Here is a 495,112-nt window from a genome sequence, read left to right as displayed (position 1 = left end):
GACTTTTGTTTATATTTTTCTGGCCCAGAGATGATCCCTATACCTGTAAGAATTGACATGCTCAACTCTGCCTCTTTTCCGAGCAAACCCACGAGGCATGTGCCTTGTTGGAGGCTGGAGTGAAAATGAGAATTATCAATGTTGTCATTGCAATTGCAATACAGACAGCAAACGACTCCAAAAACCTACAAACTGCACTTTTAACATTCTCATCCACACACACTGACAGGAATATCAATTATATAGTCATCTTGTTCTATATCTTGTGACAGTAGGAGAGACTATTTATATTCCATTACAAGACAATTGCTCTGAACAATACATATATAGACTTCCAACCCTAACTGAACACTTCTGACATACTGAAATACTGATTTTATATGATTGATTTGGAATGATGCATGTTGTATTTGGTTTGGAAGGAAGGGTCTATTATCAATAGATATCTCAGAATATGTAAGGAATAGATATTTATGGATTTTATGGACATACAAGAGCTGATCTTGTTAATAATATTAATTATTACTATAAATAATGGGCAAAATACTGTAGTATTAAAGTTAAAATCTTTAATGTTTAAAGATGTTCCTAAACTTGTAAGAATTATAAAATGTCAATGATATTTTCGGGGGAAGATGATATACAGTAATGTCAAGGATCTGGATTGAGTTTCTTAAAGCAATGCAGCACAAAGAGCAATGTTAAATGTTTGAGCGAGCATCACATTGGACACTCTCTCTCCCATTCTCCTTAACCGAATGCTTTTGGCAAACTCAGCTCTGACTGATTTTATTTACTACAAGCTTCTGTTGACATTTTTCTTGTCAGGGTAATGAAACAGTCACCATCATGTGCCATAATGCCCTGAATATTGTAATGATGTCATTAGAACATGTTTGAGTGACTTGCTGTGTAAGTGTATATATGCCTTGTGATATCTTTTATCTTTGATTTAATAATAGTTGATAAATGTTGGCGAAGTGGCTAAAAGATCAACTATGTTGTTGACAGTCAAAACCAATCAGGCTCTATTTCTAGTTATCCCTTAACACTTGGATTTATTAAATCTTTGAAGCAAGTTGCATATATAATTTTGTTCCAACGTCTCACAATTCTTCTCGAGTATTACCAAATACCTTCCTTTCATAGTTCTGTCTTTCCCCATTAAAGCCAAATGGCAATATATAAAATCCAATCTTCTGGCTCTTTTTGAAATGTGGACTAGAATAAAGAATCAGTGTTGAAAATAAAAAAAAAATACAGCAAAGAAAAGAATATGGGAGGGGTGCACAGATGTCTCAAAGGAAGAAAGCCGAATAAAGAGAGCAAGAACTAGTGAGGGAGAGGACGAGAGGGAAAGCTGAGATTGGTAGTGTGGTCTGATTTGATTTCTTGCGTTGATATAATGGCTCTTCGTTTTCTATTAATCTTCCCTCTCACCAAGCAGCGGAGGCAAATCGGGGTATTAGAATCTTGCCACTGGGCACTGTGCAGGCCATTAAAACATCATTACCATCATCTCCCATTATTCAAGGAATGTGCTGAAGGAATTACCGCTGTAATAAGACCAACCTGAATTTCAACACAGTATAGCCTTGTAGGCCATCCTCATGCACATGCCCTCACATTGACTCATACACACTTACATGCACATGCAGATGTCTTCGACTTTTACAAAGCTATTCATATTAGACTGACGTGACTCTGCTTGGGGGTTCCTTGCTTATTCATGAAAATATTCACATCTGAAAATATTGCTATGAATGCTCTCAAGAATACTATTATAGAAAAACTTATTATAGTCAAAATTACAACTCGGGGCAGCATGGAGTTGCAGTAGGTAGTATTGCACCCTCACATATTCAGGGTTCTGGGTTCAGTGCTGTCTTTATGGTGTATCCCTCTGTATGCCGTATCCCTCTGTACGGGTTATCCCTCTGTATGGCGTATGCCTCTGTATGTCGTATCTTCTCTGTATGGAGTATTCTTCTAAACAGAGTATCTCTATGTATGGAGTATCTCTCTATATTGAGCATCTCTCTGCATGGAGTATATATATTTATGGAATATCTCTCTCTATGGAGTAACCCTCTCAGCAAGCAGCAGAGGTAAATCTTGCCACTGGCCACAATACAGAGTCTCTCCAAGTCTGTGTGTGTCCTCCAGGTTTCATCCACAATGTCATTATTATTTACATTAATGATTTATCATGTTTATTACATTAAACATTCCAGTATTTTAGGTGTGAAGGACTATGTGAAGGTGTGTAGATGGTGCTCTGTGATGACCTGGTGTTCCATCTAGGGATGGAATGATGTGATGGGCTGGCATCTCCTACTTTACACATACTCTTCCCTGGACTCGCTCTGGATACACGATGAAGAAATGAAAAAAAAAAAAAAAAATCCTAACTCAATTACACAGAATAGAAGTGATATTCCTTTTAAAATATATAAAATCAGTTGCGAAAAAAAAATTAATATACTTTTTCACACTTTGCTTAATCCATGAAAGCAATCACATTCATCTCAATATATTCCAGATAAAATGAAAAAGGATTACAATAATAAATGCTAATATAGCCTCTATTTTAATTCTCATTAGAAATTTAGAGGGCTTATGTTTAAAGAACAAAGTCTGGGCTGAATTTGAGCTACCTCTGTGATTTTCTTGCATGGTGAAATGATCCAGTCTGACCCTCGCCTTCATGTGTAATGTGGAGAGGAGAATGTTAAAGCCTCTGCTAAGACAATAATGAAGAAACAGAGTTCACATGTGGTATTAGTCTCTTCTTGGCTAAGTATTAGTGTTTCACTAATCTCAGGGGATTTAATTCTGTAGACACAAGTAGCAGCCAAACTAAAGAGACCAATTAGTCTGAATTCACTTCTCATTGAAGAGGCCCAGAGAGAGACCCGATACAGCTGAACAAACTGTTCTTCAAGATCAAGGTTAACAGGTGATCCGGTTTGAGTATTTTATGTCTCTGTGATTATTAGAGTCTCTCAGATTCATTTTTCATGTATTAGTCTTCATGTGATTAGCACAACTCTTTAATCTTCTGATTTAAGAGATGCTTTTATCACATCAAATCAAATCAAAGGTTATGATACTTCTAATTAGCACTGTGCTAAGAATTAAGTCTTCACAAAGCAAGGTATGAACTATAGTTTTAGGAACACCAAGACATCCATTAAAAAGGACCAGTAAGAAAAAAACTATTATTACTATAAGACTATAATGTTAGGGGAAATAGGTTAAAGCCACTCTTTTATAATATAGTGATTTTGCTAAATGTATAAAAACACTATTTGCTCAACTCATCATTGCCTGCTGTTTTAGCCATCCATGGTTTTGCTCTCTGAACAGGGGAATGCCAGCAGATTGAGGGAAGTGAAAAACAGAATGGGAGGATGCTACAGTGCACAGGAAGACATGTGGGCCGGATGACGTGCAGTAACACAGTAAGCGGTAGCATTTTTCATTTGCCCGATTAAACACACCACTGAGTTTCTAATTATCCTGCATCATCTGATAAGAGCAATGCTCCATCCACTATCATGTCCAGGGTCTGGATCATGGAAATAATGGATAGCATTTACTTTACGAGGCGATGCATAATAGGATTTACCCATCCCTTGCTTATAAGTGTACAAGACAACATCATGCAAATGGAGCATTTATACCATTATGTGTCCCAGAATGAGGACTGAGTTATGAGAGTCTTAGAGTGAGTTTGCAACGGAATTAAACTCATACCGAGTAGACACATGCAAGCATGCACACATTTATTTTCATGGAACAAATGAATTTTGTATTACTCTCTTTGAAATGATTAATGATAGGATGTAAGAAATTTATAAAACAGTCACATTGCTGTACTAAAAAGGCTAGTAAGAGCTACAGGAGAAATAAACCATTTATGTATACTTCTATATAACGCATATATATTGTTGGAGAAAATAAGAAATAAAATAGATATGGTATCTAGAACATCTCCAGGTTCCCTGGTTTATGACTGAGATTAGTTTGCTGTCTATATAGAGTTTTGCGCGTTTTCCTCATTCCCCAATTCTCTGCATGCTGAAGGTCAAGGGAAAGGCTCTATCCAAATTCATGTGTCTCACATATTGAAAAAGTTTCAGGTCACTTAAAGAAATAATTATCACGCAAACCGATTTTTTTTTTCTAGTGAATTATATTCCTAACATATCCTTTCTTCTGTGTCTTTGAAAGTGATGAAATTTCTGATGAAAAACCCATTAATAATAAAGAAGAAAATAAGGGGGGATACAAGGGAAGGAAAATTGATTTGATACCACATTAAAGGAAAATGGTTAGGTAAAAAATGGGCAGAGTTACACCTAATTACACAGCAATGTCCCATGACTATTAAGCAGAGCCAAGTGATTTCATGCCAATGCTTAGCCAAGTGTCTCTGCTAGGTACGATAATGCTTTTCCAAGCAGCTGAATTAATCCTTTGTTCAGAAAACAGCCTGTCCTTCATCACCTCCTTTTGCACCGCTTGCCGATTCCAAGCGTCGAAGTGCTTTACCCTTCTGAGTTGGACAAGCCAGTCTTTTTTGATCTATTGTAAGTCTGACCTCTGAAGACATGTTGCTGCTTGGTGTCTAGAACAAACAAATCACAGAGTAGCTCAATCCTACTCAGGGTGTTTCCACAATCAGTGGAATGGCACATTTAACCCTTTGAGTTAATATTTTTTTTTACTTTAGCAACAGAGAACACATGCATATTATACGGCCAAATTAGATTCATTTTGTACTTTAATATACTGGGTTTTGCTTACAAATGCAAGTACATTGATATTTATTTATAATGACAAAAATTAATGACAAAAACTGACAAATAGTTGAAACTATACCATTACTATCAAGTTGAATAAAGCGTTATGCCCATGTGTTGTCTTATGTAATATTAGCTTGCTGATGTTCAACCAGCAAAACATAAGGGGTTTGATCTCGTACTGCTTTGAATGCCAGCAATGGTATCCAAGCAGCAACACATTAAAGCCCTGCATAATCCAGAGCTGGAAATCTAAGGGTTTCTTTATGTCATTCTGGCTAATTAAAGAATTCTACAGAAAAGGAATTGGTTCAAAGCTCATTGACATTAAAAACACTCAACCGCAGGCAAACAGCATTGCAAATGTGGCTTGGAGAAGAACTGCTCAGTTACAATTCGGTTTTGATTAAGCAAAGCATGACTTTTCCCACTCGGTTCAAATCCCCTGGAAGCACTGTATACAAAGGACTGATGTTTCAGTACAAGTTAATCAGGAATGAAAATTGGCATAGTTTTGGATTGAGGCTAACACATTTGAGTCATGGATTACATTCATGCAGATATATCTCATGCAAAATCAATGTGTTAATGAAGCAAATCTGAGATTGCAAGTTCCCATATGGTGTTCCCATATCACAGATCATCCTTCTAATTCATGATCTGAGCCTATCCTGGAAACACTGGGCATGAGGACGGAATACATCCTGGATGTACTGGGTCACCAGTACCATGTAGCGCTCCATGCCCACACACACCTTCTTTCAAACTTCGGGGCAATTTATTGCAGGCAGCGCATCTGCTGGCATGCTTTGGGAGGTGGAAGGCTATGGAAAAAAAGCAAAGGGAAGATGCCACACACAGTAACTTAAGCTCAGGATCAAACCAGGGACCCACTACAAGGATTTTAGCATTGCTGTAAAATGTTGCGTAATATCACTGAGATGAAACCGATGCAAAGTCATGATCTACTCTATCCAACGTGCACTGTAATGGCAAGGCAAATCTCCTCTGATGTGTCTTTAATCAGTAGAAGTGTGAACACTGCCATCTAGTGAGACTCAATTGAACACAGTGTAAAGTGCATTCCAGTAAACGACTCTACAGCTCCATCTCCCTTTCTCCCAAATCATCCATCAACCTACTGAAACCATTTCCGCCTCCAGCTCATTAGTGCAACGCTGTATCCAGGCAAGAGAGATACATCCTATCAGCCCAAATCTAATAGTGACTTCTCGGAACCTGCACTCTGCCTCTAGCAATAGATCAGCACCAATGATAGCTTTTCTACCAGGCATCTGAAAATAAGAGAGTGAGACAGTAATAAAGCCACTCTTATCACTCCTGTCAGTGTCAGATTCATGCTGCTGGCTTTTCTGCACACATTTCTTCCTACCTTCTTAATCCTTTTACAGTAAGGTGTAACAACAAGTGTGAGCTGTTACGAAAAGTTTGTACAGCCCCCACTATGAGGCTGTAATGAATGGAAATGGACTGCACTGTTAAAATTCGTTAATGAGCCTTTCATTTGACATGGTACATTCAGTTAAGCTACAGCTATTCCAAAGTGTCCCCTAAAGAATCTAAATGAATGTGGAAATTATAGACGGGTGCTGAGGGTGAAAGTGTGGAGAAAGATTAATGGCTCAGAACTCTCATCATATAACTATGTAAATTTTTTAGGCTGTGCTTTGGTTGTGCTTTGCCTCCATTGTATTCCAATCTGAATAGACACAATTTCCCTGCCAATGAAGTGTGTAATGTTTTCCCTTTTTTTTATACCATGTGAATATTGCTGCTGTTTGGTGCATTGTGTTGTAAAGAGTTAAATTATAATAACACATTATTAAAAAAGCTTCTTACAAACAATCATATGAGCTTAATAGGTGAGAAGTCACATGATTCACGTTTTCTAGATGCATGCTTTTAGACGCTCGTTTCATTGTTTCACACATTTTCTTCACATGACTTATTCATTTGCATGAGATTTCTTTTTACATGGTCCATTTATTTTCACTTGAATTTTTCACATGATTTCTTCACATGAATTATTTATTTTCATGTGATTTTCACTTGATTCATTGAGTCATTATGCATGATACATTTTTTTCACTTGTGACCTGTCACATGAATCGATTAGCTTAACATGTTGCATGATTCTTTGAGATTTGTACATGTGATTGTTTTGCACAACATTAATTAATTTCCACGTGATTATTTTTCCTTTCAAACCTGAATCATTTGTCATTTCATGTGTATTTATTCCACATGATACATTTCATTTCACATGTGTTTTTTTTTTCCATTCATGTGTTTTTATTCATCACATATAATTTAGATATTGCATGAGCATACCCTTTTTGGAAGGCACTCTATATATACACTACCAGTCAAAGACACACCTTTTAATTCAATGTTTTTTGTTTAGGGATTTATTTTCTACATTCTAGAACAATACTGGAGATTTCAAAACTATGAAATAACACACATGGACTTAAGTAATTCATATGTAATGACAACAAAAAACAGTCAGTTGTTATTTTAAGACACGAAGGTCAGATGTTCTGGAATAGTTCTTGCAAGAACAGTATTGTCAAGTGCATTTGCAAAACCCATCAAGCACCATGATGAAACTGGCTCACATGAAGACCATCCCAGTAAAGCAAGACCAAAACGTACCTCTGCTGCAGAGGAGAAGTTCATTTAGAGTTACCAGCCTCAGAAATCACCAATTAACAACACCTCAGATTAGAGCCGTTATGAAGGCTTTACAGAGCATCAGTAGCAGACATATCTCAATATCAACCGTTCAAAGGACATTATTGTGTATTTCGGCCGCCTTCAGCATTGTTTTACAATGTAGAAAGAAATAAACATCAGGAAAGACCATGGAATTAGGTGTGTCCAAACTTTTGCCTGGTAGTGTATATATGTCACATACCTCAAATAATCACATGAAAAAACGTGTTACAGGCTAATTCAGATTTGATTTGGCTAGCAGCACATTTGCCGATCGAGTGTTTAGTTTCAGAAGTGAATTTTGTATCTGTTAACATGCAAATGATAAGTTTGACATTTCTGCAGAAAGCTAGCATTAAGGGACGCTAAATAGTTAAAGAGAATGGAAAAGCAAATGTGAATGTAAATTACCTTATACCAGTAAAACCAATAAAGAAAGAGAGGGGTGGTGGCAGGGGAAGGACTTCGTCCAATGCCCAAGAAAGATTGGCAGCAATGATTTGAGCAATAACCATTACAGAGGAGAATTAGGACAATGGCTTTTGTCCGAAATGGACACTTGTCAGCACAAAAGGATTAAGTGCCTAGTGCATTTTAAAAACTGAGCAACTTTGAGGGCTTATTTCCAGAAGTGATTGTAATGTACTTGAGTTGATAGGCTTCTGCTGACTTCTGCTCAGATTTCAATACACATGACCATTTAAATACACATGGCCACATAAATAAAGATGACCATATCTACAGTATAAAACATAAGTTATGATGTGAATATGATACATTAAATATTAGAAAGTCTAGCTGCAGAATAGAGCAAGACAAAGCAACAGACTAATGGAATGTGTGTCTCTTTTGTTCAATGAGATCATGTGCCTCACCATTGTAATGAGCCCTGCTTCAATTACCTTTGCAGCACAAAGGAGCAAATGGACATGCCGACAATGTGATTACCTGATTGTAATCACTTGTAATTTGATTGTCATCCTTATTTTTAATTCAGAGCAGAGTTGCTGGCATCAGAGTTTGAAATCAACAGCTCATGGGTATAGATACTTCTTAATTATTAAGACAATCGAATAAAAAGTTAAAGGAGAAATTATTATCTGGCCAGGTTAATTTCTGGTTCATTAAATTATTTTGCGAATTAGCAGGGTATCATAAATAAGAGGGCAGAGGAATAAAGGAATCGGAGGGGGAAATGACAGTAAATGAGCAGATTTTTCTTCCACTGGAATGAAATAAAATTAGCTCTACAAATTAGTAAGCCTTTTGTTTTTGTGCATAGAATGGGTTTCACAATATGCAGAGGTCTGAAGTTAATCAGAGAGGAGAATGCAAATTTTTCCCCATTTTATAAAGTCAGAAGGAGATAAAAGGATAAAGTAAGGAGGTAAAGATCCATCATTTTATCATGTTACCATCTTACCATGTCCTTTCCCACAGACTCATCAGTAACACCTGGTAGCATTTTAATTTGCATAGTAAAATCACTCTGCAGCTCTGGATATGATACTACAGATTAACATAAATTGGCAAAATGCATCAGCTTGAGGGGCTGTGCATGTAAAGTGCATATACTCTCATTCATATTCTCATTTATTTATTAATTTATGAAGGGCATTACAAAGTAGAATATATGATCTTTATGAGGATTCTGGTGAGACTTTCCTGGCATTTCGTGGCTGTTCTCAGGGAATGGGTTGTGTGGAGTATTTAAACAGGGCATGGTCTTTATTTCATGTTTTCCCAGTGACATGGAATTTAATTAAGATAATTATCTTGTCCAGTTCTTTCATCTATATAAAAGAATCATATGCAAATAGGAGTTGTAGGAAGTCTGTACCAGCATAAACGATGAATCACCCATCACCTGGGTGAATTTGGTGATTACTGTGCTAAATAAAAGTCATAAAAAAGTGACAACGGCAAACCAAAGTGGCTCGGAAGGAGAAAGAATGAAATACAACACAGCAAGTCAGCATGCAGCATTTGCGGCTTATAATTCTGGGCGTGAACATAATAGTAGATGAATGCCAAGAAAACAAATGTAAAAATTCCAAGTACAATCTTTAATGTTTGTTTGTTTTGTGCATTTTTCCTGACCGTTCTCAGTACTTTCACTGACTTACAGGGTATAAAAACGCCGAGCACTAGACTCCGACTCAGCAGGAACCACTCTTTGGGCAATTTCAAAAGACCAGTAAGTCCCGCAGACAAACACAATCTGTCATTTGTCCAGACAAAAGCATTCTCCTGGGTTGCGCCTCTGTCTTATAAAGCAAGCTAATGCATCCACTCTGTCCCAGCACAATGTGACTGGCTGGATGGTACACAGGCTAAACCAGTCCACTGGCCTTGGCCCCAGAACACAGAGCTCCTCTGTATTCTCCTGCTCAGCTTCTGGATCATTGTCCAGTGTGCTGTTTGACAGTCTGCCAGTTCTAATGCTGCTAGTGTAATGTCCCTTGTCAACTCCTATAAACTCATATATCTATCACTGAGATTGGCCTTAAAAACTTTAATTATCCGAGTGAATAAAAATTACCCTTGATTTTGGGGACAGTCAGTGAAATGAGAAGTGTAGGATGTACAGAGTTAGATATTACACAACAGGAGATGATCAGGATGAGGGAGGGGATATGGTAAGTCTGCTATGAAGATAATATACATATATACAAAAAAACCTAGATGAATTCTGGCATTTTTCCAGTATATATTCATTTCCTTTATGAAATATGATAATCAACAACAAATGAAACCTGAACAGGAAGATGATATTTGAATACAGAATGTATTGAGCTGGATGGCATATGGCCTTTATTTCTTAATTGGGTTTTTAGAGAATCAAACATGATTTAGTAACTCACGAGCAGCCATAATAGAAAAAAAAAACACTTTCCATAATGTGAGTCCTGCTTTCTTTGACAATATAAACAAAGCATTTTCAAATTTTGACTAGAACGACAAGCACTACTAATGAAAGCTGGAATAGCTGTGTTTGAATTGAATTATGCTGTCATTTCCAGCAGGAAAGTTTTCACTTACTGGACATATGATCGATGAGCTTCACTGCCAGATCTATATGTAACAGGACATGAAGTTGTGTGTGTTCCAGACCAAACTGAGGTTCTCAGATATCTAGTTACAGATTCTAAATTTCAGTTTATAAAAATGTGCAAGACCCCAAGAGTTTTATAAAAAGCTATTGTGGAATTTTTTCTTATCTTTCCATAATTGTGTGATTTAATCATTTATCTCCTTTTTAGTACAGAATACGTACAGAAAGTTTAAGCTTGCTTTAATGGATGACTTTAAGGTCATCCAAAGAGGAAGAATTGTGGTATTGTTTTTTATGATTATTCACTGATGTATTATTTAAACCAATTCAATGTGACTGTTGCCATTGCTCTTGTTTTTATGTTCTTTTCCCCCTATCTTAGCCTTAAGGATTATCTGTTATTGTTTGTGCACTAGAGTGCATATCTCTTTGATTATACCCTATGCCCTGGTTCTTACTCTCCTGAATATTCAGTCATGAGAAACTGCAGTATTTTTGATCATTCTGAACGAATCACAAACCTATAGAAAGTCTGTATCTGTAAGCGGTTGAAAGCTATTCAGAAATGAAAAGGCTTCCCTCTATAAATATTCAAACCCTAACCTTCAAACAATGCCGTACAAAATAGTGTACATTCTTCCAAAAGAAATGGAATATGTATCACATTCCAAATAAAAACAATAAGAATAAAGTAATTTAAAATTCATTCTCATAAAATTCATAAAAATCATTCTCTTGGAATCGTTTGCTTTTACTTTATTATTTAACAATAAATAATAAATTTGTTGAAGGTCTTTCAGTAATTATTCTTCCTAATGAAGGCCACCATCGTGTCCCTTCACTCTTTTTCCCCAAAGTGCCTGATATTGAAGAGTGAAACAGGCTACAGTGAAAAGGTGTGGCCTCAATTAAATTTCCAAGGTGAGAGTAGAGGACTTTAGGATTCTGGAAGTAAGTAAAATGCAAAGCAGCACAGTTACAGCAGGACAAGCTTAATTAGAGGTATTACAGCAGGAGCATCTAGGAGTCTAGTGGGGAGACATGGTCATGCAGCAGCTCTGCATATAAACTCACCTGATTAATGAGTGTTAAAAAAGAAAGAAAGATGAATGTCCCTGTTTATAATAGTTCCAAAAAAGGAAAAATCAGGATGAAAACAAAATCCCAACATGAAAAAGATGACACCTGGAAATTGATTAATGTGGCTAAGTGTTTCAAGTTTTAAAGAAAATATATTAGACTAGCTTAATCAGAAAGGGAGGGTAGATGTCAGTGGCATCTCATCTTTAGGGGCAGATGGGCAGACTGCCACCATATTCAGTACATCAACTATCTTTGAGTTTACTAACTTTTGGTTTTGTTTAAGGCTATGTTTTTATTAATGTCATCCTGCCTTGCCAGAATGTATGGCCATGAGCTGCTGATAGATATTGTACTTGCTGTACTTACAAGGAAAAAAAGAGATGGAGGAAAGCTGTTTAATTGCTTAATAATCAGAGATAGAGTCTTCAAGAGTGTTATGCGGTGTAAAATTTGCTGACTTAACACACCTAATCTTTCATGTAAATAGATCTGTCACCATATTTTCACCCATAACGTACAAGAAACAAGGCCAAAAAGAGTCCCTATTTTTCTATTTTTTTTTTCTCCTGGGATAAAGTGTGTTCAATGCTTCCAAAGACATTAACTCTTATTTAAGTCAACTTGTTATTTATAAACCTGCATGGGTGGTGTGTGTGGTTAATGAGTGCATTTAGCCACAGCAAAAAACAGTTTAGAAAATAGTAACCATCATACCTGCACAAACTACAAAAATTTAATATAAATCTATGAAATGGCCATACTGTAAGAGGATGTCTATTTAATTACATCTGGTTATAGGCTAGTTTAAAATACAAAAGAAACAGCAGGAGGAAATGAAAATGTGCTCTTTAACGTGAAAATTAGCATGGCTAAGAGGAAATCTATATCAGCTATAAACCTCACATTCAATCAATAACCACTTTTATCCAGGACAGGGTTGCTCTGGGAACACTGGGTGTTAGGTGGGAACATTACATTCAGTCACATATTTACACATAGGGAGCAATTTAGCATAGCTATCCCTGCTAATGGGATGCTTTTGGGAGGTGGAAGGAAACCAGAGAAACTTGCAGCACTAAAAAATAAGCACATTTTTTCAGAGTTCAGTACAAAGAGAGCTCAGTATAGTACAAAAAGAGATAAGCTAAGAACCGGCAGTATGACTATACAAAGCTACCACTCCTCTATCCACTGCCACAATAGTAGAAGATTGAGTGGGACAGAGTTCTGAGTGATAGTTCAGGTAAGACAGACAAAGCTATCAGGCAGCGCTGTAGTGTTAGCTGAGTGGAAAACCAATGTTCTTTACAGAAGGAGGCTGTCTACAGCTAAAGGAAGACATCCATATCCTCCTTAGATCTGATGGGTTATTTCAGGTCTAGTCAGCTATGGAGTAAATGGGAAAATATTTATGGTACAACAGTAAAATAAGAAGTTTTACATCCTCAGTCAAACCAAAGACTACTGTTTGGACAACAAACAGCAGAACGGTTTCGGAAAGTTACAGTCATTTGAATTTGGTTGATAAAACGTTCCTGTAACATTGCTGTAGCATTTGTTGTATCATTAACTCAAATATTTGAATATTTTTAGTTATAGTTAGTAAAATCACGTTTTATGAATATAAAACGACTATTTTTCAAAACGTTTTTGTAATATTTATATTATTATTATATTATTTTGAACCTATTCAAAATAGAACATTTTAAAATCAGTTTACAACATCAAATATAAGAAAAACATACATCTCGGGCAACAATCTCATTTTATTATACAAGGTATCCTTGCTGACAGTGGCTATATTTTCTTCTTAACTGTGTAACAGGGTTGAGATTTCTTTCAGCATAACTTGAAAATAATGAAAGAATAAAAAAAATAAGATTGACATAATGTATTTTTTTTCCTCACATAACATTCAGAAAAAGCAACTTCCTGTCACCATTTCACTTGTGGGCTATTCAAAATTTCCTGGTTAACAGGGTTGAGTGAATATTGTTCATAACCTATAATGGATGACTTGTGGAAAAGGAGGTTATAGGCCTGAGATTTTAAATGGATTCACACATAAACGCAAAAAGAAAAAAGATGATTGAAGATTACACTTTAGTGTGAAGGGTAGAGTGACAGGAAAAATGCAGTTTTTGAAGTGCTCTAAAGATTGTATTTTGTATTATACATGCATATTTGTAAATCACCCTTGAGCTGAGGTGTTAGGCAATAACATAAAACTGTCACATTGATAAGTATACAAGATTCTACACTCTACATGCATCCCAGCCCAGATAGATGAGAAACACAGATAAAATGCTTTTAGGTCAGAAAACAGAATTTCTAAAGTGCTGCATATATCTGGGGATAGCTAACTGGCTATAGAGCACTTCTTTGTACTCCAAGTATCTATCTATCTATCTATCTATCTATCTATCTATCTATCTATCTATCTATCTATCTATCTATCTATCTATCTATCTATCTATCTATCTATCTGCGAATTTTAATATGGATATTAATTACACAGACAAGAGAATGAACATAAAAACTTGCTGAAGAGTGTGATATATTGTAGACTTTTTTTTATGTAGGCTAAGGTAATGTACCATACTAATCGCATAAAGGAATAATTTATTAATTGCCTTGCGCTGTTCCGTACTATGGCAAGTTCATCAAGCAGAAGTGCTCAGTGGTTAATAATATAAAGAATGATATTTTGCTAAATCAGTGTTCAGAACTGGCTGAAATTAACTGAGGAGTCTGTACATGTATGTACCATTAATTATTTGACCGTGAATCTGATATCAGGAAAATATCACATACGAGTGAATGAAGGAGGTTCGAGATTGAGTTTGAGGCCATACAACTGAAGTCATAAGAAAATGAACGTGTTAATTAACACTTAACCAAATCATCTTACAAGTGAGACATATGGTAAGTTGTAAGAAGGAGATAAAGTTGAGTCGTGTGATATTCTGAGGTCTGAGTTATTCTAATATGCAAAGGTCTAGTAAAAAAAATAAGTTCCATGCAAATGCAGAGAATTCTTCATCAAAATGCTGCATATTTTATGCTTTTCCATGTTACAAAGCAGAAGGCAGATGACGGATGATGAATTTAGTCATCTGCATTAATTTATCTTTAACCACTACAAATTTCACTTTTTCAATCTTCATGCATTTCTCTGTGCATAAAGCTTGACTAAAATGGACTATTAAAATGATTTGAAACTAAACCTATCAAAACAAAATACCACTTCTTGAGTGTTTTATTAAATCACCAGCATTGTCAAATATATTGTCAAACAGAGCACAACTGGCATAATCATAGTAGGAAACCTATATGATGTCTTTAGTTTGTCTTGTTGGGCTGATTGTATAGATTTATGGTGTGATATATGATTTAGTTCGATATGCTATTTGTTATTTGACATCCAAGCTCCTATCCATTTGGTTTTGAATGTTAAATCTGTTTTTGTCTCTGTTTTGGTCTTGAGTTCAAAACCTAGATTTGACAATTAACCTGGGTATTGATAATCTGATGTTTCACACTGTATATTCCTAATCCCTGGGTTAATGATCTTATTTGTCTATTTGTTGTGTCAACAATCATAATTGGATAAATGCAGTGTGCAACTGGTTTAAGTAACAGCTTGCCTCATGCTTTTGCACCAATGAGTAAAAATATCACCACTTTTTTGGGTGTTTTATGCCAAGAAAATGAAAACAAAAGAAAAGACAGAGAAAACAAACTAACTTTTTTTTACCTACTGTTTACAAAAAAACATGGGATTTCTGTAACTGTACAAAACAAGTGAAATGAAGCATTTCTGATTGCGTGTCTGTTGCTAAGCATCTAGCCTAAACATTATAACACAGCATAATTTCACACTGTACACATTTAGCACCACAATGCAGGATTAACACTGCAAAATCTTCATAGTAAGGTTTCAAAACCTGGGGAAGAAAACGGTGCTTACCTCGCTTCTAAATTACAAGTGTGAAACATTTATCTACCTGGGGTTAAAAATGAATGAAGTTTAACCAGGGGTTAAATGCAGTATGAAAAGCCCTAAATGTAGACATTTTGCTGGAGGAGGCAGAAATAAGGATTTGGAACACATCTTAAAAAGACAATATATCTTGAAGACATATTGGAAATTTTGCTCAATTATGCCACACTGATTTCCCAACTTCCTGCTGACTATTTGGATAATATAAACATTAGGCTCAATCTGGCCCTCAATTTGTTCAACCAGTGGCTCACAGAATTCATCAGGAGGAACAGACAGCAGCAGCAGGAATGAAGACTCATTATAATGACAGCTCTACAAACAGTTTTAGTGGCCTGGGTGTGGAAGATGTATGTGTAAATTAGACATGAGCATGCTCTGTGTACACTGTACACATGCATTATGATTTAATGTAGTATTACAGTGTACTGAAGGATGTGACAACCATGTTGTGTCCTTCACATGTATCACATTAGTCTAGGGAGCCAATTGTTAATAATTATTATTTGAAGCTATAAATCATCAATGCAGTCTACTCTAAAAACACACAGTGTAACAGTGTTTGGGTAAAGTGTGTATCACTCGGATGGCATCAGTAAAAGATACATGAAAATGTTTAATTAACAAGTACTTATTATCTGCACTTTACTGCATTATTGGTACGTTTCCTAGCATATTATAGTGAGGCTTTTATGACTGTTCAGACTGACTTTATTATACTTTACTTACAGGATCGATTTAAGCATAATTATCTACTCAATTTTAGTGTCTAATTTGATTTTGTCATATTCACAGGCTAAGAGGGTAGAAGTTTTATTATTTTTTTCTTTACTTCTTTTTTTTTTAAGCTACTTAGGTCAGAGGTCCTAAGTGCATTTGTACATTCGATATATGAACTGTTCCTTCCACAATTAAGGATAATACAACAATATAGATTAAACCAGTGAATGACTATAACTATATTTATATATATATATTCACACCATGTGGGCACATGCATGAAGGACCACTTTAAAGCACTTTAATTAACATGAACATGTGGCAGTACTTATTTACTTCCTACAGTTTTAAATTAGGCTTCTTGGCAGTTTATATTTTGGAAATATCACCATCAAAATTTGTTAGACAATACTGGGCAGAAGACATAGATATTAATACTTTAGCCCACACCCACTATAAATTGGAGCTGCCACAGATAGTGGTACTGTGTGATGCCTCTACTTGTAAGAAATGATCTTATATTTTTGCTGGTCACTCCTAAAAAAGTCTTTATTTTAGTCCCAATTGTTGGAATTCTCTGAGAGAGAGAGAGAGAGAGAGAGAGAGAGTATAGCATACAAGTTGTTATTTGGAGATATGAGCTCTAACTCAGCCTTTGTGTTTGTATTACACTGGAATACCTATATGCACTTCTATACCTTCTACAAGTTCAACTGCAGTGATTAATGAGTTAAGCTTCAGAAGCAACAAACTTTGGCAAGCTGGTACATATTGCAGTTGTGATATACAGGTACAAAACTTAATGCCTATGTGGTGAAGTATGAGTGCTACTAATCCATTCAGATAAAATATACACTGCATAACTGCCTCATTAATGTAATGGATTATAAACTTAATGCATATGCAATGAAGTAAGAGAGGTACTAATGCATTCAGATATGATATATACTGCATAGCTGTTTCAATAATATTTTGAGTTATATCCCAACACTTCGATTTTAACATTTGATCGGTCAGAAAGTGTGTTAATTTTCTCCAAGAGCACGGCTCAGACAGTTGTGTCAATTAATACTAATAATCTTGTTCCAGTACATTATCATTTTTATAGCAACAGCTCAAGGAATTGATGAAGGCATGATGAACACCCCACATAATCTAAGATTAATAATAAATGCACTAAAGACATGCATTTTATATGCGAAGCAAGCCATTTATCCTTTGATTTGGTGAAGTTACCTGTACGAAGATATTTATTCAACATTTATGGAAGAAGTCTCAGTTGTCAGTGTTTTGAAAAGGTCAATAGGTTTTTCCACTGGAAAGTCTTCAGGAGAGAGGAGTTTGCACTTTCCAGTTACTGAGCAACATGACAAGGTGTGTTTTTTGTCATATTTAGACAAGAGAGTGGAAAAAATAAGGCTTGTGGGGGAACAACTGTCTGTGGTTGTCATTCACTGATGAATTGAAAATATTAATCATTGGCAAATTGCTATGGTATACTGTTAGAGTAGTAAAACATTTTAGGATGTGCTGTTATAGGAAAATAATTGGGGTGCAGTGAGGCACAACACACCACCTTGTTGTTAATTATTTTCTTTTTACAGCATGCCCCCGAGTGTTTTATTCCATAAAACATTATGAAACGTGTTCATTTATCCAAGCAATTATACTTACAGTTTTGTTCTGAATGCAATAAGTGACTTCTCCTCATGTCTTGCAGAGAAGCAGTTTTGTCATATATCCTGATGACTCGTGTTTCTGCGAAGTGGTAATAAACATCTTATTGGCAATGTTATGACTTAATTACAGTGGCAGCAGGCCAGGGTTAGGAAGCAGGGCAATGTCATCTGCTATCAGAAGCCCGGATTTAATCTTTGCCTGGCCGATCTGGAAATCCAATCAACCTTGCCTTTTTGCCTAATAAATGAGAAGCGCATGTCCAGAAATGCTGGAGAGAATTTCTTCTTTTTTTTTTCTCCTTTCATTTTTTTATTGTAAATAAATTATTAATTGTAAATCAGAATTCCCATCTGGGAATTACAGCACTATTGTGGCATAAAATGTCACTTCTGTTCATGTGCCATTCCATGGATTGTTTCAAACAAATCAGCAGACAAATCAACACGTTATGTTTATGGTTATACAGATCTCTGCTTTATGGAGTATGAAAAATAAAAAGACACTGTTTGCATCCTTCCCAGTGTTGAGAGAGCATCTTATTCATTTCTCATGCATTTATCAGATGATGAGAATTGGTTAAATTAATGTTCGTACATTTTAATTAGCTAGTAATTATTAAAAAAAAAAAAAAAAAAACCTATAGTTAAATTTATGTTATTACATTGTACACACTACACTGTGTTACCTAAGGCTATTGTCATCCAGGTTGCTCAAACACAGTTTTGAGATTTCCTGCTAAAGCAGGAAAGATATTCTGCTGTCTGAATGAAAACAATTCCTTCTGGAAAAACCCTCTGGAAATTCTTACAACAAGCTGAATGCAAAAGTATATGCTATCCTCCTTTACTCTCTCTCCTAGATCTTATTTTGTGCTGTCTTTGCTTAATGTTGTACTAAATTTTAGTATTTTAATAATAAATAATATTGTTTAAGATGTTTAAGATCCCATGTTCTAGATCTTCCTTCTAACTTAGACCGTACTTGTAAATACTTTCCTAAAAAGTAAATTGCTTTACTTGTAATTTGCCATATAAAACCCGTTAAAATCTAATGAAATAAAAATCTGATTTGCTCTCCTCTCTGAACATGGCCTAAGAGCCACACACCGTCAGTGAGAAGACAGGGAGTACTATAAGCTCCCTATAGTCTGTATGCCATGTTGCCCTCCATAAAGGAGAATGAATATGAATATGTTCATCTATGTCAGCTTAACGGGGAGGGAGGGGATAAAAAGCTACAATACCCATTTTAGCCCTCGAGAGGCAATTCTGGTTTGAATCACATTAATGATATCCTTATATATGTGATATTATCTACTTGAGATGAATGTTGTATACTGTATAGTGCCGATTTGTTTGACTCCACTTGTTTTATTTCTGTTTTTGTTGTTGTTTGGTTACTTTTTCATTCAAGCTGTTGTACTTGCTTAGTCTAATAGCATAACTTTTCACCTTAAGATATTGTATACATTATTTTCAGAAGTGAATTGACTGCACAATGTAAGTATTCTATCAAACACCCAGATTTTCTGCTTTGTAAGGACATTAAACCTGTCAGGATTATATTTATAATGACATTTTTACTGTAGTTAATTAAAAATTCATAGTAATTACTAAATCATATCCCTCGAGGTGAATAAATGAATTACAAACTTATACTTAAAGTTGAGTTCAGCAGCAGAACAGGTTATATAATGACAGGTCCTAGTATTTGAGATTTAATCATGTTTATTTTATAATTTGATATCACAATGGACTTCTGTTCAACAGTGCAGTTGAAGCAGATGTTAATGTGACTTTAATTTCCTTTTAATATTGGATAAATTGTTTTTGGACCTTATTTAAACATGTTTATGCATATATAATTGTTGTGGGAATGTCACTTTAATGCGACTTTATTTCCCCCTTGCTCACGAAATACATGGCAAAGCTTAGCCAAATATTTGTCCTGCTGTTTGGCTGGTAAATAAAGAAGCTGAAAGCAAACTGTTGTATATTTATCTGCCTCCCTAAAGACTGGGGATCATCAACACTGGCTCACCAAAATAATAGGGTTACAGCTGTATGGATAGTTGACTCGAAGATAGTTAAGTGTGTCATTTTGTGAATAAAATATATTATCTTTCCATTCTATTCTGCCTATGAAGGTCATAGCATATTGTTTACTATTTTTAAATATGTGACTATAGAAATAAATAATAAAATATAAAATGCTATGACATTCACTGTCACCAGATTTTTACACAATAGAACAACTTTGAAAAATTCTGAGCCAAAAAGTCTGTTCACCGGTAGAGAATAATTCATTATAAATAATAAATAGTATTGTTTAATAGGAATAACTGAATAAGAAGTTCATGTTAAAGTTGTGAAGTATAGTGTGATACCACACATGCTTGTGTATGCAGTTTCTTCTTATTTTTAGCCTCAGTGCTACTTAGTGATTCTCACCAAAATTGCAAGGAACATAAAGGCAAAGTCAAAACTTTTTTCCTTTTATCCTTCACAAGTCTCTTCTTTTGCATAGTTTGATTTAGGAAACTTCCAAAGCATATTTCCTGGCATGATGATGAAGACTTTATGACTCTAAGGACCTGCTTGAGATTTATATAAGCTGTAGGAAAGGCTGGGCTTCTGTGGAGATGGAAGATGTGGGTGGAGGGAGAGATGTATAGGAGAGACATATAGTAATGTCAAACTTTCTGTTAATTACTACAGTGTGGCTGACACTCAGATGCTCACAGCACTGTATTTATCTGTTTCTGAATTGTGATACTTTTCTGTTCATTATCTATCTATCTATCTATCTATCTATCTATCTATCTATCTATCTATCTATCTATCTATCTATCTATCTATCTATCTATCTATCTATCGTGCCAAAAAACCATGCTGTCACCTGACCATCAGGAATTTTTTTACTAGTTCCATTGTAAGGGAGTGTTAATGCTACAGCATACACATACATTCTATACAAGTTTGTGCCTCCAGCTTTGACATACTTTTGGTCATGTCATTTATGATATCTATTGCACCATATCTCTTCAATGTTATCTATCTATCTATCTATCTATCTATCTATCTATCTATCTATCTATCTATCTATCTATCTATCTATCTATCTATCTATCTATCTATCTATCTTATTCACATTTTAATTATTAGACAAATCTATTGTCACTGAGAGGAAAGCAAACACTGATGCATTAAAGCCACAAAACAAGCCTGGTTTAATTGCTGTTTCATTTTACCCTGTCTGCATTTCTGTCAAATAGAATTAAATAAATTTATGCTCAGAATAGAGCTTATCCCACAACTTCTGACACACTTGACTGATTAAGACAAAGTTATTATTAAGGAATTTAGTTGAAAATAATAAAAAGCAGGAGTAAAAAATGTCCAATGTCCAGGAGTCTTGCTGGTTCACAGTAAGAAAATATAAAATGATAATAATAATAATAATAATAATACCTATCATCATCATCATCATCATCATAATACTTAACCTTTCACATTTAATTTTTCCTACATTTTCTCCTCTATAGTGTGTAGCTCTGACAGCTACAGGTTTTCCTGAATTGAAATATTCTTTGCATATTTTACTTTTGCATATCTCAAAAAGAGCTTATAGCAGTTTTAAGATTTAGATTCCAGGATTCCTTTCTGACGCCTATTTCACATATTATAACTTCCTTACCTTCACTGCATTTAAACGCAAACCTCATCGTCTTCATTCACTCGGCTCTCACTACTCACGCAAATATTGGTGGGGAAATATTTGCTGATTAATTCAGGCGGTTATGTTCTGTTAACTAAATTGAATGTGTATTAGGTAATTTATAAATGTACAGAGTGTGCAGTGATGATGCGTTTTAATTACGATGTGCGCATGCATGAGCACTGCAGACATTTTGACATCTGGTGTCTGATTACAGATTTATTAGACTTCTGTTTATTCAGGATTTAGACAAGTTTAGGCAGACTGACTACAGCCAAGGCAAGGTTATAAAGTAAATAAAATCCTTAAACATTTTAGAGATGTCAAAGTGTATATTATTTGCAGAAAAATTACATCTTGGACAAAACCCAGGTCTCTTTAAAAAGAAACCTACGTTGATGTGGCCTTAAAATATTACATTACGGCAATGAAATCTATCTAAATATTATTGAATAGTATTTTACACTTTATGGCACAGTGTTACTCATACCTGCCTATAATTTTGCTATGAGCTATGTAGTGTGCAGTGCAAGACAGTACAACTGTAGAGACTACTTTAGTAATAAATGAGTGATTATTGCAGCATGGCACACAAGGTTATTGCACTGATGTGAAATCTGTTATTAAAAACAAGCTTGCCTAATAACAAGCCCTACCCATTCACTCTAAGTTTTTAATTGGTTTTAAATAAATTTGAGTACTTAGTTTTATTAAAAAACTATAGGAATAATCATATCATGAGAGGATTCGAGATACTGTTGCTAGGAACAGAGCAGCTATGAGTGTTTCAAGACTAGTAATGGGATGCTGCATCATTTTCACACCCACTGCACCTCCCATTAGGCAATGCCCAGGGGTGCCATGTAGGTCCCTGTCATACTATTATACCCATTGCATTGGTCCAGTGGGCAGAGATGTAACCATGGAAAACACGAGTTACAAAGCACACAGAGTTTGGCAGTCCTGTTGAAGCATGGCATCCAGCAGTTTGAATAAAGTGGGAGACCAGGTTCAGTCGGAAGATAGTGGCAACTGTCAGAATATGCTGACATGATATATGACTCTCATTGACAGATACTCTCTTGAATTTGATAACAGGGTGGAATAATAATCCTGTATATAGAATTCTGATGGCAGGCTGTTCCTAGAATGCTTTTACCTTCAGTAGGAAGATGAAGACTAGACAATGCTGCGTCAAATGTGCTGACAACACATCTGAAATTAAATTGATTTGCGTTGATCTGTTGATCTTGCTGTAGATCTTGCGTTGGCCTTACATGATCATACTATAGCCTTGGCATAATTAAGGTCAGTACCAAGCAAACAATATCAGATTGACGTCTTATTGGAGTCATATTCACTATTGTCATATTTTATGATCATTCCTTATTGTCATAATTTATGATTATCAGAACAGCTAACTGAACCCCAAAGCTAGATCTCTGTCAAAAATGAAGGCTCATATATTCAATTTGACCTGAGGGATAGAGGGATCCAATGACTGATGTCTTGGATGGGAATAAGATGCTTAGTGTGTCCTTCATATATCAAAGTGGGTGAAAGTAAACTTATTGAAATCATCAGTCACTGAACTGGTATCCAAATAGGACTCTGATTAATTTCTTGTTGCTTACTTGCATTGGGTCATTGGGTGTATTTTTGTTTCAACTGGAAAATGCATACAGTAGCTGTTGGCTACTATAGAGATTTTGGTTATTATAGAGCTAGCTACTGTATAAATCACTGTGGTATTACATAACATCATGTATAAAATAAGTCGCTCTGGATAAAAGTATCTGCCAAATGCCAGAAATGTAAATTAGTTCAAGGCTTTATACTTCTTAATGATTACCACTTTTGAGAAGTGTATACGTTTCTCTTTCCATTTAATATTTTCCTTTATACATTTTTTTATATATTTTTTTTCACAAGCTCTTCCAATTACAAATTATTCAGCTAGCTACAGTGCTAAAGACATTAGTTCAGAAAGGAAAGTGTTTTCATAGATTTTTATTGATTTTCCATTTCATTAATCCTCTCTGGCGGGTAAGTGAAGTGAACGCATGGCTTGTGAAAAAAAAATTAATAAAAAAAATAAACTTATAAAGGAAAATATTAAATGGACAGAGAAACATGTATACACTTCTCAAAAGTGGTAATCATTAAGAAATATAAAGCCTTTGAATTTATAGCCATGGAATAATTAACATTTCTGGCAGATGCTTTTATCCAGAGCGACTTATCTTATTTTATACAACTGAGGGTTAAGGGCTTTGCTCAGAGGTCCAGCAGTGGCAGCTTGGTGTACCTGGGTAGTGCAACACCTTAACCATTAATCTACCACATCACCACTAATAGGTGTGCATAAAAGGGTAACTGGTGCTGCCATTCAGTATTGTTAGTTACTTATCCAGATCTTTGTAAGCAAGGAATACCATTAATGTACAAATGTAATAATCAATAAAATTATATTGAATAATGAATAAAAAATGAATAAAATTGAAAAAATATTATGAATAAAAAAAATAATAAAAATAAAAAATAAAAACTTTATTGAAAGTCAAACGATGAAATGTCATTTGAGATTGAGTTGTATGATGTTGTGATCTCTCATGCATTACACTCATTTCCAGTAAATGGGACACTCCATATCATTGTTTCCTTTTGAGCTTGACACTGATATCATTATATCGTTATGGCTGCAGGGTCTCTTTCAGCAATATCCCTTTACTTACTCCACAACAACAGCCATGAATTCTGTGGGATTTTTTCTTTCTAACCTTCCACTTGACATTTCCTCCTATATTAGTTGAAGACAAGGATCTTGGTGAAGTGCAGTGACTGTCTGTCTAAAAACATCAGAACACACACACACACACACACACACACAGACTTACTTTTGTACTGCTATGGTTAACCGAATAGTTAGCATTTCTCCTTCTGGTAATTCCATGCTTTAGAGAGAGAGAGGACAAATCAGTTTTCTATCCATCATATATCCAAATATTATTGCTTCATTTCAATAATCAGCTTATGAATTTGGCATCCATCTTGTATGCAGTCAGATGAGATTCCAAAGCTTATGGCATTCACTGGTATCCCAGCTACAGTATTGCACGCACTGATTTCCGGAGGCCGATCTCACTGCCTAGTGGTCCCAGTAGGACCTTCAAAGATTGTTTGCACTGTTTAGCAGACAGCTCTTGTTTTCCACTGGGGAAGAGGGAATGATGTTGCGGTGCAGTGGGGATATTCTGTCAGCATGTTGTACTCTGTGTGAGATTTGCTCTTGGTGTTGGCATGCACTGGATGTCATCTCTTTGGGAATTACACTGCACATGAACCCTGCTGTGATTCACACACAACCCTGGTGCATGTCATGGAACATTTGCAGCACCAGGAAATGGAGGACATTGCATTGTATTATGATGGGAAATATATAGAAAATGTAAACTTTTAAACTTGAACTAGAATTAAAAAAAAAAAAAAGTCAGCTGAACCGGTCTGTGTCCAGAAGATAGAATAAAGTAGGACAGTGGTAGCTCAAGTGGTTAAAGCTCTGGGTTGTTAACCAGAAGATCAAGCTTCCAGCACCGCCGAGCTGTCACCGTGGGGCCCTTGAGCACCAGGGGTGCTACATCATGTCTGACCCTGCACTCTGACCCCAATGTCCAAGGATGGAATATGCAATGAAAGAATTTCACTGTGCAGTAATGTATATGTGATAAATAAAGACTACTTAACTTAATATGTAGAATCAAGACGTTCTAAGACAACAGTAAGTGTCTGTTCATCCGAAACCTCCGATATTTTTACAGACAGACAAAGTTTAGATTTAAAGAAAGTAATTGATTTCGCTGTTGTGGTAGAAGGACCTGTGAAGGCAGCTTTTATCCAATCAGATATTTTACTTCTGGAAAAGAAAAAGAAAGAAATTTAAAAAAAAAAAAAAAAAAAAAGATTAGGGGATCCAATCCAATTTCTATCTGATGGAAAGTGGTGGATAATCCATTTTGGATTATAATTATCCAGTATGCATTATTCTTCTGTTAAATAGAAGAGTTTCTTCTGTCAGATTAAAACATTATTTATCCAATGTAATTAATTTCCCAACAGAACATTTGAATAGATTCTGTTCTTTTGCATTTTTAAATAATTGAGTGGAGGAAAAAGACAACGAAAATGTTAAAACAATCATACAGGATAGAATGAGTTCAGTGTGTGTATCAATAATTTGAATTAACATTATTAGAATTAATCCTTAATACCCAATCACTTCTTAGGGCAATTACATACTAGTATTTTCTTTGTTAAAATCAGAGCAAAACAGACACTTTTCATTCATTAGTTTGGTTTCACATTGAACACAATTAATCAACCCCAAAAAACAAACCAAGAAAAAAGGTTCAAAGTCTGAGCAGTAGCGGATGAAGGGGAAAATGGATTCATAAAACTTAGCACAGAATGAATGCAGCTAGCACAAAATAAATGATTAAATATTTTTAAAATACATATTTTGTGTATCACATCCATTTTTCCCCTTTTTGTGAACCCGAAAACAGAATAACGTTTAGCAGTCACAAGAAAAGCTGCACCTAATCCATGCTTGGTTCTCTTCCAGTCAACTTGCTTCAATCCAACTGCATTTGAGTACACATAGAAGACCAGATCAAGATGATCTCCAAATGGTTGCTTTGGTCCACACTCAGGTATGAATGATGTGTTCACACCTGTATGATTTTAGACTACTTTTTTTCTTCACTTCTTTGAAATGCCACCTCAACCAATAGTCACCCAGATCCTAATTCTGAGACTTTCAGTATTCAGTATATAAGATCTATTACAAACAGGCCATACCTTTTTTCTTAGCCTGGCACTGCCTTAAAACACTCAAAAAAATAAATAAATAAAATAATAATAATAATAATACATGGAAGTGTTAATTGGCAATAAGATTTAGAAGAAAATAATACAGAACCAACATTTTATATCAACAAATGTGTAGCTCACTTTTTTCATAAAGAAACTACAAAGGAAGCTACAGCTTTAAACACAACTTGCAACTAGTAGGTAATTTGCTGTATCAACAGTGGTCCAATTAGCTGTTGTGAATAATGGCACTTATTTTTTTTTTTTTTTTTAATTCTTTTATTTTCAAGCCAGAAAACAGATATTTCTCTGAGAATGATCATTAGTGGCACCATCTGCTGAACTTCCATGACCTAAGAGGGTATGTGAAGTTGTTAATGGGGTGTTGCCATTAACAACACACTGCAAAATAGCAGTTGCTTTAATGAGTGGAAAGGAATTGAGAAATCAGCTATGGAATTGAAAGGATATTTTGAAATCCCATGTGATCTATTAATCTAGAATGCTGTTTTCATTCCTCCTCCAGCTGCTCGACCGAGAGAACTGTTTCAGCCCAAGAAACCCCATCATGGCAGTGACACACTCAGAATGAAACATATTGACCACCTGCACAGAATTGTTGGTTGTAATTGCTAGAACGTGAAGCATGTGATGAACAAGTGCTAACACCCTTCTTTATGATTACCAGTTGCAGACTGATGTAAGAAAAAAAACAGAATCAATAGACAGAGACCATTTTGTCGGCAGCAAAATTTCTCCCACCTCTGTGTAAGCAGACATCCTCTTAGTCTCTTGTGGATATTAGGAGAGTAGTGAAATTCATTACTTTACTCAACAGGTGTTTCCACAGCAACCATCAAGTTGTTTCCCTTCCCGAGATTGATTAGCACGCGCATCACATCTCCTCTATGCTACACTGACAGCACAAGGTGAAAATATAAATACAGGAGAAAAAGAACAAAGGCAAAAAAGGGAGAAAAATACTGACAGATCTGGAGCTAGTGAAGGCCAGCAGAGCTGACCAGCATATCAACACCAAAGTGCCTGAGAGGGTCTCATCTACTCTCTCTCTCTCTCTCTCTCTCGCTCTCGCTCTAGCTCTCACTCTCTCTCTGAGGCAGAGTAGCATATCAATGCTTCACCTAAACGTCAGCCTCACTAAATGCTCTCTCATGAAGACATGAGAAGACAGGGGTGCTTTGAGGAGGAAAACAAGTGCTTGACTAAACTAGAGCAAGAGCTCATGACGAAGCTCTTTTCACAGTTCAACAGCTGTAGGTATTGGTGGGGGTCACTACTCAACACTCGAACATAAATCAGACCCTTTAGGAGACAATACGGCATTTTAATGACATATTACTACAAGGGTCAGCTGTAAAAAAAGATGTTTTTGTTTCTTTTTTTTTTGCACTGTTTTTTTTAAAAAAGAGGTGCTTCGATAGTGTTTCATTTTTTTTCCAATATTCTACCAAATGTTAACGAATATCAGGATTTCTGTGTAAAATAGTCTTTTACGTTCTAATTTATGTCACACCATTAAGGTTTGCATTTGACTCACCCTTATATTACAGCCATTTTGAAATATAATGCTAATAAATATAGGCTCCTGTAAAAGTATTTGATGAGTATGTGCAGTACCAAAGAACTGACCACAATTTGCATGCATACTGCACAGGACAAACCATTTAAAACACACCCCCAGTGAAAGAAATACTGCCAATAACTTATAATTCATGGTCGCTCTATAAATCTATGCAATATTCAGTATATTTTTAAAACCTTTACTGTACATTCCCTTGTACAGTTAGTTATAGCTATTATTAGTAGTTAGCCAGTTATTTCTTTTTCTTTTGTAAACTTAACTTTTTTTTATATTGTACACTTGACTACATGATAGCCAGAGACTTGCTACATTATTGATTAGTGTCACAAAACACAGCAGACCAAACCATTTTACAACATAGAGGAAATATGACATTATCTGTTTATTTGAAAATCTTGCACAGAACTAGACCATCACAGTTTTATCAAATAGACAGTTTGAATCCCAGGTCCACCAAGCTGCCACTGCTGGGCCCCTGAGCAAGGCCCTTAACCCTCAAATGCTCAATTGTATAAAATGAGAAAAATAAAGAGATAGAGATAAAGAGCCTTTATTATCATTGTAGTGATACAACAAAATTTGTTTGGTAGCTCTCCGAGACCAGCAGCAAAAGTATAAAGTCAACAATATAAAAAAATCTACAATATAAAAATATACAGAGAAAATAGAGAAGATAAAATAAGTAGGATATAAAATATCACAGTATATACAGGGTGATGTGTGCAGTGGGACATGAATCTGAGTGAAAAAAACAGTGGCAGTACAAACCGATATTAATAAGATAAAATGTAAGTCACTCTGAAATGTTAATGTAATGTAAAATGTATTTCAGACCCATTTCAATCCTATTCTCAGTGTCAGTGGACGTCTAAACCATCCTCACCCACATGTTTCTCATCCAACAAAAGCTCTTCAGCCACCAATAGTGTTTATAGTAAGATTAACTACACAGTAAAAAAAAAATTGTAAAAAAATGGAAATATTCCGGCAGCTGGGGTGCCAATAACATTTTGTAAAATTACAGTAATCTTCCATTAGTAAAATACAGGGGGTTTTTTTTGCTTTAATTTTACATGAGATATTGTGTATTTTTGTTTGGCTTTTAATGTTTAAAGAACAAAATTTCTTAGCTATAAACATGGTCAAACACTGCTATAATACAAATAATGAGCCTTAAAAGTGCAAAACAGTGCTGTAATTAGTTGGGTTTGAGTTTTTACCTGTAATTCTATAAAAAAACAAAACCTATAGATCTTTTAAATAAAATAAATAAAGATCTAAAACTGTGCAATACTGTATGTAATGTCCAACATTTTTCATTTCATTTCCTGTACCTCTTATCTGATCTATCATCGGGTCACAGGGGTATCTCAGGCATCAAGGCAGGATACACCCTGGACAGAGTGCCAACTCATCACAGGGCACACACACACTCAAACACTACAGGCAATTTACTCCAATCAGCCAAGAAGCATTTCTTTGGACTGCAACATGCAGAACATCCAAATTCCACACACAGAGAGCAGGATGCTGGAGGTGTGAGGCAAATGTGCTAACCACTAAGCCACCATAGTTGTTTGCTTTTCCACCTGTGAAGTTAGCCGCTGCTATTTTTCAAACAATAATTTCAGAATGTTCCGCATCTAAACAACTTCCAAAATTTGCCTGCACTACTGGTTATTCAATCCCCATGTTTTCTTCCAAAATATCTAAACTTTTAGAATGGCACCTCTGTAAGTAATGTCCCGTTACCTCTTTCCTGCATACCATGTAGCTATTCCCATTGCCCACGCTTTCTATCGAAAACGAAAACAACAAAAACAAAATGACATACACCCAATAAAATGACAGGTTAATCTATAAAGTAAGATTAATGTACACTTTATTGCCAAAAGTATTCGCTCACCCATCCAAATAATCAGAATCAGGTGTTCCAATCACTTCCATGGCCACAGGTGTATAAAATCAAGCACCTAGGCATGCAGACTGTTTTTACAAACATTTGTGAAAGAATGGGTCGCTCTCAGGAGCTCAGTGAATTCCAGCGTGGAACTATGATAGGATGCCACCTGTGCAACAAATCCAGTCGTGAAATTTCCTCGCTCCTAAATATTCCACAGTCAACTGTCAGCTGTATTATAAGAACATGGAAGTGTTTGGGAACGACAGCAACTCAGCCACGAAGTGGTAGGCCACGTAAACTGATGGAGCGGGGTCAGCGGATGCTGAGGCGCATAGTGCGAAGAGGTCACCAACTTTCTGCAGAGTCAATCGCTACAGACCTCCAAACTTCATGTGGCCTTCAGATTAGCTCAAGAACAGTGTGCAGAGAGCTTCATGGAATGGGTTTCCATGGCCGAGCAGCTGCATCCAAGCCATACATCACCAAGTGCAATGCAAAGCGTCAGATGCAGTGGTGTAAAGCACGCCGCCACTGGACTCTAGAGCAGTGGAGACGCGTTCTCTGGAGTGATGAATCGCGCTTCTCCCTCTGGCAATCTGATGGACGAGTCTGGGTTTGGCGGTTGCCAGGAGAACGGTACTTGTCTGACTGCATTGTGCCAAGTGTAAAGTTTGGTGGAGGGGGGATTATGGTGTGGGGTTGTTTTTCAGGAGCTGGGCGTGGCCCCTTAGTTCCAGTGAAAGGAACTCTGAATGCTTCAGCATACCAAGACATTTTGGACAATTCCATGCTCCCAACTTTGTGGGAACAGTTTGGAGCTGGCCCCTTCCTCTTCCAACATGACTGTGCACCAGTGCACAAAGCAAGGTCCATAAAGACATGGATGACAGAGTCTGGTGTGGAGGAACTTGACTGGCCTGCACAGAGTCCTGACCTCAACCCGATAGAACACCTTTAGGATGAATTAGAGCGGAGACTGAGAGCCAGGCCTTCTCGTCCAACATCAGTGTGTGACCTCACAAATGCGCTTCTGGAAGAATGGTCAAAAATTCCCATAAACATACTCCTAAACCTTGTGGACAGCCTTCCCAGAAGAGTTGAAGCTGTTATAGCTGCAAAGGGTGGACCGACGTCATATTGAACCCTATGGATTAGGAATGGGATGTCACTTAAGTTCATATGCGAGTCAAGGCAGGTGAGCGAATACTTTTGGCAATATAGTGTATGTATATACTTCTGTAGATGCAATTGCACCGGATTAACCCTTTGCCTTGATGTCAGAAGATTCCTTTTGAATTATACAGCCAACTAAACTTACATTCAGAAATCCAGATCCAATTAAGATAAAATATGCTTTTATACAAAATTTGTTGAACATTAATAATTACTGACATGAATCCTGTCAGGATTGTGTCTCAGTCAATAAGTATCTTGGTATTCCTAGCTATAGGTCATGGTTACGCTGAAATTGGGACTTGACTGCATTGCCCATCAGTCCCCAGCATATCACCTTACCCTGCATGTCACATCTCAGTCATCTCAGTGAGCACTCACTGCTGTTCTGTATTTCCTAATAAGCACACCTATTTAAATTTTAGTGCCTACATTGTACAATTGTCATGTTTCTTTTAAAGTCATGCTTTGCTGTTGCTTTACCCTCCATTGCCTTGCTCCTTGTCTGTATGTTTTGTGATGTATGTTTTGGGAAGTGGAAGCTTAATAGTGTAGGTGTTGGACTAACGCTTGGAAGGTTGTGAGTTTGAATCCCAGGTTGTCTTATCCCTCGGTTGTATAAAATGTAAGTTTTATAAGATAAGGGCATCTGCCAAAATGTAAATGTATTTTTATTTGTATTTACTGTTTGTCTTTTTACACCTTGCAAAATAAAAGGCTGCACTTGTATCTGTCACCTTGGAGAATCTGTGACACAATGAATCCCAATTAATTTAGATATCACCTTTGCCATTAAGCTACCATTTACAGTAAATCTGTAACAAATTTGCCTTCTGGTCATTGGTGCATAATTACAGGATGAATGATTTATGTTTTAAAAATCATAAAAGCATTGTGTGAAACCAAATGTTATACCAATGTCACTTATATGAAGCAAAATAAATAACATCACAATAGCAGGAACTTTATAGATATACTTTATAGATATTAGAAACTACACATAGCATAAGGGCTGCTGAATGAAATCATCACCATATTGCAAAAGAAAAAATAACATATTAATCAGATTGAATGATATTACCTGTAATCCTACCTGCAGTAGTAGGAGGAAAGAAAGGATTTGTTGTATCGTCTTGCATTCATTTGAAGTTGCTTGACCTTGTGTCTGAATAAAAGTTCTCTTTCACTAAGCATCAGTTTATACAAGCCTAGCTGATTTTTTCCTTTTTTTTCTCTGTGAAGTATGAAGAAACCTTTAGTATAACCTTAAATGCAATTTGCCTTCATTTTATGATAAAATAGACCAAATGTATAAGTGATAGAGTGAATAATGTTTTGATGTATGTATATATATATATATATATATATATATATATATATATGTAGAGAGAGAGAGAGAGAGAGAGAGAGAATATTTTAAGGAAATAACCCAAGAACATGCAGTACTTGCATTACATTGCAGTACATTTAAAAAAAAATGCAAATAATTTGTAAACAAACTGCGTGTAATGCTTTGGCTAAATAACATTAAGAAATCAGTATTTGGTGGAATAACCCCGATTTGCATGCGTTTTGGCTCCATGATCCCCACCAGTTTTTCACATTGCTGGTGGGGAACTTTATACCACTCTTGTTACAAAAAAGGAAACAGCTCAGCTTTGCTTGATGGTTTGTGACCATCCATCTTCCTCTTGATGACATTCCAGAGGTGTGTGTGTGTGTATGTGTACATATGCAAGCTATTATAAGAAAAGAAAATAATCTATGATTATTACTATTACAATGTTTTTAAGGGACAAATCTTTATAGTTTCATGCAGTGGATAGTTGGTCAATATCCAAGGTTTGTCGATCGACACACTCACTGAATTCCTCTGAAGATGCGGGTGATGTGAGTTCCATTCACTGGAGAATCCATTGCATCTTGCAGCAAGTGTGTAAATAAAATTGGACATCTGGCTGATAAATTAGGAGTTTGTCCTTCTAGCTTTTAATCATGGACTGAGAGCATTGTCAACAGTGTTTCAAGAGGGGAAAAGGACTATTGACCTGCTTGTTTTTTAAGCTCTGAATGGTTTTAATTAGAGTAATCAATGTATTTCAAGTGTCAGATTAAACTTGATTAAAAATTGTTTATTTCGGAGTCAGTGGACAGCCACTTCCTAAATTACACCAGACCAGACTCAACAAGCAAAATAATGTTAGAAATATTATCTGTAAAAGTAACTGTCATAAATACTATAGTAACAGCAGACCCCAGAGTCTTGTAAGATATATAATAAATTATGGAATATTTAATCAATATTTGCAGCTAATGTTATTGAAATCATAAAAATATCAAAGGGCAGATAGAAATGGAGATTGCATGATTAAATAAAACAACTACATCAATAAAAATAAAAGCTACACAAAAAGATTTGTTCTGTTAAGTACATATTCCTTTCCTGAAGATTTCAATTTAAATAATTAATTGTAATTTGATTCGAAGGGGAAATTCAAATGAGATTCAAAAATCCTATTATTTATGTTTTGGTGTTCCAGCTTTATTTCAGCCCAAATATGACAGTGAATAGACCAATAAATGGTGTCTTGTGTTTCTCTGAACCATGTTTATTCATCAGATTTTGAGCTTAAAACAGATTAAATGATTTTCTCCTTTCATTGATCCAGAAGGCCTTGGAAAAAAAAGACACATGGCATACTGACAAAGTCCATCTGTCTGGCAAATAAGTGAATTGGCCGCCTTGAAAGCATCTTAAAAGCATGAACGAAATTCAATGACACATTTAATAGGAAGTCATGGATCTGATTTTACATAAAAAAACTAAGATACTGAACATTACAAATAAATAGATAGATAGATAGATAGATAGATAGATAGATAGATAGATAGATAGATAGATAGATAGATAGATAAATAAATAAATAAATAAATAAATAAATAAATAAATAAATCACGATGTGGTTTAGATTAAACCCTAGAGGACATAAAAACAACAAGGTTACAAGGATGTTCTTCAGGAACCCTAGTTTCTTTTCCATTTCTGTAGGATCGTTTAAATGAATATCTATCTGATGTTCATCCATCTAGGCACTATCTAAGTTTGGCATAGCAAAGGCCCAAAAGAGCAAGAACAGTAATGCAAGACATGTCTTATTCCCCTTTTATGTTGAAGAGCCTGTCAGGTGGCCTGGTCTGATGAGTCATGTTTTCTTTTATATCATGTGGATGTCCGGGTGTGTGTGCATCATTTACCTGGGGATGAGATGCACTATGGAAAGAAGGCAAGCCAGCAGAGGCAGTATGATGCTCTGGGCAATGTTCTGCTGGGAAATCCTGGGTCTTGACATCCATGTGGATGTTACTTTGACATAAACCACCTACATAAGCATTGCATTGAGTTCTGTAAGTTGTGAGTTGGGGCCTCCGTGGATCGGACTTGTTTTTTTCCAGCACATCACACAGATGCTTGATCAGATGGAGATCTGGGGAATTTGGAGGCAACACCTTGAACTTTTTCTTCCTGAACAATTTTTATAGTGTGGCAGAGAGCATTATCCTGCTAAAACAGGCCACTGCTATTCTGGAATAATGTTGCCATGAAGAGATTCAAGATTCAAGATTCAAGATTCAAGAAGCTTTTATTGTCATTTCAACCACATATAGCTGACGCAGTACATAGTGAAATGAAACAACGTTTCAAGAGGTAGGTGTACTTGGTCTGCAACAATGTTTAAGTAGGTGTATGTGTACTAGATGTGTCTAAACCCATGAGATTTTTAAATTCCAGCTTTAAGGCCAAAGAAGGGACACTCAGCCTTGGTGATGTGGGATGTGGTAGATTAGTGGTTAAGGCATCGGTCTACTGATTGAAAAGTTGAGTTTGAATTCCAGGTCCACCAAGCTGCCACTGCTGGGCCCTTGAGCAAGGCCTTTAATCCTCAGTTGAATAAAATGAGATAAATTGTAAGGTGCTCTGGATAAGGGTGTCTGCCAAGTGCCAGAAATGAGAAGTAGGAGGCCAGTACAGATGAATAAATTTAAATGAATGAAAAGGCTCAGTTCTAATATTCCACTACTTCTTATAAACATCTCATGAGTAGCACCTGCACATGCATGGTCTCTTCCAGTTACAGACAGCAGTTTTAGTTTGATTGAAAATATTAGGTTAACCCTGTCTTAACTAAGAGATCAATACATAGCTAAAGCTTACTAACATGGCTGTGTTATGGGGACCAGGCTTACAAGATAAAATGCTACTTTATAATATTATAAATTACTTTCCAGTGCAGTGTGACAAGTGCCAATAAAACTTCTTGCAAGCAGAAAATATGCTTTCTTTGTAATTTATTTTAGCAACACAGGCTTTTATTGCCACTGCCACTTGGGGCAGTGTGAGGTGTATTGTGTTAACTCCGCTCATGCTTACTGTGCAAAAACAGTATAGAGGTTTCACATCTATGGCTATAGCCTGACCCTGATCTCAGAGAGATTGCTGTGCCTGATCTGTCCCCAACCAGCAGCTGTCAGTTTGGAAAAGTCTCCTAATTACAGTGGCAAGTGGAGCAACACGTTCAGCCAGGTCAGCTGATTAGAGTTCCACAGTCTGCACTGGTCTCTTTACATCTGTCTGACAGAAGACAGAGAACAGAGTGTGTGTCTTGGTTACTCAGGTTAATGTCTGGGTTAGATATACAAAATGGGTGTAGCATAGCATTAATAAGCTATGTTAATAAGTATGTCAGTAAAAGGTCCTTACTTTTGACAGTAAGCACATTTTTATAACTTTTCACACCTTACCATACCCTATACACACTATTATACCCTTTCATACACTACCATAACCTGTATACACTACTATACCATGTACACACTATTATACCCTTTCATACACTACCATAACCTGTATACACTACTATACCATGTACACACTATTATACCCTTTCATACACTACCATAACCTGTATACACTACTATACCATGTACACACTATTATACCCTTTCATACACTACCATAACCTGTATACACTACTATACCATGTACACACTATTATACCCTTTCATACACTACCATAACCTGTATACACTACTATACCATGTACACACTATTATACCCTTTCATACACTACCATAACCTGTATACACTACTATACCATGTACACACTATTATACCCTTTCATACACTACCATAACCTGTATACACTACTATACCATGTACACACTATTATACCCTTTCATACACTACCATAACCTGTATACACTACTATACCATGTACACACTATTATACCCTTTCATACACTACCATAACCTGTATACACTACTATACCATGTACACACTATTATACCCTTTCATACACTACCATAACCTGTATACACTACTATACCATGTACACACTATTATACCCTTTCATACACTACCATAACCTGTATACACTACTATACCATGTACACACTATTATACCCTTTCATACACTACCATAACCTGTATACACTACTATACCATGTACACACTATTATACCCTTTCATACACTACCATAACCTGTATACACTACCATACCATGTACACACTATTAAACCCTTTCATACACTACCATAACCTGTATACACTACTATACCATGTACACACTATTATACCCTTTCATACACTACCATAACCTGTATACACTACTATACCATGTACACACTATTATACCCTTTCATACACTACCATAACCTGTATACACTACTATACCATGTACACACTATTAAACCCTTTCATACACTACCATAACCTGTACACACTACTATACCATGTACACACTATTATACCCTTTCATACACTACCATAACCTGTATACACTACCATACCATGTACACACTATTAAACCCTTTCATACACTACCATAACCTGTATACACTACTATACCATGTACACACTATTATACCCTTTCATACACTACCATAACCTGTATACACTACTATACCATGTACACACTATTATACCCTTTCATACACTACCATAACCTGTATACACTACCATACCATGTACACACTATTATACCCTTTCATACACTACCATAACCTGTATACACTACTATACCATGTACACACTATTATACCCTTTCATACACTACCATAACCTGTATACACTACTATACCATGTACACACTATTAAACCCTTTCATACACTACCATAACCTGTATACACTACTATACCATGTACACACTATTATACCCTTTCATACACTACCATAACCTGTACACACTACTATATCCTTTCACACTCTACCACGTCCTGTACACACTATCATACCCTTACACCCACTACCGTACCCTGTACACCAGGGGTGTCTAATCTTATCCACAAAGGGCTGGTGTGGGTGCAGGTTTTCCACCCAATCAATGGTTAGAATTGATACTTGCATCAACAACAGCCCTCTGTGGATAAGATTGAACACCCCTGCTGTACACACTACCATATCTGTTCACACCATACCCTGTCCTACACCCTACCATACCATGTACACACTACCATATCTGTTCACAACCTACCCTGTCCTACACCCTACCATACCATGTACACACTACCATATCTGTTCACAACCTACCCTGTCCTACACCCTACCATACCATGTACACACTACCATATCTGTTCACAACCTACCCTGTCCTACACCCTACCATACCATGTACACACTACCATATCTGTTCACAACCTACCCTGTCCTACACCCTACCATACCATGTACACACTACCATATCTGTTCACACCATACCCTGTCCTACACCCTACCATACCATGTACACACTACCATATCTGTTCACACCATACCCTGTCCTACACCCTACCATACCATGTACACACTACCATATCTGTTCACAACCTACCCTGTCCTACACCCTACCATACCATGTACACACTACCATATCTGTTCACAACCTACCCTGTCCTACACCCTACCATACCATGTACACACTACCATATCTGTTCACACCATACCCTGTCCTACACCCTACCATACCATGTACACACTACCATATCTGTTCACACCATACCCTGTCCTACACCCTACCATATCATGTACACACTACCATGCCCTATCATACTCAAACCTGTTACACACACATCAAGTTTTTCACACACAAACAGTTATATTCTCCTCCCACATTCTCATATGCTATGTATTGATACTCGAATCAAATCTCTCTAAGGCTCTATATCTAACCCTAGCTGTTATTGTTTTGTTTATGACATATTCATAACACATTAGCACCAGCAATTAAAGAAGGCATATAAATAAACTCACTGATGTAATGAGTGTGAATGAAGTGAATTATGTACTCTATCATCCTTTCCCCTCCTTTCGAGGAAGAGCTTAGATGGACTAAACACACATTATCCAGTCTAAGTACAAAATACACCAAACAATGACAGAATGTTTTAAATACAAATTAAATAGGGTTTTTATTAAAGGGATTGTTATTCACCTATAACATGACATGAAGTAGACCATAACAGACTTGAAACTATTGAAAAATAAATAAATACAGCTGCATATCTACCTTTAAGCATGTCTGTGTTGCTGAGGGCAAGGCTGCCAAGTTTACGCCCCTGCCAGTGGCAACAACAGCTCCTTGTCTAGCCTTAGGCCTTAAAGCCAACACAAAACAAATATTGAAAACAACCCATCCATTATAATCAAAATGAAACAAGTTCTGCAAAGGCATGGGCAGATTATAAATATGTTATGAACATATCATCACTTTTTTATTTTAGTTTCGTGAACACTTACAAAATACTATTATTTAACACAATCCAGTTAATAAAATAAACATTTTGCCTTTTAGTCACATAGAAATAATTCAGTATTGAAATTAAAGCAAGTATAATTCTAATATTTTTGTGTGTGTAAAAATCACAAAAACTGAATTACTCTCAGTGTTATTGCTCAACCCTGTCATTGTCACGCTATTGACGGAGATGAGTTGTTGTACTATAAATATTAGAGTTCAGCTCTGTCATTTATTATCACAGCCATCACTAATCTACAATCTGTTGGGGTCCCAAAGGTTTCTATACGTGGAGAAAATGAACTCTTTTTAGTATGTTTTTCAGCTTTATTTACAAAACATCGTTTACATGATTGGCATTTTTTTGTGAATGCACACAGAGTCATCTCTCCCACTCATGATGAACTTGTGTTCACATGTGTTTGGTGTTATGTTTATCACATCACCTTGTTATAGCTTCCTGATCCAGCCATGAGAATATATTCTTCTTTTGTCAAAGGCGTTTTTCAAGGCTATCTAAAACATGTTAAAGTACAAAAACAGGTTAAAAACTGTTAATTTCAGGCATAATTTAAAAAGAAAGAAAGAAAGAAAGAAAGAAAGAAAGAAAGAAAGAAAGAAAGAAAGAAAGAAAGAAAGAAAATATTGTATTTTGTACAGGGCAATATTGAACAAATATTGTATAATGTACATTTGATATATTTGAATCATATTCAAATAATTGAATTACAAGGAGATATTATTTTTTGAGGCAGGTGTCAGTCTGACTTGCAGGCAGGTTTATTGCAGCAAGTGGAAAATATCCAAAATGATGATCTTAAAGCAGGGTCAAATAAAAACAGGCATGGGTCAAGGAATCAAAAAAAAAAAAAAAAAAAACGTAAGTAAAAGACAACTGACTTGATGGCATGAACACATTCTTTCTTACCTCAACACCGGAAAAGTGCCCTGACAGCCACATTCATATTCTTTCTTATTTGCTTTGTAGGTCTGAATCAAAACATGGGGGGGAAAAAATTATCCAAGAGATCGTTTTTTGGTTCTGGCAAGGAAGAATTTATGGAGGCTAACATCAGAAAAACTCCAAGATGAAAGACAGCACTTCTGCTGGCAATTACAATTACTTTTATTATTTTGCATAGTGGAGATTCAATAGCAGGAAACGTTACAATAAATTACAGAGTAAATTATGGTCTCAAGCAATTCTGCCAATTTTAAGAGTGATAACCAAATAATAAGCAAGTATTGACAATTCGTGTGTATAACTGCTTGTTAGTTCTCTGCATACAAAGTGTATAAAGTTTCATAACTTTGTGAGTGTTGTCTTAATGATTTGCATTTTCTCCACATCTGTTCCTGCAATTAAGCAAAACTCAACCACCCAATTCATGTTTTGTTGCTTTAAATTTCTTGCTGCAGTTTTGTTTCCATGCTCTGTACTTTCTGTAGTTCCTGTTAGCGTAGAGTTGAATTTGTGTGTGCAGCTCACCTAGTACTTGAGCATGTAAATATGCTCATTCGTCTGTATGTGCAGACTTTCACCGGTAAAGGTATAGCAAATACACTTCAGTCCTTCTCCAGGCTGTTATTTAGTGCACGTACGGCCTTGATTCTTAACTAAAGCCATGTACATCATATACATATACCATTAGGAATCAAAGCCTTACATGCACTTAATAACTTCTAGCCTAGAGAAGGCGTGAAGTGAATAAAGGAGAAAGGATAGAAGGACATCTGCACATACGGATGAATGAGCAAAATTATATGCTCTGGTATGTGTTAACAAAGGCACGTGGAAGATCCTTTGCAAAGATCCGGCTACATCTATCCAAACACTTAGAATAAATTGGATTCTTGAACAATGAAGGAAAAAAAAAAGAAAAAGCATCAATGTTGATCAATAGCAGTGGCAAAAGTCAGTACTAATTTATGTGGCTGTTGATCATTAGTCAGTGCAAGAATTTTGCTTTCTTTCTGTCTAGTAGTTTATTTTTATATATAAGCCTGTCAAAATTTCTATGAGAAATATCAAAATCTATATCAGAAATCACAAATGAATATATCTATTAGCAGAATGTAGAGATATTAAAGTAAGTAGTAAATGTTATAAATGGTATGTTATATACTGCTTAAATATTCAGTATATATGCTGAATATACTGGTTTCATTTAAGAGTACATTAGGCCTTTATAACACATAAGCATGCATGAGCCTCAATATTTCTTACTGAAGTAATAAGCATACTGAAGGCTATATACAGTACAGTATTATGCTTCTGGCAAACCTGCTTCATCATTGAATGAAAAGGAGAAGAGGTCGAATGCTAAAGTCTGTTGTATCTGTAAGTATGTTTTAAACCTTATCTTGGAAATTAGTGTTTTGTCTTTACTGTTAGGACCCTCATGAAGTATTAATTAATTAACTGATGTTCTATTGAACTGAATGCTTTTAAAATCAGTCCATTTTGACAAAATTTTTGTGAATTTCCCTTTGGGAAGAATAAAGTATCTATCTATCTATCTATCTATCTATCTATCTATCTATCTATCTATCTATCTATCTATCTATCTATCTATCTATCTATCTCAAAAGGGTAAGTCATGCTTCTATAGAATATTATAGAAACATAAAAAATGGTCAAAACCTTGCAGGATGCAGTAATGTATCATATGTTAACGTGTTTTGTTTTATAAATGAACAGCTTAGAAAAGGTGTAGATTCAAAAGACCAATATCCAAATATATCTAAAATTTAACTAATATTCAAGTGACTTTGCCAGTGAAGAGGTGTGTGTTCGATATACATTATTGGCTAAGAAAAAAATCCATGTTAGTTTTCTTGGTCTTAAAGCCTCTGTCATGTGCTTATTAAGGCATGAGTAAGTGTTTTGTCTTTGCATCAACTTAAAGATACGGCTTAATCAATGACAGGGTTAGCAAAAACTGAGTTGCAATCATTATATCTTTTACAGAGCGGCTTTGATTTGGTCTTCGTCTAAAGCAGTCTTTGGCAGAGCAGGGTTGGGGGCAATTGAATTAATCTCACTCTGTGAAAGTGAGTAGCACCTTGGAGCTTTTCTATTCAATAAAAGCCCTTTCATTTACTCATCATGCTCTTTTTATCATTCATTCTTCAGTTAACCTTTTTTTCCTCACTTAATGTGAAGGAGGAGGAATGACTGAAGGAATGGCACAGTTTGAAAACATGGTGAATTTTCTAAATTATCCCTGTATAGCTGTATTATTGAAATTCAAGGAAATAATGTTGTGTTTTATAAGCATATATGCGCATATATTGCTGCTCTGCTCTGCCTTAAACATTTATTGCAACATCTTGTGTAAAAGATAAGCACAACATCCTGGGTTCCTGCTGAATGAAGATCTGAGGGTTTGTTTTCCGTGGACAAAAAATTGTGCAGTTTTGTAATGAGTGGTCCCTAATTCCAGATAAGATCAGAAGCTGAGGTCTGAACAGAGTCTTGCCAGATCAGGCTAAGAGACAGGCAGCTCCAGTCCTATGGAGGTAATGAAGATCAATAGTACAGAGGATGAGAGCAGGCTGTGATCCAGGAACTGTCTCACAGTCACGGGCCAAGGCACTATTGATTTTACCTGCACTACCACCATCTGATAAAGAGGCTTTCAAGATTCTTGCGTTAAAAATGCACAGAACAGGACCAAAGCTGAATCTTTTTTTCTAATGCTGCCCTCTGTTTATAAGAGATACAGCAATTTATTATTTCTCTTAAAACATTATAACGCATATAGAACTTATTGTCTTAGTATATCTTCTAGTATGTCATTTTAAAATGTCATGTTAGCATGAAATATCACTAGCCATCAGCTCACATGCTTCACTAATCACCTCACCTGAGTCTTATTATGCTTTTGTTAAGCAACCTGTAAAGTTGTGTTGGCTTTGGGTGTTCCTTTGGGTGCGTCTCAGTCAGCTTCCTAGTTCAGTAGTCAGGGTACAGATCAGGGAGTTGGCCATTTTAAGGGCTGTCGCAATCACAAAATCCCTCCAGCGCACTGGAATGTTTGCTCAGTAAAAAAAATTCAACGCCGCAAAAAACAAAAGGGGGATCAATTCTCATGTACTTAAAGCCTCTCAACTAAAAAAAATGATTTATAAGTAGCTTGTTTTCATTTCTGTAGCTCTGTACTGATTATGTACATTAGTGATTTTTAATTTTGTTTGATGTTCTATATACGGTTTGTTTGATCTCACACACACACACACACACACACACCATACAGATGACTTGAAACATAAAGAGGGTAAACCAAGGCCAAGAAGCCTTAAAGCCAATACAAAACGAAATATTTAACAAACAAGTCATTAACAAACAACTCATCAAAATTAAATAATATAATAAGAAAATAAATAAACTTATTTGGGGGTTTTCAATTATTTAAATGAATTAATTTAGTGCAGAACTTAAAGAAGAAGTTAAGTTAAATGTTTTAAAAACATTCTTTTTTTCATATTTATTGAACCACTGAGTCATTTGTTCCAGTGTGTACAGATTGGCCCAGACAGCGGCCTGTGGTTTGCCTGCTGAGGCGTCTTCTTCACGGTTGTAGGAACAGAGAAATAGAAGACTGAAAGTGGCACATTTGCTGCACTGCTGGGATCAGAGTGTGAAATTTTTTGGTAAAGATTTGCCTTTAAGCATGGGCTAGCAGCCATGAAACTCTTCATGCATTGTGCAAGGTGAACAGGCTGGTGATGCAGTTTCTATAAATGGAAAGTGAAACTTTCTCTCTGTCTCAATCCTTTGAAGTCATTATGAAGTCAAAGTGGGGGATGCAGAGCAATATAAGTGTACAGAAATGTAACATGACACTACATGTGGGCTGGGACTGTGGTGCAGTAAGTAGCATTGTGATCTTTCTATGGTGCAGTAAGTAGCATTGTGATCTCCAGGGCCTGGGGTTTCATCCTGAACTTGGGTTACAGGGGTTTCCTCTGGGTAATTCATACAAGCTTAAAAAAAAATTGGTAGGTAGGTTTGTTTTCCCTTATGTCGAGGTCAAAGTGGTCGGCTCACCATTGCTTCCACACTGCACGACTATCTGGGGTAGCATTCAGTCGCTGCTGTGTTCACACTGCACGATGGATCGGGGACAGGAGCTTTCACACTGCATGACTTCACACTAGGAAGAATCTCCAACAGCTCTGTCTGGTCCACAAACTGCATTTCACAATCAAACGTAAGCGAGAAGTGATAAAGAAACAACACAAGATCACACGTAAGATCAGAGTTCTCACATGAGACTGGAAATGGAACCCCGCAAAAAGTTTTCGATCCAAATGGTCAGTTCAGGGAACAAGGATTGTTCACTCTGCAGAATTTAACAAATGAATAATTTTGCAATGTGCTGCTGGCTATTTAAAACAATTACTCTGATAAAAACCTATAAACTCCACTGACGATGCCATCATCACAACCCTCCATCTGGCCCTCACCCACCTGGATCATAAGGACTCGTACGTACGAATGCTGTTCATAGACTTCAGTTCAGCATTCTACACAATCATCCCTCAGCACCTGATTGAGAAGCTGAGCCTGCTGGGCCTGAACACCTCCCTCTGTAACTGGATCGTGGACTTCTTGACTGGGAGACCTCAGTCAGTCCGGATAGGGAACTGCACCTCCAGCACCACCACACTGAGCACTGGAGCCCCTCAGGGCTGTGAGCTCAGTCTACTGCTGTTCATTCTGCTGACTCACGACTGTGCAGCAATGCACACGTTGCACTTTATGTAGCTAAGACAAACTTCTGTCTTAGCTCTGTGTTGTTGTTTTATGTTGTATGTTCGTTATGTAGCACCAGGGTACTGGAGAAACTGTTTCATTTCACTGTGTATTGCACCAGCTATACTGTATGTGGTTGAAATGACAATAAAAGCTCCTTGACTTGACTTGACTTGAAACACTATTAAACTATAATATTGTGCTCAAACTGAAGCCATGCTTGCTGATATTGTGGTCTATAACTCCTCCCCGAACTGACCGCTGCCCTGTATCTCTCTCTGTCATTGGCTGTAGGTCATCGCCAACATATGTTTCAGTCAGAACTCCTTCCACACTGCACGATTTTAGGTAGCTAACAGGTCCAGAAATTAAGCATGTCAAATATTTCACAAGCATCAGCAACACATTGGCGATTCTCTCTCTCTTTGGTAGAGAGAATGCATTCACACTGCATGACTGTCACTCGCATGCACGAGTTCCGATTTGCCTGGATTTCAGGCATTCTTCGATTTCACAAAATCTTTCAGCGGCTGAAAATCAGGGCTAAAATCACACAGTGTGAACTCGGTATTAGGTGTGATTAAGAGTGTAGATATGTGTGTCTGAGAGAGATAACATGCTACTGACTGAAGTTCCATTTAAAGACATTTCATGGATATTTTCAAATAAATAAATAAATAAATAAATAAATAAATAAATAAATAATAATAATAATAATAATAATACAGTCATTACTCTTGTATGTTACAACAGATCTAGTAGAATAAAATAACTGAAATTACAATTCATGGAAAAATGATATTTGTTGTTTTGGCATTAGCCATACAGTAGACTATTATGATCTCCACCTAACATTTAGTTAAGTAGCCTGGATTTGTCACATATACATTTATATGTACATTTAAATTTCCATTGGGATGAATAAAGTGTCTATCTATCTAGTTAGTTAGTTAGCCATCCATCCATCCATCCATCCATCACTGCACAGTGAAATTCTTTCTTTGCATATCCCATCATTGGGGGTTCGAGTTCAGAGCACAGGGTCAGCCATGATGCAGTTGGGGCCTTGCTCAAAGGCCCTATAGTGGCAGCTTGGCAGTGTTGGGGCTTGAACCCCAATCTTCCAATCAATGACCCAGAGCCTTAACCACTTGAGCTGTCACCACCCCTTAATACTTAATGTCTGTAAGAATTTTAAATCTGTTTTATTAATCACACTAATTGATGTTCTCAGCACTGCTTTCAAGCTCCACACTTTTTGGCTTCCTTGTAAACAAAAAGAATGGAGGTAAAATATTACTGCTGGGCAGAACAAGGGATATTATCCACTGTGCCAGATCATCAGAGCCACATGGCACATTCCTCCCACTAATCCTCTTTAGAGGAGACGCAGAACAAGAGCTTATGGCAACAGTCACATTCTCTATTTCTCCTTTATCTCAGTTTCTGAATGTCACTCTTGAGGGAAGTGATGTTGCTCCAATGAGGAATGATAAAACATTTGACAGGACATGATGTCTGGCAGCTCGACTCTGTCTGACTCCCACCATGACTACATGATTCATCTGCTCTAAAGTGCACTCTCTACATCCTGGGGCAAGAGTCTGGAGTCAGAGAATTAATTGCCAAATTGACTGTATCAAAAAAATACAGCACTTTTTTTAAAATAGAGAAATACCAGAAGTTTTCACGTGTGTAAAAGAAAATAATGAGATTTTATGTGTGTGTGTATGTGAGAGTGTATGTGTTTTTGTGTGTGTGTGTGTGTGTGTGAGAGAGAGAGAGAGAGAGAGAGAGAGAGAGTGTCTGTTAGATTGTGTGTGTGTGTGAGCTTGTGTGAAAGTGTGTGTGTGTGTAAGATTGTGTCTGAAAGTGTGTGTGTGTGTGAGAGAGAGAGAGAGAGAGAGAGAGAGTGTGTATGTTAGATTGTGTGTGTGTGTCTGAAAGTGAGTGTGTGTGTGTTGTGTGTGCTTGTGTATGTGTGTGTGTGTAAGACTGTGTCTGAAAGTGTGTGTGTGTGTTGTATGTGCGAGCGTGTGTCTGTGTGTGTTTGTGAGTATGTGTGTGTGTGTGTGTGTCTGAAAGTGAGTGAGTGTGTGTGTGTGTGTGTGTAAAAGTGAGTGAGAGTGAATGTGTATAGATATTTTTTTCTTTGTAGCAGAGCTGTGTTTGAGAGTAAAAGAGTGTAAAGTGTTGCATCTTTCCATTGGAACTCTCTCACCTGGGTCTGATTGTAAACATTAAACCTCAGATTGTCCGCTGGGCATAAATAAAGTTTTTTTTTTAAATTTGAATTTGCTCTCCATCATCTCTGCTCTGATGTCCTGATGCAGAACATCCAGAACTCTCCTTCTGGTTACCACATTCAAAAATCAACACAAACTGCGTTACCATCGCACACACACACATGCAAACATACACACTTGCTTGGATTCATGGGAATTTCACCTAGGAAATGCCGAGATATCTTCAGAGCATGTCGAGGACACGTGACAGGAAACCCAGCAGCCCTCTGCCTCAGGTACGAACTCTCCTCTCTCTCTTTCCTCTGCTCACTAACTCACTATTGCAATCAGACTAAACCTTATTCTTGTTTTGTTGTTTCTTTTTTTAATTATTTTTAGTTTAGGTTGTGAGGAAGAGGAAAGAGGAAAAGCACGAAGTTGGACAGGAAGTGACCAAACCTGAGAAAAAGCGTTTGGTTGAAAGTGCTGCTCTGGTGTCTGTCCACTTCTGACAAAAGAGTGAGTTATTGTTATTATTATTATTATTAGTAGTAGTAGTATTTAATAAATGTAACAACACCTGAATAAAAACATAAAGCTTGCTGATAAAAGCGTGACGTGATTAAACAGGAAATTTCTCAGAGGTAGAAGCGAAAAAAACTGACCAGTATAATGGCTAAGCATGGATGAGTGTGAATTTAGTGAGAAAAAAAGAAACTTAGATTAGTTTAGATTAGATTAGATTCAACTTTATTGTCATTGCACATGTGTAGAGAAAAAAAGAAAGCTATGCACAGTAACCAGGTGATGATGGAACCCAAGCACAACTGCTGTTTTTTAAAAGAAAACACAGTAATCTCTGTCTATCCATTTGTCTATCTATTTGTCTATCTATTTGTCTATCTATTTGTCTATCTATCTATCTATCTATCTATCTATCTATCTATCTATCTATCTATCTATCTATCTATCTATCTATCTATCTATCTATCTATCTATCTATCTATCTATTTAATCTGTGTGTAAACGTTTGTACTTGACGAACTGCACTAAACATTTTGGTCAGATTTATAAAAGTATTGGTGGAGTATTTCTTTATACAGTATACTGATAAACACCAATCACCAAGTCTCTTTTGCCTTTCATAAAAATAAAATAAATAAAAAATCGATATTTAACTCTATCCCTCTAGTAGCTGAAGAACTTTAATAAATATAAATAAATAAATAAATAAATAAATAAATAAATAAATAAATAAATAAATAGGGTTACGTTTGGGCCCCACATTGATACCTGCTGGCATAAAAGACCTGGAAAAAGGTCTCCCATTTAAAGTTAGAATGCAAAATCTGCCCACTGCTTGGGCCTTTGTTCAGTTGTATAAAAATGAATAAATAAATGTAAGTAAATGAAAGACCTGAAGCTGCTTGTAAAAGGGGGTTCAGTCTGCATAGGAACAAACTGAATTCCAGACTCTTGTTATGTTTCTTATTTCAGATTCCAAGCAGGCAGAGGATCACAGCAGCTCAGACGGCCGAATTGCAGAAGCTGAAGCCATATCTGGAAAGGCGTTACTTTGTGAATGCCACAGTGCTTTCTAAATGCCATCCCTGTCCTCCTGGGTTTGCTGCTGCCCGGGAGAAGAGCTCGGCCGGTGAGTCCCTGCCGGATCAGCCCATTACGATCCACACTCTTAGTGTTCCAGAGTACCAAAGTCTCTATCACTCAGTGGTGAATCTGAATCTTGTGAAGTCCACCGGAAAGCCACGCCCCTACTACATGGCGCTGGGACTCCATATCAAGCAGCGTCTGTGGGACAAACTCAGATGTCCCTCCGTGAAGGAGGTGGAGCAGGTACAGGACAGTAAGCAGGTGTATTATGCTGAGAAATTCAGTGCACCATCACTAACAAATTTCGCTCCTCATGTAAATGTGGACATCAATGGTGAGTCCTGGCCTAAGAAGCTGAGGTGAACTCGCCAAATCGACCCTGTTCATACAGAACACCATTCCAGTTCACTTTATAGTTTGTTTATAGGTTTTCTTAAATACTTGATTATGTAAATAGAACTGTCTCTATTATTAAAAATTATTATTTGATTAGAATTATTTGAATTTTATTATCAATAAATTTGTTGTAATTTGTAAATTTCTTCCTGTTTGCGTCTTCATTAACACTTCCTGCTCAAAAAACTATACAACCCACATATACAGTCTCCATAAAGTCTTGCCACTATCTCTAACACTCACAGCCCTTCTTGTCTAAAGGTTTTTGATCATGTTAAATAAAATTAGTTAAATTTTTAATTTAGTATAGTATGGTTATAGTTTCAGAAAAAAATACAATAAATAAATAAATTAATATGAACTCTTCCTGTAGCTGAAATTCAAATTCTGTCAATTTAGCTGCTAATTCATCCTTAAACAATTCATACTAACGTTGATAATGTCCCACTTTCTTAAAAACACTTTGCAGGATAAATGAAAATAAGATCTGGATTATACAGGATCAGTATTTTTCTTGTCCAGAACACTTGAGCTACACTGGAAATGCAAAAAGAGGCACCTAAGCTCCTGAGAATTGTGTTTTTTTCCACACCGCAGTCCACATGAGCAGAGAAAATCCTCAACACAGCTGGGAAAAAATCTCCAGTGACGTCGTCATACTCCAAGGACACAATGTGTCCCTAAGGACATCATGCAGCGGACTGTAACACGCAGCCAGGCAGGCAAGCGTTAATACTCCACGCATTATTATGTTATTATATTATTAATGTTAATAACATTAATATGGTGCATTCACATACACAGCTCTGTGTTTATTCCGTATGATAAACAGCTTTAGTATAGCATTGAGTCACAACATAAAATTAAAATCCTGAAACAAACACAGTTAAAAAAATTAATAAAAAGCTTTGCCGGAATTTGGATTGATTTCACAACAGGAAGATGAGATGTTATTAGATTTTATAGCTCACATGTCCAGTTTTACACACAAACACCAAATCTGCCTCCAGAACGTTCTGCTTTAGCTGCCAGAAATGATTTGGAATGCTGTAAATGCTGCTAAACATTATCGCTATTGCAACCAGTAGTACTGTAAGGATGTCTAGTGACCACATGACAGCACTGAGAGTGGAAACGTGGAGTAAAATCACAGTGTGTGTGAACACAGGATTAGGGTTAGACCGCTCTAGCAATCCTAATCCTGAGATGAGAATATGTACCAAAATATTTTTTTATTTATATTTTTAAGCTATAAGTGAATCTGAAGACATTAAAACCGTCTGATCTGGCAGCTTGGGTCACGTGAGCATTAGGTTGTGCTTCACATCCACAAGCAGACAATGAGACATTCTGTGAGACAAACATGTGGTCCTGCTTTCCGTCAGTCACTGCGACTTGTTCATCTCCTGAGTGTCGCACGTGTCATTAAATCTGTCATCCAGAGAGAAAAGACAAACACACGCTGCTCTATGATGTCACTCAGGACAAGACACACTGGCATGATCAACTACTGATCCGGTTTTTACACACTTAAACATGATTACCAGTGGTAGGCAGTAACGAAGTAAATGTAATTCATTATTGCACTTTAAGTATCTTTTTCCAGTATCTATACTTTACTAAAGTATAAACATTTTTGGAGACTTTTTACTTTCTACTCCACTACATTAACAACAATCACAGCGCAGCAAACCCAGCTACAGCACTCACATTATTTTTGAACCAACATAACGTATCTTCTAGGTTTCATTAAAAAGGTGGAGCATTAAAACTGCAGTGTCACAGCCTGAAATCCTGTAGCCTATGAATGGAGAAAAACCCTGACCACATCTCTCTACACTGTATTCCCTAACAGTATAACGAACTCTTTAAAAATAAGTTAATTGTACTTAAAATTGTTTAACAGTTCATTCATCTCAAAACTTTTAAGTGTTTTGACCTCCAATAACTCAAATAAAATAGCTGAAGTCATTCAACTCAAAAATTTTAATTATAACTTCGAAATGATGTAATCTCATTACCAGACTTGTTGTTGTTATTATTATTATTATTATTATTATTATTATTATTATTATTATTATTATTAAAAACAGGGAATAATTGTCTTTAATCCACGGGTTGCATTATGGCATTCTATTTAATAAAATAATGCGAAGAAGAAGAGTCTTGAATTGCAAATGCAATTTATTTAAATTTTAAAACATATAGGTAAAAAATCTCTATAGTACTATAGAAAGAGAGAAACATTTAGACTATCGTGCCGTGTCAGATTATTTATTGTTTTACATAAAGTACTATAATTAACAGCGTATTTGAATTTGGAAACCCGCCATTTTTTAACGGTCGGTCATGCAGGAGTCATTGCCTCAACACGTTTCTCTGGAAATAATATTGGCCATCGTTGCCGTGGTTGCTGCGGGTGGTTTAGCAGTTATAATCTGGTAATTACTTTACAAAACATTCTTACTAATAGACCTAGATTATTTGTATTATCAGGAGCAGTTTACATGTTGTAATGTTATTTTTGTTAGCTGTGTATTATGGGTGAACTAAATGTAACCATGATTTAGGGGTAGACTTGTTATATTTGCTGACATTGTGGCCCTGTTGATTATCGCGGTTACTTGTCTTGAAGCTTTTCAGTTCCAGGAAAAAAAGGTCAATGATTTTGTTCACTCCTACTTTTACCGATGTTCGGAATTAAATTAGTTGTAATCATGCCAAATGTACCTCGTTTTTGTATATCTTTGACATTATATTAATTTATGTTCGGGTTGTAAGGCCAGAGCATACTGAGTAAAATTAAAATTCGTCGGTGAATATATATTGCTAACGACCAAAAGCAAATTATAAAACTCCAGTTGATTTCTGAGGTTGGCATAACTTATTGTGTTCTTGTCTCTGGTCATTTTCATGATTTAGATTTGAATGATGGATTGGAAATGCAAGTTATGTGATTACTCGTCACTTACCCGAGCACAGTTACTTAGGCATTGTGGCTTGCAACATAGCCATTTTTCAAAGCTTAGCCCTTTACCTTGTCTCTATGACTCATGCATTTGCACATTTGTTTCATTCAGTGCACTGAAAATTCATGTATCACGATTTCATAATGAGAAGGATAAGATGCATGCATGTCCAGGAGTCCAGCTGGTGTACAAATGTCCTTTATGTGGGTGCAAGCAACCTTTTTCAGAGAAAACTCTCTTCGGCCATTTAAGAGGGCATTTGAAAACTCATGAAATGGTGATATGCCCATATAAGAATTGTTTTGTCTCTATGCTTGCTTGCAGATTTCTGCAGAATTTCATAGAATAACGAATATCAACTTGAAGAACAGGTTCTATGCAGAGCTGGACAAACATACTCCTCGACTCATGGCTGTCTACAGGCAGAAGGCTGCCCGCACTGGCAAGATAGCAGAAGCATTGAGAAGCATATTTAATGCCTATGATCTTCTGGTAAATTTAAATGTTAATTACAATCATAGTATGTTAATTGGTTAATGGTCACAAGTTTCACTTCATACGGAAACACTGCAAGCTTTGAATTGTGTCACTTTAAATGTATTTCCCATTGTCACCTGTCCTTTATCACTATTTTTTCTCTGTTCTTTTGCACCTCTAATACTTATTTTACAGGAGCACTTCGATATCAATAACAGACGCACAGCTGCACTTCGAGCTCTCCCTGTTTACTTGCGTGAAGATGACTCTGTCTTTTTCAAGACGTGGAATGTAGGTTTTATATATCTCATATGACTTATAAAATTATTTATCTGCTTATGTTCATGAAGTTCCCTCATGTTTTTTTAGACTGAAGAGATGGAAGAGCCAGACATTGCAGATTCAGCTGTAGCTCTTCTAAGCATGGTGAATGGAGACTCAAGGTCCACTGTTCAGTTTGACCCTGCTGGGATCGCTATTGTGCTGGAAGGTGACATTATTCTGAGGGACATTTCCAGGATGTCTGATGCTTTTCTTTTGATATTTGGTATGATATATGCATTACATCTGGATTATCCAAAAGAGCTGACTCACACCTTCAACTTCATTCAAAAAGTGTTACTGGGCTTAGATGACTCAAAGCCACTAGCACCCCGATTGCTAAGCCTTAAAAATGATCTACTGATAAAGGAGTAAGAGATGTGAATGTACGATCCCTGTACACTTCATTTTCTTTCTTTCTTTTTCTTTTTTCCAGTTGTGACTAATATGGTAATGTTCTGTTTAAATATTTGAAGATTTGAAATATAGAAGTTTTGAAATATTCCATGACACAGGAAAAAAAAACTGAGTAAGAGATTTTTACTCATCGATTATTATTTCACTTGTTTTGACTAATACAGTTACGGTATATTGTAACTGAGCTCAGGTTTTCAAAGTTTTCAGAAAACAGATTTTTTTGTGTTCATGTGTATTTATTTTTGTTTAAGGGCAGAAAACTATTCTGTTGTATATTTCCAGAATTTCTACATATTGTGTCACTTTATTTATTTATTTTTTTTCAAAAGCTAATGACAAGATGTTAATTCATGAAGATTGAATGCTCCTTTTGATTGAAATATTGAATTCCTATTGCAAAGTAAAACATTTGCTTCTGCATATGGAGTTGAAAAGTCTCAAGTTTAAGAATGAGATTTTGTTATTGAATGTAAATTTTGAGGTAATATTTCTTAAGTTTTTTTTACTTTTAATTAATGAAAATTTTACTTTTAGGGAATTAAAAACTGTAAGTATTGAATACTTAAAAATATATAACAAACATGTAATATCTTTAATTTTCGATAAATTTAATTAATTGAGCTTATTTATTATGAACAAAAAAAGTTTATTCAAATAAATAATTTTGAGTTAATCTGTTCTTATGTATTAAGTGTACTTAATTTAAAACAATTAAGTTTATCTACTTATAAAAAATTGAGGATACTTATTACCTCAAAACTTTTGAGTTATCTTAACTTGCCGGGGTTTGCAGTGTACCTGAACCCCCATGACCCGTGACCTGACCTGCAGGATTTGTTTAAAAGAGAAGTTCACTTTTAGAACAAAAATTTACCAATAATTTACTCACCCCCTTGTCGTTGGACATAACAAGACTGGTCAAAAAAAAAATTTCTTTAAAAAATCCTGAGTGATTGAAGCTGTGGTTGCTCTCTCTGCATCTGGATATCAACACACCTATACATTCTCTTTTTACCTTTGTGATAGGAAAGAGCATTTGATTTATTTGCGCTTCCTTGGTCTTTGCACATTCCCTTTGTTAACACTGGGTCTGTAGTTCTGCCTACATCACACGTGACATTCTGACGTGATTATATAGTATGTAGTTTCATGGACATGTATCCCATAGCTAGTGCTAGACAAGCTTTTGTGGTTAAATATTATACAATTTTTTATTTTTATAAGAAAGTGACAGAATGTTTCACTAGATAAGACCCTTCTTTTGTTGGCAGGGATCATTTAGAGCTCTCTGAAGCTGCATTTAAACTGCATTTTGGAAGTTCAAACTCGTGGGCACCGTTGAAGTCCACTATATGGAGAAAAATCCTGAAATGTTTTCCTCAAAGAACATAATTTCTTTACGAATGAAGAAAGAAAGACATGAACAACTTGGATGACAAGGGAGTGGGTAAATTATTTGTCAATTTTTGTTCTGGAAGTGAACTTCTCCTTTAAGTGTCTACGAAATGAGGAAAATGTGGGACTACAGGACAGTCATTGCAGAGATAAGGGAAGCGTTCAAGGACAGACTTCCTGAGGATGTCAGGTATTATTTTATTGTACATATGGGCTATATAAGTTAGAGTTCATAAATTTATTGCTTTGATTTTATTTAACTGAATTTTATTTTTACTTGTGTTTTTCAGCACTGAACTTTTGATGCCATGTGGAAACTAATTGGTTTCTCCAAAGTTGCGTGAGGGACAGGAACTGAATGGCTTTATGATTTACAGTTTTCAGATCAAAGGTAGTATATATTTGGCCATCAAGCATTCTTACAGTTCTGGTAAGCCATTACAAATGTAATGTGAAACAGTACTTGCTGTTTGGTTGTAGCATACACGTTTGGCTTAAGCCCAACCTCTTTTTTTCTCTGTATGTTCTTGCTTTTGCTATGTAGTATTTTCCTAACAAGGTAAAGACTCTTTTGGGAGGTGAGGTTCTTACAACTTTAAGGGTTTTTTTGAAGGTTAAGGCTTGGTTTTAGGGTTAGGATCAGAATTAGGCTAAGGTAAGGGTAAGCATTAGGCTAAGTCATTGAGTGCCCTCACAAAGATGGAAAGTATGTGTGTGTGTGTGTGTGTTTATTGAATTATTTACATTTTTGTTTTGTTTTAGTTTGATAGCACTGATTCAAAAAACAGCTATGTTGAGGTTGACACTACAACATCCAGTCACAGAGCTACCACTGACAATCACACCAGCAGCTATATGACTACAAGGGCCAGGGGAAAACTGAGAGCAAGCACTGCATCAGAGGAAGAATCCAGTGACACCATGACTAGAGGGAACCAGTCCAGTAACACTGTGAACCAGAAGTGTACCAGCCAACTGCATCACAGCAAGCATCCACTGTCTCTGATTCAGATGGCACAGTGAACCAGATTCAATCAACCAGCAATCAGTTGTAGACAAAGTACATATCTCCTGTACTTAAGTGAAAGTACAGATACTCTAGTTACTCCAGTATAAGTAGAAGTCCTCATTTTGGACTTCAATTTGGACCTAATTTCTACTCGAGTTACAAAACTACTTGTATCCAAATGTACTTAACAGAGAAGTTCACTTTCAGAACAAAAATATACAAATAATTTACTCACCCTCGTCATCCAAGATAACCCACGTAATCACGTCGGAAGGTCACGTGCGATGTAGGGGGACCAAAGACCTAGTGTTTACTAGTGTGGAGAGGGAGGACCGCTCCGAAGTTATTGCATGAGGAATGACACAAAGTTATATGTACCTTTTTGTTAGTAAAGAGCGTTTGACTTATTTGCACTTCCTTGGTCTTTGCACGTTCGCTTTGTAAACACAGGGTCTGTATTTCGTGATTACGTAGTTCGTAGCATCGCGGACGCACATCCCAGAGCTAGTGCTAGACGAGCTTTTGTGGTTAAAAAGTATACAATTTTTTATTTTTCTTCTTCCTTGGCTGAGATCGTATAGAGCACTTTGAAGCTGCATTTAAACTGCATTTTGGAAGTTCAAACTCTCGGGTACCATTGAAGTCCACTATATGGAGAAAAATCCTGAAATATTTCCTCAAAAAACATCATTTCTTTTCGACTGAAGAAAGAAAGACATGAACATCTTGGATGACAAGGGGCTGAGTAAATTATTTGTAGATTTTTGTTCTGGAAGTGAACTTCTCCTTGAAGTAAAAAAGTACTACATTTATCCGAGCTCTAATGTTGCCATTTTTTGTAATTAACTTTTCATTTTATGTGAGAAGAATCTGTCACTCTACTCACACATGCCTGTTAATACAAGGTCTTAGAAATAATCATGATAATGTCACTTATCCTTATTCTGAATCAAGGCGCACAAGGGGAACATGGGTCTGTAAAATAGCAGGACTTGAGATCAGTTTAGTTTTCCTAAGATTTAAGTTATACTTAAAATAGTAACAAATTAAAACCTGATAAAACACTTTAGTGTGTGTGTGTGTGTGTGTGTGTGTGTGTGTGAGTCCCAGTGTTTACAGGGCTCAGGTATTTGTGCATGGACACTACACAAGAACAAGGACTCTTATATAAAGACAGGGTCTGTGGCTCGTAAACTGATTCCTAAAATATATCAATCACAGCAGAAGAAAATATGAAGTACTACCGCAGGATAGTCCATCGTAGGCTACAGGATTTCAGGCTGTGACACTGCAGTTTTAATGCTCTACCCAACTGTTTGTCCACGCACTGCATTTAAAACCCAAAAGATACGTTACTTTGGTTCAGAAATACAGCACGGGCTGCAGCTCAGTTTCCTGCACTGTGATTGGCCAACTGCTTTTTTTTTTTTTTTTTTAAATACAAGTAAGGTGAGGTGTGGGATAATGTAGTGGAGTAGAAAGTACAATATGTTACTTCAAAATGTAGTGGAGTGAAAGTAAAAAGTCTCCAAAAAATGTATATACTTCAGCAGTGGTGTAGTGGTCCCTGGAGAAGTGGGAATACGCCATATACCTGCATATACCCTGCACTATACCACTGTCTCTGTCACTGTCAGCACCCTCTCTCAGGGTGGGGGAGGAACCGGGAACGGGCACTTGGCTGACGTTAGCTGTGCTGCTGTCTAGGTCGATATCGTTAGCTGAGCTGCTGGCTAACAGCACCAATGTAGCATTGCGAGGTCGTTGTAATTTGCAAAGTAGTTTGCTTTATCCTTCTTATTAATTTCATTAATTGAAATAGCGAACAAAATGACAGGCCGCGAATCAGGTAATGATTGACAATGCTCTGATCCAATGGCGTTGGGCATTGTCAGATTGCCGGGGGTGGAGCGGTTGCTATCATATTTCAAGAGAAGCCGGCACCTCAGTCCTGAATGCATCATTGTCTTTACTGGGTGTTTTTAGGGAATATTTGCATTTATTCACAATTTAATTGGGTTAGCTACTCATGTGATGATCTTTCATGATTTTCACTAATGCAGGAAACAACTGAATGATGCGCATCAGAGGGGATTTAGAAGTGGGTATACACAAAACCGACTGATAAAGTAGTGGGTATATGCCGTATACCTGCGTATACCCTGCACTACACCACTGTACTTCAGTAAAGTACAGATACTGGAAAAAGATAAGTACAGTAACGAATGACATTTAATTCGTTACTGCCTACCACTGCCAGCAATGAATCCCATTTCCTGCGTTTGCATAAATATAGGGACATTTATGGTGATACAAAATCCAGAAAATTGTTAAGTTGGTTATAATGATAAATTATGTCGAAAAGAATAGTATAGGCTACTAAACTATGTATATAAAGAAGATGTCTTACTTTCTTTATTGTTTAATAGGGACCGATCGGCAAGCCTTGAGAGAATCATTTTATAAAGTCAAAAAAGTTCACCATTAATGTTTTGTGTGTGAATAGAATGTAAATAATGTGAGAATCAATTTCTACTGTTTACCTCAAACTAACCACTGTACCTGAAAATGTAAAATAAATCACCTGTTGCACCGGACGTTTGTCAGAGACACATCCACCAAACCGCAGGGGTTTAGAATAGGAAAAGCAGAAAGCTTTTAAGAACTGTGTGTGTGATGAATCACTGTTTTATAGTGATTATCAATTGCAGGTAGACAGCAGAAAAATGTATATGTAATTATATGAAAATGTTGATCATTACTTTAATAATTGTCTTTCATGCATAAACAACCACCTTTAGTTGTTATTATATATTGAACAAATTATTTACGTTCCTGGTGCTAATTTTCTGTGCAGAAAATTATACCTAAAGTGATCACATAAAGCACAAATACCTTAAAGTAGCATTTTTATGCATCCAGCTCTGTATTACACAAGGGTAGGAAGTAACAATCTTTAATTGCTTTCATCGCTGACTGTGCTGCAACTGCAATACCTGTTCATTAGAACTTTCAGAGAGCTATTTTTCGAGTGTGCACACGACATTCCTGGATATATATATATATATATATATATATATATATATATATATATATATATATATATATATATACATATATATATATATATATATATATATATATATATATATATATATATATATATACACTATATTGCCAAAAGTATTCGCTCACCCATCCAAATAATCAGAATCAGGTGTTCCAATCACTTCCATGGCCACAGGTGTATAAAATCAAGCACCTAGGCATGCAGACTGTTTTTACAAACATTTGTGAAAGAATGGGTCACTCTCAGGAGCTCAGTGAATTCCAGTGTGGAACTGTGATAGGATGCCACCTGTGCAACAAATCCAGTCGTGAAATTTCCTCGCTCCTAAATATTCCACAGTCAACTGTCAGCTGTATTATAAGAACGTGGAAGTGTTTGGGAACGACAGCAACTCAGCCACGAAGTGGTAGGCCACGTAAACTGACGGAGCGGGGTCAGCGGATGCTGAGGCACATAGTGCGAAGAGGTCGCCAACTTTCTGCAGAGTCAATCGCTACAGACCTCCAAACTTCATGTGGCCTTCAGATTAGCTCAAGAACAGTGTGCAGAGAGCTTCATGGAATGGGTTTCCATGGCCGAGCAGCTGCATCCAAGCCATACATCACAAAGTGCAATGCAAAGCGTTGGATGCAGTGGTGTAAAGCACGCCGCCACTGGACTCTAGAGCAGTGGAGACGCGTTCTCTGGAGTGACGAATCGCGCTTCTCCATCTGGCAATCTGATGGACGAGTCTCAGTTTGCCGGTTGCCAGGAGAACGGTACTTGTCTGACTGCATTGTGCCAAGTGTAAAGTTTGGTGGAGGGGGGATTATGGTGTGGGGTTGTTTTTCAGGAGCTGGGCTTGGCCCCTTAGTTCCAGTGAAAGGAACTCTGAATGCTTCAGCATACCAAGACATTTTGGACAATTCCATGCTCCCAACTTTGTGGGAACAGTTTGGAGCTGGCCCCTTCCTCTTCCAACATGACTGTGCACCAGTGCACAAAGCAAGGTCCATAAAGACATGGATGACAGAGTCTGGTGTGGATGAACTTGACTGGCCTGCACAGAGTCCTGACCTCAATCCGAGAGAACGCCTTTGGGATGAATTAGAGCAGAGACTGAGAGCCAGACCTTCTCGTCCAACATCAGTGTGTGACCTCACAAATGTGCTTCTGGAAGAATGGTCAAAAATTCCCATAAACACACTCCTAAACCTTGTGGACAGCCTTCCCAGAAGAGTTGAAGCTGTTATAGCTGCAAAGGGTGGACAGATGTCATATTGAACCCTATGGATTAGGAATGGGATGTCACTTAATTTCATATGAGAGTCAAGGCAGGTGAGCGAATACTTTTGGCAATATAGTGTATATATATATATCCAGGAATGTCGTGTATATATATAAACAGCTAAAAATACAATGTGTCATTTATTAATATAGTCAAATGTAAGATTTGTCAATTGACTGTAACTGAAAGCTCACGCACTAGTTGCTGATGTGAATACAATGTTTTTTGTCTTCACTGCTGGAATATATATCTTCATTAGCTCAATAAATGATCTGTTAAACATGAGCACATTTATTAAAAAACAGTTTGTTCCATCGTGATCTAAGTTCTGAATCTTATTAAAGAATCCACAAGAGATTTATGGCTGTTTTGGGCTTTGAATTCAATCCAGTTTTACCTATATAGCACTTATAACAATGGATGTTGTCACAAAGCAGCCTTACAGAAATAAATAAATTCAGGATATACATTTTTAATTTATATTTTTATTATTTAATGAACAAGCCAGAGGTGACAGTGGCAACAAAAAAGTCCCTGGGATGATATGAGGAAGAAACCTTCAGAAAATCCAGACTGGAAAGGGAACCTGACCTCATGTGGGTGACACCGGAGAGTGTAATTATAAATAGTTCTCTTATATAACTGTGTACTATATGCACAAAAAAGTGCAATTGTGCATTATTAGCTCCTATGACTTTTATTGTCTTATACTTCAGTTGTCACCTGACAAGATGCATGATCTGTTTTAAAAATTGATTCACTTATTACAAAGGAAGTGGGATTTCCTTTTGCTTGCTTGTGTTCTGTTATCAGACTATATGACTAGTGAAATGTCTCCAAAGTATAGTTGTGTTAGGTTATTATGACCTGTTATATGCTTCCTTTCTTGCTCCATCCCCCCCAACCCCCACTCCCACCACAATGAAATATACACTGAATCTCAGAAAGGCAACGTGTTGTACATTTCTTAACACTCCACCTTAGCTTCACTCTAAATGGGGGTGTCACGGATGTTGGGCTCTGTAACCTCTCACTATATTGTTCCAGTGCCTGAAAATGGCTTTTATTCTGGGCTGAAGATGAGATAAGCCAGTGTCAAGAATGCAGCAGTTCAGCTCTGACATTCACTCGGGGGTTGTTATAAAGGAATAGATTCACATTCCCTAGCTCTCCTATGTTCATTTCCTTGGTGCAAAATCTTACCCTTTCTTTTTCATCTGCTCTGCCTTGGTCTCCGTCTCGATTTTATTATGTTTAGCCCATATCTCTCTACCCTTTACAATTTTCATGTTTCACAAAATCTCATCACATCTTTTGCCGTTCATTCTGTCCCCATTGCTCTCTTACTATCTCATCCCAAACGTTCCCATTCACTTTTCTTTTTTATCCCTTGATGCCAGTCCTTCTGCTTCTGTGCCAACTTTGTGAATGCTGCTGTCATTAGGATAAAGTATGACAACCTTTGGGAATCTGTGCTTCTTCTTCTTCTTCTTCTTCTTCTTCGGCTGAAAATCAGCAGTGCTCAAAGATGGAGGTCTCAGAGCAGATCAGGTTATATAAAAAACATTCTGCAGTTTAATTCTTTACCTCACACACTCTAACCCAGCCAGTATGTGTATGTGTATCTGTTGTGTAGGAGCATAACCAACAAAAATCCCAGTCAGTGACTCATCCTACCTATGAACTATGAGTCCTCTTGGTGTTTGCCCATTGTGCAGTGTGTGGGATAACACTATGACACCTCAGTGCTATCAGGCTCATTTCATCCCACAGCCTGTCACTTTCCCTCTGCATCTTACTTCTCTGGGGTCAGAAACCCATAAATATAAGTTGGATATATATGGTCACAGCTGTTAAGCAGGTCTGACACTTTACCTTCAAATGTCCCCAACACTGTCGTGGATGTTTAAAAACGCTGGACCTGTTCAATACCAGTTAGGGAGCAATAGGCATGTCTTACTGGGATTGTGTTTATGCAGTTGTCCTTTTGCTTCTACTTTTCAATTATTTTTGTGTCCCCTCCCCCCCAAAAAAACTATATACTCTCCAATTTTTCCAAACTTTAAGCATGTCAGAAATCCTATGTATTACACATATGCAGTGTATATTATTGTAAGAAATCTCTAAACGCATAGAAGATATTGGGGGTAAACATTCGACAGGAAGGAATTCATTGTTAGTTTCAGGTGTGAATTGTTATTAAGTTAAGAAAGCTTGTGAAAGATTGTTGGACCACTTCTCAATGCAGAACATTTCTTTTATATTCATAGAATTGTGAATGTGAACATCTTCAATTCAGACAAAAGGTTTTCGATAGGGTTCAAAGGCAACCAGGTTTTAGGATGAAATATCCGTATACTTATAAAAATTCATGGTTTTATGGTCCTTCCAAGAGCTTCTGGACCACCAGCCACAGTTAAGCCCAAAATCATAAATATTTTAAATATTTTTCATACATATTTTATTCATACAGACTCTCAAGATATTTCATGGGGACTCTAAGCAGCAAACCACAAAAAGCCAATTATTGTTGAGGCACTCTTCAAGAAAATGGAAAGCATTTTCTTAACATCAATTCTAATTCACAGTGAAATAGAAAAAAATACAGAGAATTTCAGACGAAATTTAGCAAATGAAGAATATAAATGACCTTTGGCTTTTCTTTTTTCAAGTTAGAGCTGCTCATTTTAATATTCTGCTCCATAAATATTCTGCAGCTAAATGAAACATATGTTAGATCATAATGGAGGCACAGAACAGTACTGCCTAGCTACACCTTCACCATTCCTAGGCAATGTCTGTCATCTTTTATCCAATGTTCAGGAAAAAAATTCTACAAGTGCACTGGGGCAAAAGCGTCATTGTCTTAATTAGCTTCAGCGCATTTCCCAAAATGAATTAATCTACCCTTTTAAAGAACGGCCCTGTTAATTATGTGGCAGGAAAATGGTTTCCATTATGATATAAATTATGTCCCATTTTCTAATTTATTCTGTGAAGCATGATCAAACTTTGAGAGAGGGATGAGGGCTACAAAAGGTTAGGCAAGGCTTAGACTGATCAAATAAAGCCATCTATTGTATAAATCAACTTTCTTTTGAAAGCCGGAAAAGGATTTTTCTCTGTTGGAAGAACTCAGAAAATGAACTCTTCATTTGTAATTGCTCATAGTAAACACTCAGCAGGCTGCCAGTGTAGTTTAGATATTTACTCATCCTGATCCACACATGGTCTTGCATTCAAATTCACAGCAATTCACAAAGTGGTCAAGTTAAAGGGTTAGAAGATGGGGTCACTGTTTGACAATTTTATATGCATAAAATGTAACAAAATCCAACTGTATCAACTTTCTATGAATTTGTAAAAATTAGATTAGATTTCTTACACATTTTCATAGAAAAAATAAAAACACAGCATAAGTCCTCATAAAAGTATAATGTCTGGCTTTCCCTCACACATCCGAGGTTGGAGGTTTGGTTCCTGTCTCTTTCCTGAATTTGCATTTTCTCCTGATGCTTCAGGGGTTTCCTACAGGAACTCTGGTTTCCTCCCCAATCCAAAGCCATGCATGGCTAATTGGTGTCTCTAAGTTGATTGCAGGGTGTGCATTTTGTGCCCTGTGATGGTTTGGCACCATGTCCAGGGTGTCCTGTGCCCTGAAACTCCTGGAATAGACTCCACATTTCATGTGACTCTCTGTAGAATAAATGGTACAGAAAATGGACAGATGTTTTTTTAGTAAAAGCTGTGATTGAAATTTTGTGCATATGAAAGATCAGTAAGCTAAATTTCTTTACAAAATAAGCAAATTAAAGAGTGTGATTGCTTGATCAACTGGAATTAGATTGTTTGACTCTTCATCTCTACTGCTGAGGCTTTCAGACCAGACTACTTCCTGTTTTTTTTTTACTGAAAATTGGTGTACATGGTAATTTGTTCAAGTTTTTCAAGTCTTACTAACTCTCAGTTTATTTGTTGAGGCTATTCTTTTTCTTCTTCTTCTGATTATTATTATTATTATTATTATTATTATTATTATTACTGTTGATGTTCTTTATATGGTTATTAATGTGTTTATTTATTGTCATACTGCCCCCACCAGACCAGTAAAATTCATGTTATGAAGCATTTGGGATTAAAGCGTCTAACTAACTAAAGATTATATCAGTAGAAGTGGAAAGGAGGTTTCTTCAGAAATAGGACAATTGCACATATTGCGAATGGTGGCACATCCACAGGACCATAAACAGACAAACAATTTCATTTAAAGAGAATCTACAAGAGAACAGTATAAATTTCAGTGCACTAAGCACCACCTCAGCTTCAAAACAGGATTTTCTTGCCTGTGGAAATATATCTGCTTCTTTCAGTGTTCGGTCTCCAGTACTGTGTCTTTTTTTCTGTGTAGGACCATGTCTGAAGAACAGAAAGCTGTCAAGAGTGCACTCTTGGGAAAATGCTTGGGTGTTTGCACAGAGCTGTTAGAAGGAGACGCCAGAGTGTCTTTTTAAATCTTGGATTGCTTGTGCATCCTCTCATCAGAATGACTGGGGCAAATATGCTGCTAATGAACTGAGATCTCTGAAGCAAATGTGCAGCTGAGAGCATGCCTGAAAAGAAACGAACTTTACTTTCTATACAGGGTCATTTCATTTTAAAATGGACTCGCTATACGTATTATTTCAGTATGTTAACAATCTTAGATTGTTAAAATACCTATATCACATGTTTATGGGTCTGATTTGTGTATGCTTGTCTAAAGCTTGGCCTTTCTTTGACACCAAGCATCTTTTCTTTTTCTTTTCCAACTGCCTCTGTTGCCATGATACAACGTCTTATGTCTCGAGCTAACTCTCCCTCCTGCACCATTCAGCCCCTCCACTTCCTTTATCATTCCCATCTCAGAAATAAATCCCTCCTATACTTTTTAGAAACTGTATACCTTATATAGTCATTATATATCAGATGGCCTCTGTTACCAAAAACAAAAATGAAAAAAAAACATACAGGAAAACATATGAAAAACAAATGCAACAGAGAATAATCAACAGCTTAAGGACCAAGCACAGAACAGGTGAACACATCAGGATAATTAGCTTATGGATAATTGGCTTATTTATTCATGATAATATTGTACATTTTATGTGGCCACAACCCTCTGAATCATCTTACTAACGAACCACACCTCCGTGTGTGTAGGTGTGTGTCTTGTACAAGACTGACACTGAAATAACCTTTAAAGAGATAATTGATTATACCTGTTGATATCTCTATAAAAGTCAACCACTGTCAGTAACACTGAATATTGACATTGAATATTTTTGAAGAAAAAGGTCACAAGATGAAAGAACAGGAAGAATTTCAATGTTTGCTTTCTCTAAAATGCACAGATACATTTGTGATTGTATTATATACATTTACAAGTGAGAGAGAGAGAGTAAGAGAGAGTGAGAGAGAGAGACATTGACACTTTTTTCTTCAAAAAATATTACTGGCACTGGTTGAATATTACTGGGATGTTAACAGGTATTACAGTTATCTCATATTTATTTCCCTGTCCTTCAACTCATGCACAGACATATAAATATGGAGGTGTGGATAGTCACTTAGATGATTCAAAGGGCTGTGCCTGAATAAATGTAAAGTACTGTCATAAAGACATATAGTACATGTATACAACACCTAAAAAATAAGTAAAAAAGATATTAAATTAGAGGAATGTTTGAGTGGTTTCTGTGCTCATATCTCTACACTCTCAGTTCTTGTTTCAGCTCTTGTTTGTGAATGTTACTTCTGTTTGCAAGATTGTGAGAAAGCCTGGTTGTCACCTACTCTACAACTGTAAATATTTGTACGGCATCTTCCTTCTGCCACACAACTATAGTAAGTATGGTTGTTGTTATTATTATGACGAATATGTTTCATCATTTTACCTCAGTTACTGAAATCTAATGGGAAACAGAAATGGAAATACAGGTTGTGCATCATTAATCAATTATAATATATCTTTGTGAGCATGAAATTGGTAGTGAATCTAATGTCCACTTGAAATGATTTGATATTTTACATTCTTACATAATATTTTACATAACTATTCTTATAGGTATATCACACAGAGTGATGAATTTTTGCATGTATGTTTACAGGGTTTACAGTGTTGTCTGAGCACAGTTTTGCCTCTACAGTTGTAAGACAGGACTCCTTTAAGTTTTAGTGAAAATCCACAGTACTCGCTGATGATCTGTACAAACTTGCATTGACACCGAAGCAAACTTTTACATGAAATGTATGGGAAATGTTTGCTGTAATTTAAAGTCATTACTAAGTAACTTAAACCAATAAAACTGTTCCCACTCCCCACCTACATCACAAATCCTAAGTACATTTACTTTAGTTAAGTAGCCTAAAAGCTGTTTCAAAATCATTCTACAGAAACCCAAACAAGATTGTAATACTGACTCTGTGAGTACATCTACATCGGGAGCACCTCATTACCCACATAAATTAACCTAAAAGGAAACTACACAAGTGCGCAAGCCCAATAAAATCCGCAAATGTGTGAGTATGGGGCATCTAAGGCGTCCATCGCTACTACAGTTAATAAATATTGCTGTGACTTTGAAGTCATTCAACTGGAACAAAAACAACACAGCAATATTCCTATTAAAAGTGATTTAAGCCAGGAATCAGACTGTTAATGTGCTGATGTGCAACCTCAACCATTAAATGACTGAAAAGCTATGGCTATCAGTGGAAGAGGAGGTCATTTCCCTCCGTAAGTCACAGGAGCCCTGAAATAACGAGTGGATGTTGCTCAACATGGCGTGAAATGACTTTATTGCATTTTCACATTAAAAGCATTGATAGAGTACATTTCTAATAAAGGTTTGTAGTGCCGGAGGGAGAATCATTCAGAGGCTGCTAGTCATGCGCAAGGGCAGGAGGAAGGCGTTGCGGAAAGGCAGAGAGAGTAATGCGTGGAAAAATATCAGCCACACTTGCCTAATTCAGAAATAACACATGGCTGCAGTAAGTAGGAGAAAATCATATAATCAAATGTGTTAACTGGACATATGTGGCAGCGTAACAAAAGATGAATGGCTTATAGGTGCAGACTTTAAAGATGTGGAAATAAATCTCGCAAATTGAACAGCTGTAAAGACGGCCAGATTGGTAGTCAGGGGTTTGTTTTGTTCCTATCTTTGTTCTTTTCCACCAAGAAACTGCCAACATCACTAGTGCATTTTGCTTTTTTTGGACATTTTTGTGGTACCAGAGAGTTTTGTGTTCACAGTTGACTAAATAATTTAACTGCACTGTTCTCTAAAAATCTATAATATTACTGGTATCTAGTTTTTCCTCATCCAGGGTCTTAATGGAGCAGAAAAATCAGCTGACAAAAAAAGCACACCCATAGATGACAGTTAATGACAGATAACAGCATGGGTATTTTAACCAGTTAAACTGCTGAAAAACTGAGATGGAGGTGAACATAAGCACCAATGTCATCTTTCGCCAGGAGATTTACTTGAATACACAGTGACAGCACAAATTCATTGGCCATTAATCATCTACAGTGGTCCAGCCAACATGCATAATTACCAGTGTTCAGTTGTACTAATTTTCTTCTTTCCAGCCATGTTGTCACTCTCAGGTCAGGCCAACAGCAGGGAAGTAGAAGTTTCTCTCATCTTAACTAGGGTCATTTGAGCAGAAGTGAGTGCTGTTCTCAGCACGGTATGATGAGCTTTCTTAGGACACAATGGTTTCTGTTTGTCTTTCCTTTACCCCTACTGGCCCTAATTAGTAGTGAAGTTTTTTTTTTATGAAGTTTTCTCATATCACTGTCAGTTTTCAAAAGCTAACATCCCTAGGGCTATTGGTATTTTTCTGCATAAGAATAATCACAAAAAAAAGTCTCATTGGCACTTTACAAACAAACTAGAACCAATGCTAATTGCCAAAGTACAGCTTTCATGGCTTGAAATATCCCATTAATAAGCAGATTTAAGGATTATATTTCATGTAACAGTCACTTTTATAAATCTTTGCCATCGTTTGAACTGGTCGACTCTGATATGATAAAAGAAGTCATGTCACAAATTTGTTGCACACTGACCCAGTGTGATAATGACTCGATAATGAGCTGCATCACAGCTGTGCATTTGTCAGTAGGACCAGCATTTCATAATATAAATGCAAGGACAGGTCAGATATCTCCCTTTGTCTCTCCTTCAAAAAGTTGCCTGTATTCTTCCTGCAGACTAACACAAACTTTCCATTAATTGGGACAAGAACCAGTTGAAACCACTGATGTACACAAAGTAACTCCTTTAAAGATTTTCACTAGTTTCTTGCCCATTACACCATAGAGTGTGACTGCCCCCTGGTGTACCACATTACACATTTTACTATTTAATTAGACATTATAAATGTGTAATTATTTTTATTTGCTTGTGCAGCTTTTCATGATCATGAAAGCTCCCATAAAAATCTTGTACATGTTTCTTGACCAGCAAACTTCCTAACACAGGATTATCGACTAAAGCAACATAGACATGGTTGCCTGGCAACATGCAGTGTCATTGTATTCCTTAAATACTGATAATCTAGTGGCTAGTGAGCATCAGGACTGGAGTAAGCACTGAAGAGAAGAAAAAAAAAACATCCTCTCATCAGATCTGTGATGATGGAACTTGCTGTGTTTGAGACGTATCTGTAAGCACCCAGGAGAATAAAACAAAATTCACAAAGGAGTGTTTAAAAGCTGTATTTATTCATCATATTAAACAGATAAAACAATAGCAGGGGTGTAATGCAGTGCCACTATCTCCGTCTGTACGTTTATCTGCTTATTGCTTTAAATATCAGTATCTGCATTTAGATTTAAATGTATGTGGGCATGGCCTAAACCTGAAGGATTTATTTGGTTAAAATCAACAGAAATGACATCACTCTCTGACAATCTCAGTCTCCTCAATCTCAGCTAATGATGGACGCACAGTTATTATTTTTGTACACCTTGTAATATATTTCAATCAAAAATGTAGCTTAATTTAAACCAACACAATCCTTACCGGCGGTTACTAAATAATACACTAAAAATACTATTTTGTTTCCTATATTCTAAAATCAATTTTTAGTCATTAAAAGCAATAATAAATTATGAAGCGTTGGTGAATTAAGTCTAGGTCATAGTGAATACACCATTTAAAAGATCTAATAAAGGACAAGACTTTAATTTACCCCCAAGTGTGTGTTCCTAAGAAATAAATATATACTGTAAAAATATAGTTTCTTTTATTTTACTTGTGTTTCCAAGAATTATTCAGGGATTAGTTCATTTATTCATTCATTCATTCATTCATCTTTAGTAACACTTTTGTAACACTGTCAGGTTTTTGTGAATCTGGAGTCTATTCAGGGAAAGAGGGTGTGAAGTGTGAATACACCCTGGATAAGTGTCGGTATATTGCGGCACACATTCTCATTGGTACTTACAGACAGTTTAGCATAGCTGGGCATTTTGGGAGGTGGGAAGAAACCAGAGAACCTGGACAACACCCACATGGACATGAGGAGAACACTTCAGAGAATTAGGCTCTATCAAAATATGCATTACATGTACATTTGTGAATATCATTTGGCATAGAATGAGTTACAGCTGAAGCTCGCTTTCTGTTGGAAAGGAAATCTCAGTCCTAAAGTGGCAGTATGTTTATATATTGTAGTGTGAGTGGTGGCTCATGCAGAATGTTTAAGGATGTAGCAAGTTGGATGTCGTATGCACAGGGTTGCCAGTCAGGCATGCTCATTAAAATATTAGGCCATTCTTGGATAGCTCTCTGCTTGTTCTGATGAGTGAGTTCAAATGGGTTTTGAGAATTTGATCATATCTCTGTCTTGTTTTATATCAATTCAAACTCTGCTGTGTCAGAGGAAACAACATCTGATAGCTGTTGCCTCATAGCACAGGATTCCTAAAAAAATAAAACATTGGCTTATTTGAATAGCAATAAGTATTTAAAGCAAGGGAAATAAGCTGTTCATGATGCATATTCAATCTGCCTGGCTCTGAATATCTTTTGGCTGTCCTGGGAGATCTCACAATGTCTGGTGAAAAATTCTGTATAATGGCTGCCAAGTGTAATTTAACACAAGCTGACTTTTAAATACTAACATCAGCCATACAAGACATGGTGTATTGTTAGTGTACACATGACGTGAACATCTGACAGGTTTTGAGGTGTCAAACATTGCAAACAAAACAGGTCATAATGTTAGTAATCCTAATAATATGATCTGTAATACAGTATATAGTCTATATTACTTCCACCATGCCAATTAACATAACAATATTAATATGTATGTTTACAATACATTTAGTCATTCTATACTAATATAATATAATTAACAAGAGAAAATAAGAATATTGAGAATGAGTCAAACCTTCTTCCAGTATGTGTTGCCAGGTGAAGATACAACACAAAACAAATTGATATGTTGTTCCTTAGGATATGATTTTAATTTTAACATCTGAAAAGTGATGATCATGAATGAAACACAAGAAAGGAGCAAGAGAAATATCGTGTCTGTGTTTCATTTATGACTTTTGCTAGCTTGGGTGCTGTTTTCTTGTCTCCTCCTTCCTCCTACAAAGATGCTGTTGTGTGTATTGTCCCTAGGTGTGAATATGTGCCATCTCATCCAGAGTGTATTATCACCTCACAGGCTTATTTTCCTTACTGAATTATTCAGGTAGTTGTTCATCCATTCATCTTCAGTAACACTTTATCCCAGTCAGTTTTTTTTTTTTGGTGAATCTGACATCTATTCAGAAACAAACGGGGAATATCTCATGGATGGGTGCCAGTACATTGCAAAGAAGCATGTACACACACCTTTACACTCTCACTATGGACAAGTTAGTGTAGTCAGGCATTTTGGAAGATAGGAGGCGCTAAGAGAGCCTGGAGGATGCCCACATGGACATGCGGAAAACATTTCCAGGAATTAGGCTCAATCAAATTATCCACACTCCAAGTATATTTGTGAAAATCAGTTGGCATATAATTTGTTACAGCTGATTTTACTGGGAAACTCAATTTCCATTAACAGAAACCTCACGAAAGAAGGAATTCTTTTTCTAATGAAATGCTGAAGGTGTTCAAGGGTTATTCAGGAAGGGTGAAATAAAACCACAGTTCTATTTTGATTGATTAGTGTCAAATTTTTAACATAAATGTGATAATAATAGCTCCACCATGATTCAACATTAATTAAATATTGAGTTTCTGTCAACAACCGATAACCAACACAGGTGACCATAAATCAGTTGAAGCTTTCACGGGGTGTCTGACAATTATAAAAAAAAAAAAATAAAAAAAAACATAAGATTTCACCTTGAAACACAGTTTGAACAATGTATATATACACAGTATGAGTTAAATGCCAGTTGAAGGCATCATTAAATATGTAGATATGACATTATGGATGAATAATCTTTTCAAAGGCTTTCCTTTAGTCTGCTATCCTTTATGTCCAAACTATGTGGTGTGCATGGAAAAGATCAGAGAAGACAGCATCTCAATTAGAATGGAAATACATATGGCATTATTCTTACAATAATTCTAATATTAGGAATTCCACCTACTGAAAGTGAACTGTAACCACAGCAGATGACCGCTTGCTCAGCTTAACCTGGTTATAGGTTTGTTAGCGTGGTTGTTTGTCTTTCAGGGGAGTACATAACCACTTACATTACTATTTCATCATCTCTGCTTTGCTTCAGAATCTAAAAGGGAAAGACATTTATTGCCTAAGAAAGATTTAACTTCCCAGAGTCTAATCTGTCTATGCGATGTGTAATACAGCTGCTATTTCTTTCAATAACTAGAACTTATTTTTTATGTCTGTGGACAAAGATTTAATATTTAAACGTATCTGGATCAGGACCCTGAACAATTTGTTTCAGACATCTGTAAAGGTTTAAACAGATGATACATGGTATGGTTTAGTCGTGTATAAATATCTATAAAAGATAATTATAGTATCTGAATGCCTGTCTGGATCAAGACAAACCCAAAATTCTTTGGCTAAACAAGTGAAAAATTGAAAGGGTCATTTTAAATAAAAGAAATGTTTTGTGCTTGATTGAAAATAAAACCATTTGAATTTAATCTGTGAGGTAAATCTGTATATCTAGTGTTTTAGCTTGATGAAGTTGACTGAACTAACTAGTCATCATTTGACACAGCTCAGCTAGTTACATATCTAGCTAAATTAACTCTTCACTATAAAGATACCTTTAAAATAATGCCTAGAGAACTTTCAAAGACCAATGTTGTGTAAATCATATTATTTATTCCTGATTAGTTTTGTTTGAGTATAAAATGAATGGCCATAGTATGACCTAGCTAGCTAGTCATATTCCTTTCGTTGTTTTTATTTAGCATGGTGGGTATAGCAATGTAAAAATTCTATATTATTAGTCATCATACTTACAAGAGAGAGTACTACAAATACTACAAATCTCACATTTATTTATTCACAGAATACAGCCAGCTGGTGTAAGTGTTCCCCTGTTGAGAAAGAGAACTATAATTATATAATATTTGTTTTTGTTTACTCTTGCTGAGGCAGTAATTAAATGATTGAGATGGAGATCGAGATTGTTGCTGTAGTACAATGCAACCATGCACTAGAGAGAAAGTAGAAATGGAGCTGAATGGCTTATGTTCATGAATGAAGATAGAGTGGGTGCTTCTTTTGTTGTAAATAAAATCTTAATAAACTTCATTCATAATGTAAAATTCATTAACTCTGTTCAAAAATTCAAAACTGCTTTTCTGAAAACTCTACAATCAACAGAAATAATCATGTCTTTGCATCGCATCTCAGTGTGTCTCAATACAATGTTCTTAACATAGCTTTTCAAATTAAGCAGAAGATTTAATAAGACACTATTATATTGAAGTTCTACACATCTACACACAAAACATCCCAATTGCAGCCACTAGAATAAAGTTCTTCCTATTGTTTTTTTTATAATTTACTCGATTCCATAGTACACAAAACACACCAAAGGTTGTTTTGATGAAGAAAGCACATACACAGCATGGCATGCTATAGAAAGTTAGAGATTTTGTCAAAAGAATTTAGCAGTGACCCTTCCAGCAGCTGCCATTTAGGTTGCCAGGTATGACAACTGGAACTCTTCCCCTGCTTCTGTGTCATCCACCAAGCAGCACACATCTGCACTGCCAAGCAGCCAGGCATATCCGCTAGCTGACATCTCTCCTTTTATCTCTCCCTTGCTACAATCCAAACCTCCCACTGACATTGAGAAGTGCAAGTCTCGACTCCTAAATCTTCTCTCCTTTTGACTAAACCTCCCATGCCAGAGTAAAGTTTCTAGGGATTCTTCATCCCCATCACTCACTCACACTTACCATTGGGGTCCCAAGCTTTTCCTAGCATGGACTCTGTTTCATGCATTTTGCATGAGGTGTTTTTTTTCTTCTCCCCACTTGGCACAGGCGGGTAATAGTGACCTTAGGGAATGACGTTTTTCAAGGGAAAATCGATTGTGCCTCCTAAAAAGAGGCATTAAACAATGGACTACCTCCCCATAGCTTGCTTACAAAGGTGGTAAATGTAGACTTATTCAGCAGCAAGGGAGTTTTAGCTCCTGAACAGCCGTTCTCCATCACACCTGCGTCAATAACCACTTCTTTGCCCTGACACCACCAAGGGAATGGTTGTGACGTTAACCGATGAACCGAAATTTTCTTACTTTCTCTCGGCAGATCATATCAAAAACAAAACAGTTGAAGGTAAGATAAATTTAATACTAATTTGTCCTTTAAAATCTAAATTATAATGCTATGTTTTTGGAGCCATCAGACTCATAGAGAGACTAAAAGGTTAATGTGGAAAAAATGCATCTGCCAAATTAGGGATAACCACATTCATACAATCAATCAGTCAATCTATCAATCAATCAGTCAGTCAGTCAGTCATCTTCATAACCTCTTTGTAATCCTTGCAACAGTCATTGTAGATCCAGAGCTTATCCCACCAACACCTGGCATGAGGGCATGAGGTCAAATGATACACTCTATTGCAGATGCACATACACACAAGATTTGGTCTCATACATGCCCCTCCAAGTGTCTCACATTTTTACAGCCAGGGATTTCTTCCTGTGAAAAAAAAAAAAAAAATCAACAGACCCTGCCCTGTTCATACAACAGATTTATTTCATTAACATAATTTGATTATTCCAATACCTCAAATACAGTACATATAATCCAGCGACAGAACCCAAATACAGCAGAAGTGTGTTATTGTCAGTGCAAATGAGGTGAAATTGAAGCTACAGAAATGCAGAACATGCTGGAAAGGTTTTATGTTTACTTCCGGTCTCGCATGTGTGAATGTGCCATGGGGCATTATAAAAAGAGCAATAAAAGTTCAAAGTCTGCTGTGTTTTCTGAGCAGCATCATGGGTTTTTTGCCCACAAGGAGTGTTTGAGCATCATTTAGCTAATTATTGCACAAAGGTCTCAGAGAGCAGTTTGTAGATAATCCCCAGGTGTTAATTCATGATGTATCATGCTGAAACCATGGCACCATCAGTCTAAGGTAAAGAATTGATGGAGCATAGAGCAGGCATACATAGCCATCTTCAGTGCTAGGTCCTTCTTCTCACGGTCCTCACATCCATTGTGCTAAATACTTTGAAGGCTGAATCATATTTAAGGCTGAGTCTCTCTCTCTCTCTTTCTCTCTCTCTCTGGGTGTGGGAATGTTTACACATAATAAAGAGGATGTTCTTGTTTCACATTTGGCATGGATCTCTGAACTTATTAGTCCTTTTTATGTCTATGTTCATCCAGATTCACCAAAAGGAAATGATAAAGGATGGATTATTCACACACACACACACACACACACACACTTCCAAATCTAATACTAATCAACTGCCTTGATTCCTAACATCCTCACTGATTACATCATACATATAATTGATTGATTTTATAACCAAAATTGAAGTTTATCTACTTGTGCTAGCTAAAACAATGTCAAAGCACCAAGGTAAGCTTATAAAAGCTATAAAAAAGCATAGACAAAATCAATAATTTACTGAACAACTGAAATTGAAACCTAAATCTTTTGCCCTACCATGCTGCTGTGGTTTGATGACAGAGATGGTTTGGTAAGTCACGTGAGATACTGGCAATAACAAACCGGTAAGGCTGCTCGCACTTGGACATGTTGGTATCTGTCACCACTTGCTGTTGATTTTATTAAGGAGGAGAAAACTGTCCCTGCTGTTGTCACATCCAGAGCTACACAAGCCAACACTCAATATCTAAATGCAATTTAACATCGGGAGGAAAATAATGAGCATAGCCTTTTTAACCTAGCTTTATATCGAGCTGTGCTAAAAATAATCATGCTAAAATTAAGCCAGTTAGTATCTTGTGGGTTAGCAAACATGATGAACATTGCTCCAGACGTGTCTTTTTCTTAAAGGAACACAATGTTCTACCCACACGAACAGTGTGTTTTGTTCATGTTTTGCAATAAACAAACAACTAAAAAGATTTCTCCTCAAAAATGCATACAACAAACTAGCAACAGATGTGCTTTTCCTGACAGATACCAAGATTTTAAAAGTTTTCAAAAGACTCCCTAAAGTTCTGTAAATGGAAGTGTTTCAATGCTTTAAATGTCAACAATGAAGTATAATATTACAGTTTATTATTACAAATATAAAATATATATTGTATTTTAATGATTATGATCTCACTTACAATGGGTATCACTTTTTACACCCACACTACAGGTTTTCCTTTGCTGAGCCTTTCCCAGGAATCAAAAATAAAATTATGTTTCCATGACTTCCAGTGAAGAGGATGTGTCTTTTTGAAACCACCATAGTGACTGAACCCATTTCTGCAATGAAGAAAATACATTACACTGCAAGTCAGCAGGCAACTGACTCAATGAACCTGACCTAAATTGACGCTTTATAATATTTAGGAAGGCATAGTGACTTAGTGGTTAGCACATTTCACTCACATCTCTCAGGATTTGGGATCCAGTTCTTACCTTTATCCTGGGCATGTCTAGAGTTTACACATTCTCTCTGTGCTTCAAGGGTTTACTACAAGTATTCCCATTTCCTCCTCCAGTCCAAAGACAGATTTGGTAGATTGATTGGCATCTCTGAATTAATGCTGTAGTGTGTGAATGGATGTATGAGTGTGTGTGATTATGCCCTGAAATGGCTTGGCATCCTGTCTATAGTGTCACCTGTCTTTTGCTCTGGGTACCCTGGTATAAGCGCCATGTTCCTTACAATGAATATCCTGAAGAAGATATTCAGTTCATCCATCCATAAAATGGACCTTTATACACAGTTTTCATGTGGCTTGAAGCTTTTCCATACAAAATTGACCAGTGAACTAATCAATAATATTTGAGGATAAGCTGACAATACTTTAACCTCAGTTAATAGCTGAGTTTTGAATAAATAATAAGTTTCAATTAATAATTTATTACAGCTCAATATTTTTAGGAGCATAAATAGTGATTATTTAAAATGAGTTACAGTATAGCATTAAAATTACATTGGCTTATCTGGCATCTGGCAAGCTTCAACATCTCAATAACCTGTTTGACTAGGCCAAGCGTTGCGGCTGATGTAATATCGCTTATGAGCCAGTGATAGCAAGACAGAAACTAAAATCTTTTTTACCTTCAAGCAAATGTTTTAAATGAATCAGATATCAAATAATAAAATGAATAAATAAAATAAATACTGCAAATATTTAACAGAGGACAGTAAAGAAAGACTTAACCTTTTTTTAAACACTAAACATGTTTCTTTCACTTTTGAACAAAAGAGAGCTCATTGTTTCAGAAGAAACAGATGGCTATTCCTGTAAAGGACTCCACTCACTCATTCATCATTTGTCAGATGATATTTCAGTATCATTACTCAACTGACATTCTAAATTACATTAATCATCATAACGTTCAATTAGTCAGGCGAGAAGGCATAGTGAATCGAAGTTACCTGTGCCCTGTGATAACCTGCTAATGTGGTATGACACCAACACTGTCTACATTTAATGCATTTAGGCTGGTAAATGAAATAATTCAGTTTTGGATTCATGTCGGAGTTCCATGTAAATGCGCATGCTAATTAATCTGCCTAGAAAAAAACCTTATCTACTGTCAGCCAGGTCGTGCCGTGGCCAATGTGTGTAGTGCAGCAACACAACAAAAATGGCTTTTAGTGCTAGTTACAGATTTGAGGTGACTCAATCGCTGTGCAGCACATTATGTTTAAACATCACCATCAAGCACCATTCCTTTTTTGGGAAAATTGAGTAGGATTTTTTTGTTTCAAAATATCATTATGCTAAATATGATATCCCGGTGCCCCAAGCTACTGATTTGTGCATCAGTCCTGTCTGTTAACTAGGACTTACAGCAATTTGTTGTGTATCCAGAATGCCCCTGTTAAATCATCAGTGGTGACAGATTCTCTCCTGGGTCAGTGTTTTAGTACTTTGATTTGATTTATGTATTTACTTTTTGGACTTCCATGTGGCCAATGTGACTTCAAATTTGACCCATGCTTAAGCCTAATGGTTTGAAGACTCGAGTCTTGATGATACAGTAAGGAGTTTGACCATTCAACCCTGGCCTGTAGTCAGCAAATCATTTTTATTCAAGAGAAATACAGAAGAAATTCGATTTAAACATCCAGTAAGAGGATCTGTAATAAATAATAAATAAATGCTTCTTGTCTGAGGGCGATCAGCATAGCAAACCTATGCTAGAATTCTTGTCAGAATCGGCATAACTCTAGATTCTCTACAAAATCTCTTCCATTTACTGTGTGGCAGTTTGACTTCTAGATCATATCGTATCAAGTAAACAATTCTATTACTATTTTCAGGTTGTCTAACAGGCTGCTCAAACATCCACCCACCTGTACTATAGCTACAGGGTGTTATTACTTTCAGGAAGCTTTTACATGTATCATGTTAGTCTTCGAAACAAACAAGGGAGAGACTCAGGCACCTGTCATTTTTCAGATTTCTGTCGTATGAAATCTTAACCAGATCAAACAGGTAGGAATTGATTACCATATTTCAAGATTAGTACCTTAGTATCTTTTAAAACTATAGGTGCTTTGCTTTTAGATGGGACAATGTTTGGTAGATTATTTGGTGGTTGCTATTGTGCTGATGTTTATCCAGGCATTAAGACAGTGCTGTATCGAAGCAAACAACTGAGGTAGTGTGAGAGGAGAAAATGGATTATTTACAGCCCCTGGCTTGGTGAAGGAATCTTTGTGCTGTGGCAGGGTGAAAGAGGGAAATAGAGCGCTGTGAAAGAAAATGGGTATAGTAACCAGTTCAGCAATGCAGCAATGCCCTGATTTCTCAGTGTTCATTTTGTGGCCTTTATTACAGTTTTTATATAGAAATATATACGTTTACTATGCTAGAGTATGGAAATAATCTATTTTCTCCTCTCCTATTGATATTGTGTCTGTATGTGCAACAAATATGTGTCTGCGTGTGCGTATAAGCGTATAATATGGCAGTTTTCTGGGTGTGTATCTGTTACTCTGACGTCAAACGACATCTGACATTCTATTGACAGTTAAATGCCTTTTATTATTTTAGTTTCAAGTATCTAAGTACCACGAAGTAAACTATACTTGTGTCAAGTTCCTTGACGATCTTTTACCCCAAAAGCCACAGTGTTCAATATATAAATGTACCAGAATAAATCTTCAAATAATAATCCATGGTTTGTTGGTATTTTGTCACTGAAAATTGCTGTATAACTATAATGTCTCGCAATACACTAATAAGCACAAATCTAGACACAGACTCACTGTTGTGAATAACAGACCCAGACCTGTTGTCGAACACAAACAAGGCATGAACAAGGAGAAACAGATCCAGCTTGCATCCATCCTTCCTGGTAAAGATTGTGCGCCCTGCCCCAGCCTCTGGGAAATCATCAGGCGATACGAAGCAGAGACAGCAAAACAGAAACTGAGAACTTTCCGAACCTGACATGCATTTGGGTTTTAGAGGAAATTTTAATTGAATCGGGCAGCAGTGATTTATGTCAAAAATAAATAAATAAATAAAATGCTGCAGTATTTAGCAGAAGACAGAGAGGGAAAACTTGTAACCATCTTCAGGCACAGCATGTACTTCTGTCCAGTTTGGTTGGTGATTATTTGAGAAATTTATGACACAAAATGATAGGACTACAAATGAAACCAGCACAAGTCAATAGAATCAAAATGTGGCTAAGTGTCTCTCCATCCATCTATTCATTTTAAGAATTGCTTATCCTACACAGGGTCACAGGGGACACCCTGGATGAGAGTGTTAATCTATCACAGGACACAGCTTAGTGCTATCTTACATTAAATCAGAAAGTAAAGGTTTCGTGTTTCACTCATCCTTGCTGTAAGTGTTTGTAAAGTTCTACAAATGTTTAATGAATAAAAAAGATGAATATTCCTTTAAGGATTCCACTGCAAGTAACTCATTACAAAAGTGAGTCAATCAAGACAAAAGTGCAGAAATCATTTCAGTATCTTTACTCACTTGATTTTCTAAACATTTATTTAATTACAGTCATTTTCCTAATGTTCTAATAAGTAGGCTAAGGAGAAATCCAGGTGACCTAAATGTGGCATGACACCAGCTGTGTCTTTGGGTTTTCACTTTGGATACTAAATAATACTCACAGCATGTTCTCTGAATGTCTAAACAGCATGGTGTTACATAGTAAATGATTTAAATGATTTATCTTTTGTCATGCTTTCTGTTCAGGAGCTGTTTCATGACCTCAGTGGTGAGTAAGCTGCCAACCTTCAACTGAAAACATGAACTGGTTATCCCTGGAGGCCCTGCTCATCGGTGTGAACAAATACTCCACTGTTATTGGACGTGTCTGGCTCTCCGTGGTCTTTATCTTCCGTATGTTGGTGTTTGTGGTGGCCGTGCAGCCAGTCTGGGGAGACGATTTGAAAGACTTTGTGTGCAACACAGCTCAGCCTGGTTGCACCCAAGTGTGCTATGACCAAACCTTCCCCATCTCCCATGTCCGCTTGTGGGCCCTTCAGCTCATTTTAATAACCTGCCCATCTCTCTTGGTAGTGGGCCATGTCAAGCTCCGTGAGATGAAAAATCAAAATAAGGCCAATACTGAGCAAGGCAAAAAAAAGTATGCCAACCCCGGAAGGAAGCGCGGTGGCCTCTGGTGGACCTACTTATTTAGTCTAATATTTAAAACATTTATTGATGCGGGCTTCCTCTACATCCTGCACTACATCTATACAGGATTCGACTTGCCCACTCTGATTAAATGTAATCTCTATCCTTGCCCTAATGTGGTGGACTGCTACCTGTCCCGCCCTACAGAAAAGAAGATCTTCACTATTTTCATGGTTACCTCCTCTGTTCTGTGTATCCTCATGTGTCTCATTGAGATGTGCTACCTGGTGTTTAAGCGCTGCAAAAAGATGTTTTTTGAACACATTGAGAAAAAGCGAATGCGATATGCTGAACAGCATGAACTGGGGGCTCTTTCTCAGTCAAGGTGTAAATGTAGAGTGGATCCTACTGCATCCACACACAGCCTCAGCAAACTGAAAAAAGATGTGGCTGCTAACGAAGTCAGTTAGTGTCACTACTGCGTCTGGGATCCTTTACACATAAGAGACAATGATTTCAGGAGCTGTAGTTATACCCTTGACTTCATGTGAAAAACATGCTTTGAACTGCAAAATAATCCTGAACAATAATCAAAGAGGGTGTTTTATTGAAAAATACCAGCTTCTTGTTTTAGTTTTGCTTCTTAGTTTTTTAAACCGTGATTAAAAGGCCACCATTTTAGCACGTTTGTGTTGAGAAATCTTCTGTTACCGTATATGTAAATGTAAAAAAAAAAAAAAAGTTTTATCATTTTTAGGTTTTTGTATTTATAAGCTTCAGTGTTGGCGTCAGAAGAATAGCATCGTTTTATATTAAAGCCAAATACTGCCCCCTGGTGGACAAACATAAATATTATCGAAAACCTGCACAAGCATTTCAGAAGTGTGTTTTGATTCACCACTATGGCGTTATAATAACTGAAATACAATACATTTTCCAGATAACTGATGTCATGTGACATAAAACAATATAATAAACACAACCCCTCCTCACTCCCCAGCTGTTTTATCTATTTGTTCAATTCATGAATCCGTACACCAGATTCTTTTTAAGGAAGCCACCGAAGTGTCCTGGTAAAATTAAATAGAGATGCAGCTAACCTAATTTTAAGGAAATTCAGTGGAAAAGCCAAAAAACTGTCTGCATCTGATGAACAATAAAGGTAATTATTGTAACAGACAAAAAGAAATCCAATCAAAAGCTTGCTCAGCACCTGGCACTGGTGGTCATCTGGCACTATGGCCAACACTTTGAGAAGAGAATGGTCTAAAGGTCTTTGTTGCAGCCAAGAAACCCTTTGTTTATCTACATTTTCAGGAAGGCAGATTAAAAGATATTTCAGTGTTATGCAAAGTGGCATAAATCTAACTTGTACCAGGAGGAAAGAAAAGAAAAAGAAATTTGTAAATGAACCTGATGCCTGACTGAAGATTTCTCTGAAGCATTTGTAAATGCAGACATTTTTCATATTTCCATGGCTTATTACAGACTGATATGACCCATTAAATTTCCTTTTAGCAAGAAAACAACACCAGAGGTCTTGCTGTCTTTTTTTTTTTTTTTTTAAATCAGATACTCTTGTACATAAGGTATTTAATGAGCCTGTAATAAAGAGTCATATTGTGTTTTATGCTTTCTCTGTATTTTTTATTTATTTTAATTTTTTCTGGTACACAATATTAAATTGAATTAAGTGAATTTATGCCTTCGGATATGACTTTTCGGTTTCATCTTTCACTGTTCACATCATTAAGAGCTGTCCATGACATTTACTCTGTTGATTTGTGAATTTCTTTAGGAATTGAAACTGATTTGTATTGTATTGTGAATAATTTATTGTACAAAAAAAAATAAATGCAGTGAAAATAAATGTCAAACTTTGGAATAAAATATACATAAAAACTCCAACAGTGTAAAATCCCAGTACCTGTACTGTATTTAAACTAAATTATACCTAAATGTTGGACCATGACAAGGATAAAGCAAATGGGTGCTAACTTTCCATTGAGGTGTGTCTACTGTATGAGTCATAGTTCCGGGCTTTAGACTTCTCTGCGGTTTTAACCAATGAGAGCAAAGAAAATGAGACACGTTTAATGATAAACATTAAAATCGACCAATCAGCTTTCAGAGGCGGGACTAAAACAATCAAATGTTCGTACTCGCCTCGAAGTTCCATCATACAGAGAAATGAGTTTTTACGGACAGGTAATGCAACTTCCGGGTTTTTGAATGTTTACGTGATTATTGTTTAGATTATTCTCTTGTTCGTGTAAATTTTACTAGTGTTTGTTGACTTAGAGAGACACAGAGAGAGAGAGAGCTATATATCTATTTGAAACAATCCCGGAAATAAACTTAGCTAACTGAAGCTAATAGTGCATTCAGAGCTTCCTGTGCTCGTGCTAACGTAGCAGGCAGATACTTAATAAATAAAAGGCTATCCAGTGGTGATGTGTGTACACAAGTACCTAGAGATTTCTTCGTATCTAACATAGATTAGTCCTGCTTTATTATGTATTTTTTAATGATTCATAAACAACGACTTGCTAAGTCACTGATTCGTTTCAGCACCTCTCTATTGAATAAACTACTGAATACTGAATAAACTGCATGCATAAGTGAGTATATTTGATGTTATTTCCCCTTTACTCACCCAGGGCTACCCAGGAGCAGGGAGTAACATACCCCGACAGCATCCTCCTCCAGGGAACCCCTATGGAGGTGGTGCACCCCCAGGTGGTCCTGTAGGTGGGCCATATGGGGGTTCGGCTCCACCTGGGGGTCCACAGTATGGTGGTGTACCTGGAGGACAGTACGGAGGACATTATGGTGGTTATGGTGGAGGTCCCGGGGCCCCTGGTGCTCCTTATGGAGGACAGCAAGCTCCAGGAGCCCCTTACGGAGGATATGGGCAGACTCAGGGTGGACCATATGGCCAGCATATTCCTGGAGGTGAGAAAACATCAGGAGGCCTAATCTAATCAATCTGTTTAAAGGATGGATCAAAAAATTGTATTGGTCCAGGTATTACAGGACTGTGTCTTGGTGTGAGATTTTTTCCTAATTGTCAGATTTATCTATATTTACTCTTTCAAATTCAGAACGATGTATACTCTGGTTGTGTCAGTTGTGTTGTGTATTGCATAACCACACCCATGACGTTAGGAAGAGTCCTCTGGTTACTATCTGTCCTGATTTGACTGACTCTGACAAAGTTAAAAGTGCAAATTCATACACACACTGCTGCAGCCTCTCCACCAGGTGTGTGTTGCCCCAGGACTGTGAATAAAACACTAGAACATGAGCTTCTGCCGGCAAGTTGGTTTATTTTGCTTAGTGCAGCTGCGTCTTATATCCCTTACTCGTAACTGACTGCAGTCACAATACACAGAATGTGCGGCTTATAAAGATCAAGTACAGGTTGTACGTGTAGTGGGAATTACAGCACTTTATGTTATAAAGTCAAGTGATTGTGTGTGTGCGCATCATAGTGATTTTATTTGGTGTTAAGTGCGTGATAACGTTTCCCACGGGGCCTAAATCACTGTCTGTCAACAATGGAGTAATTATTCCCAAGGGCTACAACAAATCTGGTTTCATCCCAGACTGAACTATTACATTATGGCAGTGATACAGGCTATTCATTTCCTGACAGTATCCGCATTTATCACAGACATAATTATCTTCTTCTACTTCATCCAAATGGCAAATCTGTTGTAGAGTTGTTATTTGTCCTTATTCTGTAATGTTTCTTCAGCTATGGAGCTGTTTCAGTTATGTCTGGGACTTTAATATACCACTTGAGAGCCTATTGATTTTTAGGGCTATGTGACAATGTTTCAAATAGCTTTTATGTCCTAGGTAACATCCCACCAGGGGTTAACCCCGAGGCATATCAGTGGTTTCAGACTGTTGACTCCGATCGCAGTGGCTACATCAACCTGAAGGAGCTAAAGCAGGCCCTGCTCAACTCCAACAACTCAGCATTCAAGGATGAAACCTGCATGATGATGATCAGTCAGTACCTTTAACACAGTTTCAGTCTTGTTTTCTACTGATCAGACATTTCTCTTGTTGAATGAATGACATTTGTTAAGCATATTAATGGTGATTGTGGTGCGATAATGATAAATTCCAGATATTGAAATCCAGATATAGAAAAACCATTAAAAGACTGTATGTTTTGCAGATATGTTCGACAAGACCAAAACCGGACGCATTGACGTGTTCGGCTTCTCGGCTCTCTTGTTGTTTTTGCAGCAGTGGAGGGCAATATTTCACCAGTTTGACCGTGACCGCTCAGGTTCCATCAACAGCAATGAGTTGCATCAAGGTTAGTCAGACAGGGTAAAAAAACCTGCCACTTCTGCCATCCAGTTCATGTTCTGCAGACTCAATAAAACTTTCTTATTAAAACATATTAATGTAGGCTTTAGACCTGCCAACCTTATACACTCTTCTAACATCGGAGTATGCTGATGTCACTTAAAAATACAAACGGAAGTGTCTCCTTCGAAAGTCTTCCCAGAAAAGTGGAGGTTAATCTAGCAGTAAAGGGGGCAAAATCTAGAATGACATGTTCAAAAACCACATATGGCTGTAATGGTGAGGTGTCCACAAACTTGTATTATGTATATAAAGCTCAGAACATTTCCTTTAAGCTTCAGACTGCAGCAATGGGAATCCACAGGATCAGTGTAGAGCCTTGGCATGTGAAGGTGTGGAGGAAGACTCAGGAGACTTTAACTGAGCTCTGGGATCACATTTATTTAGACAGTGCTTTCGGCATTCTTTAAAAACCCTTAATATAAATCCCTCAACAGAAACGGACTCGCAGCTTTCATGCCTTCAAGTTTAAATTCACACCTTTGTTCATCTCTCTCTCTCTCTCACTGGTTACTGCAAACTCTGATAATATAAAGAGACACATCTAAGTAAACTTACAATAATAAGACGCAGGTTAGAACACCACAAAAAATTTTGCATCCAAAACCCATTAATGAAATTCAGAGATAGCTGAAGGATGCTTTTAGGTTAACATATTTAACTTAATTAGATACACAATGTAAATTATCATGTTTTCTGACCTGTCAATGAAGTATACAGCTAGCATTATTACTGTGTAAATGTCAAACGTCATTATCTATCTGCTAGAATTTCCTAACACTAACTAACCTACATTACAGCAATAATAGTCACTTCACTAATGGCAGATAGCATTACATTTCAGACTGTAGTATCAAACAATGCGTAATGGATGCCGCTGAACTCTCTCATTTTTCTTTTTATTCTTCTGGATGATTTCTGATTTTCTGTCATGGTAACTGTCTAATTGTATATCAAAATATCCATGAGTCTTACCTGGAAACTGTCTGGTCTGGAGCCTGTATGGTCCTGCTGCTTACAAAATACAGAATCTGGTGTCTCAGAGTGCTCTTTTGCATATTGCAGGTTATCACAGTATCAATATTGTAATGGCTATAACTGCTATAAAATTGAACAAACAATATACATTAAGGCTGCATAATAATGACAAAATGGCAGTAAAGATAATCTCTTTTTCTCTGTCCAAATGTGCTTTCTGTACAATAATGATCATTTGACATTTGCAGAACTGAGTCTTTATGAACCTTCCTGTGCTCTGTATTTTCAACTTCATTTATTATTCATTTTTATATGATGATCATCCTATGAATCTCATTTCTTCCCTCAGCACTCTCTCAGCTGGGTTATAACCTGAGCCCGCAGTTCATTCAGAGCCTGGTGAGCCGTTACTGCGTCCGTGGCATGAGTAATGCCCTCCAACTCGATTCCTTTATCCAGGTGTGCACTCAACTGCAAAGCATGACCCAGGCCTTCCGTGAGAAGGACACCGGAATGACCGGCAGCGTACGCATGAGCTATGAGGACTTTCTCTCCTGCACCATCACACGACTCATGTGAAGATTTACATTTCATCAGAAGCCAGTTTGATCCTTTCACTGGTAAAGGATGACTGCTTTTCCATGCCAAAGACCATGGGGCACTCCGGATGTTCCCTCCTAACTGTGCCTTTCATTGCAATGTACCTCTTCCTTTGCCCTAAATGCTCTGTACACATGCACTTTTACTGCTTGCTTTACTTATTTGTTTCCAGTTTAAAGTGCAAGTTGAAGAAACAGCTGACAAGTAGTGTTTAGTTACAGGTGCCATAACTGTGTATGTAATGCCTAAAAAAAAAGTAGTTTGGAGGAGAACTAGCTCACTCAGGGAGTGAAATTGCATTATTAAATCTGCTCCAAATCATGTATCTTGTGGGGCTTTATTTTATTAACTGTACCATTTTATATTGGAACTCCATTCAGCTAAAACTGTTTAGTTGCTATAGTACCGATGAATATTAAATTATATCATTCAACCAAATAATTTATATTGTAATAGATTAAAGACTTAAATCCAGAAGGGGTTGTAAGCGACATTTGACAAACGTTTGCATTTAATTAACCAAAAACTGGGCTAATCAAAAATATTTGTTTTAGTAGTAGAACCCAGTACGATCTTTTCAAATCCATTAAAAAATGTAAAATCAAAACATTGACATGTAAGAGCCAATATCTTTTTGAGCATTCTGCCAGGAGTTATGTAGATTAAAGCTTTTTTTTTTTGTCCCATATTAAAGCAAATGCTGTTTGGTTATGTGAGTTTGTAATTTGTGTATTTCTGATAGAAGATTAAAAATGAATTGTGATCATCTTTCAAGTACAAAAGGTACACGGTATTTAGAACAGTGGATCCCAGGAAAGTAGGGCCCAGGGACCATCATGGGTCAGTGAAGCAAATAAGATGTCTTGGAAATGGAACATAGATGGAATAGAAATCTCTGTGGCTCCTAAAATTATCAAATCATTAATAGTAATTAAGGAGATTTGACTATTTTTATACTAATCATTAAATAACAGCAGACAGGCAATAAAGCTTGCTTGTCGAATCCGGACGCTAGATGTCGTCCGTAGACCGTGTGCTGTCTCCATAGCAACGCGGTGAAACTGACAGCAATCTAAACCAATACGTTCACAGTAGAGGCGGTACCTAGAAAGCAGGAAGTGGACTTTTGATGTAACTACCTGAAAGAATGGAAGAATCGCTCTAAAGCACCACCAGAAGGTAAAGTAATTCATACCGTCTTTCGTTTTTCGAAGTACATCCTCGGTAATCGTATCGCGTGTGCTTGTGCCTTAACGGAACATAATTAAACACGGTATATTTGCACTGTCATGCTGTTCCCACAAAACGTTATTATGTAATGGAGACACTGTGGGTAGCACCATTTTAACTGACTCTAACCTTTGAACCATTTCAAGTGAAAACATGAGTGAGGATAAGAGCTAAATAGATGAATTTGTTGTACATCGATTTAAGAAAAATCAGTCTAATGTAAAGCTTTGGTCAAGTCGTTTAATTATTAAGCTCATAAATAAGCTTTGGTCGAGTCGGATAATTATTAAGCTCATAAATAAGCTTGTGTCTGTTAGAACTTTTACAGATATCACACAGTTAGTAAATATCTTGATCTGTATCTTTAGTTCTCACACACCTTTTCACACGCGTGTTTGTGTATTGATTTATTTAGATCGTTTTGAAGTCGTTTTTGTGCCACCATGTGGCCGGTGGTGTGGACCGCGATGCGCACTTACGCGCCCTACGTGACCTTCCCTGTGGCCTTCGTAGTGGGAGCTGTGGGCTATCACCTGGAGTGGTTCATCCGGGGACCTCCGAAAACCCCGGGAGAAGAGAAAGGTATCGCGGAGCTTCGCGAGGACCGGAAACTCGAGGAGCTGGTGGGCCGAGACAGCACGCAGGTCCTGAGTCTGAAGGACAAACTGGAGTTCACCCCCAGGGCAGTACTGGAAAAGAACCGGCCTGAGAAAAGCTAGCTAGAGTCCTGTCAGCTTTCCCCAAAGAGATCATTCTAGCTAGCATGCCGGGTGTAAGGACATTTCACATTACATTGCAGGTTTCCAACCCTGGTCTTGCACATGAGAGTTTTCCCTGATGCAGTGATCACCTATTTAACAAACCTTCCTGAATTAAATTAGGTGTATCGGAGCAGGGAAAACACTCCAGGACAAGGGCTGAGAACCTGCGCAAGACATGATTATTCCTCATTCACTCACAAGACTCAGGAATGTGTTTTTGACTTTTGCTCATTTGTGGCTTAATGTTCAACTTCCCCAGGCACATGGACACATGATTGTTTATCCCACATTGGAGAAAAACCTTCAGAAGCTTCTGTATACATCCCCTTTCACTGAATATCGTACGACTGAGCAGGAAAGAAAAGCTTCTTGTTTTGTGTGACTGGATGAACGTGTGGAAGAGATAAAGAACTAAAATGTTACAGGGATTACAAACTTAGCTTGTTAGTTGTGCCCTTATTGCAGTCCTGTATTAGTGAGAGCAAACAATAAAACACAACTTTGCCACATTCATCACTTCGTCCCATGCAAGGATGTGATCAGCTGTCACATTATTCTAGTGTTCACATATTGGTCTAAAGGAAAATTCCACCCTGTTTATACTGCAATATGTTTGATGTGTTTAGTGGTTTTGGTGCTGACTAACGTTGATTGAAAGAAAGAAAAAACCTCAGAATTTCATTACAGGCTAAATCTTTCCTAACATTATTCAAACATCTCTGTAGACGGAAGATGTCTGTGGTGATTACAGATTATATTTGCACTATGTTTGAAAAGATTCTTGGTTTGTTGCGTAGTGAAATTGTCTATTTTTTTATTAGTTTTGTTTGTTTTGGACAACTTAGCATAAACATATATTAGGCACATTTCAGATATTGCTCCTGAATATTATAAAGATAAATAAACTTAAAAATATATCCACAGGTCATAGTGTTTCTAAGAAATATGGCACGGCTCAAGATTATGGGGAAGGATGCAGGTTATAGGGGGGAAATACGTCATGGTCATGTAGATGTTAAAGGTATGTTAAACTACATTCAAAGTCTCACTAGCCTTGTTTGCACACATAATGAGGGGATGCTTTACCTTTCACCAGTGTATGTTTTACTGTTACAAAGAAGCCAGAATATGTTTATAAGTTTTGGCAATGATGCACCATTGTCCAAGTATTTATGCATTGCTCTATAACAATGAAATCAGCCACAAAAACAAGCAACGCTTGCTTTCTGGAAGTTCCTAAGCTTTCCTGAACGTGATGCATTTACATGAAATGAATTACTGAGCTTTTGAACAGCCTTGAAAATCCTCAGAGTAAGTCTGTACACAAAATGGCCTCTAACGGTCAACAGTGATTTATATTTACTGTTTTAATTAATTAAAGTTCTTTTTTGCCACATTAGTGATCCAGCCCTAATCAAGCAGCATTACATTACAGCAGCAGCTTCTGGTTCTGTTATCACTGATGTAAATATTACTGCGAACAGGACTTCAGTTAAAAACAAAGGCAGAAAATCAATGTTGGGATCAAAAGCAACGCAAAATTCAGAATAAACACATCAAAGATACCGTGATTATTTCTTTATTTTATTTTATTGTGATGAGAGTTCATTGAGAAGTAAAAAAAAAAAAGCCACAGTAAAAGCCCAAAATAGTGTCGAAACTAAAACATCCTGATTTTTAAAAACAGCCTTCAGTTATTTCCACACCCTCCACTGAGGCCAGTTTAGAGTCTGCGGTACAAAACTGTCATCAAACTTTGAGCTCACTTTGAACGTTGAATTCTCTGTTTTGATTTGGTTTATTAAACTGCTAGATCTTATCCTATGTCATAACTGGTTAACAGGATGCTGTGCATAACATACATGATAGTGTAATAATAAACATCATTTAAAAGACATGCTGTAATTTAAAAAGAAATTTGCTGAGAGAGCACACTTACTGAACTAACTGTAAAAATGAACGATTTCGGGGGAGTATATTTGAGCATCGCATCACATCATGTAGTTTTGTTTTGTTTTCCTATTATGGCATGCCCTGCTGTGTTTTACTTCATACATAACTGTATATAATATAAGGTTTGAAGGTAACATGGTATCTATGTTCCAAGCACACACGTGTGTGTGTGTGTGAGAAAAAAAATACAGGTAATAGGACACAGGGACTTTGGCACTGAAGCACGATCGTCCCAGCAGGCACATGGCTCCATTGTTTCTTGAGACATGGGAAGAGGGAGCGCCGCCACCAGCCTTCTCTGGCCTGTTTAACCAGGATGTGTACAGACCCACTGCACAATGCCGGCACTATTATTTAATTCTTCAGCCACCAGAAAAAAACAATTGAGCAACGCTCCAAATCCTTCCTTTTCCCATGGGTCACACGGTTCAGTTCCCACAACTTTCTGTTCTGTCCTGCTCTGAACTGGATGCTGGGAGAAATGACTTCCACTTCTCTTGAATTCTTAAATCCCTGGGGTTCCATCACTGTCCCTTTGACCTATAATGTTGTGGATTGGGATTTCTATGGAGAATATGACTAGAGAGGTCTGGACGTCCAATATGTATAACATTCGTTAGTGCATATAATGATATGTTTTAATTTACTCATGAAATGAAGTTTACATTGATTCCTAATCTAAGATTCAGAATAGTATTTTGTTTGTAAACTAAAAAAAAATATCATTTTACACATTAGTGTGTGGTGTATCTGGAGAGTGGGAAAAAAAATGTCACCTGTGCTTCTTCCATTTTTCGACTGAAAAAGAAGAAGACTTTAATTTTGTCACATACATTACAGCACAGTGGAATTATTTTCTTTACATATACCAGCTTTGGAAGTTGGGGTCAGAGGCCAGGGGCAGCTATGATACAGTTTCCCTTAAGCAGTGAGAGTCAAGAGCCAAACAGTGGCAGCTCGGTGGTGCTGGGGCCGGAAGACCCTGATCAACAACTTTAACCACTTAAGCCACCATAGTCCAGTTTTAGTGAGCCTGTGCCACTGTCAGAGTCACTGAACTAATAATTTTCTCCAGTTCTGATGTCTGATGTGAAAATTCACTAAAGCTCTTGACCAATATCTACCTGCTGCCGCCTGATTGGCTGGCTGGATAACTGCATAAATGAAGGTATACAGGTTTTCCTATTAAAGTGGCTGAACTATCACGATTGTAAATGCATCGTAAAACATTGAGCAATATCTCAGGTAGTGTCAGACTACTACTATTACTGGAAACCACACATTTGCTGGGGAAAAATGGTCATTTGCATTTTAATGGTTTTCACATGCAATGTGTTATTTATCCACTTTCCTACAGTCTCATCCATTCGAGGCTTTTGATGAGGTGGCTGTGACATCTGTATAGTCCTGGTGGGGCTTCATTATAAACAATGTAACAATGCCCACTGCTGCGCCATTGTCAGGGTAAACAATCCTCTGTACCAATCCCTAGAGAGAGCCACGATGGAATCAGGAAGCAGACACAAACTCATTTCCTCCTTGCTGTCTAAATTACGGGCGCCGCTAAATAGTTATGTTAATCTCAGGCAAATGCACTGGAAACCCATATATTTGATTATTGTCTGTAGTTTAGGTGCCATGTGAGAGAAAAATAATTTTAGTGTGGCTTCTGATTCAGGAAGTTTATTTTAGGGGGTTGGTGATGTTTACCTAAAATCTAAATAAGCAAAGCTCATATGATGTGAAAATGTCTCCCTGATTAACTTTGCTAGCGTTTTTTTGCCAGGCAAAATCCTGTTATTCTTAGGCTTCTGCTTGTCCTCACGGTGGTATTGTGTTTTTGTTCTTTATTATGGCTACAGCTGTGGAAAAAAAGGTGCTTTCATCACTTGAGCTGGCAGGAAGTTTAAGCGTTCTGCCCTCGCTTGCCGGTGGTCCCGAATCATCCCGAGTTTCAGCATTATTTTGTATATGTACTTAAATTTATGGAAGAACACAATCTGTAGTATTAAGCTAGTTGGATAAAAGCAGTTTGATCAATGGAGAAAATGTATAAATTTACATTATGTGACATGAATTATTGTCACAACCGTGTAGAACCGTGTAGCGGTTGATTTAAAATGATGTGGAAAAGGACGCTTATTTGAATTATTAATACTTGCACGGGTAGTTCATAGTGTAAAAACAGAGAAATAAGGAAACTAAAATATGGTCAGTAAAAAAAATAATACCAATTACAGAAATACAGTAATAATTTATTAGCAATATAAGATAACTGTATAGCGAGATGTATAAGAATAGAGTAAAATACATTTATAACACAAAAGTAATGTAGCAAAAATATAAAATCTAGTTAAATTGCTATGCTAGAAAAAAATGTTTCAGTTATAGATGGAAAATGAAAAATGTTATGGATCTTTGTGATCACTCGTGCTCTTTCTCGAGTCCTATGTAGGCACAGATCCATTAAGAAATTTAAAAACTAGGCCTACAATTTGCAGTCCATGAAGGAAACTCCAAGCAGTGGTGTGATACAAAGCCTAGTCTAATAAAAGGCTCCATCCACAAAAAAACAGTAATAGTCAAAGAAATCTCTGTTCTCTATAGCACATTTTAGCCAGAACATTTAAAACCCCTTACTCCTGATGCCTGACTGTTAGCAGGTATATTTCCTCTACTGGTAGCTGTGTTAACATCTGCAATTCTCTGAGCCCTGACCACAACATGAAAGTCTTTAAGGAAAGCAGGATGTCTGACACTCTGACTAAGACCGAAACTCAACAAGGGTTTGAATGTTTCACTTTGTATGGCAGGCTTGGTCATTGCTTGTGTCTTCTTGCTGCGTGTACGTGTGCATTAGTGGCAGGAGGAAATGAATCAGTAATCAGCACAATATGACACGGGTGACTCACTCGCACTGATATGAGTGTGCAAGTGATGAAATAACCAAGAACTATGCTGGATTCTGGCTAAAGGATGACCTCAAAATGACCAATTGTTAGAGTACCACCCACTACACAGTCAAGTTCAAATGTTTGGATACACTTAGGACAAACTAGATAAGACAAAGAAATGTACGGCAATGATATGTTAGGTTTTAGATCTTTGTTTAAATTATCTTTTAGATGAGAAATGGAGACAGGTTTACATTATCATTGGTTTGAAGAAAGATAATAGTTTTGTGTAAAGAAAGGGAAAAACATGAGTCCCATATGCCTTTTAAAAACTGGAGACAGATACAGAGAGAGAGAGAGAGAGAATCACACATCAGGCTGCTCTATACCTTTGTTTGCCAGCCAAAGGTTCACCTTTTACTCACTGTTTACAGACCTGCACTTCTTGAGAAGCTATGTTTTAGCCAGAGATAACAAACTGAATTCCTGCTGCAGCGTGCACTGGGTTAACGAAGTGAAGAAAGTCTACATTATGCTTGGCAGTATCACAGCACATAGTTCATTCATTTCACAAAGGCTGGAGCAGCAATGCAGGCTACTCCCCTTAATAAAACACATTTTTTGTGCCATCAAAACATTTCTTGGCAGTGGTGCAGTGTTCAGAGGTGTTACCTCACAGCTTCAAGGTCCATGGTTCAAGCCATGTCTTCTCTGTGTCCATGTGGGTTACTTCTTCTCAGTTTCATCCCAGCTCCTAAAAGATGTTGCTGGTTCAACTGTTGAACTAAATTGTGCCTGTGTGTGTGTGTATATATATATGTCGTGAAATCAGGATAAAGTAAAGACTGAAAATTTGTGTGTGCTCTCTGTACTATTCCCATAATATCTAAGACTTAACTTAAATCATTGTTTTAGGTGAGAACATATGGTGCTTGCCTCTGTTTGCATTTTATTGCTCAGATCCCACTAAAAAGATCTCATGCATTAAATGGACTTATTAAAATGGCAGCTGGTGATTTGCCTACATTTTCATAGGGAGGTGTAAACAAACACAGTTTCCTTTTGGGGGAATTTGGCGATCAACAATGCAGATTTACATTAGTGCAATCCTCAATATGAAGTGGATGGAGAGATACCTGCACTGTACTTCAGTAGGAATGTAGAAATAGTAAGAAATGTGGCATGGTATACAGTTTAGAGAGAAACAGGACATATAGAAGTCCTACCATTTATCTGTTTAAGGAAAGTGCTTCTGTGAATCTGTTGACATTTCAAACAATTTTTAATAACTCTTGACTTCTTACAAGACATCTTACAAAATTCAGACATGATATTATGCATTGATTATTTACAAATAAATAAACAAACAAACAAACAAATAAATAAATAAATAAATAAAAAAAAAAAAAAAAAAAAAAAACGTTCTTATGATGTCTAGCAGACATGGCACAGTGGTGTGTAGGGTGGCATTGCTTCCTCACAGCTCTATAGTTTGACCCGGAGCTTGAGTTCCTGTGGAGATTTGTTCTCTAAGGGCATATTTCCTATGGGTTTTCCAGTTTCCTCTCATCTCCTTAAAGTATGCTGATGCATGAGTGTGTGCATTGCAAACTGTAAAATACTGATATCCCATCCAGAACATATTCCCACTTTGTGACCAGTGGGATTCTGGGATGAGCTCTTGATCCATGTTAGGTTACTGGAGATGAATTAATGAATACACATAAAACTGAGCAACTCTGAGTCAGGGCCCATCCTATACCTGAAGCTTTAAGACTTCTACAAGCCCATTTAGTGCACCATACTGGAGTTCCAGCTAAGAAAAAATAGTGGTTGATGGTGTTTTGACTAGAGTACAAAGTAAATTGAAAACAGTTCTGCAGAAATGACAGAAATGATATGTTTAAGCCATAATTCCAGTTTTCTAAACCATCACAAGATTCTAAATCTACATATCACTCAACCGTAAACCCTACCATGCACTATCATGCCTATGCCTAGTTAATGCATTGATGAGATTAAGATCAAGATTGACAGTTTCTGGTTTTAGCATATTGATCTCCAATAATACTGTTTTGACTCAAGTTGGCTTGATTTTGCAGAGCAAGCTAAACCTGTCTTTAGAAAGTTTGGCTTAGAGAAGGTCAGACAGTTGTTTGTTTCTCCTTTTGGTCTTCTATGCTTTCTTAGAGTCTAATTTCTGCCTTGGAATACAATTATAAAGTATGTGGTCAAAGAAGTGGAGAATCCACAGATTTATTAACCTCTTATTCTTTTCATGTGGACTGCTAGAGATGTTATGATGCACAAACCTGAATATTTGGAGAAGCTGGTAGCCTAATTTGGGTTTTGGCCCCTGTCTAAAGACGCCATAAACCAACCATGTGAGATAACTTAATATTCACCCAGGACTTCACACAGGTGCTTCGTGCCTACAGTTATTAAAAAAGAGAAATAAATGTGATTATGCAGACTAGGTGTTCTGTGCATGATCCTATTCTGTTCAACAAAAGTGTACACTGAGGATTCTGAATGTACTGTTCAACAAGAGGCAATATCAGGGAAGGAAGCGACGATATCAGAAGGAAGAAGTGATATCAGAGAGAGCTCCTCCCTTGTACCCTGAACAGCATTTATCATGTTGCATTATAAAATATTCTTAGGTCAAAATGAGAAAAGATGAGAGGGCTGGGGACAGTGTTTCGGGGTGGGAACGCTGGTTTTGTCCCATAACCCGAGCTGGCAAGGACTCCACAAGTTTGTGCAAGATCAACCCCATCTTCAGTAGAAGACTTTAATCATGAGGAAAATCTGACCATTTGTACAAAGCTGTTAACATGATCAGTATTACAAATTTGCTTACATTTAACAAAATTTTGCAGAAATAGTTTAATACTGAATTGTGTACTGTTATTCTGTTACACTTACCTTATCTCACTTAAGAAGTATAATCAACACACAACACATGGAAAACATTATTAATGGTCTTTATTAGAAGCAATTAGAATAAATACAAAATAAAAATACAGAATTAAAATGTTAAATAAAGTAAATCTTAAATATATGCTTTTTAAAAAAAATTCACATAGTTCACATAGTTGAATGTTTTTGTCCAATGTGAGTAGAAACACATTTCTTTGTTAACAGTGTGGATGACTCTACATAGTTGAGGTTACCTGAGAGACTTGAAGAGACTTTTTAAAGTCTAAATAATTAAAATTATCAGAAAAAAAACAAAAACAGGAGAGATAAATTGCACTTGAACAAAAGCATGCTAGCTGCTAAAGTAAGCTAGCTTCCTATTAATCATTTGGCACATAGTTCCAAGTTGTGTGTCTATGTATATATGTGCGAAATATATGTAATTTCACATTATGAAATTATTTTTACAGACAGTTCTCACTGTTGTTCACTAAAGTGACAATAACTAGCATGAAGAGTTCTATAGATAGCTATTCTGATTGATTCTGTTTGGACTCAAAGTGCAAAGTGAGTTGAAAATAGCTTTGCAGAATCAACCATATCTCGGTTTTCTAGTTACTAGCTAGAAATTGAAATAGAATTGAATATAGAAATAATAGAAAATAGCTCTGCAAAACAACCTTATCTTAGATTTCTTGCTAGTCTAGGTAACAGGATCTCCATTGCATTTTTAATATTTGGCATGCACCTTTATCCAGAGTAACTTATATTTCCTACAACTTGCTCAGTAGAACTGAGGTTCAAACTCACAACCTTCCAATCAGTAGGCCAACACCTTAACCACTGAGCTACTACATCCCCCTTGATTATGTGTTGGAATTTTGTCATTACCTACAGCACTGTGCTTCTGCAAAATAAAAACCTCAGGCATTTTTGAAATATACACAAATACACTCAGAGGGTAAGTAGGCTTGCCAGGCTATTCAGTGAAGAAATACTAGTGTCACATCACCACCATCCACAGGTCTCTATGGATTACACTCCCCATACACTCCTCTGCTCTCAGTTACTTCTGTTCAATCAAACACACACCCACAAATTGTTCAGAATGACTTTCTTTCAATTGAATCTTTTCATTAATTTCATTTCATTTTGTTGTAAAACATTACCAAGGCTTTTGTTGTTGTTGTTTTGAATTCGTCCCTAGTTTCTGTTCTCACATTGCTGACTTTGCCTTGCCTTGCCTTGCCTGTGTTGTTTGTCAAACACCTGACCATAGCCCGTCTCACGTTTTTGATCCTGCATGCTGATTTTGAGTTTTTCATTAAAGTGAATTTTACCTACAACTGCATCCGAGTCCACGAGTGTTACTAGATAACTAGGAGATTCTTGGGCACAGCTATTTAGCTAATCCTAATTAGAAAATAAATTCACTGGTAAGCAAATACACAATGCTGTTATCCAACGTTACCCACAGGAACCAGGTGTGGATTTATAGAAACAGAGACAGAAGGAAAGGAACACAAAAGCAGCCCAGAAGCAGATGGACTTTTAGTCTCAAGTGACATTTTACAGTGGCTTAGTAATTAGGCCTAGACTGTAGCTAACTTACATTTTGCATGTTAAGTGTTAAATACTGTAATTAAAGAAGCTATGTTGTGGTCATTCAGTCTCCATTAATGTTAAAAACCTGAATCCTACACCTTTACAGGATTGTTCATTAATATTTTATATATGTAGTTCATGTGAACACGTAACTTCATACAGAACACACATACAGATGAACATACACATGAACATATAGAACACAGACTTTGGCTCATTAGCAGGCATTAGGTTGAGTGAAAATCTTAACACTCTACAGTGGACGTTTCTGTAAATTATGATATTTCACAGTTTGTTATTTCCTGATTGAGCAGATCAATCAATTTTTGCAAACTTCTTCTCGTTCACAGAAACCCTGCTTTCTATCTTTCTGTCTAATGCTTGACAGTCAGTGTTCTTTTTATCTCTGTTTTCCATCCTTAAATCCTGTTGGAAAATCGCTTTGGGAGCATGAAGTGGAATTTCATCCCGCCCTCTGATTTTCCAAAACACTGACTGCACTGATTGTCCAAGCTCAAACGTAATGTTGATCATTAGAGTGTTTCTCTTTAGAAGCACTCTTATGCGGTTTGGTGCGAACGTCCTTTTTGGGATGATCTTTGTGTGGTGTCAGTGACAGTTTAAGTATGTTGGAAGCATATCCCCTGATGAGTGTGGCATTCTTTTACTCGAATCCACGACAGACTCAGTGTAGCTGCTGTTTTATAATTTATCATTTTATATTTTATCATTTTTTATATGTTCATAATTTTATATAATCTTACATTCTTTTACTATTTGTATTGTTATTTAGTTTATTATTATTTGTATTGTGCAATCTTTTTTATTTATGTATTTTCTTTTATAATTTTTACATAATTTCTTTTCTTTTACTATCTGTCTTTTTAATTCTCTTTCTTTCTATCTTTAGGTTAAAAACCTGCACGTTAACTGTCTGTTGAACTGCTGTAACAATTGAATTTCCCCACTGTGGGATCAATAAAGTTTTATCTTATCTCTTATCTTATCTCTTCTGCCGGAAGTTAGAGCTTGCCTTTTTCCTGGCAAGTTCGTGCCCGAACCTTGGCTGACTGCGGCTTTTCTGGAGTGTTCTCTGTACTTCGAGGGATCCCTTGCTGCTGACTTTGGTTCTTCTCCTCCAGGTTACATGTAATGTGCATCTTAAGAAGGTGTAAAAGCTCTATAACATTGAGCAACACAGAGACTGCAGCGATGACCTGAATATATATAGTGAAAATGGTCTTTTCAGTGGGCCGAGAGACAAAACAGTCCACCGTGTGGGGGCAGGGACTTCGCTGGCATTCATACTTGGGTTGAATAACAAATCCATAGAGGAACCACAACCCGACAATAAAGCCAATCTCAATTAGGACCTTGAGGATGATGCTGACAGTATATGCAACCAGTACCTTCCCCGTGAGCTTATTTGTCTTGGGTCGCGGTTTCCCATCTTTATTCTCTTCTGGCATCATCTCTATCTTACATTCTTTGCCGTTTCTTTCCTTCTGTCTTCCATGCTGGTCCTCTTTCTCCTCTTCTTTCTCCTTGTGTTTCTTCAGGGCCACGTAGCCAAAATATAAAACAGTGGGCATGGAAACAAAGACGACCTGCAGAATAAAGTAGCGGAAATGAGAGACAGGAAAAGCCTTGTCATAGCACATAGCCTCACAGCCGGGCTGTTGGGTGTTGCAGACAAAATCTTTCTGTTCATCATTCCACGCAGACTCAGCTGCAGTACATAAGATGAGGACACGGAAGAGAAAAAGAACACTGAGCCACACGCGTCCCACACTAGTTGAGTACTCGAGGCTGTCATCTACCAGCTTTTCTAGAAATGTCCACTCACCTATGGACATCCTTTGCACCTGCAGACACACAGACATACACAATTTATTATCATTATTATTATTATTATCATTATTATTATTATTATTATTATTATTATTATTAAATCAAATGTTCAATCTTCATAACAGGTACATTATAAAACCACAGTAAACTGATTCTATTTGGTTTAATATCATTGCCATTTTAGGACTTCTAACAGCCCAGTTGTTACAGCCTGCATATACACTATATTGCCAAAAGTATTCGCTCACCTGCCTTGACTCGCATATGAACTTAAGTGACATCCCATTCCTAATCCATAGGGTTCAATATGACGTTGGTCCACCCTTTGCAGCTATAACATCTTCAACTCTTCTGGGAAGGCTGTCCACAAGGTTTAGGAGTGTGTTTATGGGAATTTTTTTTTACCATTCTTCTAGAAGCGCATTTGTGAGGTCACACACTGATGTTGGACGAGAAGGCCTGGCTCTCAGTCTCCGCTCTAATTCATCCCAAAGGTGTTCTATCGGGTTGAGGTCAGGACTGAGGCCAGTCAAGTTCATCCACACCAGACTCTGTCATCCATGTCTTTATGGACCTTGCTTTGTGCACTGGTTCACAGTCATGTTGGAAGAGGAAGGGGCCAGCTCCAAACTGTTCCCACAAAGTTGGGAGCATGGAATTGTCCAAAATGTCTTGGTATGCTGAAGTATTCAGAGTTCCTTTCACTGGAACTAAGGGGCCAAGCCCAGCTCCTGAAAATAATCCCCCCTCCACCAAACTTTACACTTGGCACAATGCAGTCAGACAAGTACCGTTCTCCTGGCAACCGCCAAACCCAGACTCGTCCATCAGATTGCCAGATGGAGAAGCGCGATTCTTCACTCCAGAGAACGCGTCTCCACTGCTCTAGAGTCCAGTGGCGGCGTGCTTTACACCACTGCATCTGACGCTTTGTATTGCACTTGGTGATGTATGGCTTGGATGCAGCTGCTCGGCCATGGAAACCCATTCCATGAAGCTCTCTGCGCACTGTTCTTGAGCTAATCTGAAGGCCACATGAAGTTTGGAGGTCTGTAGCGATTTACTCTTCGAGTCAAGTTGGCGACCTCTTCGCACTATGCGCCTCAGCATCCGCTGACCCCGCTCCGTCAGTTTACGTGGCCTACCACTTCGTGGCTGAGTTGCTGTCGTTCCCAAACACTTCCACGTTCTTATAATACAGCTGACAGTTGACTGTGGAATATTTAGGAGCGAGGAAATTTCACGACTGGATTTGTTGCACAGGTGGCATCCTATCACAGTTCCACGCTGGAATTCACTGAGCTCCTGAGAGCGACCCATTCTTTCACAAATGTTTGTAAAAACAGTCTGCATGCCTAGGTGCTTGATTTTATACACCTGTGGCCATGGAAGTGATTGGAACACCTGATTCTGATTATTTGGATGGGTGAGCGAATACTTTTGGCAATATTGTGTATGACCAATATATAATTTAATTTGACCAATGAAGCAAATATATAAATCAGTGACTCTTATTTATTATTTTAGTCTACACAAGAAATCTTGTTTGTTCCATATCTCAACTTTACTGACTTCACTCTCCTTTCTAACATTATAGCACTCTGGGTTTCTCGCGTACTTTTGCTAGGCCCAGGGGACAAACATTGTTACTTTGGCATTTGCTGTGATTTGCATCTGTGTAAACATCCTTTAAATCAAAACTTATCTGTCTTATCTGTGCTGTTCTTTTTGCCCCAAAGGACTGCTTTTTTCATGTAAATACTGCCGCAAGCTGGAAGCGGTTACATACTGTTACAGATCAGTGCTTCATCCTCACTAAAATATTATTTATTTATTTATTTATTTATTCATTCATTCATTCATTCATTCATTCATTCATTTTTTTATTTTTTTAATTTAAATTAAATTAAATGTTCAATCTTCATAACAGGTATATTATAAAACCACAGTAAACTGATTCTATTTGGTTTAATATCATTACCATTTTAGGACTTCTAACAGCCCAGTTGTTACAGCCTGCATATATGACCAATATATAATTTAATTTGACCAATTTGTCAGAACTGTGACCCATGATCCCTACCTGTCTCTCTGTTTTTCCTGTTCTTCTGATGATCCTGTAGCTCTGTATGTCTGTTTAGCTGAAACCAAGCTTCTAATGATGCTGTGATGTTCCTGTTGTCCACAGTAAGAGAGCAAAGGGAGAGCAACTTTCCCAGGCCCTCCCACAGGAACCTGGTCCAGGAAAAGGGATGGATATGTTCAAAAATAGCCCACTTTCTCTTCTGCCTTTACACTGGCCAAATGTCACCACGGAGATATTCAACCCTTAGGTCATGAAACTATATGTTTATACTAAGATGTCTTCAGACTCCTCAGTTATCTCCTTATGATCCTGATGAAGTGCTCAACATCTACCTTAATTTCTCATGTTTTTGTTTTGACAGCCTGCTGCATAAAGCTGACCATAAAAGTTTTTTGGCCTTTAAAACATTTAAGTCTTTTAAGAAACCAGTCAAAATTACAGTTGAGTGCATTTGCATCCTATTGTTTTTGGGTGAAGAAAAATACTTTACAATATTTTAATTTTAATTTTAAGATTCTAAATCTACATATCACTCAACTGTAAACCCTACCATGCACTATCATGCCTATGCCTAGTTAATGCATTGATGAGATTAAGATCAAGATTGACAGTTTCTGGTTTTAGCATATTGATCTCCAATAATACTGTTTTGACTCAAGTTGGCTTGTTTTTGCAGAGTAAGCTAAACCTTTCACACAAATATAACATATACATGTAAACTACTGTCTTGTACATTAGAAAGTTGGGCTTAGAGAAGGTCAGACAGTTGTTTGTTTCTCCTTTTGGTCTTCTATGCTTTCTTAGAGTCTAATTTCTGCCTTGGAATACAATTATACAGTATGTGGTCAAAGAAGTGGAGAATCCACAGATTTATTAACCTCTTATTCTTTTCATGTGGACTACTAGAGATGTTATGATGCACAAACTTGAGTATTAGGAGAAGCTGGTAGCCTAATTTGGGTTTTGGCCCCTGTCTAAAGACGCCATAAACCAACCATGTGAGATAACTTAATATTCACCCAGGACTTCACACAGGTGCTTCGTGCCTACAGTTATTAAAAAAGAGAAATAAATGTGATTATGCAGACTAGGTGTTCTGTGCATGATCCTATTCTGTTCAACAAAAGTGTACACTGAGGATTCTGAATGTACTGTTCAACAAGAGGCAATATCAGGGAAGGAAGCGACGATATCAGAAGGAAGAAGTGATATCAGAGAGAGCTCCTCCCTTGTACCCTGAACAGCATTTATCATGTTGCATTATAAAATATTCTTAGGTCAAAATGAGAAAAGATGAAAGGGCTGGGGACAGTGTTTCGGGGTGGGAACGTTGGTTTTGTCCCATAACCCGAGCTGGCAAGGACTCCACAAGTTTGTGCAAGATCAACCCCATCTTCAGTAGAAGACTTTAATCATGAGGAAAATCTGACCATTTGTACAAAGCTGTTAACATGATCAGTATTACAAATTTGCTTACATTTAACAAAATTTTGCAGAAATAGTTTAATACTGAATTGTGTACTGTTATTCTGTTACACTTACCTTATCTCACTTAAGAAGTATAATCAACACACAACACATGGAAAACATTATTAATGGTCTTTATTAGAAGCAATTAGAATAAATACAAAATAAAAATACAGAATTAAAATGTTAAATAAAGTAAATCTTAAATATATGCTTTTTAAAAAAAATTCACATAGTTCACATAGTTGAATGTTTTTGTCCAATGTGAGTAGAAACACATTTCTTTGTTAACAGTGTGGATGACTCTACATAGTTGAGGTTACCTGAGAGACTTGAAGAGACTTTTTAAAGTCTAAATAATTAAAATTATCAGAAAAAAAACAAAAACAGGAGAGATAAATTGCACTTGAACAAAAGCATGCTAGCTGCTAAAGTAAGCTAGCTTCCTATTAATCATTTGGCACATAGTTCCAAGTTGTGTGTCTATGTATATATGTGCGAAATATATGTAATTTCACATTATGAAATTATTTTTACAGACAGTTCTCACTGTTGTTCACTAAAGTGACAATAACTAGCATGAAGAGTTCTATAGATAGCTATTCTGATTGATTCTGTTTGGACTCAAAGTGCAAAGTGAGTTGAAAATAGCTTTGCAGAATCAACCATATCTCGGTTTTCTAGTTACTAGCTAGAAATTGAAATAGAATTGAATATAGAAATAATAGAAAATAGCTCTGCAAAACAACCTTATCTTAGATTTCTTGCTAGTCTAGGTAACAGGATCTCCATTGCATTTTTAATATTTGGCATGCACCTTTATCCAGAGTAACTTATATTTCCTACAACTTGCTCAGTAGAACTGAGGTTCAAACTCACAACCTTACAATCAGTAGGCCAACACCTTAACCACTGAGCTACTACATCCCCCTTGATTATGTGTTGGAATTTTGTCATTACCTACAGCACTGTGCTTCTGCAAAATAAAAACCTCAGGCATTTTTGAAATATACACAAATACACTCAGAGGGTAAGTAGGCTTGCCAGGCTATTCAGTGAAGAAATACTAGTGTCACATCACCACCATCCACAGGTCTCTATGGATTACACTCCCCATACACTCCTCTGCTCTCAGTTACTTCTGTTCAATCAAACACACACCCACAAATTGTTCAGAATGACTTTCTTTCAATTGAATCTTTTCATTAATTTCATTTCATTTTGTTGTAAAACATTACCAAGGCTTTTGTTGTTGTTGTTTTGAATTCGTCCCTAGTTTCTGTTCTCACATTGCTGACTTTGCCTTGCCTTGCCTTGCCTGTGTTGTTTGTCAAACACCTGACCATAGCCCGTCTCACATTTTTGATCCTGCATGCTGATTTTGAGTTTTTCATTAAAGTGAATTTTACCTACAACTGCATCCGAGTCCACGAGTGTTACTAGATAACTAGGAGATTCTTGGGCACTGCTATTTAGCTAATCCTAATTAGAAAATAAATTCACTGGTAAGCAAATACACAATGCTGTTATCCAACATTACCCACAGGAACCAGGTGTGGATTTATAGAAACAGAGACAGAAGGAAAGGAACACAAAAGCAGCCCAGAAGCAGATGGACTTTTAGTCTCAAGTGACATTTTACAGTGGCTTAGTAATTAGGCCTAGACTGTAGCTAACTTACATTTTGCATGTTAAGTGTTAAATACTGTAATTAAAGAAGCTATGTTGTGGTCATTCAGTCTCCATTAATGTTAAAAACCTGAATCCTACACCTTTACAGGATTGTTCATTAATATTTTATATATGTAGTTCATGTGAACACGTAACTTCATACAGAACACACATACAGATGAACATACACATGAACATATAGAACACAGACTTTGGCTCATTAGCAGGCATTAGGTTGAGTGAAAATCTTAACACTCTACAGTGGACTTTTCTGTAAATTATGATATTTCACAGTTTGTTATTTCCTGATTGAGCAGATCAATCAATTTTTGCAAACTTCTTCTCGTTCACAGAAACCCTGCTTTCTATCTTTCTGTCTAATGCTTGACAGTCAGTGTTCTTTTTATCTCTCTTTTCCATCCTTAAATTCTGTTGGAAAATCGCTTTGGGAGCATGAAGTGGAATTTCATCCCGCCCTCTGATTTTCCAAAACACTGACTGCACTGATTGTCCAAGCTCATACGTAATGTTGATCATTAGAGTGTTTCTCTTTAGAAGCACTCTTATGCGGTTTGGTGCGAACGTCCTTTTTGGGATGATCTTTGTGTGGTGTCAGTGACAGTTTAAGTATGTTGGAAGCATATCCCCTGATGAGTGTGGCATTCTTTTACTCGAATCCACGACAGACTCAGTGTAGCTGCTGTTTTATAATTTATCATTTTATATTTTATAATTTTTTATATGTTCATAATTTTATATAATCTTACATTCTTTTACTATTTGTATTGTTATTTAGTTTATTATTATTTGTATTGTGCAATCTTTTTTATTTATGTATTTTCTTTTATAATTTTTACATAATTTCTTTTCTTTTACTATCTGTCTTTTTAATTCTCTTTCTTTCTATCTTTAGGTTAAAAACCTGCACGTTAACTGTCTGTTGAACTGCTGTAACAATTGAATTTCCCCACTGTGGGATCAATAAAGTTTTATCTTATCTCTTATCTTATCTCTTCTGCCGGAAGTTAGAGCTTGCCTTTTTCCTGGCAAGTTCGTGCCCGAACCTTGGCTGACTGCGGCTTTTCTGGAGTGTTCTCTGTACTTCGAGGGATCCCTTGCTGCTGACTTTGGTTCTTCTCCTCCAGGTTACATGTAATGTGCATCTTAAGAAGGTGTAAAAGCTCTATAACATTGAGCAACACAGAGACTGCAGCGATGACCTGAGTATATATAGTGAAAATGGTCTTTTCAGTGGGCCGAGAGACAAAACAGTCCACCGTGTGGGGGCAGGGACTTCGCTGGCATTCATACTTGGGTTGAATAACAAATCCATAGAGGAACCACAACCCGACAATAAAGCCAATCTCAATTAGGACCTTGAGGATGATGCTGACAGTATATGCAACCAGTACCTTCCCCGTGAGCTTATTTGTCTTGGGTCGCGGTTTCCCATCTTTATTCTCTTCTGGCATCATCTCTATCTTACATTCTTTGCCGTTTCTTTCCTTCTGTCTTCCATGCTGGTCCTCTTTCTCCTCTTCTTTCTCCTTGTGTTTCTTCAGGGCCACGTAGCCAAAATATAAAACAGTGGGCATGGAAACAAAGACGACCTGCAGAATAAAGTAGCGGAAATGAGAGACAGGAAAAGCCTTGTCATAGCACATAGCCTCACAGCCGGGCTGTTGGGTGTTGCAGACAAAATCTTTCTGTTCATCATTCCACGCAGACTCAGCTGCAGTACATAAGATGAGGACACGGAAGAGAAAAAGAACACTGAGCCACACGCGTCCCACACTAGTTGAGTACTCGAGGCTGTCATCTACCAGCTTTTCTAGAAATGTCCACTCACCTATGGACATCCTTTGCACCTGCAGACACACAGACATACACAATTTATTATCATTATTATTATTATTATTATTATTATTATTATTATTAAATCAAATGTTCAATCTTCATAACAGGTACATTATAAAACCACAGTAAACTGATTCTATTTGGTTTAATATCATTGCCATTTTAGGACTTCTAACAGCCCAGTTGTTACAGCCTGCATATACACTATATTGCCAAAAGTATTCGCTCACCTGCCTTGACTCGCATATGAACTTAAGTGACATCCCATTCCTAATCCATAGGGTTCAATATGACGTTGGTCCACCCTTTGCAGCTATAACATCTTCAACTCTTCTGGGAAGGCTGTCCACAAGGTTTAGGAGTGTGTTTATGGGAATTTTTTTTTACCATTCTTCTAGAAGCGCATTTGTGAGGTCACACACTGATGTTGGACGAGAAGGCCTGGCTCTCAGTCTCCGCTCTAATTCATCCCAAAGGTGTTCTATCGGGTTGAGGTCAGGACTGAGGCCAGTCAAGTTCATCCACACCAGACTCTGTCATCCATGTCTTTATGGACCTTGCTTTGTGCACTGGTTCACAGTCATGTTGGAAGAGGAAGGGGCCAGCTCCAAACTGTTCCCACAAAGTTGGGAGCATGGAATTGTCCAAAATGTCTTGGTATGCTGAAGTATTCAGAGTTCCTTTCACTGGAACTAAGGGGCCAAGCCCAGCTCCTGAAAATAATCCCCCCTCCACCAAACTTTACACTTGGCACAATGCAGTCAGACAAGTACCGTTCTCCTGGCAACCGCCAAACCCAGACTCGTCCATCAGATTGCCAGATGGAGAAGCGCGATTCTTCACTCCAGAGAACGCGTCTCCACTGCTCTAGAGTCCAGTGGCGGCGTGCTTTACACCACTGCATCTGACGCTTTGTATTGCACTTGGTGATGTATGGCTTGGATGCAGCTGCTCGGCCATGGAAACCCATTCCATGAAGCTCTCTGCGCACTGTTCTTGAGCTAATCTGAAGGCCACATGAAGTTTGGAGGTCTTTAGCGATTTACTCCTCGAGTCAAGTTGGCGACCTCTTCGCACTATGTGCCTCAGCATCCGCTGACCCCGCTCCGTCAGTTTACGTGGCCTACCACTTCGTGGCTGAGTTGCTGTCGTTCCCAAACACTTCCACGTTCTTATAATACAGCTGACAGTTGACTGTGGAATATTTAGGAGCGAGGAAATTTCACGACTGGATTTGTTGCACAGGTGGCATCCTATCACAGTTCCACGCTGGAATTCACTGAGCTCCTGAGAGCGACCCATTCTTTCACAAATGTTTGTAAAAACAGTCTGCATGCCTAGGTGCTTGATTTTATACACCTGTGGCCATGGAAGTGATTGGAACACCTGATTCTGATTATTTGGATGGGTGAGCGAATACTTTTGGCAATATTGTGTATGACCAATATATAATTTAATTTGACCAATGAAGCAAATATATAAATCAGTGACTCTTATTTATTATTTTAGTCTACACAAGAAATCTTGTTTGTTCCATATCTCAACTTTACTGACTTCACTCTCCTTTCTAACATTATAGCACTCTGGGTTTCTCGCGTACTTTTGCTAGGCCCAGGGGACAAACATTGTTACTTTGGCATTTGCTGTGATTTGCATCTGTGTAAACATCCTTTAAATCAAAACTTATCTGTCTTATCTGTGCTGTTCTTTTTGCCCCAAAGGACTGCTTTTTTCATGTAAATACTGCCGCAAGCTGGAAGCGGTTACATACTGTTACAGATCAGTGCTTCATCCTCACTAAAATATTATTTATTTATTTATTTATTTATTTATTCATTCATTCATTCATTCATTCATTCATTTTTTTATTTTTTTAATTTAAATTAAATTAAATGTTCAATCTTCATAACAGGTATATTATAAAACCACAGTAAACTGATTCTATTTGGTTTAATATCATTACCATTTTAGGACTTCTAACAGCCCAGTTGTTACAGCCTGCATATATGACCAATATATAATTTAATTTGACCAATTTGTCAGAACTGTGACCCATGATCCCTACCTGTCTCTCTGTTTTTCCTGTTCTTCTGATGATCCTGTAGCTCTGTATGTCTGTTTAGCTGAAACCAAGCTTCTAATGATGCTGTGATGTTCCTGTTGTCCACAGTAAGAGAGCAAAGGGAGAGCAACTTTCCCAGGCCCTCCCACAGGAACCTGGTCCAGGAAAAGGGATGGATATGTTCAAAAATAGCCCACTTTCTCTTCTGCCTTTACACTGGCCAAATGTCACCACGGAGATATTCAACCCTTAGGTCATGAAACTATATGTTTATACTAAGATGTCTTCAGACTCCTCAGTTATCTCCTTATGATCCTGATGAAGTGCTCAACATCTACCTTAATTTCTCATGTTTTTGTTTTGACAGCCTGCTGCATAAAGCTGACCATAAAAGTTTTTTGGCCTTTAAAACATTTAAGTCTTTTAAGAAACCAGTCAAAATTACAGTTGAGTGCATTTGCATCCTATTGTTTTTGGGTGAAGAAAAATACTTTACAACATTTTAATTTTAATTTTAAGATTCTAAATCTACATATCACTCAACTGTAAACCCTACCATGCACTATCATGCCTATGCCTAGTTAATGCATTGATGAGATTAAGATCAAGATTGACAGTTTCTGGTTTTAGCATATTGATCTCCAATAATACTGTTTTGACTCAAGTTGGCTTGTTTTTGCAGAGTAAGCTAAACCTTTCACACAAATATAACATATACATGTAAACTACTGTCTTGTACATTAGAAAGTTGGGCTTAGAGAAGGTCAGACAGTTGTTTGTTTCTCCTTTTGGTCTTCTATGCTTTCTTAGAGTCTAATTTCTGCCTTGGAATACAATTATACAGTATGTGGTCAAAGAAGTGGAGAATCCACAGATTTATTAACCTCTTATTCTTTTCATGTGGACTACTAGAGATGTTATGATGCACAAACTTGAGTATTAGGAGAAGCTGGTAGCCTAATTTGGGTTTTGGCCCCTGTCTAAAGACGCCATAAACCAACCATGTGAGATAACTTAATATTCACACAGGACTTCACACAGGTGCTTCGTGCCTACAGTTATTAAAAAAGAGAAATAAATGTGATTATGCAGACTAGGTGTTCTGTGCATGATCCTATTCTGTTCAACAAAAGTGTACACTGAGGATTCTGAATGTACTGTTCAACAAGAGGCAATATCAGGGAAGGAAGCGACGATATCAGAAGGAAGAAGTGATATCAGAGAGAGCTCCTCCCTTGTACCCTGAACAGCATTTATCATGTTGCATTATAAAATATTCTTAGGTCAAAATGAGAAAAGATGAAAGGGCTGGGGACAGTGTTTCGGGGTGGGAACGTTGGTTTTGTCCCATAACCCGAGCTGGCAAGGACTCCACAAGTTTGTGCAAGATCAACCCCATCTTCAGTAGAAGACTTTAATCATGAGGAAAATCTGACCATTTGTACAAAGCTGTTAACATGATCAGTATTACAAATTTGCTTACATTTAACAAAATTTTGCAGAAATAGTTTAATACTGAATTGTGTACTGTTATTCTGTTACACTTACCTTATCTCACTTAAGAAGTATAATCAACACACAACACATGGAAAACATTATTAATGGTCTTTATTAGAAGCAATTAGAATAAATACAAAATAAAAATACAGAATTAAAATGTTAAATAAAGTAAATCTTAAATATATGCTTTTTAAAAAAAATTCACATAGTTCACATAGTTGAATGTTTTTGTCCAATGTGAGTAGAAACACATTTCTTTGTTAACAGTGTGGATGACTCTACATAGTTGAGGTTACCTGAGAGACTTGAAGAGACTTTTTAAAGTCTAAATAATTAAAATTATCAGAAAAAAAACAAAAACAGGAGAGATAAATTGCACTTGAACAAAAGCATGCTAGCTGCTAAAGTAAGCTAGCTTCCTATTAATCATTTGGCACATAGTTCCAAGTTGTGTGTCTATGTATATATGTGCGAAATATATGTAATTTCACATTATGAAATTATTTTTACAGACAGTTCTCACTGTTGTTCACTAAAGTGACAATAACTAGCATGAAGAGTTCTATAGATAGCTATTCTGATTGATTCTGTTTGGACTCAAAGTGCAAAGTGAGTTGAAAATAGCTTTGCAGAATCAACCATATCTCGGTTTTCTAGTTACTAGCTAGAAATTGAAATAGAATTGAATATAGAAATAATAGAAAATAGCTCTGCAAAACAACCTTATCTTAGATTTCTTGCTAGTCTAGGTAACAGGATCTCCATTGCATTTTTAATATTTGGCATGCACCTTTATCCAGAGTAACTTATATTTCCTACAACTTGCTCAGTAGAACTGAGGTTCAAACTCACAACCTTACAATCAGTAGGCCAACACCTTAACCACTGAGCTACTACATCCCCCTTGATTATGTGTTGGAATTTTGTCATTACCTACAGCACTGTGCTTCTGCAAAATAAAAACCTCAGGCATTTTTGAAATATACACAAATACACTCAGAGGGTAAGTAGGCTTGCCAGGCTATTCAGTGAAGAAATACTAGTGTCACATCACCACCATCCACAGGTCTCTATGGATTACACTCCCCATACACTCCTCTGCTCTCAGTTACTTCTGTTCAATCAAACACACACCCACAAATTGTTCAGAATGACTTTCTTTCAATTGAATCTTTTCATTAATTTCATTTCATTTTGTTGTAAAACATTACCAAGGCTTTTGTTGTTGTTGTTTTGAATTCGTCCCTAGTTTCTGTTCTCACATTGCTGACTTTGCCTTGCCTTGCCTTGCCTGTGTTGTTTGTCAAACACCTGACCATAGCCCGTCTCACATTTTTGATCCTGCATGCTGATTTTGAGTTTTTCATTAAAGTGAATTTTACCTACAACTGCATCCGAGTCCACGAGTGTTACTAGATAACTAGGAGATTCTTGGGCACTGCTATTTAGCTAATCCTAATTAGAAAATAAATTCACTGGTAAGCAAATACACAATGCTGTTATCCAACATTACCCACAGGAACCAGGTGTGGATTTATAGAAACAGAGACAGAAGGAAAGGAACACAAAAGCAGCCCAGAAGCAGATGGACTTTTAGTCTCAAGTGACATTTTACAGTGGCTTAGTAATTAGGCCTAGACTGTAGCTAACTTACATTTTGCATGTTAAGTGTTAAATACTGTAATTAAAGAAGCTATGTTGTGGTCATTCAGTCTCCATTAATGTTAAAAACCTGAATCCTACACCTTTACAGGATTGTTCATTAATATTTTATATATGTAGTTCATGTGAACACGTAACTTCATACAGAACACACATACAGATGAACATACACATGAACATATAGAACACAGACTTTGGCTCATTAGCAGGCATTAGGTTGAGTGAAAATCTTAACACTCTACAGTGGACTTTTCTGTAAATTATGATATTTCACAGTTTGTTATTTCCTGATTGAGCAGATCAATCAATTTTTGCAAACTTCTTCTCGTTCACAGAAACCCTGCTTTCTATCTTTCTGTCTAATGCTTGACAGTCAGTGTTCTTTTTATCTCTCTTTTCCATCCTTAAATCCTGTTGGAAAATCGCTTTGGGAGCATAAAGTGGAATTTCATCCCGCCCTCTGATTTTCCAAAACACTGACTGCACTGATTGTCCAAGCTCATACGTAATGTTGATCATTAGAGTGTTTCTCTTTAGAAGCACTCTTATGCGGTTTGGTGCGAACGTCCTTTTTGGGATGATCTTTGTGTGGTGTCAGTGACACAGTTTAAGTATGTTGGAAGCATATCCCCTGATGAGTGTGGCATTCTTTTACTCGAATCCACGACAGACTCAGTGTAGCTGCTGTTTTATAATTTATCATTTTATATTTTATAATTTTTTATATGTTCATAATTTTATATAATCTTACATTCTTTTACTATTTGTATTGTTATTTAGTTTATTATTATTTGTATTGTGCAATCTTTTTTATTTATGTATTTTCTTTTATAATTTTTACATAATTTCTTTTCTTTTACTATCTGTCTTTTTAATTCTCTTTCTTTCTATCTTTAGGTTAAAAACCTGCACGTTAACTGTCTGTTGAACTGCTGTAACAATTGAATTTCCCCACTGTAGGATCAATAAAGTTTTATCTTATCTCTTCTGCCGGAAGTTAGAGCTTGCCTTTTTCCTGGCAAGTTCGTGCCCGAACCTTGGCTGACTGCGGCTTTTCTGGAGTGTTCTCTGTACTTCGAGGGATCCCTTGCTGCTGACTTTGGTTCTTCTCCTCCAGGTTACATGTAATGTGCATCTTAAGAAGGTGTAAAAGCTCTATAACATTGAGCAACACAGAGACTGCAGCGATGACCTGAGTATATATAGTGAAAATGGTCTTTTCAGTGGGCCGAGAGACAAAACAGTCCACCGTGTGGGGGCAGGGACTTCGCTGGCATTCATACTTGGGTTGAATAACAAATCCATAGAGGAACCACAACCCGACAATAAAGCCAATCTCAATTAGGACCTTGAGGATGATGCTGACAGTATATGCAACCAGTACCTTCCCCGTGAGCTTATTTGTCTTGGGTCGTGGTTTCCCATCTTTATTCTCTTCTGGCATCATCTCTATCTTACATTCTTTGCCGTTTCTTTCCTTCTCTCTTCCATGCTGGTCCTCTTTCTCCTCTTCTTTCTCCTTGTGTTTCTTCAGGGCCACGTAGCCAAAATATAAAACAGTGGGCATGGAAACAAAGACGACCTGCAGAATAAAGTAGCGGAAATGAGAGACAGGAAAAGCCTTGTCATAGCACATAGCCTCACAGCCGGGCTGTTGGGTGTTGCAGACAAAATCTTCCTGTTCATCATCCCACGCAGACTCAGCTGCAGTACATAAGATGAGGACACGGAAGAGAAAAAGAACACTGAGCCACACGCGTCCCACACTAGTTGAGTACTCGAGGCTGTCATCTACCCGCTTTTCTAGAAATGTCCACTCACCTTTGGACATCCTTTGCACCTGCAGACACACAGACATACACAATTTATTATCATTATTATTATTATTATTATTATTATTATTATTATTATTATTATTATTATTATTATTATTATTAAATCAAATGTTCAATCTTCAGAACAGGTACATTATAAAACCACGGTAAACTCATTCTATTTGGTTTAATATCATTGCCATTTTAGGACTTCTAACAGCCCAGTTGTTACAGCCTGCATATACACTATATTGCCAAAAGTATTCGCTCACCTGCCTTGACTCGCATATGAACTTAAGTGACATCCCATTCCTAATCCATAGGGTTCAATATGACGTCGGTCCACCCTTTGCAGCTATAACAGCTTCAACTCTTCTGGGAAGGCTGTCCACAAGGTTTAGGAGTGTGTTCATGGGAATTTTTGACCATTCTTCCAGAAGCGCATTTGTGAGGTCACACACTGATGTTGGACGAGAAGGCCTGGCTCTCAGTCTCCGCTCTAATTCATCCCAAAGGTGTTCTATCGGGTTGAGGTCAGGACTCTGTGCAGGCCAGTCAAGTTCATCCACACCAGACTCTGTCATCCATGTCTTTATGGACCTTGCTTTGTGCACTGGTGTACAGTCATGTTGGAAGAGGAAGGGGCCAGCTCCAAACTGTTCCCACAAAGTTGGGAGCATGGAATTGTCCAAAATGTCTTGGTATGCTGAAGCATTCAGAGTTCCTTTCACTGGAACTAAGGGGCCAAGCCCAGCTCCTGAAAAACAACCCCACACCATAATCCCCCCTCCACCAAACTTTACACTTGGCACAATGCAGTCAGACAAGTACCGTTCTCCTGGCAACCGCCAAACCCAGACTCGTCCATCAGATTGCCAGATGGAGAAGCGCGATTCTTCACTCCAGAGAACGCGTCTCCACTGCTCTAGAGTCCAGTGGCGGCGTGCTTTACACCACTGCATCTGACGCTTTGCATTGCACTTGGTGATGTATGGCTTGGATGCAGCTGCTCGGCCATGGAAACCCATTCCATGAAGCTCTCTGCGCACTGTTCTTGAGCTAATCTGAAGGCCACATGAAGTTTGGAGGTCTGTAGCGATTTACTCTTCGAGTCAAGTTGGCGACCTCTTCGCACTATGTGCCTCAGCATCCGCTGACCCCGCTCCGTCAGTTTACGTGGCCTACCACTTCGTGGCTGAGTTGCTGTCGTTCCCAAACACTTCCACGTTCTTATAATACAGCTGACAGTTGACTGTGGAATATTTAGGAGCGAGCAAATTTCACGACTGGATTTGTTGCACAGGTGGCATCCTATCACAGTTCCACGCTGGAATTCACTGAGCTCCTGAGAGCGACCCATTCTTTCACAAATGTTTATAAAAACAGTCTGCATGCCTAGGTGCTTGATTTTATACACCTGTGGCCATGGAAGTGATTGGAACACCTGATTCTGATTATTTGGATGGGTGAGCGAATACTTTTGGCAATATTGTGTATGACCAATATATAATTTAATTTGACCAATGAAGCAAATATATAAATCAGTGACTCTTATTTATTATTTTAGTCTACACAAGAAATCTTGTTTGTTCCATATCTCAACTTTACTGACTTCACTCTCCTTTCTAACATTATAGCACTCTGGGTTTCTCGCGTACTTTTGCTAGGCCCAGGGGACAAAACATTGTTACTTTGGCATTTGCTGTGATTTGCATCTGTGTAAACATCCTTTAAATCAAAACTTATCTGTCTTATCTGTGCTGTTCTTTTTGCCCCAAAGGACTGCTTTTTTCATGTAAATACTGCCGCAAGCTGGAAGCGGTTACATACTGTTACAGATCAGTGCTTCATCCTCACTAAAATATTATTATTATTATTGTTGTTGTTATTATTTATTTATTTATTTATTCATTTTTTTATTTTTTTAATTTAAATTAAATTAAATGTTCAATCTTCATAACAGGTATATTATAAAACCACAGTAAACTGATTCTATTTGGTTTAATATCATTACCATTTTCGGACTTCTAACAGCCCAGTTGTTACAGCCTGCATATATGACCAATATATAATTTAATTTGACCAATTTGTCAGAACTGTGACCCATGATCCCTACCTGTCTCTCTGTTTTTCCTGTTCTTCTGATGATCCTGTAGCTCTGTATGTCTGTTTAGCTGAAACCAAGCTTCTAATGATGCCGTGATGTTCCTGTTGTCGACAGTAAGAGAGCAAAGGGAGAGCAACTTTCCCAGGCCCTCCCACAGGAACCTGGTCCAGGAAAAGGGATGGATATGTTCAAAAATAGCCCACTTTCTCTTCTGCCTTTACACTGGCCAAATGTCACCACGGAGATATTCAACCCTTAGGTCATGAAACTATATGTTTATACTAAGATGTCTTCAGACTCCTCAGTTATCTCCTTATGATCCTGATGAAGTGCTCAACATCTACCTTAATTTCTCATGTTTTTGTTTTGACAGCCTGCTGCATAAAGCTGACCATAAAAGTTTTTTGGCCTTTAAAACATTTAAGTCTTTTAAGAAACCAGTCAAAATTACAGTTGAGTGCATTTGCATCCTATTGTTTTTGGGTGAAGAAAAATACTTTACAACATTTTAATTTTAATTTTAAGATTCTAAATCTACATATCACTCAACTGTAAACCCTACCATGCACTATCATGCCTATGCCTAGTTAATGCATTGATGAGATTAAGATCAAGATTGACAGTTTCTGGTTTTAGCATATTGATCTCCAATAATACTGTTTTGACTCAAGTTGGCTTGATTTTGCAGAGCAAGCTAAACCTGTCTTTAGAAAGTTTGGCTTAGAGAAGGTCAGACAGTTGTTTGTTTCTCCTTTTGGTCTTCTATGCTTTCTTAGAGTCTAATTTCTGCCTTGGAATACAATTATAAAGTATGTGGTCAAAGAAGTGGAGAATCCACAGATTTATTAACCTCTTATTCTTTTCATGTGGACTGCTAGAGATGTTATGATGCACAAACCTGAATATTTGGAGAAGCTGGTAGCCTAATTTGGGTTTTGGCCCCTGTCTAAAGACGCCATAAACCAACCATGTGAGATAACTTAATATTCACCCAGGACTTCACACAGGTGCTTCGTGCCTACAGTTATTAAAAAAGAGAAATAAATGTGATTATGCAGACTAGGTGTTCTGTGCATGATCCTATTCTGTTCAACAAAAGTGTACACTGAGGATTCTGAATGTACTGTTCAACAAGAGGCAATATCAGGGAAGGAAGCGATGATATCAGAGAGAGCTCCTCCCTTGTCCCTTGAACAGCATTTATCATGTTGCATTATAAAATATTCTCAGGTCAAAATGAGAAAAGATGAAAAGGCTGGGGACAGTGTTTCAGGGTGGGAACGTTGGTTTTGTCCCATAACCCGAGCTGGCAAGGACTCCACAAGTTTGTGCAAGATCAACCCCTAACAAAATGTAGCAGAAATAGTTTAATACTAAATTGTGTACTGTTATTCTGTTACTGTTACACTTACCTTATCTCACTTAAGAAGTATAACCAACACATAACACATGGAAAACATTATTAATGGTCTTTATTAGAAGCAATTAGAATAAATACAAAATAAAAATACAGAATTAAAATGTTAAATAAAGTAAATCTTAAATATATGCTTTTTTTAAAAAAAAATTCACATAGTTCTCATAGTTGAATGTTTTTGTCCAATGTGAGTAGAAATACATTTCTTTGTTAACAGTGTGGATGACTCTACATAGTTGAGGTTACCTGAGAGACTTGAAGAGACTTTTTAAAGCCTGTTGAACTCCATAAAGAGGTACATTAATTTGATGTGCTAATTTGACTTGAGGAGAGACTCGCCTCCTCCCTTTTCTAGAAAATTATCGGGAAAAAAAACAAAAAAACAGGAGAGATAAATTGCAGGTGAACAAAAGCATGCTAGCTGCTTAAGTAAGCTAGCTTCCTATTAATCATTTGGCACATAGTTCCAAGTTGTGTGTCTATGTATATATGTGCAAAATATATGTAATTTCACATTATGAAATTATTTTTACAGACAGTTCTCACTGTTGTTCACTAAAGTGACAATAACTAGCATGAAGAGTTCTATAGATAGCTATTCTGATTGATTCTGTTTGGACTCAAAGTGCAAAGTGAGTTGAAAATAGCTTTGCAGAATCAACCATATCTCGGTTTTCTAGTTACTAGCTAGAAATTGAAATAGAATTGAATATAGAAATAATAGAAAATAGCTCTGCAAAAACAACCTTATCTTAGATTTCTTGCTAGTCTAGGTAACAGGATCTCCATTGCATTTTTAATATTTGGCATGCACCTTTATCCAGAGTAACTTATATTTCCTACAACTTGCTCAGTAGAACTGAGGTTCAAACTCACAACCTTCCAATCAGTAGGCCAACACCTTAACCACTGAGCTACTACATCCCCCTTGATTATGTGTTGGAATTTTGTCATTACCTACAGCACTGTGCTTCTGCAAACTAAAAACCTCAGGCATTTTTGAGATATACACAAATACACTCAGAGGGTAAGTAGGCTTGCCAGGCTATTCAGTGAAGAAATACTAGTGTCACACCACCACCATCCACAGGTCTCTATGGATTACACTCCCCATACACTCCTCTGCTCTCAGTTACCCAGCTGCTTCTGTTCAATCAAACACACACCCACAAACTGTTCAGAATGACTTTCTTTCAATTGAATCTTTTCATTAATTTCATTTCATTTTGTTGTAAAACATTACCAAGGCTTTTGTTGTTGTTGTTTTGAATTCGTCCCTAGTTTCTGTTCTCACATTGCTGACTTTGCCTTGCCTTGCCTTGCCTGTGTTGTTTGTCAAACACCTGACCATAGCCCGTCTCACATTTTTGATCCTGCATGCTGATTTTGAGTTTTTCATTAAAGTGAATTTTACCTGCAACTGCATCCGAGTCCACGAGTGTTACTAGATAACTAGGAGATTCTTGGGCACAGCTATTTAGCTAATCCTAATTAGAAAATAAATTCACTGGTAAGCAAATACGCAATGCTGTTATCCAACGTTACCCACAGGAACCAGGTGTGGATTTATAGAAACAGAAGGAAGGGAACACAAAAGCAGCCCAGAAGCAGATGGACTTTTAGTCTCAAGTGACATTTTACAGTGGCTTAGTAATTAGGCCTAGACTGTAGCTAACTTACATTTTGCATGTTAAGTGTTAAATACTGTAATTAAAGAAGCTATGTTGTGGTCATTCAGTCTCCATTAATGTTAAAAACCTGAATCCTACACCTTTACAGGATTGTTCATTAATATTTTATATATGTAGTTCATGTGAACACGTAGCTACATACAGTTAGGGAAAAAATTATTTGAACCCCTGCTGAAGTTTGCCCATTAACAAAGAAATGATCAGTCTATAATTTCAAGGGTAGGTGTATTTGAACAGTGAGAGACAGAACAATAACAAGAAAATCCAGAAAAATGCTTTTCAAAAAAGTTATAAATTAATTTGCATTTTCATGAATGAAATAAGTATTTGATCCCCTATCAATCAGCAAGATTTCTGGCTCTGAGGTGTATTTTATACAGGTAACGAGCTGACATTGGGAGCCCTCTCAGCTTGTTACCTGTATAAAAGACACCTGTCCACAGAAGCAATCAATCAATCCAGATTCCAAACTCTCCATCATGGCCAAGACCAAAGAGCTTTCCAAGGATGTCAGGGACAAGATTGTAGACCTACACAAGGCTGGAATGAGCTCCAAGACCATCACCAAGCAGCTTGGTGAGAAGGTGACAACAGTTGGTGCGATTATTCCCAAATGGAAGAAACATAAAATAACTGCCAATCTCCCTCGGTCTGGAGCTCCATGCAAGATCTCACCTTGTGGAGTTTCAATGATAATGAGAACAGTGAGGAATCAGCCCAGAATTACTCGGGAGGAACTTGTCAATGATCTCAAGGCAGCTGGGACCGTAGTCACCAAAAAAACAATTGGTAACACACTACGCCGTGAAAGACTGAAATCCAGTAGTGCCTGCAAGGTCCCCAGTGTTGTGGTCAGATGAGACCAAAATCCAGCTCTTTGGCATCAACTCAACTCGCCGTGTTTGGAGGAGGAGAAATGCTGCCTATGACTCCAAGAAGACCATCCCCACCGTCAAACATGGAGGTGGAAATATTATGCTTTGGGGGTGTTTTTCTGCCAAGGGGACAGGACAACTGCACCGCATCAAAGGGACGATGGACGGAGCCATGTACCATCAAATCTTGGGTGAGAACCTCCTTCCCTCAGCCAGGGCATTGAAAATGGGTCGTGGATGGATATTCCAGTCTGACAATGACCCAAAACACACGGCCAAGGCAACAAAGGATTGGCTCAAGAAGAAGCACATTAAGGTCCTGTAGTGGCCTAGCCAGTCTCCAGACCTTAATCCCATAGAAAATCTGTGGAGGGAGCTGAAGGTTCGAGTTGCCATGAAACATTAATGACTTGGATAGGATCTGCAAAGAGGAGTGGGACAAAATCCCCCCTGAGATGTGTACAAACCTTGTGGCCAACTACAAGAAACGTCTGACCTCTGTGATTGCCAACAAAGGTTTTGCCACCAAGTACTAAAGCATGTTTTGCGAAGGGGTCAAATACTTATTTCATTCATGAAAATGCAAATTAATTTATAACTTTTTTGAAATGCATTTTTCTGGATTTTTTTGTTATTGTTCTGTCTCTCACTGTTCAAATAAACCTATCATTGACATTATAGACTCATCATTTCTTTGTTAGTGGGCAAACTTACAAAATCAGCAGGGGTTCAAATAATTTTTTCCCTAACTGTACAGAACACACATACAGATGAACATACACATGAACATATAGAACACAGACTTTGGCTCATTAGCAGACATTAGATTGAGTGAAAATCTTAACACTCTACAGTGGACTTTTCTTTAAATTATGATGTAAAAAATTCACTGTTTGTTACTTCCTGATTGAGCAGATCAATCAATTTAAACTTCTTCTTGTTCACAGAAACCCTACTTTATGTCTAATGCTTGACAATCAGTGTTTTCTCTCATTTCCATCCTTAAATCCTGTTTGAAAAGTGAGTTTAGTCTACAGAAAAGTTCATTCCATTGCTCATCCAAACAGGAAATGGAGGAAATGGCATCTGTCTAACAGTATTGCTTTGGGAGCATAAAGTGGAATTTCATCCCGCCCTCTGATTTTCCAAAACACTGACTGCACTGATTGTCCAAGCTCATACATAATGTTGATCATTAGAGTGTTTCTCTCTTATGCGGTTTGGTGCGAACATCCTTTTTGTAGTGATCTTTATGTGTGGGGTCAGTGACAAACTTTAAAGTCGGAAGCATATCCCCTGGTGAGTGTGGCATTCTTTTACTCCAGTCCATGACTGACTCAGTGTAGCAGCTGTTTTCTGCTGGAAGATAGAGCTTGTCTTTTTCCTGGTAAGTTTGTGCCCGAACCTCGGTTGACTGCAGCTTTTCTGGAGTGTTCTCTGTACTTCGAGGGATCCCTTGCTGCTGACTTTGGTACTTCTTCTCCAGGTGACGTGTAATTTGCATCTTAAGAAGGTGTAAAAGCTCTATAACATTGAGCAACACAGAGACTGCAGCGATGACCTGAATATATATAGTGAAAATGGTCTTTTCAGTGGGCCGAGAGACAAAACAGTCCACCGTGTGGGGGCAGGGACTTCGCTGGCATTCATACTTGGGTTGAATAACAAATCCATAGAGGAACCACAACCCGACAATAAAGCCAATCTCAATTAGGACCTTGAGGATGATGCTGACAGTATATGCACCCAGTGTCTTTCCCTTGAGCTTAGGAAGCTTATTTATCTTTATTCTCGGTTTCCCATCTTCATTCTCTTCCGGTATCACCTCTAGCTTAAATTCTTTGCCGTTTCCTTCCTTCTGTCTTCCATGCTGGTCCTCTTTCTCCTGTTCTTGGAGCTTGCGTTCCTTCAGGGCCACGTAGCCAAAATATAAAACGGTGGGTGTGGAGACAAACACAACCTGCAGAATAAAGTAGCGGAAATGAGAGACAGGAAAAGCCTTGTCGTAGCACACAGCCTCACAGCCGGGCTGTTGGGTGTTGCAGACAAAATCTTCCTGTTCATCATCCCACGCAGACTCAGCTGCAGTACATAAGACGAGGACGCGGAAGAGAAAAAGGACAGTGAGCCACACGCGTCCGACACTAGTTGAGTACTCCTGGCTGTCCTCTAACAGGGATTCTAGAAAACTCCATTCACCTTTGGACATATTCTGCACCTGCAGACACAGAGACATACACAATTTAAACCAAGTAGGAAAGTCAAGAATATGCAGATAATATTAAAAGAAATATGGAAAGTCTGATTTAATACATTGTAGTGACAAGTGATAGCATGTAACATTGGCACTGGGTTACATGCAGAGCCAAAAGGTACACAAAGAATAATGTTTCTTTGAAACGTGTTTCCCAATTTAATTCTGCACAAGAATTTCCAGAAATATTATTTTATTAATATTTGACAATAGTGCAACAATTTTACTATGTTTACTAAGGTCAGCTAAGATTCTGGTACTCATTTGCACCTTTTATAAGGAATTTATCTTATCCCAGATCATGGTCTAAATTACTGAAAAAAATGGAAAGTCAAAAAGAATGACTATTAAACATTCTCATTTAAGTATTTTAAGATTACCTGACTCTAGACACAAATTCAGTGTGATTTCTACTGGAATTTCATTTGAATCCTTTCTCATTTCTCCCTCAAACATTCATTTAGAAAGGATTAACACACTATAGACTGTGTTGTTATATGAAAATAATCCACACCGGGTTTGTGTGATACAGCTTGGTGAAAGTATGATTATTCTATAACATTCTATATTCTAGTCTACTTATACCACAGCAATTTGGCAACAGTTTTAAGGTTTAATATTGTCATTTGTTATTGTTGTTGACAAATCTTAAACTTTAACAGTTTAGAGTTAACTTTAATGTTGTGGATTGTCCCTGTTATCTCTTACATTATAGCAATGATAAACAGTTGTTCATCAACTCACTTACTCACACACTCAAAAGATGCAGTTATTAATTTTTTACCAAGAAACCAGAAAGCGTAACCTCCTCTATCCTCCTGTGGGGATGTGGTAGCTCAGTGGTTAAGTTATTGGACTACTGATTGGAAAGTTGTGTTAAGGGGATTCTATGCCCAAGGATAACAGGTGGATTATGTGTACTGTAATAAATAATATTATAATGCACTTAATTAGGATTTAAGGTACAGGTAATTTACTGGAGGGGAGCTATAGCTAACTATAGTTACATAGGTCTAAAATCTATTAATTAACAGATTAATAGATTACATTCATAAATTTATATCATATTTTTTACACATTCTATGGTTCATACAGAAACTATTATTATTATTATTATTATTATTATTATTATTTTAGGACTTCTAACAGCCCAGTTACAGCCTGCATATATGACCAATATATTGACCAATGAAGCAAATATATAAATCAGTGACTGTTATAAATAAACCCAAATTGGTTTTATTATTTTAGTCTACACAAGAAATCTTTTTTGTTCCATATCTCAACTTTACTGACTTCACTCTCCTTCCTAACATTATAGCACTCAGTGGGTTTCTCGTGTACTTTTGCTAGGCCCAGGGGACAAAACAGTCCTATTACTTCAGCATTTGCTGTGATTTGCATCTGTGTAAACATACTTTAAATCAAAACAGTCTTATCTGTGCTGTTCTTTTTGCCCCAAAGGACTGCTTTTTTCATGTAAATACTGCCGGAAGCTGGAAGCGGTTACAGACTGTTACAGATCAGTGCTTCATCCTCACTAAAATATTATTATTATTATTATTATTATTATTATTATTATTATTATTATTATTATTATTATTATTGTTGTTGTTGTTGTTGTTGTTGTTTATTTATTCTAATCAAATGTTCAATCTTCAGAAAAGGTACATTATAAAACCACCGTAAACTGATTCTATTTGGTTTAATATCATTGCCATTTAAGGGCTTCCAACAGCTCAGTTGTTACAGCCTGCATATATGGCAATAAAATGTATTATTATTATTATTATTATTATTATTATTATTATTATTATTATTATTATTATTATTATTATCTATTGATTTATTGATTGATTAATCAGTTCCTTCTTAAGATATCCATCCTCTATGTAAAATATTTGAATTGCAGGGGTGATTGGTATAAAAATATAGTGACCACCACAGAAACTCTACAGTCTCTCTCTCTCTCTCTCTCTCTCTCTCTCTCTCTCTCTCTGTCTGTCTCACACACACACACACACATGCACACACACAAACTTTGTGACTAGACCAGAACTGTGACCCATGATCCCTACCTGTCTCTCTGTTTTTCCTGTTCTTCTGATGATCCTGTAGCTCTGTATGTCTGTTTAGCTGAAACCAAGCTTAAAATGATGCCGTGATGTTCCTGTTGTCGACAGTAAGAGAGCAAAGGGAGAGGAACTTTCCCAGGCCCTCCCACAGGAACCTGGTCCAGGAAAAGGGATGGATTTGTTCAAAAATAGCCCGTTTTCTCTTCTGCCTTTACACTGGCCAAATGTCATCACGGAGATATTCAACCCTTAGGTCATGAAACTACATGTTTACACTAAGATGTCTTCAGACTCCTCAGTTATCTCCTTATTATCCTGATGAAGAGCTCAACATCCACCTTAATTTCTCATGTTTTTGTTTTAACAGCCTGCTGCATAAAGCTGACCATAAAAGTTCATTGGCCTTTAAAACATTTAAGTCTTTTAAGAAACCAGTCAAAATTACAGTTGAGTGCATTTGCATCCTATTGTTTTTGGGTGAAGAAAAATACTTTACAACATTTTAATTTTTATTTACAATAAATTTGGAAGGGTTGAATTGATATTATTTTCCCCTTATCCATTATTTGACAATTATTTGACTGGTTAATTGCGATAATGATGATGTTTACTTGCTTAACTTTCTTAAAATTAATTTCTGTCATTTTGTCTTGTGAAAACTTGTATCCATCTGTACTCAAATGCTTGGATTTGGTAATAAACCAGTGTATAATAATAATAATAATAATAATAATAATAATAATAATAATAATAATAATAATAATAATAATAATAGAATAAGATCGATCGATTGAGCTGCATTTCCCTGTACCACCACAAGGTGTCACTTCAGCTTATTTAACAGGACCTCTTGCAGTTCGTGAAGATGTCAAACTGAGCACACTGAAACAGTGAGATGTAGATTTAATGCTGGAATTAAATTTAATATTTACATAAATGTTCACTGGTTGATTAAGGGGGTGTATGAGAGTATAGGACATGCAGTTAGAAGAGTGCTTTCACACTAAATGTAATTGGTCTTCCCTGAGGGCATTTCAAACAGTGAAATCAAATAGCTGTATAGCCAGCAGTTTAATTATAAACATAAGGAAATGTATGCATAAATAGTATATTATGCATGACCTGTTTTAGGTAATGCAATGTTTGTATTGTTAAAATAATTGATAAGCTAAACAGTCATGATTATTTATTATAATGTTCTTCTAGCAAACCAGCATTAACTTTTTATTTTTAATTGAAGCATTGTTTATTTTACCATTTACTATTTATTGTATTTTTTCAAGGCTGTGCTGTAAACATTACTTATATAATTCATCTCAGTAACCTCTAACTACACCATTTGTCAAAATATGCATTATTTACTGTCCACCATTCATGTTCTGATCAGAGTTTTTTTCAGTGAATTCATATACAGAGCTGATTTATGGTCGTGGTTTGCCTATAAGCCATGCCTAACAGTGATGGGTCACACAAAGTGTCAATATTTTAATTGGTTGGAAGAATAAAGGGCCTATTTGAGGCAACTGAAGAAAGCAAGCATTTTCTAAAGTCTGTTCAATTGGCAATGAATCATTCTGACAAATGCTTCCCTCTCTGGCGTGTCATTATGAAACCATTTTGATTGCAGGGAACTAGAGGTTGTGCTTCTGTGGAAAAGGCAATTTCTAAATAATGATGTGATGTAACAGCAAGTCCATGTCCATAAATCAAAACCATATTTGAGCGTAAGCTGTAAATGTGCTATCTCTGATACAAAACCAAAGATTAAAAGAATAGAGGAGGTTAATACTGAGAGGTTGTTCCGTCACTGCTCTGTAGTCCACAAGGCTACATCTGGAAGGGACAGGCCATGACTGTGCACTAAATTCAGAACTGACCTTTAACTGTGATTGGCCACAGGCCCCTGAGGGTGTTGGCTTTTTTTTTCTTTTTCAATTATGAAGCTGACAAAGTAGGCTCTGGTGTCGTGATTTTTCTGACCTGCACAAGCTTGAGAGGTGGACATGACGGTGTGGCAACACAACTGCAGGAAATAAACTTGTGTGACGAAAGCTGTAGTTAATCCTAATATAAACAGTTATTTCTCCCCTATGTGTTCATTATCCTGGCTTCTCCTGCAGTAATAATCTTTTCCTTGTGCATAATGGCATGAACACATTCATAATGTACACCATCAACCATGGCAACAGTGTTGACAACAGTATGATGAGTATTCTTCAAAGCTATAATAGTGACTCTGTAGTAAAACTGTTCCTCTGTCACCAGACATTTTGAGGTTGCTGGCCAAGGTGCTGAATTCACAATCACCACCAAGCCTATTCACTAAGCACCCTTACTGTTTACTCAGATAACCATTGTTCACAGCAAAGCCAACTTCACTGTATTTAAAATAGCTTTATAGCATCTCCTTTCTGAATAATGGATGAACAAAGATGAAACACTATAGACTTGAATCATGAATAAAGAACTCTGTGTGCGTGTGTGTTGTGCGTGTGCGTGTGCATGTGCATGACATTGCTTGCATTCATTCACACAACATCTGAGATTTTTTGTTGCTGGAGGCGGTAAATGTCGCTTGTGAAAATTGCATGCCAATCCTGTCAGAAGGCCTACAGCCTGGTGGAAAAAATATCGACACTTAATGAATCATTGAGCTTTTCAGTTTTCCTCAGTTTGTTCTTCAGAAAGCCAGGTCTCTTCACTTAATGGCAGAGAACATTAGGCTGTAATGGTTTTGTTGCTTTGTGTGATGCCTTTCTTTTCTGTCAGAAATTTACAATGCCTTCTTAATTGTTCCTAGTCTTTTTTAAAGATCATCTATGTATCTGAATATTGCTCGGTCTCTGTGAGTCATATTAGCGGTGATTTCTGTGCCGTGGCTTAAAAATATTGCAAAGTTATTTAGCAGCTGCTCTGAGCTTTTAGCACTATATCTGTAACTGCTTTCTTCTATGGTTTGAAGTGCTAGATACTATTTCAAAGGGACTAGTTCAATATGCCTGGATTCAACCTTGCACTTGTAATCTTACTGCTCTACTTCTTAGAGACATTTGAGTGAAATTTGCAGCATCGAGCTGATCATTCATTCAATTTTCCTGGTTAATTTGATGTTTGAGAATAGGCTGTGCCTGGGGATGAGAGAGCCAGCTGTGTTCAGATATACTGGACGTGTGTCTCAGGAGGCAACTGGCACTGAGCCTGAATTAGGTTACAGCCTTGAGGCTGAAAATGTACAGATCATAAAAAAACATTGTCTGACAAATCGTATTTTCCTCTGGCATCCATACATAGTAAATATGAATGACATGGCTATGAAAGAGACCTGGGAAAATGTCACAACTACACTAACAATGTCAGTGTAACAACTACTCTCAGTCTACTAAGATCTGTGCATTGTATATTAATAGACTGATATATAGTGCATCAGCAAGGACTTGCTGGTTAGTGATTATATGATAAAGACGCATACGTTTGCCTTGATGTCATCGACCTGCTATTATTATACACTCATAACAACCCCGACATCAAATTAAAAAGCTAGCTCCAGTCATGGCCTTGTACTGATGATGTTCTTAACATCTGCTCTGTGGTACCCAATCCCTTACAGCAATTATTTACCACAAATCTCTCCTGAAGGTGGGGAGGTCATGTCCATGAGGTGGGGAAAGTAATTATTATAAACTAGGATCTAATTATGAACAATGCAAGGTCGCATTTGCAAAATTGAATGACAGAATTGTTCCTCACATAATTGCATCATCTGACTTGACTTGTACTCTGTACTCAAGCACTCTCAGAATAATCCTTTCCTAGCTGTAATGGTTCCCTCAGATATACACCTTTGTTTTACCTTGACTGTTCAATTTTACCTGGAAAAGTGTAGTGCATAGTGTCAAGCTTTAAAGCTTAAAGGTATGTACAGTCCAATTATGTACATTAAATGTTTTTTAAGGGTACTCTATATATAAAAAGTACAAATGATAAGAGTACCAGCTTATTTCCTTTTTTTTTTCTCTAAGAATGAGGGATTTGTTCAAAACACAACCAGGATTATTTAGATCATCATGAGGTAGATTTAGGAATTAGGTCTATTATTCCTGCGTGAATTGTAATTATAATAATAGACCTCACAAAGATGTGATTTGAGGTGTGACTGAGTTGGGGTGATAATTGGGATGGCATGGCCTACCTTCAGAGAGAGAGACAGAGAGAGAGAGAGAGAGAGAGAGAGAGAGACAGAATGAATATGACTCAGCCCTTTGTACTTTTTTTCTAAGAAGCCATGTTGATTTATTCTTTTACTATCCTTTGGCAAGCTCATTTTATTTCTCTGAGCCTGTAGAGTGTAGCATCATCTAGTGTGCACACTTCACTGTATAAAGCCTCTCCTCTTAGCCACGCCCCTCCTCTGGGTACCGGGCCGCTTTGGACCAATAGGACTTGAACAGCGCCGGGACGGAAGGGAATCCTGAGCGCGCGGAACATCACAACCAGCGGCACATAACAGACCTGCAGCGAGCTTTGCTCCTCTCACCGGATTTCTGTACTGCTGAAACGGCGAGCCTGCTGCATACAGGAATATTGACTGAACCGTTCTCCAGTACGAGGAAAATTCAAGCCTAACCTGTGAACTCCAAAGTAAGGTGAGTCTCCTTCACCGGGATGCGCTCCAGATATGAGTTTCGTTATATCTCAGTGTCGGTGCTCACTAGACTATTGAGTGTTATAATGAGAAACCGGATCTCAGGTAGCTTTTCTATATATTGAGTATTTTTCCTATGCACCCAGTGCGCAACCGCCGTGCGCAATCCCTTGGAAGTTCTGCCATGACCCGTACAAGAGATCTGCACTTTACACATTCCAGCTATCCGCTGAAAAATCTGGTGCGCATGTGTAGTAGAGCCCTGATCGCTCGGAAACACTCCCAAAGCAGGACACAATTGTAAAAGCCTAATTGTTCTCATTATTCACTTTTACTTTGCGCAAAAAAAGGTGACAGAAAAATCGGACAGGATGCCCTTCTGTTATTCTGCTATTCGACACAGAAAATCAGTCCCAGCTATTTCAAGTGTCCGCCTTTAAAAATAAAATTTATCATCATATTTATTGGTTAACTAACTACACACTTCAATCCAGATATTGTTTCCAGATCTAGCTCCACAACCATGTTGAAGACTTGTTTTTGGTTATCAGCAGGGTCATTTTTTCGTATGATCGTTTTTTTTAAACCCAAAATACAGAAACCTTGCTGGGTTTAAATAGGTGAATACAGTGTGTTAAGGATGTATTAAGTATAGCACAAACTTTGATCAGGAATTCATCAGTTTACACCATTCACCATTTTGTAAAACCCTTACAGTTTAATTTTCTGTTAAATTCTAAACTGAATCTGTTTGCTTTTAATGGTTATGACCTATTCACTTAAAATGTAAACAAAAAGTGGTTTGTAGTGTGGAAAACAAAGTGTTTCTTCTTCTTCTTCTTCTTCTTCTTCCTACAATATTGCAAAATATGATGATGTAAGGGCCTTGTATTTGGATGTATCCTGTTAGAAACTGAGGAAAATCACTTTTCTGATAATGCAAAGTATGAAACAGAATTTCACTGAAAATGCATAGACGAACTGCAAATTTGAATGTTCAGTCATAAAGTATAAAAACCGTCCGTGCCGCTCTGTCACTTTCCTTTTCTCCACTGATCAAAAGATCCGGATGTTAATCCACACCAAGTCGCTAACCAATCTAAATGTCTATTTAAACAGTGTATACCAAATTCTACAAGAGATAATGCTTTGGCAAGTATTCTTCAAACATATGTTCAGTCAAAGCTGATTAATCTGAGTAGTATTCACACATTACCTCCCTGTTTCCTCTGCACATTTCTCTGGTTTAATGGGGTCCAATTTGCCCGATCTGCAATAGTTTTGGAATATCACAAATGAAATGTAACATGAATGTAAGCATAAATGTAATCTTACTACACCAGCACATCCATAGTCACCTATGTTTAGTCTTTTCCTTGAACTCAGATACACTGATGATATGCATAATTCTGAACTGTGCATTGGTAAGTATAATCATTCATTTCTGTTACACACACATAAACAATGATACACATTTAGATGCAAAATTGCTGCTGCACAGAGATACACATGGCTGAACTTTGGACATGGTATGAGTCACTCATACTGTAGTGCAGGACCCATACATAATATACCACACTTAAGCACACTCATTCACTCTCTTTCTCTCCATCCCCATTCCTTTTCTCTTTTTATCCAGTTCCCAAATCTCTCTTTCTCTCTAAGGCTTTTCTTTTCTCCCCATTTCTCCTCCTTTATCTCTTTTCTTTCTCTATACTGTACTCCGTCCTTTTCTCCTACCTCTTACCAATCTTTCTTTTTGTGCTATAGTCTGTCATTCTCTGTCCTCTACTCTTCATCCCGCTCTACTTTATCCGTAGTGTTTAAAGGTGTGACTAGACATTCAATGATTATACATATCATAAAAACAATTTTGATTAACAAGATTCAGTGGTTCTGTTCTAAAAATGAGCTTTGCCCCAGCTGAAGCAGAGCTGCTCTGATCACAGTCTTTTAGTAAAAAGCACATTTTAAGGTATGCAGAATGTTAAAAGAGATTTTAAGGTTGGTTAAAGGGGAGGAGGGATTTTTGTTAATGTTTTCATTTCAATTTCGATTTATATGTTTGGCTGTAGAACAATTGCTCCTTTAAATACATGACACATTAACTTTGATATACATACGCTTTAACTTTGATTTACACACGCATTAACTTGTGCTATAAAAGATTTTCTTCAACAGATAGAATGAATGAGCAGTCACACAGCGATAATGAGCTAGTTATTTATTTGTATGATTTGCAAATAAATAGATGGTCTAAATAACAGTATGTTGATAATGAAACACACTCCAACCTAGAGAAAATCTCCTGCGGATACTAAAGACTGAAACAGTAATAAGCATCCAATACAGCAGCCTCTCCGTTGAGAGCATTGTTACACTGGTCCATCACTACTCAGCCCTCAAAGTAGAGCATCACTGTGATTGCTCTAATTAGCTTTTCTAAAATGTACACACCATCAGAGTGAAAACAAAAAGAGACAAAAAGTTTCTGACTAAAGATTTACACACAACTTTTTTAACAGCCTGAGATCCAAATGACATCACAGGAAGCATTAAGTGTAACTTACCTCGAACAATTAGCTGTGGGATGCTGAGCAGGCTGTCATTCCTTATCACGTTAACAGCTGTGGCAGATGGCTGCAGTGAAACTGAAATCTAAAAGTACGAAATAGACAACTGTGCTTAAAAATAGTATTCAGTAGCTATGACAATTTATAAGAGGGCATGTGTGCATGTATTCATATGGGCGTAAATGGACTTCCTGGAGAACTGCATGCAATTGAGGTTACACATCGTAAAAAACACATACTGAGTGGAAATGAACTGAAACAATTCTTGGAATATCAAGTACTGAACCTACAAGAAATTGTAGCTGTATATTGTTTGAATAAACAAAAAAACTATAGGAATATCTAATTTCATGTATTTTTATTATCGTGATTTTATCAAGTGTTGCTAGATTTAAAAGTATCGATAGACTGTAACCACACATGCATAGCTTATAAAATGTCACCAGTACGTCATGCTATTCCACTGGCCATTATCGTTAACCCAGGACACCCAGGTGCCTTGTAAGTTCAAATCAATCGTAGGACCACTGTTATGTCTATAACCTTCTTTTTATTGGGGACCACTAAGGTGGAACTAATGGAGTATATCAATGTCATCACAAGGGTTCGGAGCATGTCCCAGTAGCCATGCTATTGAACAGTCTGTGAAGGGGTCAAGTGATGTTTTCATGACTGTCTTAAGTTTTAGTGCATTTGCATGCATTTCTTTGAAAGGAGTACAAACAGAGCCTGACAATGAAGAAGATCTAATGGACACATTCTTTGAACACACTAAGTGCAAAGGTAACCCAAAGTGAAGGATGTGTCATTTGAAAGCAATTGAAATGTCTTTTTTTCTTAGATCTATGATCACAACAAATCATGTTTGTTTGTGGATTATATTTGATATGAGATGAAATGGCAGTGAATGAAGACATAAATGTAAAGGCTTCTTAGAGCAGGGGATTTGGGATCCATTTTTGTGGATCCCTGTTAATGGACTAGACTCCATATAGTACAGCCAGTTGGCATGAGCCTGGTACCTTTGTGGTATGGAGGCCTGCTTTAGTGGTTGACAATGAACTGTAAGCAACTAGTATGTGTAGTAGTATGTATAAGGTACGTATACACCTGCTTGTTGAACATCGTATTTCAAAACCATGACCACTGATGTGGAGAACCTTGATTTTGAAGATTTTGAAGTGTATCTTTGCTGGTCAGGGCTCTATGTAGTGTAATCAAGTTCTTCCAAATCAACCTTGGCAAACCATGTCTTTATAGACCTCACTTTGTCCACAGGTGCATTGTCATGCTGAAACAAGTCTGGACCTCTTAGATCTAGTTCAGGGAAATCTTAATGTTACAGCACAAAAGGATTCTAGACAATTGTGTGCCACCAACTTTGGGGCAACAGTTTGGGGAAGGCCTGCATGATGATGTGATGGTCAGCTGTCCGGATTCTTTTTGGCCATTCTGATATGATGCTGAGAAATTGTCTTTATTGTTCTGGGTTTGTGGAGTAAAACCTTCTGCTCTGCTGAAACCCAACTTCATGTGAAAGGTGTGTTGGCTAGACATGATGATTATATTCCAAATGACTTTTTAGGCAAGTTACTAAGGTGAACAAATCAGTATTGGCCACTGCCATGATCAATGATTCTCATTCAGACTGAAATACTTGTGCAGGAACAGGCTGCTCATTTGACTGTATACTAAAGGAATCAATAAATGAACTCAAATGACTCGAGTCACTGAAAAGACTCAACAATTATTTTAACTAGCAAACAGCAATGTCTAGTGGTAGCCTATTTTTTTGTTAAAATCAGATGACCATCAAATGCTTCTAGTGTCTGTGTGCCAATGACCAGTTTAACATCTAGCAGCAGGCTGTATAGTGTGTATAGAGTATCAGGTTTCTAGCAATTGCATTTGTCAACATCCCTTATCAGCGTTAACAATCCCAGAGATCTGCCGCATCCCACTGCTATGTTTTAAATTGCTTGTATATCCATTGTTCAAGCATTATAGGATTTGTAAAAACAACAAGTCAGCTACTTTATATTGTGAGGAATGACACCCAGATGTACCTGCAGAGCTTCATCAACCTATACGAGTAGCGAAACCATCATTGCTTCTGCATTTGCACTTAAAGCCCCTTTTCAGGTCAATTATAATGCACTTCAGAGTGGGTATGAGTGTGGGATAGCCTGATCACTTGCTTGGTGACTGTATCTCAAAGTGGTGGATCTACTATGTCGAATGAATGATCCAGTTTTACTAAGAAAGCCTTAATATCAGCCTTTAGAGCTCTCAGCACACTCCACCAGGGTGGGATCATTATTCAAGAGAATGTGAAGTAGTCACATAGAGTACTATATAGTCTCTGTACTGTATGTGAGGCAGCGGTAAAAAGTTGCACTGAGCAGCTGAGTTTGTTCCCATTTCAGTTCCTGCCACGACAATGTGGCGAAGGAGCTTGCCTTTTTCTTCCTGGTGGCTCAGCAGCTATGTCCTTTTGTTCATTTCGTGCAGCATCAGAGGACAATAAGGTATCATCAGCGGTATTTTCCTAGCCTGACAGTTTTATACATTATTGGTGGCATTATGCTCCAGTTAAGTCAAGGCTTATTGAAGATGCTATCGACAACATTTTGGGTATTGATCATTGTCCACCATTCAACTTGGGCTCACAGCTCACCATCCTGCAATGAAATATAAAGGGCAGGGAAAGTTCAATGATTCACAACAAATTAGTAATTTCTAAAATTATGAAATTAGTTTCTCTGTATCTGCAGTGCCCATACTGCTACACATCAGTGCAAACAATAGGCCATGTGTCTACTCTAAGAGCCGTCAATTGTGTCAAGAATAGTAATGAGTCAAACGCTGAAATTACCATCACCCAAGGTGTGTGGGTAATCATCTGCTTTAACAGTAACAAAATTAGCAAGAAACAAAGAATTAGAGCACTATTTTACATGCTTTGAATCCAATTTTTGAAAAGGTGAGAATATGTAAAAGGATGAACTTACCCTTGTGGGTATTTTTTACAGACTACACATGCTGGGTCATGGTCATAGTCATGAGTTTGATATTGGTGTTTGGCAAGGAAACATGCAAATGTAAATACTCCAGGCATAATTAAAGGATACCAGAGAAAAAAATTTTTGTTTGCATTTTATCCCCAATTTGGTCTTGAATTCTGACCCACTCACTAACTACTGTAATTCTCCTCTAACATGTGACAGGTATCAATCAGGAAGGGTGGGATTGAACGTGTGCTCTCTGTAAGCCACGTGAAGCCAACCTCTGGATCTTTTTGAACTGCAGCTGACCAATTTGGCATGCATGCACTCACAAAGCCCAACAACTGCCTAGTGTCAATCTGATGGATAGCTGTGGCATTGTCAGGATTCAAACCTGCAATCTTCAGACAATAGGGCAAACCCTGTGCACAGTTTACCAAATATCTGGTGAATATCAAGTGCTGAATCAACTCGAGGTGAATTTGTGTCCTGCATCTAGCCTTAGTTTAATCTCAGTTTAACTGCTCGGACAACCTCACATTTATTTTTAAATGCTTTAAGATGTTTATTGAGCTTTTTTATCCCCGCAGGTCAATTTTATTCCATCTGTGTTGAACAGTGACTTTCTGACTTTCTGGAGTTAAAGATTAAGTTTCCAATTGTGAAAGTAATCAGATAAGAATATGTGTATGTCACTATTATTAAGTGAAATTCATTCCATTTAAATACATTTATTAAATACATACCCACTTCATTTAATCAGGTGCAGATTTTATTCAGATTGGCTCAATCAGTTTATTTTATTGTAGAAGTGTATACTGAAACATTTTTTTCTTAGTTCAAGCTGTCAGTCGGACTAACAGGCCACATCAAAACACAATTATTAATGCTTCATATACAGGTATGTGCAATGTAACCATGACAACAAGTATAAATGGTTAACCGCAACCTGCATATTTGCGATTTATTATATAGATATATTAGATTGACTCTAACAAAGCACTCACCTCTCACATGACCCTGTGTTTTTCCACCATTATATAGTCCAGTTTACATAGTTTTACATTATAACATGATTATTAGTGTATAAAAAACATTCATCTTTATTCAGGTTAAGATCAAAACAGAAGAAATTATATTTGGTCTGCATTTTTTTTTAAATGGCAGATATATGACCCAAGGCAGAAAATACAGCTGTTAAAACACACACTGATTTATTCTGAGAAACATTTAATTTCTTCCCGCAGTACCATTAATTCCTCAGCAGTATCCATTCTGACTGCAATATTAGACATTTTGATAATAACTAGTAAAAGTCTTCATTGCATAAATGCAGAAATGGCAAATTAAGCATGAACTATCTAATCAAATCTCAAAACTAATCAAAACACAGATCTCTCCCTCTCAGATCTGATGGATGAAAATGACAGTTTAATATTTCATTTTGAGGAACGTTCAATTATTTATGGTCACATTTTAAAATGATTTTTTTAATTTATTGCCACATTACATAATATATTCGATCATTTATATATTTAATTATATGTTCCCCTGATTCTCCTTCCTTGGACTAATGAAGTTTTACTGCGGTGGTGTAGACTTGGAGAGAGATCAGCCACGTTCATTTGCATATTAAGGTCATCAAACACTGACAAAAGACTAAACAACAAAAATAAAAATAAATAAAAAATTAAATAAACTGTACATAGTGTATGTGTTCAAAAAGTGACAGGGAAATATTGTACATACAGTCCTTTAAATGATTATTGTATTCTAAGCAAGTAAAAATATATATTATATGATAATATAATAATATAGATACTAGACATTATAAACATTGTGGCAAGTAGTGAGAGATACTGTACGTACAGTACAATGATAGCCAGAGTCATGTACATTTGCATATTATGGTCACATCCACCAGTCCAGACAAGGAAACTCTAAATAAATAAACAAACAAACAAATAAATAAATAAATAAATATCTGTGGAATCATAGTTTTTACAGAATGTAAATTTATTTGCTAAATATATTAACTAAATTCTGTAAATGGTTTTGGTCAAGCTTTTAAGTTCTCCACAAAAGCCTCTCCACTCAACGAAAATCCGCACCCACAGAATATTAATATTTTCCTCAAAAGCTTTCAAAGTTGTAGAAAGCCTAACTTGCTGCCTGTAATAGTACATAGAGTACCTCCTATCTAATCCTGACACAGCTCTCAGGTTACTGAACAGGGGTTCATATATTATGCTGATAAGTCCTACAAATCAGATCAAGCTGCATGTCATGTAATTAACATCAGACATTTTCTATGCATAACAAAATTTCTGCCAGTTGTGAGACGGCTACTTCGGTTTTTTGTTTTCGAAGCAGATCCTAAAGGATTTATAACTTCAAAGTGTACCGAAAAGAGCAGCCAATGTGTCTAAGCAAAACATTATTCCCATTATCACCAGTAGCTAGTAATGCAAGTCTCTTTCGAACTGAAGCACAACATATTCCTAGAACAGGAAATATCAAAGCTGTTTACTGTTATTTGTAATATTAAAGCTGTTTTTATGCAGTGATAATGCATTAAATGTCACAATGGCCATGGGGCCACTGCCTTCCTTTCATCAATAATAAACATCTGTGTGCTCTTATGTGTATGTAAATTGTTCCAAATGTCTATAAATTCACACAAACCAAAATTTGAGTCCTAGTGAAGCTGCAAAAAATGTGATCACAAAACCGTGACATGTGCTACTTGTTACTAAATTGGTTGAATAGATTAACTAGACAAATGAATAGGATAAGCCATGGGATCAATAGTTAGAAGATTAATAAAGAACAAGAGAAATGAGTTAACTGACTTGAGAGATTTGCATGCTTAATACGGGGCTAACTAAGTAAATGAACTCTTGTTATGATAGTTACCTGGCTTGAGAAAAAAAAGGCAAACGGACAATATCAGTAGACCAAAAAAGGATTAGCATGGAGACTGACAAGTGGGTTGACTGGACACTCACTATGTGTAGAGATGTGTAGGAGAAATAACTTGATAATGAGGTGAAAGCTAAAAAATTTGAATGAGCAAACTAGCGGTTTTAGTATGCTAGTGGAATGTTTAGCAAGGAGAAATAGTAAGCTAGTATGCAAACAAGCGATGTTTGATAAATAGTATGATGTATGGTTTACCTAGCTGGATACTTAGGCTAAATATCAGGATAAATAGACTAACTATTGCTGTGATTTAGCACTAATTCTCTCTCACTGAAGAAAACCTTTTTAGCTGTGCTAGACTGTGCCAAATAAAAAAGAAGATAGGCCTAACTGTAGCAAAAAGGATTAGAGGTAATTGCCTGTGGCTTTTCGTCTATGGTGCTTTATTCTCTGCCAAATGTGTATAATTCTTTTCAGTGATATGTAAAAAAATGAATAAATAAAGTGATAATCAAAATACACTGATGTGAGCACGATTAAGTGTCTGAATTCATGGTGAAGTTTTGAGAAGATGGCAGATGTGGGTGCATTCTGTTGTAAATAAAGCATCGCTGACGTAATCCGATTTTGTGTGTAACAGCTAAGCTCCTGCTTCTACTTGGAGTTTCAAGCGTAATAAAACTGCTTCGAGACTTTTTTAGGCACGGGGATTAAAAAATAAATAAAAAAATGGAATTCAAATGATCACAGAATGTTGAAGTTTGGAGGCTGTGCAATATCTGTGGTCTTCAAGTGTACTGTAGTACTCATAAGGTTCTCTCATCTCCCATTCATTCTTAACCTAGATAGAAGACAGAAGCCCCCGAATTCACTTTATGTTAACATGTAATATAAATACATAATTAATAGGCATGTTTTCTTGATTTTAGCAAAAAAAAAAAACAGTTCCCAAGACAGGTGTGCTGCTGAGCAGATGTTAGGAATGTTTAAGCACCTACATTCAAAGTTCTTGTGCTACAGTTGTACACTCCTTCCCAGACATAGTGCAAAAATAATAACTGAACTGATGTAGTACAAAAAAGAGCAACACTGGCAAAAGACTATGCAAGATGTATACTAAGCAAAGAAAGAAAGAAAGAAACTGTAAATAGTGTATTTGGTCAAAAAGTGACATTGGGAAATATTGCACATACAGTACTCTGAATTATTAATGTATTGTAAGTAAGTAAAAAAAAGATTTTTTTAACCTTGTGTGCAGTCAGAAAGTGACGTAGTGGGAGAATTCAGAGTCTGATATCAGTTCTATCCATCAGTCAGTGTATTGAATATTAATATATTGTTCAAAAAGAACAGTATACTTTAATAGTATACTTACTATATTTAAACAGAAATACAGATGTGAATAGGAGTCTCACAATTTGTACATTGTTCGCTGATGATTTTGTCAAATCAGAACATCTTGGAACAGAATGGAAAAACGGGTTAAAAAGCCCCGGACTGTTCACATACATTAAAAAAAGACACAGAAGAGGATAATGTAATACACTGAAAGTCTAGAGAAACTCCTAGTAAATGAAAGTTCGTCAACATTGCACATAAAAGCTAAATGACTAAAAGTCTAATCAACAGGCTTTTGGCCTGAATTCAGCGACCCTCTCAGAAATACTATTCAGAACCATGCTAAAAGCATTGAATCAATGCGAAAGGTGTAAATGTAAATGTTATACAAACTGGTTTACTTTTACAAGACCAGGAACATGAATATAATTAATATAAATAATTTTAAAACAGTATCATGCAGAAACTGAGAAGTCATGCTCCCATTCTCTAGTTAGCTCTGCCTAATATAATATATAATATGTCATTGTTCATATTATTAATAGGGATACAAATCGAATTATTCCTATAATATATTCCACTTACCTTTCATAGAGAATAAAGGTCTGCAATTACAGCTTTAACATTAAATGTTAAATAATTAATTAAACAGGTTTTATTGGATCGTTTTGGTGTGAAGGAGTGAGAGTTCTTCTGGTAACTGTACTTTTTATTCACATACACTTATTTATGCATAAGCACAAGATAAATTCATTCACTGATAATAACCGTAGAAAATATCACAGGTAGGTAAAAACAAAACTAATAACCACAAGAGCAGGATTAAACAAACACAAAAATATGTTTCAGACAACACCCACTTTTGATTTAAATCTGAATACAGAATATTTGAAGCATTAAGCAGACACATATATGCGTTATACACCTAGAAGTGCAGAGATGCTTAATATCATCTATGGTTAAATGCTTTCTGCTCTGGTGCTCATAGTCGTAGCCCGTTTATGACTAAGATTGCTTCCCCACATGGGCTTAACACACTCCAGTCTCAGCCCTAATTCCATCCTTACAGCCAGAATGTGTTTGTTTCATGCTGACAGGGAGATCATACAAGCTCTTTTTGACGAAACCATGGATTTACACACTGTGCTTGAAAGGAATGAGCCATCCCCAAAATGCCACATAAAACCGCTCTCCTGCTGATGCTTGATAACTCACACTTAATATACTGCAATAAAGGCCCATTTTGCATATTGCATGTCAATAAATGCACGTTATTGAGTGCTGTCTTTTACAAGGTCGAAGCAGGGAACGGTAAGCTTCCATTTAGCATTGACTCAAAAAGATCCAGTTGTCGAACGACAAATAAACACTTATCAGAATAAATTGATAAATGGAGAGATACTTGAATATAAGCTGGAATTGTGCCACTACAGGCTGGGTGCTACACTTTCAGTTTGTATATGATGTAGCTCTGGCTCTGTCAGCAACCAAGTGCTGCTTTGAAACATCAGCATTTGGCAGCCTTGGTTTGAGTGACAAGCAGTAAATGATAATCATTTTTGATAGTCTGTTGTGAGGTCTGTAAATGCTGACAGGGAAATTAATTTACTTCTTCCAAAAAGCCTCTGAGCTAGGCTCTCAAGAGTATTAAAACAGTAAGCACCATGTATACAATACAGGGCAAAAGTCTTGGCCATTGAGAGGAAATTCTGTCTGAAACAATTTATCTTGATAAATGTTTATTCTTCTGTAAAACGAAGGTGTTCATATTCCTCAACATCATTCCACAGGCTTCATTCAGATCTCCAGGCCATGACTGTTTCACCTCTGTGATTTACACAAATCTTCCAACAAACATCCAGCTGTTTTACACAAGTCCTATTTTGATATACTGGAACCTCATTACATTAAAATCACATTATGGAAAGTTTTTTTCAGTTTCACCCAACAATATAAGATAATTTCTCGTTTTCTGCATTCGTTTTTTTTTTTTTACCACATTTGTCTCTTAACCTGACCTCACATTACCATGTGCCAGTTTTAATATTACATGATTGATATGAAACTCCAGTATTAGCATAAATCAGTACATGTTGACAAGCTGAGTAAAAATTGGGCTGTTTGTGGTTACTTCTTGCTCATGTTGATTGATCAGTGAATGGATGTGTTGAATAACTTTGATTATTTGAATGTTTTGATTTGCCTTTAAGTGTGTTTTATCATAGAGACGTGGCAACCCTGTTAATGTGGTTACTCAATTGAAGTGAGAAAGTGTATTAGCAATGAGTTGGTGTGTTAAGCCCATGCATTTGCTAAATTTGATTAAATTAGATGCTAGTGTTAAAAATGTGGTGTAAGATTTAAAGCAGATTGGCATGGTGTAATTACAACTGCTTCTTGCACCTAGTGATCAGTCCAAAACTGTTTAGAATATTATGCCAAGATTTGAAAGGATGTCACAACAGACTTAACATTTTGTCACACAAATCTTGGAACAGAATGGAAAAACGGGTTAAAAGGCCCAGGACTGTTCACATACGTTCAAAATACAGACAGAAGAAGATAATGTAATACACTGAAAGTCTAGAGAAACCCCTAGTAAATTAACTTTAGTCAACATTGCACATAAAAGCTAAACGACTAAAAGTCTCAACAGGCTTTTGGCCTGAATTCAGCGACCCTCTCAGAAATACTATTCAGAACCATGCTAAAAGCGTTGAATCAATGCTAAAGGTGTAAATGTAAATGTTACTCTGACAAACAAACTGGTTTACTTTTATAAGACCAGGAACATGAATATAATTAATATAAATAATTTTAAAACAGTATCATGCAGAAACTGAGAAGTCATGCTCCCATTCTCTAGTTAGCTCTGCCTAATATAATATATAATATGTTATTGTTCATATTATTAATAGGGATACAAATCGAATTATTCCTATAATATATTCCTCTTACCTTTCATAGAGAATAAAGGTCTGCAATTACAGCTTTAACATTAAATGTTAAATAATTAATTAAACAGGTTTTATTGGATCGTTTTGGTGTGAAGGAGTGAGAGTTCTTCTGGTAACTGTACTTTTTATTCACATACGCTTATTTATTCATCAAACACAAACAGCTTTGGCTAGCTTTGCAAAATAAAAGTCATCGAGCCATTCTCCCACTCTTTTTTTTGCTGAGCTTAGCTCACTGCTCTGGCTCAATAAAAAGACCCTGAATTCACTTCACTATAAGTCACCAGGACAATAGGAGTTAAGGGCATTTTCATGTATTAGGAATCTTGAATTGCTTTTACTCCTATATGCTGAGCCACTAAGGTAAGATGGTGGCATTTTTTAATAAACAGGAGTCCATATTGAGCCGAAGAGATCATATTTCAAGTCTCTCATGGCCAAAAATTATTATGTTGGGCTATGACATACAGAAGTATGGCCATGACTTAATGTGTGAACATTATGTGGAACTTATATTCAATATTGACTATTCTGATGGCTATTCTTTTTTTGCTTGTGAATTTGCATAAGTTTACTGATATATCCATGTCACAGTGCCAATGACTCGATTACGCCTTTATGTGTCTTTCCAAGATTGAAGTTATGTGTGTCAGTAATTTTAAAGTACAATGCAAAAGAGCTCATGAAATGTAAATCATAAGAAGCATATCACCTCCAGCACCTTCATATTTAGGGGCAAGACTATGACCCAGAAGTGTGTCACTGTCAGTATTTTCATTTGTTATGATCAGTTCTGTATTCTATGAGACCTGATGAATCCTGATCTAACATTGCAATTTGTGTGGTGTAGTAGGTGGTGGACTGAATTATGTATCTATGGAAATAAGGTTTATATTTGCATTTTCTCCACCGGCTGCTAGGGCATGAAGTAAATTCCTTCTCACGTAACCCAATCAAACTTTACCTTCTCCAGCTATATGCTGCAAAGCAGCTGGTTGAGAAACTAGAGTACTGCCTGAGCTCCACGTCACAGTGCAGATCAGCAATATTTCACTAGCACACACATCAGAGATGAGAGAGTAGAGGGATGACAGCAAAGTGACTAGAGAATGAGTGCACTGTAAAGGGAAGCCGTAGAGGGAAGCTAACAAGCTTGTCGACAGGCTTGTTCAGAGATGAATTAGAAGAAAATATGGCATGATGGAAGAAAAAGAAGTGGGTAACTGTTGAGCTGTGTACTAACCTCATTAGCATATATTATTTTACTTATTAATGAAGTGCTGCAGTGTATGTGTGTGTGTGTGTGTGTGTTTTCAACCAACTCTTATCTTCTTTCTTTGTAAATGGTCTGACACATCTCATGCATTTAATCACTCACAGCTGAGCTTTTTCACTGCTTAATTTCATTAAGATAATACACGCACTTATTAAGATCCATATCAAAACCAACTGATAAATGTTTATCTGATCCCCAAGACACCACCACCCTTGCTATTAAAGTGTTCTCTGTGAACAAACCCACACAGATCAGGGAGCATTGTTTCTAATCCTTCTGATATGTTGAGGTACAGTACCCTCTGTGGATGTCTTCATCTGTGTGGCTTCTCCACAGCTGTTTCCAAGGAGAATTATTGGCAAAAAGAAGACGTCGAGAACAAAGGGGCGAGAGAGAGAGAGAGAGAGAGAGAGAGAAATCGTGATGGAGGCAGGGCATGGATGTACAGGAAGACCGATTGCATCAGAGTCTCAGAATGAAGGGATGATATTCGGGGGTTGATGAATGGAAGATTGGAGTGAACACGAGAGAGAGCTTGGTGAAGAGGTGGAAAAATGATAAAAACGAACCTGCACTGATACCATTGTACATTTAATTTCCTGTCTTTTCCCCTGATCTGCATGTCTCCTAACCAGGCCACGGCAGAACCACATGAAAGCCTTAAGATGAGTTTCTGTGCATTTAGATGGATAATTCCAGGTCTGTGCTTGTTGGATGCTGAATTATTGAACACCTCAAAGAAGTGTTGCGAGGCATCAATGGTGGCATTCAGCTTTGAGACACATTATATTCCTTTGATATATAAGGCACAGGTACAGCATTAAATAAAATGTACTCACAGTAAATGTACCCTCATGAAAGAAATGCATTATTTTTTGTTACAGACATGAATTCCTGAGTTTAGACTATTGTTCATTTTGCTTTCTTGATGATTGCATTAATATAAAAAAGCTTTCTTCCCAATACGTCCCATAAACAAAAAAATACATATAGTCTATTAAATTGGCAGTTTTGATTGTTAATGGATGTTTGATCAGTAAAAATAAACTCATTGTTTATTTATCTAAGATCTTTATAACCCTTTTTACCAGTACTTTGTCGTTCCATTTCATTGGTGGAATGGATATTGATTTATCAGACATTTTCAATGAGTACAAAAACAAATGAATTATTTTATCACTGCAAGTCTGAGGACACTGTTGGCTTTCAGTGTGAGACGTTTTTACCTCTGTTTGGATAACCTTATCCTTTTGGATAAACCTATGAACAAGCACTTGGGACACCTCAGAGAGCAGAAATGGGTTTGATATCATAATTTAATTTGAAGATATAAACATTTCTGTGAGAAACCCAAAAAGAACTAACCATTTTTGTATTTGGAACTTTTCTATGAATATATTTCCCCTACTTTCATATAAGCCATTGAGCACTGCTATGGTGTGTGACATGTGAAAGAAATTTGGAACATGGACACAACAAAACAGGCACAAATTAAATTTTTTTGGCCCTCTGTTGAAAGTATGAAGTGTAATGGACATTTTTAAAATGTTGGATATGAGATATCTCAATTACTGTCTTTAAAATTCACACTATAAATACTGTATGTCAGTGCTTAAATATGACCAAATTAGTCTGCATTCTCCAATCTTTTGCTACAAAATTGGAGGCACATAAATGTATAGGTTGTTTTTGTTTGCTGTAGCTTCACAATTTCCCTCCGCTTAGAGGATATAGGAAGCCTAAACCTGTTCTAGCATGACAATGCCTGTGCAAAAAGTGAGATCCATAAAGACAGTGTTTGCCAAGGTTGGTTTGGAAGCTCTCAAGTGGCCTGCACAGAGCTCTGACCTCAACTGCACTGACCACCTTTTGGATTAATTGAAATGCCAACTGCATGGCAGGCCTCCTTAACCGACATTAGCACCCAACCTCGCTAATGCTCTTGTGGCTGAATGTTCCCATAGCCATGCTCTAAAATCTAGCAGAAAGATGTCTCAGAAGAGTTGAGGCTCTTATAGTATCAGAAGGGGGTGGCAACTCCATATAAATGCCATGCCTTTTTAATACAATGCTCAACAGGAATACCATGTTCGACAAGGTGTCCACATAATTTGGACTATATAGCATACCTTGTAATAACCTCCACTGGTGAATTCATGCACCTTCCATATTTGCTCCAATGATCTAATCCATATTGATAATTACTTAGGGAAATCTCACAGGCTCAAGACACATCACAGGTTTCTATAGTAACAGCTAATTCATAGGAACATGCAAGTATGTAAGTATAAATTTTTTGTATTAGTACTTTCAAGAAAAAGCAAAACGTGAGTGTAGTGGGGGATGAGCTGTGTATAGCTATTATGACATAAAAAATAAGAATGTACTTGTACTCACAACATATAGCTATAAATGTGTTGTTCTTTATTCATTAAAAATTGCAATTAGTGTATCAATTGCCGTGGTATAAGAGAAATAATATACATTCTGTTATAAGAAAATCATTATCTTAAGGGTGTTAACAGTAACGGTTATTCTGCTTTGTCATGTTTTATTCCTCATACAGGACACTAGGGTTTCAGTTGCCTTTGTTATGCTGCGTTTTGGACATTTTGCTGGCATGCTTCCTCTTTGGATAATGTGGCTTAACAAGGATTGTTTTCAAAATGTATAAAATGTAAAAAAGCAATAGTGGGTTAAGGTCCTTGCTCAGGGGCCCAGTAGTGGAAGCTTGTGGACCTGGGATTCGAACACAGTCCAACACCTTAACCACTTCCCCTACCACTTTCCACCAATATTGTTATAACTGCATCTAACATTAGCATTAAAATATACATCTATAATATACTGCTGATATTTTTGTATGTATTGTGCAGCCCTTCTACTCCACCATGGCTTATTACCTTTTTGGCTTCCGTTGCTGAAAACAGTAAAACTCAAAAAACGACATGACCTCACTGTCCCTGGGCGAAGAACCTGTCAGTCCTAATATGTGTGACCCCAGCACAGTGTGTCAGCCTGCTGAGTACAGCCGGCTCTGTACATGATTAGTCAGTAATGAACTTAATGGAGACTCGGTTTCAGGAAATTTGTGTTAGAAACCTAGCCCATCCTGTAAGAAGAGAGCACAGAGAAAGAGCAAGAGAGAGAGAGAGAGAGAGAATGTGACAGAGTACCTCAGGGATGCTGAGGTAAAAACTTGTCATCAAACTAAATTTATAATAAAAAGAAAAGGAAAAGAAATCCAGTCAGCCACTGTGTTTTGTTTCTGTCGGCAGGTGTTTTGGTTTTCTGATTCTGTTGTGCTTGTCTTTTACTCTGCTGTCTCTTATATTTTTCACTGGACTTCTTACGAAAAAGCCTTGGGGGCCACTTTTGTTTGTTTGTGTGCTGCCAGGCATTGCTGTTAGATTGCTTGTGGTGAATGATGAGACAGGAGTTCAGGACGGTGCTGAAGAAAAAAAAAGTCTATGATTTTAGAGATCCTACCAGAAAAGCTATGATGAATCCCCAGACCTCTATCTCTGTATAATGGTAGCTGCCTAAACATCTATGCTTTCTTCACAATCACACATATTTATGAGTCACGCACGCGTATCTCTCAGCCTAGTAGATATTAGGAACACATTTTCTCCAAAGACTGTTATTTTCTTGAATAATGCAGTGTATTTTGCAATGCCAAACTATTTTTCCCCCTTTGCACAGCTCTGAATATGGAATTTTATTTTTATGAATAATTTCTTGAGGGTTTTCAAATCACAGTTGATCACAGGGTAGTCTGTGTTCTGAGGAATTTGTTCTCTTTGCGTTTTCGTAGCACAAGGTTTCTAAAGTTAGTGTGTTTCAAGCTGCAGCTCTCAATTTTACATTGCTTTGAGAGCATGCCTACCAACCTTCTGTAAGACTAATCTTATTAAACTTAAGCTCTAAACATTTGTGTGCTAACATCTGTTGCTTTGGTTAGCCATTAATTAAGACGGCATCTTAATTGATGGTACCTTACAGGGTTATATCATCGCATAGTGTTGCATAATGAGAAAAAAAAAACGCATAAGAACATGGAGAACAAAATAAACACAGGGCTTTTACATGACAGCAAGTTAGTCAAAGACATTTGAGACGAGCTGATGACTTCATTCTGTCACCATACAAGCTTCCATCTCTCTATGGACATCATGTAACACCACAAAAATGGCATGTTTTATTGAAATAATACCACATCTAATTATTGTAGTGTGATGTTTTTTGTGCAAGCAAGTGTTTAATTTGATTTTTAGGAGTATTCACTGTTTACTTGTGGGTGTATTGTCTAGCAGGTTTTTAGCTAAGTTAGATAGCTAGCAATTTTTTCTTCAAAATATTAGCTAGCCACGCTAATTCCTTAATCTTTGGGAGCTGCCACTCCAAGAATCATCAGTCTATAAACACACCCATGTGCCTGCTCTCCTCCAACTACAACCACTCGCTCCAATTTTGCCTGATCTCACTTGTTATTCATTCGCTCTGAGTATATATACACTCCAGTTCCCTCAGTTCATTGCTAAATCTTGTTAGTGCTTCTGCTACTTCCCATTACAGCTACTGCTTACCTCTCATTACTATTCCTTTGTATTTTCACAGTGCAGGCTGTTTACATGTCATTCTCACCTGCTGGTTTTTGCTCCCTTTTTTGCCTCTGTTTAGTTATTCCCTCACTGGATTTATACGATTTTTTGACCTTTTTACCTGTTTTTGACTCTCACCTGCACTTTTTGTTCTGTTTATCTCATGTCGTTTGCTAATAAACCATGGTGTTTATATTAACCTGCAGTTTAAAGCCTGACATTAAGCAGGTTGCATTGACAAGAAGATATTTTGGTGACCAGATTGAAGTTGGAGTGTGACTCAGATATCACTACATTATGTTTGTTTAACATTTTTAAACAAAAATACAATTTGCTAAGTAAAATCAGGTGTGATTGAGTGGTGGGTTTCATAGCATACCCTCTATTGACGACCTCAATGACTGTGTATATTGGTGGCCTTCATAATAGGGATGAAAAAGTAAAGCCTAAATGTCACTAAGGCCCTCTAGTAGCTCTCTACACTACAATATTTAACCGCACCCATTCACAATGAGCTGAACTTTTAAATGCATAATTTTTTACAACCACTAAAGCCAACTTAATGCTGTTTTACATAGCAAAAGTAAGAGGGTTTTACAAAACTACACCAGGTTACGTGTGTAACCCGGTTTCCTGAGAAGGGAACAAGACGGTGCATCATGGCTTAGCTTCCTTGTCTCATTCCCTCAAAAGGGAACCCTCTTATTTGCTCAATGCTAAATACAGTCTGTATACTGATCGGCATTATTTTATGTATTTGTCCTGTATTGTATTGTATTGTTTTTTTGTCTGCACTAGGTTATACACTATGCACTTTATGTGGCTAATCAACATACTTAATCCTTAGCTCTGTGTTGTTTTTTGTTTTAGGTAGCTTTGTGTTGTCTTATGCAGCCATGTATTGTTTTCATGTAGCACCAAGGTCCTGGAGAAACGTTGTTTCATTTCACTGTGTACTGCATCAGCTATATATGGTTGAAATGACAATAAAAGCTTCTTGTCCTGAATTCAATTGAAATCAAATCTACATAGAAATAGTTTTCTTTCACCTGGAACTGCTATATTTCCTAATGTTATTCTATAAGAGAATTTATTCTATGTTTCTAGCAGTTATTTGATGGTAATTATAAGAGCATGGTTGATGATATGATTGACATGACATGGTTTGGACCTGACAGCCAAGCCTTATGAATGCACATACATTTCCATCACACACCTGAAGCTCTTGACAGATCTGAAGTAAAACCATGTATTATTCTGATATAAACTGTTCAAACTGTTTTGGCTTTTTTCTGCCATGTTTCTATTATCTTTCTCATTATGATGTCTAAGCTAGCTTGTTGGACTGACATTATAACTAGCAAACTGACATGAATGAACACAAACCAAAGCAGCTAACACAAGCTACATTTTTACAACAATTTTACTGATGACTGAAAGATAAAAGTTAGACGAAAGCGCTAGATGAAAATATTGGAGCATTTTTTTTGTTTCAAAAATAGGTTGTGTGGAGTTTAAATGTTGCTGTTTACCAGCATACCAGTGTATACATTAGCATGTTAGCTTGCTAGCAAGTGGTATCTCAGTCGTGATTCATAATTCATGCCGATCAGCAGAGACAGATGCAGTTGTATTGAAGGTGAACACTTTATTTATTTTGGTGAAACCAAAATGTAGTATAAAACAGGCACAGAGGCGGGCGATCAGCAAACAGGCAAAACTGGACAAAAACCAGAATCACAAAACCAGTAAACAAGAACAGAACAAATACCAGGAAAGCATGCACAGTAAACAAAGGTTCAGAATATCTGACAAATAAACACAGGATGATACGGGTGTGAGTGAGTGCAGTCAAAGTGCTTAAATAGCAGGGCGTGTGAATGAACTCAGACGTGCATGATCAGTAATCAGGTGTCTGTGAACATGACAGTGGGTGTGAGTTGGTGTTCTGTGGAACAGTGAGTCAGAAGCCTGATAGAACGACTCAAAACTTTTTCCTAATGATGTTAAAATCGATATATTTCTGCAAAATCTACAATTTAGCTTTTTATATATGAATTAATAACACTGTACTTACCACTTTCAGCTAGTTTTTAATGCACTATTTAAGTTGAGGTTATCACTCAGCATGCACACTCCCTGCGTGAAGAATGAGCAATATGGGTGATCAAGTATCTACTGTGCATCCTTTGGCTCCAATTTTGACCTACTGCACAAACTCAGTCAAGATTCTGACATTCAACTGACCATACTTCAGCTTCAGAACACGTTTCTTTTCCTGTTGTATTTTTCTTGTTACTGCACCACAGGACTGTGAGAAATGCAGTTTCAATCCTCTGTATGTCCTGTACATATAGTGGAATTAACATTAAAGCTGAATCTGATTTTGACTCTGATAATGGCACCATGTTGTCTATCCATATATACAGGCATTGTCTATCTAGGTGTATAATTGTGATATATTAGACAAAACATATGATTTCCAAAAGCTGTGCAATATAGAGATGATCTAAACCACTGAGTCAATTCTTTAAACCACTGAGGCCAGATTGCAGGCAGTAACACAATTGCACACAATGGACTGGTGTGTGGTGGAGAGGAGACATGATCAATGTCACAGAGAGGACAGAGTTCACATAGAGTTGGCTTTAGTGGTTGTGGAAATTGTGTTATGCCATTCAGTTTCAAGTTGAGACATATTTGCTCATCTGGAGACGTCAAGATGTATTTTCATGAAGCTAATTCTTCAGTATATGCTGATTTTGTAGACGTCAGTTTATCAGATTATAGACAGGGGGATTCGATCCTCTGTGAACAGCAACTTCTACTGTGCAGAAGTTAACCGCTAAACAAGCGTCCTCATTTTTATTTTGCTCTCTGGATAGGCTGTTGGCTGGAGTTGAGTTCGTTTGATCCATTTGTTTGTGTACCTTTAGCATTCTGCAGTGTTTGAGGGGACTGGCAAAACTCTGTGCACATTATTTACTCAGAGAACAGCATCTGGGCTGCAGGGCAATGAGACCTGATCTCATATGTTCCACTGCTTTTATCCACAGTAAAGCAGGAATGTGATATATAGACATTAAAGTTAATGCAGACACTTCGGTTCATTCTTGTAGTAGTTTGAAATGTTGTGTAATTCACAGCGATTTCGCATTTAATCCACATTTCTTAGATTCCGTGCAGAAACTGTAGGTTCTGTAATAGTTTAACACGCACTCTCTTCAGGCCGGCTTGCTGATAATTTATCATTCTCAATTCCTTCAGTGCTGTTCAGCAGTGCTTCTTGCTGAGATGTGTATAGATAGGCCGTCTCCTGATGAGCGCCTAAGGCATGTTTATGTTTAGGAACGTTCATGAACATGTGACAGTAACCTGCGTTCTGCCTGTTAGAGCTTTACAGCTTGTACATCACACCATTGTGATTTCCTTCTGCAACTAGAAAACAAATAAAGGCACATTTACTGATACTCACCATTACTACTGAATTAAGAATAAGTCTCACACTGTGTGGAACCCTGAAACCCAACTGTTTAGTTTGAATATTAATATATTAATGTTACTACTGTGTTACCAGAGTTTCCATGTCAATTTAAGAATTGTGATTTAGGAGGTTAGGAAAGAAGCACTAGTTTCTGAGAATAGTATAATTTAAGTTACTTAATTTTACCAATACACTGGCATTCCATTTAACCAAGGGAAAGGAAAACAATTTATCAGATATTTTCAATCGGTATAAACAAATATAGCCACAAGTCTTATAGAACATTAGTCAAAACAGTGTTGAGTTTTAGTGTGAGACGTTTGCACCTCTGTTCAGATAAATGTACACAGAATTTTATGCTTTCAAATTGATGTATATGAACAAGCACTTGTGGCATCTCAGAGAGCGGATATGGGTTTCATATCACCATTTACTTTGAAGATAAAAACATTTGTGTGAAAAATACAATTTTTTGCCACTAACAAAACAAATATTACAAGAAAAACTACATGAAATTCCCTCGTCTTAAAGCCCTGAGACATTACAAAGAAATTCAGTGCTGAAAACAGGCTCAGATTCCATACTCTGGCTATTGAAATCTTGAAAATATATATAATTTTTTTGTCTACTTTAACTATAGTTTATTGATTGGGACCTTGTTGAGAAGTTACAGCATTATAAATTATACAACATTTCTTCTTATTTCTTTCTGGACTTTACACTATGTTAAAATCTTCTTTGTGAAGGCCATCCTGAAAAGCTGCAGAAACAGTAACACATTCAGTGCTAAGGTTATCAATAAACTAAATAAGCACAAATTATAGCGCCCACAGTTAGCAAGCATAAATGTTGATTATGAAGATGATCTGTTTTTCGTTTCAACTCAATAAACCGACTACTTAGCTGTTTTTTTTTTCCAAGTCTGCTGCTTCAATTTCACTTTTTTTGTGATTACTGCTAAATTGCTATGGAGTTTAGAAACCTATTTCATTACCTGCACAATATTTTCCTGGATGCAGTTTATTCCAGTCCCTTGCTGATTTAATTGTATCCGTAGTGAATGCTAATAGTAGTTTGATGCAGCTATAGTTTTGCATTTTGTCAATCATTTTCTGATATTTTCTGCTTTGGGAGTAAATGTTCAGATTACATACAGAGTGTTGCAGAACCTATTTTAATCCAGATAAAGATTGACCAGTTTAACAAATAATTTAAGATGACATTTTCCTCTACGTTTTTATTGTTTCATTTCACTCTTCTGGCTGGAAAAGATGCAGCTTGGTTTCAATTAGTGATACTTCAATATCCGCACTGGTATCAGTATTGTTCTAACTGTGCTATTTTTATTTGTTAATGCTTATTAAAAAAAAATACTCTGATACCAACATCTGATACCATGTGACGCTATATATGGAAATTAATGATGGCAATCAAAGCAGTCTTGCAAACTGTGCTCTCTGAAATATCAAGAGGGGGAACTGCAGCATCTTCCTATAATGCACAGAACCTTATAAAGCATCTTAAACATGAACTTCAACATAAGGAGTTCATTACTGGGAGCAAGCAACACTGCAGCAAACACTAGCTAATGAGAAAAAAACCTACAGTGAAAAAATAATAGCACTTCCCCAGTATGCTGTTCTTGAAAATCAGCTTCTATTGCATTGAGTTTGAGTTTGCATGTTCTCTCTCTGGGGGTTTCCTCCTAGTACTCTGGTTTCCTCCTCCGGTCAAAAAACATGCATTGTAGGCTGATTGGCATCTCTAAACTGTCCATAGTGTGTGAATGGGTATGTGCCCTGTGATGAGTTGGCCATGGTGGTCCTGGGTGGAAAGGCTTGGGTCCAGGGTTCTCATGACCCTGCATAGGATAAATGGTACAGAAAATGGATAGATGGATGGATGGATGGATGGATCTATGGATGGATGGATGATTATTGACAAAACTGTCATATTGCTGAAATATCTGCTCTTAATTGGTTAGATTAAGTGCATCCCTAGTATTCAAGTTGTATACAGGGAGCCCTTTATAGGGTAAATACAATACCACTTTAGAATATAAGCTATTCTCTTTTGTAATGGTTTTGTATGCTTCAGTCTGTGAAGCCTAACTAAACAAATGTTTTAGCGCTCCAACCAAGTTCCCTCTTTGTCAGCTACATTCTTACTGGTTTTCTTACAGCGTTTTCTTTATCCAGCTCATCCTGCACCTGTATATTAAGCCTGCATTAACAGTTTAATACATAATGTTCATTTTGAATTGTGAAGGGTCAGCTAAGGTTAAGTGAAGTGATTTAGTGCTCACTAGTCATTTCCCACCTGTACATTTGATTCAGCACTTCTTTCCACACCTGTGTATTGAAGTCAGCGTTTTTTCCACACCTGTGTATTTAAGTCAGCAGAACACCAATATACATTTCTCAGAGCAAACGCTCCATGTTGCATACAGATAGGCTTGCGGTTGCCTGGTGGTTTTGCACTGAGTTGATGTCATTTGGACTATAATGCTGACTGTTTCAGGAAGAATTCTCCTTTTTACTGCTTTGGATCTTTTTAGCTCTGCTCCTGCAGGGGTTTGTGGCTCTATACAACATGGTTAAGGGTTGGAATTAGCTGGTCTGGAAGAAAGTAAGGAAAGGATTCAAACAAGCAGTCATGTTGAGAGGTATAAGGCAGCAAGCAGACTCCTTTCACAATACTCTAAACTTATGATGAAAATATTCAGTCTGGCTGAGGAACCACAGGCTGCAGACATCAGTGCATTAGTAACAGTGTTCTGGTGATCTTGAACCAGGTGTAATAGAATGGTTTCTGAGACATGCATTCATAGAATTGTGCACCCTTTGACTGGGTATGTGAGTGTGTTGAACACTGTACCTCCATCAACAGACCATCCATCCATTTGCTGTACACAGGGTCACAAGGAACCTGGAGCCTCTCCCAGGAGAGTCTGAGGATGAGGTGGAGGACAGCCTGGACAAGGTGCCAACTCATCGCAGGACACAATCTCTCTCTCTCTGTCTCTCTCTCTCTCTGTCTCTCTCACACACACACACACACACAAACCCATTCACACACTACGGACAATTTAGAGATGCCAGTCATCCTACAATGCATGTTTTCGGAATGGGGAGGAAACTGAAGTACCTGGTGTAAAACCCCTGAAGCACAGGGGAGTATATAAACTCTACACACCCAGGGTTGAGGTGGAAATCGAACCCCTAACCCCATAGGTGTTTGTTAGCAACAAACTGACACAGCAAAAGGTTGTTGAGCACCAAGGGTCAAAAAAAGGTTTACATTTGAAGCATACACCCTTATCAAGAGCAACTTACAATTTCCTCATTTATACAATTGAGCAATTAAGGGCTTTGCTCAGGGGCCCAGGAGGGGCAACTTGGTGGAACTGCATTCAAACTCACAACCTTCCTAACAGTAGTCCAACACCCTAACCACTGAGCTACCACTTACTTAATACTAGGTATTTAATAGGTATTTCTAATAGGTGTAAGAGGTATTTCTAGCTACATTAGATCATGTATGGTGGCAGTGGAAAAGAGCAGGTCTTCTTTCACTTCTGAAAAGTTTTGGTACAGCTGTATGTAAAGTATGTTTTGTCGTTTTTGCTGCATTGAAATCCCTCATTATCGATGTCTAATAGTGGCATGAACGATATGCTGTATACAGTCTGATATTTTCCTTTGTTTTGTGTGTAAACATGTAGCCAGTCTTTGCTTCTGTGTTTCCCATTTTATGTTGAGTTTTATGCTTACAGTGTTTGATCAGGTAGCTCGGATTGTAGCAACATGCTGTAGTACTCTGACAATTTAACAGAGCACAGTTTGCAGTCTGCCTTGCTGTATTTTGATCATTAATCCAGAAAGCCATTCTGTTCCGTCTATTCATTAGAATGAATGTCAGTGTACAGTACGACTATGCCATATGAAGTCCCTAACTGATGCTGGCATCATAGCATTGTTTAAAAGCATGATTAAATAGGCATACCCAATACCAGTATCTGTGTCCATGCATCCCTAGATTCTTTGATAAATGCTTTGAAGAAGAACTATAGAAGTATTTACATCTGATTTATTTTTCTTTCAATTGACCTGCCACTATGGATCAACCAAATTAGACATTAGCAAAGCAGTGACAGCGCATTATGCCCCTCATGCACATACAGAGTCATCTAAAATACCATCAGACAATGAAGACCTAAAATGTTATTTAAGAATGTCAAATGAAGTTTCTGTGAATCCTGTCTCCTTTGTGACATTAAATACTTTAGAGAGAATGCACATTATGATATATCATTACATTACTGAGGCACAAAAATGTAACTGAAGTAGCCTTCAAGCTAAGTCCAAGCTCACAAATTAACTCTGCTTCTGCCTACACACACTAACCTCTTGACACATACATATTTATACTCCTCTGACCTGCTCTGTAAAAAGCATATGGGGAGTAAAACATAAATCAATAAAGACACTAATTAATTTGCAGGAACCCCTTAATTCTGCTAATTAATTCTGCCCTTTTTGCCTCCCACAGCTTCTTAGTAATGTTGATACCTCCTACTCAGCTCTTAGCTCTATGCTTCCTCATAGGCCTGCTGAATACAGTCATGTGAAACCACCAAGCTGTTTCGAAGCTCTTATTGGGACTGCAGCGTGGTAGTCTGGGTGGTACTGGCTGTGACACAGCTGAATGGCAGGAGAGGCATCTGAGTCATGAACGTGTCGGCAGTGAGCCCATCTGTGCCTCTTGTCCTCTGTTCCAGGCCACTCCTTTTCTCGTTCACGCATCAATATTATCTTCGTTCCTTTGACACCGCCACGGGTGACACTTGACCGCAGTATCTGTGTGCTTGTGTTCCCATGTCTTTGATTGTGCAGGCCCTACAGTACATGAGTAGAGAGGATGGGGAGTGCTGATTTTCAGGAACACTCATCTACTCTTACAGCTGTAATCCATCAATCAAGATCACAGGTAAAAAATGCCATGGGTTTCTTTTATAAAATGTGTCTGGGATTTTTTGTGGAAGATTTCGTGAAACGTCTTCTAATTCACAAGGCTATTTAATTCAATTCAGTTGTATTTGTACAGCTCTTTTAACAATAGTCACTGTCACAAAAAGCTTTACGGAAATCTAGATGTAGATTTAGATCTGTAATGAGCAAGCCAGAGGCAAGAGTGGCAGTGAAAGTCTCTCTGAACTAAGAAACCTTGAAAGGAACTAGGATCAAAAGGAAACCCATCCTCTTCTGGGTGGAACAGTGCAGTGTGATTGTTAGTCATTACACTACACAGTTGTAGAGTAAGGGTAAACTGTATTGTTGTGTGTTGATGGTCTGTGGAGTTACAGAGTAAGCACATGATTACAGCAGTAGTTCTTACTTACAAATCTACAGCACTCCTGGGGAGACTGGAGACTTAACTGTTAATAGGAAATGCAAATTTTTAGGGTATCCATGTAGGAAAATTCACATCAGCAGAAAATGAGCCAGAAGTGCAGAAGTTCCAAGGAGATGTACAGCATCAGTCAACTCCAGAAGGCATGGGAGAACAATAGAACCTCAAAAAACTCGAAAACTCCCATATTTGTTTTTTATTTGTATTTTATTTATGATTATTATTATTTTTTTTTTTAATATATATTTTTTACCTGTTTTTGCCTCATGGTTGGCATGTTTACAAAGAATGTGTCAGTAATCCAATTCAAAGATTGTATTATTTTACTTAACACATTAGTTAATGCATTATCCAGCTACTTGGCATATATCAAATTATAAAAATTTCAAATCAAATTAGCCTAAATCTCTCTCTCTCTCTCTCTCTCTCTCTCTCTCTTTTCAAAAATTCCTTACCGAGAACAAAAGAGATTTCTAGGTACCAAAATGCCACTAGTAGGTGCCACCACTTCCTGTATCACAGAGGAAAAGGGGGGTGACTCCACCTGAGACCTCTGTGGGATAAAACCCCTGGAGGGACACCGTTTTGCTCTGACTCTCATGTCCGGTGCTCATGACATGAGCTGACAAAAAGGAAAAAGCTCTGCTTTTCTTAGTGGAAATGCCATTAGTCTTTGTGTGCACAAGAGCTCTATGTAACAAGATTAAGTCCACTAAAATGGAAACATGTTCATTTTTCATCTTTGTTTAAAATCCATTGGTAAAAGGTTAAAGCACAAAGCAGCCAGAACCTTTCATGCACCTCCAAACAATATCTCTGCTTCTTTAACACACAACCACTGCCATTATTGTCTATTACCTACTTACAGTTTGTATGCATTACAGTTTCTTGATTACAATATTTCTACATATACTTAAAATGATTTCATTTCTTCTCTGTTTTTATATGATGGTCAGAAAAATATTATGAGTGCTGGCATAGTATTACATCATTGGTGGCATTGAAACATGGCATGGATCTCTTTACCCCACTGACTTTTCTCTTGAATTGCCACGTCAATGCTGGAGGCTCATCTATCAAAATCCCAGTCCAGAGGTATAGGCCAAGTCTTCGGCTCTTTATAAATATATGGAGCATAATATTCCTTGCCAGTTAAAATTGTGTTTTTCTCAGAGAGAGAGAGAGAGAAAGAAAAAAAAGAATAACACCTGGACTATTGTATCTTTGCCACCATATAATGATTGTCTTTGAGTTCTGTGGAGGTCACTTTTATTATCAATTCCTCTCAAGTAGCACTTGCTCTGTTTTCAATTCAATTGTGATACTAAATTCAGTCTAGTGAAAAACGGGTCACTTATAATTACCACCGCGGAATTGGAATTGGCATTTCAATTTTGACGTGACTGCTGAAAATCAGGCTCACCCGCATCAGGCCTGGCTCGGCACTACCTGTACAGCATATTATGACTAAAGTGTTTACCACATTGCGCCAGTGTTAGTGGTAGTGGCTGCGACTCGGTATGCAAGAAGGGTAGATGTTAAGAAGTGACTCCATTCTATTGTAAGCAGACAGGCAGGAGGCGAGTGTCTTCTGTCTCTGTCTCCATTCGAAGGCACTGTGGGAGAAGATTAATGTGCACTTGGGCCTTTTAAATTCTAACTAGGTAGCTTTCATTGTATCTTTATAAAGACTATATAATACTGGTGCATATTCATCACTGTAGGTGAATTTAGAATAAATCAAAAATGTATTTTGGGTGATGGAATGTTATGTAACACATATGGGATGGGATAAAAAAAAAGAAGATATTTTCTCATGCTAAAAAAAAGTCAAGGGAAAAGGAATGAGCAAAACTGGCCATGCTTACTGAGTGTGAGGGGTTGTATACATTCTGTACCCTGTCAGGAACACCAGCCAATTAGTGTCGTCTGAGAGATTGTGTATGTGGATGAGGGCAGATAGCACACTGTTACGCTGCCCAGTGATGCAGCAGCAGCAGCAACAGTTTATAAGGATGTGGCTGGCTGACTTTGTGTGTCTCACAGAAGGCATTTGTTGATGTAGTTGTTTGGTTTCATGTGTCGCGGAGAAGGCATGTGTTGGCCTTCACCTTTCTCATTTGATTGCTGTTGTATGAGAGTAAATGGAGCTGGTTGGTGGGTATGGGGGAGGGGTGTAAAAAAATAAAAATAAAATATATATATATATATATATATATATATATATATATATATATATATATATATATATATATATATAAATCCTTGTCTTATTTCAGTGGATTTAACATGAATGTTTGCAGTGACATGAGTCAACGCTATGAAATTCCAAATAGAAAGGTTGGTGTATCACCATAATCAGTGTGTCATGGACTACATTATAGACATTAAATTCCATTAAACAACCCGAGATAGGCAGTTCATCTCTCCATCTGAAAATAGCACTCCACTGGCAGACACAAAACTGGGTAATGGAAATAAATTGCTATTTAATGTCCCTGCCATGTTAGATAGCAGCTTGCTCGACTGTGCTTTGGCACTGCAATTCGTACCAATCTCTCTCTCTCTCTCTCCCCCTCTCTCTCTCTCTCTCTCTCTCTCTTTCTCTGACACAGTGTCAGCACTTGACCTTGATTCAGACAGAAGAGTCAAAGTAAGATTATCCTCTTTTTAGGTTCAGACTACCATTCTCTCAGACTTTCATTCTCTCTTGTTCTTTTCCTGCCAATCTAAACCATTTCCCTTTGTTCCCTAGAGCTTCTGGTTGATCTGTTGCACTCTTAAAATGCTTTGTTATAATGCTGTATTGTTTCCCCATATTGTTCATCATCTGAGGTCTTTTTTGATAAAAGAGTGGCAACACATTTTTGGAAAAAAAATGTCTTGTAGGAAACTTTTAGGGAAAGTTGTTATTACACAATTCATTTTAACAGGAAATTCTTGATGTTATTTGACAAGGTTCCTGTTACTTTTAGTTACTTTGGGCCCTCAGAAAGCAGAAAACCATCAAGTTTTATATTGTTTTATGTTTATATCCTGATGGGAGTGATTTCTTTGAGGATAGCTCAACCCCTTTTCACTGGGCATGAGGTTTCAATGGACTGGTAGGAAAGACAGTGTTCTCCACAACCATCATCAAGACTCCATATCAGGATTCTTCTGGTTATTCTATTAATATACTTCAGCTATAGCTGTGAGTGTATGTTTGTTTGTATTGTATATCTTATGTCATAAAATAGCAGATGGGCTTTGTGGTTGGCTGAATAAATGACTTCTGAGTCTGTCGTCACACTAGCAACAGCTGATCCAGTATAGGATTAATAGCCATCTTATCAGTGAAGCATTAATAAATATCACTGACGATGGTTAAATGTCAATCCTGACCTTATCTGAGCATGTCTGCTGTTTGTTCTTCTTCCTTTAGAAAGTGTGAGTCATTGTTAAATAACAGTGTTCATAAAAGACCACAATTTCTGCTAGTCTAGCTGAGAAACTGTTCAGTTTTTTTCACTGGCTCTGCAGGCTTAATTCAGAAGGAGTTTCTTTAAAAGCTGATCCAGCTGTGCACTAGTGTATGAGGGCTTCGTTTCCCATTCGCAACATGTCATTGGGGTTTAGTCTTATAGCTACTGTCAGCACAGATTAGCAGGTTTGGGAGAGACGTATTACTACCCTAGAGAGAGAGAGAGGGTTGGATGCATGGAGAAAGAGGTTAGTACAAGAAGCCCAAAGCTTGCATGTAGCTGTAGATGGCTCAGGCCATCACCATGGCAACCCCATAAAGACCAGTCCCAGATGCAATTAGAAGCGCTTTGGGTCTGTGCTTTAATGGTTGAGGTTGAAAAATAATGAGAGCAAGGAGCAACATAAAACAAAGACATAAAGGAAAACAAAAAGGAGACCTAACTTGCGTATTTAATAACCGTTTTGAGACAGGATGTCAGGTAATTACAATAGTAGGGGGATGAGTTGAAGTGGGCATGGATTGGACTCGAGGGCGGCGGGAATCTAATGGGAAATAGGGGGAACAACGCAAACAGTCCACGTAAGCAATACTCAGCCTCCCACTACAGTGTAGCACAACACAGAACAGCACCAGGGATCAATATTAAAAAGCGGGCCATTTGATTTGGAACAGTGCCGAGGGATGAAGGCTAAGCCAAGGAGCAATTAGAATTGCAATTAGAGCACAACGAAAGCCTCCTCTTGTATATGGGTTGATATAGCTGTAGGGTTCTGCCTTCACGGCCATTTCAGAGGGAAGGAGGGATCCAGAGGGAGGGCATCTGACCCGTGCTGGGGTGAGTGGTGCATCCTGTGGCTACATTTTACTCCGCTTAGTTTAGTTGCTAGCCTCAATAGCCTCATTAGCAATCCATTCATGACCTTTCTAATTGTATCAGCCACTACCATGCATAGTGTACTAATCATTCCCAGTTAGAACAGAGACTCCTATGCCTTTTGATTCAGCTTAAATGCCCTATATTGCCATATTTGTATCATTGGTACTGCTTCATCATCTCCATTCATGCCTTAGCTCTCACATGCTTCTCAAAGGTGCTGCAAATCCAGGAGTACTTTCTTAGCTCTGAGTTTATCCTGCAGCTTCTGTGTAACTTAATCCAAAGAGATCCTTATCTCATCAACTTCCTGATCTGATTCCATCTCTCTGATTTCATCTCTCACTCCCCACCCCCCTCTGCTTTTTCCCCCTCCTTTTTTATCTCATGTACTGGCATTACATGTAATTTAATGTCTGATTTATTGCATCACTGCATGAATGATGCTCATAAACAGATGAGTCATCTTCCTTCAGCGATTAAAAATCCTATTAATTGTGTTCCCTCTTGAAAAATGTAATAACTGTTGTTACAAATCTGAATGATTTTACTGCTATTTTCTTTTTTTTTTGAGTTGTTTCTGAATAGCTGGTGGTATTAAATGATAATTTTACAACAGCCTCAAGCATTGTTTGACCCTCTAGCAGGGTCTTAGACATAACATCTAATTACATACTAGCCAGGGCATCAGGAACACCTCATTAGCTTTGAAAAAACATCAGATGGAACCGCAGGAGAAGTCCGTAGACATCAGAAGATTCAATACGGCACGCCGGCTGTGTTCTGTCTCCTGCTTTGAAACCTGAAGTGACCAGTGACTGAGAAATGGCCTTCTTTGATGGAAATGAGGCTCTGTGTTTGATTTGCACTGTGTTGTAACAATTGTGCTTTGAGAATAAGAAATCAATGGCTTTCAGCTGAAGCATCTTTCATATATCTAATTTTGAGATTAAATGGTCGAATCAGCCGTTAGTGGTAAGAAAGTTTTCTATTATCGCCGTTATAATCAGTAGATCCATGATTACACACATATACACAGTTCTATACAGTATACATTTTACTTTACATACGTTCAGTGAAATGGAAAGCTGGCCTACCGCTCCTTAGACTGTGCATATGAATGACTCGAGTAAAAGTAAGAAATGAATAAGAAATAATAAGAAATTATAAATGATAAGAAATACAGTATCGGATTGGGCAGAAAGGGATGAAAACATGCGCAGTTGTGTTTCATGTAGTAACAGTAACAGTGCAGTGTGCAGAGATGACAATGTAGTGACAGAAAGTCACTACATTGTGGAGTCCTAAGGGATCAGTATGGTGGACATGTCTGTACTGAGGAGTCTGATAGCCTGACATGTAGTGTAGATCATGCAGATCCCTTAGGACTCAAACACTTTCTGGTTTAACTTTATCTCAGAAAAAATAGTTTGAGCTTGTCATTCACAGTTCTAAGAAATGAAGCTTTGTTTCTGGTTTGTTATGTTTACTTAGTTTTTAAACTAATTTATAAACTAATTCGAATATCTGTATATTTGTTCTTTGGGCTTGAGAATTAAGTAACCTTTGTATCTTTACTTGGGCATTATTGTAATGTTATACAGTAAATAAATAATCCGCTTATAATATTGTCAGAATAAACCATGTGGACACCTGGAACAAACTTAGGTTCATTGGCACAATATTGAGTTTAATTAACGAACATTCCTTTTCATTTTTGCTCCGTCGTCATATCAAGGCTGGAAAGGAAACCACCCCCTATTGTCAGGAGCTCTGTTTGCTGCATGATATATCCCTGGGCTCCTGTTAAGCAAACTGTTGTCATTATGGCAGTATTAGAATGACGCTAATGATAAGTTTGTGGCATAGCAGCTCCTTACCGGAACAAATTAGTCATCATAGGCGTGCGTGTGTGTGTGTGTGTGTCCACAAACATAAGAATATCTGACTGTTTTGACTTTTTCTGAAACAAAAATCAAAGGAATGAAAAATAAAAACACCTAAAAAAAAGCCAGAATGTTTTCTGTTGCATTCTGAGGTTAGGTTTAGGGTTAGTTTTAGTTCTAGCATAGCATTAATTGATGTCATTTATAATTATGTTAATAGGTGTTCCCCAGTTGATAGTAAAACAAATGTTTGCGTGTTTGTGTTTAATCCAGTGACCTCAGATCCAAGATCAGCTATCTGCATTGACAAGATAAACTTCAATTTTTGTATTATCAATCTTTTTTTAAAAATTATTTATTTATTTAGTTTGCTTAGTTTTTTTTAAATAGCTTTTTTCATGGTGCTTCTCATTTTTCTTCTCTGTGTATATGTTAAAAACTGTCCTTTTGATCTATCTATCTATCTATCTATCTATCTATCTATCTATCTATCTATCTATCTATCTGTCTGTCTGTCTGTCTGTCTGTCTGTCTGTCTGTCTGTCTATCTATCTATCTATCTATCTATCTATCTAAATATAATATAAAAATGTACACCATAATATACAAGATCTCGCTCTCTTTATACAGATAGATGGATAGATAGATAGATCAAGATTCTTTTTTTTGCCATAGTGTGACTGGAGGCATTGTTCTGCACTCTCTCATCTGTCATACTGAATCACAAGCATCATTTTCGTTGCAGAACTTTAGGGGTTGTGATTCAAGTTACCAGTGCTCCATACTTCGACTGAAAATCACCCACAAATATACATCACCTTAAGGCATTGCATTACTGTCAGCTTTGAATTATGTTTAGGAAATAATCACAGTGACATGGTCTTCATTGCACAGTTTCTTCCTCATCTTTCACAGATATCACAAAAAGCATAAGAACCAAATTCATTTTCTCCTTATTGCGCCAATGCTGAATAAAACTAGATCCGATTTGGAAAGGCGTTCCCTCACGATGGTTTTTATCATTCCTGCTAAAATTGAGTATTTATAGGGTAGCTTTGAATTCACATTATGTATGGCTTAATAATTATGACCTGCTCTGAAAACTGGTCCTAGACATCTGTTTGGAAAATAAGTTTTCTTTGGTTTCTTCTGGTCTGTAGCGATCACATATTTGCGAGATATTTGCCAGATACAGACTGGATTTTAAATAATAAATATTATCTATTATTTAAAATAACTTGAGATGTTACTTTCTTCTGACATGTAACATGATAATACAGTACATCAGTTATACCTTTACTGTGTATCTTTTAGTTAGAAAAGTAATAAGTAGTTATGTCTAGTTATTTGAAATAATGTCAACATGCTACATTCACATTTATAGATACATATTTAAAGGGGATTTGTGGTCCCATGGTTGAAAAAACGGCATACCACAAAGTAAAGGGTACTTAAGGTGTATTGTAGATGAAGTTTGATAATGTGCCCTATAGGTTGCCCTTACAGGGAAGAAAATGTGATACTGTGCCCTAATAGATGCCCTTCAAATGCCCTCTAGTGTGCCTCTATGTGCAAATGTGATGAAGTCCCTTATAGGGTGCATTTCTAGTGGAATATATGTGATGCAGTGCATGTTGTGCATTACAGGCTCCCCTAGATGCAAGAAGATGAGAACACATGGCTTATAGGAGCTCCGGTATGCAAGAAACTGTTGCCGTTGGGATGCCTCGCAAAAAAAAAAAAAAGGTTTAAAGTCGATGCCCTGCAGGTTTTTCTTTTCTTACTCACTGCATGTAGGAGTAAAAGCTGCCCTTTTTATGTGTCTACCTCTGCGTACTGCCCCAGTGACTCTCCCACATCTGTAGCCTATGTAGCAAGGCTAATAATCACACACACACACACACACACACACACCATTGCTTTGCTATTTAGTAGTTCAGTGGGCCTGCTGAGGGTATCATTTGTTTTGTCAGAACAAAGTAGAGAGGGAATTGAACTAAACAAAATCAGGCTTGATGCTGGTAGCGCTGCATTGCTAATACCCAGGCAGAGGCATGCATGATCTGTTTGTGTGTGGAGAAAGCAGGGTGATCTTTAATATCCATGTCATTACAACACGGCCTGTGGCGAGCTGCATGTGCGAGGACACAGCAAGGGGCGAGTCCACAATTAACCCACATAGAGCAGGAAGCTTCTGTTTCACCTTCACCTGTGAAACCATCTCCTCCCACAGTCGTGACCCCTGAGCTCTGACATGCACAGACTACAACAACACTTATTCATCTGATTACGCAGAGTGAACTCACAGGTTGCATCTGACTAGTCTGTGTTCCACAAGGAGGTTGGATGAGATTGTAAATGATTTACAATGCAGATCTGACACAACCATAACTCGGGCTCTGCTCCATTATGAAAGCAGAGAAGACGATGTGTAAAAAATTGATGTGGCCTATTTTACCAGGCGGAGAGAAAGAAAAAAAAAGACGGAAGGATCAAGAGAGAGGGAAGTGAAGGAGAAAGAGTGTTATATTCTGAAAGAGATGTCGATAGTGTAATGTTGTAGCATTGACGTGTGTATGTGTACTTTCTCTATGTATGCTTCAAATACTTCATTCCTATCTGTGCGCCTGTTTATTTGTTTTACTGTCTGCTTGTTGTCTTAAGACTTGCGATGGGTGAGTGCTGTTTATCTGATGTATATTTATGCTTCTGTTCATTTTGCGTGTATGCGTACCAGGCGCGGTATCAGTCTCAGAGCTTCTGCTGTCCAATTAAAGTGGAGGCATCGGTGAGTTAGCTGGGGGAAGGAGAACAAGAGAGAGCAGTATGGCTTCTGTGTTACCTTAGCTTTATTACTGTAAAGTCCTGCCTGCCCCAAGAGGCCCACTCACCCAAATCACCTCCAAGCACACACACACACACACACACACACACATTTATATTCACCTTGCTTTCATTAGCTCCTGTCCACTCTGCAAAATCACAGCAAATAGCTCTTTTCCCAAGAATCCTCATCTAGGGCAGGGTTTCTTAAAGTTTTTTAGCCAGGGACAACTTTAATGATAAGTACATCCCCTCAGTACAGAGTTATTAAACATTGACATTGCTTAAATGTGTACAATATTTTGCCTATTTATTAGAGACTTAGACCTGTTTATTGTTGAAGATTCCACTGACAGCACATTTTGGAGTTTGGAGTTAATGAGTGGATTAAACCCATTTTAATTGATCTGTAAAGTATATTCATAACTTTAAGAACTTAATACTTAAAATGTAATAGAATTGAAATGATTTTTTTAATTCTGTGTGGTGATTTTTACTTACTTATTTACTTATTTTTTTTCTGAGCCATGTGTGTAGCAAGTCCTTCAATGGTCAGCTTTTATGCTCCTCTACATTTCCACACTCTACAGTGTATCAAGAACCAACAATGTGAAACAATGGCAAATGATTAGGCTAATATTACATTATAAGAGTGAAGGGTAAAGGTTTTCAGTACTTTGCCAGACTGGCAATCAGCAAAGTACATCAGATTCAAATTTTAATTGTTCAGATACATAACCATACACAGTATGACATGCAGTGACTTGCTTTTTCTAACTGTGTCATAAAACAAAATGGAAATGGAATAACAATAGCATTACAGTAGAAATAGAATTTACTTATATAGGTAGGGGAAAATATATAGAAAATATAAAAATATAATAAATCATATAAATAAAGCCCCATGCTTATGAATAAAGTGCAGATGCGGGCAATTTAGGATCCTTAGTTACCTAATACGGTAGTATTATTTGAATAGATAGATAGATAGATAGATAGATAGATAGATAGATAGATAGATAGATAGATAGATAGATAGATAGATAGATAGATAGATAGATAGATAGATAGATAGATAGATAGATAGATCATCATCCCAATGGGAAATTTACTTTTATTTTATTTTTATTATTATTAATATCAAAATTTCACAATAATTACAATGTACCTTAGTATAATACCATATGCAATACCATATCATCATACCAGTGCAATATCATGTTATGTGCAATATGTTTTTAGTTTCCTATCACCTTTTTATACTTTTGAATAAATGTTTTACACAAAGACAGGCATAACATTATGACCACCGGCCTAATATTGTGTTGGTCCCCCTTTTGCTACCAAAACAGCCCTGACCCGTCATGCACTGTGTATTCTGACACCTTTCTATCAGAACCAGCTTTAACTTCTTCAGCAATTTGAGCAACAGTAGCTCGTCTATTGGATCGGATCACACGGGTCAGCCTTCGCTCCCTGGTTCACCACTGTTCCTTCCTTGGACCACTTTTGATAGATACTGACCACTGCAGGCCGGAAACACCCTACAAGAGCTGTAGTTTTGGAGATGCTCTGATCCAGTCATCTAGCCATCACAATTTGGCCCTTGTCAAATCCTCATGCTGGCCCATTTTTCCTGCTTCTAACACATTAAATTTGAGGACAAAATGTTCACTTGCTGCCTAATATATCCCACCCACTAACAGGTGCCATGATGAGGAGATCATCAGTCTTATTCACTTCACCTCTCAGTGTTCATAATGTTATGGCTGAACAGTGTATATAGAATATTTAATTTTTCATTTTCATTTTTCATATTTTGTTTATATTTTGATATATTTTGTACTTTATATATAGATTATTTCATTTATTTTTCATTTGTAGTTCATTTATATTTATTTCTCTTGTACTCTGAAGCAGTCTCTGGCAAAATAAATCCTTTGGGATTAATAAAGTTCTATCTTATCTTACCGTATCGTATCGTATCGTATCGTATCGTATCGTATCGTATCTTATCGTATCGTATCGTATCGTATCGTATCATGTCGTATCTTTCGCTCTTATTGATTATTATTTTATTTCTTATTTAGCACTCCTTGTTCTCCAGCAGTCCAGTGTTATTTGCTATGGCTTTACAGCCTTTACCCTCATGACATCTTCATCAGTTGTAAATTGAAGTACCAGAAGGAGAAATTTAAAAAGTAATTATATACTTTAATAAACGATATCAGGTGTAAATATTTTGCAAAAGAATTCACACACAAAGGAAAGGACAGCTCTATCAATAAAGGCTTAGCAGAATGATAATGAGGACTAATACTAACAATAGTAATGAGAACCTGAAATAATTGGGACAGTTTGATTTGAGTGTAGATATCTACAGGCACTTTTGCTTTAATAATTCAGCCCTCAGATCTGTTCTTTTTAATGCTGGAGGGTCCAAATCTTAGTTCGAGTCCAGTATTCCTTTTCTGCTCTGGACTTTTTAATACCTCCTCCAGGGATTCATTCAAAGGATCTTTTATGCATTTCATGTGCAGGATGCTTATCAACCTCTCAGTGTCACTCGGTATCACTGCTTTCACTGAGCCATAAGCATGTTCTCAGCCATGTCCCTGCATCACTTGAAGTCAAAACTCCATCACTGTCAATTAAGATTGGTTTAAAAAATTGGAATGTTTTGTTTTTCACTTTGATCAGTATTAATAGTGACTTCCCACATTACCTGATGATGTATCCATGCAGCTCTGCTGAGAGTGTTTAATGCCTGGGGTTCATACCAAACTTGAATAATGACATGAAAGCATCTTAACATGCATGCTGTGGTTCCATGCTGCATTTGATGAGTAGTTGTGTGGTGTTGATGGTGCACACCCAGGCAGAAACTTGAGGCACAGTTGATAGTGCCTAAATTTAGTTTCTTGAAGCAGACACACGGTTAGGTTATGTTCATCAACACGATTGATACAATCATTATTTCAGATATCTCTGGGCATCCATAACTAATTGCACTAATCTCATTAACACATATAAAAAAATAGCCCAGGGTAATTGTTAAAATGCGTCCAGTGAAGGCAATTGTGTCCAGCGAAGGCAATTAGTAGCATTCCTCTACTGGAGAAAGAATGGAGAAAGGCCATATGGGAGAAGTAGTAAAGATGGGATATGAAATGGTTGAAGACTGAAACCAAAGAACGTGAAATACCAGAAGCAGATCTGTCTCATTGGGCTACATGGATCATGTATTTGTTAAATTAGCTATGTCTCTTGAGAATAAATTGCATTCCAGTTTTATAATGGATGGAAATATTCTGGCAATTTCCCTATTACATTTCCCATCAGCACATACAGGTTTAAACAATATTTATACAAAAATGGAAAGTTCAGGTAGGCTAGAACATCAATAAGTGGGAGGGATAATTTTCAAGTTTATTTTCAATCCTGTGTGCATTCAGAATGTGGTGTCAGCCAAGATTCTTTCTTTCTTTCTTTCTTTCTTTCTTTCGCATCAAGACTTCATGCTAACTTTTTACAAGACCTGTCAATATGCATTTATATGAAAATTTAAACAAAGTTTTATTTTATTTTATTAACTTTTATTCTAGCATTTTTCATTTGTAATATTTTTTACATGATAGATCTTAATGGTGACCTGTTTTCCCTGCATTCAAAGAACTGCCAAATGTTTCATTTCACCATTCAGCACTGCTTTAAGTACTGGCTTGTTGCCAGTGAAACATTGTCTTTTTTTAAATGTCCCGGGTTATCAGTCCTCTTTCACATCATTGTGAATGGAAAGAGAGACTTCTCCCGGGACCGTCTTATGCCATGAAATGAGGAGGCGGTACCTTTTATTCAAGCTTTAGGAAGAAATTGATTTTTTGCTGCTTTAGCTTCCCACAGTGCTTGACCCCCTTTTTTGGCACTCCACTGAGTCCAACAGCTCACTACAATACAGCATTGTAAAAAAAAAATGCAATAGAAACACTATTGTCAATACACTAGCTCTAAAATGAGGTAATATCACAATGAAATTGGAAAAGATCATGGCTACCTTTTGGTGAATCACAGTATGATACACACATTTTTTTTTTTAAGTTCCTGAAGTGAGGAGATATTCCCACAGGGAAAGGAATGGAGAAATGGGAGCCCCTCCAATAACTATATACACTGTGGATTCATTTGTTTTTTCCCTGAGGCTGAATCACACTTCAGCACCACAATAGAGATTGAGAATGGCAGGTAACAAGCCAGACCTGGGATTAGTGACAACAGAGAATCCATTCTCAAGCTACGTTATATATTTGCTAGCTGCTGAATGAGTCATTATTCCAGAGTATTGTTTTCTCTCGGTTCTTTTATGATGTGACTCGGCCTTTCAGGACCCATCCGTGATAAGAAATATTAGAATGAATCACTCAGGATGTGTCACCCAAGGTTGAGTTGCTGTAATTAGTGATGGATTTGCTTGAAGATTTAATGAATGTATGTATTTGCTTGGGTGTGCATTTATTGTATGGAAAAAAAGAGCTGCTCTGCAGATTGGATCAGTGAACAAGAGATGTGCTAAAACATCCACTTATTCAGTGATAAATTATGCACAACCCAGTGTAGTGTAGTTTAGTGTAGTGTAGCAGAACATCACAGCCTTATGGCTTATGATTGGGAGGTTGGCCTTCCTCCATCAGATCATCATTTTCATCCTTGTCACATGCTGTTCTATCTTTTTCCTATCGTCTTCAACATCCTCTCCTTTTCTTCAGTGCTTGTCCTGCCCCTTGGCGGTTTGTTCTTCTTTTGCTCACTCCTCTTTCTCTTTCTCACCTTACAGTGTGGAGTTGTAATTGCCCCTCCCATTCTCTTTCATCTTCTATTCCTCCTCCATGGCTGTAGTCACACTTTCTTCCTCGTTGTTTTATTCTTTCACTGTTTTTACAATCTCACCAGTGCTTGAAATTCACACAGAGCCTTCATTAATCTCTGAGCCAGCTAGACTGGATAATTGAAAGGCATGTGGCTAGCAAAAGTCAAACGGCTGTGGGTTTATCAGCTCCACATGGCATTCGAACTCCAGAGCGTGCCATGGACCTAGCTCATTTGCTTTCAGTGTCTCAGGGTTGCGAATTAGAGCAATGTAAAATACACAAGATTAAAAAAAAGGGCAAGGAGAAAGCATTGAGTTAAGACGGGCTTTGGTTTTGAGGTGAGAAATGTAAAGCAGATTTTGTTGTTTTAGTTTATTGCATTAATAAGAAGTGGATACACTCATGTAAAGTGTGGTGTGAGCTGAAATACTGTAGATATTGTCTTATATGACCAAAAATTTGGGAATTTCTCACCATAATACTCATACATCTTAAAAAATATCAGAAACATGTTAAGAGAGATCAGAGGAAATTGGACAGAGCTCTAGGAAGAATATAATAACTCAAAATAATCACTTTTTACAGCCATGGTGCACAAAAGAGCATTTCAGCATGCACAAGACATCAAACATTGATGTGGATGGGCTACAATAGGTATTGGATCACACTGGGTTCCATTCCTGACAGCCAAGATTAGGAATCTGAAGCTATCATGGGCACAGACTCGCCCAGTCTGGACAGCTGAAGATTAGAAAAAAAACTGGGCCTTTTTCCAGTCTTCATCTGTCCAGTTTCATCAAGTCTTTCCTTCAGTCTTTCATTCATTCTTGTCAACGATTCTTGACAGAAGCTGAATCAGTTTGGTCCTCTGCTGTTGTTGCCCATCAGCTTCAAGGCTCGATAGTCTACACACGCTGAAATGCTTTTCTGCTCATCGCAGTTTGTAAAGAGTGATTATTCGAGTTACTATATTCTTCCTGGCAGCTTGAAACATTCTTGCCATTTTCCTCTGACCTTTCTTATCAACAAGGTGTTTCCACCCACAGAGCTGTCACTCACAGTCGCTGTCACTTTTCCCACCATCCTGTGTAAACTCTGGAGACTGTTGTGTGTGAAAATCCCATGTGAATGGCTGACTGGATAACTGCATAAATGAGCAGGTGTGCTGGGGTTCCAATTAAAGTGGATGGTGAGTGCATGTCTAATGTGTTTGTGCTTGACAAAATTTTGGGCCAAAAGCAGAAGGGATTAGTAAACTGTACTTTTTAATTTATAGCTTTGTACTCTGTACAGTTTTATGAATCGTAAGTCATTTTGGAGACCATGAGGTGCAAGCACTGGACTAAAAACAAATCCTGAACCACAGCTGTCTTACTTGATTGAGAGTATCTATTCGCAGAGGATGTTGGGGACACTGGAGACATCTCTGTAAAGCACTTTTTATGTACCGGTTTTGTTCCCACCACTTTTTGAACGTGTATTGAGTTAGAAATACTTTATATACTAGCTCCAGGCGGAAATGTATCTAAACACTTTCTAAAAATATCACTTCAGCTGTAGTCATGGTGTGTTTTTCAGGGTGTAATAAAATTTTCCCTCCGTGATACAACTCTCGCATCCGGACGGCAATAAATGAACACGGCATGAGCTAATTTCTAGCTGTTCCTTCTTCTGCGAACCTGGAGTCTTGCATCACGCAAGGTGATATGATCACATTATTGTACCATGAATTTATTTATAGAAAACTGTAATCATATTGTGAGACATATGAATATAAGGTGATGCTATATACAGCTGCAAATGTCATTATAGTGTCCAATTTATTTCATCTCTTGTATTGGACTCTTTACCTTCTTTGGGCTAATGTAGGTAATGTCAATTAACACAACAACACAGTTTTCCATCTATCCAGGTTTAAATGAAAGTATGTCTTTTCTGTGAGAAAATTGTGGTAGAAATGCTTTCAATGTTCTTTACTGGTTTATATTGCTTTTGATTTGACTGATCTGGCATATTCTAATCATTTTTAGTGTCTCCTTTCTTTCTCTGTCTCTGTCTCTGCCTCTCTCTCTCTCTCTCTCTCTCTCTCTGCCTCTCTCTCTCTCTCTCTCTCAAACCATGTGGGGTTAGGCTGGTCCACAGCGATAAGATTTGAAGCTGGTATAGATAAGATGGATGCTCAAATATGACAGTGCAGCTTGTTTAGATGTGTTTGTGAGCCATCATGGGGTTATGCACGGCATTCTTATCTTATAAAAGTACATTTCCCAAAAGAAGACATAAAAGGAAAAAAAATGAGGTGAAATGAAAGTCCAGGGAAATGAGGCGGAAAAAAGAGTCCCAGAAAAAGTAGCAGTCTCATTAAAGGATTCAGTTGTTAATACGCTATCATTCATTATGTCTCTGGAGCTTACTAGTTTACTGTCACTCACTTTATTTTCAGCCTAATTAAAATAGAGATATCTGCTTTTCTTTAATAACATATGCTCCGTATCGTTGGCTTGGTTTCACTTATTTAAAAGAGAAAATGAAGATCAGTGCTGGACTGACATGAAAAGAAAAGAAAGGATGGATTCTGTGACAATGACAAGGTTGTGCAGTGTGCCAGGCTTCGGCACTTCATTCTCAGTTTAAAGTGAAGCTCTTCTTGAAATAAGCAGTGTAATGTGCCTTGCTGCACACCCGTAGACTATATAAATATAGCATATAAACGTAGTATGTCTAGTGTGGAGAAATGCTGGGTTTTAAACTGTTAGTTAAGTTTACAGTACATTACACACTCACTTTGCCGGTTATCACTGTGACTGCTCCAGCTGTCTATTTGTTGGTAGAAAATGAAGTAAAACCTCAGGTACTGCTGACTCTTCTGTGCGACACATCTTGTTTCTGAATGTGTGGTGGAAAAACTCTCACTCCCAGATGAAGTTGTCTTGCTACAGCACTTGACACATATGCCAATTAAACTGTGCAGCAACTCCACTGCTGACAGTTAAGGATTTGTGACTGTCTCTGCTTGTTACAGGGAATATCATGAACATATAGATAGATAGATAGATAGATAGATAGATAGATAGATAGATAGATAGATAGATAGATAGATAGATAGATAGATAGATAGATAGATAGATAGATAGATAGATAGACATGATTGTCTGTGTGTCTGTGCGCCACAAAAGAGACCTACACAGTATTAGGCAGGTGGTGTGTGTGTACACATTCAGATTTAATGTCCTCCTTATTATACCCGTCTGTGTCTGGTGCTTGTGGAGGTATAGTGCAGTGACCACCAGGCCATCAAGTCTGTTTCGGGAGTAAGTCTGCTGATATTACTGCTGCAAATCAAGTCAGCTGCAGTGCTGATCCCAGCACATTTCAACGACTGTGCCAAGCTAAGAGAGAGCACAGAGAGGCCATCCAAGGTTCCTGCAATTTAAATTACAGTTATTGTGGCATTAGGAGATCCATTTTACGTTTGGAGATGTGCCCAACTAAGCCTAGTGGCTAATAAATCTTTTATTATTGTCTCTGACAGAGAACATTGAGAAAATAGTCACATAGGAATATGTGAGGGTTTGTCTATATGACTCAGAATCACTTTTTATGATTTTGAGTTAATATATATATTTTTGTGAAGAGGAACATCTCACCCTGCATTCGCACTAGCAAGCAACAAGTCGCTCGTTGTTTATCTCTTGTGAGCATGCTTTGTCCAATGGATTAGCAGAGTAAGATAATTGTGCTATCTATATATACACATCAGAGGAACCAGCAATCTCTGCAACTTCCTCATTTACTTTCAGTAACCAATTTATCATGGTCAAGGTCATGGTGGATCCTGAGCTCATCCAAGGAACACTGGTACACCAGTCCATCGCAGGGAACCATGCACATACAATTACATCCTCACTCACAATTAGGGGCAATTTATCTTATCCAGGCTGCCTACTATTTTGGGAGGTGTGAAGAAACCACAGAATCTGGAAGAAACCCACACGGACCCAAGAACCCAACCCAAGAACAGGTTTGAACTGGGGACTCTGTAGTAAATCTCAATACACATGTAATGAGTGGTTGTATATGACTATAATTTGAAACCATGGTTATAATTTTTCCTTCCGTTTTTGCATGTCTGGCTGTAAATGGCTAACATAATGTACTGTGTCACATATAATTTGTAGAAAAACCAAAAAGTCACTCTCTTTGTCTCATGATACTATAAATGCAGGTTCGGATTTATAGTGATAGCAATTTATAGTAATAACAATAATGAACATGAGTATTAGACGAAAGCCTTACAAAATGCAAAATACTGAAGAAAATATGCAAATAAATTAGCCATGTATTTAGACATAAGCCTGCATTTAATACAGTTTTCAACACACACACCCCCAAACACACATGCAGTATGGCATGCCTGTGGTGTCTTAATCAGTGGCTGAAACACTTTTCAGCCAGTTGTACTGTAAATTGTACAGTCACCCAGCTGTGTATTCAAGGTCTTTGGCTATGGCTTAATGAAAGAGCAGTGATCCTGATTGGGAATAGACAGAGAGAAAAAGAAAAGCAGCTTTCATGTGCAGCTTACCAGCTTCTGCAGCTTTTTTCTCTAAAGTATCATTACATGCTATAATTTATATATTTATAGTTTGATTGATGGCACAGCATGAGAGCTGAGAGTCTATCAGAAAATTTAAAAATGGCCCTGAATCCAACCTGGTTTCTGCATAGTGCCTTCCAATTTGATGGAAGTCTCTCTGTGTGTAAGTGCATGTGATAGAGATGTCTGTGTGTTCTGTGGCCTTTGTAAATAAAAGCAGTGGCAGATATGTGTGGATTGTCCTTGTCCATTATGAGTTCTCCTGTGCTCAGTGCTATTTTTGCTGTTTTACTTTACAAGGCTATAGAAAGCAGGGGATCCTCCATGTACTGCACAGTGAACACACACAAACATGACTACCGTGTGAGTTGCTCAGCATGATCGAACGTGTTTGTCTTTGTAAGGCCGAGGTGGTGAGAATGAAGCTGTTTTTCCGAAAGACGTCAAGAGTTACGACTACTGATCCTCACTTCATATGAGGCTTGTTTAGTTGTGAGCCTGGTGGCTGAGAGCTAATTCCTACACTACAGGGAGTACAATAACAATAAAGTATTTAACAAGAGAACTGCATTGGTCTAAAGAAATACTCCAGCCTAATCTCTAACCACCAAATCTGTCCTGTTTTAATGATCACTTTGACACACATCCTGTACTGAGTAAAGACTCTGAATCTGTTGAGGGTAGTTCTGTTTGAAATATGTGCCTACATAATGCATTAAAATGTTAGCTCTCTATCAGTAAAGGGGTTTTTGGTGACATACATGTAGGAGAATGTGTTATTAAAGCTGTAGTTATATGCAGTAGATGGTCTCTCACATGGAGATCCTCAGCGTCTCAAGAGGAGAATGTCATTAGGATACTGTAGACTTGTGCCTAAGAACTGCTTCTGTCATCATATAGACTGTTCTGTGTTAATCCCAATTCTCTTATTCACAATATACTCATACTGAACATCCTCTGAACACTCTGTTAATACTGTTTGACTTTATAGTATACATTTGTAGAGGTGTCAAGATTTAGATTTATATGTTTTTGTTTCTTCCTCATGCCATCTCAGGGAATTTTTCCTCATCACCTCTCTTGTTTGGTCATTAGAGAACCACATGTACATCCTGATTTCTATAAAATGACAATTGTTAGGTACACTGCAGAAACTCTGTTCTTTATGTTTTCTCTGAGAATTTGTGGCATCCGTGAAAAAACCGACTCCTTTGCTGACTGAAAGGACAAATTATGCCGACTTAGAGCTTAATTTACAAATACGATTAGAAGAATGAAGTTACATATTGCAAAACATATTATATGAAACATGCTGTATCACATTGACTTCCTGTCCACTGCCCTTGGGTTTCAATTAAGCGAATCTTGAGCAAACATACTTTCTGTTCTTTTCTCAGTTCAGGAAAATGTGTTGAAAGCTTAAGGGTAATCACACAACACTACAGTTTCAGAGAGAGATGAAGTTGAAAAGGCATATACAGCCCCCCCCCCCCCCCCACACACACACACATACACACTTTTAATGTATGCATACTCTTTCATATCTAGTCATAGGCACCAGAGAGTGTATAATACTGCTCACTCCAGATAGCAGTAGAGGGAATCGCTCAGGCATTATTAATGTTTTATATCGCTCTGTCAATGCTGCTGGTCTTAGACTAACCCTAACCCTAACCCTAACCCTAGACTCACAACTGTACAGAGAAATGTTTCGCTGGAGGAGGTGAAGGGGGGGGGGTTAAGGAGCACAAGGAAGAAAGCTGGATGAAGAACAGAGCTGAAATGCTTCTCCATGAAATGGTTTGAGAGCTGTGAATTTGATTCAGTATGTTGACATACTTCCTCTTTGAAACAGGAGAGTGTGTTGAAGTGCTTGATTGATTTTCACACCAGACAATAGTGTTTGTGATATACCACACCCTGCCTAATTTTAACAATCTTAAATATGGAACAGCAACGAGTGTAACAAGACCCTGTGAAGAAGAACCGTGAAGCATTTCTCACTTTCACCCACATCTGTCAAATTAAACAGGAACAGTATCTTAGACAATGAATGCCATGTGTTTTTGGATCTACGCCATAAATGTTTAAGCCAAGGCCAACTGTCAGAGGTGCAGACGGCAATGCAGAGCCACACGGCTGTTACTGTGATTCATCTGATGTACCTGAGTGGTAAATAAAATGATATTACTTACTCTTCCTGAAGGAGAAACTCTGACGGTGGATAAAGACAGACTCACGTTCTGGATCAGTCTGAGACAGCAAAATATTCCAGCATTGAACAGCTCCAAGGTAAAACACTCCTCTGGAAAGTGCCTGTCATATAACAATGAATGTGCACAAATTGCACTCTCTTCAAAAGCATAAACTCCAGCATTATTTTTCTCTGGCTGGGAAAGAGAATGGTGTCCCAGAAAGCAAAAAAAGCATAAAAAAACTGTAAATCAAGACCCATGCAAGGTGGAAGGTAATGCAAGGTGCTGGAACATGTACATTCTTAATTGTATGAATAGAAAATTAGTACAGGATGAGTCGTTACTTTAGCATTTTCCCAAAAGTGACAAATCAAAAAAAATGAGAGTTTTCCTTGCCGCTGGACAAGCAGGAGGCTTGTTTTTTCTCGAAATCAATGTTAAAAATAACCAATAATCTGTCAATACAGACACAATATTGACAAAGACATAGGTTTAGGACATTAGGATATTTTAATTTGCTAAAATTCTTTGCAGTGTATATCATCTTGGTGTCCATATCACCAAGTAGATGCAGCTGAGTGTGTGTGTGTGTGTGTGATTGGATGGTTGAGATGATCTCAGCCAGGACTGCAGGAGAGCTCAGCCAGCTTTACTGTACTGATCCTCGGAGCTCAGGAGGCAGAGCTGGCCTGCAGTGCACTAATTCATTCACACACACTGACTCACTTACTCATACACACACAAACCAAAACACAACCACATACTGTACATACACACAGTAAATCTAAGCACTTGTGCTTCTTTAACACACTTCTCATTCTCTATTACACTTATGCATATCATTTTCTACCTCTCTCCTTTCTGTCTTTCTCTCTCCTCCAATCATCTTTTTTTCCCCCCTCTTACTGTCTTCACCTTTATCTTTGTCTGTCTCTGTACGGTGTCAGTTTCATCACACCTCTAGTTATTGCTTCATCACATTCATACTTTCCTCCCTTTTTCCCCATCACCTTTCCTAGAAATTTCTCTGCTTCTTTGCACTCCAAATCATTTCCACCCCTTCCTCTGCTATTTACTCTTCTTCCCCTGTCTTGCCTCCCATCATTCCTTCCATGAGAAGCTTTCATTTCCTCCTCCAATCCCTCGATCAGGCAGTTGCAACAGAAGTGTCCGAATCCGAAGACTGAATGAGGGCTCAAGCAATTACAAGGTGAAAAATTGAAATGTGCCTATCAGATTTCCTCCTGTTCTGAGCGCTGCTGTCCTGCAGTGGTGCACTCCACAGTGAACAGTATCAGTAATGCTGCTCTGCTTCAACACTGTTGGGTGCAGCTGCAGCATTCGGATTGGTTACAGCAGTGTAGAAGCATTCAATTATTATCTGTTAGAATCATCCAAGCTTCCGGCTTTTATGGAAATGTGACATTCTCTCTCTGTTTTCTGTGCATGTAGTGAATATTTTGATCTTGTAGATGTAACGGTCCTCATATTACGATTAAGAGGAGTATTGTGTTATATCGTCCTCTCTCATCATTGCACATGGTGAAGAGACACATTGTGTTATATTTAGTGTAACAGTCAAACTGTACACAAGGCACCTATCATGTTCTTATTCTCTTTTCTGTCACTGTCTCCTAACCTCACCCCTCTCTCTCATCATGCACAGTTAGGAGATAGTAGGAAATATACCACAGATCAGGGATCCTCTAACATTTTGCTGCTATGGGTTCTATCTCACTGTGAACACAAAATAAAAATAAAACCATTGACTATCTTCAAATTTAATTCATGAATTCTTTAAATAGTACGCTTATTATTCAAATGTGTCCAATAATATTCTGTCTGTTGGAGTTGTAGAGCATTTCATTGCAGAAATTTGAACACAGCAGGTCCATGCTGAAATTATTTGCAATTATTAAAGTCTTGATGAAACCAGTTTAATTTAATAGACCAGTCAAACAGCTAAGAATCGTAAGGACTTTATATAAGAGACACAAATGGTGGATTGTGTTTTCCATAGCTGTCACAACATCAAAAGATCACAGACTATGTTCACTTTCCTCAGAGAATTATACTAATGGTTTTACAGATTTTTCATAGAGTAGTTTCATTTTCACTTTTTCCTCTGTGATGACAAAACCAGAATGGACAGAGACATTAGAGTCTGTGGTGAAAAAGGTGGATAAAAGTGACTTGTCTTATTTATATCCATAAACTAATCATTAATGCTAAATCATTTTATGCAACTTAACCTTAACACCTTTACTTGAATACCTCTGGTATGTATACATTCAAAGTCCAACCATGTTTTTATTCCTAGTTCCTAAACTATTTATTTCAAAACCCAAAGAAAAATCCATATTGTTTAATGATATGGACCTTTTAAGCAATTCAGGGGGAAAATAATTTACTGTAATATTTGTTGCCATGTTTTGAGATTTCTGTAAATTTATTTAATCATGCTTTAATTGAGCTAATTTCCTGGCTGTCACTGTGAATTGATTCAGAAACAAGGTGAGGCATGAAGAAAGTGAGAAAGAGCGAGAGAGAATTAAAGCTATGCCATCATTCTCCTGGCAGTTTGCTTGGCATTCTTCCCCTTTCATTCCATAATTGAATTTCAGTCGCAGCATGCCATGCTGTTTCTGTGGTGCGTGTGTATGTGCGTGTGTGTGTGTGTGGTGGTCATGCATGCTCACACACACATTCTCTCTCTCTGAAAAAGGCTGTTTTTCAATCACATCACGTTGGCAGCATTCTTGCACCTGCACTACTTTACTAACTGTACAGTAAGAGCTTTATTGAATTATTATCTAAAAGAGGGTTTTTTCCTCAGATATATTTTATGCCTCATGTCAGTCATAATTTGTATGCAGTTCAAGTGATAACAGGGCTTAGATATGTATACCTGGAGTTTACCTATACAGGATGCCAGCTGAAAAGGGCAAATTTTATTTTTGAACTGGTTAATGAGTCATTCAACTGCAAACGGAAAGAGCGATACAGAGAGATAAATGAAGAGAGGATACATTCCATTGATTTGTCTGAATGGTTATTATTTCCATCAGCTAATGAATTGCATGGGTTAAAATGGGAACCATGGTAGTTCTCCTTTGCAGTCTGTGCTGCAGTAAAAATCCAATAGCCTCATCTCCACTGTTCACTTTTACTCGGAACACCATTTGGTTCATTAGCTTAATGAATTGAAACAATAAGAAATTCACACTGTTTTGTTGTAGAAGTCTGTACAATACAAGCCCAGGAAATGTTTTACAAATTGCTGCTCTATACTCGTGTCTCTTACCTTGAGATCTGGTCCATGATCTGTTGAACTGTTTTTCTTCATGATTGCTCGTACTGACATCAGCAGATCATCCATCTCATGGTCCTCTGTGGTTACACCAGTTGGTTCTTTGTTTCCAAAATTTCTGATGAATCAAAAGTTTCTGTTGTCTCCGATTTGTTTTTATTTCTTGAATTCTTTTGACCTCATAAAGGCCTACTTTTCTGACATTGACCCTTCCCCTTTAATCTTCATATTCGACTAAAATAAGCCTAAACATTGTAGACATTGCAGGTTTGCAAATAGTTAGTATGTAACATGTAAGCTAAATATAAACACTGCAAAGACACAGAGATAATTAGGTAGCCGATCTTTAAAATATAAGCATTATTATGTAAATGTCAAAGCTGCTGTTATTAACGAATAGCAAAGCAGTGACAAGATAGCTAGCAGTATAACCACAGTGCAGCTAATAAAAGTGCCCTTTAATCAGTGTTTCTACTAAATTGCCATTAACATTTAAAACTCATTGGCCCTGGAAATGAATGAAGATGTGAATGCATGGAATGATGTATAAATGAATCTGCTTCTGATTCCTGAAACTGTTGTATAATGATATAAACAGTAATTTCAGCTCCAGTCCACTACTTTCCTATCTACATGCCATATACTGTACATAGAACAGGCCTGTACTTCATATCCACCTAATTTACTTGAAATGTGCCCTATTTTAGGTAGATATTGTGAAATAGTGGTAGTAAAAGCATTTTAAATTCATGAGGGTGAGGCAACCAAGTTTTCAGAAAGATCCAAAAAAAGAAAGCCGAAGATCCAAGGTCCAATCCAAGGAAAGAAGTTTAGTGAGAATGTAAATAATGCATTTCGGTAAAAAAACTGAGTATATTTTTGTCCAAGGTTGGTGCAAAGTGTGCTCTGTTTTTATAAAACCTTTTTTTAAAGACATAGACAGGCAACTGAACTGTGTTCAAACCTCACCTGTAGGTAGATGAGCTCTATTTACAGCCACTTCGAACTCCAATAGTTCAGAGTCATATTCAATAAAAAGCTAAACACAGGTCAACAAAGTTTATCCTGAACAAATAAACCAATCTTTATTTTATATCATTAAAATTCTGAAAGAGATCGTTTTCAAAGAAGCTAATCGAAACTGAATGAAAATCTGAATGAAAATTTGCATCTAGTAGGTTTTAGTATTGATATGGAATTATGTAATGTGTGATGATCTCTAAGCATGCAAAAAAAAAAACAGTTTTCAGTGAAGCTCCATGTATGCAAATGTACTTATTAGTCAACTGAAGGATTAATGAGCTGATAAAGATGCACATCTGTGCCTATGATTCACATTTACACGTTGCATGTTCACACAGTTTTCTACATTAAACATAAAATGAATTATGTAAATGTACGATTTATATGTTTCGCTCCTTACTGGGAACCGTACTCTGTATTCCAGTACCGTCTAGAAACATAGATGTGGCTCTGTCTCTGATATAGATGTAAAGTATTTTCAGTGCCTTATTTTGAAGGTGGCATTTCAAAGCTAACCTCATACACATCCAAATCCAAATTGCAGAGCCAAAGAAGAAAAACTGTTCCTGTCCAATTACTCACCAGCTGCACTATGGATCTGTAGCCCAGTGACAGCTAATCTTATTTCTTTGATATATAACGGTGGGACCTGAACCTCTGACCTTATGCTCATGGCTGTGAGTCGCTTTACCAGAACGTCAATGTCACTACCTGTGACAAAAATTTTTTAAACAGTTTTTGTTAAGAACTGTGGAGTCAGCGTATTTACACCCACTCTATTTGTCTCCATGCACACATTTGTTATTAAGACTCTGGTTTCATCTAGGTTGGAAATTTGATTGATAGGGGTACATGAGTGTGGCCTTATTCACTGACAGATGCTCAGTGATCTTGGCTTACACAACCCTGTCACATAATTCACATGGATCGATTCTCTCGTTTTGTCTTGGGGGAGGGGAAATGCTAAACCAGGGAACCTCTCATTTTAGCTTGTGTGTGTGTGTGTGTGGTCTGTATGATTAGGATGCAGATAGTAAGCCATAGATATAGATGGTGTAGTGGTTGTTTATGATAAGATCCATATTCTCAATCTTACCTAGCCACTAAAAGAAAACACTTAATAACCATGATCTAATGCTGACACATTTTTATAGGCTAGCGTTCCTTTTACGGATAGATTACTTAAAGAATGTTTCTTATAAATGTACATTTTCACTATTGTTATTCATTTGTAATGAAATGAATGTGTGTTGGTTCCTGAATCTAAATGGGCATCTGTGTTACCCACAGTGTGACCAAAAGGAAGTAAAGTTGTTAATTAAACTGTACATCTCCCAAACTTATCCTTTTAGTTAAGCCTTAAGGATTTGTCAAAGCTCAGACAGGGCTGTGAACAGATGAGCATATCCACAAGCTGTAGTTGTCATTAGTGTGGCAACATGATGTGTGTGACATTTAGCTTTTACATTTTTATACTGGTGTATGTAAGGGAACATGCTCAGTCAAGTGTCCCAACACTACTAATAAAAAAATACCAACATTCCATGTCTAATTTTCTGACATTGGGACACTTCAGAAAGCTGTACTGTCTAACATATATACGTGTTCTTATTAAATAATTATTGCAGTGGTAATTTCAGTGCACTGTAGCTTAGAAATAAATATGCATCTTTAAAATAAATAGTTTCACTAAAACATTAATTGTTAATCAATAACATAAAAGGTGAAGACAAGTAGAGATTAAATGATAAAATTAGCGAGTATAGAACAGCAATAAGCCTATTTCTAGTGCAAGACATACAGTATTATCAGTGTTGGGTGTTGACTTGTATATGTTTTCTTTTTTTTAATGAACAATTCAACGTTTCCACTGATATTTAATTTTCTTAGTCAATATAGTAGAAATTATAGTAGTATATTTTTGTTTCGTCTTTGTCATCTCTGTCAGAAATAGAGAGGGAGACTGGCAGTTTCACTGGCAGGTTGAAGTTAATATGTAAATGTTTCATGCACTCCAAAAAAAATTCAAAGTAGATGCCATCATTGATTTCTGTTCATTTTATTGAACAGCATAATAGTAAATACAACAGTGTAGTGTACAGAGCTAGCATAAGTTACGCTCATTGTCATGTTTTTCAACGTATGTATTCAACGTGTTCACTAGAAATTTCTCTGACCAAACTCTCACTGCTTCTTGAAGAGAATGCATGAATTTTGCACAGCATTCCTTTGTCTGCAAATGAATATGAAAGTTTAGTTTCTATATTTGTTGGTGTATCTTTTATTAATACTTTACCTGCACATCTGAAATAATATTCGCAACATGTTACTGCCACTATACATTCAGTTTGTCTATACCAGGTTCTCTGGTTTCCTCCCACCTCCCAGAGACATGACAGTTGGTGTACTGGCTACACTAAATTGTCCTGAGGCGTGAATAAGTGTGTGAATGAGTGAGCAAATCAGTGTGCACGGTGCTTAAGATAGACTGGCATTGCATTGTCATGTCACAATTTCCTGGAATATGTTCCGGATTCACAGTGACCCTGACCAGAATGAAGCACTTACAGAAGATGAATGAGTAAAACCCTTTGCGTCACCCTACCAGCTATCTAAATTGCTAGCCTCGTTCATTAGTTAACTTAAGCTTGACATCAATCTGTACCAGTTTCCTAGCAACCTTTTTTTTTCCCTTGCTATTAACCATTTGAATGGCAAAGGTATTGTTTGTTCACCATTCCATGTCAAAGCATGAATTATTAAGGACCTTTAAATATGCATTATATCAGGAGTTGGGATTTTGAAATGTGTTTATTGTTGAATTCAAATCAATGTGAACCAAAGTAAGAATTATTGCACATCATTTTGACAAACAGAAATTCTGAAAGAAACAAAATAGAGGTGTAAAATTCCTAGTAAGAGGAATCACAGAAATGAAGAATGAAGAAAGAGATGCACAATTAAATGTTCTGGGTTTCTGGGCCTGTTATATGCGATAAACAATATGTTAGAGTCTCATTCTAACTTTCTCAGGGCAGTTGAAGTATTTGAAAGGGCTGCCAGTGAAGGAATAATGAAAAGGAAAGAGAACAGGCCAATTTTTAGATCTGCAGTATCCCACAGAGCTTGTCAGCCATACTGATTGCTGAGGTATCAGGCTTCACTAACTAAGGCAGAACTTGCAGGAATGAAAGAAGAGTTGCACAGTGTGACAGGACATGTACACAGAAGTAAGAAGAGTAAATACCGCACTGTAACAGGCTGAAACGAACAGACTGTGGAGAGCAGATGGTCTCTGTGCTCACGCCTAAAGGCAGCCGAAAGAGGGAGAGCTTTAGAGCTATGAGTGAGAAACACGAGACAGAGCACAGGCACTATTAACAAGGTTTGAACAGAGCTGACAGAAAGAGGGATAAGAGAGCAAAAACATCTTGATGCATCAGAGATCAGGCTGATTGCCAGTGATATATCTCTGTTTAAAAGAATTCAAGGATGTTCGAACAGAGAGCTTCTTCATGCTGATCAATTTTTGGTGAAAAAAGATGCTTTCGGAAAATAATTCAAAGCAATTGCACGGTGCTTGTTGACAGGTCTAGCATTTACTCACTGAACATTCTCTTCTTATCTTAAGGCTGTCTCAATCCTTGTCAGAACGAAATATCTAGCTTTTTCCTTCAAGATGTTCTATTTTTGTTAAGAATATTGATCTCATTGAGTAAGTCTCAGATCGTGATCGCACATACTGTAGTTTGCTGAATATAGACATGTACGGTCAGGTGACGAATTAAAGGTTGCTTTAGGGGGCAGTTTTCTAGCATGTTCTTTGCTCCACTTGTCCTCTTTGAGGAAACAAAGGTAACAACATACAGGAGGAAAAACCGTCGTAATATTGTAACTATTTAAAACACATTTATTTCATGTAATGTGTTCAGTTTTATCCATACCACATGCACACTTCATAAACCTGTGAGTTTACTAAAATAATAAAGCTGTAGATTACTTATTTGCTTGCAGAAAAAAATAATATTTAATATCTATTGTATACAAAAATATCACAACGTAACATCAAGTCAAAGGTAGCCCTGGGAAAACGTTAGAAATGGCAACTCCAGTTATACGCCATATGGTTTGTCCTCCAGTTGCACCGGTTCTGCTCTTTGGGGATTATTATGGTCTCATTCTTGGCTGTTCACCAACATTGCCTGCATCCAAATTGCTTGGCAACAGAAGTAACAGCAACTGACATCTCTGTTTATCATATCAGCTAACACCTGCAGCTTAATGACCAATGATCAGTCAGTTCAGCACTCTATAATAAGTAGGTAAAATCCGTCTCTAAATGTATGGTTAGATGCCACAGTGCACGTGGACTGTTTGTAGCCCACACACTAAGTGAGTTGGCTGTAATTCCCCATGTGTTCTGTCTTTGATTACTCAGTAACAGAGTGACAGTATGCAGAGAAGAGCAAGAGAGGAGAGAGAGATGGAATGATGGAAACAGAGAGAGAGAGAGAGAGAGAGCATGATGAAGTTTGAGAAAGAAAAGAGGTAATTTAGAGCAAAGCACAGGGGTCAGGAGCATAGATCATTTTTAATGGATGATGGAAAATGAAAGTAAACGTTCAGAGATGGAGAAATAGCGGGATCTGTGCTGCCAGTGTTGAGAGGGTAAAACACAATTATAGAGGGGAATGAAAATGGATGTGATGTCAGTGTGCTATAGGTGGTCCCTGTCTCTCTGCCTTCCCTAATAGTCGTGTTTGATGACATGCATCGTGTCAGTGGTGCTCTGTAGGCCAAAGTTCAAAACCTTTCATGATTAAAAAACAATAAACATTTGCATGCTATTCCTTTCTTCATCTTTCCCCTTTGCTCTCTTCCTTGGTCTGTCCGTAACGTGCGTCTCTCAAACATGCGGCTAAAATTGATTCGCTCCACTTTCAGAGGCTCTGATCTCTCTTAGCGTGATGCAAAACTGACATGGCCTAAACGGAAACCATTACAGTTTCACCCGCCATCAAATGCGGCGGCTCAGCTAATAACTTCTCTCTATGACGCTTTCCTACGAATCTCATTATCCCACAATTTAAACCAGGACCCCAGCAGGACATGCTGTTATCATTAGATCATCCATTAATGATTCTAGTTCCTGTCCATGTCAGTCCAGACTGCAAGAGAAAACATAACCCCCTAAACCTCCGCCATCTAATGAGCGACATTAATATGCAGAGAGACAGAGGGGGGTGAGAATGAGCAGAGAATTTGTCTAATTGGGTGAGTAATGTGGTTTCATAACTTGGAAATTCAAAAAGTCAAGATTGGGCTATGTATAACACGAAAAATAAGCTACATAAATAAGTTGTATATATCCAGCGATGGAAAGGTTGCGTGTGGGCTGAAGAGTGTTAGTGTGTGCTTAGCTTTTTACTCCATCTGTGTGGTAGAGTCAACAGAGTTGAAATCTGATCTCAACCTATAAATTAGACTGCATGAGAGAACTATGGGCTTTGCTTGGTAATCTTTAGGTACACAGAATTATACAGTAACAGTGCAGTTTTAGGGAAAACAAGGTTAAATCTACCTCTCTGAAACATTATCCTTTGCAGAAAATGGTCGGAGTAGAGCCCCTGTAGAAAGAAACCACAACTTTCAAAGAGCAGGGCAGGGGAAAGCTGGCATTCTGTAACAATTTATGCATTTGAAGATTTGTTCTTGTCATGTGTGGGTCATTAGCATAGTGCTGGGTCCAGCTCCTTCTGAGTCTTCTATGGAGATCAGTGATTCAGTGAGAAGATGAGGTGGATGATGAAAAAGAACGCAAACTCTGGCCATGGAGACTAGAACGTGCTGCACCGTATTTTAATCTAACTGAATATAACGGCTTACACTTTAGATGCTCTGATTTTTTTTTCCCAAGTAATACATTGCCAGGTGGTGTTTTTAATAAAACTCTGTCTCTACATAATGATGTCTGTATGTGTGTGTGTGTGTGTGTGTGTGTGAGAGAGAGAATATTAAAAGTGCACACAAATGTTCTGTTTCTTAAAAACCAGCAGGAGTCTAACGTGTCTTGTCCAGGAGGACTCATGGCAATTTGTGAAATTTTCTGCAAACTTTGATGGATGTGACTTAATAATATATCACTTTATTGTTGTTCAACATTATTACAGTATACAAATAATCATGCTGAGAAGCTATGTTTTTGTGTTCTGTGAGCATCTCCATTTTAGCTGTTTTGTCTAAATGTGTTGACAGCATCATGGCATTGGTGTCAGTAAAAAAAAAAATGTGTCATGATGCCATGGTTAAACTTTCCAAAATCACATTTCTTCCACATTCTGCTGTTGGATGTGAACAGTAACTGATGCTGTTGACCTGTATCTGCGTGATTTTAAGCACTGTGCTGTTACTACATGATTGGCTGGTTGGATAATTGCATAAATGTGTAAGCATTCCAAAATAAAGTGGATAGTGAGTATGTGTAATAGTATTGTATTGTATTTTTTGGTGTTTTTGCCCATGTAATGAAGGTATTGTCGGCATTGTGGGTCTCTGTGCAGTGTGCATATGTGTCCACAACAGCAGGATTCAACCCTCTGCCTGTGCCAGCTCCCATGGTTCTTGTCCTCATTCTGTCTCTGGTTCATCTATCAGTAAAAAATGTTAAAAGGAGAAAGCCTTTTATTGTTGATCAGCAGGATTCCTGCTCTGATGACAGGTTTACACCGGCTTTTTCTAGTGCTTTGTACTGTATGGGTGTGATATTTCCTTGTAGAAGTGTGTGTGTGTGTGGTTCTGAAAATATATTTTATAGTGGGATTATAATACTCATTTTTCTTTCTTGAAGGTCAAGTGCATTTAAAAACGAAGAGCACTTTGCAAGCAATATAATCTCATTTTTAGCTAATTTGCATGTGTGTGTGTGTGTGTGTGTATGTGTATGTAAGAGAGAGAGAGAGAGAGAGTGAATGTGTGGCTGTGTTATTTGAGGAGAAGGGTAGCATCTGTGCTCCATTAAAAATGACCGCTCTGGGAGCTCTAACTCCTATCTGTTCCTTTTTTCCGTGTCTCTCACATTCACATTCTCTATCTGCAGTGTCTGTCGTTACTCTGTGCCTGTACTGTGCGAATGTGTGAATGATGGAAGCAGCAATATACAGTTTAATAGGAACACTTTACCTGGACCAGGCGAGATTTTTCCAATCTTCAACTGTCCAGTTTCACTAAACCTGTGGCCACTGTTGCCTCACATTTCTGCTCTTGGCTGACTAGAGTGGGACCAGATGTGGTTTTCTGCTTCTATCCACCTCAAGGTTCCACATTTTTTGTGTTCAGATTGTGTGGTTATTGTGAGTTACTGTAAAATCCCAGGAGATTTTCTGAAATATCTGGCATCAACACCATGCCATGGTCACTAAGATCTCGTGAACATTAACCTAAGCTCTTGACCTGTATCTGCATGATTTTATGCATTGCATTGCTGCCACACGATTGGCTGATTAGATAATTGCATAATTGCTCTGGTATAAAAGCTAATAAAGTGCATGATGAGTGTATTCATCAGTGCTAAATTTATTGTCAGCATAATTTGACATTCTAGCACCACCACTGCTATGTTGATGATGTCTCCTGAGAATGCTTCAGTCTCATCGTGCCTCATAGATATTGCAGTCTGCATGAAGGTTCTCCATCTTGTCATCTTGTCAAGTCAGTCCTTCGATTCACTGCAATCATTATTTGCATTGTGGTCAGCCAGCAGTTCCAGCCAACATTGCAGGGATCCATAGCTTGTGAAATTGTTCTGTGTAACATCAAGAAAATCAAACTGTTCCTGTCAGAGAACATGGCTTTACCACTCATCTAAGTACTCATTATGTCCCAGCTCATCTCATTTCCCTCTCTGCTGCCAGACGAGCTTGTCCTGTTAAACCATTGCAAATGATCGAAACTGCAATAAAGCATCTAGATTTCAGTCAACGTCACACAGCACAAGGGATGTTCCTCTTCAATACACTTCAATGACTTCCAGTAGCTGCTCACATCAAGTTCTAGTCTTTCCTTACAGAGTAACCCATACTTATTCAATCCAACACAATTCAATTATTATTTGTTTAACACTTTTACCAATAGACATTGTCACAGAGCAGCTATACAGAAGTCCAGATATAGATTTCAATCCTTAATGAGCAAGCCAGAGGCGACAAGGAAGATGACATGCCAAAGAAATGTTGAGAAGAACCAGATTTAAAAGGAGAAAGGGATGGTGGGATTAAGTCATTACAATACAGCTGTAAAAGAATAAAAGCCAAACAAATGTGTTGAAAGGGTTTTCAGAATGAGTATATTATGAATAAGAGTCCTGGGGTAAGCACAGGAAAGTCTTTATTGCAGCAGTGGCGTATAAAGCCCTACATTTTTTATAAGCGATCATATTCCAGAGCTGGTATTCAAAAACCTTTATTGTGAGGACACCCTGCTTCTCTCTCCCACACTAACACAGGCTGAATGTTAAGGCAACATCCCAAAAGGACACCAAAGCTTTGTGGTTTGAGATGCAGACCAAAGAAAGCCATGAAGGGTGTGAAAGTGTAAATGCAAGAAATTGGGGCAGTCCACAAGACATTTCATGATGTTGCCTGTTTAGTGCCATTCACTGATAGCAAAATGTAAAAACCCAGACTGTCATTACTCACTCAGCGGATTGTGTTGCATTGTGTTGATCACTTTATCATTTTCCATTTGGAGACAACTAAAGTTTAGAGTCATTTCTCTATATTTGGCCTTGTTGCATCAGTGTTGCTTTCTATTGGCAAGAACCCTAGTTAATAATCACACGAGGTTTGGGATGAGAGGCCAATACTCAGAAAGTGCTCATGACTGGAACTTCATCAAAGGCTTCATTAACAGCAAGAACAGGATCATTTTGAGTGCACCTTTGAGCCTCTAAATGAGAAATGGCAGGAGACACGGTATGACTTTGAGGACCACAAAAAGGGCCTATCTCTAAGCATCTTTCACCATATCCACCAACTTATTATAATCAACCTCATTACAGAATATTGGTCAGTTTCAGTCATGTTTCTGATTATATGACTAACAGATTCACAGAAATTAATCCAGGAGGCATATTGAACATCTTTCCAAGTGCTGAATCAATGTGTACATGTAAAAAGAGCCAACGCTGGCATGCAAACAAGGTAAATAAACCGCATGAATCAACATCAAAGTAGAAGCCAATGGATGCTGATAACAAACCTATGCAGAAGGGGGTTCTGTCTGTAAAATGTGCATATCTGGGTTCTGTTAAATTACAGCTAACCAATTTCTCTCAACTCGCTGTGATCCCTGTTCTCATCATGACAGATCTAAGACATGCATCAGAGATTTGGGGTGCAAAAATATATTATTTTCCGGGTCAAGCTATATCTGTATTCGCTGAAACTTTTCTCTCTCTAACACTGAATCAGTAGTGCTGTAATACAGTCTCTTATGTTTGTTTCGGGGTAATTTCCTCAGCCACATACCTGTCTTTATGCTTAGTTATTGTACTCTTCTTGTTGTTCTTCTTCTACTTTTTAAAAGAACCATGCAACAATTTCTATACATTATCCTTGCATTAAGATGTGAAAATGTAGTGTTAACAAACACTTGTAACTCTTGCAGCCAGATTATTTTAACCATAACTACATAGTCATATTTTTTTTTAATGTGAACAGAAGTAATGTAAATGGTAGGATTCTTTTGCCTATGGGTCCATGATGGTGGATGAATTTGCTCAGCTTCCTTTGCCGATAGAAAAACACTCAGAAGAACAACATGTACTTCCCATTTCTTCCCATTTAATCTTGATGTATTGTAGAATAAATCTGAAAGTTAACTAAGGCTTATATAAGGAGTGTCGAATACCATTCAGCTCCACAGTTACAGGGTTGATTCCATAAAGAAAATGGAAAAAGGTAAACAAAACACCACTCAGAATGGATTCTTATGATAGAAAGCAGTGATTTGGTCTGTGTCTATCAATCTGTAGTGCAGTTTGAATGCCATTCTGAGCTCCTCCCTGTCCTCAGTCAGCAATGTGTTATTGTTGTTTTTTTTTTTTTTTTACTTTTTAATCCCTGTAATCTCCGTATCCTTGGCTCTAACACCACCCCTGTTTGGGAAAAAAACATATTCTTTTTTTAGCACCTTGGTCCACTTATCATTTCTTACATATTAGTGATAATACACTATATTATAGTGTAGTGAAAATGTAGTGAAAGGTTTTGTTGAACTTCCTGAATCCAGCTTCAACCAAATTCTATCCAATTCCAAAAGAAAGAGGAGGAAAAGGAAAGGAGAATAAGATAAATGACAGACAACAGAATAAACAACTGGACCGAAAGCCATTTTGTCACACAGGCAGACAGAAAGATAAACAGATGGATATTCATGGCCCAATGCTATGAACACAGAGAAAAGTGAGGTGACTGTGGAGTAGATGAACTTCAAATTGAAAACATAATATTGAAGTGGAAATTCTTATACCTCTAAAGAAAAAATGGAAAGATCTTTTTTTTTTTTTACTAAACCGTTGCTATCAACTGGACATTTTGGATGTCTGCTTGTGGCAGTTTTTCCCTTTTTGCAAAGGAAACAATCTGCAAGGTTAATGACCTGAATAGCGCTCAATATACGAGCAGTGTGGGAGTGTGTGGAGGTGCTGGCAGTTTTGCTTAGTAACACAGGTTACTTAGAAACTGATATTGCTACCTACAATAGATTTCACATGATCATGTTCAAATAAAAGAAATCCTGTCTATAAATCAGACACAGAAATGGGATATGTAGCAATTTAGACCGATTCGTTAACCCCTTAATCTCTCAGTAGCTTTTGACGAGTCTGGATTCATATTCAGTATTTTTGTAACTGAATGCATTTTCTTATTAGTTTCACTGAAGCAGCTGAATAATTTGTCGCGACATTAAAAGTTAAAAGTGTCTGCCAAATGAATAAATGTAAATTTAAGTGGAGTTGCATAAATCTTAAGTAGTGTTAGAGTTAATGGAACTGTTCTGTTTGCATTTACTTTTCCATCTTAGGAAATGATGCATTTGTCTTCATGACTTAAATTAGTTTTTGACACCAAGCAAAGTGTGCAAGTTATTTTAGCAAGTAATTAGATTTATAAGGGTTTACTTGGGAACACAGCTTTTTTTTCCCCTGTTTGTTTGTTGAATCCAAATTGCAGCCTTTTGTGAAGATCTCCCTTACAGTAAGACAGGAGAGGGACAAGATGACATGCCACAAGCTGCTTCCTGAAATCAGAGAGTCTGTGCCACAACAAAAGGAGAGAAGAATTAGAATCATTAAGAAGAGCGAAAGAGTATGAATCAGATGACGGAAGAGAAGAGAAGAGAAGAGAAGAGAAGAGAAGAGAAGAGAAGAGAAGAGAAGAGAAGAGAAGAGAAGAGAAGAGAAGAGAAGAGAAGAGAAGAGAAGGGTGGGGGGGCATCACTCCAGTGTGACTGCTGTAATGACGGCTGGCGGCATTTCTGTGGCCCTTCTGTCATACGTCTTGTGCTGAAAAGACAATTAATGATTACGTGCTGTCTCATTAGGGAAGAACAGGCTGTGACCCACTTCTGAAATTACATGAGTGAAATTTTTTTTCTCCAAATAAAAACAAGAGGCCATTTCCATACTTTTTATATTTCCTTTGGAGTGTGCATCTTTTTAATGCCAAGGAGTAGTGTCCCCAGTGGTGCCACACATAATTGTTGATTATAGCTACACTATATTGCCAAAAGTATTCGCTCACCCATCCAAATAATCAGAATCAGGTGTTCCAATCACTTCCATGGCCACAGGTGTATAAAATCAAGCACCTAGGCATGCAGACTGTTTTTACAAACATTTGTGAAAGAATGGGTCGCTCTCAGGAGCTCAGTGAATTCCAGCGTGGAACTGTGATAGGATGCCACCTGTGCAACAAATCCAGTCGTGAAATTTCCTCGCTCCTAAATATTCCACAGTCAACTGTCAGCTGTATTATAAGAACGTGGAAGTGTTTGGGAACGACAGCAACTCAGCCACGAAGTGGTAGGCCACGTAAACTGACGGAGCGGGGTCAGCGGATGCTGAGGCGCATAGTGCGAAGAGGTCGCCAACTTTCTGCAGAGTCAATCGCTACAGACCTCCAAACTTCATGTGGCCTTCAGATTAGCTCAAGAACAGTGCGCAGAGAGCTTCATGGAATGGGTTTCCATGGCCGAGCAGCTGCATCCAAGCCATGCATCACCAAGTGCAATGCAAAGCGTCGGATGCAGTGGTGTAAAGCACGCCGCCACTGGACTCTAGAGCAGTGGAGACACGTTCTCTGGAGTGACGAATCGCACTTCTCCATCTGGCAGTCTGATGGACGAGTCTGGGTTTGGCGGTTGCCAGGAGAACGGTACTTGTCTGACTGCATTGTGCCAAGTGTAAAGTTTGGTGGAGGGGGGATTATGGTGTGGGGTTGTTTTTCAGGAGCTGGGCTTGGCCCCTTAGTTCCAGTGAAAGGAACTCTGAATGCTTCAGCATACCAAGACATTTTGGACAATTCCATGCTCCCAACTTTGTGGGAACAGTTTGGAGCTGGCCCCTTCCTCTTCCAACATGACTGTGCACCAGTGCACAAAGCAAGGTCCATAAAGACATGGATGACAGAGTCTGGTGTGGATGAACTTGACTGGCCTACACAGAGTCCTGACCTCAACCCGATAGAACACCTTTGGGATGAATTAGAGTGGAGACTGAGAGCCAGGCCTTCTCGTCCAACATCAGTGTGTGACCTCACAAATGCGCTTCTGGAAGAATGGTCAAAAATTCCCATAAACACACTCCTAAACCTTGTGGACAGCCTTCCCAGAAGAGTTGAAGCTGTTATAGCTGCAAAGGGTGGACCGACGTCATATTGAACCCTATGGATTAGGAATGGGATGTCACTTAAGTTCATATGTGAGTCAAGGCAGTTGAGCGAATACTTTTGGCAATATAGTGTATGTGTGTGTGTGTGTGTGTGTGTGTGAGAGTGAGTGACAAATAGGGGTATATTTAAAAGAAAATCTTCAGCTTTTATTTTAAATCTAAAAAAATATGGAAGAGATAAAAAGTTAATGTTATGGTAAGATTTAAATATAGCATTAATTAGCTACGCAAATAATTATGTCAATGGAAGTTACTCACAAAGATAATGTGAGTGTAGAGTGTGTATGTCACACCAGCCCAGCCTCTGCTACAGTACACTTAAAAGAGTTCAGCTGCTCACATAAGGTTCCTTCTCTTGGATATACTGATCGAACCCTGGTTAATGAGGACTGGGACACTGGAGTGCAGATGGGGGAGGGAGAGCAGCTCGTATGGATGAACATTAAAGAAACACTCCAGCGTTTTTCAACCTAATCTCTATCTATTGCAGCTGTAGTACATGGGCAGTTACCATGGAGAAAATGTTCAGACCTGCACTGAGAAAAGAACAGAAAAGCCATTTACTCAAAACTCACTCCGAACGGAAGCTTAAGTGCAGGTGACAAATTAAGATCTATATCTGTATAAATTTCTTCTTTTAAAGATGTGGCTCTTTTTTTTTTTCCTATACAACCAGTCTCTCCAGAATTTCCGGATTCTGTGATTGCAGAAATGACCGATAAATCAGGCGGACTCAGTATTGCAATATTTGGAGGAGCTTGCAATTTTTCAAAATTACTGCAGATTTTCCACAGAGATGGGCTCGTGATGTCATCACAACACACATTCGGCTAAAGCCCTCATCGATTCACACGTGTAAAAACATGAGTACAGCTATCACAGCTAGGTTTAAAGAAGAATCCTCTGCTTGCAATTTTGTTGCATCACAAAATCTCAATGAAATCCTGGAGCGTCTGAAACCCCTATGTGTTATAATCTCACATAAACTACCGATGGAGAAACAATAAAAATTGTTTTATACAACTTTACAAGAATTTGTATTGTCATATTTGAATTTTCTGACACAATCATTCCTCTCTCTCTCTCTCTGGTCAGTATTCAGCACAGGTGTGTAGCTTTATTAAAACCTGGGGACAGTTCAGTTCATGCCACAATAAAAGTGTGTGTGTCTGTGTGTGTGTGTTGTATGTTTGGTATTTCTGTGGTATTTGTGGAGGGATAAAGTCAACTACATTACAATTCAGCCCATGCACTATCAGCACCGTCTTATTTTAATATTCTGTACAGCTGCTGGATTCATCCTGATATAAAATGGTCAGTGGTGCAGGATTGCAGGACTTACTGCACTGGCATACTTTAAGAAAGTCAATATAGAAATTCAATTATATGTCCTACACTTCAATACATTATATATATAAAGTTCCAAATAAACATTCCAGTTACAGCTCTGGTTATTTGATCTAGTTTTCTTGTAGATTGTTTTCTGCAAGATCTATTGACTTTTTTTTAATGCAAGTGCAAAAATAAAACATAAGATCACAGTGCTGATGATTGTGATCACCTCTGGGGCAAGTGGAAACCAGGTAAAACTGATGTGACGCTAAAAAATGTTTTGATTTGAATGAATGCATTATAGAGAGGTCTCATCTCAGCTGATGTGCTGCTGCAATATCCTTCAGATCAGCACCTCTCATCAAGTTTTATGGCACAAAAACTTTTTTGCAGACATATTTTCAACCATATATACGGTTAGATTTCATACTTTTGTAGGAATAAGCTAGCTAATAAAACTTAAATACATTTTGTATCTTCTGTTGTTTATTTTTAGTGTTCCTGTTCTCAAAGTAGCGGCCCATAGAGAGGCATAATCCCAGGGCATCTGTGACAATTTGATGAACTGCAAAGGAGCACCGTTACCTGGGTGAGATTAAATATACCATCTCTGATGATGCATTCTTTTGTTATGGTTGCCATGGTAATGTAAATGATTTATTTATTTTTTTTAATTGGTGAAGTGCTTGTGAATAGTACTAGCCGGTCATAGCCGAGGAGGTTGGAATTACAGCTGGGGGGAAGAAAACTGAGAATACAGTACAATAAATATGTTGGAATATCAGAGGGAATAATAACATACTTTCACTTGATGTTGGGTAAATATTATTTGACCTTGATCCTACACTAAGTGAAGTGAGCTTTCTGATGGCACTGGTACTGACTAGATCAAAGTGAATTCTAAAATCCCACTGAGCTGCCACATTTCATGCCACTACAACCACATAAACATAGGAAGGTTCATTTCTAGTCATGAATATAGCAGCTGGACAAGAACAGAAAAAACATTGCTTTATACGCTAAAGGTCAATGGAAGAGTGACTTTATATTCTATTGTTTCCTCTTACATATAAGAAGCTTGAAAACCTGATTATGAAATTGTGTCACATCTTAACATGTATCGCTTAATGTGTAGTGGAAGAGTTTGGTGTGGGAGGAGAAAACGCTAAAGCCTTAAGAATTTACTGAATGAATTGTTCCATTTTATACATTTATACGCTCAAGTCTATTTATAGTTACTTGGAGGAAAATGCTTGAGCTAGAAAAGGTTTCGTTCCAGCCTGTAGAGCTTGTTTGTATTAAAACACTTAGAGAATATGTTTACTTGAAACTACAGAGCTTATAGCACACACTGAGACAATTTTTTTTCTCTCTCGTTTCTTCTCAGCATGCAAAACCAATAATGATGCAATATGCTACAGGGATTTATATTGACCTGACCTCTCTGTTGCTATTTAGAAAACATGGTTCTTCTGCATGGAGTGTCACACAAGAGTACATCTTTGCCTTGCAGCTGAGACACTTACTCATCATGCATTTCCTTACACTTATTCAGCCAGCCTCGTGTACCTATTACCCACATTTCCTCATTATGCACCATTCAGTGTATTTATTATCACGTTTACTCTCCTGTTGATTTGATATTCTATATTGGCTTCATAGACTTGATCCACAGGCTCTTTCATATTATTGCTCTGTCGTATCAGATTGTCCGTCTCGCATCTGTGTCGTATCGATTTGTGGATGCAAATCTTTAAAGCTCGCTTGGCCTCCCCCTGCGCCCTTGTAGCCTCTCTCTGCAGTGGCTAGCCTCCCTGCTGTTTCACACACTGCTGAGAGATTCACACGTTACATCCTTCCATAGTCAATCTGCTCTCTTCACACTGATACACCGAGCCAGCACTGATACCACTGTACATAAGTGTGTGTGTGTGTGTGTGTGTAGATATGGTGTAGGGAAATGCAACACTGGTACACCTAATTCCTCAGTGAGACCATGCTGAGTCTGAGATCGGTGGTTGTGGAAACATGAATATGTCTTGTATGAGACTTGGTGAACAAACATTGAGGAACATCTTTATGAAATATGGATGCCATTTGCACACAGTGCACTCTTAGGAGTTTTTTTTGTTAAACTGTGACACATTGAGAGGCAAGAGAGACAAGTCGAGAGATTTTAATAGAGCCTCTGGAGATCAGCATGGTGATGGATTGTTAGTAATTGCTTGTTTGCCTAAAATGTCCTTCAACAGAGGATGCTTTCGTGCATACAGCATGGTAGATATGTGTCTCTGGACACCCAGGACAGTTTTGTACATTTGATAAGTGTCATGTGAACCATGACAGTCTCCACAACCAAAATAATGAGGCAGGGGACAATAGGACACATGTCCACTGTACTGTATAGAAGACTGCTCTGACCATGGGTGGCTATGACAAGGTTGGAATTGAATTCTTCAGATATCTGCAAGTTGAGTCATGTCAACTGAGATCGATCTAACAAGAAAGAAGAAAAGAAAGAAAGAAGTCCAGCTGAAATGACTCATCTTCCAAATAACCACAACTGGATTACTGAGAATCTTCACAGACACGTTCTCCAGATGATAGGATGCGTGTCTGTTATGCCACTGAGGAGACTATATAAGACTTTTAACACAGACATTGTCCTTTTATTTACAATCCCATTTTCTGGTCCTTGACCTATTTGAACCACCAGACACCAAAAAAGCATCTTCACAGTCTTTTTCAACTAACCATCACTTCATTACCTTACACACATTATGACCGCATTGATTTTTGTGTTTAAGATGCTATAACCTTGAGTGGAATATTCTTATTTTATTTTTACTTACTTTATTGATACAGTATATACTCTATAACCTTTACTTTACATCACTAGTGCTACCTCTGTCCTTGTCTTTATGTCACTGTAACATTTAATGTCTGTAAGCACAATGAGAGACAAACAAGGAAGCTCAAATTCCTTGTTTACTTAAGTGTACATGGTCAATAAAGCATGATTATGACAAAACAGCTTCACAGAAATTGATGTAGATTTAGATTCGTAATGAGCAGCCAAAAGTGACAGTGGTAAGGTAAAAACTCTCTGACTCAAAAAGAGAAGCCATCATCTTCTCTTTTTGATTATAATTCATTCTCTTGTCGAAGTCGAACAGTTGAAAATTGGTGAAAGGATGTTTAGTATGGATTTACTGTGAAGCAGCTTTAAGGTAGAAGTTATATACTATTTAGATGAAATTATGTACATGGGAACCTGTGACATGGGCATGTTTTGGCTTAGAATGTTTATGGGAGTCCAAGTTAAATTCAAAAGACCGTGTGTGTGTGTGTGTGTGTGTGTGTGTGTGAGTGTGTGTCTGTGTGTGTGTGTGTGTTTGTTTGCAAAAAAAAAGTTGAAAATTCAGGTGTATTTGAATATTGTTGAACTTTTTTTTGTTCTGTCACACACACGCTGGAGCACAAAAACTGTCCACACCTTCGTTTTTACAGACATTTGTTATTATTGCATAAACCATAGCACTATTTCCTAAGAAATTAAGGAGTCAGCATCAATACAACAAATATTTCAGATTAAAATTAATTTCACTCACAGTATATTTTTTATTTTATTTTATTTTTTTCACTTCTTACACTAGTTGGGATCCACATAATATCTGCCACCTTTAACTCAACTGTTGGTAGAATTTTGGCACAGTTAGACCAAATTCCAAGTAGTTGATTTAAAATATATGCTCACTATATACGGCATAACATGGTAATATTGTACATACGCAATACACTGTATTATTAATTTGAGATTCAGCCCCAGAAAAGACTAAATTAAGTACATATTGTAATGATTGGCAAATTGGTGTGGAATGAGAGGAATAAAACGTTCAATACATAGGCTTGTTTTAAAATACACTTTACATTACCCTACCCCATCATCGATCATTTTCCTTTAACGGCAGGCCCCAGTATTTTAGAAATGGCCTATAATATACCTCCATCTCTTAAATTAAAAGTAATTTAACAAAATGTGGATTTTAGAGAGATAGAGAGGGGGGGTAGAGGAGATGACAGCCATTGCAGTGTGAGGCTGTGATTGGACAGAAACTGTGTTCACAGGATGATGTGGTAGGGAGAGTTTGTTCTTTGCACTTTTAATTAGGCCTGACAGGAATTAAGAGCAGCTGAGAAGGAGCTAATGAGAACAAAACTGAGTGAACAGTGCCGGAACAGCAAGTTAGGCTACATCCTGGTTATCATGTAGCTCTTCTAATCACACTAATCCACACTCTCTCCACTTCATTACTTAGCTCAGGGGTTAGAATGTAGTATTTTTTTTTTTAGTCTGGCACACACTGGTACAAGAAAACAAACGCTGTCCTGACAGACAGATAGACAGACAGAGAGACAGACAGACAGACAGATAGATAGATAGATCCAGTACCAACATACAGAAAGACAAGATTATCACAACACAGTAGCCTACTACCCCAACCCACAGAACTAATACTCAGCGGTTAATCTATAAGCAACAGACATTGTATTGTGCATATCGTTGTTACTTTTGCCATTTCGATGTAAAACATATGCATTTCTACTCATTAATGTGACATTTATTTGTTGGTTCGATGCTTTTCGTCTAAGTGATTTACCACTCCAGTCAGCTAGCTGTTAATGGATCTGTTAGCAATGTGATGCAGTGATGAAACACAAATGTCAGCTGATCAGCCTGTCAATGTTCATCTCCTTAGTCAAAGTAATAAGAAAATAATACCAACATAGTAATTTAATTATAGTTATAATCTACAGTTACTGTCATGTGCTGCGTGAAACAAAAAAAAAAAGCTATGTTGAATAAGCTAATCGTATATTTTTTTAGGATGATACCTATCATGGATGTATCTCAGAATATTTTTTGGAGATAATTAGAACTGCTTAGTAACTGTTCACTGATTACCAAAAGATAAAAACAACATTAATTCATAACACTTTAAAAATAACAGTACCTGAATAATCCTGCACTAATACCTGAATTAATACTCACTTAAATATGAGCTAATGATTATTTAAAGCATTTGACATGCGTGAATGATGACAACAGTAAGTATGTTAGGGCATGTTTGTTAGTTAATGTGTTAATGCAGCAGGTAGAGATAAACAAAATCACATATGCTCTAAAGGAAAGAATATTAACAAAATATGCATCATTTCACATTGTTTCCGTGTTGGGGGTAAGGATCAGTGCAGCGGACCCGCAAAACCCAGAACACGTACTAATACTACAGTGGGATTTGAAGAGAAATGAATGTAGAATGAAGCAAAACAGGATGAGATGAAATTATCAGTGTTTTTATTAGTGCATCTTTCTACAGTCGATAAGTAGGATCAATGTAAAAGTAATTCAGTGCCATCCAGTGATGTTTGTGTATGCAGCTGTATATAGCAGATCATATAAACAACTGATGCATGTTTAATTCATTTTATTTCTTATAGAGCATGTTTGATCTAGTTTACCTCTATGTGTTAATTAATACATTAACTAAGAAACATGTGCTAACGTCCTTCAGTTGGTCATGAATTTATCAGGTGCATGTTGTAGTTAAGGTTAGCTCTTCATTCGTTTGTGATTAGTACATGCCTTAACTAATTATTAGTTCAAATTTAAGTCAGTATTAATTGAGGTATTAGTGCTGGATTATACAGATACTGTTATTTCTTACCAATTTAGACTCATTAGCTTAAAATGTAAGATAATGTTGAATACAGTTAAATACACTGTATATGTTTAATTATGAAAATACATCATATACTAATCCTACACGATGCTGGAAAACCAGGGTCTGCATTCGTACCTGGAAACATGTCCTGCTGTGTTTCTAAATAAGCTTCCGATCGTTCCAGGAAGTGAGTGAGTATTGCTTTTTAATGTAAATCGAATATGTCTTTGATTTGATTTATATTGGCTTCCTGTTACGTTTTACATTTACTACAAGGTCTTACTTTTGGCATTTATAGCCCTTAATGGCCTAGTTATGGCATATCTTCCTGATCTCTTGAGGCGTTACATCACATCCAGACTACTTCACTCAGCCAAGACAGGTTTACATAATCCTGAGGATTATTTTTCTCAGATACTGCCTAATAGTATTCTGGAGAATATTATGAATGTGAGCTCTATTGGTGGTCTTATGAAAACAGATTAAAAACCTGGTTATTCAGATTGTCCTACACTTTTATTTCCATTGTTAAATTTAATGCTTTTAATATGCTTTATGCAAACTGAATTCTCGCCTGCTTTTATGCTCCTGTCAGTGTGTATGAGCAGAAGAGGTGTGAGCAGAATGTAAGAAGAACGTAGAGTGTGAGTGAGAAAACCTGTACCTGTAGGAAGAAAAAAAAACTGTGAAGTTTGTTTCAGTCTGGAATAGGGCTTCTTACCAGTGATCTGGAGACACATTTTACATAATGTCATTATATGTGATTTTTTTTTTAATGTTTTTTTTTCTGAGAACAGGGCACATACATTTGCTGGCCACTTTATTAGGAACACCTGCATCCCTGAATATACAACCAATTGTCCGGTCAAAATATCCTGTGGAACCACTGCAATGCATGAAGTCATGAACATCTGTAAAAATTAAAATGTTCATATCAAAGATGGGGAAAAATGTGATTTTTGCCCATGTCATTGCTGTTGGTGCCAGACGAGCTTGTTTGAGAAAGTGCTGAACTGTCAGGATTTTCACGCACATTGTTCTCTTGAGTTTACACAAAATGGTGTGAAAACTAAAAAAACATCCAGTGAGCAGCAGTCCTGCACAAAATGATGAGAAAGGCTGTACTTAAAAAAAAAAACAACAACAATGTGTGAGGTACTGTACTCAAATAACCACCCTTTTACATCTGTAACATGAAAAAATAATGCATCTTAGGATGCACATTGCAGACAACATCAAAAAACCTTGCTTCAAAAACATGGCTTCACATTCTGATGCACAATGTGAAGATTAAGCCAAGCTCTTGAACTCTGTGTGCGGGATTTTATGCATTGTGTCGCTTCCACATACTTGATTGATTGGATAACTGCATGAATTTGTACATGTATCTTCATTAAAGTACAGGTGTCTCCATTAAAGTGGCCAGTGAGTATATTTGCAGTAATAGTCTCTCTTTCAGCAGAACATCATGAGATTCTCATGGATCGTTATCTCAAATTGATGATGTCACGGCTTCTTTGGTGTTCGCTAGGTTCTCTCATAAACACCTGCATTCAGAGAAGTTCTAACAGGGATTAATTAACGAGTGTTGCAAGGAGATGGGTCAAGTCATGGCATTTTCTTCTGTCCAAGTCCAGCAATGAGGTCACTTCTTTCCTTGGAACTAATTAACACTGAACTAATGTAAAAAAAAAAAAAAAATATATATATATATATATATATATATATATATATATATATATATATATATATATATATATATATATATATCCTACACCTCAACTCCTCCTGATTTCTGTATTGTTATTCTAGACAAGGCCATCTGGATCTAGAATAAAAATAGAAAGATGTCATTGCATGATAATTGCAAAAGAAAAACAAAAAGTTCATGTGATGCTAAGGGTTTAATGATCTGCTTTCTGTCTAAAAAACACCATTAGGTAATGCTTCCTTTTAAGAAGCGATAGCTACCATCACCCAGGTAGCTGTCTGAGATGACTGAATGATCAAGCAGCTGCGCTCATTTATTCGGTCGTAACATCAGCAGTGCTATTTGAGCAAAAATAGCTAGTCACATGATGATTAGAAGTCTACAATATCTCAAAATTTCTGGTTGAAGGTAAAGGGAAAGGGTCCACTGTAATCTCAATTACCGAAGGTGGCCCGTCTGTTGCTTTGCTCAATTTGTCAGCTGCTCTGTGCTCCATCCATCAGTGGAAACAGCTAAGCACAGCACTGTGCACTGGGAATAACGCTGTTGGTTTTGGATAAGGACTTCTGCTAAATGTCCTGGTTTGACAGCTACCTCGTTGTTCCATCCTGTAGCTTGCAGGACTTTAAGTCATCTGTTCCATAGACAATTTGTGTCATTTGGTCTCTACAGCATTAGGCCACGTTTCTGACCACATTATTGCTGTTAGCTAAACATTTTTTGGCAAACAATTCACAACTCATTTTTAATTCTAAACCTGCTTTTTAGAAATACGGGAGAGTCTTGAATGAATATTTAATTTTGCCCTTTGCAGTGAGTCGCCTCGCTATTTTGCTTCATCCTCAGGTCTTATGCTTGACAGGATGAGGCGACATGGCCCTGAAGAGGGTAATCCATCCTGAGTGTTCTTGCTTATAGCCTAGTTGATGAGGCTTTGGATCTGCCAGTGCGCACACCACACACACACACACACACACACACACAGAGCCTGCTGACACCCAATAACAAGTTCTGGTACATTTAATAACGGCAAGATCTTTCTTAAGAGAGGTCGAATCTGTCAATCACTGAAGAAGTTTTGCAAGAATTATGGATACAAAGAACAGTTTTTTATGCAAAGTCATATGTGAAACTTTATTTCAATTAAGTGATATAGATACGCTGAACAACACCATGAGACTTCCTCCTCTTCCTGGAGATCATATGATTATAGTCAGTAAACACAGCATGCTGGAGTCAGGTGCATTGTGAAGCTCTGCTGCTGTACTGTGCTTCCATATCTCTTTGTTAGAAGCCATTTAGGAACTTTCGGCGAGCTTTCTGTATTGCGAGATAGCTCAGGTCGACATATTTCCTTTAACAGACTGCCGTCTTTTGCACAGGAATAAAGTTAGACATTGTAGTCTAAAGGAAGTACCAACAAAGATACTGAAGTAATGGATCTATTTCAACATTCACTTCTTTAACAGCATTGCAATAACCCCATTACTTCCCGACGGCTCCCCTGATGGATGGCTGAACTGTTTTTATATTTTTTTAAGCATCAAAATATTTCCCGACTGGCAGGCCCAAGTATTTCACTGGATTGAAACAAGCAGGTGAAAAACACTGTGGTAGAGCTGATCAATATATGAAAAAAAACCAAAAATCTTGCAGTAGTTTAGTGACTCCAGGTTTCTAAAAATGTACCTGTGTGGTTTCTGTAGCAGATCCTCTGTTTCAGCTTATCTAATCAAATGCTTTAGCATAAACGATTTATTTCTAGCCAGCTCATGGGCCAGAAACTAGCTACAGTGATTGCTAGCGGGGTCAGAATTTTTATTTTTTTAATATATTTATTTAGTTTTTTTAAATTTAAGTCTGATTAGTGAAATGATATAACTGCAGATGAACAGAGGGAGAAGTATGCATTTATTCTCCATTTCAAACAGATGTGACTCAGCTGTTCCCAATAGAGGTGTACACTGGAACAAAAAAGTCACATGTTTAGGATTTTACACACATTTTGGAGTTTGGTCCGCTAGACAAGAAAAAACGGGAATGTGAAGCATCACTGAAATAAAATATAACCACTCTGAATTGTCTTGATTGTGGTCATGAACTAATCATTAATGGTTAAGCATTAAAAGAAAACTATTCTCACAGTTAAATTGTATTAGGTTTTCAAAGTAAGAAAATTTACACAACTTGAGCTACACCAAGTTTAATTGAATATTCCTGTATTTTACTGTGAAATCTACTGTATTTGGTTATATGCGATATTTCTATCATCAGCCTTTAAGTGATGTAGCTGATTCAAAGAGACTGCTGCGAGTAAATAACTGCAAAATTTAATCAGTTCTTTCCAAAGCCAAGATTAGCCATGCTGTAATTAGCCACACAAACATATGCAAATACACAAATCAGAGAGGAGCAGGCTGGGCAGCATTCAGCAGAGCATGACAGATTTTCAGGTAGAGCGCTGGAAGGGGACAGCTGTAGGAGTTTGAATGAGCACGATGGCAGGCTTTACATAATTAAACTTCTCTAATGTGACAAATAGAAGTCAAAGAAGACTGTACAGTGCATACAAGCTTTATTAGGGCGATTTGATGCATCATGGTTTAAGCAGGCAGAATTGTTTGAAATACACAATCATGAGCGTAAAATCAAGGCTCTTGGAAACGAGCTACATGAGAAGTATGAATCAGAAACAGTGAGGACGTGAGATTTTGCCGCATACAACTGAAAAAACAAGATTTGTGTTGCAACATTTATGTAGCGAGCAAGACAGATAAACACAAAGGGTGGAGCTTAAGATTGTAGACCAGTCAGGAGTGAAGAAACCATTGTTCAGTTTTTCTCAACATCCATGACATTCCCTTTAAATTCCCATTAATTCAAAACCTCATTCTTATTATGTGTGATCTTGCAAAACTTTCTAAAGTAATGCCACATTTTTGCTTTTCATTGCTTTGTTTCTATTCAAGAGATCTTTTTAGTCACAACACTTTTCCACCTTCAGTGCTGTGCTGTAAAATGTGTGGCGTGTTCTGTAGAATTTATAAAGGAATTTGTGTTTTTTTGTCAAGGTCTCGGTCTTAAGTGTCAGCAGTAAGAGCTCGGTTTAGCAAAATGTACTATAATAGTACATTAATTCAGCCCATGACCCTATAAAAATCCAAGATGGACGCTTCCTTCTGATAGCTCCTCTGTGTCACAATCTATTCTCGACTTCACATGTGAAAAATTAGACGGGTTGAAAGAGTGCACTAAAGATGAGATGTAATTTTACACTCCTTCAACCCATTAACCTTTTGCAGCATGGCAAGTCGAGCGCTCAACAGCTCAGAGCTTTTATGTCAGATTTCCAATATCCTTTAGACATCTGCTATTAATGCACATGTGATCGGTTTGTTAAATAACCACCCTGACTTCTGCTAAAATGACCACTGCCGACCGCTTCTGTTCCGAATCGCACTTTGTCATAAGTGCAGGGAAACTTGTGCTGGTGATGAATGAAGTTGTTTATTTCTAAACTGTGTACTGGTATGTAGTTATGGCTATCAAAGGGTCTTTAATGAGCTCCAGAGATTTGATTTCTGTCACCAGGATCCAAGCAAGTAGCTCATTTTGGGAGCCGATTCAATGTGCTGGTTTCTGCAATTCAGTCTCTATTTAAAAATTGAATTCACATGAAATACAGACATTTCTACTCAAGCAGCCTGAGCCAACACAGGGGTGCACTCAGCGGTGCAAAGAGAAATTAATAAATCGTTGCTTTGTCATTTCTTCAGTTGCCTGCCTCAGAACTCAAAAGCAGCAGGAGGAGATTTTGACAGCAGAATGAATTATGGTTTTGATTAATTTCTCTTACCTTTTTTTTTTTTTTACAGGCCCCAATTTTGTACTTCTTCTTGCAATCACCTTGAAAATAACAACGTAGAGTCTTGAAATATAGTGAAATTATAGTACGACAAAGTGCTTGGTGGTTCACTTGCTTTGTTTAGCAGCTGGGAAAAGGGAGAGAGAGAGAGAGAGAGAGGGAGGAAGAGAGAAAGAGAGAGAGAGGGAGGAAAAGAGAGAGAGAGACAGAGAGCGAATGAGAGAACAGTCATCTATAGTTAGGCTAATAAGGAAAACAAAGCCATGAGAATATACTGTATATATATATAACCGGCTATGGGCTTGCCTGCAGATTCACGTATGCAAATGTAGTAATTCCTCTGCGGCTATGCATACTGTCTACACTGCAAGTTTATAAGTGACTGAATGCTTTACATTACCATTTAATCTCATTATCTCAAACGCCTGCAGAACACAGAGAAGCATGCTTGAATGAAGGCATGTTTGTTGGACATGAAATATGACTGACATATGATTCAAAATGGCACACTGCTATACTATATATTGCATACTGTATGCTATGGTAGTATGAAGAATGGTATCCAAATCATATGACATCAGTTTCAGACATAAGATTACTCCTTAGTGGTTAATTCTTGTGTATAGGTTTAATTTGTGGTGCGTACAGCATTAAACATCCTTAAGGCTAAACACAAAAACATTTGACTTTAGTCATTATTGATAATATGAGGGAGAGTCAAATGTAGAACATAAACTTTTTTTATTTTTGCATTATTCATTTTAAATGGATATCAAAAGAGTGTTTTACCTATCTACATAATTTCCACGTTGTTCAGCTGTTAACTAAATTCTGTATTCTTCTAGAAAAGCTAGAAATGTTAATGCAATTCTAATTTTTGTTTCATTTTTAAGGTTTTAATTTGACTTATCCTTAAATATAAGCAAGTCTATGCAAGTCATGTGACTCGCTGCCACAGTTTCCACAGATTTACCCTTTACTAGTTAATTCTTGAGTGTAGTTTGTTTTTTTTTGAGAGTAACATTAAAAACAAAGACTAGGCTTTAATACAGTCATAACCTGCTTTAGCCTTAATTTAAATACCGAATAGTTATATAGATGCCTTATCCTCCAGTATATGCATAGGAGTATGTATGTAAGTGGCAGTGAGTGGCAGTGACAGTTGTACCAGGTGATTAGACAAAGTGACACACCCCTTATAACTCATCTAAATATGGGCTATTATCTCTTAGCCTATTTTTACTGAGGCGTCTGGTATACGTCACCAGCAGCCATGGTAAGTGCCCATTCCCGAGTGAAATGAAAGTGGAAAACTAGATTATTCAACTCTATCATCCTTTTTTCCCCCCAAAATGCATTTGAAGGAGAAGCTAAAAAGACACATTGTGTAATTAAAATACAAATTACTTGAAAGAGCAGACGGCAGAACTGTAAGCTTCCTGAGTTTTATATTGTTTTAGTTTTAAACGGAAGGGTTTTTTGATAATGAGAGGAAAGATGCTATAAAAAATCAGTAGTGTGTGTGTGTGTGTGTTAATTTACCCCAATATTGTTATATTATTTCTGTTTTGTCTTGTATATTCTGTTAACTGGCAAAGTTCAGAACGGAGGCTGAAGTCAGTTTTAATATTTACACCTAGTGATCTGAATTCAGTTATAATTACTTAAATTTTTGTCATGAGTTCAATAAAAAATGAATCTGTTATGACTGGGATGTATTGCATATTGTAAATCATGGAAAGATCAGTAGTTTTCACGATATTATATTCGTGCCTTACTTCAAGTGACTCTTAGAAAACATGATTTTGGGGTAAGATCCTGTCATTTTTTAACACTTAACTGTTGAAAGATATTGGCTGATATATTTGTTTGCTGTAATCTGGATGATCTTGCTGAATATCTGCATCTTGTTTAGGAAGGAAGACTCTTTGGTATTCATGTGGCTTTGTCTAGCTCACTGCTCAGAGATTGTATCTAATCGATTGCATTAAACCTCAGTGCTTTTTATCAGCATGTGAGATGCCAGCACTTATTCTGAGGTGATACATATGGGTGCAATCTGCGTAATGTTATAACCTCAAAACGAAGCGTTCTGTCTTTGTCTCCTGGACATCGTGACCCCGCTGTTTAAAACAAGGCTGTAAGCTGAATGGCACATGGAGCACAGAGCTCCTGCATTATAGAAGTGACCTAGCTTATCCAGGTCTATCATCATAAAATGTATGTTTTATTCATACATATGCATACAAGGTCAATTAGAGAGTGTGTGTGTGTGTAGTGAAATGTTAGTGTAGTGTTAATGATATACCTCCCAGAATACGTGTAAAGTGCACTGGCTTGGTGTGTGGGTTAAAGCCTCTCTGTTAGATGTTTAGCAGGGCTTTTGGGAAATCCCTGTAGCATAGCTGGCCCCTAATTAGTAGCTCTGCAGTTCCTGATTAGAGCTTCTTCAACCTGAAAAACAGACAGGGAGACAGGGCTGAAAAAGAAAAAGCAGGTTTATCGATCATATTAGCATAAAGAGCCGCAGTGGTTCCATGGCCACATACCTGCTGTTTCTGCTGTCCAACCTGAAATGAGCAAGTGTGTGTGTGTGTGTGTGTGTGTGTGTGTTTAAGAGTAGGTCAAGGCCACATATCACGCCACTGCACCATTGCACTTTTACTTATACAGAGAAGTGAGTAGTATAATCAAAACATTATGCAATTAAAGTGACTTTTACATTTTAAAATGAAAAGAATTAAACAAAAAAAAAAATCCTTTTTACGATTATTACCTGTCATTATTCTATAACAAATGCGTTCTCCATCTCAGTTTCTAGAATGAAATTCTTCTAATGACCAGCAATTAAAGAAGATTACTATGTTCTGCTTACGTCATGAACGCTTGAAGTAATAAGTCATACTTTTCTGTCAATCAGCAGATTTCCTTTTGGTCTAATGACTTTCACATCATCCTATGCTGCCTGCGTTGGTGGCTTTCAGACAAGCATCATAGCAGTAGCGTTCTCACACTGAGATTCTTAATGAAAAATGTCTGAAACTGTCAAAACCTTGTCGTCAGCTGTCATTGGATGTAACGGCACTAAATCAGCTGCTGATGAGCATGTCACATTAAGCAATCTAAATAATATGCATTCAGTTTCAAGTCATGATCAAATCATTCTTCTTCAATGTGCAGTTTTTGTATGGAGTAGCAAAATTGGCGTTTGACAAAATAATCAAACAGTGTAAAGTAAGAGTAAGAAGGTATCATGTGAAAAAAACAATACAAGTAGCGTTATTCATGAAAAATGTGAATGCTTCAGGAATGGTGATAAAGAGAATAACAGATTCATATATTTATTGAAACATATATAAGGTAAACATTTTTTTCTCCAGTGAGAAAAAGAGCCACTGGGAACCAATCCATTAGATTAATCCCCATAAAAAAAGTGAAGGTGTTGTGTATTTTATTTCCAGCAGCGGAGCAGGGGAAGTAACAAAATACAAATGAGCGTTTTCAGCTAAAACTAACAAAAGAAAAATGCTTTCTACTCACTTCAATTTCAATCACTACACCTCACGTTTCTGTGTAATCATAACTCCTAAGGGTTTTTTGTTTGTTTAGTGTTAAACAGCTTTAAGTAGCAGATCTAAATTCCTAACAAATCTAAATTTTAACTTACGCGACAGTAATAATGAGACAAGGTCTGTTGGTACCTGTTATGGCAGTGTTAGCATTCACATGGTTAAAATGGACGAGGTTATTATCATGATAGCTAACATCTAAGAGATGAGGAATAAAGCTGTTGTTAGTGAGCTTTAGTTGACGTTTTCCTATTTCCTATTTTGTGCCAGAAATAACATAGATGTTATTATTTATTTTATTTACAAGATTTAGGAAGCTACAGAGACCAGCATTTTCTCCTCTATATAGAGATTTAATTGAGACGAAAATGTATTATTTAAATAACTGTAATAGAGGAACAACTAGTGCTTCCTGCAGAACAGGAATGAATTATACTGCCCCAGTATATGCTTTCTGATTCCTGATATACTTTCATACTGTCTCTTTTTTCCTTTTTTTCACTCAGATGTACTGACATATATTAGTCATGTAATCGAATAAGTACATCATTCAGAGTGAACAGATAATGTGATACAAATACAGATACGAATAGGATGTGCACTATTCAGGGTTTATTTTTGTTTGTTTGTTTAATTGCCAGAGAGGTTACAGAGAGGGCATCTGGTTGAGGAAAAAACAAAGGTCGCACGAGGAAGTGGGCGGTTTGTTCTTTCATGTGGGTGCAAGCGAGCTGATAGATCTGAAGCTCTCAGGGCATACAGTACCAAGACAGTTACTAATTGGGAAGTAATAGCTCCGTGGTTAAGGTATTGGACTGCTGATTGGAAGGTTATGAGTTCAAATTCCAGGACCACCAGGCTGCTACTGCTGGGCCCTTGAGCATGGCCTTTAACCCTCAGTTGCTCAGTTGTATAAATGAGATAAATGTAAGTTGCTCTGGATAAGGGCATGACCAATCTACCAAATGCCATACATGTTATTAAAAAGCTTTTACAGTTTTCATTTACTCATCCTTAGTCTCTGCTTAGTAAGGGTCATGGTTAGTCATGGTCATCCTTCGTCTCTGCCTGGTAAGGGTCATGGTGGTTTAAATTAGTTTGTTATATATTTTGGGAAATAGCAGCTAAATGTGTTCAGAAATGCTGTGAGCAGGTCCGAACAAAAATAATAATTTAGACCAGAATTCGCAGACCATGCAGTCAAAGTTGTCATTTCTACCTCTTTTTTTTCAGTGTTTTCATTGTTGCCTTCTGGTTTAGGAGACAAGCACTTAGACACAGGATTATATACACATACACTGGCATTGCATGACACCCATAACACATAAGCACACCATATATCATACAATAATACAATAAAAAAGTAAATAATAAAAAGTGCTTAATATCTGCTCTCAAAATATATTATAGATACAATATCGATAATTGTTCTTTCTCGTTTAGTTGCTCTTTATCCTTTATTACTATTCATCTTCAGCTGCAGTGGAAGAAAAGGGTTTGACATTTAATTTCCAAGCCATGGCAGGTTTGGACAGCAAAGAGCAATAATCCTCAGCTGCACTCTGCCAGACACAGTGAATAGCATGCAGGAGAGGAAGCGAGGCAGTAGTGTTATCTCAGAGAACTAGTCAAGGACATTGTATTTAAATTAGGAATAGAACGGAGTCCGGCAGAGAGAGGTGAACAAGGGGAAGGGCACAAGAGGACTGCTCTTTGTTCGGTAACTTTTTGTTGTTGTGCGTAAGCTGTTGACTGTGACAAACGCTGTTCCTAGTGTCAAAAGTAATCAGTATCATAGCCAGATAATTATGAGACTAGGAAATTAATTCAGTATTAATGATGCAACGACCCGGCTCAGTCTTATTCATAGGAGACGTACACACACAGTGGCTCACTGATCCGTTTGGGTTTATTCTACACATACATATGCATACAAAGACTCTGACACATGTGTAGTCTTAACACTCAGACACACACCCACACAAGCACCCCTGAATTCTTAATTGCTTTCTTGCAGTCTGAATTTGTAATTAGTTTTGAAATTAACTTTGTGGTGACTCGCTATGTTTCTATCTAACATGACCCATATTCTTATATTTCTGTTGCCTTTCTGCCCAGTGGGAAGAATAGCAAAGTTGTGTTCTAATTATTCTACCTCTAGCTGTAGTGCAAAATCAGTAGGAACTGTTACCTAATATTTCATTACAGCACCATTGCTAAGAGCACACTTTAGATGAGCGACACCGCAATGTTGCTGTGTTATTGCTGTATTATGAATTATGTGATACGTTTTCACTCTTTATTCATTGAGGTGTGTGTATTTCCCCCTTTTTGGCTTATTAGGTTATTAGAGTTGTGTGTTTTGTGGCTCAGGCTCAAGTGGACAGAGATGCAGCTGATTTTAGGACAGGACTGTTAATGTAGTGCTATTGAACATTCTGTGTTTTCCTGTGAAACTAACCAGACCAACATTTCATACATGAAACATGTTCTCATCAGGATATAATGATAGATAGATAGATAGATAGATAGATAGATAGATAGATAGATAGATAGATAGATAGATAGATAGATAGATAGATAGATAGATAGATAGATAGATAGATAGATAGATAGATAGATTCATCTCTATAAATCTCTGAAAGATTATCATCTTGCGTGATGGAGTACAGAATAAAGACATTTTTAGACACCATTACAGCTAAGCTGGGACAACTGAGTTATTTTATTCTCTCTCTCTCTCTCTCTCTCTCTCTCTCTTTCTCTCTCAGTTTCAGATTCCTGTGAGTGAATGCCAACTGCAGGAGCATTGGTTAAACTACAGAGAAGAGTCTTTCCCCCACTGCTGATAATGAAACACAGTTTGCTCATGAGGAAGCAGTGAGTATTTTTGTATTTTTCCCCTTCTCTTGTCAGAGCTCCAATCTGCTAAATCCTAACATCTTCCCTGTTTGCTGTGTGTCTTTGTAAGTTGTCTGACCTCAGAAGGCTACTTAAGGCCATTTATAACCTTCTCTGAAGTACCTGCCAATGATTGGATTCTAGTCCATTTGATCTATGCGTCTTAAAGCTGTGCTACAAGCTGAAGCGCTTACGGCATGCTGGTTTGACAAAGATATGCATCTGATGAATTTTTGTACTTGTTGTGTAGAGACTCAAAAGAGACTCAAGAATGTCTATAGACCTTCACTCTAGGATTAACAATTAGACTCCATTTAACACCTTTAAGGCAAGACTCTCTCTCTCTCTCTCTCTCTCTCTCTCTCTCTCTATATATATATATATATATATATATATATATATATATATATATATATATGCTGTCAGGAAGGATACAGTAACAAAGATTTAAAAGTGTGGTGAGTAGAGAAGCATCTCAGCATGCATGAAATATCAAACTATGAAGTAGTTTTTCAAACGTTTAACTGCTTATAAGTGTGATTATATGGGTTACTATATCTGTCCTGGCAGCTTGCACCAATCTGTCCATTTACCTCTGACCTCTCTTATCAGTAAAGAGTTTCCACCCACAGAAGTATCACTCAATAAATGTTTTTTTTGTTTTTCACACTATTCAACACTCTAGAGTGTTGTGTTCAGAAGATCGGTAGTTTCTGAAATTTCTGAAATTCTGAAATACTCAAACCGGCCCATCAACACGTCCCATTTTGAAGTTTGATCTGAACTTAGCTGGAGCTCTTGACCCACACACACACCCACACACACACGTATGATATTGTACAACGCAATGGTTTAAAATAGAAGTTTGCAGTCATTCCACATCCCCTGTTGCAAGTCTTACAGACACACAAGTAACACCTGGCTGTGAGCATAGCTTATCTGTTAAAGCTTTCATCACCTTTCAGGTTACGCAAATATGAATTCCCAGGCCATAATGTCAACACAGATAGAGTTTGGACAGTCCTGTGTAATCCATTCATTGAAAGTAGCTAACAAGTGCTAATTATATTTTAATCAGGACAAAAAGCTCTTAGCACATACTCAAATATTGTCATAGATGCTGCCAAAAATAATGTTTTTGCATTTTCCTGTTGAAACCTAGCCCATGTCCTTGTCACCTTGCTCCTCTCATTTTCCCTCTAAGCAGGGAGTCTGTGAAATGACACTCCATTGTCTAATTTTTTTACCACAGTTACTGTGGATGTCTCTGAATTATTTATACTAACGATAGCCTAATTGTTAGTAGCATGTTAATAATTCCTAAGCATTGTTAGTAAACTGTTTGCATGAATGCACCATGACTGTTCATATCCAAACAAAATGGCATATTTCTCACAAATAACTGTGTCATGACATCACAAGCCTTAAAGTAAGGCCCTTGATACTTTCTGGGCTACATTTAGTTTATTGAATGTAACCCAGTCTAATAAACAAATATAGAGTTGTTTTACTGTCCAACACCATTGCAGAACACATGACAGCTGATATCTAAGCTGTTGTGAATTAGAGTGCACTTTGTTTATTCCCTGGTGGACTGACAGTGTAATTTAATTTGTTGCCAGACAGCTGCTCTGAAAAGGTGCAGTGATTGAGCTCATTAGTGAATTTAGGATAGGTAAGTGGGTGTAAGTCTGTACCAGCACTCAAACCCCTTTAAAACAATAAGAATCTCTTAAATGCTTCACATCTGGCTAGAAAGTGTTTTATTTTCTTTTACTGAATTAACAAATGGCTTTTATTAGCCAAGTTAAGGAGATGCTTGACCTACTTTGTATATTCCACTTCGAATCGTCATCACTCACATCCTCTCTGTCTCTCTCTCTCTCTCTTTGTTGCACACACATACACACTGCCACTAATTTGTTAGATTATAATCAAACCTTACACTTCAAGAGCTCTTCATCAGTTGCAGCACAGCTTGATAGCCCATGTTGCAGTACCATGTTTATCTGGATGTCACTTTTTTAATGCTCTACAGAGACTCCAGAACTTCTAAGTGTCTATATAGTCATTAATGTATTCATTCATTCCCATCTGCATGGCTGTAATGTTATTTGTGTATTAATCCATTCATTCACTATCTGTCCATCTATCCATCCATCCAGACAGTGATGGATCAGCAGTCAGGGCTCTGGGCTTCTGATGGGAAGGAGTTTGAATCCTGGTAATGCCAAGCTGCCACTGTTGAGTCTGAACTCTCATCTGTTCAGCTCTGTTCTGTCGCTCTGGGTAAAAGCATCTGCCAAATGACTTAAATGTCTTTCTAAGTAGGTCTAAGTGGGTCTAAGTGGTTTAATGGTATCTGTGTATTAATCTATTCATTATCTTTCCATCAATCCATCCATCCATCCATTCATGTCTAAGTGGCAGTAATGTCATTTGTGTATTAATCTCTTCATTATCTATTTACCCATCCACCTGTCCATCTATCCACCCAGGTCTGAGAGTGTTCCCAGCATCACTACTATAATTAGCTGATAATGGCAAGTTAATATCATTAGTGGTCATCCTGAGAAACAATAGCCTCATCCCTTTGACTAACTGACTCTACTGTGAGTACTTAGATCTTGTTTTGATGTCATATGATGCTTGAGTCACTGTATTACTGCTAGCCAGTCTTGTCTTACAGCTGGATATTTTCTATTTACATTTGCATTTAGTACTTCAGCACCCTTATCCAGCGGGACTTAAAAAGGTACAACCAGCTGGGATAACTGTTTGGAGAATTTCTAAAGAATCATAACATGAAATTGGTCTGTGTGAGCCGTATTTTATTTGATTTTGCTGCTTAAACCTTTGAGGCCTGGCATTCAAGGACAAGGGTTTTGGACAAGTGCTGCTTGTGAAGGAAGCTTGTGAAGTGACCTGAGTTGTGTAGTAACATGAGAGAATAGGAGGTTATGAGTTAGATAAGCAGCAGCATACTGAACACACAGTGGAAGAGACATGGCATATGAATGGAGGTAGAGAGTATAGATTCACGGCGGGCAAGTGTGGAAATGAATAGAGGTTGTAGAAGAATTCGAGTGGTTTCTGTAGTCAGGTAACTGTTCTTTTGTGGTATCAGCCTTCCATACTTACAGTTTTGTGTGTAAACTATTTCTTATGTTGTGATTTATCAAGTTATTCTTGCTTGTGTATATTTAGAATTATTCCTGATCATATATGTTTATACAGAAAGGCCCTGGTGCAGAAAAGTGTAATCATAGTTAAACTGATTATGAGATGCTCCTATCACACATACTGTCAATCACTTCAGCATAATTGACAGTAATTACTCAATATGGTCCTCACAACAAAGTACAGACAGGTGATGCAGATGAAATGTAAAGTAAAATCAGATTAAAGGCACATTCGACGGATTGATTGGGATGATGCAAGCAATGACTGGCTTTGCCTTGCTGCAAAACTTGGCAGCTTTGTGCTAGAAAAGTGTTTGAAAGGAGTACAGGAACCTCTTCATTGAGAGAGTGGTGATGAGTGGCTCATCAGTCGATTCGTTTGGCCAGTGCAATTTTCATTGATTTCTGCCAGAAACTTTTGGAGAGGCCAAACGAAATGCAGTATAGCATCCCCAGGCACAAAACTATGGGCTGAAAATGACACGTCTTATATGCACTCATAAAACTCATGCTACAATACATTACATTTTCATTACAAGGCAGTGTAAAAGACAGAGGTAATGAGGGATTTCACACCATTGCAGGTTTTCTGAATGTAATTGGGGTAATAGATTGCACACACGTACTATAAAAACTATAAAAAAAAAAGAAGAAGAAATGAAATGAAGTAATAAGAAGACTTCTATTGCAGATGCGCATAAGTGGCATTTTTAAAGCACACCTATCATCTGCAGAAAGGTGGTATACAATCTTTATTTCTGAGGATTGTGACCTGCTATATCAGATAATATGCTTTATGTACTTTATTTATTAGCAATTTGTAACATCTTGAATAAGATCCATCCCACACCCCAACATTGATGTAGTTAACATCCTCCTTTGAAATTCGGTAGCCTTACTTATATATATGCATCTATGTGTATGTGTGTGTTTGTTTGTTTGTGAGAGAATGATTGAGAGTAAAATCACTATAATTAGCTGCAATTTGAAAGCAAACTGCTGCCCACATGTGTACATACTTTATGAAAGTCTGTTGGCTAAATTGTATTACTTTTGTATAATTTCTTCCCAGCAATGCATGCTTATTAAGAAAGCTGAGAGAGACCCGTGTGATTATTTTGTATTGGAATATGGTATGAAGTACAATTTGCATTGTTTATTTTAGATGGACCTGACAAAACCTTTTGGTCTGTCTTCTCTTTGGTTCTCTGTTGTTGACAGAGAATTTCATCAAAATGAATCGATATATTTGTGAAACATCCTGTATTCACTTTAAGCAAATTTACACACATTTACATATAGATTCAATTTAAATCAGTGTGAAATGTACTGACTTTGGGCTATACATAGTGTAAATAACATAGCATGTGCTACCCAGAAGAAAAATGACCCTTCTTATTAGCAACTCTGTTTATTCTGTCAGAAATCATAACGTAACAGTGATTCGATTTCACCACCTGGGGTGGTGAGAATTACCTGTATACCTTCATGCATACATAGACCTTTCATGCATACCTACTGTACACCATTATTTTCTTTCTTCTCATCTAACATCAGACCTCATGTACACCTTGGGCTATCTGTGTATCAGCGTCAGTTAGATCTATAGGTAACCCGTCCTCCAAAGCTATTAGCCGACCCCCTCCATTACCTTTCTGGTTTTTACATCCAGGGTAAATTTATTTTTTTATCCATGCAGAACCCTGTGGCTACAAACTTCAGTTGGAGTTGCTTGTTAGTTTGCTAGTCTAGTTAATTATGCCTGTTAGTCACAAGCTATCCGCTACAACTTGTTCTGTTGCTCAGTACTGGACTAATCTTTCATTCTCTTGCAATGTCTGTCTTCCCTTAATGCTTTCATGTTTTTCACATCGCCAGTCACCCGCTGACCTGCTGGCCTGTGAGTATGTGCTGTTACTGTGATTGAGTGGCCCACCACTGACCTTGCAAATTTAGCTGGACTCCACAGCTCCACAGTCTCTTGACTATTAAGCCAGTAGGTAGAATGGCTAATGGGGTTGAGATGCTTCTCAGAGATAGTCTAGTACATTAGCCAGGTGGAGCTGGAGTGGTCCCTAGTCAGCTGTTTATACAATTCTGTATGGCAGTCTGAGCCACAGCCAAAGCAACTTGCAAATCTTGAATGGCCATGTCCAGAAACAACTGATAAGTAGAGTAAGAAACCAAGAAATTGATCAGAGTCTCATTCTGGGTGCGTGTACAACCTAGCATTAGGCATGGCTCAGTAGAAATCATTGATCATGAAATTGATGCTTGTGTCTACAGTTCTTTATAGCCAGAGAACTTAACAGTGAAATGCAATACTCAGCGGCTTCAGCAGCATCCGGAAATTCTTCTGAATTGGTCTCTAGCATCTTGCATGCTCTCTGGCATGTTCCAAACAGGCTGTGAGAGACAACCGTAAAATATCAGCTGTCCGAATTGGATTTTATTTTGACGGTCCATATCCCTGAACATGCTCTTCCACATGGTGCTGGCCAGGTTAATACTGTGCTCCCTACTGACCCTTTCATCACATCACTGGTGGTGTCACTGGACAAAGCACGGAGTTCAAACATACACCTTGCCTGTACTTGAGGCAATGTTGTAAAACCTGACCAGAATTTCATCAGTGAACCAGTGCATTTGGTGCTTGGGCATTGTATGTCTGACTGTACCACTGTGCTGTTTGCCTTGGAACAGCCACTCCAATATGCAGCTATCAAGCTCTCTGTGATGAAGCTGGTTGAAGCCTCATTCTTGGCAGTAGGACATCTAGGCTGTGATACAAAGATTCGCTCCACCAGTATGGTTTAAGGATGGTGCCAAGTATGGTTTGCATAATCCATGTTGCTGGACACCTACCCTATGTGCCAGAGTTGCTCTTTGGATTTGTGGTCAAAGAGATCCCTGGAGTAAAGGGCAAAAGTTTCAGAACCTAGAAAACTACACAGCCAAAATGAACTGGCCACTTGGCACCCCAAAAACCGTCTGTTTCATCAAAATCCTTTAAAATCTCCTCTTATGTGGAGCCCAGTCAGGATATTGAACTGAATGGGACTCTCTAAAGTCTCCCTTTTTGCTAGCTGTCAGATCAAACAAAATGTGTGGGATATCTATCTGCCCTAACAATAATCTTGCCTGGTTGAAGCTGTGTCTTTTAATCAGTAGTTCTTGCAGTGTTCTCTGAAAGGGAATCTGCTGAGGGTTTGTTGTTTTGGCCAGTACATGCACCAGTACATGGTTCTACTTGGGTCAAACTGTGGTGAATTGATCATAAATAGTTATATCAGCAAATATATCATCATTAATTTCAGGCTTCAAGAAGATTGTGCTGCTGCTATCAGGGTGGACCTTCTTCAAGGTTAACATTGCTACTCCCAGTGGTGTGAGTGCATTGGTCATCTCTGCCATACTGGAGGGCTGAAACAGAATGCTAGTAACAGAAACTGTTGCTGTATAAACACTGAATAACTGACAGTTTGGAAGCAGTGTCAGTGCACCATGAACATGGTGAGAAGGTTCTAGGGAATGATGGATGTTTGATAACAGACTGTACTACAGAAAACATTATATTATATTGTCGCTGTCAGTAGTATCTTGATTGCTTGTTTATAGAACAACAGTCACATATGTAATTAGTCTATCACCTGAGATTCCTTTTATAAGCCACACACAATGCATGACTTACAGTGTGTGATCTTTGTGGAGAACTTTTTTTGTAAATATATTTCCTTTGTAATATAAAAAATGGTCAACTAAGATTAAAAAAGAATTCTAAATGAGCACTTCATTTCTTCTACAGAGAGCTTGTAATAGCATGAGGTCATATTGGTGAAGAATACCACATAAAAGTGAATAATGGCTGACATTCTCCTTTCATTGACTCATTTACTTTTCCTAATCACGTTTTTATTTCTGAAAATACCTCTTTTTCTCTTGCTTTTTCTTGTCTTATATCATTCTTTCTTCAAGAGGATTGTACAGCATGTGAGTCTGAAGCTTGAGGTGTAACAGATCACCTTGGTAACCAAGACAATTAACCAAGTCACTTGCTATAGAAAAATGGCAGAATGGGGCAGGCAATGGCAGTGGATCAAATGCTGGGTATAGACTGGCCATGCGTATGTTCTTAAAACTGATTTGTAGAATTTACACAGCATACTATATTAATGTATTGATGTAGTGTATTTGCATAGTTGAATGACCAGAATTGCACGTAAGGCGGTCTTTTAATGACCATTCAGAATTGCTTGTGGCGTCGATTAAAAATCCCTGGATTAAAGGCTTTCTACCAAAGCAGTGTATTCTGACAAATTTGTGAGTCACACCTCAGCTATAGTACTCTACAAAGGCATAAGCAGGGAATTATATTAGATTCAGGATAATCTATGTCTATCCATTTCTCTCTCTCTTAGCGAGAGAGAGAGAGAGAGAGAGAGAGAGAGAGAGAGAGAGAGAGAGAGAGCATGTTACATCCTTTCGGAGCAAATGAGTATGGCACATTGTGTTGAAGACCTGTGCTGCCATGATAAAGACCCACTATTGTCAAAAACACTGCTTATCTGTTGAACTTAACCATATCAAATGGCCACTGTCCAAAGCTGAGCTCTCTGGAGAGTTTTGTAACATGGTATATTTATGAGATCTTGTTTGTGTTAGTTTATGCCAGTTATTGGGGTGATAGGAGTATCAGGAAACTGTATTAGCCTTTACAAAATCTTCACATAGACTAATTTTGCCTCAGTTTTTCATAATGGTTTCTTGAATAATACGTACACAAAAATAAGTAGCATTTTATATTTACTAAGTAAAGTTTTGATCAGCAGCACAGAATTTCATAGATGACTGTACATTCACAGATGTCTCAGATAGTATGTGTGTGTGTATGTTATCCACCCCCTCCATTGTCCAATCTATTTAATTTCATTAATATATTGTCTTACATCAGAATCTGCCTCGTCGGGCCTTCTTTTTTTAGGGGTCCAAGAACAGTGTGCAACTGTTTTTATTTCATATCTTCCCAAAACTGGTGTGTCAGCTGCAATTATTATAAAAATTAGTAAGAGATAAGGACTGGTGCAAAGGTTTCTTGGACTCCACAGTTGCATGAAGTTTGTGCTATTTTTATAATTCATTTGTTTTACTATGCACTCACTTAATATGAACTCCTATGGGCTCACACATGAGTGAACGCTCTCAAAAGCATGTAGATCTCTAAGCTTTGAGTAAATTTGTATATCATTAAAAAAATGATAGAGAGAAGCTCATTTGATTAGATGTGACAGGAGCTATACTTGATCATTTATTCCTTCTACTCCAAACACTTTTTGCAACTACACCACTAATTAACAGATGACCTCTTATAAAAAAAAATAAAAAAAAATCAAGAATATTCTGTTGGCTCAGTTAAATGCCAGCAGTGTGAACTTGAGCCTCGTTTTTATCCTTGTGTCATGATCACAAAAAACACACGGCCCTTAGCTACTAAATTTGTTTGATCAGCTTTATTTTTCTAGTTTCTAATCTCAGCTTCCAGACAATGATATAACCTGAATTCACAGTCTATGAGAGTGAATTCACCCTGCGTCACTGGAGAAGGAGATGCTCTACTTCAACCTGCTTTGCCCTGTGGTTAAATGGACCAATTTCTGTGCCACACATCACATTATGATTACATCAGCTACTTTACTGTTTTTCAGGCTTTTGTTTGTTTGTTGGTTGGTTTGTCTTTTCATTGTAATTTCTAACCCACTTCGTTGGTGCTAGGGTGAGGATTAGGGATAGAAAGTCACCAAAAGGAAATCATGCAATGTCCATATACTATCACCATATTGCTTTTGCATTTGAATATGTTAGACTGCAGCGAATAGTGTGAGCCGTGATTGTTTAACAGAAAAGCACTGTCAGCAAGATGCCTTCATGCATGTAGTGTCTCTTTCCCTTTTATTTAATTCCTCTGTGAAATCATATTATGTCTCGAGATAAGGTAAAATTCAGGGACATGAAATTTTACTCACTACTTCACATTTCCAGAAATAATTACACCAACACATACACATCCCCATGCAGTGTAAAGATGAAAGGAGGTGGATAAATAATCTGCCGTCTGTTTTCCAAAGGGCAGACTCTGCTATGCTAATGGACTCATTTGTAACTGTAAAGAGTGACTGCTTGACGATTCACTTCTGGACCTGCTTAAATGGAGAAAAAAGCTGCCTAGGGAGCCATCTCTTTCTCTCACTTCTTCTTTGCTTCTCCCTCCTTCTCTTTTTATCCCCTTCAGAGTTTTTTTTTTTTTACTCATAGTCTCTTTTTTAATGACAAATACATTGTGCCTCCTTATCTGTAAAACATAGAGAGAGTACAAATAGATGAATTGATGAAAAGAGGAAAAAAGAGATTTGCTAAACAGTGATGACTTTATTCAAACTGCTGTGATAGCGAGAGGATAGAAGTGCGAAAGGACAAGTATTGATTGTTCTTCCAGATTATCTTTGCAGTTGGCTTATCAGTGACAGGTGTGGAAAGCAGTAGAAAATTAGCTTTGCACAGTGTTCTATGTTTCATCCAGTTTGCTTTTTGCTTTCTAGTGTTAACCACTTTCTCCCACATTTCTCATACTTTATTTTCAGGTCCTGCCCAGATTGGTTGAGTTAAGGTGAAATGTTTTGTTACTGTTCATTCATGGAACGTTCTCTCTGTTCTGAATTGCTTGAGTGGGTGCTTGAGCTGATTTTCTCAATGCTCCATTTTGAGTATTAAATTTGACCTGCATGTAGTTCACATTTTCTCAATCGCACTGCTTATAAACACAAGCATTTTAAACCTAAAAAAAAAAATAAATAAATAAATAAATAAATGAGGGATAGAAAACGCTCACTACAGAAGCAGATCGTGATTTTTTTTTCCTTTGCTGTCAAATGCTAAAGACAAGAGACGATGTAATAAAAGAGAAAGATTCATATGATGATATATAAATTAGATGATGAGCATTCAAATTAACATTAACAGGAGCCACATATATTGCTGCATGAACAGTTGTAGTTATTATATTAAGGAATTACCACAAATTGTTCTTTATTCAACAAGATCCACCAAAATGATTCAGCGGCTTATAGATCCAGCTTATGGTCTAAATGTGGCCCTTTTATGTATTTGGCATGATACATCTTTTTTCTTGCTATTTCCATTTTCTCACTCTGGTCATGTGATTCTGAATTAATAGACTAGCTGTCTCTTTCCTTTTATTCATCTCAATCTCTGATCTTTCTTTCTTAGTCATTTCACCCTCTCTGCAATGATTTATGTCTGTCTCTTGAGCTTGACATGTATCAGCTCCTCAACATCCATCATGCCACGTTGCAGTCGGCTCCACCAGGCTGCACACTTCTTCTTGTGTGTTGTACACATTTGTTGTGCGACGGCGAGTTCTTAAATGGCTTCAGAAAAAGAAAAAAAGAAGGACATTTGGCAAAAGATGCTGATGATGTACTAAGGAGCACCTAATGTCATCATGAAATCTGCTCCGAAGAACATTTGTTGAAAAATAAATTATAAATCGCTTGATATAGCAAATTCCCAAAATAAATGTCATTCTCATTATGAAGTCCTGGTTAAACACCTTCAGCCCTTAGATATGCTCAGTTTTAACTATCGCTTTGCATATTGCAACCTGAAAGCCTATTACTAACATTTAAACTGTGCACTGCTTTACACAGTGCTTGTAGAGATTCCTTTAGGTTTTGGGTGTCCAAGATGATAAAAATCAGAATATTTAGGATTCAGATTGGCTCAGTGAGCTGTGATAAAAGTATTGGTTATTTCAAGATACATGAAATGTATATATGCCAGGAATATAAAGCTATAGTGCTAAAGTAATTATATATATTTATATACATATACATTCACTTATCTAGGCAGTCGTGTAGCAACAGTGCAATGCATCCAGTCATGCAGATGCAGATGAAGGGTTTCAGTTAATTTAGACATCAAATTGAGGAACTATGTGATATTAGTGACGGTGGCATGGTTACTGGTGCCACACAGGCTCGTGTGAGTATTCTGGGAACTGCTGATCTGGGATTTTTACAAGAGTTAACACCGAATGATACAAAAACAAAATGATGATGATAGCGGCCTGGAGAAGAATGGCCAGACTGGAGCTGACAGAAAGTCAAATCAAATAACATCTACATTTAAATTGATGGTATTTGGTAGACACCCCTAATCCAGAGCTGATTTTTGTTTTTTTACAAATAAACATATTTTATAATTGTGGTGAGCAGAAGAGCATTTCAGAACAGAAGTGAATGGACTACAACAGCTGAAGACCTCAATGGGTTCCACTTCTTGTCAGTCAAGAACAGGAGTCTGAGGCTACAGGAGGCACAGGCGATATTTTTCCAATCTTATAGTCATGTCTAGTTTTAGCAAACCACTGCCCACACTTGTGTTCACAGACTGAAAAGATCACACCACGGCTGGGTTCAATTTTATTGATAGAATTAAAAAGTGTTCTTGATTCCTCGGTTGAAACAGTGCAGTGAGGCTGTGCTTTGTGAAAGGACCCCTTAATATTGTTTGGGAAATAATGTTCTTAAGAATTCAATTTAAGTGTAAATATGGAACTAAGTGGACAATTTCAACCCTGCACTTTACCTCTCACTCTCAACCTTGAACTTATAGTGTGTGTGTCTCTCATGCATACTACAATTTGTGAATGCCACCTCCCTCCTGTGTTTGTTTGAAGGGCACGTTTTGCATTTTTCGTGATAAGCAATTACTGCTGTGCATAGATTTATTCACAACCTTCCAATCTGCAGAGGGAAAGTGCCAATGTATTGGAGAAAGCTTGTAAAGTGTTGTACATTTCTAAGAACTGTCTTATGGTTGTAGGGAGACAATAATCCAAAACTGTTCCTGGAAATATCAGAGGTCATCGATCAGCCATAACATTAAAACCGCTGACAGGTGAAGTGAATAACATTGATTAGCTTGCCGCAGTGGCACCTGTAAAAGGATGGGATATATTAGGTAGCAAATGAACAGTCAATTCTTGAAGCGGATATATTAGAGGCAGGAAAAATAGGCAAAGGTAAGAATCTGAGTCACGTTGAAAAGGGCCAAACTGTGTTGACTAGACGACTGGGTCACAACTTCTCCAGAACAGTGGTGTGTCTTGTATGGTGTTCCTGGTATGCAGTGGTTAGTCCATACAAATTGTGGATAAAAGAAGGACAGGGTAATGGGCGCCCAAGGCTTAGTGTTGAGTGTAGAGCGGCAAGCAAAGACTAGCCTGTCTGATCTGATCCAACAAAGAGCTACTGTAGCATAAATTGCTAAAAAAAAAGTTAATGCTGGCTATGATAGAAAGGTGTCAGAACAGACAGTGCATCACAGCTTGCTGTGTATGGGGCTGAGTAGCTGACCTCTAGCAGAGTGCCCATGCTGACCTCTGTCCACTGCCGAAAGCACCTAAAGAGAACGTCAGAAATGGATCAATGGATGGCAGAGGCCCGTTATGATGAATCATGTTTTCTTTTAAATCATGTGGATGGCTGTGTGTGTGTGTGTGTGGGTGCCATTTACCTGGTAAAAGACAGCACCATGAGGAAATATGGGAAGAAGTCATGTTTGTGGAGGCAGTGTGATGATCTGGGAAATGTTCTTCTGGGAAACCTTGGGTTCTGGCATTCATGTGGATGTTACTTTGACATGTACCACCAACCTAAACATTGTTGCAGACAAAGTATACCCCTTCACTGCAAGGGTAATGGCAGTGGCCTCTTTCAGCAGAATAATGCAGGCTGCCACACTGCAAAAATTGCTCAGGAATGGTTTGAGGAACATGGCAAAGAGTTCAAAGTGTTCACTTGGCCTCCTGATTCCACATATCTCAATCCAACTGAGCATCTGTGGGATGTGCTGGAGGCACATGGAGGCCCTAACTCTTAACCGTGAATGTCTTGGTGCCAAATACCACAATACACCTTCAGAGGTCTTCTTCAGAGAAGACTACTGTCCATGCCTTGATGGCTCAGTAGTGTCTTGGTGGCACAAAGTGGGATTTTAACGTTATGGCTGATCGGTGTATGTGATATATTACTTTGCGTAGCAGTAGAATAAGGACACAGTCTTAAATAAAGGTTCCATTTATGAATGTTTAAATGCATTTCAAACTTTTTAACTGAATTTTTACTGAGAGCTCTGCAACTCAAGCATCGATTTTTCTAGTAAACATTAAAGGACTGTAATAAACATTTTACTAATGGCTTGCTTTCCAGGAAGAGCTCGCTCTCTCCAGATTGGTGTGATGTGTCACTGAAATATGAAGCAATTTGTTAAATCTCTTCTCTTGAGCTTTCGGTATAGTTATTAATCTGACTGATATATTTATTACAAGGGAGTGCAGTGAAAGCAATAATCATAGTCTAGATTCACCAGAGGCTCACTTTGACAAAGCCCAGTGGCAGCCATTATAGTCATTAGGTGAATGAAATAATGAATGAATGAATAAATGCGAGATAACCATTCTCAGTCACGATTGCAGCTGAAAATCAAAGATAAGTGTCAGGTTATGAAAAAAAAAATCACAAATTGGTAATTCATGGTATATTAATGAATGATGATGTTTACAAAGCAGTTCATATTCATTTTGTAGATATTTCTACCATGCAGGGTATATTCATATGCTCTCTCTATACTCTTTATATACTATGTCTTTATTTTGTCACCTTTAAGTTCATTTCTTCTCTAAACTAATTCCACATGACAACACTGGACTACACTTTGATGTAAAAGTAACCACACATCTCTGTTCTCTGAAACGTCTGTCAAGTAATGACAAACAGAAATAATAAAAGAAAATGCTAAAATACAATTAATAAATCATTTAAAATTAATGAAGCAATAAAAAGACAAACGCACAAATCACATAACAGGACAAAACAGACCTGTCAAATGCCTGGAAGATAAAAAATGAAATGCCTGAAACTAAATGCTTCTTCTTCTTCTTCTTCTTCTTTGTTTTTTTTTTTTGTTTATTTATTTAAACATGTCTGTTGTAAGGGATTCCTTTATATACAAAGGGTAAGCTGTTCCATAATCAAAGAGCTACAACAGAAAAACCCTGGTCTCCTTTAAACCACTATTCTGTGGAATAGTTAAAAGCAGCTGGTTAGAAGATCTCAGAGCTCCAGAGGTAGAGCGGGTGCACAGAAGTTCAGAGATGTAGCATGGTGCAAGGCCATGGAGAGATTTTAAATAAAAAAATAAATAAATACAACCTAAAAGTCGATCCTGTATTTGACTGGTAGCCAGTGAAGGGAAGCTAGTACATGAGAGCTGCCTTTTTTTTCTCTTCCTAGAGGTCAAGAGACCAGCAGGTGTATTTAGAACCAACATAGGATTGAATAGAATTGACGTCTTTACAGTCTGAATCTTCTACATTCTGGGCATGTGCATTTATCCCCCACTGCAGATTGATCAATATGGTGGCTTTGTATTGATGTTTAATCAAACACCCATTTATTGTGCCACTTTTCAAATAGATTAAGAAGTTAGATAAAGGAGAATGATAAATGGGGATATTTAAAAAATGTTTGTTGAGATTGACATGATTTAAGACAAAGATTAGCAGACGATTATTTAGAACAACAAACTGATGCTTACATTGTGGTTGTTTTCATGATAATATTGATAATTGATAACCATTATATTGTTGGTCATATAAACATAAATGTGGTTTTGAATGTAAAGCATTCATGTAAATTGACAGATTTGGATTTTGACAGAGTTACAAGTTCAGGGTACATCTAAACAGATTTAAAGATATTTATGAGAGATTTGATGGTGAAAGAGATTTGAGTTATAAGAAAACAGGTTTGGAAATTAAGGCGCATGTCAACCGATTTTTGACAGAGGTTCCAGTTTCATATTCATGGAAAGAGATTGACAGAGCTTACCAATCATAATTCGGGATGAAATTTATATGCATACATGAATTCATATTTACATTTGCAAATTTCTATACATGCATTTGCACATTTATATATGCTTGTAAACACAATCAGTGTTGCGCATCGTTTTGGTGAACTGCGCAAGATATTCATAAGTCACAGAGCAAAATAATCAGGAGAAAAGTCTCTTGACTTCACTTCAAACGATTTAATAAGAAGAAGAATTCTTCTGCAAGTTGCCTCGAATAACAAGAAGTTTGAAAACTAGTTTTGGGATTTGCAGTCAGGTAGCAGTAATGGAGTCTGCAGTCACTGATTTGGCACAATGTTTTGCACTCAGTCAGTTATGCATTATTACACTTCGCACAAGAATGAGTGTGCTCCCGATCCTAGTATGTTTCCACATGAGCGGTTGTCCGTCCTAAGTGACACAGATGCTGGCACGTTTTTGCCACTGTGCACATTGATTTTCTCATAGTGGCAAACTCTAACACACACATACATACACTGGCACAAGCCCACACTTGTCCCTTTCATGCACTCTGTGCTTTTGCTGCGATGAAATGTCTGAAAACACAATACTATGAACCTCTAAAAAAATCTCAAAAACATTTTCTAAAACGCACAATAATGCAGATAACATTGTTGTGAAGGCAGTAATATATTAAAAAGTGGACAAGATTTCATTTATACTCTACGCATTGTGCCAAATTTGTGGGAGGATCCTCAGTGTCTACAGTGTATTGAATGCGTGTTTGTATGCGTGAGTGTGTGTTAACGTGGGCCTGTAAAGAGCTCTGTCATGTTCCTGTCACTGTGATCCGAAAATACTGTTAGAGTGATGTGAATAATGCATGACTCCTCCCCCTCTCTATTTTCCTATACTTCACATTACATTATAATGCCATTGGCTAACAGTGCAAAGCGAAGCGTGGTTACAGTGATTACATTTTTGGAAGAGATTAGATTTGTGCAATAGCCTTAGCACCATGCTCTATGCTTTTCTTACAGATTCTGGACTCAGCTCCACTTGGCTAAGGCCAGTGTGTATGTGTGTGTAAGCAGAGATGCAGTGTGAATGTAAAACAGTATGGCGCAGTCATTGGGTGGAGAGGCCTGAAGCCATGCTCACAAAAAGGGCTTTTCTTACCACTGATCCCATCATTTGCTAAAGGTTTGTGGGTAAAAACAGGTGCAAAATTATTATCTACAAAAGAATGGGTTAGAATGCAATACTCCCTTTAACTGCACTCGTGAACTAGTTTCTGGGAGTTTTCTTAAGTGGCACCAGAAAAAATTGCTAATAATAGGTTTCTTCTTAAATCCTGAGAAGATCTTTTACTTAGGAATCAGAGGAATCATTATGCAAAGAGAAAAGGATGATTGTATGCGTCTGAATCATTTCAGCACTGACTGGTGGATGAAGTGACACACTGATATAGTCTCTTTGGTGAGATCTAACAAATAAATGGAATAACAATAAAAATTTGACACTAAAAATAAAGTGTGACAAACGTAATACATGATTATTGTCTATTCTGTTTTGGATGAGTTGTATAATATGAGAAATTAATAAACCATTTATTTGACGTTTTACAAGAATATCAAGTGGGTGATATGGTCATGTAGTGGCTAATGTTGGCACCTCACTACTCCTGGTTTGACCCTTTTACTTGCCTTACTGCCTGGTTGGGGTTTCGCATTCTCCCATCATAAGCCGAGTGATCCTGAAATAGACTTGTGCTCCACTGTAACTAGATCAGGATAGATTGGTTATTATAGAGGGAAAAAAGAACATCAATTTAAGTAACTTTCCTTATTAGCAGGCTGTACAAAAAAGTAACCATGTCCCTAATAGTCCAGCAGTAGGATCCTTTACTCTCACTGCCACAGCCCAGGTTTAACCAACCAGCCAATGAGGGGTTAACTCTCAGTGCCGGTCCTGAGCCTGGATAAAATTGGAAGGTTGCATCAGGAAGGGCATCTGATGTAAAAACCTGTGCCAAATCAAAATATGCAGATCGGATGATCCACTGTGGTGACACCGAACAGGGAGCAGATGAAGGGCAACAACAACAACAACAACAACTGAAGAGTAACTATGGCTGAAATTACTAAACACCAAAAGGATGACATGTAGTCTGGAGAGAGCATTTACTGTGTGATGAACAACACAACTTGCTCGGTATCTGATGACTTAACTGCTGTGTTTCTTGTGGCTGAGTAGTGGTTATTGCCCTGCTTCTATTAATACAGTTTATCTTTATTAGTAGCACCTTTAACAGTAGATATTGTCACAGAGCTGCTTGTCATCAGGTGACTTTGCTGTGAGTTACCAACATCGGCCATTTTACAACTACTCTCCGGACTACCTCTAAGTTGATGGAGCGTTCTGTCTCACTCATACATGGTTTGCCTTTGTATTCTGAGCTAATTGATGCAATGGTGCAACCCCACAAGGCCAAATCTAGCATGAATGGCATAGGACAGGTATAGTCGACAGAAAATTTGAAGAGCAGGATTTAATGGTACTCTATCAATCTCTTCTCATCACCGTGCAGTTTTCGACGTCTCTCCCTCCCCATGCTGCGCTGTGCTCTTCTGTCTCTTTCTCTTGTTCTTGTTATCTCTCCCTGTCCAGCTGTCCTGTGTGTGCCCTTACAGCCAAAAGCTCTGCTCTCTCATTAGCTCCTTTTATGAAAGCGGAGATGAGTTTGAAAGAATGAGACAATAGAGTACAAGGATTATTCTGAGCTCATATCCATCACCACCACCCACCATACACCCATGAGTGCACTACAACCTCCACTCACTTCCTGCCTCTCTCTGTCTCTCTCTCTCTCTCTCTCTCTCTCTCTGTCACACACACCTATACGCACATTGTATTGTGTGCATTTTCATGTCCGGTTTAATTTTTTTGTATTTATTTTTACTCCCATTCTTTTTATGTCCGATACTTTCACACCACTAGTTGGCGACTGTGACTCAGAACGTGCACGCACACAGACACACACACACAAACACACACACACACGTACATACTATGGCTAAAGATATGTGGACACCTTTCCTATTTTTATTTCAGGTGTTCCAGCCACACCCATTCCCAACGGCTAGCACACAGCCATACACAAACACTGGCAGTAGGATGAGTCGTATTAAAAAGCTGAGGGAATTGAAACATTGCACTGTCATAAGATGCCAGAAGTCAATTTGTGAGATTGTCATGGTTTGGCCCAGTGCTGTTAATGCTACAGCACACAAAGACATCTCAAAGATTTGTACACTTCCAACTTTGGGGCAACAATCTAGGGAAAGGACCCTTCTTGTTCCAGTCTCTATTCACAAAGAAAGATCTAGATAAAGACATGGTTTGATAAGTGTGGTGTAGAGGAACTCCAGTGGCCTTCAGTAAACACTGACCTCATTCCAACCTTTGGAATGATTTGGAAGTTGAATGTGAGCCAGGCTTTCTCATCGAAAAAACATCAAAACATGCCTGACATCAAAAACTAAACTAAACTAAATGGGAAGAAAAAGTGTTGAATGGTGTTGTAGCCACAAACGTGGGGGGTGTAAAAAGGTGGGGACGCGTTACAACACCTTCCACCTTCCAAGAGACTGAGCAGGAAGATGCTGACTGACTGAGAAGTAAGTTGTAAATAGAAATTGAGTCTGTGTAGATTGGAATGACAACTATTCATATTTCTAAAGACTGACAGGCTTAATTAATGGACATATTGGTGACTGTGGTTGTGGGTATCAGTTATGAGCTACTGCATCCTGTGGCTTTTTGGATTACATAAATCTCATGGCTGTTGCAATGGAAAGTCCATCAAGCACATATTTACATTTCTAGCATTGTTGGCAGATGCCAGAGCTTTATTTAGGTAATTTTTATACAACTGAGCAATTGAGGGTTAAGAGCCTTGCTCAGGAGCCCAGCAGTGGCAGCTTGGTGGACCTGGGATTCAAACTCACAACCTTCCAGTCAGTAGTCCAACACCATACAATTAATGTCATGTGGCAGGTTAAGTGTGTATTAGCATCCACCAAGAAATATAGAACTCTTGTCAACCCTTTTCCATGATGAGCTTTTTCATAAATTTGCTAGTGAAAGAATAATGGTTGTCTTTTCATTGTAGAAGTTGTTTAGAAAGCGAAGCTGGGCAACACAGTAATTACTTGAAAATGAAGCAAAGTGTGAAGAGAAAATGAAGAGACTTTTTATAGTGAGCAATTATGTTTAGAAATGCATGTCAATGTTTTTGTGTTGTTTGCTATTGTTGTTGTTGTGAAGCAACTGTAAATCTCTATGTGCATAATTCTGTATACATTATGCACCCTAGATGTCTATGCCTGTAAATGGCTTAGGCATTTGTTAGCTAATTAACCTGTTCTTGGCACTATGGCATTAGTGTGATAGTAGGCAGTTAAGTGCTTGGATGTTAAAGCATTAACTATGTCATTTTCACACTTATACTAATCATTGCAACCTTTAAATCAGCCTGGCACAGGAAGCACCAGTTTTACAGTATTACTGCTGATTGATGTGATCACTTTGTCCATAGACATATGTAAAAAATATGGGTTTTTTTCTTTCATTTTTCTTTGTCATTCTTCCCCGCTTCCCCACACTGTCATCAATGTCAGGTTGTTTACTTTGCCACTGTCAATCAGGGCTCAATCCGACACGCCCACAAAGTCAAAAAATTTGAGATTTTGTTGCATTTAACTATAATTAACTTGTAATTAAAGCCATAGTGCGTAGGATTTTGTTAAAAATAAAACATATTATTATAGAGTCAGGGGAGAAAAAAATGCTCTAAACATAATGTTCCTGAGCAGCTGTGAGTCACTCTGTAACAATCATTTACAGTCAGAGCTGTCAGGTTCAAACCGGCTAGCTATGGTATGGGACAGCTAAGAAGTTTATCTCAGCAAGCATTGCTAAGTAACTTTATAGCATGAGCAAAATTTAGTAAGGTAGCTGATATCAACTTACCCTGCCTGGAATGATTAAGAGGGATTTTTCCTCCTGAGGAAACACTCCAGTGTGCTTTATTCACTCAGGCATGATGAGCAGCTAGACGTCTGTGAAATTAAATACTTTAAGGAATTCTGCAGAAGGGGAAAAGGAGATCGGTATGAGATGAGTTGTGTATTGTGTATTGTGTATATGAAGAAAACACAAATTTGAAAACACAGTTTAACAGCTTTGGTGACACATTGACTCTTATGAAATAAGGTGAGTCATTTTAGCCACCTTTAGTTATTTTAGCATTTTGCCAAAAATTGGTCTCAATCATGACGACCACAACAAATTCACATGACGTAAATGCTAAGATCTACAAAGAATTTATTTTTGAAGCTTGTTGTCTTAACAATGACCAATAAAATTTCATTTACTTAAGAGATTACACAGGTATGAGAGTGTGACCTGTTCACAGTGTAGATGCCTCTTTGATGATAATTGTTTTAGGATAATCCTAATGAACAAATTAGAAAGGGGAATGGCAGGTTTACTAGCACATAAGATTACCCTGCCAATTATACCAGGATTTAGCCTCAACCCGATTCACATCAACAAGATTCTCTCTGCTTGACTGAGTCACATGGTGTCATATGTTGGAGGTCTCCAATCACAGATGACTCTTTTCCACAGATCATGCTGTGAAAATGGCATTTGTTCTCAATCTGAGACATTAAGAGTTCTCAATCTGAGAGCTTACGTGTCCATTCGAGGTGCTAAATTGCACAGTGATTCACATGCCAGATGATGGAGTGCGTAAGGGGAGAAACTGCGGCAGAAAATAGGAACCAAAACTGACATGATGCAAATATGACGCAGAGTAAACAGAAATAAATGAAGTAACAAGCAACCGGGTGCTGCTTTAAACCACATTCAGATTATCATTAATCCTGAGAGTTTCTGAGCAAAATTAGGGAAGACGAATAGAGTTTCAAATGGCTGGAGAGGCTTTTCACTTCTCTGCGATTGCAGAGTCTGTGATGTAGATGTTCGTCTGAAGGATGAAGAAAAATACAGCTACATTTAGTCTGGGTGACATCATAGTTCAGAGCTAACAGAGCAACGTTGCATCCCCTTTATTTCCTCTGTCCCTTTCTTGCACGGTGATTCATGGTTCAGTGCATAAAGACTACACCTTTTTTTCCAGGAGCATCAGTGATGTTTTTAATTCCCTCTGAACCCTTTTGTATTAGTCCTGTGGTAGGTGTAAGCTCAGCATATATGAATCAGCAAGACTAGACAAGCCTTGTTTTTGCCAGACTACAGGGTGCCTTAAAAGACATTTGAGATGCTTTTATTTTTCTCTTTCTAAACTTATCCTGCTAAATCTATTATGCAGAAGCTCTGGTTTCCACCACTGGATTATCAACCATCCAATATTTATATTACACTTGCCCATTTGCACCACTTAATCTATTAAAAAAAAACTCTTAATAGCAAAGAAAAAGCTTTTGAAGAAACTGGGAACCTCAGAAATGAGATGGCTTCCCAAAATGCCACTTTGTGTGCCAATAGCACACACTTACGGCTATATACATTTATTTTTTGTGTATCTGCATATTAACAAAGGTAGTGAATCGAAAACAAACCGAATCAAGATGTGCATAAAAGTGATTGGTTCATTGGCTGAACAATAAGCAATTTCAGTTCATGAAGATCTTTGCTCAGGGTTAAAACAATCATTCCACTATGTAATTTATCTAAAATTCTTATATGCAAAACTTTAATGATGGTCTCCTACTGTTTAATCACCAGAGTGCAATGGACTTTAAAAGAAGATCGCAAAAGTCAAACTTCAGTATGAAGGCAGATAAATATAAAGCTTGGGCATGAATGTATATTCTGCTGATAAGGTAGATGTATGAAAAACATTGCGGTAAATCATTTTGATAAATACACCATATGCAACACTGTCATTATTATGATTTTTGAGTGGCATTGAAACTGGCATCCATCTTACATTCCTAATAGATAAGCACTAGCCAGGAGACCAAATCACTCAGGAACCAAAAAGCTTCCAACCTTCTTAATGACAGTCACCAAGCATGAGCATGGCTTCTGATTGGTCACTTACAAGGCTGGATATTAATAATGGAGGATTCCCATATGCTTGCACATGTAAAACTAGATCACCAGCTGTAGATATGAGGAGCCTCCGATGCCAGAAGCTCCTCCAAAGTCTTCTGGGTAAGGGGAGGACCATACTGTCACTGTAGAGATGTCCCTAGGCTTTTTTGGAATGTATGTGTGTGTGAGTGTTTGTGTGTGTGTGTGTGTGTGACTGCTACTGTGTGTTAAGCATAAAACAGCTCATGTGATTTTTCCACTCTTATTATTCAGGCATCAACTGTCTGTGTATGATAAGTAGATCAAACTGGCCTTGTGATAAAAGCAACAGGGAACAAAAGCCCTTCAGATGCATTGCACTGTGCAGGTTTGGCAGACATTGGCTATTTTGAAACCCCAGGAAACATTAAAAAAAATGGAGGTAAGATTGAAAGAAAAATTGTCATTAGCAGTGCCAGTTAACACTGTCTAATTAGTCTTTGATCTTCTGAAAATAAAAAGGAGCGTAAGGTATATGCATGTGAAATTACCGCTAAAATCACAAGCACCAAAGCCATCGCCTGAAGTGGGCCGGGACTCAGCGGTACGCAATACCACTGCTTCTGTTTTATTCTCTTTGTGCAGTTCTCTTAAGATTATTTTTAAGCTATTCACTCAAACTAATTGCTCACAGCATGTAGAAAGTATAACTGTGATTACATGGATTTCTTTGGAGTATATCCTTCACTTAAGGGTGTGAGTGTGAAAAAAACAACACAAGAACAACACCAGGTCTCATAATTTACATGCCTCTAATACAAGTTGTGTGATTTGAAATGTTTAAGATGGCACTGCCTGAGAATGCTCTAAATCATATGAACACAGGAAGTGATTATCTGCATGCATGTCACTTTTAAACCACAAATGATGGATATTTAAACATTTTACTATAAAATTGGTAAGTGGTTTGTTAAAACCAGTAAGACATGCTGTACATGTAATCAAACATTCCTAAGGGTATGATTTATTTTATTTTATTTTATTTTATTTTATTTATTTATTTATTTATTTATTTATTTATTTATTTATTTATTTAAATTAAATTAAATTAAATTAAATTAAATTAAATTAAATTAAATTAAATTAAATTAAATTAAATTAAATTAAATTTAATTTAATTTAATTTAATTTAATTTATTTATTTATTGGTCTACTTCAGTTATTTATCATTTAATCTCTTCTTCAGAAATGCACCTGGACATTCTTATAAAAGCACATAATGTACTTAATACTGTATGTTTAGAAATATAAAATAGACTAAAAAAGGAATATGTGGTCAGTCAGATTTACAGAAAAAATTTTATTCCATCAAACCTGAATTCATCATTTATACGGAAATTAAACACGTTTCTTAATTACTAGCTTTAATGATGTAGAATGCATGTGATCAGTGCAGGTGGTATTAAACCAGTTACTCTGTGAAATCTCCAGAGGATGTCATTATTGATGGGAACTATAACTATATTATTAAACTTAGGCAATTAAAGCATGCATAGTAAAATAACGCAGTAGTAATGTGTCTGTTACAAAACACTATGTAATGTATTGTGGTTTCAAGGCTCAGGTGTGTGTTTGGTGTTCAGCTTTATTCAGGGCTTTGAAAATATTCACTCAAATCATCCTGGATGTAAAAATAAACTAGCTGTGTTAATGTTGCTCAATTCAGTCAGATGGACCCGATGTACGCTTTTAAAACAAGTAAATTCATTGACATTTTTTTCCCAGTAATGCCTGCCTTAAAGAATATTGAATTATTTGCCTCATAGACCAGGAAAGTTAATATATTTTACACGCCTATCCATTTAATGTTATAAAACTGTGAAATCAATAAAAAACAACATGATACTGTGCAAACACCAGCAGTGAGAAATTGCAATGTGTTATTTACTGTGTTGTAGTTATAGGTCTGTGCTTGTCCTGCAGCAACATCTGAACATTTCATTTATTTTATTTTATTTTTTTCATTTATTTATTTAGGAAGACTTTGAAGAATTATCTTGCTTTCTGTATCTCTGTGAAGTTACACTTTCCAGTTGCATCATGTACGGGCGTGTCATATGTGTGTGTGTGTGTGTGTGTATTTCTGCATGTTTGTCTGTGTGTTCGCAGTCAAGTGATAATTAGCTGGACATTGGTAAAGATTTTCTTTTGTTTGGCATTTTCAAAGACACACTTTGGGTGCCATAAGAGTCTATTTTTTTCCGTGTGATATTTCGACATGTAACCTTTAAGGTATTTCAGGATTCCAACAGCATTTTTCCAGCAGAGATGTCATTTCTGACACCTCATTTATGTTTTACTGTTCTAAATCTGTGAAGCTGACTTCTGTAAAATTTCAAAATTTATTTCAGATACTCAACAACTCTGTAATAAGGATCTCATTATCTTTTAATTAGGACTGGGTCTCAAAGTCTTGGTTTTAGTGTTCCGGCTGAGACTGTAGAGAAATTTCTTCAAGGTTCTCACTGTGCTCTAATGCATGCCACCAGTAATATGTTCTTTTTAAATTTTCCATTCACCATTATTATATAACTGGCTAACCTCTATCAATTGTCAAAGTCAATTGCCTTTCTAATTGAATGGAGGTGTGATCTTTGAAAAGGCATGGTATTGTTACAATAGGCAGGGTTTCTCTCATTGACCCTGTCTGAAGGCTGGTCTCATTGAAATAATGTGCCACAGTTAAGTGACAGACGCAGTAAGTCAATGCCACCAGTGAAGATGATACAATAGCTGTGCCATGGTCATTTCTGCTACATTTGGGAAGGCGCTTTCTTCAAAAAAAAAAGAAAGGAGTCAATTCAAAGAATTCAAGGTTAGTTCAAGTTAAAGCGGATAACATGTAATGAGTTCACGAGTTCGTGTGTCTGCCTTAAATTTGTGGATTAGAAGCATAGCTAAACAAGAGCACTAATGCTATCAAGTCCACCCTCGCTGCAGTCAAGGTGAAGACAGAGATGAATTTATGGCTTATATTTCTGCAGATCCTTCTTCTCACATCTAAACCACAATGATCCATCAGTAAAGCCCTACTTCCGTGATCATAATGGAATTGCAAAAATAAGGCACATTGGGATGTATAGGTGTGGCAGATAACGACTTCCAAAGATTCAAAGTGTTTTAGGGAGATAATAACCATGTTATTATGTTTTTGTGTAAAATATTGCTTAAAAGGATTTGATTGATTTTCTTAATCGCACATGTGATACTAAGATTTCATTAAAAAAGCCATAAACATCATTTAATCCTCCTATTATCCTTAGGGTCATTTTGACCCCATTCACTGTTTAATGTCTCTAAATATGTGTTTGACTTTTTTTATTTTGCTTCATATTTAATGATTTTTCCTAATTTAATGGGGACGATCAGTTAAACATAAAATGATCATGAATATTCACAGATCAGCCATAACATTATGACCACCTGCCTAATATTGTGTTGGTCCCGATTTTGCTGCCAAAACAGCCACAGTACCTCATCTGTTGGATCAGATCACACGGGCCAGCCTTCTCTCCCAGTGAGCCTTGGCCGCGCATGACCCTGTCACCGGTTCACCACTGTTCCTTCCTTAGACCACTTTTGATAGATACTGACCACTGCAGACCAGGAACACCCCACAAGAGCTGCAGTTTTGGAGATTTTTTAATAAATTTGTAAATTTTTCTATAGTTGCACAATAGATATTCTGGGTGTTTAGGAGAATGGGGTGTTGAGGTGGGTTGGGGTTATGTTTTGTTTAAAAAGATATTTAGGTTGCCAATAAAGAAACATAATTTATCTGACTGGTCTGAGGGTTAAATGCCTGGAGTATTATTTATTTCTAACCTCAGATCTCAACATAGAGATAAAAAATGTGGTTCTTAAGATGTTGAACAACTGATTGGAAGGTTGTGAGTTTTCCGGATCACCAAGTTGCCACTGCTGGGCTCTTGAGTGAGGCCCTTAGTCTGCAACTGCTCAGTTGTTTAAAAATGTAAATGCAATTCACTATGGATAAGGGCATCTACTAAATGCCATAAATGGAAAAATAAGCACAAAACAAATAGGTCAAACCAGATAGCTTGTAAATGTTTAAATGTAGATTTTCAGTGGAGTAGCTTTGCTTCAGACAGGTATTTCCAGTGGGAAAAGATCATCTATATTTATGCTGGCAGACTGTTGCTCTGCAACTGCACTGGTCCTGGCATAATGCTGGTAATGTTCATCATTGCAATACACAACAATGTAGAATGAACACACTGCTGGAATACACATCTATGTACTGGTTGGGAGTTCAAATCTTAAAGTCATGTAGAATTGCCAGGTAGACCCTCCTGAATCTATATGGTCTCAAGATATTCTCAGTATATTCCTGCGTCATGAGCATAGGTAATCAAATCAGCTCTCTCCTTTATTTTCAAAACTGAGCGTTCAGTGCAGTGACATTTAATATACAATAAGGTTTAGCAGATTTAATGAATTTCTTTTATTTATTTGATGTATTTTGTGTCGTTCTCTGAGCTTCTTCGTCTCTATAAGTGCAATCAATTTACCAAGTGTCGTATTTAAGTTCATTTTATTATAGGTTTTATTGACTCGGTTAAATATATAACGCACCGTGCATATTCCTCTAGTCTGTATGTGTCAACCCTTATTTTAATAGCCACAACTGAGCTGTTTGTTGTAATTTGTTGCAAATGTATTTAGTAAGTGAGTAATGTGACCCATTTGTTTTTAAATGGAAAGACATAAATAGTGTCAGTGGAAATTGAATAGGAATATATAAGTCAGAAATACATGAGTTCAGCCTTGCATCTGCTCTAGTTATTTTATGTGAGTTATGTTAAATCATACATTTTTAGACCACACTATTTGTACTAGCACATACTGTATACTTCAGCCAAGAAGATGAACTAGTGACCTACTGTATATATAGCAATATTCTAGCAATATACTACAAACCTTTGCTTGTTAGAGCCCATGATGTGATTTGTACAATTTCTATTACAGAGATTCTATTCTATATTATTTGATTCCAAATTTAAAGTGTTAAATATGTTTGGCTTACTACCGTTGTGAGATAATTACTATACAGTAAGTAGATGTTATAAGATATAAGAATTGTCAGATAATTACTGCTATGTCTACACCTTTACTTTAACCTCTGTAACTAAAACAAAACCTATTTTAAGGAACACCGGTAAACTGATACCTCCAACCATGTTAGAGAGAGTAACCAAGGTTGGCATGCACTAGTCCTCAGTGAAGGTTAAACCTGAAACAAGTGCGTCACGGTCAGTCACTCTGAATAATGTGGAATGCCGGAGATGCGCCATGACACCCCTGACTCCAGTGCTCTCCCGAGTGTTTATTCCTGTGCAATCAGAGAGGCTAATGTCATTATTATTTTGATTGCCATTAATTAGATTATTATGAATGCATGATGACAAGCTGTTTGGTCTGATTAGAAATCACTTTCCCATGAAAGGCAGAACGAACATCTCTGAGATCCAAAGCTGGACCAAATTTACACTTTTTCCACTGCCTCCCACAGTCACCGCTTGTCTCTCAGCGCTTTTCCGCATTCTCTGCATTAAGATGCAGCTCAGCGTACCTCGCTGTTGGAGGGTACTACATCGTTTTGACTCGTTGCAATCTCCGGGACTTTTGCCGCTCTCTGATCAATGGAATCATTGCTTTTTAAATAGAGTTTCATGCTAATCCAGGGCACTTAGTGTCACTGTGCGACTTGAAGAAATAAAGGAATAATCAAATGTTTGATTTGGTCATGCCGCAATACATCTGTTTCTGTTTTGGAGTACACTGAGTGCTAAAGATCTCTCCCTCCCTCCTGCAGTGCAGAGGGTTTTTTTTCCTACACTGATTGTGCACTTGACACAGATCTATAATGCAGAGCAACCAGACAGTGAGACAGACAATAAACAAAAAGTGACCTGCTGTTGTAACTCTAAAACTCACAATCACATATACATCTGCGTTCTATATAAGCAGACACTAGCTCACATGATTTCTTTCTCTTCTATTCTCCATCTCCTATTCTCATATATCCACACACATGGATTAAGGGATGTATTTATCATAGCACACATACACAGTGTTGATGCAGCTCGTATTTTTCAATGACAATAGGAGGCATGAGGTAACTAAGCTCAAACACGCACACCCACACACACACAAACACACACACACACACTGAGCTCTAATTTAGATGCAAACAATACAAAATTACACCTTGAAGCATCCCAAAAATTGCCCATTCGTCACTGCTGACCGTTTCTTTACTGTTGACCGTGGAAAAACAATTGGCTCCCTCATCATATATTTATTCGTTGTAAATAAAAAAAAATGTTTATATTAAGGCATGTTAATTAAATCTGTTTGCTACATTAGTCTTATAAAACTAAATGATAAATAAAAGCAGTTAAATGACACAGTTGAATTCACCACATGCTTAACATTTACTGTAATTTACAATGCATTTCTTGATTACATGATAATTAGCTAAACACTCATTTTAGCTAGTTAGCTTTTCTTGCTACTAGCTAAGTACTGGGTTGCTAGGTATCCACCCAACATCAGCAAGGAAAAGCAATGTATTTTCTCTTTCATATTCAACTATGAGCAAAGATTTGAGGGATCATACACAAAAATGCTGGGGAATTTCTATTGGATGTATAAACATCAAATTAGCATCAAAGCTTAGAGCTGTGTATGCAGTGTTGCCAGGTATCTATTAACATAATTCAGCACAATAAACCAGGCTTTTATGACATGTCAGTTCTCCTAATCTTAGCTTAGTCAGTTACAAGAGAAATCTTGTGTAATTGCAGATTTTTATATCCTGAGTAGAGCGGTGCAGAAAGCAGACATACACCCAGAATGGGACTTGAGTCCACTGTGCATACACACTTTTACACCTACAGGGAATTTAAAGGACCAGGTCTGTCTGCATGTTTTTGGAATGTGGGAGAAAATGGGAAAACCCAGAGGAAACTCATAGTGGTACTGGGAGAGTATGTGCAATCCCAGTCTATGTAGGCATAGATAGTTATCCAAGAATGTGATCGAACTTGTAAGAATTCACATTGCCAGCTTACTTTTATACAAATTAACTGTACATAACCATCTTTTCATTAACCCCTTTGCACACTACAACCGTTGCATTGGGCATCAACATATATAATAAAATTGTATGTTTTATGACATGGCTAATACCTGCTCACTGATTGGTCCCTGAGCAACCAGTCACAATGAAGACATTACCCGCAACTTAATCTGAAAGAGCTTCAGGCATTACTTTAGACAGGCGTGGCTCAACGACTAGACACGAAGAGGAGTTAGGATCTATTTTCTCTCTTATATACAAATTTATGTATATGGGGCATGATAAAATGTTACTTTGAAGATCTTTTAGATAATTTCTTTCATCTTACAATGGATATAAGGTCTTGGCATCAGGCATCAACAAGAACCTCATGACTTAGTACCAGTGTAGCAGATTATGAAATGTATTTATTATTAATAAGCCACTTAATAATCAAATGTTCTCCTCTCTTGTTTTGACACAAGTCTTTATTTAAATACAATTTAATTTCTTGGCACATTATTTGTGTGCACATAACTCGCATTTCCTCTACAGTCTTGAGATTTTTGATGACTGTGCCTGACTAATTCCACTATTTCACAGCAGCTTATAAACTGCAGTTTGTGCTTCCTGCAGAACATATTCAGTAGGTGGTCCCAAGTGCATATGGCATAATGAGCTACAGCCTTAGCAAAGTGAATGTTAATGCTAGACATTTTGCAAGTGTATTTCGCATCTGCGTCAAATCGCACGATGCTCTTAAACACCTCACGTACTTACAGTTGGCCCCAGGTCTTTATATCTAAACAAATTAACAAATTCCACTTGAGCCTGCACAAAAAACAGGCCTAATATTTGTACGAGTTCTTCTTTTTGTGTGCTCTTCCTGTCTATTTTCTAAGCATATAGGCTACTCATGACACTGAGTGCTGCCATCACATGCTTTTAACACAATTAACACCTATCTGTTACTGCACATGACGAATAGTCTGATGCATTCAGAGAGCTCTTCAGTAGGTGCGGAGAGTTTGAGCTTCATGTCTCTGCAGACTGAGTGCAGTAATGAGAAATCTCCCAGGCCCTCTCGTGTTTCATCATTAAACTCATTACCACTCAGGCAGAATATCATGTAGCTACTGATTAAGGCCAGAAATGAGAAAATGGGGACTGGCTGAAATGCTTGCAGGTACATTTTTTTTATTATATATAAACAGCAGTGAACAATAGTGCTTTAATCTTTTCTTTAACACTTCTCCTTGAATGTCCTTTGTGCCTCCATGCTCCAGGCCCTACTGATTAATAGATTAGTGTGTGTGTGTGTGTGTGTGTGCTGGAGAAGTCGAATAACCACACAGAGATGCAGAGGTGTAAGGAAAAGAGAGAAAAAAGTGGAGCATATACAGCCATTACATACAAATTCAGACTTGGGTGTGACAGACGCTGTGACCTACTTCTCCTAAAAGATGGGATTGTATGTGAATGAGTGTGTATATGCATGTGTATGTTTACATTTGTGTTCATTCAGAAATAGCTTCAGAGATATTTTACATTGTGCTTGTCACAATGCCAAAACAGCTTCAGGATTTTGGCAGGTAGAAAGCACATGCACTGCCTGATGTAAACTGTAAACTGCCTGATTTCCATTTTCATTTAATTAATGACATTAGATTAGATCCCCATTGCATCTCTGTATACAACCCTATGTTCACACTAGCAGACAATAAAGTGATAGGGGAATTAAATAGAGATTGGCAAACCGGCAGAAATATCATACACTGTGGTCATCACACTCATATGTGGTTCTTCCCCAAACTTTGCCACAAAGTTGGATGCACAATTATATTGGATGCCTTAGCATGATATAGCATTACATTACATTTCTCTTCACTGGAACTGAGATGCCCAAACATGTTCCAGATTCCTCATGCACATAGTGAAGACATGGTTTGCATAGGTTGAAGTAGAAGAACTGAAGTGGCCTGCACAGATCCCTAACCTCAACCCCATTCAACACCTTTGGGAATAATTTTGGACAGTGGTAGCTTCCTGATGCAGATACAAATAGGAGGCACATATTTCAGTTTTATTTATTTTAAAGCTTGCTAGAAATGTTTGCAAATATTTTGTCTAAATGTGATCAGGACTGGGATTCCATAAGACGCATCAAATAAGGTAATGACGACAGACAAGTAAAGACCATGATCATTAACATGAAATTTATTTACAGGGTTCATTCATTCATCTTTAGTGATCTGCCTACTCCAGGTCATGGTGGTTTAAATTAAACTATTTGTTTATTTGCATTTGGAGAAATGGAAATATAATAACAATATAATAATATAATAAAAAATAATAACATTGTAGATCTCCAGTTGAGACCAAATATCAAGTGAAATAATGTTGGCAGTTATAGCTCTACCCCACTGTTTTTCCAGTTTTTCCAGGACATATTAGGGTACATGCTTAACATCATCATCATCATCATTATAAAAACCCTTCCAGTTTAGGCCACACCCATTTCAGACTTAAATCCAAATCCAGCTATAGTAGTGGATACTAAACAGATACAGATCAGAGTTGTTTTTTTTAATTACACTCCTATGTATATGTGTTTTGTGGGACTTCCTTATTCCCTGAGCTATAATTGCAGCCCCATGGTGAATCCATTGTGAATAGATGAATATGCACACTACAAAGCAACAAAAGAGGGACCCACACGCTCCCTCTCCTCTACAGATGGATACTTAAGTGCATAAATCCAAAAAAATTCATTAAAACAGCAAGGCAACAAATGGCTATTTTGGCTTATTATGAGTGACTGTAGAGCTGTTCCATCAAAATGAAAATAAATTGTGACAATTAGTTCAATTAGCTAACAGCTAGAGCTACAAATGGCCTTTGTGAGCATGCTGGGTTATTAATCAGTAAGGAGGGGCTGTGCTCTGGCAGTATACGCAAGAGTCTAGGAGTCAGTGCTAACACTCTGTAGGTGCATTAAAATCGCTCCACATCCTTGCTGACTCCATCACGGAAGTGCATAATCTGGAACACCGCAGGCCAGTGATGCGATTAGCCCAGCAGATATTAATTAAAATTTTACAAGTCTGTAGTTGTATAACTGAAGATGGGAGGGCAAAGATCATGTTCATGTACTATGTATACTTGATACAGACTCCATGCACATTCCACCGATCTAGAGAGATATGAGATATGGATATAACCATAAACTGTGTGCAGTCTTAGAAAAAAAAAGTTAAATCTAGAACCCTAGCCAGATCTTTTTTTTTTTTTTTTTTTATTTAGGAAGGACATTTACTATTCCAAAAACCTTTAGGAACCCAGTGTATAATATAAACAGGAACCTGCATAATAATATATCAGCGTAATGTTCTATGACAGAACACAATATTCCGTCTTATAACTGCAAAAACACAGCATCTGTGATTCAGTTATATAGGAATCAAAAACCACTGAAGTAATTTGTCATGATTCCTGCACTGACCTTTAAAAGCCTTATTGCATTTTTTTTTGGCTATTGCTTGTAGAAGTTTCCAATTACATCTCATATTAGAAGGAGCATGTACATATTCAAGCATTAAGATGTATGACTCATTTACCCTTTCACACGACCACTGAAACAGCGCAACACAGCCGGACCCACAGGCATCAATCTGGAAGTAGTCTGCTTTATTAGGCCTGAATGTTGCTACCATGTTAAAGGATCCCTATGGTAGAAAGCTAAATTTCCCTGAGTTTTCTGAAACAAAAGATTTTAATAGTTTGCAGATAAGTTTCAAAATGAACTTAGTACTTCTCACAACCTAAGGCCAATTTGTAGAAACTAAGCTGCTGTTTAATTCAAAGTATTAAATTATTTAATTAAATAAATTAATTAATTATTTAATTATTTTATTTTAATTTTTTTTTTTGTCCAGTCACTTTATAGCAGATTAGCCTCGCCTAGGCATTTTAAAGCAGGTTAGCCCCGCCCAGTCTACTCTACAGCAGGTTATCCCCGCCTAGACACTTTACTGCATGTTAGCCCCGCCCGGTCTCCTTACTGCAGGTTATCCCCGCCCAGTCACTTTACAGCAGGTTAGCCCTGCCCAGTCACTGTACAGCAGGTTAGCCCTGCCCAGTCACTGTACAGCAGGTTATCCCCACCCAGTCACTTTACAGCAGGTTAGCCCTGCCCAGTCACTGTACAGCAGGTTAGCCCTGCCCAGTCACTGTACAGCAGGTTATCCCCACCCAGTCACTTTACAGCAGGTTATCCCCACCCAGTCACTTTACAGCAGGTTAGCCCTGTCTAGTCACTTTACAGCAGGTTAGCTCCACCCCAAGCAACACTTAACAGTAGGCTAGCCCTGCCTAATCACTCTACAGCAGGTTAGCCCTGCCCAGTCACTCTACTGCAGGTTAGCTCTGCCCAGACACTTTATAGCAGTTTAGCTCCTCCCTGAGCAACACTTAACTGCAGGTTAGCCGCACCCAGTCCCTTTACAGTCTGTTAGCCCCACCCAGTCACTTTACAGCAGGTTAGCCCTGCCCAGTCACTGTACAGCAGGTTAGCCCTGCCCAGTCACTGTACAGCAGGTTATCCCCACCCAGTCACTTTACAGCAGGTTATCCCCACCCAGTCACTTTACAGCAGGTTAGCCCTGCCCAGTCACTGTACAGCAGGTTAGCCCTGCCCAGTCACTGTACAGCAGGTTATCCCCACCCAGTCACTTTACAGCAGGTTAGCCCTGTCTAGTCACTTTACAGCAGGTTAGCTCCACCCCAAGCAACACTTAACAGTAGGCTAGCCCTGCCTAATCACTCTACAGCAGGTTAGCCCTGCCCAGTCACTCTACTGCAGGTTAGCTCTGCCCAGACACTTTATAGCAGTTTAGCTCCTCCCTGAGCAACACTTAACTGCAGGTTAGCCGCACCCAGTCCCTTTACAGTCTGTTAGCCCCGCCCAGTCACTCTACAGCAGGTTAGCCCCACCCAGTCACTTCACAATATTAGCCCTGCCTAATCACTCTACAGCAGGTTAGCCCTGCCCAGTCATTCTACAGCAAATTAGTTCTGCCCAGACACTTTACAGCAGGTTAGCTCCTCCCCGAGCAACACTGAACTGCAGGTTAGCCATACCCAGTCCCTTTACAGCCTGTTAGCCCCGCCCAGTTACTCTATAGCAGGTTAGCCCCACCCAGTCACTTTACAGCAGGTTAGCCCCGCCCAGTCACTTTACAGCAGATTAGCCCCATCCAGTCATTTAACAGCAGGTGAACTCTGCCCACACTTTATAGTATTTTAGCTTCACCCCGAGCAACACCTAACAGCAGGTAAGCCCCGCTCAGTCACTTTACAGTAGGTTTTCTCTGCCCTGACACTTTATATTTATATTTATAACTATATAAATTGATTTGAGAAAAAATTCTATTCAGGTAGTTGGAGTTCGTGGTGCTTCAACAAAGTATTAGTTTAGGGGTGTGCACACTTGCGCAACTGGGTTAGTGTTTATGCAACTGGGTTAGTGTTTTATGCAACGGGGTCTAAGGGTTTTTTGTTGTTTTCTCGTAAAAAAATTCTGATTGTTTTCAATTAATTTTTATACTGAGCTTGGAAAAAGTTCTGACATGATTTATGTTTGTTTTCATTCCTTTACATCGCAAAATCCTGCCATTTTTACAGGAGTGTGTAGACTTTTATATATCCCTTGTAAATCTCCAATCATGGCCGAAGCCCAGCTGAACTAAATGCATGTTTGCTCTGGAAAGCACGTAGCAAACACTCTGAGAAGAGCTCCCTGCTGTGTCCCTCACCACTACTTGGTGTTCTCTAAAAGTTTCACAGCACGAGCACTGAGCATGTAGAATATATTAACACTTAAGCACCTGTGCATTTTAGGCTTTTGGGCTTTGTGTATGTATTTACATCATAGTTCAAAGAGACAGACATTTGCAGGCTTAAGAGGGATGTGGGACAAGGAGTTCAGTTCGGCTAAATGAGCAGCATGTGTGTGCATTTTGTTGTTGTTTGACCCTAAGCTGAACAAACATGCACATGTTGGAAGAATTAGCATTGTAGATAGATTTCCCTATACATGTCGCATGTTTATACATAAAGAGCGAGCAGACAAATATGAGCAGACACATGTACACACACATACACCCCCCCCATTAACATTCTAAAAGTGTCTTTGCTCTCTGGACAGTTTATGTGGGGTGTAGGTACTGTCTGTATTCTATTTTGTTTTGTGGAGCACTCTTTATTAAAAATATGGGCTTTTTTCCATTCACCAACTCTTTAACTACTAGTTGGACATATATATCTCTGGATTCTTCACTACACTGAGTTGGAGAATGCCCAATGATGAGATTAAGTGAGGGAAAGACATTGTATTTGCTTCTTTATTCACTTTTTTTTTTTTTCTTTATACATTTTTTTTGGTATAAAATACACTATATTGCCAAAAGTATTTGCTCACCCATCCAAATAATCAGAATCAGGTGTTCCAATCACTTCCATGGCCACAGGTGTATAAAATCAAGCACCTAGGCATTCAGACTGTTTTTACAAACATTTGTGAAAGAATGGGTCGCTCTCAGGAGCTCAGTGAATTCCAGCGTGGAACTGTGATAGGATGCCACCTGTGCAACAAATCCAGTCGTGAAATTTCCTCGCTCCTAAATATTCCACAGTCAACTGTCAGCTGTATTATAAGAACGTGGAAGTGTTTGGGAACGACAGCAACTCAGCCACGAAGTGGTAGGCCACGTAAACTGACGGAGCGGGGTCAGCGGATGCTGAGGCGCATAGTGCGAAGAGGTCGCCAACTTTCTGCAGAGTCAATCACTACAGACCTCCAAACTTCAGGTGGCCTTCAGATTAGCTCAAGAACAGTGCGCAGAGAGCTTCATGGAATGGGTTTCCATGGCTGAGCAGCTGCATCCAAGTCATACATCACCAAGTGCAACGCAAAGCGTCGGATGCAGTGGTGTAAAGCACGCCGCCACTGGACTCTAGAGCAGTGGAGACGCGTTCTCTGGAGTGACGAATCGCGCTTCTCCATCTGGCAATCTGATGGACGAGTCTGGGTTTGGCGGTTGCCAGGAGAACGGTACTTGTCTGACTGCATTGTGCCAAGTGTAAAGTTTGGTGGAGGGGGGATTATGGTGTGGGGTTGTTTTTCAGGAGCTGGGCTTGGCCCCTTAGTTCCAGTGAAAGGAACTCTGAATGCTTCAGCATACCAAGACATTTTGGACAATTCCATGCTCCCAACTTTGTGGGAACAGTTTGGAGCTGGCCCCTTCCTCTTCCAACATGACTGTGCACCAGTGACCAAAGCAAGGTCCATAAAGACATGGATGACAGAGTCTGGTGTGGATGAACTTGACTGGCCTGCACAGAGTCCTGACGTCAACCCGATAGAACACCTTTGGGATGAATTAGAGCGGAGACTGAGAGCCAGACCTTCTCGTCCAACATCAGTGTGTGACCTCACAAATGCGCTTCTGGAAGAATGGTCAAAAATTCCCATAAACACACTCCTAAACCTTGTGGACAGCCTTCCCAGAAGAGTTGAAGATGTTATAGCTGCAAAGGGTGGACCGACGTCATATTGAACCCTATGGATTAGGAATGGGATGTCACTTAAGTTCATATGCGAGTCAAGGCAGGTGAGCGAATACTTTTGGCAATATAGTGTATATGTAAATATTAACTTTCTTTTTTCACTTGGATGTAAAGCATATTATTTATGAAATAAAAAAGACAAAACCCATAAAGTAAAAAATATTTATTTATTTATTTATTTATTTATTTATTTATTTATTTATTTATTATTATTATTATCATCATTATTATTATTATATTCAGCTCACCTTAATGCAGGAATTTTTATTTAATCTCTGTAATACAACTTGACTTGAGTAACATTAAAAAGTATTCGCTATTACAACGTTTATTGTGTACAAAAACGTCCTGGCCAGGCTCACAGTGGAAACCTATCTCAGGAACTCAGAAAGCAAAGTGAGAGAATTCACTCTGGATGAGACAACAATCCATCAGAAGGTGCATGGTGTTTTGCATGGTGCAAAAGTCCATGAAGGAAACCCATGAAAACCCAGGGAGAACATGCTGAACTCTATATAGATACTAACTTGACACCAGGATCAGACTGTAAACCCTAGGGCTTCGAGGCAGCGGCACTGCTAGCTAAACATGCTTGTAGGAGATCACTAACCACACGCTTGTACATAAGTTAGTAGACACACGGAATTGGTTGATTCTTTCAGATGAGCAAAGTAATTAATGGGAAATCTAATCTACTGAGAAAGCAAGGTCATTAGTGATATTTGCTGAACGTCTGCTTAGGACATGTTTGTGATTCATACTTAAGCATCAGTTAAAGTGCTTTCTGACTCCAGAGCCCTTATTAATTGTTTTAGAGAGTTTATTCCTGCTTCCAGCATTACTGGCACTTATTGTCCAACTATATATGATTCACAAATTCTACTCATCTGGAAATCTATTTCTTACATTAACATCCTATATTTTTTAAGTCAAAGATATCCTTCCGCTGTTTGCGGCTCAGACCACAACCCTTGCATCCCTACAGTGTCATTTCTTCCATGTCTCAGGAGCCAAGCGAAAGAGCTCAAATTGCCCCATTGAGACAAGATAGAAGAAAGAGACAGAAGAGCTTTGGTAAGAGTCTCTCCCCAGGGTCCATCCATGGCTTTATCTGTTATTATTCATCTCTCATCCTGCTTGCCGTGAGGATTTCAGGCAGTAAGAGAAGGGCAAAGGAAGAAGAGCAGGCTTATCTTGGCAAGTCTGGGAAAGAATCATATCACACCCTTAACCTGAGCAAGACAGGAGGAGAAAAAGCAGCCTTTAATGTGTGAAGCTTATATGTATGCTGTAATTGCTGTTTGGATGTGTGTGTGTGTGTGTGTGTGTGGTGTGGGTGTATTTGTGAGTAAGAAATACATACATCTGATTGATGGTTATAGCAATTCGTGGCACAGATAGTGGATTTAAAATTGTCTCCATCTATCAGTGTTTTCAGTGAGATGGCAGTTTGTCTCAAAAGCTTTTGTTATTACAGTAGGATTGGAGCAACACAATCAGAGGGAAATCACCTTACATAGACAACAGTGGTGTCATACCTCTGACACACACTCTGCAGAGGGGCTGCTGTAGCACAATCAATGAGGACGCCATCATATTCACACACATCATCTCCCTGTGCATGATACATTATAGCTTTCATTCTCAGCTGGTCACAGGTGTCTTCCCCTGTGCCTTACCTAGGGTGGATATAGTGGGTTCTTCTTTAATATCCCATTCAGAATGGAGGTGAGAGAATATACACCAAGGTATTATGCTGATAGAGAATGAAAAAACCCAAAACCAAACACAAATTCAAATGCTCAAGCCATGTATTTCTTTCAGGCTTTCATAGAACCAAGCTTTCAGGATTAGATACAGCACTGTTACTTCTGCTTTTATTTCATCTGACACGGACCTGCTGTATTGATTATTGCTGACATTTTTAAAATGAAATGAGAAATGCATAAGCTCACCAATAAAAAAAAGCCAACAAGCAAATAATAAAATAAATAAAATAAAGCAGGGGGCACGGTGAGTTCACAACTCCAGGGCTGGGGGTTCGAATCACACCCCCACCATGTGTGTGTGTGTGTGGAGTTTGCATGTTCTCCCCATTCTTCAGAAGCTTCCCCCAGGTACTCCAGTTTCCTCCCCAGTCCAAAGACATGCATTGATGACTAATTGGCATCTCTAAATTAGAGTCTAGAGTGTGTGAGTATGTGTGTATTGCAATAGACTGGTGTGTGTGTGTGTGTGCGCCCTGAAATAGACTAGCATACTGTCCTGGGCTAACCCTGCCTTGTGCCCCAAGTCTCCTGGGATAGACCCCCGGTTCCCTCCGGCTCAGTAGGATAAGCAGTGTAGAGAATGGATTAAATAAAATTAAGAGATTCAGCAGAATACTGATAACATCTCTTAAACCTCAAATGGTATTGAAATGTACTGCAAGCAAAATTCAAATTAAATGTACTGTGCAAAGTCTGTGGACTTCTTTATTTGAATAAGAAGTTCTCTCCACATCATTTACATTTCTGGCATTTAGCAGATGCTCTTATCCAGAGTGACTTACAATTTATCTCATTTTATACAAATGAACATTTGAGGGTTAAGGGCTGTGCTCAGGGGCCCAGCAGTGGTAGCTTGGGGCACCTGGGATTCAATCTCATGATCTTCTGCTGACCAACACCTTAATCACTAAGCTACCACATCCCACATCTTTCTTTTGCTCTTATGTCATTTCAGTCTCAGTAAGGTAGTTCAGATTCAAAAAATGATCTTTGCATTTACAGTTTGGTGTATTTGTGATATCTAAAATTTCAGATATGATCATGCAAATATAATTTCCTGTATACGCATTTGTGCTTTCTTTCAGCTGCTCCCTGTTTGGGATTGCTCCAGTCAGATCATTTTGTCTGCATGTTTCGCTTTGTCACAGGTTTTACTCCGGATGCCCTTCCTGATACAACCTTCCCATTTAATCCGTGACCGGCACTGAGAGTTAACGCTTCAGTGGCTGGGTTAGCTCCCTGCCCAGGAATCGAACCCGGGCTGCAGCAATGAGAGCACAGGATCCTGCCACCAGGAGGCTCATTTATGCTTTTTAATAAGGCATTTAAAATCACAGTACTTGCTGATGACAAAATGTTTTTAAAAAATGGCACTGCCATGACTTAGAGGCTGTATCTAAAACACAGGAAGAGGAAATAGATTTACAGTTTATATAGTTTTATAGGTCCTGTACAGTGTGATCAGTACTGCTCAGGATAAAACTGTAACATACATGATTTATAATCCAGACTGACTTTAAACATTTAACAAGGATTGGATAATATTATAGATGTTGAATATCTGAACAGCATAAAACAGCACCAACAAACACCAGCAATTTGGAAATGTATGGATTTGATGGGGCTTTTTTCTCTCTAGGAGAAGAAGTTTTAAATGAAACTCAGAAATTGCACTTCTGTGAGATGAGGAGACTTCAAAAAGTACATCTAGTGAAGACTGGGGCAGGCAATGTAGGAAACTGGTATAACGATTTCAGCAGAAATGATGTGCTTGAAGCTATCTGAAAGAAGTTACAAAGCTGAGACTTTGCTGAAAAAAATTGTTGAAAAGAGGCAAAGTTTCTATCCTTGGACAAATCAACCATGGATCCTTCATCTCTCTGTCTTAAAGCTGTGTTTAATAGAAGGGGTACTATACAATTATTGTGGATGGGCCTTTGTTATGAGGATGCTAGTACACTGACATGTATACTAATAAATCTCCTTAATTATAAGTAGCTACTATATCATAGTTTCATGTGGATATTATTAGATAAAAGTTCCTGAACTATTTGAAACAATAGGGTTAGGGTTAAGAGGGGTATTTAAGGAACAAAATGTTTTCCAAAGCCAGAATACTAACAACTTGACAGGTTTTCTTTTTTTTTTCTTTTCTTTTTTTATTAAATCTTATGTTTGTTTAGACTTTGTTTAGTAATATGCCTTTCCAGAAGCGAAGTGACTGAACCTAGATTTCAAACTAATGTGTAAAGTAAATCAAGAGAAGCAGAAGCTCCATAATTATTGTCTGATTTAAGTGATACGAGCAAGAAGCTCCACTTGCCCATGTCCACTTTGTTCCCTCCAATATTCTGTGTAAATTATTATTTAGTCAGAATATACTCCCAAATTAACCAAACAAGAGACAATGGTAGACATTAGTTTGACTGAACATATTTATTTAGAAGCAAAAAGAAAATTAACAAATTTGTCTTGAGAAAGTAGAAGTGAGCTTAAAAACCCAGGGGTAATGGCTTATCTAATAGAAGGACTTTAACTACTGCTGCAAAATGGCTTTATATCTTTATTTCCTACAGAGGAAATAGATGAAAGAAGTTTGTTATCTAAAGGGGGAAAGCATCTATACAATTAAAGGAAATGGTCAGGGGAAAAGGGAAAACTCCATGGCCCTGGTTTTAAAATGACTTTTGGAAATGACTCTGATGATTGATGAAAAGTGTGATCCTAAGTTTCCCTAGCTCTGGAAAGGATGGACACTCACACTGTTGTATATTTTTTTACTACAGATAGACCTACAGTATTGTTGGAGATAATTTTCCAATCTTAAATTGTCCAGTTTCGGTGAACTTGAGCTTGAGTGAAGCTGTGTTGCAGCCCACCGGTGTCAAGGTGTTTGACATGTTGTGCATTCTGAGATGCCGCTTGCTGAGGTTGTAAAGAGCGGTTATTTGAATTACTGTAGCTTTTCTGTCAGCTTGAACCACTCTGGACATTTTGCTCTGACCTCGAACAGTAAATAAGGCATTTCTGCCTCTCACACACCTGCCTCTCACTGGATGTTTTTTGTTTTTCCCACAATTCTCTCCAGATTTTAATAGATGTTGTTTACACAGAATGATCAAAAACCCATTGCGAGAGGTGTTCCTAGTAAAGTGGCCAGTGTGGTAGATAGGACAAGACAAGTCCTCTTGATAAAAGAGTGTGGCCTTTGCTATTAAATAAATGAATTTTTCATTCCTTGCTGAAAAAGAAAAACATTTGTTCTACCTGTTCCCACTCGTTCTTGAGCTAATGTGATCTCAGATGTGAAAATTAGTAGCTAAATTATTGAAGAGGGATTTTTGCTTTAAGTGACCAGTGCAATAAGTCTAGAGACCTCAGACTTCAAATCAAAGAGTTTCTAAGCCCCACGAGCCTTTTACCTTGAGTACACTGAAGTCATTTTGCTTTTTAATATAAAACAAAATAGACCAACATGATACATGCTACATTTTCTGAGCATGCAGTAGAGCTACAGAAAAAAGTGCTTCTCCAGAGAGACAACAACTATACATGTGTTTCTTGCATCACCAAGCCAGCAGCAATCCATACTTGTACACCTTCAACGTCTACACCAAACAGATCAGAGAAACCTTATCTTTTGATCTGTCCTTATTTTGCAGTGGAGCTGTCCTGTGGGTGACTTCCTTTCTGTACTAGTGTATAAGCATTCAATGTAAGGGCTAAATCTTCATGTCCTACATATCCTCTAGCATTGCAGGTGGTCACAAAGGGCCAGCTTCAACAGCCCATTAAAAAGCCAGCCTTCCGCATCAACCTACCAGATATAGCAATCAACACACCCTCAATGTCTGTTGAACTCTAGATTACACAGATAAGCATAAAAAAGATGCCTTACTGCACATTGAGTGTATGTGTATGTCCATTCTTTGTTGCAGGGGACATCAGGATAATTGGTTGTTGAATGCTGCCAGGGCTATTTGTACATTCATATAGTGTTATGGGGAGTAAGATAAGGCCATTACATATTTGCTTGACAGTACAGCTGGCTTTTCTTCAGTTTCTTGCTATATAACACAATAGCTAGCTTTAAAACATGACCAATGGCTTTTGTCTCACTGCATTATCCAACAGTGAATTTATGAATTGGGTCAACTATCTATATGTACCCTAAAATGTGTTTGAATAGAAAAAGATTACATTGGCATGGCAGAAATTTTGTCATTTTGGAACAGCCCACTGTTTTACAAATGCATGCACAGGATAAAGGGAGAACGTTAGACAATAGGAGAGGACAAAACACAAAAAGTTTCCTAGTACTTATTTGCTTATTTGGATGATGACAGGCAGCTGTGTGTCCTAACAGCAGGCAATGTGCCAGCTTGCCCTCACATATAAAAGCTTTGGGACTAAATGTCAATCAGGGAAGAGTCCAACTGTGCAGTTCATCAGCATGAAACTCAACCCATGTGCCCAAGCCTTTTTCTTTTTTAATTTTTCCCATTTTCTCCTCAATTTGGTTACCTTCCAATTCCCACCCTCCAGCCAGCTCTCCCCTATCATACATCAGCTACCAACAATAGAGAGTAAAGTCTAACACATGCTTCCTCTGAGACACATGAAGCCAGCCAACCACATGTTTTTTGAAGTGCTGCATCACAGGGCAGCAAACCACACTTAAATGAAAGTGTTGTCTGCCCTCTTCCACATAAATAAGCTCACAGATGCTCACAATAGGCTAGTGTCGCTCTGATTAACATGGGAGAGACAGTATACCATCCTTCCTACCCAAACAGCACAGCCAATTTGCTACCTTGGCTTCCGGCCATGGATTAGTTGGAATTCTAATTTGCAATCTCGCAATAATAGCACAAATGCTTTTCTGGTCCATCACTTGGGAGCCATGGAAGAAAAAGCTGTCTTGATTATGGATGCAAAAAAATGTGGCAGGAATGTTGGACATAGCAAAACCAGTAGTGAAACTGAAAATACTGTGTCTCAGACCATTTCAGAATTGGCTGAGTGCTCAGCCTGTGTCAGCCATATCACATATCCATGTGTCAGTAGTGATGAGATGTTGGTCCATGTTTCTCCATCAATCTGTGTCCTAAACTGGTGATGCATGCTAGAACAACAGATGCCTCTCAGTGAGGAGGGGGGGTGTATGGAAAAAAGAAAATTAAGCTCAACATCAGCATATTAGCATACACAAAATCAAAGCTGCGTGGCTAGTGCTGCAACATTTTTTGGAACATGTGAATGGGGTCATATGTACTGGTGTATCAACCAATATAGGGGCACAAAATTGCAAATGATGTTGAGGAGTGTGAAAAAACTCTGGAAGTAGTCAGATGTACACATCTGTTTTTGAGAGCTGTCTACCTAGTGAGCCAATACAATCAGGTAGGATATGTACTGTCTCACCGCATGCCTGTGCCCAGGGATTGACAAAATCACAAGCAGGTGGATCAGATCGTTTGGAGGACCTATGGCAGGCCGGAAGTCAATCTGTTGTTGAATGTGGTTCATATATAGCTATATCTACAGATTCTGTTCCTCTGCTGTTATTGTTACGGATGATACCGCAGCACATCCCTCAGATCAGTGTTTTGATAGCACCCTTCTGGCCAAACAAGCCACAGTTCTGACTGTCATTGACATTACTGACTGATCCTCTGTGCCCACTGCTCATCAGCCCAGACCTGCTGTCCCAGATGATTGGGTGAGTGTGGCACAGCAGATGCCACACCTTCAAATTATGGGTCTGGACCCTGTGTGCAATAGCAGCACACCTCTATTAAATGGCTTTCTTCCAGTAAACGGCTTGGTACAGAAACAAGCAAAAGGGAATACTTTACCAGTTCCAAAGAAAACCACATAAGACACAAAACCTTCCATTTTAGTGTTCTTAATAAACACATATCAAATTTCAGTTTAGTTTATAGCTTTAGTTTGTAAATTTTGGTATATTTGTGTTATCGATTTCATGTTAATTACAATTCCATCCAATTATAGTGTAGGACCATGGCATTGCTTATCATTTAGTATAAACTAAAGCTCCCTTGATCCCCCTGTAATTAATCCCTTCTTACATATTCTTGTTACATACAAACAGCATTTTGAAAAAAAAAGAAAAAGGGCCCACAAAACTCATGTGCTGTTTGAAGAAGCCGTTTCTGAAAATCTCTGAGAAAGGTTTAGTTAAGTTCACTGTCATCACGCAATGCTGCAGCTCTTAGCACACTATTATATGATAAACTCCTTTTCATAAAAATTCTTTTGTCATTGCTTGGATAGAATAAATATTGCATGTACTCTTACCCAGCTATATTAGTCATCTCTTTTTCTGTGGTGTATAAAAAGTATGTAGTATGTAGCCAATGATTCAACATAATATAATCTAAATTGCAAGCTGTTTCAATGCATTACAATGTAGTGCAATACTATGTGATGCAGTATGTGTGTGTGTGTGTTCTCTCTGGATCACTCCATATGGTGTTTGTGCTCAGGTGGAGCAAAGCAGTAACTCCAGGTTGTGAGTATGAGCAAAGAGAGCAGACAGAACAATAAATGGTCGACTTAAAATGCAGGAGAGACCTATGGCTGTTCAGACAGACACTCTAGAAAGACTGTCAGGGTTCCTCATAAACTGGAGTGAAAGAAGTAGGTCAGAAGCAAGGATCTAGAAATAGCTGAGAGAAAGAGAGGGAGAGAGAGAGAGAGACAGATGGAGAGAGGGGAAGAACAGAAGAAACGTCAAGAGACTTTCGAAAGACGTCCCTGAACTGCTGGAGATGCCTTTGAGATGCATTTGATCTCTTTGCTATTTTACGCCACTCTCTACTTAATCTCTGTTTCCATCCTTGCCTGTGAGTGACTAAGGTGTGATGCTATGTGACAAGGAGTGTTGTGGACAAGTGGCACTTAAAAGAATGCTGAGAGACAGTGACTGACAGCAGCCTCTTCTAAATTACATACACATCACACAGTGTGTTATTTATCTATGATGTGTGACAGTACTGTTCAACTTCCTCTCTCTCTCTCTCTCTCTCTCTCTCTCATTATTTTACATAGAACTGCACCTCATACACAATTATATAGTGCACACATTTGGATGTAACAAACTTACATACAAAAGAGCATGTAACGTGAATGTTCTTTCAGCCTGGATGTGTTTGACGGAGCTGTGTAGTGGCTGCAGTCTAGAAATGCCCAATAACAGGCTGTGCTTTATTTATCTATTTATTTATCTCCACTTCTTTCACCGCTTAAATCAACAGAGCCTCTGCACGACCTGCCACTTAAAAAAGACGTTCCCCCACCGACGAGCTGCACACACAAAATAGAACTCATTCTCTTCACTGTCTTCCTTTGTTGTGCTTATCTCATCAAGATTAACACAAACCAAGCATGGACAGAGTAGGGAAGAGTCGTTGGAATTGTGTGTGATGGGCATGAAATGGGTTATGGGATGAATTAGTGAAACAGCATGCGTTGCTTTTCTAAATGACTTTGGAATCAGTTATCGGGGATGTGGGCTGACTCACTGCAGCAGATAAATGAACTCAGCTCAAATGTGCTGAGACTAGTTCCTGAGGTCAACTGCTGCTTTAATATTGCAAATAATAAAAGTGTGATTGGCTCACCTCCTTGAAAAAAGCTTTGGAATGGAAAATCACCGGTTATACAATAACATATTCTCCAAATGTCTCTGAAGAAATTCTTTTTACAGAGTGTATCTTTCACTGAACAGCTAAAAGCAATTTGAGTCTACACTCAGTCTTGTGAGAAAAAAATCTGGTGGGTGTGATCCTGACAGTACCCTCACAAAATACACACAGTATTTTGTACTTGTCACATGGAATAGTCTAAGGAGCAGGTAAAAACTGCATAAAGGCAATGACATGGTCTTGTTTACAACAGATAGCTTTTGCATCTGAAAGAAAAATAAGTTGCAGAGGATGAAGGACTAAATTTGTGCTGTATTGGTTCTTCTTGTTCCTACTTGTACTCTTGAGTCACAACCTTTTGTTTTTTTTTATAGCTCTCACAAGAGATGTGTCTCCACATTTAGTATATGTAAACTGTAAAGAATTTATTATGTCAGCACTTAAAAAAAATGTATGTAATATATAAAACAAAATCAAAGCATTAAAGAAAAGATTTTCTAATCATGATCGTTCTTTCCTTTTTTGTAACGCAGCTGACTCCAGCGCAGCCCTGTCGCGCCCACAGCGCCCGCTCTCGGCCCGGGCGGCCCACCATGGCCCAGCAATGAAGGGCTATCAGGTGAGCCGCAGCCTGTCACAACACTCGTCCGGGCCGTGCCACTGCACACCTGAGGACTTTGAGGCCACGCGTGAATACTTACGCCATGGAGAACACCAATACTACCCACCAGGTGGCCCACCTGAGCCCCTGGCACTGCCCCCTTCTGGTGGAGGCACTTTTCCACGCTCTCATTCCACTCAGCAGCAGCCATATGACTCATGTGAAGAATGCATGTCTTCAGCTGGGCATGCACATGGGCATGGGCATGGACACGGGCACGCAAAGATGCACCGCATCCCTCCTAACCTGCTGGATCAGTTTGAGAAGCAGATACCCTTGCACCCAGATGGCTTCCATACTCTACAGTACCAGCGCTCAGCCAGTGGGGAACAGCGCAGCGAGAGTCCCAGTCGGATCCGTCACCTGGTGAACTCTGTTCAGCGCCTGTTCGCCAAGTCGCATTCACTTGAGGCACCATCTAAACGTGAGTTCAATGGATGCAGGGACCGTGACCGAGAACGAGGCCAGCGCAGTGGAGTTGAAGATGGTGCAGGGCACCACCACCCAGGTACACATCAGTCACGCTCGACCCGCCGCAGCAAGAGTCGGGAGCGCAGCAAGAGCGGAGACTCACGTCATGATTCCCGGCACTCCTCGCGCCACCGCAGCAAGACAGCGGGCTGGTGGAGCTCTGACGACAACCTGGATAGTGACAGTAGCTTCCTCGTGGCTGGAGGCAGAGGGGTAGGACGGGGATACCCACCAGGTCACGAGACCCTGGATGCAGCAATCCAGGAGCTAACCTTGAAGAAGGTGAAAGGTCCTGCTCCTGGAGAGTGCCTGGCATGCAGCACCATGGCCAGGGTAGGAGATAGCGGGCATTCTCTTAAGAGGAGCACCTGGTCAGCCATGACAGTCAACCAAGCCAGAGAAGCATATCCAGTCCCTCGGGGAGGAGGAGGTTATGATAAAGCTCTGGTACCCCTGGACGGCAAGTTGAAGGAGCGTAACCTCCATTACCTACAGGCAAGTTTGGGTGTGTGTGCACTTCTAGTTGTGAATGAGAGACACTTTAAAATACACTTTACACCTTTTATAAGCAAGACCCTTACTATGTACATGTACTGTATGATTTTAGCCAGTTACATGCAGCACGGTTCAGTAGGGTATTTGTCTTGAAAATCCCTTTTGTTTCCATTTTCTCTCGTGTCAGGAGAAGCTACATGCTCCTCTGAACATAATGTTTTTCACAAGACAATATGTAGGCATTGTTGTGTTCTATTATAATGGTGCTAATACTATTACATGGATAATGCGAACACAAAGACGCACATTCTCTATCTCTTCAAGACTCTGCATTTCTCAGCAAATTCAATCAGAATTAAAGAAACCAACGTGATAATTGGAAAGTGCATAACTGCAGACATGAGGCTATTATAGTGGAAAATGCAGGATTTATAAACACTTTGAGCTACAAAGACGCTACACATTAGCAAGGTTGCCAGGTTGTTGTTGTTTTTTTGTTGTTGTTACTGTTCTTGTTGTTGTTTGTTCCTCCAAACTGGAATAGTTGGAAACGAGATTGCAGGTGGAAAAAATAAGCTTGTTAAAGCACAAAGTCTGAGAAAAATGCATCTCCCGTTTTCTAATGTCTGAGATTTTTTGGCTAGTTAGCTGGCTAGCTCTTTTTGTGTCGCTTTTGAGTTGTAGTTGTGTTGAAAATTTCTCTGAAACCAAGCAACCCTTATCCATTAAAAAGTATTATATCAAGACACCAACATATCATATTGAATTGTTACACCCCTGCTGTCTTGAAGTGTGGGCTTATGAACTGATTTCTTGAATCGATTTTACAGAATTTGTGTTAATGTGTGTGGCAACAATAATGTTAACAGCATGACATGTTGTATGGCCAGACACATTGGAGCTGCGGCACCATTCTCTCATTATCTTACACTGATTGGCAGGATCGGGAAAATGATGGCAGGAGATAGACACAGCTTTTATAGCCAGGCTGAGTGTGAGTATCTCATGGGGTAGTAGGAAGCCTCACTCGGAAAGATCAATCTTATGAGGAAAAACAAAAAAAGGCTTTCCAAACACCACTGGGGATTTACAATAGACCATACAGAACATAGATGTTGTACTTCATATATAGTTTAAGCACCAATTATTTTGTATAGTCTGAACAAATCATAGGGTTTAGATGTACGTAATAAATAATATACAGTTGAGTTAGGTGTAAAAAAAATAAAAATTGTATAGTGTACCACTGTAGCTTCAGTCAGTGCAGTATGCCCTGCTTAGCTCCAGCTGTTTGAATATTCATGATAAATCCAATGCATGCAGGCAGACACAGTCACACTGTCGCTCTCATTGACTTGCAGATTCACCTTCCTGACAAAAGGAATTAAGCAATGTTCAGAAACAGGTTATTTGAGCAGGACTGACTGACAGTTCTTCACAGGGAAATAAAAATGATGTGGTTATTATATTTATCAGTTATTACTTTCAGGTGTCGAGACTGATGCCTTTATCAGAGCTGTATGACAAAATGTCAAACAGCAGAAATATACACAACAATAAATTTACATAAACCTTTGGCCACACGTCATCCTGAGAGAGCATTCATACTGGTGAGATTTCTAACTCTGCTTTCTTTATATATTATTCATGTAACAGACTTACTATACTTACGCAACACAGGCTTATTAACATTCCACCGGTCACTAATATGATCACATATATCTGGGGCGCACGAAGGCATTTTGAATTGGGCATGTTAGAATTTATATATTCAACATATAGTCTTTTAAAAGACATTGTTTGTTGATTACAATAATTATACCACAGCGAGGATGAATTCTCAAATCAGAAAGTGTTTGTTCATTTTCTGTACCAGCATACATCTGAATATTTATAGCTGGTGATATTTATATAAATGTACTCATTGTAATATGTTATTTTTCCAATAACAGCTCACTCAGAGGGACTTGGGCAGATAAGGCAGGCAAGGCAGATGCTTCAACTAATCTATGGCCAATAATAAGCCATTCAAAATGCATCCTTTAAAAAAAGAGATTTCATTTAATACTTATGGAAAGGAGTCTCAGCATTTTTCAAACATCAGTAAGTTTCCAAACATGAGTGTTAGTTCTGGTTATTATTTATGTTATAGTTGCTATATAGTGTTGTTCCTAACATGAACATTAATTATCATTATTGTTTTCTCGCTTAATATTAATAAGACAAAACAAATGCTACTCCTCATATCACTGAGAAACGATAAAGTTCTCCTCTGTCCTGAAGACTCAAGTTTTGCAGTTGTTCTATAACGTTAAATGTAACTATGAACAGTGAAATAGAGTAATATCTCATTCATTAATAAATTATAAATTGCAAACGCAGTCTCCAAGAACAAAGATCGATCCATTTGTAAGCTCACCTCTATCACTGAAAGCCAAATATCTAAATATCAATAATACATTTGTACTCAGTATACTGTAGCTTAGGTTGTAGTGGTTGCAGTTCCTGCTACAGTGATGCGTAAAAACCTAAATGACTTTGTACACAGCATTCTGCACACATTCACATTCATTTCAGTCATTCAACAGTTATCAAGCGTGTACTTCTGGCCATAGTCTCCAGATGTATAGCTGCACTTACCATCATTCAGCCTCAAATACATGGACACACACACACACAAGCACAAATAAACATGCACACACCCTTTACACACACCTTTAGAGAGCAGTGTGGAAACCTAAATTAGAGGTCTCTGGAAGGTCCCACCCCTATCATAACTGCCATTTCCGGTACTGATGCAGACTGTGTTTCTATGGCAACAGCAGGTAGCGCTGTTTGCACTTCCTCCTTTACACTCCATCAGCAAACCACAGCAGCAGAACTCATCTCTTGGAGGATGGGGATACATAAAAGGGAAATGAGTGTGTGTGTGTGTGTGTGTGTGTGTGTAGATATGAGAGTTTTCCCTAATACTCATGGTACATAATACATGCATCCATCTAGATTTCATATTTAACAAATATATACATCATATTTCATATCATGTATACATATATACATATATATACAACAGCCTAGATGTCAAGTCTATGTAAAGTCAAGGCTACACACAAGCACATGCACACACAAATATAAAAATCTAGGCCTGAACTGTTTCCAGATAGATCTGTAACAGTTCAGACAAAATGAATAGAAACAGAGAAAGGAAATACAGTTTTTAGCATTGTATTTATTTGTTTTTTCTGAGCTAACATTGTGCTTAAACTCTCCAAGATGATTGTGCATTTTGCATAGCATCCACTACAGATTATTGTTTGCATGAAAAATCATGCTTTAAAATCCCTTAGTTTAGTTTTTCCCTGCTTAATATACCAGAGCATTATTTGAACCAGGATGCCAACCTCTCTTTGGTTTAATTTCATTACAGTTTATCACTTTACTTCTCCTCATGTGATACATTATGTTAGGCTGTTGACTGAAATCAGGCCTCAGCTGCTGTTATCTAGGTCAAGCTGCTGAAAATGGAGGCCAATGTCACTGAGTTATTGCACACACAAGATGATTGACTATATCAGTTTTGGGGATCAGGAGAGCGAGACCTGTAAAATGCATTATAACAGAGGTTCTAAACCTTTGTGGCATATAAGAATTGTTGTGCTCTACGATTGAGAACTTATGCATTAGAATGTAAGTGGAGCCGTGTTGAAGGTCTTAGCTGAACAAACACTGACTTTTACACTCGTTTCAAGTCCGCAAATCATAGTTAAGCAGAACCGTACAAACCAACAAAATGAATGAATGTGGCTTTGAGTAGACAGGTCTATTTCCTGTTTCTATTTTCTACTCTATTTATTTGTGCATTTGGAAATTGGAAACAAGACTTGGGTATTCTGTGTTGTTTTTACAAGTCTCATGACCCTATCTGTAGCTTCTAATTTGAAACATTTTCACAAGACAAGCTGGCACACTTGCCAAAGTGATGAAAGCTTGACCGAAGTAATGGCAGATGGCAACAGTTGCTAGGCAGTGAAGAGAGAGCCAGGAAAATACAGAAAAGCCACTGTAATTACATTAATAGCCTGGCTAACTACCTAACTAGTCTTCATAGGTTTATCCCTCAGAGCTTGCCCTTTCTGAACCATTCTCTACTGTTTATAGTCCATAAAATATATGAAGAGATGCTCTAGCTATGTACATTATCATCTTCATTACTGCTTCAATTCTCCATGAATAGCTAATTTTTAAATAATACTCCAAACTGTTTAAATGAATTGCGAGTAATTTCACATTATGAAAGCTGGGTCTAAGAGTCAGCATGTACTGTGTAAGGGCTAAATCAGCTCTACTGGGTGATCTGAGAGAGAGAGAGAGAGAGAGAGAGACCCTCATCGGCTAGTTGAGGCACCAAGTCAATGAGTGGGGCAATTTTCCAAGACAGAGAACACAAGAAGTGAAAGGCAGCAAGCTGATGAGAATGAATTCACAGAACCTGTGGGCAAATATAAGAATAATGGACAAGATGGAGAAGGTAGGATGGAGAAATAGAGTTTTGAGTGGAAAAGTGTGTGTGTGTGTGTCAGTGAGGAAGCAAAGAACAAAAAAGTGTTAGCAAAATCCGAGATTGTTTATTAATATGGTTAACTATTGTTGATTCCACTCTTCTCTCCCTAAAGGGTAGAAAGACCCTTGGACAAAAGGAAAAGCCAAAAAGGCTGATGGAAAGAAATGTGGCACTGAGGTCTTTTAAAGGTTTTATACCCTGAGAGGCAGAATAGGGAGCAGGAACTGTGAGATCAAACTGAATCACCTCTTGAAAGCAATGACCTTTAAGTACCCCATGACTGGGCATTCAAAATACTAGCATATGTGAGTGTGTGTATGTGTGTGAGTCAGCTTTGTCTCATGTCTGACAGAAGGGACTAAAGAAGGTATGATGGCATGGTGCACTTTCTCTGAACCCCATATTGGAGGCAAAGAGGTCATGCTCTAGTGTCACTTGTGTGTGTATGGAACTGAGCGGGATGAAGTGACAATAATGGAGTGACAAAATGATGTTCTACTTCTGTTTTGAGCTTTTTGTTGTTTTTGTTGTTGTTGTTGTTGTTATCCTACATGGATAGCCTAAAGATTCCCCAAGAAAAGTTCATACACAAGTCTGCTTAGAATAGAAGCCTTTATTTGTTACATCTACATTACCGCACAGTGAAATTCTTTCTTCCCATAACCCAATGTTGGGGTCAGAGCACAAAGTCAGCCATGATACAGTGCCCCTTTGCTCAAGGGCCCAACAGTGGCAGCTTGAACCCCGATCCTCCGATCAACAACCCAGAGCCTTAACCACTTGAGCTACCACTGCCTGTGAATAATCTCCCCTGGATAATATAGACTTCTACCTAGAAGTTATGAATAAGGAATTTTCTGTGCTCATCCCAAGACTTTTTTTATAACATACTTTCAATACAATTACGTTGACATTATAGTATACAGTTAGATTTGGCACAGAGAAATGATTTATAATGGTTCTCCCTAGAGCAACATGGGTTTCCTTTTGATACTGGCTTTTGTCATGTTTTTTTTTGTAATGTCATGTCAAAAAGTTTTTCCTTGCCTCTAATTTGTAAAAGTATATGACTTTGCAATTGATTATCTTATACCTCAGTTGTAATTACACTATATTGCCAAAAGTATTCGCTCACCCATCCAAATAATCAGAATCAGGTGTTCCAATCACTTCCATGGCCACAGGTGTATAAAATCAAGCACCTAGGCATGCAGACTGTTTTTACAAACATTTGTGAAAGAATGGGTCGCTCTCAGGAGCTCAGTGAATTCCAGCGTGGAACTGTGATAGGATGCCACCTGTGCAACAAATCCAGTCGTGAAATTTCCTCGCTCCTAAATATTCCACAGTCAACTGTCAGCTGTATTATAAGAACGTGGAAGTGTTTGGGAACGACAGCAACTCAGCCACGAAGTGGTAGGCCACGTAAACTGACGGAGCGGGGTCAGCGGATGCTGAGGCGCATAGTGCGAAGAGGTCACCAACTTTCTGCAGAGTCAATCGCTACAGACCTCCAAACTTCATGTGGCCTTCAGATTAGCTCAAGAACAGTGCGCAGAGAGCTTCATGGAATGGGTTTCCATGGCCGAGCAGCTGCATCCAAGCCATACATCACCAAGTGCAACGCAAAGCGTCGGATGCAGTGGTGTAAAGCACGCCGCCACTGGACTCTAGAGCAGTGGAGACGCGTTCTCTGGAGTGACAAATCGCGCTTCTCCATCTGGCAATCTGATGGACGAGTCTGGGTTTGACGGTTGCCAGGAGAACGGTACTTGTCTGACTGCATTGTGCCAAGTGTAAAGTTTGGTGGAGGGGGGATTATGGTGTGGGGTTGTTTTTCAGGAGCTGGGCTCGGCCCCTTAGTTCCAGTGAAAGGAACTCTGAATGCTTCAGCATACCAAGACATTTTGGACAATTCCATGCTCCCAACTTTGTGGGAACAGTTTGGAGCTGGCCCCTTCCTCTTCCAACATGACTGTGCACCAGTGCACAAAGCAAGGTCCATAAAGACATGGATGACAGAGTCTGGTGTGGATGAACTTGACTGGCCTGCACAGAGTCCTGACCTCAACCCGATAGAACACCTTTGGGATGAATTAGAGTGGAGACTGAGAGCCAGACCTTCTCGTCCAACATCAGTGTGTGACCTCACAAATGTGCTTCTGGAAGAATGGTCAAAAATTCCCATAAACACACTCCTAAACCTTGTGGACAGCCTACATATTGAACCCTATGGATTAGGAATGGGATGTCACTTAAGTTCATATGTGAGTCAAGGCAGGTGAGCGAATACTTTTGGCAATATAGTGTATCTATAAGAAGTTGTTTTGAGCACAGAGGTTTAGTATCACAGGCAGTTTGTAACTTCACTGCTGTTTGAACAGAATATTTTACTGAACTCTGGTCTGTGTGTTTCTAACAGGTTCCCTCTGATGAGTGGGGTGGAATGGGAGTGTCAGAAAGTGGAGGAGAGATCCCATGCAGACGCATGCGCAGCGGCAGCTACATTAAGGCCATGGGTGATGACGACAGCGCAGACTCAGACACCAGCCCCAAAACCTCACCAAAACGCTCTCTGATTGCTCAGAGAGATGCTTTCCGGCGTTCCATCAGCATGGACCAGCGCTCTTCTACAGCCAAGTGAGCTACTCACCATAATTCTAAGCAAACGAACATAATGTGAAGCTCACTGAGCACTTTATATGGAACATCTGTACCCCTGCTCATTCATGTGATTATATAATCAGCCAATCCTCAAGCAGCAGTGAAATGCATTTAATCATGCAGATATATTTAATTCATTGTGAAGAACTGGTCATTTTAGGGGCATTGAATCTGTATGATAATGAGTACTACCCTGACTGATCTCCTGAATGGAGAATAGGTAATTTCTATGCCTCTTCTTAGACTTACTCATGAGGCTGAGTACAATTTTGGCCTCTACCTCTGTTATCAGCTAAAACCTACAGACTCAGTCCTGAGAAGAAATGTTCATCTTTTTCCTCTATCTGCCTCCAGCATTCACAGCATTTGGTTTGTCTCCATCTCATCAAGTGCTATGGGAGACTGCAGGCTAGCTTATCATCTTTTTACCAAGCTACTCAAATCCTGGTGGATAACGCCCACAGCATGACATATTTCAATCAAAAAGGCGTCATGTTGTGAAAAAAAAAAAGCATTTGAATATCCATTTCACAATGTCTTTACATGTAACACACACCAGGAGGACAAATTATTTTTCAAGTCAAGAGTCAAGAAGCATTTTATTGTCATTTCAACCATATATAGCTGTTATATATACGCAGTTCACGGTGAAATGAAACAACATTTCACCAGGGCCATGATGCTACATGAAACAACACAGAGCTATATAACAACACACAGCTAAGGACTTACAGTAAGTTATCCTAGCCACATAAAGTTCATCATGTGCAGCCTAGTGCAAACGGATCAAGACAAAAAGACAGTGCACAAAATAGCACCGACCAGTATACATTCTGTATAATATGTTATACAGTACATTGTACATATACACTGCTGTATAGCAGCAGCAATTGAGTGAAACAGCATGTAAACAGATGAGTGGTGCAATAGACATGAATGAATATTGCATTGAACTGAGTGCTTGAGTGTGTTTACATTAGAATGCTGTGTTTAATATTGTTATTAATATTTAACAACTATTTCAGTTTACAATGTATGGTACTTGTTAGTGGTGAGTACAACAAGGTCTGTGAGTCAAAATCTGCAAATCAAGTATTGCTTTCTCTCAACCATTTATTAAAAACATTTATTTAGAAGGATCTTTATTAACACAGAGTTCCAGTACATTCCCAAAACAACGAAGTACAATAAAATCAAAACAGACACCAAAACATAAGAGCAAAGCACAATGTATATAGTAAAGTACAGTAAGGAATATAGATTTATGCATCTGTCAAGCAAAGCAACCATTTCATACCAATTCTTTTCCACAGTACAGTAGAACAAATTTAAGACTAATAAATTTAACGCACATAGGATGCTTATCCAATATGTCACACTGCTTTTACCGTTTTATATATTGTTAAATGAAATTTGGTCACTGAGGTTTGTAGTAACTTTTCAAATTGCAAATAAATGGACATCGAAGACTTTTTTCACAGTTTTTACACCTGGTGGATACAATGACAAATAACACATGAATTGGCAAGAGAAAAAAGCCGTTTCTGTCCCCTTTATTGTGTTTTATGTTTCTCATGTAATCCATATTGACAATTATGGAATCTAGGGTAGGTTTTTATTTACTTGTTTATTGCTCTTCCCAGGTACTCGTGTAAACAGTGTACAGATTCCTATTCAAACAGCCGTACGACACCAAAAGGACACGCACACTCTCGGAGCTACACACGCTCCCTGACCAGCTCACAGGTACCACACTCTCTCACAGATAGCACTGTTCCAGACAGTAATATTGCGCCTATCCAAAGAATAATAAAAGTCTCATTACTGCAGGTTGATTATCTACATCTGGCTGGGTTTTTACATAATGTGCCACTAGAAGAGCTCTAACACAAAGGCTAAGCCCTGACTCTCTGATGTCATTTTATTTCCGCTTCCAGTGTCTACATTCATAGTCATTCATTACTTTTGAAAAGCATGACAAATGACCTCGGCTTCCATGCTTCTCTTTCCTCAGGCTACTGAGTGAAAGCAAATAGAGTTTCTTTGTTTTTAACTTGTAATTCATAAAGTCTAAGCTAGTAAATGTTGCAGATGTGCATGTAAGCATAACCTTTTTGCTCCATTGCACCTGTGTATCGGTAGCTGGGGGACACGCTGAATCGTCAGTTCGAGTCAGTGTGCGAGAGCGTGTTTGGAGAGATAGAGTCTCAGGCCGTGGAGGCCTTGGATCTGCCCGGGTGCTTTCGTACACGCAGCCATAGCTACGTGCGTGCCATCCAAGCAGGCTGCTCCCAAGATGATGACTGCCTGTCCGTCTTCTCCATGTCTGGCCCTCAGGGGAGCATCAAGGGTGGAGCAGGTGAGGGTTGCTTGTGTAGGTGCAGGTGTGTGTGTGATTGTGAATGTAAGGGTGAGAGTCTGGGTAAATAGATATCTCTGCCTCAGGCTCTCGCTTTCTCTATGCAGTACCAGGGATTACTCGAGGATCTTAATGAGTTTTTGGATCTGTCACCCGGACACTGCTGAGGAAACAGCTCAAGGCTTTAGATATCAAAAGGAAATTCATTCTCTCTCTCACTCTCTCTCTCTCTCTCACTCTCTCTCATCCATTCATGCTCTATCTATGCTCTTGCTCTTCTTCCTTAGCTTAAAGTAGAAAATCTCTTTAGAGCTTTATTAAAGCCACAGTGAAGTGTCAAACATGTTCATTGCCACCCACCCACACACACACACACCCACATATGTTTTATTATTCTTTTCCATCCAAACCTAACCTTAACCTTGACCTTATTAAACAAAAGGAAACATTTAGTCTCTTTTGGTTTTTTAATTAAAAACTGCAGTTTTCTTCATGGGGACAAGCCAAGTGTTTCCACAATGTCAAAAATCTTACATGTTCCTTTGGTGGGGGTTATTTTCTTCCCCACCAAGATATATGTACATAAAGCTACACACACACACACACACACACACAGTGGATATCCGTGAACCCATTGTTTATTAATAGGATTACAAACCCTTTAAAAAACACACACTAGGATTCATGTAAATAAAAATTCCCCATGAATAAAACATGTTTGTGCGTGTGTTTGCATGTGTGTTCTTTTGATGTGTCTTGCTGGGATGAATAGTCCCATGTGACCAAGCACTTTGACAGGCAGTGTGATCTCACTGTCAGGGATAAAGAAGATGGTTACAGGAAGAGAAGAGCTTAGAGGGTTTATTTTTCTGCCTTCAATTTAAAAGGCAAAAACAGACTATCTAACCCAAAGGAATGTTTTCATGAAATTTCCATGTCATAATGCAGTTTCTGTGATAGAAATATTTTTAGTGACAGAACTGAATTGAATTGAAAGTCATGAGACATGGGCAGCAATTAAGCAGTAACTGTGAAGCAGTACATAATGAAACTGGACATTTAAAGGAATAGTTTGGAGGTCTACTTCGCCGTAAACAATTTCCATAATTTTATACCCACACATTGTAAATATTGGCTTCGCATTAAAACACATTGTGACTTACTGAAATCTATAAAACACAATAAAACTTCTTGTAACCTTATCAGCACAGTCATCTTGAAACTGGAACCATTTATTTCCTTATCACAGTTTAATTTCAGTGCAGGACAAATAATGGACTATGGGTTGAATTTACACACATAAACATACACAGTGGGTGAAAATGATTAGATAATATACTTGTAATTATTATACTCTGTAAAAATGCACGGAAAAAAATAGACAATCTAAAGTTACATAAATAATCTAAGCATTAATAATGTCTACACTTGTATCACATCCTTCTAGTGTTCCCGTATCGGAAAGGCCCACCTCCACTTCCTCCACGCATGTCCAAGCCCATGATCTCAGTTACAGCACAAAGCAGTACCGAGTCCACTCAGGATGCCTACTTTCAGAGTCGGCCCAAACAGCACAGTAATTCTGTAGACCTGAGTGAGAGCTCCAGAGGAGGTTACTACCCGAGCGGGGGTGCAATGCGCATCAAACAGAGCAGCAACTCCACAGAGAGCGTAAGCATGGATGGTCGAGCCTTGAGGGACTCCGGCTATATGGGTGGGACAGGAATCATGAGGCCCAAGCACAGTGCCTCAGCCGAAAACCTGCTAGAAGGGCCCAGGGGACTGAGGGAGCGTGCTGGAGGCAGCCTGGGCAAATCTGCATCCCTTCCTCAGACCAGCATCATGCTGAGCAAGAGTGTTAAGAGCATAGAGGAGCAGAAGCAGGAAGGCAAAGGGCGCAAGTGGAGGCCCTCTATAGCTGTTCAGGTGAGAAGAGTGAAAAGCATGCTTGTTATTCTGCACTCATTTGAGCTAAGACTATGCAACAGATGAGCAACGAGGTGCAGTTGTACAGTATTCTAGACATACACAATAAAAGCTGTGTGTTTTTTTTTTAGGTGGATAGCTCAGAGACTTTGTCAGACTCCGATACAGAAGGCAAAGCACTGAGAGAAGTGCACTCCATCGGTGTCCAAGTGGAGGATGATAAAAGGTATCTGTTCTCTCATTTGCTTGTTTTTTTTTTCTTTTAAGTTCAGTTTCTTTCAGTCTCTCTCACTCTACCAGCAAGTGCCTGTAATCAGAGATTACTGGATTGACAAGCTTGTGTGGAGTGTAAATCACACACACATACATCCAGTGGCTTATAAGTGTAAGGAGCACAGTGTGTGTTGAGAGGGTATAATTAGGCTTTACATGACATGCCACATTGTGTGAAAAGATGTCATAGTCATCCAGGCAGGGCTGGTGAGCTCATTATCATGTGTGTCGTATGACAGGATCATTAGCCCCCTTCAGGCTTATGGATATGAGGTCACACAGTTAGAGGGTTTTTTTTCTCTCTTTTCATCAACACAAGATCATATTTGACTGGACCTGTCACATTAAATGTATACTAAATATACACTAATGAAAGAGTATAATGTTATGGCACGCTGTGGGTGCTGCCACATGCTGAAATCTATGTTTGATAGTTTCCTGAGCAATATTTATTTAATGAGGGCTGCATTCAGACATCATTTGCTTCTTTTTTCAAGTGTGACAATATGCTTTATTCAGTTAATTGGTCCACAAACATTATTATTTGTTATTAATTCCAACATCAAATACTGATATGTATAGTACTGACTATTATCCTCTATTATCACTAGCATCTATTATAAGACACTAGTACCCCTGCTCATTCATGCAATTATTCAATAAGCCAGTCATCTGGCAGCAGTACAATACATACACTTTATTAGTGGGAAATGGTAGTTTAGTGGTTAAGATATTGGACTACTTATTGGAATGTTGTGAGTTTGAATCCCAGGTCTAACAAGCTGCCACTGCTGGGCCCTTGAGCAAGGCCCTTAACCCTCAGGTATATTAAAAAAATGAGATAAAATGTAAGTCCTTCTGGATAAAGGTGTTTGCCACCAATGTAAGTATTAAAACCAGAAAAACATCACCTTGTTTTCTTCCAATCGTATCTCTGGTAAGCTGTGCCCACTGTGGTCTCAGATCCCTGTCTTAGACTGACATGTCAATCTTACAAATCCGTTAGGATTCCATAAAGACTTGTTTACTCCATTGACATTCTGCACACTGCCCTTTTATTGTTACTACAGTTAACTCACCTACACATTTAGTACATCACTTTCCATTCTTTAATGTTTGCACATTTGTTACATATAATACATTATATATATATATATATATATATATATATATATATATATATATATATATCATAATTATACATTATCCATTATCTTCCACTGCTACTATATGTGACGTTATTCACACATCATATTCAATTACTATGTACGTGACAAATAAATTCTTGACTCTTGAATCTTGTTAGGACTGGAACTGGAAGTGGTTTTCTGCTGTTGTATCCTATCTGCTTCCAAGTTTGAGATGTTGTGTTTCCTGAGATGTTTTTCTGCTCACCACAGTTGTAAAGAGTGTTTACTTGAATGCTGCAGTCTTTCAGTCAGCTCGGTCCAGTTTAGCCCTTCTCCTTATCAACAAGGCTTTTCTGTCAACAAATGTTATTATTATTTTTTTGTTTTGTTTTGTTTTATCTCTCCATTTTGTGTAAATTCTAGAGACTGTTGTGTATTAACATACCAGGAGACCAGCATTTCTAACTACTTTTTACTATTCTCATTCTCATGTCTCATTGGGCAGCTTCCACTTCCTGTAATGTATTTTTCACTTTGTATTAAGGAAAATATTTTATGTTTGAGATGTAGGATTTTACCAGTGAGTATTTCATAAGTGATGTAAGTGATTCTTGGAACTGGACTCAGTTCTTTGGACTCTGCTATATTCATGCTGTTGTTAGAGCTCCAGTGAATTTGATTCTGCGATTACTTTCTAATTAGATTCATATTGTTCCTGTGGGCACACAGTATGAAGCCAGTGGGGCTAATCTTTGGCATAGATTGTTTTACCTTGACCGATTATGTCCCACCGAGCTTGTATCTGAAGTATGTGTTCCTGATTGAGCAGTCAGTCAAGCATGCTTTCTAGAATATTAACATCACATCCATCACATCCTGAGACTGACCTGGTCAGTAAATGAGTAGGGTAATGGCAGTATTTTTCTTTTTTCTTTCCAATTTTTCTGAATGTCTAATATAAAATTAGAGTATTAGAAATATTGTTTTTGCTGAGCTAATACAATGCGTGACTTTGCAGACGTGCACGATTCAAACGCTCCAACAGTGTGACAGCAAGCGTGCAGGCTGATCTGGAGATGGAGGGTTTTGGGGTTCTGAGTGTGCCAATGCAGGACAAGGGGTTACAATTTGGCTGTTCCTTCCAGCGCCACTCCTCAGAGCCTGAGTCAGAATATCGCTCCACCGTGCACACACAGGGCCAGTGGGCATACCGGGACCACTACCATGGCGCCTACAATACCGAGCCCTGTGCTCTGGAGCTGAGGGCATTGCCTCATACACACACTGAGCGAGCAGTGGCAAGTTGGCATGAAGGTCCACGCAGCCTGCCTGACTCGGGCAGAGCTTCACCATGCCACAGAGATGGGGAGTTCTTCCTCCGCCTGCTGCAAACTGAGGTAGAGAGGATGGAGGGATGGTGCCAAAGCATGGAGCGAGAGGCAGAGGAGAATGAGCTGCCAGATGATGGTGAGTTAAGATAGAAAGAGGGCACAGGACTGTCTACTGCCAAAGGTTATGGTTTATTCAATGAAGCAATATACTGTATATATTGATTTTTCTCTCTAAGCCAATAGAGGTTGTGCCTTATATTACTGTCACTATTACTAGTAATATCTTGTAATGTATACTTGTACTCTTCAATCTCTAATGAACATTGGATGGAATAGTAAAAGGCTTGGGCCATTACTTGTGCAGAGTGTTTACTGTAATGTTTTTGTCAGCTCAGACTAGCCAACCTCTCTCACAAACAAGGCGTTTATGGCTGCAGAACTGAAGCTTACTGGATGTTTTTATTGCACCAGTCTGAGCTTAAAGCATAATGTTCAGAGCCTCACCCCCATTATAATATAATATAACTTCAAAAATATGCTTTGATATCCAAGGTAGGTGGGTGTTTCATCTGTTCAAGACTCCATATCCAGGTCAGTGCTTGATGGTGCCTCTTGTATGCAAATGCAAACCTTAGCTGAAGTGCTAATGAGCTGATAATGATCCATGTCTGCACCTGTAATTCACATTTACAAATTGCATGTTGACACTACACCCCATTACCTATATTTTACTACAAGGTTTGCGCGTGCCCAATTGTGATTATCGGACATAAGAAGGTCAACAACTGACACGCAAACCCGGCCACATATGCCCTGGAGTCTTAAGCTATCTAACTAATTAAACTACTGTCTAATTGCAGTCTTTGTTATCATCCCTCAGTTACCACCATAGTCTGTTTTGTCTTGGCTTATTTGGTTTATAGCTACTAAAAACTCTAGCTTGGAAGTTTATTATCTTTACGCCAGGTGTTTTTTACATGCAGATTCCAGTTGTACTATGTTTTAATAATGATTTCTATGGAAAGCTTATTTCCTAATCTTACTGGTGAAATCTGTTAGCTGTCTCCTTAGCATGTCAGTGTACTGAGGGGTAACTGCTGGACTATAAAATGCTAAAAGGAAGTAAAAGGCAATCAAACTGTAACTGCGGGTAAAGTAACTGTAAAACCCCTACCAAGTGGACATAGCTAAGGCAAATTGCTATTTACTGCAAAAAAAGGTAACTGATGCAATGCCTCTCTTGGTATATTAGTATGTGGTATATTGTTGGATTTTGTTGGCTGGTCTTTTTCTATATGAAAGCATAGCTTGCTTTACTTATTTGCACTAATATATTTATCAGGTTGAATCCCTAAGCCAGGGGTGTCCAATCTTATCCGCAAAGGGGCCGGGGGTGCAGGTTTTCATTCCAGCCAAGCAGAAGCCACACCTGAGTCTACTGAGAGCCAAGATCAACTGCTTAAACAGGTGGAATCTGGTGTGGCTCCTGCTTGAGTGGTAGGAAAACCTGCACCGACACCGGCCCATTATGGATAAGATGGGACACCCCTGCCCTAAGCATACATATACAGGGTCAATTTGTGTATATATTTTTATTGGTACTGTTTATATTGCCACAAATTGAGATGTTATACTTCAATAATCAACAGGACAACCAGTAGTGAACACAACATCTGAATTTCGTCTTAATGTAAGCCAGTGTGCTTTCTGTTATGAGCCCTTCTCTCCTCTTCTGTAGTGCTGGAGCTGATCAGAGCAGCAGTGGGCAGTGCACAGATGTTAATGTCCCAAAAGGTGCAGCAGTTCTTCCGCATGTGCCAGCAGAGCGTGGTAAGCAGCAAGCCTTTCCTGTTTCCTCCTGGCCTGATTCCTCTCACTAGGGAAACACTGATGAATTTCATTACAACTTCATTATTGTTTAGTTACTTTGAGATTTGAAAAGCATGCTTCTGTAATCTGAGGCACTAGCTTAAGTTTTCACTTCACACACCACCTTTCAGGACCCAACGGCATATCCCCAGCCCACCACTCAGGACCTGGCTAGTTTCTGGGACCTGCTGCAGTTGGCCATTGAGGATGTGCGTGTGAAGTTTCAAGACCTGCAGCGGATCAAGGATTCAGGCTGGAGGCTGCCTCCTGAGAAGAAGGTGAGACTGAAGGGTCATTCAGAGCCACTGTATGCCCAGATCAACCCAAGAGCCAAAACTTCAGTGGGCAGAGGATCTGTTTGTGTAACTGAAACTGGCAATACACGGCTTCCTAAGAAACAAAAGAATAGCGATGGAACTATTATATAGAACACTGCCAAGCCACACATTCTGTACTTTCTGAATTATTAAACCCTTACTATCATGAACTAATGTAAATTTCTCTTCTCTCTGTTTTTCCTTCCATCTGCATTATAATGACATGGTCTTTCTTCTTCTTCTGCATGACTCCCTTGGTATTGTATGTTTGTATTTGGTGTCCTTTGTCCTGTGCTTGCAAATGCTCTACATCCACATCCACATCTATCCCTCTTCATCACTCATTCTATGCCCTCACTACCACCACCCCTCCCTCTCAGGAGGAGACAAAGCTTCCTCCTCCTTTACCAAAGAAGCCAGCAGGTGGAGTGACTGGAAGTCTGCGAGCAGAAAGCGTGGCAGAGACAGGAGTGGGAAGCACTGGTGGTACGCTGATGGTCACTCGTGGTCGTAGTATGCCTGTACCCTTGCCGTTGCGGGAGAAATCCCTAGAGTTGGGAGATCGACAGAGGCTGGAGGCAAGGCGGAGGCTCCTCCAAGCAGGCCCCAAGCGAGCTGCCTCTTTCCGTCAGAATTCGGCCACCGAGAGCGGGGATAGCATCGAGATCTACATCCCTGAGGCCCAGACCAGACTGTGAGCCAGCCAAGCTCACATTAGGTCCATAAAACCAATAAAGCAAGTCTCCTCTCCCTTTGAGTGACCCACAGTATAGCTCACGTACCAAACGTGATTCAAATAAGTTGGAGAAATGACAACATGGGTACTTTCTGGAAGAGAGCTCACTCACTTGTTTGTGTTGAAACTTACAGATTAATCCTCACTGATTAAAAAGGGCTCGCACCAGCACAACCATGTGGTATGAGACTGGGTTTTTTTTTTTCCTTTCACAAGGCTTATTTAATATCCCAAAACCTTAGGACTTTTTTCAATAAATGCCTCCGCGGAATACGGGTGCAATATTGTCTTGGTGAGAGGATTTTAGAAATTTAGCTACAAATAGCAGACTCTCTTTTGATATAGTCTTGATATCTAAACTGTGCATTTAGTTTTGCCAGGGTGGTGACAGTAGCTCCTCTCACTGTGAAACAGCAGCACACTCTTGTGGCCAGGTCAGAATAGTACATCCCTATATCTCAGGCCTGCATATATAACGAATTTGGGCTCCGTCCCTTTTAACTGCGCTTGCAGTATCGTTTAGTTGCAACAGGTCAGGTGTCTGACTGTTAATGGCCAGTGTTCAACAGGACAAACAAACCTTACCATCAAACAAACCGCCCATTTACATTTAATTTATACTGTCCATCAAGGATAGAGGGAAAAGTCCTCAAGCTCTAAGTTTCTTCATCTGGTACTTCTGTCTGCTTTAGCCACACAGAGACAATCCCTATCCTGGACATTTAGTTTAGGAAAGGGAAGCATGTCAGTCCTTTCTCAAGTCACCCATGAACTTCTATGTCAAAAAAGAAAGAAATAGAAATAGAAGAAAGTGTGACATCTAATGCAGTGAAGTCAATATTACCTAGACAGAAACACTAGCCTCTAATTATTAGATGACAGAACTTTTCTAGGTTATAAGAGTATCAAAAACACTGGGTTTAGATGTATGGTTTTCATTTTTGTGTGTTTTAGGTGTCTTTATAATGCTGAATATATGCCATGCCCCTTTACAGCAAAGGAAATTGCTGATACCTCAGAAGTTTTGCCTGGAAGTGTTTTCATTTAATTAATACCCTGTTTTTATTTATTCATTTACTTATTACACTCTGTGTGTGTGTGTGTGTGTGTGTGTGCAGAAAGTCAGTGTTTTCCTTTGTTCAAATAATGCAAAGTAACATCTGCCCTTTGCAACAACGACTGCTCCTCATCTTGCAATTGTCATTTTGGTACATTTTCAAATAATAACTATGTTTTTGGTTCAACTCTAGAAGAATTATTTGAAGAAGTATTTAATAGGAAATTGTATATTTTATAAATGACATTTTTAGATTTAAATACGAACAGATGAATCCCTATCAAAAGTGAAGTATTAATGAGTATGAAAAGAAGGAAAACAAAGGAAAGGGCAGGATTTCTCTGTGGTGTCGCATTATCTGGAATATCAGTGTTGCCTAAATGTTGTTCAATATTTATATGAAGTCATATGGAGCCTGCTGCTTGAAGTGCCCAATTTCTCTTCTCTCACTCTTGACCTCAGCCTTGACTGGTGTGGATTTTGAATTATAGAAGAGCCAGGAGCCACTTATAGTCTTTGTTGTCCTGTATAGACTAGTTGTGCCTAATTAGCACTTTTGTGTGGCTTTTCAACTGAATATGATATTTTACTCAATATAAAGTATGTTATTCATATGAAATAGGTATGGTTCTGAAAAATTCAGTTTGTAACACTATTACTGGATATTCACTTCAGCCAGTAATCTATGTAACATGCATGCCTTTTAATACTTTCATGTATAACTTTTTATACTTTTTTCAGTGAATCCATAATGCCAGTTATGCTTTTATCTATTTATTTGGTTAATTCTTTTTTCTTTTTTCTTTTTAAACTAACCCACTTTCCGGCTGAGTATGAATGCCAATTACTGCACTTATTATAATATAGCCTTTGTCTCCTTATTCTATTTCTAAATTGCAGATCAACAGCATCTAAAAAAAATTGGGGAATGTCAAATACATCAAATATCTGGCCCAGCATGTCAGAAAACAGGAAAGCACAAAAGACTATTCCCTTTTCCACTGTGAAGGACTTCTGTCCATTTGGCATACTGGACTCCACATTTCTAGTCCTTCTAGACTCATGATGTTTACCGAATTTTTTTTTATTATTACTATTATTATTTCTTCATACAGAAATGAAATCTTGCTTCTTTTGTTGTTTGGTTGGTTGTTTTATTTATTTATTTATTTATCTATTTTTTATTTTTTTTATTTTTTTTTTAAGCATCAGGCATTTGCATTTTTGATGGACCCATTGTTTGGATGTTTGGAAGACTGACACAGAATCAGCTGCACACAACGAATAAAACATTTGACCATCAGGCAAAGTGTATCCCAGAATAAACGGATGGACAATCTTCCAGCGAAAGCGTACACACTGCAGTTGTCTGTACACCTCTCTGCCTCAACTTCCGTATCTGAAACATGACCCAGCCATATTTGGGGGTACATGGAATATGAGGAAGAACAGATGGCACTTTCTGCACACTTTCTATTATACACATTTTTGTCCCATGCCTTGAGTTAACAAAACACACATAACAAGGACCCTCTGTCGCATCTCTGTTGTTATTCTAGGGGCTTCTAGTGCAAAAGTAGCCTGCAGGCCCGGTCCTCACCATAATATCATTAGCATTAGATTGTGCAGATGATTATATTTTGGTAGCACAGAAGAGCTTTGTAGCAGTGTGTGTTCAAGGCACTGTGGTGTAGATTTTTTTCTGCTCTATAATAAATCAGTGCAGTACTTAATCACTGGATATCACATGGGTCATAGACTTTTAAACAATTACTGTGTAATTAAATATATCCTCTCACTCTGTTTTACTATTATGTAAATATATCTGTTGCATTGAAAGTTATTGTATTATATGGATTATCATGACAATAATTATTATCACATTATAAAGAGAAAGTTGTTCCTTAACCTCTATGTTTAGACTATGGAAAATATGTAATTGTAAAAGGTGTGTTCTGTTTCACCCTTACTAACCACCAGGGACAATCAGCTGGAAATCTTTACTGAGCCCTTCAAACATCGTCACAGAATGACATATGAAGCAGTATTTCTATTAAATACTGCCATCAAACAGTATTGATGGCAGTACTTTCTTCTTCTCACCTCACACACAATTGGACTATATGTATACCACATGAAGCTATCACTTGGCAGTTTGTGGCTATGGTCAGAAGATAGTTAACCTGTTTTCCAAACCTGCTGATAGCCTCCTCTCATGTCTTCTACCTCACTTAGAATATTTTGTATATATTGCAAGCACCCTTTCTTGTTAAGTTATGGATGTCTGTGCTGTGTACTGTTATTAATAAGCAGACCCACCTTTCCCTGCTGGGTTGGGTTCTCCCTTAAGCATTATCTCCTCCGAAGTATTGCATATCTATCCTTATCTAGCCCACCAAAATGCCTATGGTGTGGTTGAGTGGTTGTCCGTGGCCATACCATTCCATAGTTGCTGCTGAGTGGGCATGCTTTGTCAGCTGGGTTCCACTGGGCTCCACGTGGAACACTAGGTCTAGAGTTTTGCTTTGTTCACTTATCAATGTCCCCATTGTATTATCTGTTTAGCCACATCACTCACTGTCCAGCCACCACAGTTGTGAAGCATGCACATGGTGCAGCAACTGTATCACACCAATGGGTTCTTACAAGATGGGAAACTTCAGTTCCACCTTTAGGCCTTATTTTTCTTAGGGCTATTGGATTTACTGAGAATTCTAGATACACTGTCACCTGAATGTGTGGCAAACATTAATATGCTTATTATTTGGCCTGGTCACTATGTACAGTACCACCCGGTGCAAAGGACGCCTGTTGAGGTTGCTAGGATTGTTGATGGCATCCATAGTAATGATCCCTGTAGTCTGGCTCTATGAGAATTGAGTTATCAGTCTATTACTAGACCTGGAATGCCAAAAAGATATGAATTATTGGATCGGCAAAAGGGGCACTGCCTCTAGCTTGTTGGAGATGGAAGACTTTTCTAGTCACAGGAGTTCATTTGGGAGAAGTGCCAGATTGGACAGAGACAATTACCATGGACACGACCCTCCAGAATGTAATGTCAGAAACACCAGCAGCAATGTAGGCCTTCAGATTATACTTCCTGGTTCTGAGAAGTCAATACTGGTTGGCTCAGTGAGACATTCTTATGACGGTAAGATTTAAATACCATCAGGTTGACAGCACAGAATCCTCACAAGTGGGTCCATCTATGAATACAAGAGCTGTAGTACCAGGGCTGTACAATGGTGCATTGGCTGTATCGTTGTGGTTGTAAATATACCTTGGAGTATTTGGTAACCGAAATCTGGATTTAGCAAGGTGCAGGTGGACATCAGCACTGACAATTGTGGTTTTCACTGGTGAAGCCAGACAGCCCACTGGAACAGGATGCAATGCCCTATGCTTTCCCTCTTCTAATGTTGACTCTTCCCAAATTGCACATAATTTAGCAACAAAGCAACTCACACATGAGCAACTCCTGCTCATGATGCCAAGATGGCCAACAAGACCTTGATTTCTACTACTGCAGGCACTAATGTTTGAAGCAAACCCTCAGGGTTTGCTTCATCCACTTTTGCTAACGAGAAGAATGGTAGAACTGCATGCTCTGGAATTTGCTCTATTGTCACCCAATTTTTTGCAATTGATTGACCTTGCAGTCTTGCTTGAAGTCAAGCCCTCTGGAACATTCCTTGCTGTGCCTGGTACATGACCCTGTGATAAGCTGTGTCCTGCTCCTCATGACATTGTGGCATTGGATACACTCACAGCCAGGAGGGGTGAAACAGAACACTAGCAACTATGGCTCTATGAACCCCAGATAATAACCAGGTCCTATTTATTTGCATATAGACAGAACCTGCAGGTAATATTTACTTCTATTTAATACAAAAACTGCATCATACATCACACAATGTTGTTTTTGAAAGATCTCAAGATGTATGTGCACACACCGAAGGTTCCCCTAACCTGTGGAGGTTATCTGGTGTTTATAGAACCTCATTTACATACATAACTAGCATTTATATAATGTACAGAGAACTACCTTATTTAGATTACATTTTTCTTGCTGCTAAAGTAGAAGGTGGACTGGAAGAATATAAATGTTTTAAAATTTAGTAAAGATTATATTCTGCTAGACCAAGGCTGCTGCATGTAAGATTATGGATGAGGTTTTAAATGGGATATCAGCTTGTTCATAGCACCTGGAGTATAGTGAATTACATCATTTAAAGTTTCATTTAAAACATTACTTTTGATCATTTTCTACTTTGACGGGGGAAAAAAAAATATGGGCATTCTGTAATGTAGCAAAATAAGTTTACACTCTTTATTTGTTCCTTCTTCATTCATGGACCAGTTTTAAAGAATATAGCACTGAATTTCACTATTCCGTTTGACAAAATATTTACATCATTAAATTATTGTTTTTTGATATTATATGTTCTTCTTCATGCCATTTTTACAGGCCAGATCAAACAGCAATAGCATACTACTTCAGCCTGTTGATGTAGAATATGAATCATCTACTGCAGTTTGTTTTTGGAAAAGATTTGCAGCTAACCACTGAGGGCCCGTGACCGCTGTTTTAGATTCAGTAAGTCATTGTTCCCTTGCCATAGATGTGTACAGCTAAATGTGCAGTAGCTGTAAATTAAGACAGAAGGCTCACTGTGATGTGGTTAACCTAACACAGAATGTAACACTGTTAATGGCTGTAAACATTTTTTTTTAATTATGATAAAGCTATTTTAGCAAGGTCAATCTTGTCCAGTTGTTTGTGTGTATGTGTGTGTGTGTTACCCCTATAAAAAAAACACTGCCATCCATAGGATCTTATAGGACTCTCAGTATCATTAATTCAAAATGAGTTAAATACAAAAAAAATGAACTGGCTTCTACTAAACATAGAAAAACAAACTTTAATTTATCAAGAATGGATACCAAGTAATAATACACAACATGAATACAACAGAACATGGAGGTGGAGTAGTTGCACCCCCTCTGGTTTAAACAAAAGATGTTGGTTCAAGCGACAAATGGCGGGATACGGTTTTGCGCAGGGAAGGGGAATGAGGACAGAGCAGCCAACACTGGTGAAGGAAAAAATAGAAATAGGAACGAACAATAAAACAAATTTTGCCATGATCCTGGTTAGATCAGTCCAAAACTACGATATAAAATTTCTGCCTCAATGCTTAAAAACAAGATCAGGCTTCGTCTCTGATCCTTTGTGTGTTTCACTCCTGTGTCTCCATGATTTCATCCTCCCCTTCTCCTCCCTCCTCCAAAGCCTCCTCTTCTTCTTCTTTACGCTCTGGAGGCTTCTCATAGGCTTTCTCTGATGGAGTGACAATCACACCGTCCCAGGTAGACATCTCCGAAACCAGGTCTAGAAACACAACCATGAGAGATACTCATAAATCACATTGGAAGCAATCATGAAGATGATGAAGAGCAAAATGGAGGACTTTGTGAACATTGAATAAGTGGAGAACTTACAACTGGCATCTCCTTCAAGTCCTAAGATCTTCCTGTAGCCACCATGGGAAAGGACCCTCACCAGTGTCTGAGCCGTAAAACACACCATATCCTAACAGACACATTTACAAGCTTGGTCATTATGTCAATTAATTATGGCAATTGCTAATACATTATTAGTCGCAAATAATTTGGTATTTTAATATAATTTCAAATTCCCTTTTAATAATACCAGTCATCTCTTATACTAGAGTATCTCCACCTTTTACCACTTATGCCTAGGGGTGTTACCAGCCTCCATTTTATTGAAGAAAAAATCTCTGATAAGCAGAATACTGTTATAGTAAGAAATAACAATATTAGTCATATATAGAAATACAGTCTTAGCTCATTTTTAGTAATTTACTATGTATATTTTTCTCTTATATTCCTTAAGTTCTCTTTGGGATAAAAAGCAAAGACTTGTGGATACAATATTTACCTAGCAATAAAATACGACTGATCTAAAAATATTTCTTCCATTTATTATTAAAAACTAACATCCTGTTTGATTTCACATTAAATACACTTTGCTGGCAGGGCTGTTCGTGTTGTAACATTTTTGTGTGCTTTGTAACATCCACCATATAATAAATCTCTAAAATAGGACATGAATCCAGTGTTTACTTCACCCCCACTCCCCATATTATTAATTCAATCCTTATCGGCACGAGTTACCCCTATATAACAAATAGTCCTTACCTGCTGCTCCAGAGTCATTACAGTGTGTATGCGGAAGTTTCCGCTCTCACATGGGTCTGTGATGCCGACAGAACCTGGCAGAAAAAGCCCTGCTGCTAGCATCTGGAGACAGCGTCTACGTCACACATGTACAGACACATGAATGTGAACTGAAACAATAAATGCAAAACTAGACAAACTGTTAGCAAAATAAATATAAAAAAAACAGAGCCACTTAAGAAGAACTGTTAGCTTACCTGTAGGCAAGGTTGAGTGAAAGAGGCTGTCTGGAGGGGTTATTCATTACAGCCGAGTGCCCCTAGTTACACAAAACAGATTAAGTCAGCAAAATCTCAGGGTCAAATCAGACCTCTATTTTATAGTATTACTCAGGCAGGATAAGACTTCCAGATGGAGTGTTTTTATAAATATGTATGCATGGTTATAACCTGTACTACGTCATCAACTTAAATGTAATCTACTTGTTTTACCCCCTTTATATACAAGTTGTACAGTCTGTGGTCATTTAAATTACGCCTAATCCTGAGTAGCCCATAGCATGTCCCTAAAACCTACAGATGTGCACATGCTTGTAAATGCCATCTATATTTATTCTGCATTTTCAACTGGAAGAGTAGTTTGAGTTTTGTTTCAGCTGGAAAGTGTGGTAAAAAAAAAAAATCCCAGAAATAATTTCTATAATAATTTCTATAATAATAATAATAATAATGATAAATGCCAATAATAATTACTATCTGTGATTTAATTAATTATCATCAGTATCTGTGATAATTATAAATATCTTTGTATATTCAAAATCTCTCAACAAACTTTAGGTGAGCTTAAAACAAATCCATTATTTGCACAAGACCAGAATGAAGAGGAAGATTAATGTGACCTAGAACTATTCCACCAGAACTTGGAGGAGAAGTATACATCAGAGAGTAGAGAAGCTAACTGGATGCTGGCTTTTCAGTCGTGACTCACCAGGAGGTCCAAAATCCAGGGGGTGAGAGGCTCAAAGCCGGGAAAGCGCACCCGCAGATCCTTCAACAAGCGGATCAAAACCTTCACCCTAAGCAACACACATCACACTCTGATTCACACAAACATTCTGCTGACATTTTGAAGCTTGCTTCTCCAAAGCCCCGTAAAAAAAGTATCAAAGTCTGTGGAGGTTCCATGTTTATAAAGGAACGCTTTAAAACTCCAACAGACTTTGATCATTTCTTTAAATGGATTTGATTCAACAAAGCCAGGAGAAGTGACAAAGGTCATGAGAAGGCGCAGGTGCTCTTACGTCGAGTGTGAGGCGTTCTCCTCGAACCAGCGGGCATGGCGAATGGCAGCCAGGGCACTCTGCAACACCTTGATGTCCACTTCAGAGAAAGGACAGACAAAGCTCTGGTCAAACAGTCATCCTCACAATAAAAAAAAAAAGCATGAACTTTCATTAGATACGCGCGTACGGTGGAGTTCAGGGTCGAGCTTGCGCAGGTTGGGAGGGACTGTAGTGATGAGGATCTTCACTGTAGCATCAGCTGAGCTGATCTCAAAGCCAGTCTCGTTGGTCAGCATAGACAGCACTAAAGCAGATAAGGAAAGCAATGAAACACTGCGGCCCTGTGGAACAATGAAAGCAAAACCATTCCCTGTGTAGTAAAGCCTGTACACGGTACTCACCTTCAGCTGGGTCCTGGGTACGCAGAGTCTCCACTACTTTGTTTCCTAATGCAGCAACTGCTTCCACTGCGACAGGCAAAGAGTTTTTACATCAACGCTTGTGCAAGGTGCAGGTTAAAACTAAATACCTGATGCTCTGAAGTCAAAAATCGATATATATTTTTTTCTGCAATCTACCATCAAAATGGTACAATGACTAACATCACAATGCATGGCACAATGAATGCTGTTTAACTTCCCTCCCTTTCAACACTGAACAAAAATGCCTTGCTAGATCATGCTCAGTTTGGAAAATGCATTTGTTTACAATACTCTCAAATCCAGTGGAGACACCCAAACACTATACAAAACCAGAACTTTGTTTCATTCTGTGAAAAATTACTTACATGTGGGAAGAATCTTAAGGATAACTACAAGGTCAGCTACATTGTGTCCTGTGGTCATGGTGCCTTTTTTGTATGAACCCACTTGCCGCACCTCCTCTATTTGCTGTAAATTTAAGACAAGCACAAACAATATTATCCAACTCCTGAAACTGTTATGGAAATGTAATGTTAACACTGGTGTAAAACTCACCACTTCAAAGTTCCCAGGTGCTACAATTAAATTGTCAATAATGTTGTTGATCTTCGTCACCAAGGACAATATGGAAGACTGCATAAAAAAAACCAACAATCAGAATGTCAGCACAGGCCCAGCCAAATTCTTTTCTTTCCAAGACTCAGAAATAGCCACTGTCTAGCAGTTATGACATTACTGATTAATGTTAATCGAGTAAGAACACCATGGAGTCTACTCATCAATCTCTAGGCTCTGACCTACATGTATGTAATTGATAAATGCAGAGAGGTTAACAGAGTGTAAGGGTTCAGTACCTGTTCAGCAGAGGTAGGACTCAGATCTTGGTTTCGTTTCAGCAGAGCTTCACTAAATGCAGTCTCATCAGGAGCTGGCTTCACCCGGGGAAAGGCCATCTCACACTGAAATGCGGATAATTAAGGTTTTATATACGCCAGCTATATAAATGTTCCAGAGATTTTCTGTGGTAAATGTCTGAAATCCAGATTTTCTTTCCTTAAACTAATGACTGCTCATGTTTTATAACAGCAATACATTAAGATTGGTGTTCCATGTAAACAGTGGATTAACCAAATGACAAAGTATAGAGTGATCTATATTTATATATTTATATATGTCTGGCATTTGGCAGACACTCTTCCAGAGCAACTTGCATTTTATCCCAGTGTTATAAACTGAGAGGGTTAAGGGCCTTTCTCAGGGGCCCTGCAGTGACAGCTTGATGGACCTGGGATTTGAACTCACAACCTGATCAGTAGTCCAACGTGTGAGCCACTAAGCTACTACATCCCCACATCTAGAGGTCCAGTGGTTAAAGAGAAGCATTAAAATTGGGTAGCTAAGGGAATGGTAGCTAAGCGGTTAGACTACTGAAAAGAATGCAGTGTTTAAATCCCACTCCTGCCAAGCTGCTACCCCTGGGCCCTTGAGCAAGGCCTTTAACCATCAACTGCTCAGTTGTATAAAATGAGATGTATGCAAGCCGCTCTGCATACCCATATATCTGCAAAATGCACAAATATAAATATATTCCCCTTGTTTATAATAAGTCAGTCCTAGTGAAATCATTTCTTTGCATTTACAGCAAGCAGTAAAAAAGCTCAAATGGCAAAAAAGATGATTCACTTACAACATAAAAGTCAAATGGTATGTGGGGGACAAAAGGGCGGTACCTGAAAATGACAAAAAGGGCATAAGCAGAGACAAAGCAGCCAAAAAAAATATAAAGGTGTATGCATACACAGGGTATAAAGCAGCGTACCGATGTAATTATACAGAGTGTATCAGGCATTAAAGTGATAAAAGCATACACAGTGTATTAAGCAGTGTACTGATGTAATCAAAGAATATAATAAAGCAGTATACTGATGTAAGCATACACAATTTATATAAAACAGTACACTGATGTAAGCCTAATATATAACATAGTATACTTATGTAATTTTTCACTATGTATAAAGCAATACATACAGGTTGTTGAGTGAAGTAAGATTATAAAATTAAACACTCACCCTTGTACCAGACCTCCACGGGAGCCAAAGCGGCCACCACGGCCCCTGCCCCGATCTCCTCTGTGGGAAAAAACCCAGAATGAATATTAAATATTAAATCATGTTAAACACACACAAATTAGATATGGCTCTTCCCAGGGTTGCCAGATCTGTGGCTTGCTGAAATATTCCTAAATTTAACAGGTTGGACAAATTTTACATACACTGAGTTACTTATATGTATGTGTTAAACTGTTTAATAAATATAAACATCTAGTCAACGCTTTCCAAAACGTATTTAATTGTGAAAGCATCTAATATTACAAAAAGCTTTTAATAAACAGGTAGTAGAGCCCAGGTTTAAAGTCGACGAGATGGATGATTACTTATTACAGACATGGCAATCTTGGTCCGAACCCAGTGCTGTAACTGTGCATAGCCTGCTAGCTTTCAGTGTTGCAGGTTTTCGTCTTAATAACGTTAGACAAAATGTAGAGCAAAGAAACATCAATCCTATCAGTGCTAGACTGATGTATTATGATGAAAAGTCTGTAATCTCCACAGCTTTTACTGCAATAAATAAAAACACGGTCTAATGGACACAGTGCTGACTTTAGCTTGGTGTGTTTCCAGACTAGCTCGTTTCATTCATTCATTATCGACCGACTTTCATTGTTTTCAGTGGTTTACCAAGACACAATGAATGCAATGAAAAAAGATATGAAATCTCACGCTGCCATGAAGAGAAGTTAGTTACAGTGAATCAATGCAAAAGCAAGGTGTGAGCAGAATTATCTGTGTGATGCTAAGTAGATAAAGCCGGGCTCTACAGCGCCTTAACGAGCAAATTAATTCAACTGAAAGCCGATCGCGATGAGAATAACATAAACTAGCATGAATACAATATTTACCTCATTGCGTAAGACGTTTTGGCGGATTAAAGGAGAAACCAACGCGTGAAGTCACCGAGTAGCGGTGTGCTGCTCTGAGCTTTTACTGCGACTCGGTGAGCAGCAGAAACAAGGGAAGCCTGTCAGCAACCATACCGGAAACTCCTCCAAAACAATACACCCGGAAACTACAGTTTCAAAATAAAAGTATTATTTATTTATTTACTTACTTACTTACTTACTTACTTACTTACTTACTTATTTCAAAAATCATTTGAAAGATGTTGAGGTTCTCTTTGGGATTAGGAACGAGTACATCAGAGGGACAGCTCATGTTGGACGTTTGGGGGACAAAGTTAGAGAGGCCAGGCTAAGATGGTTTGGACATGTCCAGAGGAGGGACAGTGAGTATATTGGTAGGAGAGTGCCAGGCAGGAGGAAAAGAGGAAGGCCAAAGAGGAGGTTTATGGATGTAATAAATGAGGATATGAAGCTAGTGGGTGCAAGTGTTGAGGATGCAGAATATAGGGATAGGTGGAGAGAGATGATTCGCTGTGGCCACCCCTGAAGGGAAAAGCCAAAAGAAGAAGAAGAAGATGAAGACTAGTGGGTGTAAGTGTTGAGGATGCAGAAGATAGGGATAGGTGGAGAGAGATGATTCGCTGTGGTGACTCCTGAAGGGAAAAGTAGAAGAAGAAGAAGAAGAAGAAGAAGAAGAAGAAGAAGGAGAAGAAGATTTTTAAAAAGCATTTTAAACCTTTTCACAGCTTAAACTGTGTGGTAATACATGGGCTGTATTCTATTATTATTATTATTATTATTATTATTATTATTATTATTATTTTCACTTATGCACTAATGATACAACAACAGGAAACAACAATGTTCAATAGTTAAATATAACCCCCGGCAACAGTAAAACAATAAAAAATAAAATAAATAATAATAATAATAAAAAAAAAAAAAAATAATAATAATAATAATAACAACAAATATAGATTACCACACAGTTTAAGCTGTGAAAAAAGGTTTAAAAATGCTCATTTTTTTATTGATGAAAGTTTACATTTGATAAACTCAATATGTATTTATATATGTATTTACATCCATTAATGGATACAAATTATATATTCCGGGGTACTGTCTGTGTGAGGTGACATTTCTCTCAACCCACCCAAATTTTGCATTATGCCATGCAACAGACTATTTCTTTAAATTTATTGTAAAATGACGTGTTAGCCTGAAGGTGATCAAAGCAAACTCAAAGATTTTTTTTGTTTGTTTTTAACAGCCCAATAATAAGTGCTTCCAACTGAGACAATTTGCACTGGGTGATAAACTGTTTGTTAACTGTTTTGGGGATAAATTACTGTGGCTGTGTAAAGTTACACATCAGGTTGGGAAAGTATTATGAATTTACAGGAGAACACAGGACAGATTTACTACATCAAATCCCACTTACGGACTGTCTCTCGTTTTGTAAAAGCGAACCGATGATAACTAGCCTCTTCATCTGGCCATTGTGCTAAATAATGAGATGCAACATGGTGAGATGCCAAGATAGCCATTTGTCATTCTGGGTGAAAGTGTCATTGAGTTAATTAAGGCAGAAATACATAACTAGTCTAAACTGTATTATCAAGTGTACATGAAATGTACAAGAAATCGATACAATTGTTAGAATAGACAACACCTATTTACTTGACAGCCAGCAAGACAAAGCTATTTTAGGGGCAGGTTGTGTGTGTCAATACTTGTAAAGTGATTGGGAGAGATGGAAGAGGAGAAAACTGCACAAGATCATAATGATTGGTCTGTTCTTGTAGTTTTGGGTGATCTTTGAAGCAGTTCTAACTACAGTTACACTAAACCACATTTAAATATCATTTGATGTAGCTCAATTTGCTTCCTGGTAACACACACACACAAACACACAGACATGGCTAAAGGCCAGTATATCACTGATTGAAGCAGGCCAGAGGTGACAGGATGAAAAGGATGGAAAAAAAATACCTTTGATTTTATTGATCTTTAAATAACACCTATTTTTCTCCACTAACTGCTGCCTCCGTCGCCTCTTCTGCAGGTTACCCCTTGCTCAGTTTGCAGAAAGAGAGAATGTGCTTCCAGATGTTCTGAGCATTATGGATACACCAGGGGCGTATCTAGGATTTGAAAACATCAGGGGCTGAGCCCAAAACATCCGGGGCTAATTGAGGAGAGGGGGTAAGCAAGAATAACACGTTTTGTAAGGGCATTTTTATGTAATATTGTTTAATAATAAACACAAATTAACACAAACAGTATGCAACTTTAGAAAATTTAATTCAATCTTTTTTCTGACTCCTCCTATCATTTCAGAGTCTTGCTACTAAAAAAGGAGTTCATTAAATTCATTACATTTTCTCTCACACAGGTATACCATGCAATATTATCTCTTTTACTGCTTGTATGTGAAGCTGTGCTGTGCAGATCCTTTATTATTACTATTATTTTACAATAATCTATGTTATACATGCACCTATTATTTCATTCCTGATTTATGCTGTCACTACTGTATGAATTATTCTTTGTTTATTTTTTCATTTTTTACAGCTTCTCTTCTCTTATCGTTCTCTCATCTCTCATTCTCTCATCTGTCTTACTGCTTGTATCTTGTCTACGTCATGCTCTTGATGACTTTTCTATACTATTTTTTGAGGGTGGAATCATCAGAGAGTATCTCAGAGCCTTGAGCAAAATGGTCAATCACCATACTAGTATTTCTAGTACTGAGAATTCCTTTATCAATAGACAGAACAGCCAAAAGATTGAGTCTGTTCTGGTCCATTGTTCGCCTAAGTCATGTCTGTATTTTAACTTAAATACTGCATTAGTTGAATAATAGAAAGTCATGAGGTTCAAACTGTAATGTCTTAGTGCTTTAACAGTTTATATTTTATTTAGATCTATCTTTAGGATGATTTAATTTAAGGCTTTTGTTCGTCTTGGGTATGGAATAATATTCTAAAGGGTCCTATATGTCAGGGGTTTTCAGAATCAGAGACAGTGGGCCTCCTTTTTGACACAACATACATTTGTTAGCCGACTTTAATCAACTGTGTTAACATTAAATATTAGAAGTTAGACTTTTATCTGAATAATAAGATTGTTGTGTTTTCTGACATTTTTATTGCTGTCCCGTTTAAGGGCTGTAAGGTGTTTACGTCACGTGGTGTGAAAGCGGCGCCGCGCAGACCGACAGGTGTAGGACATTAAAATATCGCGAGAACAGTTCTAGAGCATATTCGAGCGCACACTCTCGCGGTATTTTGGCGAGAGCGTGTGTGTGTGTGTGTGTGTGTGTGTGTGTGTGTGTGTGTGTGTGTGCGGAGATGTCAGTCAAAATCGTGTACAGTAAACGGCAACAGTGCTCTAATAAAACGATCAACATTTCATTAATTCCTCTACACTCCGGTGGAAAATTCGGGATAAAACATTCGGGGCTAGATTAAAAACACCCGGGGCTCGAGCCCCGAATGAATAGCCTTAGCGACGCCCCTGGGATACACCCTGTCCCCCAACCTGCAATGCTACATGATTAAAAAAGTGTGAAAAATTTTACTATGCAGAGTGCAATCTTCACTGTGGGTGTAAACTGTGGGATCTCAGATTGATGTATACATTGATTAGGGAGAGGCGTAATGTATTGATGTGCTAGTTCTGCAAAGAACATAGTCAGATAAACAAAGTATAACTGTACTGACCAAGCCCTGTACTGAACATCAGATTTATATTGAGTGAATGCTATTCTCATTCCCCTAGTCAAAATTGTTCATGCTTTTACCTGTAAGATCACTCATTTACATAGCTAATAGAAAGTAAGGTTGCTGGTACTAGTTATCAATGCCATAGTTGTATTTTGCTGCATGTCAGTGAGAGGAGACAGGATTTCTCGCCTGTAAAGAGCCAGACTGGCCTATCAGCCTCCACCTTGTCTCCTTCCAACTTGTGTTGACTCGCAGTGATCCTTCTTTCAAAGGGGACAAGTGGAGCCAATCCATGGCAGCTAAATGGCTCACACATTATGGTCTACAACAATTTATGGCTCTTTTAGGGCATTTTTCTCCTCATTTTGCCTTATGTGAACCAGCCAATTGTCCCCACAAGGTCAAAACTGTCAGATATTCTTATAGTTGGGAGAACATTTGGTCCCCACCAAGATAAATGCCCACACACACACACACACACATACACACACATTTAATGTTGTAAGACAGCACCCCTCTGGGTGCCCACAGCAGACGTTCCCTTCACACCGAGTTCAGCAGCCATGCACAAGCACACTGAGCTGTCAAGCGAGCAGCACACATTTCCCCCACAGGACTGCTTTACAGATTGCAGCACTATATGCTATAGAATGCAGAATATACAAATAAGACAGTATATGTGCTTACTATTTTGATCAGGGGAAACAGAATGATCACAGCTTACTGCATATATATATATATATATATATATATATATATATATATATATATATATATATATATATATATACATATATATATATATATATTCGTAGTGATTAATGATCTCACTACACTACAAGAGTATAGAATGTCCAAATGTTTTGAGTCTTAATAATCTGCTTCATGACAGAATGTAGGCTGTAGGAGCTGTATCTTTTTTTCTTTTTTTTTTGAGATCATCTTTGCAGATCATGACTAAAGGTAGCAGGAAAAGTGAGAGACATTGTAAAAGACAGCATTACTCAGGAGATGTGAAATGACTTTGTTTAGTTTCTTTATGCCTCTGAGACTAGGAGGTGGAGGCATGTGAGAGATAGAGCTGTGTGTTTGTCCATTCTCATTAGTGTAATGTGGATTTATTCAGAATTATCACTGTAACCAACAGAGAAACTGATTAGATTTTGGAACTGATCCAAACAGGGTCAAGGTCACAGCAAGGTTAAATATAATTGATTGAAGAGCACTTTATTAGGAACACATACAACTCATTCATGTAATTATCTATTCAGCCAATCAGGTTGGAGCAGTGCAATGTATAAAATCATGTAGATACTGACCATCAGCTTTGTAAAATTTTTGATTGTTGGAGTCAGATGGGCTGGTTTGAGTATTTCTGTAACTGTTGCATTTCATGCAAATCAGTCAAGAGTTTACTCAGAATGGTGCAACAAAGGAAAACAGTTCTGTAGACAGAATTTTTTTTTTTTTTTTGGATGAAAGAGGTCATGGGTGATGGCCAGATGGGTTTGAGGTGATAAAATGTAATTCAACTTGTATAGTGCTTTTTACAATGGACAAAAATGCTACAGTAACTCAGATATATACCCTTCTGTATAATTGTGGTGAGCAGAAAAGCATCTCAGAATGCACAAAACCTCAAGGAGCAGAAGACCACATCACGCTCCACTTCTGTCAGCCAGTAAACAATACAGTAGGCACAGGCTCATTAAAACTGGACAGTTGAAGACTGGAAACAGCCTGCTCTGATGAATCCTGAGGTCTGTTGAGGTGCACAGATGGTAAGATCAGAATTTAGCAACATTATTCCATGGACCCAACCTGCCTTGTGTCAACAGTGCAGGCTGCTAGATTTGGTACAATGCTGTGGGGAAAGTTTTTTGGCATTTTGGGGCTTGTTAATAGCAATAAATCAACACTTAATCAATACAACAGACTAGTGCGTTGTTGCTGGCCATGTGGATACCTTTATAGCCACAACTGACCGGCTTTCTAATGGCTACATCCAGCATGATAATGTCATAAAGCAAAAGTTGTCTCAAACTGGATTCATCAAGTTTAGAATTCATCAGAGACCTTCAGTCACTGGATTTGAATTCAGAAGAGCACCTTTGGGATGTGGTAGAAAAGGAGATTCACAGCATGAAAGTACTTTATGAGCTCTGTTGATGATCAAATCACTGCAAATTCATTGCCACAGCAGAAACATTACAAGACCCACTAAAACTAGTTAGGAATTAAGACCTACTGCAACTTAGGATATTCTTAAAAGCTGTAATCAATGTTACTGTCTTCTAAACACAGATAAAGCCATAGCACACAAGTTAAGTCATCATATTAAAATGACCAATGACACTATATTTTTTAATTTAAACTATCAAAGAATCTCATCTTTTTTATGGTGCATCTCACACCTTGCTGAGATTTAAATGCTTGTTAGTATGAATTAGCTATTAGTAGGTTTACCCCTGCCTTTTGCCCAATGTGCCCTGGTATAGGCTCCAGCAGACCCCCTTGACCCTAATTTGGAATAAAGCGGGTATAAACAATGGATGGGTGGATAGCTCTTAGTATATACAACCGAGTTGTAAATTGAGAAAAGGTCTCTTGTGTCCAACGAAAATAGGGGTTTGTATGTATATTTGTCTTTTAGGGGGGACCGGTGTGTCCCTTAGGGCTAAAGTGTGTTCAGATGTGCTTGGCATTTATCAGAGAGTTTGTTTGACTGTTGCTGTGTCCCAAAGAGAATAGAGTGTGATGGTGGTGTGTGCGTGTGTGCGTGTGTGTGTGTGTGTGTGTGTGTGTATGTGTGTGTGTGTGTGTCCATGTTTCCCTTGGGAAATAACTGTTCACATGTATGTGTGTGTGCATGTGTGTGTTTTTCTGGCAGAAATGCAGTTTACCTGCCTATGTATATATGAAGAGTGTGATCACCTAAGAGTGTTTTTTTGTGCCTCAGTCGCAGCTTCGCTTCCATGGCAACCGGATTCATCATGACATCACTGTCTCTGAGTGAGTCACACTGTGCAGGTTGCTGTACACAGCGGTGTGTGTAAGAGAAAGACACGGACAAACAGCGAGATGCAACACTGCATGATTCATGATACATGAGACTTAATATGAGCCGTCATGCCTTTCGATATACAGATATGAACAGACAGAACAGAACACTGGACGTCCTGCAGAAATTCAGTAGACACCCACAATTTTATTCATCTATGTACCAAAAATAACACATCTTTGTTTGGGGAACTTTACAGTTACAATATTGAAAAGCAAAATGTTAACAGAATTGAAAAGATATGAAGAGAACACAGCACATGAATATATTATTAAAAGTGTATTGCACAACTGGTTCGTAATTATTCCCTTTGATGCTTTATAATCTGGGATGTACGTGAACATAACAGAATCTTGTGAAGCTGTGAAATGATTGTAACAGAGACTCATAGTGGATGTAGTGAAACTGTGTATCTCTAATACAAATACCACATTCATTAGAGCTGTACAATCTTATTTGAATCATGATCATGCTTTCATCATTTTTTGCCTTCCTCAATTAAGCATTCAATTTTTTTTTACCTGTTTTAATAATATAATGCAATATATACAAATTAATGAATACAGAAATCTAATAAATAATCTGAAAGGATCCCCACCCCTTTTTTTCTGATACCATATAATGATATGAACAGGTCAATTGTATTCCTAAATTGGATAAACTGGATGATAATTGAGATTTCAGTACTGATCAAATTAAAATGATGATCAATTTAGCTGATATTGTGCAACTCTAATATTCATGGTATAATCCACATCATTTCTACATTCAACAGCAAGAACTTAAATCAAGCTTCCATCAGATGTGATAAATGTGGTAATGAAATGCAAAAGGAAAATATATCCCAGTTATATTAACAGTGTCAAATGATGTACAGGTAGCTGTGACTTTATGAGCTCTACTGGAGAATCAACTGCAAATTCATTACCATTACATCATCTACTAAAGCCACTTAGTTAAAAGGGTTTTAAGCCACTGTTGAGAAGCTGGAATCTACGTGACTTTCCTCTACGTACAAGCTAGAATAAAATCGCCACTGACACGAATTTGCAATTTAGACTAACGCAAGCTTAGTGTGAAAATAATGGCAGATATTAAATAAAATACAGGGGGCGAGGGGAGGGGGAATCTCTATTTTCTCTAAGCTCAATAAGTATCAGAAATCATGTTCTATTATTGTTTTATTTATTCATTTATTTGTTTATTTTGCTCCATTATGTTGTTGTATGTAAGAGGAAGCTGGAAAATCTCAGCACTTTAGTCTCCACACTACTCCCTACTGAAAAAAATGGTAAATATTTCACCACTAAGTGGCAGTATAAAACAAGAAGTATTTGCCTCTACGTAGTGCAACAATATTCTCCTAAGTATTGCAGCGTGAATATTGCGGAAACACAGAGTTTTCGACTTCCGAATGCGTTCACGTTGACTATACCAGAGGGGGAAAAAGAGCAAAAGACATTTGGACAATATTAATACAATTACGATTATTTATCTGCTAAGGCTGTACACTGAGGCACACGAAAATGATTATATGTCATCAGGACGGCAGAGAAAGATAGCTCTGATTAGAAAACCAGTAAGAACAGTGACGACCACACCAGCAACAACAAACATCACTTTAATACTCTTAAAACTGGTGTGGACAGCTACTAGAACAGAAAATCCGAGACTGAGGCCATTGTTTCCCAAAACCACATTCATTCAACCACACACACACACACACACACACACACACACACGCACACACATGTATACATACAAACTACTACAGACATATGTATACACACGTTTGCACATACAAATCCTCACATTTCCACTTTTTCACGCTTTCACACATTGACACAGACTGATATCCTATACAGTGTGTATTTTTGTGTTTAAACACAAATGCAGCAGTGTTGTAATATGAAAGTAGGTCTCATGAAACATTTACATTTCACTAGTTACATATACATATATTCTAATAGTTAAGGCTAGCAAAATTCCTTTTTGATATGTGAGAGTGACCCCCAAGTGTGAGACAATAATTATTCATTATTTCAAACCTTGATGTTTAACTCGGATAGAAGTTTCAAGCTGTATTTTGTCATCGCAGCTGATGAATCAGTCTCAAATAAGGGATAGTAGTTTATGGTGGTATGTCTTATATCCATCATAATTACAACACTGCACAAGCTTTTATCTCCTTTGGGCCATATTCAGAGTTGGAGGATTTAGTTAAAAAATATGTTGATATTGAGGATACATGAGGATAATGTTCGGTATTAGTTAGTTAGCTGTTTAATAGGATTTTCTGGATAACACATTTAGATTATTAAAATGACCTGTGTTTTATGAGTAGAAGTGCTGGGGTTTTCAACAGTGCCAGGGGTTTTTAACAGTGCCAGAACCACAGCCTTTAAACACAACTGCTTGCTTTTAAACTTAACAAATTCAGCAGATAAGAAGATAAAAAAACAACAACATAGAAATCAAATGATAATTTGATCATATTTTCTTCCTTTTGTTGCCAGCTACAATATGCAAAATAAAAATATGCAAATAAAACAAAATGCTTATAAATGAATGAAAAAATGGCAGCAGAAGTCTAAATTACAAATGTATTGTTTCATGAATAATCCATGTTGTCATTTTCACATTAATTTGGCAAATTTGGTTTAATTTAACAATATGGTTCCTCGCATCATTACACAGCAAATTATAAAATAGCACTTGTATCACCGCATGCTTTTAATTTCAGATATAATTAAATAAATTTGTTCATCCCGTGCATGCCATATGCAAACATAACGTGCCCACAGTTTGAAGGATAAGCTGACTGAACACTCATCTTTTACGTATAGGCTTATTTCATTATTATTTAATTCAGTCTTTGGGTTAAGTCTCGATTAAGAGTAATGTCTCCAGTTTGGAAGCTGTTTTCTCTGATATCATTCAAGGTTTTTGTTTTAATGTACTTAGAGCCAGAAACTGAAATTTCAGTCTGACGTATAGTGGCTACATCAAATTATCAGCCAGTGATGCTGGACTTAATACTGCTCCTCGTTCATGCTGACATTGCATGAGAAAATTGGCTTAAGTTCAAGGTCAGAATTGCACGTACTTGAGACGTGCCTTTGGTTTTGGCCGCACGCCTCCCATGCAACTATCTGAGTTGTGAGCAAATCTGTAGTTATATTTGAGCTTTGAATGCCGGTGTGCGCATTTTTGGTATTAGACCCTCACTATGTGCGTTTAACTCAACTCTGAATATGGTCCTTTATCTGTGTTTACTGGTTAAAAAAATCTATTGGCTGTTTGATGTTTAGACGTAGACAAAATTTAAAGGAGACAAATACCTTAAGAATACAGAGCTGCCCCAGTTTTGCAGAAATGTTCACTAAATTTGCATGGTTTCTACTGTTTATCAAAATTCCAATGGTCAGGAGTATTACATATTAAAATGGCCTTTTTAAATAATGTTGTATGTTCTTCAGTATCTTTTAGGCTGGGACCTGAAAGCCACAATGGCATGGTACAATTGTCTAACAAGCAGTGAGGTTCACTGCATGACCAACGATGCAGGCTTTCATCACTCCCCATTGAAATTCTCTAATCTGTCCCAAAACCTGTTAACTCTCACAATTCTACTGCAATCTACTATATGTACATGGTGTTATAATTCTACTCTTACTAACCTACTTCTGTCTTAATGTCTGTACATGTTGCTTCATAGCTCCTGCTCTATACCTACACCCTCCTACCCTCTCTCACCCTCTCTTTCCTCTTCATCCCTTACTTCTGCATGTCACATTGCAGTAGGAGGACGATGGAAGGATCGCTTTTGGCTGCCTCTTTGAACTCCTCCAGTGTGATCTCATCATTATGATCTTTGTCCATCTTGCTGAAGATCTTGTCCACACGCTGCTGAGGTGTCAAGCCATCTTCGTTCATGCGCATCATAATCACTGTGCCAACCATTTTATAAATCGCCTGAGACAAATAACACAAAGGTGATGCAGATAAAATGACGACAAAATTAGGTTCAAGCATAAATATCCCTTACAAAAATGCTAATGAACTAGCTTGATCAAGTCAGAGTGTAGAATAAAAGTCCTACCTCTATAATTTCAAGCATCTCCATGCGTGTAATCTTGCCATCTCCATCCAAGTCATACATGTTGAAGGCCCAGTTGAGTTTCTGCTCAAAGCTTCCTCGAGAGGTGATGGACAGGGCACAGATGAACTCCCTGAAGTCAATAGTGCCGTCGCCATTTTTGTCAAAGGTGCGAAAGGCATGCTGAGCAAATTTGGAGGCATCACCATAGGGGAAGAACTGTAACATATGACAATATCGCTATGAGTCACTTTGGTTGAAATATTAGCTGGCATATAATAGTCTGGAACAAACAACCTCTTTAGTGAGTTCAGAAAGTAATCAAGGTCTTCTCTTATATAACACATTTGTCATACATTTTTACTCAGTGAAAATGTATCATTTATCGTTTTTCTATATGGTCTTTTAAATTACAAATTTAAAAACATGAAATGCCCCAAATTGCAACCATTGAAACTTGGGGATCTACAGTAATTCTAGATAATTTAACCTCAATTTGACAAACCATGGTAACTGTGAATAGAGTAACAGCAAGTACAAAAGCATACACCTGAAAGCTTTGCTAATGGGATCATAATTTATGGGAAAAACACCATCCTGGTTTAATGGAGCTATTTGACCAAAAGCACTTACCTTGACATAAAGCTGCTGAAACTCTTCCAGGTTAAGGATACCAGAGGGACAGTCCTTCAAGAAGCCTTTATACCACTGCTTTAACTCTGCTTCATTGAACTCTGTATTCTTGGTCAGGTCATCCAGAACCTCTGGAGCAAGCTTGCTGTTGTGTTTTCCCATGTTTAGTAGCCTGTCTATGGACAGAAATAGAGAGGTAATAATAGCTATTAATATCTGTGGGGTTATTACAAGAGCATGGTCACAACATTTTAAGAAATCTATAGTTATGGTAGTTGATAACCATTATTTATTCTGCTTTTAAATTTACTCGACACATTTGGGTCATGGCAAAATTTCTTGAGAAATAGTGATTAGTCTATATAATTTAGATTAGCGTTTTCTAAAGCCTTTCTGATCCTTTAGACACCTATAAACATGTCTATTCAACCTGGTACTGACATTATGTCTTACAACGTGACACATATCTGCCCACCTAGAAGCCTGAGATATATTTGGCAAGCCCACATTTCTATAAGCTTTAAAAATGGTTATTTGGGTACACGTGAAAAATGGGGTGCCACTGTAATGAGTCATTACCTGGACTCTTAGCTTATTAAAGTTGATTAAATATTTAAAAGGTCTAAATACTTGACGAGGAGCTATAATGGCTAAACGCATCAGCGGTTATGCACCAGAGCTGCTGGAGCCTAGTCGCCCACAGCACATTTCTCTCCTCATGACAGGAGGCCATTTATGTGTGATCATGATGACTAATCAGAGGTAAGCATTCATCTCCATCCCCATTCTTTCACCACTACTTGCTCTATTCTGCTCACTCTCTCTCTTTGACCTTTTTTGGAATTCTCAGGTAATTTCTGCTCCTCTAGGCAACACACCCATTCGCAGGCTTTAGACAGGAAGCTTTAATTGAACATCTGAGCAGTTAATGAACTTTAAAACTAATGGCATAGGATTCATGATACTTTTCAGACAATGAAATGATTCACGTTCATATTAAATGCATTTAAAGTATTCTAGTACATTTTGGAAGTGTATGCTAGCCAGTGTTAATCACCACCCTCAAAGCACCATAAACAATATGCAAAGGTCATCAAAGGATACCTAATGTGAATAATAATTACATTACACACACTTTTACCTCCTCACTTTCTCTATGAAGCAACTGAGTAACTGTTTACGGGACCTAGCTCCACAGTACATATATATATATACACTATATTGCCAAAAGTATTCGCTCACCCATCCAAATAATCAGAATCAGGTGTTCCAATCACTTCCATGGCCACAGGTGTATAAAATCAAGCACCTAGGCATGCAGACTGTTTTTACAAACATTTGTGAAAGAATGGGTCGCTCTCAGGAGCTCAGTGAATTCCAGCGTGGAACTGTGATAGGATGCCACCTGTGCAACAAATCCAGTCGTGAAATTTCCTCGCTCCTAAATATTCCACAGTCAACTGTCAGCTATATTATAAGAAAGTGGAAGTGTTTGGGAATGACAGCAACTCAGCCACGAAGTGGTAGGCCACGTAAACTGACGGAGCGGGGTCAGCAGATGCTGAGGCGCATAGTGCGAAGAGGTCGCCAACTTTCCGCAGAGTCAATCGCTACAGACCTCCAAACTTCATGTGGCCTTCAGATTAGCTCAAGAACAGCTTCATGGAATGGGTTTCCATGGCCGAGCAGCTGCATCCAAGCCACACATCACCAAGTGCAATGCAAAGTGTCGGATGCAGTGGTGTAAAGCTGTTATAGCTGCAAAGGGTGGACCAAAGTCATATTGAACCCTATGGATTAGGAATGGGATGTCACTTAAGTTCATATGCGAGTCAAGGCAGGTGAACTTTTGGCAATATAGTGTATATATATATATATATATATATATTGGTCCACCCTTTGCAGCTATAACATCTTCAACTCTTCTGGGAAGGCTGTCCACAAGGTTTAGGAGTGTGTTTATAGGAATTTTTGACCATTCTTCTAGAAGCGCATTTGTGAGGTCACACACTGATGTTGGACGAGAAGGCCTGGCTCTCAGTCTCCGCTCTAATTCATCCCAAAGGTGTTCTATCGGGTTGAGGTCAGGACTCTGTGCAGGCCAGGCAAGTTCATCCACACCAGACTCTGTCATCCATGTCTTTATGGACCTTGCTTTGTGCACTGGTGCACAGTCATGTTGGAAGAGGAAGGGCCAGCTCCAAACTGTTCCCACAAAGTTGGGAGCATGGAATTGTCCAAAATGTCTTGGTATGCTGAAGCATTCAGTGATCCTTTCACTGGAACTAAGGGGCCAAGGCCAGCTCCTAAAAAACAACCCCACACCATAATTCCCCCTCCACCAAACTTTACACTTGGCACAATGCAGTCAGACAAGTACCGTTCTCCTGGTAACCGCCAAACCCAGACTCGTCCATCAGATTGCCAGATGGAGAAGTGCGATTCGTCACTCCAGAAAACACGTCTCCACTGCACTAGAGTCCAGTGGCGGCGTGCTTTACACCACTGCATCCGACACTTTGCATTGCACTTGGTGATGTATGGCTTGGATGCAGCTGCTCGGCCATGGAAACCCATTCCATGAAGCTCTCTGCGCACTGTTCTTGAGCTAATCTGAAGGCCACATGAAGTTTGGAGGTCTGTAGCGATTGACTCTGCAGAAAGTTGGCGACCTCTTCGCACTATGCGCCTCAGCATCCGCTGACCCCGCTCCGTCAGTTTACGTGGCCTACCACTTCGTGGCTGAGTTGCTGTCGTTCCCAAACACTTCCACGTTCTTATAATACAGCTGACAGTTGACTGTGGAATATTTAGGAGCGAGCAAATTTCACGACTGGATTTGTTGCACAGGTGGCATCCTATCACAGTTCCACGCTGGAATTCACTGAGCTCCTGAGAGCGACCCATTCTTTCACAAATGTTTGTAAAAACAGTCTGCATGCCTAGGTGCTTGATTTTATACACCTGTGGCCATGGAAGTGATTGGAACACCTGATTCTGATTATTTGGATGGGTGAGCGAATACTTTTGGCAATATAGTGTATATATATATATATATATATATATATATATATATATATATATATATATATATATATATATATATATATATATATAATTATATGCATTTCTGTTCAGGTTAAAAGTAAGTAACCCAATTAATCATTAATCACCTTTAGCAGCACTTTTGCATTGTTTTTATTGTATTGTATTGTATTGTAATGCTTATTGACCATTCTTAAATACATTAATTTATTTTATTGACAGTTGATAGAATTTATGTTGCATAGCTCTCCTTAGGCCCTGCAATGATACACTTGGAGGTGAAGTATGGAATTTGACTTATTCAGTTTTCTCCCTTTTGGCCACTCTGTAGTAATTCTGTGGCTCACTTGGGATCATTGTCTTGTTGCATGACCCAGTTTCCCTCAACCTGAGCAAAGCATTGTGACCAGAGAGATCCACTTTGGTCTTATCCGGACATCACTCTAGAAATGCTGAGATTTAAGCAAACATAACTTTAGCAAACAAATATAACATAACTTATAACCGTAATCATTGTAGAAATCTGGATTTCAAATTGTGTGAAATGGCTTTCCTAGATGGTCTTTTCTTTTCGGCCTGGTGAAAAACTTAAACATTTCACACAACCAAACTGCTTTAAAGTTCTGCTTTCATTTTGGTGCTCACACATTCTCATGATCGGCTAATCAACTCCTGGATGCTAATCTCCCTGTTAATTGCTACAGAAGCAGTAAGAGTGCTTAATATTACCAACATCACTTCTGCAAATTGGCTGATGTGTTGCTAAACAAAGCAAAACATAATGCAATATGTCAGCTGCTCTGTGCTACATAATAATAGAATTATTTCATTTTTAGTACCACATGCAGACTGTGTGATCTTTATATAGAATAGTTACATACTCTTTCCCCCAATGGAAACAAAAAAAACACCTTCATTTTTAAATAAAGATTAAACTGTTGTATGTTAAGGGAAATTACAGTCAGTGAGGTTTCATATAAGATTTAATCTAATGCAGGGTCTTTTATATCAGAGCCCAGATCTGGTTGGTGATAGAACTGTGGAGAAACATGTTACCTTATTAACATATCTGAATAAATTCATCAGCCAATTGCCCAGAGCTTTATGGACTACATTTGTGGAATTAGAAAAGGCAAAAATGGCTAAAATAAGGGCTATAAAAAGGGTTCCCAAAAGGGCTTTATTTTTTTTATTGTGGATCTAATCAACACCTGCTGAAGTCTACTACAATTGTTCACTATAGTTAGCTAAAGAATCCACTTACAGGAGTGTGATTACAATTAAAGTACTGCTATAAAGGGATAGTAATCAGACCACTCTACTAGAGCTCATCCACCATGAAGGAGCAGCAATCTCTAGTGATAACAACTACTGTAGGTACAAGCACTAAGCATCTCAGTGTAGTGTGCCACTACAAGCTCTACTTAGCATCAAAGGCCTTAGCAGAAATTTTTTGTTTTTTTAATTTTTTACTTCAAATTGAAAAAAGATGTATTTTCTGAGACCTATACATTGGTCTAAAGGTTACATGGTTGCTTACATCCCTGTACAGATGTTCCAAGGTGAAAAGTCTCTCTTTTTTTGTTGTTCCTGCCACATCCGTGCCTCTTTCATGGCAAAACCTCAATCTTTGACATATAAATATGCCATATTTGCCTTCTAAACTATGGCCATCACTACAAGTGCATTGTAATATATAAAAGGAACACCACACAATTTATTTTAACAAGGCAGTATTTAAATATAGATCCTCCTGTGACAGCAGTTCAAAAGTACTAAAAGAAACCATGCTCAAGCAGAAATGATAAGGGTTGTCTCTGATGTCAGGCCACTTTCATGTATTTCTCTATGAATGTTAGCAACTGACACAGGATAATCATAGGTAGTCGGGGAATCGCTCCAGAGATTTGGGGTTCTAAGGATGATGAGAAAATAAGTTGGTGACACAGGCAGCACCACAGAATTGAACAAAAATGATGGTAAAACAGACATTGTGATCCAAAACACTGTGATCCAAAACTCACAGCTCTCTCTGAACTCTCTTCTGTAGTGTAGTGTAGTGTAGTGTAGAGTGTTCTAGAAAGATGTTCATCACTTCTTTTGGAATAACCAACAATGCCACATTCTGCAGTGGGTCTTTGTTCATTTCCAATTTTTCAATCAGTGCAGTCTTTCATTAAGACATTTTTTTCAATTTACTTTTACTTTCTTACTTACAAGAGAAAATCCTTTAAAACTCATAAATACTTGCTGCACTAAACAGTATGACCTTCTGGCCAAATTGCTTGAACATATTTTTATTTGTAGTAAAACTCCTTGTATTTAGTTATGCTTGTGCCACCAGCTTTATTTCCTGTCATTCTTAAGATCACAATCCCTTGCTCTGATCCCCAACACGCTATGCTATGATTGTTCTGGGGGTTTGCCAACATTTACATAGTTCTCTCTGCAAAAGCTGTGCAGAATGATATACAGTAAATGAGGCCTGACAGCAGGTATGTCCCTTATCCTCTTTGGCTTGTACAGGATTCCTGTTTGCAGAGATTTAATAAGGAGTGGTAGTTAAGGATCTCTACCTTGTAACCATCAAATAATCTGGGTTATCCACAGTTATCTAGATTTTAACATTGGAATAGTGTACAAAAACAAGTACTATGAGAACATCTGTATCCCTTATGGATGAAATAATGCCCAGATTGTTTAATCTTTTATTAATTAGAATCTTAGAGCCTTAACACAAAGGTAGTAACTAGTTTACATAGATGACAATTTCCTTGAGGTCCTCAACTCTCTCCAATTGTCTACCAAATAAATATAAATAAAAATGAACTCATTTGTTCTAATATATTACATAAATTGCATTCTGAGTCCAAGCAAAAATGACAACAACCTTAAAAAAATATTATTTTCAGAAATTCTTTTCTTGGCTCTCTTGGCATCAGATGCAAATTGATCTTGATGGTGCTGCTTAGTGTGAACAGATGCAGGACAGCAGAGCTGCTTTGGCAGATCAATTTGGAACACATGATAATAAATGTTGGTCCAGTTACCAGTACGACTGTCATCTGGCCAACATAATATCATGGAATGGAAGCATGCAGCTATATAAATAAATATTTCTTGTTTAAATCCATTGGTTTAAAAGACAACATGTGCAATGGCAGTACTGAACTGTGAGACATTTTAAACCATGGATTGCCAAACTAGGGGTCATGACCTCTTATGAGGTCGCATGATTTAAAAGTGAGGCGATGAGAGGATTTCATTTTTTGCTTTATTCATCTATTTTACAAATGAATATGAGGAATATCACTCTAACTATGAAGGACTTTTGTGGGCTACAATTTTCAACTCCTACTAAAAGCCACATTTAAATTACAAGTGTTTTTGCTGTTTTATTCCCTTTCACTATCCTGACATGCTGTGCTGGTATAGGTTCAAAAAGCAGATAATATCTCCATCCATCTACTTCAGCAACATCTGACTCTGACTCAGTGGAACAACCAGAAAACCAATACAAATATATATGTAAACATTTATTAAAAATGGATTTAAAGAGAGTACCAACATATGTCTTCGCATGCATTAAATATGATCATTTATGTTACATATACACTACCAGTCAAAAGTTTGGACATATCTTTTAATTCCATGGTCTTTCCTGATGTTTATTTCTTTCTACATTGTAAAACAATGCTGAAGGCAGCCAAAATACACAATGATGTCCTTTGAACAGTTGATATTGAGATATGTCTGCTACTGATGCTCTGTAAAGCCTTCATAACGGCTCTAATCTGAGGTGCTGTTAATTGGTGATTTCTGAGGCTGGTCACTCTAAATGAACTTCTCCTCTGCAGCAGAGGTCAGTTTTGGTCTTGCTTTACTGGGATGGTCTTCATGTGAACCAGTTTCATCATGGTGCTGGATGGGTTTTGCAAATGCACTTGACAATACTGTTCTTGAAAGAACTATTCCAGAACACCTGACCTTCCTGTCTTAAAATAACAACTGACTGTTTTTTGTTGTCATTACATATGGATTACTTAAGTCCATGTGTGTTATTTTATAGTTTTGAAATCTCCAGTATTGTTCTAGAATGTAGAAAATAAATCCCTAAACAAAAAACATTGAATTAAAAGGTGTGTCCAAACTTTTGACTGGTAGTGTATGCTGCTGATTATAAAATGTTCCAATGCTACAACAACTCCCATATTATAAATCTAGAAAAAAAAAAATGCAGTGTTGCCCATGCTTGGAGTAGCAAAAATATATAATGTCCATTTCGGGCTGTTTGCCTAAAAAACCCGGTTGGGAAAACCCTCAGTTCATAACAAAGAAAAAAGTATTAGGTTTATGAGAGAACAGTTTAAACCCCCAATCAAATAATATACACCATATTTTTATATATCTTAGAAAAGTTTCAAATGTTCCATGAGACAATTAACCTAGCACCACTCCAGTGACAGGGTATCACTTACATCCTGAAATGTAAAGGCCAATAACTTTTTTTCCCCCAAAAGTGAAGTAATAGTTCAAAAAGACACTTTATTATAATTGATGGCTCTGTATCAGCACCAAAGTTCTCTCTTTTAAAGTCCTAGCTGTTTCTGTCCAAGCAGACTAAGCTGGGTTTTTGACATGGTTTCCTCTTGCAATTTCCTACCCCATTTCTTTTTATGGTTTGTTTTATTTTAAGACTGCTATCCATATACTGAATTCTTAATCTGGTTCAGTGGTTACTAAATTATGTCCTCGGTTTCATTAAATCCTCTTTGGAGTTATAACTTGTTACAATAAAACTGGATGTCAACCTATTTGACATTAATGTGTACTAACAGATTTCCAGATAGATTTCTTTATAAATGCTTTTGAAAAAAGCAAACCTATAACAATATCATATCATTCTAAATCAATATGGTGTGCAATGCATCATTTCTTCTTCTGATTTATGACTATATCAAATAAGACATTAGTTTTTGCTAGAACATGGCATTGATCAGTATAAGAACCAAGCCAGACTGGAAGGATGCCATAAATATCTCCACAGTGGGGGTGTAGTTGTCTGTGTACAAGCTTTTCATATTTTGGACATAAATAGAAAGGCAGTAAAGCAGGTTTTAACATCTATAGGATCACCTGGAGAGAGGATCTCATTCTTCTCTTTAATTAAGTCAACGGTGGCTAAACCTGCGGCTCCCACTTATCAATTTAATGGTGGTGGCTATTGCTTTCATTTATTATTAGATTTATTAAGTCAATGAAATTTGGGTGCTATTATTGGAAAAGGTGAGAGGTTGTGCTGCAATAATGAGAGCTATTGATCAGATATGAGACTCATAGACATAAACATCTTAAGCACAGAAAGTATCACTTATGTAGATTCTTGTGGTCTGAGAAGAGATTAATGAAGAGCTACTTAACCTTATCTAACTGAAAAAAAATGTTAAGGGTCAAGGACAGATTTGTTGGACAGCATAAACTAAATCTAAATAGATTTTAAGCCTAAACATTTCAGAAATGATCTAGACCCCTACCATTAAAGCTAAGATCAAGCCTAAGCACAGAAGCCAGTCAAGGCAGAAAACCCCACCACGGCTGGTATAAAGCTTGGATTCGGCTCTGCAATGGATTCACTAGGTATGATTACATGCGGCCATTTTAATCTATTCAATTGTGAAAATAATGTGTATATGTAACCTAAATATAGCCAACCAATTAAAACATTCATGCTCATGTGCCTTACATATGTACTGAACAAAATTTCTGTGTGAACGTAAAACATAAATGAAGATATGCACCACTCCACTGCCCATGAGCTCAAAGTATTTTTAATCCAACTGAGAAAATAGTCAAGCATTTACATGCCTATTTTTATTCCTGTTTAACAGATTATTTCAGATCTACAGCACCCCTTTCTGGATCGAGCTCAGTCGGATCCATTTTGTTTACATGAGAACATTTCAATCTGATTGAGCTATCAATCTGATCACTAATGGATTATTCAGATGTATGTAAACGTTAGATTAATGGGAGCATGGCCTTCTATGCACATGATTAAACAAATACAATTATAGGATAGATATACAACATAGAAAAAAATATATGAAAATTGTGAGTAAGATTAAGAGGCATGGTGTGACTAGTCAGCGAAGGAAAATGTTAAATAATTAAAATAACATTGAAAGGAAACAAAGAAATCATGCCATTTTATAATCTCTATTTCTAAAGGTTGATGGCTATCGGTTGTTAAGACTGGATTATTGATTTCTTGGAAAGTGACACAAATCCAGACATTCTGGAAGACTTGGACAAATTGAGAACCAAAGCAACGGACTAATAGGACGAAAGGTCAAGAATATACATCACTGCAGAGAGACAGAGGAGTAGACCTGGGTCCACAGTTGTGAGACCACAACTTGTATAAAACCGCCATAGGGAAACACAAATCTCCAACACTTAGAACATCATATAGGATCTTCCAGTCGAGAGTTCTCCAGGTTCTTAAAGCTGCATTAAACTCATATGCCAATGACAGTTTATCAAGCTTTCATAGCATCACTGTTACACTTTTTCCCTCCATCTCTCTCTGATCATTGTCACTCAGATAGATTGATAGACCACAGCTGGCAGGCTGCTGGTCTCTGTGATGTCTTTGACATTCCAGCCACGTCTGCCTCGTCCTTTTAAGAGCTGCTGAATGAGATCTGGAACTCTGGACTCTGCAGTGGGACATTGCAGTGGATTAATTCCAACACACAAAGGACACAGAGACCGAGACCGAGAAATGTGAAGAACAGATCAGAAAAAGGAAGAAAGAGACATTTTTGTCATCTGTGAGGAACTCTGAGCTAGTCACTGAGTATGATTGAAAAATAAAAGTCAAGATGACTCAGTTTGCAGATTTTTATAGAATTTAATCTGAAGAATGAGATCCAGCTAGCTTTGAAATGAATATCTGGGGCAGAGCGAGATGTAAAAGACTCAATTTTGACATATTCAATTGCTGCTGTTGCATCTTTACCACCAAAATGGGACATTCCAAAGTAACCTTGTCTGTGGTAATGCAGTCTACGTTTAACTACTCCTGTTCCTTTGCCATGAAAAAGTACAATGACATCAGTATCAGTACAAATACTACAGCTACACTTACCTATTATATCATTAGCCTGTACGTACAAGTTAAGTGTTGCAAGTGTTCCTTTTAACTATTCAACCAGCATTTCAAAGATTACTCAACAATTAGTCTTTCATAGTGAAAGCAAACTGATTCAGAAAATCGCTATTTTGATAAACAACAGCAAAGTATGCATCAAACTGATCGCAAATTACATTTCCAACTTTAAAGCATTGTATTCTACATTGTCAGTTTTGCCACAGCCATCTGGCCTGAGGCCAAGGGAGCAAAATCTCTAAGTGGCTGGGATGTCATACGCTCTCTTTCCTGTCAATCACAGTGACACTAGATAATCGTGGCCATTTGTGAGCTCACGTTTGTGGTAGAGGGCAGATAGTCCTTTCCCTGGAGTGTGTTAGATTGCCCTGTGATTCAGCTTGGGCAGCAGCTCACAAAAGATGTGTTTGGTTTGCTTCACATGTCTCAGAGGAAGCATATGTTAGCCTTCAGCCTTCCCAGTCTTATAACTGGGGAGAGCTGACAGATGGATGGAGATTGGCAGGTGACCAAATTTGGGAGAATTTGATGTAAATCTGCCTTGCTCTTTTTATACTGCATACAGTGAGGGAAAAAATTATTTGATCCCCTGCTGATTTTGTATGTTTGCCCACTGACAAAGAAATGATCAGTCTGTAATTTTAATGGTAGGTGTATTTGAACAGTGAGACGCAGAATAACAACAAAAAAAATCCAGAAAAACGCATTTCAGAAAAGTTCTACATTGATTTGCATTTTAATGAGTGAAATAAGTATTTGATCCCCTATCAGTCAGAAAGATTTCTGGCTCCCAGGCGTCTTTTATACAGGTAACGAGCTGAGATTACAGTAGGAGCACTCTCGGGGAGTGCTCTTAATCTCAACTGGTTAACTGTATGAAAGACACCAGTCCACAGAAGGAAGCAATCAATCAGATTCCAAACTCTCCATCATGGCCAAGACCAAAGAGCTGTCCATGGATGTCAGGGACAAGATTGTAGACCTACACAAGGCTGGAATGAGCTACAAGACCATCGCCAAGCAGCTTGGTGAGAAGGTGACAACAGTTGGTGCGATTATTCCCAAATGGAAGAAACACAAAAGGACTGTCAATCTTCCTCGGCCTGGGGCTCCATGCAAGATCTCACCTCATGGAGTTTCAATGATCATGAGAACGGCGAGGAATCAGCCCAGAATTACACTGGAGGATCTCAAGGCAGCTGGGACCGTAGTCACCAAGAAAACAATTACGCCGTGAAAGACTGAAATCCAGTAGCGCCCGCAAGGTCCCCCTGCTAAAGAAAGCACATGTACAGGCTCATCTGAAGTTTGCCAGTGAACATCTGAATGATTCAGAGGAGAACTGGGTGAAAGTGTTGTGGTCAAATGAGACCAAAATCCAGCTCTTTGGCATCAACTCAATTCGCCGTGTTTGGAGATGGAAGAATGTTGCCTGTGACTCCAAGAAGACCATCCCCACCGTCAAACATGGAGGTGGAAACATTATGCTTTGGGGCTGTTTTTCTGCTAAGGGGACAGGACAACCGCACCACATAAAAAGGGACGATGGACGGAGCCATGTACCGTCAAATCTTGAGTGAGAACCTCATTCCCTCAGCCAGGGCACTGAAAATGGGTCATGGATGGATATTCCAGTCTGACAATGACCCAAAACACACGGCCAAGGCAACAAAGGAGTGGTTCAAAAAGAAGCACATTAAGGTCCTATAGTGGCCTAGCCAGTCTCCAGACATTAATCCTATAGAAAATCTGTGGAGGGAGCTGAAGGGTCAGCCACAAAAACTTAATGACTTGGAGAGGATCTGCAAAGAGGAGTGGGCCCAAATTCCTTGAGATGTGAGATGTGTGCAAACCTGGTGGCCAACTACAAGAAATGTCTGATGTCTGTGATTGCCAACAAGGGTTTGCCACCAAGTACTAAGTCATGTTTTGCAAAGGGGTCAAATACTTATTTCACTCAATAAAATGCAAATCAATGTATAACTTTTTTGAAATGTGTTTTTCTGGATTTTTTTGTTGTTATTCTGTCTCTCACTGTTCAGATAAACCTACCATTAAAATTACAGACTGATCATTTCTTTGTCAGTGGGCAAACATACAAAATCAGCAGGGGATCAAATAATTTTTTCCCTCACTGTACTAGAGACAGTTGATTATTTGCATGTTTCCTGGTCTGCATTGTATGATTTAAGGTTTAAGACAAGAAGAACTAGAAGAAGTTGACATGAAAACAACTTGAAAGCTCTGGCTAGTGGAAAAAATTTAACAAGCATTCAGACCACAGCGTAGCACTGTTAATGTGTTAAACTGCTGCATTCATTTAGTATGCACTAAATAGCAAGTATGTGCTATTAATAAGTAGGAAGTGGAATGTCAGTGGTTAAGGTGTTGGACTACTGATCTGAACTACTGGTTGTGAGTTCAAATTCAAATTTCAACGACATTGTTCTTGATTTGCAAATTGTGTAGATGTGTGTTTTATCGCCCATTGGTAGATCATCAATTAAAATCACAATAAATGTTACTAAAATGTCTGCTTATTTTTGAAGCCGTTTAAGAAAATGAAAGTAAAATGGGGTGAAATAATAATAAATAAGCTTGATTTCTAGGTGAACTACGACAATCGGCTGGAACATGCAGTATATTCAAAAGTATGGCAATATGTGAAATTTCTGAAGGAACTTTCCCTTGAATGTAGCTCAATTACAGGTGAGTCATTAAATTCCTCACTGACACATAAGGCATAACAACCAGTAGTGGGCATAAATAATGCAGCTGTTGAGCACTAAAGGTCAACCATGCTTATCTAGAGGCATAGAGGCAGATCCATAACTGTCAGACACCATCATCATCCACTGGAAGTGCTTTTGTGTGCTGCCTGGGGGTGACAGACCCAATACAAAAGACGCTTCTAAATAATGCATGACTGGGTCCAGGTGAAAGAATAGATTTTTATATTTCTTCTGACTAATAACAATAATAATGGCTGTTAATTATCATTTTATTTTGTGCATGCCCAGTGCATTTTAGCTCTTTTGTATGTCTCTAAATCTACGTTTCATACAAAAACTGAGGCCTCCAAAGCAGATTTGTAGCTTTTTCTAGTTTCAAATGATGTAAGCCTGTAACTGAAAAAAAACCCTCAGGTTCATACAAGGCCACTACAAGAGATTACTAACCATGTATGTCTCATTGATGAAAATTTGTGGCTAATACAAAACAAAACACGCCTAGTCTCTGCCTTGTTGGCATTACCCAGGTCCTGCTGCACCATTTTAAATGAGAACCTATGAAACAGGTGTTGTTTCTATAGCAAAATTAAGCTCAAGTGGCAGCGCCAAAGGTAAATAAGGAAACTCTCTCTGATGATACCAGGTCATTGTACTAGTGCATCTCTACATCCCTTACTGTACTGCATGCACTCATTTGTATTTCTAATGCGGTGCTCTGTTCTAAGGATAAATCAGATTTAAGGATGTGTTGGAGATCCCTTTAAAACTCAAAGGCCTTGTTTATCTTTCCTGAGACTGTTATTTTACGTTCTTTTTTGTTGACTCAAAACTTCAAATTTGTCTTATTGGTACAGTATCTTAGACACATAGGGAAAAAAACAAGGCATTCTCCACCTGCTCATGAGGATATCCTTGCATCAACAGCCCAGACCCCCAAGGGTGACAACTGGTACTGAAGCTTCCCGTTTTACCCTTGGGATTGTAGGTAATGAGGAAAACTTTCAGCTTATGTTGCATGATGGAGAAATGCAAATTTCTTGAATGTAAAGGGTAGCTGATAATGGATGATCAGACCAACAAAACCAAACCAGGATAGTCGGACTGTTTATAACAGCCTGTACTTCATAATTAGTTAAATTAAACCACTAACCTGAGGGCTTGCATAACATCCATGATTTCATAACATCTCAGTGAACAGGTGGGTTGCACCTGATGACTAAAATGCCTTCTGGCAAAGAGTTCAGACTCAGAGACCTTAGTAATGTAATTAGGACTTAATCAAAATTTAATATTCAAACCACTACATATTCATAGTACCATTGTACTGCATTTGGATCCTGTTTTATCTTAGGCTTGACAATCAATCAATAAATAAAGCAATTACAATACTTGGAGTTCCTTTATTTTTTATTGAACATTTATTTGCCTAACCTTTTTAAAGCTGTTGAGACATATATCATCTAGTAACATTGCTGGTGGACATATGTAACAATTATGATTGATTTGCACAAGACATAGGACAGTCTTAATGATGGTCATCATGCTAAATGCTCCAAGCATACAATGCACATCTCCTATTTTTAGTATAAAGTGCTTATTATGTTCATTATTATATTCACTAGCTGTAGTGCTTGTAGCCACACAAATTGCACTTGATCCTTAGTAGGTCACATGCCCATAATAATCATGGTAGCTTTACTTAAACTCACTGATAAATAAAAATTCCCTGTCACTTCTCTGTCGAGTCCTTTTAAATGTTGTCAATATTTTCTTTCTGCATTTTAAACAAGGACAATTTGGATTTGCTGGGAGATGATAAAAAAGAGTGTGTCCTGGATCGTCAATAAGAGAATTGAAAAACGCTATTTGTCAATTTGTTTGGGTTATATATTGCCTACGTTATTATTATTATTATATATATTGCCTAGTTATTACTACTGGTCATTTTATAGTGTACATCATTTCCAGACCCATGCATGTGCAGTCTGTAAAAAAAAAAGACATAAATGTATTGATTCAGATGGGACCAAATTTCCAAATACCAAATAAATACATTATACCACCTCCCCATATAAAATTAATCAAATCTGAATAGTGCTTAATCTATATGACTACGCACTAGAACAGCTAGAGGTTGAGTGCCTTACTTGGAGGTCTGAAGAAATAGCCATCAGATTCAATATCTGAAGCAATAGCCAAGTTCTCTTGAACCTTCCTAGGAGACTACTTAAAAAATGAGCTCTGGCACTCATAAAGCTGATTAAAGTCAATGATAAGTAGGTGATTTTTGTCTATATAAAATAAAATTATCAGTGAAATTGTCCTTGTCCCATCATCAAATCATTTCCTGTTAAAGATCAAATGCTGTAAATAGAAGGACAGCTGAAAGCCACCTACTGGTTTAGTGGAAATACCACCTGGCTTAGTAGCATATCAGTGGAAATTCATGCCAGCAGCAAGTTTGGCAAGGTGTGATGTGTAATTTTATTTCTCTGTATTAGCTGTGTCAACCTGTATTTTCCAGATTCTGTCAGATCCAAGTACTCTAACATTAGGGTGAGCATGAGGAACAATGTCTCTGTGATGTCCAAACATGGCCTGCAGCATCATGCAATGACTCGAGCTGCTAAATGTGTTTGACAGCATCTTGCTCATTATAGCACTACGCTCATTTCTCATTCACATTCAGAACAGACAGCGGTGCAAAGCAAGCAAAAATAATCTCCAGGTTCTACTAGACAAGAACAACACAATACCAACAGACATCTGTTGGAAGCAAGAAAAACAAAACTGTCCTTTGCTCATTTTTCTTTTATCCATGCATGCTTTCTTGTTTTCTGTGCATTGAGTTCCCTTGAGGTGTGTTGATTAGTTGTGATGAGGAGCCAGTGACTGTCCACAGCTTTTTGAGTTCAGCCATTTTGGAACTGCCATCCATCTCCATGAGAAACAGAGCATGTGGGCAATCGATCAAACGGCTCTGCGTGCACAATTTGATACACCTGGCGCTGCCTGGCTGCTTTTGTCTAGGACAAAATAGAATACTGACAGTGGCCATGTGTTTCCTTGAATGGGATTTCTTTTTATTTTTTTTATTTTTTTCATTTTTTTTTTTGCATGGATGAGATTCAGTCAGGGACGTAGACTAGGGAGGATGTTGGGATAAAGGGATACTGAGTTTAGGCTCCCTGCCTATCACCTGTCCTCAGTCACCAGCAACACAGTGCCAGAATACACTGGAGAAAAAAGAAACTTGCATGTGATTTATCTAACAGAAGAAGGGCTGAAATGTAGGAATAATGGAAATAACGTGGTGTGTCCATATCAATTAGAGTTCAAAGATTTTTTTGAACACGATGAACTCAGTCCAACTATGTTAACATTGTTTCACATCACATTCACAGTCATCCAAATCACTTTTTAAAGACTGAAGTATATTACAGAAACTTTGACAACCAATTATCAGTCTAGTGAACCTTAAACTGCTGTTTAGATAGGGACACTTGGGCACCTTGGTCTCTTACACAACTACAAGACATTTCAAAAACCATTTCTAAAAATCCTTGTTATATGATGATCCTGTGATTCTTCTTGGAGTTTCTCTGTGGTCAGAGTTTATCTGTCTGGTCAGCATAATATCCATGTCGCTCTCTACTTTCACCCAACACAGTTATTTATTTACTCTGTATCACTGCATGCCTGAGTGGCTCAATAAAACTTGTCTCACATAAAACCTGACACTGTAACAACTCTATCCAGTATCAGTTTACTAATGAGAGGAGGATGAAAGATGTTATGCAGCGTATCTCACTGCAGTCATATTGGATAGGTGCTCACAGCTTTGTCTTAGTGGCAGCTTCAGTCACTCTCTGCCAACAAGATACACATCTGCCCATGCACAGGGTAAATAAACCACTTATACACTCTTCTGTCCTACAAGTCGTACAACAGTCCACAGGTGCACTTGAACACACACACACACGCAATAGGACGCAAACACACATACATTTCAACATGCTGAACAGAACCACACTCATGCAGAGCAACACAACACCGCAGTCAGGAATTAGACAGAATTAGACATGCATTTTAATGATCTGGAGACCATTACAGCTGCGACTGGGTTGTTTGTGGTGCCTAAAAAACCTACAAGGACACATTTTCATATTTAAATAGGAATACAGAAATGTTGTCTGCAGGCTTTCATATCATTAAACAATAAGCAAAAACAGCTGTCTCAGTAATTTTCTACAAAAAAGTGACTGTTGACAACAGGAAGAAAAATTATACATTTATTATAAGAGGGAATAAACATAAATAAGTTGATTGATAGAGGTGTTCTCTTTAACGTTTTGATACTTATTACGATATTACGCACACAGGTTTATATATATATATATATATATATATATATATATATATATATATATATATATATATATATATATATATATAAACAACCTAGCAGAGCTGAAAGTAGACGCATGGATGACTCACCCAAATGTTTGCGGTGAGGTAACGCTGTGTTTCGTGTGTGTGTGTCCGCAAAGTGTTCCTGTAAACGGCCAAACGCGTGAACGGCGCTCGGCGGGGGAACCGTACAGAATCGCGGAGCCGCACGCGCGCAGACGCTTCTCCTTCTTTCAGCCGGGCGCAATGAATGGAGCGCGCGCATCTCCCTGGCTACCATATTTGCATAGGTAACACCCAAAGCCTACTCTGATTGGTCAGAATTCAAGGCCCGGCGACTGGCTAAATATTGTGCGAATGTGATTCGATAATCCGTAATGTCAATCAAAAGAAGCTTCCAAAAGCGTGCGGCGCGTCTAAACAGACCGCCATGCGGATCAAGAGCAGAAGACGTGTCCAGATGTGTTAGATATTTACATCACACTGATCCAGGAACAGGCACAGAGTAATAATATCAATCAGTTTGGTTCTGAAGAGATAATAAACTCTTGTGAGACTGGGAAGGTTGTAACTCTAACTTAATTCCACTTAAACCAACTAAAATATGAACAAAAATCATGTTTTGTGTGCTACAGGGTAATTTCATTTAGGCTGCTTTACAGTTAGTAAATGTGTAAATAATTATAAAGCAAAACAGAAGAGATATTTTAACTCAGTAGCATGTGAGCGATTAGACTGGGCAGTGAGTTCTTTCAGAGGTGTGATTATCATAATTTGTGATAATAACCAAATCAGAAAAGGCAGTAACATCAGTATACACCGATCAGGCATAACATTATGAGCACTGAGAGGTGAAGTGAACAACACTGATTATCTTCTCATCATGTGTAAACTGTTAGTGGGTGGGATATATTAGGCAGCAAGAGAACATTTTGTCCTAAACGTTGATGTGTTAGAAGCAGGAAAAATGGGCAGGTGTAAGGATTTGAGCGAGTTTGACAAGGACCAAATTGTGAAGGCTAGACGACTGGATCAGAGCATCTCCACAACTGCAGCTCTTGTGGAGGTGTTCCCGGTCTGCAGTGGTCAGTATCTATCAAAAGTGGTCCAAGGAAGGAAGAGCGGTGAACTAGCCACAGGGTCATGGGCGGCCAAGACTCACTGATGCATGTGGAGAGCAAAGGCTGGCCCGTGTGTTCCAATCCAACAGACGAGCTACTGTTGCTCAAATTGCTGAAGAAGTTAATGCTGGTTCTGATAGAAAGGTGTCAGAATATACAGTGCATGATGGGTCAGGGCTGTTTTGGCAGCAAAAAGGGGATCAACACTTGCCTTGTCTCAAATTGCACGTTTCACAATTCTGAAATGCTACACATTGTAGTATGAGGTTGTTGTTGGTGGTGGTGATTTTGGTGGTTAGTTATTTATTTATTTATTTTTTGTTTATTTATTTTTTTTTTTATCATCATGTCATGCTGTGATTTGCAGTTGCATCAGATTATAATAGCAGGGTCTCGGCTCTGCTCTTGCTGTTCAGAAAAGCCAAAGCCCTAGGAGCTTGAATTGCCTGGGATAATCCCTGACTTCATTTGATATATATATATATATATATATATATAAAATCAGAACTGTATACTGTAATGCTCTAGTTATGTAAATTTGGATTGAACTATATAAAAAGAGCTGTAAGCATGTCCAACTCATCCAAATATTTAGTTGTCATTCTGAATAATATAGCAAAATATTGTACATTGTACAACTGACTTAAACATGGTCTGAACAGGTCTGTTCAGTCCTGTCATCAGTTCAGGGAAATGTCTTAAAATTTTGTAATCATACATTCACCAACACTCACCATTCAGTTTATTAGGAATATTTGTACACATAATTGATGCAGTTACTCAAACAGCCAGTTGCAGAATAGATCTCAATGACTTTTTATCTTCTACTGTCCAGTTTATGTGAGTCTGTTCTCACCAGATCCCTGTTCCTGGCTGACAGGAGTGGAACCTGATGTGGTCTTCTGCAGTTATTTCCCATTTCTTTAGCTATGAATTTAAATGTAAACTTCTTGGTCATCTTCCTAATAGCATAAACATGACCTAACTACATTAGCTGCTTGAGTCTGGCACCAGGATCAATGTACTAAATGATCGTAATATTTAATGGCATGCAATATATTACTGCTGCTCTCTGTTCTGTACGTCACCTTTCTACTGAACTGTCCTTCGAGCCAGTTAGCATAAGGAAGTGTGTAATTGGTACATGGCCTCACCTTCATGCACATTCTGCAGTGTCGTGGTGGGTTAGCAGATATGTCAAGTCTCTATGTTTTGCACCCTTTCACAGAGGGGCAGAAAGCTGGATATATTAGTAAATATCAAGGGAGTGCAGAAAATTCGTTCTGGAAAGGCAATGATGTATTTTGTGTCTACATCTCAGACAGCTTTTACTTCCTTATGTAATTTTATGTTTTGTTATGTATCTTACCCTATATCCTTAACCCACCTCACTGCCAGACAAACCAATATCAGCATTATTCCGACTTAATTGAAACCATTCCTTACAGTCATTTGGCTCCTCACCAAGTTATGTATTGTCACTGAATTCTTACAGTTATTTGCCTATTTGACATGAATTGAATGGGTTTTTATCTAGGACTCAATAACTCAAAAGAAATCTGGCCTATAAATACAACACGCCTACTTGAATCTAATGACAAGTTTAATTATAATGTGATTTGTCAGTAGGAATAAGAAGCTCTATGGCTCCAATAAATAGGCAGAATAATGAACCTAACGTTTGACTAGTTGGAATTTGATCATAAAATAAATCAGTACTGAGAGGGTAAGTGGAATAATTCTTGACAGTTAAAGGGGTCCCTGTCTGCACCGAGTTAGAACCCATGCCTTATAATACATATTTTACATACGAATTTTACAGTATTTTATTCTGCATGAAATAGTCTTTCATGTTATGATGGAGTGTTCACTTTGCACATGGTCTTTATCAATAATTAAATCTGACCATTTTTCTGGGCCATCAGATATACCCTGATATACTGTAAATTACTGAGAGACTTCCTCGGCTCTGTGTTGCTCCCCTAGTTCATTTTCATGATGGCAACATATATCACTAGCTACAACAGCATTTCACATAGTGGAAGGAGATCTTGGCCTTGGAGACAAACATTATTCAGTATCCAGGCCATCTGTTCTTTGTTGAAGTTTCGGCAGATGCTTCACTTGACCACATACATATCTTTTTTTGAAGGAGAAGAAAGATGTATGTTTTGGTAGAAAGCTTTTTGTCCACCACACCTTCTTATAATGTCTTGCAGCAAATGGCACCACTTATAAATTCCTAGATGCTTACACATCCACAGCCTACCTGTATATATTGTTTGGTGGATGCAGATCACCGGCCTGCTATGCATGATTTGGAGGGAGGGTTTTCATTTCACATTCATTTCTGGCATTTGGCAGACACTCTTATCCAGAGTGACTTACATTTCATCTTATTTTATACAACTGAGCAATTGATGGTTAAGGGCCTTGCTCAGCAGCTTGGTGGTGCTGGAAATTGAACTCACAACCTTCCGGTCAGTAGTCCAACACCATAACCACTAAGCTACTAAAGCTTTTGATCATTAAAAATGGTCAAAAGCTAACAAAATTGTTGGCAATATGTCAATGTTTATGAGGCTTTATCTATGTCATTTTATTCTTCAGCAAAATTCTCAACTTGGTGACACCAGTTGACCAGTAGCCCTAAGTTTTCATTATTTGTATTATTGTTGACCTGATTCATCGATTTATCATACTTATTGTCGTCATAGCAACAAAAGCGACAATATAAATTCCAGCATAAATATTAACCAATGTGCTGGGTTACATAAGATTGAAGGACCAAACACAAACATGTGAATCACAGTCTTGAAAAAAAGGCAAAAGATATCATGGAATAACCTGGAAATGGTGCCTCAGCTCCAGCATGTGAGACCTTTATGTCAGTGCCATGTCAACAGCCCATCCAAGCCATTCAAATATGCAAAGCTCATATTCCATACAGAATCTAGTCTCCATCTATAACAAGCCATGACCAAAAGAAGCTCTTCTCGTTTAAATGACCTTTCCGCCCATCTCAAAGAGCATCTCTCTCTCTCTCTCTCTCTCACTGTTGTTCTGTTCTCTAGCTACAGTTACACTCCCACCCTACAGCAACAGTCCCCATAACAGAGAAATTAATCAGAGTCTAGAAAGCAGGATTATTCTGAGTGGAAATAATTAAATGGGTGCAGGAGTCAGGGCAAGCATGCATAAGAGAGTCCAGGCTGGATGGATGCCAGAGGTATTTCTCATCCCTCCATAATCTGACCTTTTATAGTTCTAGATGTTTGATTTCATTTTGATACCAGAGTCCGTTTAATCAATTTAGTACAAATGCCTGCGTCTGACCCTCCTGCCAGGGTAACAATTTGCCATTTTGTCCAGTGTCATGATAAAAAAGGTCAGCTCAAACATTAAGTCTGGTTAGAGGTTGTTAGGAAAGGTTATTCAGAATTGAATAATAACAGCAAAAAAAAGTATTTAATATGTGTTTATTTATACCATTTATACCATATAAATGGGGCAGTGGTAGCTCAAGTGGATAAGTCTCTGGGTCTTTGACTAGAAGATCAGGATTCAAACCCCAGCCCCAGCACCGCCAAGCTGCCACTGTTGGGCCCTTGAGCAAGGCCCTAACCCACCCTGCTCCAGGGGAATCGTATCATGGCTGACCCTGCACTCTGACCCCAACCCTCCAAGGATGGGATATGCAAAGAAAGAATTTCACTGTGCAGTAATGTAATGTATATTTGGCAAATAAAGGCAAATCTCGAGAAACTCTGGAATGTCATCAAGAGGAAGATGATGGTCACAAACCATCAAGCAAAGCTGAGCTGTTTGCTTTTTTTGCAAAAAGAGTGGTATAAAGTTCCCCAACAGCAATGTGAATAACTGGTGGAGAGCATGGAGCCAAAACGCATGCAAATCGGGGTTATTCCACCAAATACTGATTTCTTAATGTTATTTAGCCAAAGCATTAACACAATTTGTTTACAAATTATTAGCATTTTACATATTTTGCGTATACACTCTAAATAACAATAGTTATATTTTGAATTTAGGAGAAATATTGTCAGCAGTTCACAAAAAAATGAAACAAAACTGTTCATCTCACCAATACATGAACCTGTGAGAAAAAAAACATAAGAAACTGATTATTTTGCAGTGATCTCTTATTTTTCCAGAGCTGTACACACACACACAGACACACACACACACACATATATAGTATATATGATGGGTCAGGGCTGTTTTGGCAACAAACGGGGTCCAGTGATCCAGTGTGTATGTGTGTGTGTGTGTCTGTGTGTGTGTGTGTGTATGTAAACAGTAAACAGTCTACAAAAAGCAAATGGCATAACTGGCCCTGGAGTTACTGGGTGAGATGGATGCCATTACTCCCTCAGACTGAACGTGTTCAGCTGTCCTGTGATGTAGCATGAGTCAAGTATCAGAGTGGAAGTATGCAGGATTAAATTAATTCCCAAATTGGTAATAGTGATTGACAATGGTGGTTTCAAAAATTCATTGTAGCCATTGTAGCTTCTGCCATGTTTTAAGAGGTAGGAGAAAACTGGAGAACCTGAAGGAAGCCAATGCATAACCAAACCTAAGCAATAGAATTTGTTGCTTCCAATTTCCAATTTTCTCCATTCTCTGGTTCCTGTTTCTATGTTAGCTATGTGAATCTAATCATGTACAAAGACCATAAGTTAAAGAATATGATAAAGGGGCAAAAAAAATGTCTTAATCCAAATAGAAGTAACATTTTGGGTCTTCTGGATTCTGAAGAATCGTGCAATTCCCTTGTTATAACTACTATATGAATTAATTACTTTAGAAGGGGAAAGAGTAATGATTTTATTAGTTTTGTATGATATTTAGAAATAGTCTCTATTGTTTATAATGCTGAAAGAACTTGATATGCAATATTATGCAGTTTCTGAATAATATCACAATTCAGTACAGTATGTTAGGAAGACGGGGCACAACAAACATTTCTGAAAGACTTCCACATATACTGTATTTTAATACTAGTGTGTTAGAACATCACGATCTGCCCTGTACTCACGTGTAAGTGAGAAACACACAACCATTGTGAAGTGTGCTACATACTGACTGTAGCGCATATCCATTCTATACAGTGCTGTACCTTGATGAGCTATATTAAGTGCATTAATGAATTCAGCCTGTCTTTGAGAGAAGAATGGCTGTACCATTCCTGTGAGCTGTCTCTCTTAATCACAGGAGGACAGGGCAACAGAATGAGAGCGAGATAAGGAACTGATGGACGTCTTCTGGCTTTTTGTACCGTGTAAATAGATAGACTGTTGTGTAAGACACTGGTGTTAACATTATTCTTTAAAAAGACGTTAAGACTTAAGAATGTAAATATTATTGTGAAATATTTTTCAGTGGGAACATGAGACATAGCTGACACTCAACTAAACGCATGTCCACTAAAGGGCTTTCACACCATGTACAGACCATGACCAGACCAAATAAAGAACAGCTTTAAAGAAGTCTGAACGCCTGTTTTTAGCAAGCCCATATTTTATGTTTTAAGATAAATGCATCACATCTACAGGGTTGGGGGTTCAATTTTCTGCTCCACCCTGTGTGTCTGAAGTTTGTATGTTGTCCACAGGCCCTGTGAGTACTCTGCTTTCCTCCTTGAATCCAAGATATATGTTTTAGGCTGATTGGAATCTCTAAATTGTCCATAGTGTGCGAATTGGTGTATGAAAGTGTGTGTGACTGTTCCTAGGGAATGACTCCCATCACCCTCTGACCCTGTGTAGGATAAGCAGTACAGAAAATTGAATGAATGATTGACCATCGATAGCCTTTTGTAGATCGTCTCAAGCAGAAATAGTCTCTGTGGGTTAACTAATTCAGTTCCACATTTACACTTGTCCACTGACAACTACACAGCACTGCAAACCATGAGCCAAGTGGGGTTGTTTTTTTCTTTCTTTCAGATTTCTAACTCTTTAGCCAAGCATAATGATGTGCTTTAACAGCTTATGTGCTCCTAATTCACCATGAAGGCCTTTCATCAATTTTACACCTGTTTCTTATGAAATATGCTCATAAAGGCACATCGCTTTTGTTCCTATTGACCCCTCTTTCAAAAGGAACAAGTGGACCCAAACCATGTCAGCAAAATGTGTTTCACAGCGTAACATAGACGGTGAAAAAGTCCCAGACACTATACAATTTTCCACATTCATTTTGCCTTACTTGCCTTTTGTGACTACCACATTAGTGTGTTAGTAAAAAGGGGGGAAGGTTAATTCAATCTTACCTCTTTTTTTGTATTTTTAAAGTAATGGTAAAAGCAACATACAATAAATCAACAATAAAAGCAACATTTGTGCCTGGAAGAAAACCTGGAAAAATCTACCAACCAACTTCTGCATTTCCATTTCAAAGAATGTCTTGATTTATTTAGATATGACATTTACACAGTAATGTATGAGATATAAGTGTATTCAGTTTATTACTGTCATTATGTAATATTGTTCTACACGGCGTTTGCATTTTGTGGTTGTGTAGTTTCTGAAAACAGCCCTTTTGCATGCTGTCACAAATTATTATTTGTAATGTTATTAAAAACATTATCTCTTGAAGTGTAAAGAGCATTATATTTAGTGCTTAGCCTGATCCTCTTTAGAGGGATTTGCACAGTCATTCTGTAAATCTTTTAGACCATTCTACAACAACCCACCTTGTAAATAACCAGACTACACAATAGCAGTAAACCATCTGGATGACATTGAAGCAATTTTCCCTCAGCGCCAGACGACTGCAGATAGTGACACTGATGTCAAAATTTCAAGAGTTAGCAGCTCATTCATTCTCTATCTGGCACCATCTGCCATTTGGATTACATGTCCAGACACATAATTTCATGACTTGATTGTCCAACAGCAGTTTCTAATGGCAAGCTCTCATTTTTTTTAGAAATTTGCCAGAAATGTGCATGACACATTCAGAAAATGAGTAACCTGCACATTGGAGAAGGTATAGCATGATACGAGATAACATGTACAGCAATCAGAGGGTTATTAGCACAAATCTGTGGAAAGATGAGATATTCCTCATTGGAGGGATACTAATCCCATCACCCTAATTATGACCAGTCTGCAACTGATTGATATGACTATGTTGCTCCCAGGATGACTGGTGATAAGCTACAAAATTACAATGTTTTAATTAATAACCATAAGTGAAAAAGAGTCGGGAATTAGGTCGTGTTTATGGTCTTTGGTCAGGAGTTAAGAATAGTGGTCTTAGAATACATGCACAAAGTAACATGTTCACCAGCAGCTGATTTAAGAAGAAGCCTTTATTTTTGTCACATATACATTACAGCCCAGTTTCTTCAAATATCTCCGTTTTGGAGGTTGGGGTCAGGGTGCAGAGTGAGCCATGATACAGCAGCCCTGGAGTAAAGGGGATTGAGGGACTTACTCAGGGGCACAGCAGGGGCAATGCTAGGGCTTGAACCGTGACCTACTGATCAACAACTCAGAGCCTTAAACACTTGACCTACTACTGTTCCAAATAACAGCTTATAGCACATGGTATTCCCAGGCGGTCTCACATCCAAGTACTAACCAAGCCTGCCTCTGTTTAGCTTCCAATACGATATCCAGACAATATTCCAGACGATATCAAGCATTCTCTGAGTAATGGGACCATGAAACATGCTAATGGACAGAAAAAATATCCTTATTACCTTGAGCAGGGTTTTACATATAAACTTTATGTATATCAGTTTCCCAGATTTATCCATTTTATCTGTGAGAGAGATAAAGCTGTAATCGATTGATCTTTAGACACCAAGCAAACCAGTACATGTGGGGTGGATCCTGAGTATCAGTAGCTAACTCTCGCTCATATTTCTTGCAGTGTAGCAAGCAGTTGGCACTAAGTGATTGTTGTCATTGCTCATCAGTGTTGAAGGCTGGTGGGAGAAAGCGTTCTCTGACTGACTTCAGAATAATGACTCAGTTTGGCTGATAGGAAATCAAAGTGAGCAAATCAAGCAAACATCACTCAGGAGAGTGCATGTTATTTTACAATTGAGCTGTTGGTTATTATTTTTATCTAGTTATAGTTATGCAACAAAAAGATCCAGAACATTTCAATTTTGAGCAGAGTGTTTAAACTGATTCATAGAGCTGTGTAAAAATGTAATAAGATTAGATTTTGACCAAGAATTATGCCAATATACTGTATCAGTACAAATAATTTGCATAATATTTGGATATAATGGTTAATACTGCAGTATGTGATTCGTTTTCCAGATACTGGCCTTTCCTTCTTTTTGGGTACCACACACTGCATTCAGCAAAGTACAATCTACCATGGAAAATAAAAAAACAGCCTTAAACACCAGCTCTCAGTAAGCCCACATGTTATGCAACCAGTTATGTTTTAAGATAAATAAATCAGCTTGCATGTTCTCTCATGCTTCAGGGATTTCCTCTGGGTATTCTGGTTTCCTCCCTCAATACAAATATATGTGTTGTAGGCTGATTGGTATCTCTAATTTTTCCATAGTGTGTGCACCCTGGAATATGTTGGCACCTTGTCCAGGGTTTCCCTCCACTTTAGTCCCAGAGTCCCCTGGGATATGCTCCAGGTTTTCCATGACCCTGTGTGAATGAATGTAGACTGTAGATTGTCTAAGCAGAAATGGTCTCTATGTTATACCTTTTATATCTATTTTGTTAAGAACTGAGACTATTGTTACCTCCTAGTATAAAGAGGCCTAAAAGGTACACGTCTTGTTGTGAATCTACTTGACTATGTTTAGCACTTTTGTCTGTGATAACAAGTGAGTATTCGTTTCGCCATACATTCCCCTAGTGTAAAGAAGGACTTGTTTGTGGCATTTTATCCATTAATTAAGCTGCAACTATTTGTGTGTGTGTGTGTGTTGCATGTTATGAACAGATGTGTTTAACCTGACCTCCCATGGCTAATTCCACAATGACACATGCTTTTATCTTTCCTTCCAGTCTCACATCCTTCTGTCCCACTGTTACCTTTATTTTTCCCTTGATACATCCTCACTCACATTCTGTCTCCCTGGATGTGGCAGTCGTGACCTAGTTGCTATAGCAACAATACAAGCAACCTATAGGTCGCAGCCTCCTTTCTCTTAATTGTCAGAGAGACAGAGACACGCACATGCACACATAAATACACAGTCGAGAGAGAGAGAGAGAGAGAGAGAGAGAGAGAGAGAGAGAACTAGTTTTATAGTTTGTTTTCTAAATCTACATTACATACTCCTACACTTTTCACTGACTTCAAACGGTGCTAGAGGATTCCATAGCACTACTGCATCCAGGCAAGTCATCAAAAACACCAAAGCAGTTTGAATAAGATGAATCACAAGTGATCCTCAAATGGGCCATTAGGTGTGATATGGGTTTTGGTTTGTTTTCCTCTCTGTGCCAATAACAAGTGGTGTATGTGTGTTTGTGTGTGTGTGTGTGTGTGTGTGTGTGTGTTTGACTGTGTTCAAGAAGGAACCAGCTGTCTCAGGGCATGCCTTACAAATTTGGCTTGTGTGTATGTGTGTCATGAGGAAGAAGAGTGAGTGCCTCAGATTAACACTTCAAAGGCACAAGAGCCCAGTGTGGAGATTAAAGCTCAGCATTCAAAGCCCCTCAGGTGGCCAGCAACACATGAACCCTACACAACTCAGTATATGCATATGTGTGCATGTGTGTGTGTGTGTGTGTGTGTGTGTGCATGCATGTTTTTGTACCCTAGTGCGGACTAAATGTACACATACAGATGAGAATTTCTGTTTTGACCCTGTGGGAAGTGGGGTGGGGGTCCCTGTGGATAAAAGATCTTTATAGTTAGTAACACATGCACACACACACACACACATATGTATATGTATATATATATGTGTGTGTGTGTGTGTGTGTGTTCAACGTTGAAGACATGAAGACAACATGTTGCTGATTGCTGATGTCTCCCTGTTATGTAGCATATAAATGTGATCCTTGTTTTTGCTCAATTTTGATGTGCAGTGGCATTTCATGTAAGCTTTGCCCTTAAACATGACTGAACTTACTATTAATAATTAAGCAATTCTCCAAATAAAAATACATGGCTCTGATCAGATTATAAGAACTTTCCTGAGACATCAGATTTTCCTAGTTATAGCTCTGAAGAGAACGATTTCTCACAGAAGACACTATAGTCACAGAAATTTCAGAAAGTCATGTTGCTAATGAATGTATTTAGGGTAAAACTTTGAAATAGTCCAGATCTAGGTCAAAAGAATCTACAAACTTATAAGCCTTTTATAGCAAAACTGAACAACATATGGACGTCCCAGAACAGCGGCTTGCTGCAGCCAATAAGGTGTATTTTCATGCATTATTTAGCTGGTAGCTTATTGAAATGAGGAAGACTTCTTACAATAATTGTCAACTTGCACATTTTATGTTACTCTGCTGCCCTATAGCCTCTCTGTTCATTGCTGGTGGCCTGTTTTATGATGGCTACTTGATTTAATCATGGTGGAGTAAAAGTCAGGAAATGACACTGCACTGCAATCATTTACCACACGTATGAGGAAAAAGAGGTTGCAAGTGTGCAGGTAGTGTCATGGAGGAGGTGAAAACTCTGTGGGTGCTATTGGGATGTCCAGTAAAAGAGTGGAAAATGAATACAAATATTTATTTCATAAAGGCTTTTGGCATTACACAGTGACAATATAGCTCTTCTTCTGGAGGCATATGACACAAAAAAGTACTTAAGTTCAAAGAGTTATTTGTAGCTTCCAAAAACTTTCTGTTTTAGTCGAATCTTGCACAGCTCTTAAGTCCATACATAATTCTGATGACTAAATACAGATGTATGCAATCTCAATATGAACCTTTCCCTATGCAACTCTGCATACAGCCCTCGGTAAACAGAACTACCTACCTATGTGTCTATGTGGGGGAGAAGTGGGACTTAATCTGTGCCAAGCGGATGTCACGACAGATCCAGACGTGTGACTCAGCCACTGTGTACTCTATCAGAACATCATGCTCTTCTATTTATTATTAAGACAGAGAGACCCAGAGAGCCCTACTCTGAACAATTATTAGAGAAGTCCATGGCCAACAAAAAAAAAGGGCATGTGGGCACTCAGTAAAGTTCAAGTTAACTAATTGTTCATTTTCATTTTTTTTGGACTCTGCCCCAATATGGCAGTGTGAAGCCGGACAAAACACAGAGCCCCGTTGTCAGGGTGATGCCATGCTCACAAGCCCACTTCACAGAGCTATCCACCTGAGAGAATATTTTATCCATCACGCAGCTCGAGCATTCCCAGCTATCGATCCATAAACCACAGGTGGAGAGAGTGAGGCTGGGCTTACAAGAAAAAAAGAGGAAGGGTGGGGGAGAGGAAATGAAGTGGGGAGAGAAGAGAGAGCTTCTATATCAGTGATGCTCACTTTCAAACACCATTTCCTATTTATAGCTGGAGAGTGAAAGTCAGTAGTGGGAGGAAGGAGAAGGCCAAGTCCATGGGTTGTGGAATGGAGAGACAAAAAGGACAAAAGAGAAATTTAGAGAGAAAGAGAGAAAACAATGACCTGATGCAGTAAAATGGAATGTCTTTGGATGAATTGAGCTTCACTGCCTTGCCTGTTTAATATGTTTGTGCATTTGTACTGAAGTGTTAACAGACAGGCCTGAGGCATTTATCACTGTGTCTGCTGGAATGGGTAAGCATTTCTACATGAATACATCAGCACATATGTCTATATTAAATAACAGACTTTATAACACCATATACAGCAGCTGCATGGCACCCAGCTGTTAAACCCAGTGGAGCACAGTGGCCCAGTTTATGCAGAACATTTCAGAAGAAATGTGAATGTTCCAAGGACAATGCATGGTGCTCTGAATTTAAATATTTGAGGCTTTTTTTGTGTGTATTTCTAAGCATTAAATTTATTTTCAAATTTTAAGATTAAGCTCATCCAATCCCAAAATCTCTCACTTTCAGTAACTGCTTTCAGGGTTATCTGTCTGGATATGAGGCATGAATACACTCAGAACATAAACATGTGAACGACTGGAGTTGATTTACAACAACAACCTACTGGCATGTTTTTGAGAGAAAACATAGTAAACCCACATGGACACAAGGAGATCATGGACAAACATCATACAGACAGTACTGACCAGAGATCCTGCAGTTGTGAGGCAGGAGGGATGCTACCCTCTGCATCTCTGTGGCACCTTCTTAGAGTAACCTTTATTGGTTCAAAATTCACTTTCAGATAAACAGATCAGAATAACAAAATAAAAGTATTAGGCTTGGCCCCTTAGTTCCAGTGAAAGGAACTCTTAATGCTTCAGCATACCAAGACATTCTGGATGATTTCATGCTCCCAACTTTGTAGGAACAGTTTGGGGATGAGCCCCTGTTCCAACATGACTGCACACCAGTGCACAAAGCAAGGCCCATAAAGACATGGATGAGCGAGTTTGGTGAGAAAATGCACTTTTACAGGAATGGTCAAAAATTCCCATAAACACTCTCCTTAACCTTGTGGAAAGCCTTCCCAGAAGAGTTGAAACTGTTATAGCTGCAAAGGGTGGGCCAACTCTATATTACATTCATGTGCATGTAAAGGCAGACATCCCAGTTTTCAAATGGCTCAGAGTCTTCTCTCTAATTCATCCCAAACATGTTCTGTTGGGTTGAGGTCAGGACTCTATGCAGGCCAGTCAATTTCCTCTACACCAAACTCACTCATCCATGTCTTTATGGACCTTGCTTTGTGCACTGGTGTTCAATCATGTTGGAACAGGAAGGGGTCATCCCCAAACTTCCCACAAAGTTGGGAGCCTGAAATTGTTCAAAATATCATGGTATGCTGAAGCATTAAGAGTTCCTTTCACTGGAACTAAGGGGCCAAGACCAACCCCTGAAAAACAACACCTGAATTCAATGATTTGGAGGGGTGTCCCAAAACTTTTGGCAATATAGTGTATGTGTATGTACTGTATGTGGGACATATACTGTGATGGACTGTCCAGACTGCATTCCCTTTCTGCATCCACAATTAGAAAAAAGCACTGAAGATAAAAGCATGTTTAGCAAAAAGTTCTTTGAACAAGGCCAAGAAAAGAATGACCAATACCTCCTGAAAACCATTCTGCACCCCAGCTTTGCAGCACAGCTCTTTCTGAGTGTACTTGTTCTGGCAGTGTGTTCAGCTGAGGTTATTTTTCAATTAGTTCCTTTGTGGTTTGAAAGATTGTTTACTACTTGTTAATCCTCAACCAGCAACAATTTTAGGTTAAAATAATAGTACAAACCTGGCAACATGTGGCTCCTTAAACATTACCTCTGCACCATCTTCAGACTGTTTATTTTTCAAAAAAAGCATTTTTCAAAAAAAGCATTTTTCAGCCTAACCGTCTAAGAGCCTCTTGACTGCATTAATGAATGTTCTGCTAATGATAATCTGTACACAGTGCACATTGCTATGTATTCTCCATGTTCTCAACTGAGTTTAGTTTCCCCCCTGACAGCTTTAGTGACACTGCATGATGCAACAGTGTATCGTGATGCAACATAAAACCTGAGAAGAATCTCTCTGCTGCTATCTTTCTATATTTTGTATGTGACTCCCACTCTTTGTCTCTATCTCCCTCTTTCATGCTTGCCCGTGTCTCTGCATCACTCTAGCATCAGTGGCAATGGTTGCTATAGTAACTCAGCTGAGTACTCGCTTCATAGCTTCATTGAGCAATCACATAGACCTGTGGGCAAACTCATTACAAACACATATTACGCACACAACACACACACAGGAAAAAAAGCAGGACAAAAATAATTTATTCTGTAATCCATTCTTCGTGTGACTAACCAGCACTTTTCTTTTACGATAGTGACGTCAATTGTCTCGTTTACTCTGATTGGTACAGCAGTAAATTGGGTTTAAGTAATTGCACAATACTGCTCTCTTCTGGTGAACAGCTGGAGCTACAGCCCTCTCACATCTTTCACTAGCCAGTAACATAATGTACAATTGTACATTGATGTACAATCATAATAAAGCTACAATTGTGTATACACAAAATGTTCCTGTGTGGTGAGTCCTCCTGATGATCATGTAATAATGTAATGTAGTGTAATTCACAGTCAGTGCTATGTAAGATTCGTCATGTCAGATGCCAGCTCAGCACACCCCAGCTTTGGGCAAAAAAGACGTCTGACTCCACAGGAGCTGACAGCCAATCAGGTGAGAGAAAGATAAAGAGCATGAGTAAAGAGTAAGACCATTTGTCCAAACAAACCAAATGAAAGTGTGTGAGCAAAGGAATAGAATATGGTTCAAGTAACAATAGCTTTTTTGTACTTGATGAAAAGATAAGGCATTTATATGTTCTCATATTTAGTGGGATGATAGTCTGACAATTCCACCTTACAATGATCCATTTGTGTACTTGACCCTAATCTTATGCATTTTCTTAAACAAATACCAACATTTAAACAACTTCAACTGCAAGATCCTTCAAAATTGTTCAGTTAAGAGATTGGCCTCATCAGAGTACTGAAACTGAACTGGTTAAAGTAGGAAATGACATACTTCAGACTTCGGCTCAGCAAACGTTTGGGCTTCCTGTTTCACTCAAATGGTCAGTATGGTTTTCTTTTTCCCCTGGAAGGTCTAGAAGTCTTTAAGTCTATTTATTTAAGCTGATTCATTTATTCAGGCATTTCTTAAATATTTTTTTCTTAGTTAAGTCTAGTTAACCTACAGAATTTGGGTTGACTGGAACAGTTTGATGCTTTCACTGTCTTTCTCATGCACTCACTCGTGTTTTTGATGGAGGAATGATGACACTGAACTTCTAGCCAGTTCATAGACATAGTGTTATATCATTAAACACTGTTTAAGTGATGTTTAGCCAGATAGATCAGGATAAATGTTAAAAATCAAGTTAAATTAATTTTGCATTTGAACACAAAAGTTAAAGAAATAGCTTTTCTGTTGGGAAATAAGACCTTCTAAAGAGCAAAGGAAGGCAGTATAATAAATCTATGACAAAAATGAAGCCAAATTACTGCACATGTTTGACTCAAGTATTTTCTTCCAGGCAGTATAACAGTAAAGGTAATGTGTTATGAAGGCACTAGAGGGAGGTAGAGATCAGTGTTTATACTGTGTTCTCTATTTAATGTTTTACTGACTACACTATTTTATATTGATATGAAAAATAAGGCCAAGTCTAGCACTAGTTGGTTGACTTAAAGCGTTTCAAAGTGTTTCAGCTAAGAACCTGTAATTGTCTAAAGAACACCTGGAAGAACCCTAGAAGATAGACCTTATTAGTGTATAGAGATATCAGATGATATCGGTCTGGTTCCTGCTGTTTCTTTTTGAAGCTTTCTACTGTGACTAGACCTAATCAAATAAAGATTCATACATTTCCTGAAATTCTATTTCACTCCCTTTGTATTTCATCAACTTTTTCCCCAGATGCACTCACACACCACTGGAAGAGCTGATGAAATTTAATGTTTTTTTTTTTTTACCTTGTGTGTAGCACAAAACCGCATGAATGAAAAGCAGCATGAAGGAAGGTCACAGGGGGAACTCTATTAGCCACAGTGACAGCAACAACAAACGTGGCATACGCTAACCTCCGCAGCTGTTGTCACTGTTGAACAGAATGTTTAAAACTGTCACTGGAAATTGCTTTAATGTAAACTGTAATTCACGATGAAATCTCTGTGTTCATGTTGGGCTCATGACGGTCTAACTAACAAGCTGTGAGTTTACTATCGTGGACTCCTCGAGTTGTTACTATAACAACCAAGCATTCAGGACTATAGGTTAACCTAATTAATAGAATTTGGTCGTTTGTCATTTTGTAAAATAAAATTTAAAGAAGCATTAACTTTTATATCTTTTTATGCATCCCTTTGTGGTACCCTGCTGGCAAATTTTCCAGCTGCATCTGTTGCACTGAACTGTGCCCAGCAGTGTGTGTATTTTTCAAGGGCTGTTTGTTGTGCCGTCTGGCCGGCTAAAGACTCAGCTGTAGGGTAGGGAGCAAAACTCAGCTTGACTAACTGAATAGGGACATCTGCACACAAGGACAGAACAAGAGTAAGAGAGAAAGAGAGCATGGATCACTTGCTGAAGACACTATGTGATGTTTTTTGTGAGAGAGGAAGGATGGACTGAGTGTGCCACATGGAGATGAGAGGGGAAATAAAGAGCAGTGGCTACTGCCATGTCTGGGGGAGGGGAAGCTGGCAGCTGTAACCCTTTCCCTCTTTCCAGACATACAGGCACACTAGTGGAAGGCTGCCAGCCTCCTGCAGGGAAGCAGGGTGTGTGTGTGTGCGTGTGGCTTAACTGCCCATTCAAACAATATCTGAAAAAAGCAGGCTGCAAATTTAGTTCGGCCATGTGTTATGTCTAAATGTAAAAGGATTGTGGAATCCGCGTGTCTTAATTCCTGCTCGTTAGCATTTTTACATTTGAATAGTAAATCTCAACCAGAAGGACATGCCCTGGGGATCAACTTAGTCAAAGAGATACAGACCACCTTATTTTCTGCTCATCTGTTTCCTGTTTCATCCCTTCTTCTTGCTCCTCTGCCCTCACCTTCATACAATGCATGCGCAGACCCAGCTACACAGCCTGGGTGTTAAGACATTCATGATACAGTTCAAACTGGGAAAACTAAATTATTGTCTTTTTTTTTAGGTGATGTTAGTATGACAGCACAATAATCAACCCTGATAATATGGCGAAAGCTTAAAGACAGTTTTACAAATTCACCATAACATGATTTATTATATACAGTAGGAGAGAATACAGACCAATCAGCATTCCAACTACCAGGGGACTCGGCCCTCGACTAGACAGACAGCTATTTATTAGAATATTAGAACTTATTCAGCCAGAATTAGTTAGGATTCAATTATAATAAATAGGGATAATTTAATCATCTACAGCTGCTACTCTGTGAGTTTATTTTTATCTGCATTAACAGTGTCCGTTTTTTCTCCCTCCGAACCTTAAAAATGTTCAGGCCATGATCTGTACTGCCTTCTAAACAAACCGTTGTGGAGTGTGTTAATTAAACCTTGTGTGGATGAACATCTCTGCTATTTTATAGATGCTTCATCATAGAAACATGTTAGAAACTGTTTCATCACAAGTTCCTGGGGAAAATGGACAGATTTGAGCACACCAAGTAAATGTATAAAAAGAAATATACCAGTGATTTGAGCACAATTGTTGAATCAGCTTCAGCTGTGTGTATGCCAGCTCTTTCACACCCATGCGTCCATCCATCCATCCATCCATCAAAAGTTATGTAGGAGCAACATGCCTCTAAGTAATGCTCATGAGGAGGAGATGTACTCTGTAGGGATAGCTGTATGCTCTTCCTTTGTGACAGATGAACAATTGATCTGAAGATCCAGCAGCTGCCGTCTGGTCCAAATAGTACTCTAGGGCACAACGTGGACCAGCTTCCGCCTTCATGGGACACTACATGGTCTGATTAATTTATATGATATGAGATTGGCTAGAGATGCTAAATTTGACCACACTGTCACTACACTGAGTTTTCCCATCTTGCAGCTGAAGTAATCAGTAGAAATAGAGTCACCCATTTCAGTTTAGCCTTCAGAACATCTTCCTTAAGGGACTCCAGCACAAAGGGAGATCACATGATGGACTCTTAAGGGAAACATGGTAAATGGAAGCACTTCACCCTTTCCAGAAAGGTCATAATAAGTCCCAAGAGATATCTGTGATGTACTGCACTGTCCACCACATACACCATTAGTGTAGATGGGACATGTGACTGTCTATCAGTCCCTGAAGAAAAGTTAGGATTTTGTGAATTGAGCCATGTACTGAATCCAGTCAATGAAGTGTATACCATTGATTGAATAGTTGTGTTCAGGAGTGTTTCATGGACTGCTAGGTCAGAGTCCTCACTATATAATTCATTCTGAAGGGGCCAACCCAAACCAGCAGACATAGGTGACTTGATAAGAGGTGCAGAATGTCTCTGTCTTTTAGAAGAGTAGATATGCTCAGGGAGGAAAAGCTAGCAGCAGTGGAAACCATGGTCTTGCCATGATGGTTGCAGTATCCACAGATTCTAGGAAATGACACAAAATTGACTGTTGATGAATAGATCTTTTTGTGAATAGCACTCTGTAGCAATTTTTTTGCTAGCATGCCACTCAGAAAACACTGCTGGGGGAGTGCGAATCATTACAATAATAGCACTAAATATTCAGTGTGTATTCATAAATGTTCAGGTGTGCCAAATACGTCATTACAAATCTAGCTCAGTCCCCACACTCTATCCTTCTGAACCATACAGATATGCTACATGTTGTTTGTGTTCAGAATAATCAAATAAAATGAAATATATCTTTCTTAATCAGTAGTACTAGGGCAATAATTTATCTTTTGGCATAACTAGGTGAACAGTTTAGATTTTAGATGTATTATTATTATTATTATTATTATTATTATTATGTATTATATTATATATTTTGCCTACCCATAAAGGTATCCCCTGCTATGTGTGATGTCCTTTTATCTTTACTCCTCTGATGTCTTTTCTGTCAGAACTCTTTGTGTTGCAGCCAGCAGATGGACATGGGTCAAAGTTCAGCCACATGAAATTTCTGGCCAAGCTTTCATACAAAAGTACCTAGACTGTGTATATAGTGAGAGCATCATGCCGGATCATATCACATGCCGCTTGGAATGATACAGAAACAGAAAAACTTGCTTGTGTTATGCTTGGAGTGTGTGAATAATTATAGCTATGTACATGCTACATGTTTATATGTGTGAGAAGGTGCATGTTCTATACAAAGCAGCAGACAGACAAATGTATGGACACACCCATCATTCGATAGAGTCATTTTCACATATGTCTTTCATCTGCATAATCACAGATCAAATCATTAATTCGCATGCATTTATATGTAACAAACTTGCTTTTGTTAAATGTGTGTTATGCTCACAAGGTAAGGATATTTTAACCACATACTAATCCCAAGACTATATCCATACTATCATTACAAATAATCTGTTAATATTATGATATCAAACTGTTGCTTTTCATACTGCTATACTATCTTTTGTTATTATCAGTAAACAGATTATTTCCAGGAAAAAGTATCAGCTAACAGTTTACAGCAATAAAACTGTAACACTACAGAAAAAGAAAATATTATGGGAGTGCCTGAGAAATAGCTACCGCTCCATATGGAGTATACAGCTTCGGAGCAGCTGCTGTCTCTTAAGTGTGTGCCAGGACTGTTTCAGCCAGTTAACACACACACACATACGAAAAATCCACAACCAGATACAACCAGACATGTTGCATGCCCACTTACACACCCCAAAACATAATGTGAGCTCAGAATAGTAATGACTCTATTTCAGCACCTACCTTTATTACATTCTAAACACACACTGCATGTCCTCTGTCCTCTGTGTGTGTGTGTGTTATAAGGCATAATTTCTATATATCCAGCTCAAAACTGCTTTAAAGTTTGTCGGTGAACCTGAACTCACATAAAATTGAAATTAATGTGGTAGGATCTCATTCAATTTCATACAAATACAGTAGAAAAATGATGTTAAATTTGATATGAATTGATACATGTCCATGAACATCTTGCTATTCTACTTCACTCATTTACTAAATACAATACATAATTACATGATACTTTTATGATAAAAATGGCTGAGCTGTGAATTGTGCTGAAAATATGGATCCCTCAAAGCTGTGCTGTTTCATTAGAAAGCCAATTCTCCAAAAGCATTACCATAATTTCATAGGGTATGTGGGCCAGATGAACGTGGTCAGCACTGAGCCATCATTTGTTCCATCACCAGGGATAGAAGGCGGGCTGCATGATGGTGCAGTGGGAAACATTGCTCAGCTCTAGGGTTCTGGGTTCGATCCTTCGAAGTCTGTGTAGCCTTCCGCATGTTCTCCTTGTGTTCATGTGTGTGTGTGTGCATGGTACCTTGTGATGGACTAGTTATGAAGCGATTGGTGAAGATGAATAAATGTTAGATGATATGAATTTGATCCTACAGACAGAGAGATGCAAGATGCTGGTTGGTGGAAGTGCAGTGTCAGAGTTCAGTGTAACATCTAATGTCCATTTGAATAAAATCTCCCGAATTATAGTCCCTAATTAACCATTAAGTGGACATGTCTTTTATAGGCTTTACACTGCATTCTCTCAATGAATAGTAGCTCCAAACATCCAAGCTGTGATATAATCTTAAGACATAATCTAAGCATGCCACAAATTCTTTTTCACCATGACTACATATGGATACATCATTTACCACCTTTCTCTCTCTCTCTCTCTCTCTCTCTCTCTCTCTCTCTCTTTTGTGCCACTTACATTTTTTTCATATTTTACATAAACTCAGTAATTCATTCCAACTAGGGCTCCAGGGAGCTGTGGTTAAATATCTAGAGGAACCACAATCAGAAAAGCATAGGTTTTGTTAAGACACCAAGCTTCTTAGGGATTCCCGAGAGGCAACCGAAAAGCATTTTCTCCATCATCTGGAGATGAGTTCAAATCCCTATGATGCTGCTGCCAGCAATGGCCCAGGAATCCAACAGAGCACAATTAGCTGTATTCCTAAAGAGGTAACACTGATGTTCTGTTCACATATCTTCATTTCATTTGTATTGTTACATTTTCTTTACATCCCTTCTATGAATTTTCTGGTGAGAGAGATCTGACTCAGAAAGAAATCACACACGGACATCCTCGGAGATCAGAAAGATTATAGTAATCTCATACTGTTACAAATGCTACAGATTTTTTTTGCATCTGTGTGAAGTGTGTGTGTGTGTGTGAATGTGTGAAACAACTGACTTGTAGCTCATAGAGTTGTTAAAGCTTTAAGAGGTGGTTACACACAAAACACACATAAAACAGAGAACAACCGGTGTTCATGTGAAAGTAGAAGGCCTTTCACCTTCTAGGAAATTTTTTGAATATTATGTAATTCAAACTCTTAAAAGAAAAAATAAAACAGACTCCGAAGTAGCTCTGACAATGCTGGCAATACAACATGGAAGCATCGCCCCAGGGAAACACTGAAACTCACACTAAAGCTGTCACTGGTGTTAATGTTGAAGGGGTTGTGTAGAGGTTGATGTGTACTTCACATCATGCAACAGCACCATATGTTACAGGAATACTAAAAACCAAGTAGCTCCAAGTTCATTAAAGAAAAAAATCATTTTGCTAACATTTTATGCCTCATGGAGGACATGTTCTGTTTAAAGGGATTGCATTTCTCTGAAATGTAATAAATAAACACACCTCTGCTGAAACATTACACATGCTAGTGTACTAAAATTGCAAAATGTGCAAGCAAAAATGATCTGGAGTCATTTGATAATTAATAAAGGGCTTTGTTTTAGCTGAAGTAAATGGTAGTTTCAATCTTTATTGTTCTTACTGGTATCATTTTAAACTAAAACAGATTTTTTTCCCCGTGAATTTAATATGGATATACGCTACTAAACTTATAAATGATCCCAGTGCTGACATATAAACACAAACACACAAACATACAGTGTTACTGGCAATGTTTCCAGAATCACCAGCTGTGCAACAGGATTTCTTTCACTTTTTAATCTAAAATTAAAACAGCTGCCTGATTTTTGAAGCAAAGTTTGCATAAACTGTAACATTTGCAACAATCTAGATTATTTTGCAAAATAATAACAGGAAGTGCTTACGGTTTTTGCCAACACTAGCATTTTTTTTGTGTGTGGAACACGTGTAAATAAGTGAATTCCTGTTGTCCCTTAAATTATAACAGGTGCAGTTATTTCCACACCAGCTTCTCTTTTGTCCCTCCTGAAGTTTACAAGACAATCAAAGACAATAAGACGATTATATCCCTTCAAGTCTCTGTGTAAGCTGTTGCTATAGAAACAAGTGCATTAATGTGGAAAGCTACTGTCAGAGAAAATTAGTGTTATAGGAAATTAATAAATGCCTTCCCACCAATCGGAATCGAGAAATTCAACACTGTACTATTATGTGGATTTTCACACCTATGCTGATGTGTGAGAACTGCATTGGAGGCTTAATTAATACAGCAGACAGGTATCATACTGTGCAGTGTTCCTCTCATTATCCTCTGTAATAGCTGTTTGTGTAGTGAAAGCCAAGCCTGTGGTGTGCACTGAAATCTGATTTAAAGCGGTCAAAGCCAAATCAGAATGCGTTACAGTGGCACTGCTCCAGTGACTCACCTGTGTAATAAAAAAAAAACATTGCAAACACACATACAAAACACCCAAACACTATAAACGCAATCAGATTACATAATAAAATGATTAAAGTAGCCCAAACGTATCATTTCGATCCCTGAAATAATAAACTGTGTTAAATAGTCATTTTTAATGCATATTTAACGCCAGCGTTACTACTAAAATGACCTAAGTACACATCTACATATTTACCTTCATAAAAAATGCACAGAGTTATCATTGTGTATGAAATGCTAAATAGAAACAGCCTCATGTGTATGTGTGACCCTGAGACTTGCATACAATTTAAGAACAGATATCTACAGTATAGCTTTTTTGTTTTATTTTGTTTTGGGTCAGAGTAACAGAATAGTAAGTTAAGTCGGTGATCATATTGTATTTTCTAACATTGGTCTCTCTTCACTTGTAGTACGAGTCCTGTACTGTATTCAGTGTTATCACATAGCCACCTAGCTAGCTCACTGTTCATTAAATAGCTTGTCTTATGCCACATACTCTCACATATCATATGTGATAGGTTCAGTTCGATCCCACCTATTTTTTGACATCACCTTCTAAGCTTACATATAATTCTCCTCAACCTGTTCTCAGTCAAGTAATCTAATATAGAAAAACTAAATCAAAGGTCTTTTGGATAGTTTAGATATGTTTGCTTTGTAAAAGGGTTCTACTCGGTATAGTGTAAGTCTACTTGGTATGTAGGGTTCTACCCAAAAACTGTTCTGAAGTACAGAACAGTGAAATTTTTTCTCTGCATATCCCAACTTTGGAGATTGGGGTCAGAGCGCTGGATCAGCCATGATGCAGCACCCTTGGAGCAGTAAGGGTTAAGGTCCTTGCTCAAGTGCTTGACAGTGCTGTGGCTTTAACCCTGATCTTCCGATCAACAACCCAGAGCCTTGAGTTTTGAGGGTTTCTAGAGTTGACCATTTATTTAATGTGCTGAGAAATGGAATCGTGTCGTGAAAATAAGAAATTGTCCTAAACACAGTTAGCCTAGTTTATTATGAATGTGTGTGTGTGTATGTTAGGTGAAAACAGGATCTGTGGGTATGTAGGTTAATACAAAGCTGCTGCAGGCAATATTCACTCATTGTTTTGATTCAGTTTGTACTCCTTATATTGGTAGTAGTACTTCTATCCACGTGCCCACCCAGTAACTTGCTTAAGAATTATGCATTGATTATTTATATGAATTTTATTATTTATAGTGTAAACAGGAAAATCTTATTTGCATCTTAATCATTACAATCTGCATAATACAATAAGTACATAAATGCTAATCCCACTCTCCACTGCACAGCACATTATTCACTCTCTTGCTTTACAGTGGGAATCTCTGGGCGCTGTCCTTTCAGGACCAGTTTTCCCTTTCTCTCGCTTGTTCCCTCTTTCCTTGTACTTGACAGAGCTGCTGCCCCCCTACCTGCCTGTGTGAGCTGGTACGGCCCCCGTTCCCTCTCTTTCTCAATGCATTTTGCCCTTATAAGGAGAGAGTGAGAGCAGCGAGCGGGGGCGAGAGAGCGTGCAGTTGGACTATACTATCTGCACACACGTTGCAGGGGTGTGTAGAAGAGCTGGAGGAAGGCAAGTGATGGTGAGTAACACAGGCTGCGAATGAAGGGCCAAAAATAGGCTTCTAGGGTGAACTGAGCAAGAGCGTGGGAGGAGGAGAGAGGGAAAAAGAGGAAGGGGAGAAGAAGAAAAAGAGAGAGAGAGGACACAGTAGAGTAAGCTGATCTCTGTGGGATGATGGCACATTATAGAATGTTACACTGGGTTATTTTCAGACGCATAGAGTGGCAGTACACGACTGAGTACATCAGTGACTGAAAAGGACAACGTCAGAATGATACATATACTGTAAAACCTGAGAACATGAGAATGACTGATTTGCATATTTTTCAGTTTTCCGTGCTCTAACACACCTGATCCAGCCAATTAAATGAGAGAGAAATATCCAAGGCCAGGGATACATAGACAAATTCCTTTCCATTCACTGCAGCAGAATACAAAATGAGCAAGGGAGTTAGTTTACAGGAATGACTAAAGTCTTCATCGTGACCAGGCCATTTAAATTAGCATTCACACCACAATCAGTCAGAGAACCACCCTGAACTGTAGTTCTGCAGAGCTTTCTACAACTGCATAGCTGCAATCATGCTTAAAAGCAGTGAGCTTATTGCAGTAATACAGTAGGTGGGTGTGAATTTTCATTGTGAACACTGCTTAACACTTCTTTTTTCCTGTTTCACACATTTTTGGAAGACATGAAAGACATATGGACATCTATTGTTATGATACAGAGCAGCATACAGGGTTGAACAACTGACCCAATAAAGCAATGTCTAGAACATTCATTATAAATGACTCAGCTTTAAAATTCACAGATATTATTCTATGAAATAAATACTTAAACATTCAACAATCTTTTTCCAAAATACTGTTTTCCAAAAAGCCATGATATAATATAACTAATGAAAATTCTCCTACTACTTGATGGATTTGATCGCTGTACATAATGATTAAATCTTATAGTCCTTAAGGGTGAACTTAATGTAAATCTTCACACTACTATACCTACCATTCATATAATCTTATTACTCCCTTATTAAGCATTAACTACTTAGAAAAAGCTGATGTTATCAAAAAGTATCTGATGCTTACAGTGATCCTTTCAACACACTTGGTAGTATACTGTTGTGGAAGAATTATTTCACTATACAATGTCACAAAGAAGAGGAAGAGGCCCCTTTTGTGTCTGGTTCCTCTCAAGGTTTCTCCCTATTTGTCATCTCAAGGAGTTCTTCCTCACCTCTTGCTTGCTTATTAACAAAGAGACCTAAATATAAAGCTACATACTTAAGCTTTTAATACTAAATAATACTTTAATACTAAACCTACTTTGTGACAATGTGTATTGTTAAAAGCTCTATACAAATATAAGTGAATTGAATTATCTAGGTATAATAAGGATTCTTAGGTCTCTGGTCTTCTATTAGTCCTCCCATATGCTTGCATGCTCTCATATACCCTTACAAACAGCCAGATTATCATGATCCTCCACATCATTATGTTTATCCCAAACCAGCACTGGTCCAGCTTTTCAGAAGAACAGAATATCTCTCTCTGGCTTGCTGAGAAGAGATTAGGTGGCAGAGGTTCATGCTGTTTCTCGGGTTCACTGAGAGGTCACTCAGTGAAAAGACCACTCTCAAATAGCTGCGTGTTTGCAGCTTCACCAGCCGCGGTAATATTTAGATCATTATGATAATAATCTGAATACTAATACGCGTTGGGGAAGAACATTCATTTGATGCATAGGTCCGTTGTTCAGAAGGAACTAATGTTAGATAATGCAGGAACTTGGTTCTGTCGTAGTGATAGCTGTCATAGTGATAACACACGTGTATTCGGTATGTATTTATGGAGCCATCTTTCATTTTCTGATAAAGTGATCACTTAAAAATCCATGTGTTTTCAATTGTGTATCCATTTTTGGCTAACAACTGAGCTTATTAACAACTCAAGTAACATTCAATCCAACAAAAAAGGGAAAGTCATGATAATTATAGTTAGAAAGGATACTGAAAAATAATAGTCAAGTACTGTCACTTCCGAAAAAAATGTATTGTGAGGAGATCTATTCTGCGATGGAGCCAATTTAAAAATAGAGTAATGAGCTTTTTATTTCACTGCGAGTGCTTTTACCCCTTATAACGTGATCTAACCTATTTAGCATAAAACCCAGTCTGACCTGTCAAATTAGAGGCCTGAATTATTCTACAGCGAGCGTAGGAATGCAAAGTGAACATGACATGAGAACACTATTGCCCTTCTTGGCCTTGACTTTGAAAAGCTTTTGCAGATGCCACCATGGATATTCTGGTGCATTAACGTTAATGCTGCTTGAGGCATCCTCCTCATCTCCTCCCATGACCTCCATGATTATTAGCAGTTGGCACCAGTTCTACTGTTGCCACACAGGTTTTTGATATGATTGGCTAGTAAGAAGAAGAAGAAGAGTCCAATGACAGTGTGTGTAATCTCAAGGAGTGCACACTTGAAGGAAAAATAGTTGAGTACTGTTGGGTACAATTCAAATAAAATTACATCCAAAGTACAATGCCTGAGAAAACTATTTAATTACAGAAATAACTTTACCTAAAACCCAAACCCCAACACTTTACACCCCAATCATGTGTTGCCATTGTTTGCTTAGTTGTGGTTAAAACCACATATTTCACTTCCTATCTGACATGTTATCTGCCCAGCATACATGGTTCAAATATGTCATATAGTACAAAGCTGACAGGAAAGCAGATAAAAGAAAGACCCAGGCAGTCAGCAAATTGTCAGGTTTAATCACACTTCACTGCTTTCATTAAATGCATCACCAGTTGACATGATTCCTTACTATTTTGGCCATAAGACAAGCAGCATATTTTGTTGCTTTATGATGTATTTTCTGTAGAAACTGAACCTGATCCTGACCTTCTGTTTATTTACACATTTAAATAAATTCCCCATTTCAAAGTGTACCTCAAATTCAATAGCAACAACAGATTGAACATAAATCAGAGGACGAGCCATTATTGAAAATAAACCGCTGTACGAAAGCATTTAGAAAGAAATACATTACAATCCTAAGTATAACCGTGTGGGAGATCTTAGTAGTGAGATAAGCAGTGACAAACAGTAAAACATGGTTATAATTAGATACATTAGCATAAAAAGCATTTGTAATGCACATCTCCCTGTGCACATTGTGGGTGTTACCTTCTCGGACCATGTTGGGCATTTGTAATAATGACATGTGATTCAGTCTAAATGATTCATTCTGTTTCAATAGCTGCTTTTGTGATCTTATTTTGGAGACAAGAGCTGGGAGAACATAAATGCCAAAGCAGATGTGAGAATTAATGATCACCTAGGATTGCTTCACATCTGTGAACAGCTGACACCTGTGTGCACTGAGGGTGTAACATAATCACACTGTAAGTATATCTTTATTCAGGTTTAAACCAAAAATGTGTGCCCTAAACTTGGTGTTTTCTTGTTTCCACTATACCCCTGGAAAAACAGGGAGCAAAAGCCTCAGCAGTAGAAATGCCAACATTGCCAGTCTGTGATTTCCGGGTCTGACAGTTCTTCAAACTCATCTACATCATTCGAGTTATCCTTATAAATACTGATTATCCCGAATCCTGAAATACTGATTAATCCTGATATAAATTTGATTTATGAAAATTAAATATCTAGTCCCATAATGCTGCATTTGAATAGAGGTGGTAATTTCTGAACTCTGACAAAAAGAAAAGAGTTCAGCAGGAGCAAGTGATAACAAATTACAGCATTAAGAGTAAAGAAAATAGCAAGGAAGGGACAAAGTAATACAACAAAATTTAGTATAGAAAAATACTGTATATTCTAATATTTACTTTCAATCAACATGCAGACATATTTGCTTTATTAAATGTAGAACATTAGCTATACAGTTTGCTGTTTGAGGAGGTAATCGTCACAGTTAGCTAAGCCCGTTGCTCACAGGACACAAACATGGAGGCGTTTTGAGGTCAAAAATGGAGTAATTCCAATTTCCAAGTTCCAAAAACTCCCACTTCTGAGGTAAGTGAAATGCAGCATAATTTAACTCACCATGACCATTCAGTTATTAAGGAAGAATAAATAAATAGTGTAAATTCATTCCACAGCACAGTGTGTTCATGGTAATGAATGTGGTCTTTCTTTGTCCCCCAAGCTGTGTATATGGCCTCTCATTCACACCTGTATGAAAGCAAAAGCCTCCAACATTTGTCACATTTGTGACAACAAGATGCCCTTTGAACTTTTCTTGAAAGAAAAAAAAAACGTCTGCCTCCTATTTGTATCTGTTTAGAACATATCAACTGTTTATTCCCCCAAAATAATCTAGTGTACACTTGTTCACATGCGTGTAAGGAAGTATGGTAGAAGTGGTTAAGGTGTTGTACTACTCAAAGTCCAAGAAGCTTTATTGTCACTTCAACCACATATAGCTGATGCAGTACACAATGAAATGAAACAATGTTCCTCCTAGACCTCCTAAAGGTGCTACACATAACAAAGACAAAGTACAGGTGACGCAGACAAACATAGTGATAAAGCTAAACTATACTTAAGGTGCAATCTTTAGTAAAACTAGACATACAACAGAAGTGCACAGGATGACAAGACAAGACAGTGCAGACAAACGACATATAGACTGACTCTGTGCAAAAGAATAGGTGTTGACAGTGAGTGCAAATATTTAAGTTAACACGTAAACAGGATCGATATGAAGTGTAAAGTGTAATGTGAAGTGACATATGCATGCAAACAGGACAATTTTTGTGTGTGTGTGTCTAGAAGGTTGTGAGCTCAAATCCCATGACCATAAATCGGACACTGCTGGGCCCTCAAACAAGACCCTCAACTGCTCAGATGTGTAAATGAGACAAACATAAGTTGCTCTGGATAAGGGCATTTGCTAAATGCTGGAAAATGAATACTTTTGCATTAAATAGTATGCCACTTATTTAGTGTGATATGCACTTTTTGAGTATAGACAAATAAAGTTAGCTTAGTTAGCATTTACATACAATTAGCCTTCAGATACTAAATAGGTGTGTGTGTGTTTTCATGGGAGTGTTTTAATCTTGGTCTGCTTGATTCAGTTTCTTTTCTGCACTGATTCACTTGGAACAGAGAAGGCTTTCCGCTGCCAGCCTCAAATGCTGATTGAACATGCTCAGTTGAAGCTGAAAACTACATGCAGTGAACGTGTAACTGACTACTGATGATAACTGACAACTAATGCTTAACAGTTGTCTTAGACCCGAAATTTAGAAATGAGCATGCATTCCTAGTGATGAGTCATATTGTATGTATTGTATGGACCTCCTGAACATAATGACATGTTTTTTTTCCCTTTCCATTGCTCACAGGGACCAATACTTCTGATTTATTATCATAGGTCTGACTTATTATTTCTGTCCGAAGGCTGGAAAGTGTTGAATGATTACACCCTGTTGCCTGGCCACAAACGAGTCCTCTCCTCCTGTAATGCGACATTGTCTTAAACTAACATGAATTCTCTGAAACACTCTACACTAAGAATACAAGGTTATACAAGATGCACGGCTAATAATCAGCCAAACATTGTGCTGTTGACAATAAGAAATAGTGCTACATCATCCAAAGTTACAAATCAATAATCACGCAAAGTTGTCATGTTCGATATCAAAGCATAAGTCAATTTTAACAACATGCAGTTACTCGATATGAGTACGCTAGATGATCGCACTGCAGGAGGGCACTGTAAATAATTGGCATAGTCCCTGAACATTCTGGAGGCATACTGCAGAGATGATAATGATGAAGCCATGAATCATATATGAGCCAAATGCAAATACACATCTGATCCATGAGCTAACGCACCAGCTATACGAGCATGTCTCTAAAATAGGTCAAGTGCTCCGTAGTACCAAATAATCCACATCCCAGCTTTAGAGGAATTGAGATACTGTTGTTGCCCATGCTAGGGTGTGTGTTGACCCCAGGCTGGGGAGAATGAGGTGAGGAGGGGTGCAAAGAGACAGAATGAGTAAGAGGTAGGCTGGTGAGGACAAACAATAGCCATTTTGTTCACACACTCCAATCCAGACGCAGAACGTTTGACCGGTCGCATCACGGTCTTGTTTTTATTCAGAAAGACGGCTCACACACACCTGCTACCAGGGAGGGCAAATTGCATGGCAAAGGGTTAAATAACACTCCCCCATGCCATAAATGCATAAAGCTCACATACTCACACACTCCCCCCACTCATGCTTGTAGGCTTTGGAGATGTCAGTTGTTAGTCAGGGGGAGGGGGTGTGAAGGGGAGAGGCTGGTGGGGGTCTTTGTAAGAGTGAGAGACAGAGAAAAGAATATGAGAGAAAGAGAGGGAGGGAGGATGGAACGGAGCGTACTATTTCTCAGCTGCTAAGCAGAGAGTCTTGAGTGCAGAGACAGTCAGAGCGAGAGAGATCATTCTGTAACTGAGCAGGAGGAGCGCATGAGCAAGCCAGAGGCAGGCAGGAAAAGGGACTGACACACACATTTCACACACACACACACACACCACACACACACAGCGTGAGGTTGACTCTAGTCGTGTGTTCAGGGAAGTCCACACAGCAGCTCACAGGGGAAGTGAAAGGAGTGCTGTTTTTTCACCCCTCATACTCTTCCTTTGTATCCTCCAAACAGGGGTCTGCTCTGATCCGTTAGCTCCTGTGTTTTCCCATTTGGTCACCTATTTCTTTTTTTCTGAAGACAGAGCAGGAGCACCGCTGCCTCCCTATAACCCTTCTTGCCGGTAAGCAGCATCACTAATGCTCTTTCTCCATTTTTCAGTTCCTCTATCTGTCTCTTCCTCATTTGTGTCTTGTTCTTAAATTCACTTTATGTATGATTTTAGCTACAGCATTGCTGTAGATGAGAGTAGAAGGTAGCACATGGCAAGGGATGGCAGCTGCTCTTGTTGCCATGCCGGCATCCTCTTCAGCCAGACTTTAGAGAATTACACTGGTGGAAAGCAAGAGGGAGGGATCGAGGAAGAGACAGAGAGCAGAACTGAGGGGTGTGCTACTTTTCTAGGCAAGAGATCGGTCAGACAGGGCTCGTCCTCTTTCTCAGCAGTGCATTGTAGTGTTGCAAATAGACATATTAACACATACATGCGCACACACACACACACACACAAGCTCAGCACAGACTGGTGTGTACCTATGCTGCACAATACACCTCACTCTTTATATACATGCATACTCTCGCAGTTATCCTTTAATATACTAATATATACCTTTATTTTCAGTGGTATAAAATGGTGGCTGTTAAATTAAAAGCAAGTAAAGATGCTAACAGTGAAGTGAAAATGTGTTTCAGTGTAAAACCGGCAGTTCCCATAACAACAGAAGGTCTGTACTGCATGTCAGCTATTTCCTTTTACAAATGGCAACCATTTCTCCTTCTTAGCAGTTATTGAGTGAGTACCCCATTCTAGCTTTGTTAGAAATGACATTTTACGGCTCATGTGACATTTAGATTGGCATGCAGTGCATGTAGCGCTAATTAGCTTGTGTGTGGGTGTGTGTGTTTTAATCCCATGCATTCTCACACCTACCTAAAACCAGCATCCTTGCAATAGGGGTGGAAACATATAAGGAGCAAAGAGAAAAGAGAGAGAAAGATAGAAAAATTGAATGAGATGGTGAACGAAGGAATGAACCACTCCTTTTTTTCCACTCATTTCCCTGGTAGCTGTGGTTTACTCAAACCACAAACAAGAAAATGACTAGATGTGTTAATGAAGTGGCACAACGAGAGAATATGATGGGGTTTGGCTGGAAGTCTCAAAGCCAGGCCTTACATGATGTGCAAATAATGCGTGCTTTTCCCTTAAGCCCCATAAACAGATTCCCAGGTGTGTAATAAATGTGACAGTTTCAATTTATATTGAATGCTTTAAAAAATAATAAATTAAAAAAAATGAATGTAGATGTGCAGAAATTCACATAGGCAAGCAACAATGATAACCTTATCAACTGCATCCCAAATATAAGACATAAAAATCAGTGTAGTTAGGATATATGTAGGAGATACGCATCGATATCTATTATATATTATATTATTCAGTGATATTAGAAAAAAAAACATGCATTATTTATTTCGCATTTTATTTCGCATCTATATACTATGGCTATCTGGAACTCAGGCATACTAAAAGGAATTATGGTAACCTATGAAGCAAACTGTCTCAGGGGAAAATTCCCCCAAATATACAAAATGAAAGGAGCCAGAACAGATATTTACTCGTCTGTTGCTAGGACACTCCCTTTGAACATTTTACAAGAGCGTCCGGATTGGCTGATGCAGATGATGTAGCTCTCTTACCCCAAATCTCTCCCTTTCGCCCATGGAAACATGTCTGCCTGCACTTCTCCTTCCATTCCTCTCATTTTACCTCCATCCTTTATTCAATTTATCTGTCTACCAGGTCCACTTCAAGCTGCTTCATTGTAATTATCACAGTTCTGTTGGAGACACAGGAATTCTTATCACAGAACCGTTATAATTATTATATATATATAAAAAAAGAGACACTTTTCATTAGGTATGTCTATTTCATTTATCAGTCATGAATAATATCCCACATTTGATTTTCTTGTGAACAAAAGTTCTTCGTTTGATATGATGTAAAATGCATATTTTGCACATTTTCCATCTTTTCTGCCTTTAGTCTTATTCTTATTCGTATTATTACTACTATTTGTCAGTCTATGAGATGCATATGAAATTTGGTTTATTGTGTAGTGCCGAGGATCAGATGCATGTACGCTAAGAGGTGCAGTGATATAGAGCATATGACAATAGATATACTGTGTGCAATGCAGCAATATGCACAATTTAAAAACATACAGGAAGTGACATACCCTTAACAGCAGTCTGTACTGTGTGCATATACTGTATGTACTTAAACACAGTCAGGTTTATAACAACAGCAAAGAGATGCAGTGATGATGAAGGTCCAGTAAATCTTGCCATTGAATGCGGAAAGGACAGAACTACAATAGCCCTTGCTCAGATGCCGTGTATAGCAACATTTTAAACAACACATTGCAGTCAAAGGGAGGGAATGCATGCTATCATTATTCTGTATTTGTTTAGATTGTGTCATAGGCATATGTGTTAGAGCAAACCTTACCTCACATTAGAGCACGATGCTGTTGGAGGAAAAGGATGCTGAGCCAAATTAGCCAGTGGCAGATGTCATATGACATTCATCGATAACTCTGGAGGAAGATTTGATACTTAGGACTTATATTTTAGTTAATGAAAAGAAAAATGTCCTGGAAGTACCACAGGTAGCTTTGGCAGGTCATATCTCAGGGATTCAATCCTAAATAGGTCTCTGTGTGTTTCACCTAGTTCATCTGTTCAGGTTACACTAGTTTATTCCTACTTCACAATTACACACCAGGAGATGGACAGGCTACTCTCAATTGCCCATAGGTGTGAAGGTATGTGTACATGTACACAAGTGTGTGTTCCCACCTTTTTGCACCTTGCACCATGACCACGAAAAAGATAAAGCAGATAGTGAAGATGAAGCAGACCAAAAAGTATATAAATCATAAGTCATTCATCTGCTGATCTTCAGAAACTACTGTCTCTTAGTCAGGGTGGAAGTGGATCTCAGGAACACTGGTCACTAGCGGGGAATACATGCTGGTTTGGATTTATCAGGTGGGAGGAAACCAGAGAAAGAGACAAGTTCCACACAGAGAGTAACCTGAGCTCAGGACTGAACTGGAGCTTTGAGACATCAATGCAACCTGTAACCTGTATCACCATGATGCACATGATATCTTCTGGGTGTAAGCAAAATTTAAAAAAGAAATTTACTTACCATACATGTTGGGTAATTAGCCAAATGACCAGTGAGACAAATAAACAAAGTTTATCTGAAAATTGTTTAAGATGTTAAACCCCACAGAGGCACTGCACACTAAATGATGATATGGTCACTGTCAGGACTGCAATCTCACTAGATACAGTTTGGGCCAAAAATCTTGTTGGTGGTTCTCAGGGGCAAAAATCCACTTCATGATAAGAAAAAAGAAAGCCTGATGTCTCTCCTGTTCACATTAAAGTGTTTATCACCTCCTATGTCATTGAAGAAGTAGATGATCTGGATTACTTTGTTGGGCTGAAAGGGATTGTTTTAGAGGGCATCTGAGAGAACAGGCCCAGTGGGCTTTGTAGCGCTAGACTAAGATGGATTTTGAGTACTCTGTTAACTGCACAAAGGACATGTAGTGCCGTGTGTTCTCGGTTTAGAGAAGATGTGCTGAGCAGCGGTTCCTGGTCCCCTGAACTACCCCTCTGCAGAGAGCATGAGCTTGGCAGTTATGGAGGGTGAGAATCTAAAAGAGAGCCAGTTGGGGGTGGATGCAGTGGGGGATGTCAAGGGATCTGTAGTAACCTTGAGATCAGCTTTGACTGTCACTGCTGCAGCATGGACGTGTGTATGAAATGTATGTGTGTGTGTGTGTGTGTGTGTGTGTGTGTGTGTGTGCATTGCTACCCATAAGAAAGGCTGTGTAGAGAACATGCAAAGGCAAGTGCATACATTCCAGGTTATCATCTGCACTGATGTACATTGTCCACTATGGGTACAAAATGGTTCAAGATCCTGTGATGAGACATTGCACGTTACACAAGCCATACTATAAAAGAATGATAAATCTGTAAAATAAAGCATATCGTAGTACACAAGTAGTATAACGGGCAAATATAAACATATATATAAACATAATCCCGTAAAAGAAACCCAAACTCCTCATTTTCATGCTCCAGTAATACAATTCTTCCTCTAGTCAGTTCACATAGGTGAATACTGTCAAATGCAGGCTGCTGAGAGAGCAGTTATGTCAGCAATGCGTATAAAGTTTCTGTATTCACAGCTGGATGCTTAAAATAACAGAGCTGCCCAGAGTAAAGGCATATCTGTCAGTAGAAGTTTGGTGTCAACCATATATTCGATCTTTTTAACACATGACATGTAAAGATCTAAAAAACGAAACAAAACATTTGCTCGATTTTGCTAATTGGCACTATCAGAACATCCTTGCTGATTCTAACGTGGCATTTTCCCATAGCTTACTTATCATTAATATTAAATAAGTTAAATTAAATGTCTAAAAATATAACTGAACCATTATATAGCATTTCGCACCACACTAAACGTAATTACATTGACAGAAATGGCCAATTAATGTTCAGGCTTAGAAGATATAAAAGCACATAAGTAAAGCTTTTACAGTTTTAGTTGATCATTAGACTGATACATGGCGTTAAGCCACTTGAAGCTGTTTGTGGTAGTAGTGCAAAAGTCACTTCTGTTAATATGGAAATAATTTTAAACTGTTTTTATTACCAGAGAATAATCAATTATTTAACCTTAAATTTTACTGCAGTGCTGCAACAAAGGGTTCATTGCAATATATACAACATTTTAGTTTTTCACTCCTGACACTGATTGGTCAAGATAGAGCTCTGCTCCACAGGCCTTGAGCTGTCAGTCTTTGGCAAGAAGCTCTGTTTCAGAGCCCAACACACTTGGACAAAGCACAAAGAACAGGTCTGAGAAGAGAGACACTTTTACAGGAAGAGCTAAAAATGGCTATGTCTGATAGCGAGAGAGCCAGAGCATACTGTGCGAGTGCAGCATGCTGAAGGCACACATTTACCAAGAGCTAGTGATGATTCAGGATACTGGGCATGATCAGAAACAGCGTCTTCAACCTTAAGCAACCTCCTTTAACTCCATTTCCAAAACTATACATTTATAAGCATATAGAAAACAAAGAATAATTGGATTAATCGAATGCAGAAAGAATGAGGAGTGGAAGTGTGGAAGTTAATACAAGTTAACACCAATGGTATGAAATGATTTATGTTTTGCTGTACAGTGGTCAATATTGAACAACAAGAGATGTACACATATGACCTTGCAATATTATTATAAGGATAATACAATTAGCACATAAGGAAGGAAGAAAACCATATATTCTACCAATAAGGACACTTTTATGCAGCTCTATAGGAAGAGCACATTCAATCATTTGAGCTGTTATTATAGAAAGAATAATATATTACAGTGAGAGTTTATAAACATATAAACATATGATTTAACTTGCAACCAGAACAAGGCACAGTCTGCGCTGCAGTAATTTAAAAAAAATGCCTTCGGACCAATCAGACTAATATGATCATATTTACAATATTTACTTTATTACACTTTACTTACACATATAACCCTGTAATCTTACTATAAAGATAATAAGAAATAGCAAAACAAGAAAAGAAACATATATTATTCATATATAAAATGACTTAGATATGTATGATGAACGCTTTCATACAAGAGTCAAATATGTGAGGAGAAAAAAATTGATGTCCAGCTAAATTTCTTCCAAAACTCTTGAAAATGAAGCCATTTCAGTCATCAGCAACAGCACAAAGGAATTTGCATGCTGTTTTAAACACTCTGGTGTTCTCATATTAACATATTTATTATCTCCGTCATTGCTCAAGGGTTAGATGAAACTAATCTGAAGTGCTTTGTCTATCTGAAAACATTTGGTTTGGAGGGAATTTTAGAGCACGAGTCCCAGCAGGAGTGCCTTAGCACAGAGCTTTTCATCTCCTCTCATCTCCCATCATCCGTCTCTCTCTGTGGCCCAGGGCAGCCGAGCAGCGGGCACAGGGGGCAGCCTGACAGCCGTGGCACCTCACTATCGGATAAGCGTGCAGTGGATTAAACAACAAGCTACTGGCACAGACCCAAACAAGACTCTCAGAGAGATCAACAAACTCAAAGATGCACTTTGAGATTAAGCAGCATGCTTTTATGTGGGTCATGGCAATATGTCAATAACAGATGTTGGAGATATCAACTTTCCTTCTCTTATCCACTTACATACAAAAACTTTCATTTAATACCCATTCTCTTAATGAAAGGCACAAAAGAGAAGCTTTTGTCAATGAGACAAGACATGTTGCTATATATAGACTGTTGATTTAACTGGTGACTGCTCCGTCAAAAGGGAAGAAAGAGAATAAAAATTGATTTGGATTGGAAAGGAGAGAGATATTCAGTGGACCCATAGTTGTTAACAATTAGATTGATTACCTCAAAAAACAGTGACCCAAAAACAAAGGAGTAGATGACAAGAAACACACATTTTGCAGCAGAACTGTGAGCATTACAATTTAGCATATCATGGTCCTTCATATTCTGAAGCGCACTGATATCATTCAAGTCAGGAATAAAACATGATGGGACATGCTTTAATAAGAAAATAAATAAAACACCAGGGTTGTGTAATGCAGAATTACTGTTATGTTATTTTCCAGTTTCCAATAGAGTTGTTTTTCCTCTTATACCACAGCAATTTGCCAAGTTATTACTGAATGGCACTCAGTACTTTTAGCCTTTAATAGTCACATTTAATGTTGTGGAAAATGCGCAAGAAAATTTTGTTCCTGTTATCCCTCATTAAGGAAATTATAAAGTCATTACCCCACCAACCTGTCTTATTTCTTATTCCTTCTCTTGAATAAGACAAAAAAAAAAAAAAAAACACAGCCATGTCATGTTACCAAGAAACTTACTGAACATTACAAAGCATAGACATCTAAGACTCCTTCTATTAATGTTAAATAAATATGTCCTTAAAGAATAAATGTTTTTATTTGTTAAATAAAAACGATCAATCACCAAAGTTAATTCAGAAAGAATAAAGTTAATATAAAGACACATAGCATTAACATAAATCTGTGATATGACTTGAATTAAAACCATGATCAGATCTGCTGTAATAAAAATAACCTTCTAACCGCTCAAATCAACACTTTTTTTTTTTGCTTAATGAGACTTTAGTTACGTTATTGTTACCAAAAATAGATCCTTACCAAAGCAGAAAAAAAATCCCCAGAAGCAATTTTATCTTTAAGAATGCAAAACAGTAGCAGAAGACAGCTTTGAGACTTCCTCACACTCTTTCAACAGCTAACATGCAGTGTGAAATTCAGGCATACAAGTGAAACTCTTCCAGTAGCCCACTGAAGCAAAACACATTGTCTTATTATGCACTGCTAATTAGCATTTTATGTCATAAGAAAAGCAAACATGGCATTAATACCTTGAAATATTCCTTGAAACCCAATCACTGAACAAATGAAATGAGTCAAAACATCAAATTAGACTATATAGACTTCAAGCTTAACCCTTAATGCTGATTTTTTTTTTCATACAGCACCATTCTCTCATCACAGACACTGAGGACGGAGAGTGGGGGAGGGGTGGCACAGTAAAAAGCTCCCCCTACCTTCCTGTCCCTCTAACGCAATTCTTCCTAGTGCTAGAATTCACCGAGGATGATGACTGGGCGTCTCAGGCCCATAGCATCACATTACCAGTCAGTCTAGTCCCGGCATTGCCATTTCCCATCAGATGCAGAGCTGAGCTCTTTGTCTGCACTAACCTCCCTCCCACTGCCCACTGCGCTAAGCTAATGTTCCATCCACTGCACATCGACCATGCGAATGTCCAGGGGATATGTGTTCTCCTTATGCCAGAAAGATGGAAGGAAAATGAAGAAAGACATCAGCAGCAGCACCTGTCTCAGTCGCAGAAACCGAAACACGCCTCAATGACTGCCAAGGATTAATGTGAGAACATATTTGAAGAAAGAAGAAAATAAACAGCCAGACATCATTCACTCCTAATTTACCTAACATTCTTTATTTCATTATTTTCTAGAAAAAGAAATGTACAAATGGCAAGAGAGGTGAAAATAGGACTGCATCTTGTGTGTGTGAAGCAGAATCTTTGATATAGCAATTGGATGAAGATGTACAGTGCCACGAAAAAGTATTTGCCCCCTTCTTGATATTTGCATACATGCAACTAAATGTTTCAGATCTTTAAACACAATTAATTGTTAAACACAACAACGCAAGCAATTACCCTAATGTGACTGATAATTGTGGTCAGTTACATAACACACACACACACACACACACAAGTAAATCTAGATATCACTTATATTCACTCTCCAACATTGTGAAGTTTAATAGTTTCAATATCCAACTATGCTGCAAAAGATAAAAATCCATTTTAATGCTCTGGGACTCGAGCAAATGAGGGTCATTATCACCAAATGGAGAAAATATAGAACAGCACTGAATCTTTGCAGAAATGGTCTAGCCTACCAAACTTCCCCCAAGAACACACTGACAACACGTCAAGAAAGTAACAAAAAAACCCAAAGGAACATATAAGGAACTATAGGTCTCACTTGCCTCAGCATTCTTGAGACTGGCAAAGATAGTGTCAACAGGAAAGTTGCAGGGTAAAAACTATTTCTAACCAAAAGGGAACATAAGCCTCATCTCACATCTGCCAAAAAAACACCAACCAAGCCTTCTGGATAATGTTCTGTTGATTTTATTAGAAACCTTTGGTCCCTTTACATTTTGAGTAATGCATTTGATAATAAAAATATATCAGGAGTCAAACATGGTGGTGGTAGTGTGATGGTGTGGGGATGTTTTGTTGCTTCAGGGCCCAGGCAACTTGCCATAATCAAATTCTCCTCTACCAGAAAATACTGAAGGAGAATGTTAATCTGAAGGTTATCGGTCTGAGATCTGAAGCCTAAACACAATTGGGTTATACATCAAGACAGCGATCTAAAACACAAGAGGAACTTCACCTCTGAGAGAATCAAAAGAAACAAAATTAAGGATTTGGAGTTGCCGGGTCAAAGTTCAGGTTTGAGATTCTGTGGAGGAACCTCTGGAGGAACCTCTGGAGGAACCTTAAACAGGCATTTCATGCTTGAAAGTGGGTCCAATGTGGCTGCATTGAAGCAATTCTCCAAAAATAAGAGGGCGAAGATTCTTTCACACTGACATAAAAGCCCAATGAAGCATTTGGTGGCTAGAATGATTATTTAAAAAATGTGTTTTGTGTTTCCTATGTTCTTATTGTCTTATATTTCTTTTTATATGAGAATCTAAAACCATCTGCTGTGACATATCTGCAAAAACAAAGGAAATCTGAAGGCAGAAATATATTTTTACAGCACTGTAGATACCATACTGCTGTTTAAAAAATTGCAGTATTTACTAAATATGGAATATAAAAAATGAATGAGAATAGTATTGAAATTGGCTGCTTCCTCAATATTATCACTGAACAAGTCGAGAATGGAAATCAGTTATTTATTGCTCAGCAGAAATGGATGCTTTAGAGCGACACTTAACTGCTGCATAAACATCATATACACATTTTCTTTTGACATTGTTACATTTACATGGGCTTGTATTCACTGTAGCTATGAGAAGATTCCAAATAAGCATCACATTTATGTGCTATCCACTGTAATTGACGCGTACTAATAGCTAAATGCTAGCTAGCTAAATCAGTAGTTTAGACTTTAATGCTTATTGTCCACGCTCGATCTCATGATTTAGCTCTAAGTGGCAAATGCGTCTCGATTGTTCGTGATTTCACATTAATAGAGCACTTGAACAGCTTGAATTTTAAAGCAGCATAATACGCACACTCTGTAGATAAAATCTCTCTAGATGGCGCTGAAAAATTCTAAAATCAAAGACAATGAGTCTGTCACTCTCTGCTCATAAAGACAAAAAATCTAATTAAAGCTAAGGGCTGCACATTTCACAGAAGGTTGGCCATTACAGTGCTTGTGTCTCAGGTCTAACCTTAATGTAATAACCAGAATTTATTGGAATAGTGAGGTGATTATTGTCAATATCTGAGGTGAAATGGATGACCTTGCTGTATCATCCATCCCACATCATAAAAAACAAAAAACCTAGCCAGTCTATATTTAATCATTTGCGGCTCTGACCCATTAAGCAGTTCACTGTCAAGCATCATAACATTTGATCCATGTACAACTCAAGCTCTCAAAAGCATCTTTTGACCTCTGATGACCCTGTATAGCCCTTGAAATGTATTAAGAACACAGTCCAGTCAATACACTTACTGTAAATCCATCAGGGAATAAAGAAACTGAACTCTTCACAGTCTGGCATTTCAAACACCATTTAGACAAGGATGTGTGAGACATAAACAGACGAGACGCCTTTTACATCAGTAAATATACAGTACGTCTCCCTATCACCCCAAAACACACTGCTCTAGTTCTGTCACTCATGGTGTAGTGATAATAGTTCATGTTAATGATGGAGCTGAATCGGGACTGTAGCTCATGTGGAGCAGTTGTGTGGTTCGGTGTGTGTGTGTGGTGCACAGCAGGACAGCAGGTTGCTTACAAGCCATGGCAACAAGGAGAGCTCTTTGTTTGCTGCAATGAATATTCTTCTGGATTTATGGAGTGGACACTGCTGCATTATGCATCAAGCTTATTGGCTGCTGCTAGTGATGATTTGGAGACTGAATGTGTGTGTGTGTGTGTAGTGTAGTGTAATGTAGTGTGTTTTACTTAGATGTGATTTGTGAAATTTACAGACCACAGTTTTCAATTGTGTCACAAATCCTTGAGACCTGTTAGTGTATGTTTATTTACAGTTAGCATCCAGGTTTTGGTAGGTGTGTAATTGGATATAAATACTTTATTCACAATGTGTTGGTTTGCCTTTTGCTGCTCTTTTACTTGCTGGAGAAGTTTACACTATCTGGTTGAGGCTAGGCTTGCAAGGTGTGAGACTAGCAGACTAGCTTTTTGTTGACTTAAAAGTTAGCCTCACATATCTGGGGTTCCTCTGGGTATCAAGTTTCCTCCCCCAGTCTAAAAGCATTTGTTGTAGACTGATTGAGGTTTCTAAATTGTCCATAGTGTGTGAATGGGTATGTGTGTGTGAGGGTGTGTACGATTGTGCCCTGCAATGGGTTGGTACCCCGTCCAAAGTATCCCCTGCCTGGATGAGTGAGTGGTCAGATATAAAACATGTGGGTATATAAAATCAGCTAGATATAGAATTTGGGACCGTGAAAGACCATCGCATTAATGTGAATATAAGTCACTGTGTAATGCTTGTGCCGGGTTTGTTCGTTAATCCTTGGTAACTACCTGGTCCTGATCATGGTGGTTTAACATAGCTTGCTAGTGTTTTATATTTTGGAAAATACAACCAACTAATGGTTTATACAGCAGGCAGACTGTAAGTGCTCATATTTAATAATAATAATAATAATAATAATAATAAAAGCCTTCTTTGGGTTGAAATCTTAATACAGGGAAGATTATTCAGATAATTAAACACAGCTAGTTTACATACAGATGTGCCAGCTGACTTTTGGATGCATAAATGACAAAAAACAGTCAGTAAGGACTGTTTGTAGATCACTGACCACAGAAACTTTGTCAATGAGTCCATATTGAAGTGATCACACAGGAGGGAGAAAATCATTTCCCATATTTTGTTAGTCAGTGATTAGCATGACCTAGACTGTCAGGTTTTTGAGAGGATTTTTAGTCTTATTCATAATATTCAACATATATGAATATTCAGAATATTCATAATCTACACTTATAATACTAGCTATAGCTAACATAAACTAAGCTAAACTAAGTCATTTACTGTATAATCATTATTATTTTCACTGTAATGCTAACTGGATTACAAAATAAGCAGACAGTGTTCTAAACCTTTATGACAAAAACTACCTACCTAGGTAACATAAGCTAACCTGACAGGATTTCAGAGTGGATTTCATAAAGTTATCCATAAATGTTCAAATTCCACACATCTAATACTAGCTGACAAGATTTCTTATGTGTTCATAATTATTACAGTGCAGCTAACTTAAGAATATCTGAGAGGATTTTCAAGTACTATTCAGAAAAGTTGATAATGGTAGCTAGCTGATACACACCAGATCAATTAGGTGCACCTATTCAGACATGATTGGAGGGTGTTTGGGTTCATACTATATAGTTTATATATGAACATCTCTTTCACTCTAAAACATGTTCAGTGAACTCAGGTCTACAGACAAACACTTCTCAGTAGAGTTGTATATTTCATGTCCTCCGGTAAATTATTAGCCCTGGAATTTTCTGGGAATTTTGTTGTGTTGTTATGTTGGATTTCCCACAGGAACTATAGACAAGCAGTGACTGAAGACTGTTGAAAGGTTTCCTATGCATCACACAAGCGTGACATGCAATAATCAATAACAACACTAATATATACGTATATGTTGTTGGATGGAGCTGCAGAGTTTAGAGAAAGTGCTTTCAGTGAGATGTGTTCACAAAACGGCCAGTAAACTACTAAAATCTAAGACATTTCTTGCCAGCTTTATGTCTCCTTTATTAATAACAAGCCACTCTGGGCTATAATCCAGTAGCATTTTGTTAATTGAGAAGCTACGACTTAGAAGCTAAGTTTTCTTTCAACACAACAAATGCACCATCTGTCTAACAATAACTAAAAGCTTCTGCTTGTCGACACTGAATATTCATTTGAGTTTTATCATTGCTCAAAAGCCAACCATTAATAGAAATGTCACTTCTAAAGGAATCTCCTAGTGACATGCACGACAAAAAAAAAAAAAAAATGACGTATGTCTTGACAGAAATATGCACGGTGCTAACAACAGACAAATATGTCTCTCAGAATGCATGTATCTTTTTTAGAGACCCAGTGTTCCTGTGAAGATAAGAACACATGCAAATTTTGTGGTTGCAAGGCCCTGTGAAGAAAAACAACAACTTTCATTGAAAACACTATAATTATATAGATAATAGAGAGATAATTATCTCAGTGGTAGATCCTCACAACGATTGTTGTGCATGTTGCACCTCGCTTGGTCAGAGTTAACATCCTGCGTCTCTGCAGTACACAGTAATGAGGCTAGCACTCTCTCTATCTCTCTGTTTCTTGCGCTCTTATTATCTTTTCCCAATCAATTTTCTGAAAAGAACACCAGCAAGAACAACATCTTCCCTTCTCTTCTTCAGGTGGTGGATGCTGATGCTGTGATACTAGCAGAGGAGCAGACAGGCCCCCAGTGGATGCAGTAAAGTGCTATTGGAGGAAAATTGCAAGCAAAGGTATGAGTAGGAAACTGGCCAGCTGTGGCCTGCGCAACCTTCTGTAACTAAGCCATGTGGTAGAAAGAATCATGGGGAAAGGGTGCTGGATGGACACAATAAAACACAAAACACCACAGAATGTATATGTCAATTGTATTATCTACATGTTGTACAGTTTATATTGTTATATAATGTTATAATAAGAAATACTAGATATACTTGACTGTATTCACAATATAAACACTCCTTAAACTCTCATTCAGTTGCAGTATAGGAAGATCTGCAACCATGCACAGCATATTAATAGACCTTCTTCTAACATCTTACAATAAGAAATACTAGCTGTATTTGATTATATTCAATGTGTCTGCACATGCTTAGATGTGAGGCACTTGCAGTGCAGTAAGGTCTGTGACCATGCACAGAATATTAATAGATATACTACATACATTTGTCTAAACCACAGCATGGCTAGAGTAATGTGCAGTGGGTTGGGCAAGTTTTTGGTTTGGTTTGAGTCTTAATCGCTGGTGAGGCAGAAGGCATTTTCATTCTTACAGTTGTTTGACAGATCTGTGACTGCTAGTCTTACTTCCTCTTTACAAGCCACAACCTTTCTCTCTGCATATCACCACTCAATATATTTAAAAGTAGCTATGCTGTGCCAACCATTTTATTTATTTATTTAGCAAGCTCTATATACTGTATAAGCCATACATATAGCTGATGGTTTAAAGTTTCCTTTCGTTGTATACAAGCGACGTATAAAAACTAAAAAGTTAAAACATCTACAGGAAAAGATGGGGCAAAGTTGGGTGTTTTTTTGTTTGAAGAAGCTAAAACCGTACCAACGTTAGATAGAATTCTGTCTAACTTTTTGCCCACAGGAAGCTGCTGTTAAAACTTTCACATAGCTACTAAACCATAAGCCATACTTTAGGGCATCCTCTGTAGCCCACACTCTTTGTTCACACAGGACCAAAAAGTAACACATCTATCTGTCACACACACACACACATACACCATGTGCCTTCAAATAGCAGTCAGAAAAAGAGAAGTGTGAAAAGAACAGCGTCATGCTGAGTGCAGAGCCGCTTCGGCACAAGTGCACAGCTTTTGTAAGGCCACACAGCACACAGCCTGACTGTGGTAAGCGCATGATTCTGCTGATCTGAGGAACACCACAGTGTCCAGAGGAGGAAGAGGCACAGCGGTGTTACAAGAGAGAACTAGAACAAAACAAAGAAAGGTGGGAGAAGGCAAGCGTATGTTGGCTGGTAGGTGATAACAACAGTAAATGTCCTGATGATCATGTTATGCCGAAATGCAGCTAAAGAGCAATAATGCTGTCAGTTTACTGAGACATTGTTGACAGCAGAGATGATGTTAAAAAAACCTCTCTGAGGCTCTGTTTAAATGGTGGATGTTGCACCTTTATGTGAAGCAATGCTGCAAATATTTTTGCCATGTACGTATATGAAAAATAATTATATCACAGAAATTATCGTTATCTAATTTAGACCTAACAAAATATTAATCAAATTAGCATTTGTACTATTACCTACATCTGTAATTTGCTGAAATTTAGGTGAATACAAATATATTGGGTATTTGCAATTACAATATGAAATGAAATGCTAATGGATCAAATATTTTGAACAAACATAGATGTACAGAGTATACTTTAAAAAAGCGAATAGTATATGTAGCACCAGCTAGGTACACTTTACCACCATGTGCCTCATTCCATGTAATCAGTACAGGCGAAAATGAGGAAGCGTGCGGGTGATGAAAGTCCCAGCTAGCAAAGAGGGAGGGGGAGAAAGCTGAGCGAGCAATCCAGCCATGGAAACAGAGCTATACGGCTAGTTGCCAGGAGACGGGCAGTGATAAACCGGCTGGGAAATGCTATCTCTGTGTGTGTGTGTGTGTGTGTGTGTGTGCCTTTAACCACACACTGCATCACCATTTGATGCAGAACGTAAGGCTAGCTGCCATTTCAGATAATATTTGTGAAAGAAGTCTCTTAACACGTCAAGCATTTATTTTCAGTCCTTCCCTTTTTATGTGGCTGCAGCACAGAGATATGGTATTAAATGTCTTCATGCTAATTATATTTCTATAGATATGGATTGCTAATGTGAAAAAAGAAGTGAGGGCTTTCATGGTTTCATGTCAGCTGGGGATCCCTGTAGATATTTACAATCTTCTTGAGATCCACAAGCCTTCTACGTGTTAAATAGTCATGATAATTACACTTAAAAAATATTGGTTTTTCTCCAGTAGACTGAGAGTACAGTGAATTTTGCGGGGTCTTCATGACTAGTAGGTTAGATTTTATTTGTACAGTATAGTTTTTGAATGTTTTAGGATATACCATTGTAGGCGTGCAAACCACATGCTTCCACATGACACGAGATCATTACAATTCATAATGCAATGGTTCAAGATTCAACAACACAGAATCTTCTACATTATAATACATTTTTTGATTCATAAAGTGAACCAAATTCAATGGTTCAATGTATATGACTTCTACTGTATTGTTCAGATTCAGGGCCTACCGTTAGTTGGTGAACGATGATGATGTAGATAAGGACTATTTTAATGTATCAGAATTACAACCAAATGGTCTATTCAGAATTAATATACTATAGATAGATATGCATATAATAATATAATACATATAATATTGATGATTTAGATGGATGCATTGAAGTTAATGTATATAAGCACTGATCCAAATCCTCATTATTACACTCCTAATCGTACACTGAACCATATCATCAGTAACCAACTCCCATAATTATCATCTTATGTGCTGTAAATTATTATGAATATGAAGATTTTTTGCATAAACTTAAAGTTTATAGGCATCTAGTACTGCTCTGAGCAAACATGGGAGCCAATGGGAAAAACAAATAGAATCATTTACAGTTAAACTGTAATTATAGTGGTGTGGTGAGCTTTATAAATTTAATTGCACAAAATATAAAACCTCATTTGTAAAAGATTTTTTAATGAGAATCTGAATGAGAGTTAATATAAACTACAGTTATTAGGCAGTAGCACGAGCGTCTGTCAAATTGTGCAAATGATGGGACGTTTCAATCTCACAGCTTTGTAACTGACCTACTTTTCATATTTTTGTGTAGAATTATTGGAACACATGCATGATAGATTTCCTGTATTTTCTATGATCATATATTTTTAGTAGTTGTGGTCACACTGAGGGCTGAAACCCAGCAATGAATTGGGACGCTAAACAGGGTTAAAATATTTTCAAGTTTGAACTCATATTGAGATGGTAAATTTAAGATTTCTTTTAATCATATTTTGTGCTTATAACATGACTGCAGGGTGTAGCATGTGATTCATTATTTCAAATGAGCTAGATAAGTGCTACTAATGTTGCTGGAAAAGGAATTAATATTGTAGCAAGGTATGATGCAAGGTTTCAGCAGTTTCTAGAAGAACAGGATAACGCTGACACAGGTTCATCAGCAGTTAAATCACTTCATTAAATGATAAATTATATTTCTCTTTTTATACCAAATTTCGGAGACGTTGCATTTCTAGCATACTTTACTACAATGCCTTACATTTGAAAGAACATACAACAAATGGATATTGGATATGTTTTGAGTCACAGTGATCATTTCTATGACCTTTATAGTGTACATTGATTACTGTCACATTACCATTTATGAGTGAACCTTGTGAACAGCTGTGTATATAAACATATAAATACTGAATGTATTTCCTGTGCAGCTAAAGATGCTACACTGGAATGATAAATGACAGATTCGGCACTGTTATGCTCAATGTACATCAGGAAATGGAACCCGGAAAGTTCCAGATCAAAGAGATACATTTATATATTATTAACTATAATATGCTTACAGAATTTCTTAAATGTATATTTGACCAAGCCTGGCTCTTAGACAATTTATGGACTTGAACTGATCTTGTGATAAAAACAGGTGATGTTGCTTTGTACTGTATGCATCTGTTGTCTCCCTTGCCCAGGTTTGCCAGCCATGGGGAACCTCATTAAGGTCCTTGGCAAGGATTTAGAGAACTGTCCACATTTTTTTCTGGACTTTGAAAGTAAGTGCTTGTCGCTGTGCGGTGTGTTATGTGTCAGTGTGTGTGAGAGATCAGGGTGGATGTGCTGAGGTGGGAGAATGGATGGATTGGAGGAGGTTCTGTGGGTGCCTGCATGGAGAAATAAGAATGAAGCAGGGAAGAAGAGTTTTACTCTTACACCATGACATCACACCAAACACCCCAGTCTTCCCGGTCTATGTCAACACGTTTTAATCCATTCCATCCACACCCCACGTCCTGTACATGCCCCTGATATCACACATATTTGTATACACACACACACACCACACAGATCTCCATGACCCTCCATCACCCACACACGTCTCCCTTCTTTCTGTTCCAGGGGGCTCATGGGGAATCTCCTGAAAGTGCTGACTTGCGCCGAACTTGAGCATGGCCCAATAGTTTTCCTTGACTTTGAACGTGAGCTCATCAGCTTCTTATTTTTTGAGTTTTGTTTCTTTATTTTCTTAGCGCTGCTCATCCCCATTTGCGTCTGTCGCAGCTTTCATTTCCTCTTTTCCTCTATTTTTATATAAATTGCTGCCAATCAAGAGTTTCAATGTACAGGGACCTTTTTTCCTGATTTCTAGGTCTAGCATGACATGCAATCATTTTTTAATATCTCAGGAATGCCATGTGTATATTGCAAGATATGCAATACAAAACCATTTCATTTAATTTCACCTTCTTTCTTCTCACTTCTCTGACTGCGCATCTACCCATGCTATTTCTTCATCTCTGTGTACGTGTGTGTGCGTGCGCTTGGCAAGGTTGTGTGACTGAATGAGCGAGAGAAGCAAGCATGTTAATGTGTATGAACTGAGGAAGTGGGAATTTCCATTTCTCTGTTCACTTTTCTAACTCTTATCCTTCCCAGATAGCTCCTCCTTTTCTGAAACCTCCAGTCCTTTACCAGCTCCACCTTAACATTTTCCTCTCTGGTGTTTCACTAACTCCATGTGCACAATGAGTTCAGACAGGCTGCTATCCAAATAGCATTCTGCAACTACTCAGCTGTAATGAAGTAATGCATAATGACACAGCCGTAATCCCTTGAACACAAAACAAATTACTGTCTAATTGTGCAGGTGAGACAGAGGTTTGTATTATGGTTATTTACAATATAAATAATCATAAAGCACTTTGAATAGACAGCATGGACAGCGGCCTGTTCTGATCTGTATTTTACTATTTCTGATTCAACAAGGAGTGCCCACTTCTGTCACAGTTCCTCATTTCCTTTCTCACAATTTCAGTGATTTGGCAGCTGAACAAACAATTCACTGCTGTCAAAAGAAAGTTTCCTCTCTATAGTTTCGACAGCATTCATTTATTTTACATAAACTGACAGCTCATAATTTCCAATGTGTAAGCTAGGTACAGGTAATCTAATCAAATCTACATCTAATGCCAGGGCCACCTTACAAAAAAAAATGCAATCCTAATCCTAATAATGTTACAAATGTAAGAGAAAAAAATTCAGATATTTTTCCCAGAACACAACAGATTATATTCACAAAGAGTCCTGACCAGTGATCCCATATCACAGAATGGGGATCTTCAACAAACAAAATCAGTTTTAAAAAGGCAACAGATAAGTTTTACATTTTCAATTATTCAATATTTATATAACATTTACTCTTTTAAATCATGTCTACCATAATTGGACTGTGAGTATAGTGGTTAAGATTAGATTTTACATACACAACACCACTGAAACATAACTGTTTATCATCGTCTAAAAATGTGGTTTAGCTTTGGGAGTTCTACCAGGGAGAATTGTCCTCAAAATTTGCCCTTTTATGTGGCCAAAAATAAGAATACTAATAGTTTAATTCAGCAAATTTAGTTCCCCTTGTAGTAATTATGGCACAACTATGTATAAACAAGCAAAAATAGATTCAGTATATTTTGATAACTAATACAAGGTTAGATGACAAGGATGATCACATTTAGTGTGTATGAGTGGTTGTGTGTATAGGTCTACAGGACAGAGATAACAATGCTATAATATGCTATAGCACACACCAGATGATTATGTGTAACTTATGTAGAACTATGCTAATCCTTAGTTAATGTAGGTATACTGGACTAGCTATATGTGGTTAAAATGACAAAAACCTCTGGAGTTAAGAAATCTTGTGTGATCTTACACACAATAAGCTGCATGCAGGCTGTTTCGAAGTAGCTGACTAGGCTAAAACACATGTCAAATATAATCAACACTTATTTCCCCTTATTGTTGCAAATGATGAATTGGTAAAATGTAAATAAACTGTAATGTTTCCATGAAGTCCCTGTAGAATCTCAAACATATCTGCTCATTCAATGTCCCGAAAGTTATTTCAACCACATCAAATCCTCCAATATACTCCAAATCCTCCTAATGTATTTAGACATCAGAGTTATTACCAAACTAATCCATGCGGTTTAAAAAAACAGACAGCACACTCTGTCTGAGGTGATACAGTAATAATACCATGATAGTATGAAGTATCTTCCATCAGGGCCAGGAACTGGGTGTGGTACTTGGTTTACTGCCATTTCTGTTAATCAATACTAATGTGACTACTAGGCCAGTTTACTCTAAACTATTGGCTTCCAAGGAGAAAGGAACACATACAAGGCTGTGTCTGACAGAGGTGATAAATAATCCAGACGAACGTTGGATGTGTTTGACTTTAATCTACATTGACGTCCATAAATTGACACCATAGGGATCATGTTTGATCTGCAGATGCCCAGCCCACAGAGGCTGAGACGGCTGTTTGGAATCAAGTCAGTGCCGTTCTGGAGGAGGCTCACGGTATCCTAGCAGAGTTACAATCCTACAGTGGAGCGGGGCAAGAGATAAGAGAGGTGAGAGCATGTCCCCAAGAGTAAACCAGTCTCAACCACACAGCTGGAAAGCTACTAATCCATTCTGCTTTATGAATAAATATTTTTTTAATAGGTTGGTTTCATAGGTTTGGTTGCACAGGTTTGCATAGTACCGATGGGTAGATGGGGTTTATTCAGCTGTGAAAACTCTCACATCCTGGAGATCAAAGCTTACAGCCAGTGGAGGCAAATTTACAGAAAGAAGAAAGAATCTATTTACCCACAGTGGTTTGTCAATTCTAACATATCTATTACAGACGTTTTCCTCTACATTTTGTTTGTGCTTGTTCTTTTTTTCAGGCTATTCAGAACCCCAATGACCTCCAGCTTCAGGAGAAAGCCTGGAATGCTGTGTGCCCCCTGGTGGCCAAGCTGAAGCGATTCTATGAATTTTCACTCAGGTTAGGTGAGTGGATGTCCAGCGCTTTTTTTATTTTGGCAATTTTTTAGATGAAAGGAAAAGTAGAGTTACATGATGTGGCCACCACTTCAGCCAACAAGGCAACATTGTGCAAAGACTCTAACAGCATGTGCCTTCCCTCTGGCGCAGAGGAAAGATTTTTCACAGAAGGGTCGCCATGGCTACCGCATCCGGCAGAGCATAAAGGATGCAGAGCTTCCATGTCCCGTGTATGGGAAGATGAGAATTTTGCAGATTCAGAAGCTAATACCTTACCACTTCTTTCTTCCCTATGCTGACGGGCCAGTAACACAGCATTAAATCTGTGTCATGGGAATGCATCTGACTCAGTAGAAACTTAACACACACAAAGTCAATGAAATGAAGACTGCAGAAAAAAAAAACAAGCATGCTTCTCAACATATCCAAGTCTTGTATCCAGGCCCTAGATAACGGCTCAGGAGGTTTCAAGTTTCTCGTCAGACCTCCAGATAAATATATTGGCTTGTTATTTATAGAAGTGCTGCTGCATATTTCATGAGAAGAAGGGATGGCTTCTCTTGAGACATACTAAAGCATGCTAAAGACACACCACGTGTCAATATGGCAGAATGTTAGATTTAGGTTAGGTTAAGTTTCAAAGATTCGGCATCTAATGATCTGAATCTTAAAAATCTGAGATCAGTCACATACATATAAATGTTAAAATGCATAAACAGTGTGGATAAATAGTATAAACAGTATGCACAAACTCTCTCTCTCTCTCTCTCTCTCTCTCTCTTTCTCTCCACCCTTCTGAAATGTCGCAGTCACATCTCACTAAAATCTTGAAAGGCTGCATAAGACCAATTTACAGCAGAGAACATTATACTTTCTGGGCAATATTTTCTTACTGTGTGTTGTCATTGTTCCAGAAAATGCCCTGCGCAGCCTGTTGGAAGCACTGACAAGCCCACCGTATGCTCCAATGCAGCACCTGGAGCGAGAACAGGCTCTGGCTAAACAGTTTGCAGAGATCCTGCACTTCACTCTCAGCTTCGATGAGCTAAAGGTGAGACCGATTCACAGCGTTGTGTTCACTCTGTGTGCACTGTCGATGATGTGAAGTTGACATGTTGTATAATAAATAGCCAATTCTACAGCATCACAACAAGTTGCATGATTAACAGATGTTCTGAACAAGTTGTCCTCTCTCCCTAGATGACAAATCCAGCCATTCAGAATGACTTTAGTTACTACAGGAGGACCATAAGCCGGAATCGACTGAACAATCAGCAGGTGCTCTGCCAAAATAAATATTCAACCTGACGTTTGGACACGTTATTATGCACAGACACACAAGTTCCCTGTCTGAGCAACCAATTTTTCTATCTTCTACAGTTAGAGGCAGAGAATGAAGTCAATAATGAAATGGCCAATCGGATGTCTCTGTTTTATGCGGAAGCAACACCCATGCTGAAAACCTTGAGCAATGCCACAACTAAGTTTGTGTCAGAGGCAAGTATATAAAACTGCCCTGCAGTAATCTTTTGAACTGTACAGACAAAATAAATCCATAAAAATTATGTATTTGAAGAAGGACTCTCACTGGTATTACATTAACCATGTAACGTGTATTACAGAACAAGACTTTGCCTATTGAAGACACCACAGATTGCCTGAGCACTATGGCCTGCGTGTGCCGGGTCATGCTGGAGACTCCGTAAGTTATTCTTCATAAATATTCCTCAGTCCAGACACTGTTTTGAATTAGAAAGAAAAGAGAGAATTTTAACCAACAAATTAGGGATTATTACCATTTACGCAGCATGCTGTAACTTAGACATGATAGACTATAAGGAGAAATTATTTTATTTTGAGAATAGTTAATTAAACAAAGCTACAGATATTTGTAAAATGAATAAGGATTCACACCCACCCACCCAACACACACACACACACACACACACACACACATATTAAAGATAAATATAATCACATTTGGCTGCAATTACAGCTACTTCTATGCTAAATCTATCAGATTTGCACATCTGGATGCTAACATTTTTGCCAATTCTTCTTGCAAAAATTATTAAGCTCTGTCAGACTGGATGGAGATTGTAAATAAGCCACAATGTTTAAGTCTTGCTGCATTCTCAATCACATTGAGGTCTGAGCTTTGAGTGGACCATTTTTAAATGTTCTAGGGATCAGGGTTTTTTTTCCTAGAGTTGCCCTTTATTTGGATTAATCCTTCTTACCCACAACCCTTTCAGCGGTCCTGCTATTGAGATGCATCCCTAAAGGCATGCTACCACCACCATGCTTCAGTGTGAGAATTTTCAGTGTGAGAATAGCGCTTTGTACCAAGGTTAAAAAATGTTAGTTTCATCAGACCAGAAAATATTTTTCCAGTATCTCCAACATGTCTTTTGACAATACTTCAATATTTTTGGCTGTTTTGTGTTTATTCATGGCATAATAATCCCAAATTAATAATCCATTTCAATTCTAGGTTGTAAATTAAATTATAGAAACGTTTAAGGGGGCAAATACTTTTGCAAGGCACTGTAAATATTGTAAAATAGAAGGGAATTTGTAAAATCTGCCTGCTCTTCAGAATACAAACTAATTTTTACATGAGAATGGGTTTAAATGTTGTGATTAATGGATTACATTGAAATGAAAAAGCTTGAAATATTTCCTCCAGGTTTTCTATGATTTGTCAAGATAAAATTTCAAACATAGAGCCACTGAATGTGTTTAGATAAGATTTCGTGCTGGTCAGAAAAAATGACATTAAAGGATAATGGAACATCTTTGATCTGATCTTTGTTCTGTGTATGTAGGGAATACCGGTGCCGTTTCACCAACACAGACACTATGCTGTTCTGCATGCGTGTTATGGTGGGTGTCATTATCCTCTACGATCACGTTCACCCCGTGGGTGCCTTCGCTAAAACCTCCAAGATTGACGTAAGACACTTTTTTCATTTTCTTTTTCTCTTTTATTTTGAGCTGCAAATACATTGTGGCCCTGTTTTTACAATCATCCAATCATGTATACATCACTTGCATTCTACATTATTACATCTGGAAGCCTAAAGGGTTTTTCAGTTTTGGAGAAACCAATAAAGCTAGGTGGAACCAAAGAACAGAGGATTTCCCTTTGTGTAAAACACTTTTAGGAAGCCCAGAATCATTAATTATCCAAATCCCCTATTCCTAAGAGTATATTTTCATAGACATGTGGGGTAACAGATTAACTCTGTGTGTGTGTGAGTGTGAGAGAGAGAGAGAGAGAGAGAGAGAGAGAGAATTGGGTATTCAGGAGCAGATAGGTGTGCTCTTTGTCACAGTAGGAGTGAGGATCAGAAGGAGTTGACCTTTCTCTAACGTGGTGTGTGTGTGTGTGTGTGTGTTGTGCAGATGAAGGGCTGCATCAAGGTGTTGAAAGAGCAGCCTTCAAACAGCGTGGAGGGACTGCTGAATGCACTGAGGTGAGTAGGAGTATATGGATAATGTGTGTACAATATGTACTTTTTTTTCAGCTCATACAAAGAGTATGATGCTAATGACAATAACAGAAACATGCTTTTCATTTTATTTGCCATAAATAATGCTGTTTCTATAAAGAAATCATAGGGGGGAACATTTTTGTACCTGACATTTTACTCTCTCTGTTCGTTTCAAGGTATACAACAAGACATCTAAATGATGACAGCACCTCTAAACAAATCCGTGCTCTACTTCAATGAGGGGAGATGCCTAGAGAGAAAGGGGTGAAATCAAGCGGGTATTGAGAAAGGGAGAGAGAAACAGATGAAGAAGGAAGTTGCTGACAGAGAACAAAGTATGAAGGCTGGCAGTTTTTTGGGTGACACACCCTCAGAAACCTGTTTGTTTACATGAATGAAATGCAAAATCAATTTCAAGTTCAAAAAGCTAAATAGGGAAAAATGGGGAAAAAAAGTATATATAATATATTGTCAGTTGTTCATCATGTCTTTGATTTTTTGTAAAAACATGAAAAGAGATTATAGAAATATATATATGTAGGTATATTAAAATAAAAAAAAAAAAAAGCTGAAAGAGAACCATGGCTTACCAGATGAGAACATTTAAGGAAAACAAATGCATAATATATCAAAGCCCTACGATAAGAAACGACAACAACAAATAAGGTCCATATAACTTCTGCAGATTATTTTTGCACATAGATAATCCCCTTAATAGTTATAAAGATTTTGAAAATGGCTTCACATTGTATAGTGTATAGTGTGTATAGTGCCGCTCAGTCTCCGTGCGTTTAACTTCCACCTGATTTTGAACACACTCTCCTCTGCATCGACTTCCATTGCATTCTGCAGGAGTACTTTAATACTGCACTCCCTTTCCAAAGTTTCAGTTTCAAAATCAATTTGTGAATCATGCCATGCGTCTGCAGAATTCAGTACCTATAAAACAAGAGACTTGCATTTGCTGTATATACTTGAAAAGCACAGGTTAAGGATTTTTGTTTGACTTATTCACTAGTGCTGTACAGCAATACTGAAATAAAATAACGACTGCAAAAGCAGTTTAGAATAAGCTGTTTTGTGCCAATATAGAACGAACAGTGAGGAGTTCATGAATAACACAAAGGCCTTAGTGAGACGTTCATGTTCAGAGGCATTGGATTAGGAATTGTTCTGCTTTGGGAAACTGTGTCAGAAGGAATTTCAAGAAAGCCATGAAACTCTATTTCAGAAGCCACTCATATTTCACTCAGCACCGTAGCTCCTTTCTCTGCAAACATCTCATTTCAGGACCTGTAGTTTATCAGGAGTCCCATTTACATATTGAGTGAACTACAGGTCCCTAATAATCAGCCGCTTAACACCAACCTCCTAGCAGTACAACATTAAAACACACACACTTACAGTGTGTTAAATCTACCGATCAGAAATACTGGGAATTCTGAACATGGCATCGCCTATTACTGTACTCAAGTTCAGGTTCTTGGCACATTTACTCTTGTAGAAAACTGGAAATCAATCATTCTGACTTTCTACTCACTTACAGACACACAAATACACACGCACACAAACACAAAGAAACACAAACAAACACACACACACACACAAAGGGCGTACAGCAGAAAATATGTAGAAGGTTTTGGTGTAAATAAGTGAATAAGCGGAGGATTTTCCACCAGCCATCTAAAAGGCCATGGAACTGATGCGCTTAAAGTCAACTAGAGAATGTTTCTTTTAGTAAGATGCAATTTAAAAAAGAAAAAAAAAAAAAAAAAGATCATGTCATAAATGAGTGAGTATTTAAAAAAAAACAAATTATTTAATAAAAATTAAGATGCAACAAATACAGTGTTGTATTTCGATGTCTATAGCCCTTAGTTGAACTTAATTTGATCTGACAGTATATTTTTTATACAGGGGTATGTTCACAAACATATTCTGTATAAAGAAATAAACGGCATGCTGTACAACTTCAGATGAAATTGTGTAAATACAGTGTTTTTAATTCATTTTCAAATGTTCAGTGACTGAATTGGGTGTGTGTTGTGTCTAAGAAACCTTGCATTTGGCTTGGACTATTGGACTTGCTGTAGTCATAGGTTCCAGCTCTTCAACTTCATACTGGCGGAGAAAGTAATGGGCAAGTTGGATAGGGGAGGGAGGGGACTGTCCATTTGCTTGTTATTTTGTACATTTTGTGCAACAATAAACTTGTCATTTATTAAGTTCAGTTTTGTTTGTGATCTTCTGCTCACTTCTTCTGGCCCACAGACAGGATAACAAAAACCGAGGTACCACTATGCATAAATATTACAGAACTCTGCTGCATTATGACTATGGAATGAAACAGTATTTCATTTGAATACTAACCCTAAATATAAACTAGCAAATATCAACATGACAGGTGTCCAAATATTTTTGTATACACCTGCAACACAAAGCCGAAGCGTGTTAAGAGATTTTTTTTAATTCTATACATGTTGATGTGGTAAAGCAACAAATTCCTAGATTAGTGCATTATTTACTCAGTGTGAATCATCATGGGGCAGTTAGAACAGAGCCCCGCCTTATATATCAGCTATTTAACAAATCTTTTAAACATTATAGTGATCATTCACAGCGCCATATATTGTAAACTCTATTGAAACTTCTGAGTAATGAACATTTTTCACAAACAAAATTATTTGACAGATATAAACTGTTTATTTTGCTTGCCTTTAGATGTTGTGGTACAGCCGTTTACTTTCAACAGAGTTATATAAACACCTAGTGATCAAAACCGCAACAAGTGTTCAAGTCCATTGGTGCAGGAATCACTCTTCCCCATTCTGAGGGTAGGAGCAGCAGACAAGGGTTATCAGTTGTTCCCAAATAAGGCTAGTGCACAAATTCCCCTGAGGATCTTGTCAAGATCTTGTTTAATATTATACACCGATCAGGCATAACAATATGAGCAGTGGCAGGTAAAGTGAATAACACTGATTATCTCCTTATCATGGCACCTGGGATATATTAGGCAGCAAGTGCACATTTTGTCCTCAGAGTTGATGTGTTAGAAGCAGGAAAAATGGACAAGCGTAAGGATTTGAGTGAGTTTGATGAAGGGCCAAATTGATGACTGGATCAGAGCATCTCCAAAACTGCAGCTCTTGTGGGGTGTTCCCAGTCAGCAGTGGTCAGTATCTATCAAAAGCGGTCCAAGGAAGGAACAGTGGTGAACTGGTGACAGGGTCATGGACGGGCAAGGCTCATTGATGTACATGCGGAGCGAAGGCTGGTCCGTGTGATCCGATCCAACAGATGAGCTACTGTTGCTCAAATTGCTGAAGAAGTTAATGCTGGTTCTGATTGTGTTTTGGGAGCAAAAGGGTGACCAACACAATATTAGGCAGGTGGTCATAATGTTCTGCCTGGTAGGTGTATGATCAGAATTATATCTAATACGTTTCCAAAAACAAAGTGTAAGAGCGTACAGTATGTTGAATACGTCTCCCTTTTCCAGTGCTGCTGATTAAAATGTTTAATTCTGCATAATGTATGTGATGTTTACTAAACTGGCAACAATACAACCTGGAAGTCATTCATTGTCAGTTGCAGGTAGGATCTAAAATCGTGAGTGGGGAACTAAAGAAACATCAGGCTACACACGTCTCAGGATTGGTCTGAGGAAGCGTTATCTAAAGTTCACACAGATTTGAGAAAGTCTTGCCATGTTGTTGCTTTGCCTCTAACTACTGCAGCTGAAATGCTCAGTATCACACACATACGCAAAGTCACTTTTAAATTCATGATGTCACATTATCTTTAGAGGAGAACCAAAAGTTAATAAAAGTATAAATGCATTAATTCAAGAACTCAAAATACAAAAAAATGAGCATGAATAAAATAAATCACCTGCACACATTAAATTTTCGTGAGCTGGATTTATTGCCTTGTAATCAAATTTAACTATAAATAACACTGAAAAAAATGAGTACATCATACACATGTCTCATTAAAAAAGGTCTCATTAAAGGTCCAAAATAATAAATAAATAAATAAATAAATAAATAAATAAAAACAATAATAATAATAATAATAATAATAATAATAACAATAACAATAACAACAACAACAACAACAACAACAACAATAATAATAATAATAATAATAATAATAATAATAATAATAATAATAATAATTGTTGAGAAAATTGTCTTATAGGACAGAAGAATTCATGTGTTGGGTTAGTTCATGTCGTATACAGCATATGTGTATAAAATAAATTACTGTATTGTGATGCAGTGATGCCTTATTTATACACCTATATTTTTATTTTCTTTTATTTACTTTACTTTTACTTTTTTTATTTGTAGTGTAGCCCCGAAATTGGCATGTTGGATCAGGTGAAATACTCTCTATAGTCACTAGGCGGCAGTAGAGTATTAAGAACCCGCTTATATCCGAGCATTAAATCTTCAGGCTGTTCAACATTCAGTACACTTGGTAAATTTGGTAAACCTGTTAAACAGATGTTTCTTTGCTATTTCAACAGTTCATTACTTAGTTTTATGTCCCATATGTGTTGTCTAGACAGAGATTAGACCAGAGATCTGTAAGTAACCTAGAGGAGAAATAAACTAGACGAGAGAGTCGGTGTCTCAGTGTAGTTGTTACAAGAATTCCTCCAGGGGTAGATTATGAAAGGATCTCCATCTGGAAATCATCTGAAAGACTACACAATCAATACCTTTGGAAATTAGTTCTGCTGTGGACCGTACAGGTTGAACAGTTACATTCCATAGTAAACTGGAAACTTCAACATCTTTATCCACTTTTTTTTTGATAAACAACAGCAACAGTGTTTGTACCTTTCCGAACACATGGTGCTCAGAGATTCTGCAGTTATACAGAATGGAACAAAATCTTTAAGAGGGAAGAGTCAGTACAAAACAATACAGAGTTAATCAGATAAATCACTCTTAATCTAGGAAGCATTTTTATACTGATGGTAGTGACTAGAACTAAATAGTCACTAGAATTAAATTCATTTGAAGACCAGTGGTAGATTTGGGATCTTATATCCTTCAGTACAGGTCTGAAGGTCTTAGAATCTGTTCTGGTAACTTGTGGTGGCCTGATACATTACGCATTTTCTGTTGTTTTTACTTTTAAATTGTCATCTGTATATTTTCCCCAATATAGGGGTTTAAATATAGTGTTAAAATATATTTACTAGTGCAGTACATAAAGTGTGTCCTCAAATAATGAGATAAAGAAAATTATCTCATAAACATTATAGTATATAGTGAAGACATTATATATTCTGTCATATATCATGCCATGACATTATATGAAATCTATGAAAAGTTGTGCAAATCTAATAAAGAAAATAAAAACTTTGTAACCTCTGCTCATGCTCTTTTAATGCAGATGTAGAATTAAATCAACTTGGCAGTTTTTATGTGTTAATTTTGATATGCATATTTTGATAAACATAGAATGTTTAAATATTAACATGTCTGAATTTTTATATGAATGTCTTCAGGGTCACCCTGGCTATGGAACATGAGCATGAGACAGTCTGGATGGACTCAAATACTCAGTCACATAATCATCTTGGCTGAAATGAGCTGAACAAATGTTTAAGCTTGGGCTAAAATCCTTGGAGATGTCAACAAAACCAAAAGCATTTAGCCCACACTTATCTGATATCTGGAAAGATACATTTGCCTGTTGACAGTCATGAACAGCACAACATTTAATTTCCCTTCAGGGTGACTATGTGGGGGTGGGGGTGGGGTGGGGTGGGGGTGGGGCAAACTGCTATATGTAAATGTACTCATGGTAGTGACATCATAACTTTAGAGATTTCACAACAGGTGAATCCTTGCCATTTCTTTACAAACGCTAGGTTTGTTATTTTGTAAATAAAGTGTCTATTGTGCATCTCAAGCCGTTTGTGGTGATGAAACAGTCAGCAACAGCGAGTGAGTCAACTAATATGGTTTTATAAATATTGGGCAGCTGTTGGTTAGAATGATTCAAATTTATCTCCATTTTAAGCAAAACATATCTAAGTTGTTCATGCTGCTCAAAAGTTGACAATAAACCGTTTAGGTGATGCCATTTTTTCTTCTGGGATCAATCGGACCTTGCTGCTCACAACACAGGGAGAGAGGGTTGCATCAGTAATGTTTGCTAACAAATACACCAGAAGAGTAATAAGGGCAATATTGTGTAAACATTTTGAATGTGTAGGGATACAAACCAGAAAATAAATCTTCTACATTGTGGATAAATAACTAATATTACAGGAGGAAAAAATTTTTTACTGGTGAGAAGTGTTTTTCATTCAGCTGGGGAAAAGGGTAATAAGCAAGTGAATGAGCAGCTTGGTTTCCATAGTGATGAGCAGCGTCCACTTAGTAGTCCAATGAGCTGATAGTCCTGTGAATGGCAAGATCCAAGGAATTCCATGTCCATTTCCTGGATGAAGTGTTGTTATGAGCATACAATTATTATTTAAACATCGAAAGTAATCTGATATAATGCATTATTAAAATCTGACTATAAACATTTTTAGAATGTAGAATCTGAAGGAGGAAGAATAATAGATTATACAGTTTAACTAAAAAAAAACCACAATGTACCTGCTGTATTAAACATTGTTTCAAAAATCAGTGTAGAAAAGAAACTTTATATAACTGCGTTATTATTATTATTATTATTATTATTATTATTATTATTATTATTGTTGTTGTTGTTGTTGTTGTTAGTTGTAGTAGTAGGTGAACTAGTAGTCGCTTCAACTCTTCAGAAAACAACTGAGTGCAAACGTTTCCCCAATTTTTAAGCAACTGGAAAAAAGTTTTATTAAAACAAAAAGATTTTGTATCCACAAATACAAGACATACAAGAAGTTACAAATGAACATTGTCCTACAAGACACCAATCCACCACACTACAAGGCAAAAAAATATATATATTTCTGAGAAGCAAGAAGCCAAAGTTTTGTGAGAACCTTCTGAGAAACCAAACATGAATTAAAGAAGACAATGTGACATCTGGGAGAATTAGAACAAAGATGCAAAGAAGAATTGGGAGGCAGGTGTCAACATCTACTCTTAAGACTATTTGTATTAAGACATATCAATTGAACATTTTTTTTATCGTGATAATGAAGGAATATGCGAGGAACATAACTCATACTAGCTGTTGTAAATTGAATATCTCTGTCTTCTTTGTTTTGTCCTAAAGGTATGCAATATTGGACACCAAGTAGAAAAAATAAATCCAATTTCCCATGCCATAGACTTTCAATCATCAAAGTCTAAGTGAACGTGCTTCGACGTGTCCAGTGTTCCCATTTACCTCAGGATATAAGTGTTATATAAGGAAGAGACAGAGTGAGTGTTGACTGCAGCTGCCTATCGCTAATGGGAAGCCCCTGGGCTCTGTATTTGGGAAGCTTCCAGGTAAATTCAGGAGCAGTGGGTCCGTTGACAGGAGCAGAGCCAAAATAAACACACAAGCTGAAATGTGAGAACGGTCCGTTAGCAACCCCACACCAGAGGGAAGTACCACGGATAGTTAGCAGGAAGCTAGTGGTGGTTAGGCAAGCCCCCAACAATAACTGTCTCATTTGCCTGCTGATCTGTTTCACAACAACAGCTAAATAGTTTTGGAGCGGTTGCCATGTAGTATGCTTTGTTTACAGTGTAGACTAAGCATCTGTTACAAGTTATTCGTTTCAGTGATGAACACACATGCTTTGCATAGCAGTATGCCACCTTTGCCCACTTGGACTTTATTGTTGCAGGTAAATCCGGGCAAGGTGGCAGCAGCTTCATGAGAGGAACACCTGTGGTTATATTTTCAACAGCCTTACTGTACCTTACCTCTATACCCCCCTGACACACACACACACACATGTTCTCCATAAAGAGCAGGTGTGTTTATATCTCAAATCACTCATGAGGGTTTGGGGTGATAGTGGTGGTATACATTACTTCGTACAAAATACGGACCACTTCACCTGTATTCAAACAATAAAACTAACTACTCTCCCATGGGAAGGAAATCCTAGGAGCAATGACCTAGGATAACTTCCCTTAAGCTAACATCAGGCCAACACATTTATTTACATACTTAAAATATTACATTACAGCAGTTAAAGCTCTAGGCCACTAATCAGAAAGTTGACAGCTTAAATATTGTCACCTGCCACCGTCGGGCCCTTGAGCTCAACTGTTCAGCTTCATTAACTGTAAGTAGTTTTAAAGAAAATCTGTCCATTGCAGAAAAAAGACACTGTATGGTAAGTTAGGGTTGAGTATAGAGCACAAAACTGGGGAATCATTTGAAAAGTACACCGAGAATATGCACAGAGGACTGTGTAAAGATTTGCAAAGAAGCACTTTAAAGCAAATTTGTCTTCAAAAAATAATGAAAGAAAACATTTTCTACATAAAAACAGTTAAACAGTCTGCATTTTGAGTGACAACCCATTGTTTAAAAGAAATCAGTAGTATTCGTGTGGACTAAGAAGGAAATAAGATGTCACAATTTTTCTTTTTTCTTTTCTTTCTTTCTTTCTTTCTTTCTTTCTTTCTTTCTTTCTTTCTTTCTTTCTTTCTTTCTTTCTTATTATTCTTTTTTTTTCATCCAAAACCCAGCAGCCTTTATGATGTTTTTTTTCCTGAAATGTCTGTATTTTTTAAATTTATATGTTTTTTTTCTGTATAATAATAATAATAATAATAATAATAATAATAATAATAATAATAATAATAATAATTATTATTATTATTATTATTATTATTATTATTATTATTTTGGGAAATTAGTGCTTGGAAATATAAAACCTTTAGTGTTAAAATATTAAACTATTTACAGTTTGGAGTCTGAGACGCCTGATTAACCCCCATATATCACAAGTTTAATAAATATAAAATTCAATAATTCTAACTCGACACATAAAAAAGAAAGCATGATGACATGGTTTCCAGTTTCATCTGTTGGTGCCAAAACCAGTAAACAAACAAGCTCGTTGCGAGACGAATGTATATATAAACAACAGGAGAGACAACTGTTCCTCTTACAACTCCAGTTACAGGAGATTAAGTTTGTTTTGTTCATCACATAAACCGCCCGCATGTACACGCTCGAGATGCGTGGCGATGAAAGAGTTAATGCTGCAGCCGCTCAGCCGTTAACCCCGCCCACCCACCAGAGCCTCATTTGCATGCCCGGCATTTGGCGGGAAAGCCGTACGCGGCTGTGTCTTTGTTGCCGGAGCCCCGCCCATGCGCCCGGCTCGAATGGCGGGAAACTGCAGCGCGCTAAAAAACTGCAGAGAGAGTGCGGCAGGCAAAGCGCGCGGATCAGACCACGCCCATCCCCTGTTTCCCGCGGCGACCGAATAGTGAGAAGCCAGCCGAGCACAACCGTACCTAAGAAACGAGGAGACACACACTCAGCTTGGCGTCGGGGGGGGGGAAGCCCACACGCTTCACAAAACAATTAGGATATAATTCAAGACAGGACGATTCCACACACACACACACAGAAACACGAGCATGTTACAAGGGGGATAAAGCAGAGTGAGAGCGGGAAAACCGCGAAGTTGTCAAAGCGTCGGGGGGAGGGGGTGGGGTGGGTGGTTATGTAGGAAACGCCCAGGTTTTTCCGGGTTTGGGCGCGAGACTGCTGTAAGCAAGGCTAACCTAACTCTTACCTGGCCATAGGAGGATTTTATTCTTGCTAATGACAAACACTCATGCTATACCTAGAAAATAAAAACACCACAATCACATTGTGCCATTTTGGAGGCTTTTATATTTTATTCATTTCATTTATTTTCACGTGACAGAGAGGGTCATTCGGAACAAATGCAAGACTGTAAATGAACTTGGTACAGGAAATAGAAACATGGGAGGCCACAGAGAGCAAACTACAAGAGCACTTATCTAAAATGTTAGGTAAACACTGCACTAAAATCTCTCTCTCTCTCTCTCTCATATACACAAAATAAGTACACAGTGTTCTCTTATTGCATAATAGTCATGCACACTGCAGACACTACCTTCAAATACCTCAGACAAGGCTGTTGAGAACTTTGTGAGGCATTGAATTAAAACCTGTATATCTCTTTTGCAGTTCTCCATTATATAAGATGTTCTATTATGTATCCGTTGTAACTACTTTATCCTGACAGGATCGTAGTGGATCCGGAGCCTATCCCAGGAACCCTGGGTGTAAGGAAGGAATAAATAGAAAACTAGTCTATCACAGTGGCCTTTTGACACACCTTCACACAGGTTAGGGGATTTCATTTAGCCAGGACAATTCCAGGCATACTTTTAGGATGTAGGAGGAAACCTGAGAACCCAGAGAAAACCCATGAGAACAAATGCGAAGCATTGCACAGACAGTAACCTGAGCTTAGAGTCAATCAGGAGTTTGGGTGTGAGGCGGCAACACTACCATGCCGTCATAGGTATGACATGTTCATGTCAAATGAACGTAGCTGATAATACTGTTAACATTTACAGTGCTTCATTATAATCTCTAAATCTTTTATTCAGTAATTAAAGTATGCAATGTCCATTTTGAATGTGTTCGTTTTGAATAGTAAGAGTTGCAACACTTCCTTCTTCATTTTGATTAGTGCACACTGTTATACATGTAAACTTGTATTAGAGCACTAGTTTTCTCCCTCGCCCACACACACACACACGTTGCTCTTGTACAGTTAGTATAATTATTAAAATCCTACCACCACATACACAGCTTTTATACTTGCTTCACACACTGTTGAATAAATACATATACTTACACTGCTGCATATGCAGTATATATAAAATATGAGGGATAGGACTGAGCTGGGGCTCAGCTCATTTCTTTAGAACATTCATACCTATATATATATATATATATATATATATATATATATATATATATATATATATATCTGACCACTGCAGACCGGGAACACCCCACAAGAGCTGCAGTTGTGGAGATGCTCTGATTCAGTCATCTAGCCATCACAATTTGGTCCTTGTCAAACTCACTCAAATCCTTATGCTTGTCCATTTTTCCTGCTTCTAACACGTCAACTTTGAGGACAAAATGTTCACTTGCTGCCTAATATATCCCACCCACTAACAGATGCCATGATGGGGAGATAATCAGTGTTATTCACTTCACCTGTCACTGCTCATAATGTTATGGTTGATCTGTATATTATATATATATATATATATATATATATATATATATATATATATATATTAGGCAGCAATATTATATATAATAATAATTATATATATGAAAGTTTTGTTACACAGCTCAATACTGCATAAATCATTAAAAAAAAAAATGAAAATCTTATAAATGTTAGACTATCAGGAGTGATGTAAGAAAAAACACATGAAGGCTGCAGGTAAACTGAGGTCTTTTGGTATATGCGGAGGTGCTTCCTTACAGCTGAGCAGCTGCCTGCTCCTCCACTTCCTGTCAGTGGACGGGTCTTCAGTAGGCCACTAGGAAAACAGGAAGTTAAACAGGAAGAGCGGCAGAACAGGGAAGAAAACAGAAAAATGAAAAAGGGGAGCGTGGCCAACACATTTCATAATCACAGAGGAAATTTGCAGGGCTATAACAATCTCTGCTATAAAGACACACACACACAGAGAAAACTTTGTATAGAATGCTAACAAACCATTTACCAAACACACATGGAAACAATAGACTTGCGCACAGTGTAACAGATGACACGCTTGTATACTATCCATCATAATCATGAGCACAACAAGCTTTGTTTCCTCTCACACGTTTGCTCACACACCAGGCATGAAGCCAGATCAGCCTTTCTTAAGGTATTAGATCTGGTGTGTGTTTGTGCCAACTATACTGAGATACATGGGCTCTCCTCTGCTCTCTTGGGAGATTTTTATTCCAAGATTTTGGGGCTTTCATGTATTTAATTTAAAACAATGTATTAATTAATTAAAAGATTTAATAAGTAAATGCATTCAAATAGGAATTAACATATAATTTCATACTGTAACAGACTGAATGAACAGCAACTTGTGAAAATGGTCTTACTTTTTTTAAATCGCATCAATATTAATTTGATCTAAAAGTAAAAGTAATCTGATCTTAAAGTTATCTTTTTAATCTATTTTCCCCTTAACATTTCGTAAATATCTTTTCTTTTTCCCCCTCAGGTGACCTGTGATTCTCTTGACTTCTAACTAGACCTGGACCATTAAAGCTAAAAGTTTTAACTTTTCATATTCTAAAGAATGAAGTAAATGTGTTGCCTGTTTGTCAATAAAGCACATCCAAACAAGTAGAATTCTGTTTATTAAAATAATAAAGCTGTAAGAAAAAAAGAAGAACAGTCATTTATTAGAAGATTGGCAAGTAGAAAATGAATAGACAATATATTAACAAAATTCTTAAGATTTTTGAGCTTCAGTAAACATCCAGTTTTTACGTTTCTGTGTAACGTGGACTTTTTCGTCAATCACAAAACAACTGGAATAGAAATATTGTAGACACGACATGATCTTTCTAAACAAATCATTATTAAATCATTATTCAGGGATTTAAATCCCATCATGAAAGAATCACATATTTTGGGATGCTGTACAGGGTTCATCATCATCATCATCTTCAGTGTACATCTTATGGAGATGTGAGTATCTATCTGTTTCTATTCATTTATAAAGAAGGAGAACTCCATCAACCCTTTCATCACTATGTGATTAGGTCTGGTGTAACTGTCATGCACTCACACCAAGTTATCTAATTCATAGTCTTATTCAGCCTAATAAGCTCTATTCAAATAGATTTCTAGATCGAGGAAAGTGCATTCGGTTTGTCGGGGGTTGAAATGAAAATCTCAAACTTAGTGGGTATGTAACATGATATCTACTGGATCTGAGGTCATTTGGTCAAAAAGGTATACACAGGAATAATTGAGCCAGATGAGTATGCGTACTACAGGTGTGATTATGTTATTGTGCTACTATTAAACTGTTACATGAAACCACCCACCTTTTCTTATTGTCAACTTCCTACAGTACAATGTCCTATTCATTCCAAACATAAAGAGGTCACAGAAACCGTTGCAGTTTTCTTCTCATTCAGTTGCCATTGCATATATTTGGTAAATGGTTTGAAGAATGGTTTACTAGACAAACTAATGACCTGGCAGACAGAAAGCCATTACAGATACACACTCACAACAGCACGTGCACACACAGAGGGTGTGGTGGTTCCTGAGAAACCAGTTAACCGTTGCTCTGCGGCTGTAATCAGAGCCAACCCGATAAACACTTAAGAGAATAAAACAGCATGGTGTGGTATAGCCACTGAGCAGCACCGACTGTAAGTAAACTAAATGCCAGTTTGCAAACAAAAGCATTTCCAGAACGTCCCACTCAAGGAACACACTTCTATTTTAACCAATGCTTTAATCTAGGTGGTCACCCCTTCCTCCTTTTTTTAAGTCCCATTTGTGTGTGAAGCATGAACTCCACAGAAATCCAACTTTCTATACGCTGTGATGTTTATTACAAATAATCATCTATAACAAGAAGAATTTAGAAGCCTGTAGTTTGAGCAAAATGTTTGTACAGTATTGATCTTCCTTAAACCAACAGGAGAAGGAGAAACACAATGAACACAAATATGCTGTTCATTTGCTAATATAAGACAAATATTCTGTGTCTGTGTATTCTCATGTGCTATAGCATGAATTAACACTAGGTAATGTACTGGATATGAACTGAAACACAAGGTATTGTATATATACACGAAGACATGAATATATAACCTCGTCAACCTCTTCAGATAATGTTTCTATCAAACATCAAAACAAGGAAATATGGGATCTCAGTGACTTTGTGGCATGGTTGTTGGTGCCAGAAAGGCTAGTGTGGGTAGTTAAGAAACTGCTGATCTCCGGGGATTTTCCTCCACAGCAGTGTCTAGATTTTACACATAATGGCGTGAAAAACAAAACAAAACATCCCATGAGCAACAGTTCTGTGGGTGGACACGGCTTGCTGATGAGAAGTTAGAAGAAAATGGTCAGACTGGTTAACTCAAACTTCTTTCTTTACAACCACGGTGAGCAGAAAAGCATCTCAGGCTACAAAAGCAGACCACATCAGAATAACCCAAACTGGACAGTTTAAGATGACAAAAATAACAACTATCAAGATGTTTTGTTTGCTCCAGCTCTATGGTTTGTGACGTCTGAGAAGAAAATGGTTGTAAGAGTATTCATTTTTGAGTCTGCAGTTCTAATGGCAGTTGTTGAATCTAGTATATAAATTGATTATATAATAATTAGAACAAAAAACAAAACAATATATATATTATATATATATATATATATATATATATATATATATATATATATATATATATATATATATATATATATATATATATATATATAATAATCTTTTTATATTGCACTGCTGCAATTAAGTGATAGGTGAGTATGCATTTATATTGACTTTTCAGACACATGCATAATGATATGTATACAATATTTACATAGTATATACAACATTATACTTTTAATAATTAATGACTTAAAATAGGTTCAGGGTGTAATTCATTAAAAAACATCATGAGGTAGTGTATTTGAAGGAAAATACAATACAGATTTAGAGCGAAATTAACAACCCTTTCTGAAAGCCTTGATAGCCTGTATATATATATATATATATATATATATATATATATATATATATACATACCATGTATTGTGGCATGTTTCAAATTCCCCTCTGCAAAATTCCCATATTTACTACAGATGTGTTAAACTGACCAGGCTAAATAATCTCTAAATGAATCATTACAGTGGTAGACATTCCAGTAAGAACACTAACAAGACCTGATCTTTCAGATTCTAGGAAAGAGGCTCGGTCTGCATCTGCATGTACATGTACTGTAGAGATCAGTGATCAGTCACCACAGAAAGATGCTGCAAAGTAGAACGACAGACAAAGAGAGATGTTCTACAGATAGAAGCTGTGAGCACGCCGCTCCTACAGTAATGGCCTTGCGTTTCCTCACAAAGAGTACATCGAGTCTTTTTAAACTGTGTGCTTTAAAATATGTAAGAACGTAACGCTATAGACTATCAACATCCTGACCTTGTTTATGAACAAGAGAAAGAGAGGGGAAAATAAATGAAGGGAAGGGTGTGAGAAAAAGAACACCATGCTCCTGAGTAGCACTCTGAATTCAGATGCACCATCTACAAACCTGACACTGGTGAAAGTTGTTATTATGGATGGACTGAGGTCTTATCAAATTAGCCGTATGCTTGTATGAGGAATGAGGGAGGATTTATTCCTGTGTGGGCTATCAGCTGTTATGGAGATGCTACATTTTTGCTAGATTACCAGAACATGACTCTAGTGTTGATGTGCCATTTAATTAAACAACCTGAAATCAAAATGAAACCCAAATAAAAACATCTTCGACTAGATATAATTAATCTAGAACGAGACACCTTTAAAAAACATCCTTCTTCATTGTCAGTAATCCGACACTTTAGTGGTAGACTTCCCTGTCTGCATCTAAATGCCGTCTGATTTGTGATCTTAACATGTTACCCACTAACACGAGAAAAATGTGTTTAGATTTCCACTTCGTATTGTCTTTTAACAGCTAATAGGCTTTATAATGAAAAGTCAGAGCGCATTTTGTTACTGGCTATGGCTTATAATGAAAGAAATAAAACAAAAGAGCTAATATGTTGAGTTGGAATTTAATTAATATGTGTGAAAATCTGAACAGGACATACTGTCACGATAATGAGGTCAAGAGGAGTGACTGAATGTTGGTAAGCTATTGTTTGAATATAAAGGAATAAAAGAAAAGGAAGATTTAGGAGTAAAAACAGATGCAATGAACATTTTGTACCCTTTAGTTAATAATTCTAATAATGTGAATAATTGTTAATAATCATTTCCTCAAAGGCACAGCGTACCACTTAATTACAAGGTTAATTACCTAATTCTAGCAGTTAATGGCAATTAGCTAATTATAGGTAAGCTATGTAACACACGGTCAGTTTCTTTAAATAATAGCCACAGCAAAAGTAGAGCTTTCACATCATCATCATAAGATTGGAAGAGATTACAACATTCCTGTAATGGCTGGAGAACAGGCTGACTCTATTCCCGTCAATCAAAACTAGACAATCGCGGGTGTCTCTGAGCTAATGTATGCAGAAAAGGGTGGATACTGTTGTTTTTCTGATCGTGTTACTCAGCTGAGCAACTAGAACAAACAAAAAAAAACAAAAAAACGGGTTGGCCAACTTCACACGTCTCAGAGGAAGCTCATTAGCCTTCACTCTCCCCGAGTATAACTGGCTGGTGGGTGGAATTTAGAATGTGACCAAAAAAAAATGTAGAAAAATTATTGGTCATCAGTATGTATTCAAAATAGCATCAGTACAATATATGAACAGTATATTCTTGCTTCCATGACCTTTTTTTTTTTTTTTTTGAGGTTATAGAACAAAAAGAAACTACCAGACACACCTCCTGCTCTCAGATTTCCCTGGAGTGCCTCGTGCAATGCATTCTGACTTTAAATGAGGTGAGCATGTGTTGGGAAGCATAATAGAGATGGTATGTCAGAAAAAAAAAATGACCTCTATATGATGTTTCTGTCAGCAGGGCAGATTTCATATTATCATATTAATCATGCCACATCCACGAGTATTCCATGATGAAACAGCCCAAGTACTATATAGGTTTATAAACTGAAAACAAAACAAAAATTTACAATATGTCAATTTTGAAGTTTAGTCCTCATTGATCCATGACTGACATTCCACGCAGTGATGTGGAGTGGAAATTAACAGGCAGGGGCAAGTGAGAACAACATATTTATTATGATGGTGATTAAACTTCAAAGTTCACCCAGGGCCACGGAGAGGAGCAGGCAGGCTGGCAGCCAACTCAGGAAACACATCAACCAGTCGCCCTGCCAAACACTCTCTATCTTCCTGCTATACGCAGACACACACACACACACACACACACTAAAAGGAAAAGAGCTGGGTGTGGAAATCAAAGCCCACACAAATCTATATCTCAGCGTTGGTGCTGATGAAGTCAAGTGCTTATGCGAGTCTTGATCTTGAAGAGGAAATGGTGTATAAATGTCTCTCTCAGAGATCACTAGACGTTTTGTATGTCTGGATTAATGGAGAAAGATACAAAAGACAAAACAGTGAGGAACCCACTGGATGTCTACGCATCCACACCTTACCCGATAGAGTTTTCCCCACTCGGCTGTGGCGTACATCACCAGTGACAGAAAGCGTCCTTCATGTCTCAGCATCAACACTGCCAGAGCCTCCAAACACCGTCTGCTCTCACTAATCCAATTCACTGAAAGTGGAAGAAATCCACCCCAGCACTGCTCTGTTATACGCAACACTAACAAACCCAAAACAAATTTGAAAAGTACAAACCATCAGGCCAGACTAAACATGTGTGTGTATGAATGGAATTTCATCATTTTCGAAATTTTGCAGACTAAAGAACGTCTCGAATTCTAGCCTTGGGATTGTGAAGGCAGACAGATAACTATGCCAACCTTCGTGTTTAAGAGTTCACAGATAAAGTTCGAGTGGAGTCACAGAGATGCAAACATTTCACCAACTCGAGAATAACACGGATACGCAAACAGATTTGCTCCTCCGAATGAACCGATCGGGGATCCTGAAAATGCTTTCATCAAACTATTTAGCTTTAATAAAGTCCTTTCTCTTATAAGAATTAAACCATGATGGGGGCATACGGGTGTAGAAAATCATCAACAACAGGGTGGTGTGATGTGATCTGATGAGGTTCTGTCACTGGAAGTGAGTGAAAATATATTAAATATATTTTAAAGAAAACCATTCTGACTTATTTTGAAGGAAAAACCTACTGCAGCTTTACCTTTGACTGTTTCAGTGGAAACTCCTCCCATAAAAACCCTAAATCCCTAGCTCTACTAACAGAAACCTCATCATGTCAGCGACTACGCACTTTAAAGAAAAGTCTATTTGTGGGGACTGTCCTTTAAATGACCATTATATGTCCATTAAATGTCTATGTAATGTGTACAACAGTCAGAGCTGCTGTTACAGACAATTAATCAACAACTTGTAACACAAATAAACAATTTTTTTTTCTTTCAGTCAGACTCGCTTTCAAGCTGCACTGTTTTAAACAAAAGGCTAAATAATTGTTTAAGAGGCATGTGAGAGGGAGCAGGGAAGGAATTGTATATTAGAAAAATATAGACAAAAAAACCTTTTGCAAGTAGGCACAGAAATCAGTCAAGCATGAAAACAATAATATATAAATTATTACATTAATACATAAAGTTTAGAACATCAGTATTTTTGTTAACCATATCCAAATCATTTTGATTATTTTACTATTTATATTAAACCTTAGAAACAATATACTCCACCACTACATGTCCACTGTGTCCAGTCCTACTGTTTACTGTTTTCATTTCAAGGACACGTCTAAAGTCCGTTATCAGGCATATTGAGTCTACTTTTTAGTTATGAAGCAAGTTTGTATATAAACGACGTACTAATGTTTGTCTGGATAGTGGGGTTGAATAATATTTGTCTGTCTCTAGCTGGAGGTTTTGTGGTCATTCTCTGTTTATTAGCCTTGCTCACATCGCCAGCTCCAGATGGCCATCTGTTTTGTCTAACGGGATTAGGATTATCTGCAGATTTTACAGGACACTCTAAAACCAGGCATGCATGCTTTACAAAGTCCTAACATATTGCAGAAAGAGAGAGGATTAAATATTTCAGGGCCCAAAAAAAACAAAATCTAAGTAATTTGTTAGTGGTTTTTTTTTTATTTAATTAAAGTGATTAACCTTCCTATTAGCCATATAACCAATTTATATATAATTATCTACATGCTATGTGAGCCTGGACCTCATATAAACTGATTTATTTCCAGTTTTACACTGAGCAATTATTGCCTTCTGCCTTAATATTGAATTTCTTGTCATTATTGTGTGTGCCACAGATAATTCTGGAAAAAGAAAACCCCCAGATCCTAAATCTCTAGCAAATCAGCACAGATCCCTTATAAAGTACCATGAAAACAGAGCTGTGGACCTTTATCCACAAACAAAAAGTAAAACAAAAAAAAAATAAGCTGTGGATGATGATGTTAGTTAACAGTGTGCTTCATGTGCATTCAACTGCACACAAGTACAGCTGTCATTTTTCCTTTCTTCCCTCCTTGCCCTGTTACACAGTTCCCTCTTTTCTCTGTCCGCTTCGTTCATGCAATTAAATCACAGGTAATGTTACACTACAAGGCTCGCATATTTTCAGCAGTAAGATGTTAGAAAGATAAAACTGAATCATTAATCCCTCTCACACCACTGATCACAGTTCTGATCAAGCTCTGGACCCAGAGATTTATTTAATCTTTTCTGATAAAATTGATAAAATCCAGATGCCAGGAACATACAATAGACACACACACACACACACACACACACACTATATATATATATATATATATATATATATATATATATATATATATATATATATATATATATATATATATATATATATATATATATATATATATACACACTATACTGTCAAATTATTGAATTTAGGTGTTATTTTTCAGGGTTTGGACATGGCCCTTAGTTGGCCCCTTAATCCCAACTTAGTTCCTTAGTTGAAAGAAACTTAATGCTTCAGCATACCAAGACATTTTGGACAATTTCATGCTCCCAACTTTGTGGGAACAGTTTGGGGATGACCCCTTCCTGTTCCAACATGACTGTACACCAGTGCACAAAGCAAGGTCCATGAAGACATGGATGAGAGAGTTTGGTGTGGAGGAACTGCACAGAGTCCTGACCTCAACCTGATAGAACACCTTTGGGATGAATTAAAGTGGAGACTGTGAGTCAGACCTTCTCGTCCAACATCAGCGCCTGACCTCACAAATGTGCTTCTAGAGGATTTGGTCAAAAATTCCCATAAACACACTCCTAAACCTTGTGGAAAGACTTCCCAGAAGAGTTGAAGCTGTTATAGCTGCAAAGGGCGTGCCAACTCTATATTACATCCATGTGCATGTAAAGGCAGACGTCCCAAAACTTTTGGCAAAATAGTGTATATATATTTTTGTATTCATCATAAGTTGGTCTACTTTGGCTGAAGATTTTCAGATCAGAGAAAATATGGGTGAGGTGTTTATAAGACACACAGCTGTGTTGTTGGAATTTTTTACAGCGTGTGTGTGGTGCTTGTACAAGTGTGTCACTCCTGTATTGAGAATGATCCACCACCCAAGTAATATCCGGGCAGCACTGGAACTATGGAGGTCCTTTTCCACTGATAGGCTGTGGGTTGTCCTACAGCAACTGGGAATCTGGCATTTAAAAAAATGTGCAATAAAGTCTGTCCCCAGAGAGAGAGAGAGAGAGAGAGAGAGAGAGTAAACAATATAATTTAAAGTCTTTTACTGGTGCCAAAAAAAGAAAGATGCAAAAAGGCTGGAACCAACTGCATCACATGTCACAAATATCTCAGTGTCACCGTATGTCTGTGTGTGTATGACCCTCACGCACTTCTCTCTTCCTAAGAAGCGTTCCTGAAATAAACACAACAACCTGCTCCACTTTCAAGCTCTGTGCAGCCAGCTAACAAGACTAAAGCACTCATTTCCTGGGCTGCTCTTGTGCTTTTTATTTTTTTTCTTCTTCTTCTTCTTTCAACCACATGCTTTTTATAACATGAAGACTGATTCAGCAGCAGAAAATGAGAATGGTAAATCTAATAGTCACCACAAGAGCTAAATAAATGTTCTGAACAACCTTACAAAACAGCTGTTATTAAGTCACTATGTTATTGTTAGAGAGACTTATCTCAAAGAAAGTATAGAAAGCTAGCTATCAGAAACAAGAACAGTTATGGTGGAAATATCATTAGTAACCTTTGCCACAGACACATGTAAAGATAAAAGGGGCCGTTTCTTTTTACTCAGCCGGTCCTGCTGACCTTTTACTCCCGACCGTGCACCAGCCTCTAAATTAGTATGTGTTATCATTTCAGAGGAAGTGTAGCTGACCCCCGAACAGTAGCTTTCATAACAGTCCAAGCCTGTGAAACACAAACATGCCTGGAGTGATGGGTAGCAAGCGAAGAGGTGCCTGATAGCAGCACACACCCTCTAACCTGAGCCAACACACACACACACACACACACACTCAATCATCACTATAGGCAAATAAGTAGGATTAAAATAGTGCACTTTAATTATAAAATCTACTTTATAAATGATTTGGATTATACATTCAAACTAAACTTGACAGGAAGGCCAAGCATTTGTGCCAGAAAACTTAAGCCTGCTTGGTCTTTCTGAAGCCGGATAAAGTCTCAAAATAGCAAAAGTGCAGACCTTGAATACGTCTGTAAGGCCCAGCCTTTTGTTTCCTGTGTAAAAACTCAGAAACTGTTCTCCATCCAGCAACAATGTTCATGACGTCTAGTTAGAAGTTTCTCCCAGAGCAATGTGGACACTGCATTATTCCAACAACAGGACTAAAATGACTCAGTCCAGTTAAAGAAGGAAAAAAAGAAATGAACTTATCATCTGTGCAGATCTCAAAGCCACTCATATTCCATGCGAGTCTTCGTCACTCCTGAAGGCATCGATTTAAGGCACTGTAAAATCCATTGGATTAATCGCACAGGTTACGACTCCTCTGAAATCTGTCTTTCGCTATCACATGTGGTATTCTCGTTTGTTCCTGGATCGAGTACATCTGATTCAGAGTCGGATGTGTTAGGAGTACAACCTGCCTGTCTCTGCCACTTTGCAGTGGAAGGAAGGTCAGACCCAGAACCCTGCCAATGCTCTGAGGTGTCTTCAGCTCTACGCCTCTTCCGCACATGATGCTGGTGGCTTTTAGACTTCAGATGAGCTGAAAGTGAAGATCAGCTATGGATGATTATCTGTGAATAACCTATGAGCACATTAGAACTAAGTTCAAAACTACAGATGCAGGAAGCTATAGAAATAACTGCTGATGCTAAAACTTATAACCTGTAACAAATCTATTGTATAATATATATGAAGTGCTAGGATCAACATCAAAATTATCAACATACTCAAAATTACAAACAGTCTCATGGAGGAAGTGCATTTAAAACTATTCAACAAGCAATAATAAACTAAAAGTCATAATAAACTGATTAATAAATTAACAAAGGGGTGCTGTGATGCGATCCGACACAAATCAGAGTTATTCTTACCATCCTGAAAAACGTCATTATTTCACATAAACATCCAAAAGTTCTGATCTACTTAATCCTCCAGTTGCTAGGAGTCAAAAGAGCTCACCTGTCCACTCCAGGTCACCGATGATGACTTTATCACACAGTTCACACATGTGGTGGCTCCGTTTGTTCCGTAGTTCCTCCCCCTCAACTCTGATTGGCTCGACAGATGGCCGCTCTCCCTGGATGAGTTAACACAAAGAAGAGCGGTTCAAATGCCGCATGTTAGTGTATTCACAAAATAAGCTGGCAATCAATTTTGTACACAAATGATGTGATTTTTCCATAACGGATCGCTGATGATCTAAATCTGACAGCAGTGCTGAATTAAAAGAATAAATAAAGACTGGCATAATTAACTCCACCACATCTGACCAGCCTATAATATACAACAAATCAACAAGCCTCTACAAGCTTCCTCTAAATATCATGCCACGTTTCAGGTCGTTTAGGGTAAACGTCTCGTATCGTTTAACCACAGAATAAAAGGGTACCAAAAATAGAAAATACACCTTGCACAAGCTGTCCAGGATGTCTAGGGCAGGAGTGAGGACCGTTTGTTCCCAAAGGGACACATCTGTCACATCTAGGCCGTAGACAGTTGGAACACTGGTACCTGGCCCTGGGAGAGAGTGAAAGAAACAAGAACAACAAAAACAAAAACAAAAACTTTAAAGAGAATGTTAAAGAACTAGAGACATGACTAGATGTCATGTACAAACAAAGTAAAATCTTCCCAACAGTTATATGTAATAATTTAGCAGAAGTTATTGAGCAGAACAACTTTAAAATACGTTTGCATGGTGTACAATTTGCAATTATTTTGTATAACAGTAAACTTGATAGGATAGAGCAATATGGTCAAAAGCAGAGATAAATTTACTGATAAGAAGTGACCTTATACTCTAATGAGCACCTTTAATTGATATCCCTTTACACGAGACTCTCAGCTTACTGTGACACTTAGGCAGAACAGTGAGGAAAAGAAAAGAGACAAAAAGAGATGTCCCTGACCATTTTATTTTAATTTGATCAACAGTGTAATTTTAGAAAGAAAAAAAATGTTTCTGTCTTTACCACAAGTATTATTTATATTCATTTTAATGCCATCCTGAAGGTATTTGGTCCAAATAGGATGACTGGGAAGCAGACACCATTTAGTTCAGTTCAATTATTCCTACTTTGTACAATCAAGCTGTGTTCCCACAAGACCTACAATAACCTAATTAGAAAGCTCCCATGCATGTAGGTTTTCTAGAGCTGCACATGAAACTGAACACAATTAAAGCTTCCAGCAGTTTAAAGAAGCTGAGATTGGCACAGGCACAGCTGGGGATATAATGATGTAATATGATATAAAGATAAACTGATACAATACATTGACTTTATAATACATTTTTTAGAATACATGTGCCACTGCTTCCACAAGTGTGTCTATATGTGTGTGCATACACACACACACACACACATATATATATATATACATACATGCATACATGCATATATGTATGCATATATGCATATATATATATATATATATATATATATATATATATATATATATATATATATATATATATATATATATATATATACATATACATATATATATATACATATATACATATATATATATATATATATATATATATATATATATATATATATATATATATATATACACACACACACACACTGTGTATTCTGACACTTTTCCAGCAGAACCAGCATTAACTTCTTCAGCAATCTGAGCAACAGTAGCTCGTCTGCAGACCGGGAACACCCCACAAGAGCTGCAGTTGCTCTGATCCAGTCGTCTAGCTATCACAATTTGGCCCTTGTCAAACTTGCTCAAATCCTTATGCTTGCTTCTAACACATCAACTTGGAGGACAAACTGTTCACTTGCTGTCTAATATATCCCACCCACTAACAGGTGCCATGATGAGGATATAATCAGTGTTATTCACTTCACCTCTCACTGCTCATAATGTTACATCTGATCAGTGTATGCTACATGAACATATTGACTAAAAGCATACAAAAAATAAGTGAATTAAGGAAAAACATTTATAACCATTTTAAGGGTTAAAATCTTCACATATATGGAAATTTGTACTAGTTTTCCCATAAAAATATTATATATATATATATATATATATATATATATATATATATATATATATATATATCTAGATATATATGTATATATATATATATATTTTTTTTTTTTTATTTGCTTGCTTGTTTGTAAATTTGAAAGAAGACATCTCTGAACTTTGGTTTCTTATATTATATTGTTCCACTATTCAGAAAAAGTGAGTATTGGGATCTTGGAATGAAGGTTGCAGCTGAAAAGTCTGTGGTTTTAAGATAACGAATCATAAAATTTTAACCCTTAACATGGTTATAACTATTTTTCCCAAATTCACTTATTCTTTATATGCTTTTAGTCAATATGTTCATGTAACACATATCACAATGTTCGTACAATTGTTTACAATAATAATTTGGGACAAAAACATCAGGACCCTACAGGTCCTAGGTTTCGATAAGACTCTGCATTCAAGTATTATGTTTTGTTAACTATCATATATTTATGTTATTGAGACAGTCGAGTTAGCACTAGAAACTAAGAAGTGCACAGAAAACTGGATCTACGTAAAGGTGGAAACATTAAAGCATTACTGTACAGACTGGACCAAGAAGAAACATCAACCTGCTGATTTCAACAGCTCCATAATCTCCCTCAGCGTTCTGGCACAGTCAGCAGCCAGACTGGCAGAATCCAGCTCTTCCAGAGCCTCCAATCTCACTAATGTTTCACTCACATAGCAGAGGGAGTGAGAAGGAAACAGAGAGGGTAAGAGAGGAAGGAGACTGACCCAGACGTAGGACTTTATCTACATATAGAAAAGCAGGGAAAACGAACATCCTCAGGAAGAAAGAAAAAGCTTGAAATGTCCATTTGTTGAGACTTAGGCTACGTCTTATCAGAACTTGGTGCTTTTAGGTGCAGTCATGAGGTGCAACATTTGCTTTAGTGAGGGGGGAAAAAAAAAAGAGTCAGAACACGAGTCTTTGCACAGGCTGGTTCTGGTATTCATATAAAGGATCAGTTTGCTATGAGCTGCATTCATGCCTGAAGGTTAATCATATTAGCTACAATGGCTCAATTAAGTAAATCAGTTACAGGTTAATCTAGTCCAACAGAAGAAATCAAATGAGGCATTACAGAATGGACCCCATGTTCTGATACATCAACTTTTAAGCTAATTCGTACTGTGGGTACATCGTCCAAGTGCCCAGTTTCACCAAGTGGGTGGCCAATCAGTAGGAAAAAATCCTACTGATAAAATCAAACAGCTACAATTCCGCTTCACGACTAATGGCCTTCAGTTTATCAAAGCAAGCCTAGTCCACACTGTTCAGTTTTACTACAGCTAATTCCAGTACTTTAGAATTTAAAAAAAAAAAAACAGCTTAATTACTTCCTGATAACTGATAAAGGCAAAAAGAGTCTTGCCTTCTGTATAACCCCAATCTTAGTGTGTAAAGGGCCAGCCATATTCAAAGCGAGCCTTGAAGTATGTTTGTGTATTCAAATTTCTTTAACGGCTTTCTCCAGATTTTATGGATGGGAAGTTCCCTAATAAAAGTCGAATCAAAACGACACCATTTCAAGGCAGGTGAAACAGAAAACCAGCACTCTAGGACAGAGTTCACACTACTCAAACTTTTTTTTTCCCCTCTCCCAAAGAGAAAGCATCAGTCATCAAACTTATTCAAAACAACAGCAAGTCAAAGTTCTTTACTTATCCCAAGGCCTTTGGGATTAAACTGGGGATTTCCACACATTCCTTAAAGGGAAGAGTGTATAAATAGGGATGTTGCAAGTTCTTCTAATACAAACTGCAGTAAGCATGACTACCATTTATATGCAAATGCATTTGCAAATCTCAAGAAATAATGTCAACTGATAAATACTTGTCTACCAAAAGCCTGGGAAGGGCAGCATGTCTGTGCATGCCAGGAAGAGGACTGCCTTTAATTGTCCTTTTCTGTTTACAGCAGGTGTGTGTATAGATAACATATCAGTATTACACGGTCACCTTTCATCGATAAATGGGGTAGAGGCAGCTGACGAATTGTGCATAGTAACAGAAGGGTACGGGAAGCTAAAAAGTGCACCTGTATAAAAGTTTACCTAATAAAAGTGCTGGAAACAACGTAGGTGTGGTGAAAAACTAATAAATGAGGTTATGTTGCTTTGTATGCCTTTGAGGGTATTTCTTTACTTGTGTAAGCAAGCCTTTAATACTCATACTGGTGCAAATGGAGGTTTCTGATTTATTTTGTATGGACTGGTCAATATTTCCAAATTGATCATCATCCAAACCCTAAAATTTCAGGGTTTCTTAACAGTTCTCTTAGTTTCTCTCTCTCCCTTTCTTACACACACACACACTCTTTCTTTTCTCTCTCTTCTCTCTTTCTCTCTCAGCCCCAGCTGGCTCGTGTAGAGCACGCCTCGCCACCCTTTTGCCCCATGTTGCCTCCCGCCTGCCGCTGCTCTTAATCAAAGATTGGGTTTCTCTTTTCAGCCTACGCTCTTTTTGTCCTCTTTTATCCTCTTCAGACAAGAGGCAGCAGGTGGGACTGCTGCACTAAAGCACCTGGCCTACCTGAGCCATGTGTGAAGTGGAGGAAGCATATCTCTCTTTTTTTACCGCCTTCTTTTAACTTCTCCACTCTGTCGTTCAGAGAGCTGAAAAGGTTAAGATAGAAGGGCAGCAGAGCTCACCCGAGGGACAGCAGATGTTGGACGGAGCAGCCTCTTTTAACTTCAAATCTCAGTGAAATCTGAGTAAAATAATCCGGTTGGATGTGAATAGGGAAAACGGGAGATAAATGAGACTTTCTGACCACAGAGCTCTCGAGTGTCAACCACAAGAGTTGGTAGTAGATGGCAGGACAGCAGGTCAGGGTACACAGACTGGCACGGCTTACAGCCTGAGCATGGCAAAAGCACACAGAGGCATCACACCACCTGCTGCAGCCATGCTTAGAAGAGAACATTCTCACACACTACTTGACAGCTGACAGACTTAAACACTGTGGAGAAGTATTCGCTGTACAATATGGTTTTTGTAATGCAAAGCTTCTAAAATGAAGGAGGCGTGTGGCAATGAAGGAAACACATCTGTCACCATGTTGCACCTGTTCCACAGAACTAAGTCTGACAAATAGTTGTGTGGTTGTTACTTAACACTTACCCGACTAACACACCTAACACACTAAACACCAAAACTACACACAAAGATACTTTCAGCTGAAGAAGAGTATGTGTCACTCTCTTAATTAGCAATTAGCTGCTGGAATGTATGAACCACACAGCTGTTCTGCTCACTGCTCCTTCATTCCTCTCTATTACACACACAGACACACTATTATATTAGGATATTCTTCCATTACAAGCAAGGCCTCATCATTCATAGCACTGGCCTGTGGAGCTCTGAAACACTCACAGTTCAATATAAGACCAACTAAGCAAATAGCAGGGCAAGGAAGGAATTTATCCTTGCATAGAATAATTGACTCCTGAAGACTCACAAAACAGTCAGAACAAATCACTCTGTTTGAACCCTACTGAAATTATTATGTCGCATATATAAGGGTTAAAAACACTGAACCTGTGTGTCAATTTCACCTGCCTAATTGAAGCACACTATAAAAGATTTTTGAAGATGAATCTGAATAAATACATTCACCATGAGGTCTTACCCCTCCACAGAGGAATATCAGGCAGTCTGCTGATACCTTCTGAATTAAGAGATGATCTGATGAGTCCCCCACAAAGCCACCAAGCTGGAGAGGGCTTAACCATGAGCAAAAGCAGGTCAGAAAGTCCAATGACAGCAATGCAAGAAAAGCCATGTTTGATGCTGTAGTACAACAATAAGCATGGGTGTAATGGAGTCAGCTGACTGAGTGAAGAGTAGGGTAGTGGGTCAGCATGGAGAGGAGGCGGTAAGGCTTATAGGCTTAAAGACAGCCAAGTGAACAAAGACGCAAAGGAGAATTAGTGACGTAAAACAGTGCAATTACAGCAAATAAGCATGAGGTGAGTCATGTATCGATCTGCACTGGTATAGGCAACTCCAGATGGTCAAGCTGGTTAGGTCATGTGTGTAGTGGTCACAAAAATGGGTCAAAAAAGTATCCAAACAAACGTCTTTGTTTTTTATTTTCCACAAACAGCTATCCTTTTGGTATCAACTGAGCAGAGTAGTCGATTTGCTCAAGCGCTGAAAATTAGCAAGGATTCAATACTAATTAGCCTAATCTTAATACATTTAAAAACTCAACAGTACCAAAGACATCTGAGGTCAGGAGTCTAAAGAACATAGTTGCCTGAGTGGGAATCATGTAATATGACAGAACTAGCTAGTGGGTGTCGATGACTAAACTTGGAGAAAATTTGGTAAAATAAAGCAATAAATTGGAACCACAATTTCTAACCACATTGGCCTCCACCTCCATAAAAAAAGACATGTACTACTCTGTCATTGCCAGCTTATTGCTTACTGATCTTCTGCAAGCTGAGCCCCAGTATCCCCTGAAGAAAGCCTTATGGTGGCCCAAGAGAAGCAGGGTGTAGGCCCATATGGCAGGACGCACAGACACTTAATCAGGTTTAGCCAGAGTTTCCACTTCATGCCTTTAACCCTAACAGGATTGGTGGAGGGAGTGGACAGCAGGCCTTCTTCAGCATGTTGGTCTCTGTGGCCACAGCTTGCATGGAGTACTGGCGAAACAATAATGTCTGTGGGAGGGTTGAGATAAACGAATGGCACAAGAAATCCGAGACAAGCTCCAGCCATTGTGGTGGAACAGTAAGAAGTGGTGGCGGTGTGGGAGGAGGGTTGACATCAAGTCAAAGAGCGGGAAAGCAAAAGGATCAAAGGCTGTCCCACAGGGTGGTGGGCTATTACAGGAAGAAATGTGAAGAGAGTGGTATGGCTGGGTGGATAGAGAGATTGTAAACAGACAGGAAAACCAGTGTCAAGGATATGAAGTTACAAAGGACCAAACCTCCTTAACAATTTTCGTCATCAATCACTTATTCGCCTCCTTCCCCCACTTAACATCTCTGTTCACATACTGCACATGTGGACAAGACTCTCAAAGCCGGGGCTAAACATGATAATCAGTGCAACAGCGGAATGCAGAGACAGTACACAGTATCCAAAACCACATACCATTTACTACAATACAGGGGGAAAAGCGAATATGAATCATTCTCAGTGTTGATAACATTAAAAAATGGATAGTATAGAAGCCTTTATTTGTTACATATACCTTACAGCACAGTGAAAATCTTTCTTTGCATATCCCAACTTTGGAAGTTGGGGTCAGAGCACAAAGTCAGGAATTATATATTGGCCCTGGAGCAGTGGGGGGTTAAGGGCCTTGTTCATAATATATTAAAATATTGCTTCTTGAAGAAAACTAGCCAGAAAGGTTACAAGATGCCACAGGGCACGTTGATTACTGGAATCCCATGGACAACAAAAAAAACTAAAGTTGCATGAGTTTGAAGTTTTACTTTAACACGGGAGCGAGTGAGCTGTTGGACTTGAAGCTCAAATAACAAGAATGTGCAACAGTGATTTGTAAATGCCTGGTCAGGGTCATGATGGTTTAAATCAAGATTATTATATTTTTTGGAAAATATAGTCAACTAAATTAATTAGAAAATATAATGGGCTGGTACAAACAAAAATAATAACCCCAAGTTAAAAAAAAAAAGTTCTGCCTACTAATAATAAGATAGTGTTTTCTAGTGACTTGAAGGGCACAGTGCTAGGGCAGATATTTAATAAAAAATGGTTTAGACCATTAGAGATAAATCAGGTTGCTGAATATCTAATATATATTGTGGTGTAAAATCACCACAATATATTACCCTCCAAACAATGTAACTTCACCCAAATCACCCAGAATGCACTTGAAGGAACAAACTGAACTAATAGGATGCAAATAGGACTAAAGTCGGGTGCAAAATCCAGAGAGACGTTGTCTAGGGAATACACAGCACCCATAATGCATTTTTGTGCATTTGTGTTTGCCACTGATCTAGATAGCTAAAGTTCCAAAAAATCTGAACATGAAGTATACAGTTCCTGTTCCTGATCTGCATTTCCACTTCATTGCCAGAACCATGAAGTAAAATAGTAAAAGCGAGACAAACTGTGTGATGGTCATGTAATTTCAGCACACAGAAACATAAGACAAACACACTTTGTTGGCCTGTAGCTCTTTAGCAAATCTCTTAATAACATTTTATCTTCTGTGTAGTGTTCACATGACATGCAACTTCATACAGGGCAGAGAGGTGTAAATTTGTTATGAGTAAACCTGTTCTGCCTCCTTGTCTGGTTGAGTGAGAAACGTATGTACTCTTTATATCCTGGTATGTTTTTCTTTTTATTTTGTGTTTTCAGTTTAACGTAAACCAACATGTCTTGTGGCTATTTATATTTATTACATAGTTATTTGGGTGCATTATTAAGGATCATCTTGTAGTTCTGATTGGTGTCTGCTCTGTGATCAGTATTAGCAGCGCTTCTGTATCCAGCAATTAATCCAGCTTTACTCGTTGCTCCTAGTCGCTGAACTTTCACACTCTTCCTACAACCTTCTTCCCTAACAGACAAATGGAATTTATGCTGCTTAACCTGCAAGTCACTATGACAATTTCTTTTCTTTTAATTACATACACTGCAACCTGTGTCATTTCTGTGGTTCCAGAGAACCAGCATGAACCATCCTGGTGTCCTGTCTGGTCAGAAAGAGAGGTCCAAGTGACTGGTGTTTGTCATGACACTGGTCTTTACCAGGGATCTGAATACACATCTGCATGTTCTGTGCATTGATGCATTCAACGGAGCAGCCCGTGAAACGGATGAAAGGAAAACAGACGTGCCCTATTCTGTAAAAGCAAAGCATTAACAGGAAGGATGACCGGGAGCTCCTGCTCTCCTGGTTGCCGTGACGTTTGCAGTGTACTCCAGTAGCGCAGAAACTACTGAGTGTCTAGTAGTGCAGCAGACAAACACCTTTCTCACTTAGACTCACTTTTGCACACTAAATATAAGCAACAGCATAAGACAAATAAGGCATACACTCAGGTCAAGAAGCTGTCTGCCTGAATTCTGATAATGCTGAAACATTTGCTTTGGTAAAAGATTTTCTCTTACTTTTAAGGAAGCGATTGCGAACCCATTTGTTCTGCTTTCGAGCGTAGCGCCGCGTTGCCAGCTTCAGGGCCTCAATACCTGTGAGAGAGAAAGAAAGGAGATGCATTATCAAACCCATAGTTCATTCTTTTCTCATCAGTACATCAATTTTATCTGCTCCCTCAGCATCGAATCCCTGAATCCGGTTGATCTGCCGTCTATTTGTGTGGGAATGAGGACAAAATGTAAGTGTTCTATAAGAACATTTTGCAAATCATTACCAAACATATACATGCTAAATAAACACAAGCATGATACAATTCCTGGTGACACACAGTATAAAAACGGCCATGATATATCACTATACACTATCTGAATCTCCCAAACCAAATATTTCCACCACATTTCCCAATAGTACTCTATTTTCTGGTTTCATGACAAAATAGTGGGAATCACTGAACTTAATTTTCATGATCTATGGATCAGGTTCACATGGATCTCTCCAAGTGATTGTCTACAAATGCTCATGTAGTGTGCACACCACTACACCACCAAACAACTGAATATAAGCAACTGAAGTTGTGTAGTGTAGCAAAGTCTGAGATCGCCTGCCAGAGCGCCTACTAAGAATTATGTACAGATGTACATTATGTACAGACCATTATCAGTCCAATATAACTTTCAGAGAGATAACTTTAACTGTCAGATTTTGCTTTATCCACACATAACAGCACAGCAATTTTCAGTACTACTGTGTAATAACGTTCCTGTCAGCTACGTTTAGGCCAGTGTCTGGCTGACAGCAGAAGGTCTGGACTCCACAGCAGCTTTTATTGGCCAAGGACTGACCAAGAGGGTGTCTGACTAACATGTAAAGCAACCAATCAAAGTTTATTTTATTCAGTGTCATGTTTAGTGGCGTGAAAACGTAAAATTACAAAAACAGACCAATGTTCAACCATTTAAGAAAAGCAAATGAATGAGTCTATACTGTGAACTTCACATCATTTGGAAAATCCAGCATTTAGCTGATCCTCATAAGTGCTCATTGTCACAGTTGTAAACATGACAGCTTCCTTCTTCCATGAGGGAAGCAGAGTAACAACACCTTTGTTTCCAGGCGAATTGTTAAAAACGGCTCATAAACGTTACGGCTGAAACTACTGGGGAAACAGCCACTAGTTGCTGTTTTTTTTAGTTCATCTATAGTAAGACAATAACATTCCCACAGGTAAAAAGAACTGATATCCATATTTGCTGTAGTAAGCATAAATGAGAATATTCTTGCAACATGGCTGCTGAGCTGCACTTGTTGGATGCACTTGGGGGTTAGTAGGTAGTAGGCATACATCATGTCTAACCTTTACAAAATGCCTCGTTCAGTCAAAAGCAGCTTACGAAATGTAAACAAAAAAAAAGTGCTCAGTGTTCTCAGGTGCTCCGTCATGTCTCAGAGCTCAGTTTAAGGCTTCTAAACAGTATCTTCAACTGTAACCTGTGCATGCAGAGCAAGAGTGCTCATAAAAAAGAAAACAAGTTTATAAGAAATACAAGATATTCATGTGCATGAGGCAATGAAGCAAGTGTGGATTCTTACCCTCCCAACCCAAAGCAGTTTAACTGTTCACTGTGCCTATCTTAAACATGTTTAACCCAATAAGAAGATTCTATTATTGGCAAAGGTCTGGTTACAGTGAAAATATTCTGCCGATTTCTATTTGTTCAGTTGCTGGGAAGCGAGCCATCACTGAGTGTTTGATTGATAAGGCAAATCCAGTGAGATGTGTTGTCCTCTTTTACTCTTGTTAGTGTTTACTTGTGGAAAATGATGTCACCACTCACAACCTCCAGAAATTTCATGGGTACAACTGTGTAATGGAAAACAGACACTAGACTACAGATAGCTCGAGATTCAGATACAATGCTATCTAATGGAAAATGGCTAGAAATAAAAAAGCACTAAAATGGACTCTAACAAGAAACAAAATGACTAAATGAATAAAATATTGGCGTCTTCCTGAACCATACCTTTAATCTTCAGCTTCTTACGGTCCTCTTGGCTGATGTCGCCGCCAGCAGTGAGATAGTCATGGAACTCCTTAAACCCTATAGACTGGAAGATGCCATGCTGGTAGTCCTGGCTTAAACATGAATGAAAACAAACCAGTGAAACACACAGAAATGTGTGGAAACGAAAACATTTGTATAAACTCTTATTCATGTTTGATGAATTGAACTGGTGCAAGTTGTGTTGCTTTTTGTTAAATTACCTATGTAGTATGCATGTTATTAACATTCCTGGTAACTTTTTAAACAAAAAAAAAACACTAAACCATTGCAGAAGCTTTATTTTGTTGATTGCATCATGCTACCTCTAATATAACAGCTGTAGTAGCTGTTTATAAAATATGTGAAAAATGTGTAAAATTTCACAAAAATGTGTTTTTTGAAAAGGACAAGCAAAACGACCAATCATTCTGTGACCAATTAGTTTTGCACACCTCAATAGCAACTATGGCACAGGCACCAAAAGCTATAAACAAGTTCCTGAAAAGGTTCCTAAAAGGTTTCCTGAAAAGGTTCCTTGAGGTATAGTCACCAGACTGCAGGATAGATTGACCATCCGTATAGAATGAACAACTGTGTATCTATGTGTACAAGAGAAAGAGGGAGAGATGGGAGGCTAGAGCAAAGTTTGACCTTCCTGCTTTGTGACGGCACCGTCTGAAAGGCGAGACGATCAGCGGAAGCGAGGCAGACAAAGGCGGAACAGAGAGAAGACTACTGGAGAAAGTGGGAGACAGAAGACTAGTGAAAGCGGAGAGGGAGAAAAGTGCATGGGTGGCCAGTTTGTGTAGCTGGGGATGGCCTGAGTGGAGACAGTAAATGATTAGTGGAGGGGTTGGGAAAGGCCAGTGTTGGGGGTGGGGCTTTGACTGGTGCAACAGAACAGCCCGCCACCAGAGTATCAATTCTCTGCATCCCCACCCATCCCAACAACACACACACACACACACTGCAGTGTAGCCAGTCAGTCAATATCACTGCACAACCTGCAAGCAACAGTCCAGACTATGATATCAATAATTCACTGTCTGATAGAGATCTTATTATATTAAGTTCACCGGTAGGTATACGGTATATAGGGCAGATTGCAGCATTACACCAGCACATAGGGACCAGTAATGAATCGACTCCTGCGTTTTAAAATGAATGACGCATCCAACGTTGTGCAAATCTACCAGCTTGAGCCTGTCTGGAGCACTCCTGCTCTTCACAAAGCTGTAATTCAATCTCCTCATATGTCACTTTTATCTCACCCTAGCCTAACAACTTACAACACACACAGCTACTGCTCTAACTACATTTTACATGACTAAGCAGTTATTCTCCCTCAAACAGCCCAAAACAAAAACAGTACTCGACCTTTTTCACTTCAACATACTGAGAAAATCTGCCATGAAGTTAGAAAATGTGCATCAAGCATACATGAATTTGAGCGACTTTAACTACAGTTAATGTTAACAGATTGTGCAACATTACAATAATTATGCACACCTCCAAGACTACTAACAGACTGTTTACTTGACATTTAGACTGGGAAGACGTTCAGGCAGCCTACTGTTTAGGCTTTATGTTGTGTTTGTTTCGTCAGCAACCAAGTGAATAAACATTAATCTGAGAGAAGAAATGTTTCTTAGTTCTTGGTTAACTACAGATTTATCTGCTAACATCTAATCATTTCCATGAACTAGCCTTTGACTAGGTTGACTTTGAAAGCTGCATTATGTCATTAATCTAATATTAGCACTTTATAATTGGGTTTAGCTCATATGGGGGTGAAATTCTGGATGAATTTGCCTAAAACGGTTTCTGTGATTAGCTCAATTTATGCTAATCTATAGCCCTGGAGAAAATCCTTGAAGCAGCTAGGTACTAACATTAATAGTCCTGCTTACTTAATATCATTTTAATATTATCTGTTTTGTTGTTGATGTTTATTTATACAATATAGCAAAAATGCACATTAAGAATAAGTTTCATTAGCGATGTAGCCCTGTTCAACAAACTGTAGAGAGATTTGTATTTAGCTAGGTTAACTCATGCTCACTATTTACTTTAGAACTCTGCCTGTAGTTAAGCTAAGCTTCCTACTGTTGTGGAGTAGGAAACATACACAAACTACAAATTTACAAAGAAAATGTGTCCTGTGTATTTTTTGAATACATACGAAACATGCTGGCATAAAAGTGCATTTGCTTGGCATTTTTGAGTACAGGCTTGTAGCTGATTATAAATCACTGGCAGCTAGCAGACCGTTTACTGTTAAAAGATTGTGCCAACATTTGCATCCCTACCCAAGACTCTGCTTTGTGTCTCCAGTGTTCCTTTGTCATTTTCAGATGATCAATGTCTCTCTTCTAGTAAAAGTTGGCTGCGCAGCCAGGCACTTACTCAACTCCTCGACAGAACAGCATGTTCAAAGCCGAAGCCATGAGCAATATTAAACCAGAGAACAAACCCTGACAAACTGCTCGTAGCATAATCGTTCAATAGAAAGTTCTTGATTGGCAAATGCAGAGCTTTTCTGATACATATGCAGATTTGTAAAAGACCAATTACAATACATGTTACATTGCATGGGAGACCTGAGCACAATGCCCATCAAAAGTCACATTTTTAATTCCTCCCATAGTTATGCAATGACGTCTTGCCATGTAAAGGCTCTGCCAAGAGCATCTGTGAAAAAAATAAAGTTCAAACAGAAACTAACAAATACCAGGTTTCCAGAGAACTAGACCTGTCACAATAACAGCAGATAAAGTGACATCATTAATAGTCTTCAGGTCAATGTGGAAAAGTCACCAAGTTCAGTGTAGAAAAAGTAGAATTACTAACATTAATCTTTTGTCAGCCACCAGGTTAACCGGTTTCTTTTGGCTACAATCCAAATACTGATATATAACATCGCTTACAAAGAGGTTTTAAAGTTCAGTCACACAATAAGAAATGTCAACTGATCAGCAAAACATCTTATTTTTTCCTTTAGTGATGTTATTTTTCTCATTTTAATCTACTATTTACTATAAACCTCTGATATCTTTACAGTACAGACCTGTTTTTTTATTCCAGTTGCATTCCCCCCCTCTAAACAGGGGCTGAAAAAGAACTGTAAACTTTACACATATCTAATCATTTTGTAAATATGTACCCTAAAAACAAGAGGGGGTGGTACCATTCAGACATGTTGGTTGCCAATCATAAGGAACAACCTTTAGTACTGGACTAGTGACCAATGAGCTCAATGTGGTCAACCACTTGTTACATTTTCGAGAGCAGAAAAAAACACTACTAAATACAATCTTCCGGTCCATGCACCTTACCCTATTAGCACAATCAGCAACGTACATATGTTTAACTATCTGCCAACTTACGCCATATATTGGTATATAATGAAGCAGATTCTTCTTCACATTGGAACCCCTTTATGTCTCATTTTTAGGTCTCGATTTCATTTTTGCTGCACTTCTGGAAGAATTCAACTCTCAGTCAAGCTGGCCACAAATCCTAATCTTCTGAACCTGAATATGTTTATTAAAAAAAAAAAAAAAAAAAAAGGATCGCTGTAAGTGTTCTTAAAAGGAAGGTTTCTTCATCCCATTGAAGGAAATGCAGCTTTGTTCACTCCCTTTATATTATGCTAGAAGAATTTGACAGTGACAGGCTGGGACGTGTTAAACGCTCAGAACCCAGAAAACGGGTTCAGCTTATTATAGCACTTGATCCTGTAAAAAACACTACTTTAAGATCATGGCCCTCTTCTAGATTTGGGTGAATCAGTAAAACTGCATTTACATCATGGGCCTTGATAGACATTTCTAGCATTTTGATACAGACATGACTTTTTTGTTGTCTGTTTGCATATGTATAAGACCTGACTCATTTGATTTCCATGATTACATTACTCCCCTGCTCGGGTAACACCTTTATTAGTAGTAGCATCACCGTGGTTGTAAAAGGTCAGTGATATCATTGTGGTCTTCAGCCTCTTTGTATTTTGCCTTTTAGACTCCAGATCTGTCAGATCAGTGATAAAAGAATATTTCAATGACGTTACATTATTTAAAGAAATGAAAGAAAACATAATAAGTTACTTGACAGTGGCTTGACAAACAACTCTTTCAGGTGCTTCATTAATGACAAGCATGCTAGTGCATATTTAGCATTCCAGCTATGCTAGGATTGGTTATTCTGAGATGTTATGTGAAAAATGTCAAATATTTTCACACGACCTAGAATGTGGTTATATATGAGTGTACATGAGAAATTCTAGTGTACCTGCTGAGGTGCTGAAAGCTCGACTGAGGTATTAGTAGATAGTGATGGTTGAAAAGCATTGACTGGAAACCCAGGAAAGTAAGGTAGGGCTTTGAATTGGTCAACTGAGGAATGCTGGCTACTCAAACTGGACCCCAAACAGTTAATTACCTGTTGTCCAGGACTTTCTTCTCATTGAAGCGCTGATGGAAATCTTTCAGTTCCTTAATCAGCCCTAAAGACAACATCTGATCCACACGCTTGTCCAGCCTCTTATCTAAAACTACAAGAGGAAGGAGATCAACAAGAAAGAAAATGACAAAGAAAGTGGTCATCATCATAATCATCCATGGATCTGGGTAATCAACCCAGATTGGAGGATCCATCATACCATCCATGTTGGAGTGGAGCCAGAAGATGCAGGGATTTAAGAAACGCAGAGGACCTCCAAGACCATCTGCCCCATCTTGCTCTTTCTGCTCCTTCAGCAGAAGACTGTGCTTAACTCCTGTCTCCTGGTAAACCTGAAGACTCCTGTCAAACAAATTCATTAGAATTAGAATACATACATACAGGAAAGAAAATATAAAAGACTCCACTCTGTCACGGCCAGTTAAAACCACATGGCCAAGAGTGTAACAGTCTAAAACAGTGTTAGTACACCCTAACTGAGTGAGCCTAGCAGTCCAGCTGAGTATATTCAAATTCAGGGGCTGTTCCTCTCTTGCCTATCCAAGTGACATTGGCCAGTCAAAGCCATCTGTTAGCTCATGTGAAAGGTAACTCATCTTATTGACTTATTAGCATGTACAACATGTTAGCTCTAGCAAGTGTGTGCTTAGACTGGTCAGTTCCTCTATGATGTTCTCCAAAGCAGTTTGAAAAGATGCAATGTCTGGCTTCACATGTCTCAGAGGAAAAATGCTTTTTATCTCCTTTCCAATTCGGTAGCTGTAACTAATAAGCTGGAATTAGCCATGACTAACACTTGGAAATGCTCAAAGTAATCATAATAGGATGGCAAATGAAGCCTAGCCTAGAAATTTAGGCATCTGTTAATAAAGCTTTTTTTAATGTCCTTCATTTATCAACATTATGCAGCACATGCATGCCACTGCTTATTTTTATACAGATACACCCACATTTGACCACATATGGTAACTAGGTAGTATTTACTAATGATATCCAAAAAGGGTTGCTTTTTATTAAAATTAAACTTTTTTGATAACGTTGCAGAAAAATACGGGGGGGGGGATAAACCAAAAAATTTGTATAAAGTGGACAGTTATTCTGTAGTATTTTACAGTTCTGTGAGTTTGAGAATTTCAATAAATTTATTTAATATTTAACATCAGTCACACGATTACAGAATGAAAACTGCTAGGATTTATATAAAGGAATTCATTTTCTGATGACACTTTATCTGCACCAAGAATCCAGTCAAGCTATCGATTGTTATAAGCTATGTATTGTTTTATGTGCCTGATTAGAGGTCAAGAAAAACTGTCATCCAACACTGCTAGTCGAAATCCTACTCAGTGTTAGTTGGGAAATACTGCTGTGTCACCAATGTCTCTCTAGAATGTGCCTGTAGCCAAAATTATACGACTGAAAGGACATGGTATGTTTTTTGGACAGACACAATTTTCTCAGTACAGGAATTCGAGGAATCTGTAACTGCTGATAAATCACTCTGAGCATTCAGCCTAGTCCCTGAAACATGCTGAATCTCTGAATGGGACAATGTGAGACATCCTCCAATACAGTGAGATAAGTCATGCTGCAGATTTTATACATACACATAGCTCTCATAAGAAAATCTTTTCATATCTCTAAACCTACAATCTCTTCCTATCTTCAAGCTCTGGTTTAAATCATAGACAAACAAAACAAGCTATCTTTTTACGTTAAAAGTACAGATCTGGTTAACTTCACTGCTTGCATTTGTTAAACACATCCAGTCTTAGTTTTTTGTTAATCTCAGAAACATCTGAGCACAGATATTAAGAAGAGGCATGACATTGCTCTATGAATGAAGCCCAACAGCCAGCTTGCTACCACTTTGCCTGCCTGTGTAGCAGACGATATGGCAGCTGAGCAGCTGCCACTGTGTCACAAGCCTCTGTTCCTACAGTCAGTGAAAAGAAATTTCAAAAGCAGCAGATCTACTACTGAGGGATTGGGGGACTGGGACTCATCCCCCCCAAAACATGATGGCATCAATTAGCCAAGACACAGAGTGCCAGATTCGCAACCCCCCCAAAAAAGTGGTGTTAATTGGCCCCATGATGGTGATTAAAACCCAACCAATGCATCCGGAAAATGAGTGTTTGTAGTGTACAGCAGGCTGGTGCTGCCGGAGGCAACTGTTTCACACAGGTGGGGAGACAGATTTTTATAGACTGGTGCCAGAATTCGACACAAAACTGGGTTCAGGGTGGAGGGAAAATCATCTTGATAGGTTAATACAGCCCTATGTTCTCATTATGGGGTAGATTGCATTTATGTATGTATGCAAGTATATTACTGCCTATTAAATTAATAAATAGGTGATCACAATTTCATTCTTTTTATCTAGACAACAACTATAAGCAATATCATTATACATTGTTTTTTTGCAATGTCTAATAACTTGATCATATTCTAAGAACACCACCGTGTTTTACTGAACTGAACTGTTTCACTCCTTTTACACCACACCATTTAACCAAGAAAAAAAGTTTATTTAATAAAGGACTTTCACTTATGCTTTAATGGCTATAAACAGTCTTTCCTGCACCAGCCTCTGTTTCCTCCCTGAAGTTTGTCAAGTTACCGAGAAACCATGAAACCCTTTGTCCTGCAGACTTAGCTACGGTTTTAATCCTTTATTCTTTATGGCTGGTGAGATAAGTAGCTTGCTGGAAACCAACTCAGACAAGTTAACAGGAAAACTCTTAATGTATAAATCAGGTAATACATAATACTGTATTTAGTGCCCTGAAATTATTTTCTTAAATATTAAAAAATAAATAAATCAGTAAATAAATACCCAGAGATAAAAGTAACACTCAAAATGCTAAATTGATGGACTTTTTTCCATCACCAAACCCAATCTGGTTACACCGATTTTCAAACATTAATTGTTTCTCACTTTATTGTTTCTCAAATCTAAGATTTTGTAGATTTTTCTTTTTCAATGGAAACTGCTAGTGTGGAGCTGCCAATCCCAGTTCCTGAAAAGCCAGCATCTTTTAGAACTAATTTCCAGTTCTAGTAAATTCTAGTTTATGTTCATGAACAGCTGTGATGGACTGGGTGTATTCAGTTAAAGTTGTCATTAATCTTTGCAGGGAAGCAGAGGAATATCAGCAATGATGGCTCTAGCTAAAATGAAACTAAAGCGCTCCACTGCTTACCTTGCAATCTTACGTGCATCATTAGGGTGTAACATGGCTGCCATTTCAGGGTCCACGTCCTTCAGGCGTTTGTGAAGTTCAGGACCTCCCAGCTTCTCCAGCTCAGCTTTTGGAATAGAGGAGCCAGTCTGAACTTTCTCCGTCCCATGCGCCTGTAAAATAAATGGGCTCTAAGCATCTGAGCAGTCACAATGCTGTTCAACAAATGGTCCAAACAGAATAGATCAGAGGTATCCAGCCTTGTCCAGAAAGAGTCGGCAGCAGGTTTTATTCCAATTAAACAGGAGCCACACCTGATTCCTGTTTAATCAGCTTATCTTGGCTTTTAATAGACTCATGTGTTGCTTCTGTTTAGGTAGCCTGAAAACCTGCACCCAACACGACTCCTACCCTAAAAGACTGGACACCACTGGAACAGATGTATATGTACCATATATTTACCCCAGTGTCAACAAGAACTTTCCATAAAATGGACTCGATGTAGTAGTTTGTGCCACCAACAATGATTGGGAGTTTCTTCCGATGATGTATGTCCTCAATGTGTTGCGTTAAGGAGGCCGACCAAAATGAATATCATAGAAGTCTTCATTAATATGAGGAAATACACTATAAAAACCCTTGTATTTATAGCTACAAAGTGTGGTTTGTGGTTTGAGAACGTTTGCTAGAAAGACTGCAACTTGTTTTTGTAATTATCATTACCATTGTAATGATTTCAAATGTGGACGTTTGACATTTCCTTCTGCTCTTTTTTCTTAATGTTTGTTCTTTTTCCTATTTTGGATGAAAAATGCAGTTTTTGACCACCTGTTTATAAATATAGTTAACTGAAGCTAAATAATACTTCTAATATTAGTACTAATATATGCTATAATACTAATATCAACCAAGTCAAACATACTGTACATTAATGAATTTTATTCCACATGAATGAACTCAAAACTTTCTCCATTTGCCTTAAAAGAAAACGAGAGCACTAGATTCACACCATACATTTCAAGAAAGAAAATCAAGACAAGATGAGTGAAGATAAAAGAGAGAGATGGAGAAAGGAGGGGTGGAGCATACAGGGCTGTCAGTTAACACTGGAGAGTTCAAAACATGTACAACTGTCAATCATAATAGATTCATATGTCAATTCATATGTCAGGTAAAAAGAAGACTGTTTTTTTTTTTGCATATTTTTGAGTGTTATCTCTTAAGAGCACACTCTGATATCAAAAAAGTGTAGAGGATGATGGGTTTGCATTAATCCTGTCTCTCCCCCCCCCCATGAAAATGAAGTTTTTAAATCATACTAGAAACATCAAGATGCATACAGAATCATTTTCTAATCACATCTTGGCACAGTCAATCCGAAAAGAATTCAATCAAGTGTTGCCTAGAAATTCCCTCCCTGTCTGAGTGCACATTTGCACATGGAAGTAGACCTGACGGCTCATAATAACGTATATTTAATCCACATACATGCCATGAAAAATTAGGCTCAAAATCAAAGTGCACATCTCGTCATGAGCTGACAGTTTCCTCTGTTCCTCTACTTCACTGTGGAGATTATAATAAAAATCAGCAGAGGCCTCATCACCTGTCTCCCTGGAGTAATTAAATAGCAAGACAAGGCCCATAAGCACTCATCCTCCAATACACAACCACACACACCATTGACACCCTGCATTACTCTGTTCTCCTGGGAAGGAGATCAAGGCTTGAGAGAGAGAGAGAGAGAGAGAGAGAGAGAGAGAGAGAGACAGTGGACAGGTTCATCTGTCTGTGGCCATTGACAACGCCTCTAGTTTCCTGTGATAAAATGAGCATCGATTACACTCAGTTTTACTGCTTTACAAAGGCAGAGGATGACGCGTTAACATAAAATTGTTTGCTATGTTAAAGCAGTAGCTAATCTCTACGTCTGTAAAAATGTAAAATCACATGCATCTGACTGTGCCTGAACATGCCCAGTGATGACTCCTCCCACATATAAGACAGAGAGCATCTCCTGGATCTATTAATATTCACCCTGATCAGCTCTCACTTTCAAAAGCATCAGGAGGCAGGGAAAAGAAAGACACACACACACACACACAGATATATCCTTTTAAAGTGTGCACAGCATCAGGATCAGCAGACGGGGGGCACCTTCATAACCCACTCGGAAATGCCACAGTTTTTCAATCTAATATGCCAGAAAAAAAAATGCCACGTTCACTCAGGAAAACTTCTTTAACAGAAGCAAGCAAGACTCTGGTCACTGCCTGACTAGAAATAAAAAGAAAGCTTCTAAAGATATGAATTGGGGGGAAAAAACAGTTATTGAGACCCTAGTTTTAGGGAGGGGTTGTAGCTGATCACTACTGCAGTGATGCTTAGCAAGAAAGCCCATCTGCAAGATGAGCAAGAAAACACTCACCTTAAATTATTCATACGATTAGGGAGGAGAAAACTATTCGACCCTTCTTAACCATGCAGCCTTAGTACTAGGGTGGCAAATGGAAGGTAATTCCTTGCTTGATTAGTGTTAATGTTAAAAACCGGCTATTGATTAATTATGAACAGATGCAAGGCTACAATACTGAAAATGCACACTGTATGTCTACACTAATATATATACACACACAAAATTAGGCAGGTGGTCATAATGTTATGCCTGGTCTATGTGTGTGTGTTTATATAAACACACACACATAGACCAGGCATAACATTATGACCACCTGCCTAATTTTGTGTTAGTTCCCCTTTTGCTGCCAAAACAGCCCTGACCCGTCATGCACTGTGTATTCTGACACCATTCTATCAGAACCAGCATTAACTTCTTCATTAACTTGAGCAACAGTAGCTCGTCTGTTGGATCGGATCACACGGACCAGACTTCACTCCCCACATGCATCAGTGAGCCTTGGATGGCTATGACCCTGTCGCTAGTTCACCGCTGTTCCTTCCTTGGACCACTACTGACCACTGCAGACCGGGAACACCCCACAAGACTTTTGGAGATGCTCTGATCCAGTCGTCTAGCCATCACAATTTGCCCCTTGTCAAACTCACTTAAATCCTTACGCTTGCCCAATTTTCCTCTTTCTAACACATCAACTTTGAGGACAAAATGTTCACTTGCTGCCTAATATATCCCACCCACTAACAGGTGCCATGATGAGGAGATAATTTCATACACTTACAGGTGCAGTATGAAATAAAGTGCTTAAATATCCCACCTCATAGTGGCTGTCTTTCCAAACTTGCTCATCTTGAAATGTTTAAAAAATTGACCACATTACTGCTGATGTAGCAGCAGGAACATATTTTTGGATTTAGACCAGAGTTCTAAAGTCTCCTTCTTAAACTTCTATTGAATTCAATTCATTTGAATAGAACAATGGACATTGTCTCAAAGCAGCTTTACAGATGTATAGAAACAGAAAAAAATATTATAAAGTTTAAAGTTAGGTTACTGTTTATCCCTAATGAACAAGGAAAGATTTCCTGAAATGATATGAGGAAGAAACCTTGAGAGAAGGGAACCTATCCTCATTTGGTAAATAATTAGTGATCATGTAAATACCTTTCTACTACAGCAACCAAGAGCTCTTGAGGAACTAATAGGCCAGTGTAGTTTCTGAGTTCATTATAAACCTTTTTAATGTGTGAATTTTAGCAAAATAATAATAATAATTTTATCAAGGTGCAGGAGCCCAGTAGACATCTCATTCTGATAAAGTTTATAAGCTTTATTGCCAAAAAGGATATGAGAGACAGAGCTTTGTTCCTGAAGTCCACCACTGTGTAGCTGCTCACCAGAGGATCCACAAAGCTGATCATGTGGTGTGGACACTGCTCCTGCTCCTCCGCCGTCACTTTATTGGTGATGATGTCCAGTCCCTCATAAACCTGCAGTGAGAGAATTACAGGGCAAACAAAACCACAGGCATTACGTTACAACAGTTTTACTCACTATTACAATCACGACAAACTAAACAGGATCGCTGTCCTGCAATAGATTAACGTGCGTCCCGTCCAGGTTACCTTTGTTTACTAAGAACAGCTTTTATTTTATTATTTAACATTAGCTCCATCATTTTGCAGTGTTTTCAGTGTAGTTACTAGGACATACCTAAGCTTTGAAGCATAATGCAAACTACAGAACAAGCAAATTTCATATTGAGGATATACAGGTGTTGTTTTTTGTTTGTTTGTTTTTTTTGTAGTTCCCTGATTCACAATTAGCTTCAACAACTACTTGTCCATGAAAGAAATGAAACATTTTTGTGCGCATGTTTAAATGTAGCACGCTTAATGCATCTCTTTGCTGAAATCATAGCTGCTGCTTCTGAATCCTAGCACATCACCTCAGACTATTCATCCCCAGACGAATCAAATAGTTGACGGATGATCTCAGAATCGGTAATTCGGGGTGGGGTTATGTGGAAAAAACTAAACAAAATAAAATAGTGTAGTGGAAATCTGTTTTAGCGGTTATAGACCGCTCCTTCTAGCACAAACTCTTGTGATACATTTAATACAAGGAGAAAATAAAGCCGGTTGTCAGACTGAATAATATTTTTACTTGTGATGTGAACATCACACCGCAACGGCAAAACACCTCCGATGAGTTTCTGTTGTGTTTACAAACACAATGTGCGACATCATAAACCCTATCAAGAAAGGATAAGGACTACGGCTACAAAGTCATCCCCTCCAGAGGAAGTCATTTCCTTAACTTAATCACTATTAATGAGCTTATTTAGCTGAGCAGCTTGGTACATTTTATTACATTATGTTAACCAACACTTTTAATCAATTATGTTTCCTGCAACAAAAACAACAAGACAGGAGCACAATGGTGCTTTTAGTCAGATTTTGGTCAAGCTAGTAACTGAATTATTTGTCCATGCTTGAACCACATCAAACACTTTTATATGTGAAGTACAGGAGCGTTGTAAGCAGGCCATCATTCCGTAGCAGGATACAGAGTGAGAAGCCGCTTCTAATAGATTCCCTTACTCTGTATTTGACAGCTGCCCGTTACTATCCCGCAGAGAGGCTCCGGTCTCACGGGATATTCTGGAATTTCATGGAGCACCTTCAGTTCGAGTTGTCACGCTTATGATTATTGCTACCCTGCATTCCAACTACAGTCTCGCTATCTGTGCAAAGAAACTTGCTGAATTATTAAAATTCTCTTCCCCCCTCGCCGTCTCCACAGGGCACCGCTGCCAGGCGAATCCAGAGGTGAGTGAAATCAGCAGGAAAATATTGACAGGGTGCTGCCTCACTCTCCCCAGCGCTATGAGGGATTTAAAAAAAAAAAAAGGCACTGATGCCTTATCAATACCTCGCAGCACTCAGGAGTCCGCTGCGGCTTTAGCGCTCCTGGAAAATGCTTGCCTCTGCTTTCCAGGGAAACGCCCCTGCCTTTCTTCTACAGCTCCTCTTGATGTTCATACAAAGTAAATACCTGTCAAGCAATTTTTATATGATTCGATAAAACAAAAAAAAGGCATCTAAAGTAATGTTTGTCTTTACCTTTTAAAGGCAACTGCAAGCCACATGTTTTTAGGATTGATGTAAACTGTAAGGAATGCTCTTCAAGTCAAAACTGGATTCTTTTTTAGAAAGATTTATTTAATCTGTGTGTGGGGGGAGAGACAGGAAAAAGCAGACAGATCAATACTTCAGCCACAGAGTGTCCATCTCCATTTCTCAGAGGGGTGTGAGCAGCATGCAGGGCTTCCTGTCTGCCCCTGTCTCACTGCTAGTCAGAAATTCCCCTCATCACCTGCAGGTTAGCAGACTCTCATACCCTGTTTAACAGTATAGGTGTGCACTGGGATTAACTGGAATCAGTACGGTCTGTTTGATAGGTTAGCACTGCAGTGTGAGGATGTGACCCTGTGGTTTGAACACTGAGCTGAGAGACCTGCTGCATAGCTCTATAGTGAGGGCATAGCAGCCTGCCACGTCCTGGCCTCGAGTGCTACTTTATTCTGGCATCATCGTCACTGCGGGTTCGTGTCAAAGCAGGACAGGAAGTCTGACGGACACTGCCGCATACATTCTGAAACAGCAGACACAATGTACAACAGAAAATACCCAAAGAAATACTGAACGGAAAAAAAATGGAGGTGGTGTTGTGGTTTTTTATCTCTGAAACTACACAAAAAAAAATTTTTACTTTCAAGACTTAAGGAATTTTAGAAAAAAAAAAAAAAACGAATGAAGAAATTCTGTTTTAAATCCTGGTTTGAGTTGGGAAGTGGTATTACAGTCGGGGCAGATTTCATGATATATGTGTAAGAAATGCTAAGTTATGTATACCATTTTAAACAAATCCGCCTATGATATAACGAATGAAGCGAGCAATAAATACATATATAAACATCAATAAATAAACACTGATTATGATTATGACCACCTGCCTTATAATGTGTTGGTCCTCCTTTTGCTGCCAAAAGCCCTGACCCGTCATGCAATGTGTATTCTGACACCTTTCTATCAGAACAAGCCTTAACTTCTTCAGCAGTTTGAGAAACAGTAGCTTGTCTTTTGTGCCTCAATGAGCCTTGGAGCCCATGACCCTGTCGCCAGTTCACCACTGTTCCTGAACACCTCACAAGAGCTGCAGTTTTGGAGATGCTCTGATCCAGTCATCTAGCCATCACAATTTGGCCCTGGTCAAACTCGCTCAAATCCTTACTCTTGCCCATTTTTCCTGCTTCTAACACATCAACTTTGAGGACAAAATGTTCACTTGCTGCCTAATATATCCCACCCACTAACAGGTGCCATGATGAGGAGATAATCAGTGTTATTCACTTCATCTGTCACTGCTCATAATGTTATGCCTGACCTGTGTGTGTTATTTTTAGAATATCATTGTTACATTTCAATTCAATTTAATATCTGAATGGCTTTTTGCAAAAAAAACATCCTTTATTTCCTAATGACCTTTTCATCTCATAAGGAGAATTTTTATATTACATAAGAAGACTTTTATTTCATTCTGCTACAAGCAGAGAAGTGACTCTCTGACCCTCTTTATTTCTGAGCAAAACTACATTTAGTTTTTAATACACTAGTTTATTGAAGGTGTTTGTGTTGTAAGAATTCTAAGTTTGTGTTGTTCAAAATATTTCTCTTTTTTATAAGCAGTGACAGAAATGATCAATTAATGACTAAATGATAACTGATATAATCAGTGTCACGGTCTATCATGATGAACACCTAGTTAAAAAAAGATGTAGGCCAGTTGTATCCTTGTCTAATTAGTTATTTACATTAAAACGAATAAAAATGAATAAATTTTATTTATTAACATTTTATTAATGCTTATTGCATCCACATGGACATACTAACAAGCCAAGACTATAGTTTTTGTCAGTGTCTTTCCTGTATGTTAATCTGAGCTTCATAGGCAAACCTCACAATCATAAATGTTTTATCAGTCGCATGATAGTAAGCGATTAAATGAGAGGACGTTAAGCTCAGTTTAATCCACTTTATTATGCAGTCATTGCATTTTAGGTGGGAACAAGAAGAGGATTGCGCACAAAATGCAATCTCGCCTTATTTTCGATGCTTGCCATGGGTACTTTGCTGCTAGAAATATGTACAAAACTGCATCAACGCGTCAAGCAATGTTCATGACTCACATGAAAAAATAAATAAATAAATAAAAATACTGTGAAAATACTGCTGCGTCATTCCTACTCACTTTACTGCCACCAGCACAGTTCAGCTGTTTACACTGCCAGGGAGACGTCAATGTCAATGAGTATCTAATCTGACACTGACACACACACACACAGGTCTGGCAGAAAATTTGATTTTTGGTCATTATTCAAATATAGTTAGGGACAGACAGACAGACAGACAGACAGACAGGAAGACGAACAGATCATTCTTGAATCTATCACTGGTAAATGCATGCTGTTTTCTTTAACCATTTAGTTTAGTGTAAGGAAACAGGTTCACTCCTGTTGTCAATTAGATTAGAACTGCTATAAACAGCTGTTTCCTCCCAGACTTCTCTCTTTGTCTGTCTCTCTTTTTCTCTGCCTCTGTCTGTGTCTCTCTTTATCTCTGTCTGCCTGTCCACCTGACTGTCTGTCAGTTCGTCCATATTTCTCTCTCTCTCTCTCTCTCTCTCCCTGTTCATCTGTCTCTACCCTGTCTGTCTCTTGCTCACTCTCTGCCTGTCTATCTGTCTGTCTGTCTGTCATCTGTCTCTTTTTCTGTCTTTCTGTCTGTCTCTTTCTCTGTCTTTTTGTCTCTCTCTGTCTGTCCATCTGTGTTTCTTTCTCTCTGTCAGTCTGTCTGTCTCTCTGTCTCTATTATTTTCTTAAGGAGCATTTAGCAGCCACAAAGCTTTCACTGCACTCTAACAGCAGGTATTTCCTGTGAATGAACATTATATATCACTAAATAATTATAGTGACTTACATATAATGTTATATGATGTTCAGACACAGGAAGTGGCCTGTTACCGTAGAATCAGGGAATGTGTCATGCTGCTAAATGTTAAATCATCTAGCTGACAACACTTGTGCCATTTCTCAAAGTTATGACATTTGGGATGTTTTTTCTTTTCATGCTCCAGTTAATGGCCTTTACAGCACAGCTCTGTTGAGAAGGTGGGATTAATTCCCTGTAACAGAATTCACAGTATTGCTGACACTTTACATTAATGCACATGTTCAAATTCCTTTTTGTTTCTGGAGTAACTCACAGGAACTTGTGTATGTAATATCTTTTAAGTCTAGCAATAAACTTACACACTTTAACAAAGGAACACACTACAGTGTGTTCTATCAGGAGAATTTATCAGAGGAGACTACACCTCAACTGCACTGCTACTGCTGGGGATAAGTCGTCAGGCTGAATTACTTTGCCTTTTGGAACAGAGGGAGAGACAGGCAAACAGAGACAGACAGACAGACAGAGAGAGAGAGAGAGAGAGAGAGAGAGAGAGAGAGAGAGAGAGAGAGAGAGAGAGAAGCAGACAGAGAGAGACAGACACACACAGAGAGACATGCAGAGAGCGAGCAAGAGACAGACGGACAGATGACAGACAGATAGAGAGCCAGAGAGAGGCGGACAGAAAGCACGAGAGAGAGAGAGAGAGAGAGAGAGAGAGAGAGAAAATATCGCTTGGTACAAAACATCACAGTATTTAGTACAATAATAATAATAATAATAATAATAATAATAATAATAATAATAGTTTTTGATGCAGCTGATGACTAGCATTGTGTCTTCTTGATGCGTTCGTAGAAAACACTGATTTGATTTCTGATACCTAATTTTTAAAAATTTTGATAAAACCCATCTAGAGTGTATTTTGTTTTTTAATAAAATAAAAATGAGAGAGTGAGAGAGAGTGAGTGAGAGAGAGAGAGTGAGAGAGAGAGAGAGAGAGAGAGAGAGAGAGAGAGAGAGAATGGATGTATGTGAGCTTGTATGAGACACGCACATAAATAATAAAAAAAGAAGCCATGTCTGGCCTGGTCATGTGGCTCTCATTTGGGGCCACACTGCTTGAGTGCTGCCTGCATTAGTGAGGGTTTTTTTTCCCCCTCATGCCACACTCGCTCTTCAGTACCACCCTCTGAAACACCCAACACATTCACCCCTCCGACGCTTTTTCGGGAATCTTTCCCTCTCACACACTTTCTCTTTGTGTGCTTTTCTTCCCGCCGGCTGCCTCGCACTCCTTCTGCTGCGTCTCCTCTCCACACAGACTGTCCTCTGATGGAACAGCAGCTTTTGTCCTGCTAATAATGTCACTCTTGTCCTTGCTCGTGCTGTGGCTGAACTTCTTTCATCATTCACCTGATCCTCTGAGCCTGACCTGGGTCTCAGCTTGTGTCACTGAATAACATTTCATGGGATATTTTGTGATATCTTTCAAATATCAGGGGTTTCTAATTCGATTTTAATTAACCACATTATGACTGATATTAATATCAATTTAGATTTCTTATGCAACAGTATTTTATCATTTGACTTCTTGGGGGAATATTTTTAAGCCCTTTCTGTTGAGTACTTGAAGGCTGTAACATTGTGGCTTAGTGTTGTGCGCTCAAATCTGATTGGTCGGGAGGTGTTGATTATTTATCTATAACAGCACGGCTCTGACAGTAGTGCCAGCTGTTGTTCAATAACAGTTTTATATTCATCTTCTCTTCCTAATATTTCACTGTTTTAATAATAACAGCTATTTTACAGAGATGGGCATAGCAGCCGGTCTACCTAATCTAATCAAATTATTACTAAAAGGAAAAAATTTAAAATGGTTATAAAAATGCCTTGTCATTGATTAAAAGTAAGTTTTCTGCCACGTTAAGAGTCTTCAGGACTGAGGTCACTGTTCCTTCCAGTTTTTAGTTAACGTTTTTTCTGGCATCTTTAATGTCAAAGAGAGGTAAAAAAAAAAAAAAAAAAAAAAAAAGAGAAGCTGGTGAGAGAATGACTATTTATAACTGCTATTATTTCAGGAATAACAGGAACTAACTTATCTTACAGATGTCCTGCAATATTATACACTGAAAAAAAGGGAATTTGTGGTCAGGCAGATTTACGAAACAATATTACGTAAATTTCTCAACGTAACAGGATTGTTTTATTGTTTAAACTAAACTGAATTTGAACAGGTTTCTTAATTAGTAGAGTCATTAGTAAACCAATTACACTGTGGATGTCAGCGCTAACGGGAATTATAACTATAGTATTACATTCAGACGCTTAAGTGGTGGAGTAGTGCAGTCGTAACATATCTATTGAAAAACGCCAGCCGGTGAAGCTTAATTTTATTCAGGGCTACGAAAATACACACTCAAATCAAACTACTGTACATGTATGAAAACTAACTGTGTTAATATTACATTATAATAATAATAATAATAATAACACTGGCTCTGTACATGTACTCTGCACAATGACAATAAAGTTGAATCTAATCTAATCTAATCTAATCTAATCTAATCTAATCTAATCTAATCTAATCTAATCTAATCTAATCTAATCTAATTACTAAATCCACTCACATGGAACATGAATAAAACAGGAAATTGCTGTGGTATAAGAGGAGTAAAACCTTAAGCCGTTATTGGAAAATAATCTACTCTGAGGAGACCACAGTAACTCGGCTTTCATGAAGCCACATCCCACCACCCTGCTGCTGATTATTGTCCTATAACTGAGCATCCAGTCATTTATTATTTTGCTATAACAGCAAGTCCTGTCATGTTTTATTCCTTAACTAAGTGCACTGATCTGATCAATAGAACACAAATTGAGATTAAGCCACCAAAATGGCAATAAGAGCCAGCTGGAAAATACTGTTATAACATTTATATTATTATAAAATGACAGTTTTTTTGTTTTTTTATTGATATGTGAAAATACCAAATTTGGTTAGTCAGACATCAAGCAACAAGCCAAAAAAGTTCCTAGAACATACTTTCCGATAGACCAAAATTCTAACGTGATATTAAACATTTTAATGATTTTTTTTTCCTTTGAATAGGTGAATATTAAAAATCTTGTACAGTGCAAATTTATCCCATCAACACTAATGTGTGCACAGACTCATGTGTGACAATAAGTCAAAAGTAGCAAAAAGGCTCAATGAAACCCTTCAAGAGCAAACAATTCACAGGGTAAGGAAAGAGGAGTGTCTGTGGGTTTCATCTACATTTTATCTTGACAAATGACATTTTACAAAACGAAATAAAAGGCGTATTACTACTCTGCAATAAGCGACAGCTCTCACTAGCACGGGCCTTTCAGAACCACATGGGAGCGAAGCGTGAGAATGTGAGATTCTGAATGTGAGCCTCTTCCTCCATACAGAACAGCAAGGGAGTGGGAAAGAGGGAGGTGAAACAAAGGAGGAGCTAGTCTGTGTGTTTAGGGAGCATGGCTCCACGTGGTGGGACCAGCGCCTCTTTGTGTGCCTGTGTGTGGATGTGTGGCATATAGAAAGAGAGGGATAGAGCCCTGAGCTGCCCCCACCGCCCCGTCTCCCCACTCCCAGACAATGGACTCAGTGTTGGATGACTGCAGCCGGCCTGCCATCCACACCCAACCTCAGGCCACGCACGAGACAGCTGCTCCTCATACACACAGGGAGAAAGAAAGAGGGGGGAGACCATGAGAATCAGCAGAGAAAGATGAAGCAAGGAGACAAGAGAGATGGGAAAAGGTCCGCCAATCAAGCTGGAAAAGCGCCAAGAGGAGCGAAGGCAGAAGGGCAGGAGACACAAAATTTGAACCAGAACAGAAACCCAGATGTAACCACATGAATTACACAGGACCTGTTATACACCAGGGCTGCAGGATAATGATATTATCATTTTACAACTTTGAATCAACAGGAAAACAAATTAGCTTGTGCGTATATAAGCCTATATTCCTTACTCAGGTTATTTGAGAGTATCTTTAAAAGGTCAGAAGAAAGACTGAACAGAAACCTGAAAGGAGATTAAAGGAAAGGTTAAAAGAAAGAATTATTTGTTTAAAAATTTAATGAAAGCGAGAGTCTGAACGATCAAAAGACAAGGTGAATTATTAGAACGATGAACAATATAAAGGAAAAAAATTAAAAGAAAATTAAAGTTATAAAGAAAAGAAAAGAAAAGAAAAGAAAAGAAAAGAAAAGAAAAGAAGGAAAAAGTGAAAGGTCAAAACAAGAAAAAAAAATAAAGATCATGAAAAAAATAAAGATCATGAAGAAAGAAAAACAAAGATACAAAAACAACAATCTAAAAGAAAGAAAATCTATCAATTGGCCGACACATTTATTTGTACTTAATTAAATGAGGAAGCCAAAAATGTGATCATGATTGAAATCCTATGAACTGTGCAGTGCAATTATACACAGGAAGAGGACGTAATTAGGAAGCGGAGGAAACATGGGGAAAATGTGGATGAGTGAGAAGGGGGCTGAAAGATGACACCAACAAAACATCCATAGTATGACCTTCATCTCCTGCTGCTGATGGTGCAGAATTCCCTTTAGTACCAGATTCTCTCAGTCACTTCCCCTCCAGCTTCCTCAGTGCCCAGCCATCATTCGCCTCACTCTACCCTGCCTTCCTACACCAGCAGCTCAGTAAATTCCCTCTAATGAATGTTTCATGAGGTTGATCTTTTACTACATTCTATCCATCGTTATACAGGAGCGTTATATACTATATCTCAGTGACGCACTCGTGCGTGGCCCATTTGTGAAGCCCCTCGTGCACCGTTCAGGGCCGGGAGAAGGAAGAAGGGCGAGGGGGGTATATGGACTCCCAGGTATTTCGATGGGAGGAAGGAGAGGTATAAACAAGAAATAAAAGCAGTAAAGAAACCACACTACACAGAAGCAGCAGCCATCCAGTCAGTAAGCCAAATAAATAGCTGTGATGATATTATCATGGCTCTCAGAAGACAACAGCCTTGAAGAATAACAGAAACAATAAAATCTGCTGTAAAACGCATGTTAAAGTTTTATTAGCTGATTGAGGTAGACATTTCACTGACTTTATAACTCCTAAACAATAAAATACCCCTAAACTCAAAACTAGGCTTACTGAGGGATAGTGAATTCAGCAGCTCGCCCACCAGGAAAGTTCAAGTGTTCTTGAACAGACCCATGATTTGGTTCAATTAAAATGAACAATATCAGCTTTACAGACTAACAATGATGACCGAGTACTCAAAAACTACTTTAAGAGGATGACAGCTCTGTCTAGACACCTGCTGCCTTCTAGTCCTCCTCAGAAGATGAATGAAAGTTCAAAAAACAAGAAAAGGGCATGTAAATTGTCTAAATTGTTTTATTAAGGAATTTCGTGATGCCTGACACATTTTTATTACCGACACGTCCACCGACTCAGACATGGGGTCTCACAGTAAAATAGAAGAACAGATCCTGCATGCTTAGCTTATATTACTGAAATAAATATTTTGGCTGTTGTTAAATAAATCTCTAATAATATGACAACACACTTCTGAAATTTTCAAAATGTTGGCATTTGATTCATTCGAACCAAGACATTGGTTTATAGAAGCGTGAGGAAGGACAGCAAAGGCTCTTTCTCAATCACAGTAACACCTGCCTATCATGGGCATCTGTGAGCTCATGTATGCGGAACAGGGCAGAAAGAGCTTTAGTGTATTACGCTACCTCATGGGGCAGCATGAGCAACAGTTCAAATAGAAGCAGTTGACTGGCTTTACATGTTCTGGAGGAAGGCTGTGGTGGCCTGCACTTTTCCTGATTGGTAGCTGGAGTATGATGTGGAGAGTTGGATGGTGGGTGAAAATGGGCAAGTGGACATACAGGAGAAAAATATGTTTCTGTGCATGTTCACATGGTTTCTCTCTGGGTTCCCCGGTTTCCTCAACGTCTGTAGGTGGACTGGCTACACTGTAAGTTAGACAGGGTCTGTGCATAATGCCTTACACTGGACTTCGGTCCCATCTGGAGTGTATTCCCAACTCAAACCCAGTGTTCCCAGGATTAGCTAATTAAATGTTTGCTGATGAAACGTTCACAAGCAAACGTAACAAAAAAAGTGGATTTTGAGAAGCATCAACAATTTTTTTCAATCCATATAGTGGTCCATCAGTCTGACAGCAACAAAACAGACTAAAAATCACATCCATTCAAATAAAATTATGGAATAAAACAATCAAACAATCGCTTATTGTTTACAATGATACATTCGCGACTTGAAAAACCTGTCAGAACTCAAACCAGACACGTTTTAGTTGCCTTCAAAGGGACGAGACTGCACATGTTAAAGCACCAGGTTCATTAAGACAGTCTTCCTGACTAGGTCAAGAAGCTAAAAGTAGATTCAACAAACAACAAAGATGTCCATTTTCATGTACAGCAACCAATGTTCTGCTCCTTAGAATCAGTATGATTTCCTCTGACCTTATCAGGCTTATCAGAGGCTCCATCAAGCTCCCGCGGAAGTCTGGATGAACACAGACGTCAAGCCAGACATGTACTGTGTCGCAAGGCATGATGCCAGACAGCCTGACACAATTGGATTTTCATTCATTCAGTGCAAATTAAATTTGGCCTCTGGTGTGCTTGGAGTGACGGAAATGATTCAAAAGGTTTTGACACTTAAGTAGCTATAGCTTTCGAATGTGAACCACGATTCTCTTTTATCCCAGACAGTAAATACAGCTATTCCTTTAAGGTGTGTTTTATTTCATTATCGCTGTTTTCAATTTAAGCGGTCGAGCTAAAAGATGGCACTATATCTGAAAGCATAATGTTCACAATGTACCTCCTGTCTGTGTCTCTCAATGATGCGTATGTAATGATATATGAATATATGTTTGTATATAAAGGTTTTTTGATTTGCTTTGGTCTTTTTTTTCCAGTTTCCATTCACACTGTTCAAGCGTCAGTACGACACAGTGGAAGAGGTTAGTGCACAGGAGACCTCACACAGGTGTGGCTCACTATGAAAGAGGTGGCAAATATCACACAATCACATTAAAGGGCCTGCATCAGCACACAGCTCAGACGAAATTAGCATTAAACTGCTCGTTCACAAAAACGGGACGATATTTCAGGCTCGTCGCTTACACCTATAATGAGAGGGGGTTTTTTTGAAGCACTGCATAAATCACGAGTTATTTCTGAATAAATCACATCCTTTGATTCTGGTATGATGTTAAGTGTAGTTATGGTGAAAGTGTGAAGGCGCTACAGCACAGAGGTGAGAACATACCATCAGGCTCGCTTTCTAACCTGCACAGGCAGCATTAATCAAATCTACAGTCAGGATTTGTGAATTTTTAATGCCCTGCACAGTTTGAGCTGTAAGTGTAAGTGCAGAGAAGTCGAGGTCTCCTGAGGGGTGTGTACATTACTCAAGACGAGAGAATGAAATTAGGATCTCATAAAAGTCACATGTCCATAAATCCTCCTTGATCGGGAAGACTTGATAGAAGCTGTCAACAAAACAAGTATCACACTAAACATGTTACATGAATTTTCATTTTATTGATTATCATTCGGAATGTTGATTATTTTCCTCTAACGGCGTGATCTGAAGTGAGTTACTCCTCTTTAATCATTTAATAAACAAAATGTCGTACTATTTTAATGTTTATAGTTACAGTTCTCATGGAACATTTGCAAGACGAGTTAGTTCCTAGATATTCCTTCTATTATCTTAGCTACAAACAGTTCTCCTCGCCAGCTTTGCATTTTTTTTGTTTTTATTTTTAAGGCAAAATTTGTATAAAAAATATTTTCATTTTCTTTTAAAGTATAGCAATTTCTCAAGAACTTGTAGCAACTTATATACATTGATGTGGTTTATTTGCCCAGGTGTGAACACAGTATTTGGTCTGATTCTAACTCATGGTCCTGAATCGACCCAACTGCAGGATAGGAGCAAATCATGACATGTTTTATGAGTCGAGAGCAGTATTGTTTTCTGTTTTCTGTAGATGTGAGCTGCTGCACTGATCTGTGAGTCATAAACTGAACCAAAGTACAGACCTGTTGGATTGCAGAAATGTGATGTGATGTGGATTGCTGGACTATCGAACAAACTGAGATAAATGCTAGATATCTTTATATTGATCACGTTTTTTATTTTGTGTCAGCTCATTTTATGAGTTTTATGAGTACGCTCTAAATGCACCCTGACCAATGTTATGGGTTTAATTCTGTACAATGTGAAACCAAATCAAACAGCCAATGAACCAATTCTTCCTTCTGATTTAGACTAATAGTTGAAATAATTGTGCTTCTATACAACAAGGTATAAAAAATAACTCACACTGGTGACACATACCCACCTAATTTTGGTCATTTCATACAAATAGATTTGTTTACATTAGTTTTCATTTGTATTAAATGTATTAAAACATGCACTCCTCTAAAGACAACTCCTTGGCACATTAAGCCATCACCAACTCCAAAGATATTTTAATTCCCTTGTGACTGATGTGCCCCAGTTTTTTAATTTTATTAGTGACCCAGTAAACTGCCCTTCAAGACCTCCGAGACCTCCCATGGTCAAAAGGATACACTGAAAGTCCCTTTCTTTCTTTTATTTTCATCCCTCTTTCTGAGAGAACACACAGTCCTGTATGAGGTTCCCATGAGCCCTCACTCGTCGTCATAGTCTTTGAACTCTGATCTCCGTGACCTTTAAGGTCAAGGTTCATTCCAATGGCTCGACTAGGTGTGTCCACCATTATTAAATAACACAAACTTAACATGGTCGCATTAACCATAACAATCTGACTTGCACCCCATACAGTACTGCTATTCAAAGTGTCAATAGCATCGTATACAAGCGGCACAATCGCTGAACGCCAGCATTGGCAAACGGAGGCTCTTCTACACAATAAGAGTGTGGGAACCAACTGAGCATGACAATGGCGCTTCCCTATAGTGTCTGAGCAACGGCAACCCCAACGCAACAATAGCCTTGCACAAACTCCCTCTCTAACACAAGTGTGAGGTTTATACCCACACACCCACTTTCTATGGAGTGTAAGGAGCTTGTGCTGCAGGAATTTCATTAGCGTAACCTAGTTAACTGCACCAGGTGACAGCCGTGAACACAAGCTCAAGGTCAAGAAACATAAGACAAGGGCAGAGTGTCCCTAAATTATAAAAGTGCAGCACTTCATAAATGGGTGAATGGGTTATTATGGTGGAGACTGAGTCTGAGTTTTAGGGACAAAGCCTCAGCTCTAATGTGGCCATAAAAATAAAATCTGCAGCAATTCTATGGGGGGAAAAAGTCTCACCATGTATACATTTACTATAACATTTCTGCATGTGGCCATAATAATTCACAAAACAAAACAGATAAATAGGAATCAGAATTTTAAACAGTATTAATATATAGTTACAATTATATGAATGAATGAATGAATGAATGAATGAATGAATAAATAATGTCAATAATAAGAAACTATTATTGTTTATTATCACTAGTCAGGAGCATTATTCTTCTTCCAAAACAGATTACAACACCACCTTTCAGAGCAATAAACTACCTGCAAATGAGTCCTTCTGCCTATTTTTAATATTTGCACATCTGTAAGAATTAATAAAACAGATATTCAGGTAACAGTGTTTAATGTTGCATAATCACTTGCAGCATCATTTTTACATTTAAACATTCCTCCAGTCAGATACGGGTTAACGGGCCCTCTGAATCCTCGTGCACATCCTTACTGCGACCATGTTGTTTTAAAGCATGAACAAGTCAAACTCTTCCCTTAAAAATGCAAAGGACACTACTGAAGAAAAAACTCAGTACTTAAGAAGATAAATCCTGAAAATATTCAAGCACTCATTCTTGGAGAATTTCAGCAGACGCACTAATGGCCAGTGGTGGAAGAAAGCATAAAAATAATGTGTGGAATAATTAAATGCTTATGTTAGCAATTATACAGTGGGGCATGTTGTTAGGCCTACAGAAAATAAAAACAATGACAGGATAATGGATTTAATTTTTATATATTCCTATTAGAAGAGCAACATATGTTTTTATCCATTTTATGTTTAACTTTGTGGAATGTGTGTAAAACAATCTAGTTCCTGTTATCACTTACATTACAGCAGCTATTAAAAGTTGTTCCCTCAGCAACCTCTCTATAAAAAAATTATTAAGAAATAATTTCATTATTAAGAAAAAAATACAACGCCTGACTCTCCCATGATGGAAAACTTCCTGACCGCTGCAAAGCTCAGCAACCAGACACACCTTTGATTATTTTTTTATTTGTTTATTATTTAATTACGTGAAACATCCATGCAAGTCCCTGTGAATGAGCTGTTACTATAGTAATGATGACAATGAGGGCATTATTATAAAACTGTGATTTGAATAACAGCCAGCACTGCGGTCAGAGCTGCTCTTTTAGAAAATTCTTATCGCAACACCTTCTGACCAATCAGATTCGAGAATTCGTCAGCACTGTGGAGCATGTTTGTTGTAATGCACAGTCAAATCTGAATTCTATTAGCAATACCGTCACAAGCAGACACGAGTGAGATTTCCGTATGAAAGCCTCAATTTACTTGGACATAATCTCAGTGATTTATTTAACAAAAGCCAACCCTGTCACAATATACCCAAACAATCTACACTGTGACATCCAATGCTAACTTGTATAACTAGCTAGCTACCTTAGCACCAAACCAAACATCAAGTGCTCCAAATATTACTACTAAATCACAAATTATTCAGTTCATTACGCTGAATATAATAACAAAGGTACAGCATTACTGTCAGCCGCTGCTGACAACATCGAGCACCACAGAGTTCACAAAATCTGTTTCCAAGGGGTCAGTAAAGATGTTTGAGACACATGTATATCAGGTGTGCCCTTGTGACTAATCACCTGAGGCGGATGTTAATACAAAGGCTGTGATTATATTTGGTTTTCACCATATGCACACAACATGGTTAGTACGCCTGTTGATTATGCATGTACACAATGTGCTCAGGTTGCAATACCAACATAAACAACGGGAGCAGTATGTGCCACAACACCATAGTGTCTCTTAATATCAATTTCTCAAACATTTTCTGAAAAGATCGGTTTCATTGCTAGATAGACTATGTATACTCTTTATGTCGGTGCTTCCATCACTGTTTCTGCCATTTTTTTTAAAGATGATAACAGCATCCTCAACTCATTACACCATTTCCACTACCTTTACTTTGATGTGGAAAAATACTGAAGGGAGTGGAAGTAGGTAATAGGCAGTAAGCGCTGGTGAGGAAGGTTTCACCTCTGACCTGCTGCCTGTTAGATGGAGTCTAAAGGAGAGAAAAAAATATCGCCATAGTTCTCTAGATTTCTAAACACAAAACAGCTCAGCAGATCCTCTGTTGCTGCTTATCCAATCCCAATCATTTATCCGACCAGAAATGAGAGACATTCATTTAGAAAAAGCAGTTTTCACAGACAGTGTTTTTTTTATTATTTTATTTATCCTCTCCAGTCTGATTAGTTATCACACGACAATGCCTGTTTAAAGTCAAGTCAACAATAAAAAAACTGAGCGTTTAAAGATGAATGTAAAGAGAAGTATGTGTTCATTCTCTCTGTGTCAATTTCGAAACAGATGTGTCTCGGCAGTTCGAAGTCCATAGATTTAAGTAAAAAGTGGTAACATGAAGTGAAACTAAAAAACAAAACAGAGCATAATATACACCTACTGTTTTAATTATAGAGAGGAACTGGTCACTAATGCTTATTAAAAAAGTAGCTGCTGTTGCCTTGTTGGGACATCACTTGCTTGTCCAGACCTTTATATGCAAGGGATTTACATTTACTTAAAATTTTAGTTGAAAGCCCCTGCTCTAGATGTATGAATGGTTCAGAAAACAAACAAATAGCCTGGTAATCACAAATCAAGTACAGCCCCTGACTAAATATGAATTTATTTGCATTATTATAATATACAATATGAGCAATTCAACAGTCCTGAAGCTACACTCCTGAACAAGTTGTATGCAGAGCCGCCTGAGCATCGAGTCCACGAGTGTAAATCAGTAAAGGCTTAAAGGAGCTGTTTGAAATTTTCAGAGCCCTCTGCTGCATGAGAGGTAAAATTCAACTTTGAAAAAAAAAAACATCCTTTTATTTTCTAATAAATTCTCCCTTTTACTGCTAATTGACCTTTTCGACTGAAACTGTACATACAGTCTTAGGGGAAATGGTGTAAATATGTTCAGCTCTTTTTCAGCTAACGCCTGGGCTAATTTCTGCACTAAAGTAAATTTCCACAGAAATCTGAAACCTAAAAATGTTCCAGATCTTATGAATGCCAGTGCTGCATTTTTAAAAATAAACCTTCATCCAAATGTGGGTAAGAAGTAGTATGACTTCACAGGAACCAGAAATGTAATACTGCGCACATTTCCTTGTTTCATGTAGTGTGTGATGATTATCTTTAGGTTCTGCTGCCATATTTTATTAAAAATAACCTCAGGTTTAAAGGAGAAGTAGTATATAAATAAAACTAAATGTTCTTAATGTTCAATGTAATGAGATTCGCAAACCGTGATAAGTAATGTCCGCCAAACTTTCTTTATTTTGTATCTATTTTGTGGGGTTCATAGGAAATCATCCGGGGTTTTAGTAAAAAACTGTAAAGCCTGTAAACAGCACTGTGTGGTGCCACAGAGACAGATTCACACTGTATAGTCTCAAGAAAGGATGCAATTAGCCTATAATGATTTGTGTTAGCTTATGGTTTACTTCAACGTAAAATAATATTAGTTATCCCTCTCTGTCTGTCTTTCAATAGGTGTCTGTTTCATTACTACTAATCCTCAGGAACACTAAATATAGTAAAACGTGAACATGTTCAAGTATCGCGAGAGCATTGCCTTGGCACGTTTCCCACTCTGACAATGACTCCGACTTTATATAATTGAAGGACTGTGTAAAATATTATAGCAAGTTTATTAAAAGGGTGAGATTCATCTGTACAGTGTTTCTACACAGATGTGCAAAATTGCTTAATCTATAGATTACATCTTTATTAGAAACAACAACATGTTTAGCTTTAGCTCATCAGACTTAGCATATTGTCCTGAATAGATAAAAAACCAACCTGTTTAGATATAAATAACCAACAATAACCACACATCGGTTATTAGGCTGTTATAACATGTCAGAAATGAACTGAATCTGTTTTAAATGATCAGTGCATCAGTATCTTGTAGCTGGTTTGCGCAACCACGATGCATGCAAGCACAATGACAGCTAATGTTAGCTAGGCAGCCTATTCAACACGTAATACACGAATACACAAGATGAGAGCTGTTTTATGCATATCTTGTGAATTTGGGGGGTATGTATTGTTAAAATAACAAAGCATTCATGTGCATATAAAGATTCATATTCTGGTTATTCACTCTGATCCTCATTTCCAGCATTCATGTAGCAATTTTAAGGAAAACATACCTGCATTGAATCAGCGCTTAATATTTCCCCTTGAAGTCGTTTCCCGATCTCGATAGCTAGCTTGGACTTCCCAGTCCCGGTAGCTCCTAAAATCACGACTAAAGGAGGGATTATTCCTTTCCCAAGCGCACGCTGCACACCAAGAGTGGAGGCCGCCATGATGGTAGTGTCACAGCGCTTCAGTCACCACTGAGCATGCGCACTCGAAGCGGCGTGCAGCGCGACTCTGTAACTTAGCAACCCAAAGTAGTTTCCATAGAAACATTGTGGCAGCGTGAGAAAGGCAGATTTTGCGAGGCCCTGAGCTGGTCTTTAGCTGTTTGCCGGAAATCCTGTGTTTGACGTCTCTGTTATAAAATATCGAAGATGTATAAACATTTCAGGAAATAACGACATTGTTTGTTTTTTTCCAACAAAATAGTATTTTTCCACAGTAACAGTAACAGAACAATAAGTGGCATGAACCCCCTCCTTTTTTTTATAGCACCACTGGTCATCAGGTGCGCACGTGGTATTGTTGACTTTCCAGATCCAGTTGACTCACGCGCACTTTCCGGACTACGCGAATAGCCGCCTGGTTGCTATGGAAACTGATCTGCGCCATCGGGAGGGGGGAAAGAGATGTCAGTTGCCATGGTGATTTGTCTGGAATACGCGTCCCCGTGCCGTGCGTGAAATAATCAAAATGCCTCTTTCTCTGAGCTCAATCCTACAGGTAACACAGAAAGAAACGCAAAAGCATTGGTGCCTTTAAGATTACAAAAATAATAATAACAACTCAGCAGAAAAATAAAAACAAAGCCAAACTCACACACACTTCTATTCATTCCAAAGTTTGGAAAAGCTATGATGCTAAAAAGCTATGATGCTAAAAAGTCATAAAAGTTATCTTATTCAAAACCCCTTTCTGTAAAAACACACCCCAGTTTTTCTTAAGCTACATTATCTCACTTTCGAATAAAATAAACTGTAAAATACCAAACACTGTTAATCTATTTTTAGACATTTAAACCCAAACTATATTATTATCCTCATATATTATCAGCATTCAGTTTTCCAGCAAAATTCCTCCTGCACACATTGTCAGTCTGGGAAACTGATAATACATGGAGCTGTTGAACTTTTTTTTATATATATAATCAATCCTGTGTTGGTTTCTTGCTGTGTTTGTGATCATTGAGCTTTTTTAATCAGACTGAATTTTAACACTCCTACATTATGATACTATATCACCTGCTCTTTAACTTCCTTTTTCTCTCCCTTCTTGTTCAGATGGGAGCCGTTTTAATATTTCAGGTGAATGGTGCCATGGTAATGTTTTTTTACCTGCAGTAAATAATACTAACAGGAAGGATGTATATAATTATCATGTCTTTCTGACAAATAAAAAAGTACACCAGTTTTCTGTTCAGTTGATAAAAAAAATAAATAAAAAGTTGTGGTATAAGAGGAATAAAACACATTACGTGTTGTTTAGTACCACTGTTGGTTTATTTTGCTATTTTTCCTTTTACAGTCTATTTTATTCCTTATGATTTCCTGAAAGAAAAACACAGAGATGTGATGGTTTTCATTTTGAATTTATTAATTGTCTGACTTCTATGGGCTCATGAGGTACTGAACACAAAGTGCTTAATGCTGCTGTCATGCTCCGAGTGTAAGAATTAACCACAAGGAGAGACAAAGTGAAATTAGGAGCAACAAATAAAATGTAAAACAAACACAACACAACAAAACAATCAAGCAAAAAAAGAATAAAAATAAAAATAAAGAGAAAAAGTTATGTGACAAACCTTGACAGTAACTGTAACAAATGCGCTCTTAAAGCTTGGCTTTTCCACCGGAAAATAATTATAAATAAGACAAGACTGTGGAGCTTGCTGATGGTGTATGCATCTTAGCGATAAAGAGGTCTGAATGAGAAAGTGATCAGTGATGAAACAAAAGAACGAGCTACCATAGGTTTTCTTTGGATTATTTTTTTCAGAGCGATTAAGCCTATTCCAACAGTGAAAGTCATTTACAATGAAGAATTGCCATTTATAGTGACTTAAACTCAAGACTAGGTTGAATCTGCAAAGGATTAAGGCAGAAGATGATGTGCAAATCAGCCTTTGGAATAACAGTGGTACTCTAAAAAGGGGTTCTATAGTTAAGTGTGTGTGGGGGGGGAGTTTAGGTGTGAGAAAGCAGTGCAGCATGATGACATTATACAAGAAGAGCTGAAAAGTTGTGTGATTCAAAGGATATTGCACTAGGAAGAATAAATGTACTGTAATAAAAAAGAAATGGGACTCTAGTACATGAATAAAAGATGCATATACCACCAGTAGAGCTTTTGTTTAAAAAAGAAGAGGGAGAAAACACAGAAAAAGACATTAACATTACAAAGAAACACAGAACTCGGTAAGAAAATAGATTATAAAACTCTTCTCAGCATTTTTGAATTACTAACCAAATATATCTAACCCCCTTAAAAAACAGAAGATGATTAGGCAGTGGAAACATCAAGGTGACTAGCGATGCAAAGTAAGGTTCTATACGGTCATTTGAATGTTTACAATTTTTTTGTTTTTTACTTTTGTTAACAAAAATAGAAGCTTTCAGAAAATCTGAGATAAGATTAAGCCAAGTGGGCCAACCAAGTTTCAGAACACATGAAGGTAAAACATATCCAAACATAAAACAAACAAACAAAATAAAAAGTTAAAAATCAAAAACCTAGATTTTGGTATTAAAATGGAAAGCATATATAATATACTTTACACACCTATACATCTGAGCTATTATGTACAAATGGTTACAGAAGTCACAGTTTATATACACAACATGTCGATAAGGCATGAACTCGGATGTGCACCAGAACAAGAATGTTTAGAAAACTGCTAAAAAAAACAAATAATGTGATTTTTGTAGACAAAACGGTATACAGTAACAACTACCTGTCTCCAAATCCTCCTCCAATCCTGATATAGTATTGCAAAGGCCACACAAACTTCACTTTCGAATTGTTCAAATCATTTTTGAACATGAATGATGGCACAGCAGGGTAAAGACATATTAAACCAGATAATATGCAGTTTTCATCACACAAATTCACCTTTGTTATGGTGGTCGAATGTGCATACAAGCTAAATGCTACATTTCAAGCAATGCCCAAATGGAGTCATAGTACAATTTTTATTTTTTTTCAGGATATCTCTGATCTAGGATTGTTTTACTATTAAAAGAGATTTGGGAGACCCTTGTCTTTTTTTTTTATCAGTAGGGCATTCTTTGGGAAACTCAGTGAAGTTTATGTAATCCACAACACACCAGGAATATAACACACTTCCCCATAACTACACAATCAAATGTGCAAAGATCGTTGAAGAATAGAACAAACAAAAAAGTACAGATGTCTTAAATCTTAAATAAACCCCACTTGTATCCAAGCACCCTCACAAACAGTCCTTTCGACTGGCCAGGATCTTTGGCCAACTTTAAGAGCGTTTCAGTTCTGCTATCCTTCGAAGAAGCTGCTGATGCCTGTTTTTGAGCTGCTTCTTCTCCTGGGCTTTTTGCTTATCAGCGGCATGTAGCACATGCAGGTACTCAGTCGCCTTGGTCAGGATCACCACTTTGGGCGTCTTCGGACAGTCCACGAGGCCGGGAATCTCGTCTCTCAGGGCCAGGAAGCGTGAACGCAGGTCGTTGCGTCTCTTCCTCTCCAGAAAATTGTGGTTCTTGCGTCTGTCCATGTCCTCACTGTCTGAGCTTTGAGGGCTGGCCGGCTGCGATTTGGGGCCATGATGGGATGAGGCGAGAAGTGGTGAGGTGGTTGTTGCGGAGTGTGTGGGGATGGAAACAGATGCAACAGGTGAGTGCGGTTTGCTCTCGAGTGTGTGGAGTGTGGATCCTGGCCGGCTCTGGGAGGTCTCCTGGCGGATCCTTTTGCGAGGGGGCTCTGAATCAGGGGAGGGGGCAGCGTAGTTGTGCTGCTGTTGGTGAATGGATATGTGGAAGCGCTTTGTGCCTGGGTCGTGTGGGTCAGCGCGCACCGTGATGGTGACCGGTTTGCGTGAGTTCACTGACCGTGACTTGCCATGCTTGTGTTCCACCGTCACGACGTCAATCTCCTCGTCATCTAAAACAACAGACATTACAAACCATTTAACACTCAAGCACTTAGAAGAAATTCTACAACATTCAAGACTGCTGTAAAATAGTTAATTTAATCCTGCATTTAACGTCTTTACAGCTACTGATCAATCAAACAGTAACACAGATATTCTATGGGATGTGACACTGCTTTGGTTGGGATACTATAAAATACCAAAGTAATAACCACTGAGCAAAAAAAGTTTTCTTTCCTACAGCAGCCTTCTGGTATGAATCCAAATTCATTCAAGGCCAACATTTGCGTCATAACTTTCAAGTTTCCAAAATTACTACACTATTTGATAAATGGATTTATTCAGTGACAAAAGCCAGCTTAGCTGAATCACATGAAAATCATGCACAAGTTACAAAAGAACATTAGTAACTTGATGAAATATTCATTGGGACATTTCACTTCTGCTGACCTCTAAAAGAACTGCTTAATTTCAAAAAACCATCTTCTTTTAGACAGCCATTTTCTACGATTAAGGCTTTAAATTGCTGAGGAGAAAAAAAAAAGCCTTTTAAAGTTGTCTCACAAACATACTTTAATCCTCCACTAAACCTATCCTGAACATTTCAGGATCTGGTCTTCCACAACTCATGTGGTTCAGCCACTTCTCATTGGCTCAGCTTACAGCCCTTCACTTTCTTTGCCCCGCCCAACAGTAAAACAACCCATCCTGTTGTTCAAGCTCAGGAATGTAGGACCATGGCACAAGTCCACAGAGACATTCCACATGAAGCCTGGAATGATGTCAACCTCAAAACCAGGGCATCGGCACATAACTGGAGTAACACCTCTGCATGATTCTCACACGTTACCATAACTGTTTAAAAGCCCATGCAGAACCAGCATGTTACATTGAAAAGGACAATGCTGACCAGATTATTGACTTCAGAGGTTTAATATTAAAAATATAATCACCACACTTTAATCAGGACTGGCAAGTCTTCAGGAACATCTAGACTCTTTAAAATGCAGCTCTGAATCAGAGCATAATGAATCTTTAAGCAAGAATAAGATATTTCGCTCTCATTGAGTGAGTCTGTGAAGACTACTGCCCCATCACAGATCTAAATCAAGGTCAAGGACTCTGCACCTACCAGATGAGTCGGTGTGTGACTCAGAGCCAGAGGACACCTGCTTCTTGCAGCCGCTCAGCGGGAAGGTCAACACAGCCGCCGGATCCACACAGTCGGCCATCGGATTGCTGAGAGATAACGACTCCACATGACCACTCTGTGACCTCGAAGGGGGAATCTGGGGGACAAGAGGCACCTTGGCCACACCCTGGCATAACATGTGCTCACTGACAGCCTTTTCAAGCCTCTGAGTGGCAGAAAAGCCACTCCACATGCAGTCCTGTATGATTATGGAGCTGAGGTTACACTGATCCTCATGCTCATCATCCTGGCCAAGGAAGTGGGACACCCACTCGAGTTTGTCCCCCAGAGATGGACACACAGCTGTTTCATCCTGCCTCCTCACGGGAGACATGGGCGGCGTGGGCACCAGCTCGAACTTCTTCCAGATGTCCTCACTGGGTGCAGTGGATTTGAAGACGTCTTCACCTGGATCATGGTCATCATAGAAGTAGTGTTGGTACTGATCCGGCTCCTCCATGTCCCAGCATGCAAAGGGTAAGAGGCTCGCGCTGATTCCCGGCATCTAGTCTTTCAGAAGTGAAGCAGCAGCCACAAGTCAGAAGAAACAAGACCTAAAAGAGGGAAATGAGTTAATAACACTTCTAACAACTGTCTGTAGGGTGTAGAGAGCATAAGATTTGCGGTTTGAATGAATAGTCAATTTTCCATTGCAGTAACAGGTTCGATATCGGTTTATTAAAATAACTCCTTAGCTAATAGACAAGCCTTACATCTGTTATTCAGATGGACTCGACGCAGTCACACCGCTCCCTTAAGAGTAAAACAGAAATGTGCAATAAATAAATAAATAAATAAATAAATGAATGAATAAACTGCAAGACTAGACCAATGTCATAGTAACAGTTGAAAAAAAAAAAAAGTTTCGTAACACATTTATATTACACAACACGAGCTACACCGGGAAGTGGCACGCGCTGTATCTACAGGACCGGGAGCTGAGGACTGATGGAGGAAAACACCGTTGTTTCCTTGACAGAGCACTGCAGCTTAAAACAAACCGTCTACTTTTCTAAGTCGTTCAACCAAAACAAGACAATGCTTTTCCTCAAGCTTACCGTAAGATATTCTCCAGAGTCTGTGTCCCGCAAGACATTGAATTGAGTTGTGAAATGTCCCGAGTGACCGCGCCGAACAAAAATCACTCACTCTTTCTGTAGAGCGCAGTTTTTATTCACAAAGCTTTCAAAAACTCACGAGGAGAAGCTTCCCAAATAAATAAATGAGCTATATACAGCGTCCTGGAAATATATATATATATATATATATAGGTATATATATATATAGAAATGTGCAGGTTTCTTGGTCCGTGTTTTCAGTTGTCTTTTGTCAAAGACTAAGTCCAAGCTGACGCAGAGGATAAGTGCAGGATGTAACAGGCAACGCCGCTTCAGCGCACTATGAAGCTGTTCAACAACTACAGCTCTGTATTATCCGGCTAAGAGGGGCGTGCTCATTTACATAAAGGGCTGGTAGTAGTCGCGTAGCCACGCCCATTTAAAGTGACAGGCTCGAGGAGTAGGGATGTGAGTCTTGAATGAGTATAAAACATTCAGCCACCTGCCCGGTCAGAGAAATTCCATTACATTAGTAAAGGGACAGTATATAAAATTCTTTGATGGATATGTCAACCAAGGCTATTTAGATGCCAACGTAGTTTAGTGGCTAAGACGTTAGACTATTGACCAGATGGTTGTGGGTTTGAATCCAAGGTCTAGCAAGCTAAGTGGTCACTTCTGGGCTCTTAAACAAGGACCTTAACCTTCAGTTGTATCAAAATGTAAGTCATTCTGCATAAGGGTGTGTGCCAGAAATAATGCTTAACTTCTTTAATAGTTTAGTTTGTTTTGTAGTATAAAGCCACTTTTAAGAGATTATTCATACCTCGAACCTTATGAACAGTTAAATGTTCCCCCCATTGCGCAATAAAAATATGTGCAATTACCTTATATTTATTTCTTACCCCCCTACATCTCATCTTATTCGGTTCTATACTGTACGTACAATTTCTTTTGGTTTTTCTTTTTTAAATATGTGTATTTTTATTTCTCATCCTATTTTTATTTTTATTGTCTGTGTATTGTTGTTGTCTCTGTGCACTGGAGCTTCTGACACGAAAACAAATTCCTTGTATGTGTGAACATACTTGGCAATAAAGCCCTTTCTGATTCTGATTCTGATAAATATAAATAAATGCATCCATTTCTGTCCAATTATACAGAACATAACCATTCAGAAGAAAACTAAAATTAAAATATCTGTTAAAACTTTTCCGACCTAAAGTTTGTCCCAGTATAGCAAGTCTCTAGTCTGATGAACTGCCTTCAAATTAATGATTTACATAAATTCATGTGACTGACTAACCCACATCAGTGGCCCAGAAGCCATGCTGGTTTGTGTTTAGCAAACTGGAATTGCTGAACTATGGCCAGTTTTATCTACTACAGTATTTTTTTCCAGGTTATTTGTTCAGTCCGCTGGAATATTTTTGACTGCTGGGTCTGTTGACACCTGTAGTACCCTTTTTTTCCCACTGGAATCAAATCTATATTGTTAAATGACTGAGACTGATACGCAGTCTGTTGTTTGTTGTATTACAGCAAAATGACATATCTTCAGTTCAAGCATCACAGTCAGTCAAGGGTATAAGATAAGATAGAACTTTATTAATCCCAAAGGAAATTTGTTTGCCAGAGACTGCTTCAGATTACAAGAAAAATAAATATAAATGAAATAAAAAAGAAGAAAATAACAGAACCCATTTTCACACTGTGTTCAGTGAATGAATACATGTAACCTCTTTCTCACTGTGTAACTTGATAAACTTTTTAGTATAAATACCATCCTACCACGTACTATGAATCAAGGGGTTTTTAGGGTGTGACACATCATCCCCCACTATTCTCACCCTGGCAAATATCTTAGGACAGTCCCCAATGTTTGTGAGTTCACTGAGTTTGTTGGTGGTTAAGGTAACACACAGCTGACTATATACAGTCTGTGTCCAGTAACATTCCTGCTGATCAGGATAGCATGGCTACTTAAGATAAATGAATAAATGTTTGTGTTTAAGCCATACAAAACCCAGAATGAAAAACTAAGTTCCTGGTTAGGTATGGGGTTTCATGCAACTTGTGTCTCAATTGATTTCTTTACACTAAGTATAGCAGAGTCACATTATACACTGCTAAGGTGAACTTCTAATTTTCTACAATCCCCTTTGTATTGAAAAATGAGAAACTAGGCAATGGTGCTAGTTGTATGTATGACAATAGGCATGCGTGTGTGTGTGTGCGTGTGTGTGCATGTGTGAAATTCTTTCACATGTATCTATCACAGTTATGATATACTCAAGGTGTTATTTAAGAAGTCTGTCCTCAAAGCTGTGCACCAGTAACGGAAAAATGAAAACTTGATTGGACACCTTGAGTGAGGAAGAGAAGAGATACAAAAAGAATCTCCAGCATCAGACAGGATCTGGTATCTTGAAGATGTTTAAAGGGTTGTTGTAAAGAGAAGAGAAGAAAGTCAATTAAAATCCTTGTTTTGTTGTTGTTTTCAAACTTATGCTATAAATGAGTGTTTATGCTGTTTCATATGGCCAGTGTCTGTGTATGAAGAACAATACTAATATAAATGATAGTGGAATTTTTTCTAGCATAATTAATTAATATAGACTACTTATAAAGTGTGAGAAATGAAAAAAGTTTGTGTGTGTGCATGTGTGTGTGTGTGTGTGTGTTGGCGTATTAAAAATAAAGTATTTTCAATCTGGTTGTGATGAATCTGTTATTCTATCTTCACTGTAGTGCGCATATTCACTGATCATTCAATGCCTTTAGCTCGAGGCTCAAAAGGACACATTGACAAAGTGCACTGAATGCCATCTGGTGCCTTCATGCCCTGAAGATATAGCGTAAGAGGTCAAACCAGAGGTAATGTGTCTCTCAACCTCATGACTCTAAGGCTGTGATCTGGCCATTTGATCTATGGGAAACGGAGCTAGTTCATACCATCCTTTCCCTAAAACCCTAATGAAATATATCACTTTCTTTCATTATAAACTTGATTAAGTAATTAAAGTCAAGGTTTATATTTAACTCTTATTCCTTCCAGTGTAGTCAAATGTACAGTATGTATATCTTGTATGTATATCTAAATGTATATATGTATATGTATAACAGCTTTCAGTAGCCCAGGTCAAGTGTATAACCAAGGAAGGTGTCCTGGACTCAGGAAGATTTAGTAATCATCTGCACTGGCATCCAGAATAAAGCAACCTGAAATATGCTTTTCATTGTTGGCAACTTACTGGATATTTCTCATTTATTGTGTAATGATTTAGTTTGATTTAGTAATAGCTTCTCTGTCCACTGAAAATATGACCAACTCAAAGAAATGCATGGCAAAGTTTTTATAGCACAATTGATTATCATATTACAGTGGATTGTAGATTTATGATTTGTTACAACCATTTACATTTCACAGACTGTGTATGCGTAGTTCCTTGGAGAGCCATTTCAAATGATTTGTCCAAGACCCAAGCAATATTTGTATCGAACCTTTTTCAGTAACAAAAACGCAAGTCCACCAAACCAGAAAACCAAAATATGACGATCCATTTGTTTTACTTTATTTTGCACATGCATGTAATGTGAAGCTATCACAAACACATCCGTACCAAACCCAAAGACCAAGACCAAAATGTCACACTATTGCACAATGAACCAGATGTCAAATGAACAGCCAGTCAGCTGTCACCAAAACCAGCTCAATCCCTGCTTTTGCAACTTAGTTTCCTCTCAGAACCATGGATCCACCCAAAAACCTTGCAACAACAACTTTCCCCTTAACTAACTTCTCCTTCGCATACACCACAGATGGATATTCATACCTCTTTTATCATTATCTAAAGTACAAAGAACTTAATACTTCTGTCATCTATGATCTGAAATGATCTGAATATCTACCTAGACATGCTACATGATACCAACATCCTCAATCCAACCAAAAGTGTCTTTGCACCTGAACATTAGTGTTAGTTATAGCACCCTTGCATGTGGCTGTAACCCAATCATCATGCCTCTATTTCAAAGGAAATGTAAATCTACCACCAATAAATGTAAGTCACAGTGAGCCCAAAAGGTTTGCAATTAAAATCATGCACTTACCTTATCAACAAAGATGTATGTTATTTACGTCTAAATTTGCTTTAAACAGAAAAAAGTATATCCAGTTCATTTACTCGAGTCATTTTTAATTTTGTAAATGTTTTCAATGACAGGTGTTTTATTTCTTTATTGATATTGCTTGTTCACAACAAACGTAATTAATAATTACTATTAATATTAGAGTGTGCACACCAAATTGCCCCATATACTTTCAGTCCGATGGGGAAGCTGTTCCATGACTGTTGTTGTTTCTTCCCTAAAAACAAAGCTGACCTAACCTTCAGGATCTTGCAATCATGTACAATTTTTTTTAATGGTGACTTTATTTGAAATATTTAATATCAACACCTTAATACATATTATATTAACAGTGTAGTTACAGTGTACAAGCAGTTGGAAATGTTATGTAACCTTGCCATATTACCAACAGGAAAGTCAAATCTTGTTTATCAACAATGACACGTGCCTAAATCTGCACCAGCCTCACTGTATCCACAACATTATAAGATTATAATGACTAAAATGCAATATGTTAACCTATAGAGGAAACAATGCAGTATGTGGATTACAAGTAACAGATTTTAGATAAAACAATTTAAACAATTCCTTATAAAATGTAAACATAAAACCAATGCATTACATTAGGAACCCCTTGATAACAGTGTACCTGAACTACATGAATATTATGAAAAAATACACAGCCTGTTAAAGTTGATGAGATGCAGTGAGCAGCTTGAGCCCCTTTTTGTGGCCCCTACCACACACACCACAGAGAGAGAGAGAGAGAGAGAGAGAGAGAGAGAGAAGCCTCCTCCTGAGTTGGGTGTGAATGCAGAGTGTTGGGGGTCCTTGAGCTCCTCCTCCTCAGGAGGTCATCGCTGTTTCTGATTGGTTGACTTTTAAAAGATGCACAGCTAGAGGAGACCCACTTGTCCTCTGCAATGTCCAAATGCAAATCAGGAGTGTATGGCCTTCTCTGTAGGAACAATCACCTTCTCTATTCTATATATCCCATACCATCTCTCTCTCTCATTCAAGGTTCAAGGTTGTTTTTTTTGTTTTTATAATATAATGAAATATAAAACAGAGTTAATAAAATAGGCTAAAGAGAAATGTAATATGAATAAAATAGAATATATGAGAATGCATACAATGTATACAGAAACTATACAGTATATATATGATCACATGAAACACACCTTGATGATAAAATAGATTAAAATGGCCAGATTTATATAATCACTCTTTACAGGCGTGGTGAGGTGAAAAGAGTCTCAGAATACACAGTGCATTGAGGTGGATAGGCTACATCAGCTGAAGACCAAATCCATTCCGCCAAATACAGGAATGTTAGGCCACAGTGGACACAAGTTTATCCAAACTGGACAGCTGATTGGAAAAACAACTGGTCAACTGGTCTGATTTCAGATTCTGCTGCACCATGCATAATGTTGTATCAGAATTTGGCATCAACAGCATGGCTTCTTAGATGCAACCTGCCTTGTGTCATCAGTTTGGGCTTCTGCCAGTGTTATAGTTTTGTAAGGAATGTTTTCTTGGCACACACTGTGTCCTTTAATTTCATTTGCGCATTGTTTGAACACCACAGCCAAGTGTAATTGCTGACCATGTGCTTTTTTTCTTGCCCATAAGTCACCCATTTTATAATGATTACTTCCAGTGTGATTAGTGCAACATGTCCGGCGTCAAGAGCTGCACGTAGATGGCATCTGCATTTAGATTTATGAAAAAGGTATCAGTGAATAGGAAATAACACAGTATGTAATCAGACTGTCAATTCACTTGACACATAAAGAGATGATATAGAGTTGCATTTTATTATTATTATCATATAGAGATGTGGAAAAAGCTGATAGGAACAGATGAGTCACCTTTTAATGCATTCTCCACAAGTGCATGTGTGGTATGTTATGGCTTTTCACTTGTCTGCTTTGACAAGTTGACAAGGGTTATTGGAAATCAGTGCAAAATTATTCAGACTGATCACCTGTCCTATGACGAAACATTCACTTACCATTGGAAGTGGTTTCTTTCAGGATGACCCTGCTTCCATCCACAGGATGTAAGAGATCACAGAATGGTCTATAAGGAGACACAGTGAATCAGCTCTGGTGGCTCATAATGGCTCAACACCTACTAAGAGACAGATGGATAGATGGATGGTTACATTACTGCATTACTGCATCAATCTCTTTATGTCTTTTCTGAGCTCATATTCAAAAACAACTGTGTCAGAACATATTTTTAGCAACCTTATACTTTTGAACGTCCTCTATGACTATTCCAGAGTAGTGTAGCTGGCTGGTCGACCTTTATTCAATAAATGAACAGATGTTGCTGGTGAGATATGTGGAGACAGTGAAGTGAGAGAGAGAGAGAGAGAGAGAGAGAGAGATGGAGGGGGGGCTGAAAGTAGAGCCAGACAGTGGGAGGAGGTGGGGATTCTGCATAGTTGTGCTGATCCGTCACTTCAGAGGTAATGCGGACCTTACAGCTGATGCCTGATCTGATAAAAACCCCACCACACCCAGTATCTGATTATTGTGACAACACCAAACAGCAACAGCACAAGGCAAGTTTCTCATCAAACACATGTAGTGCTCCCCTCATGATGTCCTCAAAGTCTACATGACAGCCAGCCAGATTAGTGCATGTGATTTACACAAGGTGTGAAGCAGCACTGACACACACCCTTCCTGTTTGACAGAAAATGCCTTCAGACTTTTACTTTTCCTTCACATACAAATCAAAATCGGCTAAAGTGTTTATTTTCCTCTTTCAGCTTTACTACAAGTGTCTTGTGTATTGAATTTCAGGGTGTGGACTTTGTGTCTCATCTCCTCTGAGTAATCAATTTACAGAATGCCTTAGAGGATTTTCTGTGAACTGGAACAGCAGTGCTTGGTAGTGCAGTGCTGAATCGATATTACTCTTTATGGGCAATATTAAGGACAGGATTTTTTGCAGTGACTGGTGTCATCTAGGGGGTGGAAAGCCTGGACTATTGACCAGCACAGAGGAATGTGAGTGGGTTTGTCATGTGACCTGTTTGATTGATAGATCATCATTAATCCTGAAAGCTGCAAGGTCTGTGCTGCATTCTTGGCTGAATCAACCCTGAGAGAGAGAGAGAGAGAGAGAGAGAGAGAGAGAGAAGAGCATGAGCTCAGCTCTATGTACAGCTTGTTCTTGTTGCAAACTGTGCCTTGGCAGTGACAGGGTGAGAAAGAGTATGAGAAGAAAGAGAGAAAGTTAGAGAATTCAAGAGAGAGAGAGAGAGAGAGAGAGAGAGAGAGAGAGAGAGGGAAGGAAAAGAGATACAGATACAGATTGACTGAGTTGGGAGGGAGGTGAAGAAGGAGGTGGTGTATTTCACAGCAACAGACTCTGTTAAAAGATTTCATAATCATTATCTGGTGATGAATAAATTGTGAAGGCAGAACACGCAGAGTGTTGGCTTGCCATTATGTTTAACATGCAGCCTGTACAATTACTCCTTATGTTGGCAGCACATGCATTTGTACTTATGCTTTATGCTTTATGATATCCATTAATAACAGATTTATGGATAACATTAACAGCACTGGAAATGCTGGCCACCTGCCTTTCTATTTTACCAATACACCACTACAACTATACTACAGCTGTTGTGTCCTGTGGCCGGTGCTCAGTGAAACAAACATATGAATTTAAAACGATCCTTTTTGAATACAAATACGTGCAAAATTGGAAGAAGACAAGCAAGCACACTAATTTTTAACTGAATGTGGTGGTAAACAACAAAAGTCCACTACCTCAAACACTAGATAGACAAACAAACAACTGCCCACTAAAAAAAGAAGTCATTGATTTACATGAAATTTAATATCACAGCCACAAAAATCCATGTTACGGGTGTATTACATGAACACAGGCTGTGTGCTGTGTATCTAGTAATAGCTTTGTGAAATTTACATTGCATTGCTATTGCACTCCTAATATATTCAGATAAGAGACCTGCAATAGATATTTGTGCAGATATAATTAGCCCAACATTTCCCAGAGTGTAAATAGAGAAAATGTGTGTTCAGTGTTTCCTTCTAAAGGAAATTAAATAGAGATTGGATACACTTCCCTTTTCATTCAAATATTAAGACAGAAGTAGGGTTCAGCTTTAAAAATTCAGCCCTAACTTCCCTCTGTGAGTGTCTGAAAGTGATTGAAAGAGAGAGAGAGAGAGAGAGAGAGAGAGAGAGAGAGACTGTCATCATCCCCCACCCTTTCTTTCATGCTGAGTACTGCCTTAATACCCACCTTCCTTGTTCTATCATGTGGACCAGGCCAAGTGGGCAACATCTGCCACTATCCCTCAGACTCCTCCTCGTGTCTCTCCTTGCCATGATTCTGTCCTAATCTTTCCCCTTCTACTAATCATTCATTTTCCTTCATCCCATCATTTAAAATTTTCAGGACTATGCCATGTTTACGACCAAAACCCAACAATGTATAGCAGTGACCATATCCTGTAAGGAGGATTCCTTCACTCAGATTTATTTTGGTCTCCTGCAAAAACACACAGAGGTCAATCCTACAAGTATTTGCCCTTGCAATAAATTGCAGAGACTTTGCTGTCCTAGTGCAAATTTCTTTACTTTACCCTTGGTATAGTGTATATTTGGGCCTTTTTATGTTCTTGCTCAGATTTCATTCTCATCTCATGGAAAAGTTGTCAACATGTCACATGATATAAGTCATTTCTCTATAAATCATAAAGATGGGAGCATCTTCATGACGTGTACACGGTCAAGAAAGAAAACATTTCCAACATTCCCCATTGTTTTGACTATTATTATAAGTGATCGTTGTATTGCTTGTGGCCATGCTTGATCATTAGTGAGGCCATTTACCATTGCACTGAAACGATGGTTATTATAGTTTTTGATGCTTTACCGTGGTTACTATACAACGTCTTTCATGAAAAGTGTCTTGAATATATCAAAAACATCAGTAACTGCTTTTTTTTTCCTGCTCAGGGTTGTGGTGCATCCAGAACCAATCCCCGGAACACTGGTGTGAATGGGATGCTAGACACACCGCAGGACACAATACACACATGTTCACACCTAGGAGCAGTTTAGTGAACCGATCTCACTACCAGCGTGTTTTTATAAAGGTGGGATGAAAGTGGAGACCTGAAGGAACCTCACACAGACACACGGAGAATGTGTGAAACAAGACACAGACAGTAGTCTGAACTGAACGAGGGACCCTGGAGTTTTAAGACCACGACGCTACCTACTGCACCACCTTGGAGCACTGGAGCACTGCTTTACGAACATGGAGATACAATGTGAAAAGTGTAAATTAAGTGTGAGAGGTTATTGTGTTTACTGAAGATCTCAAGTTGTGGTAAAGGTAAACATCAACTTACAAAACATGATCGTATAAATGCTGGAAAGTCTCATTCCTGAACTGGAACACAATAGTAACAGTCTACAGCAAGTCAACAAGTCTTAACCAGCAACATTAGTCCTGATGCTCATTTAAATACATACAATATAAATATGCACAATATTTATTGACTCCAGTGATGGCTAGGATACGTTTTATCATTTATTTTAAGAGCAGATCTTAATGGAAGCTGATTGAAGGACTGTTGCTTGGAAATCTCTTGGAGATCATTTTGTTTCTTTTCTTGGCAGGCAGATGCTAAGTAACTGTCACACCGTGGAAATCATATTCCACTTAGCCCCAGTGAACAGTGAATGAACAATAGTGTTAAGACAGGAAGTGCATTTGAAAGAGTTAGCACTTATATGACTTATATGCATTTCTGTAGGTCTCTCTAGAAAACGGTGCCTGCCGAAGCCCATAAATTCAAATGTAAATGTAAATATGACTGTAACACTCTAACGCTGTAATGGTTACTGTGGGGAACTGAAAGTCTTCATCAACGCAACAACCTTTTTTCTTCACTATTCCATCTGGTAACCATGACAACAGTACTGAAAAAGAAAGTAAAAGTAAAAAAGTGGATGTGTTAAAAATGTGTTTTAAAAAAGTGTTTTTTTTTCATGTGGGAATGATTTAGGGTTGGAGCAGGGACACCTAGTGGTGAAATAATGAAAATACATTCTGCATACTTCACAGAAATGTAAGTAAATCTAAAAATGCTGATGTTTGTGATCCACTAATATGATATTTTGACATTCATCTTGTTTTGTTCTCTGAAAATTCAAAAGAGCAAATACTTTTGGCAGCACTCAAAAGACTGTACCATTCAATTTCTTTGAGTCACAAAGCAGAAGCCTACTACATTCACCAAGGAACATTTACATTTCAATACCAGACTGAGCTCGCAAAGGGAGGCTGTCTCTCTTCCCACTCACTCTAATAGAATACCCTTGTCATCTGGTGGGTTTTCTTTTTTTTCTTCTGAGTCTGTGATCAAGGCTGAACCTGTATAACTTATGTGTGTTTAGACTGAATTGTACAGTAGGAAATGAGCTCAAAGCCCCATGCACTGTAGGATCAGTGTCCTGGCCTTGCTTCAAGGCCCCCTTTTATTCACACCCACTCATCTGTAAACTTCTGCTGCCTCTGCAGTCATTGTTCAATCAGTCTACCGCACAGCTACATACACTCACACTCACACACACACACATACACACACACTCACACACACACACACACTCACACACACACACACACACACACACACACACACACACTCACTAAGAGCTCATCATCCCAATCCCTATTAAAGATGTGTAGTTTATTATGCTTTTATGCATTCCCATTTTCTGCTTTTTTCCCCCCAAATACTTTTAAGAACTCTTTAAGCATATCATAGTTAAATATTTAAACATTGAGTTTGCTAGGGCTAGTCACTCTACGTGAGACAAATCTATCATAAACACACTAAACTTCTATTCTATTCTATAATAACAGTCTTATTAACAGTAATAATACTGTAATAAAACACTGACATTTAACAATAATTATTTGTTCATTTATGTGAATAAAATATTTCTTTATACTTTAATAAGACGTATCTGTGGGTGAATGAAACTATAAAATCTTTTATATTCTTACAGTGTCTGTATTGTTAAAGAGTCATGTACATGTGTGTACTGAGTGGGAAAACTTTTCCCATGGTCAAATTTTGACGTTTTCTATTATATATAGTTCTGAAAACTACAGGTTTACCTGAAATGTGTGTTTAATCCCTGTAGGAACAAGGAACAACCTTACATAATCCCTGTAGGAACAAGGAACAACCTTACATAATCCCTGTAGGAACAAGATTAATAAAGGAGAAAGCTTCCACATTTTAAAGTGATATATATTTATGGTGAGGTGTTAAAGTATGTGTTAAAGTCCTTACATCTTCAGCGCTTGTGCGTCATTTTCCTTAGGAGTCTTTTTGCTTTTCGTTTCCCAGGTGAAGGAGCGAACTATCCATGTCCTTTTGCACTCTCATCAAGCTTTTCAGCAATGGCCTGATGGAATGTGATGCTCGTTGACAGAGGAGGTGTACATTGCGGCCTGTTATCTGGTCAAGATCAAGATTAGCAGGCCGGCACAAAGGGCTATGTTGAGTCAGGAGGTCCAGATGACCCACAGTGACCTGCTGCCACAGACGTGTTCCCTACTTCAAAGGGCTGAACTCTCAAAACTCAACACCACATGTCAAGAGGAAGGAATGTGAGTGGCACTTGTGAGGAGAGACGTATCAGTGTGCATAAACAGAAACCCTGTTATTTAAATTTGTACAATATCAGATAATATCAAGCGCTACAGATGTCTTATCACAGTAAAGGATCTGCTTCGTATGGAGCTTTGTATTTTTACTGTCAAAACCACTCATACTTGAATGCACCACCTTGCTCTAACTGCAAAGTTTTGTTTTGTTTTGTTTAATGAAAGTTGAGCTGGATCTATGTATTGGGGCACTTGCCTGTTTAAATCATTTAGAATACAGCATTAAGTCGTAGCAATTGCCTTCTTTTTTCCCACACATTCTTTTGTGCACCATGAGACCGAACCATGTGACCCTTCTGTGAACATTCTGATGTGATTTTGTTTTTCATTCCCCAACAGAACCAATTACAGACTCACATGCTGTCCACTAAAATCCTAAAAGTGTGGAATATCCACAATATTTTGTTATAAATGTATTATGTTCCATTTCTCAAATTATAAACAAACTAGAAATGTGATTGAACCACTTCATCCCTGACCACAAAATCTCCTAAAGATGAATGAAAATACAGTCTCATAGGCTTATTATCTGATCACTAGCTCAGACTTGCATGACATTAAAATAGCTTTTTTTGGTTGTGGGCCAGTCTATGTTGTTATCATTGTTAATGTGACCAGTATATTTCTGTTAGTATTATAAACATTTGAGATTTGTTTCTATGAGAATAGTGATTTTTTCACTGTGAGATTAATTTTTGCAGTTAAAGGAACTCTATGTTCGCTCTCTCCCATTGACTAATTTGACTACGTCCTGAAAACATTCACACACACTCTAAATATTTACTTCCACAGCTCCAGGATTAGAGAAAGTACTGTATTTTATTCAGTATTTTATTGTCAGTATCGTCTGAGTCTCTGTAGCTGTGGGATTTTACACAGTTTTCCTCTGCGCTGTGAATGGTAATGTATCCTTGTTGCCTCTTTCCTTTGATTAAGTCTGAGAGACTCCGCCTTTGTCATGCACAGTAGAAACCCAGCTGTGCCTAAGAAAACAGCTGCAGTTTTGTGATTGGTGCTAAAAGTCTATTGCTTCCTCTTTGTCTACTGCACCAACAGCCTAGATGCCTCCTACTTCTCTGTGGGATGGTGAGTGTCTGTTTGTGTATGTGTGGGCGCGTAATTCAGAAAAGAAGAGATCAAACGAATCAACGCTGAACTACAATCATTGGTATTTATTGTTACTTGTACCAAACACATCTGACGACATGTACACATTTCTGGTGAATCAGGCAAATGACGGGAAGAGACACACACTAAACAACTGTTATAAAGCAGAGAGATTCTTAGCTGCTAGGACTGTACGGGGTACATCAAAGATTTGCTGGGAAAGCTTGCACATTCAGGATGTTCCTGATTATCCCTTGGTTAAGTAATTTAACAGAAGAAAGGTCCAAGAGAATCTGTCATCAATAAAACCTGCTCAGATTTATTTAGAGAATGATTCCTGCCTCTTTTCAACTGAAATTATTTCTACTGCATCTGTAACATATGTGCAATTACCAAAGACAATCATTTTGACACGTTTCCGTAAACTGGGGCAAAAACTGTCTGCCAGAATACTAGAAAAGCACTCAGAGTAGAGATGTAACCAAATATGAATACATTATCAGGAGTGAACAGATTAAGTGCTCTGAATGGACACACATACTGATAAGAATAATCAGCACACATTTATGCAGTATTGAGTGGCACAACAGAAAATCATTCTCCCTATTGTCCAGAGATTGTGAGTTTGAATCCCAATGATGCTACAGCCATCTGAGGCCTTGAGTCCAAGAGCACAAAACTGACTGTGATCTCATGGTGGGAGGGATATACCCTTGCCAAATCAATCACAGTGGTGACGCTAGCCAATCATGACCATCTGTGAGCTTGCGAATGCAGAAGGGGGTGGGTAGTCCTTTTCTTATGAGTATGTTTTGCTGCCATGTTACGCAGCAGTTTGAAAAGTTAATGTTGGAAGTATGTCACTTTCTCCCTCCTGGGTTGGGAGATGTTAATAATATAATGTATAATACAATGTACAGTAAGAGAGTGATGGCACATGGGACATGTCCACTTTGTGTTTAAATCTAAATCCAGATTCAGATATGAATCTTTGAGGTAGTAAATTGATACAGATATACGGATAGTGGCATTGTATTGGAAGGGAGGTTATTGTGGCAATTGATACATTATCTTTTAGTTAACTTTTTAGGAGGGAAGAGCTGGTTAATAATTGCTGGTGTTGTTGTGTCTGTTTGATTGCCCATGGATACCACAAATTCTTAGGTTATGCGTCAGTAACCAGAATATCCTTTCATTGTATGGTTTAAGAGTTTGATCTCATCCCAAGACCTAGTGAGTAACAACATTATCATTAAGACTTATTGAATTAGACTGTAATAACTTTAGTTTTGAATACATAGGTGTTTAGTGTTTAATGAGAGAATTCCCCGAGCTTCTATTGTAAGTAAATACTGAATAAACAGTATTTTTCTTCATTTCATGACACAAAAATGTTTTGCCAATGGCAGTTGCACATATGGTACAGATGTAATGGATAGATATCGGGAAGAATTAGTCCTTTAGGTTGAACGACTCCTTTAACCTCTGCTTAGTCCACAAATTAGTTCTGCATATTGGATGCAAAATGAACAAAGATTCAAGTGTAAAAATAACAAATTCATTAGCCTAATAGCATGTAAATAAACCAGTCATTCCTTTGCTCTCAAGCCATGGTTGTGTTTTCATTGTTAACATCATCTTAACATTCATGTCACTTGTTTTTGTTTTTTTGTTTTTTAAGTCGGCCGTTCTCAGGGGAGGATGAATAAACCTCATGAATATCACTTTGCCTTTGTTGTAGCTTTTCCAGTCAAGTCCTTTACATCATGCCTGCATTTGTCTTTAATACCTATTGTCTTATGAGACAATTTCACTGTTTTGTCGCCACCCCACAGGCTGTTGCTCTGAGGTATTCAGCAGTGCCTGAGAGAAAGCCAGACCCTTTGGCATCTTTTCCACCCAAAGCAGCCATTCTTCCTTTGCCTTCTCTAGCTTGGAGCTCCAATCATTGTGTTCCACCATTTGCACTTCAGCCACCACAATGCTTAAGACAATTCTTGTTTTCACACTGAAGAGCTCTACAGGTTAAGTGAAGCTGAAGATAACGCAACTCATCCTCCTCACGCTGCATCCCTTCACACCCTCACACCCTGTCTCCTTTGTGTCTGTAGCATATGTTGCAGAAACAGTGAGGGCCAGAGGGCATCGCTACCATTAGAGAGAAGTCAAGCAGGGCACATTAGCACATTAGCAGTCAGTCACCCCAGAGAGATGGACCACTACTGAGTCTGCATGGGGTTAGTGGGTGAGGGGGACTGAAGACGCACCACAGGAATTCAGATCATTCAGAGAATCCTTCTCATTGATCCACTGATCCCGCCCCTACATTATTCACTCAGAATGCCCCCCCACCACCAAAATTTAGCTTCTTTGACCCCCAATCACCTCTTATATGCCTTTACTCTAAAGATGTAATCTGCAACAGATTGTAGAGTGAGGAGGCTCTTATTACTGGCAGGGAGGGACAGTGTCTCCTTTGTAATGTATGCAGCTAAGAGAGAATGTCTGTTGAAGAGTTGTGTAGAGAGGTCTACCCGGGTCAGTGCCTGCTCTGGCCACGCTGGTGGGAAGAGCAAGAGAGAAATAGAGGAGATAGAAAAAGAAAAAGAGAGAAAGGGGGAAATGATGCCCAACACCGTTCTCAAGAACATTGCAGTGCCATCACTTACTCCTGTTGTCCTGGAACACAGACAGGCCATGAGGGAGGCCATAAGGCATATCCAGGAGGCAAAGAGATGAGACACGGTCTGTCTTGTAGAACGCTCATCAGTCACTCAGCTCTTTATGTGTGTGGAGAAAGAAGGAGTACATCTGTTTCTTACATAAGACATGAAATGGAAGCCTAGCAACAGCCTATTTGCCATAATTGGAATAGTATAAAAAATAGTTTGTGTTATGATACAATAAATAAATTAGCATTAGTAGGGCAGCACAGTGGCACAGTTCATGTGCATGTGTCTGTGTCTGTCCAGCTTTGCTCTGGGGTCCTCTGGTTTTCTCCCACTGTCCAAAATCAAGCTAGTAAGTGTATGGACTAAGATAAATTTCCCCATTGGTTTAAATATGTTTGCAATGTGCCCTGCAAAGGACTGGCATCTGATCCAGGGTGTATTCCTACTTCATGCTCAGTTTCCCTGGAACCTCCACAACCTTAATGAGAATAAAGTGGTTGAGGAAGCAATCAGAATTCAGATCATTTAATCTTTCCACAAATACACCAGATTGAGCAGTCCATTTGGTTCTGGCTAAATCACTAGTCCAGGATCCTGGGACATGCAGATTTCATGACCAGGCTTTTGAAGCTGGAAGTACAGCATGTACTCCTCCTTCCAAATCCCACCGCCTGCTGCATTACTTTGGCTGAGGCACAATTTTTTTGACAGTAGAGCGATTTTTAGTATGCAAAATAATTAGTGTGCATGAATGACAGAAAAACTTTTCATAATCAGGAACACACAGGTATGTGGAAACACTGAATGAAATCCAGTGCAAAGCCGTTATTTAGAACAGCATGTAGTCTTGGTTATAAACATGTATTAATAGAAAATAAAGACGCTAGTCAGACTAGAATAATATATTTTATGTGCTAGAGATGTGGTAGTTTAGTGGTTACGGTGTTTGGCTATTGATCTAAAGGTTGTGAGCTCGATTTCCAAGTCCACCAAGCAGTAGCAGGGTCCCTGAGCAAAGCCTTTAATCCTCAGTTGCTCAGTTGTTTAAAAAATGTTGCAAATTGTAACTCGCTCTGGATAAAGTTGTCTGCCAAATGCAGTAAATGACTAGAATCATATATCTGATGTGAAATTTGAGCACATATAACTAAAACCTAGTCAAAACAGTGACTAAGGACTTACACAAACACAATGAGCTACATCAGTATTCTTCATGATCGTACACTTGTTCATTTCCATAAGTTTGTATTAATGAACTTGAGTCGATAAGTAGCTTGTAAAACATTATTACCCGGGCAACCAGTGGGACTGGGAAACACACAGGAGCTTTTACTTGTCTACCTTATAATATGATTTGTCCACCCCTGCACTAAGACAATTGGACTCCATAAAAACAACAACAAAATGTTTTTAATACATTTACATTTGGGCTTTTTTTTAATGTACTCATTACAAATGTCAGAACTCATGACTCATATATTTCTATTGAAATCACAAATAGTTCTGGGCATTTCAATTATATTTATTATTTTTTATAGAAACCACAACAAATCATTTTACACAAGGACTATCTTAATTGCTCTTTAGAATAATAGTTATTTTAAAGAGAATTAGAAACCAAATCTTATGAATTATTGCCACAAATGAAAATGAGTTTGGATATAAAAATAATAATAATAATAATAATAAAAATAATAAATTGTGTGACTATGAATAAGTCATGAGCAGCTCAATATTCCTTAAATAGTCCAAGCCTAAAACACATGCTATCGGCTGAAATGGGCATTTATTGAATGCTGATTATTATTGTTGCTGTGACTGCTGAGTCTGGCCAAAGATGAAATCTTCACTGTGTGTTAGCTCGATTTGAGTCAATTAGCTGTAATGAGTATGGATGAGTCCCAATACATCACAGCCCAGCTTTTTGTCCTGTCCATGGCTTAATAGGCTATCAATCAGGAGCCTCTAACGAGAATCTATGCACTGTAGCCTTGTGTCGTGATAAGCTTAGAGCTTCCTAGTCGATAAAAGATTATTCTATGGTGTAGATGTTTCCAAAAGGCTTCAGCCATTGTTGAACATTTATTACATTTCCGCATTATAATAATGGAATAACATTTCATCACTCTTAGCAATGCTTTTATGATATTGCATGAACAATAACAAAGTAATTAATCCATGTCTCACTGAATATCGAGGCTTCTAGCGTGCAAGTGAGACGTGTTTCTGGCACATCAGCCTTTATTTGATTTATGTTAGGTCATTTTTTATTATGTTTTTTTACTGTTTATGTTCAGCGAGTTAGCTAGCTTGATACAGTAGATTAGGTAACATAAACCGAACAGACATAACATTGACAGGTGAAGTGAATAACACTGATGATCTCTTCATCATGGCACCTGTTAGTGGGTGGGATATATTAGGCAGCAAGTGAACATTTTGTCCTCAAAGAAGCAGGAAAAATGGAGTTTGACAAGGGCCAAATTGTGATGGCTAGACGACTGGATCAGAGCATCTCCAAAACTTCAGCTCTTGTGGGGTGTTCCCGGTCTGCAGTGGTCAGTATCTATCAAAAGTGGTCCAGTGAAGGAACAGTGGTGAACCGGCGACAGGGTCATAGGCGGCCAAGGCTCATTGATGCACGTGGAGACCGAAGGCCGGCCCGTGTGATCCGATCCAACAGACAAGCTCCTGTTGCTGAAATTGCTGAAGAAGTTAATGCTGGTTCTGACAGAAAGGTGTCAGAATACACAGTGCATGACGGGTCAGGGCTGTTTTGGCAGCAAAAGCGGGACCAACACAATATTAGGAAGGTGGTCATAATGTTATGCCTGGTCGTTGTATGTACAATTTCATGAGTCTTGTCTTTGTTCCCATTACTATGATTCACTGGTTTGGTTTCATGTGGCTCTGTTTTTTTTTTAATGGCCAAACATGTGTTGTGGTCAAGCAAAGACAATTACAGGAATAATCCAAATAAACATCTTTGAGTACACTCACACTCTTCAAATCACTTCCTCACCCACACATCAGTTTCAGTGCTCGCTAGTTTGTCAGTTTGGGCTTATTTCTAAATTAAAAGATCTCTTGAGCAATTTTTAATGTCTGTGTTTATTTAATATTGTGTATGCTGCACATGTAAGGAATTAAACACAATAGGATGTGCTGTTATAGGAAAATAATCAATAACAGGGATGTATGACACTAATAACAGCCTGTGTCTTCTTTTTTTTAGCAATTAATAAAATGACACATTGCATGTTTTATTAGTTTACAGTTACATTTATGGTTGTGGAACATCTGCAAAAGTTAGTTCCTGTTATCACTTACATTTATAACAGCTATAAACAGTCATTCCCTCACCAGTCTCTCTCTTTTTCTCTCTCTTGAAGTTAATGAGGGGGAAAAAAAGCAAAACCTAAGGCTACAGGTTTACTTCTGACTGTTACAAAGTGCTGACACTCGAGACTCTCCTTCTGAAAATGCTCAATAAATGTCTCCTCGGTTCTTTTTCTTGATACCAGTTACCTTAAAGTATGATGTGGTGCATATGTGGTGTTTTGTGTAGAGTGTGTTTTGCCTCCAGCGAGACAGGAGTGCTAGTAAATCTGATTGTGTCTGATTGGAGTGTACGCATTTCTCCTGCTCCGACAGTTTCTTCAATATTATGAGTGAAAAGAGGAGGAAGAGAAGCAAGCAGGAAAGAAGTGGTTACAAGTGTTGAGTCAGCATGATGCTAAACACACCGTCAGCTTCTTCTCCTGACCATAATGATCGAGTGGAGTGTGAGCTCCCTAGGGAGATCTGGTCCTTCTGCTCATCCTAAGCTCCACACATGATCACTTTCGGGAGGTTTTTTTTTTTTTCAAACAGACATAATTTGTGTGTAAAATGAACAAACTGCTCATCCGTTACTGTCTACATGACCTAAGCATTATTCACTGTGAACAGGAAAAGGGGGTGGAGGTAAGGCGGGGAAGAGACTCCTTCTGTTCGTTTAGAAAGCTGTAAAATGCTGTCGTAATTGCACTGCGACACCTCCTACAGTGAGACACTTCTGAATAATCAATTGCTTGAGCCGCTGCAGTCAGCTGCAAATTCACCAAGGCTGGTCAGATAAGCCGAAGAAACGAAGAAGAGTTTTTAAATGATTAAAATGGTGAAATGAGAGGGATCTATCTATTTTCTTGAGTGACAGGCTCATATTATGTGGCAGAAATGATTTTCACTCCCCAAAACAGGGAGTAATTAACGCCTGCCATTAAGATTGTATAAGATTATGGGATCTTGCACTGTATTTATGTAGGGCTACCTGTACTAAAACCCTACCTTGGATGTTTCAAGTTTTCTTAAAATTAATCAACTTTAATCTAGTAGTTGGGGTTCCTCCTGGAAACAATCAAAAGAAGCATATGTGTGATTCGGGATATTTTTCCACATGGTGACTTTATATGACAATAGTTCTGAATACCAAAGTGAAAAAAAATGATTTTTTTTGCTACAGCTTGCATTACATTGGCTCTTTACAGGAAGGAAGCCAAGGGGAGATTAAAAAATAAGCACAAACATGTGCATTCTGTTTTAGGTGAAATATGTTTAAAAGTTGAGGTGTCAAATGATGTTTTTGCCAAAATATCTGTTTTTCTGTTTGCTATAAACAGGCTAAAGTCAAAAATAAAGAAATAAAATCTTTTTCTCGTGCTGCACGGTCTCTTTTAAAGAGTCCTCAATAACCTCAGAAAAACAAACTGTGGTTCAGTGTCCTGTTCTGAGGCTTCTAGATGGATAAAGTTTAGGAGCAAGAGGATGAATGGATCATTGTTTGAACAGCGAGGTGACAGAGCTTGGAGACTGACAGCAGTGTAGTGTGAAGCTAATGGAAGCAGGCCCGTTGCCAAAAGGCTGGTGTAACACTACCGGAACATATGTCCAAACTACCCAACACGTACGGCATACTTACGCTTCGGGCAGCTGGAGTGCTGAAGTGCTACAAAAAACATTGAGCAACTGGACCTGAGTCCAAACAAAGAGGCTTTCAGAGGAGAGGACAGAATCAGCTGTTGCCTTTCAGTGTGTGTGGATGTGCATTTGTATTGGAGGATGTGTACTGGTTTGTCAAATCCATCTAAACATTCGAAACATTTATTCCAATAGTTTTTGTATCTCTCTGTTGGACATATGTTCTGTAAAAATCTGTGCAGCCTTACTGAGTTTCAGATTTTGTTAGTGTAATAACTAAAAACCAAGGATTCAATTTGAACATGGACGCTTTTTTCTTCAGTTTCAGTTCCACGATTGTCAAGAATAATACTAGTTCAAACAATAAGACCTTCAATGTAAGTCTATAAGGACAGCAGATTTTCCATTTACGGCAATTACAATCACTTAAATTGACCTAATATCCTTTTTATACAATTTGCCCTTTCAGCCTGAGCACAGATTTGACACCATAAAGATTATAGTCACTTATGCAACCGAGACATCTTTGAAATGTTCAAGCTTACAAAAGCAATTTTAATGTGTATGCTGCAGTTTTTATAAAAGCTTTAAAAAGGCTATCCTTGACATGAACAAAGAAGAAGTCAATCTGTCGACTTTTGACATCCACAATCTGTGAACTTATGCCCTGCAGTAAGTCCATACATGTGCATGTGTGAGTTTAATATGAACATATCCTGTATCATGTGCTAAAGGAACCATGCTCTTGTGGTCCATTTGTTCTTGTCTCCTGAGGGAGGCTATCAGGCTTCTGTAAGCTGACTCCATGACGTTGTGAACAGTTGGCCTGGCTCATCTGTCCATCAGCTCAGTTCAAAGAGCCGCTGAGTCTGCATTTGCCCCAGAGGAACTGCCACGGTCAGCCTTACATTTTTAGAGCATGGGAGGTCCGGGCCATTTTATTGATCACACACTATGGTGAGTCACACACTGCAGGAGTGAGCAGGAGTTACAGTGGGAGTTCAGGTTTACTGACCAGATGCATTTAAAGATGATGTGAATGAGTTACCGTATTCTCTATTCCCTATACATTTCTCGACTGACACATTTTTTAAACCACTACACTAACCCTAACCCTAAATTACACTGAAATATATTGCAAAAATTATATAGTATATAACAGACTAAAATATAATAATAATAATAATAATAATAATAATAATAATAATAATCACACATTTAAAGCTTTTTTAAAATCAGCCCTCTACTGCATTTCTTTTTCTGCATATTTTTGACTGAAATTTTCTTTTAAATGTGTGAAATATACAAACAGATGTTTAATTGTGCACAAACATTTGACAAGAAAAAGTTTATTTGTTGTCAATGCCCATACATTCACATTACCGTATCAATATCACTTACTTAAAAACACTTCACATACCTCGCTAATCTATTACCAGTTTGAATCAAGTGTCACTTAAAGTCTATATAAGATATTAAATAATAATAAAAACAATCAAATATCTGACTTTAAGACTTTTTACAAAACAGTGTGTGAGATTTTGTGCATGTGGATCCTTCAAATGTTGAGAGAAACTGTACATAATTAATACTATTAACATTTAAAATATACTATTTATAATAATGACTGTCTATTCCTTTTATATTCTGTAGAATGATATAAGTTATAGATCTAAAAACAACTATGTGTCTGTGGCTCAACACACACTACTATATTTTAACTTGTTCAAGAGTGAATTATTTCCATTTATTATTTACAGCTAGGCAGATAAATTGTTCAGTAAGTATACCTTTATAAAACCTTTGTGTGTTTCTTGTGTGCTTCTCGTTTCTTGGAATCTTTTGTGTGAGATTGTAGCTTGTGTAAGGTCCATCTGCGCTGTTTCACAGTCAACAGAGTTGCACCAAGATGCGTGATGGGTCTGAAGACATGGTGTGGGATGTGTGTGTGTGTGTGTGTGTTGTCTGAGTGTGCAAGTGTGGAAGGAAGTGGAAAGAGCATCAGTGTTTGACCTGCACCCCAGTACCCAATAAATTTCCAATAAAATGTGAAGGAATGTAAAAGCCTTGGCAGTACGAGAGCGATGTTATCAGTTTGTCTGTGTGACACTGAGCTCCTCACCACGAGGAAGTTGTGAGACATCACACCATTTAAGCCATCTGAGCTTCCTTTGCTCATGCCAGTGGGAACACGCTGCTGCGTTAATGTCAATTCGAGCACAATGTCTCCATCTGCAGGCCAGGCCAGGAATTGCAGCACACATTTTCATAACTGAGAAAGTCCCAAGAAATCATACTAGAAGTGAAAGTATAGATAATGCCTTAAAGGAGAACTCCACTTTCAAAACAAAAATTTGAAAAACATTTATCACCTCCTTGTCATCCTAGATCTTCATGTCATTCTTTCTTCAGTCGTAAAGAAATGATGTTTTTTAAAAAATGCATTTTAGGATTTTTCTCCATATAGTGGACTTCAACGGTGCCTCCGAGTTTGAACTTACAAAATGCAGTTTAAATGCAGCTTCAGAGGATCCCAGCCACGGAAGAAGGGTCTTATCTAGAGAAACGATCGGTCATTTTCTTATAAAAATAAACATTTTATACTTTTTAACTACAAAAGCTCGTCTAGCACTAGCTCTAGGATGCGTGTCCACTATATGGAGAAAAATCCTAAAATGCAGTTTTTAAAAAACATCATTTCTTTACGACTGAAGAAAGAATGACATGAAGATCTTGAATGAGCAGGGGGTGAGTAAATGTTTTTCAAATTGTTGTTCTGAAAGTGGAATTCTCCTTTAAGGCATTATCTATACTTTCACTTCAAGTATGATTTCTTGGGACTTTCTCAGTTATGAAAATGTGTGCTGTAATTGTTGTTTTGAAAGTGGAAGTCCCCTGTAAAGTCTTAATCAATTACAATAAAAGTATCCAGCCAAAAGAGCACTCAAAAGTATAAAATTAGACAAGCCTTTAAATTTAGTATATTTAAAAAAAAATACTAATAAAAAACCTTTCTTTATTAAGAGTCATTAATAGTAATTATTAAGTTTAATGTTATATGTAACCAGCTACTAATCTATGTAAGAACATTACTTATAGCTGACTATTTTGATGTCCATAAACATAACAACAGCTCATATATGTTAAAGCCAAAAACAAGAAATAGTTGTTCATACAAATCTGTGAACCAGAATCAGATTTAATGACCATAAAGTATATGCTACATCCACAAGAACATGTTAAAAAGGCACTGAAATGAACACCACTTTTGTCTAAAAAACGTGTGCTGGATGGATGTACAGTCTGTAGCTACAACTACAGTAAGTGGCAAAAGATAACTAGCGCCATCTACAGGAAGTCACTGTAGCCTTTTAAGTACAAAAAAAGATTGTGGTGGCATTATTATATTTAGTGTACATCACAGTTCTGAAACAGCTTAACAAGCGGCACAGTTGCTATTCATGTTTGTGATGTAGCTATAGTTTGTGGGACACTTTGCGTATGTTTATATAGCAGATGTTGCCTTTAGTCACATTCAGAACCTAAACATTTCAGTTCAATTCAATTTTATTTGTGTAGGGCATTTAACAATGGACATTGTCTCAAAGCATCATCCCTAATGAGCAAGGCTGAGGTGACTGTGGCAAGGAAAAGCTCCCTTAGATGGTAAGAAACCTTAAGAGGAACCAGACTCAAAAGGGAACCTCATCCTCACCAGAAAGTGTGATTATAAATTACTGTATTATAATCACTGGAGAGTGTGATTATGAACAATGTCCTTTCTACAGTCGTAAACAGTCAGTTGGAGTTGTGTGATGCAGAGATAGATAGATAGATAGATAGATAGATAGATAGATAGATAGATAGATAGATAGATAGATAGATAGATAGATAGATAGATAGATAGATAGATAGATTGACAGGTATAATTATAATTGTGCTAAACATGTGTGCATTATGTACATTGTATGTACAACAATAACAGATAATATAACAGTGAATATACAGATAGTATATGGTATGTATAAATAAAGTATATATAAATGTATATAAATAGATAGATAAGAAAAACTAGGTGTATCTATGAAATGGACAATATGTACAATTAATTATATTACACAGTGAGAAAATATTATATTAACAGAATGTACAGGGTGAAGTAGAACTGTAAAGTGGTAAGTGTAGTAAGACATGAGTGTCCTAGTGGTGTAGTGTAGAGTTCAGCAGATTTATGGTTGAGGGAAAAAAACTGGCCCTAAACCTGCTGGTTCTGGTGAGGATGGACCTGTATCTCCTTCTGGATGGAAGGAGGTTGAACAGTTTTTGATTTGGGTGGGAGGAGTCCTTGATGATTTTGTGTGCTCTGCGCAGACATCTACTATGGTGAAGAGACTCAATGGCAGGTAGTTGGGTGCCGATGATGCGTTGGGCAGTTTTCACCACCACCCTTTGCACACTTTTGCTTTCTTTTCACACACCGTGGCGCTGTCATGCCACACTGTGATGGAGCTCGTCAAGATGCTCTCAATGATGCAGAGGTAAAAGTTGGTCAGGATCTTGGGGGATAGGTGAACTTTCTTCAGTCTCCTTAGGAAGTAAAGACGCTGTTGTGCCTTCCAAACCAGAGTTGAGGTGTTCAGATGCCAGGACAGATCCTCAGAGATGTGGACACCCAGGAACTTAAAGCTGGAGACACGCTCTACTTCAGACCCGTTGATGTAGATAGGGGAGTGTCTACTGCTGTTAGATTTCCGGAAGTCCACAATGAGCTCTTTGTGCTTTGAGGGTGAGGTTGTTCATGGAACACCATGTTGACAGGCTTTGGATCTCCTCCCTGTAGGCCGATTCATCGTTGTTGCTGATTCGGCCCACAACTGTGGTATCATCTGCATACTTGATGAAGACGTTGGACTTATGTTGCGGAACACAGTCATGGGTGAACAGGGAGTAGAGCAGTGGGCTCAGCACACAGCCTTGTGGGACACCGGTGTTCAGGTTGAGGATATGTGATTACCCAACCTTACAGACTGAGGTCCGTTTGTTAAACAGTCCATAATCCAGCTGCATATGGATGTACAGATACCCAGGTCACTGAGCTTAGTGATCAGTTTACTAGGGACAACTGAATTAAAAGCAGAGCTGAAGTCAATAAACAACATCCGAATGTACGTATCGTTATTGTCCAAATGGGAGAGAGCAAGATGATGAGCAGTGGAAATAGTGTCCTCTGTTGACCTATTTGGGCAATAGGCAAACTGATGTGGGTCCAGTGTAGGTGGGAGACATGCTATGAGGTGACTTAGAACCAGCTTCTCAAAGCACTTCATAACAATGGGAGTGAGTGCAACAGGGCGGAAATCATTCAGACACTTTGCAGAAGAATGCTTGGGCACTGGTATGATGGTTGTAGACTTCAGACATGTTGGAACAGTGGCCTGGGCCAATGACAGGTTGAAAATGTCAGTGAAGACTTGCGCCAGTTGGTCAGTACAACTCCTGAGCACACGTCCGGGTATGCCATCAAGGCCAGCTGACTTACGTGGATCTACTCTGCTCAGTGCTAAGTGTACTTCTGTTGTGGAGAGTGATATTGGAGGATCAGCTGTAGAGGAATCATCATTCCTGGTGTGTGTGACGTCCTGGTCAAAGCAAGCAAAGAAATGGTTGAGATCGTCTGGGAGGAAGGCATTGCTGGTAGGTAGAGACTGTATTGTTGGTTTGTGGTCAGTGATGGTCTGGATGCCCTTCCACATGCGTCTGGGGTTGGAGTTGCAGTGGAAGTGCTCCTCGATACGCAGTTTATGTGCATGCCTGGCTTTCCCAATGCCCTTTTTCAGGTTGGCCCTGAAAAAGCAGCATCTTTAAAAGCAGCATCTTTTAAAACAATACACATGTTTATATGTAGAGTGTTATTTTGTGTACTGATTAGAAAGTTGTTGTCCTCAAAGTCCACATTAGGTTGGCATCTTCACTTTGAATGTCCGAAATCTTCATGAAACAGAATCCAACTGGAGCTGGTGCATCTCTGGATGCCTTGGGATCCTCGCAGGGTTGGCCTCTGCTCACTGAAGGTCTGAAATCTTCATGACTGGAGCTGAGAAAATCTTTAGATGCCTCAGGATGGGTAGAAAAAGAGAAGCAAGTGGAAAGGAATTAGCGTGACTGCTGTTCATAATATTAGTAAGCATTTACATTTACATTTCTGGCATTTGGCAGACGCTCTTATCCAGTGCGACATACAAAAGTGCTTCGAAGTCTCTATCAATGAATACATTAACACTGGTTCAATAGGTCACAGACTTAAGATACCATCAACCTAAAAACTGAGGTTTTTTTTGTTTGTTTTAGTTTGTAAATATGTACATTCAACATTAAAATAAAAATGGGAGATTAAGAGCTAGTTTAAGTGTTTTAGGAAGAGGTAGGTCTTCAGACATCATTTGAAGACAGTAAGCAACTCAGCTGTTCAGACATCTAGGGGAAGTTTATTCCACCGCCTCGGTGCCAGAACAGAGAAGAGTCTAGATGTATACCTAACTCATACCTTCAGAGATGGTGGGAACAGTCCAGCAGTGTTAGTGGATCTGAGGGAGCGAGGTGCAGTGTGAGGAGTAATAAGAGCTTTGAGGTAAGATGGTGCTGGTCCATTCTTTGCTTTGTAGGCCAGCGTCAGTGTTTTGAATCTGATGTGTGTAGATACCAGAAGCCAGTGGAGGGAACACTGCAGTGGGGTGGGGTGGGAGAACTTAAGGTTAAAGTCCAGTCTCGAAATAACCAGAGACTGAACAAGCACCTGAGCAGTCTGTGTGGATAGAAATGGTCGAATCTTTCTGATATTTTACAGAAGAAACTGACATGAACATGTCACATTAGTAACATGGGAGGAAAAGGATAGTTGATTGTCCATGGTTACCCCAAGGTTGTGAGCAATGGCTAAAGGGGAGATCAAGTTGTTCAGAGAGCACTGGGTGATTATGTGCATTTGATTTGATGTACTGGCGCTCAAGGTTATGGGATGTGAGAGACTTGTGTCTGTGCCCCGAAAACACTGTGAGGAAGGCTATTCCAAAGTTTAGGAACTAAATACGAAAACGCTCTACTACCTTTAGCAGACGTTGCTATTCTGGGAACTACTAGAAGATCTGAGTTTTTTGATCTCAAAGAGTGTGACAGATTGTAAGGCGTTGGAAGACTGGTTAGATACGTGGGAGCTAAACCATTTAAAGCCTTGTACATAAGTAGCAATAGTTTGTAATCAATTCAAAACTAGCCAGTGCAGGGATGATAAAACTGGGGATATATTAGGGACATGGCTATAACTAGTGTGAGATCCGGACCTGTGTGACATTTTACATTTTCAGTTTGCTCATAGCGCTCAATATCTGGAAGACACAATTTATAGTCTAATATCTGATACAGCTATGATAAAAATGTTTAGGTTTTTGTGAGCACAGATCATAGTGTTTATGAGGCAACTGCTGGTTTGTAAAATGTAGACACTGCTAGCTTTCTGATATATTGCAGACAGATGATTCTCCAATAGGGGGCACTCTAACATGGTTTTTGTCACTGATACCTTTTCAAGTGGTTTAATCAGCATCTGCTCTGAGGTAATATTTTAAGAACTTCCTCTTTTGTGACTTATTGCTGAACTGGTGCAACAGGCATGACTCTGCCTCAGCAGGTTCCTAGCAATGCACAAATGTTTACCATCAGCATAAGACTTGAAACTTACATTAGCAACTTTCACACAGTAAAAAGAACCACAAAATTCTGCCAGTTTCACAGAGCTGTGTAGACTTTTATGTCCTTTGTCTACTTACTTCACTTTGCCATGCAGATGAGCGAAACACGTGTATGTTAACTGTGGCAGAGGATGTGGGTGATATCTTTGTGGTGATGAGCTAGATGGCATAACTAAACAAGTTGTAATCTTTGCATAAAGACAGTATAACTGTTTCCTGTCAATTTGCTTAGAATATAATAAAAACTGGTCTTCTTTACTGTCAAACTGTTACTAGTGTTTCAGGTGTCCGATTATACTTATATGAACATTTCTGAGACGATGTCTTATCTCAGCCATGTAATCAACCTACGCTAGTCTTCTAATGCACACGGCAGTGGTTAGTGGTTGTATACATGACGAATGGAACAATTATGTGTCTGCATTCGCTTTTTCTGCTCACAAGGGCCAGGACAAAATGTTCATGACTATATAAGCAGCGTAGTTGTAGTTAACAGCCACAGCACCAGGAAATACAAAAGTAGAATAACAGCTACCGTCATTTTAGATCACTGATTAAAAACGAATACTAGCTTTTCCTGAAATTTTTTTTTTTTTTTTAAAAACATAAGCGTCATTTAGTCATTGCAAAGTGCAGGAAGCAATTTCTACAGTATATACTGTCTTATCCTAGTGTAGCAAGAATAACAAAAAATGAAATGTTTGATTTTGATTATTTTACAGTGTGGTGCACAATAGTTGGTAGGTCTTGAGCATTTTGGTTAGCTAACAGCTGTAGTTCTGTCAAGCCAGCTAGATAAAATGTTAGCAAGCCTTGAAACACATGACAATGTTAACACTCAATATTTCAGATTGTATAAATCATCATGATTTATGAGAAAAAGAATATAAGTATATATTTCATATATATGTTATCCTTCTGCTGCTCCTTGTTCGGAGTCACACCACAGCAGATCATCCAATCCACATATTTTTTATTTTGGCACATGCTGGATGCTCTTCCTGATGCAAACCTCACATTATATCCGGGCTTGGGTTGGTTCCCTGAGCAGGAAAGAGCAGGATCCAGTCACTGGACCATCAGGGCCTACCACAAGAATATAATTTACAGTATTTTTGTTTATTTGGTGACCAAACTGTCTGAAACAACATGTTGGCGTTAATATGAGGTATGCATTCAGCTAATGATCTAATGATATAGTGTGTGCAAGTGAAGTGCAAAGTGTTAATGGACTGCTGTGTGTGATCCTCACAAATCAAATTCTGCTGAAGGAGAAGAGCTGTTTGATGTCTACAACTTGCCTGAACTTGAACATGCGTCAAAGTGTTGTGTCTGTCTTTTTTCCAACACATATCAGTACCATCGCCATAGTGTGGCGTGAGCATAAAGAGATATAAAACTTTCAAAGTGACCTCGATATCTCATGTAACTTATCTGAAATCAAAATTAATCTCTCTGATATGATTGGTCAAAGCCACAACATCCACAGCAAGAGTGTGATACTCCTCTTGGCAAAAAGGGGGTGTGTTTGACGTGGCATGTTTTGATCCAAGATATCAAAGGGCACACACATGGAACAAACAAACATCCTGGTACGTGCAAAATAGCAACATTCATTAGTTTACCTTTAGTAACTTAATCAGTATCAATAATGTTTTGGTCGGAGTGGATTTGGAGCTAATAACAGGAACACTGCATGAGTTGAAAATAATAGCTCAGTCCATCACAGTGCTACACACACACACACACACCTAAGGACACAGTATATTTGTTTACTGCCATGTTTTTATGAGGTGGGAGAAAACAGGAGAACCATGCACAGAAACTGATCTGATAGGATTCAGTAGCCCATATACAGGTCAATCCACCTAAAGTGGACCTAAAGGTACTAAGCTTCAGTAGAGGTGAATTATGAAATGATGAAACCATTAAAGCTCTTATCTGCATGTTATTAAATTAACAAACAGGGTGACTGATGTTCTGAGCTGGGTTAGACTACACTGGTTTGGCTCAGTGGGTGTGTTCGACGTGCAGCCACATGGACATGTAGTCGTACTTTGAACCCATCACCTGAGATTCTCATGCATGTGGGCAAGGTATAAAAAATGTGTGTATGTCATCAGAGCAGTCAGTGCCAAATATACAATCAGGTGCCAGTTTGTTACGTTACATATGGATTACATAAATCCATGTGTGTTATTTCATAGTTTTGAAATCTCCAGTATTGTTCTAGAATGTAGAAAATAAATCCCTAAACAAAAAACACTGAATTAAAAGGTGTGTCCAAACTTTCGACTGGTAGTGTATATACGTATATACGTATATATATATATATATATATATATATATATAAATATATATATTTATATATAAATATATATATATATATATATCGTATATATTACAGATGCTGATAATGTAGGTATGTTGATGTCAGCCAACTTCACCCCATTTATACAGGCCAGTCAAAGGATGAAAAAATCTAAGGATATTGTATACCTCTTTATCGGAGACTCCTACCTTGCTTGGTCAGATTGTAGGTGCACAGTTAAAGACTCTGGTCCAGTTTTTCATGCACAGTTTTTTTAGCCATCAGTGCCTGATCTATCACACTATTCCAACCACTAACATAATTATATTCTAGATTCTAAAGGTTCTTCAAATTCATTATCTACTGCCAGTTTGCACATACTCTATCTATCTATCTATCTATCTATCTATCTATCTATCTATCTATCTATCTATCTATCTATCTATCTATCTATCTATCTATCTATCTATCTATCGATCACATTACATAGCCAAAAGTGGGTAGACACTTGACCACTTGAACATCATATTGTAAAACCATGGGCATTAATACATAGTTCCCCTTTGCTGCTATAACAGGCTCCACTCCTCTGGAAAGGCTTCCCACTAGATTTTGAAACATGGCTTTGGGGATTTATGCCTATTTATGCACAAAAGAATTTGTGAGAATGGATGAGATCTGGAACATAGTTGGCATTTTAACTGATCCCAATAGTGTCAGGGCTCTGTGCAGACCACTTGAGTTCTTCTTTGGCACACCATGCCCTCATAGAGCTCACTTTGTGCATGGGGCATTTTCATGCTGGAACATAAAATGCAATGCAATGACATTATAGACAACTGTGTTATTCTAACTTTTGTTAGACATGAGTGTCCACATACTTCTGGAATTATAGATATATTTATATTGTTATGCTTTATTTTTATGATTTCTTTGTCATTTTCTGTGGTGCATGTTATGCAGCAAAGCATGAAAGGTCAGGCTTTCTATGTTCACAGGAAGTTTGTGCTTTTGTTTTGATTGTGCTTTTGTTTTCTTGTTATTCAAGGATGGTTATTCCTGTTTCACGCACCAGTTTTGTAAATATAGTTTTGGCAAATGTCTCCTAGATGTGGCTAATCCAAACTAATCCAACAAAAAAATAGACAATATACTGTATAAGTTAAATAGATAATATTTTTTCACTTGTTAAATAAAAAGCAATATGAACATACTGTTCCACATAGTAAGAAAAGCAGGCAGTGCTTTCCATGTGGACATGATTGGACACAGTGTACATACCATACACGCAGATTCACAAAGCTTTCCTCGTGAGTTTCCATAACACCTGTGTCTATGTATAGTGTTGGCCCTTGCCTCTCCTGACACACACACACACACATACACACACACACTCCTTTGCACTGCTGTGCTTTGCCCCTGACCTGTGTGCTGGCATACAATGGGCTTGTGAGCAAACACAATAAAATCACTGTATGATAAAAGAAGATAATGATTATTGTGATGAAGTCATAGTAAACGATATATTTAGTGCCCCAAACTTTGGGTGAAAAGCACAGATTCTGTATTTAATTGTGTATAAATATAGTAATATAGAATTGTATTATTTCAACGACTGTCTCCTGCAGAAATTTTAAACACAATCATAATCCAATAAAATGTTCTAATTTCTACTGCTTTGAGGTCTTCTGGCCTCTATATTTTATATTTACAGGTCTGCCTCAAAAATCTCCTGCAGTTTAATCTCTTAATCTCTCAGATGGCTTGGATGTAATACTAGACTTAAATATTCCTCAATATCATAACTGCATACAACAAGGCCAAAAGTTTGCAAACTTTGAACAATATTTGTTTAGATATTAAAAATTAACAAAATTATATCAATTTTAAAAAAAAATAGCATTGCCTTTTCTGAATGTGACAGAAATATTTTCTAATAATTCATGTGCTCACATTTTAGGTGTTGTACTGCCTTTTCGTGTCCTGTCAGCTGTAATTTCCATCCCTTGTGAGGTTGTTAGATTTCCTCCTCTGCTTATTGACATATTTGACAGATGTCAAATCAAATAAAATCAACTGACAATCAGCGTTGCAAGTCAAGAGGATCGTCTATTTAAATGTTTTTTCTCATTTATATAATTGATTTTATCTCTTCGGATTAAAATTCCTCTTAATCATGACATTTAAGATATTTTAAAATGTTTTATTGAGAGATGAGAAAGCAGAGGTTTGCACTTGACTGTAACTTTCCTACCTGTATTAGTTTCACATGTATATTAGTTTAATATGCTTTTACATGGATAGCTAAATAATTGAAATGAAAGTAAATAATTGAATTGAATTGAACTTGATACATAATGAATACATGTAATTGCATGGACAAGTATTCAGCATGTCTGGTAAACATATCATCATGGATGACAGCTCATCAACTGAAACTCAGCAAAACTGAACTGCTGGTCATCCCAGGTGATTCATCCCCAGGCCATCTCTGAACAACTCTCTAACCTCCCCTTTGGCCACTGTTTGCAACCTTGGGGTAACCATGGACAATCAACTGTCCTTTTCCTCCCATGCTACTAATTTCACACGCTCATGTCAGTTTCTTCTGTACAACATCAGAAGGATTATCCAAACAGGCTACTCAGGTGCTTTTTCAGTCTCTTGTCATTTACAGACTGGACTGCTGCAACTCTCTACTAGCAGGTCTACCTCTGAATTCGTCCTCTGCAAATGATCCCGAGTGTTTTCAATCATTGACTGTCTTCAAACACCAGATGAAGACCTACCCGACACAGTTTTAGGCTGATGGTATCCTAAGTCTATGATATATTGAAGAGCATCTGCCATATGGCAGTAATGTAAAAATGTCAATAACAAGTATACACACACACACAGTATATAGCCTCGACCCTGTTATTATAATAGCATCTGGATGTGAAACTGAAAGCTTTTTTTCATGGTCAGGCCTAAAAGCCCTAACTCTTCCCCCTTTTGTATGTTCTATATTCATAGCCAAACCAAAAGCCGAAAGACTAATAACAGCTGTATTATTGGGGAATGTTTTTGGTATCATGGGAAACAAGAATGCAATAATAACTGGCTTACTTCACTAAAGGTCAATATTCTATCTTAGCTGGACAATATACAATGCAGTGGTCATATATAATATAATAAAAGTAAAGCTCTTTTGAACTTATCTTTTGTTCCTGGTAAACTGGTCTAGCATGAAACTCTGATGCTTTCACGTTTCACAGCACAACACAAACACTTACAAAGTACAATAAGACCGATCTGTAGTTGTAAGCTTCATGCCTCATGAGTTACTTTTAACCAAATGAAACTGCTGGTATAAAATATTTTGGGGGGAATTTATGGGATTTTCAGCTCCCTGTAGGCTCCAGATTAGTGCATATAGCGCTGTTTCATACTGTATAATATTCACACTGCCTACCACCCACCCATAAGCTCTACTTACTACACTGGTATCAGGTGATGCTGATTTAAGTGCTACTGCAGTTTCACCTAAAGACATATCTCTTTAGCCAGGCATACACATAATACATCCCATAACATGTAATCAAATGCACATCATCATCCAGTGCTTGCTAATATTATGAACAGCAGCTACGCTAATTCCTCTCTACTTGCTACTCTTTTTCTACCCATCTCGAGGCTTCTAGAAATTGTGCCAGCTCCAGTTGTGTTCTGCATTATGAAGATTTCGGACATTTCAAAGAGAAGATGCCAACCCCATGTGGATTATAAGGACAACAACCTCCTAATCAATACACGGAATAACACGCTACATATGCTGTATCTCCATGATTGATCATCTGAAGGCTTTGGCATGGAGGAGTTGGTGTTGAATCTATAATGAACTCAACTAATTTATGAGCTGCTCAGGAGCTCCAGGTTACTCCAACTGACTGTATATGATTGTAGAAAGGATATTTCTCATGATCAGACTCTACAGAGTTTACAGTAATTGAGGATGAGGTTTCCTTTTGAGTCTCCTTTTGAGTCTGGTTCCTATCAAGGTTTCTTCCTCTTCCATCTAAGGGAGTTTTTTCTTGTCACAGTTGCCACTAGTTGTCACTAGGCTTGCTCATTAGGGATTATCCATTAATACAAATAACATTAATCCAAGTCTAATATTAATCGTGAACTTTTTGTCTAATATTAATTTGAGCTTTGGCACTATATTTCTTATGTTCTGTAAAGCTGCTTTGAGACAATGTCCATTGTTAAAAGCGCTGTACAAATAAAACTGAATTGATCTGAATTAAAACCTTATGGTATCTGTCAGATCAATTAAACCAGGATGAGTGGCATTTATTAACAATTACGTTTCAAAGGCTGTCTTTCCTTTAAGCAGCCTGGATTAGTAAATAAACTCAAAGTGAGGCAATATTATGACCAAACATTATCAGTATCAACACTAACGGCCGGTCTGAATAAACTTATCTTATCTCCAGTTGACACACATTTGGTCAGAGTGAACTTGACTCACGATCCTGTCTCTTGCGCGACATCGGATCTTAACTCTGAGGGAGTAAATATTGCCAGCTCCACGTGGACACCCAGGCTTTGCTGGCAGCCGTTCAAACCGGAGGTTATGTACATAACTAAAACGGGTACACATAAACACATTGCTGTGGCTAAGACTAATAAAAACAAGGATTTATTTATTTTTTTGTATTTACATTTATTAAAAGACTTTCAGAAATTTCGAAAGATATGAAATATTAAATATGCAATAGATATTAAAATAATTCGCTAAAACTGTTATCGTACTGTTTTATTAACATTACTGTTACTGTAATATACTTTAATATATACTCAGTTACTGACCACAATCATACATCTAAGGTCACTTTTCAAATTTTGTAAAATTAATATATAGATTAAATTAAACTCCAGTTATGGTTTAATATGAATATCTCTAATAACTGGTAACATTAACTGATTACATTTATGGTGATTGCTATGGACTAGAATGCGTATGGATTATTATTTTTTATTTTTTATTTTTTTACAAACATTACAATATCTAGTATATTAGCTAGTAATTTAGGTAATGGCTTGCCAATTTTAATTTATGTGAAATTAAGTGAAACTGTAAAAGTAAAGTCATTTATGAATAATGATTTAATGTGTAAGATTGTGGTAAGGATCAGGCGCTTCTTTAAAATGTTTTAGACTCTTTCTGTAGTGAGGAAATTCCACATATATATTTAAATCAAGCTGGGCTATTATTATTAAGTGTTATTGATGTTATTGCTTGGGAAAATCAGTGTAGCTTTAGCTCATGTGAATGTTGCACATAAAGATATAAACAAAAATTCATATTATTTATATTTACTTTCATTTCATTTGCTGTGATGTCTAGTTTTAATTTAGCTGTTGTCTGTGCATTAGTTTCATTAGCTTAAACATATTTTGTTTTTGTGAACTATAATAACCCTGCCTTTTCGGGAATGACCTTGCAGTCAGTGTCAAGTCAGATAGCTTAACAAAACAAATAAAGAAGCTTAAATATGCTTATTGATAGAGACTGTGAGCCATTCCAAAACTGGAACATCTACCTTTACATGCACATGAATGTAATATGGAGTTGGCCCGCCCTTTACGGCTATAACAGCTTCAACTCTTCTGGGAAGTCTTTCCACAATGTTTAGGAGTGTGTTTATGGGAATTTTTGCCCATTTAACTAGAAGCGCATTTGTGAGGTTAGGCACAGATGTGGGACGAGAAGGCCTGGTTTGCAGTCTCCGTTCTAATTCATCTCAAAGGTGTTCTATCAGGTTGGGGTCAGGACTCTGTGAAGTTCCTCCACACCAAACTCACTCATCCATGTCTTTATGGACCTTGCTTTGTGCACTGGTGTGCACAAAAGATAGATAGATAGATAGATAGATAGATAGATAGATAGATAGATAGATAGATAGATAGATAGATAGATAGATAGATGCACAAATAGATGGTTAGACAGATATAGACAGATAGATAGATAGATAGATAGATAGATAGATAGATAGATAGATAGACAGACAGACGGACAGACAGATAGATAGATAGACAGTTATTTTTTTCCAAATATGACTGAGTCAGTGTAGCGCTTGTCACAGTAAAACCACATACTGTACATGTTTTGAGAAATGACTGTAGCTGTATCATCACGCCACAGCGCTTCTGTTCGTCACGTGAAATCTGTGTAAAAGCCCAGACCGGATGCCGAGCCTCCATGACGATTCGTTACGATGCATGAGGCCACTCCATGTGGGCGGAGTCAAGGGACATGAATGGAAAGGAGGGTCCGGGTTTTGGTGTATTTCAATTAGCCGGCTTTCAGAGGAGTAGGGTTTAACGTGTGGTAGGTTACAAACGGCGTTCACGGGAGAATTACGATTAAGATAAACACAGGAGACGGAACAGCTTTAGCAGTCGGCTGCGTTCAGATTCTTTTGTAACTCTGGTCGATTTTTTTGAGAGAGAAGTCTGTCTGTGAGATGGCTAGAGGAGAAGGAGCTGAGCAGTACTCCAACGCCAGTCTGCTGAAGAAACGCGATGCTAATGAAAACACAACCGCTTCTAAGGTAATTTCATAAACTAAATATACATAAACATCGATTAATGACTTAATTCTGAATGAACGTTGGGTTTAAAATCCACCCGTTTTTATGTCTGAGTAATATCCTAGCCCTTTCACGATGGGCGTGGGTTTAGTCTAGAGACTGTACACGGTTTTAGTTTATATTTTAATAGGTAACAAAGGTACATATTTTTTAATACAGCTCTATTTAGTCAGATTGGTTTATTTGGTTGGTTAAATGGTCACTGGGTGTTTGAACTTCAAAAGTGCCGCCCTTTCTTTATCTCAATCAATGAACCGACACGCGTATATTTATGTCCAGGGATTTGTATTATTAAAATAGCTTACATATAACTCGGCTTATCTAAAAATGATAAATAAGTAAGTATGTGTATATATTAAGCGACCCGTGTGATGATTTGTGTCCATATACAGATGTGGTTTGGCTCGGATGGTGTGCTACGTGTCATATAGTCGAGTGGCTCGCGCTCACGTCACCAAAACTTGCTGAGCCGTTTCCAGTCCCAAGCTGTGCATGAGAGCGCGTGAATGAATTACGTGTGCTTTTAATATGATTTACGTATTGCACCACCTTGTGCGTTTTTAATCATAACCTAAAAGCATATGCACGGTCGTTTATCCCGCTTAAATGAAGTGTAGACTTGGGTTTTTTTTTTCCCAGTCATGCGACTCGAAATATATATTCTGCAAATATTTATTTATAGCCCGAAGGTGTTGCAGCACGTGACCAAACCTTTCCACGTAATTGAGGTTGTTAGGATCAATGTTCCCTTTCCAAGTTCATCAGCATAATCTCAGTGCTTTTTGGGATATGATTTTGCCCCCATTCACACACCATGGTGAAGAGTGTGTGTAGTAATAATTGTGTAAATGTGACTGAGTAAATAGTGAAATCTCCTTGGCTGAGTTTTGCATCACTGACCTGACTGTAGACGTAACAGTCACACCACTGATGGTCAGATCAGTCAGAGTGGAATTTTTTTTCACAAGATTTTTTTTTACGGTGGTGTTGCTGTTTACGGACTAGTTAATCAACTTTTCCGATAGCATTTCAGGTTTTTCTGGCTGCCACTGAATTTCATTTTGATCACCTACTTGAACGTTATGCAGAAGTGACACTAATCCAGTGTGAAAACATAGCCGACAACATAGAAGCATAAGATTGCCAAATGCTGTGTTGGAACCCTTAGGATAAGAACGTGAGGAAGTTCACTGATTTTATGGCTGCCTTTTGAATTATGGGTCCAAATCAGCACACCTTGAAGATCCTTACAGATTTCAAAGAAAAAGAAAAATGCTGTCATGTTCTACAACCTGGACCACCTCCACCTATTTTGTCAGCCTGCCCTTGAATCTGGATCTTGATAGTCTGTGTCCTCAATGGTGTGTGTTTGTATTTGTGTAATACATGACAGAAAGTGTGTGTGTGTGGTGTTTGCCAGTCAGTTTGAGGTCTGATGTTTCATGTTGAATACTGAATATTAGTACTGAATATCAGTACTGAATGAGAGTGTCTTTGTATGATCCACTAGGCACTGATGTGTTTTTAAAAGCAAACCAAGCTCCTAGGCATCATTAATCATTAATACATCCAGAGTTATACTGTGTTTTAAAGTTCTTTCCCACAATGTGTTTTTGAGCCTTTTTTTGTACATTTTTGCTTCTTTCATTCAGACTAAAATTATATTCGAAATATGATGTTTCTTTTTTCCAGAGGGAAGCGGAACGTCCTTTGTCAGTGTGCAATAAGCTGTGTTACGCTATAGGAGGAGCGCCTTATCAGATCACAGGATGTGCCTTGGGTTTTTTCCTCCAGATCTATCTCCTGGATGTTGCTCTGGTGAGTTTAATGCTCCTTTAAAGCTTTGTCTTTCATTACTCCAGAGAGAATCGATGCATCTCCATGAGCTACTTTATGTGGATGTGGGAATGCTGAGAAGTGACACAGTGAAATCACTTTGTCAATCCCCTCTAACTAGAAAAACTTATGAATAATCATATCAGTCACATGTGATGTTTACTACATTTTCTCACATGAGTAATTTGTACACAGCTGATCACATGAAATGTTTGTAATGTTTCCATAAAGGGCAGACAATCAGCTTAGCATTTCGGCCAACAATTCGGCAATACTATGTGCTAATACTATAACCATGAAGTTACACATTTATGATACAAAGCCGAAGTACAATATACTGCTCCCAGTATAGCTCCTTTATCTTAATGGACTTCTGAACCTCCCAGTGGTAATCATACTCCACTTTATGAGCTTGTATTTTAACTTTCAGGGGCCAATGAGTTTGTATTTATAAAGGCCCCTCTGCCCTACTGACAAGAAGGTGACAGCCATTCACACACACACACACACACACACACACTATAAGGGCATTGTGCTGGAAATTTAATAGGTTTGAATAATTCTATTCCAGCAACATAAAGTAAATTGATTTACAATGAACAGGCTTCTTGGCCAGATTACACACAACGTCACTGGCTCTTGGGTCACTGTAATTGACTGTGCTTGAAAGGGCAAGTTAGCAATACCCTCCTAGAGTGTGAGTTATGATTGTCCATTCAGGACATTGAGAAAACTGTTAATTATGCCGAACTGGCTAACAGTGTTTAACTGCAGTCAGTCCAGGCAGTTTGGCACTGTAGACTTGGAGTTTCTTGTAGAGCAACACTCAAATGTTTCAAGGTCACTCTGGTGCTCTGGGTACTTTTTGACTTTTACAAAAGGTCACTATAGTTCACTTTCCAGCCTTGTACAGCCTTGCCATGCCGTGCTGTACACTATAACAGTATGGTTGCATATGCTGGGAGAAATTCATGAACAAATCATTTGTGTTGATATAAAATGGATCAGTTGTACCCGTGAGAAAGCATTTTGTGTGGGTTTGCATGTGTGGGGTATATAACTCTGTTCAAATAAGTCCTTGTGCTTGAATAAGTTATACTTTCTTCAAACCGTGTCATCGTGTTTTACGTTTCACTTTTTTTAAAACCTATTATAGACAATTTATCTTTCAATATAGCTGTCAGTCAAAAACCCTGCCATGCCCTGAACAATAAACAGAATGCAGGTTAATCTGGTCCCACTGTTTACATACAAGAACTCAGAAATTCTAAATATGCCAAATCTTTTTTTTCCTCAAATGATTAGCTTGTGACTGAGGGAATACTTTTTAAAAAACTGTGTAACTTCATTTCTCTTAACTATGTTCGCTGTAGTCGATATCCAATACCAGAATATAAAACATCAGGGTGTTGCTCTGTATAATCAGCAGATACTTATTTGCATTACACGTAATTCATAAATAGGAATTTCCATAAAAATATTGGTAGTTGAAATGTCAAAGAATTTGTTCAAAAAAAAATTTATTGAATCCTTAATCAAAGCCACAGTGTACGGTTCGGTCTTTTTCTTGATGCAGTAAACAGTAGCTGTTTACAGAGGTGTGGTAATATATCTTCAACCAGGCCTGCTTTTATCTGACTAGAGTTGAGAAAGAACTGCAATATAGATTGATATAAGCAGTTGCTGTTTATGCTAATCATGATAAAATACTGGTCAGGGTTACAGTGGGATATTGTCTGCTTCACTAATGCCTGATTCCTCCTAACTTAGCATGTTGATGTGCTCTGGATTGTTTCCAGTGTGCTCTCTGTTTTGATTATAGTTATTGATGCTCAAATGCTCCATGTATGTAAAGTCTTGGTTGTTCACCTCTCTGCTCTTTAGCTGGATCCGTTCTATGCCTCCATTATCCTGTTTGTGGGACGAGCCTGGGATGCCATCACTGACCCCACTGTGGGTTTCCTGGTCAGCCGGACTCCGTGGACCAGATATGGGAGAATGATGCCATGGTATTTATTTATTTATTTATCATGCTTCTTTTCTGATGTATTTCTTGTTACAACGCTATTTTGAAATGGGCAACCATTAGACAAATACTAGCCCCGCTTTATTCAAATATCTTGGGTGCTTTTCTAAACCTCATACTGGTGTCCGAGTAAGATTAAAATTTCCCTCCCTTCCTGATTCAAATAGGTGTCTGTTGAAGAATTCCCATGTGTAAATCTGCCCTGCAGGAATGTGTGTGGGATCAGCCCCCCGGTCATGGCTCCTGTTTTGAAAGATTGGTTTCCTCAGTTTAATACAACCCCCCTGATACACTGTGGGTAATACCCGAACTCGCTCCATCAGGCTATTTTAGTATAAGAGAGCATCTGGCATTGCAGGATCTCTCACGTGATTCTGTTCAACAAGACATTTGTTCATTTGCTCCAGCAGCTTTGAAATGTCATAGGAGAGTGTTGGTTCAGTTGCCATGTCAGCCTGTTGGCCTTGACTGTGTGAAAAGGACGAAAAAGCCCATTAGAGGCTGAGTTATAGATATTGGAAGGTTGAGAGGATTTTAGAAGTGATTCAGTTCAAAGGATTTGAAAGGTCAGTGGGTCTTGCCAGATCGTTTGGCGCTAAAGAAAGTAGGTGCACCAGATTCTTGGATGAGAAGATTGTTTATTGTTTGGATACAGCACTTTTGGTGGTTTTCACCCAGTTTTTGGTGAATTTGTGCACTAAAATGAAATATGGCAGTCGAACAGACCATGTTAATTTCTAATCATGTGTGCAAAATGTGAGGAAAGTCATGAGACAGTGCAGCATCTGGTTTGGAGAACCCTTGGATGCACCCTGAACATCCTGGCTTTGTGAGTTGAATAAGGGCAGAGTTGTTCACTTGGGTTAATGCAGCGTCTATAATACTGCATCCAGTTTGGTGGCGAGGGCACTGACCTAAGAAAATGCCCATCCCCCTTTCCCTGGTTCATTCTAACCACAGAAACACGATTGTTTCATCAACACGCTCATAAAACACGTAGCCGGTTGTTGGCGTGCTAACCGTCTCAGGAGGAAGGAACGGGCGTAATAATAATCAGGGAATGATTTCCCAAAGCTCCCACAAGATAACTTGAGCACAAATTTCTCTTTTTGTTTTTTGTAATGCACCCATGACTGTTTTTAAAATGAATAAACGTGAATAATTCTGGTTAGATTGTTAAAAACTAGCTGTTTTTTTTTTTTGTGTATTTTAGTATATTTAATGTGCAAAGAAGGAATTAAGATATTGACATAGATATGAACATATCCATGTGCTTGATACAAGACACTACACTCAGAGAGAGAGAGAGAGAGAGAGACATGGGGAGAGACAGTGCAAGAGAGCGTGCGACAGACACATGAGGAGATAGATAGATAGATAGAGAGAGAGAGAGAGAGAGAGAGAGACATGGGGAGAGACAGTGCAAGAGAGCGTGCGACAGACACATGAGGAGATAGAGATAGAGAGAGAGAGAGAGAGAGAGAGAGAACGAGCGCGTGAGAGAGAGCGCGAGAGGTATTTACTCTATGGAGGGGGGTTGAGCGTCACTACATTCAAATTCCAAAGGCATGAGTGGACCATCCTACAACACACCACCGTTTCTCCTCCAATCAGAAGACATTTAGTAGCCAAAGCCTTCCAGATAGGGAGGAGGAGCCTCTACAGGGTTACTTCAGTTCACAAAGGCACATAAATATTAGCCATCAAACAAGAGCTGTAGCTGTAGCAACAATTATTCATACTTTTGTGCCTTTCTTTACGGCAGAATCTGTTATAGACTAGGTATTATTTAAGGGTTTAGTTGTGAAATACTGAATAAAAACAAAACAAAAATTGTGCTCTAACCTAAATGCTGCAAAGGAATTGTATGAGAGGGTAGAGAATAGATGTGGGTGTGGAATTTTAAGGCTTTACATTTTACACAGAATGTCAGGACAGTAACAAACTACAAGTCAGCGGATTCAATAAAGCAATAATCAGCTCAACACATGCTTGTATTAGTTTAAATGTGATTGACCCTTAGAAAAACTTGAAGGACCTGAAACAGACTGATGCTAGACAGCACTGTTATTGTGGTTTATTTTGTCTGTGTGTTTCACCCAAACACAGCTACAAATATCCTCTGATCCTTTTATAGCAATTGAGTCACAAGCTGGTATGTTATTTTCTGTCCCTGATCTAATACACTCTTGTGAAAATAGATAATGGCAGTGTTAGCCCCACAAACCTGTTCATAAAACCAGTTTCTTGTAGTCACCAAGTAATCTTTCTTGCCTCATGGTAAAATGAGTCCACCCTTCCCTTTACACCCTACATCCTACTGCACATTCATGTAAGATGCATCATTGTGCCATAGGAAAATGTGCTGCAATTACAGGATGTGGCGCGATATGAAATGTCTAGCTACTGGTCATGATTATGTAACCGTCTGTGTAGACACAGGACACGCCAAAATGGAGAGGATTGCGCATTGGTTTGACGTGATTTTGAGGATTATTTTTGGATATACTGATCACTGTGAATTTCTAAAGTTTATATAATAAAAGTAAAACATGCAGCTTTATAACATTTCAAGTAATCACATTCAAGTCATAATTTTCTCATGAATTTCTTTGCAGGATTGTTCTGTCCACTCCATTTGCAGTAACGTCCTACTTTCTCATCTGGTACGTGCCTCCTGTGGATCAGGGTAAAGTCCTCTGGTACCTCATCTTCTACTGCCTCTTCCAGACTCTGCAAACGGTGTGTATCCTCCAGCGCTATTCCTCTACGTGCAAACTACTTGTTGTCCGTGTGTGTGTGTGAGAACTAACCTTTATCTCAATTTCTGTTCTGTTTCTTTTGGCATTGCAGTGCTTCCATGTGCCATACTCGGCCCTCACCATGTTCATCAGTTCAGACCAGAAGGAGAGAGATTCAGCCACAGCCTATCGTAAGTACTTCAAGGTGCCAGTAACAGTAAGGAATGAATCACCCTTAATCACATTTTGGATTCAGGGAGTCACCCTTTATAACACAATGTTTCCTTTCATTTAATTCCTTTCAATGTTTCCATCATTAATCTTTAGGCTGAAAGAGTGCGGTTAGAACATGCTTTATATATTTCAAAGCAACACACCCACATTGAGAGGTTTCAGATTTCACATTATTCTGCCATTCAGCTTTTGAATGCGTCTTTCCCGGACAAGTGTCACTTGTAAATGCATTGATTTTTATTTTTTTTTGCTCATGTATGTTTAAATATTCCAATTTGTAAATGTGTTTAATTATTCAAATTTAATAATTAATAATATGAAGTACCTACTAATAATACAAAGTAAATTAAGTAATATTTAACATTTTTCAACAGGGACTGAGGAGAGTCTTACTTTTAAACCTCAAGTGATTTGTTAAGCAGATGTACTTCTACAACAGCATTATGCTGTGCTCCCTTCTTCTTCTTCTTCTTCTTCTTCTTCTTCTTCTTTTGGTTTTTCCCTTCAGGGGTGGCCACAGCGAATCATCTCTCTCCACCTATCCCTTGTACCCACTAGCTTCATATCCTAACACTTGTACCCACTAGCTTCATATCCTCATTTATTACATCCAGATACCTCCTCTTTGGCCTTCCTCTTTGCCTCCTGCCTGGAAGCTCCATGTCCAACATTCTCCTACCAATATACTCACTCTCCCTCCTCTGAACATGTCTGAACCATCTTAATCTGGCCTCCCTAACTTTGTCCCCCAAACGTCCAACATGAGCTGTCCCTCTGATGTACTCGTTCCTCAATGACACTGTCTCTAAACCATACAGCATGGCCGGTCTCACCACTGTCTTCTACACCTCCCCCTTGATTCTCGCTGATATTTTTCCATCACACAGAACTTCTGACACCTTTCTCCACCCATTCCAACCTGCCTGCACTCGCTTCTTTACGACTTTCCCACACTCTGTTATTCTGGACAGTTGACTCTGAATTTTGTTATGCTCCCAACATTGCTTGTTTATTGTGAATAGGACATCATTTAGAATTTATCCTAATGTGAAAACTGGTAACTGAATAAATATGAAGTCTGTCTGTCTCTCATCAGTGATATGAATTCTCTTAGTCTGGACAAGGGACCGTTTAGTGTAGTGTAACGTCTAAAGGTTTATTTTAAGGCTAATTAATATTTCAAAGGTTTCACAGAAAAATTGTTAGTATGGGAATGCTGACAATTAATTGTTATTAGAATGAGCACATTATTCTAAACTAGCTGGTGATACTGTCAGAGGTGTTATAGAAAAGTAAACAACCCTTTCTGACCCATCACGTTTGTGAATATGATAAATATTGTGATGATGCTTTAGCTTTCTTTTCCAAACATTGTCTCATCTTTGCCATTTCCCATTCAGGTATGACTGTGGAAGTTTTGGGAACTGTCATTGGCACCGGAATCCAAGGTCAGATTGTGGGAATGGCCAATGCGCCCTGCATACCAGTTGGAAATGACCTCAATTCCACCTCCCAGAATTTTGAATCTGAGCTTAACAACACCCAAACACACATTTCCCTGGAAGACACAGTAAGTCCCCTGAGCTCTGACTCAGTGCAATAACATTTTATGAGTGAATGTTTTTTAAGAGAAACTATTCTTGCTTGCAAATGTTTAACACATTACCCCACTCATGTTCTTTTCTCAGAGAAAAGCTTACATGATTGCCTCAGGAGTTATTTGTGCCATGTATATCCTCTGTGCCATCACACTCTTCCTCGGTGTGAAGGAACGCAAAGGTGAGCCAAAATTCTTGTTGGTGTGTCCACAGCATTATTTCACCTTCATTGTACCCGTTCAAACCCTGATATTCTTTGGATGTCAACAAAGATGGTTACCGTAGAGAGAGTCATAGTCATACACACTGGTTTAATTTAAGGATCAGTTTGGCGTGATTCAGATCTCACATTCTGTTTAGTGGACTCTTTTCCACAGGTCTCGGGTTACTCTGAGGCAGTGGCTGGCACTCAGTCAGGTTTTAGGGATTGAGAATGGCACCAGTGACACAGATGCATCTGAAAAAGGGCTCTACTGTAATAGATAGCGCAGCAGTTTGTTAGTTTATTTGGGCATAATTTGGAGGGAAAAACCTTTTGAACAAAGTAGTCTTTGTAGATCAGGATCAGCCCAGGGCAGAGGAATGCACAGAAATGCACTCCTGAACAGTTAACATGCTGTTGGACGGATTCAGCATACACACTGTTTGTTTTTGTGTTATTTAGAAAGTTTAGATTAGCTTGAGATGGATGAAATGTTCACAGTAGCTCCATGTCTCCATTATATTTTACATGGATTTCATTTAACATAACCACTACCTCATCCTCTAAAATGCTCTGTTTTATTTTAATAGAAACCTCAAAGGTACGATCGGAGCGCATGTCCTTCTTCCGAGGTATCCGACTAGTGATGGGCCATGCTCCTTATGCCAAGCTGGTGATGGGCTTCCTCTTCACCTCTCTGGCGTTTATGGTGAGTGCTCTGCCTGCTGTATTGGAGGGTGTTTGTTTTTGTGGGATTTAGTTCAACCACTTTTTTTGGCTTTCTTTCTGGGTCAATACCACCATGGCTACCCTTAGCTATCTTTGGCTGGTGTTTTATTTAATTAGGATTTGCAAATAGGATTTTTTATAACTCTTAATGTTTCTTTGTGCAGCTCTTGGAGGGCAACTTTGCTCTGTTCTGTTCCTACACCCTGGGCTTCAGAGATGACTTTCAGAACGTCCTGCTGGTCGTCATGGTAAGTGTTCTCCTGAAGCATTTGGAGAAATTTATATATTACTTTGTGACCATCTTAAGGAGGAAGATGAGAACATAGCTTTTTTTTCTTTGTTCACGGACACAAATAGGGTACCTTTGACTTTTTATTTGGTTAACTCCTCTTGCATGGTTATAGATGAGTGTTTGGATCAAATGTCTTGATGCACCACAAAAGTCACATTATGTCTCACAGAGCAATAAAAAAAAAAAATCTCTAATATCTCATTGATTTATCAGGTTTGAGTAGTCGCTGCAAGTGACAACCTGCATAAAAACCTACTTTCCATTTAATGCTATTTAACGGATAATAGTGTTTCAACAAGATTTGGGCACGCAGGTCACTGTTTACAATTTCCTGCGTGCTACATGTTGAATAGGCTCACAGACTTTAATACAAAAGATTCAAAAGAAATGTACTGCCTGATGTCTGAGCTCAATTTCACTATGAATAAGGCGCCAGGTCTCGTGCACCAACTTCGCCATATAATTACTAACTTCCTCCTTCCTCCGGTATAAAAAAGCTCTAGAGATGTATGATTTGGGGAAATGAAAAGTCTTAGCCTTGACTTGTTCTAATCCTTTCTAATCTATTTTGTCCCCAGCTCTCCGCCACGCTCACCATCCCATTCTGGCAATGGTTCCTCACCCGATTTGGCAAGAAAACCGCCGTCTTTGTTGGAACTACAGTAAGTATTAGCAGGACCATTTAAGAGGTGTAAGTTGCAGCAGTGTATAAAAATAGCTAGCAGTTTTTAGCTGTGATTATATATAATGCAGTTGATTGGCAGTTGAAGACCTAACGACCTCAGAGCACTATCTTGGAGTCATAATAACTGATGAAGGTAATAATTCTTTGACATTCTTTGTGATGTCTGCAGATCGTGATCCCATTCATGATCACAGTGGTCCTGTTGAAGAGTAATCTCATTGTGACCTACGTTATTGCCTTCGCTTCTGGGGTCAGCATTGCTGCCGCCTTCCTCCTGCCCTGGTGAGTGTCGGTCAGTAAGGGAACCATTGATTCTGAGCAGGACTGTGTTCATAAACTAACGTGTGTGTGTGTATGCAGGTCCATGCTTCCTGATGTGGTTGATGACTTCAAAGTTCTGAATCCTGAATCTCAAGGGCACGAAGCCATCTTCTACTCCTTCTACGTGTTCTTCACAAAGTTTGCCTCTGGAGTTTCTTTAGGAATTTCAACTCTAAGCCTCGAGTGAGTTGACTTCAGTCACGCACGCTGAACAATTCATGCCTGCATGATCCTTTGAAATGAGATTTTTCTGGGAGATTAAGCAGATGAAAAGCCTTTTATGGCACATTTTTTTTCTGATAGGCTGTGTGATTAAACTTGTGGCTCAGTTTCCACTTACATTAACACACAACCTTTTTCTGGATGATGAAAGCTCGACAGATGCATTTTAGACCTCGTATTAATAAACTTGCATATCGGAGCTAATGCATCGTTTGCAATAACGCTAGCCAGGTTAAATCTGAGGAGCCAGTTTGTCAAAATTAGAAGTAGAGCAGTCCAGGGTTCCTAGTTTCCACTCATTAAAGGAAAGAGTCCAGCTTAGTTTGGTTGTTTCATTTCCTAACATGGAGTATAATCAGAAGTCTATGAGCAGGAAAATCCCATATCTGCTGGAGTCTTTGGATGACTTGGAGAACCTTGCTATTTTGTTGTTTCATGCATATTATTTTCTTCTTCTGGGAACATGAACAACAAGCTTTATTCATAATAACTGTGATGGAACAAGAATAATCTCTAAATCACAGAGGGGAAAAAATTCAGCTACAGAAGGAAAGAATTCAGCCGATCTGATGTGATCTCTCACTGTCTCTCTCTCTGTCTCTCTCTTTACAATCTGACATTTTTCACATGAACATCACAATTGTTTCATTATCAGATTAATATAAACTGAATCAGCATGAACATGTAACTAATCTTTCTACAATCTTTCTGTATAGTTTTGCAGGTTATGTAACGAGAGGTTGCACGCAGCCAGCAGCAGTGGATGTTACACTAAAGGTTCTGGTCTCTGCTGCTCCAATTGTACTGATCATCATAGGACTGATCATATTTATCTCTTATCCCATTAACGAAGAGAGGCGACAGGGAAACCGCAAACTTCTCAACGAGCAAAGGTGAAATATATATACACACACACACACACACACACAATCCGTTCTGATATCTGACCTTTTTTAAGGCTCCACTGTATACATGACAGCCAACATGTTTCACTTTTTTTTTTAACAACTTGGTTGGGGTCCAAGTGAGAAAATAAGCATAGACAACAGAGGGATTCATGTTAAGGCGTGAAATGTTTCAACGTGTTCAAACAAATATTTTATTGACAATGTTAAAATAATTCCGCTGTTTTTAGGACTATGACTGGTACACAAAGTGATGCCCCACTTTAAGGGTGGCTGCACCTCCTCAATTTTTCATTTATTCCTTTCACTCATATGCTATTTAACAGATTTAATCTAGATAGCAAGCTAGGCTAGTTAGTGGACTGATGAGATGATAACAGTTTGCATGTAATTGTGCTGGCCAGCTATGTTTTGTCTAAAAAGTTTGCACATTTTGAACACAGTGAACATGATGTGACTGTTACTCTATCTCTTGCTTTAGGGAGCTGGAGTCCGATGCAGACTCGTCAGAATCTGAGCTGGCCAATGTGCTGTAACACCACAGAACTCTAAAGAGGGCCGTCAAATTGGACGACCAAATACAGGACCCTCAAAGAAATGCCCTGGGACGCATTCAATCCAATCCTGTTTACCCTATTGTGTTCACGTGACATCTACTTCATTAGGAACCTGAAGTGGAGGATCTGAAAGATCCAAGTCATTTTTGCTATTCAGTGTCTGAAAGCAGCTCAACCACGTGCAGGTCAAAAAGACTCAATTCGTTCTCATTTGAACAAGCACAAAAGCTTGACATGTGATGTGAGCGTAATGCAGGTTTGGTTTATGTTGCCAATGCTAGTGCTGCTCTCCAAAAAGGAATTAAGACATGTCCTAAACTTGAAAAAGCACTCACACTGCACTAACCTGATCTCCACCTGACTGAGGATGAGGGAGAAACTTCACCTTTTAGT

At 38.0% G+C, this 495,112-nt stretch overlaps 14 protein-coding genes and 1 long non-coding RNA gene across 20 annotated transcripts in view; 6 read left to right on the top strand and 9 right to left on the bottom strand.

The window, feature by feature from the left end:
- The first annotated feature begins 78,044 nt into the window (after positions 1-78,044).
- Positions 78,045-82,078, top strand: gjb9b (gap junction protein beta 9b). The gene is made up of 2 exons (XM_058377744.1): positions 78,045-78,195; positions 79,930-82,078. Exon 2 carries the CDS (start codon positions 79,983-79,985, stop codon positions 80,781-80,783), a length of 801 nt encoding a protein of 266 aa, XP_058233727.1. The 5' UTR covers positions 78,045-78,195; positions 79,930-79,982; the 3' UTR covers positions 80,784-82,078.
- Positions 82,079-82,447: 369 nt separating this feature from the next.
- Positions 82,448-86,601, top strand: pef1 (penta-EF-hand domain containing 1). Its single transcript, XM_058377743.1, has 5 exons — positions 82,448-82,521; positions 82,974-83,268; positions 84,178-84,333; positions 84,506-84,649; positions 86,030-86,601. Exons 1-5 carry the CDS (start codon positions 82,504-82,506, stop codon positions 86,257-86,259), a joined length of 843 nt encoding a protein of 280 aa, XP_058233726.1. The 5' UTR covers positions 82,448-82,503; the 3' UTR covers positions 86,260-86,601.
- A 702-nt stretch (positions 86,602-87,303) lies between these two features.
- smim12 (small integral membrane protein 12) lies at positions 87,304-88,784 on the top strand. Its single transcript, XM_058377745.1, has 2 exons — positions 87,304-87,459; positions 87,926-88,784. The coding sequence occupies exon 2, from the start codon at positions 87,954-87,956 to the stop codon at positions 88,227-88,229; it is 276 nt and encodes a 91-aa protein (XP_058233728.1). The 5' UTR covers positions 87,304-87,459; positions 87,926-87,953; the 3' UTR covers positions 88,230-88,784.
- Positions 88,785-96,091: 7,307 nt separating this feature from the next.
- On the bottom strand, positions 96,092-101,683 carry LOC131344809 (gap junction alpha-8 protein-like). Its single transcript, XM_058377295.1, has 2 exons — positions 101,580-101,683; positions 96,092-99,510 (listed from the first exon to the last, which is right to left on the bottom strand). The coding sequence occupies exon 2, from the start codon at positions 99,499-99,501 to the stop codon at positions 98,668-98,670; it is 834 nt and encodes a 277-aa protein (XP_058233278.1). The 5' UTR covers positions 99,502-99,510; positions 101,580-101,683; the 3' UTR covers positions 96,092-98,667.
- A 1,486-nt stretch (positions 101,684-103,169) lies between these two features.
- Positions 103,170-108,764, bottom strand: LOC131344765 (gap junction alpha-8 protein-like). Its single transcript, XM_058377236.1, has 2 exons — positions 108,643-108,764; positions 103,170-106,588 (listed from the first exon to the last, which is right to left on the bottom strand). Exon 2 carries the CDS (start codon positions 106,577-106,579, stop codon positions 105,746-105,748), a length of 834 nt encoding a protein of 277 aa, XP_058233219.1. The 5' UTR covers positions 106,580-106,588; positions 108,643-108,764; the 3' UTR covers positions 103,170-105,745.
- Positions 108,765-110,232: 1,468 nt separating this feature from the next.
- Positions 110,233-115,842, bottom strand: LOC131344760 (gap junction alpha-8 protein-like). The gene is made up of 2 exons (XM_058377232.1): positions 115,732-115,842; positions 110,233-113,641 (listed from the first exon to the last, which is right to left on the bottom strand). Exon 2 carries the CDS (start codon positions 113,630-113,632, stop codon positions 112,799-112,801), a length of 834 nt encoding a protein of 277 aa, XP_058233215.1. The 5' UTR covers positions 113,633-113,641; positions 115,732-115,842; the 3' UTR covers positions 110,233-112,798.
- Positions 115,843-117,179: 1,337 nt separating this feature from the next.
- Positions 117,180-124,172, bottom strand: LOC131345436 (gap junction alpha-4 protein-like). Its single transcript, XM_058378323.1, has 2 exons — positions 124,038-124,172; positions 117,180-121,923 (listed from the first exon to the last, which is right to left on the bottom strand). Exon 2 carries the CDS (start codon positions 121,912-121,914, stop codon positions 120,901-120,903), a length of 1,014 nt encoding a protein of 337 aa, XP_058234306.1. The 5' UTR covers positions 121,915-121,923; positions 124,038-124,172; the 3' UTR covers positions 117,180-120,900.
- A 4,365-nt stretch (positions 124,173-128,537) lies between these two features.
- Positions 128,538-284,373, top strand: dlgap3 (discs, large (Drosophila) homolog-associated protein 3). Of its 2 annotated transcripts, XM_058378311.1 has the most exons (13): positions 128,538-128,677; positions 196,064-196,156; positions 213,210-213,318; positions 260,302-261,395; positions 268,379-268,596; positions 270,264-270,366; positions 270,763-270,979; positions 272,427-272,905; positions 273,037-273,131; positions 275,327-275,775; positions 277,378-277,469; positions 277,640-277,786; positions 278,206-284,373. In XM_058378311.1, exons 4-13 carry the CDS (start codon positions 260,373-260,375, stop codon positions 278,521-278,523), a joined length of 3,141 nt encoding a protein of 1,046 aa, XP_058234294.1. In that variant the 5' UTR covers positions 128,538-128,677; positions 196,064-196,156; positions 213,210-213,318; positions 260,302-260,372; the 3' UTR covers positions 278,524-284,373. The 2 variants fall into 2 exon arrangements, with proteins under 2 accessions (XP_058234294.1, XP_058234295.1); XM_058378312.1 differs by lacking the exon at positions 196,064-196,156.
- On the bottom strand, positions 206,800-209,439 carry LOC131345429 (uncharacterized). The gene is made up of 3 exons (XR_009203480.1): positions 209,419-209,439; positions 209,178-209,323; positions 206,800-206,996 (listed from the first exon to the last, which is right to left on the bottom strand). It is a non-coding gene; the product is annotated as an uncharacterized LOC131345429 (long non-coding RNA).
- Positions 284,374-284,523: 150 nt separating the features above from the next.
- ilf2 (interleukin enhancer binding factor 2) lies at positions 284,524-290,624 on the bottom strand. The gene is made up of 14 exons (XM_058378313.1): positions 290,486-290,624; positions 289,596-289,655; positions 289,214-289,256; positions 288,381-288,485; positions 288,082-288,159; positions 287,892-287,994; positions 287,506-287,571; positions 287,292-287,408; positions 287,123-287,201; positions 286,810-286,897; positions 286,080-286,141; positions 285,844-285,958; positions 285,124-285,214; positions 284,524-285,013 (listed from the first exon to the last, which is right to left on the bottom strand). The coding sequence occupies exons 1-14, from the start codon at positions 290,488-290,490 to the stop codon at positions 284,862-284,864; spliced, it is 1,164 nt and encodes a 387-aa protein (XP_058234296.1). The 5' UTR covers positions 290,491-290,624; the 3' UTR covers positions 284,524-284,861.
- A 6,777-nt stretch (positions 290,625-297,401) lies between these two features.
- On the bottom strand, positions 297,402-319,623 carry hpcal4 (hippocalcin like 4). The gene is made up of 4 exons (XM_058377257.1): positions 319,452-319,623; positions 302,007-302,182; positions 301,377-301,592; positions 297,402-301,249 (listed from the first exon to the last, which is right to left on the bottom strand). The coding sequence occupies exons 2-4, from the start codon at positions 302,166-302,168 to the stop codon at positions 301,052-301,054; spliced, it is 576 nt and encodes a 191-aa protein (XP_058233240.1). The 5' UTR covers positions 302,169-302,182; positions 319,452-319,623; the 3' UTR covers positions 297,402-301,051.
- Positions 319,624-350,821: 31,198 nt separating this feature from the next.
- fam49al (family with sequence similarity 49 member A, like) lies at positions 350,822-377,638 on the top strand. Of its 4 annotated transcripts, none has more exons than XM_058377902.1 (12): positions 350,822-351,230; positions 364,444-364,536; positions 368,972-369,051; positions 371,369-371,490; positions 371,812-371,917; positions 372,826-372,962; positions 373,112-373,189; positions 373,292-373,408; positions 373,534-373,613; positions 374,740-374,866; positions 375,320-375,390; positions 375,585-377,638. In XM_058377902.1, exons 3-12 carry the CDS (start codon positions 368,979-368,981, stop codon positions 375,646-375,648), a joined length of 975 nt encoding a protein of 324 aa, XP_058233885.1. In that variant the 5' UTR covers positions 350,822-351,230; positions 364,444-364,536; positions 368,972-368,978; the 3' UTR covers positions 375,649-377,638. The 4 variants fall into 4 exon arrangements, with proteins under 4 accessions (XP_058233885.1, XP_058233888.1, XP_058233887.1 ...); XM_058377905.1 differs by lacking the exon at positions 368,972-369,051 and adding an exon at positions 368,548-368,628; XM_058377904.1 differs by lacking the exons at positions 350,822-351,230; positions 364,444-364,536 and adding an exon at positions 364,598-365,767.
- Positions 377,639-396,392: 18,754 nt separating this feature from the next.
- Positions 396,393-438,892, bottom strand: trit1 (tRNA isopentenyltransferase 1). Of its 2 annotated transcripts, none has more exons than XM_058378387.1 (11): positions 438,698-438,890; positions 420,477-420,616; positions 417,176-417,275; positions 416,735-416,886; positions 413,728-413,870; positions 413,508-413,619; positions 409,047-409,159; positions 407,040-407,117; positions 398,290-398,399; positions 397,842-397,959; positions 396,393-397,422 (listed from the first exon to the last, which is right to left on the bottom strand). In XM_058378387.1, exons 1-11 carry the CDS (start codon positions 438,854-438,856, stop codon positions 397,193-397,195), a joined length of 1,455 nt encoding a protein of 484 aa, XP_058234370.1. In that variant the 5' UTR covers positions 438,857-438,890; the 3' UTR covers positions 396,393-397,192. The 2 variants fall into 2 exon arrangements, with proteins under 2 accessions (XP_058234370.1, XP_058234371.1); XM_058378388.1 differs by having other exon boundaries at positions 397,326-397,464; positions 438,698-438,892.
- Positions 438,893-440,261: 1,369 nt separating this feature from the next.
- On the bottom strand, positions 440,262-445,411 carry myclb (MYCL proto-oncogene, bHLH transcription factor b). The gene is made up of 3 exons (XM_058378196.1): positions 445,063-445,411; positions 443,945-444,558; positions 440,262-442,823 (listed from the first exon to the last, which is right to left on the bottom strand). Exons 2-3 carry the CDS (start codon positions 444,507-444,509, stop codon positions 442,180-442,182), a joined length of 1,209 nt encoding a protein of 402 aa, XP_058234179.1. The 5' UTR covers positions 444,510-444,558; positions 445,063-445,411; the 3' UTR covers positions 440,262-442,179.
- Positions 445,412-482,058: 36,647 nt separating this feature from the next.
- Positions 482,059-495,112, top strand: part of mfsd2ab (MFSD2 lysolipid transporter A, lysophospholipid b) — a 14,212-nt gene continuing 1,158 nt past the window's right edge. Inside the window, exons 1-14 of the mRNA XM_058378075.1 lie at positions 482,059-482,332; positions 484,064-484,189; positions 486,092-486,216; positions 488,852-488,975; positions 489,087-489,165; positions 490,609-490,778; positions 490,897-490,987; positions 491,599-491,717; positions 491,902-491,985; positions 492,608-492,691; positions 492,884-492,996; positions 493,075-493,218; positions 493,974-494,150; positions 494,644-495,112. The exon at positions 494,644-495,112 is cut by the window's right edge and continues 1,158 nt beyond it. Of these exons, the coding sequence (XP_058234058.1) occupies positions 482,246-482,332; positions 484,064-484,189; positions 486,092-486,216; positions 488,852-488,975; positions 489,087-489,165; positions 490,609-490,778; positions 490,897-490,987; positions 491,599-491,717; positions 491,902-491,985; positions 492,608-492,691; positions 492,884-492,996; positions 493,075-493,218; positions 493,974-494,150; positions 494,644-494,698 (1,578 nt within the window). The 5' untranslated portion in view covers positions 482,059-482,245 and the 3' untranslated portion in view covers positions 494,699-495,112. The remainder of the gene's footprint in view (positions 482,333-484,063; positions 484,190-486,091; positions 486,217-488,851; positions 488,976-489,086; positions 489,166-490,608; positions 490,779-490,896; positions 490,988-491,598; positions 491,718-491,901; positions 491,986-492,607; positions 492,692-492,883; positions 492,997-493,074; positions 493,219-493,973; positions 494,151-494,643) is intronic.

The sequence above is a fragment of the Hemibagrus wyckioides genome, linkage group LG24 (assembly GCF_019097595.1).
Source record: "Hemibagrus wyckioides isolate EC202008001 linkage group LG24, SWU_Hwy_1.0, whole genome shotgun sequence".
NCBI classification, from domain to species: domain Eukaryota; kingdom Metazoa; phylum Chordata; class Actinopteri; order Siluriformes; family Bagridae; genus Hemibagrus; species Hemibagrus wyckioides.
This window is presented reverse-complemented; position numbering and strand designations above follow the sequence as displayed.

What these genes read in the sequence shown, in the direction of transcription:
- LOC131344809 (XM_058377295.1), bottom strand. Translation starts at nt 99,501, where the DNA reads ATGTCCATAGGTGAGTGGACATTTCTAGAAAAGCTGGTAGATGACAGC.
- pef1 (XM_058377743.1), top strand. An exon ending in AACCTGCATGATGATGATCA is followed by an intron (nt 84,334 to 84,505) that starts GTCAGTACCTTT and finishes TATGTTTTGCAG; the next exon opens with ATATGTTCGACAAGACCAAA. An exon ending in CAGCAATGAGTTGCATCAAG is followed by an intron (nt 84,650 to 86,029) that starts GTTAGTCAGACA and finishes TTCTTCCCTCAG; the next exon opens with CACTCTCTCAGCTGGGTTAT.
- gjb9b (XM_058377744.1), top strand. Translation starts at nt 79,983, where the DNA reads ATGAACTGGTTATCCCTGGAGGCCCTGCTCATCGGTGTGAACAAATAC.
- hpcal4 (XM_058377257.1), bottom strand. Translation starts at nt 302,168, where the DNA reads ATGGGAAAACACAACAGCAAGCTTGCTCCAGAGGTTCTGGATGACCTG. An exon ending in TTCAGCAGCTTTATGTCAAG is followed by an intron (nt 301,593 to 302,006) that starts GTAAGTGCTTTT and finishes CATATGTTACAG; the next exon opens with TTCTTCCCCTATGGTGATGC. An exon ending in AGATGCTTGAAATTATAGAG is followed by an intron (nt 301,250 to 301,376) that starts GTAGGACTTTTA and finishes TATTTGTCTCAG; the next exon opens with GCGATTTATAAAATGGTTGG.
- fam49al (XM_058377902.1), top strand. Translation starts at nt 368,979, where the DNA reads ATGGGGAATCTCCTGAAAGTGCTGACTTGCGCCGAACTTGAGCATGGC. An exon ending in TGAATTTTCACTCAGGTTAG is followed by an intron (nt 371,918 to 372,825) that starts GTGAGTGGATGT and finishes TCATTGTTCCAG; the next exon opens with AAAATGCCCTGCGCAGCCTG. An exon ending in CGGGTCATGCTGGAGACTCC is followed by an intron (nt 373,614 to 374,739) that starts GTAAGTTATTCT and finishes CTGTGTATGTAG; the next exon opens with GGAATACCGGTGCCGTTTCA.
- smim12 (XM_058377745.1), top strand. Translation starts at nt 87,954, where the DNA reads ATGTGGCCGGTGGTGTGGACCGCGATGCGCACTTACGCGCCCTACGTG.
- trit1 (XM_058378387.1), bottom strand. Translation starts at nt 438,856, where the DNA reads ATGGCGGCCTCCACTCTTGGTGTGCAGCGTGCGCTTGGGAAAGGAATA. An exon ending in GATGCACGTAAGATTGCAAG is followed by an intron (nt 413,871 to 416,734) that starts GTAAGCAGTGGA and finishes TTTGTTTGACAG; the next exon opens with GAGTCTTCAGGTTTACCAGG. An exon ending in TAAGAAGCTGAAGATTAAAG is followed by an intron (nt 407,118 to 409,046) that starts GTATGGTTCAGG and finishes TCTCTCTCACAG; the next exon opens with GTATTGAGGCCCTGAAGCTG.
- ilf2 (XM_058378313.1), bottom strand. An exon ending in CCTGGATTTTGGACCTCCTG is followed by an intron (nt 286,142 to 286,809) that starts GTGAGTCACGAC and finishes TTGTGTAACTAG; the next exon opens with GGGCACTCGGCTGTAATGAA. An exon ending in TCACTCAACCTTGCCTACAG is followed by an intron (nt 285,959 to 286,079) that starts GTAAGCTAACAG and finishes TGTGTGACGTAG; the next exon opens with ACGCTGTCTCCAGATGCTAG.
- LOC131345436 (XM_058378323.1), bottom strand. Translation starts at nt 121,914, where the DNA reads ATGTCCAAAGGTGAATGGAGTTTTCTAGAATCCCTGTTAGAGGACAGC.
- LOC131344765 (XM_058377236.1), bottom strand. Translation starts at nt 106,579, where the DNA reads ATGTCCATAGGTGAGTGGACATTTCTAGAAAAGCTGGTAGATGACAGC.
- LOC131344760 (XM_058377232.1), bottom strand. Translation starts at nt 113,632, where the DNA reads ATGTCCAAAGGTGAGTGGACATTTCTAGAAAAGCGGGTAGATGACAGC.
- dlgap3 (XM_058378312.1), top strand. Translation starts at nt 260,373, where the DNA reads ATGAAGGGCTATCAGGTGAGCCGCAGCCTGTCACAACACTCGTCCGGG. An exon ending in GAGCATCAAGGGTGGAGCAG is followed by an intron (nt 270,980 to 272,426) that starts GTGAGGGTTGCT and finishes ACATCCTTCTAG; the next exon opens with TGTTCCCGTATCGGAAAGGC. An exon ending in GGCCCTCTATAGCTGTTCAG is followed by an intron (nt 272,906 to 273,036) that starts GTGAGAAGAGTG and finishes TTTTTTTTTTAG; the next exon opens with GTGGATAGCTCAGAGACTTT.
- myclb (XM_058378196.1), bottom strand. Translation starts at nt 444,509, where the DNA reads ATGCCGGGAATCAGCGCGAGCCTCTTACCCTTTGCATGCTGGGACATG. An exon ending in GTCACACACCGACTCATCTG is followed by an intron (nt 442,824 to 443,944) that starts GTAGGTGCAGAG and finishes CTGTTGTTTTAG; the next exon opens with ATGACGAGGAGATTGACGTC.